Source organism: Balaenoptera physalus, assembly GCF_965194825.1.
Source record: "Balaenoptera physalus genome assembly, chromosome: 13".
Lineage (NCBI taxonomy): Eukaryota > Metazoa > Chordata > Mammalia > Artiodactyla > Balaenopteridae > Balaenoptera > Balaenoptera physalus.
Genome location: NC_138892.1, coordinates 26,066,475 through 26,587,016, shown reverse-complemented (window position 1 = coordinate 26,587,016; position 520,542 = coordinate 26,066,475). Strand labels below are relative to the sequence as shown.

The window sequence follows — 520,542 nt, the reverse complement described above, 5'->3', positions numbered from 1 at the left end:
AAATATTTATGAATGAAATAATATATCTGAGTGTTATCTGGGCTTTGCCTTCAATAATCTGAGAAGGTGGGGAATGTTATGTAGATCAGTGGTTCTCAAACTTTAGTGGACCTACAAATCAGCTGGAGAGATTGTTAAAACACAAATTCCTGGGCCCTACCTCCGAGATTCTGGTTCAGTGGTCTGAGGTAACGCTAATGAATTTGATGAAAACGATTGGCCATTTATAACTGATCACTGTTGAAGCTGGGTTCTGATAAGTACGTAGTTCATTATACTTTAATATGATTCTGAACCCAATTTCAGTTGTGTGTATGGTGAGTGGGGGAAGGAGTTCCCACACCACCGAGCAATTCTCCAGACATTAGCTGGGTGGCCTACAATTCAACTCAATTCTGACACAGCCTACCCAGAGACAGCATCAGATTCCACAGGTTAAGGGCTCAGTTCCACAGACTGAGCAAATGCCCTTCCTTCAGAGGCCAATCACAAGCCCAGGTTACCACCTGTACTTCTGACTGACTGGCTATAGATTGGAGGTTCCCGTGACCCCTTCATCAGGTTAGATTAATTTGCTAGAGAGGCTCACAGAACTCAGAGAAACATTCTACTTACTAGATTACCGGTTTATTATAAAAGGATGTAGCTTAAGAACAGCCAGATGGAAGAGATGCATGGGGCAAGGTTTGAGGAAAGGTCACGGAACTTCCATGCCCTCTCAGAGTGCACCACTCTCCCCAAATTTCTCTGTGTTCACCAACCCAGAATCTCTCTGAACCCCATCCTTTTGGGTTTTTATGGAGGCTGCATTACATAGGCGCGACTAATCATTGGCCATTGGCAACAGGTTCAACCTCCAGCCCCTCTGTCCTACTCGGAGGTAGGGGGAGGGGCAGGACTGAAAGTTCCAACCCTCTAATCACCTGTAGCTCCTCCGGTGACCAGCCCCCATCCGTAGGTACTTTCCCAAAGTTGCCTCATTAACATAACAAAAGACACCTTTGCTGCTCTCTTAAGAAATTCCAGGGGTTTTAGGAGTTCTATGCCAGAAATGGGATGAAGACCAAATATGTTTCTTGTTGTAAATCACAATATCACAATTCTATTCTCTTTACTTCAGCATGTTTGAAATTTCATAATAAAAATTTTTTATAAAATTCATACGCCAACACCTGACAACTTCATTATACCTGCCAATGTTTTCCCAAGCACTTACATATTTTAATATGATTTTTATTATAAATTAACCTCATTTTATTTATCCTTTATAATACAGTTAGGGCATTAAATTGATTTTTTTTAATGATGTATGTAGGCAGATTGCACTATATATGTGTTTCATTTGAAGACGGTTAAAAATATTTATTATAAAATGGGAATATTGAGTCCAATAAGGGTGATAGCTGCTAATCCAAGACAGTCTGTGGAGAAATGAAGGCTATGGAGAAGAGCAAGCCCTGGCAGCTGAATGGGCAGCTTCAATGGTAACCAAAGCAGATACCTCACCAGACCTGCCAGGATTTCTACTTTCCTAAAAAAGAGGCTTAACAATTCAAAGTATCTTGAGTCCTCCAAGGACATTTTCTTGTTCACCAATTGGGATTTCCTAACTATTCAATATGGGAAAATCATTCTGAAGACAAATTGATTTTTCTCCAAAGAGCAGCAGGCTAGTTATTAACACTCCAGAAACTTGTCAGAGAGCTTCATTTTCAATAGACGACTACCCAGCACCAGACAAGAAACAGCTGAGAACTGTTTGGGACAGATAGTCAAAGGCAGTGCCTGCACTTTGGAATCATCAAGGGAACTTAAAAAAATACTGATATCTGGGTCCCACCCTTCTGACTTAATTGATCAAGAGTAACTAGGCATTGGAAATTTTAAGCTACTCAGGTGATTCTAACGTGCGACCAAGACTGAGAACCATTGCTAGAAGACTGAAGCAGTGGTTCTCAAAATTTAGAGGGAATCCGAATCACCTGGAGGGGGGCCCAATCTGTATTTCTGAACAAGTTCCCAGGTGATACTGAAGCTGCTGGTTTGGAGACCACATTTTGAGAACATAAAGCACTCGGCTGCACACCCTAAGGACAAAGGCTGTCTCAAGGAAAAGCACTTGTGCAGTTGAGTGCTGAACTTGACACTTTTTTATAGAACACCATTTTTATTTGAAAGAATGCTGACAAAAGTTGTTCAGACTCGGGTATCTGGGAGACATTTTCTCAAAAAGTGTGCCAGTCACTTCAAGGAAAATAAGTGATGCTATTTGTTGCCAATGACAAAATTTGAACTTGCAAGTGGAAACTAGAAATTTGGAAAACTTGCATCCACCATCATGCGCTTGACCACATACCAGTACTTAAAAGATTTCTGTGGTAAGGTTGGTAGTGAGATTAGTGAATGTGATTTTTTTTTTTGATATTATATAATGAAATGTGTTAATATTTGGGAAATCTGCATAACTCAGTGAAGCAGAATTTTCCAAACGAACGGTGCATAATGTTACCAAATCATGTATGGGTGACAGAGTCATTCAAAGAACAAGTTAGACCAACTGATTTTAATGTCACAGAATATGATATAGTTTTAGATTCCACATTGCAACTAACCTTTAAAAACTAGTACCTATGGAGGTCTGGTATAGTACAAAGAATATCCACAGTTATCTGAAAAGGCCATTAAAATAGGGCCCCTTTTCCAACTACATTTCTGTGTGGGGCTAGATTTTCTTCATATACTTAACCCTCTGGGGGCAGAAAACGTTTCCCTTTGTCCATTCTACGTTCTTTGGCTGGCCTAATATTAAATTGACATAAGACTGATTAGCAGGAGAAAACTTTAATTTTGTACGTACGGGAGCCCACAAAGACATGAGAGACTCTCCAGCTGTCAGGTAATTAATGCTTACATACCATCCTGAGCTAAGGAGAAGAGGATAGGGGTGTGAGGTCTCAAAGGGAAGGAAGATAATTCACAGGAAGATGAGAAGAGCAGATCTTTGGTGAACAAATGTTTGCCATGCCATGCAGATAAGTCTTTAGGATATAAAAAGTTATTTTTGGTAACAGTGCTCTTCTTGGTACAAGTTCCCTATCTAAATTGTTTTAGGCAGTTCAAGGGGAGGTAAAAAGCTCTTCCTGAGTCCACTGGGCCTTGGTTGTCTTCAGGTCTTAATAATTCACATGCCTGCCCTGAACCCCCAAAAACCGAAAGCAGAATATCACAACAGACTGAATGCAGAATCAGATATGAGAAACCAGTTGTCTTCTATTAAACCAGACATTAAAGAGATTTGAAAAAAATTTGTGAAATGTCACTCTTCTCACTTTTTTTTGTTTTGGCAAATGTTTAATTTTCATAAAGTTTTCTTGAGGTTACGTGCAGTAACTTATTGTTATTTTAAAGTAAATTAATAGGGAATGCCCAGGTGGTCCAATGGTTAGGACTCTGCGCTCTTGCTGCCGGGACCCGGGGTTCAATCCCTGGTCAGGGAACTAAAATCTCAAAAGCTGCATGGTGTGGCCAGAAATAAATTAATTAATAAATATTTTTGTAAATTCTGTTTTAATTTCTAATAATGTAAATATTGCCAGATATAGGCCATATAAACATAAGTTCATTGAAGTCCTCAATAATTTTTAAAAGCATAAGGGAGTCCTAAGACCAAAAATGGAACTGCTGTTCTAGAGTTACAGGAGTATTCTATTTCTTGACTCAATTGCAGCTACATGGATATTTGTTTTACAGTTATTTCTTAAAATATGTATACAAATTTTATGTACTTTTGTGAATTTCACAATTTTTTTTTTTTTAGTTGCAAGTAAGGAATTTGCCTCTTAGTTTACTAGAAAAAGCAGGGTTTTGGAAGTAAAAGATTTATGATTCAAGTTCTCCATCTGTGTTAACCTGTTGTATGGTTTGGGGACCAAGAAAAAAAAACAGAATGCTGTAACACCACCTTCTGTAAAGCATGAAAGTGCTTTATGAACTGTAAAGTGGTATGCAAATATTGGTTACTATTATTATCGCAGAGTAGCAACATATATATCAGTTTAAAAGTTTCTCTCTTCTAATCAACTTGCCTGTGGCCTTTAAGCAGACTTTTGAGAATTCCTTAAACCATCATGTTTTCCATTTTTATTTGACTTCCAAAATACTTGGAGTTAAATTTGTTGCACAGTGTTAACAACGCTACTGTAGGTTTGTTACGGATTACTTCTCCTCCAAATAGTATTTAATCTTCTTGATTTACCTTTTTAAAACTGCCTAACTTATATATATCTTAATATTGTCAACGACCTCAAATACTTTATGGAAAAAAGAGGAAGAGAGTAAATCTTGTATAAATTATAAAGGATACTGACAGTATGAGAGAGAAGATGGCCCTCGCATGTCCTCTTTCCAAAGGTTGTGAGGCAACATTTGTGGCAGTCTCGTTTCCCTCTTTCTGTAGCACATCACCCTCACATAAATAAATAAAGCACAGGACTTTCATTTCCAGGCAGTTGTCATAGCAACTTTTGACTATCCACAGCAGAAGGAATTCTCACATCTTAAGCCCTGATTCCAGAAGAGCTAAGACACAAAGACTAAAAGGAACATTAAAGAATGATTGCAAGATGTAATGAAACTGGATATCTGTTATTCAGAACTTTTCCACTAAATGTATGTACTTTTTCCCCCTGACATATATTCCCCCTTATAGGTTTCAGAACTCAACAGCAATAAATGGAATAGCTACCATTTATCACTCATTACATGCCAGATACATAGAACATTACATACATTGCTTTTTTTTTTTAATACTTCCAACAACACTATAAGTGTGGTACTATTTTTGTCCACATTTTACTTTATGAGGAAACTGAGTTAGATAGATGAAGCAACTTACTCGAAGCCACACAAGTAAGTGTTCAGCCTTTCAGCCTTCAACATAGTTGACCACTTCTTAAAACATTCTCAAGTTTTCTGGATTTCCTCCTGCTTTACTGACCAGACACTTTGCTAGCTCCTTCGTTTCTGCCTGATCTTTAAATGTTGGCTTGCCCACGACTTAGACCTGAGCACTCTTCTCTACCCAGATGATCTCTTCTAGTCCTGTAGCTTTAAATGCCTTGTATGTGTTGATAATTCCCAAATGTGTATCTCCCACCCCAGATATCAACATGCATTTCAGACTCATGTATGCAACTGCCTGTTTGACACAGGTTTCTAATAGGTATTTCAAAGATAATAAATCTTAAACAGCTCCTGTCCTTCAGTCTTCCCTGCCTCAGCAAATGACAACATTGTCTAACCCAGATACTCAAGCCAAAATCCCGGAGTCATCCTTGATTTCTCCCCTTTCCTCACACCCCACTGCTAATGTATAAACAAGTTATGTCAGATTTATACCCAAAATCTATCTTAAATCCACCTCTTTTCAACTCCATTGCCATCACTCTTGCCAGCGTTAAAGCCTTCAATGGTTTCCCATTGCTCTTGGAATATGATTTGAGCTCCTGACTATAGCCTAGAAGACCCTGCATGGTCTAGCTCCTCCTTCCTGCCCCAGTCTCCTATAGTTGTCCCCCACCATCACTCTTCTTTAGTCACAATATCCTCCTTTCCTTCCCTCAAACACATCAAGTTCTTTTTGCCTCCGGGATTTTGTAGTATAAACAATGTGAACTGTCTCAAACTTCCCTCAGCTCATCTTCCAGGCTGGCTCTTTTTCATCCTTCACGTTTTAGCTCAAATATCTTCTTAGGGATTACCTTATCTAAAATTGGCTTCCTGTCAGAGTTTTCAACCACTCACATCATTTTTATTAAAAGCACATACCAGTATCAGAAATCTTTACTATCTTCGCCCCTCTCATTTATGTAAGCTCCATGGGGTCCGGGACCCCTACTGTCTTTTTCACTTCTACGTTCTCAAAGCTTAGGAGCATATAGGATGTGCTCAGTAAACACTCACTGATGGAGGAAAGGAAGGAAAAAAAAAATTCAATGCCAGGTTCCCATCCCAGGATTATTTTACTCTAAAACTGCTTTTAACTACTGCTCTATTTTTATTTATTCGTTTATTATTTTTATTTCCTTTTTTAAACTGAGATATAATTGACATACAATATCATGTTACTTTGAGGTGTATATCATAGTGATTTGATATTTATATGCATTTCAAAATGGTCACCATGATAAGTCTAGTTACCATCTGTCACCATACAAAGTTGTTACAATATTATTGACTATATTCCCTATGCTGTACATTACATCCCCATGACATTTATTTTATACTTGGAAGTCTGTACCTCTTAATCCCTTCATCTATTTTACCCTCCACCACAAGCTCTGTTCTCTGTATCTATGAGTTGGTGCCTGTTTCGTTTTTTCATTTATTTTGTTTTTTAGATTCCAAATATAAATGAAATCATATGGTAATTGCCTTTGTCTGACTTATTTCACTTAGCATAATATCCTCTAAGTCCATTCATGTTGTCGTAAATGGCAAGATTTCTTTCTTTTTCGTGGCTGAGTAATATTCCACTAGATAGATAGATAGATAGATAGATAGATAGATAGATAGATAGATAGATAGATAGATAGATAGATAGATAGATAGAGATATGTATCTCACATCTTCTTTATCCATTCATCTATTGATGGAAACTTAGGTTGCTTCCATATCTTAGCTATTGTAAATAGAGCTGCAATGAACATAGCGATGCATGTATCTATTCAACTTAGCATTTTCGTTTTCTTCAGATAAATACCCAAAAGTGGAATTGCTGGATCATATGGTAATGCTATTTTTAATTTTTTGAAGAACTTCCAAAATATTTTCCATAGTGGCCATACCAAGTTATATTCCCATCAACAGTGCACAACAGTTCCCTTTTCTCCACATCCTTAACAACAGTTATTTGTGGTCATTTTGATATTTGCCATTCTGACATGTGTGAGGTGATATCTTATTGTGAGTTCTATTTCCCTGATAATTAGTGATGTTGAGCATCTTTTCATGTGTCTCTTGGCCATTTGTATGTCTTTTTTGGAAAAATGTCTTTTCAGGTCCTCTGCCAATTTTTTAATCAAGTTGTTTGTCTTTTTGATATTAAGTTGTATAAGTTCTTTATATATTTTGGATATTAACCCCTTATCAGATAATTTACTAACATCTCCCATCCAGTAGGTTGTCTTTTCGTTTTATTGATAATTTCCTTCACTGTGCAAAAAGCTTTTTAGCTTGATGTATTTAGTCCCATTTGTTTATTTTTGCTTTTGTTTCCCTTGCCTGAGGAGACAGGCCCAAAAATATATCACTAAGACTGATGCTAAAGAGTGTACTGCCCATGTTTTCTTCTAGGAGTTTTATGGTTTTGGTCTTACATTCAAGTCTTTAATCCATTTTTAAATTTATTTTTATATATGGTGTAAGATAGTGGTCTGGTTTCATTCATTTGCACGTGGCTGTCCAGTTTTCCCAACACCATTTATTAAACTGTCATTTTTCCACTGTATATTCTTGCCTCCTTTGTAATAGATTAATTGACCCTATATGTGTGGGTTAATTTCTGAGGTCTTTATTCTATTTCATTGATCTATGTGTCTGTTTTCATGCCAGTACCAAACTGTTTTGATAACTATAACTTTGTAGTATAGTCTGAAATCAGGGGGTGTGACACCTCCAGCTTTGTTCTTTTTTCTCAAGATTGTTTTAGCTATTCAGGGTCTTTTGTAGTTCCATACAAATTTCAGGATTGTTTGTTCTATTTCTGTGAAAAATGCCATTGGTATTTTGATAGGGATTGCATTGAACTTTTAGACTGCTTTTAGATAGTTTGACAATATTAATTCTTTCAATCCACAAGTGTGATATATATTTCCATTTATTTGTGTCATATTCAATTTCTTTCACCAATGTCTTAGAGTTTTCAGAATTCAGGTCTTTCACCTTCTTGGTTAAATTTATTCCTAAGTATTTTTTTTTTTGATGCAATTGTAAATGGGATTGTTTTCTCAATTTCTCTTTCTGATAGCTCACTATTAGTGTGTGGAAACACAACTGATTTCTGTATATTAATTTTGTATCCTACAACTTTGCTGAATTCATTTATTAGTTCTAACAGTTTTTTGGTGGAGTCTTTATATATACTATCATGTTATCTACAAATATTGACTGTTTTACTTTTTCCTTTCCAATTTGAATTCCTTTTACTTCTTTTTCTTGCTTAATTGCTGTGGCTAGGACTTCCAATAGTATGTGGAATAAAAGTGGTCATAGTGGGCATCCTTGTCTTGTTCCTGATCTTAGAGGAAAAGCTTTCAGCTTTTCACTGTTGAGTATGATGTTAGCCGTGGGTATGTTATTTGTGGCTTTCATTATGTTGAGGTACATTCCCTCTATACCCCCTTTGTTGAGCATTTTTATCATAAATCGCTGTTGAATTTTGTCAAATGTATTTCCTGCATCTATTGAGATGATCATACAATTTTTATTCTTTGTTTTGTTAATGTAGGATATCATGTTGATTGATTTACAGATGCTGAACCATCCTTGCATCCCTGGAATAAATCCCACTTGATCATGGGGTATGATCCTTTTAATGAATTGCTGAATTCAGTTTGCTAATATTTCATTGAGGATTTTCCTTCCTACTTTAGCTTTTCAAGATGATTTCCAGTTATATTATTTTGCTCCAACTCAGGACTAATGCCTGGGGGCTTCCCTGGTGGCACAGTGGTTAAGAATCCGCCTGCCAATGCAGGGGACAAGGGTTCGAGCCCTGGTCCGGGAAGATCCCACATGCCGTGGAGCAACTAAGCCCATGTGCCACAGCTACTGAGCCTGTGCTCTAGAGCCCATGAGCCACAACTACTGAGCCCATGCACCACAACTACTGAAACCCACGTGCCTAGAGCCCGTGCTCCGCAACAAGAGAAGCCACCGCAATGAGAAGCCCGCGCACCACAACGAAGAGTAGCCCCTGCTCGCCGCAACTGAAAGAAAGCCTGCGTGCAGCAACAAGGACGCAATGCAACAATAAATAAAAATAAATAAATGAATGAATGAATGAATGACTAATGCCTGAATCCCCCAAGACCCTAAGTTTGAGACGAGAGTGAAAGAAGATGGGCTGTGACAGAATGGAATTGGAAGAACTCCCAAAGAACTGCAAACCTACCTTATCCTACTATAAATTCTTTTAGCTTTGTGGGGGAGGAAAAAAAGATAGAGGACACTATGGCACAGTTTTTAATCCCTCAGAAATGAGGGTTGAATTCCTTGAAACAAGAAAACATAGTCCGCATCACATCCTTCCCCACCAAATTCCCAAGGTGTTTAGGAAGTTGTTTAGAAGCAAAGAACATTATTCCAAAATGTTAACTTTGGGGATAGAATTGACAATTATACCAGATTACTGCCTCTCATTTTCATTCATTAATTACTGACACCAAAATTATATCTAAATAACCCTTGAAGAAGAAAGACAGAAGGAAGGCACAGGATATCAAAACCTGAAGCATTAGGAGGCTAAGGACAGCCTGAGAAAATTACTGGATGTAGGGGAAGAAAAATATCCTTTTCCTCTACGCTTCCAAGTTCTAGGCTGGGGACTCTGTAACAAAAGACAAGTTAACAAGAGAAAAGCATACAAATTTAGTTAATATAAGTTTTACACAGCATGGGAGGCTTCATAAGGAAGTGAAGACCTGACCTAGTGGTTAAACCTGAGTATTTTTATGGCAGGTGTGATGAAGTGTGGAAAGTCATGAAAAAATGTGATAGGACAAAGTGTGTCTGCAAAGCATAGTAAACTGGTGGTGACTTAGCAAGACCTGTTCATTCAGATTCTTCTCTGTGTCCTTTGTCTTCAGAGATAAGGATGCTCCTTTTCTCCAAGTTTAGGGAGGGCACCTCTCATATGAGGGGTTTATGACCTGCTTCAGTGGAAAGTCAGAAAATTCTTCCTGCACAGGCCATTTCTCAAATTCCTTCAACATGCTAAGGCGCCATATTTTATGTTAGGGCGTTCTCAACCGTGTCGTGGATGTTTCTCACAGCTGATCCCTCTGTACTAACTCAAAATTGATTGTAAAGTCCAGCTAGTTCCTAGGGAAAGGAATAGGAAAAATGATGCAAGGATATTCTTCCGCGCAGAATATAATTTTAATTTATACAAGTTTCCGAAGAGTTTAAATCTCAAATATCTCACTCTACTTCTGGCATCAAAAAGAAGCATGCCAAGGCCTGAGAGAGATAAATTGTTATAATTTGCATGTTAGTTGGCTTTCAATAAGCTTGGCTCCTGAGCCTTTTAAATGTCAAGGATTTTAGCATTAAAACACTTAGCTTTCAACACTTTAGAAGCTCTCAGTGCTAATGTTTTTGTTTTGTATTTTAAATAACAATTCTCTGGCTGAAGTTGTTTGTCTTCAAAACACTTGAATTCCTAATACATAAAAAACTTGCAGGCAGTTTGAAGAGTTTGGGCCATAGTGATAGACTGAAAATGAATTTTACTCTTGACCTTGATATTGACTTTGCTGTGACTGTACAAAAATCATTTATCTTCCTGTAGTTTCAGTTTTTAAATTATTAAACATTAAAAACTATATGGATATTATTTTGAGATCATTGGAGAAAATGGATGAGTCTAGGTTATTTGAGGTATACTCATATCTAATCCAATTATATAAATACTATTTTAAAATATCTTTTTAATTCTGTACTATATAAGTTTCATACAATGAAAACAAAATTTAATTTGATAGTTTGTCAAAATCTAATATCTCCAGTTTCCTTTCAATTAGGGTGAAAGAGCCATACTAAAATTGAAATAATAGAATCTCCAGACTTAATTTTGTCTTTTCTTGTGCTGCACAGAACCATACCTCTTTACTCTGTCTGAAAAGTTTTCATTAGTCAAGGCTCCACTCTCATACCCCTGACCTTGGATCTACAAACACCACAATTTTATATGAAAAGATATTTTATATAAGAAAAAATACAAACATCAAAAAACATGAAAATTCTAGTAAACAAAGAATGCAAACTAAAATTAGATAATTTTCCACCTAGCCATCTGGCAAATATTAAAATTAAAATTGGCAAATATTAAAACATAGTTTTCATTATGGGCTAAGGTGTAAGGAAACAAGATTTTCATAGAATGCTAGTGGGTGTATATATTGGTAAGTCCTTTTTGAGGAGCAATTTGGTAATACCTATCACAAGTTTCTAATTGTACTTTGATCAGCATGGTAGTAGACAAAGATACAAAAATAAATATCAAGTGTCAGTGGGAATGTAAAGTCATTGGAACACTTTTACACTGCTGGTGGGAATGTAAGCTGGCACGTCCACTTCTGAAAACAGTTTGATGTTATCTGATGAGGCTGAAGATGTGCATATCTTATGACCCAGCAGTTCCATTCCTGGGCATGTAGTCAAGAGAAACTCTTGTTCATATCCACACTGTTTGTAAGACCAAGGAAACAGAAACAATCCCAACTGTCAACCAACAGTGCAATAGATAAATAAACACAGCAGTGAAAATGGATGCTCTCAAGAACACTGTATCCTATAGGAAATAGTAAGTGTGAGGAAATAGTAAGTCACAGAATAATGTATACAGGATGATTCCATTTGTATAAAGCTCAAAAGCATGCAAAAACTAATTCATATGTAGTTTAGAGAAACAAATATACGTGGTAAAACTAAAAACAAGGTAATGATGAGCATAAATTCAGGATAGTGGTTACCTCTGAGGGAGGGGAAGGAGCACAAGTTGGAGAGAGGCACAAAGAGACTCTAAAGGTAACAAAAATATTGAATTTTTTCCCTTAAACTTGATGATGAGTTATGGGTGTTTGGTGAGAAATATGCTTCTATTTACTTCATAAATATTTTTTTATCTAGTCAATGGTTAATAAAAACAATTTAAAAACTTAAACTAATTGTTAGTCAACATGAATACAATGATTTTGTTGATATAAAACTCTATACTTATTAGGTATATAAACTGCATAAAAGAGGTCTGCAAGGACATACTCTAATGTATTAATCACTATTATCACCTAGTGATTGAATTTGGGCTAATTTTGCTCTCTTTGTTTTACTTTACTATGTTGTTTGTTCTGTTTTATAAAGGACATGCATTCATTTTTATAAAGACAAAAAAAGCTATTTTTTCAAAAAAGATAAAACTATTAGGGTGTTCATCACAGTATTATATATCAATATATTATATACTGAGAAGTAAAGAATTAACGTTATCCAAAGAGAGGTCTGGTCTTTGCTCTCAGCTTCTGTGAGGTAACCTCTAAGCCCTTGGAACGTCCTGCCTGGTAAGGGTGCCTTTGCTTATCTGGCGCCTTTGGGCCACACCAGATTGTCAGTGCTAACAATGAATTGACGGTTGGGGCCTTGAGCCACATTGTATCAGCTTAAACCCTATAGGAGCTGGAGGCTAAGGTCAGCTATGTAGGCAGTCGACCATATCTCTGTGACCAAGCCCCAATAAAAACTCTGGACATCAAGGCTCAAGTGAGCTTCCCTGGTGGGCAATGCTTATGGAGTATTGCCATGTACATTGTTTCTGAGAGGAGCTAGGGCTGCCCATGACTCCCCTGGGAGAAGACAACTGGAAGCTTACTGCTTGGAACTCTCGTGGACTCTGCCCCATGTGCCTCTTTCCATGGTTGATTTTAATCTGCACCCTTCCACTCTAATAAACTATAAGCATGAGTGTAACAGCTTTCACCTAGTTTTGTCAGTCCTTCCAGAAAATTATTGAACCTGACGGTGGTCTTGGGGACCTCCAAACTTTCAGTTGGTATCAGAAGTGGCATTGGTCTTGAGGAGGCCCAAACTTTACACGTATATATTATCAATTATAAGCAAAACAAACAAACAAACCCTTGGAAGCCACCTAAATGTCTACCAACAGAAAATTAGTTAAATAAATTTTGGTATATTCATAGCTTAGGACACTATTGTCATTAAAATCCTATAAAAGAGTGTTAAAATGATATATTAAGAAAACAGGGCTTCCCTGGTGGCGCAGTGGTTGAGAATCTGCCTGCCAATGCAGGGGACACGGGTTTGAGCCCTGGTCTGGGAGGATCCCACATGCTGCGGAGTGACTAAGCCCGTGAGCCACAACTACTGAGCCTGCGCGTCTGGAGCCTGTGCTCTGCAACGGGAGAGGCTGCGACAGTGAGAGGCCCACGCATCGCGATGAAGAGTGGCCCCCGCTCACCGCAACTGGAGAAAGCCCTCGCACAGAAATGAAGACCCAACACAGCCAAAAATAAAATAAATAAATAAATAAATTTACTTAAAAAAAAAAAAGAACTAGGGGGAATGCAAAGGACAGGGAGGGGATAATAACATTTATATAAAAAAAAAAAGAAAAAAAAAAAGAAAACAAGTGCTAAGACAATAAGATTTCTTTTTTAGTAAAATGTGTGGGTGTGTTTGTGTGTATAATTCTGTGAGGGATGAATCAGACACAGATTCTGCCTTAAATAGAGTCCAATAACAGAGATTTTTAAATAAGTGCACACATATTCATCCAAAATCCTCTCCTGAGTTCCCTGTGTCTGTGAATAGCACTCCCTTCTTTAGTTAACTTCTCTCCCTCTTACACCAACCATGTGGTTCCAGCTATATTACCAAGTTCTTAATGGTCCCATCCTCCTGCTCTTAGCCCATTAGTCCAGAGTGGACCCCTAATCTCAGTTGGGCCTGTCATGGTACGCTACCCCACTGGCCACAGTTGACTGGTTGGGGAATGAGTCAGCAAGAGTTCTACCACAGAACTTATAAAAAACAGTTGTAAAAAACTGAAGATAGGAAAAACCAGTTGTCCCTACAGTTTGAAATTTAGGAGCTGCCAGTGGCAGTAACGTTAGGAAAACAAACTGACAGAGAAAATACAGCCAATTCTCAAAAAGACATATAGTAAAGAGAATTTTAGAGTTATGGTCATGTTTGAGACGAGATCCACTTTTCCTAAGACCGAACTGCATTCCCTTCCCTTTTGCCCTTTGGTTATACAACCATTAATTATCTGATCTTTCCCATTATCTTTCCAATAAGTTTCCCCATTGCTTAGGCTTCTTGAGATGGAGTTATGTTGCTTGCATTTAAGGATATTAATTAACAAAAAATTGGCCAACTCAGAAACATGAAATATCTTTGACTTCTTTCTCTTATTTCCCACACATAAGCAATCACTAAGTTTTGTTTATATTCCCACATAATACCTCTACAATCTGGTCACTTCAGCCACTTCTCTCCATCTTCACTGCTATTGCCTTAGGTCCGGTCACCATCCCTCCTGCTCCCCTTCTCCCACTTTTTATTGCAACAGCCTCCTAACTATCTCCTTATTCACTAATTCACTTATTCAGTAAATACGTATTGAGTGCCCAGTATATACCAAGCACCTTTTTAGGTGCTGAAGAGATAAGTAGTAAACAAAACAAAGTCCCTGTCTTCATGAGGACTCTATCCTCCTCATGTAGAGGATATAGTTAATTGATGAACAAATGTATAGTATAATATCTAATGGTGATAAGTGCTATGAAGAATCTATGCCCCAATATTGTAGTAATGGTCCCCAATCATGCCTTCCAGTATCCACACCCTTGAGTATTTTCCTCCCACAATGACTCTGGCTCAACTATATGACATGTTTTAGCCAAAATGACATTAGCAAATGAGCTGCAAACAAGATACTGAAAAGTACTTGTGTTGTGGACTTGCTTTCTCTGGCTTCTGAGAATTCTCCTGCCACCATATGAACAAGTATTATCCCAGCCATTTCAACTATTCCAGCTAAGATCCTATACATGTGAATGAGGCCATTGAGACCATCTGGCCACAGCCAAACCAGCCCCGACCAGAAGAACTGCCCAACCAACCCACAGAATGTCGAAAAATAATAATGTTTGTTGTTTTAAGACACTGGGTTCGGGTATGATTTGTTACACAGCAAAAGCTAACTAGTAGAGCATTATAATGGAGCAGAGTGATGAGGAGCTGCTACTTAAATGGGGTAATCAGAGAAGGCCTCCTTGAAGAGATGACATTTGAACAGAGGACTGAATGAAGAGAGGAACTGAACCATTTGGCTATCTGAGGGAACAGCATTTCAGGTGGAGAGAACAGCATTCCAGGCAGAGGGAAGAGCATGTGAATAGCTTTGAGGCAGGAGCAATGCTTGACATGTTAGAAATAGTAGGTTTGTCACTTGAGTTTAGTGTCCAAGGGAAAAGAGCAATAAGAAATTAGAGGTGGTTGTGGGGCAGTCATATCTTGCTATTGCAAACAATGCTGAAGTTAATACATTTTTATAGATGTTTTGCATAAGCGACATTATAGCTATAAGGTAAGTTCACATAATTAAATGGCTGTGTCAGAAGGTTTGTGCTTTGGTATTTTTCACAAGTGTTGCTAGATTGCCTTCCATTAAGGTTGTAACAAGTTACTATGCCACCAGCAATATGTTACTTGCAATTATCAAACAGAGTAATATCTAACGCATTGGTCTTTGCCAATCTGATAGGTGGAAAAATGGTTTTAATTTGCATGTTTCTTATGAATGAGGCTGAGCAATTATTTTACATACTTCAGAGCCATTTGTGTTTTTTTTCAATGAATTGCCTATTTATCTCATTTGCCCATTTTTCTACTGGATTGTCAATCTTTTTCTAGTCCTTCACATACTAGGAAAATGAGGCTATGTCTGTGATGGAGTCACATTTTGAAAAAAATCTGGCTGCTGTAAGGAATAGACTGATGGGGCAGGCATGGCAGCCGGCAGACCTGTTAGGAGGTTACCCTAATGATCCTGGTAAAAGAAGATGGTCAGGGTTAGAAATGTAGAGGTAGAGATGGTGAGAAGTGGTCAGACTCAGGAGAATATTGTAATAATATCTAATGTTTATTGAAGGTTTACTTTGTATTAGGCACTGTGATAATGACCCTATAAGCATTTTCTCATTCTACTTTTCCAATAATTCTATGAGGGAGGTGCAATTTTCTTCCATTTACAGAAGCAAGTTAAGTGGGTTTGACTCCAAAGCCCAAGTTCTTACCCACGATGCCATACTCTCCATAGCCTCCTACAGCCTGTAGTCCTGCAATCCATCCTCTCTGAGTCAAAGTGATCTTTCTGAAATGCAAGTGTGTTCTTGTCGTTCTCTTGCTTAAACACCCTAAGGTGGCTCCCCAAGCCTTAGGCATCCAGAGTCTGCAGAGCTTTCAAGATCTAGCCCCAGTTAACTGTTGCTACTCCTCCCCACCGGGGCTCCTCCATCCCCTGACACGGAACTGCTCACAGTTTGGAGCCCAGGACACTGCACTCCACCGTCAGATCCAGGCTGTGGCCTCCATCAACAACATCCTTCCCAATCCCCAGACTTTCCCAGACTAAGTCCCACTGGCCCTTCAGTCTCAGCTTAGACATTGGCTCCTCTGGGAAACTTTGCAGGAAATACACTTCCTCAAAAAAAAATCCTGGGTTAAGTGGCCCTTGTATGTTTTACCAAAGGATCCTGTAGTCTCCCCTTCACTAGTATCCATAACTACTGTCCATAACTAGTGTCCATAACTTCCCCACAACTCCTCCCAACTGGACTATAAACAGAATGGAGACAGAAGCAATATTTACTTTTTTCTTAAATATTTCTATACAATGATTTTAAAAGGTAAAAAGACTTAGGTTTAGGTAAAAAGATTTACATTGCTTACACATCAGAGTATTAAACGGTATTCCCTCACTATCTACGAGAGAATGATTCCAGGACACTCCCACCCCACCCCCGCCACTGCCCTGCCCTTCGGTTACCAAAATCTTAGGATGCTCAAGTCCCTTACCTAAAATGGCATAATATTTGCATATAACCTACACACATTTTCCTGTATACTTTACATCAACTCTAGATTGCTTATAATACCTAAATACAACATACATGCTATGTACATAGTTGCCAGTGTGTGGCAAATTCAAGTTTTGCTCTTTGGAACTTTATGGAATTTTAAATATTTTCAATTCATGATTAGTTGACTCCTCAGATGGTATGAAAGATTCACTGTACAGTGAAAAGTCTCTTTCCCCTCCCCTCTCATCCCCCATTCACTTTGTTTTCTTCCTTTACAAGTAGCTATTATAGTTTCTGTTTATCCACCTGAAAAATGTTTATGCATGATCCAAGACTAAATATATATGTGTATGTGTGCGTGTGTGTATTCGTTTCTCCTGCAAACATTCCACACAAATGGGAGCATACTATACACATTTTTTCTGCACCTTTATTTTACTTAGAATATATTGGGGATCTTTCCACATCAATACATAAGGAGCTTCTTCTTCTCTGTGTGTGTATGTGTGTGTGGGGAAGGCATGAACTACATTTCGTTCACTGTTACATTCCTCACTGCCTCAGCACAGGGTCTGGCACATGGTAGAGTTTTATATGACTGTTTTATTGAATTGAATTAAATTACAATATAGGAAGTTGATAATAGTAAGTGCCGAGGATATAAAAATGACTAATAAGCACACAAAAACATGTTCATCACCATTATTCAGCAGGGATATGCCTACTGAAAGCACAGTGGGATTTTACTACCCACCCACCAGAATGGCTAAAATAAATAAAATGAAATATCTGGCAACAGCAAGTGTTGGCTAAGACATGTACAAATGGAGCTCTTCTACTGCTAGTGAGAAAGTAAATAAATTGATAGAGCCACTTTGGAAAACTGTTGATAATAACCACTAAAGCATAACTCATATGCATGAGTCATGACACAGCAACTCTATTCCTCCATATATGTCCATCAGAAATGCTACATATATTCACCAAAAGACACATACAAGTAAGTATGCAATAATGGCTTACCCTTGCCCAAACAAAGGTTTGGTTCTTGAGCAGCTCCTAGGAGGTAACCTCTAAGCCCTTGGAAGGTCTTGACTGGGGGCTTTAGGATATCCCAGATCATCTATGCCAGGGGTCCTCAACACCCCCGGGCCGCGTATTGGTACCCGTCCGCGGCCTGTTAGGAACCGAGCCACACAGCAGGAGGTGAGCGGCGAGAGAGCCAAGCTTCATCTGCCGCTCCCCATCGCTCGCATTACCGCCTGAACCATCCCCCCACCTCCCGTCCATGGAAAAATTGTCTTCCACAAAACTGGTCTCTGGTGCCAAAAAGGTTGGGGACCGCTGGCCTATGCTAGCAATGTGATTTATGGTCAGGGCCTCGGGCCACATGGTATCAGATTGACCTCTGGAGGAGTTGGAGAGTAATGACACCCACGTGGGCAGTCACCATATCTACATGACCCCCAGTAAAGTCTCTGGACACCAAGGCTGGGGTGAGCTTCTCTGGTTGGCAGTAATCCACACATATTGCCACACATCACTGCTGGGAGAAGCAAGCGCTGTCACTGGGAGAGGACAACAGAAGCTCACCCCCGGGACTCTCCTGGACTCTGCCCTATGAACCTTTTCCCATTGATGATTTTAGTTTGTATTCTTTCACTATAATAAACCATAACTGAGTATAACAGCTTTCTTTCTGAGATCTGTGAGTCCTTCTAGTGAATTACTGAACCGGACGGTGGTCTTGGGTACCTCCCCAATGGCCATGAGAATATTCACAGAAGCATCGCTCATAAAAGACAAAAACTGGAAACAACCCAAAAGAAAACAGTTAAATAAACTGTGGTATATTCATACAATGGAATGCTCTACAGCAAGAAAATAAACAAACTATAACTACATGCAACAATATGGATGAACCTCTCAAACATAATATTGAGCAAAAGAAGCCACATAAAGGAGTGTAAGTGTATGATCTTATTTATAGAAGGTCCAAAAATTAATCTATGGTGATAGAAGTCAGAATAAGGTTGCCTTTAGAATGGAGCAGAGAGAGGGGAAGCAAGCTCTCTAGTGTCTCTTCTTATAAAGGCACTAATCCCATTCAGAAGGACTCCACTCTCATGACCTAATCACTTCCCCAAGGCCCCACCCCCTAATACCATCACATTGCGGGTTAGGATTTCGAAATATGCATTGGCAGAGGGGGAGCCACAACATTCACTCCACAGCACAGGGAGAGGGCACGGGGTTGTTTCTGGGGCGCTGGTAATGCTCTGATTTCTGATCGGGATGGTGGTTACAAGGATGCATTCACTTTGTAAAAGTTCATCAAGCTTGACACAGGATTTGTGCACTTTTCTGTAAGTATATTATACCTCAACAAAAAGTTTACTTCCCTACACACCTATTATAATGCCAGTGAAAGAAAAAATGAAAGGGAGAGAGGGAGAGGGAAGGAGGGAAGAGAGGGAGGAAGCACACTGGCAAGGATGTAGAGTAACTAGAATTCATTGCTGGAAGGGCATGCAAAACGGTACAGCCACTTTGGAGAACAGTTTGACAGTTTCTTACAAAGTTAAACATACATGAACCATGTAACCCAGCAATCCCACTCCAAAGCGTCACCCAAGAGAAAGGAAAACTTACAGTCACACAAAAACTTGTATACAGGGACTTCCCTGGCGGTGCAGTGGTTAAGACTCCACCTGCCAATGCAGGGGACACGGGTTCGAGCCCTGGTCCAGGAAGATCCCACATGCCGCGGAGCAACTAAGCCCGTGCGCCACAACTACTGAGCCTGTGCTCTAGAGCCCGCGAGCCACAACTACCGAAGCCCGCGTGCCTAGAGCCTGTGCTCCACGACAAGAGAATCCACCGCAATGAGAAGTCCGCGCACCGCAACAAAGAGCAGCCCCGGCTCACCGCAACTAGAGAAAGCCCGCGCACAGCAACGAAGACCCAATGCAGCCATAAATAAATAAATAAATAAGTTAATTAAAAACAAAAAAAACTTGTATACAAACGAGCAGCTTTACTCATTATCTTAAAAAACTGGAAGAACCCAAATGTTCTTCAACAGGTGAATGGATAAATGAACTGTGATGCATCCAGTAACGGGATCCTATTGTTGTGCTCAGCGCTGAAAAGCAGTGAACTGCTGATCCGTGCACCGACCTGGATGAATTTCATGCAAGTGAAAGGAGTCAGACTCAAAAGGCAACACATGGTATGATTCAATTTATGTGACAGATCAGGTTGCCTAGGTTTTGTGGAAGGGGTTGACTGCAAAGGGGCACAAGGGAATTATTGGGGGTTGGATATGTTATATAACTTCATTATGGTGCTGGTGGTTATACCACTAAAGGTGTTCGTCAAAACTCAGAACTGTACACTAAAAATTAGGGTTTTACTGTACGAAAAGTATACCTTGATAAGTCTGAGTAAAAGATATATAAAAATGTTCAAAGCTTACTTTAAAATGATAACAATAGGTGCCACAAGAGATGTAAGGATGAAGCACAGAATATGGAAATTTTATTTCCAAGTGAGAATCAGGAAGGCTTCATGGAAATGTGCATATTTAAGCTGGGCCTGGAATGTAAATAATATCTGGGCCATCACCATCTTGAAGAACTAATTTCCAACTTGAATTTATAGGAGAAAATATCAGAGAAGATCAGATTTATGCACCTTTGCCATTAGTACATCCCACAGCGACACAAACCAACTAGAGTCTGACAGTCACTCAGCCCAACCTGTCATCACACAACAGTCACACTGCTTCTGCTTAAGAAATGGTTCAGGGGCTTAAAAAAGAAGAGTCCTTTGGTCTTCCAGGGAGTCCCAAACTTCCTCCACAATGTTTGTCCCTTCAGAGTAAGAAGAAATGACCCATTAATAACAAAAGCTAACACAGCACTTACTATGCACTAGACCCTGTTCATCATTTTATATATATATATATAATATGTATAACATACTTAATATATATAAAGTATATGTATAAAATAATAAGTATATAATATATAAAAATTGACAAATATGCATACATATATGTATATATGATACATGTATATATTTATACAATTAAATATGTGTATATTTATATTGTCCAAATGTATATTTATATACAGATATAATTTTATATATTTAATATATAATTTATTAATATGGTTTATATATTAAAAGTGTATGTATAAAATAATAAATATGTAATATATAAATTTTTTTAAATCGAAATTTTTTTGTATCGATATATGCATGTGTGTATATGTATATATTACGTATAATCATTCCCCACGACAACACTATGAGGTAGGTAATTTTACTACCAACCTCATTTTACAGACGGGAGACTGAAGAATGGTGTGGCTAAGGAACGCACTCAGGGTGCGACATTCATAAGCGGTGGAGCCGGAATTGGAACCTGAGCAGCCTGGCTCCAGAGCCCCTGTCCTGACCACCGCGCCCTCCACACACAAGCGCAGCTGGAGTTAGATCCCTTCCGAAACCCTAGCTCTGCGCCTGGTGTGGAAGGAGACACTCGCTTCCTGGCTGCCCTTCCACAGTCCTAAGTGTAGAGGGCAAAGCAGCCAGGAGATGCTCCTTTCTCCACGGATATTCAGCTGCCCCCAGTGACCAGAGCTGCCTCTGCTAAGTGATAAGGAAGCCTGCATCGCCAGCTGGAAGCGATTTAGCAGAGCGGCTCACAAGTGCTAACCAGAGTCAGACAGCTTTCCCTTACACCCTGCCTTCCCCCTTCAGTCACTCAGGGACTTGGAGCAAGTGATTTCTTAACCTCTCTGTGCTTAGGCTTCTTTTTCTGTCATGGAAGAAAACTAAGACTATCTGCCAAGTGAGATAATACAAGTAGAAACTTAGAACAGTGCCTGGCACAGTCAGTGCTTCCAAAATGCTATTATAATAAGTCGGCTGCTTGTGGAAAACATTTCCCCTGTGGTCCTGACATTGTGAAGGCCATCCTTCCCACCCCCCAGCTTTATTGAGATGCACTTGACATATAACATTGTGTAAGTGTAATGTGTAACAACATGTTGATTTGACACCCTTACATATTGCAGAATGATTTCCGCCACAGACTTAGCTGACACCTCCATCCCATCATATAATTACCATTTCTTTTCTGTGGTAAGAACACTTAAGATCTACTCTTTTAGCAACTTTCAAGTATATAATACAGTATTAGTAGCTACAATCACCATGCTGTATGTTAGATCCCCAGAACAAGCTAATCTTGTAGCTGGAAGTTTGTACCCATTTACCAATATCTCCCCATTTCCCCCCAGCCCCCAGGGGGCACCCCCAGCCCCTGGTAACCACCACTCTACTCCCTGTTGCTCTGAGTTTGGCTTTTCTTGGATTCCACATATAAGGGCATGAAGGCCTCCCCTGACCTGTTGGCTGCTGTCTCCCTTGCCCTGTTGGCCACTGTCTCTTTCTGACTCTGACAAAGGTCTTTTTCTGTCCTGCTGTCAGTCTAGGGCGGCTTCTCCACTGCTTTAGCCCTGCCAGTGGTTTTCCCAATCACTTCCTCCGCCTGCACTTTTTCCTTTTTCTAGCAACCATCACGTTCTCCTTCACTTCAAAAAGCCAGCATTAAAAAATCATTGGCTCCTTTCCTTTTCCCATCTCACACTGCTGTACTGTGTCCCTCAGGAACAGGAGTCTAGGCCCAACTGCAGGCTGGGATAGGGAACAGGATAATGAATTCTTTTCTGGTAACATTTTCCTTGATGTTGTTTTCAGGAGGGGAAGCCCGCACTTTCTGCTCCCTGCAGCTTTGTGTCAGGGCTATGATTTCAGGCCTTTTTAAGACTTCAAATAGGTCTGACCCATCTGGCAAATCTCAAAGTCAACTTTCCTAGAGTACACCACTGCTTCGAACTGGAGTCATGCACTGCCCCTTGTTTGTTGGCACATGTCTGCCTGCATGTGATGTCTGGTCTTCATCCTTTCCCTCAAATGCAGGACCCTTCCCCTGGGGTCAGGCCTGGCTCTGTGCCCGCCCTTAGAAATCTCAATCACACATGGTTCCACCTATCACCTCCCTGCACTGTTTCAACAAATATTTATTGAGCACCTACCTTGTGCCATATTCTAGAAGCTAGGACAAGACAGGTAAGGTCTCGACTCTCATGAAATTTAATCTAGTGGGCTCCTCCTAGCACAATCTCTTCAATTGTCTCCACTGGACACTTCTGTTTGATGGTCCCACCATCCCTGACACAGCACATCTGAAGTCAAATTCACTCTCTTTTTTTCCAAAACTGACTTCCCCAGCACCCTCCATTTCTATTGAGTCATTAAGTCTACTCCTGTTGAGTGCCAGGGGCTGGAGCTACAAAGATACATAATAGCCTCTGATGCACCCAAATAATCACAGTACAGTGTAAGATGTGCCACAATAGAGGTATGTCCAAGATAGGTGGGAGGAGGAAGTGTCTGAACTCTTCTGAGGCAGCCAAAGAAGGAGAAAATGCGGACAGTAAGAAGAGACTGAGCCGAAAACTGAACCTTGGAAAGTACTAATAGTTAGAGGGCAGAACAGTGTCAAATGCAGCAGATCTTGATAAGGCCCGAAAAGATCTTTGGCTTGGTAAACAAGGAGTGAGTGATCTTGGTGAGAACAGTTTCCATGGAGTGGTGGGTTAGTCTGTGGTAGGTGGAAGAATGAATGGAAAGCGGTGAGGAGGACTAGTTTTACATTCTCAGCCTCTAGCCTCCCTTCTGATAACAGTCTTGATTTTCCTTTGGGACCACCCTTCTCCCTCTGTCAGTGGTTGGGTGGAGTTGGCCCCACCCCCAGGGCCAGAACCTAGCCAATCAGATCACCACGTATCCATTGCCATGGAGATATGCTCAGGGATGGGCTCATGGTTAAACCTGGACCAAGAGAAATCAGCTGGTGAAAGTCTCAGGAAAGAAGTGCTCTGTCTTACACCAGTTGGAAGCCCAGGCTCTTATCCCATCAGAGCTGGACTACTGCACCAGTCTTTTCACTGGTCCCCTTGACTCCTAATTCTTCACACTGACCAAAGCTTCCAAGCTGTTCTTTTCAGCACTGCTTTTACATTATTCAAAAACTCTTGAGCAGCCACTATTAAATTCCTTGCATCTAATGCTTCATATTCATACTCTACAACCTGTATCAAATTTACCTTTCCTTGTACCTTCCTGTCATCAAGGCTTTAATTATCTTCCCTCTTCCTGGGCTGCCCACCCCTTTCCTTTCTATTATTCAAACCTTCTCATCTCTCAATGTCCCAGCTCAAATGCCATCTTCCCTGACTCCCATTTGGCATCAGTATGAATTGATGGCAATTTTTGGAAAACATGACTTACTGTGTAGTTACCTCTCACTTTACATATTAGTTTTTTCTCTCCCAAATTACTTTGGAGGGAAGTTAAAGACAAAGACTGTGTCAGATTATTGGTATACCTGTGTAGCATTTATGACAGGGCTCTGCACAGGCAGCACTCAAAAATTTTCACAGAATGATTAATAGACATTTCCCAGTTCGGCAGTGGAAATGGAGCTGAATGTAGAAATGCAATTTAAATGATGAGGAGAGACGTGGTCAGCAGGCACGAGGGGAAAAAGCTTAATGGATGCAAATAGTCTGATCAAGAAGACAAAGCTGGGAGTGTGATAAATGGAAAGTTCTTGTATAAAGCCAAACTTGACAAGGCAAGGAGACAAACCCAAACACAGGATGGGGACCACGGGGACAAGCTCTGAAAACTCTGGACAATCTGTGATCCAAAGGGAAACCCTAGGAAAAGCTAAGTGACCTAGTTGAAGGAATCAATGCTGTGACCTCAGCAGCGAGGTCTCAGATGACTCAGGGGATAGAGGATAAAGGATCCTTGGAAGTAGCACTCATTGGATTTAGGACACTTAACTTTCTTACTCTCTTCAACTCCCTCCCTTCGGGAGAATAAAGGAAAGCTCTCAGAAATGGCTTCCCAATTTATGTGGAATAGTGATGAGGAACCAATCTTGATAAGGACCCAGGAGACCTCCCCATTGTCATTCTTATGGTGATTTCCAATCTTCCTTACTTGATGACTCCCTCCTCCTGAACTGTTCTGTACATTAACCGTCTCTTTCAGGATTGTGCTCCTAATGGACCGGCCCTTCCCTCTCAATCTCGTTTGCTGGGTCATCTTCATCTTCCTGGCCTCTGAGCATCAGAGTGCCCCCGGCCTTCCTCCTTAGACCTCTTCTTGTCTAGACTTGTGTTTAGGTCATGGGGGAATCTCATCCAGATCTAGGGCTTTAAATCCAGGGCTTTTATGAACACATGACACCTAATTTTGTATCTCAAGCCCTAACTTCTCCCCTCCCCCTTGAACTCTAGATTTGTATATCCATAGTCTATCCTATATCTCTACTTGGAGGTCTAATAATCATTCCAAACTTGATATGTTCAGAATTAAACTTTAACACACACACACACACACAGTGCCGAATCCCACTTCACCTGCATCCTTGGCCATTTCTGTGAATTACTGCCTCACTCTACAAGTTGTCAGACACAACTCCTTTGATCATCCTTGCCTGTACTCTTTCCCATACCTGAAACCCAATCCATCAGCAAGTTTGGTTAGCTCTGCCTTTGGAACACGTCTTGATCCTGAAATGTCTTATCATTTCCAGCACTGCCACCTGAGTCCTGTCCGCCGTCATTTCTCATCTGGACTTACAATGGCCTTGGGATTGGTCTTTGCATTTCCGCCTTTGTTGCCTACAGTCTCTTTCCACAAAGCATCCAGAGTTATCCTCTTGCAGTGTAAGTAAAGTCATATCACTCCTCAGCTCGAAACCCTCCAATGAAATTCTGACCCTTGCTACAACACAGGTGAACCTTAAGGACTTTATGCTGAGTGAAATAAGCTAGACATGAAAGGATAAATATTATCTTATTTCACTTATATGAGGTACCTAAAATAGTAAAACTCACAGAGACAGAAAGTAGAACTGTGTTCACCAGGGGCTGGAGGGAGAGGGAAATGGGAAGTTATTATTCAATGGGTACAAAGTTTCGATTTGTGATGATGAAAATGTTCTGGAGATGAACAGTGATAATGGTTACACAACGACATGAACGTACTTAAGTCCACTGAACTGTACACTTAAAATGGTTAGAATGGTAAATTTTATCCCCTCCAAAATTTTTAACCCTCCAATAGCTTCCCATCTTACTCAAGGTCAAATCCAACGTCCTTACCAAGGCCTATAAGGCCCTACACCCTGGAGCTCCTGTCACCTCTCTAACCTCCTCTGCTACCACTCTCTACTCCATCACTCTGCTCCAGCCACACTGACCTCCTTGCTATTCCTCAAATAAGCTATAGACATTGCCACTCAAACATGCCAAGCCCTGTCCTGCCTCAGGGTTCTTTCTTTCTAGAATATTCGCCCCCCCAGAAGTCCATGTGGTTATCTCCTTTATTTCATCTAGTTCTCTACTCAAATGTCTCCTTTAGAGCAGCAATCCCTAAACTATCACCCCTTACCACTTCCATTGTTCACAATCCCTTTACCCAGCTTTATTCTTTAGAGCACTTATCAAAACTAACATGTTTCTTTATTTGTTCAGTTATTGTCTGACTCTCCCCACTAGAATATAAGCTGAGAACAAGGATGTTGTCTGCTCCACTGACAGATCCTAGTTCCCTAGAACAGTGTCTAAAATATAGTAGGCACTCAAAAAATATTTGTTGAATGAATAAATAAGTGAATTTTACCTATTCTCAGCAAGTGCCAAAAGACAGTAAACAAAGAGGCTATTTAGATGACTGACTAATATCTGGATAAGTAAAAAGGATTCTCTTTGAGGAGGTACGCCAAACCCAGTTGTTTTGTGTTTTTTGTTTTATTTTTCTAAGTGTGAAAAACATGTTCATTATCAAAAATTTGGATAACAGCAAAAAGTAAAGAAGAAAATAAAAGCTACATGCTTCCACAATTACCACTATTGATATCAGGGAGTTTCATCCAAATTTTTAAATTTATATGCGTTTTTCTTAGCCTGGGTGCTCTGAAAAGCAGAACCAAGGATTGCAGTGCCGACACTTTATTTAGGAGGTGCAAGCACAGGGCTGAAGGGTAAAGAGAAGAGACAGCATGAGGCAAGGAAAGATGCAGAGTAATGTAGTGTGAAGCTTTATCGTGCCGACCATCTCTTCATGAGACACAGCAAGTCATGTTGCAGATGTGTTCACTTAGCATGAGGGACTTTGGGAGGCTTGCAAAGACAAACCACACTGGAACAATCCAAGGAATGGAGAAATATTGGGAAAGTATCACCGAATTCCTTCTGATTCCATCCTGTCTCCTAATTTCTATTAGTCAAAGCTCACCCACATGGAACTAACTTTCCTCAGCTTCCAAGTTACATCATATAGCCCCTTGGTGGCTTCATATGAAACCAGATCCTATGTCTCATGGTGACATTTCAATGGAGTCTGGAGGTAAAGAGGTGACTTGGTGTGGTGCACCAATCAACAAAGAGAAAGAAGAAGGCAGTCAGGAGATTTTGAGAAGTTGCACAAGATTTGTATCAAATTTGATATTTTAAACAAAACTGGAATCATACTATTCACAGTTTGTTTTCATTGAGACACAATTCACATGCCATCAAATTCACCCTTTTACAGTATACAATTCAGTGGCATTTAGGACAGTCACAAAGCTTTGCAACCACCACCACCACTATCTAATTCCAGAACATTTTCATCAATCGAAAGAAATCTCACACCCATTTGCAATCATTCCCCAAACCCCCTCCCCTCAAATCCCCCAAAACCACTAATTTACATTCTGTCGGTATGGATTAGCCCCCTCTGGACATTTTCTGTAAGTGGAATCATACACCATATGGATTTTGTGTCTGGCTTCTTCCACTCAGCATGTTTCCAGGTGCATCCATGTTGGAGCGTGCATGAGTAATGCATTCCTGTTTATGGCTGGATAGTATTCTATTGTAAGGATAGACCACATTTCATTTATCTACTCGTCAGTCGATAGAAATTTGGGGTATTACCACTTTTTTGCTTATTATGAATAATGCTTCAATGAACATCCATGTACAAGTTTTTATGTGAACATATATTTTCAATTCTCTCGAGTATATACCTAAGAGTGTCGTATTTTCTTAGGGTTTTTTTTTCATATTTCTTTTTTTTATTTGAAAACTGAACATTTTAAGTAATATAATGAAATAACTCTGGAAATACCAGGTTTTGTTGGTGTTCTCGCTCCTGACTGTTGTTGTCTGGGGACTTTCTGAGCTAATCTATAAAGTCTATCCTTTGTTGTATGTGGCCACTAAAGTATCTGCTTGGTGTAGCGGCCAATTTCTTTAAATGCCTAGAGCGAAGAAGTTCCCCAGCCTTTGTTGAATGGCTCTATGTGGAGAGCATGCTGGGGCATGCTTTCAACACTCAGTGGAAAGGCAGTTCACAACTCCACCTTGGCCTTCACTTACTGCTGACACAGAGCCTCAAGGTGAGCCAGAGATGAGAGCGCAGGCCCTCCTCATGCCTACCTGAGCTCGCACACAGCCCTGGTCAGATGCACAACCATAGCATGCACACGGCCTTCTAGATTCCCAGTAATATCTTGGAGCTTTCCAAAGTCCCCTGTAGGCATCGCATTCCCTAGACTTTCCTTTCAAGCTTTTGGTTATTGTTTGCCCAAAGTTATCCAACACCTGAGGCAGCCAGTGATTTTGCCTCTGACTGCTCTTGACAAACACCCCTGGGGAAAGGCTCTTCATGCTGGGCAACCTCTGGATGAAGTCAAATAAAGACAGCCTAGTACGTGGGATCTTCCAGCAAACCAACCACCAGACAGGTCAAATAATGACACTCTCTGGGGATGGGGCTTTGAAGGAGCTCCAGCCCTGTTCTGCTTCCTCTGGTGGCTGCCAGGCTACTGGTTTTCAACATGATTGTGTGATGTTCGTTTTCAAGGCTACTGCAGAACTGGGAAGAGGAGGATGGAATACAACTAATTAAAATGCCACAAAGCTCACTGCTTTTACTGAAATCCAGTCACTTTTCTTGAATCAACATTCTCTGGTTGATTCTGACAATCTTCCCAGTTTTCTCATTGCTTTAATGGGACTGAGGATTTTTTAGAAGTCTTTACTCTGCTATTTTCTCAGACATCACTCACAGGTTTTTTTTGGTTTTGTTTTTAAATGGTGCATAATTATTGACTATATTCTCCACACTGTATATTTTATTCCCTTGAATCATTTATTTTGCAACTGGAAGTCTGTACCTCTTAAACCTCCCTCACCTATTTCTCCCCTCCCCACAACTCCCTCTCCTCTGGAAAAAACCCACCTGTTTGTTCTCTGTATCTATGATTCTGTTTTGTTTGTTTGTTTTTTTTAGATTCCACATGTAAGTGAAATCATACAGTGTTTGTCTTTTTCTTTTTTTTTTTTTTTTTTAAAGATTTATTGATTGATTGATTGCTATGTTGGGTCTTCGTTTCTGTGCTAGGGCTTTCTCTAGTTGTGGCAAGCAGCGGCCACTCTTCATCGCGGTGCGCGGGCCTCTCACTATCATGGCCTCTCTTGTTGCGGAGCACAGGCTCCAGACGCGCAGGCTCAGTAATTGTGGCTCACGGGCCTAGTTGCTCCACGGCATGTGGGATCCTCCCAGACCAGGGCTCGAACCCATGTCCCCTGCATTAGCAGGCAGATTCTCAACCACTGCGCCACCAGGGAAGCCCCGTGTTTGTCTTTTTCTGTCTGACGTTTTTCACTTAGCATAGTATCTTCTAGGTCTACCCATGCTGTCACAAATGGCAAGATTTCATTATTTTTTATGGCTGAATAATATTTCATTGTGTGTATATGTATACATATATATATATATATATATACACACATACATACATACATATCACACCTTCTTTATCCATTCATCTATTGATGGGCACTTAGGTTGCTTTCATATCTTGGCTATTATAAATAATGCTGCAATGAACAGAGGGGTGCATATATCTTTTCTAATTAGTGTTTTTGTTTTCTTTGGATAAACACCCAGGAGTGGAAATGCTGGATCATATGGTAGTTCTATTTTTAATTTCTTGAGGAATCTACGTACTGTTTTCCATAGTGGCTGCACCAATTTACAATCCCATCAACAGTGCTCAAGAGTTCCCTTTTCTTTGTATCCTCACCAACACCTGTTATTTGTGGTCTTTTTGATAATTGCCACTCTGAAAGGTGTGAGGTGATATCTCATTGTGGTTTTGATTTGCATTTCCCTGATGATTAGTGATGTTGAGCATCTTTTTATGTACCTGTTGGCCATCTGTATGTCTTCTTTGGAAAAATGTCTACTCATATCCTCTGCCCATTTCTTAATTGGGTTGTTTGGGTTTTTTGATGTTGAGTTGTATGAGTTCTTTGTAATATTTTGGGTATAAAGCCCTTATTGGATAGATCATTTGCAAATATCTTCTCCCATTCAGTAGGCAGTCTTTTCATTTTGTTGATAGTTTCCTTTTCTGGGCAAAAACTTTTTTGTTTGATGTAGTCTCATTTGTTTATTGTTGCTTTTGTTTCCCTTGCCTGAGGTGACATATCCAAAAAATACAGCTAAGACCAATGTTAAAAAGCATACTGCCTATGTTTTCTTCTAGAAATTTTGTGGTTTCAGGTCTTACACTTAACTCTCTAATCTATTTTGAATTTATTTTTGTAAATAGTGTGAGAAAGTAGTCTAGTTTGATTCTTTTGCATGTAGTTGTCCAATTTTCCCAAAACCCTTTAGTGAAGAGGCTGTCTTTTCCCCATTGTATATCCTTGCCTCCTTTGTCATAGATTAATTGCCCATATACAAATGGGTTCATTTCTGGGCCCTCTATTCTGTTCCACTTATCTAATGTAGCTGTTTTTGTGCCAGTACCATACAGTTTTGATTACTGTAGCTTTGTAGCATAGTTTGAAATCAGGGAGCATGATACCTCCAGCTTTGTTCTTCTTTCTCAATATTGTTTTGGCTATTTGGGATCTTTAGTGTTTCCATACAAATTTTAGAATTATTTGTTCTAGTTTTGTGACAAATGCCATTGGTATTTTGATAGGGATTGCATTGAATTTGTATGGATAGATTGCCTTGGGTAGTATGGATATTTTAACAATATTAATTCTTCCAATCCATGAGCACAGTATATCTCTCCATTTGTTTGTGTCATCTTCAATTTCTTTCATCAGTGTCTTATAGTTTTCTGAGTATAGATCTTTCATCTCCTTAGTTAGGTTTTATTTCTAGGTATTTTATTCTTTTTGATGCAAATATAAATGGGATTGTTTTCTTAATTTCTCTTTCTGATAGTTTATTCTTAGTGTATAGAGATGCAACAGATTTCTGTATATTGATTTTGTATCCTACAACTTTACCAAATTCATTGATGAGTTCTAGGAGTTATTTGGTGGCATCTTTAGGATTTTCTATATATAGTATTAATATTATGTCACCTGCAAACAGTGACAGTTTTACTTCTTCCATTCCAATTTAATTCCTTTTATTTCTCTTCCTTGTCTAATTGCTGTGGCTAGGACTTCCAATACTATGTTGAAGAAGACTGGTGAGAGTAGGCATCCTTGTCGTGTTCCTAATCTTAGAGGAAATGCTTTCAGTTTATCACTGTTGAGTATGATGTTATCTGTGAGCATGTCATATATGACCATTATTATGTTGAGGTACATTCTCTCTATACCCACTTTGTTGAGAGTTTTTATCATAAATGGATGTTGAATTTTGTCAGACACTTTTTCTGCATCTATTGAGACGCATCTATTGATATGAGATGGTCATATGATTTTTATTCTTTAATTTGTTAATGTGGTTGATTTGCAGATGTTGAACCATCCTTGCACCCCTGAGATAAATCCCACTTGATCATGGTGTATGAGCATTTTAATGTATTGTTGAATTCAGTTTGCTAATATTCAGTTTGTTAATGATTTCACATCTAGGTTCATCAGTGATATTGGCCTCAATTTTCTTCTTTGTGATATCTTTGTCTGGTTTCGGTATGATGGTGGTACTGGCCTCATGGAATGAGACCTCTGCAGTTTTTGTGGGTTTTTTTAATTTTAGATTTTATTTTATTTTTATTTATTTATTTTTGGTTGCATTGGGTCTTCGTTGCTGCATGCGGGCTTTCTCTAGTTGTGGCGAGCGGGGGCTACTCTTCGATGCAGTGAGTGGGTTTCTCATTGCTGTGGCTTCTCTTGTTGAGGAGCACGGGCTAGCTGCACAGGATTCAGCAGTTGTGGCACGTGGGCTCAGTAGTTGTGGCTCACAGGCTCTAGAGCGCAGGCTCAGTAGTTGTGGCACACGGCCTTAGTTGCTCCACGGCACTTGGGTTCTTCCTGGATCCATGGGTTCTTCCAGGGATCGAACCCGTGTCCCCTGCATTGTGCCACCAGGGAAGTCCCCGCAGTTTTTGAAAAATTTGAGAAGGATAGGTGTTTACTCTTCTATAAATGTTTGATTGAATTCCCCTGTGAATTTTATATATTAATTTTTTTTTATTCATAAGCATTTTCCATATCCTTAAATATTCTCCAAAAAAATAAATGTTAACAGATGCATAATGTCATCCTATTGATATTTTATATAATCATTTTTTATACTGAACTTTTAGATTATTTTCTGTTTTTCCTCTTTATAGCTAAATGCCTTGATAAATATCCTTTGACTATATCTTGGATTACTTTCTGAATCTAAGTTGATGAAAATGGGACTACTGGGTTAAAGTATATGAACATTTTTTTAAAGTAAGTTAGGAAGTAATAGAATGTCAGCTGCAAGTAACAGAAAAGCTAACTAACAACTGGGATATTTATTGCTTATATAACTAAGATGTCTGAAAGAAGGCAGGAAAACTCAATGATGTCATCAAGAAATCAGACTCTTTTATTTTTTTCTCTAACATTCTCAGAATATTGACTTTTCATCCTTGTGCTTGCTGCTCGTGATTGCAAGATGGCTCCAAGCATCACACTGTCACACAACCAAAATTCAGGAAAGCGGGAATATATGAAGTCAGGAAAGTGAGAGAATCTCCTCATATACAGCTATCCTTTAGTTAGAAAAGAAAATCTTTCCCACAAACCCTCTATGAGAATTTCCTCACTGGTTTATTCCCAGTACTGTGTCAAATGGCCATCATTAACTGTTGGGAGGCTAGGAAAACAATATCTTTCCCTTTCCAGATTCAATAATGAAATAAGAGGTTTGATATAGCTTCTGTGTAGTCAACCGTATTACACAGCAGAAGTCACAATAGTGCTGTGTAACAAATCACCCCAGAATTTAGAGGTAAAAAACAATAAACATTTTTTCTTGACCACATCTTGGATCAATTGAATGGCTAAGCTAGATTGGATTTGGCTAGACTTGTCTATGGTTGGGCTCAAGTCTGCTCTATGTTTGGTCATTTTTGTTTGTTTATTTTTGTTTTCACTTTTCATTGTAAAATAAAAATAAAGAAAATAATACAAAATAAATATATATCTTAATGAATTATTATAAAACAAACACCCTTGTAACCACCACCCAGGTTAAGAAATAGAACTTTGCCAGACGCCCAGAACCCTCCCTATATGCCCCATCACAAATATGCCCCTCTTCTTCCCCACAAATAACCACCATTCTGACTCTTACAGTAATCACTTCCTTGCATTGGTTTATGGCTTAATCATTCATGTACACATCCACAGACCCTATGGTTTAGTATTTTTTTAATTGACATATCATTTAAGTCCTTTTTAATATACAGTTTCCTTCTCTCTACTTTTCTTTTAATTTATCTGTTTAAGAACCTGGGCCTATTCATCTATAGAATGTCTCACAGCCTGGATTTTGCTGATTGCATATTCATAGTACAACTCAGCACATTCCTTTGTCCTTTGTATTTCCTGCAAATAGGCAGCTGGATCTAGAGGCTTGAATAGAATCAGGTTTACCCTGCTTTTACTTTATGGCAAGTCTATAGGTGATATCTGTTTTTCACTGCTTTTTTTTATGTTACCAGCCTTTAATGCTCAATGCCTACACCGATTAATTCATTTGAGTTGCAAAATGATAATAAGTCTATCATTTCACCTTACTTATTAAATAAATTACTTTTTAAGAGAAAACACATCCTCTTATCTACTAATGGCTACCCAGTGGTACAGCTTATATGGGAAAGGTGGGATAATGCTTGTTTCTTTTCCTTTATTTATCTAGTTTTCAAAAGAATGAATTAACTCCCTATTATCCTCCAAAGGAGGCCAATTCGTTTATTATTATGAATTCATGAATTTGAATATATTCAATGTGTTTTGATCCATGGCAATTCTTATCCTTACTGTAGCTTAAATTTTCTTATCTTTGACCACTGGGAACTTCTTCAAGTTGACTTCTATGTCACTTTGACATAACCCAAATTGTCTTTGACAGATTTCTTGCTGTCTGATATGACAAAATGTTCCAGGATAATTTTTGCCACGGATTTGGAATCAGTCATTTCTTCAAGAAGTCCTGGTTTTCTTTTAGTGGAAAATGGCATTTCATAACCACAATCTCTTATGCTATTGGATGGGTTGGTCAATATTTCTGGTTTTTTATAGTGAACAGGACTAGGAAATCTATTTTTTAAGATGAAACATTTCATGACTTCACAGTGATACTTCCAATCCAAATTCAGGACTACAGGGCTATTCTTTAATCTCTTTTGTATTACTCCTGAATCTCCTTTGTCCATAACAAGAATTCTGGTATGGTTCTCAAGGACATAAGGAATGACAGAATATCCCATGATTGCTCATTTACTTTATCCTACATTATACACAGAACAGTTTCAGAATAGTAATACTCAGAATAAGCACCACCAACTATGTTACTAGAAACAATTTTTAAAAATTTTGCATACCCAACTATGTTATTAGAAACAATTTTTAAAAATTTTGCATACCTTACCCCCATTCTCACTTCATTTTTCTTTTAATTGTACTACATCCATATTGTCAAAACATACAATCATCACATACTATATTCTCTCTTTTACTCTTATTTGGTCTTCAACTACAAGTAACTATATATGTAATGTTCACCATAATTCCTTATATCAAAGTCTCTCTAGTCATTTTGGTTACCTAAAGCTTGTTCTCTAATAGATTCCTGAGGAAAAACTCATAGGAAGAATATTCCCTAAGTTCCTTCATGTTCATAACAGCTTCTCTGTGTCCGTGAAAGTCACATTTTCTTTACTTGGATGTCACAATATATAATACTATTCCATTTTCTTCTGACATAAAGTGCTACAATCAAAAAAGTCTAATAACAATCTTCCTTCCCTTATAAGCCACATATTCTTTCAGCCTAGATACCTAAAGAAGTTTTTTTCCTTTTTCTTTAAAATCCAGAAATTTCACTAAAATTTCTCTTGGTATTGGTCATTCAGTTCAATATTCTCATATGTGTAGTGTGCTCTTTTAATATGTACTTTTGAATTTATTTTATTTCAGAAAAAATTTTCTTGAATTATATTTAGTATTTGTTCAATTCTCTTGCTTTTCTTCTTCAGGAACTTCTGTTCACCATATGCTGGATCTTCTTTGTTTATATTTATTGAATAGTTGTATTGTTTCTCAAATCTTGATCTCTTTCTTAATTTATTTTTAAAAATTTCCTTATTTTCACCTTCTATTTCTCTTAAGGCATTATCTGTGTATTTATTCACTGGACTCGTTGTAGTTTAGCCTTCATTTATTTTACTTCTATGTTTTTCCTAATTTCTGTCACTTCATTTCTGAGTTTTTCTATTTCTCATTAATTTAGTCTTTTGTACTTTGTATCATTTCTTAATGTCTTTTAGCTCATTTTGAAATAGTACATTATAGTTTGCTTCTTTTTCTTTCTTTTTTTTAAAGCAAATATTTCTGGCCTGCTTTCATTATCTGTAGGGATATTATTCAGCTCCTTATTCTAATTTTTCTTAGAATAACTTTGTATAAGATTTGACCTCTTATAAGGAGGTTTTTACCAAGGATAACTTTTTTAACTTCACAAAGTTACCCATTCTGTTGTGTTTCATGTAGTGCAAAAATATAACAGCTTGCTTTATAAGAGGTCCTGGATATGTTCCCCTTATCCACTTTTATCTGGACTTTCTTTCCTTCAGCGCTATAGTGACTGTTCTGCTCAGTTTTAATCCCACTCCCAGCAGTATCCTCAGGGAAGGGCCCTGTCCTCAAAGGGAGCCCTCGCTGGTGAGTTTTGAGAGTTCACAGGGGCTAGACCGCTCCACACTTTTCAGGACTTACTGCAGGCCTGTGTACTCACCTGCTAATTGTAGTCGGCACACAGTTTCAGCTGTTGTTCTAAAACTAGCTTGCTGAGCTTTCCAGTGAATACTTGTTAGATATTTTAGGGGTTTCTTGTTCTCAGGTTTGTTAGATGCCCCACTGCTTTTTCTTGTGACTATCAGTGATTTCTCCTCACCTGCTTGTATTTCAGAGTCCGCAGGGATCCCTTCTCACCTGGTTTTGTTGGAAGAAATCTGTGGGTTTTTGGTTTTGCTACTCAAGTGCTCTCTGTTTTTATGCGGAGATTAGGCAAGTTCCAAACACTATTCTGCCACTGCCATTTCCACCTTCCCAAATCCACATGTTCACTCTGGGTCTCAGACTGAAGGGGCAGGAGCACACAGGGGAAGTTCTTCTTGTGGTAAAACGAGAAATGCAAGAGAACAAACTTGAAACCAGAGGATGCTTAAGCCTCTGCTTGCAGGACACATTTGTTAACGCTCCATTGGCCAAAAACAGCCACAAGCCAAGCACAATATCAATATGCAAGAAAGTACACTTTGCTTCTAGGAAAAGGAACTACAAAATCATGCAAAGAGCATGATGAGGAATTGGGAACAATAATGCAATGTTCCACACCAACCAACTGCATCTGCCCCAAAGGCTTTCTCTAAATCTTGCTAAATTACATTCAAAAAATGGTTTGTTAATTTTACTTCCATACATAGATATGAGAGTGCCCATCACACTACTACACTCATCATGATTGAATATTTTAATACATTGTTGTTAATTTAATAAGTAAAAAATATGTATGTGGTTTAATATTCAGATTGCACTTTTCATTTTTGTGAAGTTTAATCTTTTTTCATTAGTTTAGTAAGCCATTTCTTTTTCTTCCTTAAGGACTTATCTCCTCATGTCCTATATCCATTTCTCTGTGGCAGACGTTGCTTTTCTTGTTGATTTATAAGACCTCATTTCATAATAAAGATTTTAATCTTTATCTTTCATATTTCTTGCACAGACTTGTTCCAATTTGTCATTTTCATTTTGCATCATTTATCTAATTCTGCATAACAAATCGCCTTAAAACTTTGTGTTCTAAACCAAAAAACATTTACTATTGCTTACAAATCTATGGGTCAGCAGGATGTAGCTGATGACCTGGACCAGGTGTGGCTGATCTCGGCTGGGCTCATTCATGCATCTGCTGTCAGCTGGTGGCATAGCTGGGGAACAGATGGCCTAGGATGGTCTCACTCACATACTGGCTGTTGGCTCGCTGTCAGCTGCTGCAATGGGGATTAATGGGCCATGTTACCACCATACTTTTTTACTGTATTTATATTATTTAAATATAAAAAGTGTATACATTTTTAAATTTTATATATTCAAAGTTATCATTTTTTCTTATGTGATTTCTTTATTGTTGTTATGTTTGTAAAGTTCTTCCCCAATCTCAAGGTCTGGTAAATATTTACTTACATTTTCTTCTGCATTTGTATTCTTTTATTTATTACCTCTAAGTCTTTAATCCATTGGAAATTGATGGGTATGAAGTGAGAATTTAAATGGTTGTTTTTCCACATGTAGTTAACCAATTATCCAAGCACTATTTATGGAATATTCTTTCCTCTTCCCATGAATTGATGACATCATCTTTTATCACAGAGTGGATTGTGATATAGTCCTTGGTTCCATTTTTGGGCTCTTGCCTTTGTTCCACTGGTATATCTGTCTATGGGTTCTTGTACTGCCCAAATCTATATAGCCAATGGATGGAAGGAACTCAGAGTTGGGGGAAGATTATCATAATTATTTCTGTAAATTAAGTTCATACTGTATTAGCCATTCTGAAGCCCAGGGTTCAAGATGAGCTCTGAAAGTTCAGGAGGGAGATGGGGGGATCAATCCAGATGTCTCAGAGGGCAGAAGTCTTTGAGCAGAGGGAGAGCGCTTAAGAAGACAAATATCCTAACCTAGCATTTGTTGTGAAAGCAGAAGAAAGACATATAATTACAATCTTGATAAGAAGAGAAACCCTTGGCTTTTTCTGCCATTATCTGAGGTACCCAAGATGCTCCTGCAAGACCCAAGTCCTGGAGAGCCCTGTGACCAACGCATGCGCAGGATGTAACTGCGTAGTTTGGAACAGCAGGCTCCAGTCTTTCACCTGTGACAGAATATGTATTATTTATTGATTTTCCTTTGAGCAACAGGCTTAGTGAAGATTATCAATTCTCTGGGGGAATAAACATGAAAAGGATTCCCCCCCTCAAAAAAAAATCTATCAGTCATGCTCTGTGGAACCGCCTTTTCCCACTGGGTAGCAGGCTCCATTAGCTATGTATATACCAGTCTGATTCTATAACTTTTCATCATTTTAGTTATCAAGACGGTTCCTCTTCAGTTATTAAGCTTCAGCTCTGTTCAATTTAAAATTTCAATCTTATATTTGATCCAAAGCTTTCCTCTTTGCCTCTAACGCACACTAGGTCACAGGCTTTAGAAGATTTGGGAGTGGGGAAGTGGAGGGGAGACAGGGTCTTCTCTTTCCCACTCCCCTCCCTCCCTATGCTTACCCTTCTGGCTTTGGAGGAAGAGGAAGAAAAGCCAAAGCTCAGTACGCCTCTTTGTGATTGCCAGTGGCAGGACTGTTGTTCCCTGTGGCTGACCAAGTGGCCCTGGGGCCTGCCCTGGCACGGTGCCAGGAGGCTTCTGGTGGTCCTTTAAGGAACATGTGACTTCTTCTTCCAGCCAACCCCCAGGTGACAGCCTTGGACAGCATTTCTCCAATGCACAGGTCTGTCTGCCCAACATATGGCCATCCTCCTGCACGTCTACGGCCCCCAAACTCTAGGGCCCGTGAGCAGGAGAGGGATCCATCCATATTCTTTTTTTTTTTTTTTAATAATTTTTTTAGGTATAATTTTTCTATTGCTGTTGTTGTTTTGCATTTGAGAATGCTGATTTTTTTTTAAATTTTTTTTTAAAATTATTTTATTTATTTATTTATGGCTGTGTTGGGTCTTCATTTCCGCACGAGAGCTTTCTCTAGTTGCGGCGAGCGGGGGCCACTCTTCATCGCGGTGCGCGGGCCTCTCACTATCGCGGCCTCTCTTGTTGCGGAGCACAGGCTCCAGAAGCGCAGGCTCAGCAATTGTGGCTCACGGGCCTAGTTGCTCCGTGGCATGTGGGATCCTCCCAGACCAGGGCTCGAACCCGTGTCCCCTGCATTGGCAGGCAGATTCTCAACCACTGCGCCACCAGGGAAGCCCCATCCATATTCTTAAACCCAGAGCTTGACAGGATAATCCTACTCAGGTCACACCAGGCTGTTACATTTCCATACTACAGAAACTTCCTTCTTCTGAACCCAGTGCCAGGTTCCTGCAGAGCTCAAGGCTGACGATAGCCCTGGACTCTACATTAATCTGGGCTCTTGATGCCCCAAGTCTCTAACATACAGGTTATACTATATTTATTTTGACTGCTTGAGTTATTAAGTACTTGTCTCACTATAAGATCTTAAGATTCAACAGAGAGGTGGACTCACTTTCCTAAGACTACGGACCAAATCAGCACCATGCTCATATTAGAACGTAAAGTGTCAGAACATATGACCCAGGATTTTTCCATCAGTAGAGGACTGCTCGGGCTTCCAGAATGACAGGAGCTAAGAACCTGGGCTTTGGTGTCAGATCTCAGTCTGAGTCTTGGAAGAACCACTTCCTAGCTAGCTAATCTTGGACAATTTACTTAACCCCTCTTAGTTTCAGTTTCCTCAACTGGAAAATAAAGATAATAATAATAGTATCTATTTTATAGGGTGATATTGCTTAAGTGAGATCATGCAAGAAAACCTCAGTGCCTGGTACCTAATGAGTTCTCATTTATGGTAGTTATTGTTTGTTTGTTTTTGTTTTTTAAATTGAGGTCTAATTGACATATAACAATATATTAGTTTCAGGTGCATTACATAATGATACAATGTTTGTACATATTGCAAAATGATCACCGGAATAAGGCTAGTTAATATTCATCACCACACACAGTCGCAAAAGTTTCTTTCCCCTGGTGATGAGAACTTTGAAAATCTACTCTCTTAGCAACTTTCAAACACACAATACAGTGTTATTAACTATAGTCGTATGGTAGTTACTTGTGTTCTAAACAAGAGAATCTCCTCAGGCCACTGTAAATTCAAACATGCCCAAATGTCACTGCCTTACAGATGGCTGAGTCGTGTGTTATTGGGGTTAACTCCCAAGCAAGGGATCAGCGTGTAGCTGTTGTCCTTCCACCTCTGCAGTGGTTGTTCCATTCTGGTGGTGAGACAGCATGGGAGTGGGTGTGAGGAGGAGTGTCTATGGGTCAATATGTGATCACATTAATCTGCATATATATCTGCAGATGTATATATATATTTAATGTATATATATATTTTTTTCAATGTTTTTCAGCTGCAGAAACTATGTACTAGAAAACTATTAAAATATTATTTGGCATTTCTCAATACTGAGACCTACTGCCGTACGACAAATTGCCATGTAGCGGTCAGGAGAAGAACAAAGATTATGAGACAACTGACCCTTTAAAAAAGTCATTCGTGGGATGTTCATTATTCACATTGCATCCGCTCTCAACCCACCCCCTGGGTTTCTTATTTTATACTTATTTCCCGATTAACAGCCCAATTAGAAACCTACTGACTAAGGCGCTATTAAAGGCAATGACCCTCCTTCCTGCTATCACGTCGCCCCTCTAAAATCATCCTTAAAAGCCTAGGAAAGCGGCACGGGCGCTCCCATTCCTGGACAAACTCTGCCCCCTAGTGTTCATTCGCACACGTGCGCACCAGCAGCCGAGCGTCTCCTTTGTTATTTTTTCCTCCTGGGACTTGAACCGAAGACGCCTGTCACCACCACACCCCTGCCTCCCATCAGCCTGCTCTGTGTAGATAATCCACCAAAAGGCTCAGATGTCATTTCTGTCTCACGTATTTGAAATTAATGTAGCCCATCAATCTCACTCTGTGGTAGAAAGTGTTTCTCCTCAGATTGGTAAGGATACGTCTCCGTGCGGGCGGGAGAGCAGAGGGGGTGTCTGAGGTCTCCTAGACCTCCCGGGGGAGCGGGGTTAAGGCGTGCCCAGGAAGTGGAGCCTCGGCCAGGCCACGTGACCCGTCTCGGACCTTGGTTCCCTCGAGTGCAAGACGAGCGGAGCAAGCGCCACCACGTAGAAGGAGCACCGCGGGTCTGGGAGTGGGGACAAGGGCACGTGGTTCAAGCTGTGGGACCTTGAAATAGAAATTCACCTTTATCAGCCTTGAGCTTTTCATCTTACTAAATGGAAACAAGGACTTCGTCCTGCCAATGGCATCATCTTCTTGTGAAGAGCGAGAAAGGGGCGGCAGGGGCTCCCCTATGTGTGCTCTAGGAGCCCCTGCTGAATAGTCACAGGGGGTTCTTCACGGCGCAGATTACTGGGCTCCACCCCAGGAGACAGAATCAGACCCTTGGGGTGCAGAATACTGAACCCCCAAAGATGTCCATGTCCCAATCCCCAGGACATGTGACTATGTGACCTTACACGGCAAAAGGGACTTTGCAGGTGTGACTAGATTTAGGATCTTGAGATGGGAGATTAACCTGGACTATTCAGAGGGGCCCCATGTAATCATAAGGGTCCTTAGAAGGGAAAGAAGGAGGCAGGAGAGGCAGAGAAGATGTGATGACAGAAGCAGGGATCCAAGCGATGCAGCCATGAGCGAAGGAAAGCCGGCAGCCCTGAGAAGCCAGAAGAGACAAGAAACAGATTCTCCCCAAGAGCCTCCAGAAGGAACTCAGCTCTGCTAACACCCTGCTTTTAGGTCTGTAAGACCCACTTTAGGACTTCTTACCTCCAGAGCTTTAGATAATAAACTTGTGCTGTCTTAAGCCACTACGTTTGTGGTAGTTAGTTACATCAGCCTTAGGACACTAATAGGGGGTTGGGGGGGCAGTCAGTATCATAAATCTGCATTTTTCACAGACCTCTTGGTGAGATCTTTGTGGAACACTAAATTTAGAAACCAGAGGTGTGGTGGGAAGAGGCTGGGGACCAGGAGGTCTGGATTCAGTCTAGCTCTGGTGTCATTAGCCGTGTGACTTTGGCAAGGTTGCTTCACCTTGCTGAGCCTTGGTTTTCCCATCTGTAAAAGGGGGCAGTTTTGGGGGGATGCTGTCTAAGTATTCTTCTGGCAGGAGCATTCTGAGAGTCTGAAAGAAAATAAAGAGAAGCTCTTTGAAAAGAGTCAAGTCTGCTCAGTGTGGGTCTTAGCCCTCGAATCTCCTAGAAGAGATCCTGTTAATTATTTGAACAGCTACTTTTTATATAGCACTTCCTGTGTGTCAGGTCTTGGTCTAAGCTTTCCACTTATAGGAACAGCTATCTGTGGGGTTATCTTGACACAGCAATTATTAATGTGCAATTAATAATTAAACACTTTGGGGGGATGATTTCTAATAGGAGTCTGTCTGATCAATAAGCCAGTAAAGGTGGGGAGCGGTAGGCACCATCTTCAGCTAATTAAGGGGGCGACTCTGTGTCTCTGCTATGAAAAGAAAAATGTCACCAAACATTACAAGCAGCCTGAGGGGTCTGGATAGAAGGGGGAAGGGGCTGCTGTTGCCAGGCAACGAGCTCCTCATCACTAATCATGTGCATAAAGCCTTGGGTCCTGTTCTCAGCACAGCCAGTGGGCCTCCCGCCTTCTCCCGCCCCCCTGCTCCTGACAGCTGTCCTTTGGGCTCTTGTTCCAGACACCTGGACCCTGAAACAGGTCCAGGGCCCCCTCAGTATTCCAGGGTCAATTCTACTGCTAAAAAGCAAAATGACACAGAAAAGACTCTTTATGTCCATCTCAGATGAGCTAAGTCCTGGCACCAATATTCCAGAATACCCTTTGCTCCACTGCAGCCTTTGAATGAGCCATCACCCCAGAGGCTGGTTTAGATTTGAGAAAATCCCTTTCTGACCCCTGCATTCAAGGGAGGCTCTCGCTGTTTGCCATGTGGATGCTGAGCAAACATGTGGGTCCCTGGGCTGGCTTTCAATGTGCTCTGTAAACACTTCTCTCTGGATACAGCCAACTGTCCAATTATGCAAGATGCAACCCTCTTCCCCTGGGGATTTGTTGTCTTAAAGAGCGAGGACCCAGTATGATCAGAGAGTTTACATAGCACGTGTCATACAGAGAAGATGCACCCACTGGGGAAGCTGCAGTCCCACGGGGCCAGCCATCATTCGGAAGAGAAGCGCAGAAGGCTGTTTCATCTGCAACTCCTTCCGGAACGCACAGGCTCAGGAATAGCCAAAAATGGAAGAGGTGTCTGCATCTGTTTCCTTCCAAGATACACAGGCTCTCTAGGAGAAAGGAGGGCTGCTTTTGTGCTATGGGAGCAAATGCTACATTTGGGATGTGGCACTGGACTTATCAAAGGGATCCCTTGGTCCTGGAAGGTTATTTCAGAGAAACGTCATTACAGGCATCAGCTAAAAAGATAGACGTCATTCCACAATGTAGAATGGACTAACCTGTTTACCTTGCACAGTTCTAAAGCTGGAGCTGTCCTGTGCTACAGTCAGAAAGGGGGATGGTCTTTCCCAGGAACCCTGAGGAGTTGACACCACCACCAGTGCCCAGGCAGGCTGCACAGCTCCTGGAGAAGGGCTGTGCAGCACGGGGACACAGCTCAGCCACCTGTCACAGCCCCTCCCTCTCTCGGCCTGAGCCACACTGGCCTCCCTGCTGCCTGCTCAGAACTACCTGCTTCAGGCCCTTACACGCGGCCCCTGGATGCTCAGCCTGATACCTGGATGACAGGAGACCTTCTCTGACCACCATCCTGTCTAAGATAATAGATCTCCCACCCGCATTTACTCTCCAATGCCATTTTAAATTTTCTACAAAGTGCCTCCCTCTCTCTCTCTTCCTTTCTCCCTTTCTCTCTCTTTCCATCTGTCTGTCTCTCCCTTTCTCTCTCTCCATCTGTCTGTCCATCCTTACATTTTATTTGTTCATTGCCTGTTTCCTTCACTAGGGTGTAAGTTCTGTGAGGGCAGGACACTTGTCTGTCTTACTAACTGCTGGGTCCCTGGCACCTGCCACCATGCCTCCCATAAGGCCAGCCCTCAATTAACATTTGCTGAGTTGACCCCAATTACTGTGACTCCACTCTTTTTCGGGAAGGCACAAGGCTCTTTACTTCCATCCTCATCCCTCAGGTACCCACAGCTTTCCTCTGGAAGCAACTAATATATGAGTTTCTGATGTAACTTTACTGACATGTTACGCTTGTTCTAACAATACACACAGGGATACCTTCCTCCCACCCATCCTTTTTAAAACAGTAATAGTAGATAGAGTACTTTATATTTCTTCTACACCTTGCTTTTTTCACTTTATATATCTTGAAGATCATTTCATGTCAGCTGACAAAACAAACTTCTTTATTTTTTTCTACAGCTGAGTAATATTCCGAGATATGGGTATACAGTAATTTATTTCTTTGGTCCCTTCTAGATGGACATGTGGGTTGTCTCCCATCTTTTGTTATTGCAAAGAGTGCTGCAAATAATCTTGTCTATATGTCATATCATGGATATGTGACCACATCTACTGGATAAATTCTTAGAAGTCAGATTCCTGAGTCAAAGGGTATATATGTGCTTGTAATTTGGGGAGATATTGCCAAAGTGCTCTCCACAAAAATCGTATCTACATTCCTACCAACAACTTATGAGAAAGCTTGTTTCCCTGCATCTTTACAGACTTTCTTTTATCTCTGCCAATCTGATTGCTGGAAAGTGATATTGCAATGCTATCTTATTTTGCATTTTCTTATTGTGAATAAGGTTTAACATCTCTCCATATGTCTTAGAGGCATTTGTATTTCCTTTCTCATGAACTGCCTATTTTTCTATTAGATTGTTGGTTTTTTTCAAAAATCAATGTATAGTAACTCTGATATATTAGGAAAATTAATCTCTGGCTGTGATATAAGTTACAGGTATTTTCCCCTATGTCATTTGTCTTTGGATAAAACCATTGTATGTTTTCTGCCTTTTATATTTTTAGTCTAATTTCTGCATCTGTGTATGTATGTGTGTGACTGCCACCTTTTAATCTGCATTTTATCTTATGTCATCATATGTTTGCCAGTATTCTTGGAAAATGCACCTTTTCCAGTTTCATTTAAGTCGATGCTTCCCTGATGGGGCTTTTAGGATCCACTCTCAACTCCTGATGAATTGGGAGGCTACCCTATTCCTTGAGGAATCCTGAGAGATTTGGAAAGCACTCAAACTGTGAGAACCCTCATCTGTTCGATGTCAGCTCTTATAAGTCTGTTTCAGAGAGTGACAATTTTTGACTTTTTCAGGATTCCAGAACCTACCACCTGTCTTAGTCTTTAATCATCTCTCCACTCATTACAGGTACAGGAGGTGGAAGCAGCTGCAAAGCATCTGTTCCCCGAGAAAAGGAGCCCCTCTCTCAACGTCACTCTGCTTGACCAGAACCCACCGGGCACTGTCAACCTCGACGGACCTGCCCTCCCCTCACCCGGATTCCCATCCTCCAGCATCAGCACCGCCACCTCCTTCCTGCTCCACTTCCAGCCGTGACACCCCTCTTCTCCACCTCTGCTCCAGGCAGGCCACCCATTCCCACCTCTTCATGGGGGCTGATCCAGGTTTACTGGGGCCTGAATCGGGCTCACTCTTTGAAAGAACATGAATGCAAAATAACAAGTACAAAATTAAAGGCAAAAATGAATAGAAGGAGAAAATAAATCATAACAAGTTACAAACTTTGAAAAGTGGGAAAATACTCACAAAACACAAAATATAGGGCTTCCCTGGTGGCGCAGTGGTTGAGAATCTGCCTGCCAATGCAGGGGACACGGGTTCGAGCCCTGGTCTGGGAAGATCCCACATGCCGCAGAGCAACCAGGCCCGTGAGCCACAACTACTGAGCCTGCGCGTCTGGAGCCTGTGCTCCGCAACAGGAGAAGCCACGAAAGTTAGAGGCCCGCGCACCGCGATGAGGAGTGGCCCCCACTTGCCGCAGCTAGAGGAAGCCCTCGCACAGAAACGAAGACCCAACACAGCCAAAAAATACATAAATAAATAAATAATAATTAAAGGTGCTAATAATTAAAAAAAAAAATCACAAAATATAGAAAAATAAGCTATTCGTTAGTGTTCACTAGCTGTCTGGCACACTTCTAAAATACTATTTTTCTTCCTTTTTGGCTGCATGCTCTTTGACTGTCTCTTCATATGACAGTAAGCTGGAAATACCATTGTCCACAGAGGGAATGGAAAGAGAGTTCAGGTCTTTATCCAGCATGGTTGATCATTTAGAAAGGTTGATTTTAGCTTCACAACCTGTTATTGGTAATGTCTTGGTAAGACATAGTCCGATACATTAGGAGGCATGAATCATGCGACTTCCCATACAGACATGTCCACTATTGTTTACCTCCCACAGGATTAAATTCCATTTGCCACAATTCCCATCAAAAAAGAAAAAAAAAAAGTATTATATGTTTCTGTAGCTTTATCCGGTATATTCCTGCAGGGGACAGTTTTAATTTTGACCAGAAGTCAAGAATTCAGTCCTCCATTTCATAATTTTACACATCTGATAATTGGAAGACTTTTTCAACAGACCAATCTTCGGCTCTGTACGTTTCCAACTTGTTTCTCCTACACTTCCCACAAATTTCTGGAGGTGAGCACCGTGGGACACAGTCGTATCGTGACGTGACCAGTAGCCCTGCACCTTCTTGTCGCCCGGCAGGGTGAGTCAGGCAGTGGGAGCAGTCCTAAAGCCATCCCTCCACCCAGCCAACGAGTAAACTTAATGAAACAATTGGAAGTCACATAAAAATATCCATTTAACACACTGTAAAAGTATCCTCAGCTCAATTTCCCCCTAGTTGGTTTTCAAAAATGCCCACGGTCATGTCAAAACTGGGGGGGAGGGAGGATTTAATCGAGGGGAAGTTGAAATGGAAAGAGACTGATGTGGTCTTAATAATTGCAGCTAATGCATCTCCTAAAAACTCTGCAAAAATATATGAACATGACTCCCACCCGGAGTGGTGGAGGAATTCATGAATGAGTAGCCTTGAAGCTTAAGCTTCATTAACCTCGAGGTAGATTCCCCTCTGCTCCCACTGTCTCCCCACCCCTCCCCCACTGCCTAGCCTTCATTTATTTTATTTTCTTTTTGGCCACGCCCCCGCGGCACGTGGGATCTTAGTTCCCCGACCAGAGTTCGAACCCGCGCCCCCTGCATTGGAAGCACGGAGTCTTAACCACTGGACTGCCAGGGAAGTCCCTAGCCTTCATTTAAAATAGCCTCTGTAAACGTCAAGATGATTTTGATTTCCAGGGACAGAAACCCAACTGAAACAAACCGAATGGAGGATATATCGATTTCCAAACTGCTGGTCTTAAGAACAACCGGGACCAGTGCTGGAAACACTGCCAGGACTCTCTATCTGTCCTTCTCTCCACACCTTGGTTTCTAGCTCTACAAGTGCAGACTAAAACTTCGACCTCACAGGAGGTTTCCTCTCCACCAACTCCACACTCACATTGCATTGCTTTGCCACTTAAGGGAAACCCTCAAAAAACTCAGAGTGGGCCAGCTGGCATCATGTGACCACTCTAGTGGGGCGCCCCCCAAAGATGTCCATGTCCTAATCCTTGGAACACTGACTGTGTTACCTTACGTGGCAAAAGGACTTTGCAAATGTGATTAGGTTAAGGATCTTGAAATGGAGAGATTATCCTGGATTATCTTGATGGGTCCAATGTAAACACAAGGTCCTTATAAGAAGGAGGCAGGAAACTCACAGACAGAGAAGTTGATGTGATGAGAGAAACAGAGTAATGGGGGCCATGAGCCAAGGAATGCTGGCAGCCTCCATATACTGGAAAAAGCCAGGGAACAGATTCTCCCATATTGCCTGTGGAAGGATTGTAGCTTTGCCAAGGCTTGGTTTTAGGACTTACAGAACTGTAAGAAAACGAATGTGTGTTGTTTAAGCTAATAAATTTGTGGCAATTTATTACAGTAGCAACAGCAAACTAATACACGTGCTGAGAAGATAACAAAATAGAAGCCCACTGTACCCTTTCTCTCCTCCTTCCTAGACCTACCCATCTGTTATAGGCCGAACTGTGCCCTCTCCAAATTCATATGTTGAGGTCCTAACCCCCCATGCCTCAGAATATTTGGAGATAGGGTCTTTAAAGAGGTAATTAAGGTAGAATGAGGTGCTATGAGTGGGCCCTAATACAATATGACTTATGAGAAAAGGCGATTAGGGGCACAGACACGCACAAAAGGAAGATGATGTAAAGACACAGGGAGAAGTATACCACCTACAAGCCAAGGAGAGAGGCTTCAAAAGAAACAAACCTTGCAGACACCTTGATCTCTGACTTCCAGCCTCCAGAATTGTGAGAAACTAAATTTCTGTTGTTTAAGTCACCCATTCTGTGATATTTTGTTATGGCAGCTCTAGCAAATGAATACACCATCCTTCAAGGCAGAGGTGAAATTCTACCTCCTTTCTCAAACTGTCTTGATTAGACTAGCCACAGTGTAATAACCATGGTCTCGGGAAACCTAGTGGCTGAGAAAGAAGGACAGCCTGCCATTTGCGACAACATGGATGGACCTTGAGCACATTATGCTAAGCGAGATAAGTCAGACAGAGAAAGACAAGTACTGTACGATTTCACTTATATGTAGAATCTAAAAGAGTCAAACCATAAAAACAGAGAGTAAAATGGTGGTTACCCGGGAATGAGGAGTTGGGGAAAGGACAGATGATGTTTAAGGGTACAAACTTAACAACCAGTAGTAAATAAACCCTAGAAATCTCATGTACAGTATGGTGAATATAGACAACAATACTGTATTATAATCATCAAACTTGCTAAGAGAGTAGAACTTAATTATTCCAACCACTAAAAAGAAAGGAAAATTATGTAATGTGATCGAGGTGCTAATTATCGCTACAATGGCAATCACATTACAATATATCAATGTGTATCAAATTTAAAAGGAAACAACCGAGCGTCTGTCACCTCAGTTTAATGCAAGGGTCACAAACCAAATCCCTACGGGGCCAGGAAGAGAACTGACATGAGGGAACTGGCTAAGTGTAAGGAACACAGTGCCTGCAAATTACACGTTAAGTGATATACACCATCACAAAAATAGGCCCACTCCCAGGCTTCCGGTCTGCCTTTCACTTTCCCACATTTAATAGAGGATGGGAAACGCAGTACACGGGGAGAGAGGCACTGGCCCTCGGCCCTCATTCTGCACGTCCAGGAGCCCATGAGGGCAGGGGCCAAGCGAGCTGGGTGCAGCCCTGCCCCGTGTGAAGGGACAGCTGCAGCCCAGCTCCAGCCAGTTGTCACCAAAGCCAAGTCCAGGCCCCAGGGCTGCTAGAACTTTCCAAATTTTCAAAAGAAACTGGAAATTTAGATTAAAAACAAAATAAGAAAGCTGATTTTTAAGCATTGGTAACAAATTAAAAAGTCTTTCTTAATTGTGCTGGCCACTTGATGCCCATTAGGATGACTATCATCAAAAAAACCAGAACATTAAGTGTTGACAAGGATGTGGAGAAATTGCAACCCTGTGCACTGTTGGTGAGACAAAAAGACCAATACTGCATGATTCAATTCATATGAGGTACCCAGAGTAGTTAAATCATGCAGATAGAGAAGAGAATGGTGGTTGCCAGGGGCTGGAGCTGGGAAGGGGGTTTGGGGAGTTATTGTTTCATGGGAACAGAGTTTCAGTTTTGCAAGATGAAAAGAGTTCTGGACGGTGGTGATGGTTGCACAATATGAATGTACTTAATGTCACTGAACTGTACACGTAAAAATGATCAAGATAGTAAATTTTATGTTAGGTACATTTTGCCACAATAAAAAAACTGGGAGAAAAAAACCTGTGCTAGCTAAAATTGTTATTGCCAAACAAGACACACTTAAGGGCTCCATTCAGCCCATAGGCCACCAGTTTGCAACCTTTTGTTTAACACTTAATTTTTCTAGTTGTTTTGTGTGTTTATGTCTCATTCACTCAAGTAGGAAATAAAATGCTATGAAAGTAGGAGCTGTGTCTTAACCTCCTTTGATGTCCTGCAGGCAGGAGCTCTGGGCTCTGCAGCCGGCAAATCACAGGTGCCCTGCCAAGTATCTGATGACACACACACTCACACACTCACACTAGCAACTAATTATTAAAAAGCCGCGCGGTACGTGGAGCTGTGAGCCGAGGGGGCTGCGTCATAGCAGCTCAGGAGTGAGAGGGAGCACCATGTTGGGAGCAGTAACAGGACGTCACCAGACAAGAAGGTGGAGATGCCGCGTCAGCAGAGATAGGCTGAGGGTAGGCAAGTGGGGAAAGTGGGCCTCGTCAGCCGCGTTTTTGGAGGTTCACCCTCATCGCAGTGGTGACGGGAAAGCACTGCAGGCTCTTAAGCAGACAGTGACAAGACTGGAGCTGATCTGGGGATAAATCCTAAAAACTAGAGCCTGGAACACCCTGGCTGACGGACTCAGGACAAAGCTATGTCCCCAACAGATCTCTGGGGCCTCGCACGTGTGTGGGAAGAATGAGGAGACTGGGACCCCGGGAAGCACTGGGGGAGCTCGGGGGGCTTCAGTGAGAGAGGTGATGACTTGGCTGCGTGCCCCATTCAGAGCGAATTCCTGTGTGTGTGTGTGTGTGTACACGTGTGTGTGCACACCAATAGCTGGAGTAATTCTCAGGTGGATCTGGGCAAGCCGACTGCCCACAGGTTCAACCTGTTTCCCTCTGTCAGGGAAGAAGACATTTTCCTCTACTCTTGCAGGCTCTTCTGGCTGGTCTAAGAATTAAATTGACATGAGACAGATGAACAGGAGAAAATCAAACAAAACTTAAAAACGTATACATGGGAGAGAGCCAGGAAAACTGCGTAACTCACCAAAATGGCTAAAACCCTCACCTTAAATGCCATCTTCAGCTAAAGACATAAGAGGATGTTGGGGGTAGTGGTTTGGGACCTCAAAGGGGAGGCAGATACTTGACATGGTGATAGAAAGCAGATGTTTGGCAAACAAACATTTGCTGGGTAGGCAGAGACGGTGGGCCGAGAGAGGGATTTTAACAGACGTTGCTAGGTTCCTCCCTTCTCCACCCCTGGTTCACACTGCAGTTATCTATGGTGATGGCTCCCTTCCTGGGACAGGCCCCAGTTAGGGGGAAGGTCAACGTTTCTTCCCGAGTCTTTTGGGTCCTGATTGTTTTCAGCTCGAGATAATTCGCATATGAAAGAGACACTTTGGGGGGACAAATTTTGCTCCCCTCCACTTCCTTTACATGCTTGCTAACCAGTTCCAGGCCCTGATCAGCAAAGGGTGGTGGTCCTGAGGTCCAGGGATCAGATCATCTTTGCCCCCTGGGGACAGAGGAATAGTAAGTGCTCTCACTTTAACTGATCCCAGACAAGGTCCCACGCAATCAGTAACCCGTGGCAACCCCTAGAGGCTGCTACAACCCCAGCAATGAGAAGGACCATATGCAGGGAACTTGCTGGCTCCCCAGACGCAGAAATGGCTGAGCCCTGGTGACCACCAGCAGTCTACACGTGCACGGAACTCTCATGCCGACGAGGTCTGAAGGGGCAAAGGCCCAGTCCCCTAACACCCTTCTCTGAGGGAAAGAAGAATCTTAGAAGAATTGATACGAACAAAAGAGGATACTTCTCGGGTGGTTCTCTGGCGGCCAACAGTGACTGAATGTTTATTAAGTGTATTTCTCTCTGTTTGCTCAAGGGCAGCTCTTCAACACTAGGACTTGAAACAATTTCTTCAGAAATAATTAACCAGCCACAATTAGTGGCGCCTCATAAAGCCTGGAAAATACAGTGGTCAGAAGAGCCGCATTGAAGGGGCAGTCCGGGGAAGCTGGAGGCACGGGGATGGGACCACTGTTGTCAGAGGTGTAGTTACTAAGAACTGGGTGACGTCTGGACTGCTGGCCCCAGGGATTTTGCACTTAGTAACGGAGGCGTAATTCTTCATTCCCAACCTTGACCAGTGGTAAAGATGCCAGGATGCCCACGATTGCTCAACTGATTGTCATCAACACATCCTCAAATCAATGTGCACTTCCAAATATGAACAGGGATGCTTCCAAAGGGGCTAGAGTTCTGCGCAGCCCCCATTAGCCTCTGGGCCCCCCTACTCTCTCCCCACGCTGGATCTCATCTTTGTTGCCTCTGCCACTGGCACAGTAGGGATTCTGCTTGGTGCTTCCCCTAAGCAACCAAGAGCAGCCACTAGAAGCACCTATAGTTCCAAGACCAGTACCCCAGCCCCGGCCTCCAACCAGATTACCACTCCTACACCCCAAGATGGTCTTTGGAGCTCAGCGCAGGAGATGGCTACGGTCCCTGTATGATGTGGAGGCAGTCTTGTTATGGGCTTCATGTTATAGGTGACCTAAGAGAGGTCTCAGAGGTGCGCTGGGAGCAAAGAGGCTAGTTGAGAAGGAGGCCAAGAATGCCCCAGCTAAACGGTGCTCCCCCCCTCAATCTGGGAAAAAAAGTGTTCCCATCTTTCCTAAGCCAGGCATTTGACATATCTTGCTCCCATCTTACTCTCACATCACCTGTTCTCTGCGTTCAATCGGCTCCCACGTTAGCCCAACCCATTCTCCAGGCTCCAGGCATTCCCCACACACTCAGCCAAACCGGACTACTTACTGCAGCCTTACCCTCCTCCACATATTCCTGCCTCTACACGTCTTTACCCAGAATGCACATTTGATGGAGGCCTATTTCATGGGACCATTTTGACCCAGAAGATGTTTGATGTGACCAGATTAAAATAGCCTCCACAAAGGTACTCAAAACACTACTTTATCTTAAAAATTGCAGTCCTAAGTGAAAGGAAACCAACAAAGGACAGGGTGTGGGTTCATATAGATAGAAGCACATGATATCTGTTAAAGACATTATACAGTGACAACAACGATAAAAAACTAAATATTTAATAATTTGTTTTTCCCCCCAGCTACCTAAAAATACACTTCACACTAAAATAGCTGCTTCAGGATCACTATGACAACATGGCACAAGTTTGCTCATACTGCTTCCTCCATCTTCCCACTGTCTGTGTCAGTTAGGAATGCCTTATGATGTAATTAGCAGCCACTAACAGAGCTTAAGCAGGATAGGCATTTATGACCTCACACCACAAGAATTCTACAGGTAGATGATTCCTGGCATTGACTCAGATGCTCAACAGAGCTGACAGGGACACAACCTCTTTCCATATTTCTACTGCCATCCTTACGCTGGCTATCAGTTCTCACTCTCATCACCTCATGGTCACAAGATGGCTGCCACAGCTCCAGGCATCGTATCCTCATACAAGGTAGGAATAAAGCGAAAGGGACAGTAGTTAAAGAGGTTATTACAACTGTCCTGGGACGAACTGAACCATAACCAACCTAGTGGCAGCTGAGATGGAAACATGACAAATCTGAGACATATTTAGAAGGTAGAATTGACACGACTCTATGGTAACAATGATGAGGAAGACGGATCAAAGGTTTCTAGCTTGGGTGACTAGGTAGGTGGCGGCGGTGGTAACTTCAGTGGAAGCAAGGAGTACAGAAAGAATAGATCTGGTATAAGGGAAAAACAATGACCTTAGTTTTTTTAGTTTGAGGTGCTCTAGGGACATCTATATACATACAGATATTTTATAGGAAGCTTAAAACTGGATCCATGGCTCAGAAAAGAGGTAAGCACTAACTATGCAATTGGGGTAGTACCTGTCAAACAGGTGATGCTGAAATCGTACAGAGTGTGTAGAAAGCAGGTAGAGTGAAGATAATGGAGCCCCAGAACTCTGAAGAGTGGTGGAGAAGTAAAAGGACAAGCAGGAGCATGGTGTTAAGGAAACCCCCTAAGGGAGCAGACAGCATCAAAGAGCAGGGAGAGACCTGCACTGTTGAGTGAACTAGAAATCAAGTAAGACCAGGGCTGTGAAATATATGTACTGGTTTTGGCAATTAGGTAATTGATGACCTCACTGAAAGCAGTTTATGGGAGGGAGGCACTGATTGTACTTTATCGTGGTTTGAGGAGGCTTAGGAAACAAGGAAGTGGAGACTATTCCCTCAGGAAACATGTTGTGAGGTGTGGCCAGATGACTGATTCTGACCCAGGAGTTATAAGGTTGGTCTTGTTGGGGGCCTAGAGATGAGATTTTCCTCTCTGTACAAGGCAAGGAGTGAGGAGAGCCTGCAACTCCTGTCGTGTTCTTCTGTGTGAGGATGTGATGGCTGGATCTGGGGCAGCCATCTTATGGCCAGGAGGGCAGACATCATTGATATACTGAGGCTCAGCAGAGCAGAAGGATGGGATGAGCTTGGCCCTTGGCCTTCACTGAGCTGATGAAATATCCCTGCAGCCACCTACCTCCCAAATTCTTTTTAGGTGAGAAAAATAAATCCTTGTTGCTTAAGCCACTTTTACTCTACTTCTACCTGGCATGTTGAGCACATTGCTCATGAGATGTGATAAAAATGAACTCTACTATTGTTTCCCACCATCCCTGGAAACTCTTCAGTGGGGATAATATCTCCCTATTCCTAGATGAAAACTCTGGCAGACCCATGACTTTTGTCCTCACCCTTAGGTAACGGTCTAAAGTCTCCTCCTACAGTAAACACGGTTGCAATTTTGGAATTAAAATGATCAAAGACTAAACCTGAACCTGATTTTGCATCAGATCTCCCCTCCATCACCAGGCCTGTGTCAGGCCCAAAGCCCGAGGTGGAGAGGGCCACAAGGCTGGCTTCTCTCTTTCTCCACCTCACACTCCTCCTCCTTCACCCAACGCTTACCTCTACCTGGCTAGGGTCAGGGTGTGGGGTGATGAATGCTAAGGTCACTGAACAGGTCCTGCTATCAGCCGGCTGTGGCTCTCTGGTCCTGGCAGAAGTGAAAGCTGACCTTCTTGTGGGTGCTTTCTGTGGGCTCTTAGAAGCTTCCCATCCCTGGGGATGCTTGCAGTCCCCTTGACCTGAGGGCTCCTTCCTCAGCCACAGGAAGGCTGTGCCCACCTCTAGCTTCCTTCTGCTCTGCTGCCCCCCAGCCCCACCCACTGGCTCAATCCGACTCATACCACGCAGATTTGTCTCCCGCGTGGCCCACGTCAGGCCCATGGGAAACACTGGGCGTCTCTGTAGCTGACCCCGACACAGCCCTCCTCTTCCGGAAGGAAGTAGCCACAGGCTACTTCAGCTGTCTTACTTGTCAGTCAAAGCTCTCTTGGGGACCTGCACCCACCACAGACACCTCAGAAGAAATCTGAGGAAAGAAATAACTCAAGAATACCCTCTTTCTTGCCCCTCTCTCAATCCTTTTTTTGTTCTGGAATTGGTGAGGGGTTCAGGAGCACAAGGAGAGGTTCCCAATCACTCCCTTTGGAGATTCTACATAGAGTGCCCTGGCTTTGGAATTTCATCTTTTGTATTCTGACGTCTTGCTCAAAACTTTGGTTTAGCTGCCCACTTCTGAAATGCTTCTTAGTGAGAAAAATAAACCTCTATTGTTTCAGCTCAGTAGTCTATCACCAGGCATGGAAAGCAGCTGAACCGCTTCAGCTGGCTTTATGACTCTCCTGACACGATAAAGTCAAAGCTGGTAAATTATAACAGTAAACAATTAGAAATGTCCAACCACAGGAGACCCAACACATGAAACATGCATACGATGGAAGATTATACAGCCTTTTAAAATGATACTTTGAGGGACTTCCCTGGTGGCCCAGTGGTTAAGAATCCGCCTTCCAATGCAGGGGATGCGGGTTCAATCCCTGGTTGGGAAACAAAGATCCCACACGTCATGGGGCAACTAATTCCGCGTGCTGCAACTACTGAGCCCGTGCGCTCTGTAGCCTGCTCTCCACAACTAGAGAGAAGCCTACACGCTGCAACGAAAGATCCCACGTGCCGCAACTAAGACCCGACGCAGCCAAAAATAAATAAACAAACAAATAAGTAAATATTTTTTAAAAATGATACTTTGGAAGAATACAAATATAGGAACACAGGAAAATGTTCATATTTTGTTAAATTATATATATGCAGAGAAAAAAAGACTAACAGGAAATATGTCAGAAAGGTCAAAGTCCAACATGGTTGAAAAAAAATAACACACACACGTGTTATACATGCAGAGAAAATAGTTGGGTGGATACACAGGACATAGGTATCAGCAACTGCCTCTGGGGAGGGGCCCTGGGCATGGAGGAGGAGGCAGGCGGCGTGACTCCTGAAGTTTTCAGCCATATGCATGTGTTCCTTTTTCAACTAAAGAAACTGAATAGTGTTGTTGTTATTTTTTGTTTGTTTGTTTGACACTTTTAGAGGGACAAGGATAATAATAGTTTTCTCTGGATGGAAGATTTAATGGAGATTTAGAACATCTTTTTCTTTGTTTATCCTGTATTTCCAAATCATCATGTATTACTAAAATAACCAGGAAAACACACACACACACACACACACACACACACACACACACACACACACACACAGAGTAAAATGCCCTCCCTCTCCCTGTTTCCTGCCCTTCCCTCCCTGAATAGTTTGGTTCCAAAGCCATGAGTGACGAGTGGGCACAGAAGGAAGGGCTCCATGGGGCGGAGGGGATGGCCTAGAGCAAGGTGGCGCAGCTCACGCAGGGGGACAGGACCTGGTGGGGGCATTGCCTGGCGGAGGCAATGAGAGCCCCGGAGAGTGAGGAGGGCTTCCTCGCGTGTCACAGCCAGAGCAGGGCGGGGAGGGCATCCATGCACCGGGGTGACCTGGTCAGTATGCCTGAGACTGCAGCAGGGTGAGGAGAGAGACCCAGTGGACAGGCAGCCTGGCGTTGCGTCAGCACCCCAAACCCACCCACGTCTGGGAGGGGTGGGCAGCAGAGACGGGGAGTCAGCGACACATGGGGGCTGGGCAAATGAGGAGGTATATTAGAGACAATGGAAGGCAGTGTTTCACTGTTGGAGAAGGGTGTGCAAATACAGAAAGGAAGACAATTTGAATGCGTTCACGGGGTTGGACTGGGGTCAGAAGTGTTGGTGTAAACTCATGGTCTTCAACATACAGAGAGATACAGAAATAAGCAGAGATCGAAATGTATATCTATGTGAATATACGTATATAAGCAAATATAGATGCTGTCTTAGTCAGCTCAGCCTGCCGTAATAAAATACCATAAACTGAGTGGCTTAAACAATAGGGGTTTTTTTTCACAGTTCTTGGAAAGTAGGAAATCCAAGGTCAAGGGTACAGATTTGATGCCTGGTGAGGGCCCTCTTCCTGGCTTGCAGACGGCCACCTCCTCACTGTGTGCTCACCTGGCCTCTCCGCGGTGCATGCTCCTCTTCTGCTTACAAAGCCTCTGATCTCATCATGAGGAAACCACTCTAACGACCTCATCCAACCCTAATCACCTCCTAAAGGCCCCATCTCCAAATACCATCGCCTCAGGTTAGGGCTTTGACCCATGAATCTGGGGGACACACACATTCCGTCCATGGCAGGTATATACGCAGGTACATATATCTCATTCCATATTATGTGCACATATCCATACACACACGCTGCATGCATTCCCCACCTCTGTCCACTGAGAGGGCCTGCTAGTGGTGACACTTCAATGGCAAAGAGCAAAGCTAGCACCCAGAGCTTGGCTTTTAAATACTGTTTTCCGCTAAAAGGAATCCGGATTCCTTGAAAAATCTGCCAGTTCCAGGTCTAGGGTGGGGAAAGCACAAGATGAACCTGGAACATCTTGTGCCAAAAAACAAAGGGTGCTCAAAGAATGATGAGGGCATGCCGAAAGGACACAAAAGACAGCTTGAGTGAGTTCCCACTGGTCACTCAGGGGACAACGTGTCATTAAAGTGAATAACCATCATCATGGATTATAACCCTTTGGATAAAACAGAAAGCCATGATCCCATACTGATAGAAATAAATTAATGAATAAATTGAAAGTTTGCTGAGGAACAGGAGGTATGAAGTACCTTCCCACAAAATACTTATTAATTACCAAGGGGAAAAAATGTCTTTACGGTGACATCACCTTAATCAAGTGTTCAAAGCAAAAGCATCCGTAATGAGACACAGCAAAACTGCAGCCCATCTGATAGGATGCAGTGAGAAGAACACGGCGTCACTTCTGTGATATTCCTGCCAGAGATGGATAAGCTGAATCTAATCATAAGGAAACACCAGCTTGGGGGACATTATACAAATAACTGTAAACTTCAAATGCTCCAAGATCATGAAAGTCAGGGAAAGATGGAGGAACTGTTTCAGACAGAAGGAGACAAAAAAGATAACTAAATGCAGTTCATACTTCTGAACCAGATCCTTTGGCTGCAAAAGACATTATTGGGACAACTGGTGAAACCTGAATGGGGTCTGAGGATGGGATGTCAGTAACATATCTATTTAATTTCCTGATTTTGATGGTTGTATTGTGGTTATGTAGGAGAATGTCCTTATTTTTAGGAATCACACAATAACGTGTTTGTAGGTGATAGGACTTCAGGTTGGAAACTTACTCCCAAATGGTTCAGGAAAAATAAAATTCTTTGTACTAAACATCCAACTTCTCTCTAAGTTTCTGATCATTTAAAAAATTTTAAAAACCCAATAAATTCTATTTACATACATGAATTAAATATCCCTAAGTATAGAATAGGTGTGGTTATATACTACACATTTATTTTATTTATGTACTAATAGAGCATATATATATATACAAATACATAGCACTGGGACCTACAAGCAGACCTAGACCTCCTTGTGCCGAATGGGGGGCTGCAGCCCCTGGAGATCCAAAGAAGTTCTGGAGAGACGGGCCAGCCTCTGGGGGCCGCCTGACTATAGCTGGAAGCTGGGCCCCTCCCTAGAACATCTAGCCCCCGTATTCTGAGATAATGGCTTCCAAATGTCCTAGAAAATTCAGAAATCAGAAATTCATAATTCCTGGCCTGAGAAATCATTGCAATCCCAGACATTCTTCTATTTCAGGATCCCCAGGGCACGTCCCAAGCAGTCTCAGGCCCCTGATGGTGGCACCCATCATGGCCTGATGACTTGGAGTCAGACAGAGGAGGCCCTGCATTCCAGCCCCGCCAAGGTTGTGCCTCAGTCCCTCCACGTGTAAGACGAGAAGAGGGCTGTGGTGGGGAAGAGGTGACATAGTCCATAAACCCCCAGGCCCTGTGCCGGGTAAATGACATGCTTGGTGAACAGGAACTGTTTTTCTTTATCAGTTAAAAGTTCATGTTTCCTTGTTTAGATTCCAGAAATGTGGTCACCATTTCGATAAAAGCCACAAGTACCAAACGCCAGTAGGGCTGGGCTCAGAGGTGGGCTCTATTTTCAGCCATGTGGACTTCAGACCCCAGCGAAGTTTTATGAGACCCGCTTTGTGGCCCCAGACTTCCTTCTGATACTGGGAGAATGGCAGGGTGAGGTGACAGTCGGATCAGGGAAAGTCAAGCTAAAGGGAAGCTTTCCAAAAGTGGCATTGTTCCTGTTACATATCCTCATCCTTTTGCATTGGGAGGGGTTTCTGGTAGAAAGTGTGAGTAACCCTGATTCCATACTCAGTAATATGTATTGAACACCAATTGTCCAGGAACCGCAGATACACAAGAAAGAGGTGCAGCCCACCAAGTGCTCACAATCTAGTGGGGAAGGAAGGCAGCTCCACTGTTACATTATCTGGCCTCTTTGTTCATTGAATCTATTGATTACCACCCACGTGCGTGGCACTCAGTGAGGTCCAGGGGAAGAACTAGATGAGGAGAAAATGGCTCAGGCTATAAGGAACTCACTGTCTACTACTGGGACAGACATAAACCAAACCCTCCCTGATCACTAGGATAAAGGGATTATAACAGGGCATTCCTTTACAGAATACAGAGTGGGGAAGGGAAGCACAGGAGGTCTTCACAAAGCAGATATGTGAGAGGGTCATGAGGAAAGGAAGGAGAAGAAATGTGATCACAGGCAGAAGAAAGCACTCGGGCAGTGCCTGAGGGTATGAAATAGCAAAGTGGGTTCAGGGCTGGATGTGTGGAGCTGGGGCAGGAGGCTGGGAAGTTGGGTTGGCTCCAGTACATCAAGGACCTCATGCGCTTTGCTCAGAAATTCAGCCTTGACCCTGTGGGCAGTGGGAACCCCTGAAGGGTTTAAACAATGGAACAGGGTGATCTGATTTGCATTTTAGAAGGATCACACTGGCAGTCACATGGGTTGTGGGGGGGGGGGGGGGCAAACCCACACCAGGGGAACCACTGAGGAACCTGTTACAACTGCCCTGGGAGAAATAATGGTGCCCTGAACCACAGTAGTAGCAAGTGGGATAGAGTGAGGTGAACAATTTGCAGGGTTATTGAGAAGGTGGAATTGATACGACTTGGTGGTGCTGGTGAGGAAGAGGAGGAGGGCTCTGAGGTTTCTGGTTTGGGTGGGTGAGTGGATGGTAGTGGTGTCTTTACGAAACTAGGAAGTACAGAAAAAGCAGATGTGACGCAAGGGCAAAACACCGAGCTTGGTTTTGTAATCTGAGGTGCCCTAAGGATACCTCTGTAGAGATGAAGGGTGAGTCACTGGAAATAGGGGTCTGTGGCTAAAAAATCAGGCAGGTACTCACTACATGGAGCTGGCAGTTGTTAGTCATAGAGATGATGGCTGAGTCATGGGGAGTCTGTACAAAGCAGGCGAAATGTAGATAATGCAGCCAAAGAAGACTAGCGAATGGTCAAGATGTGGTAGGAGAAGCAGAAGCGTGGCAGCAAGGAAACACCCAATGAGAGCAAAACGTTTCGGCCAAGTGTGAGCATCACAGTGGCAAACGATGTAGAAATGAAGTAAAGATACAGGCTGCAAAGGATGCACCAGATAAGCAAACGGGTCACTGGAGAGAAGCGTTCTGTAAGTTTGGAGGCTGATACTAGTTTTTAGTGGATTAAGGAGTCCGGGGAGAGGGGAGTGGAGACTATAACTTTAAGAAACATGGTGAGGGGACTTTCCTGTTGGCACAGTGGTTAAGAATCCGCCTGCCAAGGCAGGGGACACGCGTTCAAGCCCTGGTCCAGGAAGATCCCACATGCCACGGAGTAACTAAGCCCGTGTGCCACAACTACTGAGCCTGCGCTCTAGAGCCCGCGAGCCACAACTACTGAGCCCAAGTGCTGCAACTGCTGAAGCCCACGTGCCTAGAGCCCATGCTCCGCAACAAGAGAAGCCGCTGCAATGAGAAGCCTGCGCACCGCAACAAAGAGTAGCCCCAGCTAGCCGCAACTAGAGAAAGCCTGCGCGCAGCAACGAAGACCCAACACAGCCAAGAATAAATTAATTAATTTAAAAAGAAAAAAAGAAAGAAACATGGTGAGGGGAAGAGAAGGAGTGGTGAGCTGAGGAAAGGCAGGATCCAAAAAAGTGGGTTCAGGATAGCAGCAGTGTGGACAGTTGTGTAGGTTGAAATGAATCCATGGAAGAACAGGCATGGATGGCACCCGACTTGATGACAGAGGAGCAAGCTCTCAGGAGAGGCGGGGTGGGGCGGGGAGAAAGTGGGCACAGGTAGGAGCGTCATGTTGGACCAATGCGGGGGCGTGGGGACAGAGGAGAGCAAAGAACGGGAAGAGGAGGGAACCGCTGAGCAACTTTAGGCCCAGTGAGTAGGGGTCCCAGCACTCTGTGGAGGGAGAGCTACCAGGGAAGGGAGTGTTTTCCTTGGCACCGGCTGCAGGTAGGCACACTGAGGCCCCAGGTGGTGAGGACGCCCCAGGCTTCCGGGGATGCAGGTTCATCAGCTGAACCCCTGAGCGCAGGTGCAGGGAGCAGCTGGCCCGTTCCGGGGTTGTGCCCGGGCAGGGTGGCAGGGGCAAGGGCCTGGGGTCAGGGCACAGAGGCTGCCAGTGAGAAGCTCCTAGGGGTTTGGAGGAGCAAGCAGGGAGCTGTGTGTCTGCTCAGAGCTCAGCACCCCGCAGAGGGGTTACTCACCGCTGACTCAGGTCCAGCTGCTCATTTGCATGTTATTCATTTCAAGTCAAAAAGAAAAAAAAAAAAAGAGCAGGAATACTAAGAGCATCTCATCCTCCTTCCAAATGGAACCACCCCAGATATTCCCAGCACTCCTGCTGTTGTGCTGAGTTTCTCTGACCTAGAAATCTTTCCACATTGGAGGGCTCTCCTCAGTCAAGCCCATATGGTTGTCTGTGAGACTGAGCTGGGAAAAAAGCACTCAAAAGTTCATTTCCGGGCTTCCCTGGTGGCGCAGTGGTTAAGAATCCGCCTGCCAAGGCAGGGGACACGGGTTTGAGCCCTGGTCCGGGAAGATCCCAAGTGCCGCGGAGCAACTAAGCCCGTGCTCCACAACTACTGAGCCTGCGCTCTAGAGCCCGCGAGCCACAACTACTGAGCCCAAGTGCTGCAAATACTGAAGCCCACGCACCTAGAGCCTGTGCTCCGCAACAAGAGAAGCCACCGCAATGAGAAGCCCGCACACCGCAACGAAGAGTAGCCCCCACTCCGCGCAACTAGAGAAAGCCCGCGGGCAGCAACGAAGACCCAACACAGCCAGAAATAAATAAATAAATAAAGATTAAAAAAAGAAAAAGTTCATTTCCTCTCTAAGAATATCAAGGTAAGTTTTAATTTTAGGTTAAATGCTCAGAGCACAGCCCTTACTGCTGCCAAATATTCTATTTTTGTTTGTCATCGTCTCCTCTCACTAGAATGTAACCCCCGCGAGGAGAGGGGCACTGTTTCATATCCCTGTGCCTCGAACAGTGCCTGACATATGGTAGGTGCTCAATAAATACATTAAATGACTGAAGGCCCTGTTCCAAGCACTTTATCTAAACCTTACCACGCTAGGCATGTTCCAGGTTAGGACAGGGAAGTTCAGAGAGGTTAAACATTTTCCCAGGGTTCAGAAGATTACGGGTAAGAAGAAAGCCCCCAGAGTTTCAGGCTTGCCTGCCCACACATCACGCAATCATTCAGAATCTTCTTGATTAGTTTATTAGGTGACTGCTCCTGTGAAAATGATTCATGCTAACCCAACTCCGACAAGACATGCTGACAAGAAGCAGCAAACTTGCTGATTTACATTCAAATATGAAGAGCTGCCAAGGAGCTGAAATGCTCTGACCAGCGGGATGGCTCAGTCCATCCCCAGTAGGACAGGCCTGTGACTGGGGGAGCCGGAGGAACATCCCCCAGCTTGGCCACGAGCCTGGGCGGAGGCCAGTGCTCTCAGGGAGACCGTGAGCCCGCTCTGGGAACTGGACACCAGGGGACCCACCGGGCTGACCGGTCAGGATCCTTCCTTCTCAAGGACCAGCGACACGCTGCTGCCCGCTCTCCACTAGCCAGGAGGGCCAGCCGCCAGCCTCCAGCCTCCTTGGGTCCTTCCCAGCTTCTCCTTTGAGGAGAAGTGCTTGTTGAACGATGAATGGGCCTCCTCCCTTCCAACTCTATATACGGTTTTCATCGACTCTTAGGTGACTGCTTCTTGTTGATAAGGGGAAACCCTACATATAGCAGGAAATCACCTGGGAAAAATTCTGACTCCCGTGTCTGGGGAAGGCCATCTCTCTGTGAATCCAGGCCTCTGTTTGAGTTCCTGCTGGCTTGAGCCACTGTGGGTATTTATGTCCTGCCTATGGCCTGAATGTTGGGGGGTCTGTCTTATAGTTCTCTGTTCCCTGCAGCTAAGAGAGCCTGGGCTTCAAACCACAGGGAAGTATGATGATGGAAGAGCAATCAAAACCACTCTGGGGAGGAAACACCCAGCTTAGAGAGCACCACTGCTTGTGATGTGGACGGTCTGAGATCAGAGGAGAATCCAGGCCTCTGAGAGTTTCTTTGGTAAATGGAGTCCCTTAACTATTAGTAGAGACTGAGGCATGACTTTGCTTCTTTTCTACTACTTAGTAGCTATTTTTAAGCAGAACAGAAGAAAAAAAATCCAATTCCCAATACCTGGGCCAGAGTAGTGTAACCACCAACAACACATGGCGGATACTCGCTCCTGTTAACTGCTTTAGTCAAGTTAAAGGCCTGGCAGGGGAGAAATTCTGGCTGGCTTAGCAAGGAGAGGAATTTGAGAGTAGCCATCACAGATGGTTGGTAGCAGATGCTACGGAGAACAGGGCAGAAGCCACCAGGGACCTCACCATCTCAGAGCTAAGCAAAAAAGCTGATAAATACTCAGCCAAACCAGTTGCCAATTATACAGCCCAAGAAGCTCAGGAAGCCAGGGAGAGTGTAGAAGTTTCTTTAGTTAATAGCTTTCCATTCTGTTCAACCACAAATCTGTCAGCCCATGTTTTTTCAAAGATCTAGGACATCGGCTTCAGGTAACCATCCTCACCATAATATGTCCAAAGAGCAAAGGTGTAAATGCACAATTTGCAACTGCGGTAATCTGCAACTGCGGCACTGACTGTTCCAGTCCTGGGGCTAAGTGACCCCTTTTAGGGCTCCAGGAGAGTCATCTGCCTCGCAGGGGCTGGGAGCTACCGAGTAACTAGAAGGCAATCGCTCAGTCCTTCCATTACAGCACAGGGGAGTGGTTACCAGTGTAGGCTCCAGAGTCACACAAGCTTGGGGCTGAACAAACAGCCCACAGTTACCCACTTCATGATGCTGCTAGTTTTTTAGTCACTCTGAACCTCAGTTTCCTCATCTGTTAAGCAGGGACAATAGTGTCTGTCTTAACTGGGTGTTGGAACAATTATGTTTGATAGTGAATGCAAAGCATTTGGCACATAGCATAGTACACAGTAAATGCTCAAAAAATGTTAGCTGTCATTCCACAGCGATGAAAGCCCAGAAGGTGCTGTTTGCCATCGCCATGGTCCTTCTGTGTCCTATAAATTCCTACATCTCATGGTCATACCTATCAGAAAGTAACTCTGCGTGCAGGGCTGCAGATAATCTGCAATCTTATGATTGTAAATTAACGAAAGCTATTATTAAGAAGTGCTGTGAAGGTTTGAAGTTACTTCGTTAAATCGTGACCACGGGTGTTCCCAGGTGTCCACGATAATTTTTTCTATTAGGGGTCCACGTATGATTCAAAATCGGAAAGCACTGCTTTATTGTGTGGCAGTGTCTTTCATTATTAGCTATAATCTAACTCGTCAAACTTTTTGTCCATCTCTCTTTTTAAGGAAATACAGACTTGGTGTTTTCCCTAAAGCGACACTTGGGAATATGCCGGACTGGTCACACGTTTAATATAATCAGTTCTATTTTCTGTATGTACATCTTCAGACATCAAATAACAATGGGTGTGCAAAATAACAACAGGGTCCCATAAGATTTCCAAAGATTCAAATATGCAAATAACCAGGGCAGGGAATGAGCTGACGTATTTACGAATGTCTCCATCACCTAAAGGTTCTAGTTATTTTGTTAGTACAGGGGGCGTGAGTGCTGGATGACCAGAGGAGAAACTGCTCAGGACATCGAGCTGAGTGGAAGTAGATAAAAAGGCAGGAGAAGGCAAAGGCAAAGAGAGCTCGGCTCCCTCCTTCACTAGCTGTGACCTTGGGAAAAGTGTCTGAGCTTCAATTCCATCCATATACCAGGGATAACGATGCCTATGGCATAGGACTGGCTCAGATAAGTTACCGCACTAGGAAAAGACAGTGCTTCGTCAGCACCAAACCACCATACAAAAGAGAGATGCCACTAGACAGGCTGCTTCTTCAGAGGGTCTGCTCACTCCTGTGCCCACACCTGTCCTGGTGTTGCCCTCCTTCTTGTCTTTCTCGCTCCAGCTCAGGACGGCTCTGCCTTGTCCTCAGCATCCTACCACACCTCTTCCCACGACACCAGGGCACATCTCCTAGAGTTCCAGGTACTGTGACCAACCATCCTTCTCCCTCCCACCAGGCTCAAGGAATGGGCACATGGACAACTTTCCACAGGGTAGACTTGAAATTAGTTTAAACACTGATTGGGGATGGGTGGGGAGAGGGAAGGATGAATAGGCAGAGGATTTTTAGGACAGTGTCACTATTCTGTATGACACTGTAATTAATGGTGGATACATGTCATTACACACTTGTCCAAAACCATAGAATATACAACAAGAGTGAACCCTAATGTAAACTAGGGACTTTGGGTGATAATGACGTATCAGCATAGGTTCCCCCTACATTGTACCCCCTGTTGGGGGATGTTGACAGCAGGGGAGGCTGTGCATGTGTGGGGACAGGGGGTGTATGGAAATCTCTGTTCCTTCCAATCAAGTTTTTTGTGAGCCTAAAACTGCCCTAAAATAGTCTATTTTAAAAAATGATTATACAGACACACAAACAGATCTCCTACTGAGACGGGCTCTGACAACTGTGAAAATTTAAGAAATCTAGCTCTTTATTTTTTTTAAAATAAATTTATTTATCTGTTTATTTTTATTTTTTGGCTGTGTTGGGTCTTCGTTGCTGCACGTGGGCTTTTCTCTAGTTGCGGGGAGCGGGGGCTACTCTTTGTTGCGGTGCGCGGGCTTCTCATTGCGGTGGCTTCTCTTGTTGCAGAGCATGGGCTCTAGGTGCATGGGCTTCAGTAGTTGTGGCACGCGGGCTCAGTAGTTGTGGTTCGCGGGCTCCAGAGCGTAGGCTCAGTAGTTGTGGCGCACGGGCTTAGCTGCTCCACAGCATGGGAGATCTTCCTGGACCAGGGCTTGAACGCGTGTCCCCTGCATTGGCAGGCGGACTCCCAACAACTGCGCCACCAGGGAAGCCTCTAGCTCTTTGTTTAACATCAAAGCCAACATCAAGTGTTTATTTAAAAAAATAATGGCACCTGCTTTGAATGTGGAGAAGATCTACATGGAATTTACAATTTTAGGCTGACATGAAACTATATGATATCCCACAAAACAGAAATTCTACAACAGACCTCACAATGAACATTTCCAGTTTCTACGCTCAGAGCCGCTAACTACTGCCTAAACACATCTTAAACAGAGAGCACGTTTTGTTGAAACATTTCTCTAAGGACAAATACAGCAGACATGCTTTAAATAAAGTTGCAACACATAAATCATTCCTAAAACAATCAAGGTACTTACTTTCCAGCTTCTTATAAACAGAGAATTGTATTGACTTTAGAAAATTATAGATCTGCTTTTATACCCTCTGGGTTATCACTCCTGTTAAATGTACCTTTCTTTTTAAAAAAGCTTCTTAACTACTTTTAATAAAAATAGGCCAATTTCATTCTTTTCAGTGATTTATCTTTTTAGACCAACTCTTTCCTTAGCACATGTGCTAAACTTCTTATACACCTCTCTCCAGATAAAGTCTTGAATTTTAAATAATGCCATTTCATCCTACCCCCAGTTTCTCAAAATTATAGAAATATGCATGATAGTTTCTTTAATCATGCATGTTCATATTAGTAAGTATATTTAAATGTTTTCCCAAACCAATACAACTATATTTGGATTCAATGCAAAAATGTTCCATTTGATGCAAAATAATTTGGTATTTAAGAAACAAAGAAAAAGGACCTAAGTGAGTAGTTGCCCGAGGGAAGCTAGTTCCTCTCACTATTATTGAACCCATAATTAAACCTGATATACTAGAAAAATGACAGGGTGAGAAACATACATAGTGGGGAAATATTTAAATGAATACAAGAGTGACAAAGCAGGAGAAGGGCTAAAAACACATGGATGCTAATTGACAGAGAAGGATAATAATAGCATTATGGGCTGCAATGGAAAGGGGAGGAGTTTCAGAAGATTTCAATTTATCAATAGATCACAGCGACCATATAAGCAGAACAACTAACTATACATGCTATAAACTTGGGATGAATGCTACTTTTTTTTTTGAACAGGAATTTCTATGCTTTTACTATAAGTGGGTGAAAGATTTACAATAATTTCTTTATATAATAAAATGTAGCTATTAGCTATTAATAAAACAGCTGTATGTACTGATACTGAGTATAGTTAAATAACGAATGCTACTTTCACTGTCCAAAATCAGCAACATAGAGAGGCGGGGTCAAGATGGCGATGTGGGAAGACACGGAATTAGCGTCTCCCCACAGCTAAGGCTCCTGCCAGCTGCTGGTGGAAGACTCTGACGCCCAAGGAGATGGGAAGAACCCCAGAGTGAACCTGTAGGACGCAGTGGGACTGAGGGAGGAGGAGAAGTGGAGGCCAGACAGGATCAGCGCCCCTGAGGCTGCAGAGATCAGGAGAGGCAGGTGGGAGGGGCCCTCCCAGAGCGGAGGAGCAGGAGAGGAGAGGAGGGCGTTTGCCCTGCCCACTCTAGCCCAGGAAGCCTGCTGGGCTCCCAGGTGAGGTCCCCTGCCCTCTGAGCCCAGGGGTGGGGGGGCACGTCTGGGCCCCTTCTGTTCCTTGAGCCTAAGCCCCACCCCCCACAGCCCCCAGGGCCTTTTCCAGCCCTGTGGGTCCTGAGCAGTGGCCCCGCCCACTGCCCAAACCTCACCCTTGCTTAGGCCCCGCCCTCCACAGCCAAGGCCTTTGCCCCCCCACCCCGACCTTTTGTTTTTTTCTTTTCTCTCCTTCTCTTTTTTACTATTGTGGTACTGATGTACCTTCCGGTTGTTGATTCACCTATATTTTAATTTTTATATTCTTTCTAACATATCTGTTAGTTTCCTAGTATAATTTTATTTTTTACTTTGTTATTGTTCTTTTAGTTTTTTTTTTTTTTTGGCCGCCCCACGCGGCTTGCAGGATCTTGTTTCATGAGCCCAGGGTTGGGCCGAAGCTCCTGTGGTGGGATCTCCAAGTCCAAACCACTGGACTAACAGAGAACCTCACATGCCAGGGAGTATTCATCGGAGTGAGGTCTCACAGAGTTCCTCATCTCAGCACCAAGACCCAGCTCTACCCAATAGCTTACAAACTCCAATGTTGGAAGCCTCAGGCAAAACAACCAGGAAGATAGGAACACAATCCCACTCATAAAAAAAAAAAAAAAAAAGAGATGGCAAAAAAATATATCACAGATGAAGGAGCAAGGTAAAACCTACAACACCAAATAAATGAAGAGGAAGTAGGCAATCTGCATGAAAAAGAATTCAGAGTAATGATAGTAAAGCTGATCCAGAATCTCGGAAACAGAATGGAGGCACGGATTGAGAAAATACAAGAAATGTTTAACAAAGATCTAGAAGAACTAAAGGACAAACAAACAGAGATGAACACCACAATAACTGAAATGAAAAATTCACTAGACGGAATCAATAACAGAATAACTGAGGCAGAAGAACGAATAAGTGAGCTGGAAGACAAAATGGTGGAAATAACTGTAGAGGAGCAGAATAAAGAAAAAAGAATGAAAAGAAGACAATCTCAGAGACTTCTGGGACAACACTAAACACACCAACATTCGAATTACAGGGGTCCCAGAAGAAGGGAAAAAGAAAGGGTCTGACAAAATATTTGAAGAGATTAGAGTTGAAAATTTCCCTAACATGGGAAAGGAAATAGTCAGCCAAGTCCAGGAAGCACAGAGAGTCCCATACAGGATAAATCCTAGGAGAAACACACCAAGACGCATATTAATCAAACTAACAAAAATTAAATTCAAAGAAAAAATATTAAAAGCAGCAAGGGAAAAACAAAAAATAACATACAAAGGAATCCCCATAAGGTTATCAGCTGATTTTTCAGTGGAAACTCTGCAGGCCAGAAGGGAGTAGCCGGATATACTTAAAGTGATGAAATAGAAAAACCTACCACCAAGATTACTCTGCCCAACAAGGATCTCATTCAGATTTGATGGAGAAGTCAAAAGCTTTTCAGACAAGCAAAAGCTAAGCAAATTCAGCACCACCAAACCAGCTTTACAAAAAATGCTAAAGAAACTTCTCTAAGCAGGAAACACAGAGAAGAAAAAGACCCACAAAAACAAACCCAAAACAATTAAGAAAGTGGTAATAGGAACATTTATATCAATAATAACCTTGAAAGTAAATGGATTAAATGCCCCAACCAAAAGACACAGACTGGTTGAATGGATACAAAAACAAGACCCATATATACGCTGTCTACAAGAGACCCATTTCAGACCTAGGGAGAGATACAGACTGAAAGTGAAGGGATGGAAAAAGATATTCCATGCAAATGGAAATCAAAAGAGAGCTGGGGTAGCAATACTCATATCAGATAAAATAGACTTTAAAATAAAGACTGTTATAAGAGATAAGGAGGGACACTACCTAATGATCAAAGGATCAATCCAAGAAGAAGATATAACAATTATAAATGTTTATACACCCAGCATAGGAGCACCTCAATCCATAAGGCAAATGCTAACAACCATGAAAGGAGAAATCTACAGTAACACAGTAATAGTAGGAAACTTGAACACCCCACTTACAACCATGGACAGATCATCCAAACAGAAAATAAATAAGGAAATACAAGCTTTAAATGACACAATAGACCAGATAGATCTAACTGATATTTATAGAAAATTCCACCTAAAAGTGGCAGAATACACTTTCTTCTCAAGTGCACAAGGAACATTCTCCAGGGTAGATCACACCTTAGGTCACAAATCAAGCATCGGAAAATTTAAGAAAACTGAAATCGTATCAAGCATCTTTTCTGACCACAATGCTATGAGACTGGAAATCAATTACAGGAAAAAAAACTGTAAAAAACACAAATACATGGAGGCTAAACAGTGCACTACAAAATAACCAAGAGATCACTGAAGAAATCACAGAAAAAATTTAAAAAATACATAGAAACAAATGACAGCGGAAACACGACAACCCAAAACCTATGGGACGCAGCAGAAGTAGTTCTAAGAGGGAAGTTTATAGCAATTGAATCTCACCTCAAGAAACAAGAAAAATCTCAAATAAACAATCTAGCCCTACACTTAAAAACAACTAGAGAAAGAAGAACAAAGAAAACCCAAAGTCAGTAGAAGGAAAGAAATCATAAAGATCAGACCAGAAATAAATGAAATAGAAACGAAGAGAACAATAGCAAAGATCAATAAAACTAAAAGCTGGTTCTTTGGGAAGATAAACAAAATTGATAAACCCTTAGCCAGACTCATCAAGAATAAAAAGGGAGGGGACACAAATTAATAAAATTAGAAATGAAAAAGGAGAAATCACAACTGACACTGCAGAAATACAAAGGATTATGAGACTACTAGAAACAACTATATGCCAATAAAATGGACAACCTGGAAGAAATGGACAAATTCTTGGAAGGATACAATTTCCCAAGACTGAACCAGGAAGAGTTAGAAAATATAGACAGACCTATCGCAAGTAATGAAATTGAAACCATAACTAAAAATCTTCCAACAGACAAAAGTCCAGGACTAGATGGCTTCACAGGTGAATTTATCAAACATTTAGAGAAGAGCTAACACCGATCCTTCTCAAACTCTTCAAAAAAATTGCAGAGGGAGAAACGCTCCCTTATTCATTCTACAAAGCCACCATCACCCTGATACCAAAGCCAGAAAAAGATATCACAAAAAAATAATATTATAGACCAATATCACTGATGAACATAGATGCAAAAATCCTGAACAAAATACTAGCAAACAGAATCCAGCAACACATTAAAAGGATCATACACCATGATCAAGTGGGATTTATCCCAGGGATGCAAGGATTCTTCAATATATGTAAATCAATCAATGTGATACACCACATTAAAAAATTAAGGAATAAAAACCATATGATCATCTGAATACATGCAGAAAAAGCTTTTGACAAAATTCAACATCCATTTATGATAAAAATTTTCCAGAAAACGGGCACAGAGGGAACCTACCTCAACATAATAAAGGCCATATATGACAAACCCACAGCAAGCATCATACTCAATGATGAAAAACTGAAAGCATTTCCACTAAGATCAGGAACAAGACAAGGATGTCCACTCTTGCCACTCTTATTCAACATAGTTTTGGAAGTCCTAGACACAGCAATCAGAGAAGAAAAAGAAATAAAAGGAATACAAATTGGAAAAGAAGTAAAACTGTCACTGTTTGCCGATGACATGATACTATACATAGAAAATCCTAAAGATGCCACCAGAAAACTGCTAGAACAAATCAATGAATTTGGTAAGGCTGCAGGATACAAAGTTAATGCATAGAAATCTCTGGCATTCCTATACACCTACAACAAACAATCAGAAAGAGAAATTAAGGAAACAATCCCATTTGCCACTGCAACAAAAAGAATAAAATACCTAGGAATAAACCTGCCTAAGGAGATGAAAGATTGTACTCAGAAAACTATAAAACACTGATGAAAGAAATCAAAGATGACATAAACAGATGGAGAAATATACCATGTTCTTGGATGGGAAGAATCAATACTGTGAAAATAACTATACTACCCAAAGCAATCTACAGATTCAATGCAATCCCTATCAAACTACCAGTGGCATTCTTCACAGAATTAAAACAAATAATTTTACAATTCATATGGAAACACAAGAGACTCTGAATAGCCAAAGCAATCTTGAGAAAGAAAAACGGAGTTGGAGGAATCAGGCTCCCTGACTTCAAACTATGCCACAAAGCCACAGTAATCAAGAGAGTATGGTACTGGCACAAAAACAGAAATATAGATCAATGGTACAGGACAGAATGCCCAGAGATAAACCCACGCATATATGGGCACCTAATTTATGACAAAGGAGGCAAGAACATACAATGGAGAGAAGACAGCCTCTTCAATAAGTGGGGCTGGGAAAACTGGACAGCTACACGTAAAAGAATGAAATTAGAACACTCCCTGACACCATACACAAAAATAAACTCCAAATGGATTAAAGACTTAAATGTAAGACCAGACACTATCAAACTCTTAGAGGAAAACATAGGAAAAACACTCTTTGACATAAACCACAGCAAGATCTTTTTTGACCCACCTCCTAGAGTAACGGAAATAAAAACAAAAATAAACAAATGGGACTTAAAAGCTTTTGCACAGCAAAGGAAACCATAAACAAGACAAAAAGACAATCCTCAGAATGGGAGAAAATATTTGCAAATGAAACAACAGACAAAGGATTAATCGCCAGAATATACAAACAGCTCATGGAGCTCAATATCAAAAAAACAAACAATCCAGTTAAAAAATGGGTGGAAGACCTAAATAGACTGTTCACCAAGGAAGACATATAGATGGTCAAGAAGCACATGAAAAGATGCTTAACATCACTAATTATTAGAGAAAGGCAAATCAAAACTACAATGTGGTATCACCTCACACCAATCAGAATGGCCATTATCAAAAAATCTAGAAACAATAAATGCTAGAAAGGGTGTGGTGAAAAGGGAACCCTCCTGCACAGTTGGTGGGAATGTAAATTGATACAGCCACTATGGAGAACAGTATGGAGGTTCCTTAAAAAACTAAAAATAGAACTACCATATGACCCAGCAATCCCACTACTAGGCATATACCCTGAGAAAACCATAATTCAAAAAGAGACATGTACCACAATGTTCACCGCAGCACTATTTACAATAGCCAGGACACGGAAGCAACCTAAGTGTCCATCAACAGATGAATGGATAAAGAAGATGTGGCACATATATACAATGGATTATTACTCAGCCATAAAAAGAAACGAAATTGAGTTATTTGTAGTGAGGTGGATGGACCTAGAGTCTGTCATACAGAGTGAAGTAAGTCAGAAAGAGAAAAACAAATACTGTATGCTAACACATATATATGGAATCTAAAAAAAAAAAAAGATGGTACGGATGAACCTAGTTGCAGGGCAGGAATAAAGAGGTAGACATAGAGAATAGACTTGATGACATGGGGTGGGAGGGCGAAGCTGGGGCAAAGTGAGAGTAGCATCGACATATATACACTACTGAATGCAAAATAGTTGGCTGGTGGGAAACAGCAGCATAGCACAGGGAGATCGGCTCGGTGCTCTGTGATGACCTAGAGGGGTGGGTTTAGGAGGACGGGAGGGAGGCTCAAGAGGGAGGGGACATGGGGACATGTGTATGCATATGGCTGATTTGCTTTGTTGTGCAACAGAAACTAATACAGTATTGTGAAGCAATTATACTCCAATAAAGATCTATTAAAAAAAGTATCAGCGATGGAATACTTTTATTTACTGCTACATTAAGGGTTTAAATTTTTTTTGGTGGGGGGGGAATGAGTGGGGGGAATGTTTTGTTCCGACTCAATCATACTCACGGTATAAGCTGGAATAACCAATTCAAAACCCACAAGAGTATTCTTAGGTTTTTGTTTTGTCCTCAGCAAACTATCATTATCCTGGTGATCATGAAAATAACATGCACCGAACAGTCCAGTGCTAGAACCCAATGTCCAGCATCTTCAACCACTAAGTTCACTGAGGGAGCCGGAGCTTACCCACCCCACCGCTGGCTTTCATCTCTAGGTATGCACATGATGCTGACCGCCAACGAAAGGCGGGGAAGAGGATTCGTTAAATGTATATTGAATATCCAACTCCAGGGTATGTCACAGCTAGAGCACTATTTTCATTGTATATTTATAACATTTTATTTAATCTCCTTAGAGTGAAAAGCAGCAGCAGTGGGAAAGTTTATTCTTTAAGAAGAAAATAATAAACCGCGGAGAGTGAAAGTCTCCTTGGAGGATACTGTCTTATTAAAAAGCTTCATGAACTTTCCATGAGACTCTAAAATAAATATGCTGTGTAGGTTGAGCATATCCAAGTGAAAACAAGGTTTCTGAAATCTAATGAGAATCACCAGAAATATGAATTCTTTAAAAAAAACAAAATTCATGATCAGGCGGGATGATTTAGACCCTACAGTATTTCAGCAGAGAGTCAGTTTCAAGCAGCTTCTGTTAACAGCTCCAGCCTGGAGGGAGTGAATTGTGTTGCTTTCTGTTTTCTTCTCCATCTCTCTCCCCGGGGAGGAGACACACTGACCACAGGTCTGGCCGAGCGACGCAGCGGAGTGTTGGGGCGTGAGGAGGCCCATGCCTACCTGGAGGGAAGGGCCAGGGATCTCACTCTTTCTCTCTCAACTCCCAGCGGCATCTACACCCACCCTACCCCCTGGCATCTCCAAAGTGCCTCAGAAATGTGCACAGAAATCAAGAGGAGCCCATCCGGGAGCCATCTTGATTCAAGGGCCTAAGTTACACCCGGCCCTCAGCCCACATGGAGACTGACGCCCACAGACAACAGGGAACGCCGGCCATGAAAACGGAAAAGGAAAAAGCGGCACAACATTGCTCCTCTCTCCCTTTCCTGGATCTGCAACCTGTTTCTGTCCCCTGGAGTGGATGGACCACAGTGCATTTACAGCCAACTTGGGAGACCAGGGGAGAGCCTGGCAGTGAAAGGGGACACAGCCGTGAGATGGGGTGGGATTGTAACTCCCTCTTCCCTGAATGCAAGATACTTTAAGCCAAAGATTTCGTGAAATGATGTTTATTGTTTTAAAAAAGCTCAAGTCTGGAATTAGATAGTAATGATAGTTGCCTAATGTGAATTAATTAAAACCACTGAATTGTAAACTTAAAAAAAAAAAGCAAGCTTAAGTTGTATGAGCCTCACCCACACTGGACTTGTACCAAACGCCTGACTATCCCGTTCCCTCAAACCATGGCTTATGTCACATTTTTTTTCAGGAGATTTCCCTAAGAGCAGCTATTTGCAAAATATTACACTTAAAATTTAAATCCGGGTGATTTGATGTTTTCTGGAAGAAAATGTACACTAACATGCTTCTTTACGCCTTCAGATAACAAAACAGCTGGTGTGAGAAGGGGCTGAACAACAGTTTCCATTAAATTCTTCTAGGGCTTCCTTTTTGTTATATATGCAGAGAAACAGATTTAAAGGAAAATATTATCTGGGCTCAAGACAGTGAATGGCATCCCCCAAACAGACCAAAGATGTTGACTTTCCGTGGAGTGGAAGTGTGGCCACTCCATGTATTACCTCAGAACTTATCCTAAGAGAGAGATGGCAACCTTGGCTCAGACACTGGATCTAATTTATTCTTGCTGGTCTTTCAAGGTCTGACGAGGACCCTCTCTCAATCTTCATCCAGGTGAGCTGCACCCACTCATCTAGCTGTCACCCAGTTAGACCACGCATCATATTTTCTTCCCCTTTTCCAGTGTACCTACCTCAGGGCACTTTAGCTTCATAAGCTACAACTGCAACATGAGCATCCTTTTTCATTTACTGAGTAAGCTTTGCTATCCCTCAAAGACCGAATAAAGTGAATCACAGAAAGTGAATCACATCCGCAGAGGGGCGTATCACAATGAAGATGTGCCAAAACACAAACCTCCGGTGTAGTGCTTGTCAGACACCAATTTAATGTTAAAGCCACAGTTTGAAGAGGTACTTGGAAGCATCTCTACATGCCTTGAAGGCGGTGCATAAGACACCCAGTGAATGTGAGATCAGGAATGCGGCTCCCTGGGTGTAAGAAGGTAAGGCCCATTCATAAATCTTCATGTCTTACCGTTTAAAGAGAAACCGAACACTTAAGTTAGACTTTTGATGGATCAACAGGTGTGTTATAAGATTTCTAAGTGATAGAGAGTCACAAACAGTTGACCACTGTGGACACTGGGCACACACGGGACCTATGGTCATCAGTGAACAGTGGGACGGATTACACGGGATTTACTGTGCTTCCACAGGCCACACGTGCTCACGTGGGCAACGCCTATGCTTCTTCCCCTCCCCAAGTCACGCCACATCCTCGCTGCTTATAGGACTCGGGGAAAACACAACCGCCAGCAAGAGTGCGGCTCAATTTTGACAGAGACTTAAGAGAGACAGATTGAAAATCCCTTCTGGGTCACTAATTACACCAAGTGCTCAACAACCAGAGGCTGACCATGCTGGACTGGGCAGGTGGGCAGGAAACCTGGTCTGATTAAGGCAGTGAGCAACGTGGTGAGAGCATGGAAACAGATTCATGGTAACCACGTACAGGGACCGAGCTGGCAAGTGCTACCGAGTGAAGAGAACTGTAGTTATTTACAACGCACAGCCCCGGCCCTTGTAATCTTCCGTCGGCACAAACGTTCATTTTAAAATCTGGGAGTATGCACAGAGTTTTCTCCAAAATAAAAACTTGAAACAATGTGAGGACAGGAACCAGCGCTTCATCTTGGTATTATTATCCTTTCTATGGCACACAGGATATGGTCCCAGTTTTTACAGAATATTGCCAGGAGAGTCACAGCGAAGAAGGTGCCGAGAATGTGGAAGCGGCTCTTCATCATGGGCGAGATGAACTTGGCGATGGTGGACACACACACCAAGATGACAGTCATGAAGGCCAGGACCACGTTGATGCATTTCCCCAGGAGGACCTTGGCGTTCACGGTGTCTGACTGCAGGGCTTGCTGCTCCTGCTGGTGGAGCTCCAACTTAGAAATGCGAGTCTGGCAGGACTCCAAGGCTTCCTGTGGGCAAGAGGGAGAGCGCGGATCAAATGCTGCTGAGATCACCGGCAACACGTGAGCGCGAGCTGGGACGCGCACGAGGGCCACCCAGCTCAGGGCGCTGCTGCCTGTGCAGCTTCGCGCTGACGATGATGATGACGATGATGACGGTGATGACAGACAGAGAAGTAAGACAAGAATCCCGAGGCTCACTTTATCCTGTTATTCACAGACAGGACGCGCATGTATCTACAACCGTGAAATACCACGAAGGAGGAATTACGGTTAGGTATTTTTGACTCCACCTGTATTTAAAATAAAGTGCCTAAAATACTGGCATCTGGTGGAACCATCAGGGACAAACCAGAAGAGGGGTGGGATTCCGTTTTGTGACAGGCGACTAACTCCAGTCACGGGGTAGGTGACATCTCCAACTGCTAGTCCTTTTTTGTTTTTTTTCTTTTTGGCTGTGCCACACGGCATGCGGGATCTCAGTTCCCTGACCAGGGATCGAACTCGGGGCTCCCTGCAGTGGAGGCGCAGCGTCCTAACCACTGGACCGCCAGGGAAGGCCCACCAACTGCTAGTCCTTATTCCACTGCCCAGACTCCACGTGCACCTGTCACAGACCAGTGGAGGACGGAGAGAGGGATGGGGCCCGGCTGACTGTGGGGCTCTCATGGCTGCTCTTCGAACGCTGCGTTACCAGGGCACTATCTGAAGCTACGCCTTCTCCCCAGATCTCATTCTTGCCAAGGCTTTGATTACTAGACACGGACGACTCCAAGTATCTCCAGCCCAGCTGTCTCTCTTGAGATTGACTCATGTGTCTACATGCGTCCTGGACATCTCCATTTGAGCTTCTTAAAAGCACCTCAAATGCACCATGGCCGGTTGTGGATTCATGTCTGCACCTTCCCCGCTCCTGCCATCAACTGTTTCCCTTCCAATTCCTCTTCTCAGAAAACAGCACCTAATGCACCAAGTTGTCATGTGAGAAACGTGAGAGGCATGCCTTGACACCCCTCTCATCTAATCCAGCACCCAGCCCCTCCGATGCAACATCTGGTATTTATCTTAACTGGTCCATTTCTCTCTCCCTTCCCACAGTAACCCCCCACCTAAGTCATCAGGGTCTCCACCTGCAGTAACTTTCCACTCATTTCTCTGCACACCCTCTTGGTCTTCAATCTCATGAATCCACTTTCCACACAGCAGCCCAAGTGATCTTTGAAAGACGCGTATCTGATGTCACTCCTTCTTGTAGAACCTTTTAAATCTTTAACGTGGTCCAGGCCCAGCCACTGTCTCCTGCCTTGTTTACCTGGTAAGCCTCCTCCCCCCTCCCTCCCCCCTCACTGTGTTCTGGCCATACTGGCTTTTTGAAGTTCTGAAAAGGACCATGTTCAGGGCCTTTGCACACGCAGTGTGCTGTGCCCGAAAGGTTTGCCTCCCCACACACCATTCCCCTCCATCTTTCAGGTCCCACACTGATGGTCACATCCTGAGGGACGCCTTCCTGGACCCACCAGACTATGTCAAGTCTCCCTCTGGCCCTCGTCCCTAACCAAGGGACCACACCTGCACCGCGCTGTTATCCGCGGCACGAGGTACGTGCTGGCTGAATGCTCCAGACTGGATGCCAGTAATGGGATATGAGGCTTGAGAGAGAAAAACCTTACACCTCTCGGGAGAAAAGGATCTAAGTAGAGGTGGTACAAGGAGCTCCTTTTAGTTCACGAGCCTATTTTCTAACTCATTTACCAATATATGTTTGCTCAATTAAAATCCAGTCATGTTTTCAGGTTTTATACGAGCATAATGGCTCCAAAACTGATTTACTTTCCTTCTGCTGAACATACTCTATGGGCCAAGGGTTCTCTGTTACTATAGGAACTTTCATTACACAGGCTACCAACAAAAAAGGTACAACTTCTTCAGATCTCACATTCTAAAAAGTGCTGGCTTTCTACAACGACAGGCAAGTGCCCCCAATATCATGCATTCTTTTCAAATACTTAGGCCCATGGTGTCCCCTATTTTAGGCATGGCATGGAAAAGGTGATAGAACAGGATAAAAGATTAACATTTTAGGCAAATTCATTCATCTGTGACTGGGTAGATGAATTACATATACAAATAGACTGATCCTAGAATTGCCTTAGAACTTCTGTCAAATTTTTTACCAAAAGGAAAATCCAAGAAAATCAAGCAGTGAATCGTAAGGAATTTTGGTCACAGCACCCACTAAGAGATATTCAGCCCCACGATCTTTAGTACTTCCTCGGGCCCAGTATTTAACTTACTGGGGATAAGGACAGAGGACAGGATTATCTTTAAACTCTTCTAATTGAGAATTCAGGGTTCAAAAACTCATTTGCGTTTTAAAACAACAACAAAACCCTTGCACCCCTATAGGCCAACAGTCACCCTCATCTATACTACTCCATCATCTTGTATAACCCTGCCTATAAGAACAAAAGAAACAAGATATAAAGAGGAAGCTGAGCAGGTCCAATTGCCAAAAGCCCCAAGAAATATGGCCACTCATACATAATAAATACAAAAATTGGCCAGCATTTATTTTTGTCCGCTTATTATGTGTCAGGTAAAGATTTAAGTACTTTACATGTCTTATCCCATTTAATCCTCCTGACAGCCTTTTGAGGTAGAGCTCATTAATATTTCCATTTTATAGATGAGGAAACTGAGGCACAGCGCTGACGTGTGCAGGTTCACGGTAAGGGGCAGAGCCAGGATTCCAACTAACCTAACAAGAAAGACCCTCCAGTCACTCACGCAGACATCCTCTTTGCACTTCTGAGCTACAAGGTGAAACTAGAAAATGTTGAAATGAACTCTTCTAAATTTTTAAGCTCTCTTTGTTTAGTCCCTCCCTTTATCTTACCCCTCCATCTCTAAAGTATGTTTCTTTAAAAAAGGAATAATAATATAAACCCAAACAATCCCCTAAATAAGAAAACCATATATTTAGACATCAGCTAGTGGCATCCCAGACATATTCTAAAACAGAATGCTCTAATAAAACAGACTGCACTCTTCACCTGGCAACACTTCACATTTAAATGGGTTCCCATTTTTTACACCAGTCAGCGGTGAAGTTAAGTCTCCTAGCCCAGAGCAGGGGCAGAAATCCCCCAAGTGTCTTCTGCACCAGGGTCCTCAGAGGCAAACAAGTCTGATGCTGTGGCTCCCAGAGTTGTCCAAGTAGACGTCTGGGATTAGCACAGGCTCAGCCCTAGACACAGTGTGGAAAAAAACGTGGGCAGCTAAAACTTTGGCTTACACACTGTGGGAGAAATCTCTCCTTATGTTCCAGCCCCTTGTAAAGTGGGGCTGGAGAAAATAAGCACTGCCTACAAAGAAAATTTGTAAAACTGAAGCTGAGCATGACTGGAAGAGTATACTTTTTTGTTTTTTTCTTTAAAAAGGTGATCAATGGGAATGTAGATCACTGCAGCCATTATGGAAAACACTATAGAGGTTCCTCAAAAAATAAAAAATTGAACTACAATATGACACAGCAATCCCACTTCTGTGTATATACCTGAAGGAAATGAAAACAGTATCTAGAAGAGAAATCCACACCCTCATATTTATTACAGCATTATTGACAATAGCCAAGACATGGAAACAACCCAAGCGTCCACTGATGGACGAACAAAGAAAATGAGGTACACATACGCACACACACAGACACACACAGGCATACTATGCAGCCATGAGAAAGAAAGAAATAGTTCCATTTGCAGCAACATGGATGGACCTGAAGGGTATTTTGCTAAGTGAAATGAGTCAGACAGAGACAACTACTGCATGATCTCACTTATCTGGCAGAATCTAAAAGGGGAAGGGAGGTAAAATGGGTGAAAGGGGTCGGTCAAAAGGCACAAACTTCCAGTGATAAGGTGAATAAGTCCAGGGGATGTACTGTACAGCTTGGTCACTATAGTTAACAACACTGTATTGTATATTTGAAACTTGCTAAGGGAGTAGGCCTTAAAAGTTCTCATCATTAGAGAACAAATTTATAACTATGTGAGGTGATGAATGTTAACTAAACTTATTGTGGTGATAATTTTGCAACATGTACACATATCAAATATTATATTGTACACCTTAAACTAATACAATTATATGTCAATGATACCAGAATAAAAACTGGGGGGAAAAGAGACCCTCTAGTACCCCTAAAAAAAGGAGCTCAAGAAGCCTAGGGTTGCTTCACTACAGCGTTAGTATCACATTAATACTGGAGCATGCCTTTGTTTATACTGATCCAGTTACCCCTTCCCTCCATCCATCAGGATCCCACCCACCTCTTCAAGTCCCACCTTCTCCAGGACATTGATTCACATTCATTACTCAAGGATTATCTGCAAGACCTTGGTCAAGTCACTTAACCTCTCTGTGCCTTGGTCTCCACATCTGAGAAATTAAGAGAATAACAAAAACTACCTCAAAAGGCTGTTGTGAGGGATAGATGGGGAAATGAGACACGTAAAGTGCTTTGATAGTGCTTGGCACATGGTATGCACTCAACTGCTTGAAATTCCCAGAAATATGAAAGCTATTATTTTAGAGATGAGCAAATAGACTTAAGGCTTGCTCAGGACCACGAAGCTGGTAAATGGCTGGGACTGAAGTCCAGTGTCTGACCACTAAGTGACCCCCCCACCCCACTTGTCCATAGCTTGCTGGGCACTGCACGCCTAAATTTCTGAGGCTTTCAGAGTCTGTGTCACGTGATTTGGCCCTTGTTCTCACTGTCTTGAGCCAATTGGCAGTTGCGTTACTTCTGATCCTCCACCTAGGCAAGCATGTCGAAGGCAAGGTTTGTCTAATGTTTTAAAATTTGTAAAAACTGTGGTGATGGTGGGGAGAGTAGAGTATCAGTGATAGGCTTGGGGTAGATGATAAATATTTGCTAACTAATTTAGGCAGAAAGTAAACAGAATATAGCTTAATGTCTATAACATGAGCTACTGGGGTTAATATGGTGAAGAATAAATGTTTGCTCCACGTGCCAGAAATCCTTTCGGGCTTGGGGGTAATGCACTTAGTTTGTTAAATGAATGAAAGGCTGGGAAGAGCCCACATGAGCTCTGGTGGGGAGATGAAAGGCACCTGGATGTCCCGTGACCGCTCGTAGGCCTGGTAGGCCACCTTCTCCTCGATGCTGGCCAGCTCCTGCTTCAGGTTGGCCGTCTCGTGCTGATGCAGGTCCGTGAGGTCGTGCAGCTGGTCTTCCAGTCGCTCGTACCTTTCCAAAGAGAGGAGGTGATTCTGAACGTGACATTTCAAAGGTGTTCTGACAGCACTTAGAAAATGACATCCTTTGTGTCTCACTGTCACCAGTGCCCCTTGGCTTGTTCTCATCCCCAGGCAGACTGTGCTTCCAAAAAAGTAAGTCAAGCTGTGGGGAACATGCTTTTGGAAAACACTGAACTCTAGCTCCAGAAAGGACTGGTCTCTGCAGTCTTAACTCTGTCCGACCGCTGAGGGTTCATGCAAACCAAACCTGGCTTTTCCACCCACGTCAGACCAACACCTTGTCTGGCTGTGGGGACAACAGGACAGGCCTTATCATTGGCACATTCACCAGGGCTGGTCAGGAGACAGGGCTGTCAGTCATCCTGCTAAAGGCGAGGACCCACTGGCATCCTGGTGCTTTTCCCTCTTCTGACCCCACAGTGCCTAGTGGTTCACGGACACAGCTCTCCTGCGCCAGAGAGGTTGTAAGGAAATGACCGATTTCTATGCTGGAGCCAATTCCACTTATTTCCCAGTGCACACAGTGATTCCGAATACATGTTTCAGCTCTTAGGACTTAAGTGTCAATTAAAAAATCATGCTTCTTGAAAATTAAAGATGGCTTATCAGGTGGCACTTCTGAAAGCCCAAATCTAAAGTAACAGAAGCACAAAGATTCCCATTCCCACCCCCCAATCCCCTCAGAGAAGGGGAATTTTGTATTATATTTGAAACCGTGTAATATTTATTTGGAAACAGGAAGCACTATTTGAGGAAGATGCATTAGCCTGGATGACTTCGATCAACGCCAGTTTTAGACGCTTATATAGTCACCTGATAGAATCATTTAAAAAAACACTTTAATACAGATTTAATGATTTTTCTCAGGTAGGACTTCACAGGTGCCCAATGTTGGTGTTTTGTAAGCAAGCCTTTTAAAAATCTCTTGACAGATAAATGGATAAAGAAGACATGGTACATATATACAAAGGAATATTACTCAGCCATTAAAAAAAGGATGAAATAATGACATTTGCAGCAACATGGATGGACCTAGAGATTATCATACTAAGTGAAGTAATAAGTCAGACAGAGAAAGACAAATATCATATGATATCACTTATATGTGGAATCTAAAAAAAAATGACAAAAATGAACTTATTTATAAAACAGAAACAGACTCACAGACTTAGAAAACAAACTGATCATTACCAAAGGGGAAAGGTGGCAGGGAGGGATAAATTAGGAGTTTGGGATTAACGTCTACACACTACTATATATAAAATAGATAATCAACAAGGACCTACTATATGGCATAGGGAACTCTACTCAATGCTCAATAACCTATATGGGAAAAGAAGCTGAAAAAGAATACATATATGTATAACTCAATCACTTTGCTGTACACCTGAAACTAACACAACATTGTAAGTCAACTATACTCCAATGTAAAATAAAAACAAAACAAAAAAATAAAGATCTCTTAAAGTAAGTAATATAGTGAGTGACCAAACCATGGAGATCACAAACATGTTATATAACAAATGAGAGCCAAAGCTGTCCTAATGGATATTTGTGACTTGAAATAAAGGGATCCAAAGGGTGCTGTATCCCAAACTATCTGAATGGAATTAAAGTCAATATTATCTGGAAAAACTGTGATGCAGAAACAGTTCTTATGTGACAAAGAATCCAAAGTCAAAGATGTAAGTGGAAAGTTTTTAAAAAATCATTTCATAAAATATGAGAGCTGAAAAAAGCCACATCTCTAAATTAACACATATATAAAATCATATATCACATAACAAACAACGTGTAAACTAAATTTAAATTTTAACTCTTTCTTAACCATATGTAATAGGCATTCACTTTTTAATCTACATTTTTAGAAGTTAACATTTATTTGACAAAAAAACTTGTGTGGGGGGGATATTTTTATTGGGAAAATGGTGGAAAATCACCTCATACTTAGGCATACACACTTTTTAAGCTAGAGGCACCTAAAAGCCAGCCTACACAACACTGGACTTTAAAAATTAGCTAATATAATCCACAAGATTTGAATTTATTACTGATTATACTTATAATCTTAAGATTCCTTTTGAAAGCTCTTCATTTAGGGTGAAAAGTTTACTGAGCAAAATACAATATCATAAAAAAATACACTATATAAAGACTTCAAGATTTATGTACCAAATAAAAGCTACCTAGCTGGACAATGAATTCATTTTTTACTTGACAGTTATTACGTAGGGAAATCAAATACAGATCTACGAATTAGTGTACCGAGACCTCATAACAGCAGCCTACTGAATCAGGAGCTCAATATACACCAGTCATCGACTATACAGTGATATTTTAACTGACCCACATGTATAAGGTCTTTCTCTAAGCTGTCAGACTTCAAGTCACAAATTACAAAACTTAGAATCACAAGGTATGGAAAGAACTATCAATTCCTAAATGCCTTTTGACCTATATCCATAGTTACAGAAAATACAACCACTAGCATATCACTTTCGAGCAATCTCTCCGCAGGTAGTAACTCGTGCTCCTGAAAGAATGTGAAGAGGAGAGCATGAAATACCTGTATGTCTCCTCTTGCAGGGTCTGAGAGATGAAGCCATACTCCCTCTTGAACTGCACCTTCAGCGCCTCGATGTCCTCGGCCAGCTGCGCCTGGGTGTCCTTGATCTCCCTGAGCTCCTCCAGGATGGCCGTGAGCTTGCCCTGGCTGTCCAGCGTGCCAGTGCCCCCGGCCCCGAACGACTGGTTCCCGTTGCTGTCGGCGGAGCCTGACGTGCCGCTCGAGCACTCGTCGTCGCTGCCGTACTTGGGCTTGTTCACGATGGTGGCGCTGCCCCCGTAGGCCCTGGCGCTGGCCTCGGGCCGGAACTCCTCCAAGGAGTTTCTTAGGTGAGCGATGTTGTCGGCACTGCCAAACTTATTCCGGATCAAGTTGGCGAACTCTCTGGACTTGCTGAAGACGAACACGGGTGGGGTGAGGGACACCCCCGGCAGGCCCGACTTACCGCTCTCCAGGCTGTGGGGAGCGGTGCGAGCCTTGGCCTGGGCATCCTTCAGAGAGGGCTGGATGTCCTTCAGGTTGTCCTTGGCAATGTCCTTTGAGCTCCTGGGGGTCCCATTCTGCTCGAGCTCCCGGAGCTTTCTGTGATACTGCTCTAACTTCTTCTGCAGCTGTGCAATGGATTGAGCCGACTTCTGATTCTTCTTCTCAAAGACCTGCTTGATGCGGCCAGCCTGCTGCTTGTCTGCGCTGTTGACTAGTTTCAGATACTCTGCGACATTCCCATCGCGGGACGTTTGCTCGATTCTTATCTGCTCTGTGACCTTTAGAATTTTCTGCTTCAGGCTGTCCGCACTGAGTTTGACCTTGTGGAAGTCCAGGATGCCATCTGGTACATCAAAGTTGAGGTTGGTGTCCGACCCACCTCGGCGGATGTTCAGGGGAAGGCTTAGTGTATTCATGTCATGACGTTCTACCTGGAGGAGACAGGGAATAAGCACTTTGAGACTGGAAGTCGAAGAGACAGTCGCTGTGATGGAGTCTGTGCACACACAACAGACATACTTTACACCCCAGATTTTCAAACTGCAAGTATTCGAAAGATAAAAACTCCCTACTATCCTCTCAAGTTGAATGCAGAACAAGCCAACTCCTCCTGCACCCATGTATACGAACGATGAGATTCACCTCTGCCAGGGTATCTGACTTTCTGCCTGATTAGATAGTAACTCTTGGTTGCCAAGGTAGAAAATACATCATGAGATGAGGTTATCAAGTCTGTTCTGGTTTCCCAAAGTGCCCAGGTAACTGGGATACCTGCCATGCCCCATTCACAGCGAACTTCACCATTGTGGGAAATGCACCCAATTCAGCACTCAATCATTTAACAGGAAAATGGAAAAAAAAAAAAAGGGAGGAAGGGAGGGAGAGAGGGAGGGAAGGAAGGAAGGAAGGAAGGACGCAAGCAAGCAAGCAAAGTCCCAGTAGGTACTTTGTAGTAGCAGTGACATATATACACTACCAAATGTAAAACCGATAGCTAGTGGGAAGCAGCCGCATAGCACAGGGAGATCAGCTCGGTGCTTTGTGTCCACCTAGAGGGGTGAGATAGGGAAGGTGGGAGGGAGATGCAAGAGGGAGGAGATATGGGGATATATGTACACATATAGCTGATTCACTTTGTTGTACAGCAGAAACTAACACACCACGTAAAGTAATTATACTCCAATAAAGATGTTAGAAACAACAACAACAGTGACAATATTAAGACCACGTGAAATAGCTTTCTCACTCAAGGGCCACCTGTAAAAAAGGAATTGCAAAGCATCATTGAGCACCCTGGCAAAGTGGGTGGCTACATTGTGCTCCAAAAGGGAAAGGCATGCACCCCAATGTTCACTGCAGCACTATTTACAATAGCCAGGTCATGGAAGCAACCTAAGTGTCCATCGACAGACGAATGGATAAAGAAGACATGGTACATATACACAAGGGAATATTACTCAGCCATAAAAAGGAACGAAATTGGGTCATTTGTTGAGACGTGGATGGATCTAGAGACTGTCATACAGAGTGAAGTTAAGTCAGAAAGAGAAAAACAAATATCGTATATTAACGCATATATGTGGAACCTAGAAAAATGGTACAGATGAACTGGTTTGCAGGGCAGAAATTGAGACACAGATGCAGAGGACAAACGTATGGACACCAAGCGGGGAAAGTGGTGGCGGGTGGGGATGGTGGTGTGATGAATTGGGCGATTGGGACTGACATGTATACACTGATGTGTATAAAATTGCTGACAAATAAGAACCTGCTGTATAAAAAAATAAATAAGGGCTTCCCTGGTGGCGCAGTGGTTGAGAATCTGCCTGCCAATGCAGGGGACACGGGTCCGAGCCCTGGTCTGGGAGGATCCCACATGCCACGGAGCAACTAGACCCGTGAGCCACAATTACTGAGCCTGCGCGTCTGGAGCCTGTGCTCCGCAACAAGAGAGGCAGTGATAGTGAGAGGCCCGCGCACCGCGGTGAAGAGTGGCCCCCGCTTGTCGCAACTGGAGAAAGTCCTCGCACAGAAACGAAGACCCAACACAGCCATAAATAAAATAAATAAATAAAAATTAAAAAAAATTAAAATTAAAAAATAAACAGGAGCTGTTGTTTTAAAAATAAATAAATAAATAAAATTCAAAAAAAAAAAAGAACCATATTAGGAAACTTGGAGGGATTTCCATGAGGTACTGTTGAGTGAGGTATTGTTGCTGACAATAATTAATTAATAAATGAATGAATGAATGAATGAATGGGAAAGGCAAATGTGGTCTGCGTGCCAGGCACTGAATGTCCACAGGGTTTTGCCCTGTCTGAGCCTCACCACCATGGCAGGCAAAGAATGTGTTACATCCATATAACATGTAGAAACAGAGACTTAAAGAGCTAGGATTTGAATCCAAGTCACCCTAACACTGGTCCTTTTTCCACCTCAGGAAACTCTACTACTCTTGTCCCCAGAGGACTAAAAACAGGTCTTTATAGAGTCTGAACACAATCTCTAAACAAAAATACTTAAGATATAAACTGAAGCATCTTATTTGTCAAGTTAACAACCCTTTGATTAGCAAAATGCCTTGATATAGAGTCTTGACAGAAACAATGGGAGACAGGACAATATTCAGCTCAAGTTAGCTTTTTTTAAGGAGAGAAGAGGCTGACATAGTAAAAAATCGCTAAGATAATAACAGACCTCATACTGCCAAAGTGACTCAGGCTCAAATGTGGACCATTTCCAACAATGAGCATTAACATTCTGCCATATGAAAAAGGCTACCCAGGGCTTTTTCCGAAAGGGGGGAGCCCAATGGTACAGTGGGATACAATCCCAGGTCGGTGGGTCAGGCCTCTTTCACAACTTAAAAAAGTTTGTTAGCGTTATTTCTCGACCCCTCTCTTCCCACACACAGCTTTGCCATAAGAGACCCTGGTTACTTTATCTGGCAGAAGAGCATCACATAGGAAAGGCTGGAAGGAAATAAATGCCAAATCACTATAAGACTAGAAAAAGGAATAAAGGAATTGTGACTTCACCTGGTCAAGGGGGAAGGACGGGTGTAGAGACTAAAGAAGGTACATAATAATCATCTTCAAGTCCTGGAGAGATGACCACAGGAAGTTCATGGAAGCCAAGCAGCTATGGCTCACCAGTGGACCCAAACAGGAATGGGCTCAAATTACAGTCACAAGGGATGCACTAAGCCCAGGAAATGTTTGTCTGGGGCAGACAGGGTAATTAACGGTAACGGTACAATCACGAGGCTGGAAATTCGATTTCACTGAAGATATCCAATCTGATTGTGCTACTCTTCTTCTCAGAAAATCTCTTTGGCTCCCTAGTGCCTCCCAAATTATGTAATACAACCTGGGCGCTGTTAAGTCCGCAGCTTACCTTTCAGGCCTCACCTTGCACCTGATGGATGCCAGTCATCTTAAGTGAGCCACGCAACCTAAAGTTCATATGCATGATATTCACAATGCCAGCCATCCATCCACTTCTGTTTATCAAACTCCAACATACTATCTATCTATCTATCTATCTATTTATTTATGGCTGCATCGGGTCTTAGTTGCGGCACGTGGGCTTCTCTCTAGTTGTGGCACGCGGGCTTAGCTGCCCCAAGGCATGTGGGATCTTAGTTCCCCGACCAGGGATCGAACCCACGTCCCCTGCATTGGAAGGTCCCAAAATCCAACATACTCTTTACAATCCATTTCAAATGCTACTTTTTCCATGAATCTTTTCCTAGTCCCGCCAGAAAGCTGCCTGTCCTTTCTGTGATTCCCCCATGGTGCTCTTGTGGCACTTTATCCCTCCTTTTATCGCTCATCTGCTCCTCCAGGGCAGAGGTGGTATCACAACTGCACCCAGCTAGTAGAGCTAGCATTGTCCCTTATTCACAGGAGGCTGTCAATTAAATGTTTGCTGAACTAAAGCGACATCATTCTTTATTCCAGGAGAATCTACACTGAAATCATTTAAGATACATTTGAAGAGAATAAAAAAATGACCATAGCAGTTCAGTCCAGATAGACCTGACAATTCCAGGTAAAGATGTTTTCTTAATACCTAGGTAGTAAGTTCTACATCATTTCAACCCAATTCAACTAAACAGATTTTTTTGAGTATCAATGAGCAACATGATACACAAATAAAAATAAAGACTTAAACTTTAATTGAAGTTTCATTTACATGCAGAAAAAAGCACATCTAAAAAGAATAAAACTCAAATCTTCACAAACTGTGAAACTAGTGTAACCAGGACCCAGTTTAAAAAAAAAAAAGAACAGAAGCTCCCCTTGTGCCCCCTTCAGTCATAACAACATCACCCCCATCTCCAGAGGTGACCACGAACCTGACTTCTAACAGAATACATTAGTTTTGATTAATGTATCATGTACTCCTCTAGTCTTTTTTTGCTCCACATTGTGAGAGTCATAAGAAGGAGGGCTCCTGCCCTCCTGGAGCTCTGATAAGATCAGATAAGGTTGTTTAAAAAAAAAAAAAAAAAAAAAAAAACAAACACCACCTGCTTGATAGCCCCTATTAAGAAGTCCACCACACCTCTGAAGATACAGAGGCTCTTAAATCTTACCTTACCAAACACAGCAAGAAGGCATCACCGCATCACCTGTTCCTCTTCCTTTAATCCTCAAGCCCATGGCAGCTGGCCACCCAGCCCCAGCATCTCAGGGTAAGGGCCCAGTTCTCTCACAGATGCTGGGCCGGGCCAGCCGTGTGCGCAGGAATGTTTACGCACGGATGGCTGGCTGACTTCTGGCTTACTTTCAAGTTACAGCAATGCCTGGCATGTCCCCGAGAGTCCAGGTGGAGGAAAGCAACAGCGTTTAAAGCTCAATCAATCAATCTTACTGCTGGTTGGCAAATCTCAGTTAGAAATGTCTGATGAGGGCGGAAAGCTGGAACCATTGCTGGGCTGCACGCTTCAGCCTTTTGCAGCCCTAGTTCTGCAGGATAATTAAGAGCCAGCTAACATGTATCTCTAGATGCCCACACATTTCCCTGAATTCAAACTGGGATTTCAGGTACGTGCTGGAAGAAAGCTGTGGGAGTCCCCCGTCCTCCATTTCATCTGGACTCGGCACGGAGGTCACCAGTACAACGCAGCCGCTTCAGAGCTGGGGCCCAGGGAGGAGGACAAAGGTCCACAGATCGCCCAGAGTCAATCAGCATGTGGATCGTGGGACACGTGCTCCAGTTTTGGCACTGACATTGACCAGCTATACGTCCTCGGGTATATCTAATCACCTGTGTGGTCTTTCATTTCCTAATCTATAGAACGAGGAGATAGAACCAGACAACTCAGAGCTAACACTGCGAAATGCCATGAAGGTGTACTCCAAGCTATCTTGACTGTGAGACAGTGCCACAGGATAGTCAAAACCCTGGGCTCAGGAGACAGACTGCTTTGGTTTCCATCTTGGCACCACTCTTATGAGCTGTGTGACCTTGGAAAAATGACTTAGCCTCTCTGTGCTTCAGTTTCTTCTTCTGTAAAATGGAGATAATGATTCTTTGAAGAGTCGTGAGAAGTAAATGAGATAATGCGCATGAAGTACTTAAAGACTTCCTGGCACAGAAAATGGTTTCAGTAAAGGTTTGCTATTGTTTATCATCCCAATTTCATTTAAAAAATGTACCTGTATGAAAAAACTAAAAGAAAAACAAGCTCCAAATTGTTAACAATGGCTAACTTTGCACTGTGGGATTATAAGGAGTCATTCTTTTTATTATGCTGTTGTATTTTCCAATTTTTTATTTATTTATTTATTATTTATTTATTTTTATTTATGGCTGTGTTGGGTCTTCGTTTCTGTGAGAGGGCTTTCTCTAGTTGTGGCAGGCGGGGGCCACTCTTCATTGCGGTGCACGGGCCTCTCCCTGCCGCGGCCTCTCTTATTGCGGAGCACAGGCTCCAGACGCGCAGGCTCAGTAACTGTGGCTCACGGGCCCAGCTGCTCCGCGGCATGTGGGATCTTCCCAGACCAGGGCTCGAACCCGTGTCCCCTGCATTGGCAGGCAGATTCTCAACCACTGCGCCACCAGGGAAGCCCCCAATTTTTAAAAAATAAGGAAGCTGGACTTCCCTGGTGGTCCAGTGGCTAAGCCTCCGCGCTTCCACTGCAGGGGGAGCGGGTTCCATCCCTGGTCGGGGAAGTAAGATGCTTTACAGCATGGCCAAAAAATTTTTTAAATAATAAAATAAAATAAAAAAAGGAAGTTGAATTACCGTTTTGGCAGAAAAGATGCTGTCTTTAAAAATGACTGCTAACCTCCTTTAGTTCTCTCTGAATTACTTGTCTATTATTACCTTACATGAAAAGCTGACCACCAGCATTCTAGTGAAAAGCCATTCCTAATGATGTTTCCCTTCTTGCAGCAGAAACATTTCCACCGTCATCTCAATGTTCTGGAACAAAGGCAAGGAAAAGCTTTAAGCCCTGGACTGATGTCAAAACCTGACACTGAATCATCTCTGCTCCAACCCAAGCCTCCAGCACCATTACCCCCGGGAGCTCACCTTCCTCACTGGGATGCCAGGCACATCTCGGTCATTACCAGTGCTGCTCAAACACATGGCTCAAGCTTCAAGAGAGGGCTGTCCCCCATGACATTTCATGTGTGCCCCCTAAAGCTCCAGAGAGACATGAACAAAAAGGGCAGCATAGCCAAGCAGAGGCACACCACCCAAACCAAGAGAACTGGAAAGGGGAATGCAGGTTCCTGTGGACACCGGGAGGGCGTGGACTGAGGCAGGAGAGCCTGGGGCTCTGGGGTCACAGAGTGGCCAGAAGGTGCAGGGGCCGAGAGATCAGAACCAGGGGACAGATAATAACCAGCTGCTTAGTCCCGAGGCCAGATAACAACCACCTGCTTAGTCCCAAGGCCAGATATGGTAAACTTTTGCCTAAAGAAAAGCTGCTTGAGCTCGGTCATATAAGGAAAGGGTCAGGTCCTTCAAACCGGCGGTCACTGCCCAGGCAACAGGTATTTCAGAGCACACACGAGAGCAGTGTCACAGACAGGCCCACAAAGGAGCTACAGGTTCAGGATCCAAAGGCTTTTGCAGGTTTTTGTGGCCTAAGTGTCCGAGCCAACACAGCTGACATTCTGTACTCTTAACTCATTTCAGCTGAAATCTAACTTTAGGTGTAGCATCAAGGCTGTTCCTCTGGTGTGCCAGCCAGATGTGCTAGGCTTTGCTGGGGTAACAATCGACGTCAAAATCCCAAGGGCTTGGGGCTTCCCTGGTGGCGCAGTGGTTGAGAATCTGCCTGCCAATGCAGGGGACACGGGTTCAAGCCCTGGTCTGGGAAGATCCCACCTGCCGCGGAGCAACTAGGCCCGTGAGCCACAACTACTGAGCCTGCGCGTCTGGAGCCTGTGCTCCGCAACAAGAAAGGCTGCGATAGTGAGAGGCCCGCGCACCGCGATGAAGAGCGGCCCCCGCTCGCCGTAACTGGAGAAAGCCCTCGCACAGAAACGAAGACCCAACACAGCCAAAAATAAATAAATAAAATAATTATTAAAAAAAAAAAAGAAGAGCAATGGCCAAGAGAAATTGTCCTCCCAGACATTAAAAAAAAAAAAAAAAAAAAATCCCAGGGGCTTAAAAAAAGGGAAAGGCTTATCTCTCACTCATGCTAACAAGCCTGCTGCTAGTAGGCTGAGGGACCCAGGCTGTGACGGAGCCCCTACCATCAGGAATGCTGTTGGTGGCCATGGCAGGGGCAGGGAACTTGGTGAATCGTCCACTGGTTCCTAAAGATTTCCCCAGAAGGGACTCCTGGGCTTCCTTAATTCACTGCACTGGCCCTACCTAACTTCAATCCTACCACATGCCCGGGAGGAAAAATATCCTGTTAGTGACACGTGCTATATCCTATTGGCTAAAAAATCTGAGACAGGTTCTACTATTATTACCATTTTACAAATGAGAAAACTAGATGCAGAGAAGCTAAGTTAACTGCCTAGTAAACAACAGAGATAGGACTGAAATCCAGACCGTCTGTCTCCAGAGCATGCTTCCCTGACAATAATGACCGAGTACTTTTATTATGAGTCAGGCATTATGCTAAATATTTTTTATGTATTCACATATTCTTCACACCAGCCCTATTTTATGAGAAAAGCAAGGCTCATAAAGAATATGTATGTTTCTTGAAATCCACAGAAAATAAACAGCTTAGCTGGGGCTCCACTAAGTTTATATGAAATATGCAAGACTCTGCGAGATCTGTACAAGCCACCAACCGAGTGAGAACCCATTCTGCAGTGTCCCTCACATGGTCATCCAGACTTCTGTGGGCACTCCGGGTTCGGTCCAGACTCAACCCTCAGGCTGAGCTTGAAATCTTCATCCTCGCGACGACTTCCTACCATGGTCCTGGTGTTGCCACCTGGAGCCACACCCGTCTCGGGTTTGGCACGGCCTGTAAAGTCCATTCCTCTTCATCCATGCTCTAAAAGGCAAACACTGACTGAGCCAAAATAATTTTATATGAGGATAAAAAAGCTATTGCTTTTATCAGAATCATGCCCATGCATTTACAATCACAAAGAGAAGAAGGAGAAGGAGAAAAATGGTAAAAATCAGAAAAGCAAGTAAGATAAGGGGCCTATAAAGAAGATGCTGGGGCCTCACAAGTGAAGAGTTGATATCTAGACATATACAGGAACAGGCGGTCAGCAGATAAGCCATGGATTTGCCTGGAGAGAAGGGAAGACACCCTTCCCTAGGCTGGGTGACAGAGCTGAGAAAACAAGGCACTGCTCAGCATGGCCCTGAAGGGGGGACCTTTGTATGTTCTATCAGAAGAATGTGAACTTTATATCACTTTCTTTTTTTTTTTTTTAATGTATTTATTATTTTTGGCCGCGTTGGGTCTTCATTGCTGAGCACGGGCTCTCTCTAATGGCGGCGAGCGGGGTCTACGCTTCGTTGCCGTGCGCGGGCTTCTCATTGCAGTGACTTCTCCTGTTGCGGAGCAAGGGCTTCTTATTGCGGTGGCTTCTCTTGTTGCGGAGCACGGGCTCTAGGCGCGCAGGCTCAGTAGTTGTGGCTCGCGGGCTCCAGAGCGCAGGCTCAGTAGTTGTGGTGCACGGGCTTAGTTGCTTCGCGGCACGTGGGATCTTCCCGGACCAGGGCTCGAACTCGTGTCCCCTGCACTGGTAGGTGGATTCTTAACCGTTGTGCCACCAGGTAAGTCCCTATATCACTTTCTTACTGGTAATATACATGATGCTACCAAGCCATCTTCCCTCTTGCTACACTGTGGTCACCTGATACACACTTGCAAAATGTCTAGCCTCTCAGTGAATACGGAACCCAGGGAAGCCAGCCCATTCACGGGACCCTAGCATCAAACATTTGGTTTTCTTGCTAATTGAGCCAATCTGTACTGGAAAAATAACTCTGAAGGCTCAATAAGCATCCTTATCAAGACATAATTACTCCATTCATGTGGATACCTGTACAGAATATTCAAGACCTATATTTGAGAAGAAAGCTACTTCTCCACACTACATGCTCAAAATGAAAAATCCGAAAGACCTTCATGTGGTATCCAAAAGGATATGTTGTTAGTAAAGTGTCTTAGTACAATGTTTGTTCTAATTTGTTTAGACAAAGAACACTTCCTTTCGTAGTTCAATTCTGACAATGGCACATTCTGTTCACAGTGTACGGAACAGGAATTGAGTCACTAGTTTTACCATAAAGGTTTTATTTCTCCCCACCTCTTCCTCTCGGTATCACTGAAAAAAGAACATCTGTAGCATCAAAAGTTCTCTTTCTTGACTGCAGGTAAAGTAAACCTGGAATCAAGGATCATTTGGAACCGGGGCTGGAATACACGTACTTTTGAAAGCCCAATCCTTTATCCACAGATACTGCTAATTAACAGTGTAAGGGAGATTAGGCAAAGTGTTCAGGGTTCTCAAAAACAAATTCTTCAAATATCTCAAGCACTTACAAACACTTGATACTGCAATTAGAAATAATTATGTTCTCATTTAGCCTCTACCAGGCAACAGTGGTAGGTAACCTACTCTGAGTTACATACACTAGGAAAAATACCTATTTCTTCAAAAGAGCTTTCAATTAATGCAAACTCATCCCTAACCTGGCAAAGATTTACTGTGTACTTTATAATCTATACAAGAATTAAATTAAAGGAGGGGGGAGGCCAGATTAAAAAAGACTGTGCCTTGAAGAGCAGAAGCGGAAGGGTATGGTAATGAAAACCCGTCTACACTGAGAACCACCGGCAGCTAAAGGACAGCCACAGCCCCGAGGGAGGGAGCGGTGGGGGCTGTGAGGAGACACGAGCAAAGGGTGCTGCTGAGAAGAGGAAGGACTCTCTGGGAACGCCAGGTACCTCGAAAACAGGCAAGCTGAGGGACGGGAAGCGAGCCCCTAACGCCGGCCCCTCACCTCTACCAAGAACTCCGCCTTCCTGACGGAAGGGGTCACAGTGCCTTCTTGCGGGGAGACGCGGGATGGTGAGTTCTAAAGAAGGGGAAACAGGAAGCCCCAAACTTAGGACTAAACCAGAATAAGCGTCATTGAGGCTTTTACTTCCTATGCTCAGAACAAACCAAGGGAAGGGGTGGGTGAGAACCCCTGGGCACTAACGTAACAGCTTCGGAGGGGTTCTGGGATCCGTCCCCACCGCGGTTATTCCCCGTCCGTTCCTAGCAGCGTCTGTCAGCAAAACCTTCCCGGGAAAGGGACCTGAGCACTTGCTTTGAGGGCTAAGGGAGAAGTGGGACGTTCTGCTCCAGCAGAAGCACCTCCAGGAACTGAGGGAGCAGAGGCAGCTCTAAGCGGGAAAAAATGGTTCCCAAGGCCCTGATCCAGTGGGCAGAGCAGAATGGCCAGAAAGGCAGCCTGCGGGCAGAAGGTCTGCCTCCCCCCCAGGGCCGAGACCTAACCTTCTCCTTTTCCTATAGCATTTATTCACCGCCTCCCCTACCCCCGAAACATGGAGGGTGAGTGTTCTTGGCAGGGACATGTGCTTAAGCTAAGCTTCTGAGCGATAACTACAAATCCAGCCCTGTCCTGCTGTCTTTCGGCATCTCCAATCTGAACAAGGTGTCTGAAGGACACGTATCGCCCTCTTAGATACACAATGATGGATAACTTCGTATGAGTGGCAGTCACCTGCAACAGAAGTTACTTTCAGAGGTGGAAGAATCCTTGGAGATCTCACTTGGCCTAATGCCTGCTTTTAAAAGAAGCAGCCTGAATACGTACCCGAGTAACTTTTCATTTCAACCTATGCTCTGTTCATTATAGGTGTCCTATATAAAAGGGAAGGCAATTTGTCTACTAAAGTATAGCTTCTTGCATCAATACATAAAGTGGATATAATAGTAAATATGATAAGGGTGTCTATCAGATACCAATAATCATGTTTCCCTTTTTGCTGTGGATACTAGGAAGTTCAGAACCAAACTGAGAGTAACAGACGTGGCAATGGGCCTATTTGCTTTTCCTTCCTTTTTTAGAACTTTTGGGTTTTATTGCTATTCTACCTATATTTTCCATGTGCCTATCATAACCTGATTCTCATTGGAAAGAGGTAGGTGAACTTTAATCTAAAGATGCTAGGTATGTCATGCTGCCTGGAGATGAAACTAGACTCACTCCCAAATGTAACTGGGGGAATGTGGTCAAACACACTGAGCTTATAAGTTGGCACAGCTCCTTCCATCCTCCCTTCCCAGGGCACCCAGAGAAAGTAGGGTCACAACTTGGTCCATGTCCTTTGAAAAGATACTCTATTAAGACTGAGCCAGAAAATAGCATTTGGTACTCAGGCCCTAAAGCACATTCCCTAAGCAAACCTAAGCCTCATAACTGAACTATTCCCTGCAGGCCAGGGGTTTAATTTGTTTTTGGTACTATAACAAATACTGGGGTAGGGGCATATGTACTGGATGATCTGTAGTATAGAATTCTGTTTTAAATGGATCAGAACACTACTAGACATCACACAGGGCTTAGAAATAACATCATTAAGTTTTGAGGGAGCAAAGGAAAACTGATCTATATTAATTTCTTTCCCTTTTGTAATACTGAAGTTATTTCCCTTGAGCAATTTTATTTTTTCTAATGTAAGCCAGCAGCATTATCACCAAATAGCAATTGGAAATAAAAAGCTGTTTTTAGTTCTACCAAAATTATAAACAGTATTACAGTTTTAACAGTATTTAAAGAAAAAAACTTTAATGTCCATGAAAAATGCATTCAATATTTATTAGTATGGAAAAACAACCTTACTTTGAAGCCATGCTGGACCTTCAAATGAGACAATCAATATAACAACTCTGACTTCTTTGGGCTGAATAAAATTATCTTTTTATTTTTTATTTTTTTAAAATACGGAACGCTTCATGAATTTGCGTATCATCCTGGCGCAGGGGCCATGCTAATCTTCTCTGTTATCGTTCCAATATGTGCTGCCGAAGCGAGCACAAAAATTATCTTTTTAAAAGATAAAACAGACCATGTCCTGTTCCTTCTCAAAAATCTTTTAAGTTCCCTAAAGTGTGAAATCCTTAGCGAAGAATTTAAAATGCTCTTGATCAGGGTCGTGTGTCTTACCCTATACCAGCAGACTCATCCGCAGTGCTACTGTGAGCACATCTACACACCAGCACCAGAGTACCGATGCAGCGTGATACACGCTCTCCTTTAATCCCCGCAGCTCCATGAAGTAGGAGCCATTAGCTTCGCTTTATAGATTTGGAAGTGAGCCATCAAATAAGTCATGGTTACAGCTAATAAGACACAGAACCAAGATTTGTACCAAGCTCTAAAGCTTTTAACCTTCACTGCATTCCATGAGTCCAATAAACCCCTGAATGCTTCACGCACTTTCCTAAATCTCCACGTTAAGTACCTGCTAGTTCCTCGCCCTGGCCTTCCATACCTCCATCCCCAGGTACCTTCCAAGGACCAACCCAAACACTGTCTCTTCCACAAAGCCTCCCCCATTCCCATGCCCAGCTTCCTTTATACTCTCCCCCAAATCTGCATGTTCCCCTTTTACAGTACTTCTTTTCTCTAGGTCTGGTAAGCATTTGTGTAACATTTGTTCCCCCACTGTCTTGAAGCCTGGAGGGGAGGGAATGTCTCCTAAGCCACCTGTGTCCTGCCCCACACTCCTTCCTCAAAAGGGCCTTGTTATCTGTTGCGTGAATCAATGGTTGACACAGCCAACTGGGGCAGCCAGTTGTCCCACATGTTTAACATCCTCTCAGCTGCTTGCAAAGAGATCAAGAAGAACCTACAGCTGAGGCGGTGCTGGACTGCTTTCAAGACAGACTGGACTTTGGACTGTTAATTAATGGCTTTGATTCATGCAAGAGATCAAATATTCAGGAGACTAATGTGTCTCACGGCTCTTAGCTGCTCCAAGCAGAATACAGGCAACCAATTATCAAACGACAGATACTAAGACCCACAATGTACAGAACATGCAGGTGTACTCCCTTCCTAAGTGACATTTCCGCTGCGGTTACCATCCTAACTGTTGCAGAGAACTAGGTGCCTGATCCTTCTAACACATCCATTGAGTTTGTACTCAATCCATTATTTGTGGTAGCATATAAGGAAGCAGTCTTGTATTGCATTAAACGAAAAACTTTAAAAAATAATTTATCCAATACACCAGCAAGATTGTCAAGGGTACAGATGATCTTGGAACAACATGGGTTTGAATTGCACAGGTCCACTTACACACAGATTTTTTTTCAATCAATACTACGGCACTACACAATCTGTGGCTGAATCTGCGGAAGCTGGGGCCGACTACGGGACTTGAGCATCCAAGGATTTTGGTATTCAAGGCGGGTCCTGGAACCAGTGCCCCAGGGATACCAAGGGACGATTATAGCTCCTTGTCCCTTAGGAAATCACAATTCAATAGAACAGGAACACAAAAATAAAGGAGCCCTTTTATCCTCTAAAGTCTAAGAAGGCAATGACTTGTTTAAGGCCAAAAGCAGGCCTCAAGAAGAATGGTCCAAAAGAGGACAGGATCTTGGCAAGACAGTTCAAATTTATTTTAAAAAGAGAAGCTACTAGTTACTAAGGACTTATTAAGTATCGTATAATTTTCTAAATGCTTCACATACATTATTTTATTTTTCCTTTTAAGAATCTGAGATTACAACAATTATTCTCGTTTCCAGATGGAAAAAGTAAGGGACTTATCTGAAGTCATAAAGCTAGCATGTAGAAGAGCTGTGATTCCACCTGGCTCGAAGGGCTGGGCTTTCATAATATTTCCAACCTCTACTGAGAGCCTACTGCATATACCAGACCCTTTCCTAGACATGAACATGTTTTCCATAACCCTTACAACCCCTAAAATTTCCTTTACTTAAATCACTGTGCTACCGTTAAATATTACGAAGTATAAAGTATGCATGGTAGAGAAACCAGAAGGGAGAAAGAATACTAACAGACGGCTTTGGACAGTTCTTGGTGCTACAAGGCAATTACTGGAGATATTCCAAATTTGACATTTAATAAGTAAGACGAAACACTAGCTTAAATCCCAAGATATCTTGTATAATAAAAAATGTAGGTTGCTTCTGTTTTAACCATTTTAAAAATGATTCTCAATGCCAGGGGAACATGCCAGTTTACACATCAACTCCCTCTTCTGGCTACAGCTCCAGTGGATACTGTAATCATTAGAGGCTCTGCTACCAGGATGCAGATAAGAGGAGGCTTCCTTCTCCCACAGCTACAGCAGTTCACAAGCGCCAAAGAGTCATGTTTCAGAGAGACAATAGTCCTCTAGGAACTTATTGTTTTGTAATCTGGGAGGAAGGAAACTGAAAGAAATGAATTGAATTGTGGATTGTGATTTTTAAGATAAACACTATACCATGACCCTTCTTAGAATCCAAGTCTGTATTTGGGTTGACTGTATTTCCAAACAGAGGCAACAGCCTTCTAGGGCCACTCACAATACTTGCAGCAACTAGCCAGCTCAGACTCACAGGAAAAGCCCTGATTCCAAAGCCGTGTGTCCTAAACAGAGCTTAACTGTGGCACAGTGGTAGCCTAAGTTAGTGGTTTAAAAGCACAGATTTAGAGCCAGACTATGCAGGTTCAAATCCCAGCTCTGCCATGTTAATTGTATCACCCTGGTCAAGTAGTTACTTACTCTATGACTCAGTTTCCTCATCTGTGAAGTGGGGGCAGGTGTCAACTTCACAGGGTGACTGTGAGGATGAAATGAATTAATATTTATGAAGTGCTTGGAACAGGGCCTTGTACAGAATAAGTGCTGTAAGTGTAAGCTATCGTTTATGAAACACAACACACCCCCAATAGGTGGGAACTTCAGAAAAGTCCAGAGCCAAGAACAATGGTGCTGCTGTTGTCATGATTAAGCTCTTCCAGTAGAAGCTGAGCACTGCCACCCCATGGAATCTGCTTGTGTGTGCATCTGCATCTTGCCGCAGAGGGGGAGGAGAAAAGACGAGCAGGATCTCACACTCACGCCAGGAAGTGCCTTAAGGATCAAGTTTCAATGAACCTCAACAGCAAAGCTAATACTTCTTAAAAATGCCCACCAACCCAAAAGCAGACGACCTAGTATTCGAGTGATTGAATCTAACTTTTAAAAAGAGACAGTACCTCTAATGACTAAAATTTTAAATCTCAATATCTGGTCCTTAATTTTTAAATAAGTGTCATTAGTCTTCTATGTTGCTATTTTCAGTAAAACCAGAACTCTAAATTAAGACCCTAAAGACAGATGTCTAACATTTCCTATCTCTAAGTCTTTAAGCAAAACAAGGGGAAATTGTATTAGAAAAGCTTATCTAATGATCATAACTTGCTACTTTCTCTAAAAAGCCTCCTAAATTATTTCTTGAGAGTATTATGTCATGGAAGCTTGTCTTTATACATAAAGTGTGAGATTTTTTTCCAATCAGGCTATAGTTAATCCCATGACCTTATCTATCAATGGCTTCATTCTCTAATTTTACCAGGTTCTCTCTCCTGCATCCCTTATTCAAGCTGCCACCAAATTCTGTTGTTTCTTTGTCTAGCAATTTCTCTCTAGATTGACACTTCCTTGCTATTTCCGGGTCCATCTACCTGAATCCAGCCCCCAACTCCCTACCTCACATATACAAAGGGCAATGGTTTAATTGGGTTTCATTGCTTTCAACATTTTACTTCTATCTATCTAGTCCATAGCGAATCATTACGCTCATCTTCTAAACTTCCATTTACATCATGTTACAAAATGCTCAAGATGTACGGTTCTTCTTTTTAATAAAGGAATTGGGTTCTTCCTCCTGTTGGTACTTTATCTGAGTAATTTTTCCCATTCCAGTTCTCCAGTGTCTTCCTCCTTTCTTCCAACCTCCACCAGACAGATCCCAGCACTGTAGAACACAATACATTTCTGTACTTTTTTTTTTAACCTCAGTAGTTACATCATTCCCTTTGGACACAACATTTCCAAGGCCTCTCTGTCTTATCCAAATCCTACCATTCCTTCAAAATCTCTTTCTTGAGGCTCATGTCACTTCCTATCCTTCCTGATCCATTTTGGCTCTTATTTATACTGTTGAGTGGGTCCCTACTTGTTTTATCTTCCTTGTTGGCTTTTTAGATTACTAGAAGTATTCATTTTTTAGACACCACACAATACTCAGCACAGAACTAGCAGTATCACTGGGTAGCAAATACTTATTATAACCAACTTTCCTATGCTATAAAGCAGTATATTCCCAATTCTGAATGAGACCCATAGTAAGAAATACATATGTACCACTACATACATACATATGTGCAAATGTATACACACATACATAACTGAAACACAAGTTTTATGAAACACTTATCTTTATACATGCAACAGTATTTTAAAAAAACATGGTTGGTTAGCTCATTTTTTAGACAACTGCGTATTAGGAAATTACAATTAATTTTGTTAGGCATGTTAATTTTATTATATAGAAAAAGTCCTTATTTTTAGATACATATCAGAAAAGATATGCCCTGATGTCTGTATGTAACATACACACACACAGACACAAAGCAAATGTGAAAATGTTTGTTGAATCTGGGTAACACAGATGGGTATTTGCTGTACTCTTCCTTCTGCCTTTCCATCTAAAAATATAAAATGATAGTTGCTATTCATTAAATCTATTTCATAACCAACTAATGGGTTTCAATTGTTTGAAAAACAGTGCTTTATAATTAAGAAAAAAGATAAGCCACTTGTTTCTATGTTTACTGATTACATTTAAGGAGGCTCTAATATTCTGAAGAATGTTACAGTAAGGGATTTAATCTTCCATTGCTATGAGTCCACTAATCTCTTCTTTAATATCCTTTCTATGGAACTTTCTATGAATCACTACTACCTTAGCAGAAAGGTATAAGATTAAGGACTACTTTTTTACTTACGGAGATCACAGAATCAGAATTTACCCTAAGACTTCTCGTCCTAAAAATCGTCTTTGTAGTTTTCATTGAGGCTTTAAAAGAACAACATCTGGGAATGGCAAAAGTTCAAGACAATGCATTGAAACTGAAAACATCATAATAAACATGCACACTGGTTAAAACGTTCCCCTTCCTTCTCCTTTAAGCACTGGTTCTAATAAAAGAATAAGTTCCACAAACAGTCAGTAACACCTCAATTTTAACTGACACAAAGAGGGAAGTACAATATTATAGATGAATGAAAGAAATTTCCAGATAACTGAAATTCTTACCATTTATGGGCCAACGTATTAAGTCTTGCTGATTACTGATTTCTAAATTACTAGCTTCCCAAGACTGCTTTCCTGTTAACTGGGATCATCCATATGACCAAGTCTGAATTGTGACACAGCATCTTGACCTCAGGAAGAAACCTGGTCTAGATCCACGCGGGACCTGGGGTCTAGTTAACCCTCCAGTCTTAGGTCCCTCATTTGAGAAAATGAAGTGGCTGAACTCTGCAACCTCTAAGCCTTTGCAGCTCTTCTTCTCGACAGTTTTATCGCTACTAGGTCCGTAAAGCTGGCAGCCCTCAGCACATAGCAATTAACACACATTGAATATTTACACTTCAGTATAATGAAACTTATTCACCAAAATGAAAATGAAGCAAAAAGCAGTTAAAAATAATATGCAGCAAGTAAAAAGAATGAACAATTATTAACACACAACATAAGTGAATCTCAATAATGTCATTCTTAATGAAAGAAACTACATACCCAAAAGGACATGCTCTATGATTCCAAGGATAGGGAGGTCAGAACTGGTTACACTTGTGGGGAAGCAGGGGAAGGGAGAATGATCTGCCAGAAGGTGGCACAAGGGAGTGCTGGGTGCGGACAACACTGACACAGGGGACAGATACATGGTGCAACACAGGTAAAAATCATCCAACTGTACATTTAAGATGTATGCATGTTACTACAAGTTATTCCACAAAATAGTTTAAAAAAAAAGTAAATAAAATACAAAAAAATCATAGAAAATGAAAATTCAGGAGCTGTCGAAACTATTTTATCTTTACAGTACCTATAACATATAAGTACTCAATAAATGCATGTTGATTAACATACAGAATTGTTCAATTCTAGCAGGAAAAGAACTTTAATTTCAATGGTGTGTCAATTCATATTGCGTTTTGTCAGCTCTTTAACATATTTAAAGTTTCGGAAATTTTCATGATACTCTAATAAATATTTGTCTTCAGTACCAGAATATAGAAGAGCAAATGTACATAATACAGAAAAAGAGTAGAAATCTGTATGGTATTCTAGCAAGGCACTAATATCTATGGTGTAACTCAATACATCAGATTTAGACACAAAAATATTTAATCTTACATTCTGCAAAAGGCAGCAAAATCCTAAATACCATGTTGACGCAGATTGAAAATGACCTGGTTCGTTTAATAATAGTTATTTAGAAAGCCAATGTTTCTCAAAGAGGCTGAATTTAACTAAAAGCACACAAAGTACAACTAAGGCTTACTCACTGACTTAGACCAAATTGTTTTTATGACACTTAAAGGAACTGATTAATTTAGGTTCCAAGCCAGGCCCCCTAAGATACAGAACTGACACTTAAAAAATGTTTTTCTGGGCATTTTTTGTGAGTGAGGCAGTATGCTAAAAGTACTGGAGTCAGAAAGATGAATATGCTAAACTCTAGCCTAGGAGTTCTTGGGCTGGGAGACATACAGAACTATACAACTGTAGAAAAATGTAATATGGACTACAGGAAACAAAGAAGTGGAAATAAGTAAGGATTCAGTGAGGCACCTTCTAAGAAGATGATATTTGACGTGGCCTTAGAAGAGGAGGCTCAAAAATCAGCCAAGAGAGCCTAGCAAGGAACACGGTGTGTCCACAGAGGCAAACAGTAGAATATTTAGGAAACTAAAAGTTTCTTCGGGTGTCTAGAATTTAGAGCTAAATGGGTCATCCTAAGTCAGGGTTTGATCGAGGGCTGGGGCAAAAAAGAGGTAGAATACAGACAGCCTGTGGCAGGCTCTATGTAAACCATGCTAGACTTGACACTTTATCATGCAGGCAAGGGGAAATTTTTTTAATCATAAAGATAAAATACTGAGAAATAGAGAAGTTGAAATAGCAAAATGAGTAGGGGGAAAATCACCTGTAACCTCCCTTAAATACAGACACTGCTTAGATTCTTATTAATTTTTTAAAAACACAGAACCATGACTATACTGTACATATACGAATTTCAGACTTGGTTCATGTACTGTGCATAGTCACATAAGGATTTATTAATGAATTTGGAAGACTTCATCATTATGTGCCTGTACACTCACACTGCACTGCACAGCAACACTAAGTGGGTCTCTGTCTGGGATGCAGGGATCAGGTCACCAGATCTACTGTTAAAAAAATCATGTGAAGTTAAGGACAGCTGAATTCTCACCTGAAATAACAGTATCCATCACATGATGGAAAATCAGACATTTTGCCTCAGAAATACATGATTGATGATTTATTCCATCTCTGCTCATCTGAAATGTTAAACTAATTATCACAGTGCCTGGTGCTTTTTATTAGAAGGGTCTGATAGATGACAAAGGGCAAAATTTTTACCTAGGATGAAAGAAAAGGCAAGAATTATAAAACGACTCCCCTGAAGCACACACTTCTTTTTGTCTTTTATTTACAGATTGAAAAAAGAAATCCTTCAACATATGCATGTTGCAAATCATATTCTCCTCACTGTAAGCCACAGTTACAGAAAACAACTCAAGATTCTTCTGACTGTAGGAAAGCACCACAGTACACCTAATCTACACTGTATATCTATTATGACTCAAATTCTGTAGGAAAAATATTTAAAAATCCAAATTAGATTTGTAAAAGGGAAAAAAAAAAAAAAAGCCTGTGAAAGATAGAAGGTAGTTTGGGAAAGCTTCAATGACAGATGCTTTTTTTCTCTCTTTACTGGGAACTGTAGACAAATCATGGGCCTGTACCTGGCTTAGTGCCCTAACTTCCCAACGAGACTGCAAAAACTCTCAGACAGGACACCTGCTCTGAGCTTATTACAGAACTGCCTTGTGCAGAATTACCATTGGAAAATATTAACTTTGTGCCCAAATGGAAGAGTGCCTACTTCCCTAAGATATATGAATGGTGGGGTTTTCTTTTGCCTTACATTGGGAAAGCTGATGCACTAATAAGACTCCAAGGGCTGCTAACTACCCACTAATATTCCAGCGTGGTACACTTTATTAATTTGACTCAGTCCATCTACCTTATTCAGCATTCCAAAATGTTAGAGAACCATCTGTTCAAGATTCACCAACTGAGAACACTATGAAACCTCATTCAGCACAAGATGTTACTCTGCATTTGATGAACTGAAACTTCTTTGATTTCTATACTTGATGATGCCTGTGATGTCATTCATTACTTTAGATGTTTATTTGACTGATGTTTTATTAATAAGGCCACTGTAAATTTATCTGTAAGGACCTGTGTCAGAGAAAATTTTGCTCAATTGCTTTTCATACTAGGTTAACACGCAGTCGACAATTACTGAACGTATACTTCATATTACAGGGCTGACTCAAAGTGTTCAATCATATCTAATCAGAGGCAAGGGTATGTTTATTTTATTAAGTATCACATCCTTCAAAGAAACCAAATTTTATATATAAACAGTGGGAAAGTGACCAACATAATTAGGCAAGAATTAAATGACAAGCAGAGTTGGGCATTATCATTTATTTACCATTAATATAGCATCTTTCATCGAAAATTTCAATAAATCTTGCCAAATGTTCTTGCCCCAACCTAGGATATGATTATCTGGAAGTGTTCTAAGTCAGTTCTGAATTTCTCACTGAACAACTGACAGGCATTCAGGTTTTTGAGGCTCACTGTGAAGTCTTTCCTCCCCCTTGGCTCACACATCACTAAGTTCTCTTTCTTTTTTGATGTTCTAACACCTAACCCTTCCTTTCTTTCCAACATCTGATACCTGCTCGGTTCAGGTCTTCTATACTGCACATCTGGACTCCTGTAACCATCTCTTAACTCATCTCACTGTCTCCAGGCTGCCCTCCCGTCAATGGTCACCACAGTTGTCTATAGGATGAGGTCCAAATTCCATTAGTTGAAAAGTCAAGGTCTTCCATGTCTTGACCCAATCCTGTCTCTCTCCAGATTTTGTACACACACCTTCTTACCTGGACCAAATGACCTGATCCAGTGATCTCTGACCAGATCAAGAACAACATGCCCAGATCACTTCTACTAACTCACCTTACCTTTGTTCATGCGCACCCCCCAACATGCAGTCCAGCCACCCCTTCCACCTCCACCATCTACCTGGTGTCTGCCACGTGCCCGTCAGCATGACAGATGTTTGACATATTTTGTCTCTAATCCCCACCCCAATCCTACAAGTTATGTTTAGTCTATCATGATGAGTATCAAAGAAATCAAAGACTTTGACAAGTTCACAAACTAGTGAGTGATGAGCCTAAGCTCAAGCTCAGGTCTGATTCCATAGCCTATGTTCTTTCTAAAACTTCAGGCTTCCTGGAATACCATCCCCAACTCTTTACTTACCAAAACCTTGGGGTTCCTTCAGTGTCTGACTCAATTTAACCTCTTCCACACAGAAGTGTTTCTTATCACCTCCAATCTAGTAAACAGTGCTTACTCTGAACCCCTGCTGCTCTTACTGAGTCCCTCTGCTTGCACTAAATTCATTACTGCCTCGTATTATTAGTTGCCTTATTCTTTTTCCCCCTTGTTTGCAGTCCCACAGCCTCACATTGCCTCTTGAACACAGTAGGCACTCAACTGTCTTATAACTGAGTTCTCTACTTTGATAGCGTTTCCTATGGATAAAATTCCACATCAGGTAGGATAATTTCAGTAACTGGATAAAAGACGTTCAATAATAAGGGCACTTATGATGTCACAAACTAAGATCAGCGGACAGGGCTGATTTGGTGGCTTAAAAATGTTATCAGGGGGCTTCCCTGGTGGCGCAGTGGTTGAGAATCCGCCTGCCAGTGCAGGGGGTACGGGTTGGAGCTCTGGACCGGGAAGATCCCACATGCTGTGGAGCAACTAATTTTGTGCACCACAACTACTGAGCCTGCACTCTACAGCTTGACAGCCACAACTACTGAGCCTGTGGGCCACAACTACTGAAGCCCGTGCGCCTAGAGTCCGTGCTCCACAACAAGAGAAGGCACCGCAACGAGAAGCCTGCGCACCGCAACAAAGAGTAGCCCCCGCTCGCCGCAACTAGAGAAAGCCCTTGCACAGCAACTAGAGAAAGCCCACGTGCAGCAATGAAGACCCAACGCAGCCAAAAATAAATAAATTAAAATAAATTAATTTTAAAAAAATGTTATCAAAGATCCAAGCTCTTTCCAATTCTTCATTATACTATCTTCAGGGCATTTGCAAGTTCTCTCATGGAGGCAAGTGAGCTACTGCAGTTTTAAGAATCACATGTAGCCAATTTCTGGCTATATATGAGAATACTGCTCTTCTTTCCTATTTTGTTAGGAAGGAAAATATTTTCCAGAAACTCCTCAGCAGATTTCTCCTTAGGTCCCTCTGGCCGGGCCTGAGTCATACGTCCATGCACTAGCTGCAAGGGAGGCTGCGGAAGCAGTATCTAACATTTTCAGCCTCTACTGTACTGGCTCTGCCAGCCAGGCAGAAAGGGAAGGAAAATGGTGTTTGGATAGGCAACCAACACCTTTAGAGAAATATTAATGCAATAATAAGCTCTGTATAATGAAAGTCCTCCACTGTCCAAAGAGATTAATTATCTTAAGAAAGGTGTGCTAATCAGGTTATAAGAAACACTCCTGTTACAATAGGGTGCTGTTTGCACTAGAAGTAGGAGAGAAGAGAACTGGAATCTCCCAGCTCTTTAGCCAACAAATTGTAAACACATTCCTTTCCCTCGTATCCTGAAGTATCACAATCTCTTCCAGCACTATGACCATCACAAGGAAGGATAGGCAAGCAGAAAAAAAACTCGTTCTCTTCAGCTTCCATACAGTTCTCCAAACACATTAAAACAGGTAAAAAAAAAAAAAAAATTTGAGAGATTTAAAGAACAGAAATGAAGATGAAAATATTTATGTTTTTGCCTCCTTCTCCTATTCTTCTTTGCTTCTTCTAACAGGACAGTCTGCCTTTATCACCACCATCACCACTACCACCACCATTACGTTTCTAATTCTGGAATCAGCTTAGACATCCATTAATGGAGAGCCACTTAAAAAACTATTACAATGGAAAACAATGCAGACGCTAAAATAGAGGTGGATCTCAACTGGCTACTACGGGAAGCTGTCCAAACTAAATTGTTAAGCAAGAAAGATACAGAGCTATATATATATAGTACACACTCATTTGTGCTTTAAAAGAGGGGCAGTGGTGGGGTTTATATAAATGTGATACAAGTGTACTCTATTTGTAGAGAAATTTCTAGAAGGATGTCTTAGGAATTGTGGATGGTAATTACCTCTGGGGAATAGGATTGGGAATGTGGGACCAGAGATACTTCTTGTTTTATATTTTCTTTTTGGTATAGTTTGGTTTTTTCCCACCTTGTATTGTCATATTTTTTTTAAACCTACTTTGAGGTTGAGTCTGCAACCTCAAAGCAAATACCTACAAAATTTCATTAGCTCACTTAACATACTTCTTTGTTTCCTCTTAGGACCTGTGATTTTAATAATAATAGCAAAATAACTGGCCTCAATATTCAGGATAGTAAGCATTTTTGTAACTCAAACTAACTTTAGTTTATGTAATTACTTTTACTCTCTACTGAAAAGAGGGCTTTTAAATCCAATTTCCCAAGGAAGTAAGACCACGTCTCAAAAGGTAGTTCTTTAAAAAAGGTTGTGGAACTAAGCTGGAATTACCAAGTCATAATTAGAAGTTTTCAAATGAAAATCCCATAAAAAATAATGTATACTAATGTTACATCACTTTTATATGATGTAACCAAAATACCATCTCTTCAAGGGACAAATCCTACTGAAACATTTCTATTGAGAACTCAGTTTCCTAATGCTCACAGCTTCGAATCTATTCCATGTGGGCAATGATTTTTCCCATACAGGGTCTTCACTGAGAACACCACAGATGTGGATGACACCAGTGTGTGACAGGCATATACGGTTGTCCCTTGGCATCGTAAGGAATGGTTCCAGGGCCCCCCCCTCATGATGCCCAAGTCCCGTATGTTAAATGGTTTTGCATTTACAGGGTTGGAGAGCCAACTCTACATATTCACTCATGTGTGGTAGCTGAAGAGACTCACAGGGTCCATCGAGTGACAGTTTACATGTGGCTCATGTGACTCTGGAGGGCTAGATTGTTTTGTGATTCTCAGGTTCTAAAGGTTGATTTTTGCCCTTCAAAAATGGTTTCTGGGGCTTCCCTGGTGGCGCAGTGGTTGAGAATCCGCCTGCTAATGCAGGGGACACGAGTTCGAGCCCTGGTCCGGGAAGATCCCAAATGCCGCAGAGCAACTAGGCCCGTGAGCCACAACTACCGAGCCTGCGCGTCTGGAGCCTGTGCTCCGCAACAAGAGAGGCAGAGACAGTGAGAGGCCCGTGCACCGTGATGAAGAGTGGCCCCCGCTCGCCGCAACTAGAGGAAGCCCTCGCACAGAAACGAAGACCCAATACACCCAAAAATAAATAAATAAATTAATTAATTTAAAAAAAAAAGGGTTTCTGTAACAACTACAAAAAGCATTAAAGCTATCTCCTTAGGGTTGAAGTTGCTCAGGATCCAAAACAAGGCAGGTCTACTTCCATTAAAAAATTTTTTGATGGTCCTAGAATTTATTTTTAAATGAAGCAATGGAATTGGATTCCAAGATATATTTGAAATGTTTACATTTACTGAATTCTTAGAACATTAAAAATTGTTTGGCATTTGAACATACACAAGCTCAAGAGACCCAGAAATTCCATTCCTAAGAACAAGTGCCCACGTTAGGACAGTGCATTAAAAATATTCATAGCAGCAATGTCCACAACAGAAAACAACAACAGTAACGACCACCCAAAATAACCCAAAGGTCTACAGGCAATAGAATGGATACACGTACCTTGTGTGCATTTGTACAGTGGAATGAAATGAACCATAGCTTCAAGACTTAAAGTGGATAAATTTTAAGAGCAGCAAGTCAAAGAAGAACACATGCAGTATGAACTCCACTTTACAAAGTTCAAATGCAGGCAAACTCTTGTTTAGGTATAAACACACAGGTAGTAAACGATAGAGAAAAAGCAAGGGGACGGTTAACACAAACCCTGGGACAGCATCACCTCCTGGGTGAGGAGGCTTGTGACAGCGGGATATGAATCAGGGAAAAGGTCAGAGGGTCAAGTCTGATTTCCTGCCCTGGGTTTTAGGTGCAGGGGTGTTTCATGTTACTTTTTAAAATGGAATATCTTCTATATATAATATTTTACAATTTACAAACATTTAAAAATAAAAACTATGGAATAAATTACACAGTATAATAAACTGAGTGTGCATGTGCATGTGTGTGTGTGTGTGTGTGTGTGTGTGTGTGTGTATGTACGTTTAAGTTATATGATAAATAACATCCTCTTTTAATCCCATTGCTTTTATCTCTGGGTCTACACTTAACTCTTTGGGTAATAATGTTAAAAATCTAAATTTGAGGCCCTACTTAAATTGTGACCTGGATTCAAAGGCCCTCAGGCCACCTCCTGCAATAGGTCCGGACTTAGTCTCCCTGGGTCATCATCCTCAGTGGCTCACACCCTGGAATGTGAAGGATGTAGTCAGAAGAGAGCCCCAAATTCCCCCCCAGGCTACAAAGTAACCGCCAGGCAGCCTGCAAACAACCCATGTCTGTACTTTAAGTAACCGACTGTGCTGTTCAGTGGCTGGAAGAGGGGAACAGAGAGGAGGAAGAGCCTGGGGGGAGCGGCTGGCCAGCGTTGCAAGGGCTTCTCCAGAAGAGCCCGTCAACCGGCGGCTGGCAAGAAGAGACCCATTCCTGCCACCCTTTTGAACAGCCTTGCACAGACGGCAGCTATAGTTGTTTCACAAGCTGTGCTCTAGCAGTTTGGGTGGCAATTTCTCCCTTTCATTCCAACTGAAACCGTGCACGTCAATCTCTGTCAGTCACTGCGCTCACAATGCTATGAGGCTATTAAGATGCTCTGCTGTCAGAACAACTAGCCCTCCAATTATTTTTTCAACTAGCCCCCCAACTTTCTTTTAACAACAGAAATTTCATCCCCACGATTCAAAGGATCACACAATAAGCAGCAAACTCCTCCAACTCACCATACCCCTCATCGCCCCCCCCCCACAAGCTGTTTTTGTTTCTAAAGGTTGGGGATCATTACCAACAACAAGCCCACCTTTGTGACATTCCAGGGTAAACATTTGATACAGAACTAATTGGGAGAAAAATGACCTGAATTAATAAGTGTTCAAAATATTTTAATGTCCAGGAAATGAAAGACTATTTATTTTGCAGCAATATCCCAAAGTCTTCCCTGACACAGATGCACACACACAACCACAAATTGAATACAGATTTCCCATGAGATCAAGCAGCTCTTATAGGCAGAGTTCAGGTGATATGGAACCTTCCCTGCCCCACAGTGGGCGCTGCATCCACCACCATGGGGTGGCCAAGGACAGCCGGCCGGAGGAGCCCTGATTCTTCAGATCACGACGCTTCCCCTCTGCTGCTCCCTCTCCCAACCACAGCCACCACACCACACGCTGTCTCGCAGTCAGTTTTCTGGAGTCTGAAGTTTCAAGGAGGGATGCCCGCTTCTCAACAGACCGGATGTTAAAGTACAAAGTTAGATTCCAACTCAGTCTGGTCAGACCCAGGATCACTTTCAAAATGACAGGGAAGTAAGAGAACTGGCTCTTTTCCAGCCAGTAGCCGGCACCCTCCTACTCAGTCAGATATCTGTTCACCTCTTAAATCACACTCATTGAATTTACATTTTTAAAGGACCAAACGATAAGGATTTTGGTGGCTCATTAGGAGTTTCAGCAGTTTAAGTATCTAGAAATCCAGTGAGAAATTACGGAAGGACTTGGCCAAGCATAAAGACAACTATTAAAAGCCCCCAAATAACTTGCATCTCTTTCAAGCATCTCATAGGATACGAATTACTACACAGCTCTACGATACATATTTACACAGCCTGGTTGAAACTGCAGAGCGGGGAGGAGACTTACCAAACGCCACACCACAAATCAGCGAGCAGCTTGCTCCCCACCCTGCCTGAGAGGCATCTGAGCCTGTAAGGCAGGCAGGCTGGATAGTCAAACAGCTCCTACCATGACTCACCCTGAACTTTGGAGATACTGCTCACGTATCTCTGGGTATTCCCGTGTTTGTCTCCGAGAAACTCCACGCCCTGCGCTGTAACCAATGCTACTGCCCGCAATAATACACTGTATTCAACCCACTGCTGACAAACGGGCTCTTGCTACTGCCAGAAGAAAAGATATACATTCTGTATATTTGGAGAGAGGCAGACTAGAACAAAGTCCTGTTATCACACAACTCTGGGAGTGGGAGAGAACTTTAGAGGATGTCCAGCCTGGCACTCCTGATTTACCGACTAGGAAACAGGCTCAATTCAACAAACTCCAGTTGGGCAGAGCCAATGCAAAGCAGTGAACCAAGCACAGGAAACCCCAACATGGATGAAGGCAGGGCGAGCGGTAAGTGGTCCAAGCGCGTAGGGAAGGGCAGTGAGTGGGGTCAGGAGACTCTTTCCTCTGTTGCTTCGTTCATGAGACACATGCTCGCTGGTGCCTTCGAGTATCAGACGCAGCGAGGCGTGCTGGAGTTGCAAAGGGGCACCCCACCCCCAGGCTAGTGGCAAGGGAAACAATGACAGTCGCTGATGAGTGCCCTAGGAGGTGTAGGCGGTGCTAGAAGGCAGCACTTGGGAGGGGTAGCCAAGGTGGGGGGCGCGGAGGAGGAGGAGGAGGAGGGCAGGAGAGGAAACAAGGCTGGGGCAAGGCAGGAAGAAAGAGACTTGTCAGTGAGAAGGTACTTCAGGTAGTGCGCTCTGATTCATTCAGCCAGACAGCAGGTGACGATGTGAAGGGTACTGGGCATGGCAAAGAAGGCAGGAGAAGAACTGGGTCAGCAGACAGGGATGAGATTTTGAGGGCTCCAGTTACATCACGCCAAGGTGTTTAGGTTTCATCTGATAGGACAGGTGGCAGCCGCTAAAGGGATTAGGATAATCAGATCCCTGTTTCAGACAAGTCCTTCTGAAAAAGCAGGAGAGAAGATGCATCTCAGTGGAGCGGACTGGAGCCTGCTGTAGTAATCTAAGGCAAGAGCTGGTGACGGCTAGATGCAGGGTGGTCCTGGGAAAGGAGAGAACAGCGTCTGAGGTAGACAAAGGAGGCAGCATCAAAAGGACGTGATACCAATCGGATGGGGGGTGAACGGCAGAGTCACGGAAAACCCCACTTGTTTCATCCCTTCTGGTGGCCAAAAGATCAAGCGCAAGGCAGGCAACTGAGGAGAGGCAGGAGGAGGAAGAGATTTGGGGTAGCGGAGGAGTCAGCATCAGACATAATGAATTCGAGGCTCCTGTGGCACATTTAAGCACAGGTGTCCAGAGGGGCACCCAGAGAGACCGGGGCTTAAGAAAGAGAATTGGAGCCCATCAGTGACAGTGCCTTGGGGCAGCTCACCGAGAGGAAGTACTTGGACTTTCGGGTCAGGCAGACCTGATCAAATCCCCACTCTGCCACTTAGCAGCTGTACGACCTCCGGCAAGTAAATTAACCTTTTTGAGACTGTAGTCTCATATGAGGAAATTCCTCCTGGAATGTAATAAGATCAGTAAAGAACCTTATGTCAGGTGAGACACAAATATTAAATATTTTTCTCTTGCCCTTTCGTGATCATATACCGCTTTTTATTATAATAATTTGAGTACTAACCTCTGCAACAGATTACAAGTTGTCTTGCTGTCAGTCACTCGTCTTTGAATCCCTTTTGACCTTCCTTGCATGAAGAGATTCTCAAATATTTGAACTGCCATAAGTCATATGAAAAACTCAGGCCAGAATGAGTCTAGGAGACAAGGAAGTCTGTCTCGCCCTTGACATTAAATAACTAATACAAAGATCTCAAAATGGTTATGTGGTTTATATGGTACTGATTTAATTCTGTGTTGGGGGTGTGATGGGGGGAGAAAAGGGCAATGGGGGTTTGCAAAAGAAAAAAAATTTTGTCGGTCTAATAAAGCCCCGTCAAAGTAACAGAACTTTACTCTTTGCGTAAATCTATACAGTAATATTTAAGAGGAAGAGTGTCTACTGAAGTTAGTATTTACACAGCCTCTATCCTCTGGCTCAGTTCAAGTAAAGGTCTTAAATTAAATTTTAAATAATGAATTCTAGCAAATGGCTCTTGCCTTAAACCAAATTTTAAATCAACAGTATACTCTGTATATAAGAAATATATACTTTCTTTGTTAGGCTCATTTTGCTTTTTCTATTTATAACTCTTAAATGGACATTTAAAAACTACAATAAGGGGGACTTCCCTGCTGGTCCAGTGGTTGAGAATCTGCCTTCCAATGCAGGGGACTCAGGTTCGATCTCTGGTCAGGGAACTAAGATCCCACATGCCGCAGGGCAACTAAGCCTGCGCACCGCAACTACTGAGCCCGTGTGCCACAACTAGAGAGAAGCCTGTGCACCACAACGAAGAGCCCGTGTGCCACAACAAAGATCCCATGTGCCACAACGAAGACCTGAAACAGCCAAAAAAAAAAAAACAAAAAAAAAACTACAATAAGGGACTTCTCTGGTGGTCCAGTGGCTAAGACTCTGTGCTCCCAATGCAGGGGACCCGGGTTTGATCCCTGGTCAGGGAACTAGATCCCGCATGCATGCCGCAACTAGAAAAAAAAAAGACCCCACATGCCGCAACTAAGGATCCCATGGGCCGCAATGAAGATCCTGCGTACCGCAACTAAGACCCAGAGCAGCCTAAATAAATGTTAACAAAAAAAAACAACAATAAGATTTAAAAATCATACTGACCACTAAGGCATACAGAATTCAACTCCACATAACCAAGCTTGTTCATTTTTCTCCTGGTTTTGCCTTCAAATTTAGGCTCTAATTTGTCTTACCCATTTTTATGGCTGCCTCCCTCGTCTGAAAACATCTTGGTCACTGGATATTTTATTTCATCTCCAACCTACTTGGCTAAAACACATTCATGATCACCTCTTCCTTGCTTCCTGATCCTTCCCTGGTAGCTTCATATGTTCTCATTCTTTCATCGACAGCCTAGTTTAGCATACCTACTTCATGTTCTGTGTCTAGTCATAAATATCTCCAAAAAATTCACACAGGTTTCCAATATAAATTTGTTTTACAATTGTCTCAAAGCTCTCTAGTTGTTCGGCTCATTTAATTATTCTGATTCAAGATAGAGAATGATCCAATTCACAGCTATGGTCTTCGGGACTTGTTTAATTCCCAGCTGCCTTCAACTCGGCCACAGGTGGTACGGCTCAAGCATGACCAATTTTAGAGGGCACTTGGGTCCCTATGCACTGAGGAAGAACGTGTATCCCTCTCCCCAACATGCCCAGCCCTAACCCGAGGTTCTTGCTGCTCTCAGATTGTCTGGACTCTGGATGGCTCCCTTTAAACTCACACAATACAGCTGGCCATGCCTCTTTAGCCAATATCTAAGATTTTGACTCCTCACTGACATACCAACCCCCTCTGAGATACCCCCCAATTCTTCCCTGCCTTGAATGGACTTGAACTTCCCAGACTTGAAAAGACTCAACTAATTTTCTGTGCGTCTATAGGATCCTCTCCTATCTTGCTGTCACTAGGAGGCAAAATGAAGGCAGAGAGACAGAGCCAGGCTGTATGGCAACTGCCACTAAACCAGCACAATCCCCATGCCACCTGGCTCCTGACCTGCATTAAGGAGATGCACACACATTCGACTGACAGACTACTGAGATGTAATTCTTTCCATTTAAACATTACTTTGAAACACACATTACACACACCTTACTACACCATGACTCATAATAGAGGTGTTTAAAATGAAGAGCATCTCATCACAATGCTTCACCCAAAACTGCCCTACGGCATCTACTAAAGGAGCAGGTCAGATCCAGGAAACGGTTTACCATAATCTAGAGCATGATTTTCTCATTATCACATTCTGCTGCAGGGCTGCCTGACTTGCTTCCCAACCCAGTTCAGGTTCTGTGACCTCGTGTGATCCAAAGCCCTCTTCTGGCAAATTGAGGGTTAGTTACTTGCTTTGCCAAGCCATTCTCTATTCTCTTCTCCCTCTGAAAACCTGAGCTACCTTTTTAATTATTCTCTTTCTCAAGAAATATCTCATTTAATTCCTTCAACCAGAGGCCCTGGTGACACAGGTTTTGAGTAAACAAGGAGAGTTAGCTGCTTATCTGCTGCATCAGAACCAACTGGGGCAGGAAAGCCTTCTGAAAATAAAAGATTTCCCCGGTAAACTGGTACAACCCTTTGGAAGGACATCTTGTTCCCATCTATCCCTATTTAAAAGACACATGCCCTTTAACCCAACAATTTTGCTTTTAGAAATTTATCCATATACGGTTACAGAAAAAAAGATGTACAAAAATACTCAGTACAGTATTACAAGGCAAAACAAACATGTAAAAAAAGCACTCTAGAAGGAACTTAAATTGTATTATCAGTAGGAGACTGGTTAAATAAATGATATTTTGTGAGAACATTGTTTGAGAGAACATTTCTGTAAAGATACATAAGAAACTTAACAGCACTTATCTCTGGGGATAAGGATGAGAAGTTGAAAAGAGAGACTGCATTTTCTACCATGTGCCCTTTAGTACTATGGGATTTTTTTCCTATGAACTTGCACTTTTTAAGTGTAGCTAGTTAAAAGGAAAACAAAGTGAACCTTCATAATTTGGGCTTACGTGGATGATCTACAAGACTTCATTTAACAATGTCATTCAATCTTTGTTAAAAAGGAAATAAAACGAGGAATAGGAACTCTATAGAGCGGATATACATTAAAATGTGTTTGCTCCAGCAGGTAATGATCTCATCATTACACTTTAGGAACCCTTGTCTTAGCCTCTCAGAAGACCAGGCTTCTTTTCTCTAAAGTACCTGCTGTATGTGTTATAGACTCTTCCATAATCTAAGTGGCTCAATTTAACCATCACCCTTGTGCTAAACATGTGTGCTGACACTTAAACTTAGTTTTACTCTGGAAATTGGGGTGAGATCGGGAGGAGCCCACAACTTTTGTCAAAACCTTGGAAAGAAAAAGAAAAAAACCCTTCAACTTAAAAAAAAAAAAAAAAAAAGACTGATGCTCAAGCTCCATATAGGATTTACTGAATCTTTGGGTCTGGGAGTCCAATTCCTATATTTTTTAACCAGCTCTCCAGGTAATTTCTACATTGCTGGTCCTACCTCATGCACACCAGAAATAACCATGCTTAGCAAACACTGTGTCTTATCCAAACGAAACTACACACTATAGAGTAGAAAATTCTATAAACAAAGGTGTTCACTATTGCATCACTCCAAGATTTTAAAACAAATAATTTTTTTCAAACACTGATATGGAGTTTGGAGCCAGCGCTGGCTGTAAGCAGAACCCACCAGGCCCTCCCATCAAAGCTTCTGGCTTATCTGAGGTGGGGTATGGGGGGGGGGACATGTAGAAAAGCCACCTTTGGGGCTGGAAGGGACCTCGCGTAGTGTTGACTGATGTTTCTCAGATCGTGGCTGCGATCACCTGATCACACATCCTCCTTTCTCCCTCCCACCCCCACCCCATTCTCATGTCCAAATAAAGTCTGACAACTACCGAGCTCGTCTGGTATTTCCTGAACATCCGACTGTAAGATCACCTGGGGCCCCTGCTATCCTTGCCCCACCCCAGACCTAGTGAATCAGAATCTCTAATAGAGGTTCTAGATGTTAAACCAGTGACCCAGGTTGTTCTCATAAACAGGGAATTCTGGGAATCACCAATTCAGGTCAAACTCATTTTAAGATAAGGAAGTCAAGGCCCAAGCTGTTAAATAAGTTTCCCAAGGACTTACCAGCTGATTAACGATAGCTGGGACACCCGAAACCTGGTGAGCTATTTCTTGCCTCTTATACCAATATTACTTATTATTATGCTTATCATGAGTATCTATGAAATTTCTGATTCACCATGATGAGGCCCCAAGTAAGTGACTAATGAAGTCTGAAGGCAGAGGGTGTGTCATTACATGCCACTGGTTTAAAGAATAACTATCGCTATAAGGCTGTCCAACATCTAGCTACCTGCAGCTCGGGGTTCTTTCACTTTCAGTATCAGGATGAGGGGACACATAAAACAGCACATCTGATAGATAAGGAAATACAGTCCCACACACTTATAACCAGGTGAGGAAGATTCAAAGTCCTCCGATCTCACTATTTCTTGGTCAAATATTAGAAACTTTAGCAAAAGAAGTCTAATAATCACACTTTCATTTATAGCAACAGCCTGCACCTTGCTGTTGGGAGAGAGAAGAAGACAGCTCCTACAAGAGTTTCCACAACCTTGCCCTGAAACCAGTATCTCTAAACCCATCAACAAGAAACACTGATGGGAAACTAAACCCCCAGCTTGGAAAGCACACAGCAAGCTTTAATTCAGGGAGGGTTCAATCAAGTTATAATTGCCTCTAATTGGTCCTCCCACACGGTCTCACAATTTACAGCTGTAATCAGTTCCACAAAGAATGTGCTAAATTTCTTTTCTACCTTTGAAGTCAGAATTATCTCCAGTTAGGTTCTTACAACATTGCTATTTTGATTCCAAAACAAAAAACAAAAAAAAACCCAAGATACAGAAAAGGATGAATGAGTGAATAAAAAGCAAAGATGCAGACAGATCTTTTGGAAATAAGCACTGACCCCTCTGACCTAATGATAACCCAGTGAGATTCAGATTTGTAATGGAGACTGATGCCAGTTTGGGCAACCTTTCTGTTCCAGGGCACAGGATCCAAAAAACACATTCATCTGGTCAGACATTTTCCATACTCTGATTTTTATCTTTCTTGGCATGCTCCATTCTCCCCTAATAAAGTCACAACCCTTTGTTGCCATGGAACCCAATCAGACATGGAGCCTGTTACTATGACTTCCCCGAAGGTCTAAAAAAAGATCTAGTGACCAAAAGAACAGCCCTTTCTTTAAAAAAAAGAAAAAAAAAATTTCTAAGGCAAAGAGCTCCAAAAAGGACCCAACCGTTTTATTTCATGCAGGTTAACTTGAACTCCTGAGCCAAAGCTAAACAATGTTTCATAAACATTTGTCAGCTGGGACATTCCCAAGAAGATGGTTTTATAAATAAGTACCTGGCAAAGAGGATGAAAATATTCTTAGGATTTCTTCCTTTTGTTTCCCTTTCAGGCAAGCTTCCTGAAATTTGAGTAGCTGTTTAGCAAACACGTGTCAATCAGCAGCTACCAAATTGCAATATTCATTTCCACCAATACTTAATTTTTGCCAAGAGCTCATGATTTCTCTGTAAAGAAGAGATGAGCTAAACAGTACAACCAACCCTGTGTTCTGTTGTACCTGGAGCTGGACGAAACCTGTAGGAAAAAAATACCTGGGACTAATAGCAGAGCTACTTAAGGAAAGAGAATTAACATTTGTTGAGTGCCTACCATGAGCTGGCACTTTTAGGTCATCCCGAGAACCCAGCAACAGAGGCACTTCCCTGTCTCTGTTTTGCAGCTAAGGGACCAAGGCTCAGAGAGCTTAAACAGCTTGCTCCAAGCTGCCATATTAGAATGTTGTCTGGAGCCCAAAGCCAATCATTTGTTCACCCAACATTTATTGCTGGCCTCACGGGTGTTTTGCATTTTGTTACATTTCTTGTTCTTTACAATAAAATCTGCAGCCTATAAAGCTTGTCTGTGAAGAGGGCATGGAGTCTCTCTTTACTGGAGCAAGGGGCCAGTTCTGGCTGTCCCCACTTATAATAACCACCACATCTGCACAGCAGCAGCTAACCCTTGGGAGAATCATGAGTAAATGCCCTGGTCGCTTATCTAAGTTGACATGGGCCGGACACCTACTACATCCCTCAAAAGGCTGGCTGCTGACAAGGCCTTCCAACCCTGGACTCTGTGGCATGGGGAGGACCAGGAAGCTCTAGGTATTTGTTCTTGTGCAATTTCAGCAATGAAGTAAAAGCCAAGCCATGAAAACTCAACGACAATTATTCTATCCAACCCTGGTTTTGGATACACAGTTTCGAGAAATGACTAGTAAGAAGGAATGTGGTGAAGCACGGAAGTTAATTTCAAAGTTTTATTATTAATCATACCAGCCTTTCAGCTAAAGGTATTTTATCTACCTCCTCATATAATGAATACAACTACTTTCATTAAAAGAAATTTCAAAAACCAACACAAAACCATAATGAGATACCACTTCACAACCACTAGGACGACCACAATCAAAAGATATATAATAACAAGTGTTAGCAGAGATAGGGAGGAACCAGAACCCTCATAAACTGCTGGTAGGAACAAAAAATGGTGCAGCTGCTGTGGAAAATACTCTAGCAGTTCCTCAAAAGGTTAAACATAGAATTAGCATATAACCCAGCAATTCTACTCTTAGGTATGTTCCCAAGAGGAATGAAAACATATGCCTACACAAAAACTTGTACACATGTGTATAGCAGCATTAATCATAACAGCCAAAAAATGGGAACAACCCAAATGTCCATCAACTGCATAAATAAAATGTGATACATCCATGCGATGAAATATTATTTGGCTATAAAAAGATATGAAGTACTGACACATGCTACACCATGGAAGAACCTTGACATTATCCTGATTGAAAGAAGCCAGACACAAAGACCGCATTATATCTGATTCCATTTACAAAAAATGTCCAAAACAGGCAAATCCATAGAGACAAAAAGTAAATTAGTGGTTGCCTTGGCTTGGGGAGTTTGGGGAGGGAGGAAATGGAGAATGACTGCTAATGGATATGGAGTTTCTTTTTGGGGTGATGAAAATGTTCTAAATTTGATTGTGGTGGTGATTTCACAACTCTGTGAGTATACAAAAATCATTCACTTGTACACTTTAAAATGGGTCAATTGTATGGTATACGAATTATATCTCAATAAAGCTGTTATTTTTTTTAAATAGGAAAAACCAACACAACTCCTTTTTGGTTTTTGGTTGTCCTATTAAATAAAAAATAACCCAACTGACAAGACCACCTGACCTTGGACAAGTTACTTTGTCTCTGGGGTCTCTGTACCTTTCTAAGGAAACAAGGCTCATGCCTGAACCCAATGTTCTCTTCTGCTGCCCCATGAGCAAAAGAATCTGACTTCTTGAGGGGAAAAATCACTTGGATGAAACCTCTCAGGTAGTGTTCAAACAGGGGAACCAGACTCCGTATTTCTGCCAGGCCAAGATCCATCCCACTCTCGCCGACTCTCTTCAAGTTCCCTCTCTGGGTTCTTCCCTTCACCCCAGGCTCCGTGCCCAAGCTGATTCCTGAACATCTGCCATGTGCAAGGTTCAAGAACAGACTCAGGTAGATTATGCAAGGTGATCAGGGTTGCACAGCTGCACAGTAGCACAGATGAGATTTGAACTCAGAACCAAAGTCTGAGCTGCTTCTCTTATTCCTATACCTGAGTTTTCCAAACTGGGTCCACAGACATATTCTTGGGGTTCCATGAGTTTGCTACAGACAATTTACAAGAATGTGCTTATTTAGATGGTAAAAAATATTTATATAATTTGGAGGATCACAGAGATAACCATCTGCTAACCAAGTACCTCAAAATCCTGGGGTTTCAAGGCTTTTTGTGTTTCTACTCATGCTGGGGCCAGGTAATAGTACTTCTTTAGTTGTCGTGGGTGGATAGGAAATGTGTCGGCTAACTGTATTGGTTTTCTAGGGCTGCTGTAACAAAGTACCCCAAACTGGGTGGCTTAAAACAACAGATATGTATTGTCTCACGGTTATGGAGGCCTGAAATCAAGGCGTCAGCAAGGCCATGCTCCTTCTGCAGGTCCTGGGGAAGGAGCCATTGCATGTCTCTCTCCCAGCTTCTCAGACATTCCTTGACTTCTAGTTTCCTCCACTAATCCTCTGTCTTCACATCATCTTTCCTCTGTGCATGTCTGTCTCTAAATTCCCCCATTTTAAGGAACACCAGTCATGGTGGATTAAGGCCCACCCTAATGACTGACTTCCTTTTAACACGTGTGGACGAAGAATGTCAACTGCCACACTGGTAAACAAAGGATGGGGGCCACCTAGGGGCCAGTGAGCCATCAACCACCGCAGCCTCCCCCAACTGTGCACCCTGAGGGGATCCAGGATGGAGAAAAACAGGACACTGGCCCCAGATAGTTAAAGTGCATATCAAAGGAATGATTTCAATCAGCCCAGCCTCTTCCATCTTCCCCAAAAGAGGAAAGTGCTAAATTCATTAACTTGACATGTCTGGTTTTCTTTAACTAGGATCTCTTGATGTTCCAACTCTCTGGTTTTTGTTGCAAAAACTCCAATACCTCCTGTACCGCTTCCCAGCAGTCCCTCAGGGCTATCAGCGAGGCTGTCTCCTGGGCTTGAGTCCTCAGAAAGTCCGCTGAATAAAACATAATTCTCAACTTTTAGGTTGTGCATTTTTCTTCAGTTGACATCATTGTCTCCGTAAAGACCCTATTTCCAAGGAAGGTCATGTTCTGAGGAGCCGGGGGCTAGGACGTTATATGGGAAACACTCACAGGACTACCACACTTCTGGTCACCTAGTGTTGCAGCTGGGGGTGGGGGGAGGGTCCCACACCAAACAGTTCTTCTCCGTCAGCAGGGTGTCCTACAAATCAACTCCTTCTGACACTATCTACCCGGAGATGGCGGCGTCAGATCCCACAGCTAAAGGGCTCAGTCCCCCGAACTGTCCCCTCCCCCCACTTCAGACACCAGGCTCAAGTCCACGTTGTTACCTGTGCTTCTGAACGACTGGCTCTAAACTGGAGGTTCCCACGGCCCTCTTTTCGGGTTGATTAATTTGCTCGAGAGGCTCACAGAACTCAGGAAAACATTTACTTAATGGATCACCAGTTTATCATAAAAGGATGTAACTCAGAACAGCCAGACGGAAGAGGTGTACTGGCAACGCATGTGGAAAGGGCAAGGATATCCCATGCTCTCTGGGCACCACTCTCCCAGAACCTCCGCGTGTTCACCAACCCAGGGACCCTCTGAACCCCATCCTTTTGGGTCTCTATGGAAACTTCATTATAAAGTCATGATAGATTGAATCATTGGCCATAGGTGATTAATGCAACCTCCAGCCCTTCTCCCCTCCCCACAAGTGGGACTTAAAAGTTCCCCTGGCAACTTGCCCCCATCTTCAGGGGCTTTCCAAAGTTAACATAAACTCAGGTGTGGTTGAAAGAGGTTTGTTATATGAATTAACAAAAGACACCCATTTCACCTTTATCACTCTTATCACTTAGGGAATTCCTAAGGTTTTAGGAGCTTTGTGACAGAAATGGGGATGAAGACCAAATATATATATTTCTTATTGTAAATCACAATTATCACAGACTTCAACACATCTTTTTGAGGGGACAGAATTCAACCTATTCAACACTGACTTTACATATAAATGATGCAGAAGTCCCAGATGAAAGTCAAACGATCTCACAGTGAACAACGGTGTCACACAGAATTTTTCTAACAGAAAAGTTACGGATTAAGCCTTTTCATATCATGGAAAATGATATAGGTAATAGAGGCATCCAAACTCAAACAACAAAAACAAAAAAAAACCTGCCCTTAAGTCACTACTATACCAACATTGTGAGTGATTTAGATCGTCTGTATATTAAGTTAATGTTAATATAAATTGTTATTACCTGTGTATTTTTTTTCTCTGTTATCATTCCAATTTTTTAGTGTATGTGCTGCTGAAGCAAGTACTACCTTTGTATTTTGTACATATTTGTTTGAAATTCTTCACAATAAAATGTTGGAGGAAAACTTCCTTAGACTCTTGATGAAATCTGTTAACAAAACATTTATTCTTGGAGAACACCTAAATAAAAACACCAGTTAAGATCTTCGAATAAGCATTTCTCTACACAAGTGGAGAGAAGATAAATTTTTTTTTAAAATAAACTTATTTATTTATTTATTTTTGGCTGCACTGGGTCTTCGCTGCTGTGCACGGGCTTTCTCTAGTTGCCGCGAGCGGGGGCTACTCTTTGTTGCGTTGCGTGGGCTTCTCATTGTGGTGGCTTCTGATGTGGAGCACGGGCTCTAGGGACGTGGGTTTCAGTAGTTGTGGCACATGGGCTCAGCAGTTGTGGCTCACGGGCTCTAGAGCACAGGCTCAGTAATTGTGGCACACAGGCTTAGCTGCTCCGCAGCATGTGGGATCCTAGACCAGGGCTCGAACCCGTGTCCCCTGCATTCGCAGGCGGATTCCTAACCACTGCGCCATCAGGGAAGTCCCTTAAATTTAAAAATATGGAAATAAGAGTACATTACTTGTCTTCCCTAATGAGACCTATTTAAATAAGAAATGTAGCCAAAGCCGTAACTAACCATTTGACGTCCTCAAACATTGACCTCTGAACGGAAAAAGTCCTACGGTCTGTTGGAACGTGTGAACTCAAATATTACACTAATTACTATGCATGAAATCTTAATTCATTCTTTCTTTCCTTCCTTGCATCCTTCTATTTCTCCATCCATACAAACACATATTGTGCATTATGTGTGAAGCCCTGGAGATACAATCCCTGCCTGCTTTCCAGGGGGAGAGAGACAAGCGAACCGCACATGAGAACACGAAGAAGGCTCACAACAGACTTGGGTACCAGTCTGGTCAGCGAGCACCCAGGCTGGGGATGAGCTGAGAAGGGGAGTCAAGGAAGACTCCGTCAGTTCAGGATCTTACAGAAGCCTTCAACATCTTTATAAGAGAAGAATTACACTTATTTTTTCACATGAGGAAGCTGATGCTCAAATGGGTTGGGCAAACTGCCTAAGATGAGTCCACACAGTTTATAAGTGGCAGAACCAGGATTTAAAAATCAGGCCCATGGTCCCCAGAGCCCTGACACTGAGCTGCCCCTCTGAGCTCTAACACGCCAAAGGAGGGCTTGAAAATGGCCTGTTCTGAATCTAGCAGCCCAGGTGATCCTTGTGAAACATGAACTGGCCCATGAACTGGCCTGCCCCTGCCTCTTGGGCCTCACGTCCTAATCATTCCTCAACTCCTTGCTCGCCCTGTCGCCTCTCTGATGTGCCTCAAATGCAACGGGCACACGCTTGTCGCAGGGAGTCTGCATCTGCTGCTCTCTGTCCCTGGAGAGCTCATCCCTGCACAGCTGTATAGCTTCCTTCCTCAGGCCCATCCTCAGCGGCATCTCTGAGTAGAGCTGTCCTCGAGCCTCCTAATTGAAACTGCTTTCCTCTATCCCCCCCACCCCCCCCCACACACACCTTGGGCCTCCCCAGCCCCCTCTTCCATGCTTTGTTTCTCAACATTGCATTTATCACCACTTAACATACCGTGTAATTTACCTATTGGTCTGGGCTGTCTGCCTCGTGTTACCTGAATATAAGCTTGGTGAGAGTAGGGAAATTTCTTTTGTTCCCTGGAATGCCGGGCTCGGAGCAAGGTACTCAACGCATATGTGTTGAATTAGGCTGAAAGCAGAATCGTTGCAGGCATGACCCGTACCTGTACTGCTTATGCGTGGACAGTGGCCCGACATCTCCCACATGAGATGCTGCCGACTTGGTGGAAGGGGGTCGGAAGAAGCCAGCCCAGGGGGCTACAGGGAGCTCATTCTTAAATCAGTGCCACGCAAAGGTGCCCAAGCGAGTCCTCTTCCCTGGCACGTGCTGAGGAGACGCAGACACTACCCACCTGGATGCTACTATCCAAGGAAGCCCATCAGGGCTCTCGATCTCAAGGTGTGGTCCTGGGTGAAGGGGACACCTCAGACCAAGAAATTAGGGGAAGTAAAGGGTAGCCTATGTTTCTGCCTTCTCCCAAAGTGCTAAAAAACAAAAAACTCTGCCTGGCCACTCAAGGAGGTCCTTATTCTCCCAAGTTAAGCTCCACCTGTTTGCAGAAGGGCTCTATTCTTACACTGGCCTTTTGTACCCCAGGTTTAGGAAACCTCACCAAAGCTACCGAAAGAAAACCATAAGGGTTCAATCCTCCAGGAGTTCTCAGACAGCAAAGGGTGGACTCTCAGCCTGCCTACAGAGTGACTGCAGGAGTGAGAGGTTCTAAGCATCTCGGTGTCTGCTGATGCTAGAGAGGGATGGATGGTGAAGACCCAAGCACAAAAAGATCGCACAAGGTCAAACAGCAAACGCATTCAAGGGGAGGGAGAGGGTACACTTTTCATCAGGGAGGAGCTCGTGCCACAGAGTGTATAACGTCTCCCAAACTCCAAATGCAACCTCAGGCTAATCCCTCGTATCAGTAAAAATCCTGGCCATGTAGATTAAACTGGGGTGAGGTGGGCGTGGAAATGAGGGTGATGTGTAATAATAATGGGAAAGCCCTAAGTACTGACTTCATAAAATTCGAAGGCATTTAAAGGGTGCCTTTCGTAAGTGAAATTCTACAAAGGAACCCAAACCACTGCAAGACAGTTTCCAAAAAGCAAACAAAACCTCACTGAGAGATGCTACTATAATTTCTGGAGTTTGCATCAGTCTGTTTCCTGTAGTTAGGAAAAGGGTGTCTGGTTTGGGTTACAAAGGCAGTGTTCCACTAATAAAAACCTGCTGGTTGCCATGACAATGAACATCTCTGTTCCTCCCTTTTCGGCAGCATTCTTCTTACATCTGAGTCAAATCAAAGGACCTATCTGTGATGCCCAGGGTTTAGTATTTCCTTTGCACGAGGATGCAACGATACGTACACACACATATACTCATATACAAGGCACATCATCAAAGGGCTAATCAGAGGTGAACCAAAACCTCAAAAATGGGTACCACCTGTCCTTCTCTCCCAATCACGTCCTACAAACATCTATCAGGAGACACTCACGCACGAGAGTGTGAGCATGAAGGGAGGTGGGCCAGGAAGCCTTAACAGTGGACACCGACTCCTTCCCATCTAGAGCCTCTCAGGGTGGACTCTGGGTCAATTCTTTCCAGAAGGGCCCATGTGAGGCCAGGGCTCCCTGGAGCACTGCCATTTTCTGTGTGCAAGTCTGTCCTCCTGAGCCTGAGCGCCTCCAGGGCAGTGCACACGTATGACCGGTCTTAGGGCCCAGCCCAGCGCTAAGCACCCAGTGAAGCACTTAGGACAATGAAGGCGGCACTGGAATAAGGCAGCCTCTCCTTATATTTTCTACGGAGATCTCAAGTTAGAACACATCCTGCTTCAAATCATCCCTGCCTAAGAAGAAAGCCAGGGAATTCTACATCCATGCTCTAGGGTGTGCAGCTTGGGACCTACAATGCAGCGCTGCTACTGGTTCTGTCACTGGGGTCACAAGTGTTGACCACTGACCCTTCCCCAGACCTGGGGCAAAACAAAGAGTAAATGAGAAAGTTATAGCATTACTGTGATTTATCTTCTCCTTTTCAGGACAAAGGCTGCTCATCATTTAGCTAGACTTCACTGCAAAACAATGTTTGTGTTAGAAAAGCTATGAAAATACCAAAAAGCCAGTGGAAGAAAAATAAAGCACCCAATACTCTACTTACCCAGAGGTAACCAGTGTCTATATTTGGGTTTCTATGTCACTATCCTTTCAGCGGTTGTTGCAGTTCTGCCTAATGGTTAGAGGCAAAGGTTCATGAATGCAGACCAATTTGGGTTCAAGTTCCAGCCTTTCCATTTCTTACTCGTATGATAATGCTTGAGTTATTTACCCTTGTTTGAGCCTCAGTTCTTCAGCCATAAAATGAGGATAACTGTACCTACTTTTTGGTTCTGTTGTAAAAATTATCGTAACCCATGTAAGCCCTTGTCACACTGCCAGCAGAACTACTCACCTCTGCTAGCTTTATTTATGTTCTACTTGTATGTGCCACTTTACAAACAAAAATGGTATCTTCTGTGCACATATTTTTTTTCCTTTTTTAAAAAAAATTTATTTATTTATTTATTTAGTTAGTTAGTTAGTTAGTTATGGCTGTGTTGGGTCTTCGTTTCCGTGCGAGGGCTTTCTCTAGTTGTGGCAAGCAGGGGCCACTCTTCATCGCGGTGCGTGGGCCTCTCACTATCGTGGCCTCTCTTGTTGCGGAGCACAGGCTCCAGACGCGCAGGCTCAGTAATTGTGGCTCACGGGCCCAGCTGCTCCGCGGCATGTGGGATCTTCCCAGACCAGGGCTCGAACCCATGTCCCCTGCATTGGCAGGCAGATTCTCAACCACTGCGCCACCAGGGAAGCCCTGTGCACATATTTTGAAAACTTTTTCAATCAACATAAAAGCATGACCTCTTGACATGTCAATGAATATACTTCTATAAACTGATGGCTTTAATTATAAAACAAGAGCTTTGATAGACATTAACGAGAGTATAGATGCTTAAGTTCTTGACGTGGTCCAAAAAACTGACTACTAGCAAACTCAAAATAACTTTATATCTGCTTTCAGAAAAAATTAAAATGCATACAAACTTTAAACAAATACTATTCAACATCTACATAAAATCTAACATCATTATGAAAATTTTCTATGACAAATATTAAAACATGACTTTAAGAAATCACTCCTGTAAGTACAATTACTTGACAAAGCTACTTAAGAATAGATGGGGGCTTCCCTGGTGGCGCAGTGGTTGAGAGTCCGCCTGCCAATGCAGGGGACACGGGTTCGAGCCCTGGTCTGGGAAGATCCCACATGCCGCGGAGCAACTAAGCCCGTGAGCCACAACTACTGAGCCTGCGCGTCTGGAGCCTGTGCTCCGCAACAAGAGAGGCCGCGATAGTGAGAGGCCCGCGCACCGCGATGAAGAGTGGCCCCCGCTCGCCGCAACTAGAGAAAGCCCTCGCACAGAAACGAAGACCCAACACAGCCATTAATAAATAAATAAATAAATAATTTTTAAAAAAAGAATGGATGGTAAGGTTGAAGATATTCTTTTTCCTCTGCCCCAGGAAATGTCACTTCTAAGTATCTTTCCTAGAGAAACCCTCCCACAAGTATACAGACCTTCTCAGAATCAACCTGCCTGTCCACCACTAGGAGAATGGCTATAAACAGACTCTAGTTTACTCATATACTGAAATAATGTACAGCAGTAAAAAATGGAAATGAAGTTGAATAAATGTATAAACACCATGTTGGAAAAAATAACCAGGTACAAAGAGATTCCATTTATATAAATATTTAATCCAAAATACAAACTATACATTGCTTACGGATTCTCCCAATGTATAAAAACATACAAAGGAATGAAACACAACAAATTCAGGTTACGGAGACCTCTGAGGAAGTAGGAAGGGAGAAGACATCCAGATATTGTATCTGGGACCATTTATCTCTTAAAAACAAGTGACAGAAATCTGGTGTAAACATGGCAAAATGTTAACATCTGTTACATCTAGGAGGTAGGTCTATGAGTTCCACACTTTAAAAAAGGTCTTCTCCATATCTGAAGCATTAAGTAATTAAAAATAAAGTTGTCTACTATTTAACCAGAACTTTGGTTAATGATTTGATACAGGTTTTCCGCATGCTCAGAACATTCTCCCCTCTGTGAATCTGGTTTACTTTTAAAATATGGTGTAAGTTGCTGTTTCTGATGGGCCATTTCATTACCTTATAATTTTGGAATCTGATGTCACTGCATTTACTTCCATAGGACATTAACTTCAACCTTAAATTAAATTTAACAGCCAAAACAAGCATAAACTTAAGAAAATTAAAATCCACTGAGAGTTTAATAAGCTAGCGGCCCTAGAAAAACATCCAGGCTCATTTGAGGCTACTGTACAAATAAACTAAGGAGCAATTATTTTAAAGAATTTACTAACAAAGTAATTGTGATTTCTGAAATGTCCAAAGTATCAGAAAACATAAAATAATCTTTGTATACAGATTTAGTATCTCTTTCAACAGTATATGTATTATTCTTATTTAGCAAATCTGTTACCATTAAAATCACCCCAAATTTGCAACAAATTATTTCAAAAATGAAGGCTGAGAAGGCATCAACGTTAATTTAAAGGAAGCCACATAAATACAAGATTATTTCATTCATCTCTTATTCGCCCAAAGAAGAGTTTCAAAATATGTCTGTTGGAATGGTGGGCTCAGTTCGCAAAACCATCCTTAAACAGCACAAGGCTGAAGAGCTCTCCTTTTAACTGTTTCTTTAAAAATAAGAGCTTAGGAACTTCTCTGGTGGCGCAGTGGTTAAGACTCTGCACTCCCAATGCAGGGGGCCCGGGTTCAATCCCTGGTCAGGGAACTAGATCCCACATGCATGCCACAACTAAGGAGCTGATAAGCCACAACTAAGGAGCCCGCCTGCCACAACTAAGGAGCCCATCTGCCACAACTAAGACCCAGCGCAACCAAATAAACAAATAAATATTTTTTAAAAATAAGGGCTTAATTTGAGCCCTGAGTACTTAAAAAACTTTCTTGCTATTAGACCATTTTAAATGACCAGAGTGCTAGTCAAATTTCTCGACAGAACTTAATGTTCCCACCTACCCAAACAGTAGGAACACTTTGGGATATTAGAAACAGAAAATGATTTGGTGTAAACAAGAGCCCTCACGGCTCCCCAGGTTGTAACAGGACATAAATGAGCCACCTGAATGAAAGAAGACTCTCACTTTAATTTTGGTGCCCACATAGCCAACAGATGCCAATTCAGTGAGTACCTCTAAAATGCTCAGCACATGAGGTAAATTTTGGCTGGCTTTGTACAACAAATATTACTTGATAATTTGCTTAAGTCAGGAGGTTTTGACAAGCACAGTGCCTTTCCAAAATGAAAATACACGTAATAAAAGCATACTCATTCCACCATTAATATGCTCTTGGGTCAGCTTATGAAACGTTAAGTGTTCATTTCGGGGCACAACCAACAGTTTCAACCTCTCTCTGTGTCAGACACAGGGATTATAAGCCATGTGAACCTCTCAATAATTAACTTAGGTGCATAGAACGACCCCTAAATATCTACTGATATTTAGCAAGCCACAGGAGTAACCTACAAATAAGGATAATTAAGCCAAACAAAGCAACAGCTTATTACCTACAAACATGAAATCTTGTTTTATTTATTTTAACATGAGTCATAAACCAACTTAAATTCCTAGTACCGAGGACAGCATAAGGGTGCTATACATGCTTACTAAGTGAGAGGACCACAAGCTTGAAAGCAGTCTGCTGAAAGTCATTCCTGCCCTTTCATCTCCAGAGCTAGGATGCTGGACCACAATGATTGAGGCAGCACAGAGGGTTTAGGAAACAACAATGCATGTTCTTTATACTGTAAAGCATATGTAGGACTTGTTGAGAGGTAACATCTACTTCAAAAGAATTGAAAGCAGATTTTTTTTTTTAAATGACAAACTTTACCATCTCTTCTCCTTTACCTTTCGGTCTTTCCTTACGGTAGGTGATACTGGAATCATGCCTGTTGAAAGTTTCTAATTGCATGAGCTACAGTTCTCAAAATGCTCATTTCAAATCCTGGATGGGGGTGTGGGAGGGAGGGGGGATATCAACCCAGAATAAATGAACCAAAATTACAACTTTTGATTCAATACTTTTAAAACAGGAGAAAGAAATTTATAAAAATGAAACTATACATATGGACAGCAGTGTATTTTTAAAGAGAAGTAACTATGCATAAAATGGTGCAGGGATAACTATGTCATTTATGTGTAGACATCTTAAAGAGAATCAAATTCTAACTGGATCAAGATTAAAATACATAAAAACAAAAATCATAAAACGTATTTAAAAAACACGGTGTTTTGGTTTTTTAAAGACTCTTAAAATCTGGAAGGCCATTCTAAGAATGACACAAACCTGTAAGCCCTAAAATTTTTAAATTTCTTCATGGCAAAGTCTGGTTAATATTTATTTGGTGTTTGGTATATGCTAGCTCTATACACACACAACATGTCATTAAATCAGTGTGGAAGGCAGAATTCTAAGAGAGCCCCCAAGATTCCTACCCACTGGTGTATACACCCTGTCAGATAACCTCTCCTTGTATATGAGCAAGACGTGTGAATATGACGGGATTTTACTCCCATAATTAGGTTACATTATATGGCAAGGGTGAAAGAATTTTGCAGATTTAATTAAGGTTCCTAATCAGTTGACTTTAGTTCATCAAAAGATGGAATAACTGAGTGGGCCTGGCCTATCAGGTAAGCCCTCTAAAAGAGCCCTTGTCTAGAGGTAATGCAGCAGAGACGCTCTCCTATTGGCCTTGAAGAAACAGTCTACCATGTTGTGGAGAGGGCCACATGGCGGGGAATAGTACGCAGCCTCCGGGGGCTGAGGGCCTCAGTCCTACAGCTGCAAGGAACTTAACTGGGTAAACAACCAGTGAGCTTGGAAAAGTATTCCAAGCCTCAGACAAGACTGTGGTCCTGGCTGACACCTTGATTTTAGGCTGATGAAACTGAGCAGAGGATGCAGGTAAGCTGGGTCTGGACTCTTGGCCCATGGAAACCGTGAGATGATAAATGGGTGTTGTTTTAAGTTGCTAGATTTGTAGTAATTTGTTATGCGACAGTAGAAAATTAACAGTCAGAAATGACAAACTGGAAAAAATGTATGTGCAAACAACCTATTTAATAAGTAAAAAACTTCTACAAATCAAATTAAGAGAGGAAAAACCCAATAGATAAATGGCCAGAATATATAAACAGGTAGTTCACAATAAAGACAAATGTTTTTTAAGTGTGTGAAAATATGATTAACACATTGTACTATAATTACATAAGATGTAACCCTTGGGAGAATCTAGGTTGGGTAGAGGGGTGGTACACGGACATTTCTGTACTATTTTTTTTGCAACTTCCTGTGGGTCTGTAATTATTTCAAAATAAAAATTTAAAAATACCATCAACCTCATTCGTATCAGGAAAAATATAAATTAAAATGAGGTACCAGTTTTCACCTACCAGATTGTTGAGGATCAACAAACTAATAATACACTGTGTGTCGGAAAGATGTGAGCTGAGGCATGTTCATACACTGACGGTTACATAAACTGTATCAGTTTCGCTCTCTGCTGCACAGGTGCGGTGTTCAATTTCACAATATCATGATTTAAAATGCACACACCCTTTGATGAACAATCCCACGTTTAAGAATTTAGCCTATTAACATATTCTTCACATGTGGGAAAAGAAGCATGCCCAAGGGCAGTCAATGAGGTGCCTATAATAATCAAAGATTGGAAGTAATACAAGTATCCTTTAATAAGTAAATGGTTAAATAAATTATGGAATACCCATATAGTGGAATCCTATACAGCAATAATAACAAGGTCGATTAATGTGCATTGATACGGATCAAGAGTAGAATACACTTTCCAGCTTCTGAAGTCCTGTACAGCATACCCACATCCACTCATTTGGTCAGTATTTACAAGCCCCAACTATGTACCAGGCTCCATGTGTGGATAAAAAGAACATAACCATCCCCATGTGAGAGGATGAAGCAAGTGCCCACAGGCAGAAAGGGGAGGCATGGGAGCCCACAAAGAAAGGAGACCAGAGCTCAAGGGCAGAGAGAGGGTGAAAGACAAAGGTCAGATGAAGAGGCTCTGGTGTCAGGGTAAGAAGCTGGGATTCTGTCCTGCTGAAGGATTTAAAGCAAGATATTGACAAGACACTATGCAAAGCATACAGTTACTCTAAAAATAAAGCAGTGTTCCAGCTAGAGAAGCTCATGATCAGGAGACCATGCGTGATTTCATGAGAGGTGTCTTAAGGTACCTCAAAACTTGAGCACTTGCGGTACGCTGAGTCACCCAGGCACACCCCTTCACCTCACGCCTGTCGATGTGGTAAGACCTACAGAGCCAGGAGGACAGCATGAAGTCCTCTTGAAACATGCCATCTTGTGGGGTGGATTCAAAGGATGTACATAAGACATTTCCCTCACTTGGAGAAATATTTACAAGTAGACGTCTCAAGTATCTAGACATGCTTTCCTTAACCACGTTCCTTTATAGCTCTTCACCCAATATTTAAGAATGGAGTCAAAGCAGCAAACTATTCAACTACATTTCTTCAACCCTCCTCTCTGTCTTCTGTGCTTTTAATGGTTGAAGCTTTCGAGCACTTTGCCTGATGCCAATGCACATCCTGAACAGCTCTTACTGAATGGGCCTCATATTTTCAGATAAATTAAAATCTATGCCAACTAGTGATTCAGTCTCAAATCGAGGCCACCTGTTCCAATTAGTGAGATTAAAATAGTACACCACTGAAGCCGAGTTCCAAGCCTTCTGGATTATGACAACATCTTTACAAAGACAGAAAAAGAGGGACTTTCGGTCCCAACATACACTTGCACACACATGAGTAAATATACCGAGGTGCTGAAGCATAGCTTTCACTAAGGGCAGACTTTATTTTTGGACAAGTGCTTACATCACATTTTCTGAGAAAGGCTGCAGCTCAAGGCATCATTTAGTTTCCTTACATTACAACAAGCCTACAGATACAGCTTAATTAGATTCAACTTTACTTCAGAAAAACACAGAGCTTAAAATTTCTTCTCCACCCACTTTCTGTCCTTGCCTGAAATTCCCAAAGAGTCCGTATCTTCTGGATGACCCATTCTTTAGCCTCAGGCCTTCCCTCTCCTCGGCTTCTCGAAGGTCATCGGAAGACTAGAAACAGAGCCTGGAACACAACTCTTGCTTTCCCAGCCTCTCCCAAGTATCCCTACCCAGACAAGACTGCCTTCAACTCAACAGGGTGCACTCTTGTTCATCCCAAAACATTCCATTATTCAAATTTTCACAATCCATGAGAAGAAAAAAAATATATTTCTAAGCATTTTCTAGGCCAATGGTCTAAAAGAACTGTTTCACAAAGGAAGGGAGACGATACATTAACACCAGTGTTTTCCTCAATGATTCTGAATCATTTTAGGACAAAAATGAAAGCGTTAAACACACAGAATCACCAGGAGCGAGTCAGTCCCTTGAAAACAGTCCTCAATCCAACACAGCTGCTTCAGTCCAGGAGAAAGTCTTGTTCTGCACTAACAGCTCCCTAACAAATCTCCGGAGTTTGCTAATCTTTTTCATCTGGTGCTGCAGGCCTCAGAGGCTCAGACAGTATTCAGCTAGAGTAGTTATATGGATACTTTAAAAATAAAATTTTAAGGAGTGAATTGATTTAGAAATATTAAGTAAATAAGGGTACAGGTGGCCCAAAGCTCTTTGTAGGAGGCGTGGGAATGAGTGAAGTTTGGGGAACTCTGCGGTAGACAAAGAATGACTCAATGTCAGAACAACAAACGCTGTGATGGGTTTCCCAACGCCACTTCTCACAGTCATTCACACAGCTGGTAGGTGGAGAAGCTGACATTCCAGCTTGACTCCAAAGTCCAGACTCCGAACCCTTCACTCCAGCCCTCAAATCTAGAACTAAACTGCGTAAGTGAGGTTGGGGATAAAAAGGAAAAAGTGGTTGAGAAAATTTTAAAAGTAAACCACTGGATGTGGTGGACGAGGGGGGCTGATTGAGGGTCTTCCCATGCATTCAGCTTGGGGGCTGGCTGTATGGGAAAAGTATTCATCAGGAATTGGGGGGGATTTGAGAGAACGAGTTAAGTCTGACACACAGACTTCAAGGTGCCTGTGGAACACCTGGGTACTCCAGGGTAAAGCCACACCTGGGTTGGGCTCTCAAGTCAGGATGTAAGACAGGAACCACACACACTTTCACTCAGGGAGGCATGTCCCTGGGGATGGGCACTGGACGTGCCGTCTCTCAAAAGGCCGATGGACCCCATCCCTGTCTTCCCCCGGGGTTGCAGCACATGACTATTTCTTTGGCTAAGAACCAGATGATGTTTTCGGTTTGTGTTTACAGGCTCTGTTATATGGAAATTATATATACCAAAGCCACTTGGTGCTGGAAGATGCCCTCAAAAGAGACTCACAAGAACGGAGAGCTTCAGAGATGACAGAAGACTGGGGTTGAATTCTAAGTGGAGTCCGTATATGATATATTCCAAGACTTCTGCATCTGGTATATGTTTTTTCCCAGTACCCTTACCCAACAGGTAGAAGGTCAGACAAAGATGAACTCACTTCTCAAAACTTTATTTTGAAAAAAAAAAATGACAATAAAAGTGACCTCAGAAAAGATAATTTTTAAAAAGTGGCAGCAGATCCAGTGCAGCTAAGTACTTTGATATATGAATTGTTACCCTTCCTCTTCACTCCAGCCCCACCAAAAGTCTGGAAATAAATTCAGAAGGATAATGGCCCAACACTTAAACCATTCAAATTCAGCCTTTTTCACCTAAAAATCACAAAATTTTAAATCTGTTCATCAATTAATTCTCTACTGAAAATAGTTAAAAATTCCCGTTTCACCCAAGTTCAATTTTGAGATGTTTATCACACGTAACTTAGCAATTAACTTGGTATTTAAAAATGTTTTAAGCAGTTTTCTTTAAAGAAATTCTCTTCTAAGAGAGAAGCTGGTATAATGGTTAGTCCTAATCAGTCTGTATTAGTTACGTAATTTCACTGGTTACAGTCTGGCTGGATGTCGCTTTTCTACTTCTGCAAGTGAAATGGTCCGGAGTTAATGTCTGAATTCTCCTTCAGTTCTAACAAGGTGAAAACTTTGAGTCTAACTTACCAACTCTCTGCCTTAAGTATGAGAAGCGCATGCCTTCAGCTCAGTGAAGTTCAAGTCCTACAGGGAGATCCTGTGAGGCCAGAATGTGACTCAATTGTCACAAGGAGGAACGACCCTCGTTGTGTACTTCAACTGCTCATCCTCCAGAGACCAAATACCAGGTAGAAGATTCCTTGACAATGTCTTTAAATCATAAGCTTATTTAACGGCCTTGAAGGTGTCCCCAACTACTGTCAAAATTCTTACATCTTAGGCATTATAAAAAGTTCATAAATCGTGCATTCTCCAAATGCTTACTGGGAACATACAACTATCTGCAAAGCACTGGCAAAGTGCTGTGTCCTAAGAATTCCGAGCGCACAATTTTAGCTGGGTACCCTGTGGAAGTTGAGCAATCCATCCCCAAGCACTCAGCAGGTTTATTAGGACTGAACTGCTCAGATGTCCCTGGTGGCACAGTGGTTAGGAGTCCACCTGCCAACACAGGGGACACGGGTCTGATTCCTGGTCCGGGAAGACCCCACATGTTGCGGAGCAACTGAGCCTGTGTGCCACAACTACTAAGCCTGCGCTCCAGGGCCCGTGTGCCCCAACTGCTGAGCCCATGTGCTGCAACTACTGAAGCCCGCGCGCCCAGAGCCCATGCTCCGCAACAAGAGAAGCCACCGCAGTGAGAAGAGTAGCCCCAGCTCGCCGCAAATAGAGAAAGCCCGCATGCAGCAATGAAGACCCAACGCAGACAAAAAAATAAAATAAAATAAAATAAGACTGAGCTGCTCTCCAATACTCAGCTTAAAAGCACAAGATTGGGAAGTGGTTAAAATGCCAGCTCTGTTATTAGATCTGGGTTCATCAAACCCTGGTTCCACCATTTCCTAATAGCCACAGGGCCTTGGACAAATTACTTAACCCATCTGGGCCTTAACTTCCTCATCCGTAAAATGGAACTATAAATAGGATATTGTGAGGATTAAGGAGGTAGTGCATTTGAAGTGCTTAATATTGTGCCTGGCGTATAGTAAGGAATTGGTACACGTTGGCTATTATCACCATTGCTGCATTCTTCTTTTCATTTACGTACTTTTTGCCTTCTTACAGAGGAATAATAACACACACACTACATTCTCCTTCAAGTAGCATCCCCCTCCCCCAAGTCATGGAAGCAGCTGGATTATGCACAGATCATGCACAACTATGATGTTCCTTTTCTGAGGAATGTAAAGTCCTCATTCTGATTCACAGTACAGTGATTCATGGTTCTCTTCTCTCTCACCAGCCCCCTCTCTGCTGAAAACATGAAAACACAGTTAAGAAACAGCAGGGCTGAAAGCTACAGCCTCTCCTAAGTTAAGACTTGGGCAATATCCACCTAGAAAGATAAAGCTGATTTCTGACCTTAAGAGCAGCCCTGGAAATCCAGGCGGTGGATCTGAAGCAAAGAAGTCCTGTGATCCAACTTGGTAGCAGCTGTTTTGGTGGTCTACAGTGGATGTGACAAGCAAGCATGCTGGTGGATCGCAGCACGCTCCAATCTAAAGGGAGAACCGGTGAGACTGCAGCAAAGCATCGCTCAAAAAACACGCACTGCATCAATCATTCATGCTGCACTTAAGAAAATTCTGACTTGGACATTCATCTATTCACCGTCCCTTTAATTAACTCTTTAGAATAAAACAAATCACTGATTAAAAGTGTACTCACACACCACTTACTCAGTTTACCATTTCACCGGGTCAGTGTCACCTACAACAGAAGTCAGTTTCCACTCACTCTGGTTCCTGCCCAGGGAGTAAGCATGAGATCATCAACTTACTACATCACTGCCCAACCATTTCCATGGTGAGAAGGGATCTGACATCCTTTTCTTCCTGATTACCTCTGGCCATTACTCATCGTGCAATTCTGGATCTATTTCCAAACCTCAGAATGTATAAAGATGTACTACAGGTGGCAACCATGCCCAACACAGGTTTTACTTCAGATGCTAGAGACTACTTACTATCATCACTTCTTCCTGTAAAACAGAAGGGTATTTCCTGGGGCCACAAGTATAAATAAGATACACTCACCGGATATTAAGTTTCCAGAGGGGCGAGACTGTTTCATTCACCCTTATATTCCTGATGCCTGCAGCTAGCACAGAGAAGGTGCTCACAAATATTTGCTGAATGAAACTTCTTGCTCTCAAAGTGCCAGTGTCTATAGTTTATAAACACGTAAACAATCAACTGATGAGGAACGTGCAATGGAGGGAGGCACCAAATGCTAAAAGTGCCAGAAAAGTCTCTATATTATTCACAAAATTAAAGTCTTTCCATTTCCAAGCTTATGAATATGTCTTATATAGTAATAACAAAAACTGGCCACTATCTATTGAGTTCTCACTGTGGACCTGACATTTTTAGACATTACTCATTTATTACTCACAACACCTCTATGGTGTGGAAGAGGAAACTAAGACTTAGGATGACAATAAGGTCCAAGGTGACATGGTTAGGAAGCAGCAGTACTAGCACAGAGCCTGTCTTCTGCGGGCTAGCCCAATGAAAGTGGTTCTGTAGACAGAACAGTCTGGTCCTTGCAGGCTAGATGGAACAGAAGTTGATGACATCAGAGACCAAAGAGGAAGCTAACGTACCAGTTATCTCTTCCTGAGGTCTTAAGTGGCTAAACTAAGGTGGGATGGCTGGGGAACATGGAAGGAACCGATTCCAGAGAAATGTCAAAGATCCAGTGGCATGGCTGACAGACTAGAGATGGGGGGAAGGCAGGCACTCAGGACAACTAGCAGTTCTGATTAGTGGTATCAACAGAGCAAGAAAAAAAAAATTATCCACCTTACATATATGGAGAAAAACAGCTAATACTTGAGTATTAATGGCTTAAAACCATTGTTTTTACAAATTCTCTTATTGAAGACTCATAATCACTCCCAAAAGTAGGGATTATCATCACCTTTTATAGATGGGGAACTGGAGGCTCAGAAAGGTGAGACCCTGCCCCAGCAGTCACCCAGCTGGGACGTGTGAAGAGCCAGAATACGACCCAAGTCTTCTGCTCCCAGAGCCACAGCTGTTCACCACTATACCCAAGTGGCTGAAGATGGTATTTTAGGACATTTAAAATTAGGACTAACAAAAATTTGATTCAGATATAACTGATTAATAAAAACCAGTTGCTGTCTAGAAAGAAGACTGCCTATATTCTTAAAAAGATAATAGGGGACTTCCCTGGTAGTCCAGTGGCTAAGACTCCATGCTCCCAAAGCAGGGGGCCTGGGTTTGATCCCTGGTCAGGGAACTAGATCCCACATGCCGCAACAAAGAGTTCGCATGCCGCAACTAAAGATCCTGTGTGCAGCAACTAAGACCCAGCGCAGCCAAATAAATAAATAAATAAATATTTTAAAAATATAAATAAATAAAAAGATAATAGGCTTTAACTATCTAGGGCATAAAAAAAAGCAGGAATCTAATTACAGATGCTCTTTATTTTAAAGCAGAGGGATATTACGTGCATTGAGTTTTAACATGTACCATTTCTGAGTTTTACCCAGATGAAGTTTAAAAATGTGAATGATCCTGACTTGTCAGCTTAGAGACAATCACAGAATTCATCAGTTATATTAAATTTTCACTGAGGGGGGAAAAATTTAGGTTAATCCACCTGGCTGTAAAAATAGACTTGTACACTGTTAAAATAGTACACTGCCTCATTATTATTCCAGTCTCAAAGGCTTAAACAAGCTCAGAAAGAGAGATGAGTATGTTCCCTGTTTTCTCAACAAAGTATCAATTTTTTTTCTTTTTTTTTTTTTTCAAAGTATCAATTTTGAACTCAAAAAATAACCATTTGGTAACCAAGAACTTGATCTCATAGCGTCTTAGCCCCTGCCTGGGAGGAATCTGCATATCTCCGAAAGTTAATCAGCTCTTCACATGCACCTCCAGTTCTCATTATAGTGTTTTTAGGGGAGCTCACTTACCAAAGGAGTCCACAAAAAAGTTCTTTTAAAATCCTGTACTAGATGGTTTATTGCTAAGTCGAGAAGGTGACATCAAGAAATTAAACCTTAGTGCCACTTGATGTTTTCCCTCGGCATTATATACATTCTGAGTGTAAAGAAAATAAATCTTTAGAGCTACATCTAAGTGAGTTCCACAAAACAGGAATTAGAATCGTCTAATGGGCTACCTTCTGCACAGGAAAATTACTGCTGCCTTTCCTTCATTACAGCAGACTTATTGCTGCCTTCAGGACAGACCAAAATTACATCCCACTTGAGAAAGGCTCTTAGGAGTTTTCAAAAAGGCCACTCATTCTTTCTATTCCCCACTGTCTCAACAATAAAAACCCTAAAAGCAGACAGTCAAGAAGTTTAAACAGGGATCTCAGCGTCATCAGTGCTGTAGAACTTGTGACCACGGTCCACTGAAGCTCTAGCCTTCTTTGATTCAATTGCTTCCAGTCCTCACCAGATTTCATTTGCCCGATAAGCTAATTTAGAATATTCAGTACATACAATGTCTAACTCAGTTTTAATACGTGGTCTATATAAAAACCGGGTATCTCCATGCTAACAAAACGATGTAGTAGTTTGACACTGTCAGTAGAATTTTAAACAAAATAAGAAACCCCCTTCACATAAGGTTGCGGTCCTTTAACAGAAAAAATGGGTGTGGAAATGGAACAATGGCAGATACAAGAGAGATAAAGTCTTCAGCTGACTTACACATCTGCTTTGCCACTTTCCATCTCAGTAGTAAAAAGAGTGAGTTTTGGAAAGTTCCGTGAGTTTTGCCAAATTGCTTAAATGGGCTCAGTGAGCCATCCATCCCTCATAGATTACTAATCCTGTTGTTTACGCGAAGATCATCACAGTTGTGACAAGAGAAACCCAGCTTCCACATTTTTTTTCAAATCTGAAATTTCTTCTGTCAGCTACAACATTATGGGCCAGCCCTCCCAATTACAAACGCATTAGAAAAAGATCTTCACCTTTCTTCGCATTTAACACTGTATTCACCAGCAGCCATCCCTCCGAAAACTTTTAACTGTAGGTAACCAAAGATCTTTTATCAATGTTTTCTTCCAAATGGAGTTTCTAGTTATTTTCATGACAAACTGTTATGGAACTTTTAAAGAAAGTGCCAAAAATTAAGAGAATTCTTTGGGGGGAGGGGAGAGCGAACTGGATGCAGGAGGTAAGTATTATTCCACTAAATATATTTAATCCGAAAAAAGTTAAATCATTCTGTTAAATTGATTAACCGATGCGAGCACGACCCTACCTCCGTGAACTTGATGCAGGGAGGCTGGCACTCAAAGGCTAAGATCGGACAAGTGAGCGGTTAGAGCAAAGAACACCTCCAGGTATCCCCCGCCCGAACAAATGCCAGGGTGGAGGGTGCTGTTCTAAATGGCACTTCAATCAGCCAAGGGGAGAGCGAAGTGTTGAGCCTGGACGATTAAACCCCTCAGGAGCGCAAAGGTATCCCCGAGGGACCAGCGCTCAGGCTGAGGCCTCCCTCTACGTTCAAGCACTTTACGGCTCGTCTCCGCTGCATACTCTGAAAAGCTATTTTCGCCCACAGCCAAAATCAGCAACAGCAAATTACACTGCAAACAATGGAGAGGGCGCCGGCTCCACACGGCTAAAAACTCTGAAGAGGCAGCGCGCAGAATGACTTTTCACTGGGGCAGAGCCGGGAGGAGCGGCCGCGGGAAACCTGGAAGCTGGTCCGCCGCCCCTCCGCGCTCCGGCCGCGCGCAGCGCGCGGGCTCCGGCCACCAGCCCCGAGCCCGAAATCCCCGACGTCTGCGGAGATGCGGCGGCAGCACCGGAGCTTACAAAGAGGGAAGGAGGCCGTCCTCCGCGAACACGGTGCCGCCGATGGCGGGATCCCCTCGCGTCTCGCACCGCGCGGCGGGCGCTCCCTGGCAGAGAGGGCGGCGGAGCGCCGGCCGTCGGGGAGACCCGGGCGCGCTGGGACCGACGAGTGGAGGAGGGCGGAGGGCGGTGCTTTGCGCCGCTCCCGCCCGGGAGGGGGACCTGGGGTCTCGGAACCGCGGGCCGGGCTCCCACTCCCCACTTCCCACTTCCCAACCCCGTCAGCTAGAACTGTGCGGGGAAGCCTGGACTCGGGGCCGCCGGGAAGAGAGGGAGGGAGGCGGCGAAACGCGCAGGGCGACGTCGTTCCCGCGGGAGCCCAAGCCCACCCGGCCTCGCCCCTCGGCCGGGTGCCCCCACCGCCACTCCGCGCGCGCCTCTCACCCGGCTCTTGCAGCGGTGCCGGCCCGGGTCGGAGTAGGTCCGGTCCACGGTGAGCGCCGTGTCGCTGCCCGGCATCTCGGCGCTCGCGCCGGGAACTTTCCCGGGGCCCCGTGCCGCCGCGCCGCGAGCTGCGGGCCGTGCTGGGGCTCGCCGGCGGGGAGCCTCGGCCAGGGGGCGGCGCGGGCTGCCGCAGATGCTACCGACACCCCGCGGCCGCCCTACGCCGCCACCGCCGCCGCCGCCGCCGCCTTGGGGTGGGGGGGGAAGGCGGGGCAGGGACGCGAGTCTCCTCCCCCTTCCCCTCTCCGCCCCTCCCCCTGCGCGCCCCGCCCGCACGAGACCACTCTCCAGGTGCGGCTGCTCTGCCTCCCTCCCTTGCTGAAACTTGATTCCACCCCCTCCCACACTGCCCTTTTTCCTCAAGAGATGAGCGACATCTCCACTACTTGTTGACTTAATCTGTATGTTTATGATAAAAGATGGATTTTTGGCAAGATGTTGTGAGGCTTGCCTTAAATGCTTCCTTTTGTGTTACTCTTATTCAACATGCACTTACGGGACATCTTCTATGTGCCAGGCCCTGGAGTAGGGACCAGAGTTGTTTTTTTCGGTTTTTGGGGGTTTTTTTAAGCTCATATTTTTCTTCTTCTGATTCCACTGAGCAAAAAATACACTTCCCCCTAAACAACGATCTGTGATGTTGTGTATTTTAATTTTGCATGTCTGGCTCACCTTTATGTTGGAAGCTACTTAAAAGTCAAGACATATCTTTTCATTTTAGTATTCCCTATTTCCAGGGAAGAGTCCCTGCCCACAAGAAATATGGCGTCTAGAAGAGACATTCAGAACACCTGGTCTGGTTATGAAGGGTGTACTAGTGGGAGACTGAGTTGAAATATTGAAAGTGCAGTGCATGTGACCAGCCTAGAAGGAAGGAGGGATGTGCTCCTCCCTTCAATGGGTTGAGCTGGGAGGGAAGTGCAGGCAGAAGAAAAATACTGAGCATAAAAACAAGGGTACATTTGGAAAACCTCAAGTCATCAGTTTAGGGAGTCTCTTCAGGAACAGAAAGACATGATGGAAAAAGTAGGTGGACACCATGTGGTGCAGGGCTCTACTTTCAAGGCTAAGAAGTTCAACCCTATTCTTGGGTATTGGGCAGCTGCTAGAGGTTTCTGAATGGGGACATGACAATATCAGGATGGAAATTTAAGAAGAGGAAATACCTGATAGCTGTGTGAAGCACTGATTAAAGATGGGTAAGGGACACTGGTTAGAAGGCCACTGCAAAAATTGAGAACAACCTCAATGTCCTTCAGAAGGAGACTAAGTATCAATAAATTATGATACAGGCATCCAGTGGAGTGTTAAGTACCTGTAATAGAATGGCAGCTCTCCATGTATAGCTACAGAAATATCTCTAACATACACAGTTAAGTGAAAAAAGCAATGTGCAGAATAATATATGTGGTATTCCACCTTTTATATAAAAACAATATATGTATATGCTTAAATATGCACAGCATATTTCTGGGAGGATTAACATAAAACTAGGGAAACAGACAAGAAACTGACGGAAGGAGAGAAGAACTAGGTAGCTAAAAGGAGGGTTGGGGATTTATTTCTCACTGTATATGTTTTTTAAACTTGAATGCTTGAACTGTGTGCATATATTAACCATTCAAAAAGTAAAATAACAAAATATATTTTTAAATAAAAAGCATAAACTTATCAAAACTTAAGAAGAAATAGAAAAGCCCATACAGTCCTAAAACCGTTCAAAAAATTAAATCAACACTTTAAAATACTCCCCCCACCCCCCACCGTATATGATACAACTGCACCAGGCCCAGGGAGTTTTTCAGGTAAGTTACTCCAAAGCAGAGAAGAGAGATATGAAATGTGAGTGCGTGTGTGTGATTTTAGCTAGGGTGGCCAGGGAAGGCCTCCATGATAAGGTGACATCTGAGCAGAGACTTGGGAAAAAGACAGCCAGCCATGTAGATATCTGAACACTGCAGAAAGAAGGAACAGCAAGTACAAAGGCCCTGAAGCAGGAACATTTGGGAGTGCTCAAGAAAGAGCAAGGAGGCTAGTGTTCCCTGGAACAACAGTAGATGAAATCAGAGACATTTCAAAGGACTAGATCACATAAGGCCATTTAGGCCATTTTAAGAACTCTGAGTTGAATTCTGAGGAAAATGGGAAGATTTGGAAATTTTTAAGCAAAGGAATGGAGTGATGTGCTCTGCCTTTTCACTTGGGAAAAAAAAAAAATTGATCCCTACTTCAAGGCATACACAAAAAATCAATGCCAGATAGATTAAAGACCTAAAGGAGAAAACACAATTTTTAAAACTGCCAGAAGAAAATGGAAGAATATCATTATGATCTCAAGTCATAAAAAGCAGTTCACAAAAAAGCATAAACCATAAAGATTCAACGACACTAAAGTTTTAAAACTTCTGCTTATGAAAAGAAATAATAATAAAGTGAAAAGATAAGCCACAAACAAAACTTGAGCTAAGAAAATCAAATGGATGAATTTCACCAACAATACTGAGAAACAAAAAAAGCAAGCCACATAAAATTACCTGTTGTGAGATTCTATTCAGATAAAGTTAAAATATTAAGAATAAATGACATTTTTTAGGAGACCAAAGATATATAAACTATTAAGAAATGTAAGAGCATCATATACACAAATTTCAGGACAGTATTTACCTCTGGTGGGGGGGATAAAGAAGGATACAGTAGGAGAGGAATACAAGATTATAAATAATGCCATATTTAATGAATGGCTATTTTTTTGAATATTATTTTATTTTATTTTATTTATTTATTTTTTATTTTTCGGCCACACGGCGCAGCATGTGGGATCTTAGTTCCCCGACCAGGGATGGAACCCGGGCCCTCTGCATTGGAAGTGTGGAGTCTTAACCACTGGACCACCAGGGAATTCCCTAATGAAAGACTATTGGTATACTGGCTATGTATTCATTCCTACACACATACACAATATTTCATAGTAATTTAAAATTTTAAAGACAACAAAGACTCAAAGGACACATGCAATGATGGTATTCTTAATCCTGGATTTAAGTCACCAGTGGTGGTATCATCTCAAATACACAAATGTAATAGCACTTTTACAAGTATAAATTTTGATACAAAGGCAAGACAGTCTGTTATTATTAAGTCTTTATGTCAGTTTAATCTTATAAAGATCCATTCTGAGATCTATAAGAGTCTATCTCTGGGTTCCCCTCCCCCATTTGCCTGATACCTCATTTATTCCAGGTACTTAGGACTATAGAAATTATATTGCTCAAGTGTATGTGTGTACATGTGTGTGTGTGTAACTGTGTCTGTGTGTAACTTTAGAGAGGGCAGACCTAAGTAAGGTCCATGACAAATCAAGGTTGGGCATTGGTTGGTGTGACAACAGTCATCTACTTTCCATTTCTATTACTGTCTTGGGATTGCTTAGAAGAACTCCATTCTGGAAATGCTGACCCTCCATGAAAAGGATGAATTAAAATTTTATTAGGCTCACTTCAATTTTAACTAACAGAGGATGTTCTTTTTTAGATCATTTAGATCTATTTCATAAGCTAGTTGCCCAAAAGCTTCTCTACTGGGCACTCATACAAAATAATGTTTTTAAAACCCCAAATTAAATAGCACAAGAGCAAGCTCCGCAGAAAAGAAAGAAAACAAGCAGTGCTGATCACCATTTGGCTCTCCTATTTGGAATTAGGACCCACAGGGAAAAGAGACCATGCACCTTCTTTTGGAGGCAATGCCCAGGATTTTGTCAGACCCATAGAGAGAGAGACAGAGAGACAGAGACAGACAGAACACTTAAATTCTTCAATGTAAGAAATTGTCTGTGCCTCTGATAATAACCTCCAAAACCCTCTCTGAAAAAAGTAATTTTAAAAAAAATCACAATTTTTAAGTAGCGAATGCAGTCAGAACAATAAGGAAGACAAAAGTACAAAATCTAGGGTGTGAAATAAGAATTTACTTCCAAAGTGTAAGTGGCACAATAAGGCAGCACATGCTAAGCACAAAAGAATTGGAACAGGTCTTTTGAGCTGTAATAGTTTAAAGTTTGGAATGATGAGAAAAGGCTTCATAAAAGAGGTAGGGCGTTTCTGGGAACTTGGCCTCAGCTACCGTGGTGGGAAGCGGGCTGAGGATGGCCAGGGGCCTGGAGACCAGCTTGCAGACAATCTCAGACCTGGAGAGGCCAGGCTCGACAGGCATCTGTCCAGGTGCCCAGGCTTCAGTGGCCGCAATGCTGCCAGCAGCGCAGGGCTGGGTGGGCGAGAGCCAGGAATGCGCCGCAGGCGGCCCAGGGCCCTGAGGCTCAGAGAGGACCTTCAAGATTGTGGAGGAGTAAGACGTGGAGATCTCCTTCCTCCCCACAAATACATCAAAAATACATCTACAGGTGGATCAACTCCTGCAGAACACCTACTGAATGCTGGCAGAGGACCTCAGACTTCCCAAAAGGCAAAAAACTCCCCACGTACCTGGCCGTGTGGCTGACAAGGTCTTGGGGCTCCGGCCAGGTGTCAGGCCTGAGCGTCTCAGGTGGGAGAGCCGAGTTCAGGACATTGGACCACCAGAGACCTCCTGGCCCCACATAATATCAACCGGCGAGAGATCTCCCACAGATCTCCGTCTCAACGCTAAGACCCAGCTCCACTCAACAACCAGCAAGCTCCAGTGCTGGATACCCCATGGTAAACAACTACCAAGACAGGAACACAACCCCACCCATTAGCAGAGAGGCTGCCTAAAATCATAATAAGGTCACAGACGCCCCAAAACACACCACCGGACGTGGACCTGCCCACCAGAAAGACAAGAACCAGCCTCATTCACCAGAACACAGGCACCAGTCCCCTCCACCAGGAAGCCTACACAACCCACTGAACCAACCTTACCCACTGGGGGCAGACACCAAAAACAATGGGAACTACGAACCTGCAGCCTGCGAAAAGGAGACCCCAAACACAGTAAGTTAAGCAAAATGAGAAGACAGAGAAATACCCAGCAGATGAAACAGCAAGGTAAAAACCCACCAGACCAAACAAATGAAGAGGAAATAGGCAGTCTACCTGAAAAAGAATTCAGAGTAATGATAGTAAAGATGATTCCAAAATCTTGGAAATAGAATGGAGAAAATACAAGAAACGTTTAACAAGGACCTAGAAGAACTGAAGAGCAAGCAAACAATGATGAACAACACAATAAATGAAATTAAAAATTCTCTAGAAAGAATCAATAGCAGAATAACTGAGGCAGAAGAACGGATAAGTAACCTGGAAGATAAAAGAGTGGAAATAACTACTGCAGAGCAGAACAAAGAAAAAAGAATGAAAAGAATTGAGGACAGTCTCAGAGACTTCTGGGACAACATTAAACGCACCAGCATTCGAATTATAGGGGTCCCAGAAGAAGAAGAGAAAAAGAAAGGGGCTGAGAAAATATCTTAAGAGATTATACTTGAAAATTTCCCTAAAATGGGAAAGGAAAGAGTCAATAAAGTCCAGGAAGCACAGAGAGTCCCATACAGGATAAATGCAAGGAGAAACACGCCGAGACACATAAAATCAAACTATCAAAAATTAAATACAAAAAAAAATCTTAAAAGCAGCAAAGAAAAAGCAACAAATAACATTTAAGGGAATCCCCATAAGGTTAACAGCTGATCTTTCAGCAGAAACTCTGCAAGCCAGAAGGGACTGGCAGGACATATTTCAAGTGATGAAAGAGAAAAACCTACAACCAAGATTACTGTACCCAGCAAGGATCTCATTCAGATTCGATGGAGAAATTAAAATGTTTACAGACAAGCAAAAGCTAAGAGAATTCAGCAACACCAAACCAGCTTTACTACAAATGCTAAAGGAACTTCTCTAGGCATGAAACACAAGAGAAGGAAAAAACCTACAATAACAAACCCAAAACAATTAAGAAAATGGTAATAGGAACATACATATCGATAATTACCTTAAATGTAAATGGATTAAATGCTCCAACCAAAAGACACAGACTGGCTGAATGGATACAAAAACAAGACCCATGTATATGCTGTCTACAAGAGACCCACTTCAGACCTAGGGACACATACAGACTGAAAGTGATATTCCATGCAAAAGGAAATCAAAAGAAAGCTGCAGGAGCAATTCTCATATCAGACAAAATAGACTTTAAAATAAAGACTATTACAAGAGGCAAAGAAGGACACTACATAATGATGAAGGGATGATGGATGATCTTGGATGATGAAGGGATCAATCCAAGAAGAAGATATAACAATTGAAAATATTTCTGCACCCAACATAGGAACACCTCAATACATAAGGCAAAATGCTAACAGCCATAAAAGGGGAAATTGACAGTAACACAATCATAGTAGGGGATTTTAACACCCCACTTTCACCAATGGACAGATCATCCAAAATGAAAATAAATAAGGAAACACAAGCTTTAAATGACAAATTGAACAAGATGGACTTAATGGATATTTAAAGGACATTCCATCCAAAAACAAAGGAATACACTTTCTTCTCAACTGCTCATGGAACATTCTCCAGGATAGATCATATCTTGCATCACAAATCAAGCCTTGGTAAATTTAAGAAAATTGAAATCGTATCAAGTATCTTTTCCAACCACAACACTATGAGACTAGATATCAATTACAGGAAAAAAACTGTAAAAAATACAAACACATGGAGGCTAAATAATACACTACTAAATAACCAAGAGATCACTGAATAAATCAAAGAGGAAATAAAAGAATACCTAGAAACAAATGACAATGAAAACATGACAACCCAAAACCTATGGGATGCAGCAAAAGCAGTTCTAACAGGGAAGTTTAGAGCAATACAATCCTACCTCAAGAAACAAGAAACATCTCAAATAAACAACCTAACCTTACACCTAAAGCAATTAGGAAAGAAGAACAAAAAAGACCCCAAAGTTAGCAGAAGGAAAGAAATCATCATAAAGATCAGAAATGAAAAAGAAATGAAGGAAACAATAGCAAAGATTAATAAAACTAAAAGCTGGTTCTTTGAGAAGATAAACAAAATCGATAAACCATTAGCCAGACTCATCAAGAAAAAAAAGGAGAAGACTCAGATCAAGAGAATTAGAAATGAAAAAGGAGAGGTAACAGCTGACACTGCAGAAATACAAAGGATCATGAGAGATTACTACAAGCAACCATATACCAATAAAATGGAAAACCTGGAAGAAATGGACAAATTCTTAGAAAAGCACAACCTTCTGAGACAGAACCAGGAAGAAATAGAAAATATAAACATAACAATCACAAGCACTGAAATTGAAACTGTGATTAAAAATCTTCCAACAAACAAAAGCCCAGGACCAGATGGCTTCACAGGCGAATTCTATCAAACATTTAGAGAAGAGCTAACACCTATCTTTCTCAAACTCTTCCAAAATGTAGCAGAGGGAGGAACACTCCCAAACTCATTCTATGAGGCCACCATCACCCTGATACCAAAACCAGACAAAGATATCACAAAAAAAGAAAACTACGGGCTAATATCACTGATGAACATAGATGCAAAAATCCTCAACAAAATACTAGCAAACAGAATCCAACAGCACATTAAAAGGATCATACACCGTGATCAAGTGGGATTTATCCCAGTAATGCAAGGATTCTTCAATATACGTAAATCAATCAATGTGATACACCATATTCACAAATTGAAGGATAAAAACCATATGATAATCTCAATAGATGCAGAAAAATCTTCTGACAAAATTCAACACCAATTTATGATAAAAACCCTCCAGAAAGTAGGCACACAGGGAACCTCCCTCAACATAATAAAGGCCATATATGACAAACCCACAGCCAACATCGTTCTCAATGGTGAAAAACTGAAAGCATTTCCTCTAAGATCAGGAACAAGATAAGACTGCCCACTCTCACCGCTATTATTCAACATAGTTTTGGAAGTTTTAGCCACAGCAATCAGAGAAGAAAAAGAAATAAAAGGAATCCAAACTGGAAAAGAAGAAGTAAAACTGTCACTGTTTGCAGATGACATGACACTATACATAGAGAATCCTAAAGATGTTACCAGAAAACTACTAGAGCTAATCAATGAATTTGGTAAAGTAGCAGGATAGAAAATTAATGCACAGAAATCTCTTGCATTCTTATACACTAATGATGAAAATTCTGAAAGAGAAATGAAGGAAACACTCCCATTTACCATTGTAACAAAAAGATAAAATACCTAAGAATAAACCTACCTAAGGAGACAAAAGACCTGTATGCAGAAAACTATAAGACACTGATGAATGAAATTAAAGATGATACAAACAGATGGAGAGATACACCATGTTCTTGGATTGGAAGAATCAATACTGTGAAAATGACTATACTACCTCAAGCAATCTTCAGATTCAATGCAATCCCTATCAAACTACCAATGGCATTTTTCAGAGAACTAGAACAAAAAATTTCACACTTTGTATGGAAACACAAAGACCTGGAATAGCCAAAGCAATCTTGAGAAAGAAAAACAGAGCTGGAGGAATGAGGCTCCCAGACTTCAGACTATACTACAAAGCTACAGTAATCAAGACAGTATGGTACTGGCACAAAAACAGAAATATAGATCAATGGAACAGGATAGAAAGCCCAGAGATAAACCCATGCATATATGGTCACCTTATCTTTGATAAAGGAGGCAAGAATATACAATGGAGAAAAGGCAGCCTCTCCAATAAGTGGTGCTGGGAAAACTGGACAGCTACATGTAAAAGAATGAAATTAGAACACTCCCTGACACCATACACAAAAATAAACTCAAAATGGATTAAAGACCTAAATGTAAGGGCAGACACTATAAAACTCTTAGAGGAAAACACTTTGGCAGAACACTCTATGATATAAATCACAGCAAGATCCTTTCTGACACACCTCCTACAGAAATGGAAATAAAAATAAACAAATGGGACCTAGTGAAGCTTAAAAGCTTTTGCACAGCAAAGGACACCATAAACAAGATGAAAAGACAACCCTCAGAATGGGAGAAAATATTTGCAAATGAAGCAACTGACAAAGGATTAATCTCCAAAATATACAAGCAGCTCATGCAGCTCAATATCAAAATCAAACAAGCCAATCCAAAAATGGGCAGAAGACCTAAATAGACATTTCTCCAAAGAAGATATACAAATTGCCAACAAACACATGAAAGGATGCTCAACATCACTAATCATTAGAGAAATGCAAATCAAAACTACAATGAGGTATCACCTCACACCAGTCAGAATGGCCATCATCAAAAAATCTACAAACCATAAATGCTGGAGAGGGTGTGGAGAAAAGGGAACCCTCTTTCACTGTTGATGGGAATGTAAATTGATACAGCCACTATGGAAAACAGTACGGAGATTCCTTAGAAAACTAAAAATAGAACTACCATACGACCCAGGAATCCCACTATTGGGCATATACCCTGTGAAAACCATAATTCAAAAAAAGTCATGTACCACAATGCTCACTGCAGCACTATTTACAATAGCCAGGAAATGGAAGCAACCTAAGTGTCCATCAACAGATGAATGGATAAAGGAGATGTGGCACATATATACAATGGAATATTACTCAGCCATAAAAAGAAACGAAATTGAGTTATTTGTAGTGAGGTGGATGGACCTAGAGCCTGTCATACAGAGTGAAGTAAGTCAGAAAGAGAAAAACAAATACCGTTTGCTAACACATATATATGGACTCTAAAAAAAGAAAATGGTTCTGAAGAACCTACAGGCAGGACAGGAATAAAGACATAGACGTAGAGAATGGACTCGAGGACATGGGGAGGGGGAAGGGTAAACTGGGACGAAGTGAGAGAGTGGCATGGACATATATACACTACCAAATGTAAAACAGATAGCTAGTGGGAAGCAGCCACATAGCACAGGGAGATCAGCTCAGTACTTTGTGACCACCTAGAGGGGTGGGTTAGGGAGGGTGGGGGGGAGACGCAAGAGGGAGTGGATATGGGGATATATGTATACATATAGCTGATTCACTTTGCTATACAGCAGAACTAACACAACATTGTAAAGCTTTGTACTATATACAAAGTATTATAATTTATATTATACTCCAGTAAAGATATTAAAAAAAAAAAGAGGTAGGATTATACTTGACTCTTACAGTACATATTTGTTGTTTTTGTCTGCCTAGCATCCAGCCCCTTATTCTCAAAATACTGCCTGGATTTTTCTTTTGGGACCCATCCCACCCCCACCCTCAATCCAAGCGGTTTAGGTGAGGCAGACCATGCACGACCCCTGGCTCCAGGAAGAGGCATGTGATCCAGCCTTGGCCAATTAGAGTCACTGTAAGTTGTGCCGAAATAGACATGTGCCCCAGTCAGAGCCAATCAGAGTTTCCCCTGAGACTTTTGCTGTAACTACTGGGAAAGAACTGTGCCCTTCCAGTAGGCATGGTTAAGCTGGTAGACTATGAGCCTGCTGCTATGGTGGGCGTCCCTGCTGTATGTGGTAGACATACAAAGACAGTCTCCTCCAAGAGGAAAACAGAACCATGGAAGGAGAAAGACTCATTGCTGAATTGTGAGAGCACTAGATCCAGCTTTTTCCACTATCTATTGCTGCATGACAAATCACCCTAAAACATATTGACTTACAACAACTACCATTCATTTGCTCATGATTCTGCATTTTGAGCAAGCCTCCAAGGGGGATGGTTTTTCTCTGCTCTTCTAACACTGTCTGGGGCTGGAGTATCCAAGATGGCTCCCCTCACATGTCAGCACCTATAGGAATGGGGGTGGCTGGAATGCATGGGGCTGGCCAGGCCTCTGTCTCTATTTGTATATGTTTATACATTTAAACAAAATATTTTATATTTTATAGTCTCTCTTCTTCCAGGACTCCCCCCTCTCTTCCAGGGTAGTTGGACTTCGTTACACGGTGACTCGTTTCCAAGAGATTAAAAATAAAAGGTGCCAAACCTCTTAAGGTGTGGAGCTGGCAGAATACCACTTCTGTCACGTTCTATTGGTCAAAATGAGTCAAAAGTCCAGCCCAGACTCAAGGGGAAGAGAAACAGTATCCACCTCTTGATGGAAGGAGTAGGGAGTAGTGTGCACATACAGGGATGGGAGAATTGTTGGCTGCCATCATGGCAGACGATCCACCACATCATATGTGGCTAGACCCCCCTTTCTGGTTATATGAGGCAAGGCATTCCTCTTTTTACTTAAACCAGTTTTAAAAATCCTAATACAACATTCAATGCTGGGTCTGGGTAGAAAGAAAACAATGAAAAGGGTGGCATTTCAAGAGAAAGCAGGAACTGTGGAACGCATGAATAGAGGGAGAGTGAGCAGAAAATTCTAGTGAGGACAGAGGATTTTCTCAGACCACTAGGTAGAGAGCCTTCCTTGGTCAGTCCGTGCCAGATGACCTCCTACAGACTCTTTAGCTAATTATAGTCTGTACCTCTCATTTTAACACAAAAGTTATAATATCTTATCATGCTATTTAAATATTTTATGTGGTAATTTAGATGTGCCCTCCCCCCAACTAGACTGTAGGTTACCTGAAGGAAAAGACAATATCTTCTAGGTAAGTGTGTATATTCCTGGTTCCTAACATAGTATCATGTATTCAGTGCATACTTGCTGAGTGAATGGATAGATTCAACATTTATTAAATGCCTAGTTATTTTCCAAGCAATAGGGTTTTAAGAAACGAGTAAGACGTAAGCAAAAGATAGCTTTTGCCCTCAAGGGGTTGGAACAAACAATATGTAAGGATGAAAATTTGCTGAACAATGAACGTTGCCATTTTTCAGATACTGACTGGTTACTGAAGTTTGTGAACTCTGCAATTACTTACTGAGCACCTTTGATGTGATGGGCTCTGTTCTTGTGCTGGGGATATAAAAACAAATAAGACGGGGCTTCCCTGGTGGCGCAGTGGTTAAGAATCTGCCTGCCAATGCAGGAGACACGGGTTCGAGCCCTGGTCTGGGAAGATCCCACATGCCGTGGAGCAAATGGGCCCGTGAGCCACAATTACTGAGCCTGCGCGTCTGGAGCCTGTGCTCCGCAACAAGAGAGGCCGCGATAGTGAGAGGCCCGCGCACCGCGATGAAGAGTCGCCCCCCGCTTGCCACAACTAGAGAAAGCCCTCGCACAGAAACGAAGACCCAACACAGCCATAAATAAATAAATAAATAAATAAATAAAGCACACCTAGTATAGTGTAATTTACAAACAAAAACAAAAACAAAAACAAAAAAACAAATAAGACATGGTCCGATCCTGAAAGGTCATCCCATTTAGACAGGGAGACAGACTGACAAAAAAAAGTTGCTAGAGATGCAAAGATAGTTTCATCCTTGGTACAGTGGGAGAGCAAAGGAAGAAAGTGGTCTCCTGGTGAACATCAGCTCCTTAGGTATGTTAGGCTTCATGTCATTATAGCAGGGAGAAGGAAATAAACATAAAGGAAAGTCTGCCTTTAAAGATGAAAATGTAAGCCTCTTATAAAGTAAAGGATAGTGTATTTCCTTTCATATTCCATTTTTATTTAATAATATAGGAAAAGTGTTCCTTCTGCAGGGAAAATTTACAGGACAAAAAATACAGCAAGTTGTTGTTTTTTTTTTTTTGTCCGAAGGATTTAAGGACAGAGCGTGGAAAGAGAAGAATAAATCAGATTTTAAAAATTTATTCAGGGACTTCCCTGGTGGTGCAGTGGTTAAGAATCCGCCTGCCAATGCAGGGGACACGGGTTCAAGCCCGGCTCTGGGAAGATCCCACATGCCGCAGAGCAACTAAGCCCGTGCGTAACAAGTGCTGAGCCTGCGTGCCACACCTACTGAAGCCCGCATGCCTAGAGCCCATGCTCCGCAACAAGAGAAGCCACTGCAACGAGAAGGCCGGGCACCGCAACAAAGAGTAGCCCCTGCTCACAGCAACTAGAGAAAGCCCGTGCACAGCAACAAAGACCCAACGCAGCCAAAAGTTAATTAATTAATTAATTAAAAATTTATTCAGCTAGCTTAAGGTGAACTCATACTGATATACACACACACACACATACATACATATATATATATATATATATATATATATATATATATATATAAATTTGTTTATACTGCAGGTCAGAAGCTTCCAGGGCTGAGGCGAATATAAATCTCTAATTTTAACTGCCTGACTTACAGCCAACTGGAAATGAGCACTCCTGATGTTTATATTTAATTTTTAGGATAACATGTGCTATATGACTGTAAGAAAACAATCACTGCTATTTATTTAGCATTAGCAATCATCTGGCACAGAAGCTCAAAACTTCCACTTGGCAAGATTTTGATGAAAACAGGAAAGTAGAACGACTCAAACTCTGCAGGCTAGTGAACTTGCCTTCTAAAATTCCTTTTTTAGCAAATGCAACAATTTCATGCAATTGATTTCTCAAGAGCAATGAATCTTAAAGAGGATTCTACAGGGAGACTTCAAGTGTTCAGGAAACTGGTCTCTAACATTTATCTTCCCTGTAGACATGAAACTACATTAAGAAGTACAAAAATGTATTTTATCTCATTAAAATGAAAAACTTTTTCTTTGTGAAGACCTTGTTAAGAGGATGAAAAGACAAGATACAGATGGGGAGAAATATTTGCAAAACCACAATCCAACAAATTAGTTGGATTAGTATCCAGAATATATAAAGAACTCTCAAAACTCAGTAATAAAAAAATAAACAATCCAACTGAAAAATGGGCAAAAGACATGAAAAGACGTTTCATCAAAGAAGATAACAGATGGCAAGTAACACATGAAAAGATGTTCAATGTCATTAACCATTAGGGAAATGCAAATTAAAACCTCAATGAGACATCACTACATACTTGTCGGAACCTATCAGAATGGTTAAAATAAAAATTAGTGATAGCACTAAACGCTGGCAAGGATATGGAGAAACCAGATAATTCATACAGTTCTGGCAGGATTGCAAAATGGTACAGCCTCTCTGGAAAATACTTTGGAATTTTCCTATAAAACTAAACATGCGGGGCTTCCCTGGTGGCATAGTGGTTAAGAAACCGCCTGCCAGTGCAGGGGACACGGGTTCGAGCCCTGGTCCAGGAAGATCCCACATGCCAGGGAGCAACTAAGCCCATGCACCACAACTACTGAGCCTGCGCTCTAGAGCCCGCGAGCCACAACTACTGAAGCCCACGTGCCTAGAGCCTGTGCTCCGCAACAAAGAGAAGCCACCGCAATGAGAAGCCCGTGCACCGCAACGAAGACCCAACGCAGCCAATAAATAAATAAATAAATTTTTTAAAAAAACAAAAACAAATAAAACTAAACACGCAAAAACCATTTGAGTCAGCAATTGCACTCATGGGCATTTATCCCAGAGAAAAGAAAACATATGTTCACATAAAAACCTGCACAAAAATGTTCATAGTAGCTTTATTCATAAAAGCCAAAAACTAGAAATGGCCCAGATGGCCTTCAGCAGGAGAACGGTTCAACAAACTGTTGGACGTCCATGCTATGGAATACTACTCAGCCATAAAAAGGTACACACTACTGATATACAACAACTTGGGTGAGTGTTGAGGGAATTACGCTGTGTGAGAAAAGCTACTCTCCAAAGGTTATATACCATGTGATTTCATTCATGTAGCATTCTTGAAATGACAAAATGATAGAAATGGAGACGAAATCGGTGATTGCCAAGGATTAGGAACTGGGCCTGGAGGGAGGGGGTTGCAGGAGGAGGTGGATATGGTGATAAAAGGGCAACGCCACCAGGGATCCTGTGGTGATGGAGCTCTTCTGTATCTTGAGTGCAGTGGTGGACAGTACTCACCCATATGATAAAACTGCAGGGAACTAAACACACACACACACACACACACACACACACACACACACACACACACACACACACAGAGAGTCATCCCTCCGCATCCACAGGGCATTGCTTCCAGGACCTGCTGCAGATACCAAAATCCAGAGATGCTCAAGTCCTATAGTCAGCCCCTAGTATCTGCAGTTCCACATCCTCGGATTCAACCAACTGCAGGTTGTGTAGTACTGAATGTGTTCATTTAAAAAAATCTGCATATAAGTGGACCCACGCAGTTCAAACCCGTGTTGTTCAATGATCAACTATACAAGCAACTCTGAAAAAATCTGAATAAGACTGTGAATTGTGTCAATGTTAACATGTTATCTGTACTACTAGTTTTGCAAGATGTTACCTTTGGGGAAACTAGAAAAAAGATACATGGGATCTCTCTGTATTATTCCCACAACTGCATGTGACTGTACAATTAAAAATTTAAAAATTTTTTAAATTAAAATTAAAATTTAATTAAAAATTTAATTTTAAATGTAGGTGCAATTGGGATAATTTTCACAGGAAAATCTTTGGGTTTGGGGAGGGGGGGGGGAAACACAGCAAGTAGGAGTGGGTGGTACAGGGAATTTTTTCTCTGGAGAAGTGGTCCACAGAGCAGAGTTCTTTCAGGTTCTGGCCCCTCGCTGCACCAGAAGAGGGGACCAGCTGTAGAAATCGAGGGGCAAGGGCAAGACTGTGGGTGGTGCTCATTATGCGACCACCAATATCAGCACCTGGCTGCAGCGACACTGTGTCTGAAGATCTAGTCAACCGTGAAGACTTTGAGGCCAAGGGCAGAGTCCTTTATCCTGGGCCGGCCAGTGCTGAGCCTCGCGCCTGGCAGAGAGCTGTCATTCTATAAGGTTTTTGTTGAATAAATGACTGACAAGTCCTGATTTGGTTGGAAGAGTATATCAAAGTTCATAGATTTGGTTCAGATTCAAAAAGACTCATTACACACTGAGTTGTTTAGTAAAAATGTACATTGTTAGTAAAATGCAAAAATTTACATTCTCTACATTGAATAGAGAATTCCACAAATTCCTTGTTCTGCAGTGGGGTTCCCATATTGGCTTGAGTCTTTGTGTTACATCATGTAACACACAGATGATAACATGAGCGCTATGTTATTTCCAACCTCTTGACCCTACCATTTACTAGGAAAGGGTTGCACTGTGTGATCATTGTGTATGACTCTTGGCTGTCTGCTCCTGCAGTTTCCCAGAAGTCACAACAATGAAAGAAAACAAACATAGAGGAAAATGCCTTACTTTGTACTCGGCACAGAGTGTTCCGTTCTGTTAAGTCTTTAACTGGAGTTGTGATGTTGAAGGTTCCTACTGTCCTCCACCACAGAGGCAGCAGTGTTCTGGAGATCTCTAGCTGACTCCACCCTATGCATGACCAGCCAAGGAGACTTCTTTCTCATCAAACACATACCGAGCCTGAAGGATGAGCTAGCTACACTTCAGAAGGAACACAGTGTCTGTGAATTCACTGTGCATTTTACCAATTCACTTTGCAAGATAAGGATGCTGAGAGATGAGACTGCCAGAGAAATCTGATGTGATGTCTAAAAAACACTCCAAGTCACAGTCTGACCAAAAGGGAGGATGCTGCTTGCTGAAGCCTTCCTCGTGCACTCCGGTCCACACTCATCTCTCCCTTCTCTGAATTCTGACAGTATCTATTGCTTCTATCGGTCACATAAACATTAAGTAGAAATGCTCTTATACTGTTGCAGGGAGACAGTATGGTACACTGGAGACACACTGCCTGGATTCAAATCTTGACGTTGCTACCTACTTAGCTATAAATCTTTGGTCCTCTTATTCTTAAGCTGAGAATAATAAGAGAATCCACCTCCTTGTTGCTGAGGATTAACAGATAATATATGTAAAGCATTTCCAAATAACAGCTCAATAAATGCCTACAGGAAACAAAATAAAACCTAAAATCTGTCTTCACGTGATATTTTTTTCTCCTTATCAGTAAGACTTCAAAGATTGCTGTTTTCCTGGAAAGTGTCCTATTAAGGAAGAGGGTGCATTCCAATGTCATATCTCACCTTCACAAATTTCAGTAACAGAACTAAGAAGAAACTAGGAGCCTCTGGCTAAACTCTGGACCAAGAAAGGCAAACTTCTTCCCTTTACACTAATCTTTGATTCCCTTTGTCCTCAAGGCACCTACGCCCACTTAAAACAGTTTCTTTTTGCTTGTACACTTTGACTAAATAATTCCACTTCTAGGACTCTCTCCTAAAAAAATAATACAATACAGGAAAAGTTTTACAGATGAAGATTGCCCATCACAGTGTTTTATCATTCTGAAAAGTTTGAAGCAATCTAAAGGATTGTTTATGAAACAGTTGTTTATTGTTTATAAAAAATAAAGGGTTAATTATATAAACTATGATAGTCATACAAAAAATACAGTATACCTATTGCAAATTATACTTAGGAAGAATGTGTAATCATATGGGGAAATGTTTACTTAATAATACTATACCAAAAAAATCAGGATAACCCTACCAGAATGACAAAAATTATGAAGTGTTATAGTATTTAGTGCTGGCAATGATCTGGAGCAGCAGGAACTCTCACACATTGGAGGTGGGAAGCCCTCTGAAGCACGATCTGGCATCATCTCGTAAAGGTGAAGCCATGCCTACCCTGTCACCCAAACTGTCCACTCCTCGGTATATATCCTAGAGCAGAGGTCCCCAACCCCCGGTCCGAGGACCAGTACTGGCCTGTTAGGAACGGGGCCGCACAGCAGGAGGTGAGCAGCCGGCGAGCGAGCGAAGCTTCATCTGCTGCTCCCCATCGCTCGCATTGCTGCCTAAACCATCCCTGCTCACCCCCACACACACACCCGTTTGGGGAAAAATAGTCCCACAAAACCGGTCCCTGGTGCCCAAAAGGTTGGGGACCACTGTCCTAAAAGACACAAGTCAACCAGGACACACAGACAACGATGTTCATGGTGGTAAGAGTCCCCATGGAGAAACAGCCCAGCTGTCATCAACAACAAATGGATAAATAAACTGTAGTACTTGTATTTGGAAATTGTATTTATTTTCCAATTAACGTCAGTCATCTGTGGCTGAAAATCGAATGCATGGAAATGCTAACTAGAGCTTATTTCCCATTGTCTTAACTCATTTTACAATGTTAGGTTTTTCTGTTATATGTAGCCGAACCTAATACTGACTGACCCAGAGCCTAACAAAATGCCTGGTATAAGGTATCACAAATGCTAACACTCCCTGACCCACCCACCCCCCACTCCACCCCTCAAATGTTCAGAGCAAAATGGTCAGCAGAAGCCCCAAAATATTCTGCTACTGAAGAGTAAGAAAAAAATCTTCCTCCATTTCTTTTGTGTCTTCCTGCGGCATCTCTCTCGTACTCTATACGGAGTCAGCAAAAGACAACAGTTATTTATTTAGCCTACTCCATCTGCACCGGAACTTTAAGTACATCAACTCTGAGTTATGCCAAACCCCTTTCCTGCCCCACCTCTGTGATAGTGGGTGCTATTATTTTTTCATTTTACTGAGTAGCAATAGGGTCTCTGAATACATTATTTGACCAATGGTACTCAGCTAGTAAACGGCAAAAGTGGAGTCCAAATTCCAGGCCCATTTGATGCCAAAGCTCACTTACTAGGTATATGTCCTTGAACAATTTATTTAACCTTTATAGGCCTCAGTTTCCTCACCTGTAGAATGGGGATAATTGCACCCATTAAACAATAACTGTCTCTTAACCAAAGGCTTATGTTGGCATCACTGAGACTAGGAACAGGGAAGAACCTCAATGCATCTGGAAACTCCACTGTTGCATGGCCCCTCACTTAACACTTAGCTCATATGAACTTGACCTGCCCCCACCTCCTGCTTGACCTTTTCCTGCTTCTCCCAAACAGTTTAATGAACAGCAGCATTCCTAAGAGCCCCATGAAGATGATTTCTATATTCTTCATGTTTCCTGTTCTTTCCTGGATGAAAGAAAATGAACAGGGCTTTTGAAATTCAAAATTACATCATTAGGACTTTATCTGAAGGCTCCTGTAAATCTTCCTCTTTTTTTTTTTTTTTTTTTATCATTTCCAAGCACTGCTAGATTTCCAGTTTTGCATTTCAAGTTTCACAAAATGAGAACTCAATTCTCATATCACTGTGGAATGAAGGTTAAATTTCCTACCAGTATTTTGAAGTACTCACCATCCTAGCTGACAGTTTTGAAAGGTATCCTATAGTTCTATTATTTCTCATTGCTCCTTGCCAGATCAGCTGGGGCTGCTGTACTTCTAGTTAATATTTGATATTCCATTGAAGCAATGTCTTTCACTAAAGGAAGAAACTGCTACCCCAGGCACAAGATTTAAAATATCTAATATATAATAACATCATGCAGGGTACCCAGCAGGCAGGCACCCCCGCTTACAAGCATGAGCACGCACTTAACACACACATATATAGGAACTATCAGAAGTTACCAAAAATGCAACATGTCGGTTTTTCAGGGTTTGGTCATTTGGAGTTAAAAATAATAATCCTTTCAACTTCAGAAAGGGACTCTTGCAGGTAATAAGAGGAAAAACAAACAAGACATATGAGAAGAGACCAACAAGCTTATAAAGGTTGATTCAGAATTTCTGCTCCACCCAAAGAAGGAGAAAATCCATAAATTTCACTGTAGCCTCCTGACACTCCTAATTGCAAAACTATTCTCTAGACAAAGCCCTACTGAGATGAGGCTTTTCCCATTATTGATTAGCTCCATCTTATCCTTTTACAAACAGAATTACATTTTCTTCAATCCAAAAATAGCAGAATGTTTTAGATATAACCCATTAGAATACAGGTTATCAATTAGAATGTATATTATTCATAAAATTCCAGCCCAGAAACACCTATTTAAATTACTGTGCTTTAAATATTTTCCCTTATTTAGATAAAGATTAATTGTATAATAAATGACTGTCTAATACAGCAGACACTAGCCACATGTGGCCAGTGAGCACTTGAAATGTGCCTACTGGGACTGAGGAAATGAATTTTTAATTTTATTTAACTTTAATTAAATTATATTTTGAAGGCTTAGTACCCCCAAAATGCAAAATATTCATTAATCTTTTTTATACTGACTACATGCCAACATAAACAACAAAGGCCACTTTTATTTAGTTGCCAAAATATGAAAACATAGAGGCTGACACGTATTCTCTATATCTCATTACAGAAAATATGAGACAAATATAAACATACTAATACTTATATTATGCATAGCTCTTTCCCCCCAAATGATCTCTTAGGTCAAAATTAATCTTCCTTCCCTGCTAGCATGTTATGTATAATTTTACTATAGTATTTATGACAGCCTCCTTTTTTGGGGGGTGGGGCGGCGCACCATGTGGCTTGTGGGATCTTAGTTCCAGGACCAGGGATTGAACCTGGGCCCTCGGCAGTGAAAGCATGGAGACTTAACCACTGGACCACCAGGGAATTTCTGACAATCTAATTTATATTAAATAAATTGTGTATATGTCTACCACACCCCTCTCTACTAGACTGTGATCTTTTTGAAATAGGAGGGCTAACTTGCTCATTATAAAAATCCATCAGTACCCAATGTAGTTCTTACAATGGAAATCCTTTCATAAACGTTTGGGAACTTGAATATAGTATACACAAGTGGGTTTTTTAAAAATTCATTCTTCTATAAAAGAAAGCCTAAAACTAATATTGAGGTATTCCATGCTCATGGAGGAAAAGATGCAGTATCAACTAGATGTCAATTTCCCCTAAATCAATTGATAAATGAAACAGAACCCGATCAAAAAGGGTTTTTCCTAAACTTGACAAGGTTACTTTAAAATTCAGTGGAAGAAAACATCTAACTTTGGGGGAAAAATACAGTGAGTGTGGACACACAGGGTGAATTCTCCTTTTTGGATATCAATTCATTTTATAAGCCATAGTATTCAGTTACCATGACCAGGAAAAAGACCAACAGAGAGAGAGCTCAGAAATAGACCCAAGCATATTTGGAAGCATAATCCATGGCAGAAGCAGCATTATAAATCAATGGGGAAAGGAAAATATTGACAGTTCACATGGAGAAAAGTAAAACAGCAGTAGATCCCTATCTCACACCAAAATAAAAAATTCAGGTGCAATTCATCTCTGAAAATTATGTCATATTTTCTATGATGATTCATTGACAATTCCAAGCGGACTATGCAACATATGAATTGTATTAATACACTGTTCCTACCCATTGGAAATAAAAAGGAACAAAAATGAAGGTTTTTTAAGGACTTATTTTCAAGATGCCCACAAAACAGGGTATGTAAAACACATTTTTTTCTTCTTTAATATACTGAATCAAGCCAGCAGTCACTGTGGCTCTATGAAGGTCAAAATTGCAGAACTGAGATGGAGGCCAGTAAATCCATGGAGGGACTCAGTTACTGTATAAAGTACTTCTAAAGACTTCTTTGAAGCTAACTCCATAAAGCTGGAACCCAAATCCAGCTGCACAGTGACAGTGCGCCGTGCTATTGAACAGCACTTCTTGACTCACCCCCGTCTGGGTTGGTTCACTGAGGCAAGCTCAGTGTGACCCTCACTCTCACCCAGATCTAAGCCCGTTACTCTCAGAGTAACTCCACGCAGCAGACATGCAGAGCATCAGTGTGGAGGCAGCACTCTTTGGATGCTGCTAGGTTTGCTTACACTTCTGTAGTTCTGAGCCTGGTGTGGAATTTCTTCCCTGACTTCCAGGGAGGCCAAAACCCCAAAACTGGGCTTGGAATGAAAAAAAAATCTTCCAAACACGTTACATATCAGTATCACATATGTTCCAGATCACCTCTCCAGTGAGTTTATTTCCTGCTTGAGAGTTGTTTCACCCTGTTTTCTAGATCTCATATCTTGGATTCTCCTGTTTGATCCTGCAGCGACCTCATAACACAGATGTGGTATTGCTATAACCATTTATAGTAGTTTGTGGGGCTGTCATGACAAAATACCTTCAATAATAGAGTGGCTTCAATAATAGAAACTTATTTTCTCCCAGTTCTGGAGGCTGGAAGTCCAAGATCAAGGGACCAACAGGGCTGATTTCCTCTGAGGCCAATCTCCTTGGCCTGCAGATGGCAGCCCCCTTGCTGCTTTGCCTTTCCCCATGGTCATCCCCTTGTGCACTCGCACCCCTGGTGTCTCAGTGTGTTCAAACGTCCTCTCCTTAAAAGGACACCAGTCAGACTGGAATAGGGCCCAACCTAATGGCCTCAACTTAATCACCTCATTGAAGGCCCTATCTTCCAACACAGTCACATTCTTTTTTTTTTTTTGGCTGCGCAGCTTGTGGGATTTTAGTTCCCCGACCAAGGATCGAACCCGGACCCTTGGCAGTGAGAGCGCGGAGTCCTAACCACTGGACCACGAGGGAACTCCCCAACACAGTCACATCCTGAAGTACAAAAGGTTAGGGCTTCAACACGTGAATTTTAGGGGGACACAATGCAGGCCCAAACACCACTTATGGTATGATTAATTTGGTAAATATATGTAAGCAGCTGTGCTGTGAGGCCAGGAGGAACAGCAGCTGGGAAGTGAAAGAGAAGGGATCTCTAAACCCACAGAGAAACTCCACAGCCTGGGAAATAAAACCCTGATTTCTTTTGTAGAAAACCGCTCATTCTCATTAGGTACTCTCTTAAACTCCTACTTTGTATAGAGAGAGAGTTACATAAAGGATTTCATCCAAAGAGATAACGAAAGAGGTAACGGTCCATTAAATGCCCTTAACAGCTCCTGCAAAATATCCAGCCTTTTCTCCTTCTGAGCCGCTCCAATTCTCAATATGCCATCCCTCTGTGTAAGACATATGTGTAGGGCCTAGTGATAAATGGGCAGAAAGCAAGAGTGTGGGGTGAGAAACAGAAAAGATGGGAGAAAAGGGAGACTGGTGAATTGAGATTTTTAAAGAAAGAAGTACAGTAAGAAAAATAAAATACACTATTGAGAGGTAAGAATGTACTGTAATGGCGCTTCTCTGAATGAAAAGCTAGGGCAGGATGGACCAAGTGAATTTCAGGTGTGAAAAAGAGGTAACGGGAAGGAAAAAGAAATATAAAGTTGTTATAAAACTCAGGAATTCACTTTTGAAATGAGATATGATCTACTTAAAAGGACCTGGGAGGGCTTCCCTGGTGGCGCAGTGGTTGGGAGTCTGCCTGCCGGTGCGGGGGACACGGGTTCGAGCCCTGGTCTGGGAAGCTCCCACATGCCGCGGGGCAGCTGGGTCCGTGAGCCACAGCTACTGAGCCTGCGCGTCTGGAGCCTGTGCTCCGAAACAAGAGAGGCCGCGACGGTGAGAGGCCCGCGCACCGCGATGAGGAGTGGCCCCCGCTTGCCGCAACTGGAGAGGGCCCTTGCACAGAAACGAAGACCCAGCACAGCCAAAAATAAAAAATAAATTAAAAAAAAAAAAAAAAAAGCATTGCCTTGCTTAAAAAAAAAAAAAAAAAAAGGACCTGGGAGATAAGGAGAGCATGGAGGTATCAGAGGAGATGATGCCATAGCAACCGCTGGGGGGTGGGGCAGGAGGAAGTTCTGCCATTGCTGGGTCAAATGAGGAGTGGGTTTTTCAGGTCAAATGAATCTGAGGTTAGCAAAGGACTCTACAGTCCCAGATTCTGCTGTTAAAAGTCTATACCATGCCTAAGTAAATATATTTAAAGAGCTGTGGCCAAAGATGGGATTTTAGAATTACATATTGATTTATATTGGACTTCTTGGTCTGCTGCAGAGTTTGGAATCTCTCCACGAGTACTTCCCTGCCAATTTCTAGGTAGCTTATAGCAATTTCAAAGTACCTCCAAATATACATTTTCAACAGATGGGATTATTAAATACTTAGTGCAAACAATGATCCGTAGATGTGTTACCACCCACCAGCAGACAAAGCAGATCTTCTCCTGCTCCACTCTCATTGCAATAAATATTTATATCCTTCCATTTTACTCATTTCAAGACTGCAGAATATGGAATTTCATTGCTCTTCTAAGGTGAATGTAAGAAATTATTGATGCTTTCTGGATTTTCCAATTAACTTGCTCTCAGAAGAATTTACTTTTAGCCTAAAGAATACAGTTCATGGTCTGTAGATTCTTTCATTTACAGATCAGTCATAATTCTCAGTATGGTACCAATATTTTTTTCCAGGTAGGAACACTTTTTTAAAGTATTTATACTTTTAAAGCCTAGAATTGTAGAACTTTTCAGAATCTTCAAGAGTGTATGGTCTAGGCTTTTTTTTTTTTTTTGATGAGGAAACTGAGGCACAGATGTGTAAAAGGACTCGCTAAATCAGTGAGGGGGCTGGAGGAAGAAGTGGGAGAAGAGAGAGAAGAGAGACTGCAGTTACTGTGGGCAATGGTCCGGTCCACGTCCACACACTTTTACACACATACCTCACAGCATCCTTGTCAGTCCTGGGACGGGGGCTTGAGGCTGAGAGACGCCCACTGTCACATGAGGTGACTGGTTTAAACCCAAGTCTGTCTGATACCATGCACCATCGCTTCCCCATTTCCCTACACTTTCAAAGAAAATAAACAAACCAAGTTATATTTAGTTCAAAACTGATACTTATAATGGCATTATACAAAATTAGATTCAAGAGCGTCTCAAAATCTTGGGTTTATTTCCTACTATTCAATCTCTGGATTGTTACTGGTTTCTGTTTCGGCAGCATAATTGACATGTACTTAAGAAAGTAGGAATTAATACATCTCTAGGTATAGGACTTCCCTGGTAGTGTAGTGCTTAAGAATCCGCCTGCCAATGCAGGGGACACGGGTTGGAGACCTGGTCCGGGAAGATCCCACATGCCGCGGAGCCACTAAGCCCGTGCGCCACAACTACTGAGCCTGTGCTCTAAAGCCTGTGAGCCAAAATTACTGAGCCTGCGTGCGGCAACTACTGAGCCCGCGCGCCTAGAGCCCGTGCTCCGCAACAAGAAAAGCCACCGCAATGAGAAGCCCGCGCACTGCAACGAAGAAGAGTAGCCCCCGCTCGCCACAACTAGAGAAAGCCCGCGCACAGCAACGAAGACCCAACGCAGCCAAAACAACAACAACAACAACAAAAACATCTCTAGGTATAAATCAAGTGAAATCCTGGCTGTCTGACCTTAATTAGTCAGTGATGAAAAATTCCATAATGTTTTGAAGGATTACTTGAAGTATTCAAAAGAAATGCAATGCAGACACTTAAGCATGTCTTACCTGAATGGGAAATTTACTGAGTACATCTTACATACCCATCACCTGATGTTCATGGTGAGAGACACAAAAAGGTACAAGAATTAGCTAGTAACTGATGCAAACTCAAGACTACCTGGCACCAGAAACCAAGCCAAGGAAGGCAGAATGTACATTTAAAATATATCAAGCATATTTAAATGTGAAAGCTTCTTAGAACTTTGTTTCACAGAACTTATAGTCTTGTTGGGAAATGTTTCATCAAACTGAGTACTGGTGCTCAATTTCTGTGGTCCTGTTAATTGGAAATAGTTTTATTTGGCAGACAGAATAAATAAGTTATATTTATTTAAAATAGTTTGGTAACTACATACCTACAACTCAACACTGTTGGCCCACAGGGCTAATGAGACCTGATGCTTCACACCTGTTGACTCAAAGTGCTGTCAGCATGAAGGTCATCCTTAAATCTCCGTTTGGTAAATCTGAATTGCATGAGTGATTAGGTAAGAGTGTGACCCATTACCTATTACTGTAATAAAAAACGACTCAAAGAGCATGTACTTTTACTACTGTAGGAGCCCCGTGGCATAATATTATTTTTCAACAGATGGCAAGTGATATTCATTAGCAGACTTTCTGTGTCCTGCTCACATTTAATGCATGAGGTTAGAGCCTAAGGTTAAAGCTGTTTTTCCTTAAAATACTCAATTTTTTTTCAGAACACTTTGAAAATCTAAGTCTGCCCTTGGGTCACCCTCACTAGAATGGAAATTGGGAAGGGAATGAGTTGCTTTTGTTTTTATGTCACCACGTCCATAATTAGGTGGTATTTTTAAAAAGAAAAGAATCAATAAGTTCCAGGCACGATACCCTTGTAACCTTGCGCAGTTTTGTAACCCAAAGTGGTATGCTGACAAACCTGGTAATTATTCTTTTTAACTCTCAGATAGCCTTCTCTCAGTTGCCAAGAGTATATTCAGTAAATCAAATCTACTTCCTTCAGTATTTGAAATCCCATTTGCATCCCAGTAGAAACACACATTTCCTGAAGAAAAGGGCCAACGTTTTTAAAAAGGAAGCTGAAGTCTTTAAGCTTGGGTTAACTCTTTTTAAAATGGAAAAAACTTTTGGCAGGACTTGAGCGCCTCCTACACCAATGGAAATGGGAAAAGCATCCCTTATTTCATGGACATTACTGTACAAATTATAAAACATACTGGTACCACAGCAACGAACTCCACAGAATGTATTTGCAGCTTCTGATAGCAACCTGGGCAGGGGGAGGGAAAAGTAACTTGTTTTTTCAATGAAAGTATAGTTGATGTAGGATATTATATAAGTTACAGGTATACAATACAGTGATTCACAACTGTTAAAGGTTAATGCCATTTATGTTATTGTAGAATATTGGCTATATTTCCTGTGTTGTACAATATACCCTTGTAGCTTATTTCATACAAAATAGTTTGTACCTCTTATTTCCCTACTCCTAAATTGCCCCTCCCCCTTCCCTCTCCAAAAGTAACTTAATATTGGATTTGGGGGTTTGTGAGAATACTTTCTATCTTCACAATCCCAGACTTCCCTAGACCTTCCACTCAGGGAGAGCACATTATGCATATTCATTCAGTTGACTTAAAAAAATGCACAACATGAGAGTTGCGAGTTAAGTTTTATTTGGGGCAAAATGCGGCCTGCAGCCCAGGAGACAGCGTTTCAGATGACTCTGAGAAACTGCTCCCAGGAGGGGAGGGGAGGAGTCAGAATATATAGGAGTTTTGCAACAAAGGACAGGTAGTCAGGAACGGTCAAAGGATTACTGTTAATCAAAGAAAACCAGATATCTCAAGTTAAGGAATTTAGCACCTTTCTATGTATGGGAAGATGCAAGAGTCTGGGCTCACTGAAATCCTTCCTTTGATATGCACCTCAGCTATCCGGGGTCAGTATCCTGACGCATCCTGAGTTTCCTCAGGGCTCACCACCCGGAGTGACTGCAGTCTGACGGCTGCTAGATGGCAGGTATTCTTTTCAGCCCTGAGTTTCCTCAGAGCTCACCAGCTCATGTAGGAGGGCTGCAATCTTTGGTGACTATGAAATCCTTTGTTTATTGATATGGCAGGAAATATTCCATTTATAAATATTCCATTTATCAATTCAAATCTAGAGTGTGAGGAATCTTATTTTACTGGATTAGGCATATAAAGTCACTACAGTTTATGAAACAGAACCAAGTGAAATGAAACCCAAAACAAGGCGGATAAACAGCCACAGGATTATCCCAGCTTTCCTGCTTTCTTAGTTCACCATCCCCCTTGGAAAATCTGTTTCCGGTTTTTTAAGAGGTACACTTGAACCAACTACTGCACCTTTCTCCTGTGAATAAAATGAATCACCAAATTAATGGGAGTGGCAATTGCAATCTTCACTTGGAAAACACTTTGTTTTATGAAACACCCTGACATGCCAAGCAAACCAGCCAGTTGATATTTCTTGAGGGCCCACTGTGTGTCAGGCTTTGGCTTGGCTGCAGGGAGACAGCAGCAGAATGAGACCACCAACAGCACCTGGACGAGAGGAGCAAAGCACTGATGGGGCAGAACTACGGACGCTAAGCAAGTAAGTACAGTATGCTGTGGGCTCCAGGCAAGAAAAAGAGTTGTGATGGGGGCCTATGACCGGGAGACCTAACCAGATCTAGCAGCTGAGAAGGATTCCCTGATAAAGAGACATTTAAGTCGAAGCTTAAAGAAAGAACAGCTTTTAAGGGGGTGCACACGGAATAGAGATAGACAGCTGAGGAGAGAGTGGTGTATATTTGAGAAATGAAGATAAATCTATCGCAGCTGGAAAAAGTAAGGGAAAAAGCTGGAGAGGAGGCAAGTACCAGATCATATAGAGCCTGATGGGCCAGAGGAGGAAATCTAGAATTGATTGCCAGGGCAATTAGAAACCACTGATCCATTCTAAGCAGAGAAGTCATATGATCTGATTGTTATTATTGTTTGTGGTCATTTTAGGTCACTCCTGCTACAGTTGGGGTGGAAGTATAGAATCTAGTTTCTTTCTTCTGATAAAACTAAATAAAGGGCTTCCCTGGTGGCGCAGTGGTTGAAAATCTGCCTGCCAATGCAGGGGGCACGGGTTCGAGCCTGGTGTGGGAAGATCCCACATGCCGCGGAGCAACTAGGCCCGTGAGCCACAACTACTGAGCCTGCGCGTCTGGAGCCTGTGCTCCGCAACAAGAGAGGCCGCGACAGTGAAAGGCCTGCGCACCGCGATGAAGAGTGGCCCCCGCTCACCGCAACTAGAGAAAGCCCTCGCACAGAAACGAAGACCCAACACAGCCAAAAATAAAAAAATAAAAACTAAATAAAGAAGAGAACATGCATATGCACCACACCCACCCCACCTCCTTTTTTTAATTAAAAAAATCTCTAATTATGTAGCAGGGTCCTCTGAGTAGCAGGATGTAGGTACAAAACTATTATTCAAAACCAGATGTTAATAAGCTTCCTGTGGTCAAGGAAAAATGTTACAATTCATATCTGGGGTTTGCCCAAGTATGATAATAAAGAAAAGCATTCTTTATTCTGAGAAGTAGCATTCTAGTCATGCAAATGTTAGTGGGATACTTACTGTCCTTGGGTAGCTCTCCAAGCCAGTAACATAATCCAAAAGCAAATGCTTCAGATGTTATTGTGTCCCCTTTACTAACTGAAAAGGCTGTTCCACTGTGAGAAAGGCACGTCTTTACAGAAAAAAAAAATTTCTACTGCTTCTCATAGAGTTCTACATTTTTGTGGAAAATATCATTTAACAAGCCAGTGGTAGCTGGAGGGGCCAAGTAGATTCAGTTACCAGCTAGGAGGCTACTGCTCTCTACCAGGCTTGGAATAGAGAGGAGAATTCAGCTGAGAAATGCTGTGGGATAGAAAGAATAGGACTTGCTGATTCCCCAGATATGGTGTTCTACAGGGTCGGAGGAGGGCTCCTGAGCAATTGGTTGGGTGACAGGTGCCACACCAGAGGAGCCAGAGGGGAAGTGGAGGAGCGTAGGTACATTCGGACACACTGAGTGGCCATCAAGTGCAGATGGAAGTAAACAGATGGATAAGTAAGTCTGGAGGTCAGAAGAGAGGGAGGAACAAGAGTTGAGCGTGGGAGTTGTAGGCACTTCGATGCTCTTTGAAGCCAAGTGTGGTCTAGAAGAGAGCAAGATGAGAGGGGAAGGGTCGGCAACAGACCCAGAGAGATGCTGGACTATCCCAATAGCCTCCTAACCAGCTCCCTGCCTCCACCCTTGCCCCCAATAATCTATTCTCCAAACAGAATCCAGGGTGATTATTTTAAAACTAAAGTCATTCTTTTACTCAAAACCCTCCAATGGCCTCTAAGTTCACTCGAAGTAAAGCAAAGTCCTTACAATGCCTGAAAAATGCCTCACGATCTGCCCTGCCCCTCTCCTCACCCCCGGCTACTTCTCTGACTTCATCTCCATGTCTACCCCTCTCCTGCTGGGCTCACTCTGCTCCAGCCTCACTGATTTCTTGCTGTTCCTCAAATGTACCAAGTACTCCCCTGCCTCAGGGCCTTTGCACTTGCTGTTCCCTTCGCCTGAATGGTCTTCTAGATATTCTACGTGTATTACTTCCCACTTCCTGAGATCTCTAGTTAAATATAAGCCAACCAGCGAGGACTTCCTTGAGCAGCCTATCCTAAATTGAAGCATTCATCCATTCCCCTTTCCCTGCTTTCTAAAACTTATTAATATCTGATATATAACCACTTGACATATAGTTCATTATATATAACATAGTATTATATAACATAGTAGTATATGCTATATACTATATTTATATTTACTATATGTCAATCACCATCTGGTATAGTATATATTAATTTTTATAATTTCCCAGCTCCAAATGTAACGTCCACGAAGCCAGCAACTTAATTTTATTCACTGCTGGATTCCTAGAGCCAAGAAAATTTCCTGGCAAGAAATATGCACGTGCTAAATTATTTGTGGAATAAATTCCAACATTTCATGATACCATAGAAAAGTAGAAGGGATCGAAGGTGTAAGAGGAAAACAAGAAAACAGTGTCACTGAAACCAAGGACGAATGTGCTGCTAAAAGCAATCGTTAACATTTATTATTGCTTATCGCTGTAGCAGACACTGTGCTCACTACTTCTCATGAACTATCTCATTTAAGACCCCGCTACAATCCTATGAGGAAGTTAAGTGAATTTCCCAAGGTCACTATGCATACTAAATCCTGCTAAGAGAGGAATTAAATTGTGTCCTAAAAACTGCCCACTGAATTGATTCACATGGAGACCACCGGTGAGCTTAAGAGAAACCTGGCAGTGTCCAGACTGGAGAAGAGTGAGAGGTGAGAGGGAGAAAAGGAAACAAGGACAGGGAAGCAGCCAGGTCTCCCCAAAGTTGGCCTGTGAAGGAGAGGATGGAGAGAGAGCTAGGGTTACACTTAAAGGGAAGGTGGGTTTTTTTCTGTTCTTTTTTTAATTGAAGTATAGTTAATATACAATATTATGTAAGTTACAGGTGTACAATATAGTGATTCACAATTTTAAGAGATTATATGCCATTTATAATTATAAAATAATGGCTATATTCCCTGTGCTATACAATATATCCTTGTAGCTTATTTTATACAAAAGAGTTTGTACTTCTTACTCCCCCACCCCTATCTTGCCCCTCCCCCCTTCCATCTTCCCACTGGTAACCACTAGTTTGTTCTCTGTATCTGTGAGTCTGCTTCTGTTTTGTTACATTCACTAGTTTGTTGTATTTTTTAGATTCCACATATAAGTGGTATCATACAGCATTTGTCCTTCTCTGACTTATTTCACATAGCATAACACCCTCCAAGTCCTTCCATGTTGCTGCAAATGGGAAAATTTCATTCTTTTTTATGGCTGAGTAGTACTCCACTGTGTGTGTGTGTGTGTGTGTGTGTGTGTGTGTGTGTATACATATATATAGATATATATCTATATATATGTACCACTCTTCTTTATCCATTCGTCTGTTGATGGACATTTAGGTTGTTTCCATATCTTGGCTATTGTAAATAATGCTGCTATGAACACTGGGGTGCATGTATCTTTTTGAATTAGTGTTTTGTTTTTTTTCCGGATATGTACCCAGGAGTGGGTATATGGGAGTTCTATTTTTAGTTTTTTGCAAAACCTCCATACTGTTTTCCACAGTAGCTACACTAATTTAGAATCAAGGTGGGTTTTATTTTAGGTGACAACAAGATAATTTGAATTTCTAAAACACAACCCCTTGTAGAGTTTTGCTTAGCAACTCTATGGGAGCAATCAGCATAGATAAGGTATTTGTTTTCCCTGTTTCCTGCTCCAAAGAAATTCAGATTTTTGCTTACAAAGTTGGTTTTTAAAAATCCTTGGGTATGCATAAAAATTGCTTGCCACATCCTACAGGATGGAGAAATCTATAGAAAAGATGTGTAATTGGGTCAACATAAAAAAGAAACAAAAAGACCTGCTCCAGTTCTCTTGGGAAGCTGAAAAATCAGGGCTTTAGAAAAATCAATGGAGCCATACTATTCTGTGACAATGCACAGGAGAGGCCCACACACTGGACCTCCAGGCAGAAAACCCAGCTGGCTGGTCCTTCTGGGCTAGCCACTGTTGAACTTTGTCACCTTGTGCAATCTGCCCAACTTCAGTGTCAGGATAATGTTTATTATGGCTCTCTTGGCTCTGGGCAGAATCAGATGAGGTGGAGCCAGTAAAAGGGCTTTATACAAATGCAAGGTATTGCCAGTATTTCCTGTGACTGAAGGTAAGTAAGCATTAAATGATACTTATTATAATGTATGCAGCCTGGAAGCAACCTGTTTGGATATGTGTACAAACATTCACCAACTGATTCAAGGGAACAAAAAAAAATTCAGCGATTTCTTAACAGTTCCACAAGGTCGTTTATTTAGACCTGCATATTTATCTTTCATTCCTACAACTGGTGTTGTGGAAGCTGACTGACTGTGAATCAGGTTAAACCAGGCCTAAGCTTGAAGTGCTGTCTGCTCTCTGAAAATGCTGACTGTGACATACTTACTTTCAGTTTGCTCTGAATCTGACAATGTAACAATTCTGTACCCAAATCTTGGCACATCTAAATGCTTGTGCATTTACTAACCAAAGAAAAACCAGTACAGCCAGTCTAATTATAGACAGTCCAAACAAGCTTCCAGCCTCTCTCCTAAACACTTCCGAATTGAGGCCTTACTTAGGGCAAGATCACACATGACACCAGCCCTGTACCAACTCCCCGAATGCGTTCATTTCTTATGGAGACACAGACGTGGCCATCTCCAATTAGAGGGCCAAAGAAGAGAACGGTTAGGGCTTTACTTTTAATTTTTAAAATGTAAATAATCAAGTCCTGCCCTTTAGCTATCACTGTATGTTACAAATATTGAAAATGTTGAACGAGGGTGGAGGTGGTGGATTAAGTGTTACAGAGACCAAATGCATCAGGCGTTTCACTTACATAACATTCTGGGCTCCAAGAACCTCTGAGTAGGAGTGAATCAATCCCACATTCAAGCAGATAACAGCTAAGTCACCCTTTCCACACAATTCTTCCTGGCATCCTCCTCTGTCTCTGCAAAACAAGATTGGTTCTCCTTCTTTTCCCTGACCCCCAGGGCCTGGGGTCCTCTGCTGCCCAATGACAGTAACACTCAAATTGCACCATCTGGGCTGCTGTGGCTGTAGCTAGCAACAGCCAAGGTGGGGCTGGGGAGAGTAGAACTTCGGTGATGCACTCGTGACTTCTAAAAGAGTTGCCTTCTACGGCTGCCAGGGAATTCTCCTTGCCTCCAAATCGGCCCTGACTAGGATCTTGAGTATTTTCAATGGAAAAAAAGGGAGGAGGAGGAGGAAGGAGAGGAGGAGGAAGGAGAGGAGGAGGGGGAGGCTTGGAAGGGGCAGGAGTGGGGTGGGAGAGGAAGAGGAAGAGCAAGAAGAAGGCAGTGCAATTCTGCTTTACTGGGTGTTTGGCACCCAAGACTGAAGTTGGACTTCAGGAAATAAATATAATTGAAACCAAGTGCCCCTAAAACTGAGTTCCCTTACCAAGCTGATGATTAATCACTCTCTCTAAAACTTTATTCCCATTCTTGTCCCCTCTGACCTCAATTCTGTGCTAACCGAACACTAATCAACCAGTCATATGACTAAGATTGCTGTTGTCAATAACATTGTTAATGTACTAAAATTGCTATTCTAGATGTCATCTTTAACGTACAAACTCAGGTTGTTTCTCTAGGGCAAGATAAGCTCACAGACCCCCAAGCCATGGACCACCCGGCCAGAGAATGGTAAACCAGAGACATCCTGACTTCCGAAAGCACAATTAAGAAATGTCACAGAGGGCTTCCCTGGTGGTGCAGTGGTTGAGAATCCGCCTGCCAATACAAGGGACACGGGTTCGAGCCCTGGTCTGGGAAGATCCCACATGCCGCGGAGCAACTAGACCCGTGAGCCACAACTACTGAGCCTGCACGTCTGGAGCCTGTGCTCCGCAACAAGAGAAGCCACGATAACGAGAGGCTCGCGCACCGCGATGAAGAGTGGCCCCCGCTCGCCGCAACTTGAGAAAGCCCTCGCACAGAAATGAAGACCCAACACAGCCAAAATAAATAAATAAATGAATAAATTTATTAAAAAAAAAAAGATTTATTAAAAAAAAAAAAAAAAAGAAATGTCACAGAAATGTCACAAGACGAGGATGACCAGGTTCTTTGTTCTTCTCCTTAAAATGACCCCTAACTCAAAGACCAAGTTGGAGTGTATCTGAGGCTGTCTCCCACTCCCTTGCTTGGCGCTCTGCAAGAAGTCCTTACTTTGCTGCAAACTCCCGCTGTCAGTTTGGCTTTCCGCACTGCGGGCACATGAGCCCTTTGCTCGGTCACATCATGATGATCACCATTGGTGAACTTCCACAAACTACCTCTGACCAGACTTTCCCTCCTCCCTTTCTGCAGCTGGCCCACCCTCCGTGCCTCAGCCATCCTGCATCGCTCACCATTCCCTACACATGCTAACCTGCCCCATCTCCGCGCTTTGCATTCCTGCTGATGGATAACCCCTCCTCTCTCACAGAAACCCCACCCTCTGGGCCCAGATCAAATGCTCCTCCCCAAAGAAGTCTTCCTCAATTATTAGAAGCAGTAACTTCTTCCTCTCACCCCAAATAACATTTTGTCTACATCAGTAAGTAAAGCTGGTAATAAGATTACTCACTGAGCACACACTATGGGACAGAAATCATGCGACGCACTTTATACATTTTATTTCCTTTAATCCTCACAATGACCTCCATGAGGACACACCGTTATTATTATTGTTCCCTTTTGTAGATGAGAAAACTGAGGCAGAGAAAGGTTAGGTACTTTAAAAGGGAAGTGGGGGCACTGGACTGGGGCCGGTTTGACTCCAGAGCTCACATGTTCTACTACATCTTGTCTTGTATTGTAATGATTTGTGCACATGTCCCATCTGCTTTATGAATTTCTGAGGTCATATATCTTTGGATATCCCATTATATTAACTCAGGGCCTGGCTCAAAGTGGGTGCCTGAATTTGAGCAAAAGTAATTTGGTGTGGTTTTATGCATCTCTAGATAGATCACTGTGCCTGATTTTTCCAGGCATATGATCCCTCTCTACTCCATCCAGCATAAAGGCTTTAGGACAAGTCAAGAGCAGCAATTATAACTGGCCGTCCAAAGTCAAGAATCCAAGACCCAGGGAAATAGGAGACATATGACCCTTGAAACTTTCAAGCAGCGTCAAAGGGGCCCACAGGACATGGGCACCATTGTTTCTTAATTTTAGTGACCAGGTAACTGAGACATATAAGAACTCTTAGAGTGGCGAGTCCTAGGAGGGTCTTTCTTTTCAGGTAAGTTTATTATAAATGTATGTGTGCTGCAGTCAATGTTTCTTCATATTCTCTGTTTTCAGTCTCGTGGAGAAAAATAAATTCTTGTTGAGAGCACAAGGCGATATGGCTCAAACAGCAGATGGGCTTTCATGTTAAGTGGACACGAGAGCCTTCATATGGAAATGAAGACCCCACAAAACAATTAAGCCTGAGTATGCTTACGCCAGGTCTGATGGAGATTGTACAGTGGTGGAGGAATATGATAGGTTAAGGAGTGTGAGGTAACTGCAGTAAACTGGGGGAAGCCTGGCAAATCCCGTTTGTTCAGGCTCTCTCCGAGGTCCCTTTGTCTTTGGAGATAAGGATGCTCCTTTCCTCCGGGTGTAGGGAAGACACCGCTCACCCGAGGGTTTTGTGACCTGTGTCAGGGGAGAAGAGAGAGGAAAGGTCAGGGTGACCCTCCTGCTTGTGTTGTTTTCTCAAATTCCTTCAGCAAAAAATATTCAATATGCCAAGTGCCATATTTTGGGGTAGCGTGTCCTGAACCCCATCAGTCCCAACTCTGCTCCACTTTTGTGACTTAACATTTGTGCCTGGGTCTCCCTGTCTGATAACGGAGGTAACGTCAGCACCTATTCATCCGTAAGGTGACTGGAGGACAGAATGGGATAATGCCTATAAAGCACCCAGCACTGTATACTCAGGAGACGTTAGCTCTTATTGTTTAGCAATTACTATTATTAATATTAAATGGCTACTGTTGGAAGTCATGGTTTATAGCTCACAGGAACACTTTTTTCATCTGAAAAATTCCTCACTGAAGTTTATTGGTTAGTGTTATTTTTTTCTGCTCTACAGAGCTAGCAGTGAATATAGACAACCACACCTCTGAACATAAAGAATGAGGAGAGATAAACTGTAGCAGGACCATCTAACAATTAAAGCTGCTTGAAATCCGAGACTGTTAGCAGCCCCCCTTTCCCTACCCAAGGGAAGATGCCTCATATGGATGTTGCCTTTGGTTCAACTTCAGCCCCCTAAGGTTCTACTTTTAAGAGCCTAGCCACTTTTCCCCAGCTACTTACAATGATGATTCTCAAACTTTAGAGGCCATAACAATCACTTAGGGTGTTTAACAAATGCATATTCCCGGGCCCACCACAAAGTGTTATGATTTAATAAAGAGCATCCCAGGTGATTCCAATAACAGTGGTGCGCAGTAACTGACACCTTAGAAATACTTCACGAGTAAGTTTATTTCCTGCATCAGAAAAAAATGGAAAAACTTCTTTTAATTTTCTAACTATCTACATTTTAAAAAAAAACGAATGTTGGGGCTTCCCTGGTGGCACAGTGGTTAAGAATCCTCCTGCCAATGCAGGGGACACGGGTTCGATCCCTGGTCCGGGAAGATCCCACATGCCGCGGAGCAACTGAGTCCATGAGCCACAACTACTGAGCCTGTGCTCTAGAGCCCGCGAGCCACAACTACTGAGCCCGCGCGCCTAGAGCCTGTGCTCCGCAACAAGAGAAGCCACCGCAATGAGAAGCCCGCTCACCGCAACTAGAGAAAGCCTGCATGCAGCAATGAAGACCCAACACAGCCAAAAATAAATAAATAAGTGGGTGTGTCTATTAGCTATGACTTATTCTGGTGAGTAATTTTTAAAGTCTCCCTTAACTTCTTGTTGCTGATGAAACACTGAACAGTTACTCTATTGTTCCTTCCCAAGGTTGTAGACTGGTGTATTATTTTAAGACAGGCCAAGATCTTAACATGGTTCTTCTGATTCTGGGACAAGGAGGCCTGAGTTTACTATTACTAACAAACTCTGTGGCTTCCCTTCCAAATGGCTACAGTCAGGGTGGTGATGTGATTACAAAGAACATGATGAAGAGGTGGCGCAGTCTCTGAAGCAGAGTGCTCACAAACCTAAAATTCAGTAACATCTGATATATAACCATCTGACAGATATACATACATATATATATATACATACATATATATATATATAAATATACATATATATATGTGTGTATATATATATATATATATATATATATATATATATATATATATATATATATATATAAAATCAATCCCCAGAGATTTGGAACGGAGGACATCAGGAGAGAATGCAGTTGCAAATACTAGATCTGCTCCAGGACCAACCAATCAGAGCATTCATTCCTTTCCCTTGACTCCAATGACTGGGGGCAGCATAGTACTTAAGACCAATAAGACCACAAACTCTAGGGGCAGACTGCCTGAGTTTCAAATCCAGCTCCTATACTCACTACTGTGTGATCCTGGGCAAGTTACATAACCTCTCTGTGCCTTGATTTCTTCATCTATAAAATGGGACGTTGTAAGAATACAGTTGGTTCATGGTAAGTGTTATTATTATTAGATGCTATTATTGGATGGTCATGTGACCCAAACCAAGCCAATGACATTCAGTCCGAGGACTTTTGCTGGAGATACTTCTGCTAGAGTTGCTAAATTGGTGAAAATATAAGCTGAGAACTGCCAGGGGCCACCTGTGGAGAAAGTCTTCCTGAGACTGAACCTAGTCATGCCTGGACATCTAGTGTGGGACTTTTCAATGACATGGGGTATTAACTCCCCCTTTTTTTTAAGTTGGTTTGAGTTGGTTCCAATTACCTGCAAACAAAAGAATTCTGACCTAGCTTTACTGAGACATAATCCACATGCTATACAATTCCCCCATTTAAAGTATACAATTCAATGGTTTTTAGTACGTTCACAGAGTTGTGCAACCATCACTATGATGTAGGAGTTTTGATCCAAAACTCCTCAGACATGGCTCAGTAGGCATGAGGTGTGAATGGCGGTGGAGACGGACATGCACAAATCTGCTTTCAAAGTTGCCACAATTTTGAAACTACTTTTAAAGTTGGAATCAACCAACTCTTTGATTTGGAAGTGGCTTACAGCTCAGCACAGTATAATGGAAAAGAAGTGAACTGGAAATTAGAACCCCTAGTTTCTTTTGAAGCAAATTATAAAATCCCTATGATCCCTTCATACTCCACATAATTTTATACTTTTAGTCAAATCCTGTCATTTTTCATGATAAAACTGAGGACCAGACAGGTTAAGCCAACTGCCCAAGTTGACAGAGGGATTTACTGTTAGACACATTCAAGAATACAGTTCAGTTTTCTCTGTCGCTAGTTTCAAGCAGTTCTTACTTTTTCTGCAGGATTTCATACTCAAGATCCAGGTCAATCCCTTGAAATGCTTGGAGGTTAAGAGAGTCTTTGAAATACTAATCAAATATTTATTCATTCATTCTAGAAATACACTGTGATTAAGGGTATTCCCCAAACTTATGTTCAATTTCAGTGTATCTCTCTTTAGATAAGATAGTGTTCTACCTATAACCAAGAGGAAAATTAATATACTTTCTTTAAAGCAGGATATGATAGTTAATGGTAAAAATACTCTATGGTGTTTAGTATGTTAAGTAGATCATGGACTGGCAAGTTTCTACACACGTTTGTGCAATAATCTTGGTTTGCAGGACCAGGAGGTTTAATTACAAAAAAAGTCCTGCTGGGGATAAGGATGGATGATGGTTAAGGGAAAAACTGCACTCTTCATCTAATAAAAAGAAAGAGATTTGATAACCAAACTGAAAATTTAGAATAATTTCACCTCTAACAGCCCGAGGGCCTTTAGATGAGTTAGCAAAGGCATAAAGAACCCTTTAGTTGTTAATAATTACAAATCTGTCCATCTGGGCACAAAAGAACTCTCTATACAGGCTTTCGAAACTTTTAGAAACACACTTCCTGGAAGAACCTGAGAGTTTGGATCTGGCCAACAAAATGTAATCCAGTCCGGGGCAGGATGCATCGTACTTAGCCATATTCAAGGACAGAAAGGCATTTGCTTTATCTGGGCTATCCTGTGAAAACACATTAAGAACACCCAGGGAAATATCATCAGCAGGGGTATTATTTGTGGTCATCATTGTTTTTAATGCATGTTTTTTCCTTTGGGACTCTAGATAAAATTAGTTGAACCCTGTAAAAGAGTACTAGATGTTTTATTTAAGTTACAAGCAAGAGGTAGTAGAATTTTTACACGGAGTTCAGTGGTGAGATCTTTGTATGGGCTTCAAGGGGAAAATAGTGAAAAAGAAAGGAAAAATTGTCCATAATTCCACCAGCCTGATACAACTATTATGAGGGCTTTGATGCATTTTCGTTTACTTTTCTCCTAAGTAGTCACTGTATACACTTGCAATTGAGAGGAGAAAAAGCTCTAAGATGTCCTGGCGAGACCTGCCTTTACCGAACTATCTTCCCTCCCAGCACATATATTCTCAGCCTTCAAAACCAACAAGACCCATCCCATCACCCCAGCTAAGGTGGTTAATACAAGCCCAGGATTCCCAGGGATGCGGGCAAATAAGCAGCATCACCAGGCTATCACCCCCATACAGTTCTGACAGCCCAGTACCCCAAACCTCTCCACTCTGTCCTCAGAACCCTAGTACTTCATCAGCAAATTCCTCTCTATCCTCAAACTTTGAACATTTTCTTCACTTTCTTATTCTAATTGAAACCTTTGGTCACTGCTTCCTCTGCTGTTTTTGCTCCCACTGTCATTGTGCTATGGCCCCGAATCCACCTCCAAAGTTGGCCTCCTTGCTCCTCTGTGTCAAACATCTTCCTTTCTCTCTGTACTCACCACCTTTTAAGAGTTATCATTAGACTCGACCACAGGCTGCTCCTCCTTGCTGCAGTTACCAAGAGAAAGCCACCCCCTATCACTCTCCTCTCATTCTTTTTTTTTTGGCCATGCTGCACGGGCTTGGGGGATCCTAGTTCCGCAGCCCGGGATTGAACCTGGGCCCTTGGCAGTGAGAGCACGGAGTTCTAATAACCGGACGGCCAGGTAACTCCCCATCTCCTCTCATTCCTTAAAGATTTTAGCCCCTGACTCACTGTTACCTTTGCCAACATTACTCATGTTATAAAATACTTCGTGATTTCCAAATCCACAGCGGAGCCTCCCAATACCCCTGCCTCTAGGTTCCTTGACCACTTTTCCATCAAATATCTTGTCCTCCACCCTACCTCAGCTTCCCCCACAGTCATGCTCTAGACCGTGTCATTGCCAAAACCCCACTGCCTCTCTCATCCATTTCAAGCATCCCAGCCACCACTTCCTTGATTTCCAGCTCACTCCCTTCAGTACCCTCCCAATCCACGGAGACCTATGATGCACTGATCCTACCATCTGTTCACTATCATTAATATCCTCCGTATCTCCACTTAGCTTCTTAAAGCAGCTTATCATTCACTTACTTATACCCCCAACTCCCTTGCCTCTCCTTCCCTTCATAATATTCACCCAGCAAAACCTCTGCCTTGGTTAAATCTGACTCTCCACTTACTCTGTGCCTGCATGAGTGTAGCTCAGCATGGCTGGAGAAGAACATACCCATGTGGCTGCTCTCATCTTAGATCCATGACCAGAAACCAGGATTGCCACCTGCTAATCCTACATTTCCCTGGTCCCTCTGCTCTTCCTCTCTCCTAGACGGTCCATTCATGCTCCTCTCTCTTCAAACCTCCAATACCTCCTCCTCCCCCATCCTCACTCTTGGCTCATGATTTTGCTTTCCACTTCCCTGAAAAAAAAAAAAAAAAAAAAAAGGGCTTCCCTGGTGGCGCAGTGGTTGAGAATCTGCCTGCCAATGCAGGGGACACGGGTTCGAGCCCTGGTCTGGGAAGATCCCACATGCCGCGGAGCAACTGGGCCCGTGAGCCACAACTACTAAGCCTGTGCGTCTGGAGCCTGTGCTCCGCAACGAGAGAGGCCGCGATAGTGAGAGGCCCGCGCATGGCGATGAAGAGTGGCCCCCACTTGCCGCAACTGGAGAAAGCCCTCACACAGAAACGAAGACCCAACACAGCCATAAATAAATAAATAAAATTTAAAAAAAAAAAAAAAAAAAAAAAAGTAGCAATCAGAAGAGAACTTCCACAAGTTCCCACTGCCACATCGACCCACCATGTGCATTGGTGCCTGTACACACACTGTGCTTTCCCTCCTGTCGCAGATGAATTGTCTGTGATCCTGAGGCCAACCTTCTCTTCCTGCTCTACATCCCAAACCCCCTTCCCTACTCAAGGGCATCTCGCCAGCGATTCTCCCCTCTCTTTCCTGCATCATTTTATTTTCTCCCTCATGGATTGTTTACAATAGCATACAAACATGTTGTTATCTTCCCATCCTTAAAAATCCCTCTCTTGACCTCATTAACCTCCATTAAAACTAAGTCAGGGCTTCCCTGGTGGCGTAGTGGTTGAGAATCTGCCTGCCAATGCAGGGGACACGGGTTCGAGCCCTGGTCTGGGAAGCTCCCACATGCCGCGGAGCAACTAGGCCCGTAAGCCACAACTACTGAGCCTGCGCGTCTGGAGCCTGTGCTCCGCAACAAGAGAGGCCGCGATAGTGAGAGGCCCGCGCACCGCGATGAAGAGGGGACCCCCGCTTGCCGCAACTAGAGAAAGCCCTTGCACAGAAACAAAGACCCAACACAGCTAAAAATACAAAATAAATAAATAAATAATAAAAATAAAGGAATTCCTTTAAAAAAAAAAAAAAAGACGTATTAAAAAAAAAAACAAAAACACCAAGTCAAATCTTGTCCATCTGGCTCAAAACCCCTGAAATAGCTCCCATCCCACTCAGAGAAAGGCCAAAATCCACCAAAGACCTCCACCGCTGGACCTCACCTACTCCTTCACCCTCTGTGCCTCGGCTCTTCATTTTTCCGAACACACGTGCCCAGCACGCTTTACTGGGGCCTTTGTACTTGCTGTTCCCTCAGGCTGAACACCCATTCCCTCGCTCCACACCTTTAACCAAATGTGTCATCTCCGTGAGGCTTTCCCTGGCCTCCCTGTGTAAAACTGCAATGCGACCACACTCTCGATACTCCGTATCTCTTCCCTGCTTTATTTTCCTTCTTTGCACTTACCGCTTTCTAACATATAATGTACTTACTTGTTAGGTTTATTGACTATTTTTCCTAGTCAATATCCACAGAGCTGGAATATAAACCCTGTAAGAGCAAGAATTTTTTTTTTGTCTACTTCGTTTACTGCCAATGTATCCTCAGCACTGCAGTGCTTGGCACATAGTAGGTGGACAATAACTATCAGTGGAATGAAAGAATGGTTAAAATTAAAGACACCGGCATAATGTCTTATAATTTTAAAGTTTTCACAATCATGTTTATTTACGATTCTCCTACGGCATCTGCATTAGAGTTCTTTGAATCAAACACACATGAGGACCTTCATTTTATCATGTTCTACTGTAAACACGTCCTTGTCTTTCAAATAGAATTTGATTTCAGAATGGGAAAAGTGAAAATCCTGGAGCACCTTCAGTAATTCACCGAGTCTCTTTCCCTGCGTTCATTCTGGTTTATACTGAGTTTGGTTTGGAGGGAGGAGGCCTTTGTCTTGGGGAGTAGAGAAGGCCTTGGGAGGACTTCAGAAAGACTATCTGGCAACAGAAAGCATCATTCAGAGCTTAGAAAGAAACCTGTTCAGAGAGTAAGGGGAAAAAAAAATAGGCACTGGAAAGAGAAGGTGGAATCAGTCACATACCACCTGAGAATGTGGTTCTCTGGGTCAGAAGAACACTGTGGCCCAAAGCAGCTTCCAAGATCAAAGGAAAAGTGGCATTCCACAATAGAAATAAAGATTTTAGCCACGATTAAAAGTAAAAATAAAAACAAACCCACAACAGGACAGAGATTCCAAAACAATAGGGAGACAGTGAGCTCTGAAGCTGAAAAGACCTCCATCTGAGGCTGGTCCCCCCACTTCCCAGTGCTGGGAGGTAGTTCTAAGCACTGCCTGGGAAACGGGAGGGGCTGGGCGGATGTTAGCTCCTCCCCCACCCCAACCCCCCACTGTGTCCCCAGAGCCCAGCACAATGCAAGACACTGAGCGGATGCCGAACAAATAACACTTTAGCGCACAAATTCATAACTCAGGAGAAGGAACTTCTCAAATCGAGCTGCCTCTACCTTTGCACCAGACTTCACAGAATTTGCTTGTTTCTGTTTTTTTTTTTCCTCACTTCACTGCACCCTCTCACCGTCTGCTTAACCCACTCCTGAAATCATCTTCCCATTTGTTGTTTGCGTCTCCACTCCACAATGGAGCTGGCGTTGGAGACATCAGTCTCTCAGCTACCAAACATTAATTTCCATTTAAAACAAAGTGTTTTAGCACAGAAATGGGGACACAGGAGGCACCAGTGCACCCTGGGTTCCACTTATTACTCCAGGCTGACAGATTTTTCATCAAGTTCTTGTTTTTCTCCTCTGGAGGAAAGCTTATTTCCATAGAAGGATTTCCCCCCTTTGTGCTCATTCTTTGTTCACAGTTTTAGTGTTTACTTTTGCTTTTTATCTTTGCATAATCCTTTCAGTTTCAAGAATCTAAAGAGATTCTGGATTGGAATCCCTTGCCCTTCCCTGAAAATATCTCTGGTTCCTGCCAATAGGGGTTGACACATTTCCCTAGTGTTCCTTTCACATCTTTGTAATGCAAAAGAGTGCTGGTAAATCGTGTGGACAAGCCTCAGATAACCTGGTGTTTGTTTATGGGATATTTTTCAAGTCTTCAGCCAAGACTGTGCAACAATAAGTTCGTTTCAATGGAGTTCCTGGAGAGAGGGTTCCAGATCAGTCTGGACTACGTAACCACTGACCTATTCAGAAGTCCAGCAGAGTTAAAGAGGTGGAGGGTCTCTTTGCTTGGAAGGCTGGGAAGCCCATTCCTCAGAGAACAGCTGTGCCCACTGAAGCAAGAGGCTGCTTTCCCCAAGCAATAGGGGGAGGGGGGCTTGGGAACTGCTTGGTAAACACTGGAGCAGCAAAAAAAGTGACGTGAGGAGGGCACCCCCAGCAGAATATACTCTCCATGAATGAAGGCAGAAGCCTCTTCTTGTTTTGTTCACAATGTCTCCAGCACCTAACTATGTGCACAAGTAATAATTACTGTTCAGTAAATATTTATGGAATGAATGAATGAATCAGGTAGAAGGACAGGGCACCACGAGAATCTTCTTGAATAAAAGGGGCAGTTTTGGCAGGCGTTAAATATGCTGTTGCCATGTTAAGTTTTACTAGAAAATGTTCGTAATTCTACTGAAACCCCAGATTGCTGTGGCCTGGAGAATAAAATGAGTCACCAAAGCTTTTTTTTTTTGGCCATATATGACAAACCAAAAAAGGGGGCTTCAATCAAAAACTATAGGGCTTAGTATGGGCCAAATATGGTGCTAGGCAGGAGATGAAAAACTAAGATAATGACGCCTATACACAGAGCTATATCTATGTGTTATTATGTATGTGTATATAGAAATATACAGTTACTATTTATCAGCACTTGCCTCATGTCAGACCCCGTTTAATTCTTCTAATACCACTAAGATGTTGTAGCATTATTGTTTCCATTTTACAGACACAGAAATAGAGGCCAAGAAGTTTTAAAAAAGGCTGAATATAAGGCAACCTTGACAGTAAGGTGATTCGTCCTTTCCCCAATGAAAAAACTACCCTCTTCCAAAGATTCTTGGCTAACTTGAATAAGAAAGCTTTTAGAAACGACAGTACAAAATCTCTTATATGCACTGTTCAAAATAAGGAACCCACCAGAGTCACTTACTTAATTCTTCTCTTGGCCAGAAGAAGAAAAGACAGAAATAAAGTTTGAGTATTCCTTTCTTGAAAAGATAATCAAAATTTTATATAATCTTGGGGAGCTACAGTTACCAATTTGAATAATGTTACCCCACGACAATTAATTGACAGGTAATGTTATTTCCATTGGAGATACTATTAAATTTTAGAAAATCTGGATGTCTCCAAGTGGGTTTCTTAGAGACAACTCTAAAAAGGTGTTTAATGGTTACTAAAAACAGAGTAGGATTTTATTATGGGAAGGTTTTCAGCCTTCAACTTTATCCAACAGCTTTCTCTTCTAAACTGCCTTACTGTTTAACTCTCAGTCTCTGTACTTACATTAACACCCTCTCTTGCAGGCCTAGGGTTTTTTTAACCAGCAATTGCTAAAAAGGAAAACTGTTGTTTCAGGCCACAGACAAGATTTCTTTGCTAAATCTGAGTCAGAAACATAGAAAGTAAATCTAAGCCTAAACCAAAGCATATGAGAATAAATAGATTTTAGGAAGGAATGTAAGACCTATAATATTTCTCTTCCAGGGAGGTGAATAATATGTAATCAATATCTATTAACATTTATCAATTTGATTCAATACACATATTTCAAATCTCATCATCATCACTACAGCTACTTGAGTCAACTAATAGTTTCCTGCAGTCTTTACTATGTCTACCTTGTTTCCTTAGTAGAAACACACGACTACAAACATAGCTCTTTTCCCCATCATGTTGTTCAAACAGCTGCATATTATTACAAAACATATTTACCAATTCTCAGAACTAAACACTGGATTGTTTCCAAATGCTCAGTATTACAAAGGACATTGAAATAAACATCCTTAAGGATAAGCCTGTGCATATGTTCTTAATGATGTCTATAGGATATTGCTAGGTCATAAAACTGAGGGGGACCCTATGGGGTCTTCCGAGACAGGCCCCCCACTCATCCCCACCTCCCTGTGTCTCCAGCCTCTTCCTTGTAAAAAAGCTTTAGCCTCCCAGGCCTTCCCCGAGTTCCAAAGAGCAAATTTAATCAGAAAAGTTACAAAATCAGAAATAAACCAAGCAAAGTCAAACAAGACAAAATTATGACAGTTTAACCATAAAACAAAGTTAAGGATCTTTAGCTCCTCCTCAAGGGCCATAGGTAATATCCTGAGCCATATCTTTGAGTTGTTTTATAGATACTAAAACCCCCATTGGGTGGAAGAAGTTAACTGCATGCTAACCAACAGCACGTACACCCCAGACTGGTTAAAATCAGAAAGCTGATGATTGAGATTCCCAAAACATCACCCTGTTACCTCACTATGAACCAATCAGAGAACTGAACACAATCTGATCACGCACCCCATGACCCTCTCCCTCACACTGTCTTTAAAAACCCCTCCCTGAAAGCCACTGGGGAGTTCGGGTCTTTTGAGCATGAGCTGCCCATTCTCCTTGCTTGGTGCCCTACCATAAACACTGTACTTTCCTTCACCCCAACCCAGTGTCAATAGATTGGCTTTGCCGCAAGTCAGGCTAGCAGATTCTAATTTGTTTCAGTAACAGGCAAAGGTGTGCTTATTCCTAAGGTTTTTTTTTTTTTTTAACATCTTTATTGGAGTATAATTGCTTTACAATGTTGTGTTAGTTTCTGCTGTATAACAAAGTGAATCAGCTATATGTATGCATATACCCCCATATCCCCTCCCTCTTGTGTCTCCCTCCCACTCTCCCGATCTCACCTCTCTAGGTGGTCACAAAGCACTGAGCTGATCTCCCTGTGCTATGCAGCTGCTTCCCACTAGCTATCTATTTTACATTTTGGTAGTGTATGTATGTCCATGCCACTCTCTCACTTTGTCCCAGCTTACCCTTCCCCCTCCCTGTGTCCTCAAGTCCATTCTCTACATCTGCATCTTTATTCCTGTCCTGCCCCTAGGTTCATGAGAACCTTTTTTTTTTTTAGATTCCATATACGTGTGTTAGCATACGGCATTTGTTTTTCTCTTTCTGACTTACTTCACTCTGTATGACAGACTCTAGGTCCATCCACCTCACTACAAATAACTCAATTTCATTTCTTTTTATGGCTGAGTAATACGATGTGGCACATATATTCCTAAGGTTTTTTATCAACATTGGCAAACTCTCCAGAAAGATTGTATCTATGTATATACTCTATAGTAAGGTAAAAGTTTTGTTGTGTTTTCCTGGTATTATCATTGCTACATTTGCCAGAGTTTAGCTGTAAAACTCAATACAGTACACTTGTTTAAAAAACATTTTTACTGAAGTATATTATACAGGAAGTAAAGTGGGTGAAGTACACAATCTAAAGTATACAGTCTACAGAATGTTTATACAGGTATACCCCTGTAACACCATCCATATCAAAATACAGAAAATTTCCAACATCCCAGAAAGTTTCACTGTGACTCTTCTAAATCAATACCTCCCCATCCCCACCCTGGCACAAGGGGTAATTTTTTTTTTTTTTACTTTAATCACCATCAGTTAATTTTACCTGTCCCTGAACTTCATACAGGTACTCCTTTTATGCCTGGCTTCTTTTACTCAACATAATATCTTTGAGATGCATTCATGCTTTTGCATGTGTCATTGGATCATTTTTTAAATTAATTATTTTCATTGCTATGAAATATTTCACTATATGAAAGTACCACAATTTATTTTATCCATTTCCCTGTTGATGTCCATTTAGGTTATTAGTTTGGATCTATTAGGAATAAGGCTTCTATAAACACCCTTGTGCATGTCTTTTGGTGGTGAAGGAGAACAGAACAGGCCACCCCAAAATATGCCACTTTGGCATGTGCATTATTTTGAGCTGAAGGCAATCAAGACCCAGCAACAGGAAAAGTTTTTTTTTACCTCCCCCTTAATTGCCTAAATGTAGAAAGGGAGCCTGTACCAGGAAGAGAACTATTACCAGAGATAACTTTTTCATCTGACAATCTGCATTACAGGGCAAACACTTGTTTACCAAATATTTGCCCTTCTTACTGTTCTGTGTGCTTTCCTCCCCTTTGAAGTCCCAGATCCCTGTCCCTTTCCTTATCTCAGGATGGTATACAAGCCTAATGCCTGGCTGCCTTTGATTCTCATATCTTGTGGGATTCCTGTATGTATGTAATTAAATTCATTTTTCTCCCGTAAATCTGTCTTTTTATTATGGGGGTGTGCCTCAGCCAAGAACCCAGAAAATTATTTTTCCCTTCCCCTCCAGTGAACATATGCACTCATTTTTCTTGTGTGTTTACCTAGGAGTGGAATTGTTGTTCAAGGGGTAGGTATATGCATGACTTTAGTGGAAACTGCCAGTTTTTCAAAGTGGCTGAACAAATTTACATTCCCACAAGTAACACGAGAGTCTGTTATTCCCCATGGTTACCAATATACTGTCCAAACTTTAAGGTACTTGACAGACATGACATGAGTCTTTACACATTCTGTTTATATTTTGGAATGTATTCTGGTTTCACCTGTAGGACACAAGAGTACAATAATGAAGGAGGGTTTAGACTGTTGATTCAAGTGGTTGATTCTCGGTAGAAACTGTCCCAAATACTAGTATTATCATTATTATCCTGGTCAACATGTCTGAGACCATCTAACATGCAAACCGGTCAGAGGAAAACCCCTGTAACCTTTCAAGTCCAGCTATTTACTGCCAGCATGAACCTCAAAGACATGATAGCCCATAATAAGCCACAAAATTAACAATCTGAAGTCAAGGGCACTTTTATCTCAAATCAAACTTAAGAGATTATGTCTAATTATTAATACATATCATGTTCATCATAATAAAAGGTTTCCACGAAAACCTCAAAAAATGTACCGATTTTGACTAGTAGAAGCCTCATACGTCTCTGAGAAGAATGTCTTACTATGTTCAGTTTATAAATAAGTGAACTGAGACTTTTAAGAGTTCTGGCTGAGACAGTGAATCAGCGTCAAAGGCTCTGTGGAAGTACCAACGCCAATTCTTTGTCCTCCAACTAAATGATTGCCAGAGACTCTTCCAAATGTGCACTTATAAAAGTAATTTGTAACTGTCTACCTGGTGGATCTAGCCATCTGTTAAACAGCTGGAGCCAAGAATGTCAGATCCTGCACAAATGCCAAGAAGCGTGAGAAATGGTCTGCAATCCTCCTCACCATTTCCCAGTCACGCCCAGGGTCAGAAGTAGTGCTAAATATCTTCCAGCTGCCCCTCAGGATCTACTCTACCTTCCCTGGGAGCCCAATCTCCATGGGCTGCAGCAATAGCCTCCAGGTGGGCTCACCGCTGGGGAGCGCTGGCAGGAGAGGGGAAAGAAGAGTGAGGCTGGGGTATTCATTCCCCCAGTTTCTGTGGCTCACTGTAAGCTGGCTGCATCCTTTAACCAAAAGTCACAGCTCTGGTCAGGCAGCCCCTCCACACAGCCTCTTGTCCCCGGGTACTGGTGACCACTCCCTTCCTCTTCAGCTCTAGGGCTGGGATCAGCCCTTCCGTTACCAGCCTGAAGTAGCCCTGCACATCTCCTGCGTTTTCTCTCCACCTTTGTAAGGAGTTTCTTTATTAATTCTCTTCAAATTTTCTGATGTGTGTGTGTCATTTATTTCCTGTTTGGACTCTAGTTGATACTGCAGTCCTGTCAAAGGCCCAAGCTGAAGCCTTCACAGCAAATGAAAAGAAGGACACCACTAGAAATATCCTAAGGGACATATCTAATCTTAGGAAGCCTGGAGGAGGAACAAGAATGAATGGGCTTTCCCTATCAACCCATAAACAAACTGCCCACAAAGAGTTGGTGGTTCCCTCAACATGTAGTGAGCACCTATTATGCGGTAGGCCTGGTGCAGGGACTTTCACATACGTCATGTCATCATGTGCTGTGTAGTCTTGAGCAGACTTGTAACCTCTCTGCATCCCAGTTTTTCATCTGTAAAATGAGAAAAATAATAGGACCTACCTTGTAGTGTTATTGAGAGAACTAAACGAGATAATACATGTAAAGTGCCGAAGACAGGACATAATACACGTTCAGTAAATGTTAGCTATTAATAGTAATGATTTAGATGACACAATAGTTACAATAAGAAGAATAAACAACTCTTAAAGCAATCTTCTGAGGTAGATATCATTTCCCTCATTTTAAAGACGAGTAAACTCAGGCCTCATGAGCTACACCACAAAGAAGAGGCAGAAGAGAAATTAACCTGGGGGCTGCTTCTTGATAGTGGGGATAGAAAAGACCACAGTGATCTGCTGACTATGCTTTCTATGTGAGAATGAATTCTTTAATGAGTCCGAAAGACAACTAACCTGTTAGTCAACTAAAATATAAATACCGTCGTCCCTCAGTATCGTCCGGGATTGGTTCCAGGAGCCCTGCATATACCAAAATCCAAGGATGCTCAAGTCCCTTATAGGAAATGGCTTAATATATATGGAATTTTAAAAAGTGGTACCGATGAACCTAGCGGCAGGGCAGGAATAAAGACGCAGACATAGAGAACGGACTTGAGGGCACGGGGTGGGAAGGGGAAGTTGGGATGAAGTGAGAGAGTAGCACTGACATATATACAATACCAAATGTAAAATAGCGAGTGGGAAGCAGCTGCATAGCACAGGGAGATCAGCTCCGCGCTTTGTGACCACCTAGAGGGGTGGGATAGGGAGGTTGGGAGGGAGGCGCAAGAGGGAGGGGATATGGGGATATATGTATACATACAGCTGATTCACTTTGTTATACAGCAGAAACTAACACAACACTGTAAAGCAATTATACTCCAATAAAGATGTGGGGGAAAAAAAAAAAAAGAAAGAAAATGGCTTAGTATAGTCAGCCCTCCGTATTCACAGATGTGAAACCCGAGGATACTGGAGAGCCAACTGTATATTTATTGAAAAAAATCCCCATATAAATAGACAAACTATTCAAATTATTCAAAACTATTCACAGGTTTGTACAGTTCAAACCTGTGCTGTTCAAGGGTCAACTGTACATACATGTATATGTATACACAACACATACTGAAAACTAAAATAAAAACCATGATATTTTTTAACCAAGTGCCATTGATTTTTTTTGAGTCTTCGATTGTTAACAAAATATCTTATGCTTACTGAATTCAATTACTGAATTCACTTGTGCAAAAAGAAGTGGTTGATGCTTTCTCAACATATTCTGTGAAGAGCTATGGCACCAGAGGTCTTAGATCTTCATCTGAAGATAAAGGTTTCCTCAGGGAGTTATAGGGAATCTATAATTTTAAAACCATATAAAGGTGGAAAAAACACTTATGTAAAAGTGATGACATTCTTTAAAATTGATCAACATCTTCTCATTGTTCATACAACATTTAATTAATCCTAAAGAAGTTTTATTACTTTCATGTTTCAAAAATAATACACAACATATATTTAGGATCTTAAAATCTCCTGTCATTTTATAGGTACCTTCTTTCTACACCTTCTGTTATCTTCCTTTAAATAAAAATTAATTAAATTTTTTACGAAAGGAGAGAAATTAATTCGAATCCTGTTGATACCAAATCTGTATCTATTCTACCTCCCACGTGCCACAGTTCACGGTCTACATGAGGGACAACATATGTGACCCACTGCTCTCACACTCTACTCCCCGAGTGAGTAATGAAAGAGGGTCCTCTTTCTAGCTGACTCTCAGAATTCCTCCTAACATACTACCCTAAGCAGCCACTAACAGTCAATCAGAGTTGAGCTGTGACAGAAACCTCATCTGCTATCTCTGAAGGAAAACATCAATTCAGATGAACAGGACAAAATCAGATTCAAAAAGAATGTTCATTCCACAGATCAGGAACTTTGCTTTTTTCACTCTGGTTTCTCCAGGGCCTAGAATGATGCCTGGTACATAGGAGGCACTCAGTAAACGTTTGTTGAATGAATGAACGAATGAAAGCTGTGATCTATAAGAGCCAGTATCATGCCTTCCGGGAGTTTACAGAGACTGAAGATGGACAAAAAGAATATAAACCCTAATGCAAATTAGCCTAAGATAGATATCAGAAAAGTGCAACAAACTGTGGGTAAAATGAGAAAAGAGAGTAGTCTGAATTAGTCTGAGTAACACAGCATTTAAAAAGAAATACACCATTGCTTTCAAGTATCTTACTCTAGGCCCACAGCCTTCTCAGGCAGACATTCTAATGAAATTGCTTTAAGAAGCAGATAAAAATCATTTATAATTAGTAACACCATTTGTCTTAAAGTGTTTACAATTAAAGTTGATAAATAAATCTTCTTTTTGGAGTAAGCAAATGGGACCTTCAACCCAAATTCTGTGTGGGTAAATCTGAATGAATGAGATTTTAAACTATTTGAACATGAGCCCCAGGGGCTATCACTTGTCCTTTTCCCACTGAAACCTACAGGGCCCTTGTACAGTTTTTTTCCCTTAGACCCTAACATGGACATATCTTTAATTTTATAATTTTAATTATAAAAGCCATATATACATATCTGTCCTTAAAAGTTCTCAAAATACAAAAGTTTAGAAAGTAGAAGGCAGAGGACTTCCCTGGTGGCGCAGTGGTTAAGAATCCGCCTGCTAATGCAGGGGTCGCGGGTTCGAGCCCTGGTCCGGGAAGATCCCACATGCCGTGGAACAACTAAGCCTATGTGCCACAACTACTGAAGCCCACGTGCCTAGAGCCCGTGCTCTACATCAAGACAAGCCACCGCAATGAGAAGCCCACGCACCGCAATGAAGAGTAGCCCCCGCTCGCCACAACTAGAGAAAGCCCGTGTGCAGCAACAAAGACCCGATGCAGCCATAAATAAATAAATAAATAAATTTTAGGGAAAAAAGAAAGTAGAAGGGGGAAAGCAAGCCACTTCCTCTCCTACCCGCCCCAGCCCCCTCCCTCATCATCCAACTCCTCCCCCACCCAAACCACAACAGAGGTCAGCAAACTATGGCCCAAGGGCCAAATCCAGCCTGCCACTTGTTTGCGCACAGCCTATGAGCTAAAACAACAGTTTTTACATTTTTTAATAGTTGAAAAAAAGTCAAAAGAAGAAGAATATTTAGTGGCACATGAAAATCACATGTAATTCAGTTTGCAATCTCCATAAATAAAGTTCCACTGGCACACAGCCACATCCATTTGTTTGTGTGTTGTCTGTGGCTGTTTCTTCACCAGAGTTGCAGAGCTGAGTAGCATCCCTGGTCTAACAGAATAGATCCTATCAGCCTTTCTAAAAACACCTCTTTTTCTAACTCACTATCTTGTATTCATCCATCTCTATATCAAACAAATTGCTCAACACATTACCTTCTGTTTGCCCACCTGCTTTTTTCCATTCAACTGTATATCTTGGCCATCCTAAGGTTTCATAGACCCACCGACTTTCTAATAGGTATTTCACCACTGGCTAAAGCCCTTAAGTGTCTCACAGGCATTTTACCACCAGCCATGCATTCAAGGGCATTTCTTCCCCTCCTTGCTTATCTTGCATACTAAGCACAGGAAGTACCAATTGGAAAGAGTTCAGGAGAAATGGGAGTGATAATCCTGTGATTTCCCTTTAAAGTAAACACACCACCCTGGTAATCAATCACTCTCCAACTGGGCCGGCCAGTTCTGGTGGAACACACCCTATGTAATTGTGCTGTCTGGTTGGGAAAATATTTGCCAAACAAATGTCTTGAGTGAGTGGGGAGCCCCGAACAAAAATGTTAGATTTTATTCTTCTGCCCTTTTAGCTAATGTGAGTAACTAACTTTAGACTGTGTAGTTCTTATACCTAATTTCCAGCAACTCATAGATTCACTTAGAATCTGATTTTACATGACTTAGTTTCCGCAATTAGTCTGATGGCACTTTGTTGACATTAGCAAATATGTTTTTTTCTCACAAGATTCCAATTTAGTCAGTAAATCTGTGCAATTAATGCAAAAATAATTTCTGGGATTATTTTCAGGGATGGTTTGAATTAAGAGTTAAGTTTTTTCTAGAGGAGACTTCCTGTAATAACACATTAAAGAAGATGATACTTTGTTGACCTTACATTTGATTCTAGTTCACATTGGTTAAGCAAAGTTGGCAGGTGCTCCAGTTACCTACTGCTGCACAACATACCACGCCAAAATTTAGTGGCTTCAAACAAAGATAGTCATTTATTTTGCTCATGAATTCTGCAGTTTGGGCAGTGTTCAGTGGAGACATCTCATCTGTGTTCCATGTGGCATTAACTGGGGTCACTCAACGGAGGCTGGAGGATCCACTTGCAAGATGACTCGCTCACATGGTTGGTGAGCTGGTGCTGACTGTAACAAGCGTCCTTTTTTCCTTTCCATGGGGGCCTCTGGATGGGGTGCCTTGGGCTTCCTCATGGCATGGCTTCTAAGAGTCAGTGTCCGAAGAAGCCAAGGCAGATGCTGCAAGTCTTCTTATAGTTCACCTCGTATGTCACACAGTGTCATTTCCACTTCACTTTACCAATTAAGCAAATCATTTAAAGCCAGCTCAAATTTAAGGGGAGGGGAATTTGATCCCATATCTCAATAAAAGGAGTTGCAAGGAATTTATGGCCATCTTTAATCTACCATAGCACATAAAAGAAACAGTGTAAATGTGTCTCTGAAAATCATGTTTTGGATGTTGGACTGGCAGCAAAGAGAAGCCAAGAACAGAATTAGAGTATCTCATGACTGAACCAACTCTCCTGGGAGGAACTAAATCATAGCAGTCAGGAGTACAGGCCACCTGGGTGTGATTCCCAGCTCATATACCAGCTATAGGACCATGAGTAACTTGCTTGACCTTTCCATGTCCTCATAGCCTCATCTACAAAATGGGGGAAAATAATGATGTTTACTGCATCGGGTTTGCACAGGGAAACCAAGATTCTGCTTTCTGATTCATTAAAAAAACTTCTAAAGCTGAAATATAACAAATGCACAGAAAATACAAAATAAAAAAGTAATCTATGCATTTTCACAAACACACTCATCTGACCACCACCAGGATTGGGGAACAATAGGGAGTGGTAGGGACTTTGGCAAACAAGAAAGCATCTGTCCCCTCTCAGGGAGACTCTTGGCTCTTGCCAGTGGTTGCCATGTAGGGATAAAGGTGGAGTGTGCAGGCTGAATAAAACATGGTAGAGGGCCAGACTTCGCCCAGGGTCCCTGTCTGGGACTTTGCAGGAGGTTTTGGGACAGAGGTAAGGGTATGAGTAGATCAAAGTGGGCAGAACAAGGGATGTGAGCATTAGAGAGGTTGACATTTTAGGCGTAGCCAAGCATGGCAGGGATAACGGGTATGGAATTAACTGGGCACAAGGTTCTGAAAGGAACCTTGGCTTGAACTTGTCCTAACACAGGAAGGCTGGGAAAGACTCAGAGACAAACCAGCCAAATGCTCACCCTTCATACGTGCCACCTATTTTAATCACTAAAGCCCCTTCAGAAGCTCCACTCCCATGAAACTGTCCTCAATCTTGCTCCTTTCCACACAAAGGGGGACTTTGATGTTCTCTCCTTTCCTCACTGTCTTGTCTTGCTTTTTTACATGCTGCCCTTCTGAGTGGAGGTCCTAAGGTCCTCCCTCTTATGAAATGTCTCGTGGCACACATCCTATTGGAAGATCAAATCCTTTTTGGAAAGAGGCAGACACATATTAGTGAAATGAAGACAAAGTCCTGCTCACTGCTCTGTCGATGAAATCTGAGGCATCTGGTAGACCTGTTCAAACAATCCTGAGTCCTCCACACTCCGGCTGTGGTGCATGGTTTAAGCAGTGGCTGATGGAATACTGAGCCTTGGTGGGAGGAGGAGACGTCTGGGATCATTAACAACTAACTGTATAACTGGCAGATCTAGGGAATGGCTGCCCATGGGATGCAGCTGGTGAGAGCAACATCAGGAAGAGGACTGACTTATTCAAAAATATTTAGATCAAACTGCCATCTGAACATGATACCTGTGCCTGCAGCTTACTAAACGAGACAGTGCACACAGTAAGCATTTAAGCTCCGTGCCGGGCAAAGAGCAGGTGATCTGTAAACCCTTCCCCTCTCCCCACCCCTTTGCCTCTCTTCCATTTCTCTGTATTGGCACTTCTCTGCCATTCCCTAGATCTGCCAGTTATCTGCTGCCACTTATCTGCCAGTTATCTGCTGTATGTGGCTACATGAAGCTTTATCTACTCAAGAATCCAGCTAGTTGGAGTCAGCTCTTTTTCTCAAGCTCTATGCCCTGACTGATCTGAACGACATGACCACATTGGTTTTCTACTGAGTAGGAAGAAAGATGATTTTGAATCGCTTCATTCGTTAAAGGTGAAGTCTCTAGTTCAGAGACCTTGAGTGTTTCTGGATATACATTCTGTCATTTATAAACCATCATTATCTCGGAGGCAGTATGATACAGCTGATTTGTTCATGTGTGTGCACACATTTTTGTGCTCAGCACACATTCTATTGAGAAATTCAGGTACTTTAAATACATTTGGAAAGAGGCAAGACATAAATTAATGAAATCAAATTGAAGAACAAAATTTTCCTTAAAGTGTCTTTTTTTTCACCCTATAGCCTTATTTATAGTGCTTTTTAGTAAGCATTGTCTGGGTTTTTTTTTTTTTTTTTGGCCGCGCCACGTGGCTTGTGGGATCTTAGTTCCCCAACCAGGGATCGAACCCAGGCCCTTGGCAGTGAAAGCATGGAGTCCTAACCACTGGACCGCCAGGGAATTCCCTGGGGTATTTTAAATTCTGTAGCATAAAATAAAACTAAGGGATGATAACTATTTATTGGTTTCTCTTTGGTTAGGACAGCACTAGATTCTTCACACTGAATACAAATCTTTACTCAATAATTTAGGATGGGGGACTTTCCTGGTGGCACAGTGGTTAAGAATCCGCCTGCCAGTGCAGGGGACCCGAGTTTGAGCCCTGGTCCGGGAAGATCCCACATGCCACGGAGCAACTAAGCCCGTGTGCCACAACTACTGAGCCTGCGCTCTACAGCCCATGAGCCACAACTACTAAGCCCGCACACCATAGCTACTGAAGCTTGCGCGCCTAGACGTGCTCCACAACAAGAGAAGCCACCGCAATGAGAAGCCCACGCGCAGCAACAAAGAGTAGCCCCCGCTCACCACAACTAGAGAAAGCCCGTGCACAGCAACGAAGACCCAACACAGACAAAAATAAATAAATACATTTATTTTTTAAAAAAATTTAGGATGAGCTATAACTTTTAATTAAGAGTTAAGATTACTTTGTAGAGGGAAAGTACAGGTGGTGATGGGAACATGTTTTAGGCTCTACAAGTAATCGTAAATTATGAGACAAGTACAGTTTACACCACTCAAATTTAATACTAAAAGTCTAGATTTTGGTTTAGATTTTAAAACATTTTTATTTTCATCAACATTTTAAAGGCACTTAAAACAGTGTATGTTCTTCTAGAAGTGCACTTGCACACATATACTTTTATATAAATTGGACTATGAATTCATTTTGAAATATGTTTTTCCAACACAATAATACCAGTGTTTCTATTACAGCTACTCACAATGCTCAAGTTAACTAATGGCCTATTGTTGGATACTATGTGCAACATTTCACTATTTAAACAATGCTAATACCATCATTCTTTATATATAGCTTTTCTTGCCCGTCCCACTATTTCCTTAGGATAGTCTCCTAGAAGTGAAGTTACTGGAACAGAAAACATACATTTTAAAGCTTGGAATATCGATTTCAAACTGCCCTCCCCAAAGGTCCAATGAATTTACATTCCAGAGTGCTGTTCCCCACACCTGGGCCAGCAATGAATTCCCCATTTATTTACTGTCTTTACCATCTCATTGGCATATGTTTAATGACGTAGCTTTGATTCTTTGTGAAGTTTAATTTTTTCATACATTTATTATCATCTGAATTTCTTCTGCTACGAACTATCTAGTCAGGACCCATGCAGGTGTGGGGTCTCGACCGGTTTTATCATATACGTTGTCAATGCACAGCAGACATCACAGGCCTCCAGAGGCCTGGGTGTACTTGTGAAGCAATTCTGGCTGTAAAATATAAATAGGGTGACAGAAAAAGGAATGACTCAAACAAAGCTCTTACTTCTTCTTGTCTGAAATAAACAAAACACGCTCTCCATTGTGGGTCAACACAACTAGCACTTCTTGACTAAAGAAAAAGGGCTGCTTCTGGCTGCTAAGAGTCACTTAGATCATGTTCCACTTGGCAACATGACTTTAATTCCTTTTGCAGATAAAGAGATGCTTATAGCTACTCCAAGTTCCAAGCAATATGTTAATGACAATAGGAAAAACATATCCACAAAGGGACATATATGTATGTGTGTGTGTGTATATATATGGGCAGGAGTCCAGCTATTTATATAAAGTCCAATAACTATTTTATTATTTAATCTAGTTAATCTTTCTTAAATTAGGACTTAACTGTCAAATACTGGCTGGAGATCACTTTAAGCAAAACATCTGAAATCCAAAAGCCCTCTCCCCAAGTATTTTATCACTTTAAGTATGAAACAGTACCTCATATTCATGGATGTGACCTGATACTCCAAGTTCATTATTTCCTATTCCAAGCCTAATTTGCCTCTTATATTCATTATTTCTGTCCAATGGCAGGGTTACCTTCCCATGTACCCAGGCTGAACACTATGACATAATCTTTATTTCTCTTTCTCCTTTACCCTCTGTATCCAGTCAATTGCCAAATCCTGTGGATTGTTCTTTCTTAATTGTTTTTTTTTTAAATATAAATAACTGTTTATTTTAGAATAGTTTTAGATTTACAACAAAGTTGCAAAGATAGTACAGTGTTCCCATATTCTCCTGACCTAGATCCCCCTAATGTTCACATCTTACGATACCATGGGACACCTGTCACAACTAAGGAAACAACGTGATCCAGTGCTGCTAATTAAACTCCACACTTTATTCAGACGTCACTAATTTCCCCCGCATGTCCTTTTTCTGTGCCAGGATCCCATCTCCAGGATACAGTACATTTAGCCATCACGTCTCCTTAGTCTACTCTGGTCTGTGACAGTTGCTCAGATTTGCCTTGTTTTTGATGACCTGGACAGCTCTGAGGAATACTAGTCAGGTATTTTGTAGAATGTCCCTCAATTTAGGTTGGTCTGATGTTTTTCTCATGTTTGACTGCGGTTATGACTTTCTTGGAGGATGACCACAGAGGTAAAGTGCCGTTTTCATCACATATCAAGGGTACATGCTATTAACATTACTTACCTTTGATGATGTGAACCTTGATCACCTGGCAGAGATAGTGTTCACCAGGTCTCTCCTCTCTAGCGTTACTTTCCCCCCACTCCCACTTTCCACACTCATTTTACAGATGAGGAAACTGAGGTTAGAAGTCAAATGACTACATCAAGGTTAGAAAGTACTACAACTGAAATTGGAACATAAAGCTTCTCACTCCTAGTTCTGCATTTCTTCCACAATACCAGGGGTTGGTAAACTATGAAGATACGTGGGTCGAATCCTACCCACTGACTGTTTTTATAAAGCCTACAAGCTAAGCATGGCTTTTATATTTCAAATGGTTAAAAAAATCAAAAGAATATCTTCTAACATGTAAAACTTACATGAAACTCAAATTTCAGTGTCCATAAATCTAGTTTACTGGAACACAGCCATGCTCACTTGTTTTTGTATTTGCCCATAGGCACTTTAACGATACCTCAACTGAGTTGCATAGTTGTGACAGAGATCGTATGACCCACAAAACTTAAAATATTTACTACATGGCCCTTTTCAGAAAACATCTGACAACCCTGCACTATACCATGATGTTAACTACCCACCAAGCAGCCTCATTTTTGTCAGGGGATGGAGAAAAGAAGAGGCCCTTTATCCTTAAGAAGATTTGTTAATTGTGCAATTTACAAAGTGTAAACCAAGACCCTCTGAAACGTTTCTTTAGGTTTGCTGTGCTTTCCCACTCTTAGTGATGAACTCATATATGTGGGGTGAGGGGTTGGGTGGGAATGAGGCAGAGATGAGGAGATAGGGACACAGAGCAGAAAAAGACAGAGAAACATACATTATTATGGATGTTGGGACGTGGGTGGGGAAGATCCCTCAATGAACAGATGGTACATAAAATTAGGGCAATGAGTCAAAAATCTGTACCCTGGGAGACTGTGTGACAGGCCAGGGGTCTTTCAACGCAAGCATCGAGATCCTCCTACACATACAGCAAAGGCATTCTTAGAAACGTTCCCTGCATGTTTCCAAGCCTCAGCTGCTCTAGTATATTCCAGAGAAAGCCCCTCCCAGCCTGCTCCCTTGCTAGGACCATGACCCCCATCGTTCCTACCTACAAATGACAAGGCTGGCTACGTGCCCAACTCTAAAACTGTCCTCTATTTCTAACTCTAGGAAAGGACAGACATGTCTCATGATAACTGTATTCTGGGGCATTATTTTAAGAATCTAATTTTTATTGTGTGTCAAATACAGAAAATTAGTTTTGATTTTTTTCTCAATCTTTTATGAATAATCCTTTTTTTCTTTCTAAGTTCATATCAAATGCCTATGAAATTTCTGAGTTAGGAGGCCCCTCCTTTTGAAGAGGTTTTTTTTTTTAACATCTTTATTGGAGTATGATTGCTTTATATTGTTGTGTTAGTCTCTGCTGTATAACAAAGTGAATCAGCTATACATATACATATATCCCCATATCCCCTCCCTCTTGCGTCTTTGAAGAGTTTTTTACAAAGCAGATAAGAAGCTGGCACTGATCAAGAATCGGGAAAATGGGATCATCTTTGGGGAAGAAGATGCAACTGTCGCAAAAAGACAAAGGGCAAAGGGAGGGTCATTTGAGGATAACTTTATGAAAGGAGGTAATAAGCAACACAGCTGACCTCAGAAAGTTCAAGGTTAAGGGCACTGCTGAGGCTGTGTAACCATGTTGACCTAAAGAACTCTACAACTGTTCAACACTTTATACTTCTCTAAATATGTTTAGCATACCAATTCTGTGAGGTTAAGAATTAGCCTTGTTTTTCAAGTAAACCCCAGAGAAGTGAAATGGTTCATTTACGTTATCTCCATGAGGTCAGGGCTCAGAATGTTGGATTCATCACTATATACACAGAAGCTACCTTCATGCCTTGGGACACAGCAAGTATTCAATAAACAACTGTTGGGAAAACGTCGATTGGCCAGTTGACCAATCCCCAAATCTTGTGTCTCCAGCTCTTCACACTGCTCATGGATGAAGAAGACCCCTTGCTGCAATAAATGGCCCTCCTCCTTCTATTCTACCTTTAAAGTGCAATTTGTTGATTCATGACTTGCCAGCTTGGGCATCACCTAAGGGCAGCTCTGTCACTAGAGAGTCAGCAGTAGATACAGAGAACCAGGACAGGGACTCGACATCCCATTTCCTGAGCATTTTAAGTTAATTCCAAATCAGTGGGTGGATTATTTTAATCTCAAAAGGCAAATGTGGACAACACAGTATTTATAGAGAATTAGTATTTATAGAGGAGATGTTACCTTTTAATAATTAAGTCTTAAAGCTGTTTTCCAAGCCTACAGATGGGACTGCCTTTACTTAACAGTTTAGCAATAAGAAAATGAGGATGCACCAAAAAAGCAGAAGAAAAATCCAGCTGTCTGTGTGTTATTTTCTCATAAAAACGGCCAAATTCTCAGTCGCTTTACATTTTGTGCAACTGATTCATTAACCCCTATTTACATAATGATGCAAGATATTTGAGGCTACAATTTTCCTTGTAGGAGGCACGGTTTGAAAGCAAATACCATCACGATGCTACATAAGGCAGGAGGATACCGAGTAGACAGTGTCACAGGTTTGCCGAGCACCTTTTAAAACTTTCCCCTTTCAATCTCTGGAATGAATAGAGACTTCTGGCAGTGCCACCTAACTTTGTATTTTAGAGACATATGGGGGAATAACAAGGCATGAAATTGCTTTGCAAAAGAAATCGTTTTTCTGATTCAGTAAGTGGTGCGGTGGGTGGGGAAAAGGTCCATTCAATAACTGGTCTGAATTAGGGAGAGCAACGAAAATCTTTAATGCTTTTCAAGTTAATCCTGGACTGAGATAATGGTTCTGGGAGATGATGAGAAAAGAAAACCTAGGAGCCCTTGGTCACGAGAGAGTGATTTTGTTACTCCCAAGAAACCAGTATATTGTCCCCAGAATTTGCTACAGGCCACCCAGCCATGATGGGGTAAGTGGATATATAAAACCTAGTGTCTGCCAAGGGCAAACTGGCTCCTCAGGCAAAGCACTAATAAGTCACTGGCTGGACGGTGGAAACAGCAGCAGTTTTTTACTAAGACAACAGACAGCTCATAGTCAGTCCCCAGAGGGAGAAGTTACTTTCTTGCCAACACTGGTCAAAAGTACAATTCTTTAGAAACAGCTCAGCAAAGGATTCCTCTCCCCTCCCCACCAAGGCAGGCAATAGAATTTTATTTCTAAAATGAATGAATGTTTTAATAATAAAGTTTTTTTGATAAATGTGATCATAAAAGTGACTTCTCTTTGCTTTGTGAAATGAAGACACACTGAAATTGACTGCTTGTGGAGATTTTGTTTATTTAATATCCTGTATATGCTATGAAATCTCAAAATTACTGGACTACAAGGAACTTGGAGAGCTCATTGGATCCACAGTATATCCCCTTATTTCAACGTGTGGTCCTTGGACCAGTGGCGTCAGCATCATCCTAAAGCCTGTTAGAAATGCAGATTCTTGGGCCCCATCCCAGATCTAATGAGTTAGAATCTGCTTTATTACAAGATCCCCAGGTGGTTTGAATGCACATTTGTAACCTCTCTTCTTCAGCTGTAACTCTCTTGAGTTTGAGAAGCACTCATCTAGCCTGCAGACAGTTTAGTGGTGGTGTCTGAGAATCGGAATTGCTTTGCCCATTGGTAGGATGGGTGCCTGGGTACCATGCTTACCCCTGGAGGAAGGCAGGGAGTCAGACCATGTGGACTGACTGTTGAGGAAGAAAATCGATCAAGGTGCTATTATGAGAACAGGGAATGAATGATGGGCAAGCAAATCAAAAGATATTCCCTTAAGTGACCAGTTGTTAGGGATGAGCACCTGACCCAAGCCAGGTCAATGAGGCTCATTTGTGGGACCTTTGTTGTATCTACCGAAAAGGAGAAGCTCTTGGTTCTGAGGTTATAAAGGTGATAAAATAGAAACCTAGAGCTACCACGGGGACCGCTTAGAGAAGGCCTGCCTGACAACGATGCGAACCCCAAGAAAACAGGGCTAAGAAGTGGAGAGAGACCAAGTCCCCATGACTTCAACTGTGCCCCCAAGCATAGGGCCACTAATTCCAGGGTCACATCACACTGTTTTCTGATACAACCTGAATGCGCCCCCTGGAGTTGTGCAACAACACGGCAGCCCTTCGTGGATGCAGTTAAGCCTGATCCACACGTTCACTCTGGAATTCTGTTATATGTGCCAATAAATTTCTCCACTTAAAAAAAAATTTTTGTTTGAGGTAGATTTTCTATGACCTGTTACCAACTAAAAGACGGCTAACACCCATGGGGTGAGTTTAAAAAATACTCAGGCTCATATCCAGCACAAAACCTTCCCCCCTATGACACAGACTGATATGGCCTAGGCGGGGGCGGGGGTTAGGGGAAGGCAGTAAGAGTGCACATTCTTATGCATTCCTGGGAAGGTGTAAATGAATAAATCCTGTTTAGAAGGGCAATTTGGCAATTTCTATTAGTATTAAAAAGGATAAGCCCTATAAAATAAATAAGTCATGGGATGTAATATACAGCATGGAAACTGTAATTAATAATAAAGTATTGCATATCTGAAAGTTACTAAGAGAATAGATTTAAAAGTTCTCATTACAAGAAAAAAATTCTATAACTATGTATGGTGACAGATATTAACTAGACATTGTGGTGATCATTTTGCAAATATATACAAATACCAAATCATTTTGTTGTACACCTGAAACAAAAAAAGAGATATACAAATGTCTAATAAATAGAACAAAACAAAAAGGATATTCCATTTGGCCTAGTAATTCTACTTCTGCAAACTGATTCTAGAGATAAATTAGCACATGTGCTCAAAGATATATATTCAAGGATATTCAATTAAGTATTATCGGGATGGCAAAAGATTATACAGCCAAACTATGCAACAATAAAAGGCTGAAGTTAATGGTTTAGATGGTCCATTTGAACGATGGAACAAACATTCCGTAGCTATTAAAAAGAACATGACAGCTCTACATGTGCTATCCTGGAACAATTCTCAAGATAAATGAAAAAGTAAGGTATGAAATACCTATTATTCCAGAGTATGCTACCATTTATATAAATAAAGAGGATAAATAATTAAATATATGTATGTGTATTATGTGTGTATATACATATATGAATAATATGTACAATACGTATATGCATTTATATATGAATAGAATATCTTTGTAGGAGTAGACAAACTTAATAGTAGTTGTTTCTGGGGCGGTTACAGGATTAGAAAGAGATCTATTCTATATCCTTTACATTTTGTAACTACTATATGCATCAATTATATATTCATTGCCTTGGCATATCTGGAACATTTCCCTCCTCCTTCTTTTAGAACTACGGGCCTGGAGAAGATGAGGATGCATGTACCAGGCAACAGGTCTGGAGACTGAGTGATCTGCAGCTCCTTCCTTTCTAATTAGACCAGGAACTGAGCATATCATAGCCACTCAAAAATTCTTGAAAAATCACTCAAAGAACTGAATGTAATCAGGAAGGGTGGACCTGCACGAACAGGAATGAGAGTTATTTTCCCCAGGAGCAGAAGTGTACAAAGATTGGGCCTTGGGAACATCCGTCTTGCTGTTAGCATGCTGCAGGGCAGGAAAGGTTCCCAGCCGCCCAACCATCAAAGCAATCCTATCTGTGATTTCTTTCTCTCATGTGGCCTGAATCCTCACTGGCCTCTGGCCTGTCCTGTTGGCCATTCAGAATTACTGAGCCCTCCTTCAGAACACCACTTTAATTTCTGAAGACCTTCCCCTCTAACGCATGTACACCCGGAAACATTTAAAACTTCCAACACAATTTAAATGAAAAGTGTAAGCAACCTGTGCATTGAGTCTGAAGCCCTGACTCTCCTAATGAACTGAGGGTTAGATGGTCACTGGCATGAGTCCGGGATGTTCTGCAGAGGCCACCGTGTGTTCGTTAACAGTGAAACACAGGAACACAGGGTGACCTGAGACACTCACGGCCAAGTCCACCCTCACAGGGACAGCTGTTGGTGGGGGAAGCTCGGGGACTGGCATTGGAGTTCGCTATCATTTTACTGCTTTAAAATGTGCAACTCAAGCGTGACAATGCTGTTGTTTCCATTAAGCTGTAACTCACCTACAAATTAACCTCGCTGCACTGATTCAGTTAAATGATGTTTTAGAAATAGCTCTGATCCCATCCTTTGGAAACAGAAACTCATTCTCCCTTTTTCCCAGCAAAAAGCATCTCCCTCACTGCCCCAAATTTCATATCTTACTGGTTAGCCTTTTTTTTAAAATAGATTTATTTATTTATTTATTTTTGGCTGTGTTGGGTCTTTGTTGCTGCGCGCAGGCTTTCTCTTGTTGCAGCGAGCGGGGGCTACTCTTCGTTGTGGTGTGCGGGCTTCGCATTGCAGTGGCTTCTCTTGTTGCAGAGCATGGGCTCTAGGCGTGCGGGCTTCAGCAATTGTGGCATGCGGGCTCAGTAGTTGTGGCTCGTGGGCTCTAGTGTGCAGGCTCAGTAGTTGTGGTGCACCAGCTTAGTTGCTCTGCAGCATGTGGGATCTTCCCTGATCAGGGCTCGAACCCGTGTCCCCTGCGTTGGCAGGCAGATTCTTAACCACTGTGCCACCAGGGAAACTGATGTGTATCTATGTGTGTGCATATGTATGGGGTGGTAGGGGGTGAGTGGGGAAGGTGGCACATGTTTGCTATCAGAGAGCACAGAATTGATTTTAGTGCTTTCTCTAATGAACACTCAAACTGTGCACTTCATACCTTTCCAGGCCTCAGATGACTTCTCATCTGCCCACCCTCCGTGGGGAATGAGATGGATGGTCTCAGATTTTCTTGCATTGCACCATCAAAGACTGGACCAAAAGCACCCAAAGAGAAGGGGTGGCATCAAAAAGAGCTAGGTTTTGTTGTTGTTTTGATTATTATGGTTGGAGTTGACCGTGTTTTGACCTTTCACAATGCCTATCTGGGGAAAAGCTTAGTAAATACTTTTTGAACTGAGCAACCTTTGTCTCCACTCCAGCTGCCTATAGAACTGTGTGTATGTTCAGTTGAAACATTAAAAAAAGAGTGCAAGTGTGAAATTTTGCAGAAACATAATTTAAATGTATTCAAAATGGACTAGAGTCTATTATTCATTATTGTTGTTTGGTGAGCTGAGAGGAAAATGCGGTTCTTTTCATTTCGGGGGATTTAAAAAGTCACCCAGGCAGTTCTGATTGAAATACACTTGCAAGGGGCCTCCTGTGTCTGGGCAGACTGTGACGCAAGCCCAAGAGGGCCACCCATTGTGTGCTCGGTGTCTGGGGAAATGTCTCACCTGGGCTCCACTCTAAGCCCATCCCCGTCCCTCACCTACCCCACAGGACAAGATGCAAACTCACAACACATGCCAGATGCCCCATGTGTCCTGAGATTTCTTTACGCAGAGCAGTCTGGGCCACCACGGACGAATCTGACCCCGTTCACATTACACGGGGTCAGTTAGCATGTAGTTGGGTCAGACTGGATTACAATCCTAACCAGAAAATGTCCTGAATAATCTGTGATCAAGTCTGAGTCAATTTATACCTCCGGCAACAATGCCAATGCTTGGGATATGGTAGGGACCCAGTAAAAAGTCCTCTGAATGAATGAATGAAGTGAAAAACCAGACGATGTCCTAAATTTTTAAGGAAGCTGTTAAACCAAATCCACAGCAGCATCTAATTTGAATCCTATGAAATGAGTTTTAAGAGCTCATGGGGGGTGGGGGAGGGGGATGAGAGTATTGGCTAATACTTCCTTACACGTGTAAACTACTTGGCACTTTTCCATGATTTCACTTAATTCTAATAACAACCTTATAATGTTGGTTAAATAAATATTATTATCCTTATTTTACATATGGGGAAACTGAGGCCCAGAGAAATTGTGATTTGTTTAATGTCATTATATTAAACAGAGCTAGGATACAAATTCTGATGTCTTTCTACCTCACTAGTGCATAGGAAGCTATAGTTACTATTGTTTATCTTTTAAAATTAAACTACATATAAACATAGACTCATACAAGCACACAGCACTGAGAACATCTTCCTTCAGCAATGACTGCCTCAGTGTTTCCACACAGGAAATCAACTGACCTTGGAGGCAGACAAACCTAGATCTGTCCCCACATATATCTATGTGACTTTGAACAAGTAACTTAATCTCTCTAAGGCTTTGCTTCTGCATCTAGAAAATAAGAATAACAAGACCTACCTCAAAGGGTTATTTTGAGGACTAAATGAGAATACAGTTAAAGTGCTTAATACAAAGATTAACACACTGTCAACAACCAGTGAGTGACAGCTCTCTTCGTTATTATGATGAAATGAAGGAAAGAAAAGGTAAACTGGGCCTACGAGTTTGAATTGAAGGTTTGAATTGAAGGTTACAGCCTAGCTTGTAGTAACATGTACTTAGTTTCAGGCTGGATTCCCAACTGAAAGAGTTTAGAATCATTGAGTGCAAGCCATACAAAACAAGAATCTAGGAATGTATTGAGATTTTCATATTTTTAAAGCAGAGCATGTATACATGCATTTGAAACATATTCATACACACTTACGCATGTTGGGGAAATGTACACTTTTACACATTATAGCAAACTTCATGATGAATTGTAAAATTGACTTAGCAAAAATAACAGCTCAGTGGATTTCCTTTCAGCACAAACAACACTGCAAGTGACAGAATAAGATTCATTCTGATATGACTCTAGACACACTACAGGTAAAAATTCATCCCCTGAAGGTACCAACACACTGTAAAGATTTGATCAATTTTCTTTAAGTCTGGAAATCAGTTCTAATCCCCAACTGCACTATGATATTATATCTTAAAAACTCTTCAACATGTTTCACAGCTTGAAAATCCAACGGACTCCAGGGATACGGATGGTTAACAATAATTAATCATCTTTTTCTTTCTTAAAAGCTGGAAGCTGCTAATACAATGTATCAATGAGCCAACAGATTTCTTAGTAATAATTCCATAATGAGCACAGGTTCTGGAATTGGATTATCTGAGTGTAAATCCAGATTGTACCACTTTTTCCCTCTGTGATTTCCAATAAATTACTTCATCTTTCTGTGCTTCAGTTCCCAATCTACAAAAGGCAACTAATAAGAGCACATACTTCATAAGATTTGCTATGAATATTAAATGAGACAACTGGTATAAAATTCTTAGAAAGGCACTTAGCACAGGGTAATGAATCAGTAAATGGTACCTATCATTATTGTATATATACACAAAACATGCCTATTTAAAAACACTAATCATAGATCCATCCTTCCTCAATGACCAACCTCAGAATTTCCACCCAGAGAGCAATGTGAAAACTGATTTATCTTGCATTCTCTGCTCCCAAAGGCTGGGTGCTATGACTGGCACAGAGTAGTTACTCTGAAAATATTTGATAAGAGAATGAAATGATGATAGCAATATTTTAAAGCACTTTGAAAATATGTCATGAAAAGCATGATATACTCTGTGATCCTCAAGGGTAAGGGAGAAAGAGAAGTTATTCCAAGCTTAGACTGTCTTTCTCCCATTGGGATAAAAGGGAAATGAACAACAGCGGATATCGCAAGAAGCAATGGAATTAAATTATGTCAACTTCCCAGCATGATAACAACAGAAGGCTCCATCATGGAGGTAAGGCTGGTCACCTATTCATCCACTCTATTCTTTTTTTTTTTAAACACTCTATTCTTTTAAAAAACAAACCATCCTCTCACAAATCCTCTCTCTTACGGATCGATGTACATGAGTTACTGAGAATTCACATTATGTAACATCACAAAAAAGCAATAGGAATTCAACAATGCTTTTTCTAGCTCTCACAAATATTTGGCCCCCAAACAGTAGGCATTAGAGAGCTGAATTTCCAACAGGTTTTACAACTGCTGTCTGACAGCAAAATCCTATGGAGAGGGTTGGGGCCAATGCTTCATATGGGGATCCTATGCCAGGAAAGATTCATAATCAGAAGAGTGGGAGCTGCCCAAGACTTGCAATGAAAACTCTGGTCAAAGCCCACAGAAATTCCAGGCTTCAAACACAGGCAGTCCCCACAAAAAGCCAAAATTATCCCCTGCGGCGTAGAAGCTACACTGTTACAGAAGCACAAAACTTTAGGGAAAAAAATCATCAACTGATCCAATGTAAAACTAAATGGCAAAATGTCCATGATATATTACGTTCCCGTCCCCTCCAAAAAAGATAGTTGTAGACCAACATGTGCAGTGACTCTAGTTAGTTAAATAAAACAAAAACAAAAACTTCACTACCCTTCTTTCTCTCTGTAATTTATACATAGAAAAATTTCTGAGAAAAAAATGTGTGATTGTTAATGCTGATTAACACTAGAGAGTCAGTGAAGGAGAGACTTTTAACTTTTCATGATAGAAAAACTAAATAGGTTAATAAACCCCTACGTACCCATTACTCAGCTTCACCAATTATCTATTCATGTCCAATTTTGTTTCATCTATATCTCCCCTGAACTTCCTTCTCCTGCATTATTTTGGAGCAAATCCCAGATATCGTAATATTTTATCTGTAAATATTTTGCTATGTATTGCTAATAGACAAAGACTCTTTTTAAAAACATAAAGACCATACCATTATTATGCCTAAAAAAAATCAATAATATCACCTTAATACTTCAAATATCCAGTGCTTAAATTTCCCATAAATTAAGTTTTGGGTTTGGTTTTTTTTTAGCAGTTTGTTTGAATCAGGATTCAAATAAGGTCTACATATAGTGATTGACTGGTAAGTCTTTTAAGGTCTTTTACGTCTCCCATTCTATAGGGGTCCGCCTATCTTATTATTTTCTTGTAATTTACTTGTTACTTTAAAATTTTTATATATCTATTAATTTTATTTTATTTTATTTTTGACTATCAGCAAATTGGTTTTTGAAAAAATTTTTATTGGCGTATAATTGATTTACAACGTTGTGTTAGTTTCAGGTGTACAGCAAAGTGAATCAGTTATACATATACATATATCCACTCCTTTTTAGATTCTTTTCCCATATAGGCCATTACAGAATATTGAGTAGAGTTCCCTGTGCTGTACAGTAGGTCCTTACTAGTTATCTATTTTATATATAGTAGTGTGTTACATCTATTCATTTTAAATTGACCACATATATGTATTTTTTTTACATGTCAAGAGGAGGAGAAAATTAAATGGCTGGCAGCACTGAGTTCCTTCACTGCTCAAAAAATAAACAAGTAGTGGTAAAAGCTGCAGTTACATTAGATGATATTTCTCTGTCTCCCATAAAACAACTAGATAAGAGTGGGCCAATATATAAAAACTGTTTAAAAAGTAAATTTAAAAACCAGTGAGTTCTCAGTAGTATAATATTACCAGTAGTGCAAGGTATCATCAGAGATCTATTCGAAGCAACAGATTAGCTTAGCTGTGGGTCTTGGTTCAGCCCTATTAAGAATGTCTACTTTCTTAGATAAATAACTTCCAGACAATGTGGATGCTATGATTAAATGTTAGTAGACCTTTTTTGTTATTTTTTTTATTACAAATGTAACCCATGCTAACTATAAACACTTTAGCAAATACAGTTAAATAACTGATAAAATGAAACCTATAACCCCACCACCCAAAAATAACCACCATATTGATCACGAAGGAATCTTTTGGTTCTAAGTCAAAGAAGACCTAAATCAAACTGGCTTAAATATAAAGGGAAGTAATACATTTGGAAAGTCCAGAGGTAGTTTTGGCTCCAGGCAAAGTTTAATCTAGCAGCTCGGTGATGTCACCAGAGACCCAATTTTCTCTATTTCTCCACTGTCATTCTTAGTGTCAGCTCATTCTGAAACTAGTCTTATCATAGTTGCATGATAGCTACCACTTACAGCTCCCAGGACCTCAAATTTCTTGCTCAAGTCAAACAAGAAGAAGAGTACTCCTTTACCCCAGCCTTCTCAGTGACAATCCAGAAATGCACGCTGATCAGTCTAGATCAGGTCATGTGATTTTGCCCTCACAGTGGCAAGGGGGATATAATATACAAACTAGCTTAGCCTAACACACACACTCTACCACCTAATCAAGGTACAGTCAGCTTCCCCAGAAACTCATAGATTCCCTAAATGGCAATGGGGGCTAGATAGAAAGAAGAAATCATGTTGGGGGGCAACCAATAGATGTCCACTGCCATCACTATTTAGATTTGCTGTGCTGTGACTCTGTTTTTCTTTTTTTTGAATTTCTAGTTCCTAACCATTTTTTTTTTTAAACATCTTTATTGAAGTATAATTGCCTTACAATGGTGTGTTAGCTTCTGCTTTATAACAAAGTGAATCAGTTATACATATACATATGTTCCCATATCTCTTCCCTCTTGCATCTCCCTCCCTCCTGCCCTCCCCATCCCACCCCTCTAGGTGGTGTGACTCTGTTTTTAAATGTAGAAGATGCTGCCGATGCTGAGATTAATTTCCAATATGTAGAAGTTTAGGGAAGAGAAGGTTTTCAATAGATAAAACACAGGATGATGCCTCACATTTGTTAGGTACTAAAATCATTTGTTGAATTGAAATAGCTTAAAAAGGCTTAAAGACAGAATACCCAATGATGCTTCCCAAAGTATGAGACCAAGAAAAGCAAACTTACAGGCTCTCCATGGCATTAAAAAACATAGTCCTGGGCTTCCCTGGTGGCACAGTGGTTGAGAATCCGCCTGCCAATGCAGGGGACACGGGTTCGAGCCCTGGTCTGGGAAGATCCCACATGCTGCGGAGCAACTAAGCCCGTGAGACACAACTACTGAGCCTGCACGTCTGGAGCCTGTGCTCCGCAACAAGAGAGGCCACGATGGTGAGAGGCCCGCGCACCGCGATGAAGAGTGGCCCCCACTTGCCGCAACTAGAGAAAGCCCTCGCACAGAAACGAAGACCCAACACAGCCAAAAATAAATTAATTAATTAAAAAAAAAACAAAAAACAAAAAACAAAACAAAACAAAAAAACATAGTCCTGGGACTTCCCTGGTGGCGCAGTGGTTGACTCCGTGCTCCCAATGCAGGGGGCCCAGGTTCAATCCCTGGTCAGGGAACTAGATCCCACATGCATGCCACAACTAAGAAGCTCACCTGCCACAACTAAGGAGCCCATGTGCCTCAACTAAGGAGCCAGCAAGCTGCAACTAAGACCCAGCGCAACCAAATTAAAAAGAAAAAAACATAGTCCTTATTTACATAAATGTTTGAATCTCTTGGTTGGTTATGCAAACAAGTATCCCTCAGTTGTCCAAATATTTGTCATGGTTTCTTTCCTTAGAACAGAAATCAAAGAACCATAACAATCCAAGTTTCTCATACTTGGGGAGAGGGGCAATAACCCTTTAAAAAATAACATCCTACGATGCACCACATACCTTAATCAAATGAAAGTTGGGTTAGGCCTGCTGAATTAAGAGTGGGGGACTTGAAGCCCACGTACTGCACGCCCCCCCCCACTTCATACTAGTAACTCTTCTACCATGTCAGCTCAAATACATCTAAGTGACAGGGAGTTCACCATCTCACAAAACACACTCTTATTCTAATTTCGATTCCTGATGCCGAAACAGTTTCTTACTACTGGACAAAAGTCTGATTCCCTGGAATGTCTACTCTGTGGGCCAAAACACCCTTTCACAAGCTGACATTTCAAGTACCTTGAAACAGCTCTCATCCCGCTCAGCCATCCTGCCTTCTTCAGGCTCAACATCCTCAGGTCTTTAACTACTGCTCACTGGACACGGTCTCTGTTCTTTTCATCATCCTGCTCACCTGCTACTGTGTGTTCTGCTGCAGCTTTGAGAATATGCCCTTGACCCAGGGAAGTGTGCCAACTGCTCAGCGTCTTCGGAATTTATTTCTCAACTGACTTTTAACAACACATGCGTGTTCTACCTCCGTCAGGCAACTCTGTTTCTACCTTTTGATGTTCATGTCTCAGCAGCATGACAAATGCTCATCAAAACTCAGCTCTTGACCCTCTGCTCTTCTCTCTGGACTTGAAGTATCTTCTCCCCTCCATCCACTGTGTTCTTCCCAAACTGCTAATTCACGGCAAATGTTTGTGCCTGTGATCTGCTCCCGCAGACAGCGGTGCCTGGGCATAGGCTGCCTGTCTTGACGCTGCCACCCTTCCCAGCTCACTCCAAAGGCCTGGAAAAGACTGTCTGCTCTCATGTGAGTCCTCCTGAAAGGGAATCAACATTCCACACGTGCCCTGATCAGCTCAGAGTCCAGGGGGCCTGTGCTTTCCCTGCTCCATGCAGCGCTTTTCGGGATGGATGGTATTAGTCAATGTGCTTGTGGGTTTGACTTTTAGCAGCTTCCCTTCTCTGTCACATCGTCTCAAGATTAGACTTGACTGTCACTGTCCGCTGGCCACAGCCCCACCCAGTTGTCTCCAGCGGGGTGGCCACCTCCAGATTAAGTGAGGCTCTGAGTCAATGACAACCAGGATTGATGATACAGTAAGACAACGGCTGTCAAAGCTGGCTGCACATTAGAATCATCTGGAGAGCTTTAAAAACTCCAGAGATTCTGGTTCAATCGATCTGAGTATCTTTTAAAAATCAGTATTTTTTAAAAAGCTCCCATGATTCTAATGTACAGACAGGATTCAAAGTCACTGCAATAGGAAATCCCTCTTAATAGGTAAATATGTTCTGGAATTTGTCTGCAGCTCCCCTATCTGTAAATAGAGCCCAAGGTGCCTGACAGGACTTCTACAGAACAATTCAGGAACTGCACTAAGCATTTAATAAACCACATTCAATTCTCCCAACAATTCTGGGAAGCAGATTTTATTACCATTCCCATTGAACAGACGTAAAATCCAAGCCTCAGAAATGTCAAGTAACCTGTCCCAAGCACCCATAGGAAGAAAGGGGGGCAGGGGATAGAGAATATTTCTGCAGATTCCAAACATGTGTCCTTAACCCTGGTATACTTTCCCCAGTGCAGCCCCATCCCTTGGCCTTACTGAAATGTTTCACTTCTTCCTGGAGCCCTGAGAGTTGGGCTCCCCTTGGTTCTCCAAGGGAGCTAGAGTCTGATCCTGAACCTCCACCTAATTCCTACCAGCCCTTCTCGTCTATTGCTTCTGATACCATTTTCTTCATCTTAAAGGAACTCTGTCCATTATAGCTTGGATACTTCAAAATCCAGTCATAGGTCATTCCCTTGGATACAACTCCCTCGGCCATTGACCTCCCCTGTCCACCCCACCCCAATCCAACTTATCACTCTCTCCCAGACCCTGCCCATAGTCAGTCCTGGGTGACTCCCAGTTGTCTGCATGCTATGCCAATGACAGCATCAATTAAATTCCTCTGGGTTTTTTTTTTTTTTTTTTTTTTTTCCCACATGAACTGCCATGAAGCTGTTCTTCTTTCATCTTGCATGTTTATGATTATTCCTTTAAACCTAAATATAGGACTAATTGTTGCTGTTTAATTTAAAAAATATTTTTAGTTTTATTAGTTTGGGCCCATTATTCCAGCACTTCCATATAATTCTGAAACTAAATTACCATTTATCATAACGAAGTCTCCTTTTGATTTCTTTATATCATCTGTAAGTTTCTTGACCATGGGCTCTATGTTTTTTCCCAAGTTCCTAATAAAAATGGTTCTTTGCTATTACCCTTCCTTTTGTGTGGCCTAAAACCAACAGAATCAACATTCTCTAGCAAAAATCACTCACTGGGCTATCTCCAGCTAATTGTACAATCTTATTTTCAAAAATTCGACATGGGATTTTGTGAGTGCTTTGTTGAAATTAAGATTCAGTAACTATATATTATTCTCTGAGTCAAGTTACCATAATGAATGTTCTTAGTAAACCCTTATTGGAGCCTAGAGATCTCTATTTTTTTCTAATTACTGTCATCTATCTGAGAATCTATTCTAAACTTGTCAGGGATTAAGAGAAATGTCAAAGACCATTTGTGAAAAATGGAACAGGATTCTCCCATTTTTTGGCAATGCTCCTGTTCTCCACAACTTCTCAAAATTTACTAATAGTTGCCCTAAGGTCAGCTCCCTTACATCTGGGATGTAATCGAGCTGGGCTTTCTTACCATCTCTCCACCTATCCAGGGTTTCAGTGTCCTTTTAACTCATTTATCTTTTATTTAATTGAAAATTTTATTGAGATAATTGTAGATTCACATTCAGTTGTAAGAAATGATACAGAGAGATCCCTGTACACTTTGCCCAGTTTCCCCCAATGGTTTTTCCAAAATTGTAGTATAATATCACAACCAGGATACTGACATTGATAAATCACCCTATCTTCCTCAGTTTTACTTGTACTCATTTGTGTGTGTGTGTGTGTGTGTGTGTGTGTGTGTGTGAACTTCTGTACAACATCATTACCTGTGTAGAATCATGTATCCAAGATACAGAATGAACAGTTCTAACACCACAAGGGTCCCTCGTGTTGCCTATCCATTAATCTTTTAAACATGCTTGCTCTGCTCTTTTTGGTTTTTAGATCAATTGCCATAAAGGAAATAAGGGATGCAAAATAAGAGTTGAGAAGTGCCTTCACTGGGCTATTTGTTAACGTTACTGCTTCTTCCTCCTTTTGAGCATGGTTTCTTAAAACTGCATAAACGTGCTTTTTCAATACTACTACTCTGCCTTCCTAGATTAAAAAAAAATGCTTTTAAGTCCTTAGGTGTTCTTTATCTGATGTTCATTTTTATAATTTCTTTGGAATGAAGCATGATAAATGGATGGAGAGGCTTTTTTCCCCCCTACTTTGTAGTGGAAGGGAAGATGGCTTCCAATTATAAGCATTTATAAGACAGCTTTGAGTAGTAAACTGTAATCAGTAACTGTAGATAATCTTAACATATTACAGTATCATTTTCCCCAGTAATCTCTTTGAGGAATAGGACCACATCCTACACTTCTTTTGTGTTTACAGTGGCTGCTGTCCTTGACTCTCCAACACCCATACATCCCAGATGATTAGTCAAAGCCAAGGTTTGGCCGTTTTCCTGTAAAGGGCAGACAGTAAATATTTTAGCCTTTGCCAGAAGATCTCTGTTGCAACTATTCAATTCTTCTGCTGTACTGTGAAACAACAACAAGCATTTTGTAAATGACTGGGCATGGCTTATGCCAATTACATTTCAGTTATAAAAAAAACAGGTGGGGAGCAGCAGTTTGCCAACCCCTGGCCTGAGCCAATTATGGTAACTCCATTTCCTCAGCCAGTGATGCTTACAAATGGACATGGGACCCAATCCTGGTGCATGCGATGTGAGGAAAGTTTGCTGAGGGGCTTCTAGGAAAGACTGTTTCACAGTTAAGACACTCAAGGAAGAGACAACCCTCCTATTTCCTTTGGATATTAGCAGATCTGGATGTGATGCCTGGAATCACTGCAGCCATCTTGCTCCTGACCTAAAGATGAAGCCATCAAAAATAGGAGTGCAGAGCCATGATAATCACAGAGGAGAGCAGAAACTTGACATACTGTGCCCGGAGGCTGCCCTACTTCTTCTTATGTAAGACAACAAATTTCCTTACTGCTTAAGTCAATGAGTTGGCCAAAAAGCATCCTAATTACTATACCCCCTTCAGTGCTTAGCAAAGTATTTCACAGAGGAAAGACGTTCAGTGAACATTTTGTTGATCTGGCTCACAAACTGAACCATAAGCTTATGCAAATCAGAATTCTTTCCATTGTAAATAACAACCTAGCTCCTTTTAAAATACAAGTTCACTTTTCTCTGAAAAATAAATAACAGTAACACCAAGAGGAAATAATAGTAAACCTCATATTATTTAAGATGAATAGAAAACCAAAATATTTGACAGTTTTTCATTTTTCTCAAAATAAATGTGTTTCAAGATTATCCATTCCGTGCAGTTTTCCTCCTGTTACTTTAAGCCTTTCTCTCCCTGGCTGGCCCTTGGAAGGCAAGCTGCATGCAAATGTCTGTACACTCATCAGTCTTATTAGGCATGGTTCCAACTGGCCACCCCACATGAACACAATTAAAAGTTAAACATCAATTAAAATTCAAGAAATCCATTTAGCTCTCTGAAAAAACACTAAATAACCGTCCACATTTGGGGCCCAAATTAATCTAAATTGTTTTCCATCGCTCTTTAGTTATCAAACATACTGGGCCTCATTTTAGACTCTGTTAATTGCTCATTCAGCTTTCACGGAGTAGGTGATGAAAAATGAGCCCAGGATAAAAAATAAAGACGTGGAATGAAATGCCACACTGGGTCAAGTTCAGTCAGTCAGGTAGTCTGTTAGTGACGGCGGCACTGGAGAAATTCTGTGAGAGGGCAAGCCCTATCCAGGGGTGAGGGGACACGCAGACGATTTCTCCTCTGAGACTTCCGCTGATTTATTCATCTGCTTATTCGACATAGACTTGGATGTCTAATTGGCATCTCAAGTTTTGACATGTCCAAAACAGAATGCATAATTTCCCCCAAGTCTATTTTTGGTCCTGTCTTCCCCATTTCAATAAATGGCACCCAACTGCATAAGCCCAAATTCAGCATCACTCTTGATTTCCTTTTTTCTGTACCTCTACAACCATGCCATCCGCGATTCTCGCTGACTCTGTAGCCAAAATCTGTTCGGTCCTCTCTATCCCATGCCACCACCTTAATCTGGGCCTCTGTCACGTCTCTTTTGAGATTACTGCCACTGCCTCCTAAATGGTCTCCCTGATGCCCTTTCTGCCTCCCCAAAACCCATCCTTTTAAAAACAAAATATAATCCCATCACTCCCCTGCTTAAAACCCTTCAACAGCTTCCAACTGCGTTTTATTTATTTATTTAAAGATTTTTTGATGTGGACCATTTTTAAAGTCTTTAGCGAATTTGTTGCAATATTGCTTCTTTTTTTATGTTGTGGTTTTATTGGTCCTGAGGCATAGTGGGATCTTAGCTCCCCGACCAGGGATCGAACCCACAACCCCTGCGCTGGAAGGCAAAGTCTTAACCACTGGACCACCAGGGAAGTCCCCCAACCACATTTTAGAATTAGAAACCTATACGAGTTTCCTATTGCAGCTGTAACAAACTACCATAATTTGGTGACTTACAACTGTATGCTCTTACAGTTCTGGAAATCAGAGTGTAAAATCAGTGTCAACAGGGCTGTGTTCCTTCTGGAGGCGTCAGAGGAGAGTCTGTTTCCTCGCCTTTTTTAGCTTCTAGAGCTTCCTATATTCCTCGGCTTGTGGCGCCTCCCTCACCTTCTCTGATCCTCCTGCCTCCCTCTTATAAGGACCTTTGTGATGACATTGGGCCCACCTAGGTCACCCAGGATGATCGCCCCATCACAAGATCTTTAACTTAATCACATCTACAAAGTTTCTTTTACCACGTAAGGTGACATATTTACAGGTTCGGGGACTAGGACATGGATAATTTAGGAGGGCCCTTATTCAGCCTATCATAAAAACAAAAATCAAAACACAACACAAAAAACGGAATACCTCCCATTTCACATTTATTATCTCATTTAATCTTCACAGGAATCTGGTGTGTGTGTGCATGTGTATATGTGTGGGTATGATTTACACTATTTCACTGTATTAAAAAATCACAGCCAATGCTTCTGATCTTGTTGAAATATATTCACGCAGCTTGGATGTATTTCATATTTTAAATACGATCCCAGATTTTTAAATTAGGTTACTAAAATAAGTACCAATTAAAATGTGGGTAAAAAGCAAACAGCGGGATCTGCGGCGGCGATAGCAGCAGCATGGCCGTGCTCTATGTGGGTGTAGAGGGGGGAGGCACACGATCCAAGGTCCTTTTACTCTCAGAGGATGTGCAGATCCTGGCAGAAGTGGAAGGACTCAGCACAAACCACTGGCTGATCGGGACAGACAAGTGTGTGGAGAGGATCAACGAGACGGTGAACAGGGCCAAACGGAAGGCAGGGGTGGATCTCTGGTCCCTCTACGGAGCCTGGGCCTATCCCTCCTGAGCGGTGGGGATCAGGAGGACCCCGTGAGGATCCTGATGGAGGAGCTGAGGGACCGATTTCCCTACCTGGGTGAAAGCTACTTCATCACCACCGACGCCGCCGGCTCCGTCGCCACTGTTGCGCCGGATGGTGGCATCGTGCTCATCTCTGGGACAAGCTCCAACTGCAGGCTCATCAATCCCGATGGGTCTGAGAGCGGCCGCGGTGGCTGGGGCCACGTGATGGGAGATGAGGGCTCAGCCTACTGGATTGCACACCAAGCAGTGAAAATAGTGTTTGACTCCATCGACAACCTAGAGGCGGCTCCTCATGACACCGGCTATGTCCAACAGGCCATGTTCAACTATTTCCAGGTGCCAGATCGGCTAGGAATCCTCACCCACCTGTACAGGGACTTTGATAAATGCAGGTTTGCTGGGTTTTGCGGGGAAGCTGCAGAAGGTGCGGAGCAGGGAGATCCCCTTTCCTGTTATATCTTCAGGAAGGCTGGGGAGATGCTGGGGACACACGTCGGGGCAGTGCTGCCTGAGACTGACCCGGTCTTGTTCCAACGGGAGATTGGCCTCCCCATTCCGTGTGTGGGCTCTGTGTGGAAGAGCTGGGAGCTGCTGACGGAAGGTTTCCTTTTGGCGCTGACCCAGGAGAGAGAGATCCAGGCTCAGAACTCCTTCTCCAGCTTCACCCTGTTGAAGCTGCGGCACTCCTCCGCCCTGGGCGGGGTCAGCCTAGGGGCCAGCCACGTGGGGCACCTCCTCCCCATGGACTAAAGCCCAGTGGACATTGGGTGTTGGAGCTTTTTCTCCTTTTCCTTGTTTTTTTTGAAAAAGAAACACCTATAGAAGAAAATAAACGCACTCTACCTACTCCCCCCCACCAAAACAAAAATAAATAAATAAATAAAATGTAGGTCTCTTGCCATGTAACAGGGCTGGTTTCATCTCCATTTTACAGCTGTGTAAACTGAGGCTCACAGAGACACAGTTGTAGAGAACAAATATACGGATACCAAGGGGGAAGGGGGAGGGTGGGAGGAACTGGGAGATTGGGATTGACATATACACACTACTATGTATGAAATAGATAACTAATGAGAACCTACTGTATAGCACAGGGAACTCTACTCAATGCTCTGTGGTGACCTGAATGGGAAGGAAATCCAAAAAACAAGGGGATATATGTATACGTATAGTTGATTCACTTTGCTGTAAAGTAGAAACTAACACAATATTGTAAAGCAACTATACTCCAATAAAAATTTTAAAAAAAAGAAACCGAGGCTCAGAAGACTTACGTAAAGTAACAGAATCTCAATCAGAAACTGGGACTTTCTGAGTGTTTCCCTTTATCCCACATTCCTTCCTCATTCTACTTTGGGAAACAACATAAATTCCTGAGAAGTTAAATAAAAATACAAGATTTAATGTTTAAAAAAAAAACCAGAATACCTCCTTGCCATGGTTTACCAGCCCAATGTAACCCAGCCTTGACCACCTCTCTCAGCCTTGTCTCTCACTTACATTCTCCTACTCAGGCCTCCTGTCTGCTCCTTCAATGTGCCAGGCTTTCTCTCACCCTAGAGTCTTCACTCTTGCTGTTGCCTCCACCTGGGGCATTCTTTCCCCCAGAAGTTCACACAGCTGGTTCATTCTTGAGAGCTCAGTTGTGATTTTCTCACTTATCACCATCTGAGATCACCTCCTTGACTTATATTCTCCCTGTCAATCAGTCAACTCCAAGGGGAGATCCTGTTTTGCTCACTGTACCACCCGGAACAGTGACTGACACATGTAGCAACTTAATATTTGTTGAAGGAATGAACTCTATGACTTCAAAATGTCGGTGATTTCCCCATAACACGACTTCATAACCCATTCTGGTTTTATAATCCATAGGTTTATAGAAATGTTTAAACCCATCCACATTTTCATCCTAGATCAGCTGGCGGGATAAGACTAAATGAGATGAAATGTAATAAAAACAACTGTGAAGCCTACAAAATATTGGGGGGTGGGGGAAATGGGAGGTGCAGTGAGGGGATAGGGCTGAAAAAAATACGAGTAACAAAATATTTAAAGTAGACTTGGAGGGAGTAATTATAAATGACTCAACTCAATATGACTTGTCGGAGGGATGCAGCTACCGAAAACATGACCTTCTGTGCAATGGAGGTTTTCAAGCAAAAAGGGGAAAACTACTTCTTGGACATACTTTATTAACAAAAATAGCTAGCGTTTCTCAAAATGAACATTTGACAAATTGTTCTGTAAAGGATAATAAAGTTTTATCTGTTACACATGTGGCATGATTTTTCCCCATTATCATTTATCTTTTACTCTATATGATGTTTTTCTATACGGCTTTTAAATCATGTATTCAAATCTCTCAGTATTTTCCCTTAAAGTTTAGTAATTTAGAAGTACTGACTCTGAAATCATACTTGTTTGGTTTGAATTCTGGCACCACCACTTGTTCGAGCTTGGGAAAATTACTTAAACTCTCTGTGCCTCAATTTTATCATCTAGAAAATGGGAAGAATAAATAGTAAATACAAAAAAAAATGGCTAGCATTTACCAAGGGTATAATATGAACTAGGCACTGTAGTGAAAGCTTTACATGAAATATCTCATTTAATCTTCAAAATACTGTTATGGAAGAGGCACTGTTAACACTTCTCATTTCATAGACGAGAGAAATATAGTTCAAAGGAGTCAGGTAACTTGCCCAAATTTACAGCATTAGTATGTGTTAGAGTCAGGATTCATGAGTCCAAAGCCTGGTTTTTAAACTTAATTCACTACTGCACCAGCTTTTACTGATTATCCTGGACACAGCGAAGGATTGGTAAGAAAGCACTACCTGCTCTTAAGAAGCTGTGGGATTCAGCGATCTCAGCAGCTGGGCCTGTGCAGCCTGCTGAAGCTTATGACCCATAAACCGGAAGATGAAGCCCTTAATTTGTAACTGTAGAATATCCACGTGTTCATTAGCTCCCCAAACACCACTAATGACTAATTACTAATACACTAATTACACCAGTAAGTCAGGCTTCACATTTCAAAAATCATCTGACTCTTCCTTCTCCTTCATCTTCATCTCTAATGAGTCATCAAGTCCAGCTATCAATTCTTCTAATTTTTCTTTTTATAATTATTGTATTGCAAAAGAAAAACACCTACTCATGGTAAGACAGTCGAATGCTATAAAAAGATAGATAATAAAAAGTAAGTCTCCCTCCCATTCTAGACCCCAAGTGCCCTTTTCTGGAGACAACTGTTACTGATAAAACCCACACAAATGGGAAAGGGAATGACAGGATCAGATGCGGGTCACTCTGGATATAGTGCAGGGAGGATTAGGGCGGGTGAGGCTAAACACCAAGAGATGAGCATGGAGGCTACTGCAATGGTTCTGGTGGCTAATGATGAGATCATGAAATAGGACCATGGCAACCTGAAGAATCTGTGAGATACATGGGGGATGGGTCATTTAGAGATAGCAGTGCTTGGATTTGGGGATGAAAGAGAGTGAAGAGTCTGGGATGACTCCTGCATGCCTGGCTTGATATTGGTGTTGTTTCCCTGAGATCAGAATATGAAGAACCAGTTCACAAGGTCAGCCAAGGATGCATGCATGGCATCTGGGAGATAGAGGAGACAGACAGAAATGAGGGTCTAGAGCTCAAGAGAGAAGTCAGGCTGCAGCCAAAGGGGGCTGTTGGTGCCAGGCACAGGATGAGAGCGCTGAGGGAGCCGCCTGAGCTGGGTGAGAGCGTCACTATCTTGAGGGACAGGCAGAGGAAGCACCACCTCCGGTGCCGTGACCGTCGCATGGACAACACAGGGCTCTCCAGAAACCTATTTTTACCTGGAGACATATTTTGGCACTTGGTTATATTCAGTTCTGTTGTGTGCCTCTATCATTTCATATATGTATGTCCTGCTGCCCTGTAACATTTGCCATCCGTTCAAAGGTAGAGACTTGGCAGGTTTCATGCATAAGGGATGCAGCTTTTCTTTTGGTCATTTTAGTCACATTTTCTTAAATTAGGACATGTAGCCACTTGCAGTCAGACTGCATCTGAACAATATAACAATGGGGGGGGGCTTGAAATGTGCATGCTCTGCTCACTTTGCTGCCTTGTGTTTCTGCCGCAGCCAAGAGAAGAACTACCCCAGTCCAACCTAGGCTCAGAATAAGCACATGAATGGAGCAGAATCGCCCCGGCTGACCCCCAGACACTCGAGGGAGCAATGAATGCTTATTGTCTATTACCTGGCACTGAGACTTTGTGGTTGTTATGCAACAGTTGTTCCTTTTCTTTGTATACGATGAAATGTTTAGATCTTAAATACATCTTCAATTGGTTTTGACAAAGGTATTCAGCTGTGTAACTCACACCCCTGGCAAGACACAGAACACTGCCATAACCCCAGAAAGCGACCTGTTGGTCCTTCTGAGTCAATCCCCACCTCACGCCCAAAAGCAAACACTGATTTACTATATCATCATAGCTTAGTTTTAAGACTTCTATCATTGCAACCTAGTTTTGTGGTAAGTTGATAAGGACCAGGGATCAGCCAAATCCAGCCCATGGCCCATTTTTGTATGACCCATGAGCTAAGAATGGTTTTTACCTTTTTAAACAGTTTAAAAAAATATCAAAAGAGGAATAATACTTTGTGACATGTGAAAATTTTATGCACTTCAAATTTCAGTGCCTATGATTAAGTTTTACTGGCACGCAGCCAGCTCCGTTTACTTACGTATCTATGGTTGCTTCTGCACTACAGCTGCAGAGTTGAGTAGCTGAGACTTGGGAACATATGCCCCCAAAGCCTGAAGTATTTACTACCGGGCCCATCACAGAAAAAGTCTGCCCATCCCTAGGGAACTTGCCTCTCTCTCCATCACACATGTGGATCCAAGTGCTGAAGCCAGAGTTGAAAACCAGGTGTTCTGAGTGCTGTTTTAATTGCGTTCATTCAAATCACACATACGAATCATACATGTTCATGAAAAGTCTAAATACTGTCAAAATACACAGTGTGGAAAGTGAGAGCCTCTCATAAGCCCAGCTCTCAGGGAGAACACTCTAAGATTTCAAAGAAAACTAAAGCTACGTTACAACTAATGTGTAATCGTCATTGTCCTGTATCATTTTCATGTGAGGGTTGGCATCACTAAGATCTGTTGTTACTGAAACAGAAGCAACAAAGCTGTAAATAGGAACAGGCCAAAATCAGATGGAAGAGGTAGGGTGAGTGCCAACATCTCACCTGTGAACTACAAGGGGAGACAGGAAAGAGTCAGATCCCCAGAGTCACACTGCATTAAATGCCCAATTCCAGCCAGGCTAGACTCACAAGTCCATGGGCACATCAGGCATCCACGGAAAAAAGCAGCGGTCCCAAAGCGGGACCTGAGCCACCACACACTGTGCTGGCTGGAGTTTGCCAGATTACAGTTGTGCATGGCTGCCTTAGAAACAGCGTGGATCTTATCCTAGAATGCAAAGTATGCTCCTTCTTAGCTAATAAAGTGCAATACTATTCTTCTGCTGGGAACATTGGTAGCACTTACATTATGCTTTCAGGAATTACACCATCTGGAGATACCCTTGAAATATATGGCTTTGGTCAATAACTCCAACTCTAGAAGCCCATCTCTTCAAGTTTTGCCCAACTACCTCAGCCTTCTTTAATGGAAATACTTCCCTTTTTCACTGAATGATTTCTTCTCTAATTAAGAACCATTTCGCTATTCTAGAAGGGATGGGGGATTGGGGGGAATGATAGATCTGAATATCTGCAGGGCTTTTGTTATGCTGAGTGGCAAACACAAGTAGGGATCAGAGTACAATTTTAGGGACAACAGTAGAAAAGCTGACGCCATCTTCTCATGCCATCCCTTTAAGTATATGCTGCACCACTATTAAAAATGATTACTTCAAAGGGTATCAATTTATTAGCCAGCTGTGGAGGTCCACATGTTCCTGTTTGTTTTCTGGGTGGGGGGTGGTTGATGAGTATCTCAGGAAACCTATGGATTCATTCCCCAGAAAAACACACATGTGCACCCCCCCCACACACACACACACAAATTCATGGGGCTTTCAGGCTCTGAGTGCCTGGCTAGGGATCCCAAGTTTAAAAAACTCAACTATAGGAGGTGAGTGTACCTTGAGGGGCTGTAGTAGAGACAGTCTAAAATGACAACGTTCTCACAGTCTGACTACCTGTGGAGTTTGCCCCAGATGCACTGGACTTCAGACCATGGTTTTTTGGGGATAAAATGACTAAGCAGGCTCCTAATTTGTAGCTTAGCTGGCCTTTGGGGGAAAAAATGCAAGTATTTGATTTGAGAGTGAATAAGTTGGTATTTTAATATTGTGTGTGCCTGCATGTGTAGGTGCATGTAGATGTGTGTGTTGTGTGTGTGTATGTGTGTGTGTGCGTTTACATCAGCCCGCCCCTGAGGACGGATCACCCATTCGCTCAGGTACCGTCCTCCCAGGTTGAGCAGCTGAGGTGAATTCAACCAGGTAAGAGCCAGCTGGTGGGGCCCCAGGCGGCTTGCCCCTGGGGAGCTCTGTTAACCACTTCCCACCTACAACTGCCCCATCCGCATGGCCACCATCAAGTTGAGGACACCAGCCCACGTTGAGGCCTTTCCAGCAGCTGTGAACAGTTCCAGTGCCTTCTAATCACAGAGGACTGATCTGCTGCTTACCGCGAAGCCTCCTTAAACTACATCCCACTGTGTGGCCTAAAGGGGATTACCAGCTGTCGTGGAGCTTTTATCTTTCCACCTACCCAGCAGCAGACAGGAGAGCTCAAAATGTGACAGAAATAAGAACTAAGAGTAAAGAAATTCCCAGAGGGGTGAGTCTGTCTCTCTCTGAGGCACTGAAAGCATCCTACACAAAAGTAAAACATGAATCTTGGGTTTCCTGAATTCTCCTCTGTCTTTTCTTGGCTGAAAGCATGAGACTGATAAGTCAGTGTCTGCCAACTGCTAGCTCTGGCCAGCAAAGAAAATCAGATGGGGAAAGGCAGGCGCCTGAGCATGGGCCTGCTAGCAGGCAAACACGCACACGCCAGGCATGGGGAGAAAGGAAAGAAAAGGCCACCACCACCCTTCCTGACTTTTCAGAGACAGGCCTACAATTGTTTCGGAGGGTAGTCCAGACAACACAGGAACTCCTGAGAGTTCAGCTAAGGAAAGAGCTCATGTACACTCCACGGGATCATCAGAGCCGGCTCTATTTCTATGTTCATGTCCACACAGAGACCGGCCAAGGGTCCTGCTGTCCTATGGCGGCAAAGGCCAGGCTGCCACCAGCACTCTGGGTTATCTTCCTGGGTCTGACATCTATTCCAGGAACCCTTGGGACCAAGAGACTGATAGCAGAGGAAGAAAAAAAGAACGTTTTATAGTGCAAAGCCCCAAATCACCCCCAAATAACTTTTAAAAATGTGCATTGTTTAAAATCTTCCAGTGGATTCCCACTTCCCTAAGGATAAATTCTCAGTTCCCTATGTTGGCCTTTACGTAGGGAGGATCATGTACTTTAACGGTCCAAATAGGAGCACTTTTGAGAGTGAAAGACACTGCTATTCATAATAATGCTGGGACAACAGCCGTAAACCAGGACCGTCTCCTCTGAGAGACCAGACTCTGGGCATACTGTGATTTATCCCTGGGACCCACCCTCTTCCCTCTCACCATCTGTCTGCAGGCTTTCTCCTCCAGTTTCCTGGAAGGAGCCGGTTTTCCCTCACCTCCTCACCCTTGACATGCACTTTCCTCTCCCCATTCCACATATTTGCAGCTTCCTCACCTGCCCCACTCCTACTCATCCTTCTTCAGCCTCAGTCTGGACATCACACGGGCAGGGAGGCCTCCTCTGACCCCTGAGACAAGGTTGGCTCCCTCTTACGGGCTCCCAGGGCACCCAGAACACCCCTGTGATAGCGGATCACATCTGCGATCTTTATTTAGTGTCTACGGCTGCCTTCTGGAACTAACATATTGTTTGGCCTCCGGGTTGGGGCAGCTCGGATCCTTGCACCAGGCCCGACACAAGGAGGTGCTGGATCATTCCAGTCTCACCTAGGGCACCCCTTTGAGATGCTTCCCTTAGCTCCCGCACCATCCCCAAGCCATGGAAGTTAAGGGCCATCCCGAGTGCTCCCGGGACCCCAGGCTGCCTCTGACACACGCCGCTGACATGACCCGCTCAGCACTCTGAGCCCCTTCGAGGCAGAGACTGTGGTCCATTCATCCAGGCGCAGTGTGGTTGATGAGGAGGAGGCTGGGAAACAACGAGAGGGCCACGATCCCTTGTCTGAAACCTTGGGTCCAGATACGTTTCAGAATTCAGAATTTTTCATTTGAAAATGATAATATGATGCAATAGTGCCAGTGGAGCTGGGGCAGCATCCTGTAATCTGCCACACTGATATTTCTGCAGCAAAATGTGTGAATATTCACACTAAGTGGCTAAATACAGCCTCAAGATATCCTCACATCCTTTCGGGTCAGGCTTTGAAAGTCATTGAGTTCAGAGCAGGTCAGAATTTTCTGCCAAAATTATGAAGAAATTTTGGTTGTCAAGAGCTTTTGGGTTTTTTTAATTGTGGAAAAGAGACTATGGACTCATGACAGCTTACATTTCATGAATACTCATCTTCCAGGCACTGTTCCAAGTTTATATACAATTATATATAATGTAATATATTCTCTATATATTACATTAATATATGTTATAAATAGTATATATAGGCTGTATCTATAAAATCTCATTTAATGCTCAAAACCATCCTATAACGTGTCATCACTTTATTTTTCAGATAAGGAAACTGAGGCACAGAGAGGACAAGGAACACGCAGAAGGTAAGCAGCAGATCACAAAACCAACACACGCTCCACAGCTGGTGCCCAGCGATCACTGAGTAAATGAATCAATGAAACTCGAGTGTGCATGTGTTACACATAGCAAGGTGAAGCAGTTAAGCAGCAAAACTGCTGACGTGGCCTTGTCAGTTCCTTGGGGTTATCTGCCTCAAACCTCTTTTCTAGGCATTGCTTCTACCTCAACTTAAATGTTTACTGAAAGTGCGTTACAAGTAGCCCAGGCCCCTGGACACAGATCCTGCCTGGTGCAGGGGAAGGCTCCTGGCTCAAATTAGGGCAATCGTGACAATTCCCTGAGACTTGGGAACTGGCATCACAAAGTCCTTCTCTTCTGGGTGCCTGCACAATAAAACGCAAATGTGTTTCAGAGGAAAACAGGAAAAACCATAGAGAGCCTAAATATCCAAATCCAGCCTGACATATTTTAGTGTGTAGCCCACGATTTCTTTTTAAGTAAAACATTGGCTGGCGCACAGGAACTAGCAGGCCAGTGGGGGCTGCCTCTGCTGATACTTAACTAATGACTGTCGAGTCATTTGGCAATTAAATCATTCAACCAAGGCTTACTGTGCACCTACTGTGGGCCAGGTACTCTGCTAAGCAGATGATAAACAAGACAGGTGCGGTGCACGCCCTCCCAGGTCACACGACTACAGTGCAAAGTCAAATAGCAACAGTGTGAGTGTCATGATCCAGAGACTATATGGGGAGCAGACAGAATACACAACAGTAGATTTAAACCAATTTGTAATTGGATATGAAGTGGAACAAAAATTAATTATACTATTTATGAGCTGTTCAAGTTTAATTCCAACAAATTTAGATTATAAAACTAAACGATTGTGAAGAATTACTGACGCAAGCAGTAGAGATATGTGCACCGAGTCATTCTAATGCTCCCGCGTCAAGCACGGACCATCCAGACTGACTGTTCTCATTAACAGAAGATTAACAGGATTTGCATATATACTGTGAATGTTTGATTAAATAGCTCAATAGTGGAAAAACTAATACAATTTGGGAGTATGGTTTCCAGAAAACACTTAGTCCAGCCAATATCTTTTGTCCATTTAGAGTCAGGGTTATCTCCAGTGTAAAACTGAATTCTGCAGAAAGCACTTTGCAAAAGTATTAGAACACTTCTGAATTTCAAGAGAAAAAAGAACAACACTATAGCGTTCATGGCAAGAGTAAATATGATTGAGTAGCTGGGGCAACGGAAACACATTTGATGTAACATATGACAGACCCTGTTAGCTGTGAATGCACTTACTCTTACTCCTTTCTTTCTTGTAAACATAACCCCAATTTTGTTCAGTACTCTACCATGCCGTGCTAAATAGACTCTTTCCCGGCCACCCTTGAAGTCACAGATGTCCATAGATCATGGTTCTGGTGAATAAAACCTAAGTAAAAGTCTGTTTCTGGTTCCTAATAAAAGGAGACAGTTGGCAAGAGGAACCCTTTTCTTACCCTTCTTCTCACCTAGATGTAGACATGATGCCGGAGCTGTAGCCACCACGCTGTCACCATGAGGATGAAAGCCAACATGCCAAGTGGCTCTGATGAGGAGTTGAACCAGCCTACCTCTAGACTTCATATTATGTGAGGAAAAAACACACTCTTATTTGTTTTAACCACTGTTCTTCGATATTTCTGTTCTTTGCAACCAAACATTACTAATAGAATAGAACAAGACAGAAGGTTGTACTTAAAAGTTTGAACCTTGGGCAACTGTAGCTACCAAGACCCAGAATTCTCTGTAATTAGGGACCCAGTGCAGATAGCAGGAAATAACCAGTCTGGTGTGGAGCAGCATAAAATACTGATCATCTTGGGACACCAAGTCAGGATGGTGGCAGAGGCTGTTGGTTGTTACTCAGTGTATGTCCCTGTCTTCTTTCTCACCAACGTGCCCTTTCCCAGCCCCAGGGCAAGTCCCATTTCAGTCACCTGGTTAAAGCTTAATAGGACCGGAAAGTTATTGATAGTTCAGGGGCTGTGCTCTGCCAACTGTGTAGACAGTTAAGCTTCTTCCAGCCTCCACCTTAGATACAAGAGATTTCGATATGGGGTGCAGACTTAACCTGGTTTACTTCAGGGCATGTCCAATTGCACTGTCAGGACCTCCAGGCCTTTTTCTTTTTCTTTCTTTTTTTTTTTGGTAGAAGTAGGTTTCTAGGTGTCTGGTATATTTGATACAAGGTTATTACTATTTTTGGACTCAATGGTAGCTTTTTAAGTAGACACCACAGAGGTAGATACATTTCCCCTGAACCTAATGACCTCACCTTTCCCCCCTTTTGAATTTGAGAAGCAGTCTACGCTTTTTTACTCACTCTTGTGTTAACGCTTTGTCTGTAAATAATAAAACCTTATTTATTTATTTTTTCTTAAAAAGAAGGCATGGAGGGGCGTCTTGGAGAACAAGGCATACTCAGAAATTCTAAGGCTGGAGAGAACCAAGAGCTGAGGTTTCTTAGATGGGCAGGTAGGTGTGGGAGGGTTCTGTGTCTCACACACTGAGGTCTGACTTTTATTCCAATGGCATTGAGGAGCCACTGAAGGAGTTTAATCAAGGAACTGAAATAACCAGATTTTTTTATTTAGAAAGATCACATGGCTTGCACTACAGGGAAGCAAATTGCAAGGTGGCACAAGAGGCCAGTTACAAATTAGTAAGAAATGATGCAGGCCTGAATTACGGCCATGGCAATGGACAAACTCGAGAGGCATTAAGGGCAAGCGTTTCATGCCCGATTAGATTTATTTGGTGCAGGACAGGAAAGCAGTAAGGCGGCTGGCAGATTTAACAGGGGGCAGCTGTTGATATCATTCACAGAGAGAGAGAATGCGGGGGGGGGGGGGTCAGGTGAATGGGGGTGCCTCAGGGGTGACAGGCAGACGGCACAGTGGGACATCTCTTGGCGATATACTGCTAGGCAGCAGAATACATGGGTCAGGCACTCAGATCTGAACAGTAACTAAATTTCAATGCAAACGGATAGCAATTGAAGTCATGGGACTTACTGAGCTTATCTAAAGAAAATGAGTAAAATGGGAAGATGCATCAGTGAAATCACAAAGAACACTAATAGCAGGGATGGATGAAAGCAGCAGCAACCACAAAGAAGGGAACGGCCAGCGGGGCTGAGACAGAATCATGGAGGAGGTGGGGTGGGGAGCAGGATGGGAAGCCCGGGGAGGAAGCTGGAAGGACTGAGTGGTCTGCAGGGTCCACCACTAGAGAGAGTGGAGCTCCCGCTGACGGCTCAGGGCTGCTCTTCCCCAGCATACATGGGCTTTGACCCACCCCAAGGGTGCGTGTGACCCTGCTCCCCCGCCACGGCTAACCGGTCAGGAGGTGATTGCTGACCCACGCACAGAAACCAGCCCTGGGAGCCTGGAGTGCCCCCCGCCCCTGCCACGTGGACCGGGAAGCAAGCAGGCTGAGGACGGGGGGCAGCAACAGAGTGCCCTGGTGTGGGAAGACATCTCCTCGCGTTCTGATAAATGACTGGTATGTTAATGCTGGTTCCGGCTGGTTTCTCTTACTTGTAACTATAAAAATCCCAATCTATATCCAACCAGACAGGCAGAAATACAAAAGGCTATACTGCCTGACAGAATGAAATATGGGCTCAATGGAAATACAAGGGGTGGCTGTGGAGTTCAGGAGGAGGGGAGATTACTTTGGGCTGGGTTTAGGGAACGCTTCCAGAAGGGAGGTGGCATCTGGGCTGGCACGATAAGTATTCGGAGGATTTTCAGGGGAAAGAAGGGAAAGAGTGCACTCTAGCTGAAGGACCAGCACCAGCAAACACAGAGAAGCAGGAACTCAGCGGAGCGTTTGGGCAAACATCTGTGGCGGCCAAGCCTCTGCCGGTCTCCTGCCGGTTCACTCTGGCACTGGCACATGCTCCAGGACCCTACGACGGCTCCCCGCCCTCCCTCCGCAGCCGGGCCACCCCATCACAGCTCTTCCCGCGCTGTCTGTGAAGTGTGCTCCGTTCGCGGGTCTGTGTCCCTCACCAGACAGGAGGCACTCATCCATTTACCTCTGTGTGTCCTGGGCCTGCTGTGGAGCCTGGCACAACTGGGGGCTCAGTACAGACTTGGTAATGTCGAGCAACCTCTACTCATTTAGAGGAGGGGGGGCATGTAAGCCTGAGGAGGGAGGCTGGGGACCCGTTCCCAGGACCTGCAGTAGCAGGGAGGCTGACACCCAAGGTTGGCTTGGATGACTCCCGGGTGCAGGAACATTAAAACAACTTAATTTCTTTCTTTTTTTTTAGTGTGGTAAAATATACATAACATAAAAGTAACCATTTTAAGTGTCCAGTTCAGTGGCATTAAGTGCATTTATGCTGTTGTGCAAACATCACCACTATGGATCCCCAGAACTTTTCATCTTCGCAAACTGCAACTCTGTACCCATTAAACACTAACTCCCATTCCCGCCTCCCCCCACCTACCTGTACCCACCACACCACTTTCTGTCTCCATCAAGTTTATTATTCTAGGCACCTCAGGAAGTGGAATCCTACAGTAACAGACCTTTTGGAAACAACTTACGTTTAAATGTGCTTTAAACTGTAAACATTTACCAAGTGTTATCGCTTCCTCCTCATGAGGTGGGCAGGGCAAGGACCATGGCTCCAGTTTTGGAGGCTGGGGAAGCTAGGGCTCAGGAAAGTTAAATGATTTGCCCAAGCCTCGGCTTCAAGGGATCACAGTGCCCCATGCCCCATGAAGTGCCAGGCTCGGCTAACCCTCTCACACACTCCAGGAAGGCTGCTTCCAAATCTGGACTGCTGGAAGGCCATTACTCCAACCCACACCCCATACCAGCGGGCCTTCCTTTTCTGTGCCCGTAGGTGGGTGGTATGAGCGCTTCACTAAGGATTAGCAATCAGAACAGGAAATAGCCAATGCAGTAGAGTGGAGACAACAAGGATTTAACCTTAGGCCAGGGTGTGTCTTTCTATGGTCGATGCTCCCTGCTCCCTGCTCAGGAGGGAGACAGCTCAGAGAGGTCAAAGCCATTGCCAGCGTGAATTATTCATCTGCACACTTGTTTGCAGTCCACCTGAGTAGGCAGCGCAGTAGAGTCAGGGCAGAAAGTGTTAAATGATTAATCCTCCTCCTGCCTGAGTCCCCGGCTCCTGGGCCGGCTCTCTTACTACTGAACATCAGGAGAAAGGTCTTGCTTTCCATTCTCAGGTCAAAAGGTTTGCTCACTTTTGTTTTCTGCACAGTAATGGTCAACCCTAATGACCTATCTGCAAGCTGCCAAGAGATGTAAGGTTTCTTTAGGTTGGTTAGTTTGCTGGAATTAGAAATGGTTCAAGCTGTGCATTCATTATTTTCTAAATCAATGTAAAAAGCTCTTAGTGAGCCTAAAGAAAATGAGTCTCATGCATTCTGTTCTCATCAATACCTACTAAAATAATTTATCAGGTGTTTGTGTGTGTGTGTGTGTACGCGCATACACAGGATCTAACCTTAAAAGCTGGAGACAATTGTTAAAACATACTCGTACTTTTTATCTGCCTCTAAATTTACCTGCAGGACAGAATCAAAAGCTAATTAGTTTGACCCCATGTGGCTCAGCTGTGCTTAAGACCTAAGGAAGATTATGTCTTAGAATTTAAGGATTTCCCTTTGGGCTGGTTTAAAGGTGGAAATCCTGTCTCACCTTAAGACTCTGTAAGTAAACTGGAGTGGCTGGGGGACAGGTATGGAGGAGGAGCCAAGGAGACTGAAGAAGGAGCCTGGGAGCTGGAGCAGGAAGACCTAGATTGACAACCTGCCACCCACTCACTACACGGTGCTCTAGGGCAAGTCGCTTTATCTGAGCCTCAGTTTCCTCATCTGTGAAAAGGGATCATAAGTTTATCTATGACGGAGGGACAGTGCAGAGAGTAAATAAAACAAGAACTGTAATAGCAGCAACAATTCACTGAGTGCTCACAATGAGTCAGGCACCCTTCGGTGGAAAAATTACTGTAAGGGACTTTACAAACATCAGTTGTAATAACAACTTTATTATTGTTGTTCTTTACTGACAATTCAAAGGGCTTCAATAAGTTTAGAGAATGTGGGCAGGTTTCTTCCACTTTATTCTTATTTTAAAAGTTTAAAATCCCATACTGTTTGAGTACCAAGGGTCTCATCTCCCAAATGCCACTTTGAGCCCATAAGGATCTCCTTCCCTTCTGTCCTCTCTTTGAGGGAAGAGGGGAGAAACTGGACCAGGAGGAAGAGGACGAGGAGCTAATATATATTAACTGAGGTGCCAAACTTCTGTGGCCAGAAACTTAACCAACTGCTGGGTGTACAAAGATAACAAATAGGAGTAATGTTAAGATCTATCACTGTGCTTTTTCCCCCCTTTTGTATTTGAGAGCTGATGGGTTGCCAGCGTGCAGGGAGGGACCTGGAAGCTAGCGGTGAATGGCCAGCCGCAGAGCCCCCCATGGTTGTTGCCAACACACCATCCTGAGAAGCCAGGCAGCACCAGAGGCATTTCTGCCACTACCCCCCAGGGAGCAGGCCAGCCTGGGCACAGACAGGGACCCCGAAGGCTCAGTACGCGGCCCCTTATCCCGGCCACTATGCAGCCATGAACCCACTCTTCCCTGCTAGTCTCAGGTGCCCCCTTAAGGAGGAGCTGGAGGGGGGACAGGGCTCTGAAAGACGGAGGCCTCCAGACAAAACCAAGTTACCTAAAGAGCCCATTTCAGCTGTTGGATGAGACAAAGTTATCCAACTGCAATAATACTTGGTTTTCCTCTGTCACCCACTGTGGGTGAGAAGAGGAGCTCAAGTGAAGACTGAGTTCTCTCTAGAAAAATAAGTTTTCTTTGCAAACACAGGCGGTGTGAATAAATCCAATATTAATACCCTGCAGCCCTCAGACACGTGCTTTGGGAAAGGCTGTAATTACTTTCCTCTGCCTGGGCAGCTTCCCCCATCTTTCTGCACCCCTCTTCCTAGCTAACAGCCTTTTCACATGCTGTCTTGGCATGACTTCCTGAGGGAAACCTCCCTTGGAATACACCCCCATCCCCAAGGCCAGGTCAGTGCTCACCCCCCTCTCCCCATACAGCCATGTTCCCAAGCCTGCCCTTATCAAAGCAGGGATCCCCCTGTGTTGTAAGTGCTTGTTTATTCGTTTGCCTCCCCAGCCTGTGTAAACTTTTCAAGTCAAGCACTATGTCTTGTTCACCATTATATTCTCGGTGCCTAACACAGTGTCTGACAATAAATATATGCTCAATACCAATGGATGCCATTTTGCAGCAACATGGATGTAACTAGATATTATCATACGAAGTGAAGTAAGTCAGACAGAGACAACTACCATAAGATATCATTTATACGTGGAATCGAAAACATGGTACAAATGAATCTATCTGCAAAACAGAAATAGACTCACAGACACAGAGAACAGACTTGTGGTTGCCAAGGGGGAGGGGGGGAGGGAGAGGGATGGACTGGGAGTTTGGGGTTGGTAGATGCAAACTATGACATTTAGAATGGGCAAACAACAAGGTCCTAATAGCACAGGGAATTATACTCAGTGTACTGTGATAAACCATAATGGAAAAGAATATAGAAAAAGAATGTCTATATGTGTGTAACACTGAGTCACTTTGCTGTACAGCAGAGATTGGCACAGCACTGTATATCAACTATACGTCAATAAAAGTAAATAAATAAATACATAAATGTAATTATTGACCAATTAAAAAAATATATCAATTGACAAGTGACTCACTGATGTCCCTGCAAGGAATATGTACCACCTTAGGTATCAACAATTTGAATGTGGGAAGACAACTGTCTGTCAGGGAATGCCAAGCACAATACAGAAGGAAGATGAGGAAGCTGGGATGTGGTTGGTTAGGAGGTTTTATTTTATTTAATTAATTAATTAATTTAAATTAATTAATTAATTATTTTTTGGCTGTGTTGGGTCTTTGTTGCAGTGCGCAGGCCTCTCACTGTGGTGGCTTCTCTTGTTGTGGAGCATGAGCTCTAGGCGCGCAGGCTTCAGTAGTTGTGGCACGTGGGCTCAGCAGTAGTGGCTCACAGGCTCTAGAGCGCAGGCTCAGTAGCTGCGGCCCACGGGCTTAGTTGCTCCACAGCACGTGGGATCTTCCCAGACTAGGGCTCGAACCCGTGCCCCCTGCATTGGCAGGCGGATTCTTAACCACTGCGTCACCAGGGAAGTCCTGGTTAGGAGTTTTTAAAAGACCATGCTCATTTTGAAAAGGGTCCAGAGCTAAAGCAATGTGTTTTTTTTTTAAAGCATAGTGTAAATCTCCATACATGCCACACCTGGCACCTGGCCAAGTTCCACCTCTAACTGGATGTGGGACTTGGGGTAAATCCCTCATCTTACTTGAGTTACATGTAATCCCATCATCAGAGCTTCAGGGTTCTTAAGGTGATGACAGAGAGTTAAAGAGAGTTCTTTTAACTCTGTATTGTAGAAAACTTTGAAAATATAAAATAAGAAAATGAAGTATTCTGGAGTAGAATTTTGGAGTATTTCTTTCTGGTTTTCTAAAATTCATGTAACTACCCTTTTTGTGTTACATATTCTAATGAACCCCATGTCCATGGACAGCTGCCACCTCTGGGTACCTCTACTTCCCCTGCCCCATCAGCTCCCATTCACTCTAGGGCCCAAGGAGGCATCTGGAATTGGCTGTCCCCAAAGGTATCAGAGGGTATACTGTCACGTAGGGCTTCTCATATTTATTTCCAGTAAGTATTTTGTTACCAGTCTTTTAAATGTTATTCAAGTTTTTTTTTTCTTGTGAAAAATTTCAAAGATAAACAAGGTGAAGGGAATAGTATAAAGAACCCCATATACTCCTCACCCATCTTATTGCGTATCCTCCCACACATTGTGTGTGTGTTGGAGCATTTTAAACCAGATACTATGTATCATATCTTAAACACAGTTTTTAACTGTCCCTGTGTCCTGAGGCTGCCTTCGGAAGGGACAGAACCTCAGAAATGCGCAGAACATATAAAGAGCACCGGGGGTAAAGGCTGCTTGGGACTGCCCACTCTTGCAGCAGCACACTGCTTTTTTCTCACTGACCTGCACGAAAGGGAAAGCTTCCAATTAACTGCTTAAAAACACATTCAGAGCAAACAAAGCCTTTGATCCCTGTGTTAAACTTAGAAGGAACCAGGCAATTTTCCAAAGGCATCAGGCCCCAAACAGTAATAAGCCAGGTCAAATGGACAATTCTGCCTGATTCCCAGTTATTTCAGTTGTCACCTCTCTGGTTACTTAATTTCCCTGCTTCATTCCATCTGGATTGTGGAAGGAGCCTTGTTCACTAACCGGCACTGCCTTTTCTTTTTCCTCACGTGAACAAAAGGGGAGTATTAATTACAGGTGTCCTGACAGCAAGTGAGAGAACACGGGATCTCGTCTAGACACGGAGGGAAGGGGCTCTGGGCTCTCTGAATGCTGACCCAGTCAGGGACGGACACACAGACATAACTGAGACTTGCCCAAGCCCAGTGCCTGGAACACGGCAAGCACGAAATGAACTAATGAATGAATGAGTAAGAACTAAAGACGCTGGAAGGCCGGTGAAATGAATGCTGGAGCCTGGACCACCCAGGCCAGGTACTGGGAGCAACAAGCAACTAAAACAAAACCTAAAAAACAACACATTAAAATGAGTTTCAAAAATGTATCACCTCCACTGTGGGGTTTTTTCTTTTTCTTTCTGTCATTTATTTTTTCCCCCATTGTGATGTTTGGTAATGTTAAATTTAAAATGTAGTTTTAAATAAAGTTTGGACTTACTTGTAAAAAAAAAATAAAAGTATCACCTCAACACAAGAGTTACTTTCTTTCTTCCACTGAATTTCTAAGTCTTGGTCCTCGGTAGATTCATTTCTACACAGCTGAAATCACGGCATATGGGCAATTTTATACGTGCTCTTCCTCACTTAACATATCAAACACATCCCCAGAATTCTTTTAAATGGCTGCACGGTTTGTAGGTATGCCTGTAAACCCAAACGCAATTCTCTGCTCTATTCCTTTCCTCTTTCTTCAGTTATTCATCTTTTTTTTTTTAGAGGAGGAGTCCTGAAAACTGCTCTTTTTGCCTTATCTCCATCCCCTCTTGCCAAGAGGCGCCTGACCACTGAGGTCCCCCTGCTCTAGGAACTGGCACGTGCTAATGCCTCTGCAGGTAACACTGCCACAGCCCACTCTCCACCTGGCCTCTTCCTACCTCCATTTCAGGGCTCAGATTAAGAGTCATTTATTCCAGGAAGCCTTCCTTGACCCTCCTGACTGCCGTTAACTTCCTGGACTTCAAGGGTCAAGGCACTCATCACACTCTGTATATTGTAACTGTCTTATGATCTGTCAGGTCACTAGAACGTGAGCAGAAGCCATTTTTCTGAGCCTTGTTAGCCGGGTGGTCTTGTCTCCCTTGAGCCTTAGTTTTCTCATCTGTGGGAGGAGATAGTTATGCAGTCTCTCCCACCTACCAACAAGGATGCTGTGAAGATCACATGAGGCAGTATGGCAAAGATTCTTGGTACAGCATAAAGGGCTGTAACAGTGTTGATAAATAGTACTGATGATATATCCGCTCCCTAATTCTATGGCATAGAAAGCCGTCGCATAATTTTAACTTTTCGAGGATCACAGATGAATAGTGACAGCTAACATTTACTGAATGTTTATGGACACTGTACCAGGCAGTTTATATGCATTTTCTCATTGCATCCTCGTGCAAATGAATGGGGTAAGATCTCTTATTATTCTCATCTTCCAGAGGCTCAGAAGACTACATTATTTTCCTGGGGCCGCACTGCTTTGGAATAGGATGCTACGGACTCAGTGCAAGCCTCTCCTCAAAAAATGCCCACACCCACATCCATACAAAATAGTGCATACAATTTCCAGAAGTTCGTGGATCCCCTAAAGCCCATGTTCTTTGGGCCCCTGTTCAAGGTCCTGCATACAGAAAAGTGAATTTTGCAGAGAAGTTCAAAGATTTACACACTTCACAGATCTGGGTGGTTATGAGAATAAACTGTGTCAGCAAGAATTCTAGAGCCTGGGAACAGGTGGTAAATCCTGAAGTCTCAGCAGACATTGTTTCCTTGGCAATTTAAGTCACTGGAAGATTGAATACTCCTGGCCCAAAAGCCACATGGCATGAATATTGCACTCTGATAAATCAGGTGCGGAGAGAAGCTGATGGTGCCAGCTGTCAAACTCCAGCCACCAGCAGCAATGGCCAGAGCCTTCAGGGTGTATGTAGTTTCTGCAGACACTCACTGCTTGACGGAGTCCACAAACGGGAAAAGCAACTGCTATCAGAACGTAAGAGGCCGCAAGGAGCCAAAGTGGGAACAGAAACAAGAGTTTGTCGGACCATCTGGCTTCGGCCTGTCCTCATCTCAGAAAGGCTTTGGAAACGGTGAGGCATCACCGTGGGTGTAAGAAGTGCACGCGTCTCACACCGAGGAGGGTGAGAGACAGCAGCCCGGTCACCAGGCATGGCGAAACCCATCCCTCTGCAGAAAAATCCTTGGGACTGTGCCGCAAGTCAAAATAAGCAATTAAAATGTAAAAGCAAACTCGTGGGCCAGACTGCATTTTTCAGCGTGGCACCGTGTGGGCAAAGCCTCAGAGACCACCTGGGAATGGACTGAGAGGAGCCAAAACGGTTGCCATGGTGAAGGCTCCCAGAACCAAGGAACAAAGGCTTAGGGAGTGTGTGGCTTAGAGAAAAGCAGCCTGCTGGGTAGTGTGAAGTGTGACAGTGCTCACAAAGACAGTGGTGGAAACTAGCTGTTGAGATCCACTCAGGAGAGAGAGCAAAGGGAATGTGGCTGAGGAACTGGTGGGGGTTAGGGTTAGGGAGAGCAGCCTGAGGGAGTTCCCCGCCCCGGGAACGGTCAGGTGTGGAACTAAGCTACCAAGGAAACACACACACACACACACACACACACACACACACACACACACACACGAGAGTGGTGCTGAGCAGCCCCCTAAGTGTCAAGGAGGCAGACCCCTCCTTGGAAACAAAGTTTATTTTGCTTTTAACAAAGGGCATGAGGGTCCTCTATCAAACATAATGTTACTGGTCCACCAGTTCAACTTGTACCAGTGAAAAGAGGGAGGAAATTATAGGCCCCAAATTCCTTACCAGTAATTCTGAAACCCTGAAAGTTCTGAATTATGAAAGCTTTTTCCTAAGTGTGTGCAACTCATCTGGTAACAAAAATCTGACCCGAAGTGACACATATTTATAGTCTTTCCTTAATAACAGTAAGTCGAACCACAGATATATTAACATGTCTGATTGCAGAGCGCGACCCCAGTCCCACTGGGGGTCTGATGCAACATAAGATGTAATAAGCAAAGCATTTCCTTACAAATTTCAGATAAGTGATTATGGACATATATCTCCTTTTCTACACATCAGTAGAAATGAAAGAAATGTTTGACCATTTGGGATGGGATGAATATAATCAAAAAGAAACCTGCAAGATCTTGTTTAGACTCTTGGTAGGAACATGGCTTTGGGGAAATTTGTGGGTCCTCATAGGGTCCATGGAGGAGCCTATCCTTATGTTTCTGGTCCTAGTTTGGAGTTTACCTATGACGTTTAATTCTGTTAAACTCTAGCCCTGCACCCACATAAATCCAAAGCAACACCAGGCTTTCCATGCATGTAGCGAAATCTGGAAGCCTTTCTACCTCGATGGTAAGAATGGATAACAAGTCGGCCATTGCCTGCTCCTCCCCCAAAAGCAAGTGAACTGGGGACTTAACCCCTTTCATCTCTAAGGGTCCATGATTTTAAAAGAGGAGAATAAAATGAAGTAAAAGATCAGGTGTTTTCTTGAGGATGTGAAGAGTGTTTTCAATGAACAAAGGGACTCAGCTTTTCTATCAGATGATCTACTTTTCCTCTTCCATAGCGGAAGGACCATTTTGGGCGCCTGGAGACAGGAAAGAGGATCAAAAAAGGGAGTAAAGATGGTTTATTAACAAAAAGACTTGGATTCAAAGCCACACACTGCCACTTAATAGCTGTGTGACCTTGGAAAGTTTACCTCCCTGAGGCCAAATATTATCTAGAACCTGGAGGAAAACAGTATTTTCCTCATAGGGTTTTTATGAGGATTAAACGACACGTAAAACATCCAATATATAGTAGCTATTATTATGGCTGCAATTAGATTGTGGAACTTGAACAGGGCCTGGCTTCACTTCTTATTTGACCAGATTGCCTGTCTCAGCAGAATGCAGGGGATATTGACTTCATGAGCACAGAGCCAGTGGATAATAAACACACAGAACAACAAATCACATTAGTAAACCAATCTCCCTCAGCTAATAACTGCTTCCCAGGCTCCTGCATTTGCTTTGTTGGAGGAACTAAATAGGTCCTGAAGGCTATGAAACCGAATCTTCTAGAAGAGTGTGAATTTCATCAGAATCAGAGTTTCTGTTAAGGGCCTGGTACTGTGAGAGAGTCCATTCAAAGCCAACCCTTTTAAAGAAGGCTAAGCCAAACAATACATAGGTCACACTGGAATCGATTAGAGGCACTTCCGTAACTTGGCATGTTTTCTGAGGCTTATCTTACTCCACCCATCCTGTCAGGTGACAAACATTCACTGAGATGCACTATGCACCATATTAAGTGCTGGGGCACAAAGATGAAAAGATATGGTCCCTTCCTCTTTAGGAACTCAGGCTTGCAGGTGAGACAGACGCATGCATCGTTTAGTATGGTCATGCTGTCAGTGCTAATGAGAGAGGCATGTGTGAACAGACCATCTAAAATAAACAAAGATCGATCTTTTGTATTTCCTTAATGTGAGGTATTTCCATAATGTTGGAATTTTATATAGTGAACATGGGTTACTTGTGAAATCACACACACACACAAAAAACCTGATAGGAAAAATAAAGAGCTCAGTGATGGAGTGGTGAGACAGATTACCTAACAAACATTCTGATGCTGGGGTGAGTGCCAATATTTGGGAACGAACCAGAACTTTGGTGGGACCCTTGAGAAGAAAGGAGGGGCACCCACGCTGCCTGAGGTAAAGGTGACAAGTCAGGCTTCCCTAAGAAAGTGACACTGAAGGTGAGACAAAGACTTAATGATGGTGGTGAGAGTGTAAATTAGCGTTAAGTATAGCCTCGTTAGAGAGCAATCTCTAAATATTTATCGGTATTTAAAACGTGCAGACCCCTTGACCCAGAAGTTCCTCTTCTACTGAGAAGAATTCCAGGAAACACACACAAAGGTCTGTGTAAAAAGATGTTTACTGCATCACTGTACATGGTAAGGTGACACTGGAAATGACTTAAATGTCCACCAAGAGGGGACTGTTTAAATAAAGTATGATGTACACCAGAATATAACCATGAAAAAAATGAAATAAAACTTACATATAGCATATTAAGTTTTAAAAGGCAAGCTACAGAATAGTGTGATCTTATTTTTGTAGAAATAATTGTATATATATTTTGTTTGTATATGAATAGGGAAAGTCTGAAAAGATACACAACAAGCCATATGAGGCATATTAGAGCTGGTGGGGTAGGGAGAGGGATGAGGAGAGGGAATTTCATATTCTCACTTTCTCTGGATTTACGTTTTTGTGATGATATATTCCTTTTATATTTAAAAAAAGATTTTAAGAAGAGTTTATTAATTCGACAGTTATGAGTACAAAAAAGCAGAGATTTTAGAGAGTGTGTATTCAGAAACAGTTTATCATTGCTTGAATACAGGAGGCATGCGAGTAGGTGATGGGATCTAGAGAAGACTTCAAAGAAGAAGAAACAGAAATGAGGGGTTTGCCTTGGAGAATGGGAGGACAGTCTTGGGGGGAAACACAGTGAGAGGGGGGAACCAGTACACAGCACAAGCACTGAAGGATGTTCTTCAAACAGACAAGAACACTACGGAGAAAAGTGGACCAGGGATTTTCAAGAATGGAAAGCAGGCCGCATCTGAAGAGCAGACGTATATCCTTTTAAAGGAGAGCATCTATTAAAAGGATTAAAAACTAAATTTTCACTAAATCCCTACTATAACTTTGCTCGTTTGGCCACAGGGAGAAGCAGAGGGAGAGAGAAAATTTTTTTAAGCAACAGAACAAGCTAGAACAGAAGTAATTAAAATGCCAATTTACTCACAAATTGTTCCATTACAAATACCAGTGACAAAACGGAAAAGCCTTCGAAAGCAAACCTGTCGTCCAAGGTGAGTTTTAGACCAAACTCCAGCCTCTCCTTTCTGGTTCTTTCTCCTTGCTGGATCTCACTTACGTCATTCCCCTTGTGGAACCCAATCTTTCTCTCAGAAAGATCTAAGGTAAGTGGTTTATACTTCAATATGAATTTACAGTCGTTCTTACCTTTCAACATATTTTAAGACATTCATAACATGCTATTAATGACAGAGGCAGGTTAGAACACCATGTATAGCATGTAATTCCACTTTTGTTAAGCAATACAGACACACGTATAAAGAATATAAATTGAAAAGTGTTAAGCAATTTATATACACACACCCATACCCCAACATATAAATTGAAAAACTGTCTGTAATTCTCTTCAAAATACTCTAGCATAAACAGTGTGATATATATGTGTGAGTTTTAATTTATAACCTAGGAGTAAGCAGTTAGTTAGCATTTGAAAGACTCAAAAGTTGACACTCCAGACGTGGCTATTATAAGGCTTCAACTACCTTTATCTTCGATCAATATCAGAGCATTTGTTAATAACTATAATGGATATTGGAAATGGTTTTTATTGATAAAAAGACAGGTGTTGAAAACACATGGATCAGCCTGAAATACAGTACAGGCAGCTAGGCCATGACCAGGCTATGAGAATTAGGCAAGCCCAGCTGCCTGCATCCCTCCAGCTCATGTGAAGGTGGGTTCCGTGACCTGAGCAGCCTAGGAGGCTGGCTGAACCCTACAGCCGCAGTGCTGACACTGCACGCCCCACAGGCTTTCGCTCAAGGTGCTTCTCTGAGTGCCTAGAAGGCCAGGAGTCAGGGGCTCACCAGCAACTCCCAGCACGGGCTGTGTGCCTGTTTGGTGACTCATGTTTGTCCCTGTAGCAGGATTTGGTTCAGAGAACGGCTTGTGATTTACTCTTCTACCTCTTAGGGAGGCTGTGGGAGTGGAGACCCATGGTCCTCAACTCCAAGGATCTGTAATCATTGTAGGCAACTGATACCTTCCAAGCATGAGCTTATTAATTGTGAACTATTGAGCTGGCTTTGGTCCATGTGCAACCAATGCGTCATATGCCAGAACTTCAGCAGTGATTACCTATGGATGGTGGGACCATGTGACTCCCACCCACGCTTCTCCAATGAGCTTTCTAATTTTTCCTGTAATGAACAGGTAGTATGCGTTTTCTAAATAATAAATAAATAGAAGTAAACAAACTGCAGAGACAGCACTGTCACCACCTGCTGGCAAACACTTAGAAAGACCACTCAGTTTAATGCAGACCCATTAACAGTAAACAGCAGATTTGTAGTTCTACTCATTGGTTTCAAGTTGTTTTTAACTCAGAAGGGTAACATTTGGGTTATTTGGGGAAAAGATCACCTCTTGTCATGGACGACATACTTTAAAGTAGGAAGCTCTCTTTAAGCATATTACATTAAAAGAATTCTGACTTCCCAAAGAAAAATATAGTTCTGTTGACTGTGGTCTAAGTGTAAAGAAAATCATACTCTGCTGGATGTAACATTATTCATTTGGTCGTCTGTCTAATAGTCTATATGTTCTTAAATGCATCCCTCCCAAATGTCAATATCTAGAGTAAAATATATGTCTACTGGAACCTTCTTCACAAAAACATCTATTAATTGATGGCCATAAGTTAGGTCTATATTCTCCTACTAGTTGTCAATCTGCATTGCCTCCTGACTTTTTCCCATTGCCCTATGGCATTCCCATGTCTCCATCAGCACCATCTATTGCCACTACTGTGCGACACTGTCTGAACAGAAAGTATAAAGATAGCCCTTACCAATACTACTACCCATGTGCTGTGTAATAATCTGGAGGTTTACTTCTCAGGGCACCATTTCCCAAACAAATGTTCTCCTATATCTTCATTCATGCTTTTCTTACCACAGGATCACATATCCTTACCATCTCCCCGCCACCCCACACCATCTTCTCAGGGCCCATATCAAATGTCAACAAAGCCTTGTTTAATTTCTCCACCGAGAAGTAAATGTTTGTTGCTCTGTGGTCCTAGAATATCGTGTTGATCCCTGTCTAGCAGTACTTGTTTCACCCTAACATACAGGATACTGTTGCAAACGTGAGTTGCATGAATGAGCAGACATGGACACACGCCATTCACGAAGCACCCCTCCCACCGTGAGGCTTGACAGGGGCTCCACAAATATCCACTGAGTATCTGCTGAGTTGAGAGTGTGGACCTTTGATTACATGGCTCAGATGGGAACAGCCGCTGACGTGGACATGTGCACACACACAAACACACATATATACCATGGATATAAGCAGCTCAGACGGTGAGAGATGATACCAACCACACAGTAAGAATGTCGCCAAGGGCAGCAGCTTCAAATGCAAACACTGACCATGGGTTACATCCAGTTTAAATTGTTTTAAGGGTCTGGTTCTTTGGATGTTCTTAATCAGGCACTTGCCAAAACTGACTCAATCAGTAAGCTATAATCTCTCCAGTCTTAATATCTCTGCTAAATTTCTAACAGGAGTGTAAGAGTCTTAGCCTCAGGGTTTGGGTTCTATAAGCAAAGCAGATTCGGCACAGACAAAAATGGAAGGAAAGGGCAGCAGCTACAATGACGCTGCCACAGGACAACTTCTTCTTGGGCCGTTGCCTGGGTGACAGAGGCCTCCTGGTGCTTAGCAGCCCTTGACTTGTGGATCCTTCCAGAGATGACCGGCCTGTCTCTCCCCTGCCAACCTCTGCTCTCTTCCTTACCCGGCCCCAAACACCTCACCTCAGGGAACAGGAAGGAAGGCTGCTGCCCTCAGAATGTCCATTCTGCCACCTCAGAGCCACCAGCCTCAGACCCCTCCCAACCCTTTCTTCCCTCCAACTGAAGATGCTACAGGAACATCCCACCCGCCCCCCACCGTCTCTTTCTCCCATTACACCCCACATGCACTACTGATCATTTTTATAAATTATTTACGCATCCTCTTTCATTATAAATATGATACTTGGAATCCCTACTTGAAATAAATGGAAAACACACAAATCCTTTTAACAGAAAGGATGGGGACCAGGGGACCACTGCGCGCACATGCGCGCGTGCGCACGCGCGCACACACACACACACACACACAATGGCTATTCACACAGGGCACATAAGATTTTACCTGCAACTATTAAATCCACTCTCCACGCTGGAAAGGACCACAAAGGTCCTCTAATTTCAGTGGGGCCCAGACTTTCGGATTCCAAGGCAAGTGAAACTGCCTCCTCCACACCATCATCCCTACATAATTAAAAGGGAAGGAATAATATGGAGCTGCCAACACTTTATTTTGCCAAGTTGAGGACTTTTAAAAATCACCATCTATTTTGGAAAAGGATACTTTAATACCAAAAAAGGACATGCTATCAGAATGATAATGATTAAATTTAGCTTTATGAAACTGACTTCATTTACTCTGTCATGGACCTGAACTGGTTTGGGGATGGACTCTGGGGAACCAGTGACCTTCTAGACTATTCCAAAATTTCAGATCTTCCAAGGACCAAAATTTCAGACATTCAAGAATCACCACCATATCATAACTGTACATTATTTCCTTACTGTTTTTCATTAAATAAACACACATTTTTACTTATACAGTTTTATTTTAAAAGAAAACTTTGGATCAAGTCCATAAAGCAAAAATCAATATCCCTTGCCACAGATGAAAGCAACCACGAATGAATGCAATAAAAACAAAGCATGTTATTAAATTCCAGCTAGATAGTGTTGCCTGATCTCTCTCTGCATTGCCAAGGGAGACTGGCAAGTGTTAGAGCAGTTATTAAAGACTAAACCAAACTTTTCTCTTTGACAAAATCAGGATTGAAATTAAGTTGAAAAGAAATTACTTTCACACAAGATGATGCAATATTATTTAGTGCTGGATCCAGGCCCCATCTAAAATCATCTCTGGCAGTTCATGTCCCACTCTTAGAGTCATACTAATCAACACACTTTGATGGTTGAATCTCATTCATTCATTCATTCATTTAACACACTTATTGAGCACCTACTATGTTCCAAGCACTGTACACAATAGAATGAACAAAACAGACATGGTACCTTTTGCAAAAAGCTCACCTTCTAGTGGTGAAACATACGTCAAACAAATGGTGACACAAATTAATTTGTGTTGTTTTACATAAACATGTGTGTATATACATGTGAAATATATATGATACACATGTGATAAGTTGTGCGTATACACACACACACACACACACACACATGCCTAAATTTGGTAAGTGCTATAAAGGAAAAATACAAGGTGTTATGGTATAATTTTAATAGTAAGACCCTCTTTAAATAAGGGGGTCAGGAAAGACCTATACGAGGATATAACAATTAGGCTGAGACCCATAGGAAGAAAAAGATTTAGCAGGCTGAAGTGTCGGGTGGTAGTGCATGAGGCATTCCAGGCAGAGGTGACAACTGTGGAAAAGAGCTTGGCTCCTTTGGGGAACTGGAAAAAAGAAGCATGGTTGGAGTGTAGCAAGCAAGAGGAAGAGTGGGATGAGAAAAGACGATGAGCAGTCTCCCAGCCTCTGCCTAGTGACCAGAACCTTTCTACCTCTCTCCTCAAAGATGACTTCCCATCTTTGCACCGCTCCCTGGAAATGTCTCCTTATGCTAAAGAGAAACCTGACTCTCTCTCGGCTTTACACACTAATATAGCAGTTCATCCCCTTTGCATCACACACAGAAAAAATGTAATCCCTTTCAACATGATAGCCCTTTATACATCTGCAGACAACTAGCATGTTGCTCCTGAACTTTCTCTTTCAAGCTGAACAACACCCAAGTTTCTATGCTGCATGTGGTCGGTGCCACTCTTGCATGGAAGGTAGATTTTCCAAGGCCTGTTTCTCTTACGGCATTAGAATTTCCTTCTCCACATATAATCCAAAGTTGATTTTCAGCCTTGGATATTGTTTTATTTTGCTCTGTCTTTCTAGATAACACTCAAATAAGTTATGGTCAGGCCTGAATTTCTTAAGAACAAGGAAATCTCAAATGCAGGCCATCAGTAATATCTATTTCTTCTTTCATGTCTCTTTCCCACATCTTGGAAGACAAATTTCATTTGTGAGGGTGGGCTAAGGATCTTTTCCAAATAATGAAGTGGTAGTAGATATTTATCTAAGCTAAATTCAAAGATACCATATTCAAAGTTTGTGGCAGAAAAAACACACAGTAATTACTGTTCAAACTGACCAACCATTTATTTGGAAGGCTCAGGGAAGGTGCATGTAATGCAAGAAAACTGCTCTTGACTGCTTCAGCTACAGACCCAGATTCCCCTGAAACTAGGGCAAAGGTACAGGGATGGTGTTGTGTAAGCAGGGCATTCAGCCAAGCAGGGATCACGTACCTCCACTTCAGAACTGGAGTGGAAAAATATACTAAAGCTTTCATGAATAAATATAGCATCCTTGGCATGCTGGATGAAAGTTAAGTGGCCTTTATTAACACATTTTATCCAAATAAGCTGAAGTCTCTCAATATTCCTACCCCCTTCCTCCCTGCCCTCTCCCCTCTTTTATCACATTAGGCCAGATTTCTAGCTGCTTCCTGCTGCAAGGTGAATTGTCCCAGGGAAGAGGGGTTGGCTTCCAGGTGATCTGTTATTCCTAAAGCTTCCTCCACTCTGTGGCTGTCATATTGCCTATTATGCCTTCATCAGGCATGGCAGTGTGGCCTCAGGAAGAGCAGGAGAGATTCAAAGCAGACAAGCTGTTTCTCCCTATCAGTTCTAATACCTTTGGGGTAGGTAGTCAAAGAAACTGAATAGAACGGACAAAGTCTGTCCTCTCCTCATTAGCCTGCCTATCAGAGCTCTGCTTCTGCACATAATCAGAAGAAGTAACATTCAGGAAAAAAGTTCACATATGAGTAAAATTATATCACAAATGGCATTAAAACTCAGCAGATTTAAGTGACAGATGGAAGGGCTTCTCTGTCTCATGGGAAGCACCCGACGTGTAAAGCTGTAGGGAAGAGTGTTCCCATGAAACTACCAACTCCTAGAGGGCAGAGACCACGTTTATTCATCTTTATGCTCCTTCAGTGGTTGACACAACCTACGGATTAGTTGTTCAACAAAATATGTTACATGCATTTGACTTTTAAGAATAATAACACGTACAGGCATTGAAAAACATTAAGAGTTATCTTTTGGGTGGTAGAACTACAATGAATTTTATTTCTGTTTTTGCCTTTTCTACACACTCCTGATTTTCTCTAATGAACACGAATATACTTAGTCAGAAAGTTATCATTAAAAATAAAATGTTTGGGATTGGAAGGGACTGGAGAAATTAGCTCAATTCTCTTATTACTTACCTATGGAAATTGAGAAGCTAAATGACCTGCCCAAAGGCGCACAGCTTGTCAGTGAGAAAGCTGAAATAAAACGGAGGTGAGCTCACTCACTCTTCTCAGCCCCGTGCTCTTTCTCTCACTACACCGTTGTCTTCCCTGAGAAGACACTGTTTTGGTGAGGCTCTAATCTAATGTTTTTTTTTTTAAGTCTCCAACCCAATCTAAAAACAAACTATGCCACCCAGTGAACTTATTCCCTTAGAAAACATTATTTTAGAAAGTACCAAGTGGAGTATAGTTTAAATATAACACCCTTTGCTGTTTTTATAGCAAAACACTTCTCCACTCCTTGCTGACAGATGACCTCAAAACAGCCTCTGAAAGGAAGCTTAACATCTGTGAGCAGTTGAATAGTGAACAGGAGGGTTTATTATGCATTAGTTTGCTTCTCAAGTAGTAAGAAGACTTAAGAGAAATCTTCTGGGGCCTCATCTTCCACCAAACTCTTATTGGTACATGAAGTTCAAACTTTTTATTACAAAAATTTCAAACACACAAAAGAGAAAGACTAGAGAGGTGAAGTAACTTGTTCAAGGTTGCCCAGCAGTGGGACGAAGTGAGAGCGTGGCATTGACATATATATACTGCCAAATGTAAAACAGATAGCTAGTGGGAAGCAGCCACATAGCACAGAGAGATCAGCTCGGTGCTTTGTGACCACCTAGAGGGGTGGGATAGGGAGGGTGGGAGGGAGACGCAAGAGGGAGGGGATATGGGGATATATGTACACATATAGCTGATTCACTTTGTTATACAGCAGAAACTAACACAACAATGTAAAGCAATTATACTCCAATAAAGATTTTTAAAAAAGGTTGTCCAGCAGCACGTAGCAGAGGCAGGATTTGAACCCAGGTCTAGCTGACTCTGCAGTCCAAGCCCTTAACTGCAGCACCGTGCTACCATCCTACCGCCTCCTTCTGACATGTTCATTGGTTCCAAAGTACAGGTAAAAGTTAAAGTCCTTCTGAATTTAGTGTATGCTGGGAGTGGGAGGTAGATGGAAAAGGACATAAGTAACTCTCCTCCCCAAGGTCTGGGCGTGTCCCTGAGGCAGGCAGGGACCCAGAAAACAACTACAAACGTGCCCTCAAGTGCATCAGCCTTCCCCAGACCTCACCTGGAACCACGGTTACCAGTGCCTATTCTGGAAAGTCCCTCCAACCAGCAAGGCCACTCTGGGCTGTGGACCCTGATCCCCTGTTCAGTCAGAACATCCCCAATCCCACCAGGAAGAAGGTGGATTATCAGACAAGTGGCCCCACTACAAATAGATGGCAAATTCAGACCATATAATCTAAAGTGAGATTACTGAAGGGTTTGTTTACAAAGGTGTGGGCAGGGTATTGGGCCAGAACTCATGATCGCAGGGACTGTCACCACCCCAGGCTTGACAGGGTAAATAGAGGGACTGTTGATGGCCCCAGAAGGAGAGAGGAACGCGGAGAGAAGCTCCTTCACTGGAGCTGAAACCTGTGGTTAAGGGACTCAGGAGCCAGGGGTGACGTAAGAGGGAGGAAGCTGGGGAAACTTACTCCAGCATGACCCTTCTCTCCCGACCACTCTCGCTGGCCTCCCCGCAGTGGCTGAAACCAAAGGGAGACCAGAGGATGAGGGAGTCTGGTAACTGGTTCATGGAAGTCAACCTCTCAGGGCTCAGAGCAAGATGGGGAAGGGAGATGTGGGGCTGCCAATGGAAGCTGTCAGGCACACAGGGGCTCACAGCCACCTTCCTGACTGTACTGAGCCATGGCTTAAGCGGACAAGTATTTGGCAATGCCAAGGACTCCAGCTCTCCAAATATTCAATGGGCAGCCCTCTCTCCACAGCTACCTCTGACTATGGTAGATAGTGAGCAGCTGAAGTGATCAGAGCATGCATGCCACAACTCGGTTCAAAATCCTCCAACAGCTTCCATCTCATTTAGAATAAAATCCAAGTCCTATCATGGCCTGTGCAGCCTTTATGATCTGGCAATTGCCTCACTCTCTAACCTTACTGCCTGATTCCCACGTGCGAACACGGGTGTATGTTGAATGAATTAATGTACACATGCAAGCATGAGAAACAGAAACGCTTTGTTTCGGCTGAGCTCTATTCCTGAGTTCTCACCTCAGTGCCCCAGAGCACTTGGCCAAGCCCCTTAGCTAAGCTGCACTTTTATTATGCCTATTGTTAATGGTTTTTCATAACTACAAAGGTGATTCATGTTCACCGCAGAAAATTTTGGAATCCACAAAAGAACAAAAATCTGAAGAATAAAATAATTCACAGATAGCCACTGCCAGCATAGTTTTTAATGCATATATTTAGTATACAAAATTGGAATACTATTATGATTTTGTGACCTACTATTTTCATTTAACAATGTGGCATTGAATTCTCTTCCAAAACATACTGTTTCAAGACTGCACTGTATTTCACTGAATGTCCAGATGAGGTTGTCACTAATCCCCTATTTCTGCACATTTCATTTGTTTCCCTTTTTCTGGCTATCATAAAAAACCAATAATAAACATTCTTTCACATCTATGTACATTTCCATTATTATATGCTCCAGATGGATTCCTGTAAGTGAAACTGCTTGACAAATGGAAATACAAATTAGAGCATTTGTAAGTATTACTAAATTGCTCTCCAGAACAACTGCATCAATTAATACTCCCAGTGTCAGTGTTTAATTTGTCTCCTTTTTCCTTTGCTAATACTGGGTGTTAATATTTTCTAAAAAATATATAATACCATGTTGAAACAGTCTTGTTAATTTTCTATCTCTATTAGATCACAGATTTCTTGAGAATGAGAACTATGTCTTTTACTTCTGTTTAAATTTTTAATTTTTTCCCTCACAAAGCTATTTTAAATTTGAATAGTATAATTTGTGTGAACTATTAAAAATGTATATAGCATTAAAATATATATAGTACAGCCAAACTGTTCTAATACCTGAACACGTTTTTCCCCTGAGTTTAATGAAGGTAAATAAACTGGTGTTGAGTTCTCAAGTTGTCCAATTCTCTGAAATATTTTTTTGTATCCTTATTCTGTAGTATTCAAATTCAGGTACATGTGTCCCATTATAGATTTTTAAAAATATTTATTTATTTATTTTTGGCTGCACTGGGTCTTTGTTGATGCGCGTGGGCTTTCTCTAGTTGTGGTGAGCGGGGGCTACTCTTCGTTGCAGTGCACGGACTTCTCATTACGGTGGCTTCTGTTGTTGTGGAGCGCCGGCTCTAGGCGCATGGGCTTCAGTAGTTGTGGCACGCAGGCTCAGTAGTTGTACTTCTGTTTACTTCTGATACATAGCAGGCAACAGTTGGTGGATGGATGGACGGGTGGATGGACTGGATGAATTGCATTGGATGGATGGACGGATGGAGGATGGATTGGACGGATGGATGAATGGATTGGATGAATGAATTGGACAGATCAGATGGATCAGATAGATGAATTTCGTCAAGGAGCACCAAGAAAGACACTGGGCCACATGAATAAGTTGTCTTTTTCCGGTTTCTAGGATGCTCCTGACTGGTTTGTGTATTTATCATGGGGACAGTCCCTCCTCCCTGGTTAAGTTCCACTGAGCATCCCTCTGCTTTTGATTATGAGGCATTAGGTTCACATCCCAGCAGATCTGGCTCTCCCTCCCTTTTGGCTTCAGCAGAAGAGATATTAAAATTACTAATTTGGGCTTACATGTTTACTGTCTCAAGTATAACTAATTAATGTTTTAACAGCAGAATAACAAGTCCCAGATTTCCCTTAGCAAAGCAAAACTGAAAGTAAACACCATAATGGACTGCTGCCTAGCATCCAAACCTACCAACTGGAAAGACACAATCACCAGGGGCTGAAGGTGACCCAGAAATTGTGCTAAGAGAAATTTAACCCAATAATGCCACGATGAGGAGCTGCCTGGTATCCATTCACCCCATGTGTAGACCCCAACTTGTCACTCCTCAGGAATCACTAAGGGGTGGGACTAGAGTCTTGTTTGTTGGTGTAGCCCCTGTGTCCAGCATTGTTTGATATATAGTAAATACCTGTTAAATGTCTAGTGAATAAGCAGACACCAACGAGAGGGAATATGGGATAAGAAGATTCATGGAAGCCTGGTTATACTGAGTGGGCTATATAGCTCATAAATTCTGGGGGTGGCAAATAAACCAGATTTGGACCTAGGTCAGAAACAACCCCATTCACTTTCTCTGTTCTATGCTGCCTTCCCTCATTAATGAACAATGTTTAATGCCCTCTAGCTGAAAATCTGTGTTGCAGTAAATGATCTGAATCACAGTTTCAAATTTTAAATGCCTCGAATAATCAACCATATTTTGGCTACTATGAAGAGGTTCTCACAGCAACATTCTCCCCGCTTCTAATAACCCCAGTATGTTAAAAAGATATGGAAGCAAGAACTACTGGCTACCCAGAAAGCAAAACGAGCAATATACTCTCCAATTTGCTTTTGTTTTTTTTAATATGTACCCTCTTTGGCTGGAGATAAGAGTAAATCACTGTAATGACATCAAGTGCCAATAACAAGTCATGTGCAAACATAGCAGAGGGAGCTGTATAACTTATCCATTCATTTATTTGGCATTAGGCACCATGGAAACAAAGATAGTAGGTTCCTCCCTACCCTCATGATTGTCAACTGGGGAGATCTATAAGCAATCTATCATAGTACAACATGGAAAAAGCAAAAAGAGGCCCATGCCTATGTTACAGGAAGTTCCTGACCAGGTTTCTCAGGGAAGTGAGAAGTTATGGCAATAAGGAAAAGGAATGGACTGTTAGAAAGCAAGAAGAACCAAGAATTATATTAGTTGAGAATATATTAATAATACTAGCAGTTACCCATTTATTGAGTGCCCTACTATGAACCAAGTACCCATAAGAACTCATTGAGGTAGACTCTATTATTATCCCTATCTTAGAGAGGAGGAAACTGAAGCTTAGTTTAAATAATTTACCCCGCTAGTAAGTACCTAAACGTGAGAAGAAGAAACCGGAAGTAAAGATGTATAACAATCACTGCCCCAAATATCACTTGAAAATTAGGTGCACACCTATTGATTATCTGCTGTTACATAACAAGTTACTCTCAAAACTTAGTGGTAAAAAACAACAAACATTTATTATCTTATAGTTTCTGTGGGTCAAGAATTCAGGAGCAGCTTAGCTAGGCTGTTCTGGCTCAAGATCGCTCAGGAATTTGCAGTAGAGATGGCAAATGGGGCTCTGTTCATCTGAAAGCTTGACTGGGGCTGGAAGAGCCACTTCCAAGATGCTGGCTGGTAGGAAGCCTCCATTTTCTTGCTGTGTGAGCCTCTCCACAGGATTCAACATCCTCATGACATGGGAGTTGGCTTCCCCCTAGAACTAGTAATCTAAAGGAGAACAACATAGAAGCCACCATGCCTTTTATGACTTAGTCTCCAAAGTCTAACACCATCACTTCCTCAACTTTCTATTAATTAGAAGTGAGTTGTTAAGCACAGCCCATAAGCATAGAATTTGTGGACATATTTTAAAACCACCACTAGACCTCAGACTGGAAACTAGAATTGATTGCTAGGACCCTATCTAGAGAAAAAGGTTTGCATTTCAGAAAGAAGGGGGTGGCAAATAAACCAGATCCCAGGTGCTGGGAAGATAAGATGGCACTTATAGGCCAGCAAAGGGCTAGGAGGTTGCTCACATCTATTAAGTGCTGAAGTGTAATTATTTTAGGGGAAGGGGTTAGGGGCGCGGTAAAATTCATAGTTTTAGAAATAGAAACATGCAGTTAAAAAAATACTTCTTTACTGTTATTAATTTCTTTTGGTTTTCCTTGCCGTTGAGCAAAAGTGCTTTTGAAAATGTTAACTTACTTCTTAGATGTGCCCCAAGAAAGGTATTTGGGCTGGAGAGAAACAAGGGAATTAGGATCTCATATGGGGAGGAGAGTGGCAGCAGGAATCAAAGGGAGGGAGACCAGGAGGGCCGAGGAGGAAGAGCAGGGTCCCCTGGGTAAGTTGCTCCCCACAGAGAGTCTCCTTCCGGGCTCTCCTGGGCATGTTGCAGACTTGTGAACATTTCGTGCTCTGCTCAAAAGGGAGACGCTCCTCCTTTTCAGAGCATGAAGAAACTGGACGGAAGTGAACCTCCTAGCACAGAAAGCTGAATGTTAAAAAATCAATTTACATGACCTCGCCAATGCAAAATACAGACCATGAAAGGGTCTTAACATATTGCAGGCAGCGTCTGCACTGAGTTAGAGAAAAATAGAGGATGCAAAGCCAAGAGAAAGCCTAGCATCGTGGCTAAATGAATGATGTTCAGCTGGACCCGGGTTCAAATTCGACTGCTGTCTCTTAGCAGCTGTGACATGGTGGGAAAGCTAATCTTTCTCAAATTTGATTTCCTTATTGTAAAGATGGGGGGTACTAGTAATTTCCTGACAGGGCAGTGAGAGTTTAACGAGAGATGTAAGCATTCAACGAAGGTCACCTTATTAATGCGTGACAGGGGCTAAGATATGAAGTTGACCTTTAGGAATAAAAATAAACATTGGCTCATTTTCTGCATCTCGGTGTACGGTTGATGAGAAATCCTCTTGAGCACTGTTCAGAGAACAGATGGTGAGTCAGGCACCTCCTCTCCCTCTCCCCGCCTCCCTGACCTCCCATCACTTTGCTCCAGGGCAAGGGGACGGCCCCACCACCCTGGCTGGAAGCGAGAAACACAAAGAGCTGCTGTGCCTGGAATACCAGCAGCATTTCCGGACGTGGTAAGTTCTGGGAAGGAGCTGGAACAGTGAATTCCCGTGGTTCCCTCATTCCCATCTTTCTGAAACCATGGGTTTTTTGCACAGCAACAGCCCTATTCAACAGCAGCTTTTTCACATCCCAGAAGTTAGGCACCAGGGTGGCATTACGGGCCTCCTGGAATTCTAGGGCAAGGGACGCTGGGACAGGTTTAAGGGTAGGTGAGGACCCTCTCTGGAGCGCAGGGTGGGAAATCATCCCTACGGGGTTATTATTACCTCAGCCTCAGGTCACAAGCCACAGACCGATATAAGCTCATGACGAGCAGGGCTGTGTGCCTATGTCTAGCTGCGCAGTTTTAAGGCCTTTATAGAAAGGAAAACAGTTACACAGGTGTTATAAGTACATTTAAAAAAGCTGATGACAACATGGATGCAACTAGAGAGTATCATACTCAGTGAAGTAAATCAGAGAGAGAAAGCCAAATACCATTATGACATAACTTATATGTGGAATCTAAAATATGGCACAAATGCACTTATCTACAAAACAGAAACAGACTCACAGACACAGAGATCAGACTTGTGGTTGCCAAGAGGGGGAGAGAGAGAGGGATGGACTAGGAATTTGGGGTTGGTAGATGCAAACTATCACATTTAGAATGGATAAACAACAAGGTCCTACTGTATAGCACAGGGAACTATATCCAATCTCCCGTGATAAACCATAATGGAAAAGAATATTTAAAAAAGAATGTATATATGGGGAGGGGGAAGAGTAAGCTGTGACAAAGTGAGTGCCATGGACTTATATACACTACCAAATGTAAAACAGATAGCTAGTGGGAAGCAGCCGCATAGCACAGGGAGATCAGCTCGGTGCTCTGTGACCACCTAGAGGGGTGGGATAAGGAGGGTGGGAGGGAGGGAGACGCAAGAGGGAAGAGATATGGGAACATATGTATATGTATAACTGATTCACTTTGTTATAAAGCAGAAACTAACACACCACTGTAAAGCAATTATACTCCAAAAAATATATTAAAAAAAAAAAAAAAAGAATGTCTAGGGAATTCCCGGGCGGTCCAGTGGTTAGGACTCTGCGCTTTCACTGCTGCGAGTGTGGGTTCAATCCCTGGTCGGGGAACTAAGATTCCCACAAGCTGTGTGGCTCAGCCAAAAAATAAAATTAAAAATAAAATTAAAAAAAAATTTTTTAATAAAAAAGAATGTATACATGTGTATAACTGAGTCACTTTGCTGTACAGCAGAGATTGGCACAGCATTGTAAATCAAATATACTTCAATTAAAAAAAAAAGCTGATGAAAGGATAATTGCCATTTCCCACATCACATGATCGAGCGTCAACAGGTCAGCTGGCCATCTTGATCCCTCGCTCCCATTTTCCAGTGGGGAAGGCGATGAGCTCCTGCCCAAGGCTGGCAGAACGCTAAGGGCAGAAACAGGCTGAAATTCCCTTTCCAGGCCCTGTCCTTTAACCTTTCCCACGTCTCATCCGGGAAACACCCCTTGACCTCCTCAATACCTTGCCAGGCAAACAGGAAGCTTCAGGCCCACGCAGCCTTACCCCGTGAATAACTGAAGCACTTTCCTAAAAGCAGGCAAGCCCGGCTTTATTAAGGATCCAATCAGCAAATACAAAAACCTTCATAAACGATTCATGCCTCTCTGGGGCTTAGCTGGGACTTCCCGAGAGCACAGGGAAGGCCGGCACTGAGTGACAACTGCCTGGGAAGTCAATTTATTCTGGATTCTTGGAGGAAGAATAGAGTGTGTTGCTATTTACTTTTAATAACAAAACTGCCCAGCACTTTAAGCCCGTCTCTTAGTCAAAGAAAATTGTGATTGTTGTTACAGGCGAAGGCCTGGCTCTAAGGGCTGCCAGATATACGTGCACGGGGGACCTCAGATGGACCCTCCCAGGAGTTAGGTAAGACGTGATCGCACACCCACGAGGCTTCCAAGACCGACTCCAGGACGGCAGCCCTGGCCCTTCCCGAGCAGTAGGAATTTTTAAAGTTCTCTGTGCGATACTTTCCTCAGCCTCAAGAATAATTAACAACAACAACAGTAACAACAGCCAACGCTTACTGAGCACTTGTGACGTGGCAGGTACTGTTCTGATACGAATTATCTCTTTTCTTTCACAACTGCCCTGAGGGGTAGGTTCTATCATTATCGCCATATTCTACAAATGCAGAAGGTGGGGCACAGGGAGGTGAAATAAGGAAGTTGTCCAAGGGCCCACAGGTGAAAAGGCTGTAGAGCTGGGATCCAAACCCACTGTCTGGTCTCAGAGGCTGTACACTTCACTATGTTATTCACACTTGCTGCGTTCTATAGGTGTTTCTGGTTTCATTCATGACATGTGAGGAGGAAGCCCCTCTCCCCTTCTGTGGAATCCTAGCAAAACACCGGGTGGACTTAGATGGCAGCCATCGCACACTTAGTGGTCAGTGTCCCCCCTCACTTGCTTCTACACTGGAGAACACAGCTGTTTCATGCCTTAAAAAAAAACTTAACATTGACTCTTTCAGATTTCTTATCCCAAATGCTATTTTCTAGTGATGATGTAATTTCATTTCCCTTAAGAAGCAGAATAAAATGGTGGAACACGGTTTTTGAAGACACAGCGAGAGGTTCCCACTGCCCTTCCGCTACTTCTAGATGAGTAAACTTGGGCAAGTTATTTAATATCGCTGAGTCTTAGCTTCCTTGCCTACAAAATGTGGGTAACCATACTTACCTTTGAATATTATTATGAGAAACGAAGGATATAAAGTATATAGAGCACCTATTATATGCAATAAAGAGTAATTCCCTAAGACTTTTTCCTGTTGTAAAGGTCTCTAACTACGTAGTTTATTGCTTGAGTGGTTATACATCTTCAAGGAAGCAAAGGCTTAGGTTCACTGGCTTGCTTCATTCTCAAGCATGTCTCTTGGGTGTGGAAGATCAACAAACTACCACTGAGTATCTTCCAGTGCACAGCCCCGTGCTAAGGCCAAGGGACTTCTACCCCAGGGATCAGTAAGACACAAGGGTGTGGAAGGAGAACCAACCATTCCAATAAGTAAATGACTGAAAAGGAGACTAACAGAAGGAGAAGACACTTCCTGCTGGGCCCTGTGTCAGGTTAGATGAGAGAAATTTTTAGGAAAGAGCAGATTGGGACAGGCAGAGAAGATGAAAAAAAATTTTCAGGAAGGGCTCAGAGAGAGAGCACAGTGAGGTTTGGGGTGCAAAGATGAAACATCACCAACTATATCCAGTCAACAGTAAGACAGCTGGCTAGGCAGCAGAGTTAATGGCAGGAAGTCGGGATTAACTAAGTAATTGATGGTGGACACGTTATTGTTACATTTTGCTTTACCCGGTGCTTGACATATGTGACCCTACTTTTAATCCTTACAAGGGCTATGCTAAACTGGCATTATCTCTATTTTGCAGTTGAGGAAACACACTCACAGAGAGTCAGATTCATGTTATTCCCACATTTGATCCTCGAAATAATTCTGAGAGATAGGTAAGGCACTACCTCCACTTACAACGCCACCTTTATTGTCCTGAAATAAAATCAAACTCATAAATAACGTAACAACCATAACAGTGACAACTAAAACTGCCCCCACAAATATACAAAGCGCTGTCTAGGGGATAGGATGCCCTAGGCTAAGACCCATCCAAAGTCAAAGGTAGGGCCAGGTCTCAAACTCAGGTCTCCAGACTTTTGGAACAAGGTTCATCCTCCTTGAAAAGGTGGGACGCGGCCGGAGTAGAGGACACAGATCCCCAGAGCTATGAAGGGAAGGCTGAACGTCAGTGAGGCCAGGCTGCAGCTTCTTGTCCTTCTGACATTGGCCACAGGTACTGAGAAAACAGACATTTACATCTGTTACACTCACTCCCATCCTTAAGTCTTTAATCTCTAAAACTCATCTTGCTGAAATGGAAATTTTGTCTTCTATTCTGTTATGGTAGTCCATATCCTAGTTCTAACAAAAAGTTTAAAAACACAGGATTCTTCAAGGCCAACTCAAGTTATAGTACAAAAAACAACATTTGTTTTCAGAGTCTGTGCTTGGCGCTGAATTAGATTTATCTTCCTCTGGGTCAAGCCACCTGACAGGATGATGGCTTTGATTAACCTTGCTAAGAAAAAGCAAAAAGACATCCAAAGCTCACATTCTGGAGGTGCTTCTGGTAGATTCCGGACTGACAATTTTATGCACAGATTGTCAGGAACAAGAGCCGAACATTATTTTCATTCTTGCGGTGTAATTCATGTGCTTCAATGCCATGTTAGCATGCTTGTAAACCGATGTCATGATCAATCAGACAGTAAGCAGTATGCACTTCTCTCAGCTGGTTGTGCAACGTTCTCTCAGCAGACATGAAATAACAAGACAAAACTACCACGTAGGAGCTGCTTTCCTGTGGCTCATGTCCCGAAGTTCTATCTACCCAGAATTATTTGTTCAACAAATGATCAATAAGCATCTACACGCTTATTGTAGATAAGTGCAAGGCACCATGAGAAGTTGAAAGCTGTCCTTGGTCCTCCCAGGATCCTACAGTCTGAGGAAGAAAATGAGCCAGGGACCCAGGCACAAGGCCCTGTGTGGGAGGGACCACAAAGACCACGGGAGAGTTAAAGGAGAGCCCAGTCAATGTCTGACCATGTGGTAACCAAAGCCAGGAGCGGCATGGATAAATAAAACCCACAGACAACCCCCAATTTAAATTAATTAAATAGGTCAAATCTTTTCAAAAGATTAACAGGTAAATTTCTCTTAATTAGCCTTAAACACACCTACTGGTACCTAAGACTGGCTTCTTAGAGGAAAGAAGGACTACTGGTTATCAAAGGTCAGCAGAGCGGCAGAGACCAAACACCAACTGAGGGAGAAGAGGATGATATGCAGAAAGGAAATAACTTTAGGTTGGAAGTTTCTGGTGCTTATAGTATAGGACAGACATACAGTGATACGGGTGCGCACCGCCTGGTGTACAAAATCTCAGACAAAAGACTTACGAACCAAGGGAAAGACAGAACAAAAATACCTTTCAGGTTTGTTGTAGTCCTCTGATGCAAAGATCAGTTTTATTAATTCTGTCCTCACTTGTGAAAGGACAAAATGCTACAGTTCAGGAAATGGATAAATATTGCCAAAATTTGTTTTATTTCTTACAACCTTGGGAAACAAAATATTTTAATTTTCTTGCTTCCTTTATTTTCAATGGCAAATTCCCTAATTTCTTCTCCAAAAAGACTACAGCATTCTACTTTATGGAGGGTAAAAAAAAAGACTGCTTTCATGATATGACATCCTCATCTTGTTTGGAATGCTGGGATATTGCTGCTAAAGGTTTTTTTTAACAGCTTCATTGGGATATTACTTACATACCATAAAGTTTACCCACATAAAGTACACAGTTCAGTGGGGTTTAGTATGTTTATTATATTGCAACCATCACCATAATCTAATTTTAGAACATTTTCATCCCAAAACAGAATCTTAAACCTATCAGTAGTGACTCTCTATTCTCCCTGTCCCCTGGCAACTATACCTCCTCATAAGAAATTAAGTGAAATAAGTACATAAGAAGAGCTCAAGAAACACAGCTATTACCATCAAGATGACTTTTTTAACAGAAAGGAGTAGAGTAAGAAAAGAATTGAGAACATCATTCGATCCTTGCCATTTGCTTTTACTTTGGTCTCCACTTTCAGCCTAACCATGAAATATTCATGTCTAATAAATGATAATGTCTGAAACACTTAAATTGTTAATGTAGCCTCTTTTATATGAACACGTGTTATCAGTTAGGGTTAGGTTCAGCTGTGAGTAACAGAGACGTGAAACAATGATTTAAGCAAAATAAAAATGCATTTCTCTTGTATGTAAGAGTCCAGAGGCAGGCAGCACAGTGCCGAGCGTGCTGGCTCCGGTCCATAAAGTCCTCACAGACTCAAAAATCTTCTAGGTCACCATTTGTACACCCTTTCGGTACTGGCCTTGTTCTCATGATTCAACATGGTGGCTAGAGCTCGAGTCATCATAACTGTGGTCCAGGGACAAGGGTGGGAGAAGGGATAAACAAGAAAGAGAAGGTAAAGAGCACACACCAGTTTTCAAAGGCATCCTGCAATCTACCAAACAACCCTTCTACTCACGTTCTATCATCCAGAACTAGCCACCTGGCCTCCTCTGGTTGCATGGGAGGCTGGGAAATGTAGACTTTATGCTGGATGGCCTATGCCCAACTAAGAGTTGTGAGTTCTGATAAGAAGAGAATGAATATTAAGTATAACTAGCAGTCTCTGCCACAACACGCAATATGCTAGGAACTCAAAATATAATAAATGGGTATTTTAAAAGGAGGGTATCACTGACATCACTAAGTGCTAATTATGAGAATTTTGCAGAACTCAGCTGTAAAGATTTACAAAAACAGTGGAAGAACTAGTACTCAGAGGTGAGTCACAAAGGAGATGAAAAGCTGTTGATAAACTGCTTGGAGATAACTAGTTCATCAACAGTTCTTTTCATCTCCTTTGTGGACGAGGACATGAAAGAAAGATCATTGATGCTTCAGAAAGTAATGAAATGGTAAAAGTGGTCCTATTTTTTGATCCAATAGACCCATTTCCTGCATTGTCTTCAACAGTGAAGTAAACTATATGCACAAATGTTTGTTGAAGGATATTCAGTAAGAGAAAATAAATAACTGTACAGCTGAATTGAATTACTAAACAAAACACAGTACTATATTATATAGCCATTAAAAATAAAACCACATAGGGACTTCCCTGGTGGCGCAGTGGTTAAGAATCCGCCTGCCAATGCAGGGAACACAGGTTCGATCCCTGGCCCAGGAAGATCCCACATGCCAGGGAGCAACTAAGCCCGTGCACCGCAACTACTGAGCCTGCGCTCTAGAGCCCATGTGCCACAACTACTGAGCCCATGTGCCACAACTACTGAAGTCCGCGCACCTAGAGCCCATGCTCCACAACAAGAGAAGCCACTGCAATGAGAAGCCCGCGCACCGCAACGAAGAGTAGCCTCCGCTTGCCGCAACTAGAGAAAGCCCGCGCGGAGCAACAAAGACCCAACGCAGCCAAAAAAATAAATAAATAAATAAATAAATTTAAAAATAAATAAATAAAATAAAACCACATACAAACTTTATCCTATGAAATGAATAGAAATTTTTTTACTGATTATAATTAGATATACATTAAATGTATATAATGAGGCCATGAATTTAACTTGGTAACACTGACCAACTGGGTTTGGGGCTCCAATCCCCAGCTCAGTAGAAAGCTAGATGGGCTTTACATAGAGTCAAGTTTTTAAAAATATAAATAATTCTCTGTTCTGTGGTCTTGAAGAGTAAAAAAGAAATTTAAATCAACATATAGCACCAACCTAGCTAAAATGACATATCATGTATGACTTTAACCCAAACTGTAATAAACTACAAAGCTAACTCTTCTGAATTTACCTCCTTTCCTTTCCCTGTATCCCTTAATGGCACTAAAAATGAATAGATCACTGACAACGTGGAGACTATGAGGCAAAGGAGAAACTCTTACAGTTAAAGAAAAAAACGGGAAAGAAGCAAACTGAATGATCAAAATTAAATCATCAGCTCCAGAATAACAACAGTTAAAACTGCAATCTTTTAGAAAAGGTTTGCCTCCTCTGAGACACTTGTATGTGCTCCTCTTTCCCAAAGTGTGAGTTATGTGTCTTATCATGTTCCGTCTTTTGCCATGGCTGCCAGGAGGCTCCATTGTAAAATCCATCAAAAGGCCTATTTTAACACTTACGGCTAGCATTTTAGCATTCCTTTCTTTTCCTTGGCTCTGATTTTCAATTTCTAGATGCACTTTACTAGCTTCATTATTATACATCTGTTGAAAGTCACTTCAAATTCTTTATAGGAAGGAGCAGGGTAAGTAAAATAAACAGACACCCTGGAATCTTTTATATTCCACCAAAAATAGCATATTGTCTAGCTCCGCCTATGTGAGCTCATCAGAAGTAACCACTGCTCAAAGCTCTTATGACAGACTCTGCTTGACTCTGCCGTGACAGCTGACACCTTCATGATCTCCCCAAGGAGACATGTGGCCTTAAAACACAAACACCATGCTTCATCCTGATGTAGAGCCTGTGGTTAGAAACTAATTGCTATCATTTTCTATTCATGTTTTCTCATTAGAAAAAAACAAGTACATTCTATTCTAATTCTTCATCACAGATATTTCTAACCATCTAATGCATGCCCTTTATAACACTGAACTAGCTGCCTTTGTAAAGACTATAGATTTTTATCCTGTGTAAATTATTTTACAACATAGAGTACAAAGGGAAAAATACCAGGAAATTCAATCACTCTCTCTGGTTTTATTTAAAGGAAAAATTCTCTTCCCTCCACAAAATGATGATTTTTTTTCTTTTCTATCCATGCCATTGTATCATGTTTTGAAAATCATATAAAATATAAACAATCCCAAACCAAGCAAAATACATCATTTGGTGGCACATTCACTTATTAACTCTTTCAGTAAATATTCATGAAGAACCTACTATGTGCCAGGCACTAGACGAGGCATAGACCCTGTTTGCCCTTTTCCTAAGAGTATCATTTTGGGCAACACAAAGGGTTTTGTTCAGAGTTGATGTTCTGCTTGCACACTGCAGTATGGTTGTGCCAGTTCTTTTTCACGTTTTCTTGTACCTCAAGTGTCTTCTGTGTCCCCCTGCCAACTGGTCTCTTCTTCAGCACCCAGATCTCCTCTGTGAACTCACACTGGCACACACAGTGCCTAGGGCACTGCTCCAGTAGTTATGGACTAGTACTTGTTTTGTATCACTTGATAAATATTTTTAACACAGCCCCAGTTTTGCTTCTCCTTATTTCCGCTTGACCCACAGATCCAGCACTGTAGCCTCATTCACCCACCTCACCCATTTCTTCCCATCTTCTCATGCCACCTCTTCCCCTCTCCTGGACACAGCACATCTTCAGGAAATCAAAGACTTTTCCTCTTCACCTCTCAAGAGGATCAGGGTCTCTGTTTCTCCATTTGACTAAAAGTGAGTAAGACAATCTGGGGCTTTCAACCTTTCCCCCAAGGGATGTTCAAAGTGTCTTCTTTGTCAGTGGTATCAAGCAGGTTTTCTCTTATTATTTTGACAAATTTGAAATCGTCACAGGGACTCTGCTTAAAACAAAAATGTGCCAGGAAAAAAAAAAAGTAACTGTGGGTGACTAGACAATCCACACCAGGGTTTGAAAATGATCAAAAACAGTAACTAGATCTTTGCTTGGGCAGAATCCCAAACTAAGGCACTGGAGGGCAAGAGTGACAGATGCAAAATCTGAGGAACGGTTCCATCGATGATTATGCAAAACACCACTGGCCTTTCACGCTTTGATGGTGAGGCACTCATTTCTCCAACTTCCATCACACTAAATTCAAGTGTAGTTTAATGACAGCAACTGGATTGAAAGGTAATTGGGAGCTGAAAATAGAGAATTTGCCTCATTATAATAATCCTTTACCAGAAATGTTTGCTATGTAAAAAAGCACTGTTCTCTGGGCACCTGTTGAAAGGAATAGCCATTAAAATTTTTCAGGGGGTTACCATTTACAGTGGTTTTAAGCTATGAATGCTAAAAAGCCTATAAAAAATAAGTACCTTTGCATTTATTTTTAAAAATTCTATTCTGGGGGCTTCCCTGGTGGCGCAGTGGTTGAGAGTCTGCCTGCCAATGCAGGGGACACGGGTTCGAGCCCTGGTCCGGGAAGATCCCACATGCCGCAGAGCAACTAGGCCCGTGTGCCACAATTACTGAGCCTGCGTGTCTGGAGTTTGTGCTCCTCAACAAGAGAGGCCGCGATAGTGAGAGGCCCGCGCACCGCGATGAAGAGTGGCCCCCGCTTGCCTCAACTAGAGAAAGCCCTCGCACAGAAACGAAGACCCAACACAGCCAAAAATAAATAAATAAATTAATTAAAAAAAAAAATTCTATTCTGATCAGGGGCCCAAGATGACTGAATCCCATTTCAGGTAAATAAAATGTGAGAGCAATAAATTCAAACCATGAGCCTAGTCTGCTCACCTGACTTCCCTCTAATGCCATTTTTTTTTCTACTTCTCTTTTCCTTTCCACTCCTAACACTCCTTCCTCAATATCAGGTGCTCCACCATGCCTTGTACAATCTTTTATAAGAGGCAGGGTATATACTGAGGAAGGGAAGAGACAAAATCCTTCAACATTTCTTCTCTTCTGCCACCCCTGTAATCTGACCAGTCCCTGGAGATACCCTGAGGGTAATGGTGATGGTGGGGGTAATGATGACAGTAACTACCACTATGTATCTACTCTGTTCCAGACATGTTAAAAATATAGTCTCCCTAATTCTCATAAGAGCTCAATAAGGAATAAATACTTTTAAAATCATTTTTTGATTGCAAGTAATAGAAAACATGGCTAACGGGAACTTACATAAATAGGGGCCTATTTTCCTTGCATAACAAGAAATATGGCTATAAACAGTTCCACAGATGCTTAGGGGGCTCAATAATGGTAGGACTTGTGGTTAGCATCTCTGACTTTCCTGGTCTTCTGCCTCACAGTCACAAAATGGCTGCAGCAGTTCCAAGCATCACATCCTAGCACAGTTGCATTCAAAGCAGGAAGCAGAGAGTAGCATGGGCAGAGGTCCTCCTCCTCTACCTCCCTCTTACTCAGGGAAAAAAATCTTCTCCCAGAAGACTTGCCCTTACATTTCATGGACCAGAAGCTCACATGTCTGGCCCTACAGCCAGGGGCAAGCCCCATCCTTCCTGAGTTTAAGTGACCTCTGCCTGTTTTTGTTAACAAGGAAGGAAAGAGTAATGGCTTTGGGGCAAGCAACAAACAGTCTGACACAGTACTACCATCTCTAAACTACAAATGAGGAGACTGGACCTCAGTGAGGCAATATAACCTGCCAAAGGTCACAGCCAAGTAGTAAGTGGCAGAAAAAGGATTCAAAACTGGGGATCAGGCTGTTTTCTAATCCCCTGAGCAACCTCTGATTGCAACAGTCCCTTCTGCTGGGACCTAATTCCCTCTGTCTAGAGTGCTCCCCTCCTTTTTTTCTTTCATTCTACAAATTTTTTCTTACGATAACCATACTGAGTCTCTGAATTCAAATTTCACCCAGGACTGTTGAGGTCAGCCCCTTGCCACCCATTTGTAAGAACTTAGTCCAAATCCGACAGGTCAAGAGCCCCTGAGGTACAGTGTCTGCTCTGCAGAAAACAGCCACTCCCTAATTATCCTGTATCAGGGGCTGGCAACTTGCTCTCCCCAGGGTCACCAGGAGAGCATCCATCCTGTTAATGGAGCCACTGAGACGTGGGGCAAGCAGAGCCTGACAAAGATGTCACCCTCAAAAACACAAAGGGGTGAAAAAAGCCGTTTGTAAACCTGAAAATGTCAGGCCTGTGCCTCCACGTCAGTCCCAGGTGGGGTGGATTTAGCCTTCATCGCAACTGGCCCTGGAGGCAGCAGAGGAGGGAGGGCAGATTCCCAGGGCAGGCACTTCCCGCCCGTGTAGATTTCCTAACCCTCTGTGTGTCACTGTCCTTAACCGTACAATGGAGATGACAACGGACTCTATCTCCCAGCACTTTTTGAGAATTATAAGACATAATAGAACCAAGATGGCGGAGTAGAAGGACGTGCTCTCACTCCCTCTTGCGAGAGCACCAGAATCAAAACTGGCTGCTGGACAATCATTGACAGGAGGACCCTGGACTTCACCAAGGAGGATACCCCACGTCCAAGGACAGAGAAGAAGCCACAGTGAGACGGTAGGAGGGGCGCAATCAGAGTAAAATCAAATCCCATAACTGCTGGGTGGGTGACTCACAGACTGGCGAACACTTATACCACAGAAGTCCACCCACTGGAGTGAAGGTTCTGAGCCCCACGTCAGGCTTCCCAACTTGGGGGTCCGGCTACGGGAGGAAGAATTCCTAGAGAATCAGACTTTGAAGCCTAGTGGGAATTGATTGCAGAACTTTGACAGGACTGGGGGAAACAGAGACGCCACTCTTGGAGGGCACACACAAAGTAATGTGTGCATCGGGACCCAGGGGAAGGAGCAGTGACCCTGGGGGAGACTGAACCAGACCTACCTGCTGGTGTTGGGGGGTCTCCTGCAGGGGCGAGTGGTGGCTCTGTTTCACCGGGGGGATAAGGACACTGGCAGCCGAGGTTCTGGGAAGTTCTCCTTGCCGTGAGCCCTCCCAGAGTCTGCCATTAACCCCACCAAAGAGCACGGGTAGGCTCCAGTGTTGGGTTGCCTCAGGCAAAACAACCAACAGGGAGGGAACCCAGCCCCACCCATCGACAGTCAAGTGGATTAAGGTTTTACTGAGCTCTGACCGCCACAGCAACAGGGAGGGAACCCAGCCCCACCCATCAACAGTCAAGGGGATTAAGGTTTTACTGAGCTCTGACCGCCACAGCAACAGTCAGCTCTACCCACCACCAGAGCCTACCATCAAGCCTCTTAGATAGCCTCAACCACCAGAGGGCAGAGAGCAGAAGCAAGAAAAACTACAATCCTGCAGCCTGCGGACCAAAAACCACAGTTACAGAAAGATAGACAAGATGAAAAGGCAGAGGGCTATATACCAGATGAAGGAACAAGAAAAAACCCCAGAAAAACAACTAAATGAAGTGGAGATAGGCAACCTCCCAGAGAAAGAATTCAGAATAATGATAGTGAAGATGATCCAGGACCTCGGAATAAGAATGGAGGCAAAGATTGAGAAGATGCAAGAAATGATTAACAAAGACCTAGAAGAATTAAAGAACAAACAAACAGAGATGACCAATACAATAACTGAAATGAAAACTACACTAGAAGGAATCAATAGCAGAATAACTGAGGCAGAAGAACGGATAAGTGACCTGGAAGACAGAATGGTGGAATTCACTGCTGCGGAACAGACTAAAGAAAAAAGAATGAAAAGAAATGAAGACAGCCTAAGAGACCTCTGGGACAACATTAAACGCAACAACATTCGCATTATAGGGGTCCCAGAAGGAGAAGAGAGAGAGAAAGGACCAGAGAAAATATTTGAAGAGGTTATAGTCGAAAACTTCCCTAACATGGGAAAGGAGATAGCCACCCAAGTCCAGGAAGCGCAGAGAGTCCCATACAGGATAAACCCAAGGAGAAACACGCCGAGACACATAGTAATCAAAGTGGCAAAAATTAAAGACAAAGAAAAATTATTGAAAGCAGCAAGGGAAAAACGACAAATAACATACAAGGGAACTCCCATAAGGTTAACAGCTGATTTCTCAGCAGAAACTCTGCAAGCCAGAAGGGAGTGGCATGATATACTTAAAGTGATGAAAGGGAAGAACCTACAACCAAGATTACTCTACCCGGCAAGGATCTCATTTAGATTTGATGGAGAAATCAAAAGCTTTACAGACAAGCAAAAGCTACGAGAATTCAGCACCACCAAACCAGCTCTACAACAAATGCTAAAGGAACTTCTCTAAGTGGGAAACACAAGAGAAGAAAAGGACCTACAAAAACAAACCCAAAACAATTAAGAAAATGGTCATAGGAACATACATATCGATAATTACCTTAAACGTGAATGGATTAAACGCCCCAACCAAAAGACATAGACTGGCTGAATGGATACAAAAACAGGACCCATATATATGCTGTCTACAAGAGACCCACTTTAGACCTAGGGACACATACAGTCTGAAAGTTAGGGGATGGAAAAAGATATTCCATGCAAATGGAAATCAAAAGAAAGCTGGAGTAGCTATACTCATATCAGATAAAATAGACTTTAAAATAAAGAATGTTACAAGAGACAAGGAAGGACACTACATAATGATCCAGGGATCAATCCAAGAAGAAGATATAACAATTATAAATATATATGCACCCAACATAGGAGCACCTCAATACATAAGGCAACTGCTAACAGCTATAAAAGAGGAAATCGACAGTAACACAATAATAGTGGGGGACTTTAACACCTCACTTACACCAATGGACAGATCATCCAAAATGAAAATAAATAAGGAAACAGAAGCTTTAAATGACACAATAGACCAGATAGATTTAATTGATATATATAGGACATTCCATCCAAAAACAGCAGATTACACATTCTTCTCAAGTGCGCACGGAACATTCTCCAGGATAGATCACATCTTGGGTCACAAATCAAGCCTCAGTAAATTTAAGAAAATTGAAATCATACCAAGCATCTTTTCTGACCACAACGCTATGAGATTAGAAATGAATTACAGGGAAAAAAACGTAAAAAAGACAAACACATGGAGGCTAAACAATACGTTACTAAATAACCAAAAGATCACTGAAGAAATCAAAGAGGAAATAAAAAAATACCTAGAGACAAATGACAATGAAAACACGACGACCCAAAACCTATGGGATGCAGCAAAAGCGGTTCTAAGAGGGAAGTTTATAGCTATACAAGCCTACCTAAAGAAACAAGAAAAATCTCAAGTAAACAATCTAACCTTACACCTAAAGAAACTAGAGAAAGAAGAACAAACAAAACCCAAAGTTAGCAGAAGGAAAGAAATCATAAAGATCAGAGCAGAAATAAATGAGATAGAAACAAAGAAAACAATAGCAAAGATCAATAAAACTAAAAGTTGGTTCTTTGAGAAGATAAACAAAATTGATAAGCCATTAGCCAGACTCATCAAGAAAAAGAGGGAGAGGACTCAAATCAATAAAATCAGAAATGAAAAAGGAGAAGTTACAACAGACACTGCAGAAATACAAAACATCCTAAGAGACTACTATAAGCAACTTTATGCCAATAAAATGGACAACCTGGAAGAAATGGACAAATTCTTAGAAAGGTATAACCTTCCAAGACTGAATCAGGAAGAAACAGAAAATATAAACAGACCAATCACAAGTAATGAAATTGAAACTGTGATTAAAAATCTTCCAACAAACAAAAGTCCAGGACCAGATGGCTTCACAGGTGAATTCTATCAAACATTTAGAGAAGAGCTAACACCCATCCTTCTCAAACTCTTCCAAAAAATTGCAGAGGAAGGAACACTCCCAAACTCATTCTATGAGGCCACCATCACCCTGATACCAAAACCAGACAAAGACACTACAAAAAAAGAAAATTACAGACCAATATCACTGATGAATATAGATGCAAAAATCCTCAACAAAATACTAGCAAACAGAATCCAACAACACATTAAAAGGATCATACACCACGATCAAGTGGGATTTATCCCAGGGATGCAAGGATTCTTCAATATACGCAAATCAATCAATGTGATACACCATATTAACAAATTGAAGAAGAAAAACCATATGATCATCTCAATAGATGCAGAAAAAGCTTTTGACAAAATTCAACACCCATTTCTGATAAAAACTCTCCAGAAAGTGGGCATAGAGGGAACCTACCTCAACATAATAAAGGCCATATATGACAAACCCACAGCAAACATCATTCTCAATGGTGAAAAACTGAAAGCATTTCCTCTAAGATCAGGAACGAGACAAGGATGTCCGCTCTCACCACTATTATTCAACATAGTTCTGGAAGTCCTAGCCACGGCAATCAGAGAAGAAAAAGAAATAAAAGGAATACAAATTGGAAAAGAGGAAGTAAAACTGTCACTGTTTGCGGATGACATGATACTATACATACAGAATCCTAAAACTGCCACCAGAAAACTGCTAGAGCTAATTAATGAATATGGTAAAGTTGCAGGATACAAAATTAATGCACAGAAATCTCTTGCATTCCTATACACTAATGATGAAAAATCTGAAAGAGAAATTATGGAAACACTCCCATTTACCATTGCAACAAAAAGAATAAAATACCTAGGAATAAACCTACCTAGGGAGACAAAAGACTTGTATGCAGAAAACTATAAGACACTGATGAAAGAAATTAAAGATGATACCAACAGATGGAGAGATATACCATGTTCTTGGATTGGAAGAATCAACATTGTGAAAATGAGTATACTACCCAAAGCAATCTACAGATTCAATGCAATCCCTATCAAATTACCAATGGCATTTTTTACGGAGCTAGAACAAATCATCTTAAAATTTGTATGGAGACACAAAAGACCCCGAATAGCCAAAGCAGTCTTGAGGCAAAAAAATGGAGCTGGAGGAATCAGACTCCCTGACTTCAGACTATACTACAAAGCTACAGTAATCAAGACAATATGGTACTGGCACAAAAACAGAAACATAGATCAATGGAACAAGATAGAAAGCCCAGAGATTAACGCACGCACTTATGGTCAACTAATCTATGACAAAGGAGGCAAAGATATACAATGGAGAAAAGACAGTCTCTTCAATAAGTGGTGCTGGGAAAACTGGACAGCTACATGTAAAAGAATGAAATTAGAATACTCCCTAACACCATACACAAAAATAAACTCAAAATGGATTAGAGACCTAAATATAAGACTGGACACTATAAAACTCTTAGAGGAAAACATAGGAAGAACACTCTTTGACATAAATCACAGCAAGATCTTTTTTGATCCACCTCCTAGAGTAATGGAAATAAAAACAAAAATAAACAAGTGGGACCTAATGAAACTTCAAAGCTTTTGCACAGCAAAGGAAACCATAAACAAGACGAAAAGACAACCCTCAGAATGGGAGAAAATATTTGCAAATGAATCAACGGACAAAGGATTAATCTCCAAAATATATAAACAGCTCATTCAGCTCAATATCAAAGAAACAAACACCCCAATCCAAAAATGGGCAGAAGACCTAAATAGACATTTCTCCAAAGAAGACATACAGACGGCCACGAAGCACATGAAAAGCTGCTCAACATCACTAATTATTAGAGAAATGCAAATCAAAACTACAATGAGGTATCACCTCACTCCTGTTAGAATGGGGATCATCAGAAAATCTACAAACAACAAATGCTGGAGAGGGTGTGGAGAAAAGGGAACCCTCTTGCACTGTTGGTGGGAATGTAAATTGATACAGCCACTCTGGAGAACAATATGGAGGTTCCTTAAAAAACTAAAAATAGAATTACCATATGACCCAGCAATCCCACTACTGGGCATATACCCAGAGAAAACCGTAATTCAAAAAGACACATGCACCCGAATGTTCATTGCAGCACTATTTACAATAGCCAGGTCATGGAAGCAACCTAAATGCCCATCAACAGACGAATGGATAAAGAAGATGTGGTACATATATACAATGGAATATTACTCAGCCATAAAAAGGAACGAAATTGAGTCATTTGTTGAGACGTGGATGGATCTAGAGACTGTCATACAGAGTGAAGTAAGTCAGAAAGAGAAAAACAAATATCATATATTAATGCATGTATGTGGAACCTAGAAAAATGATACAGATGAGCCAGTTTGCAGGGCAGAAGTTGAGACACAGATGTAGAGAATGGACATATGGACACCAAGGGGGGAAAACTGCGGTGAGGTGGGGATGGTGGTGTGCTGAATTGGGCGATTGGGATTGGCATGTATACACTGATATGTATAAAATTGATGCCTAATAAGTACCTGCAGTATAAAAAAACAAACAAAACAACTAATACTAAACTTTCATTGGGTTATTTGTATGGAAATATGTTAATATAAATGTTTCAGACATTACATGAAATTCCTAAAAATCTTATATTTGTATTTGTATGGAAATATGTATGGAAATATGTTAATATAAACGTTTCAGACATTACATGAAATTTCTAAAAATCTTATATTTGTATTTGTATGGAAATATGTATGGAAATATGTTAATATAAATGTTTCAGACATTACATGAAATTTCTAAAAATCTTATATGTTCTGGTATAATGTTATAAGTCATAATCCTAGTTATTACTTTAAAATGTATATCTCAGAAATAACTAATTTTCTTGTCAACTGCATTATTATGAACTTTCATCAAATCTTTTACCGTGGTCATTTTTAAGTCTTTTGTCATTTACAGACAGTTCTGGGTGTACTCTGATGATTTTGCAAATATGTTCCTATAAAAGGGTTTCATCTTCAAGAAATTCATGGAAAAGACTCTGACAAGTACAGGTTTCTGGTAACTGACTGTACTGCTGAACTGAATGAATAAGCATTTTCAGAACTCTGATGAAAAACTGATGAACTCATAAAAGTGCTAACAAAAGATCAAGATGAAAAAAAACAATTAATTACATGGGACTGAGTGAACTGATGAGGATGAGTATAATTTTTGTGACTTTCTGTCTGAATTAAAAAAAAAAAAAATCCCACAAGGACTCAGAGGCAAAGAATATACAAATCAATTTTCACTGCAAAGTAAAGGAGCTGTTACAGTGGAGGATTACTGGACTGAATGTCAATATTATGACATAGTATGAGTGTGTTTCATGTTTGGTAATTGCAATCATTGTTGCTTTTGTTGTGGTCATCCATGTACAATGCTTGGTGTCAGTCTATTTATCTCTTGTAAAAATAAAATACAGTGTGTGTGTGTGAAAAAAAAAAAAAAAAAGACATAATATATGTTAAGGGATTAACAAACTGCTCACTCGATGAACGCCAGTGCTTCAGCAGGAGTGGCTGCAGCGGCATCAGCAGGAGAAAGAAACAGAACCAAAGTGCTTGTCCTGTTACCACCAGGGTTTTAAAGATGCAAAGGTGCCACCAAATTGCCTCGCTATCCACTCAGCCCAGAGCTTACCGTTTCCCTAAATTCACTCAACTATCAACAATCACCCAAAACCACACACAAAGTATAAAATTTGATAGCACACATCTTGTTTTACTTTTATTTTATGTTGTGTATATGTTTTTCTTATATATTTGTTTTGTGTGTGGTGGGGGATATATCCCAAGGAATCAAGAGAATGTACATAACAGGTACATGCATTGAAAATTAAAAAATAAGAAACACCCCCATACCCATCCCACAGTTTAAGAAATAGAATAAAAATCAGGATCTTTGAAGCCCTTTTTGTCCTTCTACGATTCCCAGCCCTTCCTTGCCTCCCCCCACCCCACCCGCTCCCACCCAGCACAGGCATACGCCAATCTGAAGTTTGAATGAATCATTCCTTTGCTTTTCTTTATAGTTTCACCATCTATCTATCTATCTATCTATCCCTAAGCAATAAATCATTTAATTTTGCTTTATTAAACTTCATGTAAATGAAATTATACAGTAGGTATTCTTCTGTAACTTGCTTTTTCATTCAATATTTATTTTTTGAGTTTTATCCATGTTTATACACATAACTATATTTCATTCATTTGCATTGCTATTAATAATAATCCGTTGTAGGAATATAACACAATTAACTAACACATTCTCCTGTTTATGGATATCTGCCTTGTTTCTAGTCTAAAGCTCCTAACCTCAAGATAGGCTTACACAGTTCCTAAATATTCAAGATAACCATATAATTTGTTGTCCAAACTGAGACACACTTGAGAGTGAAAGGAAATGCTATTAATAATTACACTAGGACAAGAGGCATAAACTATTTTGTATGTCACCCTATAAATACTGAATATTATCGAAGGATTTCTTAATCAGCCCCCCAAAGTGAAGACCGAGGCATTTAAGTCCAATCCTGATGGTTCACATTTCAAAAGCTGTTAGCATCTGCATCTGGAAGTATAACACTGACGGAGAGCCCTAACAACTAATTATTTCTTCTATCCTGGGAAGAAGAAAAGCAAATTCTTTAAGAGGTAAGATGGAGAAAAAGCACAGCTTCCCAGCCTCTGCTGTCTCAGACATTCACAGTTTAATTATCATTGCTTGAAGAAAATTCCAGCTACAATGATAACAACAAAGATAACATTTGAAAGGCCTTAAAATCCAAATCCTTTTTCTGAGCCAGTGTGAGGCTAAAGGCCCAGCATCATACTGCCTCATTTAATCTTTACTACATCCGTGGGTGGCAGGTATGAAGCTCAGAGAGGTAGAGTAACTTGTCTAAGGTCACAGTGCATGTAAGCGGCAGAGTCTCAAAGATTGTTTCTAAGTGGGTGACCATATAATTTACTGTACAAATCAGGACATTTCTGGGAGTGAGAAGGGGGTGCTATTAACAACTGTACCAGGAAAGCAGGTGTAAACTGGCACCATGACACGGGATCGCTCTAGTTCTAACTTTCCCATCTGCTCTCATGATCTTCCAAGTTCAGATACAATTAACTTGGGGGACTGACCAGATTTTGGCCCCTAATCTCTGGTGTTCACACTCCTTTTGGGTAGAGATGCACCTCCCTGGAAGGATACACAGAATCCCTCCCCTGTTCCTCTTCAGTACACCTGGAAGACCTGAGAGACATCCCAGTAGCATCCTTCCATCCAGCACAGCAGGTTGGAGAGGATCATCATTTGCTTCCCTGAGATTCATAATTAAATTAGAGCAACATTCCTCCTCCCAAAACATTCTGCCTGGAGCTGCCAGCAGCAGAGTTAATGTCCCATTCAGTGGAGAAATCATCACTCTGAGAGGCTGCAACCACATTCTCTGACTGGAGGATCTGCAGCCCTTTCCTTCAGCAGGTCCACTGAGACCCCCAGCATTTGCTCCTTTCTGCGTATGTATGTATATGTGAGCATTCTCACTCCATCTTTATCTCTGGCTCTCACACACATACACGTTGCTTTTTTTTTTTAATTTAACAAAATGTACAGTTGGTGGGACCTGTTTCTGCATCTTCACCAGCAGCCGGGGCATCTCCACCCTTGGTTTTCCTGGTGTAAATTACTTGAGCTCTGTACTGTGAAACCATTTTAATAAGTCCTTTACTAGGGAGCTCCTAAAGGGCTGCCCTGGCCAGGAAAGAGTGTTTTTTTTAATGCTTTAACATGGAAAAATAGAGAATTATGGAACAGTATCCCCTGGGCCTGAAGAACACGTGTGCCTTTTGCTATACAAAAATGTTCATATCCACATTATTCGGAAACAACACAAATGTCCAACAAGAGTAAAATGATAAATTGTGGTATAGTCATACAATAGGAGTGCTTTCCAGCAATAAAAATGCACAAATTACTGCTACATACAATAAATTAATCTCACAATCAAGATGTTGAGGGAAAGAAGCAAAAAAAAAAAAGGGAGGAGTTTTATATACTATGATTTCATTTATATAAGGTTCAAGAATGGGTAAAAATAACCTACAATGTTAGAAATGAGGAGGAGGTGAAGGATGTTGATTAGGTTGATAATATTCCATTTCTTCATCTGGATTGTGGTCACAGAGGCGGTAACTATGCTAATTCATCAAGTAATACCATTGAAGACGTGTGCACTCTTCTGTATGTATGTTACACTTAGCAAAAGCTTTACTTCTAAAAAACCTAAAATTAAAGCCTCTTTTAGTCAAGTACTCTGTTACTTGTACCAAAATTATCTTCACTGTTAAACTATCTGTGTGACCTTGGGCAAGTCATTTAACTTCTGTGTATCTATTTCTTTATCTGTAATAGCACCTGATGTGTAGCGTCTACATGAGAAGTACTTGATACAAACATATGAGATATGCTTCGCAAGTGGCTTGGCACACAAATAGGTACTCAAAAATGTTAGCTGTTTGAATTAGTGGTATCCCATCTACACCTGCCTTCCTCATATTTGGGACTTGTATCTCCATTTATCACTCCTCTGGACTGAGTGAGGACATACTGAAATAGACAAGTCCACCTACCCCTGTTGAGGGGCTATAGAGAGGAGTGGGTAAATCCCTTCCAGAGGACAATCTGGCCATATGTACCAAGAGCCCAGAAAAATATTTGCACCCAGTAATTCCATTCTAGTATCCTAAGGAGATAAGACACGCAAACAAGAATCTTATGTGCTGCAATGCATTTTATTTATAAAAGTGGAAAACTTGAAACAATTTATTACCTCAGGAAATAAGTAAATAAAATAATGGCGATGAGAGGTTTCAAGACATGAAAAAGTTAAATATAAAAGCAAGAGGCCTATGGGTACCCATTAAAAAAATAATAACAAATATACAGAGAAGAAAAATTAGAAGAAATTAAACCAAAATTTAAGCTAATTATCTCTAGATGATTGTACTACAGGGATTTATGTTTTTCTTCCTAATACTTTTCTGGTTTTTTTCAATATTCTTCTGTGAGTATATGTTACCTTTTATAACTGGAAATATAAATGTGAAACAAAGAGTTTGTGTCTCCTTCTCCACAAGCCTTTATCTCTGTTGTCAAGGTGACAGCCAGTTGCAATCCATCATATTTTAGGAAGGACACCACCACACAATGGAAGGTGTCAGAAGGAAGGTGACTGCCAGGTTGGCAAAGGGCTCCAACAACAAACTTCATGAGGAATGGCTGAAGGAGTGGGGATGTGTACCTCGAGGAAGACTAGTCAACAGGATAGCTTTCTTGGAACATCTGTCACGTGGAAGAGGGATTACCCTTACTCTACTAGGACCCAGAGGTCAGAACCAAGACCAGTGGATCAACTGTACAAGGAGGAGAGAAGGGGAGGATGAAGATTTAGCTCAAGAAGCAAGCACGCTGTATGATCACGCTGTAAACCTCAGGCTTCCTTCCTGCCCAACAAACAGTAAGGAACTCCTCTGGAGGTGGTCCAGTGAATTATTTGTTAACCTTTGGGCAACCACACAGCACCATCTTGAGGCCATCCTCTACTAGCCTCCCAGACCAGTCTACTCTGTGGACAATCACATGAGTTACTATCTCTGAAATTCATCACCTTTTAATCCCTCTCTCTTGCCCTGTAGAAAGTTCTCTAAATTGTACACAAATTGGGCCCCTCCTCTCCGTTTTTTCCACTTAACCATCTTAGTCCAAGGCATCATCACCTATCTCTTCCCTGTACTACAAAGGCTTCCCAACTGGTTTCTTTCTTCTACTGTTGCCCCCAGTCCCTTTGTTACATAGAAGCTCAAGTAATGGTTTTCTTAGACTAAAGTAAAAAATCATTAACATGACTTCAAGACTCAAAGTGCAGACTCAAGCCTTCGACAGGGCCCTTCCCCATCACTCCCTGCATTCCAACCAAGCTGGCTATCTTTTAGGTTCGTCATTCACACTCAACTCTTCCCACCTCAGGGCATTTGCACGTGCTGAAACACTCTCCATTCCTCCCTGGCTTGACCCTTCTGCAACTCAAATCTCAGATGTCATTCCCCAGTTTTAATCTTACAATGGCATCTCAAGGCCCTAAGGAAACTTTATGTGGTTTATAGGATTTTTGTGAGCTTCTCAGAACTGACCAGTCTGCACCCACTGCCTCCAGGCTCTCAGCCAAGCAGAATGCCCCTGAGTTCCTCAAATGTACCAGCATTCCCTTTGTCCATCAGTTTTTGTGTAGGTTGCTTCCTGTGCCTGGAAAAATCTTCTTGCGGCTAATTTCTATCACCTTCAGGACTCACCCTGAATGTTACTTCCTCAGAAAGCCTTCCCTTCCCTCCAGATACTGGGTTAGGTACCTTTCCAATGCGTGCCTACAGCCCCTGTAATTATTCCATCACAGCCTTCACTATCCTCAATTGTATTGATATTTGTAGTTCTTGCTATTTGGTAAACTATATGGAGGCAGGATTGCACTTACATTGCTCAGAACAATTGAATAAATGACTTCATTTTAAAAATATGACTTTTCCCCTAAGAAAGAGCAAATTAAGGTTAAAAAAAATAGGAAAATAACAGATCACAACAGGAAACATTCTAATAAGTGGTATTTTCTTCCTAGTATAATGAAGCAAATCTAGACCTCACTCAATTCCCTGTCCTAAGCAAGGGTTCGTGTGTTGTCACTTTTATTTTCACTAGCTGGCAAAGTATTCTTTACCAGCACTTGAATGCCCTGGGCAATCTTCGGCATGCACACAAAAAGGACCGATAGGTACTAAACAGACTAAAAAGATGTATAACATTGAATTTGTAAAATGGCAGGATATCTAAGAAAAGTAAATCAAGAAAACACTGGAGGACAGAAGACTAATCAGCAAAAAAAAAAAAATCTTCCGTAGTCTGCTTTCCCAAAGGCATAAACAGCTCCTGTTCATTTGATAAAACTGCTTCATGTGAAAGATCTTCAGAAGCCCAAAGCCAGAGCCCTGGTCTGGTCTCAGTGTGGATTCAGGGTAGAGGCACAACAAACAGAGGTCCATGCCCTGAGTTCCTGTCGCTGATGACCTCGTGGAGCTGTCATAACTAACTCTGGACTGCCTACCTCCAAACTCCCTTACATTCAAGAGAAATACACTTCTATCTCATTTCATATCGGACAGCTTCGTACAAAAGATTTTCCTTGACCTTTATCCCAAATCAGCCTATATGAAGGCAATGGTCCTGACTGTCTCCTCTGGAGGAAGACATTCCAGTTTGTCCCCCTTTACATGTCAGTCCTACAACTGCCTAGAAACACTGTGGGATTTGGTCTAAGAAAACCTGGATTCCCGTGTGATCTTGGACAAGTTGTTTAAGTGCTCTGAGCCTTATTCGTTAGCCACAAAGTGAAGACTCCTTCCTTCTATCTTCCCTAGAAGGATGATTTACAGGGAAGAGCATAGATTTTTGAGTCAGATACAGATTCAAATCACTTAAGCAATTAACTTAATAGCTGTGTGATCTTGGGCAGCTACTTAACCTCTCTGAGCCTCAGTTTTCTCATCTTTAAAATATCTTACTTCATAAGGCATTTTAAGGATTGGATGAGATACTAAATGTGAAGCACTTAGCACAGAGGCTGGCATTTACAAGCCCAGTGAGTTACTATAAAACAGTAGGGAGTTACTATAAAACAGTAGCTATTATCATCTCCTTTTCCATTTTGCAGCACTGTAGGTTATGGTAACACCAACTAACAATTACTAAGCACTCCTGTGTCAAGCACTGCTCAAACACCTTTCATGTACTAAGGCATTTATTCTCACAATGATGTAAGTACTATTATTATCTCCATTCTACAGATGAGGAAAATGAGGTACAAGATATCAACTAACGTGCGAAGGTCACACAGCTTGTCCAGCTTGAGACATGAGTCCAGGCCATCTGACACCAGGACCTCTGCTCTTTACTGCCAACATACAGCATATTGCTTGCTGTCTGGGGGTAGTTGTCATGTCTCCCCAAGCAACTGGAGAGCTTCCTCAGGACATGGCCTGCACTGTATACATCTCACTGACCTCCATGGCAGCTAGCAGGGAACCTTACCCACCAGGAGCCCTCCAAGCACCTGTGATATCTGATTGGCCGACAAGACACAACTGAGCAATTTCCAAAACACCTATTTTGTCAAATGACCTTGAAGCAGACCACCTGTCTACTGAACCAAGGTGTGACACAGAGGGTCTCTGCCATAGGAATGGAAGATCCCTACCCCAATACAGCTCTTGGGTTTTCAGAGTCAGATCCCTAAAGGCTTGAAAAACTCTGAGGACAATCTGACCAACGTTCATACACTCCTAGAGTCTGAATTGTCTGAGTTTAAGGCCTCTGTGATTCATTCAAATTAAAATACCTGCCAGACAGAATGAAATGTGCCACAGAGTTTGTTGATCTGTAGAGAGCTACCATTTCCCCCTTGGCACCGACGGACAACAGAACTCTTCATGTTGTCATCACCACGGACACTTTTACTGAATATGTCACTGTGCAAATTAGGTGCTAGGGATGCATATAATAGGACACAAACCTCATTAACATGGACACCATTAATTTGGAATATGTGATAATTCTTAGCGTTGAATTTTATTTTTTCATTATCTATAAAGGAATATAATATGCCTAAGACATGAATAAACAAAATCTATTCATCCATTCTATAAATATTTATTGTGAATCTCTTATGTCCCAGCACTAGGGTAGCAGTCAGAGACATTATTTTGTATAATTCTCATTAAAAGAGAACTCTGCAGTGCAAGAAGTAATGTATCCATTTAAAATAAGTTAGAACGCTGGAAAATTAAATTATGGTACATCCATACAGTGGAATGCTATGCAACTATAATAAAACCACTGGGGTAGATCAGCTGGTGCTAACCTATTAACAAGAGTGATTGCTGAATGAAAAAAGCAAGAGGTGGAACCCTCTTTAAAAGTATCCCATTTATTTCAAAAATAACAAGAAGATGATGAATAAGAAGCTAAATACATAAGTAGATATGCAGTGAAATTCTCAGGAAGTAAAGTCAAGAAAATCAGATGAGATGGTCTGGCATGGAAAAGCAACCCATTTTTTACTGCACTTTTGTAACATGGAATTTTTTTACCATTTTCATAATATTAAAGCTAATTAAAAGAGCTTAGCATAAATTATTATTTATTGGCCCATGCCAAGCACTGTGTCTGGCACATAATTGGAATTCCAGTATTTATAGCATGAATATAAATAAATAATGCTATTAATTACCATTTAAACACATTAGTCTTTTCTATTCACTACATCAGGTCTCATCCTAGTAATACAGGCCAGAACACTTTGGAGTGAGTTCAAGTCCATGTATGTGCAATCGCAACAATTCTGAAAAATATTCTGTAACCCACACTTTTCCTTTATGCTCCCTGCCCTCTTCTTTCTCAAGCTCTGCTCTATACACACACGTGCATGTGCACGCGTGCAAACATACACACACACACACGCAGAGGCAGGAAAACAGTTCACTGACAAAAAAAGAAAGACAGAAAGGAAGGTTTGGAATTAAGAAATGCTTTGCTGCTATTGCTAAAGGTTTAGGCTCGTCAATTTTTTTAAGCAGATGCTGATTTGAGGAAGGCAAATCTATAACCTCACGATACCACTTAATTGGCTCTGTCAATTAATTTTTGGAGTATATTTTGAAGAGTTAGTTGGTGCATATTCATTTGAAAACATCTGCATTATTCCTAACAGCACACCACAAAGATGTTCTACATAGTGAGAGTAACCCTTAAGCATCTTGAAGGCCTATCAACACTAAACTCCTGGATAGAAAGCTCTTAGGTAAACCTGACATGTCCAGCTGCCTCCTCTTGCTGCTACCTTCCTGCATGAGTGATGGCGAGCTGGGGAATTGGAAACTGAGAGTTCTCCTTTTACAGTGCTGATAAAGGGGGAACAAATTATGTATTTGCCCTGAGTGCGCAGTACGTTGTTTTAAGTTGTTTTGTTGGAGTTCTTCCCCCAGTAGCAGCAAGTATGGGGAAAAAAAAGACATCTGGTAACTTCTTTAAGAAAATTCGAACACGTTTGTGGGTATAACTCTACTCAATCTGTTTCATAAATAAACCCCAGGCAATGCCATCAATTAAATATCTTTTTAGAGATGGTTTTAACAAGAGCCATACCCTGGAAACTAAAATTCCAATATCCTAATAATCTTAAGAACGACCATGTATGGAAGACTCATTAGGTCCTGGCAGGCACTGTGCAAAGCACTTTATAGGCAAGCAACATTTTAATTCTCACAACTCAATAGGGTGTTATTACTACCCACATTTTGCAGATGAAGAAACTGAGACTCACTGAGATGAATTAACTTGCCCAAAGTCACACAGCTAGTAAGTGGGAGAACTGGGATTCTTCAGTTTTTGAAGAACTCCAGGGCATTCTGAAGCACTATGCTCAGCTGGCTTATCAGAGAGAGAAAGGTAAGAATTTGGGGGTCAAGGAAGGAGCCACTCTCTCCATGCACTAGATTTGACCTTCTATGACTTTCAGCACCTTTGGCAGAGCAGGCCAGGTGTGGCAGACAAAACAACAGGCCTGGCGCTTCGAAGCCCAGGGCTGTCCTGGTTCTACCGTGAGCAAACCTGCTAGCATCACTTAACCTGTCCAAGTCTTGCTCTCCACAGACATGAGACGAGGCGGCTGGACTACAATATCCATCAGTTCTAAAACTGCACATCTGTGAGCACGGGTGTAGAGAAATCATTTTCGGTAAAGCAGAAAAAAGTCAAGTCTAAGCTGCAGAGTGTACAATTGAGCCCACTTTGCAGAGAAAAGTCCTGACGGATGGAGTTAATCAGCAGTCAGCTTCCAATGCGATTGCACGAATGACCTCCAGTGGCCATTACTAAAGCCAGAGGTCCATTTCTGGTCGTCCTGACTGAGCGATCAGCAGCATCTGACAGAGTCAACACACTCTCCTCTTTGAAACCTTTTCTTCACTTGACTTCCAAGATACTACTCTCTTCTAGATTTTCCTCTACCTCATTGTGAGGCTCCTTCCAAGTCTGCTTTGCTGCTTCATCCTCGCCTCCCCAACTCATGCAGTGCCTCAGGGTTTAGTCCCAGACCTCTCTGTCTACACTAATTCTCTGGGTGTTCTCATCCGGTTTCATGGATTTAAAGGCAATCTGCATGCTGCTGACTCCCAAAAGTGTCTCTCTATCCTGGAACTCCAGACTTTTACATTCAGCTGCCTACTTAACATCTCTGCTAGGATGTCTAATGGGCATTTCATGCCCCCCAAATGAGCTCCTATTTCTCACCTAACTCTGCCCTTAGTAAAGACCCACTGCAGTAAATGGGTACTACACCCTTCTAGGTGCTCAGGCCAGGGTCTCTCTGACTCCCACTTTACTGAGGGTTAAAGCCAAAGTCCTTACAATACTTATAAGTCCTTCCAGGTTCTTCTGAGAAGAACTCATTTCCAATGATCTCTCTGCCTTCATCTCCAATTAGTCTTCCCCACTCCCGGCCACTCCCAGCCACTCTAGCCAGCCCAGTTTAGGCACTTACTATTCCCTCCACTTGGAACACTTCGCTGGGTACCCACAGGCTCACCCCCTCACCTTTCTTACATATTTGCTCAAATATCACTTTCCCTGAGCATTCTAAATTGCAACCTTCTCCTCAAAGCACTCTCTTCCCCTCTACCCTGCTTTATTTCTCTCCATAAAACTTCACCATCTGGGCTTCCCTGGTGGCGCAGTGGTTAAGAATCCGCCTGCCAATGCAGGAGACACAGGTTTGAGCCCTGGTACGGGAGGATCCCAAATGCCGCGGAGCAACTAAGCCTGCCCGCCACAACTACTGAAGCCCGCACACCTTAGAGTCCGTGCTCTGCAGCGGGAGAAGCCACCGCAATGAGAAGCCTGTGTACCACAACGAAGAGTAGCCCCCCCTCGCCGCAACTAGAGAAAGCCCGCGCACAGCAACGAAGACCCAATGCAGCCAAAAATAAATAAAAATTAAAAAACAAACAAAAAAAAAGTCACCATCTGATGTATTTTATATTTTATTCATGGATTTCTTTACTGCCTATATTCCCCAACCAGAATGTAAGCTCCAGGGAGGGAGGAAGGTTTATTGTGTTATTTACTGACGTATCTCCAACACCTAGAACACTGCCTAGAACATAGTAGGCATTCTTTGTGGAAAAAAATGATTTAATCTATAATGCTCCGTGCATAGCTTGTGAAGAGTAGCAGAACAGGCCATCCCAAAATAAGCTACTTTAACATAAGGATTACTTTGAGCTGAAGACAAATGAGAAGAAGCAGATTCAAGAAAAATCCTCTGCCTTCCCCCTATTTGCCTAAGAGCAAGACATAAACTTGTAAAGGTGTCCCCACCCCCTCCTCTCTACCAGGACAGACAGAAGTTAATCACTGAGGCACTCTAGACCCTTATCAGCCCAGAGATGGCACCGGAGAAGTCTATATAACTATCCTTGCTAAAACTAGCCCTTATCTGCCGTTAGTTTCCTTATACATTTACCTTCCCACAATTTGCCAACCCTAGAAGCACAAGGTCCTTTTCCTTTGTCTTGTCACCTCTCTAGAAATTTACTGTTCTCCTGTTAAAATGCTATATAATCCCTTCAGTTACTCATCTCTGAGTGCTCCCATGTAGGCATGATGCACATGTTAATAAACTTTTGCTTGCTTTTATTAATCTGTCTTTTGTTGGTCTCTTATTAATCTGTCTTTTGTCGGTCTAATTTACAGCGCTCAGCTGGAAAACATAGGAGGGTGGAGGAAACAAGTTTTTTTCTTCCCCCTGCATTTGGGTACACCGGAGCACACACAGTAGCCATTTCTCTGTGAGAGGGAAGAAAATGATGAAATACTGTCTCAGACACTAGTTTCTTTTCCTCTTGTCTAAAAACCTGGGTCATTTTAGGATTTAAGGAGAAGCGTATATTGTGGTGCCTCATTTAAACTTCACAGTCCAGAAAAACAAAGAGGAAATATGAAATCTTTAAAATAACTTTTAAAAAGTATCTGAATTAGGATTAGTACGTTGTTTCAATTATACGTAAATTAATTTTTAACATATATATTTTTTTAGGTTGGGGAACTAATCATGCCAGGATTCCTATGGTAATCCTGAAACTGTCTTTACATATCAACAGCCTATGTTATTTTTTTATCTGTAGCAGGTTGTACTGATTTTTCTTTCTTTCTTTTTTTTTTTGGTTTTTCAAATTTGAAATCTGTCTTTCACCCACCATGATTCTGTAATGGCAAATGATGTCACCAAGTAAAAAAGTCAAAGCTCAGACACTAGCATGAAAGAGCCTAAGGGTCTAAGCCACAGGTCCACTGCTTTACTATCTAGAAGAATTTTGCCAACTTATTTAACTTCCCAGACCCTTGGTTTGCTCATCTGTGAAAGGATAAGTTAGCCACCTAGTAAGATTTCTGTAAGGATCAATGAGATAATCCACATAAAACACTTAGCACAGTGCTTGGCAAAGAGGAAGCACTCAATATATATTAACTATTATTATTATTATTATTATTATTAGACTTTATCTGAAGGCTTTGGGTCTCAAAATTTGAAGGACTTATATATCACAAACTCAAGTCCTACCTGCTGCAGTAAAATATTCCCTTCTTCAGTTTGTGCCTAATGACAATGTATCCATTTTCTAGTAAAGACTAACAAATCAGGCCACCTTAAATGTTCTAATAAGATATGTGAATATCGGTTTTAAAGGCAAAATTCTTGAGGGGTTAAGAACTGGCTGATAGGTAAATGAACCAGCTGTTCAGATCTAAAATAACACAGAGGGAGATAGCCAACTGGAAGAAAAGAGGAAGGATAAGAAAAAGACACTATCTAGAAACAAGGGTGAATCTGAAAGGATGACTTCAGCATTTAGGACAGTGTCAGCTTTATTCCCTTCTTAAATAGGTTATTGGACAGATAAATCAGGAGAAAGCTAACTATTCTACGCTTACCAATGCAGTACTTTATGACAACAAGAAGTAACATTTACATAGATTGCACTTACCACATGCCAGACACTGTTCCAAGGGCTTTATGTGGATTGCCCACTTCATCCTCACAACACCTTCTGAGTGGGCACCATCATTATTCCCCTTTACAGCTGAGGAAACTGAGGCACAAAGAGTAATGTGCCCAAGGTCCAAGAGCTGGCAAGTGTCAGAGTCAGGGTTTGAACCCAGGCAGTGCAGTTCCAGAGCCTGTGCTCATAACCACTATGGTACACTCTCCCTGACGCACGTTCCCCGATTTCAGAGAGATGGGTGTGTGTTGTTATTCTTTTGGGAATTGCTCCTCTCTCCCGACTCTATGTGACTCTGGTCGGGTTGAATCTGCCCCCTACCCTACCCTCAGCCACAAAAGTGGGCACATGTGACCCAAAATAACCAGGCAGAGTCTACCTCTGAGATTTATTCTACTGAAGCTAGGAAGAAAACTGTCCTTATCCTCCCTTGGACTGAGAACTGCAAGGTTATGACTTCAAAGTGGTGAGGGCCCTTGTACCTCACTATACGGAGGCATAAAAAAGTGCTTAGAGCAGAGGGGCCAACCTTGGACAGGGGCCAAAATGAGAGATGAAATAGATAGAAAGAGGTATGGAATAGGATGTATGTGTCCCTGGATCTACCTGTACCTGAAGCATGTGCTAATTCCTGCTTTTCTAAGTCCTGTATACATGAATCAATTAATTTCTACCTTGTTATTTAAGCTATTAGTCCCTATAAGTTGCAGCAGAAGAATCCCAAGGAATAAATTTAACTAGGCATTTAACACCATCAGGATGAACTGAAGAAATATAAGCTACATCCTAAACAATAAGGTAGATTTACAGCTAAAGGAACATATGTTCATAGATTAGACATGCATCTTCTGAGCACCAATCCTGTGTCAGGTACTGTGCTAGTCACAGGGGAATAATGACAAATAAGACACTGCCTTTGTTCTAAAGGAATTCACAGTCTAAGGAAGGAAACACATACTTACAATACAGTGGCACATAAGGAAACAAATACTTACAATACAGTGAGCAAGCTGGTTAATATAGTCTCTACCTCAGGGCCTTTGCACTTGCTGTTTTCTCTGCTGGAAACACTACATTCCCAGACCCGTAACTTTCCAAGCCTGGTACATTAGCTTCCTAGGGCTGTTGTAACAAAGTATCACAAACTGGGTGATTTAAACAACAGAAATGTATTCTCTCATAGTTCTGAAGGCTAGAAGTTCAAGATCAAGATGTCAGCAAGGTTGGTTCTTTCTGAAGTCTGAGAGAGAGAATCTGTTCATCCTTCCCTCCTAGCTTCTGGTAATTTGCTGGCAATTTCAGGTATGCCTTGGCTTGTAGATCTCTGCCTTCGCCTTCAAATGGCCTTGTCCCTGTGTGTTCAAATTTCCGCTTTTTATGAGGACACCAGTCACACTGGAGTAGAGGTCCACTCTACTCCACTATGATCTCACCTCAACTAGTTAGAGCTGCAATGACCTTATTCCCAAATAAAGTCACATTCTGAGGTACTGGGGGGTAGAACTTCAACATATGATTTTTTTAGGGTGCACAATTCAACCCATAACAGCTGGCTTTTTCTCATTACTGAAGTCTCAGTCCAAGTATCACCTTCACAGAGAGGCCTTCCCTGACCACCCATTTGAAAGTGGTTCTCCCCCAGCCAACCGTCACTCTATCTCAATGCCTTACTTTATTTTCCTTGTATACTTACCACTACCAGAAATTACCCTACTTGTTTATTCGGTTTCCATCTGCCTCTCCACACTACAACGTAGACCCCATGAAATCAGGGACTTTGTCTTGTCCACTTGTCTCCCAAGCCTAGAGCAGTGCCTGGCACATGGTAGTATTCAATCAGCATCAGTTGAATAAATGAATATCACTTGCCCATTCAAAAATATAATGCCACAGAGTGCCCCAGCTATGAATGAAAATAAAGCAAAGTAAGAGGATAGAGAAAGATGTGCCATTTTGAATAGGCTGGTCAGGGAAGGCTTCTGAGATGCTGACACTGAAGCAGAAAAGAGCAGTTTCAATGACAGTGAGGGAGACAGTGTGACAGGAGTGAGATCCAGGCGTGAACAGGATGTGAGGAAGCAGAGGGCAGCGAGAAGACATGCAATAAAGGAAGCTGAGAGTGGGGGACCTGCACTTACTACCCTTTGTCTGGACCTCCAGCTAACAAAATACTGTGATATGTCTGGAAAAAAAAAGCTTTCCCTTATTTTTACCACAGCCCTAAGCCCTCCCTCCTCTGTCCCCTGGGCATTTTGTCCTTTCTTCTACTGCAGCACTTTTATTTTTTTTATTTTTTTTAACATCTTTATTGGAGTATAATTGCTTTACAATGGTGTGTTAGTTTCTGCTTTATAACAAAGTGAATCAGCTACACATATACATATATCCCCGCATCTCCTCCCTCTTGCTACTGCAGCACTTTTAGCATTTCTGTGGAATTGTAAGTTTTCCATTCTACCTGCCTTTTGTCCCCTCCAGTGAGCTCCTTGAGGGCAGGGACCCCACTGGGTACCCAACAGATATGGAAGGAAGGGAGCATCTGTCTGGTGCTTCTCCTTCTAGATGCCCCTTCTGCTACAAAGACCAAGTTTTCCCCATTTAAAACAAGGCTTTCAGGAGTGATGTCATACAACATGGCACAGCAGGAAGCTCTAGGGGTCTCCCCTCCACCCAAGCAACACTGAGGTGGAAGAAGTGATCAGAATCAACTATTTGGGAAGCCTGGAGCCTAACTGGACACTTACAACCACTCAGGGAGTTGCCTGATGAAGAGAGAGGCTGCTGATCTTTCACAAGTGAGCACTGTGGGTAAACTGGCCATTCCTCAGGCCCGTCACAGCTGTGGGGAGAGCAGTTCACATTCCTAGAATGGCAGGCTGGTGCCAGGATGGGCAGTGGGGACCTCATCCTGTAAAAATTTGGGGTTATGCATTCTGGTTGGCCCGGTGGTGCTTGAGGCACTGACACAGATGCTTGCCTTGGTTTTAGCCCTCTCAGCGGCAGCAGCTTCTACTGGTGGCATCCACTGGAAAATTTTAAGAGACACACACACAAAAAAAAATTCCTTTTTTTTTTTTTTTTGGCCACACCACATGGCATGTGGAACTTCCCTGACCGGGGATCAAACCCATGCCCCCTGCAGTGGAAGCACAGAGTCCTAACCACTGGACCACCAAGGAAGTTCCAATCCCTCCTTTTTGGAGCTCCACATTTAAAGATATCTTTGTCAGGACACTGGCTGACCTCCAAGATAATTCAGTGAGCAGACACAACAAGAAATGCATATTTGCAAAAAAATAGTGTGGAAAAGTCACAAATGGAGAGCGCCAGCCCTCAACAACACCAAAGAAAAAATCAGCAATCCCTGAGGAGTGGGAGAATGAGATTTCCAGAGTTACCACATTATACTACCATATATTTTTAAAAATCTATTCAATGAACTAAAAGAAACTATGAACAAATCATTAAAAGAAATAAGAAAAATGTGGTATGAACAAAATGAGAATATCAACAAAAAGATAAAAATTATAAAAAGGAAGTCAATTCTGGAGGTTAAAAGTATAATGACTGAGATGAAAAATTCACTAGAGGGATTTGACAGCAGATTTGAACAAGCAGAAAAAAGAATCAGCAAACTTGAAGATTGGAAAAATTGAAATGATCAAATCTGAGCAGCAGGAAGAAGGAAGAAAAGTGAACAGAGCCTACAGGAGCTGTGGGACACCATCAGGCAAACCAACATATGCACTGTGGAAATCTCAGAAGGAGATGAGAAAGGAGCAGAAAGAGTATCTAAAGAAATAACAGCCAAAACGTTTCCTAAGTCTAAATATATACATGCAAGAAGCTCAACAAACTCCAAGAAAGATAAAGTCAAAGAGATCCACATGGAAACACATTATAGGCAAAATGTCAAAACCCAAAGAAATAGAGAAAATTTTAAGAGCATAGAGAAGTGACTCTTCATGTACAAGGGAGTGTCAATAAATTAACAGCTGATTTGTCATCAGAAATCATGGAGGCCAGAAAACAGTGGAATAACATTTAAAGTCCTGAAAGAAAAAAACAGTCAACCAAGAATTCTACATCTGACAAAACCATCCTCCGAGAATGAAAGAGAAATTAATGTCTATATAAATGAAAGATAAAAGAGTTCATTACCAGCAAGAGCTTCCCTGAGAAATGATAAAAGGCTAAAATGAAAAGAAACTCAAAGCCATAAGAAGAAATAAAGAACACTGGTAAAGGTAACCACACAGGTAAATATAAAAACCAGCATTACTGGACTTTTGATTTATAACTCCTCTTTTTTCCTATATTACTTATAAGGCAAGTACACAAGATAAATCTATGTTATTGGGCACACAATGTATAAAGGGTTATCTGTGACAATAACAACGTAAAGGGGGAGGAACAGAGATGTAGAGGAGCAGAGTGTATACTACTGAAACTAGGTTGGTATTAGTCAAACTAAATTATTGTAAGTTTTCTTTTTTTTTTTTAATTTTTTTTTTACCATCTTCATTGGAGTATAATTGCTTTACAATGGTGTGTTAGTTTCTGCTTTATAACAAAGTGAATCAGCTATACATATACATATGTCCCCATATCCCCTCCCTCTTGCATCTCCCTCCCACCCTCCCTATCCCATCCCTCTAGGTGGTCACAAAGCACCGAGCTGATCTCCCTGTGCTATGCGGCTGCTTGTAAATTTTCTTTCAATTTGAAATGCTAATTTTAAAATAAAGTTTATAAGAAATATGGTGTCATTGTGGAAAAATTATGAAACCAAGTATGAAAAAAGGTTGAAATCACCTCAAATCACACCAGCTTTATCCTGATTGAGTTGAAAAAAAATCTTTTTAAATATTTATTTATTTATTTATTTGGCTGTGCCAGGTCTTAGTTGCGGCACGCGGGATCTTCACTGCAGCATGCAGGATCTTCGTTGCAGCATGCAGGATCTTTTTTTAGTTGTGGTATGTGGGATCTTTAGCCGCGGCACGTGAACTCTTAGTTGCGGCATGTGGGAATCTATTGTAGTTCCCTGACCAGGGATCGAACCCGGGCCCCCTGCGTTGGGAGCACAGAGTCTTACCCACTGGACCACCAGGGAAGTCCCTGAAAACATTTTTAATATTTTCTAGATATTTAGATATTTTCTAGAAGAGTCAGACTATAGAGGGGTGCATTTCAGACAGAGGAAATAATATGAGAGGAGAAGAGTGGCAGAAAAGATTTTTTTTCCTTTTCCTCAAAGCTCTCCTTTGCTTAACAAGATTTTCCAAAGTACTTTGAATATCAAAGGCACTACAGTATAAGAATAAAGAAATAGATTTGGGCTAACCTACCCAAGTTTTAATTTGGATCTATCATTTACTGCCTGTGTGATTTTGGGCAATCTTTCAATACCTCAGTTTCTTTATCTGTAAAATGGGAATAATAATAGTACCTACTTCATGAGGCTGTTGTGAGGAATAAATGTGAATACATGTAAAGCACTTAGAACCAACCCTGGAACACAGGTAAAGTCTAATAAATATTAGCTCTTCTTATAATCATACAATCATCTAAAAAAGCCCTGAGAGGAATAACTGAGGTTCTAGCAAGGTCTACAGCTGTAGCAATAAAAAAAATTTAATATTCTTTACCTTATTCCACAGTCAAATCAATCCATTTCCTATCAGATGCAGATAATTCTTATCTAAGATTTAGAACAAGTGTAAAACCTAATCAATATTTTGGTATTTCTTTTTTTTTTTTAAAGTCTTCCATCAGAGTTGCCAACTAAAGAATGCCATCCAGCTCTACAAGGATTAAGTCACTGCAGCAGCTGACCTTTAACACACCCTGAAAGGAGTTCAGGGAGGAGATCAGGAAAGAGGTGCTCTGTGCTCTGGGAAAAGTGGCAGAACAGGCCTTCAAATAGTTAGATATTTTCAGGAGAAACTCTTTATAAACCTGGATTCTTTCATCTTCCCATACTTGGAAAAGCACTAAAACCATAAACTAAGATGTCTGTTCCTCCTGACTATAGGCAAGCTCCTACCAAGATGTGTGCTTGGTTGCATGTACCCCCTTTGCCAAAATCACATACTAACCTCCCCACACCTCTTCGCAGTGGTTCCTGAGAGCTATCTGAGAGGTTGTCTCCCGGGCTATAGTTCTCAGTAAGTCCCCAAATAAAACTGAAACTCACAGCTTTCACACTGTGCATTTTTATTTCAGTCGACAGAGTAATAATGCAGTTAGTTCCTAAAGCTTTCTTCTAAACCAGAATTAGAGTGTCTGCGTCTTTCCGTCATTGCCGTTGCCATAGGATATATAACAGGATATAAACTCCCATGTTGCTACCCAGAAAGCTAAAATGGTTAGCCATGTGAGATTTATTCATTCATTTAGTCATCTGTTCAACAAATACTGAGTACCTTTAATGTGCCAAGTACTGGGGAAACAGGAATAAACATTACAGACAAAAACCTAAGTTTACATTCTGATAGGTAATCACAGATGGGGAACGTGGTGGGTCACTGAAGCTCGGGGGCTGGGCAGAGGCAGGAATGGGGTTACTACTCTTATCTTGAGTCATTCCAGGCCCCTCTGATTTGGAACTATATTATATCACATTGTATTCATGTCAGACTCCTAACCTAGAGATAAAAACCATACAAGTTAATTCCTTAAGTCCCTGGTCACTTCTCACCACCATCACCCAGTCACCCAGGCCAGAGACCTAGAAGCCAAAAATGACTCAAGTCTCTGGGTCATATCCAAAGACAAATAATCACATAAGAGCCACACTAGTAAAGATGAGCTTTTTGTTTCTTTGTTTAATTAGAGCTGTGTACCTAGATGACTTTTTTTTAAAAAGATCTCCATCTTCTCAGAATGATTTAACTAGATTCCTGTCTGAGGCAGAAACAAAACCACTGCCTTCCAAAACCCAATTTGAATCTTGGTTTGGATAAGTCATTCAACCTCTCTGAGATTAAGTTTCCTCGTCTGTTAAGTAGGGATAGTAACACACACCTACAGGGCTGTGGTGCTACTTAAATGAGTTAAGGACATGAAAAGTGCTTAGAATGCCTGGCACATATGAGGCACTCAACACACACTGAAAAACAAGAACCTCCTAACATTCCTTTCGGTGGTTCATTTTATCTAAGGAGTATCCTATCTTTGAAAAGTACAACCCAACAGGTGAATGCATAATTAATTATCACAGCACACAAAGAAGAAAGGTGGATTTGTGGAGTGGGAGAGGCATGTTTCAGGCTACAGTAAGGGCCTGGGTTGGCTGCAAGATTTGGCTCTTCCAAGAGCTCGGAGCCCTACCTACCAACTTAAAATGGCTCTTTGTGCAGAATTTCCCAGGGAGACTCTGCCTCCAAACCGCTTCCCCTTCCACTTGTTTTCCTTTAAAGGCTGATTCAACCAAGGAAGCATGGGCTTTGAGGCCAGGGCCTAACATGAGTAACAGGGCTCTGGCCCAGTGCTTCCCATGCAGAATACCCCAAACCCTGTGTCAAAGGAGGCCCATCAGGAGCAAGTGTACTGCCAGCCTTTCTCATTGCTCATCACAAGAGAACTCCCCCTGCAGCCTCAGCCTATGTCTCTTCATCTGTATTACGAAAGGTACCCCTGACCCTGCCCTGGAGAGGATGCTTCAGGAGATCATTGAGGGGCCTCTGGTATTCTTTCACAGCACGTGGTTTGCTCTCCCTGATGACCCCTCTCTCCAGCAGTAAGAAGCCTGCATTCAGGAGCAGCAACATGCTTCAACCGGAGGCTGACAGCTCTGGGTGGAATCAAGCCAGGGCTGCAGAACACCTCAAGAGTCATTTGATGGACCTCGAGGGCATCACGCTAAGTGAAATAAGTCACACAGGGAAAGACAAATACTGCATGTTCTCATTTATAGGTGGAATCTTAAAAAGCCAAACTCGTAGAAATAGAGTAAAATGGTGGCTGCCAGAGGCTGAGAGATTGGGAAACTGGGGAGATGTTGGTCAAAGGATACAAATTTCTAGCTGTAAGATGGGGAACTAAGATAAAGCATGGTGACTATAATTAACAGTACTGTATTACATGCTTGAAAGTTGTTAAGAGGGTCAATCTTAAATGTTATCACCACACACAAAAAAGGGTAATTATGAGAGGGGATGGAGGTGTTAACTAACCTTATTTTGGCAATCGTTTCACTATATGTATAACATATATACATAGCAAATCATCACATTGTACACCTTAAACTTACATATGTTATATGTCAATAATATCTCAGTAAAGCTAGAAAAAAAAAATCTAAGACCTGTGGTTTCTCCCCAGCTTCCTGTCCCACTGCAGCCTAGAGGCTTTTTCTCTTTGACTTTTTAAAATAAAATGCAAGAAATCACTTTCCCTGTCATGGCTTCAGAAATGATAGCTTTGGGTGATTATTCCTCTTCCCCCTTTGGTGACATTTCTATGAGGACAGGGACTGCAGCTCAATCATCTTTGTGTTCCTAGCATCAAACACAGAAACCAGTTGGTGAATAAATACATAAGTAAATTCTATTTTTATAGCATCTACTGACATCTAAAAATTCCAAGCTAGAAGTTATAAGATGTAAGATAGATACCTTAAGAAGAAAAAATTAATTGCAAAATCAGTTGTGTACTACATACTACATAGAATTTTATGAAAATTAGTACTTGCTCCAAATTTTTAAAAAATGTACTGTAAAATATGCTTTGTTATTCACTGGTATGAACACAGAACCAATAATTATTTCTGGCCTTCACTATTATAGAATGCCTATACTTTCCAATTTATAAAGTGCCAAAAATAATAGCTACCTCACTGAATTCTTGTGAGTATTAAATGAGCTAACACATGTATAGTATTATACTTAGGACAGTGCCTGGCAGACAGTGACCACTTAAGAAATGTTAGCTACTATTATTGTTGTCATTATTATCAGGCACTGTCTTGGCTAAGACTATTACCCAAGTTAAATAGAAGTTCATTTAGTTAATCTGCCCAGAAAAGTATTAATAGAAGCAAGATGCACATATAATCTATCCCCTTGACAACAAAATTTGCCCTCAAAGCTTTAGGTATCTCCTAAAAGTCATTAATGGATTCTCATCATGTAAAATTTGCCTATAAATTATTTGTTTCTTAGAATGTGATTGCACCTTGAAGCAGAAATAGATATTTAACAGACCCTAAATGTGTGCCCAAAAGAAGTGAGTTAGCAGCCTCACTAAAAGGTTCCTTTTAAAAAATAATTTGGAGAGTAATTTTTACCTTCTCTACAGGCCAGACAATGGTCCTGATTCGGCAGGTGTGGGGCACTTTCATCTGATAAGGGCCTGTGAGTGTATGAGACTTCAAATGACTACAAGTTTGGGTTAAAAATAATCTCTGAGAAACAAAAACTGCAACACAACTGAGAAACAGAAAGCAGAAGTATTTACAAAATTGCTCCATTTGCACTCTCCCACAGTGGGTGTTTCCCTGTTTCTCCAAACACCATCCTTCAGCCAGAAATTCCCAAAGGGCGTCTTGCAGGCTGCTGGTCCCCAAGGTGCTGGGCCATACAAGGGTCCCAAGGTCAAGTTTGGGAAATACATACTACATTCTCTTCCTGAAAGCCACAGTGCCCACCAACATATCAAAAGGTCCTGAGCTCCTTCCCAAGAAAGAACCCTGTTTAGTTGTGCTTCATCCACTGGTTGAGAAGGTAAAGAAATAAATGTTGCCTGCCATACCAGTTCTATGAGGATTAAGCCATTAGCCACTGCAGTTGCCCACCGACAATGTGCCTGAGGGGCATTCAGGATGGAGAAAAACAGGAAGCACATCCCAAGCACTTACTGGCCCCTAGATACTTAAGATACATATCTAAGGAGAAATTTCAGTGACCCCAGGTTCCCGAATTGTGTCATAAATAGAAGAGCACTTAACTTGAGATGCTGTTCTTTGTGATTAGAAGTAATATTTTTATGTTTAACTACATGTTTTATTTTCCAGCAAAAATTTCATGTATATTCTGACTCCCCACTTAGCTCTTTGGAGCTGTCCCTCAGAGCAATCTGAAAGGCTGTCTCCCAGGCTACAGTCCTCAGTAAGGCCCCCGAATAAAACTTAATTCACAGATTTACATTATGCGTTTTTCTTTCAGTCAACAAGAAATCAACCACACACACGCTTTTTCCCAAAATATACATACAAGAATTTCAGTTTTGGGAATACTGAAACAGTCTAAAATTAACTACTTCTTCCCACTTAGGAATGACTGCAGGCTCATTTGCTTGGCCTGGCAAAGTCAACACTTATTTAAAAGCAGATGGGAAAGAATGTTAACCCTACGCATTCCCATGGCCCCTCATTCAATGGATGTTCTCATGCCTTGGATCAAGTCAAAAAGAAACTATCCTCAGGATACATCTGAGGTGTATCCCACATCCAGGAAAGCACCCATAAATTCTACGAATGGCTCACAGAAGGCATGATTTCAGAAGATTCTGAGAGTAAGAGGAAAGAAGATAATGTAAGAGCAGTCCTGTCAACAAAAATAATTTAATTCTCCTCCTATTCTTTAAGTCCAGGAGAAGAATGCAGGTGCGTTACAATCTAACCAGAACATGTCCAAAGTCTTTAGGAGGAAATTCACTGAGGTCAGCTTAAATCAGTCCCAAGCAGAGAGGAATGCTCAGGGCTTCCTTGTCAAACTATCTCCAAAGACTCCAATCTCTAGAACATTATCTTAATTCTATAACTGGAAAAAATTTCGGCTTCCCTGGTGGTGCAGTGGTTAAGAATCCACCTGCCAATGCAGGGGACACGGGTTCGAGCCCTGGTCCAGGGGGAGGATCCCACATGCCGCGGAGCAACTAAGCCCGTGTGCCACAACTACTAAGCCTGTGCTCTAGAGCCTGTGCGCCACAACTACTAAGCCTGCGCTCTAGAGCCTGTGAGCCACAACTACTCAGCCCGCGTGCCACAACTACTGAAGCCCGCGCGCCTCGAGCCCGTGCTCTGCAACAAGAGAAGCCACGACAATGAGAAGCCCACGCACCATGACGAAGAGTAGCCCCCGCTCGCGGCAACTAGAGAAAGCCCATGCACCACAACGAAGACCCAACACAGCCAAAACTAAATAAATTTATAAAAAAAAAATTTCCAGAATCCTGAATATCTGTTTGCAATGTAGTTTTTTCCTAGCACCCAACACCTCACAGAAAATTAGGGATGTGGGGAAGCATCTTCTCTCCTCCCCAGGTCACTATGATATTCACCCAACCATAACTGTCCAAAAGGGCCCCCTACTGGCCTCCTTAATGACCAAACTTACTAAAAAGGCACAGCATCAACAGAGACGAATGTGAAATTTCCGAAATAACAAAGAATAAAACCATCCTCGGTTATGTAACTCTTTGTTTCCCAGATTCGAAAGCATTCAAGGTCCTTGAGCCTGAGAATCCCCTAAGTGGGGTAGGACAGGTGTGGGAAAGGGGTAACTTGGATGAGTCTATAGAAAAGCCTTATCTCACAGGCTCTGCAGTTGAACAGAAAATCACATAAAATTGCCCATCATTTTGCTCCAGCACCTTCCAATAGAACTTTCTGCAATGAAGAAAATGTTCTGTATAAGCACTGTTCAGTATGGTAGCCAGTAGCCACATATGGCTATTCAGCCCTTGAAATGTGGCTCGTACAACTGAGGAACTGAAATTTCAATTTTAGTTAATTTTAACTTAGATAACTATGTGTGGCCTATGGCTACCTTATTAGATAGTGCAACTAGCTGATATACTCAAAGTTCCTTCAACATGAATTCCACAAAAATACAGATAGTCAGGGACCAAGGAAGGTTCTTTTGAGGGTCTGGGAAATAGACTCTTACTTATCAAAGGAAGCAGGGAAGAATCGAGTCCACGATCTCATGAATTTTCTCCTACTAAAGGGAGAAACTGAGACATAGATCAATTAATTGATATATACAGTAATTGCTATTTGTGGAATCTCTACATGTGCAAAGGGTTTTATATGTGATTTTTACAACAGTCCTCCAAGACACACATTATTGTCTTTCTCCTACTGATGTGGAAACTGAGGTTCAAGGAGGTTAAGTGGCTTAGGAAATGCCACACAGTAAGTGGAGCTAAGATTTGAACTTCAAGACCCTCCCAAAAAAATACAGTTGAGGTCTTCAGCAAAAACAAATTTTCCTTTCTAGATTTAATCAACAAGTATTTTTTGAGTATCTAGTACACACACAACACCATTCTAAGTGCTGGGGTGAAGGGGTGATACACACACACAAAGGTAAACAAGGAAAACCATGAATACACTGAACCTCAGAGTCCTGTGGGCTTGTTACTCTTCTCTGCAAGGTATATTAATTATTCAATTACTCAGAGCTAGCTCCTCTTGTATATTACAGCAACCAATCAGCCCAGAATATAAAATAAGCTAATATTTTTAGTACTTCAAAAACATGCAGAACCAGGGCTTCCCTGGTGGCGCGGTGATTAAGAATGCGCCTGCCAATGCAGGGGACACGGGTTCAAGCCCTGGTCCGGGAAGATCCCACGTGCCGCGGAGCAACAAAGCCCATGCGCCACAACTACTGAGCCTGCACTCCAGAGCCCGTGAGCCACAACTCCTGAAGCCCGCGTGCCTAGAGCCCGTGCTCGGCAACAAGAGAAGCCACTGCAATGAGAAGCCCACGCACCTCAACGAAGAGTAGCCCCCGCTGACCGCAACTAGAGAAAGCCTGCGCGCAGCAACGAAGACCCAATGCAGCCAAAAATAAATTAATTAAATAAATAAAACTTAAAAACCCACAAATATACAGAACCAAAAGCACAAGTGACAAGAGAAAAAAACAAACAAGTTAGACTTCATCAAAATTTAAAACTTTGGGCATCAAAGTAAAAATAGCCATCATCAACAGAGTAAAAAGGCAAGATAGCAGGAAATATTTGCAAATCATACATATGACAAGGTACTTGGATCTGAACTGTATTTTTTAAAAACTCTCACAACTCAACAATAAGAAGACAACCCAGGCATATTTTTGTGTGGACATATGTTTACATTTCTTTTCGGTCTAGGAGTGGAATGCTGGGCCATATGGTCATTCTGCGTTTAGCATTTTGAGGACATACCAATCTGTTTTCCAAAGTGGCTGCACCATTTTACGATCCTGCTAGCAGTATATGAAGGCTCAAATTTCCCCAAACCTCATCAACACTTGTTGTTGTCTGTCTTTTTAATTTTAGCCGTTCTTGTTGGTGTGAAATGGTCTCTCATTATGGTTCAATTTGCACTTCCCTAAGGACTAGTGATGCTGGATATCTTTTCATGTGTTTATTGGCCATCTGTACATCTTCTTTGGAGAAATGCCTATTCAAATCCTTTGCCTGTTTTTTTTTTCAAGGGTAGAGGGGAAAATCAATCCATTTCACTGAGGGGCTTCAGGTTGTGGGGGGGGGGGGTCGAAGTGCCGGGAGGACAATGAGATCCGGGTCCAGCGGGATCTCCCCAGCTCCTCAGTTGCTGACAGTCGTTTTGCCTGTTTTAAAATGGGTTGATTTTACTGTGAAGTTGTAATAGTTCCATATATATTCTGGATACAGTTTCCTTGTCAGATACATGATTTGCAAATATTTTCTCCTGTTCTGAATCCACTCTTCTATGAGTCAAGTCAGGTTCTCCAGCAAACAGTCCCATTCCTTGCTCAGGAAGGAAAATATCATCTGAAAACATAAAGTACAACATTTTTTAAAAGAGCATCTCGCTTTCTGATGAGAAGCAGTTGAGAAACACTCTCAATCCACAGCATGGAAGGGTCACTCATGACTTGAAAGTAATCATGAGGGCAGCAAGACGGAGCAGACTGGGAAAGAAAACTCAGGGCTCAGTTGGTTAAGCACAGACTTTAAAATGAAAAAACTGCCCATCTTTTTCTTCCTCTATTTTGTTTTAAGTCCCTCTCTGTCACTATTTTTCTAAATGGACCTAAGTGCTTCATAATCATCACTATGTAAGCCATATGGGGCAACGATCTGGAGAACCTGACTCAATCGACAAAAGAGCAGAAATGTGTAACAAAGAGCCGTGTTACCCCAGAACCGGAAGGACCATGGAGGAGTGCATGAACATGTGTGCACAAGTCCAGATAGCTTGAAACCCCACCATTGGATCTGCATCCTACATAGCTAGCATCATTATGAACCTGCCAAAACCAAAACATATCTCGATAGAGAGGACAGCCGATGGATAGGAACTAGGTATGCAAACTTCTCTCTCAACAGACAGACAGAAGTTTCTTGAGGAAGAAATAAAAAAGGGAAGAAACAAGATTCAAAGCAATTCCAAAAGACGAATACTGGAGAAAACCCAACAAGATCAACATGGTAAATTCCCAACAGATGCCAGTTATTTGTGTTAACATTAATATTAAATAGTAATATTAACCATAAAGTTCTGAATTTATGTTTAAAGCAGCAATTATATAAAAAGAGACTAATGGAAAACTGACTTCTCTAAAATCCACAGGAGGAAAAACAATTGGGGTTTTGGTTGCCCACAAGCCTAACATGTGCCAATAGTTCAATGCAGCTGCTAAATTACTACCACCACAAGGCAGCCCCTGTCTGCATCCAAGAAATTGATAGGCTCACTAAGCTCTACCAGCCAGGCCATGTCTGATGTGTAGGTTTCATGTGGGCACAAAAGATATGGACAATCTAAAGCATATCTAGCAAGAAGTGACCAGAATGGCTATAGGTCGGGAATCCAAATTAAATACAAAATAGTTGATGGAACGGGAGGTATTTGGGCCTCCTGTTTAAGGTAACTACACTTAGCTATTTGAAGAACTGCCAATAAAGAGTGGCACTAAGTTGTTTTGTGTTGCCGAAGGGTGAAAATTACAGGGGAATGTTATGCTCCATATACGAAATAATTTTCCAGTACTCAAAATCATCCAAGAACTGATCCCCTGGGCTTGAGAAGTTTTAAGCTCTCTTTTGTTGGACATGCCAGGCTACTGAATAGGAGGGTTATCTGCCAGCAAGAGCAATCTAAGGATCCTGTGGTGGGTGAAAGGATATATCCCAAATTCTAAGGTCCCTTCCAAAATTAAGAACCTGCAATTCTATGATTCTCACTATGGCTTTAATTCATCAAATTAGTAGACAAAACCCAGTGTTAATTAACTCTCCTCCAACCCATCTTTATGTGGTAAACGGTGAACATTTAAAAATATTCTTGGAATATTAGGCCTGGAAAAATGATTAAATAATACTTGAGTCTCAAATATTAGCTAATTATTTTTGTTAAATACTTTTCTATTGTATTTAAACCCTATTCCTTATCTGCAGAAAGACTTAAATGAGATGATAAAGGTGAATAAACTCTGAAGGCCTCAAAGCAATATAAGGGATTTTTATTATAATTGATGGTTATCAATAAGCAGAGAAGCACCTACTAACTTTAAAAAAAGAAAACACTTCCATATGTAGCAGTAGTTTCTTCTTTTCTGACTCTCAACTATAAATTTCCAAGGCAGGTCTAATTTTACCTTCATCTCAAGATTTGGTAACCAGAGTGCCAGACGCCTACACACAAAATTCCAGCAGAGTGCCCATCACAGAATATTAGCAAGAGAACTTGGAGGCTGGGCTTTGCCTTCTGGCCTCAAACAGGAATAAATGCAGGATTCAGGGAGGTTGTGAGAGTGAAAATTGGGGCACCTAAACTAAGAGTAAACCAAAGAGACAGGCTAAAAGGCACAGCCCAAGCACAATCTACAAAAGAAAGAAATAGATGAACTGGACTTCATCAAATTTAAAAACCTTTGTTCTTCAAAAGTCACCATTAAGAAAATGAAAAGATAAGCCACAGATGCGAGAAAATATTTAAAAATCACATCTGAAAAGGGACTTGTATTCAGGGTATATAAAGAACTCTCATAAAGACAACCCAAGTAAAAAATAGGCCAAAAATTGAATGGATATTTCACCAAAGAAGATATATGAATATCTAATAAGCACATGAAAAGATGCTCAACATCAATAGTCATTAGAGAGATGCAAATTAAAACCACGATGAGATACCCCCAAACACCCACTAGCATGGCTACAATCAAAGAGACAGTATCAAATTTGTAGAGCAACTGGAGGACCCCTCATAGCCCAGTACTGTAAGGGTAAAATGGTTCAGCCACTTTGGAAAACAGTTTAACAGTTTCTTAAAAGGTTAAACATACATCTACCATATGTCCCAGCAATTTCACTCTCAGCTATCTATCAAAGAGTAATGAAAACATCTGTACATATTAACACCCGCACACAAATGACCACAGCAGAAACAACGCAGATATCCAACAGAAGCGAATGAACTAACAAAATGCAGTATATCCATATAATGAAATACTATTCGGCAATAAAAAGGAATGAACTATCAATACACATTACAACAGTAGTGAATCTCAAAATCATTATACTAAGTGAAAAAAAAGCCAGACACAAAAGACCACACACTGAATGATTCCATTTATATGTAATTTCCAGAAAAAGCAAATCTACAGAGAAAGAAGGCAGATTAGTGCTTGCTTAGGAGTGAGAGCAGAGACTGGCTGCAAATGGGTACAAGGCCACTTTCTGTAGTAATGGAAATGTTCTAAACATGGATTATGGTGATGGTTGCACAGCTCTATAAATTTACTAAAAATTACTGAATTTAAAACCTGAATTTTACAATATGTAAATTATTCCTCAATAAAACTCTTTTTAAAAAACAGTACAGAAAAACCACAGTTACAGAAAGATAGAGAGGATGAAAACGCAGAGGGCTATGTACAAGATGAAGGAACAAGAAAAAACCCCAGAAAAACAACTAAATGAAGTGGAGATAGGCAATCTTCCAGAAAAAGAATTCAGAATAATGATAGTGAAGATGATCCAGGACCTCGGAATAAGAATGGAGGCAAAGATTGAGAAGATGCAAGAAATGATTAACAAAGACCTAGAAGAATTAAAGAACAAACAAACAGAGATGAACAATACAATAACTGAAATGAAAACTACACTAGAAGGAATCAATAGCAGAATAACTGAGGCAGAAGAACGGATAAGTGACCTGGAAGACAGAATGGTGGAATTCACTGCTGCGGAACAGACTAAAGAAAAAAGAATGAAAAGAAATGAAGACAGCCTAAGAGACCTCTGGGACAACATTAAACGCAACAACATTCGCATTATAGGGGTCCCAGAAGGTGAAGAGAGAGAGAAAGCACCAGAGAAAATATACGAAGAGATTATAGTCGAAAACTTCCCTAACATGGGAAAGGAAATAGCCACCCAAGTCCAGGAAGCGCAGAGAGTCCCATACAGGATAAACCCAAGGAGAAACACGCCGAGACATAGTAATCAAAGTGGCAAAAATTAAACACAAAGGAAAATTATTGAAAGCAGCAAGGGAAAAACGACAAATAACATACAAGGGAACTCCCATAAGGTTAACAGCTGATTTCTCAGCAGAAACTCTGCAAGCCAGAAGGGAGTGGCATGATATACTTAAAGTGATGAAAGGGAAGAACCTACAACCAAGATTACTCTACCCGGCAAGGATCTCATTTAGATTTGATGGAGAAATCAAAAGCTTTACAGACAAGCAAAAGCTACGAGAATTCAGCACCACCAAACCAGCTCTACAACAAATGCTAAAGGAACTTCTCTAAGTGGGAAACACAAGAGAAGAAAAGGACCTACAAAAACAAACCCAAGACAGTTAAGAAAATGGTCATAGGAACATACATATCAATAATTACCTTAAACGTGAATGGATTAAATGTCCCAACCAAAAGACATAGACTGGCTGAATGGATACAAAAACAAGACCCATATATATGCTGTCTACAAGAGACCCACTTTAGACCTAGGGACACATACAGACTGAAAGTGAGGGGATGGAAAAAGATATTCCATGCAAATGGAAATCAAAAGAAAGCTGGAGTAGCTATACTCATATCAGATAAAATAGACTACAAAATAAAGAACGTTACAAGAGACAAGGAAGGACACTACATAATGATCCAGGGATCAATCCAAGAAGAAGATATAACAATTATAAATATATATGCACCCAACATAGGAGCACCTCAATACATAAGGCAACTGCTAACAGCTATAAAAGAGGAAATCGACAGTAACACAATAATAGTGGGGGACTTTAACACCTCACTTACACCAATGGACAGATCATCCAAAATGAAAATAAATAAGGAAACAGAAGCTTTAAATGACACAATAGACCAGATAGATTTAATTGATATATATAGGACATTCCATCCAAAAACAGCAGATTACACGTTCTTCTCAAGTGCGCACGGAACATTCTCCAGGATAGATCACATCTTGGGTCACAAATCAAGCCTCAGTAAATTTAAGAAAATTGAAATCATATCAAGCATCTTTTCTGACTACAACGCTATGAGATTAGAAATGAATTACAGGGAAAAAAACATAAAAAAGACAAACACATGGAGGCTAAACAATACGTTACTAAATAACCAAGAGATCACTGAAGAAATCAAAGAGGAAATAAAAAAATACCTAGAGACAAATGACAATGAAAACACGACGACCCAAAACCTATGGGATGCAGCAAAAGCAGTTCTAAGAGGGAAGTTTATAGCTATACAAGCCTATCTCAAGAAACAAGAAAAATCTCAAGTAAACAATCTAACCTTACACCTAAAGAAACTAGAGAAAGAAGAACAAACAAAACCCAAAGTTAGCAGAAGGAAAGAAATCATAAAGATCAGAACAGAAATAAATGAAATAGAAACAAAGAAAACAATAGCAAAGATCAATAAAACTAAAAGTTGGTTCTTTGAGAAGATAAACTAAATTGATAAGCCATTAGCCAGACTCATCAAGAAAAAGAGGGACAGGACTCAAATCAATAAAATTAGAAATGAAAAAGGAGAAGTTACAACAGACACCGCAGAAATACAAAGCATCCTAAGAGACTACTACAAGCAACTTTATGCCAATAAAATGGACAACCTGGAAGAAATGGACAAATTCCTAGAAAGGTATAACCTTCCAAGACTGAACCAGGAAGAAACAGAAAATATGAACAGACCAATCACAAGTAATGAAATTGAAACTGTGATTTAAAATATTCCAACAAACAAAAGTCCAGGACCAGATGGCTTCACAGGTGAATTCTATCAAACATTTAGAGAACAGCTAACACCCATCCTTCTCAAACTCTTCCAAAAAATATTAAAAAAAAAACAAAAAAAACAGTACAGCCCTGAGACCCATGAAACAATAGGCCTGGATCAGAGGGCAGATCTTTTAGTTGCATTCATTAAATACATTATATTCAGTTCAAAGAAACATAATGGAGAAAAAGAACAAGTTTTCTTTTTCTTCTATTTTACTTATTTATCAAAAGCAATTTCTTGAGGTTATCTCAGAATTTGAAACTATAAATGCCCAGCTTCTCTTACAGTGTGATTTTGGAGGCAGTGTGCCTAGAGGTTAACACAGGTGGGGACTATGGGCTCAAGCCGTGTCTAAAAGCTGCTCTCACTTACTAGGTGACCCTGAGCAAGGGACTCAACCTGAGTTTCTTGTTTCTGTAAAACAAAACTCACACATACCACACTATCCAGCGCAGGGGAAGTACTCAACAAATGCTGATGCTATTGTTTTTATTATCAACACATCATCATTATCATCACTGTCACCCTCATTCCCTCAGGAAGCATGAACATGTGACTGATTCATGCATGTTCTCAATGTACATTTAGTGCTTCATTACCGTTCTATCCAATTTAATTCGGACTCCCACTGCCCAAACATAAGCAGACTCCTTGTGACCCACATTTGCTATCTTAGAGACTCAGACTTTGAAATAAAGTCCCCAGATCATCTCACTGAAGAGAACAAAAGCTGTCCCATCCCTTGGCAGAAGCAAGGTATTTCCCAAGTCAAAAACAGGAAAAAAATTTACTAGGTAAGTTTTTGTTGTTTCTAGGCGAACTGGACGAAGAAGAAAATGTCAGCCTTTCCTCAGAGATGCCTGGCAAACAGGGGAAAATAACACTAGAAAAATAAAGCCATCTGCCAGAGGAGCTGGCACAGTGACACGATTACCAGGCCCTGCCCCAGAGGATCACCAACACCCACAGAGTAAAGAAGGGGCCGTGGTTCAGCGCTGGCTGCTTCTTCGGTCAACAGCTGGAACCCAGCCAAGAGCAAAAACCCCTTTCTTTTTTATGTTTTTTTAAGTCTACATGAAAGGGGAAGTTCACTGCATGGGAGTGAACTCCTGTTCTGTAAGACAAGCATCTTCTGGTTCTCCTTTTCTTCCTGCTGGGCAAGGGTAGGGGGACAGGACCCCGGAAAAGGATCTGTGGTACCAGGTAGACCGCTTCACCACCAATGTCTGGAAAAGGACAGTGGTTGCCTCTGGCTCATCCAGCCCGCTCCCCTCCTCTGGCCCACCAGCACCCACTGCCCCTAAAGAATCCAAGTCTCCCAGCACATCCCTCTAGCCACACACCTCAGAGGACAGCTGGATAGACACCAGCAACATGACAGGGGGCTGGGCGCCTGCACCAGCAAGGGGCACATGGCCTTCAGTCTCCATACTTGCTGGTCAGCCACAAAAGCCCCAAGACCTCAAAGTATTCCAAGGAAGTATGTCATGGGATTTACCGATCATGAGGACTGCTTTAACTCAGCATCCAAGAAGACCTCACGGCCTCTGTGGGGACTTCTCCTGCTCATTTAAATAGCAGTAAAATAAGAGCAATAAAAATAATAAGGAAAACAACTTCCTCACATGAAATGAGGGCCAAATATAAATGCCCTGAAATCTGAAGGAATAATGTTTCTGTCATCCTGGATCTGTCTTTTAATGCTGCTTCTGTTCTGCTTTTTTCCACTACAAAGCCATAGAACTTGAGAGCTGAGAAGGCCCACAGGGGCCCAGAGAGGTGAAGTAACTTACCAAAGGTCACAGAGCATGCAAGTGACCAAGCCAAGACTAACACCCAACTTCATCCACAAAAACTGGAAAATACTGTTGTTCTGGATTACTATCCACCCTCTCCATTAAAGAGCATGTCCCTAGCCCAGAAAGAAAGTGCTCACAAGGGGACCCTGACGGGAGCTGATGACAAGATTCAAATCCAGTTCTGTCCCTTACCAAAGTGTGTGACTGTAGGCAACTTCCTTAGTCTCAGTTTCCTCATCCGTCATATGAGGCTAATAAAAGCACCAACCCTGTAGACTATTCTGAGAATGAAATGTACCGATATAGTTTCCAAAATAGTGTCTGATGTAACCAGTATAAAACTCAACATCATCACCATCCTAAAACAGAGAGGAAATGAGAGTAGAAATGGGGGTTAAATGGAAAAAGAGAGAAAGTGAGTGTGTGTTCATTAAATAAGTAGAACACCAATCGTTTAACTTCAAAGAATTTAAAGACACACCAACAGTCATGTTAACAGTAGCTAGTGGGAAAATGAAAGCAAAACAAGAACGTGTTATAAAATATTAGGTACTATATGACTCCGATTATGTTAAATAATCATACCTACACACACACACACACATATATATGTATATACATATACATATATATATATGTGTGTATATATATATATATATATATGTATATATATGTATATATATATATATATATATATATATATATATATATATATATATACACACACACTTCAAAAAGAGAGTGAAAGAAAAAAGAAACATTAACATCCATTCTCTGGGCAGTAGGATTATGGTTGCCTTTTATCATCTTCTCTATTTCCAGAGTCTTACGCAGCAGGCATGTATTACTTCAGAAATCAAAATAAAGGCAAGTTTGCATAAAAAAGAATGAAATAATGCCATTTGCAGCAACATGGATGCAACTAGAGATTGTCATACTGAGTGACGTAAGTCAGACAAAGACAAATATCATATGATATCGCTTATATGTGGAATCTAAGAAAAGGGTACAAATGAACTTATCTACAAAACAGAGTTACAGATGTAGAAAACAAACTTATGGTTACCAGTGGGTATGGGGGGGAGGGGTAAATTTGGAGACTGGGATTGACCTATACACACTACTATATATAAAATAGATAACTAATAAGGACCTACTGTATAGCACAGGGAACTCTACTCAATACTCTGTAATGGGCTATATGGGAAAAGAATCTAAAAAAGAGTGGATATATGTATATGTATAACTGATTCACTTTGTTGTATACCTGAAACTAACACAACATTGTAAATCAACTATGCTCCAATAAAAATTTTAAAAAGAGTGAGAAAAGGAAATGAATATTTTTGAACACACACACACACACACACACACACACACAATAAATAAATAAATAAATAAATAAAGGCAAGTTTGAAAGATTATTTTTAAAGAAGAAACTTGACACCAGGCCCAGGCCAGGTCTCACATTGCTGAAGGGCTGTTACATAGCAGCTACAATGGGTTGGGGGGAACCCTAAGAAGCAGGGCCTGTGTTCTGGCCTGTGTTTGGAGGGGAGCCCAAGACGTGGAGAAGAGGGACACTCAAACCACCAAGCAAATATGAAATTTGATGCCTAAAGGTATCAGGTCAGGGAGGGGCAGAGCTCTGCAAATAGGACTGAATTTCAAAAAGAAAAGAAAATGGGAGTGATGACTTCAGCAGTCCCTAGTTTAAATGAGAGAGATTATGAAGGCCTAGAAAAAAGGGAAAAAAGAGAAGAATCCCGGAGAAAGATAATCAGCAGCCCACTTTCTTTCTCTGGCTGAGACAGATCAGACGCCAAAACTAAAAAGCAAAAGACCAAATGGCTATACAAAGGAACAGTGGGCCCCTATTGGGGACAAGGCTGGGACAAGCCATCTAGGCTTGGGGCTCCCAGCTATTCTCCAAGTCTGAGACCATCCCCTGATCCCAGTGAGGACCAAGAACTTCCTTCTTTCCAGCATCCAGATGGGAGAAATGGATCTACTGACTCTGGGGCCTCTGACAGAGACATAAGCCAGAGCCCAGGAAGAACTTCCCAAGGGGTTTAAGAAGATTGAGTTAGCCTGGGATCTTTCTCTGCACATCTTCCTGGCTTGTCTTCAGCCCCCACTTCTTTCAGCTTGAGTTCTCAATCCCTGTAGCTCATGTGAAGGGCAGACAGACGGAACAGGAGAACAGAATACACGGAATAGGCGACGGAGGGCAGCATCACCCTCTCCCCAGCAGCTCCTGTTCAGGGTCCCACTCTCCTCTAAGAAGCCTCTGACGCTGTGATAAGCCGAACCAGGGTACATCGCCCCAGCCCTAGCATCTCTGCATCTTTCCCACTAGCTGCTCTTCTTGAGCAGCAACCTAGGATCAGTGCATGTTAAGGTTCATCCAAACCACCCACCTAGTTTCCCTATTTCACGAGAAAAAAGAGGCAGAAAAAAGAGGACTGTGTGTCTGTGCCTATCAAAGTCAGATGAGATAACGTGCTACCTCAAGACCATCTGACCCACGGCCTTGCCCGAGGTCACAAATCTTTGTAGTGACAGAACCGGGATGAGAAGGTAATTATCCTGCTTGCTGCCCCTTCTTCTGGCCGTGGACTGGACTGCACTCCCCACTGCTCACTGTGAAAGCTCCTCCTGGGCAGATGTCAACAAATAAAATAATCCAGAAGGCTAAATCAAATCCAGGTGTAATGGACAGGGGTGACTCTTCACTTTTTCTAAGGGGCAATTATAACAGGAAGTGTCTCAATCCAAGAAGTGGCCCTGCAAGGGTAGACTGTTACCACCTGTGATGACCTATGGATGAAACATTATGGATATTTGCATAATCTTAAAGTATCTCCCCCCAAATATTAATAAACATGAATGAAAGTATTATTAATTACTGTGGTTGTTTTAAAATGTGCCCACAAATTCTTTGAGACTCTTCCCTCTAGGAGATGGAGCTTAAATTCCCTCCCTCCCCTAAGTATGGGTTGGACTCAGTGATTTCTCTTCTAAGGAACAGATTATGGAAAGGAAAAAATAGTAATTTAACAGCAGCAAAAACGTGGGAGACACCACCTCATGACCAAGTGATCAAGGTTAACATCACCAGTGGTGAGTCATGTTGATGTCATGTACTTCCTGACATGATGCAATGACAAGGGCGTATCACCTCTATTGCACTCATCCCTAAAATCCACAACCTCAATCTAATCATGAGAAAACACTAGACAAACCTAAATCAAGGGACATCCTGCCAAGTATCTGACCACTACTCTTCAAAAGTGTCAAGGTCATATAAGACAAAGGAAGATGAAACTGGAGGAGAATCACCAGACATGACAATTAAATGCAACACGAACTGGATCCTGGAACAGAAAAGAATATTAGTAGAAAAACTGGGGAAATCTGAATAAAGTCTATAGTAATAACTAAAGTTAGCAGTATTATACCAATGTAAATTTCTTAGCTTTGACAAATGCACCAGGGTTATGTAAAATGTTAATATTAGGGGAAGGCAAGTGAAGGATATACAAAAACTCTCTATACTACATTGGCAAACTCTTCTGTAAATCTAAGATAACTTCAAAATAAAAATGTTTTAAAACGAAATAAAACAAAAGTGATGCTCCAGGAAGATGCCTCATGCTTATGCTAAAGGCTTCAGGTCCCCGCAAAACCCCTAAGTGTTTGAGAAGCATCACAACTCTCAGTTATCAACTCTTTCCTAATGCCATAGCTGTGATGATTACACATCAAGAAGAAATGGAATGTATCATCTTAATTATTCAGCTGAGTCTTTACACCAAGGACCCTTTCTAAATTCCATTCTTACAAAGAACAGGATGAAAACGGTGAAAAGGCTCTGAGCCTGCTGAGGCTCCAGTCTGTCTGCTTCTGGCTATGGTCCCATCACTCAGCACTTTGCTAGGTCCTACACAGGATGAATTACTGACACACCCAGAGGACAAATTCTGAGTGTGCATCAATACTGATTCATTTACAGAGATGGTTTTGATTCCCTCCTCTCCTTCTAAAAACAGTTTGATTTAAATGCTTAGTGCTACCCCAAGAGATAAGCTGTCAGTAAACCCTCAACCAGACACGACTGAGAAGAAAGATAAAATCTTCCCAGTAACCCTGAAGGAAAACATTTAAAAGTTCTCATCACCGAAATATATACTTTTTACTTCATAGTTTATTTCTATAATCTTTGGGTACGGCTCTTTTGTTTTGTTTCTTCTTCATTTTTAAGATACAGTAACAGATTGCTTGCAAAAATGGCCCCAAATTCTACACTCCTCTTACATCCACACCCACTTTCAGCATGATTATGTGGCTTCTTCCACCAAGGGTATGGGGGTAGTGACCGTTATTTCCCTACCTCTTGAAGCTGGGCTGGCCTTGTAACTTGCTTTGGCCAATAAAATGTGGCAGAATTGACAGTGTGCTGTTTGTGAACCTAGGCCCAAGAGGCTTTGCTTACTTCTGCCCACTCTCTTGGAACCCTGTTCAACAGCCATGAGACCAAGCCAGGGCTAGCCAGCTACAGGATGAGAAAACTTGTAGCATGAAGATGAGGTCCCCCAGCTAGACCTCAGCCAACCCAGCAGCTGACTAAGATATATGAGCAATTCTAGCCAAGAACAGAACTGCCCACCTGACTGAGGCCACCTGAGCCCAGCCCAAACTGTTGACCTATAGAATCATGAACTAAGTGAATAAATTAAGTTACTAAATTTGGGGATAGTTTATTACACAGCACAATCTAGCCAATACAATGGAAATGTGTAATTTTAACGCTATTAATATTTCTGATTTTAAAGGCATTACATACTTAATGGGAAAAGTCAGAAAAAAAAAAAGAAAGGAGAAAACTACCCATAATTTAGCACTACAGGAAAACCAGTACTCTGGTATATTTCTTCCCAATCTTTAGTGTGTATGAGTGAATGAAAATGGGATCAGTTTAGTTATAATTCTGTATCTTGCTTCTCCCTCACAAACATTGTAGAGTTTTTTTTATGCTGTGAAAACATAATTTTTAATGATTTCATAATATTATCATAGATATATAATAATTTAAATCTATGCCATATATTTTTGTAGTTGCTGTAACTGTATAACTAATAACTAATGAAGTTACTTTTTCATTATTATAAATAATACTGTTCATCTGAGTACAGAAACCAGTCCTCCTGCATATATACACACACACACACACCCCATACACACACACACACACACACACACACGCACGCACACACACCTCCTTTGCTGGCAGAGACCCAATTTGTTCAGCTCACCCTGTGCTCTACCATGTGCTCAGAATGGGGGCCTCTCCCCAGCAAAGGAAAGAATGGAGACTCTTGATCAGTCTAAGTTGCAGGCTAAATCCAGCTCACCACCTGGTACTGTATGGGCCATTTAATACCATCCTGGTCTGTGAGATAGGAGAAATCTTTTGGGAAGCTTTGGAAAAGCTTTTCCTTATAAAAAGATACCTGTGCAGGGACTTCCCTGGTGGTCCAGTGGTTAAGACTCCGTGCTTCCACTGCAGGGGGCACGCGTTCAATCCCTGGTCAGGGAACTAAGGATCCCGCAGGCCGCGTGGCAGCAGACAAAAAAAAAAGATACATGTGCAGGAAGGAATGGTCCCTTTTCTCAGCTCCAGCTATCAGTGTGTGAGGATGTGTTGCCTAGAATTGATGCAGCCCTCTTGTGACTATTAGAAGCCAAGCCAGAGGGGAAGAGCCAATAGGGTAAAGATAGCAAAGCAGGATAAGGAAAGAACCCATGTCCTTTGTGCTGGGGTTGAGCCACTGAATTCCCTGGAAACATGCCACCTCTGGACAGCAAGACAATAAACCTAAACCTCTTGCTGTTTAAACCATTTTCAGCCAAGTTTTCTGTTTCTTGAGGCCAAAGGGACAGAGACTCTTTTCAAAGACTGTAGCAATGGACCTCTTCTTTAGCACTCTATGGGCTTATGTAAAATCTATAAAATAACTGGGGGTAAAGGACAAATGTAAAATATTCAATATTCTAACATCCAGAAAACGGATGTACTTCTCATTTGCTCAAATTAAAAAAAATATATCTCCTAGTAAATTCCTTTATTTACCTAACTCCAACAATGTGTTGTGAGAGTTTTTCTTTGGGTTTTGTGCTTTTGGTGCTACTGTGAATGGGAGCATTTTCCCATTACAGCCAACAGATTGTTACTGGCATATTATACAGGTATTATCTCTCATGTATATACTCACAAGTTTACTGATCTCTCATTAATTCTAGGAGTGTCACCACCTGGAGTGCTTTTATTGGTACGTAATTATGTTGTTTATTACAAAAAACTTCTTCTGGGCTTCCCTGGTGGCACAGTGGTTAAGAATCCGCCTGCCATTGCAGGGGACATGCGTTCGAGCCCTGGTCCAGGAAGATCTCACATGCCGCAGAGCAACTAAGCCCGTGTGCCACAACTTACTGAGCCTGCGCTCTAGAGCCCGCGAGCCACAACTACTGAGGCCCTGTGCCACAACTACTGACGCCCACGTGCCTAGAGCCCATGCTCCACAACAAGAGAAGCCACCACAATGAGAAGCCTGTGCACCACAATGAAGAGTAGCCCCCGCTTGCCAAAACCAGAGAAAAGCTCGCATGCAGCAACAAAGACCCAATGCAGCCAAAAATAAAATAAATAAATTTATAAAAAAACAAAAAACAAAAAAAACTTATTGTCAGCTACACATTAAATGTATGTTTCATGCTTTATTGCATAGGCAAGCAACGCCAGAACAATGATGAATATCATCTTGAGTTTTGTAAGTCAAAATCTCTAGTGTTTCCACTAAGCAAGATGTTAGATATTAGTTTAAGATATATGTACGTGTGTGGATACACATACACACATTTTATTTTGGGGTTTATAGAAAGTATTTAAGAAAATATCCTATTTCTCTAAGAATTTTATTTTTAAGTTAAGAATGGGTATGCATATGGTTTGTCATACTGGAACAATTGACTATAGGGTCTAATTTACAAACTTCCTAAAAAAATTTCTTTATATTTCTGGAATAAAATGTTATGCCAACATCCTGAATGATTCTTCTTTTAGGCTTTTCTAACTTTTTTTTTTGAGTTTTTGAATTTTATTTTATTTTTTTAATACAGCAGGTTCTTAATAGTTATCCATTTTATACATATTAGTGTATACATGTCAATCCCAATCTCCCAATTCATCACACACACCGCCCGCCCCCCACCCACACCACCACTTTCCCCACTTGGTGTCCATACGTTTGTTCTCTACATCTGGGTCTCTATTTCTGCCCTGCAAACTGGTTCATCTGTAACATTTTTCTAGGTTCCACATATAGGCGTTAATATACAATATTTGTTTTTCTCTTTCTGACTTACTTCACTCTGTATGACAGTCTCTAGATCCATCCATGTCTCTACAAATGACCCAATTTCGTTCCTTTTTATGGCTGAGTAATATCCCATTGTATATATGTACCACATCTTCTTTATCCATTTGTCTGTCAATGAGCATTTAGGTTGCTTCCATGACCTGACTATTGTAAACAGTGTTGCAATGAACATTGGGGTGCATGTGTCTTTTTGAATTATAGTTTCCTCTGGGTATATGCCCAGTAGTGGGATTGCTGGGTCATATGGTAATTCTATTTTTAGTTTTTTAAGGAATCTCCATACTGTTCTCCATAGTGGCTGTATCAATTGACATTCCCACCAACAGTGCAAGAGGGTTCCCTTTTCTCCACATCCTCTCCAGCATTTGTTGTTTGTAGGTTTTCTGATGATGCCCATTCTAACTGGTGTGATACCTCACTGTAGTTTTGATATGCATTTCTCTAATAATTACTGATGTTGAGCAGCTTTTCATGTGCTTCTTGGCCATATGTATGTCTTCTTTGGAGAAATGTCTATTTAGGTCTTCTGCCCATTTTTTGATAGGGTTGTTCGTTTTTTTAATATTGAGCTGCATGAGCTGTTTACATATTTTGGAGATTAATCCTTTGTCCATTGATTCGTTTGCAAATATTTTCTCCCATTCTGAGGGCTGTCTTTTCGTCTTGTTTGTAGTTTCCTTTGCTTTGCAAAAGCTTTTAAGTTTTATTAGGTCCCATTTATTTTTGTTTTTATTTCCATTACTCTATGAGGTGGATCAAAAAAGACCTTGTTGTGATTTAAGTCAAAGAGTGTTCTTCCTATGTTTTCCTCTAAGAGTTTTATACTGTCCAGTCATACATTTAAGTCTCTAATCCATTTTGAGTTTATTTTTGTGTATGGTGTTAGGGAGTGTTCTAATTTCATTCTTTTACATGTAGCTGTCCAGTTTTCCCAGCACCACTTATTGAAGAGGCTGTCTTTTCTCCATTGTATATCCTTGCCTCCTTTGTCATAGATTAGTTGACCATAGGTGCGTGGGTTTATCTCTGGGCTTTCTATCCTGTTCCGTTGATCTATATTTCTGTTTTTGTGCCAGTACCATATTGTCTTGATTACTGTAGCTTTGTAGTATAGTCTGAAATCAGGGAGTCTGATTCCTCCAGCTCTGTTTTTTTCCCTCAAGACTGCTTTGGCTATTTGGGGTCTTTTGTATCTCCATACAAATTTTAAGATTTTTTTGTTCTAGTTCTGTAAAAAATGCCATTGGTAATTTGATAGGGATTGCATTGAATCTGTAGATTGCTTTGGGTAGTATAGTCATTTTCACAATACTGATTCTTCCAATCCAAGAACATGGTATTTCTGTCCATCTGTTTGTCTCATCTTTAATTGCTTTCATCAGTGTCTTATAGTTTTCTGCATACAGGTCTTTTGTCTCCCTAGGTAGGTTTATTCCTAGGTATTTTACTCTTTTTGTTGCAATGGTAAATGGGAATGTTTCCTTAATTTCTCTTTCAGATTTTTCATCATTAGTGTATAGGAATGCAAGAGATTTCTGCACATTAATTTTGTATCCTGCAACTTTACCAAATTCATTGATTAGCTCTAGTAGTTTTCTGGTGGCATCTTCAGGATTCTCTACGTATAGTATCATGTCATCTGCAAACAGTGACAGTTTTACTTCTTCTTTTCTAATTTGTATTCCTTTTATTTCTTTTTCTTCTCTGATTGCCATGGCTAGGACTTCCAGAACTATGTTGAATAATAGTGGCGAGAGTGGACATACTTGTCTTGTTCCTGATCTTAGAGGAAATGCTTTCAGTTTTTCACCATTGAGAAAGATGTTTGCTGTGGGTTTGTTGTATATGGCCTTTATTATGTTGAGGCAGGTTCCCTCTATGCCCACTTTCTGGAGAGTTTTTATCATAAATGGGTGTTAAATTTTGTCAAAAGCTTTTTCTACGTCTACTGAGATGATCATATGGTTTTTCTTTTTCTTTTTTTTTAAATAAATTTATTTATTTTATTTATTTATTTTTATTTTTGGCTCTGTTGGGTCTTTGTTGCTGTGCACAGGCTTTCTCTAGTTGCGGTGAGCGGGGGCTACTCTTTGTTGCGGTACACGGGCTTCTCATTGCGGTGGCTTCTCGTTGCAAAGCATGGGCTCGAGATGCAGGGGCTTTAGTAGTTGCGGCACACGGGCTCAGTAGTTGTGGCTCGTGGGCTCTAGAGTGCAGGCTCAGTAGTTGTGGTGCACGGGCTTAGCTGCTCCATGGCATGTGGGATCTTCCTGGACCAGGGCTCGAACCCATGTCCCCTGCATTGGCAAGTGGATTCTTAACCACTGTGCCACCAGGGTAGTCCCGATCATATGGTTTTTCTTCTTCAGTTTGTTAATATGGTGTATCACATTGATTGATTTGCATATATTGAAGAATCCTTGCATCCCTGGGATAAATCGCACTTGATCATGGTGTATGATCCTTTTAATGTGTTGTTGGATTCTGTTTGCTAGTATTTTTTTGAGGATTTTTGCATCTATATTCATCAGTGATATTGGTCTGTAATTTTCTTTTTTTGTAGTATCTTTGTCTGGTTTTGGTATCAGGGTGATGGTGGCCTCATCGAATGAGTTTGGGAGTGTTCCTTCTTCTGCAATTTTTTGGAAGAGTTTGAGAAGGATGGGTGTTAGCTCTTCTCTAAATGTTTGATAGAATTCACCTGTGAAGCCATCTGGTCCTGGACTTTGGTTTGTTGGAAGATTTTTAATCAATTTCAATTTCATTACTTGTGATTGGTCTGTTCATATTTTCTATTTCTTCCTGGTTCAATCTTGGAAGGTTATACCTTTCTAAGAATTTGTCCATTTCTTCCAGGTTGTCCATTTTATTGGCAGAGAGTGCTTGTAGTAGTCTCTTACGATGCTTTGTATTTCTGCAGTGTCTGTTGTAACTTCTCCTTTTTCATTTCTAATTTTATTGATTTGAGTCCTCTCCCTCTGTCTCTTGATGAGTCTGGCTAATGGTTTATCAATTTTGTTTATCTTCTCAAAGAACCAGCTTTTTTTTTTTATTCAAACAGGAAGTCACAAAAATTATAATCATCCTCATCAGTTCACTCAGTCCCACAGAACCAGCTTTTAGTTTTATTGATCTTTGCTATTGTTTTCTTTGTTTCTATTTCATTTATTTCTGCTCTGATCTTTAAGATTTCTTTCCTTCTCCTAACTTTGGGTTTTGTTTGTTTTTCTTTCTCTAGTTTCTTTAGGTGTAAGGTTAGATTGTTTATTTGAGATTTTTCTTGTTTCTTGAGGTAGGCTTGTATTGCTATAAACTTCCCTCTTAGAACTGCTTTTGCTGCATCTCATAGGTTTTGGATAGTCGTGTTTTCATTGTCATTTGTCTCTAGGTATTTTTTGATTTCCTCTTTGATTTCTTCAGTGATCTCTTGGTTATTTAGTAATGTATTGTTTAGCCTCCATGTGTTTGTGTTTTTTACATTTTTTCCCCTGTAATTGATTTCTAATCTCATAGTGTTGTGGTCAGAAAAGGTGCTTGATATGATTTCAATTTTCTTAAATTTACTGAGGCTTGATTTGTGACCCAAGATGTGATCTATCCTGGAGAATGTTCCATGTGCCCTTGAGGAGAAAGCATAATCTGCTGTTTTTGGATGGAAAGTCCTATAAATATCAATTAAATCCATCTGGTCTATTGTGTCATTTAAAGCTTGTGTTTCCTTATTAATTTTCTGTTTGGATGATCTGTCCATTGGTGTAAGTGAGGTGTTAAAGTCTCCCACTATTATTGTGTTACTGTCGATTCCTCTTTTATAGCTGTTAACAGTTGCCTTATGTATTGAGGTGCTCCTATGTTGGGTGCATACATATTTATAATTGTTATATCTTCTTCTTGGATTGATCTCTTGATCATTATGTAGGGTCCTTCCTTGTCTCTTGTAACATTCTTTATTTTAAAGTCTATTTTATCTGATATGAGTATTGCTACTCCAGCTTTCTTTTGATTTCCATTTGCATGGAATATCTTTTTCCATCCCCTCACTTTCAGTCTGTATGTGTCCCTAGGTCTGAAGTGGGTCTCTTGTAGACAGCGTATATATGGGTCTTGTTTTTGTATCCATTCAGTGAGCCTGTGTATTTTGGTTGGCACATTTAATCCATTCACATTTATGGTAATTATCGATATGTATGTTCCTATTACCATTTTCTTAATTATTATGGGTTTGTTTTGGTAGGTCCTTTTTTTCTCTTGTGTTTCCCACTTAGGGAAGTTCCTTTAGCATTTGCTGTACAGCTGGTTTGGTGGTGCTGAATTCTCTTAGCTTTTGCTTTTCTGTAAAGCTTTTGATTTCTCTGTCAAATCTGAATGAGATCCTTGCTGGGTAGAGTAATCTTGGCTGTAGCTTCTTCCCTTTCATCACTTTAAATACATCATGCCACTCCCTTCTGGCTTGTAGAACTTCTGCTGAGAAATCAGCTGTTAACCTTATGGGAGTTCCTTTGTATGTTATTTGTCATTTTTCCCTTGCTGCTTTCAATAGTTTTTTTTTGTCAGTTTGTTTACTATGTGTCTCAGCCTGTTTCTCCTTGGGTTTATCCTGCCTGGGACTCTCTGTGCTTCCTGGACATGGGTGGTATTTCCTTTCCCATGTTAGGGAAGTTTTCAACTATAATTTCTTCATATATTTTCTCGGGTCCTTTCTCTCTCTCTTCTCCTTCTGGGACCCCTATAATGCAAATGTTGTTGCGTTTAATGTTGTCCCAGAGGTCTCTTAGGCTGTCTTCATTCCTTTTCATTCTTTTTCTTTATTCTGTTCTGCAGCAGTGAATTCCACCATTCTGTCTTCCAGGTCACTTATCTGTTCTTCTGCCTCAGTTATTCTGCTACTGATTCCTTCTAGTGTATTTTTCATTTCAGTTATTGCATTGTTCATCTCTGTTTGTTTGTTCTTTAATTCTTCTAGGCGTTTGTTCTTTAATTCTTCCAAGTCTTTGTTAAACATTTCTTGCATCTTCTCGATCTTTGCCTCCATTCTTTTTCCGAGGTCCTGGATCATCTTCACTATCATTATTCTGAATTCTTTTTCTGGAAGGTTTACTATCTCCACTTCATTTAGTTTTTTTCTGGGGTTTTATCTTGTTCCTTCATCTGGTACACAGCCCTCTGCCTTTTCATCTTGTCTATTTCTGTGAATGTCGTTTTTGTTCCACAGGTTGCAGGATTGTAGTTCTTCTTGTTTCTTTCTAACTTTTTCATTCACTTCATGAGGCTTTTTTGAATCATATGACTACGGTAGCTCTTCAACTTGAGCGTGATAGCAATTATATAACATGGAAATTGTCTGATATTTGGAAATTTAAATAAGTTCATAAGTAAAACTGCATTAGGAACCCATTACCTTATAGTACGAGGGGGAAAATCCCAACAGATTATGTTAAATAGTTTAGAGAGAAGGAAGGAAGGACAATCTTTGAAATGCTAGTATTATAGTATACTGACATTGCTAGAGCTCCTGCTAGATACAAAACTATATAATACTTTCCTGATGCTGGGACTTAGCCCTGGCTTTTTGTTGTCTTGTTTTATTTTGTTCTATCGCACCAGAAACACTTCTCCATGTTTCAGACAGTATTATATAGGAGGGCAAAGAAAACCTTAGTTTCTCCATGTCTGAACACAGAACCAACCACATGTCCGTTTCTCACAATCCCCATAAGTATCAGTTATACACTTACACAATAATGCTGCAGAAAAAGCAATTCAACAACATCACTGGTATACAACAGTAAGTGCTTAAAGCTCTTACTGTTAGGCATGGTGGTCAGTTAGGTGGCTCTCCTGATCTTGGCTGGGATTACTTACTCTGGTATAATTATTACCTTGGGGTCAGCTGGTTTAGGAAGTCCTTGGCTAGGAAAATTAGGGTCATTTGGCTCTGCTCCGAAAATGTTCTCATGGTAATGGTGGAAGCACAAGAGAGCAAGCAGAAACACACAATGCCTCTCGAGGCCTGAGCTGGGAACTGGCACACCATTCATCACTACTACAGCACCCTGATGGCCAAAGCCAAAATCACAAGGCCAGGCCAGACTCCAGGGGTGAGGAAATGGACTCTGGAACTGAAAAAGGCCTGGTGGATACAGGGAGAGGTGGAGAACTAGCCATGCTTGCAATCAACCACGCTATAACTCCTCTGTCTTCAGCTCTCGATGACTAAGTGTCAGTGACCCTGCGTCCTTTCCTCTCATATCTCCCTACCGCAATGTCTGGCCACAAGTCACCCTGTGCCCCCAGAAGAGACAGGTTGTCTTTTCACCCCAACACTTTAGCTGTCTCAGGGACCCAAGGAAGCAGCTGGGCCTTCTGCTCAGGGTAAGGAGCAAGAACTGCTAAGTGAGCTGTTTAAAGATGTCCCAGGGGAGAGGGCAGGGAAGAGAGAGAACAGAGACTCCATGGCAGACCACAGAGACGTGGCTGGTTATGGCTCGGTGGGGAGTGACTGTTGGGGAACCATGTTCCACATCTCTACCCTTCAGTGAGCCAGGAATATAGAAAAATGAAGGTTGGGACTACAGAGTAATTCCCTTAGAGGTGGAGCCTTCTCCATGTCAGTAGCATGTGTCAAGTTGGGCAAGTCTGAGTTAAAGGCTGTGGCATCACTAGCTGCCTGACCCTGGGTAGGCTGTAAACTCTTAGGACAGTGGTCCCCAACCTTTTTGGCACCAGGGATCAGTCTCGTGGAAGACAATTTTTCCCGGATGTAGGGTGGGGGGGATGGTTCAGGCGGTAATGTGAGCGATGGGGAGCGGCAGATGAAGCTTCGCTTGCTCACCCGCCACTCACCTCCTGCTGTGCGGCCCGGTTCCTAACAGGCAGGAGACCGGTACCAGTCCGTGGCCTGGGGGTTGGGGACCCCTTTCTTAGGACACTGATGAAAACAAGGGGTTGGACAAGTCTCAGTGAACCTTCTGGCACCAACATTCCAGGGCTGTGGATTTTATTTTGTTACCAAGCTAAACTCTCTTCATGTACATTCATTCTTCAGGTCAACCTATAGTATGACTGCTAACAACTTTAAAAATCAGGAGGAACACTACCAACAACATAACCTTAAACCCGACCTCTCGAGACAGCATTCTACCACCCTAGATGATCAAAAGATGCCAAAGGATTATTATTCTGTCAAAGTACCTTCGTGTGAAGGAAACCAAATTGTGTACATTTTTCAGGCCAGCACAGGTTCACTTATGATTGAAGAAAGACTCAGATCTATTTCAAGCAATAACATCTTTGAATTTTCTCACACTGAGAATTACTATTATTTCCCCCATTTTAGTTCTTTTTTAAAAATTCAATTTATTTTTTGAACAGGTGCTACATGCACATGGAACTAAACTCATAAGTTACAAGTAATACAAAGTAAAAAGAAAGTTTCCCTAGCATCCCTATTCCTAAGATACTCAATTACCCGCCTCAGTGACAACCATAGTTACCAGTATTCTATACATATAACAAGTTCAAGCACCTGTGTATTCATGTATGCACACTCCAGCAGACACGCGCACACACACTATTCCTTTTAAAAGCCAATAAATAGTATTATACTAAAAATGTTGTTTTACACCTTGCTTTTTTCCTTCTTAATGGCATATCTCAGGCATTATGCCACATACAGCTGCCTCATTCTTTTAAAAGACTCTATTAAGATGTTCCCACTATTGTTCTTTAAAGTTGACTTCAATCAGTGTCCTTTTTATTAATATTATGATTAATGGCATCCTAGCCAGTCTAATGTGTAATTTCCGTACAGATAAGTCCTTAAACTCAATGTTTTAAAACACAGTTGTATCTGGAGTCTAATGTCTTATTAGTTCTCCAAAATTGCAATTTTTCTTAAAAAAAAAAAAAAACTCTATTATATTCTGCTGTATTTATATTCTATTACTTAACCAGTTCTCATTAATGAATATTTAGGTTGTTTCCAATATTTTGGCATTTCAAACTAAGCTACTCTGAGTAACTTTGTAGACAGGCTATTTTGCATAGATACAAGCACATCTGAGGATGAATTCCTCCCATAAGTGAGGATAAATTGCTCAGCCTGTACATAACTGTGCGTTTGTAACTTGGACAGACAAAGCCAAACCACCTTCCAGATCAGGTGTTGGCAAATTATGATCCACAGGCCAAATCAGGCATGAACTAAAGATGTTTTTGCAGTTTTAAAGAGTTGTTTTTTTAAAAAGGAGGAGGAGGAAGTGGGGGTGGGGGAGAGTATGTGACAGAACCTCATGTGACCCTTAACGCTTAAAATATTTACTGTCAGGTCCTCTACAGAAAAAGCTTGTTGACCCTTCCACTAGGCCAATTTACACTCCCACCAGCAATGTATGACACAGTGTTTCTCCACTATTTCAGTTGTAATCTTTGGTCAAATTAAGATTTAAAGTAATGCTTCAGGTTTTGTATCAGTTGAAGATATAATACACTGGCACTATGATTTTTCCAGGAAAAACACAGCTTGTTTCAGGATGCAAATATCAACTGACACTTGAGTTTCTCATCTCACAGTCACAAGTGGCAAGAAAAGGCTGTAATTCCCAACTATTAGAATTGAAAGGAACAGGCCTGGTGGCACAGTGGTTAAGAATCCGCCTGCCAATGCACGGGACATGGGTTTGAGCCCTGGTCCGGGAAGATCCCACATGTCGTGGAGCAACTAAGCTCGTGCGCCCCAACTACTGAGTCTGTGCTCTAGAGCCCGCGAGCCACAACTACTGAGCCCATGTGCCACAATTACTGAAGCCCACGTGCCACAATTACTGAAGCCCATGTGCCTAGAGCCTGTACTCCGCAACAAGAGAAGCCACTGCAATGAGAAGCCTGCACACCGCAACGAAGAGTAGTCTCCACTCGCTGCAGCTAGAGAAAGCCCCCGCGCAGCAACAATGACCCAACACAGCCAAAAATAAATAAACAAATAAATAAATATATTAAAACAAAAAAACAATTGAAAGGAACTTTAAAGGTTATCTGGTCTGAGTATTATGGATTCTGTATACCATTAAAATTTCAAAAAGAATTTAAAGGATTAAATTCAATTTTTTATCTTGCCAAGTCAAGTCTTTAAATAATAAATACAATCCAACCACCATCTACCTACTTTCACCATCACTTCATAAAAGAAAGGAATGTAACATCAAAAAGTAAGACAGGGACTTCCCTGGTGGTGCAGTGGTTGGGAGTCTACCTGCCAGTGCGGGGGACACGGGTTCGAGCCCTGGCCAGGGAACATCCCACATGCCACAGAGCAACTAGGCCCGTGTGCCACAACTATTGAGCCTGCGCTCTAAAGCCCGCGAGCCACAACTACTGAAGCCAGCGCACCTAGAGCCCGTGCTCCACAACAAGAGAAGCCACCACAATAAGCCCACAAACCGCAACGAAGAGCAGACCTTGCTCCCTGCAACTAGAGAAAGCCCGCACATAGCAACGAAGACCTAAGGCACCCAAAAATAAATAAATAAATAAATAAATAATAAATAAAATAAATAAAATAAAAAAGTAAGACATACCCAATCTTAGAATAAAAGAGAATCCACTAGATTGAGTACACTTAGCTACATGACAAGCCAAATTTGCTTCAGATTGAGAAAAACTCCATGTCAAATCCATGTCTGAGAACCAGCATTGTTTTCTAAACAATCTAAAGCTTCCACATCCAAATGACATGCTCCAGATGCAATTCCACTGGCAACGAATTGGCAGCAGATTCAGAACTAGAACCCAGGACTTCTGTCTCCCAGTCTCATATCTTTCCCCTAAACCAAAATTCCTCATGTGTCCAGAATCACAAAACAAATAAATAGCACAACTGGTCCAACCAACACCCCAGCCCACTCACTCTCTACCTTCCCCATCTCACTGAGGTCTTAGGTCTGATCTGTTTATTTCTCATCCAAAATGTGTTTTTAGTGCTCTTCATTGGCTTGGGGGTCAGGGGGAGTCAGGGGATGACAGCAACAACGAAATAGAAAAACTTCTCTTCATGCAGGACCACACAACAATCGTCCCTCCACTCTGAATGTGTCTTTTTCCCATCGATTCTTATAAACAGCCTCCACCTCACACTCTCTTCCTTTATGCTGCCAGAGCCTGGCTGCTTCTGTACTGCCCATGGTGGAGAGTGAGAGGGGCTCTGGAAATACATGCAGGAGTTTTTGTAGACACTTAAGAGTTAATCGGCTGTGTTGGTTAATTTCATGTTGTCAACTTGACTGGGCTAAAGGATGCCCACAGAGCTGGTAAAAATTTCTGGGTGTGCCTGTGAGGGTGTTTCTGGAAGAGATTAGCGTTTGAATTGATGAACTGAGTAAAGCAGATGGCCCTCCCCAGGGTGAGTGGGCATCAGCCAATCAGTTGAGGGCCTAAATAGAACAAAAAAGGCAGAGAACGGCAACTTCCCTCTCTCTGCTTGAGATGAGACATCCATCTTCTCCTGCTCTTGGATATCACATTGGTGCTTCTGATTCTCTGGATTTCAGACTCAGATCAGGATTTACACCATCAGCCGATTCTAAGGCCTTGGGGATCGGACTGAATTATACCACTGGCTTTCTTGCTTCTCCAGCTTAGATAGCAAATCATAGATCTTCTCGGCCTCTATAACCACATGAGCTAATTTTATAATAAATCTCGTATATATACATACTTATACATATCCCATTGGTCTGTTTCTCTGGAGAACCCTGACATACATCAGCTTCCACTGAATTTCAGAGCCAAGCAAACCTCAATGGCCTTGGATACGGAGCCAGAAAAACACTACATCTCTATCAGATCCAAGCCCTGGCCTTCCTCTGCGCTCCCTGGTCCCCTTTCATTCAGCACTCATCTTTCTCCGCTGGGCCAGGCACTGCTCGCTTGCCCCCGTGACTGCTCTCCCAGGACTTCAGATAGGAGGCAGCCTCATTAAGCAGCACCCGCCACTTGGGCGCAACACTCCTGGCGCAGATACGCCAGCCTCTGCTACTCAGACACCCAGACTCTGGTCTATGCCTGCTGGGCACTGTTGTTTCCAGCTAGCCCTGCGGCTAAAGCTAAACGATGCTCTGGACGGCAAAGCCTCCTGTAGTGCTTCCAGCATCATAAAAAGAATGCATTTGAGAGCAGTCAGCACTGATAATAGCTTTAATAAATACAATCCGTTCTATTTTCAATTAAGATTTTAGCTTTCACTCAGCAGGGCTTTAACAGAAGTCCTAAGCCTGGGAGTAGGTCATTGATAATGTATAAACCATTTCTAATGAACCAAATAGCAGGACTTCTGCTGCCATCCTAGGTTTCTTCTTCTTTTTGTAAAAGTCTTCCCGCCTCTCATCATTCTGATGCACAGCTGAAGATAATTCTGCTCCCTTGAAACACTAGGTACTGCCTCCCCTCCACTAACTGCTATAATACCTCAGTTTTTTGTTCCCTTGTAAAGCTTTTTAACAGAACTAGTAATATAAGAGAGAACCAAGTAGTAGATGGAATTTTTTTGTACCTTGTTAATAGGCTGTGGTCAAAAACATGCAAATTCTTACCAGGACACCAAGAAATGAGACATATATCCCAAGCAGATTCGACACAGGGGAAGCGGATGTGGTCTCTCTCTGCCGATACTTCATGCTTCTCTCAAAATGACCTCTTCGGGTTTTGGCAGCAGGCTCTGGACAACATCACTTCTCTATAAATCAGCTCAGTCACGCAGATATGATTTAGTTATTTATTTCCCAGAACAACAGGAGGTTTGGTTGACGTTTGGAGATAAATGAAGAGGTCAGTCCTAGAGATAGCCTAGCTCCACTTTAGGGGGCAAAAAGACTATCCTGCCTACTACAGCAGGTGTTAGCTTCCTGGCTTGTAGTTGACATTTATAAGGTGTCTCCCATTAAAGACATGAGCTTGAGATGGCATGGTTCAAACAGGCCCTCAGAGTCATGCCGTGGTAGAGGTTGAAGATGCCACAGGGGTTATCAGGAAAAGCACTGAGTTACATGGACTCAGCAACAGAACGGTGAATAAAATAGGGCAGATATGTATATATAAATGCGTACGTTTGTGACATGACACGTGGTTAGTGGCCTTTTCTCAAAATTTTATTCATTCATCTATTCACTCATTCAACAAATAGTTATTGAGTACTTACTGGGTGCCGGGTATGAGCACTAGGAACCAGGGAAATGATGGTAAACTAGGTAACTCCTTACGTAGCTTACAGTCTAGGGTTTACAGCTTAGTTAATAAACAAAATTATAACTGCTGCCCATTAAAAAACTCAAACAGTTGGGGAAAGTTGATATCCTGGACAATTGAGAATTACCATATATACCATAAATGGATTCTCAACTTACAAATAAGTAGACTTACCTATAAGTAGTCTACTTATAAATGAGTAAACCAGAATAATAGTTCTGATCATTCAGGAAAAAAATGTTTATTGAAGGCAAGCTATGTGCTAGTCACTGAACTAAAAGCTGGGTTACAAAAATGACTGATAAAATTGCTACCTTTAATGAGCTCACAATCTAAGTGAAAAGTTGAAAAAAAATTAACAAAGAGCTTCAATATAGGTGACAAAGGCTTTAATGAAAGATGGAAAAAATCTTTCAGAATGGGAGTGGGGAAAGTAATAAGGGTTGGAAAGAGGGCAGCACTTAAGACTTTGAGCTGAGTCCTGAAGAATGATGAGTAAGGCGATGCCAAGCAGGCAAGGGGTCAGGGAGTTCATTTCAGATGGAGGGAACAGCATGTACATTCCCAACTGAAAACAGTGCCTTCAGGGTGAGCAGACAGTGTATCTGGGCAGTAGCCAAAGATAAGCCTTGAAAGGGAAACAGAACCCAGGTCTTGACGGGCTCTGTATGTCCTGACAACATAGCTGCACTTTATCGGGCAGGCGATGGAAAGCCTCTGCTGTGTTTTGAGTACGAATGGCCTACATGATTAGATTTGTCTGTTGATACATCACTCAGGCTGCAGGAATATGCACCTCACACATTTCTGAAGGTGTGGCTGAAGGTGTACAGACTGGAGGAAGGGGGAATGGTGCAGGTAAGCAGTGACAGTGCACTGGCAGGACGATAATAACCATCATTTGTTCTTCCTAGTTTACAAATCAAAGGGAGTGTAATTGAAAATTAAAGAAACATATCTCAAATGAGGTCATACATGACAGCTCTGTCCAGACTCTTCATTAACTCAAAACAAAACAAAACACAACCTAGCATCATATTACTAGATGAGTAAAACTGCTGGTGCATTTTGACCTATTTACTGCATTAAGAGATTCCCAAGAAAACAATCTTGATGAGAGAAAAATAACTTTGTTCAAAGAAGTTTTTAACTCTACTGCTCAAATAGCCGACAAATGAAAACAGTCCAAATGTCTAAAAATAAGGGAGAGTTTAAGCCAAATGTCATCTATCAACATGACTAAGTACTACATAAATATTAAAACAACTATAGCCATAACTATCCCCATACACTACGGGGGGGGGGGCAAACTTCAGAACAATATACATACAATGACCACAACCACACGTGCCTACTATGTGTTGGGCCCGGTGCTAGGTTCTGAGAACACAGAAATAAGCCAGACATGGTCCCTGTCCTCCAAGATCTCACAGTCCACTGGGAAAGCCAGATTCACACAGCTACAACAATGTGAGGAGTTCCAGGCGAAGTTGGTCACCTCATGGTGCTGGAGAGAGGACTTGCCCAACTCAGAGCCAACACACAAACACAACACAAATGTAGACATTCAAGTCAGTGGCAGAACTCAGATACAAATCTGGAAGATCCCAAACCTGTACCTATTGATTTCGTTAGATTATCCTGGACATGAAAATAGAAACTGGGAAACTTAGGATGAAGAAAACTCAAATCCCCAAGACCCTGGTTTGCAAGACAAAGATCTAGAAGTAGGAGGACGGCAGTGGAAGGGAAAGATGACAAAGATTCACCCAACAGTATTCAGCTCCTGATTAGGACTGAGAGAAAGAGTCAGAGATGATGTCAAAAGACTGAAGCCTTGGCATCTGGGAGAATGGTAATGGGGCTCCCTGAAACAAGAAACCCAAGAAGAAGATCAGGTTTGAGAGTAAGAAAATAAGCTCCATTTGTCGACACTGAGTTTGAGGAACACTTGGGAGAAGAAAGGTAGAAGTATGCAGGACTTTGCTGGATATTTATCTCTGGAGATTTGGAGCCACAGGGTAAAGACACAGTATCCAAGTCACCCTGTGGAGACAGCTGAAGCTAGAAATGAATACTGAACAACAGGTAAGAACATATCTAACTAAAAGTACTAAATGTAGAAGATATACCCTTTTTAGTCCCTCATATATTTAAGCATCTACTTACTTTCAAACTAGTATCTCTATCAAATTAATAAAATAATAAATGGAATAAATAATAAAGGATAATAATACATTACAATAAATTATGGAATGAAGGATCAGGCTACACACAGAGTAGATACATTGATCCCATATTTTTCCATGGGATAAATTCTCTACTTTTATAATGAATATAATTTGGAAATATGATTTAATATAATTAACATGAAAGCTAACTTTTTCTGCAGCAATATAATCATGACCATCCTCCTACCAAGCCTGTGAACCTCTGAGATAAGGACTGTGGGACTATGCTTATGGAAATTTCTAATAAGGTATCTGGAGAATAGCAAATACTTAATATTTGTGGAAGGAATTTTGCAGAGAGGGGAATACTTTGTATGGCTCTCAAACATGAGGAAGTTGCAAAGTACTATAAGAGAGCATTTGTGTGTACGTACATACTACTGAGTTCTACTGTTGAAAACAATCTGGGCTGCCACTGTGGAGGCGGTGGATGATTTCACTCATTTGAAATCTACAATTACTCATATGTAAATTAGAGGCAAGGCAGCGAATGTGAGAAATTCAGAATCAATTTTTCTTTTTAGTACTACTAAGATTCTTTTTGTGTCTGTGATCTGTATGTGCCAACACTACAATTGTGTTAGTTCCAGAAATAACTCGGAAAAACATTTTCAATGATGAGCTTTGAGTGGCAAAACTGGAAAGGATATTGTCGATCTGTTGTACATTCATAGTGTGCTTAATCTCATGCTCTTTCTTTCACACACATGCTTCAGGGCACAGAGGAAAGTGAAAACAACACTGTAAATCTCAGGGCTGCAGAGGGAGAGCTGAAGGAGGAGAAACACAATTTGGGTTCTTACACTGGGTTGGATATCAAATCTCCAGTTCTCCTTCTATTTCCACTTACTGAAACAGACATTCCCAGGAAGATAAAGTGAAGATAATTCTTGTTCTTCCTGATTCTCTGTCTTTTGATTCCCTTATTGTTTGTGAAGATGGCATGAACTTTTAAGGGGGAGGTCCAAGCTAGGATTACAAGGGAAGTTTAGGTTTTCTTAAATCCATCAACTGAGACATATGAACAAAACCAAGCTTCCCAAACACATCATAATTACCTACGGAACCTGTTAAAAATACAGACTTCTAGGCCCTCTCAGAGAAATTCTGATTCAGTAAGTCTGGGGTGAGACCGGAAATCTGTATTTTCCCAATGCCCCTCCCCCTGCCACCCACTCCCACAAATGATTCTAATAACCAGCCAGGCTTGTGAGCCATGAACAAGAGACTGCACTCAGACTTAGCAAGTAACAGTAACAGCTTTCATCTGGACAGCAATTCAAAAACTGCATTCATATAGACTATTTTATCCCCATTTCACAGATGAGGAAGATGAGGCTCAGAGTGGCCCAAGTTCCACAAGCCTGTATATGTCGCACCTCAGTTCAGACGCCACAGTATAATGCTATATCTCCACTGCACCATTATTCAAGCACCAAATTTCTGAGCACTGGTGAACTCTAACCTGATCTTGGGTCTCACTGCACAAAACACCCATGCACCGACCAGCAAAGTGCTGTGGTGCTCCTGGACAATTTTTGCACCTGCCCATAGTTCAGGAAGACTACCTGCATCCAAATAACCACTTCTTACTACATAAGCACTAAAAAAATATCTATTAAATGGCATTTTAATAAATTTGTAGAATGCACAGCTTGTAACATTCTAATTTCATTTTATAACTTGTAACGATAAATTATCTGAAGATAAAGAAAACAAAGGTATCCACTTCAGCAAAGAAAGCAATAGCCTCACTACTAATTTCCAAAATAAATTTCCATAATTCTAGTTAATAAAGCTCATTAGGATCCCGAAGCATGGAAATGAGATCCCTTGTAATTAGGAAAGGGTGCCATGAACAGCAGGTAAAGGCAGGTGGATGGATATGTGTATGTGTGTATGAGGAGGCGACAAGTGAGGCAAGCAGGGAGATGAAATATGAAATATCTTGGTTTGGAATGGGTTTCTGGTTTTCTGTCCATGTAGCTCTGCATAACTTCTGACTATGAGTATGGGCCATGGCAGAAATTGATGCTTCACATACTGGAAAACAAACTGCAGACATACCTGGGACACAGGGAAAACTCTAACGCTACAGGAAAATTATGGCCAAATCCAGCCACCTGTTTTGTGTGTGTGTGTGTGTGTGTGTGTGTGTGTGATCCATAAGAATGGTTTTAACATGTTTAAATGACTGGAAAAATCAGAAGAATTCTATTTTGTGACCTGTGAAAATTATCTGAAATTCAGATTTCAGTGTCCATAAATAAAGTTTTATCGGGACACAGCCACACTTATTCATTTTATGTCGTTTTATGTATTACCTATGGCTGTTTTCACATTACAATGGCAGAGTTAAGTAGCTGTGACAAGAATCCATATGACCGACGAAGCCTGAAACATTTACTATCTGGCCCCGCAAAGAAGAAGTCTGTCGATCCCTGCTTTAGGGGAGGTATTAGATTACTTCCTGAAAAATGACTCTGAGCATTTGTCAAATATGAAATAAAATACTGAACTTAGAACCATCTCAGATATATTTTCCTTGATACTAACCTAAAAAGCACACCACAGTCTAGTTACCTCTACCTGAGTGTCCCAATATTGAATTGAGACTATTTCTGTGGTTTCCTAATCCAGAAGTAGGGGCAGGGAAGGGTTTCTGCACACTCAATTGCGTTATTAGAATGACGGACGCATGAAGAGGCGGAGGCAGCCGAGCATACTAATCCCGCAGGGCCCTCTGCATGGGCTGTGTTTCAGACTTCCTTTTATTGAGGGATGGAGAGTTTTACCCTGTCAACAAATATCTCAAGCACTGTTGCCATTTTCCCAGCATTAATATTCACAAATCAGAAGTGCAGTATACAAAGCATAATTCAAAGTAGAATGGAAGGAGCTGCTGTCCTCCCTTCCACTGAGGCAGGAGGATGGCCTGTCACGGTCCAGACAATTCTGGTCTATTATCAGCAGCCTAGTTTCTGCCATCTCTGAAGGCAACACAAATTATGTATAAAGTGTTTGCTATTGTTGCACCAATCAGCTAATTCAATTGTCAGAACATTTCAAACCCCGTAAGAAAAAGTGGGAAGCCTCGCTCCTTTGAACTGCCTGCTTGACTATACCATGTCACAGCTTGCTTGGGGGTAGAAATAAAATATTCTCCATTAGAAAATTAATGTAAATACCCTGGAAAGCCAAATAATAAGCATAATGGTTTAGGAGAAAAGTAACCAGAGTGGTTTATTATTCACATCACAAGCACATATTTTAATCTGTGGCTTTATCACACGCATTGATTGTTGGTACAACTCTTTTTTTTTTTTTTAAGTGTTTGACTTTGGGTTTTTGTTTGGCTGGTTATGTGCATTGGTTCAATTCTTAAAGTATTTTACTCACATTTCAAACAACACCTAATCCAGCCCTCTTTCCCGGTGTTTTTACCTAAACCCTCTGTGAACAACAGTGCCCAGTTTCATAACATACCCAGTCCTTAGATGCCAAGGTAACAAAGAAGGTGCTCTTATACTGAAGAACTCCGTGGGCTGATTTCCCTGTTGAAAACCTTAACATGCTTTCACGAGCCATTACACTAGTGTGAATCCCGGCTCTGCCAGGTACTAGCTGCACGTGCACAGAGACCACACTTCATTTCCCTAAGCCGCAGTCTGCACCTATCAATTGGGGGTTAATACTATTTTTTTTTTAATTAATGTATTTTAGTTTACTTATTTTTGGCTGTGTTGGGTCTTTGTTGCTGTGTGCGGACTTTCTCTAGTTGAGGCGAGTGGGGGCTACTCTTCATTGTGATGTGAGGGCTTCTCATTGCGGTGGCTTCTTTTGTTGCGGAGCACGGGCTCTAGGCACACGGGCTACAGTAGTTGTGGCTTGTGGGCTCTAGAGTGCAGGCTCAGTAGTTGTGGCACGTGGGCTCAGTAGTTGTGGCTCACGGGCTCTAGAGCGCAGGCTTGGTAGTTGTGGCACACGGGCTTAGTTGCTCCGCGGCATGTGGGATCCTCCCGGACCAGGGCTCGAACCCATGTCCCTTGCACCGGCAGGCGGATTCTTAACCACTGTGCCACCAGGGAAGCCCCTTACTACTACTTTCAGTGATGATTTTGACTCAGGAAATTTACTAAAAAAATCACTGAATTATACGCTCAACATTGATCAATTTCAACGTATGTAAATCATTCCTCAATAAAGTTGCTAAAAAGTTAATTTTTAAAAATTGTGGTTAAAGGAGGAAGCCATCGGTGAATAAGGAAGTGGGGAGACATGCTCTTTGAGAAGGAGAGGCCAGCTGAAGGTCGGAGTAAACAGATCAAGCTAGAGGCCCAGAGGCCTAGAGGTCCAGAGGCCTTCAAGAGTGTTCCCAGTGGTCATGTCCTATTTAAAACCCTCTTCCTAGACTCCCCTGACACCGCAACTCCTCTCTTCTGTCCCTCAGAGTTAATCATGCTATTTTCTAGACTGTATTTTGGATATGCTTTTGTAAAATGCAATCATCACACTGCACGGCAACTATTTCTTTAAAAGTCTGCCCTTCACTAAACTGTGAGTTCCTGGAGTTGGCAGCCCTGGTCTCTAATTCAGTCCAATAAGGCTCAAGAAGATTAGATGAATGAAAAAATAAATAACTACTGCTTACTGCAAAAAGCTTTTTAAAAAAAAGATGGTTTTGAAGAGTCAATGAACTATATATGTATATGCAAAGCGCTTAGCACAATGCTTTGCATGTAGCAAGCATTAAGTAAATAGTGGTTCTTTTTATTAACAAAACACAGCAAGAACTACACTACAGCAAGAAGTGTATTTCGAAGTTACACTAGCCTGCAAAATAAAGACGTCCAAATGCATAGAAGACCTAGTTTTAGAGGACCCTCTCTCCTATTTCCAAGGGTTAAGGGCCCAGTTATTGGCCGAACTCCAAAAGGCCTCACACAGTCATCTACAATTTGTGGTCAGAATCCTCCAAGGTCACAATTAGCAGCAATCCCACTCTCACTAAATCCTGTACTCGCAGGTTGTAGCTATACTGAGTAGTAGTTGTTGGGCTGGCTGAGGATTCATTCTTCTAGATTTTGGTCTGAATGAGAAGAGACAAAAAGCAACAGAGAGCAACGGAGGGCAGAAGCAAGAGACAGTGTTTCCGACTGCCTTCTCTTCCTCTCCCCACAGGTAAACCACCGTCCAGCATGTCAGGAACTGCTGGACTACTGACTTAGCAGGTACCCGATGAGATTCCTTCAGCCATTCAATAGATATTTACTGATCCCCTACTATGGGTCTGCCATTGTTCTAGGCACTAGATACATCAATGAACAAAACATTTAAACATACTCAAAACAACGAGGCAAGGTGACTCTACTGCCTGGTATCAGGAGTTAGTATAAATAAGTAGTAACTGAGATCTGAATAAAGAGCCCGTAGACTCATCCATATATGGAAACTTGATAAATGCCAAAAGGTGGCACTGCACATTGGTGAGGAAAGGATGGGTATTCAGTAAGTGTTGCTGGAATGACTGGTTGTCAATATGGGGGAAAAACTGAATTCCTACCTCACTTAAAATATTGAATTTAATATCAAGTGGGTTAATGGTCTAAATATTAAAGGCAAAAACTCTTTTTAGGAAACATCGGTAAATATCTTTAGTTTGCAGACATGGAAGGATCCTTTATGAAGCAAAAAGCACAAAACTCAAATATTATACCTTAAAATTCATCAAAATATTCCATTAAAAAAAGACAAACGGGGGGCTTTCCTGGTGGTCCAGTGGTTAAGACTCCACTTCCACTGCAGGGAGCATGGGTTTGGTCCCTGGTTGGGGAACTAAGATCCCACATGCCGCCGGAAGAGGCCAAAAACTAAAAAGATAAAAAAACTTAAAAAATAAATTAATTAAAAAAAAAGACAAACTGGAAAAATGTATTTGCAACTCAGTAAGAAAAAGACAATATAAAAAAGAAATGAGCAGAAGATATGAACTGATATTTCACAGAAGAGGAAACTTGAATGGCCAAAGAATACATAAAAATATGTTCAACCACACCTGTAATCAGGGAACCACAAATTAAAACCACAGTGAGATAATATTTCACCCCTGTCTAATTTGCAAAAAAAATGTAAAGTCGGACAGTACCAAGTGTTTGGTAAAAATATAGACCATTCACAAACTGCTAATAAACCTCTTTGGAGAAGAGTATGGCAATATCAGAATTGACAGTACGTTTATCTCGCAGCCCCACTATCCCACCCCTAAATGCCCTGGCACTCACAAACAAGTAGATACACAACATGATAGCAGCAATGCTTTGAAACAACCTAAACACATGGCAGAAAGAGAAAGGATAACTCAATTATGTAGTATTTCATTTCATGATATACTTAGGCCTAAAAATGCATGATCAGCTACTGGTATCAAATGGATAAATCTCACATACATAACGCAAAAAAGCAAATTACAAGAATACATAATACGTTCATACACACACATATGTGTATATATGTTGTGATATATATAAAGTTCAAAGACAGGCAAAATAACAGTATATCTTGCTTAAGGACATATGCAGATGTAATAAAAATATTAAAGGGCATAGACATGCTATATTCAGGATAGAAGCTACCTTTGGTTGGAAGGAAAGTACTGGGAGAGCTCCATCTCTGCTATTGTTGGGTTTTTTTGTTTTTGTTTTTGGTTTTTTTTGGGTTACAGTCTTTTATCAAGGTATAATTTACATATAATGATATAGATCTTAAGCGTGCAGTTCAATGAGTCTGAATGATGTATACACCCATGTAAACCGCACCCCTATCAAGAAGTAGACCATTTCCATCACCTCAGAAAATTCCTCATGCCTCTTCCTAGTCAATCCCCACCAGCAACCACTGTTTTGATTCCTATCACCATAATTTAGTTTTTCCTGTTCTAGAACTTCATATAACCAAAATCATACAGTATGTACTTCTGTGTCTAGCTTGTGATTCATCCATGTTCATGCATATACAGTAGAATGTTCCCTTTTATGGCTGAGCTCTATTCCATGTTATAAATATACCATAGTTTACCTTAGTAAAATTTTTTTTTTATTTTAAGCTGTGGTGGATACACAGATGTCAATGTATTAATCTTTATATCTTTTTACATATTAGACATTTCCTTTTTTTTAAAGTGTAGGTCAGAGGGTGGTAGAGATCCTCCAGGACATATACCTAAGGGTGAGGTAGCTGGCTTGTAGATTATGCATTACTGCCAACTCTACTAGACATTGCAGATTCCAGTTGCTGACCGCAGACCTACTGAATCAGCAGCTTTGGAGGTTGCCCAGGAATCTGCATTTTTAATAAACCCCCCAAGTGATTCTTATTTTTCTTTAAAACCTGATGGGTTCTTTTTTAAAATATTTATTTATTCACTTATTTATTTATGGCTGCGTCGGGTCTCACACGGGCTCTTCGTTGTGGTGCAGGCTTCTCTCTAGTTGTGGTGTGTGGCCTCCAGAGCGCACGGGCTCTGTAGTTGTGGCACACAGGCTCCAGAGCGCGTGGGCTCCGTAGTTGTGGCGTGTGGGCTCCAGAGCATGTGAGCTCTTTAGCTGTGGCGCACGGGCTTAGTTGCCCTGCGGTATGTGGGATCTTAGTTCCCCAACCAGGGATCAAACCCGCATCCCATGCATTGGAAGGCGGGTTCTCAACCACTGGACCACCAGGGAAGTCCCCAGGTGATTCTTATGTACACAGATTTTGTGAAACACTGTTTGTAAATACATTGTCTGTTCTGTAATTCCAATGGCTTCCATTGCTATTACCTATATGCCTCAAACTCAAAGTGTACAAAACAGAAGCAATCTTCCCAAGTCCCACCCCTTGGTTTTTCCTCCAGAGTTTTATGTCTCAGTTCATGGCAACACCATACACCCAGTTTCCAAGCCAGAAACCTGGTAGTCTGTCATCCTTAACCTCTGTCCTCCCTGATCCTCTGCATCCTATCAGTCACTAAGTCCTACTGATTCTACTGCTAAAATATCTCTTGAATAGAACAGGTCTCTCCTTTCCCTTTCCCATCTCCCTGGTCCAGGTCATCTGGATCAATGACTGTAACAGCCTCCTAACCAGGCTTCCTAACCCAGTCTTGCCTCTCCAGTACATTCTCCACCTTGTGGCCAAAGGAACCTTCTGAAGCAAATATCTGATTTTCAAAAATCTGCTTAGAACATCTCAGTGGCTTTCTGTTGCCCTTCAGACACTTCTCAACATGACCTACACAGCCCTTTATGACCTGGCCTTTCCCTATCTTTCCCTCCTCAACTCTTCCCGTTTACTCTTTTGTGTTCTATGCATTTAGCTACTCTAAACGCCTCTTGCTTCTTTCAATGCGCTACTCCTCTCCCCCTTTTACACAGGCTGTTCATCCCACCTGGAACTCAATCCTCCTCCTCTTTCCTGGCTGCCCTGCTCACCCTTCAAGTCTCAGCTAATAGTCACTTTGTCTGGAAGGCTTTTATGAACCTTCCCTCTGCCCCCGACCCGACTAGATAAGGAACTCCCACTACGACCCCTACCACCTTCTTCTTCCTTTGCAACAGCATACCACCATTCACAGAACTGCTTCACCACCTCCTTAGACAGACGCCAACCCTCTGAGGATATCGGGGCCATGCAGAGCTCGCTCACTCACAATGGATGTGTACCACACAATGAGGTTCATTTGAAATATCTGTTCCATGAGAGTCACCACATTACATTTAGTCCATGTACAAACAAAGCTTACGAAACTGCCTCAGTTGTTTCCTTCAACTTGAAGAGACACACAGTTCTAAACTCAAAGAGCTATGTATTATCTGTAGTGTTTGTATTTTATTCTCTCTGCCCCTTCGGCAAGCGTTGTCTGCCACTGGACAAGCAATCCATCAAAAGGAGCAAGAGGTGGCAAGACTCAGAACTAGACAGCTTGATTGTCAAACCTTAAAAAAAAAGCCCCATGGGACTTCCCTGGTGGCACAATGGTTGGGAGTCCGCCTGCCAATGCAGGGGACACGGGTTCGAGCCCTGGTCCGGGAAGATCCCACGTGCCGCGGAGCAACTAGGCCCGTGCGCCACAACTACTGAGCCCTCACGCCACAAATGCTGGAGCCCGTGCGCCTGGAGCCCGTGCTCTGCAACGGGAGAGGCCGCCGTGGTGAGAGGCCCACGAACCGAAGCGAGGAGCAGCCCCCGCTCCCTGCAACTAGAGAGAGCCCAGGCGCAGCAACAAAGACCCAACGCAGACAAAAATAAATAAATAAATTAATTAATTAATTAAAAGAAAAAAAGCCCCATGTATTTTCAAAGGTCACACCTCAGTTACAAGAGAGGCACAAGGCCTGAAATCTTGTTAGGATTACCATAACTGAAGTGGAAAGGCTTTTGGCAAAAGGATTGAAAGTTTATTTTTTTTTTTGTGCTAGGATTTTCGGTCTAAGGCTCAGGTGGGTATACTCATCAGCTGCTGAGGATGCAGGCTGCATGTAAGTTTACCAGCAGTTTACCTAGAGCAGAAGCTCTCAATTTTAAATCCCCAAGCTTCCATCCTGTTTTTTGTTTTTTTTTTTTAGCATAAACATTAAGAACCCAGACTCTGGTGCCAGAATGCCTGGTTTAAAATCCCTGCTATATCATTTACTGGCTGTGGTATGCCTGGCAAATTACTTAGCTATTCAGTGTCTAGCTTCCTCACTTGAACACGGGAACAAAATGGCACTTATTTCAGAGGTTTGTTGAGGATTAAATGAGCTAATTACACATAAGGCACTTAGAGTAAGGACTCAGTAAATGTCAGACATATCTAGGGGCGTAGGAATAGGTTTGGAGGAGCAAGGATGTAAAACAGAACGGAGAAGACAGAAGCAAAAGTAATCTGCTACGTAATAATAATAGAGCACTTTGAACAGATTATTATTCAGCCCTCAGAAAAACCCTTTAATGCAGGTTAGCCAATCCAAGTCACACAGCTAATAAATAGCTGAGCTGGATTTGAATCCAGGCAATCTGTCTCCAGGAGCAAGTCCTGAACCACAATGAAATAATGTCTCCTACCTTCACATCTGTCCCCTTGGGGAATGGAATTTCTGCTTTGTAAGGGAGAAAGTGAAGCAAAAAGATGTTAAGGAATGAAAAGAAGAAAGAATAAAAAAAATAAGGCCAGACAACTATTTTCTGAATTTAAAAGTGATAAAGTGACAAGTTTCCCTTTATCATCCCTTTGCAAACATAACAGAGCCCACTGTCTCTGTGGACACTTTACTTTGAATCCAGTAGGCCAGGATGAAATCAAAGTCACTATGAAAGACTACAACAGACTGACAGATCCCTCTCAACCTAGTAAGACCCAAATGTGAAGTGGAAATGAGAGGCATGAAATGGGAGGGTGGGCGGGAGAGCAGTGGCTGGGGCATCAGGGACACAGAAATCACACCTCTGTCTAGAGCAGCAAGACAAGCTGAGGCGCTCTAGAGCCAGACGCACAAAGGATTCACACTGTTGTTTGGTCTGTAGCATCAGAAAAAATGCCTTGACATCTCTGAGCATCACTTTTTCCATCTTTAAAATGGGAACAAGAACACCCGCCTCTCCACGGATAAATCACTTTGCTACAATGTTAGGAAGAAACAGGAAGACAGCACTCTCACACGCTGCTGTGGAGGTGAAAAGTGAGGGCAACTTGGTCATACCTCTCTTTTTTTTCAGTTTAACAAACTTACAATGTGCCAGGTACTGTACTAGTCACTTTACAATTATTAACTCATTCCATTTTTGTCACTTTACAATTATTAACTTATTCATTTATTGACTTATTCCATTAACTTATTCAAGATTGTTTACCAAAATGGCAGCAATGATTCCCCTCACTGTATCCTTGTCCTTGGAGAGTCCCCTCCCACATGGACTCTAAGCTTGGCAGGACACCTGCTTTGGTCAGCAGGACAACAGCAAATGTGACACAAGCAGAGATTTGAAAAATGCTTATGCTTTGGGGTTTGCCATCTCTTGCTGTTTTTTTGCACCCAGAGACCCCCATGTGAAGAAACCCGCTGTCCCAAACAAGGTCCCCACAGCCCAACTCACTTGTCCACTGCCAGATATATGAATGAGGCCATCCTAGATCCTCCAGCGACCAGCTGACCCACCAGGACCACAGAAGCATGAGAGAACTTAGCAGAGCTCAGTTGGGTTGGCCGGCCAAGAAAAGCCAACCTACCGACTCAAAAGCCGAGTACGATTTGTCTTAAGCCACTAAGTTTTGGGGTGATTAACAAATCAACACAGACTAACTGATAGAATCTTCATAACAATCCTATTAGGTAGGCACTATTCTTATTCTTATTTTACAAGTCAAGCCACGGAGTTAGAGAGAGGTTAAGTGACTTACACAGCGTGTGAATGGCAGAGTCAAGATGCAACCACCAGGAAATCCGGCTCCCAAGTCTGTGCCAAATTGCTATATTTATGTATCTATATATTTCTATAAATATCTCCTGAATACTATGCTGCTTCACCTAACAAAAGTAAAGATGTTTGTATCAGTTGACCCAGAAATTTATCACACAGATATACTCACATACATATAAAATCATGTATGTATAAGATTATTCAGCACAGCACTGCTGGTAGTAGCAAAAGACTAGAAACACCACTTCTAGTAGATCCATATAAAGGTATCCTATATGCAGCCATAAAAAGAACCGGCAGATCTACAAACACTGATCTTGTGTACAGGGAAAAAAGCAAAGTGCACTCATATGCTACCCTTTACATTTACATTTGTGTGTAAAAAAAAAAAGGGGGGGGGCGGGGGAGTGTGAATATATACCTGCTATGTATCTGCATAGATTATTCCTGGAAGTATACAAAAAATGGGTTTAACATCAATTATTTCTAGGGGAAGGGGAGCAGCTAGCTGGGAAACAGGGTAGGAGGAACAATGTTCACTGTAAACTTCTCCATATCTTTTAAATTTTATATTGTGTAAATGTATCACTTATTAATTGTAACTTAAAAGGTTGTTATGAGGCTTCCCTGGTGGCGCAGTGGTTGAGAATCTGCCTGCCAATGCAGGGGACACGGGTTCGAGCCCTGGTCTGGGAAGATCCCACATGCCGTGGAGCAACTAGGCCCATGAGCCACAACTACTGAGCCTGCGCGTCTGGAGCCTGTGCTCCGCAACAAGAGAGGCCGCGATAGTGAGAGGCCCGCACACCGCGATGAAGAGTGGCCCCCGCTCGCCACAACTAGAGAAAGCCCTCGCACAGAAACGAAGACCCAACACAGCCAAAAATAAATTAATTAATTAATTTAAAAAAAAAAAAGGTTGCTATGAACATGAAGGGAGATAATAGATGCCTGGCACAAAGAAAGCGATCAATAAAAAGTAGCTACCACTGTAATTATTTTTTCACAACTGATTTCTAACTCTTTTTAATACAAATAATTTTTTAAAGTAACCAATCCTCTAAAACCCTTGGCTCTGCATAGGAAAGAGCTCATTTTGGATGCAAAAATAGAGAACAAAACATTAGCTAGCTACGTGAAGAAGTGAAAGAAGAATCCAGCATATGGCTTCTCTGGTGGTCACGTGAGGTTCAAAGCACCGGGCAGAGTGGTGATGCACCATGTCAGCCTCTCCTCGGAGAAACCCAGTTATTGGGCATCTTCTGTGCTCCCATTTTGAACATTCCCTATGCACCCTTTCATTCAGGAACACCAATGAAAATAGCCATTACTTTCCATTCTAGTAGAATGTCTTCCCTCCCTCTGCATTTACTGATCTACAACAGCTAAAAGGTTGCCACACGCATCTTCTGAACAGCTAAATTATCTCTTCGGAAACAGAAAAGGTCTGAGGCAGGAGCAGGCAGTTTGTAGGCAGCAGAGCATAGTGGCAAGAGCCAGGGCTTTGGGGCAGGCAAACCCGGATACAATTCCAGGTCCAACACTCAAGCTGAGTGGCCTAGAGCAACATACTCAACCTTTCTGAGCTTGTTATTACCACATCTGTAGAACGGTGACAACAGTTGCTATTTCACAAGACTCTTGCTAATACATGTACCACAGAAAATGTTCACTGACTGTTAGCTATTTTCATTATCATTGGGGCATTCCAACCAAGGCCCAACCACCTTCTTTTCTCCACTTCTCTTTCCCTCTCTCTTGCGCGCACACACTCTCACATACCCACACTCACACGCAATTAGCAACCTTAAATGTACATGAGAGGATTCCTACCCCTTCCTTCCTCCCACATCAGCAAGTTCAGTTGACTCTACCTCCAAAATATCTCCCCCTCTCTCCATCACTCCTGCACTCAAAGGTGGTCTCCCTTTACCAGTACCATCCCCATTCCATAATCCATTCTACGCAAAATAGCCAAACTGATCTTCAAACAAGTAAACCAGACCACATCATTCTACTCCTCTCCTTAAAATTCTCTAAATATCATCCCTCTGCATTTAGGCTTAAATCTAAATTTCTTAACATGGCCAAGAAGGTCCTATAGAACTTGGTCCCTTCATTCCACTTTCCCCACCCCTTATGCACCCCACTCTGCTTCAACTCTGATATCTTCTCTCTGTTTCTCACACAGGCCAAGCCTGTTCCTGCCTCAGGGCCTTCGCATTTGATCTTCCTCAGCCTGCAGCACTTTCCCTGAAACTTTGCATAACTGACTTCTTTTCATCGTGTAATTCACAGTTCAAATGTCAACTCCTTAGAAACGTCTTCCCTGCCCACACACGCTAAAATGGCTTCACTGCCTGATTCACTCCCCTTTCTGTAACAGAGAAGAACGAACCTCACTCCATACTGACCTATTCCTTTAGCTCTAAACTTTGTGCTCTGTTGCCTGTGCTTAAGTCATGCTGGCTCTGATCCTTTTGTAAAAGAATGTTGCCTATAGCCTGAAATATACAGGATAGCCCATTCCCAAGGCTCTGACCTTTAAAGGTATAACACTTTCCCACTCATATAGAGATAAAAAGTTGCAGAACAGAAAAAACATTTGTCTTGTTGAAGGTTTATAGGAACATTATGACCAGACCTACCAGGACAGCTGCAAGAACAAGGGATTCCGGCACCAAGAAGTCTGCAACAACCAGCCACCCTTCCTCCCCTTTCAGTATAAAAGCAGCCTGAATTCTAACTCAGGTTTAGATGGTTCTTTGGGACGCTAGTCCACCATCTTCTCAGTCTGCCAGCTTTCTGAATAAAGTTACTGTTCCTTGTCCCAACACCTCGTCTCTCAGTTTACTGGCCTGTCTTGCAGCCAGCAGTACAAGCTTGGGCTTAGTAACTATTCCATAATCCTGCTTTATTTTCCTCACAGCACTTGTCACTCTGTAAAATTATTTGAATATTTGTTTACTTCTGTACTGTCAAATTTCTCAACTAGAATGCATTCTCCAAGAGAACAAGGCTCTTAGCTGTCATCTGCCCTCTGTACTCCTAGAGCTCAGAACAGTGCCTACACATAGTAGATGTCTAATACGTATGCCTTAAGGTGGTGGTGGGTGCTTAAAGTATAAATTGCTGAGCTCCAGTCCTAGAGGCTCTGATATAATAGGACTGAGGTAGAGCCCAGAAATCTGCATTTCTAGCGAGCATTCATCGCTTCCATCCTAAAGCAGGTGATATGCAAATCTCATTTTAAAATACTCTGGTCAATGCCCTCCATCTGCAAATCTAGATTCTCCACCTAACACACCTTACTGAGGCCTACAGATCCCATCCCAGCTGCCTTCCTTAAGAACCCCAGTGGCACTCAAAGTAAAAGGAGGTTGCTGACCCCTAAATTTGGAGTTTAAACAAGTAGCCCCACCAATTTCCATTTCTGCTGCTCCACCGATGCCAGGCATGCCAACTAGCTGGCCAGCCTGGCTGGAATCCTATTCTCCCCAAAAACACCTGAGCAGGTTTGGACTCACTCCAAAGGTAAGCCAGGTAAATTTCCGTGTCAGCTCACTAACAGACTTTCCAGAGGCAGCTGGGGCCAATTCACACTTGCTCTTCATATATTCACGCCAAACACCACCCACCTCCACCAAACAGAATACCTAATAATCTGGCATCATCTGCAAAACAACAGGCCAGAGTTCCTGTTGAAGCAACCCAGCCCCTGAGAGGAAGAAATCTTTGGAAGGGCCACTCAGGTGACCAAATTAATGGGCACATACATACCTCAGTAACAAGGCAACCCCAAACTCCAAGCCAGAGAAATTCACAGGCTCTGGTGAGAGTCTTACTCTGCTTTTCCCATTTCCTCTCTCAGCCTCGTCTCTTCAGAAAACACCCAACACCCTTTCTTTGGCACATAAACTGTCATCAGGGTTGGCCTTAGGAGGTCTGGGGAAATGTCATGGATATCTACCTGGATCTCCTTGAGTTTCCTCCACCCTCTTCTCCCTATAAGTGCCGAGATCCCGCGTTTGATTAAAGCAGCCTCTGTCCCCAAGATTAAAATCCAGCCGCATATTGGTACTGGTAACTCATGAAACCACCAACACGTTCGTGTCAGTCAGCTCCCTCAGACAGGCAAGATCAAGCTGTGCAGGACCTGTGCGCGCGTGCTCTCGGGGCGGACAACAAACATCACCAACCTCAGGCTGTCCCTTGAGGTGGAATAAACCCTGCAGTTCAGCCTGTAGATTGGAGTTTTTCCACTAAGGGCTCTGGCTGGAGGGGAAAGGGTGTGCGCAGGGCCCTCACACCTGCCGTTTGGGAAGGAGCCGCTGCCGAGGGCGCTCCCAGCCCAGGCGCAGGGCTGGGAGCCGGCCTCCGGGCCTCGGCGCGGGTTCCGGTCGGCGAGCAGCGAGCGCCTGCCTCCCTCGCGCCGAGGGAGTGACTCGAGTTCACACTGCCCTGCGCCTAACAAACGCCAGAAGCGAGCGCGTGTCTAGAGGCGAGGGGTGACGACCACCTCCCCGAAACTCACACCCACGCCACTGCGCTGTCACCCGCCCGACTCTGGGGCCCGCCCCTCCCTGGAGTGTGCGCCGCGGGAGCCCGACCCGCGCCCGCCCGCAAAGTTTACGAGGCTCCCGAGGGAGGAGCGAGGCGCCGAGCTCAGAACGCAGTGGCGAGCCGAGCCGGCTCGGGGGTCGCGGGGGAAGGGGCTCCCCCCGCAAACCAGAGGCGCGGGGTGCGGGGGGGAACAGCCCACCGCGGCCCCGGGGAGGCGCGGGCAGAGAGCCCCGACGTGTCCGCGCCGCCGCAGGTGACAAATGAGCCCCATGCCCTCGGGAGAGGAGAGACGCCAGGGCCCCCTGTAGCCCGCCGACACCGTCCTTAGGGCGCCTCCCCCCACGCCCAGACCACGGCCGCGGCCCCGCGAGACCGGCCGCCCAGCCCTCGGCCCTTCCCGCCCGGCTCCCCCGCGAGGCTCTCGCATCGCTCCCGGCGGCCCTGAGCCGGGCTGGAGGGGCGCGCTCTCACGCTCGCCGGCCCCCTCCCGCCTTCGAGGCGGGGCGCACTCACCCTCCGCATGGTGCCGGGACGGCCCGGGTCGGGTTCGGCGGCGCGGGCGCGAGGCGGAGGGTCGGGCGCGGCGCACGGCCGGCCAGGGAGTATCGCGCTGCCCCCTCCTGCACACGCGTGCGCCGCGGCCGGCGAGCAGGCGGCGGCCTCCGCGGGGGCGGGGCGGGGGCACGCCGACCGCAGGGTCCTCGGGTCCGCCCCGCCGCGGGCCGAGCTCGGGCGCCTTCCGCCCCCGTCGCGGCGTTCCCACCTTCCCGAGCAGCTTCGCCCCTCTCCTCACCCGGAGAGGAGCCGATCCCCACGGCCACCCGAGCGCTGGGAGACGGTTGGAGTTGAACGTCCACCCTGCGGGGCACCCAGTTTGAGGAGCAAGAGGGGATTGTGGAGAACGGAGGCGGGAGTTCTCACCGCTCTGAGAGGATTGATACTTCTGTTCTCCCCGATGGATGGGAGGATGCCTGCTGGTGTCCCATTCTACTTTATAGATTCAGCGACTGTCTTCTGGAAGTCCTGAGCATTCATAAACCTTTTGGGGGGAGGGTTGAGGTGAGAGTTAGGAGTGGGAGACAGCAGATCAACCCGCGGCAGGAGGAAAGACAACCTCTCGGAACAAAGATGGTCTAGTTTTGTCCAGACGAACGAGCTCAGTGGGGGAAGGGGTCTGCGTCCTCTTACGGAAGAACCCACAGGTCTTCCTGGCAAACCCCTGCCTGCAAAGCTTCCTCTTCACACACAGTCTCCCCATGCCCACTCCAACTTCTCCAAACAACAGGGAAAGCCCATCCCTAAATGCTAATGCTGCTGGGAAAAGGATGAGGGAGAGGAGATACATTCCTCCTGATCATGAAAACACAGCACACCTTGAGCCGGGGTATGCAGGATCCAAATCCTCAAGGATAAAAGTAGGATGGAATGATGTGTGAGGGTCTTCGGGAAGAAACCTGGCCTTTCTCTTTGGGGCTTCTACTGCTGAGCAAAGTAAATCAAAGCACAGAATGCAAGGCAGCCTGAATTCAATATAGAAAAAAATATCCCTTGTTTACCAAAAGATCCTTTGAAAAGCATACAAAGACGCTTGTGTTTTCAAACCGGGCTGTGCCAGGTAAACAGGCAGACAGCAGTAGGAAGGCTTGTGCTGGGTAAACACTTGTGAGAATGTTTCAGCTTTTACGTTGCCTGGCTGCCAATTATTCTGGCAGATCACCACTTACCACTGTCAAAGATATACTGTTATAATTTTCTAACATTGATAGAGTGTCAGCAGCACTATAGAGACCAAATATTAAACAGACTAAGTACTTTTATGATCAAATGAATAAAAATATTTTGTCTGGATTTCTCTTGGGTGCCTACCAGCGCAGCTGAGAGTAGGGGTGACTGATGTAGTAGGAGAAAAAGTAAAGGAAGGAAATTAATGAAATCTGCTCACCCCCTTTTTACTTTAATTTATGACCTGCATACATAAATACATGGGTCTTTTGCTCCCTTGATTTGAATCCCTTCAGATTGGTCTTTGGTGTTTTGCCTTTGGGGAAGTAACAGTTGCAGCAAGTGTACTTACTTATGCACCATGGGCTTTACCTATGTTACCACTTTCAATCCATACAAACCTATGAAGTGTACTATGATTTTATGGTTTTTTAGAGAGAGCTACTAAGGCTCAGAGAGGGTAAGTAATTTGTCCAAGGTCACACAGCTTGTTAGTGGCACAGTCAGGATTTGAACTCAGGCTGTCTGACTCCAGGACCCATCCACTTAATTCCCATGCTTTACTGCCCTCCTGTGCTCTGCTTCACATAAAAGGTATAGCAGTGAAAAGTGTTATTCAAAGTAAATAATGAGTTCTTGTCATAGATCAAATTAGTTGCTTCCCATCTCTGTGCCTTGGCTTCCTCATCTGTAAGATGAGAACTTGGACTAAATGGATATGTTAAAGACCTATCCAGAAGTAAAGTTTTAGTTTTAGAGTATTACCATGTGAATATTTTGTGCTCAGCATTGTGGGAAATCTTAACCTCGAGGAACAGTGTTAGTAACTTCATTGGTTTGTATAATATCTCACCACAGCCCCTTGTTTTACACTGCTTATGCTGCTTTCTACAACACCACCTCTCTCTCCTCCTTCTAGTGGATGTTCTTTCCTTTGTGAATGCAATTTCTAATCCAATTAATGTTAATTTCTTACTAAAGTTGAATAACACTCCTGGTGTGAGGGGGGGGAAGTTTCAGCTAAGTAATTGTTAGGGTGATCTTCGAGCATTAGTTAGCCAGAATAATTTTTAAACTCCTTTCAGAAACCGACAATTATTCAGCTGTATCAAATAAATGACAACATATCAGATGCTAATGGAACATAGTCATACTGCCCATCTATGGAAATCCCCGTCTCCAATACTATCATTAACTAACTTGAAGAACCAAGTTAGCAGTGGAAGTAGATTGAATCAGATTTTCCTCTTTTTTGCGGGGGAGGGTGAAGAGGAGGGTCTTTATTTCCTTTATATATTTAAAGTATCTTAAAAGTGTTTGAATGATAAGTTATATCACTAGTTCGTATTATCACACCTCCATTAATCTTCTAAACTCAGATGTATTACTATTTGTTTCCTTGAAAACCACCAAATATTTGAGAATATAGTATATTTTTCCCCCATTTTCTTTTTCTCAATTGTGTAACAATATCTCCACCAGTCACAAACAGTGATATTTAGCCCTCTTGATCTTCAGGCCAGATTTTTAGGTCCTCATCTTAAATACAGCAGGAAATGTACTAGGATTAGCAGGTCAACTTAACTTCTTTCATTATTTATTAACGTAGATAGGTATTTGATATAAAATTGGGCAAAAATGAATCAGTTTATAATTTCACATACATAGTAAATGAGAAATGAATAATTTGTCTATTTTTTGTAGATAAGAAATGTTACCAACTAGCATAACTTCTTACCTGTCTGTCACCCTCCATTTAGAAATTCATTAGTAATGGAATATTGTTTTTCTTTGCCAATGTTCTTAAATCAGAACCCTTCAGAAGGCATCTATTAAATACCTACTGTGAAGGACATACATTATTGGTTGAATCAATCTATATTTCCCTGAAACAGATCAAGAATAATTTCAAGGAAAAGATATGGTCACAACTACATATATTGAATACTTCATATGCCCCAGGCACCATGACAAGCCATTTTACATATATCAGTCTGTTTCATCCTCACAAAACCCTACCAGATAGTTGTTATTATGTCCATGTGATAGGTTAGGAAACTAAGGTTTATCGTGATTAAACACCTTCCATAGGTTGCATGGCTAATAAGTAGTGAAGATCTAACCCAGATCTGTCTAACTCCAGAGCCTATGAGATTAACCAGTGCCAGGCGGATGCTAATGTATCACAGACTCTTCTCTCTCTCTTGAACTTCTTCAAAGCGGTGGAAATGTGAGCCAAGAATTTTACATCCAGTAAAACTGACTTTCAAGTATTTATACTAGAATAGAATGGAGTTAACTAAGAAAGGGTTCTTGAAGAAGATGAGTCCTTGTCTTTTAAAATAAGTACAAGATTTGAATTAAAAGAGTGAAGCATATTCTTGATAGGGGACAGCAGAATGGCCAACAAGCTGGAGGTGGTGACAGTAAAAAAACAAAAACAAACAAAAACAGATCTCCTAGGGAGTTCTGGGGCACATGACTGGGGAGGTATGCCTGGAGGCCAGTTAATAAGAGGCTGGGGATACTCATCAGGGTACAATTATACACATTCTCTCCATTTTTATTTGCATTATCACAATCACTCAAAAATATCCATTTATTTTGCTGTAGAAGGTCTACGTGGTTGCTATGCCATTGTTTTTCTTCTTGCCCTTGTCAAGCCCTCTTTGACCTCTCCGAGCCACAACCTAGGAATTGGGCACTCCATTAAATTTTTTTTTTTTTTGGTGGCCTGAGGATACATGGATGGATAGTGGGGAAGAGGTTACCTGAAGCTGTGTGTAGCCTTTGTTGGAGGAATTTGATTTTGCTCTCTTCTCTGAGGTTCTGTACAGGGTTCATTCCCTAACAGGTATTTAAAAAGACAAAATTCACCCACACTCCCACCCCTGATACTGTTTACAAATTTCCATACCCTTTCCTAGTCTCAGCCGAAATGCATATCTGCTTGCAATCTGTTTACATGGCTTTCTCTTCTGCTAGACTACTTTAGAGACGGCTCCTTAAAGAAGGGACTGTCTTAATAATTCTTACATCTCTACAGCCTATCACAGAATAGGCTCACAAAACAGGTACTCAGTACATGTTTAACAAATGAATGAATGATCTTAAAACCATATTGGGGGCTTCCCTGGTAGCGCAGTGGTTAAGAATCCGCCTGCCAATGCAGGGGACACGGGTTCGAGCCCTGGTCTGGGAAGATCCCACATGCCGCAGAGCAACTGGGCCCGTGAGCCACAACTACTGAGCCTGCGCGTCTGGAGCCTGTGCTCCGCAACAAGAGAGGCCACGATAGTGAGAGGCTCGCACACCGCAGTGAAGAGTGGCCCCCTGCTCGCCGCAACTAGAGAAAGCCCTCGCACAGAAATGAAGACCCAACACAGCCAAAAATAAAAATAAATAAATAAATAAAATTTTAAAAAAAACAAACAAAAATAACCATATTGGGACTTCCCTGGTGGCACAGTGGTTAAGAATCCTCCTGCCAATGCAGGGGACAGAGGTTCGAGCCCTGGTCAGGGAAGATCCCACATGCCATGGAGCAACTAAGCCCGTGCTCCACAACTACTGAGCCTGTGCTCTAGAGCCCGTGCTCCTCAACAAGAGAAGCCACTGCAGTGAGAAGCCTGCATACCGCGATGAAGAGTAGCTCCCGCTCGCCGCAACTAGAGAAAGCTTGCATGCAGCAACGAAGACCCAACACAGCCAAAAATTAATTAATTAATTTAAAAAATACACATATTGTAGCCTGCTCCTTTCCATCGACAAAAAGTTTTCTATATTTTTACATGGCCTTAATAATTACCTTTATTGCTGCTTATATGGACATCTCATTGATATATTTTATCATTTAATCATCCCTTCAAGTTGTCATTTGAGTTGTTTCTACTCTTTAGAAATTCTTTGTGAGTTAGTAAGTAGGGACATGACTTGATATAAACAAAGGTTTAGAGGAGGATAATATGAATGTGGTTGGTCAAATGGTCCAGTTGTAGGGAGGCCAGTTAAGACGCTCACTTCAGTCACACAAAATGGTGCTGATGAGGTGGCCAAGGCCAGGATTAGAATGGTGGTTGTAGAAATGGAAAGGGAGAAACAGTTTCTGCATCTACTGCTAAAGCTGGAAAGATGTAATCATGGGTTTATCCCTATTTGGGGCTAAATATATGACAGACACTGGGGACATTGTTCTGTGTTGAAGGGCATTGTTTTAGCACCACGGACAGCTCCTGGGTTGTCAGGCAGGGGCTCTGGGTGGTATGGGGCCATTATCGCTGTCTGATGGCTCCTTTTAATAAAAAGCAATAAATAACATTGATCACATACTCAGTGAAAGCTTTACATGCATTAAGGTATTTAATTGTCACAAGGAAGCAGGCACAGAAAGGACCCCCAAAGTCAGACGGATGGCAAGTAAGGCAGAGCTAATTTCTGAACCTAGGTGTTCTGGCTCCAAAATCTATTACACCATATTGTAAAAGAAAATTACAATTAAGCATGATAAATTATATGGCAGAAAAATCACAAAAGAGGGGTATCTGAACTACACAGTGAAGGAAAAGGAAGGGAGGAGTATTCTGGGAAATTTTCCCGGAGAAGAGAACACTGGAACTAAGTTTTGAAGGATGAATGGGATTTAACTAGAGAAGATAGCTAATAGGCTACCTGAAGCCCTGTGTTGAGAAGGGTTCCGAGGCCAAATCCAAGTTCAGCAAAAAGCCTCCTGTGATCAATTAACGAATGAGGTACAGAATGATAGGAGACCTGAGCTAGGAAGGTATGTGGGCCAAATAATGAAGGACCTTGAATGTAAGTTAAGAAGTTTACACATTTTCCCTAAAAGCTATGAGAAACCACCAAAGAGTTTTAAGAAAGATGTGGCAGGATAAAATTTGCATTTTAGGAAAAGCATCCTAAGATGTCCTAATACCTAATGTAATGAACAAAAACTAGCTCAGAGGGAAGGCAACAAGTTCATCCTAGATAAGGTGGGAATAGGGGCAAAGAGACCTCATCCACTCTATAATAGTTAACAAAAAGATCTGATTGGAGCCGCCTTTATTAAACAAGCGTGAGATGAAATTACATGGTGACCATGTAAATACGGTACAAACAAGGGAGGGATGGGGAGGAAGGAAGGTAATAGGTGAACTATGAAGAAACCAGTCTGGAAGAAAACATAACACCAAGATACAGGAGATCCCCAGGGAGTGCACTGCACAAAAAGGCCTTAATAAGAAAATGAATCTGAGAAAATAAGATCTCAAAATTGAGATGATAAAATGACAGAGGGAGAATAAACAGATTTCAGAGCTAAGGAAATGAATCAAGAACTGAAACAACACCATTATATATCTAATACATAAATCAGAAATGCCAAAGTAACAGGAAAGACATGATTGAAAATTGAATTAATGGCATGGATAAAAGGCTTGAGATAATTATGGCAAATACAAAGGGAAAATGCAGAGGGAGTAAAGCAATTAGGGAGAAGATAATAAGAAGATAATAAGAGAACCAAGAGACAATCAAACATAAGGATAATTGGTATCCCTAACTGCTGTATAAAATCCAATAAATGCAACAAAATATTCATTCAGAAACACAATACAGGGACGTTTTTCCTAAAATGAAGGAAGAACTGAATCTGCAGAGGAAATTTTCCACTGTATACCAAGGGAAAAAAACTGCTTTGAACAAACATCAAGATATAGCCTGGTTGTTACTAATTTTCTAGGGGAAATAATTATTTAGACATTGGGCAGAAAAGGCAAATCATCCATGGAGGTGGAGGTGGGTAGGGGTGGAATCAAGCCGGATACAAACATTTCCAAACAGCCTCAATGCCAGAAGACAATAAAACAATGTCTAGAGAGTTTGGAGAGAAAAAAGTATGACCTAGGAATATTACACCTAGCCACAGGTAGATTCTCATGCATGAAAGAACAGAGTAAAATACCCATGAGTCTTTCTTAAAAAAAAAAAAATCTAACCAATCAGGACCAAGAAATGAATTTTTTAAAAAAGAATCAGGAACAGAAGACACCAAGGTAAGAATTAAAAGTAAAAGAGCCTGGGACTTCCCTGGTGGCACAGTGGTTAAGACGCTGTGCTCCCAACACAGGGGGCCCTGGTTTGATCCCTGGTCTGGGAACTAGATCCCACATGCGTGCTGCAAATAAGAGTTCACATGCCACAACTAAGGAGCCAGCGAGCCACAACCAAGTCCAGACGCAAGCAAATAAATAAATATTTTTTTTTAAATTGTGACTGGTTCTAATTGAGATATGCTAAGTAAAAAATACACAATGGATTTTTTTAAAAAAACAAAGTAAAAGAGCCTGATGATGGACAGGTAAGCTATTTACATACAGAACTAAGACAAAGAACTGATGGAATTCTAGCTATGGAACAAAACGTAGATGTTATGAATACTGACAAAGTAAAAATAATAGAAAGATTTTACAAATCAGGAGGTGGGAGAAGGAGAGAGGGAAGAAGTAAAATGCTAATTACCTCATCTTTCACCTGCAGGGAACCAACTGCCATCATCTAAAATTGAAGCATAAATCAAGAGAAATATTGTAACTACAACTTCTTAATGATTTCCTAAAATTCAACTTCTTAATGATTTCCTAACTTTTTTCTTAACCTCAGGAATGTCTTATAAAACACTTCTCCCGGGCTTCCCTGGTGGCGCAGTGGTTGAGAATCTGCCTGCCAATGCAGGGGACACGGGTTCAAGCCCTGGTCTGGGAAGATCCCACATGCTGCAGAGCAACTGGGCCCGTGAGCCACAGTTACTGAGCCTGCGCGTCTGGAGCCTGTGCTCCCCAACAAGAGAGGCCGCGATAGTGAGAGGCCCGCGCACCGCGACGAAGAGTGGCCCCCGCTTGCCACAGCTGGAGAAAGCCCTGGCACAGAAACGAAGACCCAACACAGCCATAAATAAAATAAATAAATAAAATTTTAAAAAACAAAACAAAACAAAAAAAACACTTCTCCCATGGCGGGGGTAAAAAGTTATCTGAAACTGAATTACTTCAGTTTAATTTTAGTTTTTTCTTCTGTAAAAGTCAAACTTAAATTCAGTGCTTCAATTAAAATAACTTTGGTAAATAATCATAAAATACTCTCTCTCCATCTATCTGTCTGTCTCTCTCTCATCTTCCAGCTTTATATATAAATAAAAGAGACCTTGAATTATGTTATTATTTCTGGGTGGTGAGATGTTTTTCCAGTTTTATTGACATATAATTGACATATAACACTGTATTAGTTTAAGGTGTACAACATATTGATTTGATATATATATATATTGCAAAATGATTATCACAATAAGTTTAGATAACACCACCTCACATAGTTATAATGGCATGATTTCCTTCTTTTATGGGTGGTGAGATTTTGAGGAATGTGCTGCTTTTATTCTGTATTGCGTGAAATTTTTGGTAAGGAACAGGTATTTTTATTTAAAAATAATTACCTTTTTATCATAAATGAATATGGCTGCTCTATATGACTGGACATGGAAAGATGTCCATGACATATTGCTGAGTGAAAATATTACTGGTTTCAAAACTGTATCTGCAGTATATTGTCATTTAGGTAAAACCTACATAACATACATGCTAATATAAAAGTCTGAAAAGACAAACACCAAAATGTTAACAGTATTTATCTCTGAAGTTGGGATAAAGAATTAAGAGAAGGGCTTATAATTTCAGTATCATTTAAAAAATCTTTTTAATTGAAAATGAAACACAGATACAAACACAAACAAAAAGCAAATGTGCAGCTTTTTAAGTTACTAAGGCAAACATCCTTGTAACCACCACCCAAGTCAACAAATATATGTCAATAACCCAGAAACCCCTCTGGTGCCCCATCCCCTTTCCTCCCCACAAAAAATTAATATTATCCTGACTTTTAAAGTACTAATATCCTTACATTTCTTTATGGTTTTATCACTCAAGTACACATGTTCGTAAAAACACTTTGATATGTTGTTTGTCTCTTTTAATCTACAGATTCCTCCTCCATTCCTTTCTTTTCCTACATCGGTTGAAAAACCCTGGGGCATTTGTCTTGAGTTTTCCACAGTCTGGATTTGGCTGCTTGCACATTATGGTGCACTTTAATTTGTTCCTCTGTCCTCTGTATTTCCTACAGAATGGCAACTGGATCCACATTCTCTTTGGCAAGACTACAGGTGGTATTGCGCTTTTATCAAGAGACATAGCATATCTGCTTGTCTCTCTTTGGGTGATGTTAGAAGCAATTGATCAATACCTCAATCCGTTGACTTTATAAGGACTGCAAAATATTTCTACATACCTCAATAAAAATAATAACTATTAAAAAAAAAAAAGATTTCTGGGGAATTCCCTGGCGGTCCAGTAGTTAGGGCTCCACGCTTCCACTGCAGGGGGCACAGGTTCGATTCCTGGTTGGGGAACTAAGATCCCACAAAAAGGTTTCTAGTTCTACATTTCTTTCTCATCCATTAATTGAAATGCTTTTATATAAACATAATTTCCCCCATTGGTTACCCAGTGTTACAATTTATACAGAAAAGGCAAGATAATTGTTTGACTCTGCTTTCTTTAGCGGTTCTCAAGATAATGAATTGGTTCCCTATCATCTTCTGAAAGTAATAATTTATTTTTTAATATTTATATGAATTCATTGGTTAAACATATTTGGTGGATTTTAATCAATTGCAATTATTATCCTTTCTGAAGGCTCAAATTGTCTCATCTCTGGCCAGTAAGAGCCTCTTAAATTCAGCTTCTGAGATTTTTTTTTTTTTTGCCATGTCCCTAGAAGTATTTGATACCTTCCTCGCTATCAGGTATGACAGAATGTTCCAGGCTCAACTGGTACATTTTCTGTCCCAGATAGGAATCAGCTATTTCTCTGAGACTTAACCATTTCTCCAAGAAGCCTTAATTTAATTGAGTGGTAAACTGTATTTCAAGACCACAATATTGGTACTAGGCATGCTCCATGTTTCTGCCTTGCTCACAAATTTTAGGCCTCTGGATTTATATGATTTATATATAGCCTTAGAGTCTTAGCTCTGTCCCCTGAAGAGGCCTAAAATCTATATACAATCTATAGACTACAGGCTATATATACATAAGACTCTCTCTCCGCTTAACTCTGGGCTTTTTTTCCCTTCTCTACTGTCTACCTCCACAGTTTCTCTTCAAGGTAATGTCCTATCCTGAAAAGGATCCCTGGCCTGGTCAGTTCTGAGAATCTGTAAAGGTTACACTGCTCCAGCTCTTTCCACTTTTACTGCGAACCCACTCCATTCTCCTGCTACTGGAGTTGGCGGATCTCTTCCCCCTCTTTCCCCGTTACAGCTGCTGTTCTCAGATTAGCCTGCCATGCTTTCCAGTGAACATCTGTTGACTGTTTGGGACTCTCCTGCTCTTAGATCCATCAGATGTCCCCCTGCTTCCCCCTGCTTTCTCTGCACAGATGTTGATACCATGCAGGTCTTCGTGTTCACAGGTTTTGGATTTAGCCATCTAGTTTCTCTATCTGTCTGGATGTGACAATTCAGAGAAATTTCAAAAACTATACTGCAGCTACCATTATCCCAGCTCATTTTATTTTACTATATTTTTACTAAGGCTATGTTTAGGCCATTATGTTTTCCGGGGGAAAAAAGCAACAATATTTCCATTTGGGGAAGGAAGAAAAAAAAAAAGGTAAGTCTGACGGCATTGTACTGTTTGGCTTTGGGGGAATTAAACAGATACCATCTGCTGGTATGCACTAGTACAGCTGTACCATTGTTAAAATATTTAAATACTTCCATTTCAACTAGTAAGTACCACTATTCCAACCCCGAGTTCTCCTACCTTGAATGTTCCTTCCCTACGTCCCCCAGATCTGAAGAGTTAACGTCTGTTACAGGCAGGGCTCTTCAGGATCCTGTTCCAGCTCACCGGCTGGTTGGTCAGCGTCCAGGCTGCACTGTTGGTTAAATATCTTGACTATGACCTCTGGGCAGGCTACACAGTATGTGGGAGATGAGAGAGAGGATGACAAGGGTGTGTGCCTCAGCTGAATAATTCAACCAGTATGTCTTAAGCATTTCTTATGTGCCACGCACTATGCTAGGCCAAGAGGGTAAAAAGACAATAAGACAAAGTTCATGCCATTGAGGAGCCTACAATGTACTGTGCCCTGGGGCCACTGAGAGGATGCCAGTTTTGCCATATTGGGGTACAGACTTCAGTCCCTGAGCAGAAATGAGAGGAGCAAGAAAAGTGCAGACCCAAGGCTCTTATTTAAGCCATCACCTTAACAAGCTCAAATCTCTCCACCTTTGGAACAGTGACTGCCATGAAAGGCTGGGCAGCTAATTAAAACACATGGTAAATAAGCTGGGCAAGGAACAGTCTGTCCTTGTACACAATGAATCAAGCAGTCTCCTTAGACACAAAAACCTGTATCCTTATCTATAAAGTGAATCATTTATTTAACAATTCATGTTCTGTGTCCTAATTGGACTATCAATGGTTTCTTTGAATACGGAGGAAAAAGAGACCTGGAGTAAAAGCAGGCTGGAAGCATAGTATTTGTCTAAATAATTACAACATTTTTTCTTAAGAAAGACTTTTACTCTCAGGAATGCAATGCATTGAGAAGATGCTCTAATTTTTGTTTGCCCAGTTACTGAAAGCACAAATCTCTTGGAGGAAAAACAAAAATTAAATAGGACTAGCTACTCACTGTCAGAGCCCAAAAAGCACCCTGAAGGAAAAAAAATTACCTGACACCTTCATTTCCCCACTCAATAAATTCCAAATGATCACATGTATTAAGCAAATACATATTAAGCACCTGCTATGTGTCAAGTGTAGTCCCTACTATTACCAAATTCCACTTTACCCATCAGGTAAGTTAACATGCAGAAATCACCGGTGTAAAGCTCAGCCTTGCTTCTGTAGACGAGGTATAGAAATTCAACCTTTCCCACAGTGGAGGTAATACTTAAACAGGAACCAGACATATATTGTGAGTAGGACATTATTGTTTATATCTTCAGTTGGGGCTTCTGAGAGAATGAACACAGTCACAGCAGTTTGATTAGTCTGTAGGAGTTTATGATACATTTGGGAACCCCCTGTTTCTGAAGCAGAAGAATCAGACCCTATAAATTATCAGCTGACAAAATGAGAATGTTACATTGGCAGCTGCTACCATTAACTTCTAGTAATACAGTGGTTTGCAAGATGGGAAGGGGATGTATCAAAAATCTTGGTGGGGTGGCAGAGGGAAATAAAAGGAACATTTTCAAATTACACATCCCCTCTAAATAAGAGATTGTTATATGGAAATGGTTATGAGCATAGGCTTTGGAGTCAGACTGCCTAAATTCAAATCCTGGCTCTAATAATTAATAGTTGTGTGACTCTATATAAATTGTGCAACCACTACATGATTCACTTTTTCCACCTGTAAAATGGGAACGATGACATTTGTAGTATCTGTTCATTCAGCTGTTTTGAGAATTAAGTGAATTAATGTAGCTAAAGTCCTTAGAAAAGTGCCTCCCTCTCAGGTCCCTTTCTACTGCTGCCTCTTGCTGACCTAAGCTGACCATATAGGGAGTGCCCCAAGCCTCAGACCACGACAGAATCAAGAGAAGGAAGGAATCTTGGAGGCTATCTGCTCTTATTCATTCTGGAATTCTCTCTCTGAAATCTTGGCCAAGTTATCTGGCCCCTACTTGAACACACTGAAAACCCTGTTCCACCTCTGGACATTTGAAAGGTCTCCCTTGCACTGCGCCAGGGTCTGTTTCTGTCTCCTCTGGCTGCTGCTCTGTCTGTTGGAATCAGAGGTAACAAGGTTATTAATATCCCTTTAAATAAGGGAGGACAGCTAATGGCGCACAGTTAAGCCTGAGGGCAGACTGCATGGATGGAGTCTCAGCTTCCCATTTTACTGATTGTGTGATCTTGGGCAACTTTATCTTTCTGTGCCGCAGATTCCTCATTTGCAAAATGGACATACTAATACTACCAATTTCCTAAGGTTGTTGTGAGGATTGAATGAAATACCATATTTAAGGAACCTGGTGCTTAAGATTCAATAAATGTCATCAACACTGATGCTGTTAATATCCCCCTCGGGCATTTGCTTCTTCAGGTTAAACAACCCTATTTCCTTCACTTGTTCCTGATACAATTCCCAATACCCTCTCAGCCCTTCCCTCTGAGTGAGCTCCAGTCACCAGTAACCCAGTGTTCCTCTCCAGTGTTCCAGCTCCAGTAATCCTCTTTAACTGCATCCCCAGTATGGAGCCCAGGACTCTGGTGCGTTCCTGTCCACAAAGACCAGGGTGAGCCATCCTCTCCCTTGTTTGGTTGTTTGTTCATCCACTGATTCATTCACAAATGATTTTAAGCATTTATATTTTTATAAATGGATCCTAAGGGAGAACTGGCTTTTTTAGTGAGCACATCATGGTCTTGACTCACATTGAATGCACAGTGGACTAGATCGAGGGTTGGTAAATATTTTCAACTTTGCGGTCCACACCGTCTCTGCTGCAACGACTCAGCTCTGCTGTCGTAGTATGATAGCAGCCGCAGACAATAAGTAAAACTTTATTTACAAAAACAGGCTACTGGCTGAATTTGGCTGATGAGCCATAGTTTACCAACTTCTGAACTAACACATATAATATAAATAAGTCTTTTTTACCATATGATCCAGTAATTCCAGTTCTGGGTAGTTACCCAAAGAAAATGAAGTCTCAGAAAGATACCTGCATGCAGCTCAATATCAAAAAAACCCCATACAACCCAATCAAAAAATGGGCGGAAGATCTAAATAGACATTTCTCCAAAGAAGACATACAGATGGCCAAGAGGCACATGAAAAGATGCTCAACATCACTAATCATTAGAGAAATGCAAATCAAAACTACAATGAGGCATCACCTCACACTGGTCAGAATTGCCATCATCAAAAAATCTACAAACAATAAATGCTGGAGAGGGTGTGGAGAAAAGGGAACCCTCCTACACTGTTGGTGGGAATGTAAATTGGTGCAGCCACTATGGAGAACAGTATGGCGATTCCTTAAAAAACTAAAAGTAGAGCTACCATATGATCCAGCAATCCCACTCCTGGGCATATATTCATAGAAAACCATAATTCGAAAGGATACAAGCAGCTCAGTGTTCATTGCAGCACTATTTACAATAGCCAGAACATGGAAGCAACCTAAATGTCCATCAATGGATAAAGAAGATATGGTACCAAAAAAAAAAAAAAAAAAAAAGAAGATGTGGTACATATATACTATGGAATACTACTCAGCTACAAAAAAGAATGAAATAATGTCATTTGCAGCAACATGGATGGATCTAGAGATTGTCATACTAAGTGAAGTAAGTCAGAGAAAGACAAATATCATATGATATCGCTTATATATGGAATCTAAAAAAATGGTAAAATGAACCTATTTACAAAACAGAAATTGAGTCACAAATGTAGAAAACAAACTTATGGTTACCAAGGGGGAAAGGGGGGTATAAATTGGGAGATTGGGATTGACAGGTACATACTACTATATATAAAAGACAACTAATAAGAACCTACTGTATAGCACAGGGAACTCTATTCAGTGCTCTGTAATGACCTATATGGAAATGGAGTCTAGAAGAGAGTGGATATGTGTATATATACAGCTGATTCACTTCGCTGTACAGCAGAAACTAACACAACACTGTAAATCAACTATACACCAATAAAGAAATTAATTTTTTAAAAAAAGGTATTTGCACCCCCATGTTCACTGCAGCATTATTTACAATAGCCAAGAAGACATGGAAACAACCTAAGTGTCCATTGATGGATGAATGGATAAAGAAAATATTCCATTATACATACACACACACACACACACACACACACACACACACACAATGGAATATTATTCAGCCATTAAAAAAGGAAAGAAATTTTGCCATTTGAAACAACATGGATGGAACTTGAGGACACTTTGCTAAGTTAAATAAGTCAGACAGAGAAAGACAAATACTCTATGCTCTCACTTATATGTGGAATCTTAAAAAAACAAAAAAACAAACTCATAGGTACAGAGAATAGATTGATGGTTGCCAGAGGTGGGGAGTTGGGTGATGGGCGGAATGGGTAAAGGTGGTTAAAAGGTACAAACTCCTAGTTACAAGATAAATAAGATGTGAGGATGTTATGTACAGCATGGTGACTAGTTAACAATACTGTATTGTATATGTGAAAGTTGCTAAGAAAGTAGATCTTAGAAGCTCTCATCACACACACAAAAAACTGTAACTATTTGTGGTGATGGATGTTAACTAAACTTATTGTGTTGATTGTTTCATAATACTTACATAAATCATTATGCTGTGCCCCTAAAACTAATATAATGTTATGTCAATAGTATCTCGGTAAAAAAAATAAAATTTTACGTGTCTTTTCCCCACCTCTCACCCCCTGCCCAGCTTGTGTAGCTGATTGTTTTTGTTGTTGCTTTGTTTTGTTTTTTAACACACATGCAAGGCCTTTCATTGACCTCTCTTCAGCTTTATTTTGTTGGACCTGGTCCATTCTACATCCTGCCAAGATCTGAGCCCTGATTTTGCCACTGTGCAAAGTAAACCACTATCTCTCTTAACTTTGTAACATCTGCCAATAGTGCCTTATATATATATTCAACCAAGTACTTGATTAAAATTTTGAACTGGAAAGATCTGGGGGCAGGGTCTTAAAGCATGCAATAAGTAATCTCCCTCTTTGTTAACTCTGCTGTGTCCTCCAGAATTTAGCCTGGTTTCAGCTTCCAGAAAGTTATTCTTACAACTCCCCTCCCTTCCCAAGCCTTCCTGCTCAGACTGAGGAGGATGCCCGTATTAGTCTGTGTTATCCAGCGAAATAGAACCAATAGGATACCTATCTATCTATCTATTGACCAATCTATCGATCAATCAAGATTTACTTTAAGAATTGGCTCCCATGATTATGGAGGCTGAGAAGTCCAAGATCTGCAATCAGCAAGCTTGAGACTCAGGAAAGCTGATGGCGTATTTCTACTCTGAGTCTAAAGGCCTGAAAACCAGGAGAGCCAGTGATGCCCGTTCCAGTCTGAGTCTGAGTCCAAGTCCAAAGGCAGGAGGAAACTAACGTCCCAGCCTAAAGACAGGCAGAGAGAGAATTCTTTCTTAGCCTTTTCTTCTATTCAGACTTTCAACAGATTGAATTGGATGAAGCCCACTCACGGTGGGGAAGGCCGTCTGCTTTACTCAGTCTACCGATTCGGATGATAATCTCATCCAGAAACACCCTCACAGATACTCCCAGAACAATGTGTAAGCAAACATCTGGGGTCCCCACGGCCCAGTCAAATTGATCCATAAAATTAACCATCACGATGCCCTTTGAATTTGGCCCATAATACCCTACACATACCTCCATCACAGCACTATGACTGCTCTATAATTGTGTCTCCCCAACTAGACTACATGCTCCATCTCAGGGCATGGCACAAAGTCAGTACTCAATGATTGTTGGCAGAATGAATGAATGAATGAATGTGTGGCTTTGTGTATGTGTCTTCCTTAGCTTCTTCGCTTCATCAAAAATTCCTTCTCTCTTAGTAAGTCAGATAGAAAGGACAAATATCATATGATATTGCTTATATGTGGAGTCTAAAAAAATGGTACAAATGAACTTATTTACAAAACAGAAACATTCACAGACTTAGATAACGAACTTATGGTTACCAGAGGGAAAGGATGGAGGTTGGGGGGAAGGGACTGACATGTACACACTACTATATTTAAAATAGATAACCAGGACTTCCCTGGTGGCACAGTGGTTAGGAATCTGCCTGCCAATGCAGGGGACACAGGTTCGATCCCTGGTCCGGGAAGATCCCACATGCCATGGAGCAACTAAGCCCGTGCGCCACAACTACTGAAGCCCCTACGCCTAGAGCCCGTGCTCCGCAACAAGAGAAGCTACCACGATGAGAAGCCCGCAAGGAGTGGCCTCCGCTCACCGCATCTAGAGAAAGCCCATGTGCAGCAACAAAGACCCAACGCAGCCAAAAATAAATTAATTAAATAAATAAATTAAAAAAATAATAATAAAATAGATAACCAACAAGGACCTACTGTACAGCATAGGGAACTTGGCTTGATATTCTGTAATAACCTAAATGGGAAAAGAATTTGAAAAAGAATGGATACTTGTATGGGTGAAACTGGATCACTTTGCTATACACCTGTAACTAACACATCATCATTAATCAACTATACTCCAATATAAAATAAAAATTAAAAAAAATTACTTCTCTCTTATTATCTTCCTTTGAAGACCAGCTAGGTCACTGGAATTTGATCAACTAATTGGAGATAAGGTGTAAGTGCGAGATAACAGCTCAGGGTACCATATCTTCCAGGATTGCTTGAGAGGTGTTATTTTAAGAAGGGTGTCTAGTGTCCTTATCACAAAGGTCTAAGTAATATGGCAATTTCAGGTATCACGGAAGAGAGATTTTGGAAAAAGGATGCGAATACTTTGTCATCCTCCCCAGAGCACACCACGTTATCTTTTCCTTATTATGCCCATAGAGTTTTTTTAATAATTTATTATCAATGACAACAACATAACAGCAGTTTTATCTTTATTTATTGTCGTTTATTTTCCAGATAAGACTATATTCAAGGCAGGCAATTTTCTGCTGATTGAACAGCATGATATTGGCTTCAAAGGTGAGGATATGAGTTGCTCTGTTAAAGACTCTCTGGGGACAAGTCTGAAAAAACTGTATGGGCCACAGATGGTATTTATTGATATTATTTTCAGTCTATAAACATTTATGTATATTCTCCAAAGAACCTGTGTCCAGGCTTTTCTTATACAGAGGCGTAATAAGGAAAAGATAACATGGTGTGTTTGAGGCTATTGTTATTTAACTGATCATGTGTGCATGTGTACATATACTATATTTTATTTTGTTAAATATGCTTTTATAACACCATATCCCATGTGTAAAAGTTTATTTCTCTGAGGACAGTGCAGACAGAGACCAGAGCTGATCGTTAGTAGCTGTGTCTTCAGAAGCAGGACCAGACGGGAAGGAGCAGCAGGAAACCGCCTGCCTCTTAAAAATCCCAGACTAAAAATTCGTTTATCCCTCCCTTGTGTTCTCAACAGGGATCAAATGAAGCTGAGATCGTGATGGCGCCACAAACTAGTGATCTTATTATGTCTTTAGGAACGTCCACCTTTCCTCAATTCACTTGTTTCTGAGGGCCTACTGCTGTGCTCCATGCTGAAATACTGAGGCACAGTTCCTGCCCTCCTGGAGCTTAGAATCTAGAGACAATGCAAGTTCTTTCCTTTTGAATTCCACTTCCCAGAATTTCAAATATTTCTGGCAGTCACTTTCAAACATAAAATGTTTTTGAAACAGAGATGGACTGTATCTTCAGAAGTATTTAGATCCCAGGATGCTATGGACTGGATTGTGTCCCTGCCAAATTCATATCTTGAAGTCCTAACCCCCATGTGACTATACTGGACATGGGGCCTTTAAGGAGGATTAAGGTTAAGTGAGGTCATAACGATAGAGTCCTGATCTGATAGAACTGGTGCCCTTATAAGAAGAGGAAGAGATACTGGAATTCTCTGTGTGTGTGCACGCACTGAGGAAAGGCCATGTGGGCACATAGCAAGAAGGCAGCCCTGTGCAAGCCAGGAAGACGGTTCTCACCAGAACTCAACCTTGCCGGCAACCACACCTTAGACTTCCAGCCTCCAGAATTATGAGAAGATAAATCACTGTTTAAGCGACCCAGCCTGTAGTATTTTGCTATGGCAGCTCTAGCAAACTGATACATGTGGTGTATGTGATATTATCTTGTTTAGAGTAATTAAGGGTACAAAAGCATCGGTATGAAAATAGCATCACTCAGGGAATTCCCTGGTGGTCCAGTGGTTAGGGCTCCACGCTTTCACTGCAGAGGCCATGGGTTCGATCCCTGGTTAGGGGACTAAGATCTCACGAGCTGCAGCATGGCCAAAAAAAAAAAAAAAAAAAAAAGCATCACTCAGACGCTCCTCATCAGTTCAGGGGCTTAGTGGGAATCTGTTATTTTGTCTGCTCTTCTCTGACTTCTTTGGGGAACTCCTCATCGCCAGTCCATAGCATTCATGTGGAGTAGTCAATCACAATTTACTGCCCTGTGCTGGCCATGGGCTTGCTTATCATGGTACCCAATCATCCTGACAACAGTGATTATAACTGGTACAGCAGTGAGCACACAACATAGACAGGACTTAGCAGAGCCCTTCTCTATGTTTATATGCAGTACTTACCAGGGACATTTAATACACATTGAGAGAACTTGCTTTTTCTGCTAGTCTTGCTGAGCTGGGATCATAAAAGCCTGGCTGAATGTAGGAAGCCTGACTGTAATGGGAGGGAACGAGTCTGACACACAAAGGAGAGCAAAGAAGAGAGAGTGTGCATGTTACATAAATGCCAGATTCCAGTCATGACTCAAGCCTACTCCTGGCCCCCCAGTTAGATGAACCAGTGTATTTGCTTCTCTTTCAGCTTAAGCTAGCTTGAATTTGATTTCTGTCACTTGCACCCAAGAATCTTGACTTATACAAGAGATTCACTAGTCCCTTTGAGTCCTTTGTTGGCCAGATTTGACCAGAACCCAGGCTCAGAGTTGCTTTCATCCTCCATCTCAGACCGTGCTGATCCTTTTCTCTTCAAAACATGGGAAGGGCAGGGTTGGTTATCACCAGACTTCCCATGACCCAGAAATATGCTTTGCCTGCTCTCTCCTCCAGGTTTTCCCAGGTAAAAACCTCAGTTTTCTTATCTTTAAAATGGGAACATTCACCTGTAAAAATACTGAATCACTATGCTGTATACCTGAAACTAATATAATATTGTAAATCAACTATACTTCAATTTAAAAAAATGGGAAGAGCTGCTGTGAAATAATTTCATAAAGTGTCTAGCACACTGTTGAGCAGTAGTAGGTGCTTGGGGATATTAGCTCCTATCATGGAAAATTCTCTATATGGTGCCCAAGGCCCTCCCCTAGGCTGCCGTGAGCAATCTTTTCTTTATCCTCATGACAAGCAAAAGCAATGAACAGATGGAGAGCAATATCTATTGTTTTTACAGTAAGATCTTAGTCCCCGCCCAGAGAAAGTTTGCCTATCTGTAACAACGGAGAAGAACGTATGTACCTAAATGCTCTGCTTAAAATCACACTTTGTTTAGAGATCATTCCTGCCTACTTTTCTTCTTCAATTCAAGAATGGGAAGAAACCATTCCTTCTGTGTCCAGGAAGGAGAGATGAAATTAAGGGTCACTGTGGGCACTCAATTTCTGCTCTGAGGAAACTAACAAAGAGGCCTAGCAAGCCTGCCTTCCCTGGCACGGTCACTTGGATGGGCTTGCAAAGACTTGGTTGGGTCCTGGGCAAACTCCTCTGCTGTGTGCCATCACCAACAAATGGAAGATACCACACCCTGGGGGTGGGGGGGGAGGAGAGTTTGGAAAATGGGAGAAACCCATGTTCAGGCTGAAGACAGGAGCAGTAGGGCTGTTACCTGGATGGTGCATCTGATGTAATCGGGGATAAGGGAAGTGCAAAACCCTTCTGACTGATCTCAGCTTCCTGGGATCCTGCAATTTCTATTATTTGGGATAAAAAAGAATTTCAGTACAAACTGCCCAACAGGGGAGAAGCTTCTGTTATTACTCAGGCCTTGCTAAACAACCAACCAGAGCAGGGCAATGCTTACGTAGGCTTGGTAAACCATTAAACCATCACACTCAGCGGGCCAGTCTCAGCCAGGGCAGCCAGCCTTCCTGCCGCGGACAGAGTTCTGAGTCATATGGCCCCTTAGGGAAAGCTTTCCATCACCCCTGACAGCAACATTACCCCATCTCAGCCTGGTGTTGAGACTTTCACTTCCCCTTCCTTCTGGCCCCACCAGCGATGGGAAACCAGCACTACATGTTCCAGATACTGTGCACGCGCTTACTTGGTTTAGTTCCTACCCTGTGAAGTGGGTACTTATCCCCATCATATAGAGGAAGGAACTGAGGCTTAGAGATATAGGTGACCAGTTGGTAAGTGGAAGAACTACAACACCCACATTCCTTCCCACTGCAAAAAAGTTTCCACGTATTTAAGGCTTTTGTTCCTAAGGCCTGCAAAGAGGGGAATAGGCCAGCACACCCCCAATTAACTTTATGGGCTTCGTCTTTCTAATAATCTTCATCTCTTTCACTCTTAAACAGAGAGCCATCCTATCAGCACCATTCAAAATACTTACTCTCCCGAGAGAGAAGAGACTGTGCTCCAATGTTTCCTCAGTCAACCTGAAGAGTGCCTGGCACATCATTCCTCAGTAATTGTAAGCCGCCTTCATCTGCATCTGTTCATTCGCTGAACAGGTCAGGCCTCTTTTTGCAACATCCTACTGACCTCAGAGTGGCCTGCAGCCCTTACTGTTATCCCTCAGTTGGCCTGGCCACAGACCAAAGCAGATGGTCCAGCTCTGGGGGTACAGACCTCCTCTGGTTTCCCCACTCCAAGACCAGTTAGTAACCTGCCAGAGTCCATGCTTCTTGCTCTTCCATACAAATGACACCTAAATGCACATTTCATCACAGCGCTTCTTGAGAAACCTCTGGTTTGCAATGTTCTGAAAACTTTTCAAACAGCCATCACTTGTGCTTCCACTCAGAAACTGAAGTATCAACCTGGGAGGAGAGAAAGTCAGGGCGATGTTTGTTGTCCTGTGATTGCTGCATTTATTTCACTAATTTCAGATATTGGCAGCAGGATGGGCATAAATGGTTGGTGTTTGCTTCTTAATTGGTTTAGGGCCCTCGCTCACTCTGTGCCCAGTCTCATTCATCAGTAACGGGAGACAACTGTCTACAAGGGATTTTTTTTATGGTGTTTTAATGTCATTTTACTTTCCTAAAATGTCAGTTGGACGGGCAAGGAAATTTCCCCCTAGAGTCCTTGGAGGTTGTTCTGAGCTGAAATAACCACCACCATGGTCGGCTGAGCTCTAAATGAAAAATAGAGTTATACGTCAAATTAATATTTTAGGGAAGAAAATGTGCAAACCCACACCGGCACATCTGTCAGCATGGTCTCAAGCTTTAGCCACAAAGCCACAGAGTGACGACTGAGGGCCAGAGTCACTCATGGCCATCAGTAAGGGAGCCGAAGCTCAAGAGAGGGACAGAATGAATAATGGTGACTGGCTCTCTGTTCATCCACTGTGGCAGATTAGAAGGCCAAGAAAAGGCGGCAGTGATGACATTTTTAAATGGATTCGTTTTGTGAGAAGACTGCTGGGTGAAAAGCAGTGGGTCAGGGCTTATTAGAAACCACAGCTGAAGCCATAAGAAAAAAAAAATAGAACACTGTAGAAGAATAATGATGATGAGAGATAAAGCAGCTTGACAAAAGCAGTTCACAAAACTGAACGTACAATATTGTCATTGACTGGTTTGGCATCTGTATTTTAAAAAGCTTCCCAGGTTGTTCTGATGCCCTGTCAGCATTGAGAACCACTAGTATATGCAGAGAAAATTTAAAAACCAGAGATAGCTTTATGGGGTATCTCTGATTTAATTTTTTTCCTGTGGTTTTTCTGTTTCTACATATTGTTCTATGAACATGCATTACATCTAGCATCAGAAAAGGTTATTAATAAAAATTATAACTGAACTTATTAGCAAAAATCGTTCCAGGCAACAGCAAGAAATAATAATAACAACTAACATTTATGAAGTGCTTCCTGAGAGCCAGACATGGGTTTCTTTTTTTGGCCGCACGGAATGTGGGATCTTAGTTCCCCAACCAGGGATCAAACCCATGCCTCCTGCAGTGGAAGCACAGACTCTTAACTACTGGACCGCCAGGGAAGTCCCAGACATGGTTTTATTAATGTTGTCACTTAGTCCTTACAACAACTCTGACCGAGGCACTAGTATTTCAGCCATTTTACTGATAAGGAAAGCAGAGGTCCAGGAGGTTCTAGCTCAGACAACAAGAGAGTGACAGACAAAGTACGAACCCAGGGACAGTTTCTTGAGAACCTGAGGCTCACCCTTACGTGCTGCTTTGTTCCAGTTGGAAGAAGTCCTGTGTGGTCCAAAGGGCTCCGCTCCAGTCACACCATCATGGGCCCTCTGGATCCTGGGCCTCACCTGTGCCTGCTTTGGGATTCCCAGAGGTCATGGGAAGTTTCCTCTCTGCATTCCCATCAATGTGCTATTTCTTCCGGAGACTTCCCAGAGTTTGCTACTCCCCTCAAGGGATAACTCTGTCACCACGCAAGCTAGAGAAAGGGAAAAAGAAAGAAGAAATTGAACACTGCAGGATCCTGGCTGGCTATTAAGACATATCATAAGAATCCTTTTTAAAGTCTTAATTGGTTTTTTGTTGGAGTGCAGAATGGAGTTCTAAGAGGTGCCCCAGGCCATTATACATGAGGGTACGGATGTGAAATTCTACAGGGTTTTCCCCTGGAGAGAGGACAGAGTGCTGGTCAGATTATTTCCCCATTTCGCAGATGGTGGTGTCAAGTCATTAAGAAACTTCGTGAAAGAGAAAAAAATGAGTTGATGCCCCAGCCAGAATCAAAGACCTTTCTAGTCCACAAGCGGTTTGTGGATTTTAAAAGATTTTTAAAAATCAGCAGCTATTTAAATTCATTCTCCTTCATGGTAAGGTTTCCGATAAGACACAGCATGTCCAGTTAGATTTGAATTTCAGATAAATAATTTTTTGGTAAAAGACGTCCCAAATAGTGCATGGAACATCTTTATACGAAAAAATTATTCATTGTTTAATTTTAGATAAACTTTAACTGGGAGTCCTGTACCTTTATTTGTTAAATATGACAGACCTATTTCATGAGAAACATGGTTTTATTTTCTCCTTGGAGACTGTTTTCCCTTCTTAGTGTCTTTAGCTCAATGATTTGAAGAAAAATAGAGCAGAAAATTAATCCCAGCCTATCCTTTTGTGCCAAACACCCACTGGGCCAACTCCTCTGGTAGTCAGTAAGCGTTACGTCTTCCAAAGGCACACATGCACACACACCTTACACACATGCATTCACATACACGCACACACCTTCAGACATGCACAGGCACACATTTTCTCATATATGTATATATATGCACACACGCAGGGTACAAATAGTTTCTCCTAACATTTTAAATTGCAAATCCCTCACTCTCTGCTCAGATTTTCATGGCTTTCCAAAAACATTTTTTGGGGGGGGGGTCAGTTCTTGTCTATTCGAGGAGACAGTCATGTCTCCAGCTTGCTTTGTATGCCGGGCTACACTGATTGGGCTTCCCACAGAGAGGGTTGGCAATAAGACCTTATCGCTCTCTCTTTTTTGTTTGTATTTTATTTATTTTAGTTTTGGCTGCGTTGGGTCTTCGTTGCTGCGCACGGGCTTTCTCTAGTTGCGGCGAGCGGGGGCTACTCCTGGTTGCGGTGCGCAGGCTTCTCATTGCGGTGTCTTCTCTTGTTGTGGAGCACGGGCTCTAGGCACGTGGGCTTCTGTAGTTGTAGTGCGCAAGCTCGGTACTTGTGGCGCGCAGGCTCTAGAGCTCAGGCTCAATAGTTGTGGCGCATGGGCTTAGTTGCTCCGCGGCATGTGGGATCTTCCCGGACCAGGGCTTGAACCCGTGTCCCTTGCATTGGCAGGCAGATTCTTAACCACTGCGCCACCAGGGAAGCCCAAGACCTTATCTCTTGTATTTCAGAAAATTTGAATTTTTCTTTTCTTGCCATCGCATTAAACTGCCTGTTTTAGTGAAAAGGGAATGATAGTTGTCTTATGGTCAGACACTGAATGTGACTTAATAACAAGGAAAAATACAAACTGCAAATTGAAAACTTGAGCCATGTAATAAAAATATTTGAAAATGAGAGAGAAGAAAAAAATTTAAAGTATTTAAGAAGCAGTACAGCATAGTGGTTAAAAGAATAATTCCTATAGCCAGGCTACTTGAGTTACTAGCTGAACAAGTTACTTAACTTTAGCTGTAAAGTGGAAATAACAGTTTCTGCCTCATGAGGTTGTTGTGATATTTAAGTAAATATATAAAAGATGTATGAAATAGTGGCTGACACATATTATTTACTATTACAATTACCTCTTATTTGCCACACACAGGGGTAGCCTATTTACATTATAATTCCATTCAATTGTCAAATGAATGTGAGATACACGGACATAAGGAAACTGAGGCTCAGAGAGGTTAAGAGACTTGCCCGAGGTCACACAGCTAGCATGCAACAAAGCCAAGATTTAAGTACCAATCTCAGTACAAAGCCACTGTTCTCTTGATTACCCAATTTTAAAATAACAAGTGGATACTGGGCATATACCCTGAGAAAACCATAACTCAAAAAGAGACATGTACCACAATGTTCATTGCGGCACTATTTACAATAGCCAGGACATGAAACCAATCTAAATGTCCATCGACAGATGAATGGATAAAGAAGATATTGCACATATATACAGTGGAATATTACTCAGCCATAAAAGGAAACAAAATTGAGTTATCTGTAGTGAGGTGTATGGACCTAGAGTCTGTCATACAGAGTGAAGTAAGTCAGAAAGAGAAAAACAAATACCATATGCTAACGCATATATATGCAATCTAAAAAAAAAACCATGGTACTGATGAACCTAGTTGCAGGGCAGGAATAAAGAGGTAGACATAGAGAACGGACTTGAGGACATGGGGTGGGGGAAGGGTAAGCTGGGACGAAGTGACAGTAGCATTGACATATATACACTACCGAATGTAAAACAGTTGGCTGGTGGGAAGCAGCAGCATAGCACAAGGAGATCGGCTCAGTGCTTTGCGATGACCTAGAGGGGTGGGATAGAGACGGTGGGAGGGAAGCTTAAGAGGGAGGGGACATGGGGACATGTGTATGCATATGGCTGGTTCACTTTGTTGTGCAACAGAAACTAACACAGTGTTGTGAAGCAATTATACTCCAATAAAGATCTATTAAAATAAATAAATAAATAAAGTCACAGGGATGTAATGTACAGCACAGGAAATAGTCAATAACACTGCAATAACTTTGTATGGTGACAGATGGTTACTAGACTTAGTGTGGTGATCAATCTGTAGCGTAGATAAATCAAATCACTATGCTGTACACCTGGAACTAATATATATTGTATGTCAATTATACTTCAATAAAAAAAGAATACATCTTTTAAAAAAATAAAATAAAATAAAAGTGGAAAGTACACAGGTGGCCAGGTAGTAGCCCTTCAGGAAGGAGACAGGATCACGGCTATGGTCACTGCTTCTGTGGAGTTGCAGGGTGAGTGTCAGGAGAGTTTTAGACTGGTGCATTTGGTGGAGAGTACAGGACCTTCTGTTTAGTTACAGACCTCACCCAAACATCTGCCAACTAGGTTAGGATCTTACTTTCTTGTGACCTCTCTAAATAAATCCCCAGGAGGTGGAAAGCCCTGATCCCAGGCTCTGCCTGACTCTCCATCATTAAGGCAATATAAGGCAGGGCTGACGCACCAGCATTGGATGTGTTCTAGCAGTAGCCCCAACGACTCTATCCTTGACTCACAACTATCTACTCAGCTTCTCCACTTGGATATCTAATACACATCTCAGACTTAACAAGTCCAGAACAGAATTTTATCCCCAAAACTGGCTTTACCTCCAGTGGCCCTAGCTCAACACATGACAACTCCATTCTTCCAGTTGAGCAGACCTAAAGACGTGGAGTTGTCCTTCATGTATCTCTTTCTCGTGCCTCTGATATCCAATCCATTGGCCATCCCTCATCCAATCCCGATGGTTCTACCTGCAAAATACATCCAGAATCAGACCACCTCCCTCCATCTCCACCCCTACCATCCTGGTCCACGCATCTCATCTTCATCAGGATCATTGCAGTAGACTCGTAGCTGATCTCCCTGCTTCCACCCTTGCCTCCTGCCATGGTGTAGTCTTCACACAGCAGCCAGAGTACTCTTGTTAAACATGCGACAAATTACTCCTCTGCTCAAACTCCTCCAGAGTCTCCCATCTTGGAGAGCCTGAAAAGCCCGTCATGACCCACAGCTCTCCCCCAGCTCTCCTGGACCTCCCCTCGCACCACGAACCCCAGCTCCGTCTGTCCCAGCCCCTAGGCCTCCACACCAGTCCTTGCACAGGCCAAGCCGGCTCCCACATTAGGGTCTTTGCACACGCTCTTCTCTCTGCTGGACGTACTCCACCATGATGCCCTCACGACTCACTCCCTCATGTCCTTTAAAGGCTGCACTGCCCCATCTCACCCTAGCAGAGAGGACCACCCTGTCCACCTGCATAAAACAGCAACGCGCCGCCCTCACCTGGGCACTCCCTCTCCCTTAACCTGCCTTATTTTTTTCACAGCATTGATCATTTCCTGATGTGCTCTATTCATCTATTTGCTTATTGTCTCTACCCCCTAGAAGGGAAGATCCACGTGGGTAGAGATTTTGTCTGTATTACTGACTGCTATTTCTGTATCCTCAGGGCCTAGAAGACGATGTACACACAGCAGGTGCACAATAAATATTTGGCGAATGAGTGAACAGAGAGAGCCTTGTGTCGGCTGAACAGGACACCTCTGCTGACTGCTTCAGCTTCCCTACCTTAAAATCAGCCTTTGAGAAGACTCTCCATTCTGCATTCTTTTCCACCTTAGGAGTCAAAACTCCAGGATGATCCTGAACAAATCTTTTCTGGCTGGCTGGCTTCTGTGTTTTGTAGCTCTGCCCAGTTGGGTTGGGCAGAACAGGCTGAGGGACAAAGCCACGTGCAAGGCTCCCAGCAGGTCTCCAGCTCGCCATGTGCTCTCAGTGGAAACATGTCTGGGGACACTATTCTAAAGGCTCCAAACCAACCTGCAAATGATGAAAACCTCATCGCTCAAGCAGAGAAGAAAACAAATCCATCCACCCCGATGCCCACTTCCATGGAAACTCCGCATTAGTTCAAAGGGTCAGTACTGGCAATACTTTCGGCTTTTATTACCCTCTTTTGTCGTTCCAGGGATTGTGTTTGGCACATGCTGGGAGGAGGTGGCCTTTCAAATTGAATGCACCAAGCAGGAAGCTTTCCAAAGACCAAATTAATTATCTTCAGCAGCATCTAAACAATTATTATTTTGTGAGGAGTTTGCCAGTCAGAGACTTTGGCACATCCATTAGGGACCCTGAAACCACACCAAGGACTCAGCCTCTTACTGCAGAAATCCCTTCACCCTCCCCAAATAAGCAAGGCTATTAGAGAAAGGCTTTGCTGACCCAGGTGGGAGGCCTCACCCAATCCCCTGGCTTCTGCTGCATCTCCTAACAGCTGAAGTGTTGCCCACAGAAGCCTAGCACAAACGCTGAACACTGTAAGGGGTGAACACTAGAATATGCGGCATCTAAATGTTCAAGTATCTCTTCCTAAAAGGATTCAGGTATATCCAATCGTACTGTGTTAGTTAATCATTTCTCCAGAATTACACTGGCAAAACTATCAATAAGGCTAGAGTGCCTCTTAATGGGCCCCAGGTTTAAGTACACACATTCTACTCACATGAAGAGGACAACGCACCAGTGGAAACGCCTGAACTCTGTGGTTTTTCTGACACTTGGATCAGCCAGGTCCCCTCTAAGATTCCTGAACATTCAACCAGCCCAAATTTCTAGTTCATCTTTTAAGTATATTTATGGACATGGACACCATACTTTAATTTGTCAGCCATTTTACGATGCACCGTTATTTTATGTAAAGCTAAGAAAGAAAACGATGCTGTAAACTAAATTAGAACAAGCCATTGATTATAGGTTGGGTCCTGATCAGAGATAAGTTGTAAAAAATTGTGTATCTTACAATCGTGTATGTGTGTGTGTGTGCGTGCGTGTGTAGGGGGAAAGAAAAAGATGTAGTTGGGGGAAAAAAAACTCATGTACGTGGTTTGGAGCAGTTTTGATATTTAATATTTTCACCATTTCTAAAATTAAAGAAAATTACTATATTGCTTTTAAAATTCTACTTGGGGATTTTAATAGAATTTTTAAAATTATCAACGGTATGAAGTTATTTCTATTTTAGACTCTGCTGATCAGGCACCGAGTTCTCTAACATTAAAATGAATTATGTAATTGCTCTTCTTGCAAAGGGCCAAACCAGGTTTGGTGTTGCTGCCTCAGCAGAGCACATATGATTAAGTAATGTGGCAAATGACCATCATTCTAAGATCTTGAGTTCACTCATGCACTCACTCACTCTTTCATGACTGCCTTCCAACCTCCGGTCAGTGGTAATTTTCTGAGTTTATCACTAATTTCTCATTTGCAGAATGAGAGGCTAGAACTAGATTGATTTCTAAGCACCCTTTCTGCTTTAACATTCAGCTTTATACTAATTCCAGTTTGACTTTTAAAATATAGGAATCATCTGGCAAACACTTAATGAGCATACGTGCAAGGCACTATGGTTATTGCTTTCCATACAGTATTTCATTTAATCCCAGAGGCAGCTCTGTGAGGCAGATGTTACTATGACCATTTTACAGATGCAGAAGCTGCAAATAAATGCCAAACAGGGTCTTTTTTCTTCTTCTGTTACAGATTGATTGACATATAATTCACATCCCATACAGCTCACCTTTTAAAGTATAAAATTCAGTGATTTTTAGTATATTCAAGTTGTGCAAACAGTACCACAATCAATATTAAAACCTTTTCATCACCTCAGAAAGAAACTCCACACCCTTTAGCAGTCATTCCCCATTGCCTACTCTCTCAGCCCCTGGCAATCGCTAGTCTACTTTGTGTCTCTATAGAGAGACACAAAGCAGACCAGTCAGGATATATATTTATGTTTCCTATAAATGGAATCATACAATACAGTCATCCCTCGATATCCATGGGGTATTGGTTCCAGGAGTCCCCACAGATGCCAACACCTAAGGGTACTCAAGTCCCTTATATAAAATGGTGGAGTACAGTGAATACAGTTGGCCCTGCATATGTGTGGTTTCACATCCCCGGATTCATCCAATTGCTGATACGGAGAGCCCACTGTATGTGGTACCTCCAAGCAGTGTCTTGAACCCAAGTCTTTTGGACTGCAGGATTATATACCATACTGCCTCGGTGCTGGGTGTTTTGAAGGTCATAGATAAAGTAGGATGCTAATCCCTGCTCAAGTTTGAGTGAGAAAACATACGTTCAAAACAAGAGCAGGGACCTCCCTGGTGGCACAGTGGTTAAGAATCTGCCTGCCAATGCAGAGGACACGGATTTGAGCCCTGGTCCGGGAAGATCCCACACGCCGTGGAGCAACTAAGCCCGTGAAGCCCATGCGCTTAGAGGTGGTGCTCCGCAACAAGAGAAACCACTGCAATGAGAAGGCCGTGCACAGCAATGAAGAGTAGCCCCCATTTACCGCATCTAGAGAAAGCCCGCACGCAGCAACGAAGACACAATGCAGCCAAAAATAAATAAATAAATAAACAAGAGCAGAGATCCCTATCAAATTACTGATGGCATTTTTTGCAGTTCTAGAACAAAAAATCTTAAAATTTGTATGGAAACACAAAAGACCCCTAAATAGCCAAAGCATTCTTGCGAAAGAAAAACAGAGCTGGAGGAATCAGGCTCGCTTGACTTCAGACTATACTATAAGTCAATATATACTTATATAAGTATATAAGTATAACTGTCTTATAGTATAGTCACCTGTGGTCAATTAAACTATGACAAAGGAGGCAAGACTATACATTGGAGAAAAGACAACCTCTTCAATAAATTGTGCTGGGAAAACTGGAAGAGCTACACATAAAAAATGAAATCAGAACATTCTTTAACACCATAAACAAAAATAAACTCAATATGGATTAAAGAACTAAATGTAAGACGAGATACTATAAAACTCTTAAAGGAAAACACAGAACACTCTTTGACATAAATCACAGCAATATCTTTTTTGATCCATCTCCTAGAGTAATGGAAATAAAAACAAAAATAAACAAATGGGACCTAATTAAACTTAAAAGCTTTTGCATAGCAAAGGAAACCATAAACAAAACAAAAAGACAACCCACAGAATGGGAGAAAATGTTTGCAAATGCTGCAACCGACAAGGGATTAATCTCCAAAATATACAAACAGTTCATGCAGCTCAATATCAAAAAGACAAATAACCCAATCCAAAAATGGGCAGAAGATCCAAATAGACATTTCTCCAAAGAAGACATACAGATGGCCAAAAAGCACATGAAAAGATGCTCAACATCGCTCATTATTAGAGAAATGCAAATCAAAACTACGATGAGGTATCACCTCACACCAGTCAGAATGGCCATCATCAAAAAGCCTACAAACAGGGACTTCCCTGGTGGCGCAGTGGTTAAGAATCCGCCTGCCAACGCAGGGGACACGGGTTAGATCCCTGGTCCAGGAAGATCCCACATGCCGTGGAGCAACTAAGCCCGTGAGCCACAACTACTGAGCCTGCGCTCTAGAGCCTGTGAGCCACAAGTGCCGAAGCCCACGTGTCTAGAGCCCGTGATCCGCAAGAAGAGAAGCCACCACAATGAGAAGCCTGCACAGTACAAAGAAGAGTAGCCCCTGCTCACCATAACTAGAGAAAGCTGTGCACAGCAACGAAGACCCAATGCAGCCAAAAATAAATTAATTAATTTTAAAAAAAGGAATGCTTAAAAAAAAAGTCTACAAACAATAAATGCTGGAGAGGGTATGGAGAAAAGGGAATCCTCCTACACTGTTGGTGGGAATGTAAATTGGTACAGCCACTATGGAGAACAGTAAGGAGGTTCCTTAAAAAACTACAAATAGAGCTACCATATGATTCAGCAATCCCACTCCTGAGCATATATCCAGAGAAAACTGTAATTGGAAAATATACATGCACCCCAATATTGACTGCAGCACTATTTAAAATAGCCAAGAAATGGAAGCAACCTAAATGTCCATTGACAGGTGAGTGGATAAAGAAGATGTAGTACATATATACAATGGAATATTACTCAGCCATAAAAAAGAATGAACCAATGCCATTTGTAGCAACATGGGTGGACCTAGAGATTATCACACTAAGTGAAGTAAGTCAGACCAAGAAAGACAAATATCATATGATATCATTTATATGTGGAATCTAAAAAATGATACAAGTGAACTTATTTACAAAACAGAAACAGACTCACAGACTTAGAGAACAAATTTATGGTTACCGAAGTGGAAAGGTGGGGGGAAGGGATAAATTAGGAGGTTGGGATTAACATATACACACTAATATATATAAAACAGATAATCAACAAGGACCTGCTGCCTAGCACAGGGAACTCTACTCAATACTCTGTAATAACCTATATGGGAAAAGAATCTGAAAAAGAATTGATATATGTATATGTATAACTGAATCACTTTGCTGTACACCTGAAACTAAGACAACATTGTAAATCAACTATACTCCAATATAAAATTTAAAAAGTTTTAAATAATTTAAAAGATAAAGTAAAAAATAAACAAAACAATAGCAGACAATATAAGACAACAGAGGAGACAAAAGCGTGACAAGACAGATCTCCCTTCCTTCCCAGTTTTCCTGCTCTTCTTGGTCTGCATGTGGATGTTTAGAAAGTGCACAGAGGCATCTGGGTTCCGAGCAGCCCCCCAACCCCACTCACTTTTGCGCACTCTGCAGCTCGCTCAGAGCTATAAAACTGTAAAGAGAAGAAGCAGGTAAATTTCCTGGCCCTTTTCGGCCAAAGAGGGGACAGATTATGGTCTCATTTCTGTACCGAGTCTTGAGCTGACAAAGCATTCCTCAAACATCTCCAAGCCACAGCTGGAGGCTCTCACTTCCTGTACCCTGGCTGGAAGTTTCAGTCTCTCTTTGAACTCAAACTGCTGCAAATCTTCTCACCATAAAGGCCAGCCACCTTGCCCTGGTATGTGGAAGGACATAGGGCTTGGTGGCGCCTTGCAGAGGTGACTGTGTTGGATATTCTCTATTTGTTCCACACCATCTTCTGCCCTCCTCCACCTGCTCTGGGCCCTGAAGGCTGCTCTCTGGGGCTGCATCACCCAGGCTACCTTGCCCTCAGGTTAGACCCAGGCAGCTGCTCTCAGAAGATAGGAGGGCAGGAAGATGGAGAGCCTGGTGTCTTTGGTCTCTGGCCCCTCTCTCTCCCTTGGGTCTAGGGCTGGTAGCAGCTGCCTTCTGTTGCTAGTTTCTGGATGTCTCACCATCTCTTTACGGTTCCCTGAATCTTTCCCAAACCTTTGAAAATCATCTCTCCGTTAATTCCTCTTTTTTTTTTTTTTTTTTTAATTTTGGCTGCACTGGGTCTTCGTTGTGGCGCACGGGCTTCTCTAGCTGTGGCACAAGAGCTTATTTGCCCCGCGGCATGTGGGATCTTAGTTCCCCAACCAGGGATCAAATCCACGTCACCTGCATTGGAAGGTGGATTCTTAACCACTGGACCACCAGGTAAGACCCCATCTCTCCATTAATTCCTTTTCAGTTAAATTCTTCTGAGTGTGTCATCTGTTTCTGCTAGGACAGCTAACAGCCTTCAAAGCTAGCTACAGCAGCCTTCAAAGAGTCATGCCAAAAAGGGTAGGCAGACAACAAGCTCTACCTACCCCAATATCCACCTTCCTTCTGCCTTAATTAAGAAACACTTTATTTGTAGCTGGGCACGTGGCTACTCTTAATGAAGATCTAGTTTCCCAGACTCCACTGCAATTAGCTATGACCATATGACTCAGTTCTGCCTGGTAAGATGTGAGCATAAGTAAAATACAGCAGTTTCTGGGAAACCTTAAAACATAGCTAGATCATGTCATTTGGTCTTTTCTTCTGCGTTCCTTCCTCTACTCTACTACTTAGAACATGATTATGATGGCTGGAGTTCCAGCAGCTGTCTTAGAGCATGAGAATGAAGGTTACACCTTAGTTATGGTGGGATGGAAGCCTGAGGGAGCTTGGGTCCCTGCATGTATAGAGCTTCCATACCAGCTTGGACTGCCTGTTTCTGATCCTCTTGTATGGGTTGGCCAAAAAGTTCGTTCGGGTTTTTCCGTAAGATGTTACAAAAACCCAAACAAACATTTTGGCCAACCCAATACAACCCATGCTTGCTTATGCCGCTGTTATTTTTGGCTATCTGTAAGATGCGGCTGAATTCAATCCTAACTGAAACTGGTGAGTGAGATTGGAAAAGAAGTATGGTTTAGCAGAAAGAACCCTAGACCTAAGGGCAGAAGATGTTGGTTCAACTTGCAGCTCTTCTACTAAGAGCTCTAGAGAAAATCACCTGATCTTTCTGAGACTCAATTCCCTATCCATTAAGCTGAAAAAGGAGAGTATCCACCTCACATAATCACTGAGAAGATTACATAAGATAACACATGTTTCAGTGTCCAGCACACAGCAAGCACATGGTTTTAAGTGTATGGCTCTAGAGTTAGACTGGGAGTTGAAATCCCGCCTCCACCACTTACTAGCTGTGTGCCTTTGGCAAAGCCATGTGACTTCTCTGGGCCTCAGCTCTCTCATCTTTAAAAGTGCTTGATAATAATACATGTTTCATAGGACTTTGAGGGTAAAATTAGCGAATTCATGTAATTATTTTATTACCTAGCACATAGTAAACGTTCATTAAATGAATAACTACTGTTATTAATATTTTCTAGTCATTATCCTCTAATCATTTTTAAATATTCTTGTGATGATTATTTTCATTTTAGATCTTGGATTGCATATTCCTATGACAAAGGAATATCTATATACTGTTATAGACTTCACAGCTCCTAGCTCTATGCCAGACCCAGACGTACTTAATTAAACAGCTAACAAATCATCTCACCCAGCCTCCAATCATATCATTCTTTTATTTTCTTTTTAGCATTTAGCTGCTATTTTCTTATTCTTTGTTGTTGTTTTTATGGTCTGCACTCCTCTTACCTCTAAATAGAATGGAAATTCCATAAGAGCAGAGACTGTCTTGTTCACAGCTGTATTCCTGGAGTCCTGAAGAGTGGCTGACACATGATAAAATAGCATGCATTTTATATATATGGCAGTCTGGCTCTAGAGTCTGAGCTCTTAACTGCTACAGCATGCTGAATATAGCAGGTGCTCAAAAAATAATTTATGGATACATGAGTGAATGGTCATCTTTTAGTCATCTCATTAACCCTCTCTGTTGTATTTAACACTGCTAATATTCTCTTTCTCTGTCTCCTCCATGGGCTTCTCTTCCTCAATCCCCTGTCCCCCTTCCTTTACCTACTGGTGTTCTACAGAATTCCATTCTGTGTCAACTGCTCTTTTTTACCACATGCTCTCCTTGGGTCATATTTAGAATCATGATTGAATGACCATATTTTATGCTGATGAGTCCCAGGTCTACCATAAATCTCTAGTGTTGATTCTCCCAGAGGGACAGAATTAAATGTTCTTAGCTTCCTGGACAGCACCATTTGAGCATCCTTTAGGCACCTCAAACTCAACAAACACAAAGTTGACTTCATCTGCTATAGGTACAATCAAGTTAGTCTCAGCCAGTCTGTGGAGAGGGTGCCGTTTCATTTTCTCCCCAAAATCTGCTCCTCCCACTTCCCCAATCTCAGTCAATGTCACCACCATTTAGCCAGCCTTCAAGGCCAACAACCTGGAAATCACTTTAGAATTTTCCTCCCTCTCCTCATAGCCAATCTATGACCAACTCCTGTGGATTCTACCTCTTAAACAGTTCTTCAGTCCATCCCTCCTCTTTATTTCTGCTCCCAACAGGACTTCTGAACCTCCTTCCAAGAATATATATTGCAATAGTGTCCTAACTACTGTACCTGTCTCTGGTCTTGCTCCCTCAAATCCATTTCTGAATACCACCAGTGTGATCTAACTACAATAAAATTTTGTTTGCTCTATGCTACACTCTGTAGTGGTTCTGCCATTCACTGCCTTCAGGATAAAGTTCCCGCTTGTTAAAAATCAACCTTGAGGGACCTCCCTCATGGTCCAGTGGTTAAGAATCCGTCTTCCAATGCAGGGGACGCAGGTTTGATCTCTGGTTGGGAAACTAAGATCCCACATGCCGTGGGGCAACTAAGCCCGTGCACGCCACAACTAGAGAGAAGCCCACACGCCTCAACGAGGGGCCTGCGCGCTGCAGCAGAGGATCCTGTGTACCGCAACTAAGACCCGACGCAGCCAAAAATAAAATAAATATTCTTAAAAAATCAACCTTGATCTGGCCCTTGACCACATCCCAAATCTACATCAAGCCCCTTCCCTACTCCCAACCTTCACCATCACCTATGCTTCAGAAATGGCCAGTTGGCCAGTTCACTGCATTTCCCCAGCAAAGCCCACATATAGAGCCCCGTTTTTCTCCTTGTGGAGTAGGGATCAGGGAAAGCCAGTCAACTCGAGAGTAGAGGAAACGTTATGGCAGCTTTTCAGTCCCCTAGTTTCTTCTTGAAGCCCAGCTGCAGCCCTGCCATTTCATTTCTCCAGACACTCCAAGAGCTTTATAATTCAGTCCCTTTATTCACTACTGCTGGCTCAAGTTGATGTCTGTTATTTGAAACCAAAAGAGTTCCAACAAATGCACTGATGAACTGAAAGAAAAGGCATCTATTTACATGAGATGATTTGCATGAGAGGAAGGAAAGAGCCCCATCACAAGAAGAGGGAGAGGACTGGGGAGGCTGGCCCGGCCAGGCCCAGGGATTCATGTCTGAGCAGTGAGTGCAGCAAGAGAAGCTGCAAACAGATGATGAAGCCTCTATTTTACAAAGTCTCCCTCCTGAAGAAGCAAAGCTTTTGTGTCCAAGTGACAAAGTGAGTGCCACACAGGGCAGAGCCTTCTCCCTGTTCTGGGAGGGATGCAGCCCAGCTGTGGCACATTTTGGGTTCCAGGGAACACGGAACTGCTCTGACATCCCAGGCTGGATGGCTGGGGATCACTGAAAGATGGCATTCTTGGCACAGCCCTCAGAGTTATCACCATGGACACCAGCAGCATGGGTGTGGAAAGGCACCCTCCCCAAATGGCTCAGGGGGCAACAAATGTCATTGTGGGGAGGTGATGAGAGCACAGGAAGAAGACGTCATGAATGCCCCTTGGTAACTGTGGTGGACAGACTGGTTTGCAATACACCCACTGGGGAATCCCAAAAATAACTGAATGAGACTTGAATGGGGGCACTCAAGCCTCTGAAACGTGAAGATGTGAGATAAATTCAACAAAATGTGGGTTATCACCATCCATAGGCCCCCACTGCAACCCAAAGGCCAGGGAAATCTGAGGAAATTGAAGTTCATGGTATTAGATCTACTTAAAAATTTTTGTAAGTGAAGGAATAAAATAACCTAGGAAAACTAAGATGGAGTTACCTATGGGACTTTCCTTCAAAGCCTTGTCTAGAACTCACAAGATGTTTATGAAATGTCATCCACTAAAAGAAACAGTTTATAATTTAGTGTGCTGAGATTTCCTATTAATTCAGCAAAGTAGAAGGGGACAACAGAAAGCTTATATTCCAGGATTACAAGTCAGAAAGTCCCCTTTATAAAATTAGGGTCTCTGGGTAGTTAGCCACAGAGATCTTGTCAATTATTCTTGAGCTCATTTGGGAAAGAAGTAGACTGACATTTTTATAAGCTTAGTTTTAATTCTGCATTTCACATGGAGTGCTTGACCCAGTTGTGAAATGACACACTTTCCATAGCCTGGTTGGGATTAACCTGACTGAACATATAGCAAATCAATTCACCCAAGGAATGGATGTCAACCTAGCCTTAAAGAGAAACTTTCCTCTAAAGAAAACTTTGTACTAAATTCAACTTGATACTTATACAACTTTCATGATCGTCAATTCTTTTCCATTCTTATAAGTGATGATACTGAGTTTCAAACTGAAGCTGATGAGTTATAAAAATCTCCATTTAAAACATTCTAACTATGTTTACAGATATTTTTATGACACCCAGGAGACATGAAATGCAGGACCATTAGTTCACTGGAAGATGAAGACTTGGGGAGTTAAAATGTTTCTCAAACATAAATTTTCAAGTAAATGAAATCCAGAAATCAAACTTCCTATATGATAGGAATTGTTCAAAGCAATTAACAAAATATGAGATAGATATAATTTTTTCCCTATGTCATAGATGAAGAAATATAAGCATGGAGAGCTTAAGTAACTTGCCTAAGAGCTCACAGCTAGTAAGTAGCAGGGCAGGGATTTAAGGCAAACTGACTAGAGAGAACACATGTGATAACCAGTGTAAGTATACAGCTTCCCAGCTTCGGCTACTTCCCTTCTTTAGCTGGTATGTGTATCTTTGGGCTGTTTGGTACCAACTCTGATCCCATCTATATGTGACCTTATCTTTCAAGCATCTAAGCCCTTCTCTAGCAAGTCTCACTGGCTTAGCTTGGATTAGTGTCTTCACTGTGGGTTTTTTACTTTAACACAACCAAGCAATTCCTTAATTCTCAGCAGACACTGACTGGGTCCTGGGTGTCCTAATTTAACTCATTTCTGGTACTATCTACCTGGACATAGCATCAGATCCCACAGGTTAAGGGCTCTGTCCAAAAGACTCCCTCGACCCCACCCCCAAACTTCAGATGCCAATCACAAGTCCAGGTTGTCACCTGTGCATCTGACCTGCTAGCTAGAGATCCTCTGATCTCCTGCAACCGAATCCTTGGGTTCGATTAACTTGCTAGAGCAGCTCACGTAAACATTTTGCCTCCTAGATTACTGGTTTATTATGAAAGGATATAACTCAGGAACAGCCAGATGGAAGAGATTCACAGGACAAGGTATGAGGAAGGGGCTCGGGTTTTCCAGGCTCTCTTGGTGCACCAGTCTCCCAGCACCTCCATGTGATCACCAATCTGGAAACTCCAAATCCCGTCCTTTTGGGTTTGTTTGTTTGTTTCTTTTTCCACACCGCACAGCTTGTGGGATCTCAGTTTGCTGACCAGGGATTGGGCCATGGCAGTGAAAGCATCGAATCCTAAACGCTAGACCACCAGGGAACTTCCCCATCCTTTTGGGGTTTTGTGGAGGCTTCGTTACATAGGCATGTCTGATGAAATCTTTGGCCATTGGCAAATAATTCAAGCCCCAGTTCTTCTCCCCTCCCCAGAGGTGGGGGGGCGGGGCTGAAAGTTCTGACCCACAAATTACCTGGTCTTTTCCCCTGGCAATCACCCTCCATCCTTAGGTTCTTTCCAAAAGTCACTTCATTAATATAAACTCATGTGTGGTTCAAAAGGGTTTGTTATGAGTATTAAGACACCTTTATCACTTAGGAAAGTCCAAGGGTTTTAGGAGCTCGGTGCCAGAAAGGGGGACAGAGACTGAATATATATTTCTTATTATAAATCACAAACATCACAGTTTTCATGTTTAAGTTGTCAGGACATTAACTGGAAAACCACTCGAATGCACCTGCTACATCTCAATGAGTTCTTTACAATCAAGACTTGAAAAACAACCACAGGCAATAATATTAGGGAAGCAGAAGTGGAGGATTACCAGTATTGATTACCTACTATGCGCCAGGCACTAAAAGTTCTAAATGCATTACCTCATTTATCTTTGTAACAACACAACAACTAAATGAGGTCAAAGACTATCAAAGGGTCAATCAGAACAATCAACAGTGTTAAAGAACAATGACAATATGAGATATTAGAAGACCGCAACAGCCTAAGAGGATTGAGCATAGAAAGATGGTCCACGGGAAAAGCCTCAAAAAAATGGATTTAAATTTTTCTTAATTTATATTTTGAATGGGTATTATATGCAAAATTCAAAAGGTACATAAGAGGGTTTTTTTGTTTGTTTTATATAGTCAAAATAGTTTATTGATTGGGACGATAAACTTTTTTTCATAAGAGTTTTGTAATGGACATTTGTCATTTGTGTCTGCCCCACATCTTTTCTTTGTAGTTCTTCTATATTATGAATTCTCCTTTCCACAGATAGAAACAAACAAAGACAACACATATCCTAAAACCCTTTGCTGCTAGGATATAGACATGTGACTATATTCCAACAAACCCCAAACTTAAGCAAGACTTGGGATACAGGTGAAAACTTACAGATACACTATTCTCCTAGTAAGTATGGCCCTGGGGCATTTGCTTTTCTGCAGGAACCGCAATGGGGATACTGGTGCTCAGTCCACGTTTTATAGATGTTGAGCATCCCTTGGCAGCCACAGCAGGATTTCTGCTAGAACACCCCTGTGGTGTGTTTGGACATTTGTGATGTAGTTGGACATTTTTCCTGGCTGCTTTGCTTCTGACTGTATGACATGCAGGCTTTGTCTGTTGGCCCTCCCAGAAATTCTAGTTAATACTGTGCAATAAATTTTTACTGAAACTAGCTGGAATGAATTCTTTCTTTGAAAGAGGTCCCAAGGTATTGGGAATCTGGGATGGACTAGGTGACCTGGTTGGATAAGAAAGCAGTAAGGATGCAATACAGGTAAAACACTGGCACCCAGTAGTAAAAGAGTCATGAAAACTATTGCAATACAAGTTAGGATGATACTGTTTCTTCCTCAGTTTAGAGAGATGCATCAATAGATTGTATCTCAGGATGTCAAAATTAGAGTGAGCCCAGCCCCACACCCCAACCTCCCCCGTTAGGCAGAATTTATAGAGCAGGAAGAAGAACCTGCCCTACATCTCTTGGGCTTCTCAAAGAAATCAAGGATGTAAAAGGGCGTCAGAGAGATGATTTGGAGAAAATGATTGAGGAGATCTTTTTTTGAAGAGGCTTCTGCTCTGCTTTAAGTCCTCTCTCCTTTGGACAAAGGGTTGGGGGGGAGGGGTGATAGGTGCTATCTCCCAACCTCAAGCCTAGTGAGAGAATTTCCAGTAGACCACAGGGTAAGTTATGAAATGAAGCCCCCTGCAGCTGGAAGACATAGAGGACCAGGGTCTGACTAATGACCAAGAAAGCGCAATCAAGTCATAGACTGAAGTCCAACTCCTCCATCAAAATACAGAATGTTTAGAAGGGCTGGTTAAGTGCTCTGGAGATAGAGGAACCAGGAGGGCTGCTACATTGCAATCATCAGGCACTCCCGGAGTTTGCTGGGGCAGGGGATGAGATTTCCCATAACTACATATGGGTTAAAAAGGAGAAAGCGTTGGATCCTAAGGATAGGTCTTTTTAGAAGGACCTTGGCAATAAAAGCTGAGCATGCACTGCTGGATATCCAGGGGCTGAGGAAAGAGTTGAAAGGAACCATCCAGAATAGAGATACATCCACTGGAATCGAGGGAACTGCAGGAGAGGCGGCCTGTAGGGAGCATCCAAAATTCCTATGCAAGTGCCCTGAGAGATAAATCGGCTTGAGCCATCCTACAGGCCCCCCAGGGGTCACCAGCTTTAATCATCTGCAAGGCCCAGAGAACACAAAGCCACCAGATCAAGTCATAACTCACTTGCCTCTTTCCCTCTCATCTCTACCCTACCTTCAACCTGAGAGAAAAAGAAAATGACAGCTAGCAGGTAGAGGTGAAGGTAGTCAGGGAGAGCAGGAAAAGCCAGAGAAGCTGTCAGAAGTTCCATCCGGAGGTAGAGGAATACCACCTTCTCCTCCTTCATCGCTGAATGAAGTTGAAAGAGTTGGTGGTAAATATAAAATTGCATTTTGATTATATCATGAGTTGTGTTCATATTAGTCCATGGCTCCCAGTAGCAAAACACCAAAATGATCAGCTATAGTCACACAGAATGAAATGCCAGTGAAAGCAAGGCTCTGGCGGGTGGAGAAGGAAGGAATAAAAAGGCTCTGAGGTGAGTAATTCCATTTAACTGTACGATAAAATTTAAAGAAAAAAATCACAAGTTTAAATTCTCACTTCAGAGCATGGTCAGTGAATGAGAAAGGTTCTGTGACTTCCCTAAAATACTCTTTTATTTCTTGCAGGCACTGAGCTAATGAAGCTGAAAAGTCAGAGGCAGAGACGGAGTCTGAAGATCGATGAATTACAAAACAGATTGAATTCAAGTCTCACCGGGTCTTTCAGGGAATTTATCGAGAAAAAGTGGTTCTTCCCCTGAGTACTGGAATGGACATATTTTGGAGGTGTCAGATAGCCCCAAGAATCTAAAGCCCGAGAACTCACAGAGCTTCCTGGACCAACAAAAGCAGCCCCTCCTCCCATTCTGATGAGGCTGGTCCTGCCCTGTTCAAAGACACCAGCTTCCCTCGGTGGTCACCTTGCAAGGGGATGTCCTCATGGCCCACCCCTACCTCTGTTCATTGACTCCAGACCCAAAGCTAGAGGCTGATTCTAGCACGCCCTGAAATCAAAATCAGACCTAGGAAGAGAAGGCAGACACACCAAAAGCATTGCAGGATTATGGGAAAGTATTCTGAGAGTGTTAGGAAGAGAAGGTCAGAATTTTAGATTGGATCAAGCTCATCTTAAAGGTGCCCCCACCGAAAATTCTGGATACAATGTGCTAGATTAAACAACTGGAAGAGGTGTCAACTTCTTGACTGGTTGTCTGAGACTGAGTCTCAGTGGCGGCCTGTGCATGTGAAGTTCAGATGCCATACATACCTTGATGGAACATACAGAAGGGAATCCAAAGACTTACAGAGACAGGAATATGACAGTGGATTTATAATACCTTTTAAAATACCTGAACTACTCACCCAGTTTCAGAAGAAAAGTCCTCTGATGAGAAGAGCATGAGCATGCCTGAAAGTACTTGCCTGCTGTAGGCCAGGGATGATAGCAGGAGCTGCCTCCACGGGAAAAGGTTTCCTGAAGGAGTAGATGTCAGCTTTAACCTTCACAGTGGGTCCACATGCCTGAAATAAGCAGAAGGCTTACGTGTGATTATCAGAAGGATTTGATTCTTAGGGATATTGGAGAGTGCGTAATAGATTGTAGGGTCTTTGCGGCTGAAATACATGGATACCAAAGTGTGACTAAATTTGTATAACAACAACAATAACAAAATCTAAGTTTGGGGAACAGGGGCTGATTTTTGTCACGAAGATAGAGAGTCACAGTCCTTTACCCAATTCCCAGACCCAAGTCACTTAAAAGACCCTTGGAAAAAGGGGACACAAGACACTCTTTAGGAGCAACCCAGCAATGGCACCACAGGTGTACACCAATGTCTTCCTCCTCCAGCAGGGGCACCACAGGTGTACATCAATGTCTGCCTCCTCCAGCACTGGCACCACAGGTATACACCAATGTCTTCCTCCTCTAGCAGGGGCACCACAGGTGTACACCAATGTCCCCCTCCTCCAGCAGGGGCACCACAGGTGTACACCAATGTCCCCCTCCTCCAGCAGGGGCACCACAGGTGTACACCAATGTCCCCCTCCTCCAGCAGGGGCACCACAGGTGTACACCAATGTCTCCCTCCTCCAGCACTGGCATCACAGGTGTACACCAATGTCCCCCTCCTCCAGCAGGGGCACCACAGGTATACACCAATGTCTCCCTCCTCCAGCACGGGCATCACAGGTGTACACCAATGTCCCCCTCCTCCAGCAGGGGCACCACAGGTGTACACCAATGTCCCCCTCCTCCAGCAGGGGCACCACAGGTGTACACCAATGTCTTCCTCCTTCCCTTTAACAAACGCACTTGGAGCCACATACTAGGGTAACTGGGCCCTGGGAAAAGGGCTTATATTGGTCTTTCAGGATTTTTATTATTATTCCTAGCTGATGCTAATATCTGGAGGTTCCAAATGCCATGTGCAGTTCTCTGATTGGTGTAAGGGAGTTTATGGAATACAGGTGCTAGTGCGGCTCACCCACAGTAGGACCATTTATAGTGATCCTAGTGGATCCTTGAATCCCCTCTATAGTTATTTCCTCAGTTCTTGAGTGCTTAGTTGTAGCCAAAGTACTGACAGAATAGACATACTGGGTCCCTGACCAGTGATGTGTTACAATGGTAGGAAGGGTCAAGTCAGGGGGTTAAATACACAGAAGTTGAAGTCAGACAACACGGGTTCAAATCTCAGTTACTGCTGAAGACCTTATGCAAGCTTCTTGTATTCTCTTTGGCTCAATTTCCCCCATTTGTAAAATGATAGTTCTTACTTATAGCATTATTATAAAGATGAAATGAGTTAACATGTATGTACAGTGCCTGGAAAATAGTGTTTGCTATTATTATCTTCCTTGCTTTATCAAGTATATATTTATGCAGTTAACTGATTTTCTATTTTATTTCCTTCTGCTTTTCTCCTACTATTTTATATAGACTATATTAATGATGGTTAACCTTAAAACTTAGTCCAGAGATCATAGAATAACAAGATGGGCTTGTTACTAAGCTTGAGGAGGAATGCTCATTTCTCAGCAATCCTGGACTTGGAGTCAGATTCAGGGACTGCTAAGACTTTAGGGCTCTCCTTTTGGAGAGAGGGTGAGCACGTACTCACTTTTTTTTTTTTTTTGGGGGGGGGGCCTCATCGCGTGGCATGCGGGATCTTAGTTCCCTGACCAGGGATCGATCTCACGCTTCCTGCAATGGAAGCATGGAGTCTTAACCACTGGACCGCCAGGGAAGTCCCTGTCCTCACTTTTATAAGGAATGGTGGCATTATCTCAGGCTATGAGAAACTTCATGGCTTAAAGGTAGATTTTCTATGGGTGCTTTGCTGAAAAAATATTATGACTATAGTGAATGTTCAATAATATTCATGTATAGGTATCCAGTTAGTTCTATTGAATTCTGATGGTAGTATTAAAGTACAGAGTTCATGTAATAGTAACTTGTTTAATATCATTCCAATGTGTTTTTTCAAACACCACCAAGCAATTCTCCAGTTCTCAGCAGAGACTGACTGGGTGTCCTACAAATTTAACTCAATTCTGACACTATCTACCTGCAGACAGTGTCAGATCCTACAGGTTAAGGGCTCCGTCCTGTATGGCTGCTTCCATTTCAGATGCCAATCATGAGTCTACGCTGTCACCTGTGCTTCTGGCTGACTAGCTATAAATCAAAGGTCCCCACTACCCCCTCCTCAGGTTTGATTAATTACTAGAGCAGCTCACAGAACTCAGAGAAATATTTGCTTATGTTTATAGTTCAATATAAAGGATATTATAAAGGATACAGATAAACAGCCAGATGAAGAGGTCCGAGCTCAGGAACTGGGGTGCACCACCCTCCTGGCATGTGAATGTATACATCAACCCAGAAGTTCATTAAATCTTGTTGTTCAACAGCTTCTATAAGGCGGAATTTTTATAAGGGGAGGGCACACCGCCACATTTCCCTGTCTAGAGGTCAGCGGGTAGAGCTGAAAGCTCCGACCTTCTAATCACAAGTTTTCCTGGTGACCAGCCCCATCCTGAGGCTATCTAGGGGTCCCACCCTAAGCTACCTTATTAGTAAAAACACAGGTGTGCTCAGAAGGGGTTCCTTATGAACAACAAAAGACTCTCCTATCACTCAGGAAATTCCAAGGGTTTTAGGAGCTCTGTGCCTGCAACCAGGGATGAAGACCAAATATATACTTCTTAACGTAGATCACAATATCACATACACCCCAATGTTTATAGCAGCATTATTTACAATTGCCAAGATATGGAAGCAGGCTAAGTGTTCATCAACAGATGAATGTATAAAGAAGATGTGGTATATATACATATACACACACAGACACACACAGACACACACAGACACACACACACACACACACACACACACAATGGAATACTACTCAGCCATAAAAAAGAATGAAATTTTGCCACTTGCAACAACATGCATGGACTTGGAGGGTATTATGCTAAGTGAAGTAAGTCAGACAGAGAAAGACAAATACTGTATGACATCACTTATATGTGGAATCTAAAAATTAAAACAAACTAGTGAATATAACAAAAAGGAAACAGACTCACAGATATAGAGAACAAACTAGTGGTTACCAGTGGGGAGAGGTGGTGGGGGGCAAGACAGGGATAGGAGATCAAGAGGTATAAACTATTACGTATTAAAAAATAAGCTACTAGGATATATTGTACAACATAGGGAAGGTAACCAATATTTTATAATATAAATGGAGTATTACCTTTAAAAATTATAAATCACTATGTTATATACCCGTAACTTATATAATAACGTACATCAACTATACCTCAGTAAAATAAAAAATCACAATATCACAGTCATCCATTTCATTAGATCGTAAGCTCCATGAAGATCCATTTTCTCTCTTGTTCACCACAGTATCCCCAGAGCTAGTGCAGGTTTCTCTGTACATGGGATTCTCTCAATAAACATTGGCATAAATGACTCAATTTTGAATACAATAATTGTATTGTTAATTATCTATTGCTAGATAACAAACTGCTTCAAATTTAGAAACTTAGAACAACACACATTAATTATCTCATGGGTCCTATAAGTCAGGAGTCCAGGCAAGACTTTGTTGGGTCTCTACTCCAGGGTCTCATCTGAAAGCTGCAATCACAGTCTTGGCCAGGGCTGCAATCTTAGCTCAAGGTTTGACTGGGGAAGGATCCACTTATAAGCTCACACGATTGTTGGCAGAATTCAGCTCCTTGAGGGTTGTTGGACTGAGGGCCCCGGTTCCTTGCTGGCTGTCAGTTGAAGTTACCTTCAGTTCCTGCCACGTGGGCCTCTTCACGGGGAGGTTCATAACATGGCCACTTGCTTCATCAAAGCCAGCAAGGAAGAGGGTCTTTTAGTATAACGGAAATTAAAATCCTATGTAATAAACTGATGTACATGTAATCACATACATTCCATTACCTATTGATTAGAGACAAGTCACAGGACCTACCCACACTCAGAGGGAGAGAATTATACAAGAGCATGGATTCTAGTAGGCAAAGATCATTGGGGTCACCTTACAATCTGTCTGCCTCTGTGATTCACCAAATACCCTTATCAAATCAGCTAAGCTGTAGCCATTCTCTAAAGAAGGCCAGACAGTTAATGTCTATGAAATGCCAGAGAGTTCTCATTAGCTCAGCCCTTATTACCCAAGTCCCAGCTACTGTCAAGTTACACAGGGAAGCAAAGGTCATCTTAAGATAAAAATATTCACTAATATCAAACTGGCTCCCGCTCGAAAAACACTTCTCCTCTTAATGCTAGTACATGTCCTCTTACACCTCATTTTGCCAGAGTGCCTCCTGCTAATTATGTGAGTCTGCAATGCAAATACAATCAAAACCAATTGCACGGGCACTTCAAAAGAAAATTATTTGAATTATCAGAGGCTTAGGAGAGGCCCTTGGGAAAACTGATGAAGCTCTCAATAATTTTGTAAAAATATTCTTATTTGGATCATGTTGGGAAATTTGAGTATGAAATATTATGTATCCTGCTGTCATACCATTTTTGGAAAAATATTATGAAAAAATGTCAGCAAAATATTTTTCTTCATTCTAAGAAAGTTGCCTAGATGCAAAATAAAATAACCTAACCTTAAATATAAGAGAAAATAGCATAGTCCCATAATTTTATTTTATTTTTATTTGGATCTCTTGTGGCCTGGGTTCAAATCCTAGCTATGTCAATTACTAGCTGTGTGATAGGCAAGTTAGTTTTTCGGTGCCTCAGATCACACATCCGTAACATGGAGATGCTAGTAATAATAGTACCTAAATCACCTTGTACTTCATTTGACCCTAACGACAACCCAGGAGGCCAGTGTTGAGGCAGGTGCCTTGACAGGGTTAATGACTGTGATTGGGTAAGATGACCAGAGGTCCCTTTTTTTGCCTCCAAAATGCTGGGCTTCAGCAGCATGAACCAGAGTGGCCAACTAATTAAGGTCAGGGGAATCCACACATTTAGGATAACCTCCTCATCTAAATGGTTTTTGAAAAAGTCCATCTAACATGAATCCACATAAAGACCAGATGATATACAGTGCACCTCACAAGATATAAGAGCATTTAAGTAACTTTCAGAAGGTCAATAGATTAAAAGTGGTGTATTCAGAGCCAGGTGTAACTAACTCCAAAGCCCACTTTGATGCTTTTTTCATACCCTTCTCTTTGTACAGCCCCGTAGATAGCAGGATGAGCACCAGGGAAGAGTGGTCCAGAATGGGAGAAATGTCCAGCACTCAGAAAATAAGGGTCAGATCCATAGCCAACCCCAGAAAATCACTAGCCTTGCTTCCCCGCCCCCTCCTCTTCCTCAACTAACCCTTTCATTCCTTAGCTCTCTCCTCCCTTCCCCATACCGCTTGTGTTCCTCCAGGCTGCTGCTTAAGAAGGTTTTTGAGATCTCAAGGGTAGGAAAAAAGAAACAGTCTAAATCCAAAAAGCAAATAAACATTGCACCATCTTCCAGCTGTTCTATCTGAACAGAGAGAGGAACTCAAAGCAAGGCCCAGGAGTGTTGAGTTCATTTTCAAAGCACATATAGTGTTCATTCTTAATAAACCAATGGATGGAGTGAGACAGAATGTAGAGAGACTGAGGGAAGGGTCACTGCTTAACAGATCAATGCCACGAACAGAAGCAGCTGAGTCCACACGCATGCAAACAGATTGAGGTGCTGCTTGGGTCTAGGAAGGATCAACAGTACCTTTGGAACTTACGGTTCCGAGCATGAAGCCTGGCCTTCCCACTTGAAGCAAGTCACCGAGTCTCTTCTTCAGATGTGAGGTAGAGAATAATCAAACTCCTTAGAGGCCAAGCTGGGAATGGAAAAGAAAATGAAATGCTGAGATCCAAGTGGTATTGCCTTGGAAAATAATCATTGTGAGGGAAGGGAAGTATTATTCCATAGCTGGTGCTGGGTACAACCTGAAGAATGAAATGAATTCATGCCACTGTGGAAATATTTTGATTCCTCTTTGACTGAAACGAAAAGGACTATAGGTAACATGCTACATGGTATTGAATGGTAAGGCGTGAGAGGCAAATCTCATGAACAGAAGTACGCGGAGAATTCCAAATCCTGAGGGTATATTACTCTTCTCAGTACAGTGATGAAGGGGGATTAGAGAATATTTACACCCCAGAAACCTCAAAAAACAAGGAACAATAAATATCATCCAGGTGGGTCAACTATCTTAAGTTAAAAAATTCTTATCTCTAACAATCCTGCTCAATACAGTTTCAGTATTTAAGGGTAAAAAACTCTCCAGTATAGTTAACAATGTATTACACATTTGTTTAAACTCTTGAAAATAGAACCTTTGATCTTGAGTCTATAATGTCTACAAAGTTTGTAAGACATGTTTGTTACATACATTAGATTATAAATTATGTGTATTAGAATGTTAGTTAAATTAGATTTTCTCACTGTCTCAGATCACATTCCCTAGAAGCAGAGCCTGAGACAGGGTTTGGGGTGCATACAGTTTAGTGAAGGAGGACTCAGGAGAAAGAGTGAGGGAGAAGGACAGGGCAGAGGAGGAGCTAAGCACGGGGAGGATCTCAGCCAGAGATGAACTTCAGGATGATTCCACGGGGAAGCACGGCAGCATAAATAGCATCGCAAAGCTGATCCCACCTTGAGGCAAGGGGGCCAGCCTTTTGTACCCCATGTCAATCAGTCACTGGCTGCTGGTTATGACCCAGGCGTCGGGAGGGGCATAGGTGTAATTTCCTGGGTGGAGTGGCTCCCTTTGGGCTGAGGGCAATTCTTTGGAGAAGGATGTATCTGTGAATGCTTAGCAGCCCAAACTCACAGCACCTGGGGGATGGATGCACGAGTCAGGAGAAGGTATGTGGCCAGTGGGCCAGCAGCATCCAGTATACTCACAACAGCTGTGAAATAAACTCACCTGCCTGCGATAAGCAACCCCATACCTAGACCCTCCCTAGCCTTCTATTAAGGAATCTCATCACTATCAATATGGTATAGATTTCTTGGGGGTCAGTCACTGGTATTGTCTTTCTCCATTTAAGCCTGTTTGAAATAAATACTTTCTCTGGTAGAGTCAAATCTAAATATAATGGGGATCTTCATTTTTCCACAGACAAAAGCAATTCAAGATGGATAAGAGTAAATAACAATTTAAAAAATCAAACACTGAGAAACAGGAAGAAGATCTAATTAAATATTCATCATCATTCTCAAAGGAGGATGGTTTTTTAAGCCTGGATGTAAGGAAAAAATCATAAAGGAAAACATCAGCAGGTTTTACTGCATAAAAGCATAAAACTTCTAACCATCAGGGGAAAAACAAAACCAACTCTGCATAAACAAAATAAAAAGGTAAACAACAGAAAAGAATATTTCTGCAAATGTGCAAAAAAAATTCCTTGACAAATGATGGTTGCTAATTCAGCAAGGGTAAGATTTTCACAGCATGCTTATTGGCCAGATTCTGGAATAAAATCTGCACCCAGCAAAAGGGATTGAAAAGAGATTAAAATATCTTTTTTCAAGTGCCATACATGACCAGCTATAACCTTGGGCAGCTTACTTCATTGTTTTTTATCTCAGTTTCTTTATCTTTAATGTGGAGATAATAATAGTGTCTACCTCTTTTTTGTTATCATTCTTAGGGCTGCAAGAGCCAGACGTCCTACTAGGAATTAATTGTCCATACTTATAAAAAGAAGTGTTAGAAAGAGAAGAAGGAGCTACAGGGGGTGACACAGCAGAAGTATTAGGGAAGAGTAAGTGGAGATGGAGTTGACAGAATCAGGGCAGCATATCTAACTAGGCTCCACCACGCTCTGGCATGAAATTATCTTTGGCAGAGCTAAAGCTCTACAACTTAGGCCAAGGAGTTGTCAGAGGACCCTTGATGCCCATGGAGAATTCCTTCTTACCTACTTTGAGAGAGACAAGCTTTCTTTCTTCTTCTCTGGCTCCCTTGCCATTAGGTGCTGTCATACGACCAAATTCTAGCTTATGGAGTATGAGTGGGAGTGACGTGTGCCATTTCTGGGCACACACACATCATATTCATCTGTGTTCTCCATTCCTTTTCAACTGCTGGAAACTGGATGTGGTGACTTTACCTGGGCCACGCAGATGACAACAGACCCTAACACAGGGCAGAGCCACTAGATGGAAAGAGCTTGAGTCCCAGAATTACTCTGTGGAGCAGAGCCACCTAGAATACCCACACTGGATAGTTTCATGAGCAGAAAACAAACTTCCTTATTCATGCCACTAAATTACTGGCTCTTGTTACAATTAAGTCTACACTCATTCAGCAATGTTGAACTAAGTCTACTGATAAATGCCACTTAAAGCCTTTCCTATGGAAACACCCAAGGCACACCGGAACCGTGACCCTACCAACAAACAGCAGGAGACAATACATGTATGTGAAAGGCTACACATACAGTTTGAAGGCTGCTGCCAAAAGGGTTTGGCTCCAAACATTTCCCGTCTTGGCCTGCAATAGGGGCTGGCAAACTTCTGAAAAACAGGACAGATAGGAGATACTGTAGATGGCTTTGTGGGCCATACAGTCTCTGTTAAAACTGCTCTGCCTCTTTGTAGCACAAAGGCCATCATAGGCAATACCTAAACGAATGGGCATGGCTGTGTTCCAATTAAGTGATTATTTACAAAAACAAGGTGTAGGCCATATTTGGCCTGCAAGCCATAGTTTGCTGACTCCTGACCAGAAGGACCCCTGGAATTCCTGTTGTTAGAGAATCATTTGTTTGGCCTATACTTAGCAGAGTCTTATTAAAATGTACACATAGGCAGTAAACCAAACCGTAAAAGGTGGCATTGTTTGTAGCCTTACACTGTACCTGATTGTCTTGAAGAAGCTATATTATAATGCATTTGACATTCCTGATCAAGAGCCTAAAGTTAACCATTTATAAAAATGATGGGTGTCATATTTAATCAAATATTAACTCTTTAACTGCCCAGTTTAAAATTTTCTAGACTAGATAAGCATCAATTTAACAGGACAATATTGAAAATGCTCCTATCAATTTTATTTAGGATACTACTAGCTTTTCAAGATGGTGCCGAAAGTGAGGAAGGAAACCCCTGTCCCTCCCAAAGCTGAAGCCAAAGCAAACACTTTGAAGGCCAAGAGAACGGTGCTAAAAGGTGTCTTTAGCCACGCAAAAAAAGATCCACACCTCACCTACCTCCTGACAGCCCAAGATACTGCAGCTTGAAGGCAGCCCAAATATGCTTCGAAGAGCACCCCTAGGAGAAACAAGCTGGACCACTACACCCGTTACGCTCTCTCTGACCACCAAATCAGCCTTGAAGAAGACAGAAGACGACACCCTGTGTCCTTTGTGGGTGTCAAGGCCAACAAGCACCAGATCAACCAGGCTGTGAAGAAGCTCTGTGACACTGACGTGGCCAAGGTCACACCCTGATCAGGCCTGATGGAGAGAAGAAGGCATATGTTCGACTGGCTCATGACTATGATGCTTTGGATGTCGCCAACAAATGGGATCATCTCAACTGAGTCCAGCTGGCTAATTCTAAATATATATATATATATATATATATATATATATATATATAAAATATATATATATAAATATAGATACATATATATACATTCACCATGAAAAAAGATATCTCTAGAGAAAGTTATGATTGAGTCATTGATTGACTGGCTGATAAGGGTACTTGAGATACATTATCTCCCATCATCACAATAGCTCCCAATGTGCCTTACCAAGGGGAACACTGAGGCTCAGAGAGGTAATTTTCTAAGATCATCCAACTGATAGAGAGAGATGTGCCTAGCTTCAAAGCTTCTATTCTCATACCACTGCCTCCTGGCTAGAAGAAGGAAGGGCATGGGCAGACATTTTGATGGAAAACTAGAGGCTGGCCAGGAGAGGAGGCCACTGGGCTCTGGACCTGGAGGGATAGGCTTATGTGGTCAAGAGTATCAGGAAGCAGAAGCTTGACCACTGTGTGTTGTTAGTGGGTCATAACATGAATAACTGGCTGAATATTCCAAGTGTGGATTGTTGTAAGTACAACATGTAGCCTACAAAGAGCAGCTATGAAATTATTACATTTACTGAGTACTTACTATGTGACAGGCAGCATGCCAAATACTTTTCATGGACCCTATCATGTAATCTTCACAATAACCCTTTGAAGTAAGTACTATTATTATTATCTCCATTTTATAGTTCAGGAACTGAGGCACAAAGATATTTAAGCAACTCGTCTAAGGTCAAAAGGTTTAGAAATGGCAGAGCTAATATTAATCTTGTCAGGCCTCAAAGCTCACATCTTAATCCCTTACACTATGCTGTTTCCTAAAACAGCAAATAATAAAATTTCACGCTATAATTATTCTTATCACTGTTCCGGTTCATTTCTCCAGAGAACTCTATCATAATCTGCAATGATGCATATTTTTGCTTTCTTTCTTGTCTCTTTAACTAAATAGTAAGCACTATGAAGACAGAACCCATGTCTATTTTATCCAACAGGGCCTAGTGCCTAGTACAATGCCTAGCACCTCACAGGTATTTGGTAAATTTTTGCTGAATGAATTAATGGGTAAATGATATGCCAACAGGGGAACTCAAGTTGGCATAATATCTGTGCAGTGCAAAGTGGTTCTCTTCCTATTAAATGTCAAAACAAAGAAACAAACAAACAAAAAAAACAAACGAACAAGAGTTGAAACCATCATGCATTACTTGTGGGGATATAAAATGGTGTAGCTGTTTTGGAAAACAGTTTAGTGGTTCCTCAAAAGTTAAACAAAAAAGTTACCATATAATCCAGCAATTCCACTCCTAGGATACTCCTGTGTATACACAAAAGAATGGAAAGCAGGGACTCACACAGATACTTGTACACCAATGTTCACAGCAACATGATTCACAGTAACCAAAAGGTAGAAACAACCCAAACGTCCATGGATGGATAAACAAAATGTGGTATATACATACAGTGGACGATTATTCCACTTTAAATAGGAGTGAAATTCTGATACATACTGATGAATCTTGAAAATATTGTGCTAAGTGAAATAAGCCAGACATAGGACAAATATTGTATGATTCCACCTACATGAATAGGCCAGTTCATAGAGGCAGAAAGTAAGATAGAAGTTATCAGGGGTTGGGCTTCCCTGGTGGTGCAGTGGTTGAGAATCTGCCTGCCAATGCAGGGGACATGGGTTCGAGCCCTGGTCTGGGAAGATCCCACATGCTGCGGAGCAACTAGGCCTGTGAGCCACAACTACTGAGCCTGCGCGTCTGGAGCCTGTGCTCCCAACAAGAGAGGCCACGATAGTGAGAGGCCCGCGCACCGCGATGAAGAGTGGCCCCCGCTTGCCGCAACTAGAGAAAGCCCTCACACAGAAACGAAGACCCAACACAGCCAAAAATAAATAAATAAATAAATAAATTAAAAAAAAAAAAAAGAAGTTACCAGGGGTTAAGGGAGGGTGGGTGGGGACTTTTTTTTAATAAACACAGAAATTTCAGTTTGGGATGATGAAACCATTCTGGAGATGGATAGATGTGATGGTTGCACAACAATGTGAATATACTTAATGCCACTGAATAGTTAAAATGGTACATTTTGTGTCATGTATATTTTACCAAAGAAAAAATCTCCACACGACAGAAGATGTGAATTTGCATTTGCCATCACGTAACTCTGAGGTCAGAGAGAATAGCAGGAGCCCTAGGGGTCCATGGGTCTCAGAGACAACAGCCTTCCTCAGGCCAAGGACGCTGGTGTCCGCACTGCAGAGCCCAAGAGGACCAGGAGACGAGAGTGAATCTCTGGCAGTACAGATGATACTTATTCTACTTGACAGTTAAAATTCTGCGCCTTCACCAACAGCTCCCAGGACATGCTCAGTCATTACAATACTGTCCTAGGCACCGGGAGTGGGAATTTCAGTGCAAAGTGAATGGTAAACTGTGAAGATTCACAAGACCCTGAGGAGGAGAAAATTTCCATAGGGTGGGATGGGAACAGAGATGTTTCTTTTTTTTTTGGCAACACCATGTGGCATGCGGGATTTTAGTTCCCCCGACCAGGGATCGAATCCGTGCCCCCTGCAGTGGAAGCGTGGAGTCTTAACCACTGGGCCTCCAGGGAAGTCCCCAGAGATGTTTCTTTTAACCACCCCTGGTTTCCACCAATCCCCCAGTGAAAACGGATTGAGGGCTCACGTCAGAACCCACTGAATGAGAGAACATTGTCTGAGTGAGTCTTATTGATGTCAGAGACTACTGAACATTGCCCATAGTACCATAGTACTTTTTTGCCACTAATACCCATGCATGAATTAGCTTGCTAAGAAATAAGCAAGCTAATGACTTCCCATGACCAGAAGAAAGGTTCAGATGAATAAATTTTGTAGGGGAAAAGGACGTGGTTGGGAAGAAGAAAAGGTAGAACCAAAGTGGGCAGAGCCAGAGTGAAGCCCGAGAGAGTTGGAGGCCGGGGAGAGGAGGCCCTGAAATAACAAAAGCGATCCGTGAAAGAAACCTCAGAGGGCACAGAAGTTGAGATCTTGATTCTTTTCAAACTGTAATGTTGTCCATGAAATTGAGCCATCCCTACTCCACAGACAGGTGCCCCTTCCTACCTAAACCCGGGGCCCCCAGAAGGGGCCTGCAGTCATCGGTACATTTGGGCAAATATCTCTCTTGCTTTTCTGTCTCATAGATGAATACAGGTGGCACAGTGTAATGCTAAGAGGAAAGGTGTCAGCACTTTGGAGCTAGTCTTGGAGATGAATGCTGCTTCTTTAACTTACTGGCTTAGAAATTACTTACCTCCCATGAGAGTCAAGTTCCTCATCTATAGAATAGTTCAACTATTAAGGTAACACCATATGCCATGCAATAATACCTGTTAGGTAAGCAGGTAATACCTACGAGAAAATACCTATTAAGGTAATACCTAATACCATGACCAGCACACAGCTACATGTTCCATAGATGATCACTTCCTTCCCTCATCTGTAATTCTAGTCCTGCACTCTGCCTACCCCAAGTGAGCAGAAATTGCCAAGTTTCATTCATTGTGCTGCCTGGCTGTGAGCCGTCAGAGGTCAGCGCCTCTCCTTCCTCTTGCTAGCACTGTCACAATTTGCATCCTTTATTTTCGTGCTGCCACCTCCCTACCGCCCCCGAGGATCTCTAAGGACTTGGCAGACTCCAGAGGGGAAACATAAACCATTTTTATGTTACCAAAAGGGAAGTTAGGACACAATGAAAGATTAGCGGTTTTTCCAGAAAAAATTTAAGAGATATCCCAAATTGTCTTCCTTTCCCACAGTCCATCCCACTGTTTGAACTGCTTCCCTGGACACCAGATGAAAGCAGCTGGCAATCAGGGACCATGGTCCATAGGGAATGCTTATCAAGGGCTGCCTGGGGTCAGATTTTCAGTCATCTCATATTCTGAAACCCTCTCAAACCGCCTGTCGTGAATGACAGCAGTTTCGGCACAAGAGTCACTTCATCCTGAAACAATTGCCAAGCACCAGGTGTACCCAGCCTGTGGCGCTAGATACGAGTGAGTGACGTGCTTCCTCTGATTTACATCCATCCCTTTGAGGAAACGCTCCTTGCTAGGTGATGTTAACCTCCTGTATCAGCCTCCATTTTTAGCCTCTGAATGAGTGATGAATCAGGTTATAATCTGACAGTGTCCTTAAAGACATACTAAAGTCAAATTAAATTACAGTGCCTCAGGGCTTCCCTGGTGGCACAGTGGTTAAGAATCCACCTGCCAATGTAGGGGACACGGGTTCGAGCCCTGGTCTGGGAAGATCCCACATGCCGCAGAGCAACTAAGCCCATGCACCACAACTACTGAGCCTGAGCTCTAGAGCCTGGGAGCCACAACTACTGAGCCCACATGCCACAACTACTGAAGCCCGCACGCCTAGAGCCCGTGCTCCGCAACAAGAGAAGCCGCCCAATGAGAAACCCGCACCTCGCAACGAAGAGTAGCCCCCACTCGACGTGACTAGAGAAAGCCCACGTGCAGCAAAGAAGACCCAACGCAGCCAAAAATAAATAAATAAATAAATTTTTTAAAAAATTAGAGGGACTTCCCTGGTGGCGCAGTGGTTAAGAATCCACCTGCCAATGCAGGGGGCACAGGTTCGAGCCCTGGTCCGGGAAGATCCCACATGCCATGAAGCAACTAAGCCCATGCGCCACAACTACTGAGCCTGCGCTCTGGAGCCTGTGAGCCACAACTACTGAAGCCCATGCACCACAACGAAGAGTAGCCCCCGCTCACCGCAACTAGAGAAACCCCGCGCGCAGCAATGAAGACCCAATGTAGCCAAAAAAAAAAAAAAAATTAGAGTGCCTCAGACATCACACATATTTCTAAAGAACAGAACCAGAATGCATTATCCCTGCCCATTTTCAATCCACACCCATTATAACCTAAATTATTCTTATTATATATCCCATTTTAAATATATCAGATGGTTAAATATGACTCTAAGATTAAGTTTCCTCCAATTTTAATCAAGCCTCACAAACGAAGGCAGCTCATTCCAAAAGCTGCAGATAGAAATGATTTCTCTTGAATATTATCATTATGCTGTGAGCTCAGACACTGCTGGTAGAATCAATACTCGTGATCATTCAGATACACCTGGGGCACCTACTACATGGCAGGCACTGCCTCGGGCACTGGGGAGACAACGGCAAACAAGAGCAAGACATAATTCTTACCCTTGTGGAACTAGATTAGTGAGGAGCTAGATATTAACCAAATAAGCAAATAAGCAAATGGTTAGGATTGAGTGCTGAAATTATGTTATTAAGTTTCTGATTCTGTCTCTCTCTCCATCCATCTCTTAGCTCTGCTGTCTTCTATTTGGTTTCCTCTTTCAGCATCATCTCTCTATGTGACTAAGACAGCCACTTGCAGCTCCTGATGATCCTAAAGGAACAGTTGTCCCTCGAGCTCCAGCGAAGTCCCAGAGAGGATGCTGATTGGCCTGGTTCAGATCACATGTTACTTCCTATAATGGTATGGAGAACTGGGAAAGTAATATTCTGATTGGCCAGCCCAGGTCACATGTGCACTCAAGGTGGAGAAGGGAGGGGTGGTGTTAGTGTCCCTGGTAGAATATGGCTAAGCAGGATTCCTAGGCATGGGAGACAGTAGTTTCCCAAGTGAAAGGATGATGGGCCAATGAATGTTTGTCCACGAAAGTGTCAGAAGGTTGATGTTTAAAGTCGGTCAAGCAAAAGAAGAAAAAGAGTAGCAATGTAAGTTATACGTTCTCTATATTCCTCTAAGTGCCAGGGACTGCAGCATGCAGCACAGTAGAAAGAGAGGGCTTCAGAACCAGACAGATGTGGGTTCATATCCTGCTTCCATCACATCTTAGTGGCTATGTGGCCTTGGGAAAATCATCTAATCCTCTAAAACAGTTTCTTCACTGGTAGCACGGGGATAATAATTCCACCCCAATAGGATTGTTGGGGAGATGAAATTATACAATGTAAACAAAGAGGTACAGTGATGGGAGCATTGGAGCTACTTGATGGATGATGGGTATTTAGAAATCTCCCCGAGGTACCATATTGTATAACAAATATTGTAGACAGTGTCCTAACTTGTGGAATGGAGGGAGGGAATGGTGTTTGGAGGCAAGAGGAAGAAACAAAATATGAACAACTAAATAAACAGGCATACATTCGTATTTTGAAAAATGCTCTGATGGAAATAAACAAGGTAATAAAAAAACAAGGGAAAAACAAATATAATAGAGTAATAAGAGTGGAGGCCTCCTTTAGATGGGATAGGCCAGGAAGGCCTCCTTGAGAAGGTGACATGTGAACAAAGTCCTAAAGGGTGAGAAAGAGATTGACATGCAAGGAGTTCAGGGAGAAGGTTCTAGACAGAGGGAACAGCAAGTGCAAAGGCCCAGAGGCAGGAAAGGGACGGGCGTTTTCAAGGAACAGAAGGAAGGACGGTGGTTGGAATGGTGAGATTAAAGAGAAACAGGAAGGGCTTCCCTGGTGGCGCAGTGGTTGAGAGTCTGCCTGCCAATGCAGGGGACATGGGTTCGGGTCCTGGTCTGGGAAGATCCCACATGCCGCGGAGCGACTGGGCCCGTGAGCCACAATTACTGAGCCTGCGCGTCTGGAGCCTGTGCTCCGCAACAAGAGAGGCCGCGATGGTGAGAGGCCCGCGCACCATGATGAAGAGTGGCCCCCACTTGCCCCGGCTGGAGAAAGCCCTCGCACAGAAACGAAGACCCAGCACAGCCATAAATAAATAAATAAATAAATAAATAAATAAATGAATGAATGAATGAATGAATGAATAAATAAATAAATACATACATACATACATACATACATACATACATACATACATACATACATACATACATACAGGAAGCAGATCATAGTAGGCCTTTCAGGCCATAGTAAGAAGTTCAAGTTGCATACTGAATGGTATATCTGGTTAAAAATTCTAATAAGATAATTAGGGTTGTTGGGTGGAGAATAGAATGGATAAGGGCGTGTGTGGGGAGACCAGTTAGGAGACCATTGCAATCAGCTAGGTAAGAGACAGTGGGGACCTAGCCTAATGTGGTGATGGTGGAGATGGGGATAAATGGATGGATTAAAGACATATTTTGGTTGTAGAGCCAGAAAGATCCCGAGATGGATTTGTATGTGGGAGATGAAGGAAATGGAGGAATTAAAGATAAATCTTGCCTCTGGGGGTTGAGCAACTACTTGGGCAAATGTGGGCCATTCACTGAGCTGGGGAAGCCTTGGGAAGAAACAGATTTAAGATACTGAGTTTGAGGTGCCTATAGGGACCCGGGTGGCAGGATGGATGAGGCAGTTAGACAGCCAAGTGTGGGTCTTAAGGGAGAGGCCAGGGCTGGGGTACAAATTTGAAGCCATGGGACTGGATAAGATCATCCAGGAAAGAGGGAAGATAAGAAGAGAGAAGAGAAGGAAGAAGGTCCCTGCATGAGCCTTGAGACTCACAGAGGATGAGTCAGCAAGGAAGAGAAGCCATGACCCAGGAGAGAAACCAGAAAGTCACAGTGATAGAGGCCAGGAGAGGAAACTATTTCAAAAAGAAGGAAGCAGTCAACTCTGGTGAAAGCTGTTGAGAGATTAGTAATGAGGACAAGGAAATGAACTTTAAATTTAGAAACAAGTAAACAAACAGAAATCCACCCCTGACGGTGGTACTCTCAAACTCATCTTTCTAAAACAAATCTGATGTTACTCCCTTGATTACAAAATTCAGCTGCTCATCACCAGGTCCTTAGCAAGGTACATTGGCCCACTCCTTCCTAGCATGGCCTCCACCTGCTCTCATCCACTCCCCACTCCTTTGCCTGTGCTTCCTGTGAGCAGTGACCACAGATGGTCCTGCCTCTCTGAGCAGCCCCTGCTCTCCAGGTCTCTGCCCACAGTTTCTCAGACCTGCACTACCCTTCCTTTGCTCCTGGCGGATGCCGCATCCCTGACCCAGCCCTGATTCCATCTCCATACAGTGCTGTTTGAGCCACAAATCCCCTCCTTAGATCTCTAATACAGCACTTCTCAGATTGCATTAGAATTGTTTTCCTATTCATGGCACCTACTAGACTATGAGTGAGATCCTTTACAGTTGGGACTTTGTTTTGGTCATCTATATACTCAACACAATACCTAATGGATAGTAGCTGCCTACTAGGTATTTGCTGAGTAAGTTCCCTAAAGACAAACAGAAGTTTTAACTACTCTTTAAAAAAAGCAAAGTTAAAATATATCTTTTGAGCCTGAATGCATATACAAGTTCCCCTCACTCAAAAAAATCATTAAAAAGGGTACAAAAACATGAACACTCCTGTCATCGGTTGAATAGTGCCCCCCCCCCAAAAAAGGTATGTTGGAGTCTTAACTCTCAGTACCTCAGAATGGGACCTTAATTGGAAATAGGGTCTTTACAGAGGCAATCAAGTTAAAACGAGTTCAGTTGGGTGGGCCCTAGTCCAATATAACTGGTATCCTTATAAAAAGGTAAAATTTGGACATGGACACAGACGTACACAGAGGGAAGACCATGTGAAGATGCAGGGAGAGCGCCACGTAAAGACAGAGGATCAGAGTGATGCGTCTACAAGCCAAGGAATGCCTGAGGCCACCAGAAGCTAGGAGAGAGGCCTGGAATTGTTCCTTCCCCAGCACCTTCAGAGGGAGCATGGCCCTACTAGCACTTTGATTTTGGACTTCTGGCCTCCAGAATTGAGAAAATAAATTTGTCATTTTAATCCATGCAGGTTTTGGTGCATTGTTTTGGCAACACTAGGAAACCAATATATCCCCTGACATAGAGAAGGCCCAAAATGTATTTTTTTCTTCACTTTGGCACTCTATAAGTTGAACTCAACTCGTTATGCTGAAAATTTTTAAAATACAGGAAGAAAAATAGCACTCTCCTCAATTTTGCCTAACAGGGAATTAAGAAGAATCCCCAAAGACCTCACTTTAATCAGGTTTAAATTAATCTACACTTTGTATTTATAGTAATATTAAATTAACCAAATGCATTTTAAAAATAATATATTCTGAAGGATGGATATTGGATTATATTAATTAGAGTGCTCTATTTTTATTTAGTAAAAGAAAGTTATGCATTTTCTTCTGCTCATTTTATAACTCTGGGTGAGCTTCATAATAAAATAATATAGTCTATTAATTAAAAAATACTCTATGAAAACGATAAAGTTCTGGAGTGAAACAGTGAGATAGTGTGATGGTTAATTTTATATGTCAACTTGACTGGGATAAGAAATGCCCAAATAGCTGGTAAAACATTATTTCTGGATATGTCTGCGTGGGTGCTTTCAGAAGGGATTAGCATTTGAATTGGGAGACTGAGTAAGGAAGATCACCCTCACCAGAGCAGGTGGGCATCACCCAATCCGTTGAGAACATGAATAGAACAAAAAGGAAAAGGAAGGGCAAATGTGCTCTCTGTTTAAGCTGGGATGTCCATCTCCTCCTGCCCTCAGATATTGATGCTCCTGATTCTTGGACCTTTGAACTCAGCCTGAATTACACCACCGGCTTTCTTGGATCTCCAGCTTGCAGACAGCAAATCAGGGGACTTCTAGGCCTCCATAACCATATGAACCAATTCCTATAATAAATCTCTTGAGATATATATCTCTATATATCTATATATCCTATTGGTTCTGTTTCTCTGGAGAACCCTGATTAATACAGATGGGGAGGTGGCAGAGAAATTATCATTGACTTAGTTGAGTAGAGAAGAGAAAAGTAAAGAAGCTGAGCTGATACTCTGGGGAGGCATTAGTCAATTTAACCAAGAAAACAGAAGCCACTTTAAGTGTTTAAACAGAAGGAATTTAATACAGGGGATTGGTGACACGTAACGGAAGAGCTAAGCACCAAAGAGAACAACGAGGCAAACCTGAGATGAGCAATGGAAGGAGCCACTACTGCCTTTAGGCTAGAGCAGGTTTCTCAATCTTGGGGGTATTTTGTGCCAGCTGATCCTTTGGTGTGAGGGGCTGTCCTGGGCATCATAGGATGCTTAGTCTTTATGTCTGGCCTTCAGCCACTAGATGCCAGTAGCACCCCCCCTCACCTAAGCTGTAACAACCAAAAATGTTTCCAGACATTGCTAAATGTCCCTTGAGTAGAGGGGGTGGGGAGTAGGCAGAAACGTCCCTGGGTGAGAACCACTCAGCTGGAAGGACAAAAGGAGGAGGTGGTGTTACTGGAACTTAGGTACAGGGTCACCCAGGAAAAGCTGGAACCATGAAGCAAGAGGTCTATCCAGTGAGAGTTAGAGACATGGAGAAGAGGCCTCAGGCAGAGAGGGAGAGGGAGAAATACCCTGGCTTCTTTCTTATCCCCTCAATCTCCTGCGGACTGGCATTGGCCTTCTGAGATACAGAGCAGAGCAAGGGAAAGGCAAGGAATGGTCCTAAGGGTGCAGAATCAGTGCAGGGATTCCCTTAAAACTTTAGCACTGAATGAGGACAAAAATTTAAATTCGAGGTCCAACTTTGAGACTGGTGTCCATTCAATGTGCCAGATCCCCAGATAATTGCTACATATTATACAGAGGCAATTTACTGTGAAACCAAAGAAATCCCTCGTTTGCATGGGCCTCCTCCAAGGTGCCAGAAGGGCTCTAGTAATGTGTTCAATGGGGTCTCATGTTTTAGTAAAATTTGCATCACATTTCCCCTCGTGTTGGGTGGAACTGGAGTGGGTGTGGGCACTTTGGAGATTGGTTAAAGGAAAGTTGAGATGGTATCAGCACTGCCTTTGGACCTGAGCAACAGGAGCTCCTGCCCTGGGCCTTACACATCAGAGAGCCTCACTGTGGCTCTCCTCCTGCTGCACCCCTCCCCTCTAGATGAGAAGTCTGCAGGGTCCAGGGGCTGTGCCCACCGGGAATTTACACCCTCCCCTTCTTCCCATAATTTGAGTACCCAGGACTACAAAATTCCCTGTCCAAATGGTCCTGAGCCCGCTCCCAGGATCTACATGGGCCTCTCCCCTGAGTCCAGACTTCCAAGAGTGGACCATGCTATAGGAATGCACACCCCTAGGCCCAAGAAGTGGCCAAGGCACAGCAGTTTGCTGGAGGCTATGGACAAAGCTTGGTTGTATGGACTGGAGTGTCCACATATGTGAGAGGCCCTGCAGGGTGCAGAAGGGAGCTAGGTAGGAATGGGAAGAGAAGGGGAGTCATAAATAAGCAATTTTTTTTTTCAAATTATATCCAAAGTAGCAATTCATAAAGAGGAAGAGATAAGTTTTGAATAGAAGTAAAGAATAAGCTTCTATATTGTTTGATATCTGTTTCTTCTTGATCTAGCATAAAATACTGACATCATAGTCCACCAGAACAATGGGGCTATCAATGACAAACTGGTTAATGAGGGTCATTAATTCAAAAAGTATTGAAGATTAGTCCCTGTGCAAGAAAACTTGAAATATGCATAAAATCTTACAGCTTATATATGAAAGAAAGCTGATGTAGGATTTCCCAAATTTGACAACAATTTTAAAAAATTACATAATTTACCAGTAACCAGTTTTGAGGTTGAAAAACCTTTTCTAACATATCAATAAAAAAAATTTATTCAATCATGCTAGAGGAAAGACTGAGTAACCTTTTGGTAGAAAATGATAATACAAAATCATTGTCATAAGAAGTGTATAGAGGTATGTCACCAAACAATAGAGAGGATATTAGATGTGTCAAGCCATCAAATAATGAAGATATTATTTTTCTAGATTTTTGTAGTATTTTTCAGCTTTTTATTTTTATTTTATTTATTTATTTTTTAAATTTTTTGGCCATGCTGCGCGGCCTACGGGATCTTAAGTTTCCCAACCAGGGATCGAACCCATGCCTCCTGCAGTGGAAGTGCGGAGTCTTTACCACTGGACCACCAAGGAAGTCCCTGTCAGCTTTTTAAATTTTGTGACTGGCTGTAATTTCTTTTCCCATTTTATGTAAATATTCGACTTCATTGTTTACAATTTTGCATTCTTTTTCCTAAAGAAGGAGCCCACCTCCCTCTAAATTGTATAAGCTTTGGTTTCCACAAAACCTGGCTCTTCTCCGGCATCATAATTTATTATGTGAGTTGTTTGGGTGTGGAGAGGTGAAGTAAGAGGGGCTTGGGGCCTCTGTCTGGAGAAATTTATAGAAAATTATCTGAATGGGCAGCTCATCCTGACCCCCAAGATGTCAAGATGTATTATTTCAAGGTAAGTGAGTCAGTAACTGGCATTTCCCAAACGCCATTTTCAGATGACTGAATTACATCCTTGTTTCTCCTTGTCTTTGTTCTGTAGTCATGGTGGCAGCTGATGATAAGAGAGTGAGGTGGATGAGGGGCAGATGACTGTTTAGCTGTGACTCTACAACCTCTCACACGGTAGAGAACAAAGAAAGACAATTAAAAAAGAAAAAAAAAAAAGCCCACCAGAACACGCCTGCAATCCTGACAAAGAGCTGGTATCCGTTTGGGAGCCCCAAGGGCAATCCCAAAGTAGACAAAGCAGGGGTGTGGGTGGAAGGTCGTAGGAACCAAAGCGAGGTGGTTTCATTTGTGAGCCTACAGGCTGCAGAGCCATGACTCTTCGTCTCATTGAACAAAGAACAGGGATTAATTCTTAGTATGTAATTTATGATTTCTTTTAGAAGGAAGACGTTTCACCCTGAAGCGTAATAGGTGTCTGAGTGCTCACATCTCTTCAAAAATAGTTACTGGGATTTGCGGATGTAATTTCTACGTTAAGTTGGTGTAGTTCAGGGACTTGTAAAAGATGGACTGGCCAGGGCAAAGCTGCCTGTCCATTTTCCAGCAAAGGTTTTTTGATTCCTCAGAGACTTTATGGTTAAAGTGGGTTGAACGCAGGCTTATTATCACTTCTCCCTTCTACAATCCCAATAACATGACTAAAAAAGAATAAAATAGGAAAAATCCACAAGGACAAAAAGAATGAGAGATGACGGCAGCAGACTAGAGATCCAACAATTCTGGAGACTGTAGTACTGGAAAGTGGGACTCAGCAGAAAGGGAAAGGTGGATCAGAAATACTCCCCCTACCCCTATCACTTTTAGGCCAGAACAGAACTCTCACAAAGTAATTTTGAACTGATACATTATGAGGCTATTTTCTTTCATAATATGAATCACCTAAGGTTAAAGAATGGAGAGCTTTCATTTACTAAATAGAGCGAGTTAATCAGGAGCAAGTCAGTTGTTACCCCAGATCCACCCTCTGTCCCTGGCCAAGAAGTTCTCTTTCTGGAGAGATGGAACCAGCAAATCTGGATTCAGAGAGGGCTTAGGTGAGATGTCAGACTGAAAGCAGACGTAAAGATGGAGTCAGCTGTCTCCGAAACACATACGCTGAAGGAAGGGGGGGGGGTCAATTTCCCCAGAGGAAAGTTGGGGTAATAGGGACAACAGCTCATTCATACACTATGTGTGGGGCAGTTTTTGAAACACTTTATACACATTAACTCACTTAATTCTCATAACAACCATATGCTAGAGGTACAATTATCATTTTATTTTATATACAAGGAACTCAAGGCACAGAGAGTTTAAGTACATCCTCCAAGGTCACACAGCCAGTAAGTGGCAGAGGAGGAGATGAACCCAGACGGTCTGGCTATATTGACAGGGAGACATAGATCCTGGGTGGCAAAACTGCAAAGGCCTACCACAGGGAGAACCGTGACTTATGTTCCAAAATTTTCATAGATTGTGTGGGCTGTATGCAGTTTTATCATATTTCCAGTAGGTACAATGCAAGACAAGCAAATGACATAATGCCAAGCTCATTTGTTTTGAGCAGATCCTTTTCTGCAGTAGCAGGTCCCCCTATAGCTATAGGTCTACAGTAGCCTGATTAGTGACCCCCCAAAAGATGTCATGTCTCAATCCCTGGAACCCGTTACCTAACATTGTAAAAGGGACTCTGCAGGTGTGAATAAATTAAGGATCTTGAGATGGGGATCCTCCAATCCTCACAGGACACTTCAGGTCCCTTTGTACTTCCTCAGCTCAGACCACTAGGTGAGGGGCTCACAGACTAGACACCCCTCTGCAAACGCCACACACAGCCCACATCATGATTCCACTCACTGGTAAGAACCTGCTGACAAAGGTGAGTGGGATCTCAGATGGATCTGTCTCTGAGCTGCGATATCAACTGAAAGTTGGCACTGATTACACACCACATAGGATACAGAAAGCTCGCCTGTTAAAAACAGGATAAATATATTACATTTGTAGAGCTCAAACTCTGGTACAAATGGATTTTGTTCAGGGACCAGAATTTCTAGAGTGCCAAAGATGTTGCTGTGGTTTTGAGGAAAGAATCATGAATAAAGCTTGGCTCAGCCATGTCTATAAAAAGGATGAAACTTTATTAGTCACGGATGGGGACTGGTGTGTGATCAACAGTCCACCTGTTCTCTTGGTAGAAATCATGTCTATTCGTGTTTAAGCGATTTTGATATAGTAAATTATAATCCTAAAATGACCTTTGTAGCTGGGGAAGGAGGGAGGAACACCACTGGGACACGTGAATGAGCCACCAGAAACTTGAGCAGATGGAAGCAGCAAATAACATAAGCCAGGAAGGGGGCCAAGCAAATCACTTGTCTGAGGGTACGTCAATCATTTCAGATCTGCAAGAGGACTGTGAACACAATGTGTTCCTTCGACGAGAAGCAGAAGGTTACTGGGTGCTCCCGTAAGTCAACCAGGAAAAGATACACTCAGCCAGGAGCTGCAGAGAGGCATCTGAAAGGCTATGACTGCTAGAGGAGCTAGGCTCAGACCTCGACTTAGAACACTGATAGAAAAAACATAAGGTACATGGTCTCTCCATCCCATGCCCATGGCAGACATCACTAAGTGATCACTGCACACTTTCTTGCTGAAGCCAGAGGCAACCTCAGAATCTTTCTTAGCACAGATCTCAGTCCTAATACTTTTTTTTTTAAATTTGCTGTTTATGTTTTTTATTTATTTATTTTTATATTTATTTTTGGCTGTGTTGGGTCTTTGCCTCTGTGCTAGGGCTCTCTCTAGCCGCGGCAAGCGGGGGCCACTCTTCATCGCAGTGCGCGGGCCTCTCACTATCGCGGCCTCTCCCGTTGCGGAGCACAGGCTCCAGACGCGCAGGCTCAGCAGTTGTGGCTCACGGGCCCAGCCGCTCCGCGGCACGCGGGATCCTCCCAGACCAGGGCTCACACCCGTATGCCCTGCGTTGGCAGGCAGATTCTCAACCACTGCGCCACCAGGGAAGCCCCTAATACTTATTGATCATAGTTGACCGGCAAGATAAAATCTACTTGCTATCCCTGGTTTAGAACAAGAGGTAAAAGAGCCAAACGTTGGTTAGAATAGAATCTGCATTAGTATCTTTTTTTTTTTTTTCAATTTTTTGGCTGTGCTGCGCAGCATGTGGGATCTTAGTTCCCCGACCTGGGATCGAACCTGTGTCCCCTGCAGTGGAAGGGAGGAGTCTTAACGACTGGACCACTAGGGAAGTCCCTGCATTAGTATCTTGTAAAAGCACTAGGGGCAAGTTGGGTAGAACAGAAAGATCTGGGCAAGAAAAAAAGAAAGGACTTCAGGGGCTGAAGCCAAGGGGGCATCTAGGAAGTTGCAGGAGATGACACTAGCCAGGCTGAAGTCTGGATGAAGAACTTAGCAAATACTTCCTCATGTCTCTATGGCCTTAATGGGGTCATGTGCCCATCCTGAACCAATCACTGTAGTCAGATGTGGGCTTTGCCGATTGGTTTCAGTTAATCAGAGCCCACCTGTGGAGCGAAGGGCATTCCCACCTAAACCTCATGACTAAGAGTCGGGGAGAGGTGGCTCCCCTAAGGAATTGGGGTACTCCTACCATGAAGCAAGAGACTTAATGCTGAGGAATAAACAATAGGTGTTACCTACACTAGGTAGGATTTACAAGGACTGGAGTTGGAGAGCTCTTCTTGAAGGGCAGGTGAGGCATCCATAAAGTAGGTGCAGTGTGGCCAAAAGCCCACAGAAATAATTTCTGGGGACCAGGTGAGGAGTTCTTTCCTCCTCTAAAAAGACCTAAGGGACTTCCCTGGTGGTGCAGTGGTTAAGAATCCGCCTGCCAATGCAGAGGACATGGGTTCGAGCCCTGGTCTGGGAGGATCCCACATGCTGCAGAGTCACTAAGCCCCAGGTACCACAACTTCTGAGCCTGCGCTCTAGAGCCCATGAGCCACAACTACTGAGCCCGCGTGCCACAACTACTGAAGCCCGCACGCCTAGAGCCCGTGCTCCGCAACAAGACAAGCCACCGCAATGAGAAGCCCGCGCACCGCAACGAAGAGTAGCCCCCGCTCGCCACAGCTAGAGAAAGCCCGCGCACAGCAACGAAGACCCAACACAGCCATAAATAAATAAAATAAATAATAAATTTTAAAAATAAATAAATAAAAATTTAAAAAATGAAAAGACCTAAGAATCCATACCTGCCACAAAAATGAGGAAGCAAGTTTAGATTGCAACTCAGAATGTCCCCAGACCTACCAAAGGCACCAACTTGAATTTCCTGGGCTAAGCACTTTAGGCAACTTTCCAATGCTATATGAGGGTGACACTTTGGAACCAGCCAGGAACTAGGTCCTACAGCCGAAAGACCATAACAGCAAGTGCTTCCTACAACCCTGCAAAAACCCTGTGTTTGTAATTTTGTTGCCCTGGATATTTCCCCAAAGTGCACAGCAACAAATTCCTGAGGTCTGAACATCCCAAGTGCTTGCCTTCTAGAAAAGGAAGGAAGAAGGAAACTGAGGGATTGTGTCCTATTTCTTTGTCACTCCTGGAAACAGAAAATCTCCCAGGGCTGGAGAAGGGGATGGCAGCTTTGAAAAGAAAGGGAGTTTGGATATTTAGGATGCATGGAAAAGAGGAAAGGTGCAGAAAGGCAGTAATGAGAAGCAGATTGTGGGTTCAATGGGCAGAAAACCCATGGGTTACAGAAGAAGAAGAATTTGTAAATAAGAAGAAGGCCATCAATGGAAAGAAAGCTGTAAGTTTGCTGCACTTTCTTTACAAATGGCATCAGTTATGGTAGGTATCTTTCAGGTATAAACATTAGAAAAACTTCCCCAAATTGGCTTAGAAAGAAAAATAATTTATTAGCTCATGTATTTGAAAGGGACAAATGTAGAATGGATTTTGGGCGAGATTTGATCCAGCAACTCAAAGGATTCTATTTCTTCCCGTCTCTACTCTCTTCATCCTAAGGCTGGCTCTTCTCATTGTTGCCAGATGTCTACCAGTAGCTCCTGGGGGAAAGGTGACATGCTTCCTCATTAACATCAAACAGAAGAGAAAGGACTCTGTTCCCCAGAATCCCTATCAAAGGACCACTGATTGGACGTGCTTAAGTCCTGTGACTGTCTTTGAACCAATCACTGTGTCTAGGGAGAGAGAAATCAGGTTGTAATCAGAGGTGGCTGTGGAGCCCCTCACATCAGTTCTGCATGGCTGAGAAGGTGCAAGAGATGGTTTCCTAAAGTAAGTAGGTTATTGTCATCATGAAGGAAGGGGAATAGAGGCTGGACAGCCAACAGCAGGTCTCCTCGTATCACACTTATAGAGAAAGGAGGAATGTATTTAGAATAACATCAAAGATAAAGGCAAAAATAGCAAAATAGATAAATAGATAAAGAGCAAAAATCTCTCTTCTGGAAGTGACTTTTGCTTTAAAAAAAAAAAAAAAAAGCTGATGACTGGAAGAGAAGGTATGATTGTGGCCATGCTCAGCTGGCTAGCAGCTGCTCCATCAAATGAAATGAGACACAGAATAACAACTCACATGAATAATCTCTGAAGATGGATCTTGATATATATATATATATATATATATATATATATATATATATACACTTAACCCCACGTTCTTAGAAGGACTCAGGGGGCACACCTCAAAGAGGAAGTTAATGTTCTGTTAAGTTCTTGCTTTATTTATTTACAAAGATGGTTTCTCCCTGAAACCTAGCACTGTATTAACATTCTGCATGTTCACTGTGGTGAAGGAAGATGGATCACTATTCATTCACTATTAAGTCACTGAAGTATTTCCCAAGTTAAAAAAGACACATAATTAATAATGGTAGAGCAGCCCAGTTAGAAACTCTAACAAGATATGTAACATGGAAGCTAGAGAATGAGAACAGTCATTCCTTTGTGCCTAGAAGAGAACAGTGAGATAGATTCAGTAGCATGATGATTGTTCAATAGATCTTTTTTTTTCTCTTTGGTTCATGCCAAGGGTCCATGAGGCTGAGAGAGCCAATGTATTTATCTGAAACAGAATTCTCCAGCCACTACGTCAGAATATAGCAACAGTTTTCAAAGTCTTGACTGGTAACGAGGTGACTGTTTACATAAATTATGTTATATCCCTACAATGGAATTCTATTCATAACACTTAAAATGATGCTGTAGGTAGAAATGTATTAACTTTAAATGAGGTTCAAAATATATGATTTGGTAAAAAAGCAGGTTAGAAAACAACATGGAGGTTATAACCATACCTTTTATTTTCAAAAATATTAAAACATCATATTTTGGCACAGAAAGAATGAGAAGATCTACTTTATGGTGTTTCCAGTGGTTTTCTCTAGGTGATGGATCATGAATATTCTTTTTAAATCTTTTTTTTCTTGTTTATATTCTCTAAATTTTCTATAATGTTTTTTTATGGCTTTTGCAATAAAAATACAGCAAAGATATTTTGAACTAAAAAATTATACCCACTACATCTGTAACTCTTTAATTGTACTTATATTTTACTCTTTAAAAGTGTGATATTCTTCTCGTAAGCAGCCAGAAGTCCTCTGTGGCATGAGGTAGGGGAAGAAATGCATGCATGCATATATAAATGAGTGAATGAATAAACACGGCACCAATTAGAGCAGTAAAGGAAACTCTGGGGAATCCCAAGGCCAACGCTCTGTTCCCTCACTTCGATTTCATTAACATCTAAGTGAGATCCAATTTCAGGCGAATAGTCCCAGTCCCAGCCACATGGGACATTTTAGTGCTTCTAGGTCTGGAGATGGAGTTTTCTTGCTCCCAGGAGAGGCATCTCAAGAGTACAGATTCTCAAACTCTAGTAGGGGGGTCCATCACCTCCCACTCTGGGCCCCAAGTGGACTTTCTCTTCCCATAATCTCTAGATCCCGCCAGCCTCCCGAGGCGGGGCCACATTTGGTCTTGCCATCACTCTGAATCTTAGGGGCTCCTTGACCTTCACACTCACACCAAGGTTTCTGGCGCTGTCCACTGCTTCAGACTCGTTCTCTAGTACTGCCACCCTATGCAGCTAGCATTGCTGCAGTCACCACGCTCCAGGTTGAAATCCCTCCCCTTCTCTTTAGTCCTGAGCAAAGATGCAAACTCCCTCTCAACAACCTCCAGCGTCTAGAAACACAAAGGTCCCATCACAGAGCTATTCCCAGGTAGGAAGCAGGTGGACACATCAAGGTCCATCTCAGTCTCACAGTACCCCTCCCTCTTTCTGCTCACTGGCCTGCTAGACTTGGGGAACACGAAGTGACAAAAATGGAGGTGAAAGAAACTCAAAAGCCTGCAAGTAACATAAACATGTTATCTACAAGTTGCTGAGATGCAGTGGATTGTTGCCAAGGGTAATACAGGCCCAGTGTTGATAGGTTTGTTTTTCAAGAGAAAGCAGAAATCTAGATTATTATGTGTAATCTCCCAATTTTTAAACATGGGTCACACGTTCTATATTTTTAGCCCCAAAATAAGTCTGTCTTGGTTAGGAATTCTGTTCAGCTGCTAGTAACACAGATGAGAAATAATACGGCTGATGGTAAAGCCTTAGTTCTGTCTCACCTGAAAGACGTTCAGAGGTGAGCAGTCCAGCGCTGTGGGCAGCTCCATAAGGTCATCATGTTTGAATCACTTGGCTTGGGTTTCTTTCTAACAGTTGCTAGAATACGCTGGAACTTGAATTCAAGGTTAACTAGCTAAGGATCCCTGGGCAGAGCCGTTTATCTTTCTGTGCCTGTTTCCTCATTTGTAAGATGGACAAGAACAGTACCTACCTCACAAGGTGGTTGTGAGAATCAAAAGAGATAATACATGAAAAGAGCCTGGAGCACAGTGAGCCCCATAAATGTTGTGTAAGACACAATGAGCCACATCCCCACTCTTTGACAACCTGGGCCCTTCTACACTGTAATGACAAAGCAGTCCTTAGATATGCAAAGAGAGCTGGGCATAGGATAGATAAGAGCTGAATTGTTCTGTATTTTAAAATGAGAAGAACTCAGTTTCCTATTTTTTTCCCCCATCTTAGAGCAGGAAATGACAGGAAAGAGAAGGGAAGAGAGGAGAAGCAAGCAACATAGCAGAGTGCAGAAGGACATTTACGAATATCTGATATTAATTTTGACATTGATAATCTTTCTGAAACATAAGACCATCTGTCACCCCAAATCTTTAAAGTCTGTTAGGCACTAAAATATCTATCATGAGTAACTTTTAAAGGAAATATGAGAAGGGGATGAGTTCTACGGGTGTGTTGATGTAGGATACAAATGGACAGCATGTATAGGACTGTATATTCTAATGAATGAACTAATTCAACAGAAATGGGAAGGACTGGGAGTTTGGAGTTAGCAGATGCAAACTATTATATATATGATGGATAAACAATAAGGTCCTAGTGTATAGCACAGGGAGCTATATTCAATATCCTGTGATAAACCATAATGGAAAAAAATATGAAAAAGAATATACATATATATGTATAACTGAATCACTTTGCTGTACAGCAGAAATTAACACAACACTGTAAATCAACTATACTTCAATTAAAAAAAAAAAGAAAGAAATGGGAATCTGAGGCCAGAGGTTAATCTGCAAGAACATAAACTCCGCCCTTCCCCAAATCCTTGGACAGACTATCGGACTTTCTTCAAATGTAAAAGGAGGGGTGAGAATTTAAGTCAATTTTATCTAGATATGAAGGAGCAGGAACACCCTAACAGACGTTTGACTTGCATAGCTATTACTTACCCTCTCCCAGTCCTCAACCACACGCCTGATGACCCTTCACAAAATTGAATGGGAATCTTCTGACATTGCCTCTACATTTGCAATACTCTTCTTTAAGTCAGGAAGAGCTTGAGTTGACTGTAATTCTAAAGGAAGAATGGATGCTGATGGTGTTTCCTAGCAACAGCTGAAAAGAGATCAATATTACGTGATATAAGCTCCATGAGTAGAAGCAAAAGATCCACTGAAACACAGTCAGAAGTAACATGGATTAGGTACTGACTGTCAGACCAGAACTGGCAATTGTAAGCTGATCTAATGTTAGGACGCTGCACAGATGAAGCAAGAGCTGAGTTAGGCTAAAGGAGGCCTCATAAAAGTGACCCCAAATCACAATGCTCAGTCAAAGCGCAGGTTTGGCATGACAGCCTTCGCCAGAGAAAACCAGTTCATCTGTCGAAAACTGAAGGTCATAGAAGGCTGTCAAATAAATCTCTTTGATCTAATTACAATGACATTTATTCCTATAAAACCACAGAGTATTAAATAAGACACTAATAATCATATCCCAGAAGAATAAAAACGACTCTCAAATGCTACTCTATTCGTAAATTTGGAAAGCACTGATTGTTAACCAAGTACCAGCTGAAGAATACTAATGTTCTATTGCATTTGTCGGGGGTACTTTTTACTGTCAACACAAGAAATTCAGCTTGAACTTCACAAGCAAAAAGGGGATTTGGGGGAAGGAGTAAGTAATGGAATCAAAGAAGGTATCTAGGAATTACAGCAGCTCTGAGGAGCTAGAAACCAGGGATTAACACACCTGGGACTCTTTCTCTTTCTGCTTTTATGGGTTCTTTATTTCCTTGGGCTTTTCTCTGAGGCTAAATCATGTCTGGTAACAACCCTGGAGCTCTGTATAGTTTTATGGCCCCAGGAGGAAAGAGAACTTACTAGCTTCACTTAGAAAAAATTCCAGGGAAGGATTTGTTACCCTAGGCTGGGCTGCATGCCTTCTCGTGGGCTACTAGCTGGGGCCAGGACGATGGTGCTAGCACTGGTCAGGCCTGGGCCATGTGCTCACCCCCGGTGTAAGGACAGGAGGTAGGATACTCTGGTTAGCAGGGCTGGGATGGGAAGAAGTCCCTCAAAGAAAGGGGATGCTATATTCTCCAAAAGAGAAACAACTGGCACCAAGCAGACAATAACACATGTCCACCACATTTATTGAACTGGCGATGAGAGTGATTTTCATAACCCGCTAGTATCCTTAGCTTGTCTAAGTTGTCTTGGCAAAGGCAAAACATTACAGGATCCACAGCTGTCTGGGATGTACTATGGATTCGGTTTAACCTTCCTAAATCATTTATAATTAGCCACCACAGGAAGTGGGACTTCAGCTGTACACCTCTGAAAATATCAAATCCCACTTTTCCCATAAATAAAAGGAAGGTATGATAAAGATAAAATCTAATATAATAGCTACATTTTGAACTTTGTTTCCAAAGAGAATAGTTACATTTATTAGGGATTTTTTAATCAGTAAAATCATTCAAGGGCTTCCCTGGTGGCGCAGTGGTTGAGAGTCTGCCTGCCAATGCAAGGGACGCGGGTTCGAGCCCTGGTCTGGGAAGATCCCACATGCCGCGGAGCAACTGGGCCCGTGAGCCACAACTACTGAGCCTGCGCGTCTGGAGCCTGTGCTCCGCAACAAGAGAGGCTGTGATAGTGAGAGGCCCGCGCAACGCGATGAAGAGTGGCCCCCGCTTACCGCAACTAGAGAAAGCCCTCGCACAGAAACGAAGACCCAACACAGCTATAAATAAATAAATAAATAAATAATAAAAATAAAGGAATTCCTTAAAAAAAAATGAAAAAAAATTCAAAATTGAGTTTTTATTAAAATGTAAAGGAATGTTGCATAAAAAAACTTAAAAAAGTATCTCTCATTCTTGTACAGTGATCAGTATTGACGTTTAGTATTAGTTGAACTAGTTAATATTTATTTATTTATTTATTTATTTATTTATTTATTTATTTTAGAAATATTGCTTTATTTGAGAAACTTACTTCCAAATTACTCTTATGTGTTTTAAAAAGTCATAAAGAACATCCAAGAAGAAGACATACACAGTTTCCATAGGAATAAGGACAAAAAAATGGGGTTGATGATTGCCCCAAATGAAATTTCCTAAAGGAGAAAATGTAATATTTAACCTTTTTTTGAGGTAGGGTAAGTGAACTACACACATCATAAATAAAACTTTCTTACTTTACAAGGAGGAGGGACTGTGATCCTGTTTTTGATGCATATTAAATACAAAATACAAAATCCACTGTTCTGATCAAGATGAGGGGAAAAAAATCATTCTTCAATATTTCAATTCTCATGCAATAAAATCCAAAGGTCTGTTGAATCCACCTTTTCGATTCATGTACTGCCTATACTTCCTCTTCTGAGACACATTTATGGCATAGGCATTTACAGAGCCATCCACCTTTTTCCCTTTTGTGGAGTCAAAGGAGGCAAATCCCATTAACTTCATCATTTCTATTTCTTCCTCTGTTTTGCCCTCCAAGTCTTCCTCAGTTATCTGACGTTCTTTGCTCTTTGTTTCTTTTGTTTCTTTCTTCTCCTCATCTCTTCCTTCTTTTAGTCGAGAAGGGGAAGGAGATGTGGATCTATGTCGTCTTGGGGACCTGGAACGTCTTCTGTGCGGGGATCGAGAGCGGCTTCTCCTCCGATTTCGCTCTCGGGACCGGGACCTTTCTCAGCGCCTGCGTTCTCTCTCTCTCGGGAGGTGGACCGGGACCGCCTACGATCCCTCCGCGGGGACCGGCTGCGGCTGCGACCCATTCGGAGTCCTCCCCAACCTCACGCCGCCCCGGAAATGACTGTCTAGTTAATATTTATAATTCTATTTATTTAAAATGAGTAATAGTAAAAAGGCCTAAAATTGATCATGCTTTCGAGAGCCGTAAATCAGTAAACTAAATTATTACTATGTAAAAATTTTTGTTAGGTTTTGGATCTTTTGCCTATGGTTCTACCAAGATAATTAAGGTAGGATGATAATAATACTAATGGCTACCATGTGTCAGTTGCTTTAGCTGACAACTCTGTTAGGCGGGTTTGATTATCCCTGTTACAGATGAGGAAACTGAGGTCCTAGAAGCTGTTAGTTGCCCAAAGCTAAAGTTAGTTGGCTAAAGGTCAACACTAGAGTCAATTATCTCTCCAATGTACCAGGCTGCTTCCCTGATTCAGCAGTGCTGGAAGAAGAACAAAACTGTGTGGGATACTTGTTAATAAAATAGGAGTCTAACAATTGAGTGTCTGAAACAATTCTTGAATCATAAATTGTATAATTGTGTCTTATAGTTGGGCAAAAGAGTTAATTTCTAAGATTTCAAAATGTTCTCCAAAAACCAGAGTAGACACATTTGCGGTGTGCAAAATGAGACAGTTGCTAATTCTAGGACCCTAAGAGAAATCTCAACATCAAACTTGATACGAGAAAACACTGATCAACAAGAAAAGAAGGCAAGGAAGCCGTTACTCAGTCAAAAGTCAGGGAACGACTGTGCCCCAAAAGACCATGAAAGAAAATGTGAGAATAAGATCTTAGCTCTTCTTCCCCGATGGGAAACTAGTTAAGGGGGGTTTTAATTTAGGGTGTGGGGACTGTAAGGGAGCTTGGGCGAGCACAGCTATATGACAAATATTAATGTCCATCGCAATTCTCAAACTGAAAAATTCAGGTCAGCCTGGAGGTGAAGCTACCTCCAAATGCAGCAGCCTTGTTTGGGACTTGCTGGTAAAGCCCTGCCTCAGCAAGGGAAGTCATCTGAGGCTACAGAGACGTCCACAATCCAAAACAAAGAGACGTTTGTCAATAGAGAACAGACTTGTGGTCGACAACGGGGAGGATGGGGGAGGGAAGGATTGGGAGTTGGGGATTAATAGATGCAAGCTAGTATATATAGGATAAATAAACAACAAGGTCCTATGGAATAGCACAGGAAGCTATATTCAAGATCTTGTGATAAACCATAATAGAAAAGAATATGAAAAAGAATATATATATGTATAACTGAGTCACTTTGCCATACAATAGAAATTAACACAACATTGTAAATCAACTATGATTCAGTAAAATTAAGGGAAAAAAAAGAGGTGTTTGTCAAAGTATCCCTATATTTTAGGACAAAGCCCCAGTAGATTTTTCTGAGATTCTACCCAAGCCAGAGGTATCAAAATCCAATCTCAGGACATCCTGGTCAGATCAGCCTTCCAGCCTCTTCTATTTGCTAACCAACTTTTGTGTGGTCTCATAATGCTCAAAAACTTGGCATCCCTATCCTCCTTTTCCTCCCCCCTCTTCCTTTCCACCCCCCAACTGCCCACCAGACCTTTACTCCAAACCTCATCCACCCTCAAGCCACACTGCACTTACCTTCAGGTAATGGAATTTGTAGAAAGAAACTCAGCTTGATCTATATTAAGCCCAATTGCAAAAAGGTGGAATAATCATATGGTGCTTGCCCAGGGACAAGGTAGTTTTTAAGAGAATCTATAGTGGGGTGAATGTCACTTTCTTTTATGCTGAGGACACAGGATTACTGTCAATAACCCATTAGAATTGAGTTTTTAAAAAATTGAGATAACAGTCAAATAGCATAAAATTCACCTTATAAACCATTTTAAAGTGTATAATTCAGTAGTTTTCAGTACATTTACAATGTTGTGCAAACACCATCACTATCTCATTCTAGAACACTATCTCATTCCATCATTCCCCCTCCCTTCCCGAAAAAATCCCAGGCCTGTTAGTAGTCGATCCCAATTCTCAATCCTTTTTGAACTCACATGTCCTAACAGAATTTTACTGAGTTTTGTTTCTTGTAGTTTATATTATGAAAATAATAGGGTGAATTGTTTTATTCATTTTTCCAGCACGAAATTATGTTTTATTGTTGTTTGTGCTTTTTCAAACTATAGGTGCCTCCCAGATTCTGTTGAGCAAACCTGTCTCCTGTGGGCATCCTCTCTTAGCAATCGGATTTGGGTCTATTAGATTTGATGATATTTGTGAGAGGTACATATTTTGTGTGGATGGCTTTTGTATGGTCAACTGCTTCTTCCATGAGTAAGTTTTTGTTTTTTCCACCTAGCTCAAGTTAGAGTTAATGTCTCTAGTGATTTAGATAAAACTCTTAACATTAAAAATTTATGGATCCTATTTGCAAAAAATTGCTTTTAATAAATGAAACATTTTTTCATGATAACTTAATATGTAAATTTCAAATTAGGACACAGATTTTTCTGTCATATATTTTTTTCATCCTCTTTCTATCGCTTTGAAAGGAGTATAATAAATCCCTTAAAATCTTGGGGTTGATGTTAGCCTTATTTATTGATATAACAATGACTGTCCACTTTTTAGCAATTTTATTGTGGTTTAAAGTTCCAAGTCCAGGCTACATGAAGTCAGATCTGTAGACCTTTCTAACCAGAATCATCCAGTAGAACCATAACATACATGAATTTTAAAGACCTGGATATATCCTCAAATGCACATGCAGACACTTCATGGAATGTGGCCATCCACTTCAACACAAACTTTAAGTTTTAAAATAAAGTTTTTTATTAGTTTATAGTACTAAATCCTAACAAACACTACTGGCCTATAAAATACCCATATTTATGAATCAAAAATTCCTAATCAGGGCTACATCTAATAAGAAAGATGATGCATACCAATAACAAATTTCATTACTACAGAGGAGAAGTAATAAAGTCATAAGGATGTTATATCCATGAGGACATTCAGTTGCAAGTGAAAGAAGCCTAAATCAATCTAGACTCAGGAAAAAACCAAAACCAAAAAGAAAACTCCCCCCAAAAAACCAGGGAAATTTAGTGGTTCATGTAACTGAAAAGTCTAAATGAATTCCAGCTTCAGGCACGTCTGGAGCCAGGTGTTAAACACTGTAATAAATCTGTCTTGTGCCTTCTCTTGGCTCCACTTTCCTTTTCATTGACTTCACTTTCAGGCTCCCTTCCTTGGTGCAGGGCTCCCCAGCCACATCTGGCATCTATCCTCCAAGCTTCAAGTCTTATAGAATGAGGAATTCTATTTCCCAGTGTTGCCAACTAAAGTCCTGTAGTTGAGTTTCACTGGTCTGTCTTCAGGCACTTATTCATTCCTGAACCTGTCACAGAAGCCAGTGGGATACAATACTCTGAGAATTATTAGAGAGTGGGTACATATCCACTGACCCATATGGACTGAAAGCAGGGGAAGGATGGTCCTCAAGATAAGTCAGGATCCTATAACAGAAGAAAGGAAAAGGGACGCTGGGCAAGCACAAACAGATGCCCAGACGTATGCTTTCCAGGAACTGGATTAACTCCCCCATATATCCTGGTGGGTAAACCAGAACTAACGTGTGGCACAACTCCAGGGGACACCATTAATACTGTATTCACGTAGGTGAAATGCACAACATAGTAGCGGTTGTGTGTCCCCTTTGCCCTGGGACAGGAGGGCTAGATCAACACCAGACATCAACCTGGGAAACAACTTTTCTAAGGCCAGTACTGTCTCAAAGAATTTATTAGACAATCTACCACTACATGTCCACTTCTGTAATTCCATTATTTCCCTAAGTCTTAGACAGACATTACTTTCCTGGAGCCAGTGCTAACAAATGTGGCTTGATTACGGTGCCCTAATGATGCAACTGCATTTCATACTTGTGGACCTTGGTACCAGTGGCTAAATTAACTCATATCTGAGAAGAATGTTATAAAAAGGTTTTTTCTGTGGAAGCATGATTTAAAACAGGGATGCAGGCCTAGAGGTCTTTGCAAAGTGATCACACAAGTGATTACAAACCCTTGATATAATCACCAGTCTTTTTGGAAACACAGCACGACATCATGGCAATTACTGTACTTTTTTCTTTCTCCTATAAAAATCGCTCAATGAAGCATTTTCAGTTCTCTATTTATAATTATTCCCATGTTTTAATGTTATTCCCAAGTGCTTTTACTTCCTAAAATTTTAGAATTTGCTATTCAGGGCTGCTGCTGTTTAATTTCAGTCATCTCACCTCTAGCAAAAATATTAAATCTGATCAATATTGTTTTACTTCAGGTGATAGTAGGTGTTCAGTAAATGCCGAATACACAGATTATTTCCTGGAATAATTCTGTTCATGTCTTTTCTCAAAAATGAACGATAAATACTATGAAGAAAATAAAATAAGCAAATTTATATAAATAGAATTTTTAAATAATAGGAAGTTTCAAGGGAGCTACTTTAGATTAGATGGACACAGAACATCTTGCTGTGGAGGTGATACTGGTAAAGTGAGACATCAGTGATACAAAAGAGGAAGTAACACAAAGGTGTTACTATTCCAGGCTGAAGGAACAGTAAGTGCAAAGACTCCAACACGAGAATGAATCTGGTTCTTTAAAGAAAAGAAAGAAGGCTGGTGTGACTGACATGTGGTGTGTGATAGAGGGAGAAAACAAGAAAGATGATGTCTGAGAAATAGGGGCATGTCAGGAACACAAGCAGGGGCTCCCACAGACATTGGTTCATTGCTTCTTTTCTGTGAAGTTTTCTGCGTTTCTTGACCAGGGGGACTCTTCTGTGTATGACAAAGCAGAAGGCATTCTAAGCCCATGAATGTTAGTGTTGGCCAAGGTATGATAGGATCCACACTGAGAATAACTGCCTATTGCCATGGAAACAGATCATAGCTCCCTCCAAAATGGAAGAAGTCCAATGAAATGAACTTGTCACCAAGGCTGCTGGACTTGCACGTGTTTTACGTGGGGTTCCCCCAGAGGCTGACACTAAGACAAGGATTTATGCTAAGGAGGTGATCCCTGGAAGTACTTGGATGCTTTATTCTAAATCTTCTTAAATTCTAGGTTCCATCCTCAAGGTTCATTGGCAAAGCCCTTCCCAAAACTTTCACACCAATTTTCAGTGTTGCTTTTTTAAAGCCTCTGACCATATAGCCAGTGATTGTTTTAGAGCCTGACTCAGGTCATGTTTTCTTCAAGTCGAAGTACACGATAAAAGGCATTGCTTGAAATCCTGCCTGATGAGATTTGCTCTGTGCTGTCCTTCAAGATAACCGTGAATATAGGGGCTGCGGTATACAATAGTACACTTCCAGCTGGTAGTTCATATTGTTCAACAACATCTATAAGCCAGGCTTGACTTTTTCCATTCTCAATTAATTGGCCAACAACTCCCCACAAGGGCAAAGGGACAGACTGGTAGGGGCAAAGAGTGGGAATAGGGTAGTTAAAGGCACAGAGTGGGGAGAAATCTGCTTACACAAAGTCAAAGCGCCTTCATGACCTGCTCTGGTCCCATCTGATGGAGTGCTACTGGAAATGGCAACTTTATGAGTAGGTGGATTAGATAGCACCTGATGTCTCAGGGTCTCCAACATACCAGTAGCAAATGGGAGCTGTTTCGCAAAAGGAAAATAGTAATCTTCCTGAAGGGGGTATGGCCGTGTTCCAAAATCCTGTGGGCTTCCATTGTGATTCTCCTGGAGAGACTTGTTTCTGACTTTAGTATTCCAATCTTTCAGATACTTTGAGAGGGCTGAGCAGCAGAGCTTCTTGGACTACAGCCTGGGCCACCTAAAGAGACTGGTTTTGCACTGCCAACTTTTTAGGTCACCTGGTAAAAAAATAAGTGAAGAACACCTGTATGCTATATGCTGTCTCTAAAATCCAGGGCACCACGGGTACCATGCCTTTCTTAATTGTACAACAGGCAAGGTATAGCAATTTGTCCTTAACACTGAAGGGGCTATCTCAACATGTGCTAGACCACTGAATCCCTGAGAAATTCACTAAGGAGTCAAGTCCCTATATTTCTATGAGATTCAGATTCTATCCTTGGCATATTTGTGTCTTACCAAGGCATTTGGGTATCTGATATTTCCTGCTCTGCATCAACATAGTGGACTAATGAGACATCCTATGGTTTGGTGAGGCATTAAATGTCCTCGTGTAGCAAATGGCTAGAATTGACATCCATTGGACAGATTTGTCAAGCTATTTCTGTCCCTGCCAGGTAAAAGCAAACAACAGCTGATGGACTCTACAAACCAAAATGGGTAGAAATGCAGTGGTTAGACCAATAGTTAACACATCAAATGCCAGATGCTGTATCAAGTTGCTCTAAGAGAGAGAACATTGAATAGCATCTACAATTCAGATCACCTCAAGATTAAGTTTTATCTTAAAGGCTGCTGTCATCCTCCAAGACCTATCAATCTTTCTCACTGGTCAAATGGAAGTACACTGTATATTTGGGGATGACAGGAATGACCACATTTGTATCTTTCTACCCTTTGATGGTTGTATTTAACTCTGTAATTACCCCAAAGATACACTGCTTTTTCACTTATTATTTTGGTAAGGAAGGAATGCTCCAGTGGCTTCCCCTTGGCCTCCTACCAGAAGAACACTTACTCCTCAGGGCAGGGAGCCAATGTTGAGATTCTGCAAAGGGTGTCCAACCATCTACACTTAGGAACTGAAGAAATAAAACAAGGGGTGGGGAAAAGGGAAGGAGTTCAGTTGTTCCCATGGGCTTATAGTGAAATGGGGTCCAATCTGCTGCCCATAGCCTGTATTTTGATCAGTAGGCCATGGTTTTCTCAGTCCCCCCAAAGTTGGTGCTAATTTGGAACAAGTATCCACTGAAACTTTGGATATTTCTTTTTTCTAAGTACACATATCTATTAATATCACACAGCCCTTAAGTCAAGGGTTCTAGCCCTGAGAATTAACTCAGGTGTGAGAATTAAGAGAGAAGCTGTGATCTAGCTCGATTCAAGTGACTATAACCTAGACCTGCAAAGTTGGCTTTAAAAAAAAAATTGGATTAAGAACTAAGGTAGCTGCCTGTTGCTTTCATTCCTAGAGGCCCTACGATAACTTTACCATAGTCAGAGATTGTTGCAGATCAGACCATTCCCTAATTACCACCTCTGTCCACCTTCTCCCTCCCCATGAAAACCACACCCATTTTTTTTTTCTAATAGGTGAACCTCCAGCATACCCGACCCAGAAAGAACTCCAGCCAGGACAGAACTTCTAACTGCTCACAAGCTTCCCTTGCCAATCTATTCCTAACAGCATTAGAAAACAATGTTTTAGGCCCTGACAGAAAAGTCAGTGAAGTGGTAGACAGAGCATACAAAATCTCAGTCTAGCACAGGCCAGCTTTTAGTGTGTGGTGCTGTGCTACACTGGTCAATCAGCAAATTGCAGACAGCTGCCCAAAATAACACATTGAACATAGTATCTCCTGAGGGCACCAAACTCAACCTGAATTCAGCCCTAAGTAAGGGATACTCAGCAGTGAGGCTGTGGGAAAACTTTAATTTCTTATGATTGAGAAAGTTTCAGAACTCTTTTTCTTCAGAACTAGTTTGGTGTGTTTTTTTCTTTAGCTCAGTGGTTTCAGAACCTTGGCTGCAATGGAATTATTGAGGGGTGGGGAGGGTAGAAGGGTAGGCTTTAACAAATATTGATGCCTGGATCCCACCCTCAGAGATGCTGGTTTAATAGCTTGGGCCACTAGAGCTTTAAAAACGCCCCAGGTGACTAATGTGCAGCCAAAAGACATTCTAATTCCTTCCAGATATCCCTATACCAACAGTTAGCTCCCCACTCTATCCCTTAATTTTCACATAAGAAACCTGAGGAGTTAGCCAGGTCATACACTGCCCTGGGTTTCACAATGCCTTGAGTCGAGATTTGGGGATTAAGGTTCATTCTCTCCCTTAAGTTATCCAGTGCCCTTGAAAGCAACCATCTGACTCCAAAATCCTTGCATTCTTTTTCCATCACCGCTAAATTGTTCTACGGTGGCTGGTAACCAGTATCCAAGGGCCTTATCCTCAGGGGCCTCGAGGATCCTGGCAATTAAGGACAACAGCCTGATAAGCTGATTACTGCAACTGCTAGCTTTCCATCCAGAATACAGAGGGAGGTGGCACTGCCTTTTCATCCTACCCAACATAACCAGTTCCAAAGATTCCTTATTTCCCTGAAGGTCTTTTGCCTACAACCCATTCTTTGGAACCAATCTGGACATTAGTTAAAGCTCTTTTGTTTGCAAGCAAAAAAAAAAAAAAAAAAAGTCAGTGACCTTACTTAGCTTAAAGAAATAAAAATATATTAGAATAGATGGATCCTGGGATATTTCACAGATCCAAATAAACTATGAAAGAACCAAAACTCAGGAAATGGTACACCTCTGATAACCTCCTCCTTGCAGGGCTACCATAAAAGTCATCCAACTCCGATGTCTCAGCCCCTCTGTCTCTCCATTCAAGTTTCAAATTCCCACGGGAAAATCTGTTTGGCTCAGCTCAGCGTTAGGTCTTCCCCTATCAATCAGCTGTGGCAGCATGGCAGGGCTGAAGCACAGACACAACCACGCAGGCAAGAGGGAAATGTAAATGACGTAGCCGCCCCAACAGAAGTCTACTTTAGTTTCCCATGTTTGTAAGCTTCTATTTTGCAGTTGACAAATGACAAAGTTAAGGGCAAAAAAGCACAACAGACACTGCTTAATCAAATAACTTTAATCAAGTTAACAGTAAGCAGCAGAAGTACAATTACAGGAAAAGCCCCATATTTTACATGTAAATTGTTTTTCATTGTCTTTACTTGTAAGGTGTTGAAGGTGGGACCCACTCCTCAATCTTCTTTCTAGTGGTGGAATAAGGTACGTATTGTTGTGGAGTGCCACTCACGTTGAATTTATGGTTTGTCCAAATGAATTTACGAGCAATAGGTGGTTTTGTTGTTGGAGGATCATCAGTCATAGAGTGAAGCCAACGATGCCTTAAAGAGGGAAAAAAAGACAGTTATGAAGAGGCAGCATAGTGTAGTGGGAGGAGGGTTAAGAGAGCAGTTCTCGAGCTACTGTGTTGCTTGAGCTCAAATCTCAGCTCCATCACTAACCAGCTGAACTTTTCTACGCCTGGGTTTTTTCATCTGAACATTCTTACTAAGAATAGTATAAGGATTAAATGAGACAATACACATAAAGCACCTAGAAAAATTCTTGTGCATAGTAGGTACTCAACAAATGTTAGCTATTGCTGTTATAATTATTGTATTTCATCAAATCTAGGACACCATCAATTTTAAGATACACCATTATTTTGTTATCTCTAAGAAAGAAAAAATGCTGCTAACTAAACTGACACTATTGATTATAACATGTATCCTAATTTTACGTATAAAAATGTATTTTAGAACTGATGACGTACAGTATTACTATTAGATGCTAGAGGCTGATCCCGGAGTTTCAGTATGCTCAGGATGCTCTGGTTCATGAAGCTCTAGTCTGAAACCCATGAGGCTCCTGCTGAAGAAGAGGGTCTCTGCATGCATCTTAAATCCAAACTTAAGTCCGAACACTGGAGGACATACAGTCTGTTATAATAAAATTATTAAATCACAGTCCAAAGTTCATGAGTGTTTCAGCTTCAAGTGTTCGTCAAAAGATATTTGCTTGGAGGTGCCAGAAATCTGGCCTAAAGGAGAAAGCTAGGCGTTTCCTTGGAGTATAGAGAACTGTCTCTCTAATAACAGAGAAAAGAAAGAATCAAAGTCCAAGAGACAAAGAGTAGAACTGAGCAGAAAGCCAAGCTGAATTTATATGGGAAAGGAAGGGGAGAGAGAATTCATAACAAGACTCAGAGCTCACAAGACAAAGATGACCCTATGGGAAAAGGGAATGAGGTGACAGGCACAGAATTGCAGCTCCAAGAAAAAAAAAAGGGGGGTGGAAGATTGCCCAGCTACAGAGGAAGGGGCAAGTGGAGGAAGTTTCAGTAAAATAACTAAGACTAAAGCTAATGAGAAAAATTTATGATGCTATGTAAGTTTAAGAATATTTGCTAACAGTAATTGATAGATATAGCCAGGTAATTGGCTAAGACCTAGGAGAATAGAGGTAAAATATTATTACTGTTGCTATATTTGTGTCTAAAGATAATTATATCATGATGAGCTAACACAATAAAGAATGAAGAAGTCTGTATACACTGGGCTGGTTTCTCTCTTACATACTCCAAAGGAAACTGTGGATTAGTGAAAGTAACCTGGACCAATAAACAACTATTAACATGAGCTCTGAAACCTAGTGAGACAGTGGTGGCGAGACAGGCTCCACGAGCTACTCGAAGGCGGGATTAGCTGTCAAAACCAAGGCTCTTATTTATCAAGGGGCTTTGTGTAAGTTAAGGCACGGCAGAAATATTTAACTTTTGCCATTTGAGTCAGCTTAAGTAACTAAAGAAGATTTTTATTCAAATAATTGCCATCGAGACTCCTGAAAGTTAAAATATTTAAGGAACCACAGTCCAAAGCTTTTATATGCCTATTTAGTTGCTTAACTGAGAGCTCATGGAGAAATAGAAAATGTTCAAGAAAACTAAAAGAGGGGAAATTCTCTGGTGGTCCAGTGGTTAGGACTCAGTGTTTTCACTGCCTGGGTTCAATACCTGGTTGGGGAACTAAGATCCTGCAAGCTGCATGGCATGGCCAAAAAAAAAGAAAGAAAGAAAGAAAGAAAACTAAAAGAAATTTTTTACCACCAACACATAAAATGTGAAAATGTTCATCCAGTAAGGCTACTGGCTAGAGTCAGGGAATGACTAAACAGCAATTTATTCTCATTATGTTAGAATAAGAAACTATAAAATAAGAAAATGTTTATAGTATGCTAGGCTAATATAACCATTCTGTTATATTATTAAATAAAGCCTAAAGAAATAATATCTTTTAGATTTCCACACCAAAGAGTTTTTGCAAAACAGGTTTTCATCTGGGTCATTTTTCTTCCAATTAATTAAAGATGCTAATGGACTAAGAGTATTGTCTAGAAAACTGTGTTGAGCTAGCATCAGACCCACTTCAATTTTATATCACTGTTATTATCTTACAGGACAAAATATAAAATTACTTAAACTTGATGATAAAGTCAGTGAGACTACAAATAAGGAGACTGGCAGAAAGGCAAAAAGTTATAAATACAAAAGAGATAAATATAATGAAAATACATTACACTTTGGAAAAAACTCAGTACTCAAATATATTCAAGTGTGTCAAAATATCTTTTTTTTTTTAAATTAATTAATTTATTTTTGGCTGCGTTGGGTATTTGTTGCAGTATGAGGGCTTCTTATTGCTTCTCTTGTTGAGGAGCACGGGCTCTAGGCACGTGGGCTTCAGTAGCTGCGGCATGCAGGCTTCAGTAGTTGTGGCTCACGGGCTCTAGAGTGCAGGCTCAGTAGTTGTGGCGCATGGGCCTAGTTGGTCTGCGGCCTGTGGGATCTTCCCGGACCGGGGCTCGAACCCGTGTCCCCTGCATTGGTAGGTGGATTCTTAACCACTGCGCCACCAGGGAAGTCCTCAAAATATCTTTAATAACAAAGATATTAAATCACAATTACAACACTACTCAAATGGAAATAAATCCCATAAGTGGTCGATCCAATTCTCAGTTGTATATGAGGAAAAAGTGTGGAAAGGAAGAAGAAAAGAACACTTTCCCCTTCTTTGAAAATATACTACTTCACTTAAGTTTGAGGTTGTCAGCCATTCAAAGTACAAAACGGAGGGATTTATTTGTGAAGAAAGAATTAAACAGCCTAATAGGAAATTTAAGAAATAAAAATATATACCGTATAAAATAGATTTTAAAAAATCACTGTAGGGACTTCCCTGGTGGCACAGTGGTTAAGAATCCACCTGCCAATGCAGGGGACACGGGTTGGATCCCCGGTCCGGGAAGATCCCACATGCCGCGGAGCAACTAAGCCCATACACCACAACTACTGAGCCTGCGCTCTAGAGCCCACGAGCCACAACTACTGAGCCCGCGTGCCACAACTACTGAAGCCCGCACACCTAGAGCCCATGCTCTGTAACAAGAGAAGCCACAACAATGAGAAGCCCGCGCACCACAACAAAGAGTAGCCCCCTGTCACCACAACTAGAGAAAGCCTGCGTGCAGCAACGAAGACTTAACACAGCCAAAAATAAATAAATAAATAAATAAAAATTTAAGAATAAAAAATAAAAAATCACTGCAAATGAAAACAGTCTTTAAGATGGATATTAATAACAAAGATAAAAGTTTAATTTTCCCTTTCAGAAAATTTCCAGAAATAAAACATTAACAAATAACAACCAACAACAACAAAAATATAGGCAGTTTTGAATCTTTTCCTTGGATAATATACATTATTAATTTTGGGAATCAAGGCTGGCTCCTATGTTCATGTTTCAGATGTTTTCACTTAACATTACTGAGCCAAGAAATACTAAAGATTTTTCAATTTTTCAAAAAATGTAATAGACTAAAAAAAAAAACCTGCTCCAGGTTGTTTTTTGAGGTAAAAATATTCATTATACTAAAACTATTATTACTCCATCCCACTTTAGTTTACGAAACATTCTCATGCATATCACTCAGTCATATCACTAGTATTATTATCAGTCATATCACTAGTATTATTTAATACTAAGTATTTCATATTTTAAAATTGTGGAAACAGAATTGAAATGACTTTCCCAAGGTCCCACAGCATGTATGTTACACACTGAGGCTTGCACACAGTCTCCCAATGGCTGAAGAGAACATTTTGATCAGGACCTTAATTACAATTAATAGATGAAAACTGGTTGGGATTATGATAGCACTTAAGTCTGTCAAAATCCTGAGATCCATCTAACCACAGGATAAGATTGATATATTTAATGCAATAAAAACCAAAGACAGTTCATTACAAGATAGTCAACTCAAACTTTGTTAGCTCAGTCATTATTCTTTTTAATTAAATGCAATCTGAATCAAAATCTCAATAGGGCTTGACAATTATAATTCTAAGGATCAGCTGCAAGTCTATTTTAAGAACATTCTGAAAACTCACAACAATCAGGAAGGCCAGTATTACCAGACATTAAAGTCACAAACATTAGAATGGTATAAAAATTGGCACAAAAATTTTGTACCAAGATTTTGGTACAAAAGTACAATAATAAAACAGAAAAAAATCCCCCAGACTAAAGGATATATAAGGTAAGGTTGGCATTTCAAATCATTGGGGAAAGTAAACATTTCTCAACAAATTATGCTAGGATAATTAATTTTGTTGAAAAAAATTATTAGGTTTCCCCAGCCATATATCAGGATAGATTGCTGATAGATTAATAGTGCACTGATACAAATGTGTGAATATTTATATTCATAAGATATATTGATATTTATAGAATATGAAGGACCATTTCTAAGCTTAATATCAAAGGCCAAAGCCATAAAGAAAAAAATGGTAATTTTACTACATAAAAATTGAAGTGTTATGTCCTAAAACTCTGAAAACAAGATTAAAAAATAAAAGAAACAGGGAAATATTTGTAACATACAGAAAAGTAGTTCATCTATCATTACAAATCAGAAAGAAAAAGTCAAACATCCAATAGAAAAATAGATAAAAGATGTTAAAAGTTAAGTCATAAAAAGAAAAAGTACAAATGGCAAACAACAAAAAAGAAGTTTAATCAAGGAAATACAAATGAAAATAAGATATAACTTTTTACTTGCTAAACTGGCAAAGATTTTAACAAATAATAATAATACCCAGTATTTGTGAAGTTACAGAGAAATCAAACTCATATACAGCTGAATGTATTTACCCTGAGAATGTAAATTGAATGTATTTACCCTGAGAATCTAAATTGAAGGTAATTTGGCAGTAGGTACCAAACACTTAACAAAACATGTACACTTCTGGATGCAGGAATTTTACTTGTAGGAATCTGCCATAAGGAAATAAGGATGTGTGGGAACATGCTTACATACAAGGATGCTGACCAAAGCTTTATATATAACAGTGAAAATATGGAAAGAACAAAACCAAGAATAATATAGGGAATACTTAAATAACTCAGGGCACATCCGCATGACAGAATATTAAAGCCTCATTAAATATTATGTTAGAGAATATTTTATGACTTGAGAAAATGCTCACCATATGTTAAGCTTAAAAAGCAGGTTATTTACTTAATTTACTTAATGATACTAAATAGCATTTATAAGTCATAGGCACTGTTCTAAACACTTTACAAATACTAACTCATTTAATTCTTAACTCTATGAGACAGATGTTATTATCCCAATTTAATAAATGAGGAAACTAGAGCACCGAGAGTCTAAATAACTTGCCCATGATAGTGACGCTAGGATTCAAAACTGGGCTACTTCTTCAAAAAGTAACCCACTTAACATTAAAAACAAAAACAAGGGATACATATGCACAGGAAAAGAGGAGATGGAAAGAATATATATCAAAATATTAACAGTAGTTTATCTTGGTGTGGTAGGATAATAGGTTACTTTTATTTGCTTTGTTATTTTCTGAATTTTCTGTAATAAACATGTACTACTTTGTAAGATAAAACAAAGCTATTAGAAAGAAAAATCCTTCTAATTCGAAACAACTAGAGATGGTTTTAAAATCCTGCTCAATTCATCTGTCATTTATTTGAGACTGTAAGTAGGTTCTTCTACTTCTAAACTCATTTCATCCCACTTTAAGCCATCACTTAAAAAAAAAAAATCACTCTCTTTAAAGTATTAAATGTTTTAGTAGCAGATAGACTGTTTCTCTCAGTCTACCTTAATGGAAATTCTTCCTACGTCAATTCCACCGCACAAACGTCATTCACTACAGTTACATAGAAAAGGTTCAAACTGTTTTTTTAAATCTAGAAACCTCAAAATTTTCTACATGACTATCTCTAGCATATATTATATATATAACATCTTGTGGAAAAACCCAAACGAACTTTTTGGCCAACCCAATACATTGCTAACCTGTGAACACAATACAGATTTATTCTGGAAATTGGAATCAAGAGTAGTTCCTTGTTCACCAAAAGTAATACATAGTTTATTTCCACACTCCAGGTATAAAATTTTCCAACAACTCATCTTTGTAAAATGTTAGAATCAGAAGCACTGCATAGTAAATGAAATGTGTTAAACAAAAGCTGAATTTTAAAAATCAAAACAATCTTGTCTTCTGCTTATAATTAGCACATTTTAACAGAGTAAGGTTATAAAGTAACATTCTGTAATACAGGAATATCTACTTAAACATGCAGTTTATAGTTTCTTAGAACATAGCCTCTTAATATTCTGATTTTCCGGAGCAGAAAATAAACATTAGGAAGGATCTATTTTGAAAAGAAGCTTGCAACACATTGTACTGAGTAACACTCATTTTAATTCAGTTCAGAGTATTTTACACAACACCTACTACCTGAAAAAGGATAGATTAAGCAGATACATCAAGAGGAAGAAGACAATATTCTCTGGCATTGAGAGATGGCAATTTATTTAGGAAAATAATATTTTAAAAGGCTATAGGGCTTCCCTGGTGGCGCAGTGGTTGAGAGTCTGCATGCCAATGCAGGGGACACGGGTTCGAGCCCTGGTCTGGGAGGATCCCACATGCCACGGAGCAGCTGGGCCCGTGAGCCACAATTACTGAGCCTGCGCGTCTGGAGCCTGTGCTCCGCAACAAGAGAGGCCGCGATGGTGAGAGGCCCGTGCACCGCGATGAAGAGTGGTCCCCCACTTGCCGCAACTAGAGAAAGCCCTCGCACAGAAACGAAGACTCAACACAGTCATAAATAAATAAATAAATAAATAAAAGAACGTGAATTTCTAAAAAAAAAAAAAAAAACCTAAAAGGCTATAAGATACAATTTAGTGGGACAAGGTATTAAAAAGGACAGTTTGAAGTTAGAGTGGAATTTAGAGGTAAATATGAGCTTCAAATTCATACAAAAGCTATAAAAGAAGTGACAAGACATACCATTTTTGGATCAGCTACCAGAAGCAAATAAAATTACTGTAGCCAAAAAGCAAAATAAAAGTTGTTTCAAGTAAAACAGTATGTCCCCTTTCACTCAACAAATATTTACTGAGCAACTACCACGTGCTAGACACTGGTTTAGGCATTAGCAACACAACAGTGAACAAAGTTCTTACCATCAAGAAGTATGGTAGTTGGAAAAACAAGAAAGTAAATACTACGCAATAAAATGCCAGGCAGAGGTAAGTGCTACCAAGGAAAGAACTAGAGCAGGGCAAGGGGACACAGTGTGAGAGGAGGACAGGGCTCTTTTAGCTAGGCCGTCTGAGGAGCGTGAGCCGCGCCACACCCGGGGAAACAGCCAGTGCAAAGCGACTGAGGTGGGAGTGTGCTCACTGCTCCAGGAAAAGCCAGGAGACCAATATGGCTCATAAGTCAAAAGTTAGCAGGGCAGTGAACAGGGCAGTGTACGCAGACCTGGAAGGGCCAGGATCACATTCCAACTCCTTGCAGACCATGTAAGGAGTTGGAATTTTAACTCTCACCATGATGGAAAGCCAGTGGAGAGTTCTGAGCAGAGAGAGGTCTGATGGGATCCGAGTTACATTTTAAAATCATCACCCTAATCACTTAGTATGTTGGGAATACTGGCGTATTGTAAGAATGTAAGCAAACCAGTTGGGCAGTTGTAGAAGTCCAGGCAAGAGATTATTGTGGTTTGGACGGGGGTAACAGCCATAGGTATATCAGGCATGGGATATATTCAGAAAGTAAAGCAGAAAGAACATGCTGATAGGCTGGTTATTAGAGAAAGAGTTGAGGAGGACCCTTAAATTTTTGGCTTGCATAAACAAGAGTCATTTAAGGGCTTAGGGACATTTTGCTTGATAGGTTCATTAATCTACCTACACTGGGCATTTGAAGATATTTAAAAAATCAAATGTATTACATTTATAAATGTGCCCTAAAACGCTTAAATGGATGTAATTAACTAAACTTGCAAATGGAGATAACTCTTTAGGAGAATTTAATCCTTTCCATTAAAAGTTTATCAAACATTCACCAAAGAACAAGAGAATATGATTGTTCTTTATCTTTCTGCAAAAATATTCAATTTACTAATCTTGTTATCCTATTTATAAATAGAACCTCAAAGCTTAAGAACAACTATGTTTTAAAATTTGCAGCTATAGTAAATAGAATATTCATTTTAAACCCAAACTGCCATTAATCCTGTCTATAGACAAAGCCCCTAAGATACTAAAACACTCAAACTGACAAGTAGAATATTAAGTGAAATGGGGAAAACATCTGTGATATATTAAATGAGGGGAGGGGGAAGAGAAACAAAATATTGTGTATAATAAAGAAATACATATGTATACACACATATATCTATATATAGTTATTTCTAATCACAAACCTTCTTCTAAAGAAGGTGTGACCGATGAACTACAACCTGTTCTCCACACTGTGAACCTTTAAAAACATTCCTTCTCGGGCTTCCCTGGTGGCGCAGTGGTTAAGAATCTGCCTGCCAATGCAGGGGACACGGGTTCGAGCCCTGGTCTGGGAAGATCCCACATGCCGCCGAGCAACTAAGCCCGTGAGGCACAACTACTGAGCCTGCGCATCTAGAGCCTGTGCTCCGCAACAAGAGAGGCCACGGCAATAAGAAGCCCGCGCACCGCGATGAAGAGTAGCCCCTGCTCGCCGCAACTAGAGAAAGCACACGCACAGAAACGAAAACCCAACACAGCCAAAAATAAACAAATAAATAAATAAATTTTAAAAAAAAAACAAAAAAAAACAAAAAAAAAAACATTCCTTCTCTACTCAAAAGCAGACACTCAGGTATTTGTTGAATCAGTGAACAAAATGTTAACAGTGCTTATTCCTTGGCCAAGGAATTAGAGTTTATTTTTGTTTGTACCTTGTATTTCTCTGGATTTTCCAAGTTTTCTAAAACAATTGTACATTTTTATAATCAGAAAAAATATTTTAATGATGATTATAAGGACTGTTGTAATAGCATGGAAGACTGCTTATATTATCTACAGAAAAAACAGAAGATAAAACTGACTGATTATGAACACAACAGCTACACAAAAGCTTATTTAAAAGGACTAAAGGAAATTGGTTGCCTCTTTGGGGTGTATATGGATTATCCCTGCCCCCTGGCAGATTCTTTTAAACTTTTCTGATCTCGCCACATTTTTTTCAAGAACAGATTCCATTTAGATTCGATGAAGTTCATATTGCCAAATCCATGTGGACACCTTTCTGTCCTTATCTTACTTAACCTCTCAGCAAACATCAATACAGTTAGACTTCCCATGTTTGTTGAAATGCTAACCTCTCTTGCCTTCCTTCTTACGTCGCTAGTAGCTACATCTTACTCTTCTTTGCTGGATTGACCTCTGTCCTAAGCTCCAGATTTATCTATCCTGCTGTTTACTTAACACAACTGTTCATTTGGATTTCCGACAGGTTATTTCAAACTTAGTACATCCAAAAAAGAAGCTTCTGATTCCTACCCTCCACCCTCACAACCTACCCTTCTCCCAGTCTTCCCATCTGAATGAATGGTACCACCATCTACCCAACCTCTCAAGCCCCAAACCTAAGAATCATCCTTGATTCTTCTCTGTCACCTCCAAGTAATCCTCCTCATCTGCCACCTTACTTCTCTACAAGGCTTCTAGAACATATTGTCAACTGAAAAAAAGCTGACCACAACGATGTTAAGTATCCTAAATAAATTAACCCTACAAGAGAAAAACCGTTACCAATGTCACCATGGCACTGGAAAAATCTTCAAGGGCAAAATTAAGTTCCATAAAAAAAAGCAAAAACTTTTTAACATATGCTATAATTTTTTTAAAAAGTACTTATGTATTACTTGAGTAATTTAAATCTTTTTTTTTTTTTTTAATTTTTATTTATTTATTTATGGCTGTGTTGGGTCTTCATTTCTGTGCGAGGGCTTTCTCTAGTTGTGGCAAGCGGGGGCCACTATTCATCGCGGTGCGCGGGCCTCTCACTATCGTGGTCTCCCTTGTTGCGGAGCACAGGCTCCAGACGCGCAGGCTCAGTAATTGTGGCTCACGGGCCCAGCTGCTCCGCGGCATGTGGGATCTTCCCAGACCAGGGCTCGAACCCGTGTCCCCTGCATTGGCAGGCAGATTCTCAACCACTGCGCCACCAGGGAAGCCCTACTTGAGTAATTTAAACATTAATTTTAATAAGAAAAATTAATATATGAGGAGAGACTAGTGCACTACACGGAGGAAGCAAAGACATATTACTTAAAATGAACAGCAGGTGCCACCAAGTGGGAAAAAAGTACATACACAGTAAAGAAAAATCCAGGCAAGCCATGGTTTTTTTCTTTTTTAACTTGGTTCAAAGGATTTCAGAGTTCCAATACTTCAAACCACATACACAAAAAACTTTGTTTCTCCTAATGTAAGTGAAAACAGTAATTTTATACTACTATGCAAAAAATAGCCCAAACTTTCTACCTTTCTACCGGTATTCAACAACATTTTATCTTGTCAAATTTCATGTAGATACTGATTACTTACTTGGTTTACTACCATAAAAATGAAAATAAAGATTATTGAGCATTACTGTATAGATGGTAGCAATTAGCTAACTTAAAAATTAAGGACGGGCTTCCCTGGTGGCGCAGTGGTTGGGAGTCTGCCTGCTAATGCAGGGGACACGGGTTCGAGCCCTGGTCTGGGAAGATCCCACATGCCGCAGAGCAGCTGGGCCCGTGAGCCACAACTACTGAGCCTGCGCGTCTGGAGCCTGTGCTCCGCAACAAGAGAGGCCACGACGGTGAGAGGACCGCGCACCGCGATGAAGAGAGGTCCCCGCTCGCCGCAACTAGAGAAAGCCCTCGCACAGCAACGAAGACCCAACACAGCCAAAAATAAATTAATAAATAATAATTTAAAAAAAAAAAAAAATTAAGGGCTTATAAAATATTAGTAAAATTTTACTGGAAAAAAAAAAATTAAGGACAATCAAAAGTGGTATAAAACAGTACTTGTAATCTACTGAAATACTTTGAGTATTCTATTCAATCAAGTTTAAATAAGAAGAAATTAAAATCTCATTGCTGACCCCATAAATGAAGAAAAGGAAGGGACTGTAACAGAGAAAAATAACAGACACTAAGTTGTAGTATAGTATCAGTCTACCAGCTAGCATTCATTAAAGCGACTATAAACTCCGCGAGAGGACCATATATTTTGTTCACTACTATGAATGTACAAACCCATCAGTGCCTGACACACAGTGGGGTGCTCAGTAAATACTCATTTAATGGAATGAACTATATGTAAGCTGGGTGCTGTGCTAGGTTCTAGGCAATAATTTTTTTTAATTTTTAATTTTCAAGGTTTGTGTAGCTCCCCTGCCCATCCCAGACGTTTGCACCACCATGAATACTTTTTGTTTATCTATTGGTAGACCTAACAGCCTTACCTTACCGACTGCTGACACATTCAAAGAAAATGAAAGCCTTGAGACAAAACAGACAAACCCACAAGATTTCTAATGTTCCCACAAGATCAGGGAACGTTAAGTGAGCCACAGAAGTTCATTAAAGATACTCCCTGGTTCTACCAAAAACACTGATGGCTCTGAAGAGAAAGCCTTCCCCAGGTGAGACTATGTAGCTACTGAACAGACTCAAAGACCATCATAGGCCACACTGGGCACCAGAAAACTCAGAAGGACAGAGGACAGGAACCACAGCTTGCCAACTGGGAAGCATCAGGTGTTCCTCTCACTGGGAGCCTTTGCAGTAGTTCATGCAGGTGACAGCCCACCTAGCCACCCAGGAGCTATTTTCTTTGACTCCCTAGATGACACAGCACAGGCTCAAGGGAGATGAGAGCCACATCAGGCAGGTGCAGGAGCTGCCCTGACTTAAAAGCTTCATGTCCACAAAAGCTAACATCTCTACTAACAACAACTCCATGGGCATGGCTTCAGGATTGCCATTGCCACAAGGGACAAGCTAGTTCTAAGAGCAGCAAGACAGGGAAGCCCAAACATAGCTAACTCATCAGGCATTTATAAATCCTCTCAATCTAGATGCAGTTTACCAGTCAGGAATCAGTTTTATCCAGCAATATGACTGATACAGTCTCATCTGGTTTCCAGGGTAACATTTAACTGAAGATCAGATTCTCTCAAACCTTTTACCCATGATTTACGAAAACTGCATACGACACTAGGTGAAATCTCATTTCAAGTCCTATCTCTAGCACCAACCTCTATTCTGACCTCTGGACTAGTGTTTTCAACTGTCTACCCACCATGTTCACTTGGTGGTCTAACAGGCATCTCGGAGAGAACTCTTGATTACCCCCCCTTCCATTCTGCTTCCCCCATCCTGCCTGCTCTTCCTCTTCTCAGTAAATGTGCCACAAATAGTTCAGGCCCAAAACATTGAAGTTACCCTCTTCTCTCAAAATCCAAACCATCAGCAAATCCTGTTGAGTCCATCTTACTTCAAAATATGTCCCTGTGGCAGGCGGCCTCTAAGATGGCCTCCAATGACCACATCCTCCTGGTGTTCACACCCTTGTGTAATCCCCTCTCGAGTATGGGCTAGATTTGCTGACTCACTTCTAACAAACAGAATACAGCAGCAGCGTGGGGTGTCACTTCTGAGATTAAGTTTAAAAAGACTGTGGCTTCCATCTACAGTGCTCTCTGTCATTCGCTCTCAGAGTGTAACTCTGGGAAAGCCAGCTGTCATGTCATGAGGTGGCCTTGTGGAGAGGCCCACATGAGTGTTCTCGGAAGCAAGTTTTCTGAGGTCTGTCTACAGACATGTGAATGAGTCTGGCAGTGGATCCTTCCAAATTCAAACCTTGAGAGGACTGCAGCCCCAGATGATATCTTCTTTGTAGCCTTGTGAGATTCTAAGCCAGAGGCATCCAGCTAAGCTGTACTCAAATTCCTTACCCACAGAAATGGTGAGATAATGTTTATTGTTTTAAACTAAATTTAAAAAATCTGTTACACAGTAGTAGACAACTGATACAATTCCAAATCTCACAACCTACATTACTGACACCTTATCCAACTTCCTTCATCTCTGGATGGAGCTGGCCCAGACAACTACATAAATAGTTCCCTAAGTAATCAGCCTACTTCCACAAGGCTCCCTTCCTCTATTCACAGCAATCACAGGGATGCTTTAAACATTTAAATCAGAGTCCAAGAGCCATTAGGTGGGGGCAATCAAGGTAGGCATCTGTCTTTGCTTGGCATGGGGGGTGGAGATGATGAGTGCGGCTACAGCCCAGTAAGGTGACAGAGCCTGAATGGGGAGAGGAGGGCATCCACATGGGGTGAGGGGGGTGGCAAGCTGATGTGGGGTGTTGGAGGCAAAGTGAGGTAATAAGGGAGGCCAGTGGTGGGGAGGTGGGAAGGCAGCAATGGGAACTTTGTTACCTACAGTGGAATTCATCAAATAAGTAACTCTATTAAATAAAAGAGAAACAGATACATATACAGAAAGGGAGAAAACTAGAACATAACCTGCGGTATTGGACTGGATTCAGTGGCATTGCTGTCAACTTATGGTTTTCAATATATAAGGTGAAAAAGAGAGATATAGAAATAGAAATGTACACACACACACACAATCATCACAGCCATTTGAGCTTGTCCACTGAGATGCCCCAACAGCAATGAGCATACCTTGCACTCAGATATTAGTTTCTAAATACCATTCTCTACTGAAAAACAGCAAGTAAGAAAATAAACACAGGGGTCCTCAGAGAAATGGCTGTTTTCATGGGTGGGGCAGGGAAAATATAAGATGAACCTAGAACACCTTTTGTCAGAAAGCAAGAAAGTGCTCCAAGAATGAGGGGGATATTTCAAAAGGACCCCAAATGCAAACTGAACAGGTTCCCACTGGTCAAACTGAGTTCAATTTGAGCAATAAAATAATGAATTATAGTAATGGATTACAACACATTGATTAAAATGACAGTTCATATTGATATAAATAAAGTTTGACGAGTAACTGGATAGTTGCATAACCTCAAAGTATCTCCCCACAAAATGCTAATTAATTGTAAAGGGAAAATGAGTAACTTTAGAATGGAGAAATCTGGCACACACGCCCTAATCAAGTGATAGAAATGTTCAGTAATGAGACAAATCAAAACTAGATGGCATTTAATAGAATGCAACAAGAAGAATCTGACACTGCTTCTGTGACATTCCTGCCAAAGATGCATAGCCTCCATCTAGTCATGAGGAAACACTGGACAAATCTATACCGAGGGACATTCTACAACACAACTGGCCTGTAATTTTCCGAAGTGTTAAGATCATAAAAATCAAGGAAAAGCTGAGGAACCAAACCAGGGTGAAAGAAGCTAGAGAGAAATGAGGTCCACATAAAATGCATGACCAGATTCCCTTGCTATAAAAGACATTGCTGGGACAAGTGATGAAACTTGAAGAGGGTCTGACGATTAGACAGCATTGGTGCATCACTGTTAATTTCCTAACTTCGATGGTTATATTGTGGTAACGTAGAAGAATGTCCTTGGCTGTAGGAATTACACTCTAAAGTATTCAGCCATGATATGACATCATTTTCGCAACTCTGAAATGATTCAAATACTTGTAACTTTTCAAAAAGTTTGGGATTTTTCCCAATTTTTAAAAAATTGTAAAACAGATCACATCCTACCTAACCTTCCAGTGACTTCCAGAGAACTTTAGAAAAAAAAGCCAACAGATCTACCCATGGTTTACAAGATCTACATGTAGATGTAGCTATTGAAAGCCCTAGCTATTTCTCCTACCTCATTTCCTGACATCTTCGCCTCACTCATTCCATTCCAGCCAAACTGGCCATACTGCTGTTCTATGAATACAAGCAATACATCTCAAACACACAGGACTTTTGCACTGGTGGTTTCTGCTGCCTGGAGCTCTTCATCACACACAGCCCTCCTCCCCTCTTCAAATGTCACTCCCTCAAAGAAGCCTTCCCTAACGCCTGTATAAAACAGCCACCTCCCCTAAAAGAGAAGGCCACTGCTCTTTATCCCTTTATGAATTACTTGCATTTACTGTTGCCTAAAATATATAACATATTTGTTTTTCTGCTTCCCCTCATGAGAGCAAGGACTTTGTTTTACTCACTGTTGTATCCCCAGTGCCCAAAATAGTTCTTGGCACCTGGTAGGTACACAATAATTATGTAAATGAATAAAGATGACAAATTGTATTTGTAATTCATTACTCTACATGTAAGATAATACCTGCCTCTCTAATAAAAGATAAATCAACCCAACTTCAAATGTATTCATGGATCAAATCAAAGGTAAGGTTAGAATTCTACAATGTATTGCACGCACTCAGCAAAGGGGGTTCTGAGAAACAAACAGCTGAGCTTATCCGAACCACTTCTCCCTACAAAGACTCATCACAAGCCTTTAAGCTTCCCTTACAAGCAAGGGTCATCAAAGGTACTCAGACCTTAGGAGGCTCCACTCCACAAAGAAACTCAGCTTTGTATCCTCAACTGCCCTCAGGCATCACCGAAGCAGGTGATGTTATCTTCTACAGCTTTCAGCTTCTTTTTTTATGTGATCTCAGATCTTATATATAAAAGGACTTGCTTGGCTGCATAGTACTTTTATCATTTCAGATTTTTAACTATTTAATAATTTAAAATGTGTTTCAGCCCACATAATTTTCCCTCCCCCAGTCCCCAATCTAGATAGGTGCTTTGAAGGAGATGGCCATCAATCTGAACACGACAGCCCACAGGCCTTCCACACACTCTTAGGACCAACCCTTCCCCCAAAACAACCAAACAAATGAAAACTAACAGGATACCTCGCCTCCTAAAGCCAACACTCCACTTTGAGATCCTGGTCTCAAACAGTGCCAACGTATATACAGAATGCCCCTTCGAGAAGGTAGACAGCTCCTCAGATTTTAACAGACCACAGGTTATTATTTCCCATTAAAAAGAGCACAAAAATCCAGCCTCAAATGTAACATCAGTGCTGCTTTCTCATGTTAAGAGCCAATGAGTTTTATTAAAGACAGAATCCAATATTGTGGTCTTCAAACTACATCACCGACAAGAGTAAATGCTTCTAATTAGTCCAAGTAGTGGACCAGAGGTAGGTGAAATCTTACAAACATATTTTGCTTAGCTCACATATTATTTTAAAAAATTATTCTGTCCAATCAAGTAGCCTATTCAATTTATCCTTTTAACTTTTTATAGATTTAATTAATTTATTTATTTATTTTTGGCTGCGTTGGGTCTTCGTTGCTGCACGCGGGCTTTCTCTAGTTGCAGTGAGTGGGGGCTACTCTTCGTTGCGGTGCGTGGGCTTCTCATTGCAGAGGCTTCTCTTATTGCAGAGCACAGGCTCTAGGCGCGTGGGCTTCAGTAGTTGTGGCACGCAGGCTAAGTAGTTGCAGCTCAGGGGCTCCAGAGCGCAGGCTCAATAGCTGTGGCACACAGGCTTAGCTGCTCCGCAGCATGTGGGATCTTCCTGGACCAGGGCTTGAACCCGTGTCCCTTGCATTGGCAGGTGGATTCTTAACCACTGAGCCACCAGGGAAGCCCAGCCTATTCAATTTAAATAAAATAAATTCACTTCCCTAGTTGCATTACCCACATTTCAAAGTGCTCTGGGCCACGTGGGGCTGGTGGCTACCCTATTGGACAGCACAGATATAGAACATTTCCATCATCACGGAGAGTGCTATTGGACAGTGCTGTATTTAAACTGACAAATATCTTTAAATAAACATTTAAAACCAAGAAGTCTCACAAAGAAATACAGATTTCCACTTTCTCTTGAAAAATCATATCTAGAAACCCTTGGCTGAATTCTTACCTGATGGAACTGGAGAGAGTGAACAGGGCTGCTGCCCTCTTTGATGGAGTATGTGCTTTTCAGTTCAATACAGTCCCCAATACCCCCAACTGTCTCACATCTGTACTTCCCTCACTTATGTTACATGCCTGGATTTCTACTTGAGCCTTTAGAATGAAAGTGAGTACTCTGAGATTATCCTAGTTTCTACTCAATAGAGCACAGAACTATTTCTGATGATCAAGTTCAACCAAAATAAAATATCACAGCTAACCTGACACTTATTTTTAGGTTTTTTTTTGTGAAATTTTCTAGACCAACTAGAAAGGCTCTCTAGAGTTTAAATGTGTATCAACCAACAACCTATGAAATAGATATAAATACTTGCTTTGAAATAGTTTATTAAAAATTTGGTAATTCAAGTAAGAGCATTTAAAATTTCATTTCACAATAGGCATATTAAAAATCACAGTTTTTAGAGACCTAAGGAATTTGGGGGCTCTCAATTTACAGATGAGAAATCCAAGCTCCAGAGAGGTTAAGCAATTAATGCTTTAAGTCAAACTGCCAAATAAGATCAGAGCCAGAGTTCTTTTAGCCTTTCTCTTCACTATGGCCAGGTGATACTACAGCACACTGTTTTCCCTCAAAGACAACCACACTATTATATATCCCAACATATAATATGATTGGTGACACCCCTCCATCAAGAGATAGTCTGTAACCTCTCTGGTTGAACATGGGGGGAGTTTTCTAATTGCCTTGACCAAGGGAATGCGGACTCAATACTGGATGATTTCCAAGACTAAGTCAGATAAGGCCACATGGCTTCTCCCTGGCGCTCTGTCTCAGAGCATTTGCCTGAGCAGGCTCAGGCTACCTGAGGGTGTTCCAATCCAACACCCCAGCCATGCCCCCAGCTAAACAGCCACCATCAACTGCCAGACACTGAGTGAACACACCTTCAGACTGTTGCCAGAGCTGCTGCAGGTCTTTGCTCAAACCCTCCAACCCCCACCTCTGGCAGGAGTGTCCTTGATCAAAACCTGCCACCCCCTCCACCTCACCCCTGCCTCTAGCAGGAGTGAATATAAATCCTTCAGTTAAAGGGTCCAGAGATAAGAAAGGAAGCTACAAACAAAATCCCAGATGGAACCAGATGGGACCAGCCAATGAATCTGACCTCCAACAGACCCAGAGTCTGATTATACATTGATTTTTTCTACATTAGCATATTATACGACACACCTACTGGCAGCCATGACCAGACATTAAAGACCAAAAAAGGATCAAAAGGGAGTGGCACCCCACACCCTGAGGGTGGGGGGAGCCCTGCCCTTCCCGGTAGACTAATGCATATGCCTCCCCATCACTAGCCTCACTCCTCCTCCCTTTGTCTTTACTCTACAAAATTAAATCCCTCTTGCCACCTAGGCGAGAAGTTGATCTGTGAACATAGTTCCCACTTCTCCATTCTTTGGCCACTGAGTAAAGTTTGTGCTGTGTCCATCTCAATCAGGGTCCATAGGACATAATTCAGTAACAAGATGATTCTACTATCCAGCCTTTGAGTCTTCCACTTGAAGCCTCAGACATCCTGGAGCAGAGATAAGCCATCCCTGATGTGGCTTGTCTGAATTCCTGACCCACAAAAACTACAAAATAAATACTTATTGTTGTTTTAAGGTACTAAGTTTTAGGGTAACTAGTGATGCAGCCATTGCAATTGGGACAGATGCTTTCAGAACAACACTGATTAACTTAAGAATAGATATACAACAAATATTTGTGTAATGAAACAAATATTGCCAAGTGAAATAAAATAAAATGTTGATGTAGCTCACCATTCAGGGGGCACCATGCTTCCATCCACATCCCAGAATGTGTTTTTGCCATTCATTTCAGTAGTATATATAACCCATCGGTGACGGCCTGGATGGAAAGATCAACATGTAGTTTAGAGAGATGTGAGGAAATAAAAACAACCTTTTCAAAAAATTATAATTGCATAACATCAAAGAAGACAACCTTTTTTATTAAGAAAAGACTTTTATATGCTCTTACATAAGAGAAATGTTAGAGAACTAGAGCCCTGGGTGTATTACTGAAGGGAAACTCCAGGAAGTGTAGGCAAGCTTTTATCAACAACCTAGTGGCCGCCTCAGCAAAATCCCTGCATGGGGACTGAGACTCACTCTGTGGGTAGGGCTCAACCCTTTCACAGTGGAGAACCCTTACTTCTCCCCCAGCTCCCCCTCCAAGGGGGTATCAGAGAGGGAAGGGGAGGGAATATGTTTCCAGCTGTTCTGGGTATTCAGGAGAAAAGTGCTCCTCCTAAGACTGGGGCAGGAGAAATGTATTCACAGCAATCACACTTGAATTATATGTTTCCATATAAATATTTTTAAACAACCACCAGAGATCCTTTCGGAAACTGGTGATTATTACATAATAAGCAAACACTATATATGATTGTTAGATAAGTAGAACAGCTCATGTTATCAAAACAGCACGCTGCATTCTTTAAAAGATTTCTGTGAAATAGTTGGGAGCATAACCACAATTTAGAAAACTGTTAGGCAAAGACATGGATTTTAATGAAGACTGTCACTTTTTTTTTTTAAATTTTTATTGTGGTATAGTTGATTTAATGTTGTGTTAGTTTCAGGTGTACAACAAAGTGAATCACTTATACATATATCCACTCTTTTTTAGATTCTTTTCCCATACAGGCCATTACAGGGTACTGAGTAGAGTTCCTTGCACTATACAAGACTGTCACTTATTATCAGTGTATATTAGGCAAGTTTTATGAGACTCAATCTCTTTATCTATTAAAAGTGGATGATTAGGACTTCTCTGGTGGCGCAGTGGTTGAGAATCCGCCTGTCAATGCAGGGGACATGGGTTCCAGCCCTGGTCAGAGAAGATTCCCCGTGTTGAGGAGCAACTAAGCTCGTGCGCCACAACTACTGAGCCTGCGCTCTAGAGCCCGGGAGCCACAACTACTGAGCCCACGTGCTACAACTACTGAAGCCCGCGTGGCTAGAGCCCGTGCTCTGCAACAAGGGAAGCCACTGCAGTGAGAAGCCCGTGCACCGCAACAAAGAGTAGCCCCCACTCGCCGCAACTAGAGAAAGCCTGCGCACAGCAACGAAGACCCAAAGCAGCCAAAAATAAATAAATAAATAAATTTATTTTTTAAAAAAGCATATATTTTCTCCCTGTGAGGATATCAAACATTGTTCTGCAACTAGAGTTTTTCATGTTACACATATCTTTGATATCTTTCTATACAACAAAGTATTCTAAAAAATGTGTAATTCATCAGTATCCAATTGATGCACAACTAATATGGCTTTTAGAATTTACTACTAAAACAATGCTGCAATGGGTGTCTTTGTTTTGCAAGACTATTTGAGGTGAATTCCTAGAAGTGTTGGGAGAAAAGATATGTGCAATGTAAATTTTAACAAAATTTATCAACTGTCCTCCAAAAGGACTGCGTTAACCCACATATTCTTATGGCATTTCCCCAGTTGGAATTGATCAGATTGGCAAATACTTCAAAATTTGATAGGTGAAAAAAGATAACACTGTTTTTTGAGCTACATTTCTGTAATTACAAGTGAGGATGAGAGGGATAAATCAGGAGTCTGTAATTACAATATACACACTATTATATATAAAATAGATAACCAAAAAGGACCTACTGTATAGCATAGATAACTATACTCAATATGTTGTAATAACCTATAATGGAAGAGAATGTAAAAAAAAGGAATAAAAAAAGTGAATCACTTTGTTGTACACCTGAAACTAACACAACATTGTAAATCAACTATATTTCAATAAAAAAAAATTTTTTTTTAAATAATGTATTCTTTTTTAAAAAAAAGAGTGAAGGGCTTCCCTGGTGGCACAGTGGTTTTGAATCTGCCTGCCAATGCAGGGGACACGGGTTCGAGCCCTGGTCTGGGAAGATCCCACATGCCGCGGAGCAACTAGGCCCGTGAGCCACAACTACTGAGCCTGCGCGTCTGGAGCTTGTGCTCCGCAACAAGAGAGGCCGCGATAGTGAGAGGCCCGTGCACCGCGATGAAGAGTGGCCTCCGCGTGCCGCAACTAGAGAAAGCCCTAGCACAGAAACGAAGACCCAACACAGCCAAAAATAAATAAATAAATAAATAAAATTTAAAAAAGAGTGAAGATCCACCCAGACAATCCAAGATAAGATCCCCAGCTCAAATTCTGTACCCTTAATTGTACCTGCAAAGTCTCCTTTGCCTTGTAACGTAACATACTCATAGGTTCTGCAGATTAGAATATGGACATCTTTGAGGGGCCATTATTCTGCCTACTACAGAAGGCATGGAAAATGCTGGTAAGGGTGAAAATAAGTATAGATGCTTCATTCTCTGTGGACAAATAGATACAAGGTGATGCCGTTTTTCTATTTATGGTGGTTATCTCTGGGCAGTGGAATTATGGGTAATTTTTCTTTATACTTCTCTGTTTTCCAAGTTTTCTACATTACAAATAAAATACTTTTTAAAAAAAAAATAAATAAATAAATTAAAAAAAAAAAAAAATGACAACAGCCAGAAGGCAGAAACAACCCAAATGTCCCCAAATGTCCACTGGTGGATGGATGGATAAATAAAATGTGATTTTGTTAAAACATAAAAAAAAAAAAAAAAAAAGTGAAGATGAGCACGTTTTCATGCCTTTGTTGTTCATTTAGTTTTCTTTTCCTGTGAATTATCTTTTTCTTTTTTCTATTGAGTTCTTCATCCTTTTACAAGTACTTTGTATAAGTTCCTTGTACATTAAAGAAAACAAAGTCAAATCAAATCCCAATCTCATTCCCATTATTTATACCAAAAAATACTGAACTCACCAAAAAACTGCTTGTTGTCTTCGTAGTATTTGTTTCCATATTTGTCTTCCCCCACTAATGTGCCAACCCTCACATCATTTGCCCTGGGAATGTCCAAAAGAAAACAGACATTTTAGGAAGATTCTTTGTTCACAACACACACGTAAAGTGAGAATACCAACTTTCACAAACATAGGCAGCTGTGCCAGCTAGAAAAATGAGGAGGTGCTGGGTATGGTCACTGGTTGTATACTTCTAGCGTTCATCCCCAGGTTCATGGCCACTCATCGTCAGAGAATCAGCTTTCAGGTAAGAGCTCTAGAATCCCTGCCCTTGTTGTCCTAGTGCCATTACAGCACAAGAAAAGAGAAACTGACCTAACTGATGTGCCTAAAGTACACTAAATAGATAGATGCAATATCGTCAAATTACAAGACTACTTTTATCTACTATCCCTAGGCCATGAGGCAACGGAGTTAGCAAAAAACTTCAGGAAATCTGGAAGCTCAAGTATTTCACTGTGATCCCCTCGCTCAACTCCTTACAGTACAAGTGAAGGCCAGCGAAGGAGGAAAACAAAACTTTCCCAAGGTCACGCAGTGAGTGTTTGGCAATGCTCACTGCTCTCCAGGAAGCAGAGCAGGGGTGCAGCCCATATGCTCTCGCCTCCGCGTCATGGCTCTGTCTCTAGAGCCGGCTTTGGTCCTGTCTCCGGGAGGCCCCCGGACAGAGACTTCGGCCCGGGGGAAGCGGGCAAAGACTGTCCTTGAGAAGAGCTGCGGATTCTCCAAGGTGACCCAAGCCCGGGCCACTTTCCAAGAAACCAGCCAGCACAAGTCCAGCCCCAGAGGCCAAGCGCATGGCTCTGGCCGCTTACCTGAAGAAAACCCGTAGATAGCCGCGGAGGCCGCCGTGGCCGCGGACCTGCTGCAGCCCGCGCTTCAGGACCTGCAGCAACTCCATCTTGTCCCGCAGGCCCCGCCTCTCCGCCGCACTGCGGAAAACCCACCGAGGGGAAGCTGCCACTCAGCTGCAGGGCGCCGACCACAGAAGGTTCCCACGCACGCGCGGCACGCGGAGGTGGTTTTGCGCATGCGCGGGTCTGGAGCGCGCGGGTCTGGAGCTCCCCCGTCAGGCCTCCTCCCGCTTTCCAGAAAAGGTGCGGTTGGTTGGTTTCCCTCCGAAGCAAAGTTTTCAGAGATTGCATTTAGAAGGCTGGACATATAGTGGAAAGCTCACCTAAACTAGGCTTTCCCAGGTGAAGGTTCCTCCTTTGGGGACCTCAGTTTTCTTATCTAAAGTGATTGCCTGACTACTCCAAAAATCCTTTCTAGAGCCAAGATTCTTTAGAAACAAGATACCATTAAGGAATTCAACATTAAGCACAAAATGATACTGCACATTCGGAAGTAGGCACATTCGACACCAGCGTTGTGGTAGGCGACTGAGGAGGAGGAGGAATAGAAAAGTACAAGATTAACTATCTACTCTCAAGTATTTAATGATTTAGTTGCAAGTTTAAAATTAAAAATTTAGATATTTAAAGTGTATTAGAAAAATAGTCCATGCATGATATTTAAAATTTTTAAACAATAAAGGGAATGAAATGAACGCTATTATTTCTAATTTTCTAGCAGCTAACTTTATGACTTTAAATATGCTTTAAAACCTATATTTCTTGATCCATCAGTTTGGAAGTCTCTGATTCCCAACTATTTGAGATGAGAAACTTAGCACATGGTCACTTCCTTCACCTCATCCCATCCTTTGCTCTTCCAGACTCTAGTCTACCATATCATTTCTTTAAAAAGGTCAAGATTTATAAGATTTATATTCTAATCCATAACTGCAAGTTTTCATAATTGTCTAAAGAGTTTTATAAATTGAAACACATTATTTCTTGAGAGGACCAAGAAATAAGACTGGGCCCAGAGAAGAGATGTAATTTTATGCTACTAAATCTTCAACCCCAAAAGAGAAACCTCCAAATATTAGGATCACATTTTCTTTTCTTAGATTCTATCAATTGCTCAAAATCCAATGTCCCATTGGAATTTATTTTATGTTGAACTGTGGCTTTTTTGTTTTCCTGTTTTAAAAAAATTCTATCTGAATTATTCCAATATATATCGAAGAACTGTTTTAAAAACATAAACATATTACCATTATCTCACCTCAAAAAGTTAATAATTGCTTAATATAAAATATCCTCTGAGGAGGGTTCAAATTTCCCCAATCGTTTCATAATTTTTTTAGTTTGTCCAAGTAAGGTCCATATGTTGATTTTCTTTTAAATTTCTCTTAATCTATAGGATTCCCTTATTTTCCACCCCCTTTTTTTGTCCTTCCAATTTATTTGACAAAGAAACTGGTAATTTCTCCTGTAGAGTTTCCACTGTCTGGATTTTGTTGATTGTGTCCCTGTGTTCCTCTATCCCCTGTATTTCCCTATGTTAGTAATTAAACCTAGGTGCTTGACAAAATTTGGGTTCTTTTTTTTAATATACATTTATTTATTTTATTTATTTATTATTTTTGGCTGCGTTGGGTCTTCGTTGCTGCGTGCAGGCTTTCTCTAGTTGCGGTGAGCAGGGGCTACTCTTCTTTGCAGCGCGTGGGCTTTTCATTGCAGTGGCTTCTCTTGTTGCGGAACACGGGCTCTAGGCACGCAGGCTTCAGTAGTTGGGGCTCGCGGGCTTCAGTACTTGTGGCTCACGGGCTTCAGTAGTTGTGGCTCGCAGGCTGTAGAGCGCAGGCTCAGTAGTTGTGGCTCATGGGCTTAGTTGCTCCATGGCATGTGGGATCTTCCCGGACCAGGGCTCGAACCTGTGTGCCCTGCATTGGCAGGCGGATTCTTAACCACTGCGCCACCAGGGAAGCCCTGGGTTCTTTTTTTAGTTGTTAAGTACATTTTCATAGGTGATGATATCCTATTAAGGAGTACACAGGGTGTCTGCTTGTTTCATTTTCTGTGATTGTAGCAGCCACTGCTGAGCATTGCCTAAATAATTTCATTCCTTCTTTCTTTATTAGCCACAAATCTATAAAGAGAAAACCCCTCAACTGTTTGGTTCCTGAAATACAGTTCATACAGGAAAGGCAGGAAAGATGCATGATTCTCTCCCTTATTTAACAGATTTCAAAATTACAATTTGGTTTCCTAGCATCTTTGAGGGGGGTGTGTGTGTGTGGCAAAAAACACAGAACATAAAATTTACCTCCTTGATTGTCTTTAAGTATACAATACAGTAGTGTTAACTATGTACACATTGTTGTGCAACAGATCTCTAGAAATTTTTCATCTTACAAAACTGAAACTCTGTGCCCATAGAACAATACTCCCCCTTCCTCTCTACCCTCAACCCCCAGCAACCACCATTCTACTTTCTAAGTGATACCTCCTATAAATGGAATCATGTAGGACTTGTCTTTTTGCAACTGGCTTAAGTTTCATCCACGTTGTAGCATGTGACAGGATTTCCTTTTTTAAGGCTGAATAATATTCCACTGTGTGTACACATCACATTTCTTTATCCATTCATCTTTTGATGGGTGTTTTTGGTTGCTTCTACTTCTTGGCTATTGCAAATAAGGCTGCAATGAACATGGGAGCTCAAATATCTCTTCTAGATCCTGTTTTCAATTCCCTGGGATATATACCCAGAAGTGTGTGTGTGTGTATGTGTGTGCATGTGTACACATATATACACACATATCACATATGCTGGATCATATAGTAATTCTTTTTTTTTTTTTTGAGGAAGCTCCACAGTTTTCCATAATGGCTGCACCATGTTACATTTCTACCAACAATGCAGAAGAGTTCCAATTTTTCCACGTCTTCACCAACACTTGTTATTTTCTGTTTTTTTATTGATAGTGGCCATCCTAATGGGTATAAGCTGATATCTTACTGTGGCTTTGATTTGCATTTCCCTGATGATGAATGATGTTGAGTATCTTCTTCTATGCTTGAGGCCATTTGTATTTCTTCTTTGGAGCAATGTTAATTCAAATCCTTTGCTCCTTAAAAAAATTTTTCTTGTTGTTCTTGGTGGTGGTGGTGACTTGTAGGATTTCTTATATATTGTGGATATTAACCCCTTATCAGATATATGGTTTGCAGATATTTTCTCCCATTCTGTAGGTTGCCTTCTCACTGTTGTACTTTGCTGTGCAGAAGTTTCTAAGTTTGATATAGTCCCATATTTGTCTATTTTTGCTTTTGTTGCCTCTGCTTTTGGTGTCATGCCCATGAAATTATTGCCAAATCCAATGTCATGAAGCTTTTCCCATAAGTTTTCTTCTAGGAGTTTTATAGTTTTCTGTCTTATGTGTATAGGTTTTTAATTGATTTTGAGTGATTTTTATATTTGATGTAAGGGTTCAACTTCATTCCTTTGCTTGTGGATATCCAGTTTTCCCAACACAATTTGCTGAAGAACTATCCTTTACCCATAGGGTATCCTTGGCATCCTTGTTTAAGATCATTTGACCATATACTTGAGAGTTTACTTTTGGAGTTCTCTGTTCTGTTGCATTGGTCACCATACTCTTTTGATTACTGCAGCCCTGTAATAAAATTTGAAATTGGGAAATGTGAGGCCTCTAGCTTTGTTTGAAGCCATCTGGGCTTTTCTTTATTGGGAGATTTTTATTACTTATCAAATGTTCTTGATAGTTATAGGTCCATTCATATTTTTTATTTCTTCAAGATTCAGTTTTGGTAGGTTGTGTTTCTAGGAATTTATCCATCTAGTTTGTTGGCATGTAATTGTTGGCATTATAATGACTCTTAAAATCCTTTATATTTCTGTGGCATCAGTTGTAATGTCTCCCTTTCATTGCTGATTTTTGTTGTCTTTTATTTTTTTCTTAGTCTAGCTAAGGGTTTGCTAATCTTGTTGATCTTTTAAAAAAAACAACTCTTGGGACTTCCCTGGTGGTCCAGTGGGTAAGACTCCACGCTCCCAATGCAGGGGCCGTTGTGAGAGAACTAGATCCTACATGCATGCCGCAATTAAGTCCACATGCCGCAACTAAGAGTCCACATGCCACAACTAAGAAGCCCTCATGCCACAACGAAGATCCCATGTGCTGCAACTAAGATCCAGTGCAGCCAAAATAAATAAATAAATAAATATTTAAAAAATGTTTTAAAAAAACCTCTGAGTTTCACTGATTTTTTTTCTATTCTTTATTTCATTTATTTCTGCTCTAATCAACTCCTTCCTTCCTTCTGCTAACTTTGGGTTTGGTTTGTTCTTCTTCTATTTTCTTGAGGTGTAAATACTGATAGGGAAGGACTTACTATTGCCATTTTGTTGTTTTCTGTGTGTCTTGTTATTTTGTTCCTTTTTTCCTCTCTTGCTGCCTTACTTTGTGTTTTATTTTTTGTAGTGACTTAGATTACTTTCTCATTTTTTTGTATGTATCTTCTATAGGTATTTTGTGTTTACCATGTCCTTAGCACTTTTAAAGTATCATTATGAACTCATGGATTTAAATATGTTCTTATGTTTCAATCTATTACAGCTACTATTCTAATTAATTACCAAGTTCTCTTATCTCTGGCAAGTAGAAACTTCTTCAGATTGATGCTTGAGTCCTTGAGACACAACCCAGTGATTTTTGTTAGCTTTCTTCCTTCTGGTGTGAGAAGATGTCTCTATACTTACCTTGAAAGTATGTTTCCTGCCCTAGACCTACAACCAGCCATTTCTCTAGGGAGACCTTCCCTAGGGTTTTTTGCTTGTTCAAACCTCAGCTCTATCACTTCCTAGCTAGCTATATTGGGCAAGTTGCTTAGCATCTATAAACCTCAGTTTACTCATTTGTAACACAGGGCTAATAATATTACCTACCTCAAGGGACTTTGTGAGGATTAAAAAAGAGAAGGCACAAAAAATACTTAACCCAGTGCTAGTATATCATAAGTTCTCAATAAATGTTAGTTTGATAAATTACTTCTTAATAACAGAAGAGGCATATGCCTTCTTGAATAAAGTTTTCACAGATTATTTTGATTTCCTATCCTGTGCTTCTAGGTGAATGAATCTTACTACATCTTTGATCCTACATACTTTTCTTAGAATGCCGTCATTTGTTTGCTTGCTTGTTTTTATTTTGTTTTATTTGTTTTGGTGGAGTACATTATTGAGGCATTCTTTTTCCCAAAAATGCATTTTGGAAATAAAATTTCCCTCTTGATTACCTAGACATAGAGTTCTAAGTTCAAAATGATTTTTCCATATAACTTAGGAAGCATTGGTACATTGACCTCTAATATCTAATATAGTTCATAAGAATCTTCCTGCCAATCTGATACTTATTCCTTTGCAAGAGATGTTTTTTTCAGATATTTCTCTTTCTCTTTAAAGTTCTGAAATTTCATGAGGATTTATCTTGGGCTTTTTTTGGTTGCTCCTTGTTGGAATTCAACACTGTCTTTATGGAGATGGGTCATTCTTAGTTATAGAAATTGTTCTTTCAATAATTTTCCCACTCCATTTTCTGTTTCTTCTTTTCAGAATCTGGATATAAGGTAAATACTGGCCCTTCTGGATTGATCTGTCGTATCTCTTAACTTTACTTGCATATTTTCCATTTTCACCTTTATGGTTTACATTCTGAGCCACTTTTTCACCTTTATGTACCAGTTCACTAATTCGTTTCTTATTTGGGTACAGTATATTGAGTTTTGATACAGACTTTTTTCCCCAGTTCAATGCTAATATTTTTGATTTCAAGGACTCTTTCTTGATTTCTGATTGCTCCTTTTTCGTAACATCCTGTTCTGATTTTTGTCATTAACTTAATATTATTACAAAGCCAAAAAAAAAAAAAAAAGCCAAAGAGATATGCAGAATCCATTCAGATAATATTGCCTTGCTCATGTGAACAAAAATATTGCCAGAAATCTTTATTCTATCTTCAGCAATCTAATCTGCTGTTTAGCTCATCCATTTATTTTTCTTCTTTTAAATTTAGTCCATTGAACACATGTACTTGGTTCAAAGACTCATAAAGATCTGCCTCTGGACCCAATTTCCAACTCCCTAAAACAGCTGGGAATTGTTTCAACTCTTTAGCTCCTTATCTTATATTCACTACCATATCTAAAAATTACATGCTTATATTATTTCTAGATTTTTCAGATTTTAGGCATTATCTGACTTCCCAACACAGAAGACAAGGATTTAGCTTTTTTGCAACACACACACACACACACACACACACACACACACACACACACTTCTGTCCCATTCTCCAATATAGTTTACTGAATTTTTTGGTACGTATCCATGTAAGGGCCAGTTTATGCTTACAACTTCTCAAGAACTTACTTCTCTCCCCTGGATACAGGGAATTTTGGAGATCTGAGGGTCTAAAATTACCTAATTGTTTTAAACAAGGCTTATTTATTTTTTATCAAATATTGTGAATAATACATACTAAAGTCTAAGTCTAGGGCTTCCCTGGTGGTGCAGTGGTTAAGAATCCGCCTGCCAGTGCAGTGGACACAGGTTCGAGCCCTGGTCCAGGAAGATCCCACATGCCATGGAGCAACTAAGCCCGTGCGCCACAACTACTGGGCCTGCGCTCTAGATCCCGTGAGCCATAACTACGGAGCCTGCGAGCCACAACTACTGAAGCCTGTGTGCCTAGAGCCCGTGCTCCGCAACGAGAAGCCACTACAATGAGAAGCCTGCACACCGCAATGAAGAGTAGCCCCCGCTCACTCCAACCAGAGAAAGCCCATGCACAGCAATGAAGACCCAACGCAGCCAAAAATAAATAAATAAATACATTTATTAAAAAAAAAAAATAAAGTCTAAGTCTATTTAATCTTAAGAATGTACAACCAAGCTTAAGAAATATAATACTATCTGTAACAGATTTTCTTAAAAAATGGCTGCAAAAAAATTCTGGTTCCCTATACTCTTCCAGAATTTTGCCATTCCCCGTCAAGAGGAATAGTTTATTTCCCCCTGAACTTGGGAGGCCTTTGTGTCTGCCTCAATAAATAAAATTATATGCAAGCAATGCTGCTTGGTTTCTGAGTGCTGTGGTCTGGATGTGTCTCCCCAAAGTTCATGCTGAAATCCTAACCCCCAAAGGTGATGGTATTAGTAGGTGGGGCCTTTGAGAGATACTTAAGTCATAAGGGCGGACCCTCATGAATGGCAGTAGTGCCTTTTAAAACAGGCTCCAGAGAGATCCTTAGCCCTTTCCACCACGGGAGGACACTGCAGGAAGTCAGCAGTCTGCAACACGCAAGCTGGCCTTTACAAGAACCTCACTGACCATGTTGGCTCCCTGATCTTGAACTTCCAGCCTCCAGAACTGTGAGGAAGCAAATGTCTGTTGTTTATGAGCCACCCAGTTTATGGTATTTTATTATGAATATGACGAAATCATATGGCTACAAAATGACACAGCTAGAATTTAAACTCAGCTCTGCCTCTCTGGCTTCCACTGGCTCTCTATATCAACACTTGCCCCAAAAGCCACGTGGAAATTACCCTTCATTTCTCGCAAAATGGAGCCCATGTCTGTAGCTGAGTAGTTTTTTCAGCTTTCTTCCTGCCCATAGAAGTTTGAAGGTCCAAAAGCCTTTATACTTTGCACTGTTCTGTATCTTTTAGCCCAAGATGACACAATTGTTTTAACTTCTTGCAGTTTCTTATGTATCAATTTATAAAGCAACCCCATTAGACAAAAGGCATACAAACCAGCAAATCTTGTCAAGATAAGCCTTTGTCTCTACTGGGCTTCTAGTGAGGCTGCCGAGATACATCCTTTTCTAAAAATGGCTACAACATTTCTGGTTCCACATACTCTTTTAGGAGTTCGCCACTTCTGCACAGAGCTTTGTGACATCTTTGATGAAGAAATCAGAGCTAATACGTAAGCCTTCTGGTTTTAGCCTCACCTGAAGTCCCAGCAGACAGCCACTACGTGTCTTCCAGACACATGCGTGAGTGATTCCAAAGATTCCAACCCCTGCCCATTGAGCTGAGCCAGCTGTGGCTGCATGGATCAGATAAGCTGTCCCTGCCAAGCTCTGTCCTCATTGTAGATTAGAGCACAATACATTTTGTTGTTTTAAACCACTACTTTTTGGGGTGGTTTGTTACAAAGCAATAGAGAATTGGAGCACCACGTATACTTTGGTAGCCCCTTGTATGTCCTACCCTGTTTGCATCCTGCTCCTACTTCTCCGGAAGTAGTACCGGCTGTTTTCTTGCTCTTACAATGCTAACATTAACATTTTTGTATGCCTCATGATACACACATAAGAGTTTCTCTAGGGCAAATAACAGATACGTGCATGTTAAACTTTACTATATAATGTAAAATGACTGGAGATGATCGTTATCAACTGACACTGCCACCATCAATGTACAAGCGTTGCTCCATACACTCTACACTTGGTATTGCCAAACTTGGCGCAAATCAGGTTGCTTCTCAGATTTACTCACTGAAGCTAAGTCTGCTGAGTTGATCACAACTAATATTTTTTCCAGCTTTCAAAATTTTGTGGCTCTCATTTCTCTCACAGTATTTTTGTGTATATGAGATAATGCCTTTAAAAAATCCTTGGCTGTGCTTCAATGTAGTTTTAGGAAGGGGTTTGAATCAAATGTATGTGTTGAAGGCATAGTCTTTCACCATGGATTGATTTTTAAGATTTCACCAAGTTTTTTTAAATTTCTAAATGTTGTTTCTGCTTGCTTTAAAATGTTTGGTCATCTTTGTTGTTCCTGTTTCCTGCTTACTTTTTGATTCCATTTTTTTCTTCTTAAGACGTATCATGTGCAGTTATAATCATGTACAGACAATTTCAATATCTAACATTATCATTCAGGGTCCATATATATTGCTTATTGCTGGCTCATTCAAGTGGCTTGTTTCCTTGTGAGTTTGATAATTTTGTGAGCTCATATTTGGTTGAGCTTAATCTGTGACAGTTGAGGTTCTAAATTAGAGTTCAGCAAACTACACCCCAAGGGCTAAGTCCAGTTCACTACCTGATTTTGTAAATGTTTTATTGTACCACTGCCATGCTCACTCATTTATGTATAGTCTATACAACTGCTTTTGCACAACAGCAGAGTAGTTGCTTCAGACATGGTAAGGTCCTCAAAGTCAAAATACTGACCTTCTGGCCCTTTACAGAAAAGTGTGCAAAACTCTGATCTAAGTTATGAATGTTTTCTCCAGAGATTTTTATTTGCTTCTGCCAGGACCAGGGAAGGTTCGTGACCTGCGACAACCTTAGCTTCTTTGAGAACTCATGCCACTTCTTGTGAGCCCAGCAATAGATCAAAGGCCTTCAGAGTATCTATTCCACAATACTGCTAGAAGCAGCAATACATTATCTTCTTTGATTATACTGTTCTGATTTCAAGAATGGTATGGATATTCTTTCATTTAACGGGTCAATCTTTCAACCTAAGAGGCACAAGTCCTTCTATGGAACTTTTCTTGTATTATTTAATAATTTCCTTACTTCAAGTCTTTTGTTTTCTCTTAGATTCTTACTATTAAAATGTTAGCCATCCTGCTCTGATTCTCTAATTTTGTCTTTTCTCATTTTCTATTTCTTTGTCTTTTGGTTATACAGTCGACCCTTGAACAATACGGGTTTGAACTGTGTGGGTCCACTTACATGCAGATTTTTTTCAATAAATACATACTATAGTACTACAGGATTTGCAGTTGGTTGTATGCCTAACACCTGTGTTGTTCAAGGGTCAATTGTACTTTCAGGGTGAGTTCCTCAACAATTTTATCTTCCAACCCTTCTAATGAACTGCTTTGGCTATCATTTTAAATTTCCAGAAAATATGCTCCAAATTTTCCTTTTCCTTTTCAAAGCATCCTGTTTTCATTTAATGAATACATCTTTCTTTCAAAATATTAATTATATTTGGTGGTGAGTACTTTTCTGATCACTGCATTGTTATCTGCCCCCACTCATCAGATTATATCTGATCTCTTATGTATTAGAAATTTTCCTCAAATATCTAATGATCCTGGTTCTATGTTCATATTTAATAGTAGGCGCTAGAAAGCTGAATGGAAACCTCATGACATATATGACTTGGAAATACTGGGATTCACTGAAGAGTGATAAAATGGCAAGTAGTCTTCTTATCAAGGCACAACCAAAAGCGAGTGTCTGGAGATCTTTTCTCTGGGGCCGATTAGTTTCTCCAAAGAAAAAAATCCTGGCAGAGAAGCCTATACCCAGTGGCCAGCATTCTGGGAACATGCTTAGGGCACCCATATTCAATGCAGACTTTCATTTAATCCGTATTTTCAACACTATCTAATCCAAGCCTTCTGTTATCCCTGGTATCCTATAAATCCTATGATCTTCTGGTTTAGTTTCTCAAGGTTATTAACCTCTGGCCTCCTGCTTGAAAAGGTTGAAGGATTGAAAGTGGTCACCTGGGGACTTCTCTGGCGGTCCAGTGGTTAAGATTCCGCGTTTCCACTGTAGGGGACATGGGTGTGATCCCTGGTAGGGAGAGCTAAGACCCTGCATGCCGTGGCCAAAAAAAGAAAAAAAAAAAGAAACTGGTCACCTAACTTAAGTAAGCATAGAGAAAGATAGTTCAATGATTCTGTAAACAGATTTGCAACCAATCCTTTTTTTATGCCCCAAGCACCATCTCTGAAAATGAGCACTTGGATCCTTCAGGTACTGAACACTGTTTCTGGACATTGGTATACTGGCTTCTTCTCAATGTACCACCTTTTGCAGGCATTCAGTTTCCTTGGTTCTGGCTCTGTTAAGTCAGTCTTTCTTCACCTGCATTTTGTTTTCCAAAAACTTATTCAACTCTCTTATCCTTTGATTTCTTCTCTCCTGTTTCATTTGTCATTGTGTGGTTACACTTTACTGAGATTTCAGGAGAGAAAGATTTTTAAGGACTAGTCAAACTGCAATATTTGGTTGCAAGTCTTCAAACTGAATTGTAAATCATCCTAAAATACTGGGATATGGAAAATGTTTTCCATACTCTTCCCTTCCTGAAAGTACTTTAATAAATCTTACCAGAGATTTCTTAACAATGGAACAAACAAACAAAAGGATGACCAAACACTGAAGAAACAGGACTCTGAAATCAAATATATTGGCAGAAAACAGAAATTTGTAATGCACGTCATATTTTAATATAGTTTTAAAAAACACTTCCAAATATAACTATAATCAGGAAAAATACCTGAAACATGTATCTTAATTAACCATTAGTAGATTATTTAAAAGAATTTTTTCTTGAATCCCTGGCTTACTTCACTGGGTTTATAAAGATATAAACCTACTGATTTTTCCATCTAAGTATTTTGTACTAAATGTAGTTTTCCCAGCTGATAATTATAAATAAACCTGTTGACAAAAATCATGTTTTAAATAGGGAAAAATGCTTCCCTTAATAAGCTGATAAAGACTGTAAATTGATACTTTAAAACTTCTTATTTACTATAAAGTAACTATTAGTAAAATCCATACCCTTCCCCCAAATTCTGCTTCTCTTCTATTGCAAAAATCTTCATAAAAAATGTACTCTGAGTGCAATAAAATCTCCATATTTAAAACAAAAAAACAACAAATAGACATACCAAAATAATTCATCATGAAATTATAGCAAAGAAATATTTAACAGTATTAGGTTTTGCTAAGGAAAACATTACTGTGGAAGACATCCAAGGAGCCTAAAATGCTTCTGCTGTGGTAGTAACAAGGCAGAGCTTCAGGCTGACGCTCATACTATTGTTAAAACAGCCCTTCCCCGCTTTACAGTGAAAAATCAGTGCATATTCCTTTATATACTAAAAAACTGAAGTCTTAAAAAGTTATCAATTGCTTTAAAATAATTGTCTAACTCACCCTGAAAACACAGATTGGCTACAATAAATCCATTATTTCACAAAGTAGGTATTTCTAATGACCTAAAAGAAATTGTCTAAAACCCATAGAAGGGTCACGAAACTATAAATGTGGTCAGAAAAGAGGGAGAGATGACAGATGCTTTCTGTGGAATGGAAAAGCAACAATTTTAATATCTATTTTGAAATACTGAAACATTTGGGGCTCAATCAGTCTCTGCTACTTTCATAACACAGTAAACCAAAAATATTAAAACATGAACCCTCTTATTCTCAAAAACAATTTTCTGCTACACACATAAATAAAAAGTGCTTATAACTAATAATATACAACACTAAAAAGATCACAAATGGCCTATGTCTCATTGCCAGCAATGAGAGTGATATATGCTAATGGTGCCATGATATTTACAAAAGACAAAAAAAACCTATATTCACTTATTATTTCCTACAGTTCTAATGTTATCATTATACCACTGAGCATAAAATAATCTTCTTTTGACACGTAATTAAAACAAACAGATTATAATACAGAAGAGTAAAATGCAAGAAAATACTCCTTAGGGGTTTCTGACCATTAAGTGTTTGTAGTAGTTCATAATGAAGTTAAACATGAATAGAACACAATTCTGGGAAAAAAAGAGAGACTTATTTATTTGTTTTATAAAATAAAAGGAGATATCTTAGTCAAGAGGTGACGGCTCTAGGTGTCATTTCAGCCAAGAGTAAGTTCATACTATTTTTTACTCACTCAAATAAGACAGGAAGGGAAATTCTAATTCCTGCTACCTGCCCAGTCACTTCAAAAATTCTTCTTAAGGAAGATAAAAATATCTTGGTTTTTGGTTACTCTTTAAAGTAAAAACTTCCAGATGCCCTGGAAGCAATGAGTTCAATTTGGTGTCTTCTTGTGTTCTAGTAAGAAAGAACAATCAGTTTAAACTGAGATCTCAGCTTTCAAATGCTGTGACCAATTATTTGTGAGTTATAATCTGCAGGTTCCATTTTTAAAATATGTGGGATGACACTGTCAATTCGTACATTGCCAATGAGACCTTTGAAAAACAATTCTTCGGTGATGGTAGCGTTCATCAACCTCAAAGCTGGCAATCTGAGTAGTAGTCTGGACAACCTCAAAAGACAAAAGGAAGGGGGAACAAGGTTGTAAATCAAAGAGTGATTTAGTAGAAAGATATAAGTAATTTCTGCATGAATACTGTTTGTGGCCTAATTTAATAAAGATCTAGTTTTCAGAACTTAAAATAAAACCTTTAATATTCTCAAGCCTTAGAGTGTATGACAATCACCTGGATATATATGCAGTCTGTCAGACTTCATTGGAAAGCCTTGCTCTTAACTGCTATGCTGTGCTACCTCCAGTTGGTTGTATGGACCATGGAACTAAGTTATTAAACCGTGGATCAAGTTATAAATTTAAAAGCTTAGGAACTCATTCGAGGTTATAAGAACAGCAATGTTTTATGTTATCAGGATACATGAGGCTCAATGATTACAGTTTTCTTGGTTTTGCTTTTCAAAAAAGTACTGGGAATACTAAAATAGGCAATAGTTGTTATTATTGGGAAGAGCATAAATTATGGAATCAAAACCATTAGATTCAAATCCTGATTCAATTACCCCTTAGCTATGTGAATGCGTGTAAGCCACCACTCCCTGTCTCTTTCACAGTGTTGTGACAATCAACAAAATGATCCTTGCCAGTTTCTGTGCTAGTGAGGTTCTTAAAGGCAGGACAATGTCTTGTGTGAAAGTACATTATAAGCTGAAAACTGCTATCTAAAGATAATGTATTATTTTAAAATAACTAGGAATGTAAGAAACTAAGAAAGAGTTCCAGAGGTCAAAGAACCTGGAACCTAATCGAACAGAGATCAGCAAGCAGCTGTACGTCAAAAAGGAAGAACATTTAAAATACTGTATTTATTTGTATAATGAGGTATAAGACAACTTTTGAAACTTTAAAAAATTGAAAAAAAATCATAAAAAAACCAACACTAAAAGAACCACCTTTCTGAAAAGTTGGTGGCACATTTATCCTTCCTCTTTTCTAAGGCCTTCCACTCTAACACTTGAGAACAAGAGAAACCAGCGGCCCCAGAATTAAGTAACCTTTCTGTAGCCATGCACTCTGCTGCTCAAACTACTCATTACCTGTCTGTTCCCACCAGCTGAGCTATATACACAGAATTGGTAGGATGCGGCATAGGAAAACTGGTTAGATAAACTACAGCTGATTTTCATGATGGACCTCACTTATGAACATGTTATTTAACATATGTAAAAAATTATTATATGCAAAATATAATAAGTTATGAAGTTTGAAGTATGTTAAATTAATAATACTAGTAAACACATTTAAATAGCCCTTACTATGAAAAAGGCACTGCTCTAAGCTCTTTGACTATATATTAACTGATTTAATCCTTATACTAATTATAAAAGGTGGGTACTATTATCTCCATTTTACAGGTAAAGAAACTGAAACAGAAGTTAAATAACTTGCCCAAAGCCATACAGCTAGTAAGTGACAGGGTCAGGCGTCAAACCCACGTACTCTGGCTCTGATAGACAAATGCTTAGTTACTCAAAAATTGAGTTTATTTTATTAAAAAAGTGATTTTTTTTCTGAAAGGACAATGGTAAGAAATACCTTGTTAGAAATATCATAAGCCAAATTTCAAAATTAATTATCAAATCGTCTAATGGTGTTTTATTATTCATCCATTTTTCATCCCTTTTACTAATAAAATCCATTATTTCAACTGAAGAAAGAGTTTGGGTGTGAGAGTCAGCCTACCTGGCTCTGCTGTTTATTGTGTGACTTTGAGCGAGTTACTTAACCTCTCTGTGCTAAAGTCTCCTTACATAAAATATTACACATAAAGTACTTACAACAATACACTACCACTTTTAATAGCATTAACTATTTCAAAGGTCAAAGTTGACTAAATTTAATTACACTTGGAATGGAAAATAATGAAATAGATTCACAAAAATTTTTAAGATGAATTTAATTAAACAGTATTTAACTTCTAGATACCTGTAGGTGTCATCTGGATATGTTTTGGTTATGTAATCTTGGAATTCCACATAAGCCTTTTCCTGAAATTTCTCAATCTGTTGCATGTTTTCTAGGCCTGGATGATCTGAAACATTAAGGAATATATTGTTACTTTAGTTCTGAATACTCATTTAATAAGGCACCAAGTGGAGATGAAAGGGGGTGGGAAAAATAATTCAGTCAAAAAAAAGCGCCCCATCATATGTGTTGCTCTTTCATTCCACAAATAATATATTTAATAACCCAACCACTAAACACCAGGCATTGTACTTTAAACCCTTAAAACTATTTTATCTCATACATGTATTCTAACACCTAATAAAAATTGAAAGAGGGAAGAGATATGGGAATATATGTATACGTATAACTGATTCACTTTGTTATAAAGCAGAAACTAACACACCATTGTAAAGCAATTATACTCCAGTAAAGATGTTAAAAAAATAATAATAAATAAATATAGCTGCAAAAAAAAACAATCTGCATGTCTCCACTAGCTGTCATTATCTATATTGTGACACTGAACACCATGTTATAATTTATCTCTTTAGTTTGTGCACCCCACGGACTGGGAGTTCCAGGCCAGCAAACCAGTAAATAAAACCATACTTGCTTCGTGGTAAAAAAAAAAAAAAAAAAATTGAAACCACTGGGTTCAAATAAAATAAATAGGTTTTTCTATTCCAAAAGTGATGGAAGGGGTTTTGATCAGTTTGCTTTCAACAGAAACAAAAAATGACTTAGCTTAGTTAAAAGTATTTTTTTTAACATCTTTATTGGAGTATAATTGCTTTACAATGGTGTGTCAGTTTCTGCTTTATAACAAAGTGAATCAGCTATATGTATACATATATCCCCATATCTCCTCCCTCTTGCATCTCCCTCCCACCCTCCCTATCCCACCCCTCTAGGTGGTCACAAAGCACCCAGCTGATCTCCCTGTGTTATGAGGCTGCTTCCCACTAGCTATTTTACATTTGGTAGTATATATAAGTCCATGCCACTCTCTCACTTCGTCCCAGCTTACCCTTCCCCCTCCCTGTGTCCTCAAGTCCACTCTCTATGTCTGCGTCTTTATTCCTGTCCTGCCCCTAGGTTCTTCAGAACCTTTTTTTTTTTAGATTTCATATATATGTGTTAGCATACAGTATTGAAAGTATTTTTAACCAATGAAATATCTGCAGATTATATTCTTTAAAATTTAATTAAAATAATAATATATATTTTAACTGAAGTATAAATGACATACATTATATCTGTTTAAGGTATACAAGATAATGATTTGACATTTGTATACACTGCAAAATGATCACCACAATAGTCTAGTTACCATCTGTTACCATTCAAAGTTGCAAAAATTTTTTTTCTTATGATGAGAACGTTTAAGATTTACTTTCTAGCAAATTTCAAGTTTATAATATAGTGACTATTGTCAGCAAGCTGTAAATTACATCACTGTGACGTATTTATTTTATAACTGGAAGTTTGTACCTCCTGATCCTCCTTCACCCATTTCACCCACCCCTCATGAAGATTATATTCTATATATATATATATATATATATATATATATTTTTTTTTTTTTTAATTAATTTATTTATTTATGGCTGTGTTGGGTCTTCGTTTCTGTGCGAGGACTTTCTCTAGTTGCGGCGAGCGGGGGCCACTCTTCATCGCGGTGCACGGGCCTCTCACTATCGCGGCCTCTCTTGTTGCGGAGCACAGGCTCCAGACGCGCAGGCTCAGTAATTGTGGCTCACGGGCCCACTTGCTCTGCAGCATGTGGGATCTTCCCAGACCAGGGCTCGAACCCGTGTGCCCTGCATTGGCAGGCAGATTCTCAACCACTGTGCCACCAGGGAAGCCCCTATATTTTTTTAGTAAGAAAACCTTCCTTTCACCATGGTTAGGTTAAAAAAATACTTATAAAATTATGAAACTCTGAACATCATCTCTATCAGAAGAATAATATACCAACATGAAATAACCTATATTTCACTAAAATGGAAATGTTAAAAGAATTTCATAAAACTTATGCCTAAAATATGGAAAGTGTTGCCCTGACTGAAGAGAATAAAAAAAGTGGCAAGAGAAATAGAATACTTACTAAAACAAAATTATATTATAATTCTATTGTTGAATCTATGTTCTTTCAATTTTAACGAAAATGAAGGTGGCAAATTGGTTGTGATAAAAATGGTGATACATGTTATTAACTTATCTGAACATTAGGAGAAATAGTACAAAAAAGCTTTAATTATCTTACTGATATCATTGAAGGTAAGAAGCAGTTTTCCTCAGATAATTTTATTATGATACACAGTAACAGAAATACATACCAAAATGAAAAAATACAGAGCCTAAGAGAACAGCCAATTTTTCATGTTCTAAAATTGATTGTTAGCTTTACTGTCATTTTACTATACATGAAAACTAGAAACTGGCAGAAAGATAAGAGATCCATTTTTCTATTTGTTGGAAACTCTAATAAGATGTTTGGAAATTTAACCCATTAACAAAGCAATCCTCATCTCTCTTTTTTGCCTTTTAATGATGCCTAGCAAAATATATCTAAACATTCAAGTGTTGAACAGGACTAAAAGTCTATGATGTCATTTCACTGACTTCTTCAATTTTCCTTTTCATACCCAGATGTCTAACAACCATAAATTTCACCAATTTAAAGTATACAATTCAATAGTTTTTTTAGTATATTCACAGAGTTGTGCAAGCATCACTGCAATCTAATTTTAGAACATTTTTGTTCACCCCAAAAGAAACTGTACCCATTAGCAGTCACTCTCCATTCTCCCCTCTCCTTTGTCCCTGGTAGCCACTAATCTCTCTACAGATTTGCCTATTCTAGACACTTCAGATAAATGGAATCATATAATATGTGGTCTTTTGTGACTGACTTCTTTCACTTGCATACTGTTTTCAAGGTTCATCCATGGTGGCATGTATCAGAATTTCATTACTTTTTATGGCTGAATGATACACCATTGTATCTATATATTATATTTTGCTTATTCATTTGTTTGATGGGACACTTGGGTTGTTGCCACTTTGCATCAATGTACAGTCCCAACAGCAATGTATGAGGGTTCTAATTTCTCCACATCCTCAAACACTGCATTTTAAATAAGAAGTAAATGTTTATATACCTGGACTGAAGAGTACTATTGCCTTCAGGTAGGCATATTCATATCCATCAATGCAGAGTTTTACCATGCTGTTACAAAACTCCTGTAGTTTGAAGATGTGTTCCATCAATAATTTTCTTCTTTCTGTTGACATTTTATCTTTAATTAAAAACAAAGAAACAAACAAAAGCTTCTAATTTTCAGCAAAAATGCATGACTATTTTTATCCAACATATTTCTTTCTAATTTCCAGCTCTGTATATAACCAATTTTTTAAATGTTTAAAATTCAGTATCTCTGCAAGTTTAAATGAAATTAATTAATGATCTTCAGATGTTGTTCAAGAAAAAACAAAACAGGCTGTTAATATAAAAAACCCTAAATGTAATGTTTCCTTTCAAGATGTACCTTTGAGAATATAAGCTATAAAGACTAGAAAACTGGCCAACCAACCAAAGTACAAAAGACTCAAATTCTGGTAACAGGATTTTATTTAAGCTTATATTGGTTGAAAAAAATAAGCAAAACCATCTAGATTTTTAAGTTACCCGTACTACTACAACAAAAACAGTTAGCAAAAATTACTGCCAAGACCAAAGAAAATCTGAGTAAAATAAAATTTTATAACTTTTAAAATTTATTGTGCTTATATAGTACTGCCTTCTGGTAGATCTACTGTTCATGAGATTTTAAGGTTATTTCTCTGCACTTAAATAAGAGGAGGAAGCAGATATTTTAAAAATAATGTAAAACAATGGGAAATGGAATATGCAAAGGAAGTAAATGTAATTCTCAACTTATAAATTATTCCTGAACTCAAAAAAGTAGTTCTTCCCACTTGAGGATGGGGCACCTTCTTGGTTAGTCACAAGCCATTCTGAAGCTAAACATTTATAAATCAGTGCCTACTTGCCTGTCTCCTCAAATGAATGGGAGTTGTAATCACCTTGGCATCAAGAAAAGGAAAAAGACTTAGGATTGTTCTGTGACTCTTTAGTACTGTTTAAGTGAGAGAATACATCCTGATGAATTGATTAAAAAAAAAAGTTTAGCCTATCTTGGGATTCAAAGGGCTACAATGAAGAAAGGCAGTTTAAACACTGGTGGGGGGGACTTCCCTGGTGGTGCAGTGGTTAAGAATCCGCCAGCCAATGCAGGGGACACCGGTTTGATCTCTGGTCCGGGAAGATCCCACATGCCGCCGAGCAACTAAGCCCGTGTGCCACAACTACTGAGCCTGCGCTCTAGAGCCCACAAGCCACAACTACTGAGCCCGCATGCCTGGAGCCCGTGCTCCACAGCAGGAGAAGCCACCGCAATGAGAAGAGCGTGCACCTCAACAAAGAGTAGCCCCTGCTTGCCGCAACTAGAGAAAGCCCACGCACAGCAACGGAGACCCAACGCAGCACCCCCCACCAAAAAAAAAAAAAAAAAAAACAAACTGGTGGGAAGTATACATTTATAAATATTTGATCATCTCTATATAACTTACCCTGGATTCTTTGGTATGTATATCCAAGTACAAAAAATTCACGAGGCCTGATCAGAAATAGCACTTAAATACGCTTGTTTCAGTTTTGTTGTGCTCTCATTTAAAACTATTTTTGGGTGATTAAAGAATGAATTTATCAAAATGTAAAAATTATCTAAAGTAAAAAGGATGTTGGTATCTTTTAATATCTAACTCTAAACATAATACTATAAAACTGACGTCCCCTCTCATATCTTAGAAAAGGAAATAAATAAGGTGCTTTTTACCTTGTTGAAGGCTACTGTGAAGACAATTGACAAATGTCGCTAATATAGCTGCTACGTTCATCACTTGCCAGCACTGGGCAAGACCAAGAGTAAAAAGTTCATTCCAGTAGGCTTTCACCAATAATATACTGTTTTCTTGCCTATAAAAACAAAATAAACAAATATCAAATATTAAAATATATTTTATAAAACTTTACAATTGACTCACATATTTAAAGATACAATGTTACTGAACTAAAATTATTCTAAATGGCCAACTGGGAATGGAGTTGATCAATTCTTTATTTTGTATACCTGACTTTAGTTGATAAGGTTTAGAAATTTAATTAGCTAGTTCGTTAATCAATCAGCCAGTTTATAAGAACAGTTGCAAGTAGTATTTCAAACCAAAAGTTGGGGCTTTAAGCCCACATTTCATGGAAACAGATGGAGTAAATGTGTTTAAAAAAAAATTAAAAGCAAAAGCATACATTTAAAAACCTTCTTAAAAAGGGCAGTTAGAATTATCTGATGACAGATAACCAACCAATTTCCTGGGAGAATTGGTTTATTCTATGTTTCAGATGAGATATAAGTATCCCATAAATGAGACACCAAAGATTTTGCTGGGATTAGCAAAGATAAGAAAGGTCAGAAGGCTTTTCCTGAGTTTTTGAATAAAAAAATCTCAGCAGCTTGAGAAAGTAGAACAAGTACTGGAATAGGAATCAAGCCACCAGGGTTATAAAACCTAGATCCACTGACTGAAATTAGGCAAATAAGAGTCCTGGGTCTCAGGTGCTTAACTATATAAAATACAGAGACACTATATGTCCTATATCTTGCTCAAAGAGTTGTTATGAGACACAAATATAAGAATTATGTGAATAGGCCATGACAATAAAGTATATGCCAGGCACTGTTCTAGGCACTGGAGAAAAAGCAATAAACAAGATGAATAAAGTCTGCCTTCATGAAACAGAAGGGAAACATATTAAAAAAAAATCACTTCAAATATTTTATATAAATATTATACACACACACATATATATATGGTTATACAAACATTAGTTTCTGGTAATGAAAATTCTACATTACTATAAAGTAGGATGATGCATTGGAAAATGGGGTGGGAGTAGAGAGAAGGCCTTTCTGAGGGGCTGACATCTAAGTAGAGAAAGATGGGAAAGAACTTAAACAAAAACAAACAAAAAAACCCTAGAGAACTAGTATTTCAGGAAGAGGGAAGAACAATGGTAAACTTGTTGAGGTGATAACCAGCATGTAGTAGGTGTTCAATAAAAACTGATGACTGAATTACTAAATGCTGCCCTCCCTTCTTGGAATGTGCTTTCCCCAATTTGTTTTACTGGCTAATTCCTATTTATCCCTCAAAATATAACTAAGAGCTCACTTTTTTTTTTTTTTGCTGCGCTGCACAGCATGTGGGATGTGAATTCTCCGATCAGGGATCGAACCTGTGCCCCCTGCAATGGAAGCGCAGAGCCTTAACCACTGGACTGCCAGGGAAGTCCCAGAGCTCACTTTTTTAACTGAAACATTCTCTTACCACATTCTTCTCCCCAAGATAGTTAATCACACCCCTTCAGTGCCATAAATATACTCATATTTTATACTTATTTCATGGTATTCTAATTTATTGGTTTAGGAATCTGTCTCCTATACTAGATTAAAACCTCATTGAATGCACAGACTCCTTTATTCATTTCTGTATCTCAGTGAACAGCACAGTAGACAGCATATAAAATGAATCTGCAAATGATTTTTCATTGTGGGGGATACAGAACAGGCAGAAGTGAGAACTCACGACCATTTTCCAATTAAGCAATCTTTAAACCAAGAACTATATATTTTATTATAAACAAGATAACAAAAGAATGAGATTTCTTTTCCCTTTCTCTAAAGAGATTTAAGGTGCTAAGAACATCCTATAGGAAATATGTACATCCTGATAAAAGGCACTTAAACATTTTTCTTCTTAATAAATCTTTAAAATTAGGATAATCCATAGGATAATCAGCATGTTTAACATAAATCATTCATGAAGTTAAGAACCATAGCCACCTTTACAACATTACATTTTATTTAAGAATTGAATATATTCAAACAAATGCTAATATTGTCAACTTCAGAGTATAGAAAGTAATTTTTCTCACTGGGAATTATTCAGGTGAAATTTTATCTCCAAGCTGATCTCTCATTTCCATTCAGTATCTGAGAAGAATTACTTGCCATAAGAAATTGGCTATCAAAATCTATTTGAAAGTAAAGTTTAAATGAAGAGAAAATCATTATTTTTAAACTCCACATAGGGCTTCCCTGGTGGCGCAGTGGTTAAGAATCCACCTGCCAATGCAGGGGACATGGGTTCGAGCCCTGGTCAGGGAAGATCCCACATGCCATGGAGCAACTAAGCCCGTCTGCCACAACTACTGAGCCTGCGCTCTAGAGCCCGCAAGCCACAACTACTGAAGCCTGCATGCCACAACTACTGAAGCCCACACTCCACAACAAAGAGTAGCCCCTGCCCCCCGCAACTAGAGAAAGCCTGTGTGCAGCAACAAAGACCCAACACAGCCAAAAAATAAATAAATTTTTAAAAAATCTCCATATAAAAATGATTAAAATTTCAATCTTGGGAATTCCCTGGTGGTCCAGTGGTTAGGACTCCGTGTTCTCACTGCCAAGGGCCCGGGTTCAATCCCTGGTCGGGGAACTAAGATCCTGCAAGCTGTGTGGCCAAAAAAAGAAAAAAAAGAAAAAGATTCAATTTCAAACTAAATCAAATGAACTAAGAGATAACAAGATACTATTTTCATTTATCAGAAAAGATGGATAAAATCCAGTATTGAGGAGGGTGTGAGGAAATAAGCATTCATTCCCATTCATTGCTTGTATGAGCATAAACTGACTGAATAGTTTTTTGGAGGACAATTTGGTAGTACCTGCCAAAAAACTATAATGTATATACCCTCTTAGACTCAACAATTCCACTTGTAAGAAGCTATTTTGTAGAAATACTAATACAAGTAGGAAAAAATATATATACAATGCTATAACGCTTATTGTAGCTTTGGATATAACACGACCACCAGCAAAACACTAGCAACAACCGAAATGTTTACTAATAGGGGATAAGTAAATTATAATAAATCCGTAAAATGGAATACTTAGGTAGCCATTAAGAAGAATAGGAGAACATACACGCTGATATAAGACGTCCATTATATAAGTGTAAAAAGAAAGGCAAAGAATAGTATGTGTTAAGTGTTTGTGTATTTGATTGAATGTGGCATGGAAAAGATCTGGTAGGAAACCAAACTTTAACAGTGGGGTTAGTTACCTCTGGAGAGTAAAGTTTTACTTTATATTTCTATACTTCAGTATTACTTTAACATTTTACAAACATGAGAAAAAGCTTAAAAGCAAACATGATGGAAAAGTCTGAAGTAATACGGTTTTCACCTTAACCTCTGATCCTGAAGTTTAAAAGAGGAAACAGCTAACCAAGTTAATCAACCAGTGAACAAAGGACAGGGAAAAGAACAGAGCCAACTGATTAAAAAAGTCAAAGTTTTTAATGGCCTGTGCTACAGCTCTTAGTAAGAAAATACATTGGCATTGTTGAGGAAGACTCAGAAAAAACGTTAACGAGTATCAGTGCAAAGGATGAGTACCCCTAAGGAAAAAAGATGAAAAGTGGCAATTGAGGAATTAACCACCATATTATTTTGTTTCCAAAGGAAAAGTGAAAGAGCTAAACGCAGAGATCAATTATAGAAAGATATCTATTTACCTCTTTTTTAAGATTTTTTTTTTGATGTGGACCATTTTTTTATTATTTTTTTTATTTTTTAAATTTTATTAGGGGCATGGAACTCTGCACATAGCAGAATTGAAGGATATTAAATAAACAAAACTGGCCAGAGGGGAGGATTCTTTTTTTTTTTTTAATTAATTAATTAATTTATTTATTTTTGGCTGTGCTGGGTCTTCGTTTCTGTGCGAGGGCTTTCTCCAGTTGCGGCGAGCAGGGGCCACTCTTCATTGTGGTGCACGGGCCTCTCACTGTCGCGGCCTCTCCTGTTGCGGAGCACAGGCTCCAGACGCGCAGGCTCAGTAGTTGTGGCTCACGGGCCTAGCCGCTCCACAGCATGTGGGATCTTCCCGGACTGGGGCACGAACCCACGTCCCCTGCATTGGCAGGCGGATTCTTAACCACTGCGCCACCAGGGAAGCCCTGATGTGGACCATTTTTAAAGTCTTTATTGAATTTGTTACAGTATTGCTTCTGTTTTATGTTTTAGTTTTTTGGCCACGAGGCATGTGAGATCTTAGCTCCCGGCCCAGGGATCAAACCTGCACCCCCTGCATTGGAAGGCAAAGTCTTAACCACTGGACCTCCAGGGAAGTCCCTCTATTTACACTTTTTATCCAAAACATAAAATCCTTGTAGTGTAGTTAGCTACATTGTTCAAGTATGTTTCTTCAAAGTTCATTCAGAAAGAAAAACAGCAAGTCTCCTTTAAAAATAAGGTTCCTAAGAGTATGAAGGAAAATGAGCATTTACTATCTACTTTGTCAGCAGCACTGTGTTGAAGGAGTTTACACCGATCAGCTCCCTTAAGTAGCATGACCTGCAAGGAAGCATTTCTGTTAATTTACAGATGTAGAAGTGGAGCCTCAGTTAAGTAACAGAGCTAGCAAATGAATAAATCCAGAATTTGAACCGAGGTGGTCAAAGTCTAGGCTTTTTAAAAATAAATCATTACAAATTTTAGCAAGTAAAATGCTAAAGTCAAATTTCTCAGCAGAGACCTCCTCCATTCAAGGCTAATATCTGTGGTGTAAGGGCATGTGTGCTGCCAGTTTTTTCTTGTTAGGGAAAACAAACAAATGACTACTGTAGTTACATTATACCACCTATTTTCAAAACATGTTTCCTTTGAGAAGCAAAAAGAGCTGGGTAGAGGAGGTAGTCAGGTGCAACACAAGTATTAATAATTAAAAGTAATAAGTTGCATAACAGTAAACATAACTTCTTTCACAAATAGATATAAGTATATTCCTCTAACAATTGTACTAGATTGTTAATGTTCATAAAAATATGTATGTAGTACTCATAATTAGAGATCAGATCATTGTTTATACTATTTATTTTGATAAAGGAATATGACTTTTGAACTCACCTATACCTGGGGATAACCTAACTATTTGGCTTTATATAAGCAAGGCATTACACTTTACCTGGTAGCATCTGTTTTTTCCTTAGGGAAAAGTAGTGATATGGCAAGAGAACTCGTTTCAAACCCACAGTTATAGTAAACATTACTCTGTTTCAGTGGGATTTTAAAAGAGTAAACTTCCAGGGTTAGCATTTAATGGAAGGTTTTTAAATTATTCAGTAAAGTCTCCTGTAGCAAATGGTGATAGCTTGGAACTTTTGGTTACAAGAATCTAGTTAAAGAGGACTGCTGCCTTTACTCCAGACAAATCATGTCCAGTGCCCCTCCCCCCAACTGAATCTATTACTGTAGTCACTTACCTAAATTATGCAGATAGAACTGAAAAACAACTGAATTCCTGTAAGTATTGAAACTACAAATCTTAAACAGAAAAGCAACATCCTTGTAAAACAGAGAAAGATTGTAAAATACAAATAGTATTAACTATCCACTGTATAAGATTCTTTAAACTAGTGTTCCCCTCCATTAAACTGACCAAAACAAACTTGACTTTTAGAAAATGAGTAACGTTGCTTTGTTTCCCTCTGTAAAATTAGGGCTTTGTTTCCAAGTTTTGTATCTAGAGATAAAAATGCAAGCAATGCCAGTTTCTAGGAGACTCAGAATAGCTTTTATTACAGCATAAAAGAATTTCCCATCATTAGTACTTAGTTGTCATCCATCTGATTAATTCAAACTATAAATTATCTAGATAGTGATAATAAATAAGAGTTTATGTAGCAATCAATGACTTCAAATGCTACACAATAGTTAATTCTAATTGCAAAGAGTTCCGTGGCAGTTACACTGAAACTGATTTTTCAATACAGATCACAGGGAAATGTGGCTGCCACTATAAAATTATATTGTAACTGGAAACTCCAGGCTTTATTTCTGGTTTCTCCAACATTCGGACTATTTCTATAGGATAATCACACTCAACTTAACAGAAACACTTAAGATCAATGGTGTTATAACCAACTCAAGGAATTCAAATCACTCCCTGCTACATCTTTCCTTTTGTTTTTTACTAGAATAACTGATAGCCTATTATGAAAAACATCACCAGGTTACTTTTCAAGGCATATGTATGCCAGTTACAAGCTTAGGGAATCACACTTAATGCTTTAAAATAAATAAACTGTTAACATGTAAATTTACATTGTATTTTAATTTTTTCTTAAGCAGACTGGAGAAATCCTAAAAGTTAAATGTTATTTTGAGAGAGAGGGCTATCAATCATTTTAAATTGAAGGTTAACCATTCTAAATCAGGGTTTTAGTCTATGCAACTATATTATTTAAGTACATGATTTAATGCATGGTATATCCAACACTGATTAATAAGTCAAATTATAGTGGGGTTCTACATATGCCTTTTACAGTCATGATTCAGATATGTTTTTTGGTTATATTCAAAATATTCTCTAAGGATAAAGAATGAGCAGTTATTATTCCTATTTGGCGAATGGGAAAACAGATGTACAGGATATGAAACTGAACTGTTTATGAAATCATATTGTAGACTAAGGTCCTACAACTCAAACAATACTTTTCTAACTATGGGCTTAACTTTTTCCATAGTCTCTTTGCTTCTTCATCCCAGTTACTTTAAAGCAATATAAATAAATCTGGCAAACTTTAGATAAAGCTTGGGTTTCTTACAGTAGACCATTTTCCATTACCATCTAATTCAAACAGAATACAGATGTGCCCTTTAGTGGCAGAACCAAACTTCCAAATCATCACAGTGGTGTTATGGGGTAATTTACATTCTCTTACCCTTTTTTTTTGGGCAACCACATGATTCTATTTTCAAACATATTCAGTGTATACAAGTTTCAGCACCTTATTAACAAGCCTGAGGTGACACTGAAACAGTGGTGGTGGAAGGAGACAACCCTAAGACATCCCTAGAGCCTCCCTAATTTAAGCCAATCAAAGATGGCCTATTACAAATGCTGGCCATGATTTATCAGCTCCACTGCATTTACTTCATTCAAATTATTAACTTAGTCAAATTATGAAGTTCGGATAATCTTCCACATAAAAATAATATACAGTAAATACCACTTGCCATGATTCATCATATAAATGACAAAATTTCAAGTTATAATGTTGTATCATTTTTCCCCCCTTTAATCAAATCCTCCCAAAATAAAGGTTCTTGCCTAATGTACATCTGTGCTAGAAAATCACACTTATATTCAAGGACTTCAAGACACTTACCCTAGAGCCTGGAAGGAAGGAATCGAAAGTGCCCAGTGCATTGATAAGAACAGCAGTCTGGAGGCAGACTCCCCAATGTAGTGCACATTCAGGTACTCAGGCATAGGAGATGGCATGGTGAGCTAGTGCAAACAGGGACTGAGGTAAATTATCTTACGTCGGACAATTCTAAATCATCATTTCTTTGAAAAAGTTAAATGTAAACATATCAAATAACTAATATATTAACCCCAAGGCAAATCTTGAAATAATCCAAGTCACTAGATTTTACAGCTAAAAATAGGATTTAGAATAAATGAGAAGACCATAGTTTCTAACAAAGCAAATTCAGATAAAGCAGAATTCCACTTAACAAATACCAACCATGACAACATCTGGTTGTTTTTTAAAAATCACTTTTTGTCTTGGTCTAACAACATGTCTTTTCCTTCCCTCCCTTCACTAACAGTGATATACAACAAATTCAGTTTAAGGGGCAATCCTTTATGTTAAATGTCCCTTTCATTTAGACTACGGGGATAACAAACTCAAATGCTGACAGGGTCAGGAGAGTAATGAGTGAAGTGGGCCTACTGATGCCATTTGGAAAGTGCATATTCCCAGATAAAGGGCATGACTGTGACTTGAATTCAACACACTGAAAATTTATGGGAATCTGGGCTCAGTACTACCAGCTCGTTCAATTTTTCAAAGAGCAGCTTCTTTGTAAAATCTCCCCATTTAATCTACAGGTAAAACAAAATGTGTCTGTGGCCATAATGCTCACAGGCTATCTATCAGTCTGTACTGCTGACCTTAGGTAATTATTTTAAATGTGTTGGAAATAAATATCCTACATCAAAATACTTCTAAAAGCATTTTGAAAATCTTGTTAAAGAGAACTTTTATTGCTATAAATGAAATGTAATTTCATCCATAGGAAACTTTTTTTCTATTTTAAAATTATTAAAATGATCAATAATATCAAGCATAGGTAATGATACAGGGAAACACATACTTCTGAGTATTGGTAAAGTGAAGGGCAATTTGGCTGTATCTATCAAGATTTTAAAATTGAGTTTATCCTATGACCTAACGATGCCACTTCTAAATCTCTATTCCAAAAAGATACTTGCATACATGCACAAAAAAGCACATATAAGGATGTCCATTTCAGTACCACTTCTTAACAGAGAAATTAAATGCTGGCAATAACCCAAACTTCTATCTCTAAGGAAAAGAATAATCCATGCTATAAGGTACCTTGTAGGCATTAAAATTAGTAAGATAAACTGAGATAGCATAGGAAAAACATTTCACAGACATCTACGTAGAAAAAACAGCAAAATAATATGTAGATGACCCAATTTATGTTAAGAAGAGAGTATGGGTATATACATGTACATTTTATATGTATTATATTATATATATGCGACAGGAGGAGATACACCACACAGTTAACAGTGGCTACCTCTATGGTGGGATGGGTGGATACGTCCATATGTATTTTTCTGGGGAAGGCATATATAGCTTTTATCAGATTCTCAAAGGTGTCTACGATGCCAAACAGATCAAAGGTTTTCATCAAAATGATATCAAAGTTCTCTGGAAATGTTACATAAAAATGCAAAAAATATTAACTTCCTTTGTTCAATATTAGCCATAAATGGTTTATCTATTTATAAATGGTGTCAAGTAATAAAACAACAGGGCAATTGACAGTTGAAATTCCATGTGTGAAAAGATAATTTTTTAAACGTTTAAGAAATGTTTACTGGAGCAGTAAATTAAAATAACATTACTTAAGACAATTCTTAAAAGAATTGTAGGTAAGCAGATATTAAGCATGATAAATATAATTATTAGGATGCAATGGTTTCTGCACATAAGTATATGAAAAACAAATTGGGAACTATCATACGTTTTCAGAACTGTCTAAGGTGAGTAGGGGAAAACAAGCCTGAAAAGTTGGGGATTACCAAAGATTACTAGTTTTAAGGGGGGAGGAATAAGATGCAAAAACAAGATTACCCTTTGCTAAGTAGTTTAAAATCACTTTTAAACAAATAAAATACTTATAATATGTAAAACCTGGATATAAGGGCTAAGAGTACAGATGCACCCTGATTTACACAACAGTGGTGGCAACGTTGCAAAGTCTCTGTTGCTCTAATCATAAAACTGAAACCACTTGCAATATATACTAGAACTCATTATTCAAAAGACTGCCATGTTGTATTATTTTATAGAGAGAGGAAATGGCTTGTAATTTATCTATTTTACATACTTAATTTTCTTAAAGCAAGATATACCTCTAGCAATATCAATCAGAAAGCCAATGTCAGCTGAAGAAATAAGTCATTCAACAGGTCCTTTAGACTGAAAAGACAAAGATTTCTTCCTCTATACAGAGAAGGTGAATTTCTACTACAAAGGTGTTAAAGTTTCCCAAAAATGCCTGTGGATTTTCAGGTTTATAAATTGAATTAAACACATTTTTCAAATTATATACATTTATTATATTAAGATGATTTTTAAAGTGTTGACATGAACTAAACTTGGCTACCTATTTTAGAAGTCATTACTTGTCTGCAATTACCTTTCTAGCAGTTCTGAAAACAGGCTGAATGATACAGCTTCTAAAGTTATCTGGGGACTTCCCTGGTGGTGCAGTGGTTAAGAATCCGCCTGCCAATGCATGGGACATAGGTTTGAGCCCTGGTGTGGGAAGATCCCACATGCTGCGGAGCAACTAAGCCCGTGCACCACAACTACTGAGCCTGTGCTCTAGAGCCCGCGAGCTACAACTACTACTACGCGCCTAGAGCCTGTGCTCCACAACAAGAGAAGCCACTGCAATGAGAAGCCCGTGCACTGCATTGAAGAGTAGCCCCCGCTCGCCACAACTAGAGAAAGCCCCCACGCAGCAACGAAGACCCAAAGCAGCCAAAAATAAATAAATAAATAAACATAAATAAATAAATAAATAAAATAAAAAAATCATTTGACTTGAATTAGCAGACCTGGATTCTATAATACTTCCAACTTGTCATTAATTAGCTGTGTGACCCTGGATTACATAGTAATTCAGCAACCGTATTACTGCATCTTTCACTGTGAGCCACTAAGCTAGGTGTTGTAGTCTCAACAGAGGAATAAAATGGAAACTGAATGAGCTATAGAAAGGGCCAAGAAAGGGACAGGCATGTCAGAGAAACGATGGGCAATGGAAAACTACTGAAGAATTTTAGGCAGCACAGAAGCATAACTGGATTGTTTTTTTAACAAGTATCACTCTGCTACCAGTGCACAGGACAAGATGAGGAGACTGGAAGCAAAGGTTAATTACTATTAACAGTTTAAGTAAAAAATTTTTAAAGGAATGAAATATGGCAGTAAAAATGAAGAGGAAGCGAGAAATTCAAACGACAGAATGGTTAGGATTCTGTTATGGAATGGAAGGTAGTGAGGTTTGGGGAGAATGACAATGTCTCCCAAACATCAAACATGGTGACTAGAAGGACTGTGATTCTAATATTGAGATAATGAACATCAGAGAAGAACAGTTCTAGAAATACCTACCTCTGTCTCATACGCTTATTTCTAAATGGTAATTCTATCCACCTTGATTATTTGTATAGGAAATTTTAAAAAATCATGTGGAATAAAGTATATGAAATCACACCAGAAACTAAAGTTTAATAAAAATGTTAAATATTACTATTGTCCTAGATTCTTCAGAATCAAAATGCAAGTTACATATTAGACTATTTCTTCTTAATGTCTGGAATGCTTTCAATAAGACAACGAAAGCCTCCAAATCTCTTCTCATTTACAAAACAATAAAAATCCATAGTTTCTCAACAGACCGTGGTGAGGCTCAAATGAAAGAATGTGCATGAAAGCATGTGCAAACTGCACTGTACACAAAAATGCCAGAGAGAAACAAAATGCTAGTTAGTTCAGCAATTGGGAGGACTGAATTTTTGATTATAGATATCAGGGCTTGAAACTCATGACCATAAAACCTCAATGAAAGAACTAATCATGACAGTACCATGCTGGGAACTCACTGAAAAGTAAAACTCAAGAGGCTGTAAATAAGAATCAGAGAAAGAAGGAGCTGTCCTTTTCAGGAGAGCAAGAAACTTCACAGTGCTGATTCTGAGGATACCCAGAGTATGGCAGGTCAAAGACAGAATGAAAAAAGCCAATTCTAGAAGGGAAAAAAAAGTTCTGATTTCCCCAATTCACCTGTCCAAAACAAATTTTTAAAGAATGACACTGATTATTCCCACTGCCTGTTCTTAAAGCCTCCATAAAATTTTTTCTTGTAAAGTGCAAGTAAAACATTTCTAATTTTTTCCATGTAAATTACCTTTGGTGAAATGTTCCATAAAGACTGGTTTCACTGATACGTTTTATTGCCTATATCAAATTACAGCCATTATTATTTAAGTCACTGTGAGTTTTCTCTGGGCCATTTCTACAAGTCAAATTTTACAAGAATAAATTTTATCATATGCAGTTCTGGCCAGTGTTAGATTTATTTTGTGTTCATTATTTCTGCCAGTAGCACACATATCTATTTGATAACTGTGCATATTTTCATAAGAAATCCATGGAAATTTATAATCTATAGTAAAGTTAAGAGCAACTACCCTCAGGTATTCCAGGACTGCTATGCATTGCTAATTGAAATGTCCAAAGTACTTGCAATCACTTGCATATGATTCGCTAATAGTACCCAGAGCTGGCAGAGCAAAGATAAAGAGCGGTTAAAATGGAGGGGTCAAAACAGCAGGGTCTTAATGTAGGGCCTCAATGGTCAGCCTCTCTATAGCTGTGGTCCAAATATTATTTGAATGACAAATCAAATGCCAGAAAGTTATTTTCTAATATTCTACATGCATTGTTTCTAGTATTCCACATGTATTGTTTCCATCATAAATTAACATATTTAAGGAAGCAAAAAAGAAATTACAAATGTACCTTCTCCAAGTGGTTAAAGTATAAAAAGTTAAAAACCAAAAGTTAGAATTAAATAATTTTAACCTTCTTAAAAGAATGCTGAGAGCTAGCTAATTGGGGCAATATATAATTAATTGTGTTCTTTGTAGTTACTTGGTAAAAGCAGAATATCTGGGTCTTAGATACTGGTTTACACTAAAGTAGTAGTACCTAGGCATTGGATAAACCAGTGGATTCAACATATCACAAATGCCAATACTTAAGTTAAAAATACCACCATCAACAAAACTATATTTAATAGAGTCTAAATGAAAAAAATTGTCTAAATGTTCTAAAAGCTAACTTTTATACTCTTAAACACATTATTTGATACAATGACTATGATTTATAAACAGGATGTTTTATTGAGCCATTATTTTATATGTTTTAGCTGCTGTCTCAAATTCTATCAGGGGTATTTCTGACTTTAAAAGCACAACAAATATACTTTGATTTTTGAAAGGACAATTAAAATCAAAATGGTAACCAACATAAAAATTATGAAATATATATATATAGAGAGAGAAATACCCTGAAAGCTACATGTGAATCGCTGAGAAGTGGCCCCTCTTTTTCCATGTAATTTATGCTTGAGTCTCCAGCAATTAGATGTACGTTTCCTTCCATGCCCTCTACTGAGCTCTGACAGGCTGTGCTCTCTCCAGGATTCAATGCTTTTGCAAGAGTGTCAAATGCCCTATAAGGAGACATCAGAAGCTATGAGCTTGGCCAATCTCCACAATAAAATGAAAATTCTATATAAAATTCTGAAGTTAAGATTTAGGCCTTAAAAATTGTTTAGAAAATAGAACTTCGGTGTATCACTGAGCATTCTATTTCAGTGATGTCTTTGACTCACTCTCTCCAAAAGCAACAAATTAAACTTCAAATATATAGTATGAAAAACTATATTATTATATTAATGTATTTTACCAGAGAATTAAAGTCTTTTAAAAAAACTTATGTAATTTAAGGGGAGAAAAATTCTTATGCTTTGGTATGAAAATATGCTTTTACAAGTTATACGTTTGATACTATAAGGTATCAGCCCATTTATTTTACATACAGAAGTTATTTAGAAAAACAAGGGCAAGAACTTATATTGACTTTATTGTATTCTACACAACACAAAGTTAGGTTTTAATTTTGTTTAAAAATTCAGAGAATACTTTAAAACTTATGGTAACATAGCTATATCTGAACTACAAGAATTTGAGATCAGGATGGCAAATAATTAATATTAGCAAATTAACTAGTCAAAATACCTCCCCATATTTTACAATGAAATGCCTTCTACAGTTCTTTAAAATCTCATATTTAACAAAGTACTTATTTGAGACTCTTAAATGCAGTTTCTTCAATATTTCAGAAGATGAATAGTGTGAAAAAAGCCTGAAAAATCTGGTTTCTGCAACCTAAGTATTAATACCCAAAGAAGGAAAAGTAGAATTCTGATACGAGTTTCCTGAAGTATACACTTAAAATTGTAATTGATTCAACTAAGTTTTTAAAATCTATTTTCACCACTAGAAATTGGTGGGGAAAATGAACATGACTGCCTAGTAAGACAAATGTTTAACTTTAAATACACAAAAGATAAAATCTGGCAACTAAGATATCTGAAAAATCAGACCCAAATTATCATCTTTATTGAAAAAAAATTCCTGAATTTTATGACTACATTTCTAATCTTATATTCACTTATGGCTCACTGTTTACAATGTAAGCTGCTGGACATTTTATATTGAATAGAATTTTTCAATTAAAATTTACTTATGCCTTAAGTTTTCTAATAGAAATATGTTTTTTGAAACTTCTGTAAATAATATTTAACATAAACATATTTTAAGAAATACTAAAGGACACTTGAGCAAAAGGACACATGATCAAAACAGACCTTACCTTGAAACATCACCATTAGTCTGCATTTCTTGATGAAATTCACACAAAGAGGTATCACCATTGCTTAAGCTTTCAATCGTAGACATTTCATTACTATTTTGAGAAAGATCTTTAGTTTTTCCAAGGTTTGCTAATGATGTAACCACACTTGCCAATGTACTTAAATCTCCCTGACATGATTCAGCCTTTAAAAAAAAAAAAAAATTAAAATTCTGCAAATTGGTATCAGTAAACTTTTAAATCTGAAATATCTAATTCTAGAGTATGAAATGCCCAAAGAAAAGTACTCTAAGATAAATGAAATCCAAAAAGTAAAATCAAAGAGCTCTGAGCTTTGAGGAACTTGAGGAAACTACAAGTTTAAAAATATCAGGTATGGGCTTCCCTGGTGGCGCAGTGGTTGAGAATCTGCCTGCCAATGCAGGGGACACGGGTTCGAGCCCTGGTCTGGGAAGATCCCACATGCCGCGGAGCAACTAGGCCCGTGAGCCACAACTACTGAGCCTGCGCGTCTGGAGCCTGTGCTCCGCAACAAGAGGGGCCGCGATGGTGAGAGGCCCGCGCACCGCGATGAGGAGTGGCCCCCGCTTGCCGCAACTGGAGAAAGCCCTCGCACAGAAACGAAGACCCAACACAGCCAGAAATAAATAAAAATAAATAAATAAATAAATTAAAAAAAAAATATCAGGTATATTTCCTAGGAAATGTTTATACAAAAGTTACTTTAAACTAAAAACTGCACTTAATTGGCTAATCTACCCATGTAACAATTGTTTTCTCTGTAAAAGGACATTAAATTAGATGATCTTTCAAGTCCTTTTTAGCATTAAAATTCTGGTATTATTATAGTAATTTCCAAAACTTATTATACAAACTTTAAAGTTATATAGGATAAAATTAATGTTTTATTAATGAAAAGAGAAAAAAAAGGAAAGTGGATTATTGAACAGACTTCTAGGATGCCAACTTTTACCAGCCACTGTGTTAAATGCATTGAACACCAGGCACTGTGTAGCTGGAAAGTCTCTACATATTTAAGATATTGGGCTTTTGTTATACATTGCACGTTTTCCTATTTGTCTTCAACTTTTATTTTTGTTAATGTGCATTTTTTTATGCATATAAATTATAATTCTTTTATAAAAAAACTTTCTATCCTTAACTCTGACTACCCAGAAATATAATCTGTATAGGAAAGGCAGGTAGGTGCTTGATTTTTCTTCCTTTTACTTATCTATTTTTAGAGCAAGGAATCAATGCCATAGCAACCTCTCACAATGAAAGATGAATTCTGAGTATCATTTTAAATTCACAGATTTTTATATATTTTATGTGCTTCAATTCATTAGTCATTCTTTTATAAATGCTCTAATTATTCTACCCTAACCTAATGAAAGGCCCTTCGTTGCCTTCTATGGCCTATTGATAGGACCACAGATACTTAAAATTTTTCATTATAGCTTTTTTTTTTTTTTTTTTTTTCCTTTTTTGGCTCTATTGGGTCTTAGTTGCAGCACATGGGGGATCTTCGTTGAGGCATGCGGACTCTTCACTGTGGTGCACGGGCTTCTCTCTAGTTGCAGCGTGCAGGTCTTCTCTCTCTGGTTGTGGCGCATAGGCTCCAGGGTGCGTGGGCTCTGTAGCTTGTGGCACGTGGGCTCTAGTTGAGGCATGCGAGCTCAGCAGTTGTGGCATGCGGCTTAGTTGCCTCGTGGCATGTGGGATCTTAGTTCCCTGACCAAGGATCAAACCCACGTCCCATGCATTGTAAGGCAGATTCTTTACCACTGGACCACCAAGAAAGTCCCCTCATAATACCCTTACGGTTTTTGTTTTTAGTGTTATTAATCCTAAGATGATACATATGTTTCCTTGAATTTCATTTCTTTTTTTTTTTAATTTTAATTTTTATTTTTATTTATTTATTTTTTGGGGCTGTGTTGGGTCTTCATTGCTGTGTGGGGGCCATCTCTAGTTGCAGTAAGCGGGGGTTACTCTTCATTGCAGTGCACGGGCTCTAGGAGCGCGGACTTCAGTGGTTGCAGCACGTGGGCGCAGTAGTTGCAGCGTGCGGGCTCTAGGGCGCGCGGGCTTCAGTAGTTGTGGCACATGGGCTCAGCAGCTGTGGCTGGCAGGCTCTAGAGCGCAGGCTCAGCAGTTGTGGCACCCGTGCTTAGTTGCTCCACGGCATGTGGGATCTTCCTGCACCAGGGATCGAACCCGTGTCCCCTGCACTGGCAGGCAGATTCTTAACCACTGCACCACCGGGGAAGTCCTGAACTTCATTTCTTCTATCAATTCTTTAGTTTATGTGAAATTGATTTCACTGAATAAGTAGGCAAATAAGTTTTGTGCTCTCCCCAAATTAATGAATGGTCCTAGAATCATTTACTGAGTAATCCACTAGTTACTGAGTTTCTTACAGGATTGCTACTTACATGTTTTTTTACTTAATCCTCACAACAACCCTGTGAAATAGGAATCATCATCCCTTTATTATTGATAAGAAGAATTACCCATCGTCATTCCAGCAGTTAAGCACTGGAGGCAGGATGGGAAGTCAGACTGTCTGACTGGAAAGCCCATGCTCCTAACCACTGCTCCAGCCTTCTTTTATATATATGAGTAAAAGGAGTTAACATTTTTAGGTGTTCTAATTTTCAACTAAAACTTAAACACTTACATAATCTCTTCCATTTCATAACATGTGTATCTAACTAGATGTTTAATGTGGAAAGATCTCACATTGTAACTTGACAGTTTTGGGACCATTCGTCAGAAACTAACCGCATAAGACTGTTAATACAATTTAATATAAAAACATATAGAAAACTACAGTGTCTGGGTAAATAGTAATTTTTCAACAAAACTTAGTTCTCTTCCTTTCCTAATGGATGTAATATGTCAATGAAATTATAACTACCATTCTAAGCACAAACCATGTAGATAAGGATAAGTGAAATCTTGTATGTAATTCCTCACGATGCATATTTATGGTAAGATACCAAATCTCCTCAATTAATAACAACATGCTAAAGCTCAGCCTGTAAGGTAGACACTCTTATTACCCCTTATTTTACAGATGAGGAAAGAAACTGAGGCACTAAGAGGTCAAATAACTTGCCCAAGGTTATGCAGCTAATAAATGGCAGATGAAATTTGACTCCAGAGCACAAGTATTAAGAGTGCCTTAAAGTATCAAGCAACAAATAACAGCATAAATCTGGCCATATATAGACTGAATAATCTTATAGGCCATATGAAACCAGATCACATTATAGCCTGAGAGAAACACTATTCATAGTCTCTCTGAAATCTGTCTTCAGGAAAAATGTTTAACACTAGAGAAACTCTACATGCTGGATCTAAATAAGCAAACCTTTTTTCTTTTAGACGCCTTGCTTAATAAAGAGCTGCTCCAACACTCTAAGAGAACCCAGATGACCTGGATACATAATATGAGAGCTCATGCAACCCTATTCCTATTTTTGACTCAAGTCAATGTTTTGAGAGGTGCGCTAGGAATTTCTCTTCACCTGAAATATTTTAAGTATTTTAACACTATAAAATCTGTAGGAGAACACAAAAGGAATATAAAGAATTTTATACTTATACATTTCTATTTCTGAGGACTTTTATTTCAAGATGAAAGAAACCTGGAAGAGGGCTTCCCTGGTGGCACAGTGGTTAAGAATCTGCCTGCCGATGCATAGGACACGGGTTTGATCCCTGGCCCAGGAAGATCCCACATGCCGCGGAGCAACTAAGCTCGTGCACCACAACTACTGAGCCTGCACTCTAGAGCCCGTGAGCCACAACTACTGAGTCCGCGTGCCACAACTACTGAAGCCCGTGCGCCTAGAGCCTGTGCTCTGCAACAAGAGAAGCCACCACAATGAGGAGCCCGTTGCACCGCAACAAAGAGTAGCCCCCGCTCACCACAACCAGAGAAAAGCCTGCGCGCAGTGAAGACCCAATGCAACCAAAAATAAAATAAATAAAATAAAATAAATGAAGACATTTAAATGTTTGTCATTTTCACATTGAAGCTATAATTGTTCTAGTGGAATAATGAACATTTCTACTGATAAAGTTAATTTGTATTATCAGGACTGGCAAAACGGAGGCTGCTCTAGTGACCTGGTCCACTTCACAAACCTAAACCTAAGTCAGTTTGCACTTAAAGGAAACACCTGTCAAGGAAACCTATCATACACCAGTCACAATCCTCCTGCTCCAGCTTTAGTGAGCTCACCTTACCCTAGACAACAGGACTCGATAGATTCACAAGAGAATCCCCAACCTCTGAGCCAATTAAGCCCTGTTTCCTCACTGCTGCTTCAAATGCTCTGTAAAACTCACTCTTGACTAAATTTCCTCTGGAAGAGTGTTCCACTGCTTGTGAGCACTGTAATCTGCTAATCCATGGATTGTTTTCCCTTAGATAAGGGACATCAAACTCATCACTAAAATCTTTTAGTTTTGTCATCTGACACTACCAAATAGTTGATGATAATTTAAGTTAAAAAAAAAAAAAAGCGCAACTTGTAACAGGGAATTTTTAAGACCAAATCTATTGGCCAAATTGATGGAGGAGAAAAGGAAAAAATTTTAAAAGCTTAAAAAATTTTAAGCTTTAAATTAATTGTACTAAACACACCTTATCTGGTGTCATCAGCACAGTTGACTCAGTTTTTATGCCAGATTGATGAATATTCACAAACATTCCTGAATCTAACAGTCCTGCTGACCTGTAACAAATAAGTACAAATTTTAGCCTTAGTTTCACTGGGAAGAAAAACAAATTACCAGCTCCTTAATATATGTGGTTTTTGGTTGTTTTTACTATACCTTGCAGTTTCACTATCTGTTACAAAAGTTGGAGTTGCAGCTAATGGGCTTCGAAGGTCTTTTCGAATGTAGATTTTTTCTGTTGAAGCGGCACAGTTGGAAGATTTTTCTCTTGATACTTCAATGGGTTTTCTTTCACACTGAACAGCTACAAAAATGTGTCAAACTTATATCACAATGCAGAATTTACAGGCAATTACAAATGTAAGCTTTAGGTCAGCAGTGCTGCTAATGGGAGACATGGTTACCGTAACTGAACTCCAAAGATAACCATCAATCTTTAGAAATTATTTGCAAGTTCAACAAAGTTGCTTCAAAATAGTAAAACTGGCCAATGTGCATCTCTTGTTCTCTTTTCTCTCCCTGCCCCAGCCGTGGCAGAAATGTAGAAGAACTCCTATTTTTTAAAAGCTCACTGTCAAGAAGGAAACCTGAAGTTAGGAGTCCTTTACTTACCTATATAAGAGTATTAAAACATGAAGTAATATTTAACCAACTGAAAACAACACTAATAGAGAACCACAAATAGACCCAAGTTAAATCTTTTTTTCAGTTAAGGGCAGGGAGACTTTTGAGAAGCAATTCAATTGCTTAGTCTTCATTTATAAAACAGAGGTAATATATTTCATTTATTTTATAGCAATTTTATTTCATGATACTTGGGAGATGGTATACTGTAGCTGTTAAATATACATTTTCTGAGAAAAACAAAACTGCCAAGATTAAAGTCCAAGTTCTGCCACTTATATTAGTTGTGTGACCTTGGGCAAGTTACTAAATTTCCTCTGTTCACTCAAATGTAAAATGGATAACAGCAGCATCTGCTGAGAATTTTGCTGTGAACACAAATAAGTTAATTCATACGCTATACACAGAGGAAAGCATAATGAGAACTCAATACTAGCTATTGTCATTACCTTATTAATCACTTTAGTATTGATAGTTTAATCAAAAACTAAACTTGTATCTAGTTAGTTGGTTTTTTATTATTATTATTACCATGTTCAAACTAAAAATACATGCCTGGCATATAGGCACTCAATAAAGATTTGTTGAATGTATAAAAAATACATACATATTCACATATTTCTATATTTCTAGTTGGAAAACTTTAAATTAAAAACCATATATATTTGACATATTTTAATGTGTTAATTTTAACACACTTCTAAGAGTGTGCCTGAATTCTTAAAAAGTATTCTCTCCTTTAAAGCTAATACATACAGTCTTGTTTCATTCCAAACGCAATACATCTTTGTAACCTGCAGTATTGACAACGATTTCGATGGTGTTTATTAATAATACAGTCCTTTGATCCTCGACATGAATAAACTAAATTTTTTCGGATACTTCTTTTAAAAAATCCTTTGCAGCCTTCGCAAGTTACCGCTCCATAATGACGCCCTAGAGACAAAATGTTTAAGAAAACACAAAAGTCACATATTTCAGAACTGAAATGAAATAAGCCCATTTCTTCCCTTTAAACATGAGATGAAACTGAGATTTCTGAGTTTATGACATAAAAATTTTTTTTTAGGAATTACCAAACAGAGAATGGCACAAACTTATTCTCTGATAAAATATATTACAGTATGAGTTTTTAAATTTTGTAAAGTAATCTTAACAATGGCATGGAAAATTTGGGAAAGAGAAGAAACAAAATCACCCATAACCCCATGATATAAAAACTATTTTCACTTCTGAGATCACTTACAAATTATAGTTCTGTTATATACTGTAAAAAGTTATTTTATTCTAAAAACTTTGCTCCAAAAAAAGAATATAATGTCACGTAGTATTTGAAATCTAATAATCTTTCCTCATTGTGAGTTGCACTTTTTAAATTTCTGGAGAAATCTGTTATACTTTGATAAGCCTATCGTTTCACAAACCATCTCTCTGGCACAACTATTAACAAACTGAATATACTCTGGGAAAAGCTCTAGCGGAGGTTTTTTTTTAATGAAGCTATGGAAAAGATAAAAAAGATTAAAGAAAACAAGCTGGGCCCTTAAACTTATCCCACTGGCACTTGTGAATCTATATGAACAAATATGGGTGTGTATTTCTGGCATGAAGGAACTAAAATGGCATAACCCTGAGTACTAGAAATAGGCTTGGAGAAATGCCTGCTCAGCTATGCAGAGCATTACACAGAGGTTAACCAGAGCTTTTCCACCTCAATAATCTGTTACTCTGTATTCCGGAAATGAGAACAGGACTCAACAGGTACATTAACAACCTAATTATACATGTTATTAAGGATCACAACTAATTTTTAAGCAATTCCTTTGACAAAACTGGTTTCACATTCAGAAAAATTTCCACATGTTCACTTTACTTTCAAAAAGTGAAACTGTCTTTAAACATAACTCTTTGAAATATGCATTTTATGTCATTGCAAGATCACATTAAACTGCACTGAAATAAAAAACCTTTAGGAGAATAAAAAGCTCTGGGGAAAAATCAGTTAAATTTCATAGGCTACACATATGAATCATAAAAACAACCTGCTTCTTTTTCTTTTTACTTTCAGTAGAAGAAACATGGTAGTGAGATAGTTATTTTTAACAAGAGAACACATATAGGAGGTTATTTTTAATGTTACCTGATGCTTTGTCTCCACATACTACGCAAAGATCAAAAACCTTATTTGGTCCTTGTTCGGAGGAAGAATTGTCTGTTAAGAGCTAAAGAAAACCCCCCCCCAAACAAACAAAAACACAATAATTTGTTGTTACTTAGCAATATTCTCATGTAAAAACTTAAAAGAACATTCAGTCAATCTTACTTTTTGCTTTCTTCTTCATAAGTTATTCTGAAACTTTGAACTCTATTATTAGGCATGCATCGATTAAAGTATTCTTAATTTTCTTTACATATAGATTAAAATTCCCATGTTATAAAAAGCACAGACAGAAATAATACCTTTTTAATTTGTTCAATAATAATTTGTTCCATAACAATTTCATTAAAGTAAACAGTCTTAAACACACAAATACATGAGTATTTTTTACCGCATCTCACCCATTACGTATTTATTATTCATATGGAACACATTAAAGTACTGCAGCAGTTATCAGTCCTATCATGACATTTGTCTTTGAATAACTCAGAACATTTCCACATGGAATAACATGACTAAAGTAAGCTATAACAGCATAAAAAGATAAATCTGAATTTTTTAAATAGAAAAGGAGTTATAAAGAAAAAAATATGTTAAAGCATTTACTTATAACTATGGAACATGACTGATATACAAAGGTATAAACTTTTCATCGAGCTGTCTAAGGTTTGGGTTAGGTGTAGAGGTTGAGAGCATGGACTCTGGAGTCTGTTAATGACAGCAAGTTAGTGGGGACTAGGTGGGGTGGCCTTGGGCAAATCACCAAACCTCTTTAAATTATATTAAGAGCTCATCACTAGGTACAGCTAATGTAATACTGGCAAAGAAATACTAGTTTCTTCTTTTAGGTTTATCCTTCAATCTTTCTGTCATTTTTTTTCAATCTTTTGAAATGTGAACAAATTCAAGCCAAAAAATGCATCATTTAGTAAACATCTTCCCCTGCTTTAAAACAGCCCACAAAATAAACCTCTACTTTGACTCTTTTTCTTCTCTTAGGGGTGTGAATGCCTTCAGGAATAATTCTGATTTTAAAAACTTTGAACAGTCATTAAAATACCTGTCCCAGGGAACTCCCTGGCAGTCTAATGGTTAGGACTCCGCACTTTCACTGCCAAGCATGCGGGTTCGATCCCTAGGTAGGGGAACTAAGATCCTGCAAGCCAAGAGGCACAGCCAAAAAAAATTTAAAAATAAAAAATAAAATAAAATAGCGGCCCCATACTATGTTATAGTGGCATCATTTCTTCTTATATCACCATAAAAATCAGTCTTCAATGAAAACTTAAACAAATAAACCAACAATTTCTGGTATTAGATGTCCTTTGAAAGCATCTATGACAAGTATCACTCTTTTCTTTAATAGCATATCTATTGCAAATGGTGCTAATATTTTATCTGCTATTATTCCTAAGGGTGGAAGAGACACTGAGAGGTTAATGGGCTTGCCCACATCCCATCTTGGTCACCAGACCAGAAATCAAATCTTTTTGGTCCAGGAGATTCCATCCTATACTTGTGTCTCTTTCATTGCTCTTAGAGATGATCCATAACATAGGCAAAGTACCAATATCATCTTAATTTTTAAATAAAGTCTTTTGAAAAAGAGTAATTTTAAAGTGGAGAAATCTTATATCACCTCTTCAGCCAGGTGATGTCACCAGTCATAAAACATGATGATAGTAAGTACCCTTGATATGATATGAGGAGAATGGCACTTAACCTCTGTGATATTCCTCCCCAAAACCCACAACCCCAGTCTAACCATGAAAAAAAAAAAAGAACGTCAAAGTCCTACAGTGGGGCAACCTACAATATACCTGACCAGTATACTTCAAAACTGTCAAAATCATCAAATACAAGGAAAGTCTGAGAAACTGTCACAGCTAAGAGGAGTCTAAGAAAACATGACAAATGTAGTACGGTATCCTGGAACAAAAAAGGATATTAAGTAAAAATCAGGGAAAGCTATGGACTGCAGTTGATGTATAAATACTACTAGTTCATTAATTATAACAACTGTATCACACTAATGTAGAATATTAATAACATGAGAAACTGTGTGTTTGGAGATTATATGGGAACTCTCTATACTAAATGCTCAATATTTCTGTAAACACAAAACTGTTCTAAAAAAAAAAATCGAGTCTGTTAATTAAGAAAATACAGAAATTAAAGTATGGATAATGTTATACTTTTTTTAGTGACTTCCGTCTTTCTGATAAGATAATTTTATATATCCTATCCATTTTCTACTGTAGCTGTTTCTAAAAATAATATAAATTATGTAATTGGAAGAATAATAGAACCGATCAGGATACATAGGCATAATTTTGTATCTTATGAATTTGGAGTTTTTCAATCCTAAAAGGGATTTTTTTAAATCAGTTTTTTCATCACAAAATACAGAGCCCAATTTTAAGTTGGCACTCACCCTCCTCAAAGTCTCTGGAGGCAAACTTAAGGGTTCATTGTATTTGTATTTAAACATAGCAACCAATGGTAAAAACAGTTGCATAACCATGATAGACTGCTTGCTACATCAATGAAGATGTAGTTGATTGACAAAAGAGGAAGCAAAAGTGACAAAGCTGGCAGCTAGAATATCAACTTCTTGATTTGGCAGCTGCTTGTTCAAGGCACAGGCATCTTGGTCCTGGAAACTGCAGCTACAGAATTCTGTAGATGCTCCTGATTTGGAAGTTTCCTAACTGTGCAGAAGCAGAAGGTCACATAGAAGAAGTTCTGAAGCATGCTCCAGTAGTTATTCTTGGAAACCTGACCTACAAGTGTTTCTTCTTCAGCCTTTCTAACAGTTCTTTGAGCTCTCTACATTCTTTGCTAAATCCTCTCCTGCCCGAACTAGCCAGGTTGGCTCTTACTGTAAGCCACTAAAAACCCACCAAAATATATGGGTGTGAGGATGTTTGAGGAAAAGAATAGTGGCTCGTAGGCGAGGGCAGCACATAACTTTATGCAAGATTTTTTCCTACTGAACATGCAGGACATAAAGTCTTAATGTTCAGGACTTACACTTATGATATGCTTTTTATGTTTTTCAAGGGTAAGATAAAAAGAAACTCTAGTTATTTACCTGGAGGTGTTGTGCAGACAAATCAGGAGTTGTAAAAATAAACTGGTTGACACCTGTTGCATCTGGGGTTGTGAGGAAAACTTTTCCTGGAGTAGAATCTTGCCTGGACAGAATGACTTTGCTTGGAGTAGATCCACTGTGATTTGTCAGAATGAACTGTTTGCCTTGGGTATTATGATCAAGTGCTGTCACAATCTGGATTTTCTGGCCAGTTTGCTGCTCTGTAACAATCTAACACAATCATGTCATTAGTAATCAAGTCAACTTAATCTTTTTTCTTCTCTAAGCACAATTTTCTCATACCTTCAGACAAAGCTAGACTAGAAAAGCATACCATTACATACATACATTCAATATAATACACATACACACACACCATTAAATCTAGCAATTCTACTTCAACATCCTATCTTACAGAAATAAACAAATGTGCAAATAAAGGTACAATAGTAAGAACACATGGACCTCACTATTTTGATTCCTTCCCTTCCTCTCCTTTTCACCTTCCATTTACACAAACATATATTGGGTACATTCTATTTGCCAATCACTGTTCTGAGTCCTTGGAAACAGCAATAAACAAAATTTTTATTCTCATAAAGCTTTTATTTTAGTGAGGAAAGGCAGATAAAAACCAAGTAAGCAAATAATACTGTCAGGTGGTATTAAGTGCTACAAAGTAAAATAAAGCAGAATAAGGTGAGAGAGTCATTGATGGAATGACAGTGATGAGGAGATGACATTTTTGCACATAGCTGAGTGAAGTAGCAGACCAAGGCTTAGAACTAGCTAGGGGAAGTGCATCCCAGGGAGAAGCAGCAGCCTGTGGGGCAGGAATAGTGTGTTCCATACATCTGAGGCAAGAGCACATCAAGAGAGCTGTGTGAGTGAAACAGAATGGGAGAGAGAGATTTATGGTAGGAGGTGGGATCTGAGAGACAAAATGGGCCAGACTGAATAGGACTTTGTAGGCCATAAAATGACTGATTTCCTACTGGATGACATGGAGATCCACTGAAGGGTTTACAGAGAAGAGAAGTGGCAGGATCTCTTGCAAATAGGATCATTCTAGATTTAGTGTGAAGACCAGACTATGAATGTTCAAGAACAGAATTAAGGGAGGCCAGATAGGATGCTATTGCACAGACACTGGCAGCACTTGGGTATCGTATATGGGCAGAGATATAGGCTGAGATCAGGGTAGCAGCCATGCTAGCCGTGAAGAACGATTAGATCTGGGATATTTTATAAGGGAGAGCTGACAAGATATGTTGATGGATTGGAAGTGGAATATGAGGAAAGAAGAGTCGAGGATGACTATAAAATTTTGGCCTGACCAACTAGGAGGACAGAATTGCCATCTACTGAGATGGAGTAGTCTGGGGAAGAGCAAGTTCACGAACAAAAAGAACAGCCTAGCATTGATAGTTTTTGTTGTTGCTAGGCAAATACTTTACAGAATAAACTCATTAAGCCAATTAAATTCCTTGATTCAATTTTAAAATGGCAAAGCTGATTTGTTTCCAACTTTTTTCTATTTCTCTGAAATTATTTTCATCAAGACTATTTTCTATGCAAAATTTACAGCAAAGTTCTGAATCACTAATTACTGTCTAGAGCAGACGGTACTGATTATGGCTGCTGCCAATTTGAGTTTCCTTTGTCGACCATTATTTCTACCATATCCTATTTTTCTGGCTGCAGTTTTAACTGTTGTCAATTTTATTTTGCATAGGTTATTTCTACCAAGTCTAGTCTCCATCTTCCTCTCTCACAATTTCTGCAATTTTCAATAACTATAAGATGTGACTTTGAATCAGTTCATCTATAATTTTATCATGTAAAGTTTATGTTGTTGTAAATTTTATTTTAGAATATTTCTATCAGAAATATTCACTGTAAACTGAATAAAAATCTAATGGCTCGGGGGCTTCCCTGGTGGCGCAGTGGTTGAGAATCTGCCTGCCAATGCAGGGGACACAGGTTCGAGGCCCTGGTCTGGGAAGATCCCACATGCCACGGAGCAACTAAGCCCGTGAGCCACAACTACTGAGCCTGCGCTCTAGAGCCCGCGAGCCACAACTACTGAAGCCCGCACACCTAGAGCCCGTGCTCCACAACAAGAGAAGCCACCGCAATGAGAAGCACACACACCACAACGAAGAGTAGCCCTGCTTCCTGCAACTAAAAGTCCGTGTGCAACAACGAAGACCCAATGCAGCCAAAAATTAATAAAATAAATTTATTAAAAAAATAAAATAAATTTATTAAAATAATAAAATAAAATAAAAATAACCCATTAAATGTTAACATAAGTAACATATTTAACAAAAAATAAGTAATTTTCCAAACAAAAGAAAATTCAATGGGAAGAGTGGCACTGATTTACATTTTTGCAAACTGCTTTAATATCTGGCTTAATAGAAGCTGGATTCTCATACCTACCTGGGCATTCAATCTGCTGCAATATGTTGTTTTGGTTAAAATATATGAAGAAAATCAAGCCTTACATTTATTGGGTAAAAGAGGGAAGAATATCTTAACTGTTTCTTCAAACTGTGTAAACTGTTCTTTAATAAGACACCAAAACTTGACAAGTGATAGCTTCTTTATTTTTATTTATTTATTTATTTTTTCTTTAATCTGTGATTGCCTTCCTCTGTGGAGTGATAGCTTTTTTAGAGGTTAGTTGCAATGTGGAATCAGAAACTATATATTAAAATCTATCCTGCAATGTGAATCCTTTACTCATGAGTGATTGTGTAACATCGTGCTTTGGTCATTTGGGAAACACTGGTTCAGTGAGTTATGTACACCTTTTAAATGTTGACATATTTCATCATACAATATCACATGACATGCAGCCTCTGGAAAATTGCACCATATACTTGTGAGAGAATGACAGTGAAAAGGCAAATACTGTAACATTTTAGTATTATTATGAGAATGGTTTTGACCTTGCTGACTCTCTGCAAGAGTTCCTAGATGATACTTTGAAAACCTTTAGATTATGGTACCTCTTACTAGGACATAACTTTTTAAAAAAATGAAGACCTATCTGTTGACATGGATGTCCTTCTACGGGTCCATTAAACCTCGGATTCCACACCTGTCAGAAACATTCCCTGGCTAGATCCTCACTCTACCACAACTCTTCATTAGTTGTTTTTCTTCTGTGCTCCCATAACACCCTATACAATTATCACAGCACTTACCATATCCTATTATGATTGTCCAATTATTCAACGTCTCTCACCAGATCAAAGCGAACTTTTTATTTTTAGGGTTTTTTTTAACATCTTTATTGGAGTATAATTGTTTTACATCGCTGTGTTAGTTTCTGCTGTATAACAAAGTGAATCAGCTATACGTATACATATATCCCCATATCCCCTCCCTCTTGCGTCTCCCTCCCACCCCTCTAGGTGGTCACAAAGCACCCAGCTGATCTCCCTGTGTTATGCGGCTGCTTCCCACCAGCTATCTATTTTACATTTGGTAGTGTATATATGTCAATGTCACTCTCTCACTTCGTCCCAGCTTACCCTTCCCCCTCTCCGTGTCCTCAAGTCCATTCTCTACGTCTGTGTCTTTATTCCTGTCCTGTCCCTAGGTTCTTCGGAACCTTTTTTTTTTTTTTTAGATTCCATATATATGTGTTAGCATACAGTATTTGTTTTTCTCTTTCTGATTTACTTGATCAAAGTGCACTTGAAGTCAAGGGTATCTTTTATCTCTGTACCACCAAAACTTAGCATATACTACACTTGGTATAAATAAGTTTGGTGAAGCAGTGAATGAACGGTAAACTAGACATACCTCTCCCATCTGTTGTTCAATAATTTGATGTGCAATTTCTTCTATGGTTGCCATGATTTAATTGCCAAGTGTCCTGCCAAAAGTAAAAAGATGCTTTTTTACAATTATACCCATAAAACATATTTACTGAAGAATTTACAAATGGAATTATATGATAGGATTTGCTTCAAAATAATCCAGCTGTGTGGGTGGGGGTGGCAAGGAATAAAAAAAACAAGAATGGCCACGTGCTGACAATTACTGAAGACTGCTGAAGTTTATACAGGGGTTCATAAAACTATTCACTGTGCTTTTATAAATTCTGAAAACGTCTATTAAAAAAACCCAAACTATTCAATACCAAACAATTTCACTTTTCAAAGATACTGAAGCCTAAACTGCAGACCGCTGATATAGATTAGGAGTAGTTTATTAACTGAATAAGGGCAACCCAGCCTGGAAAAAAACCCCACATCACTGTAGTCATTTAACACACTTTTAAAGCAGTATATTGTAAAAGCTGACAAAATAACTGCATTCATTCAGAAGACTAGATTTCTCTAGAATTTTGTGATTGTTCTTCATTGTTCTATTAATTTGAATTTTAACGTAAAACTGTCTTCAAATGGATTTGAGAGCCACTAAGATTAATGCGTTGACTTCGGCTTTTGCTTTTTCTCTGTATCAGTTAGTCAAGAATACAAAAATTATTTCTGACTTTATCATTATTATATACTATCATAAATTCACTAATATTCTGTAATTATAATATTAATTGCCAAATTGAATTATTTCTTTCCATTTCTTTTAAAACCTTAAATGCTTCAATTACTTGTTCTAAAAGCAATATACAATATTAGATTAATTACTCAACTCTCTCTCACTAGATTGAAAAGTAGTGCCCTCAACCTCTCTGGAACCAACCAAGGAGACAGTTACTTCCCAGGTCTGTGTGCTCTGGGTCCATGATGGCAGTGGCAGCCCTCCCAAACTCTGACCCATCTTTGGGGGGTCATTCTTCCCTTTTCTTGAAGGATAACACATGTTCAAAACTGAATAGCTCTATTGCCCATCCAGTAGAGTCCCAGATATCCAATAGCCTTCATTCGTTTCATCCCATCTCTGTCCCCTTCAGTCCAAGCTGGCAGCATTTCTGCTGGCATGAAATTCTCAGAAGTCTTGCTGCCTCCCATGCAATTCATGGGGGTCCAAGCCATCAGACAAGAGAGTCCTGTACAGATCTCTTCTGGATAACTGCATCTCTATTCCTGGCTTGTGCTGTATGTAGATCTCAAGGACACTGCTAATGTTGTAGTATTCTGAACAAGGCCGCTTATTTTCTCCCACAAGAAAAACTCTTCTTCTGAGATTCATTTAAGCCAGTTACACTACATTTTAGTGACTTTTATTGTCATTCATTCATTTCTGTTCCAATTTCATTACTCACTGATGATCTGACACTGATTGTTGTCCCTTTCCTGCCATTCTCCCAGTTTCCTGACCTCAAAGTCCATTAACGTTCGCCCAAATGCTACTTTAATATTGTGCTGCCAGATTGCTCTAACATATATATTTAATAAAATTTTAGCTCCTAATATTCTTCAAAGCCTTTCCTTTAACTATAGGACATGAGGTGTCCTTTTATTTGTTTGTTTGTTTATTTATTTATGGCTCTGTTGGGTCTTCGTTGCTGTGTGCGGGCTTTCTATAGTTGCGTCGAGCAGGGGCTACGCTTCCTTGCAGTGCGCGGGCTTCTTATTGCAGTGGCTTCTCTTGTTGCAGAGCATGGGCTCTAGGCGCGCGGGCTCAGTAGTTGTGGCTCGCAGGCTCTAGGGCGCAGGTTCAGTAGTTGTGGTGCACGGGCTTAGTTGCTCCGCGTCGTGTGGGATCTTCCCGGACCAGGGCTTGAACCCATGTCCCCTGCATTGGCAGGCAGATTCTTAACCACTGTGCCACCAGTGAAGTCCATGGATGTGAGGTGTCATCTGTTAAACCTTACATTCTAGCCATATGCACTACTTGTAATTCCTTGAATTTACCATGTTCCTTCATGTTTCCATGTCTTTGCTAATGGCTTCTCTACCATGAATGCTATGGAATCACTAGATCAACATGTTTGTTTTCCAAGACTAAATTTAACTCAAAAAACTGAGGAAAACTAAGCATTCTTTACATATTGTTGATGTAAGTCTAAATTGTTATAATATTTCTAGAAAGAAATTTGCGTATGTCTATGAAGTGCCTTAAAATGTCTATGAAGTGCCTTAAAAATGTTCATACTCATTGATCCAATCATTCATTCAATATTCTTCCATTCAACAAATACTTGTTGAGTGCTTACTATGAGCCAGGCATTTTTCTAAATGTTAGGGATTGAGCAGGGAGTATTAAAACAAACTTCCCCTTGTAAAATTTATATTTTGGTGGGGTGAAACAGACAACAAATTTCAGCTACTCCCAGAATTGACTTTCCTGGATGAATATTTAATATACACAAACTGTGTATATGAAAAGCCCCTAGAAGGCAAGAATCAACTTTGTGTCAGCACCTTTGACAAATAGCAAGATCTCAGGATGCTTACACAACTGAAACACATCCTCAGTCTCCTGTTTCAGAAGTATCAATGTCTCTAATGGTCAAAGAATAAAGTTTCAGCCCTTCTCCTGGTATTTTTTCAGTATTTACTAAGCCCCTATAACATGCCTGCCACTGCAGGCACAAAGCAGCATTCCTTTATAGTCTGACTTCCTCATCTTCTCATTTTATCTCTTACCAGTCCCAGAGGGGCCTCTGTTCAGGACAACTGGAATGCTGTTTATTCCCCAATATACAGTGCCAAGCTCCTCTTCCCCTCATTTAAATTTCCCCACCTCTAAAACTCAGTTCTAACTTTTTTTGTTTTTAATCCAATCTTTCTAGATGGGTACAGCATTTATTGTGTATACTAAGGTTGTTAACAAGGACTCAAGAACAAACTTCTGTTTACTTCTAATATTGTATGCAAAATTTTATGGGAAGGTGCATTTTTCTAGAGAGAGTCCATGGCTTTCATAAAAGATTTTAAGAGGGTGTAGAGGGTCCTATATGACTTTTAAAAGGTACATGATTATATATACTGTTAATCCTTTATCATATGCGGTTTCTTTTGTCTTTTCTATTCCCCAGGAGTAGAAATTATATTTTGTGTAGCACACATACAAAGAGTAGATATTTTGGGAATGTCTGCTGCCTTTGATTTCCTAAAAAAAGATTGAGATGCCCCTACAAAGAATGATGAAATTACATTTTATGCAATCCACTTTTTAATAAGAATAAATAGAAATATCTCCTTTAGATCTACCAAACTGACACATAAGCAAAATCTAAAATCAATCATTGTGTATCAACCAACCGCACAGCAGACACTGTTCAAAAACCCTCCAAAGTCGAAGGCCTATTTACATGTTCCGGAGGCAAAAAACCCCTAAAGGGCTTAATTTCAAGTCCTTTTGCTTTTCCTTTCCAGTTATTATTATTTTTTTTTTAAACAGCTGACGTATTTAGTGAAGGTTACGAGACAGGTTTGGCAACATTTGTCATTCGTAAAACGGCATCTGCTGGAGTCGGAGGTAGTTTCTTAACAAAAGAGCTACTGGAAGCTTGGACATGCCCACTGCACTGAGGACCCTTGGCCGTTCCATTTTATTTCTCAAAAGATACAGGTCCAAAGGCAGCGGCCACTCCCGCCCCCATCGGTCGTGAAAGATGAGAGCACTATTCTGTCCGTCCTGTGTAAGCACGAGAACCAGCCAGAGGCTCGCGGTGAAAAGGATGCGGGCCTCAGCTCGCGGCCACTCGCCGCCAGGCCGGCCTTTCCGCATCCCGCCCGCACTCGAGCCCACGCGGCGTCCCGGGCCCGGGGGCGGCGCGCGGCTCCCGCAGGCGGGGGAAGCGGCAACGCCGCCGAGACGGAAGCTTTCCCTGTAGGTGAAAGGTCAGAGGCGCCGCGAGAGAGGCTGCCGTGCGCGCCGAGCCGTTCGGGGACTCCCTCTCGCGCCCGCCGCCCCAGCCCCTCTCCGGGCTCCCGGCCCCGCGTCCAGCTCCGGCTCCGGCCTCGGCCTCTCTCGGAGCCCCGGGCACTCCGTCCCGCTGCTGCGGCCGCTCTCTGCGCTCCCAGCCCGCCCTGAGCAGCACGCCGCGGCACTGCCGGAGGGCGGATTCTGCCGGCCGAAGCCGCGGGCTTTTGGGAACGCTGGGGGCGCGTCCGTTGGCACTTGGGAGGAAGGGACTTCCCCACGGCCCCCGCCGCAGCCGCTTTTCTCCTCACCCGTCCCTTCTTACCGGCGCTTCTCTGCCGAGCTACGTCCTTCGCCGGGCGTAGACGACAGCCCCGCTGCAGCGGCTGCTGGGCGGCGGGGGGGCTCCGGGAAGAGACAGGTTGGAGAAAGCTGAAGGGGGGAGGGTTAAAAAAAAGTGGGGGCAGGGAGCTTTCTGGGTTTGGGTATTGGGGGGGGTCAGAGTTCGTGACCCCTCCCTCGGCTCCTCGGTGCGCGCTCCCGTCTGCGCCTGCGCACGAGTGCAGTGGAGAGGCGGCGAGAGGAGGTAGTGACGTTCCCCGGGTAGAGGGATGAGAGAACCCAGCCTCTGGAGGTCGACTGCCCCCTATCGGATGGGAGGGAGACTGCCTCGCCGCAGCTGTGCGTCCCTATCCGGGACTTCGAGAAGCCGCGTGGCCTTAGCGTTCCGTTTGCAAAAGGCGATCGTTAAAGGAAGTTTTGAGACTGTTCAGATTTGAGCCAGGATAGATAACCCAATCAGTTTTAGACAGTTCGGTTTCTAATTTGTGGTGAAGTGGGCTCTGTTTCAGGCTCTTAGCTTGGACTAAACGGCTTATTAGAGGACTAACAAAACGGTAGATACCGATAAAGTATTTTAAATAACCTTAAATAAAACAAGCTGGGGCATAGTCCTCTATAGTAAGGCTAAGTTTTACTTATAAAGTCTTGTGAGTAAATAGGCATAAGGGCTAAATGGAGCTAGAATATAATATAATCACTTAGAATGAAAGCTTCCGAAGACTGGCTTCAGTCTGTTTCGTTCAGCGGTGTATTCCCAAGCTTATAGGACAGTGCCTAATGGTCAATGAAGATTTGAGAAATGAGGCGTTGACGGAACTTCACGTTCTGATAGTGGCTCCTGAGGCACCGAGGTGTGGCAGCAAGGGCTGCCCTGTGTGCAAAGCACTGTGTGGTTTAGATTTTGAGAAGGGGGTCCTCAAAATGTCTTTTAGTTTTGATTGGCACTAGAAAAGCAGTCACGGATTCAGGCCAGAAACCCAAGTCAGGGAAAACAAAAGTGCACTGGTAAGGAGAACATCTCCTCTGTCATTTCCCTCTGGAACTAGGCGGCTGGACAAAGAAAAGGCAAGCAAAAACCCCTAACAAGTAAAAATATGCTCTATGTCTCATTCTCCAGAAGTCTCCCTCTTCCTTTTAGTACCGTTTGTTGTGTGTTTGGTTGTATTAAGGCAGCCCCTCCTCCATCCACCCAAATTTGGGATCAAATCGTTAAGTTTGTCCCAAAGGCAGAAGCTAAGAAAGTATACTATAGGTCCAATGGGAAAAGGCAATCTGAGACCTTTCCTCTATTCTCAGTGCCTAATACGCCATTTGGGGAGTATCTTTTGTGAGTGAAAAAGAGCTTCCCCTAATTATGATTCAGGAAAACAGGTCAGTGTGGTTCATCTTTAAATGTGTGACTATAAAAAAATTATGGTTTAAAAGACATCATCACACCAAAAGTAGATTTAGTAAATTTATTGTGTATAAATACATATTAACATTATTTACAGTGCTAATATTTTATTTATAAAGGACCTATATATCTATATGGACAATAAGATACAAACTATATTATCACTTTAAGTAAAAAGTGTTTCTATAAATTTGTCATTTAAAAAAATAGTATTTAAAGATTGGTTCTTAACATGCTATGACCAACTCATATAAAAGAACCCCCCCCAAAAAAAGAGGGAATTTGATATTGAGGCTTTTTGAAAATCTACTACTACATTTATCTTAAAACAAAACAAAAATCCTAGTAGAAAATTTCCATTAGAAAATAACATTAAAAGTGGCATAGGCTCCAGAATGATTTGTGTATTAGAGGCATTCAAAAAAAAAAAAAAAAAAGAGATCCATTTGAGTTAATTTAACTCACCAAATACTGGGTGTCCAGTGCATGCAAGGCACTCTGCCAGATGCTGAGGAGGAATCTCAAATGAACAAGATACAGTTGCTGTTCTCAAGGCTAGGATGTTGATAAGCACCATAAGAAAGTCTGTTTAGGAGCTAAAGGCTATGGAAGCATAGAGGAAGGAGACAGTAGATCTAAGGAGGAACAGGGAGAGAAGGACTGGGATCAACTGTTACAGAGAAGTCTTGGATAAATAGGCAGAAATGGAGGTGGGGGAAAGGATGAAGAAAAACAAAATGATGTGAACAGAGAAAGGTTGGGTTGGGGTTACCTGCAATGTATGATACCTGAGGAAAAGTGTTCCACGCCAAGCCACTCGGAAGCCAGTGAAGGTTGTAAAGAGCAGGGATGAAGCTAGATTAGAACTATGCTTTACAAGATGGCTCTGGCAGTGTTTAAAATGGGACCATGCAAAGAAGGCATTGGAATTAGAAGAAAAGTTATGCCAATCACTGGGAAGAGGTAACAAGGACTTGAGCTAGGGCAGATGCAATAACAGAAGGACAATGAAGACAGAAAGGATACAAAGGTGATTGTAGAGGGTCCCGTTGACACTTGGTGGCAGATTCTGGAGCCTAGAATGGTTTTTCCATTGCAGAACAAAATATACCGATTTGAATGAAAAGAAATTGAGTTGAGTTTTAGGCATGTAAAGTTTAAAGTGCTTAAGATGTAGGTGTCCAACAGGTACTTGCAAATATGGACTTGCAGGATGGTGGAAAGAGCAGGTCTAAGATCTGAGTTATAATGAGGGCACTTTGGGGACTTTGTTTGAGGTGGAGATGACCAGAATCCTGTCCTTACTTTCTTCAACAAATATTTTCACTTAAAAGACACAGGGTAGGTATTCTGTGAGAAACTGACATATTAGATATAGTATCTGTCTTCAAGGAGTGGGCAGTGTAGTAAGAGAAATAGGATTCATCTCTCTGCAAGTTCCAGTGACGATATTTAACTGCAATGGATCTCAAATTTCAAAACCTGAGTACAATGAAAGCACACTCTGAGACATATCAACATATACTGTGATAACATTTACATTTTAACTAAATTACTTAATAGCAGGCTTTCCCTATTTCTAGATATATTCTACCAACCAAATATAACACATACCTTTGGCTAACAAAACTACACTTTAAAGTTTTCTTCAATTAGTTGTTTCATTACAGCTTTATATTAAACAAAGTTTGCTCTGATGATCTCATTTTAAGAAATGCTACTACGTACTCAAAGAATCAAGGTTTTGGTTAAAAAAGAATTAAGTATCTTGGGCAAAGGACAATAGGAGGATACTGGGTACGTTAGGGAACAGGGAAAAAGAGGTTGGGGAGAGGTTCAGAAACGTGGGATGATGCCAAAGATAAACCTTCTCATTCTCCTAGACTTTGGAGGGTCCTCTGCATTTACAGCTGCTACAGATAAAGGAGGAACACTAGTTGGAGACACGTACTAAGAAGGCCAGCCTTCCCCTAGCTTGACCTGGCATGTCTTGTCTAGGTTTCTTTCAGCATCCTTTTGGGCTTAACATTATAACTGCTCTTTTCTCCTCCTTATGAATAAAAGGAGATACTTGAAAAGGATTTGATGGAAGCACATGTATCAGTGTAGTAAATATAGTACTCTTGGGATCTAAGTACTATTTATTTATTTATTAAAGTCTTTATTGAATTTGTTACAATATTGCTTCTGCTTTATGTGTTGGTTTTTTGGCCGTGAGGCATATGGGATCTTAGCTCTCCGACCAGGAATTGAACGCGCACTCCCTGCTTTGGAAGGTGAAGTCCTAACCACTGGACCACCAGGGAAGTCCCTCTAAGTACTATTTATACTTTCTCCTCATTTATAGAATGCATCCAATATTTTTTTTTTTTTTGCTAAAATGTTAGCTATCAAGAGAGGTTTTTAAAAGTAGCCTTACAACAAAATGTATATAATTAGGTTTCTCATTTGACATTGAATGAGCAAGGTTAAATAACTGATCAGCTTCAGTGAAGTTATGAAGGATTGATAAGGCGGAAAGGGAATGTTACTATTCCACATTTAAAACATCTTGGTGGGGAGAGTGGTTCAAGATGGCGGAGTAGAAGGACGTGCACTCACTCCCTCTTGCGAGAGCACCGGAATCACAACTAACTGCTGAACAATCATTGACGGGAAGACACTAGAACTCACCAAAAAAGATACCCCACATCCAAAGACAAAGCAGAAGCCACAATGAGACAGTACGAGGGGCGCAATCACAATAAAATCAAATCCTGTAACTGCTGGGTGGGTGACTCACAAACTGGAGAACACTTATACCACAGAAGTCCACCCAACTGGAGTGAAGGTTCTGAGCCCCACATCAGGCTTCCCAACCTGGGGGTCCGGCAACAGGAAGAGGAATTTCTAGAGAATCAGACTTTGAAGGCTAGCGGGATTTGATTGCAGGACTTTGACAGGACTGGGGGAAACAGAGACTCCACTCTTGGACGGCACACGCAAAGTAGTGTGCACATCAGGACCCAGGGGGAAGGAGCAGTGAACCCATGGGAGACTGAACCAGACCTACCTGCTCATGTTGGAGAGTCTCCTGCAGAGGCAGCGGGTGGCTGTGTCTCACCGTGAGGACAAGCACAGTGGCAGCAGAAGTTCTGGGAAGTACTCCTTGGCGTGAGCCCTCCCAAAGTCCACCATTAGCCCCACCAAAGAGCCGGGTAGGTTCCAGTGTTGGGTCACCTCAGGCCAAACAACCAACAGGGAGGGAACCCAGCCCCACCCATCAGCAGACAAGTGGATTAAAATTTTACTGAGCTATGCCCACCAGAGCAACACCCAGCTCTACCCACCACCAGTCCCTCACATCAGGAAACTTGCACAAGCCTCTTAGAGAGCCTCATCCACCGGAGGGCAGAAGGCAAAAGCAAGAAGAACAACGATCCAGCAGCCTGTGGAACAAAAACCACAATCACAGAAAGATAGACAAGATGAAAAGGCAGAGGGCTATGTACCAGATGAATGAACAAAATAAAACCCCAGAAAAACAACTAAATGAAGTGAAGATAGGAAAACTTCCAGAAAAAGAATTCAGAATAATGATAGTGGAGATGATCCAGGACCTCAGAAAAAGAATGGAGGCAAAGATCGAGAAGATGCAAGAAATGTTTAACAAAGACCTAGAAGAATTAAAGAACAAACAGAGATGAACAATACAATAACTGAAATGAAAAATACACTAGACAGAATCCATAGCAGAACAACTGAGGCAGAAGAAAGGATAAGTGACCTGGAAGACAGAATGGTGGAATTCACTGCCACGGAACAGAATAAAGAAAAAAGAATGAAAAGAAATGAAGACAGCCTAAGAGACCTCTGGGACAACATTAAATGCAACAACATTTGCATTATAGGGGTCCCAGAAGGAGAAGAGAGAGAAAAAAAGACCCAAGAAAATATTTGAAGAGATTATAGTCGAAAACTTCCCTAACATGGGAAAGGAAATAGCCACCCAAGTCCAGGAAGTGCAGAGAGTCCCAGGCAGGATAAACCCAAGGAGAAACACGCTGAGACACATAGTAATCAAATTGACAAAAATTAAAAACAAAGAAAAATTATTGAAAGAAACAAGGGAAAAACGACAAATAACATACAAGGGAACTCCCATAAGGTTAACAGCTGATTTCTCAGCAGAAGCTCTACAAGCCAGAAGGGAGTGGCATGATATATTTAAAGTGATGAAAGGGAAGAACCTACAACCAAGATTACTCTACCCAGCAAGGATCTCATTTAGATTCGACAGAGAAATCAAAAGCTTTACAGTCAACCAAAAGCTAAGAGAATTCAGCACCACCAAACCAGCTCTACAACAAATGCTAAAGGAACTTCTCTAAGTGGGAAACACAAGAGAAGAAAAGGACCTACAAAAACAAACCCATAACAATTCAGAAAATGGTAACAGGAACATACATATCGATAATTACCTTAAACATGAATGGATTAAATGCTCCCACCAAAAGACACAGGCTCGCTGAATGGATACAAAAACAAGACCCATATATATGCTGTCTACAAGAGACCAACTTCAGACCTAGGGACACATACAGAGTGAAAGTGAGGGGATGGAAAAAGATATTCCATGCAAATGGAAATCAAAAGAAAGCTGGAGTAGCAATACTCAGATATAATAGACTTTAAAATAATGTTACAAGAGACAAGGAAGGACACTACATAATGATCAAGAGATCAATCCAAGAAGAAGACATAACAATTATAAATATATATGCACCCAACATAGGAGCACCTCAATACATAAGGCAACTGCTAACAGCTATAAAAGAGGAAATCGACAGTAACACAATAATAGTGGGGGACTTTAATGCCTCACTACACCAATGGACAGATCATACAAACAGAAAATTAATAAGGAAAAACAAGCTTTAAATGACACAATAGACTAGATTTAATTGATATTTATAGGACATTCCATCCAAAAACAGCAGATTACACTTTCT

At 41.3% G+C, this 520,542-nt stretch overlaps 4 protein-coding genes, 1 long non-coding RNA gene and 2 pseudogenes across 21 annotated transcripts; 2 read left to right on the top strand and 5 right to left on the bottom strand.

The window, feature by feature from the left end:
- Positions 1-41,944: 41,944 nt before the first annotated feature.
- On the bottom strand, positions 41,945-352,666 carry TMCC3 (transmembrane and coiled-coil domain family 3). Of its 8 annotated transcripts, XM_082419007.1 has the most exons (5): positions 145,011-145,920; positions 140,132-140,268; positions 85,720-86,636; positions 83,007-83,142; positions 75,861-77,879 (listed from the first exon to the last, which is right to left on the bottom strand). In XM_082419007.1, the coding sequence occupies exons 2-5, from the start codon at positions 140,240-140,242 to the stop codon at positions 77,577-77,579; spliced, it is 1,467 nt and encodes a 488-aa protein (XP_082275133.1). In that variant the 5' UTR covers positions 140,243-140,268; positions 145,011-145,920; the 3' UTR covers positions 75,861-77,576. The 8 variants fall into 8 exon arrangements, with proteins under 8 accessions (XP_082275139.1, XP_082275133.1, XP_082275135.1 ...); XM_082419009.1 differs by lacking the exons at positions 140,132-140,268; positions 145,011-145,920 and adding an exon at positions 352,548-352,666; XM_082419010.1 differs by lacking the exons at positions 140,132-140,268; positions 145,011-145,920 and adding an exon at positions 177,828-177,976.
- LOC309641147 (N-acetyl-D-glucosamine kinase-like) lies at positions 217,381-236,129 on the top strand. The gene is given in 2 exon segments (XM_082420890.1): positions 217,381-224,318; positions 224,321-236,129. Coding segments are annotated over 2 exon segments (993 nt in total). The 5' UTR covers positions 217,381-224,131; the 3' UTR covers positions 225,127-236,129.
- A 35,333-nt stretch (positions 352,667-387,999) lies between the features above and the next one.
- Positions 388,000-405,373, top strand: LOC309640406 (large ribosomal subunit protein uL23 pseudogene; annotated as a pseudogene). Its single transcript has one exon. The product of its transcript is annotated as a large ribosomal subunit protein uL23 pseudogene (transcript).
- A 23,182-nt stretch (positions 405,374-428,555) lies between these two features.
- LOC309640407 lies at positions 428,556-429,371 on the bottom strand (annotated as a pseudogene). The gene has a single exon. The product of its transcript is annotated as an uncharacterized misc_RNA (transcript).
- An 8,740-nt stretch (positions 429,372-438,111) lies between these two features.
- NDUFA12 (NADH:ubiquinone oxidoreductase subunit A12) lies at positions 438,112-461,268 on the bottom strand. The gene is made up of 4 exons (XM_082419156.1): positions 461,096-461,268; positions 460,240-460,322; positions 457,184-457,271; positions 438,112-438,388 (listed from the first exon to the last, which is right to left on the bottom strand). The coding sequence occupies exons 1-4, from the start codon at positions 461,179-461,181 to the stop codon at positions 438,208-438,210; spliced, it is 438 nt and encodes a 145-aa protein (XP_082275282.1). The 5' UTR covers positions 461,182-461,268; the 3' UTR covers positions 438,112-438,207.
- LOC309640451 lies at positions 444,982-449,108 on the bottom strand. Its single transcript, XR_014252234.1, has 3 exons — positions 448,675-449,108; positions 447,277-448,357; positions 444,982-446,942 (listed from the first exon to the last, which is right to left on the bottom strand). It is a non-coding gene; the product is annotated as an uncharacterized lncRNA (long non-coding RNA).
- An 11,116-nt stretch (positions 461,269-472,384) lies between the features above and the next one.
- Positions 472,385-517,440, bottom strand: NR2C1 (nuclear receptor subfamily 2 group C member 1). 8 transcript variants are annotated; one of them, XM_082418993.1, is made up of 15 exons: positions 514,139-517,440; positions 509,839-509,911; positions 506,020-506,250; positions 502,908-502,989; positions 501,524-501,703; positions 500,300-500,447; positions 500,109-500,199; positions 495,449-495,633; positions 494,078-494,243; positions 488,558-488,679; positions 485,682-485,741; positions 481,105-481,244; positions 479,368-479,490; positions 476,183-476,288; positions 472,385-474,253 (listed from the first exon to the last, which is right to left on the bottom strand). In XM_082418993.1, exons 2-15 carry the CDS (start codon positions 509,890-509,892, stop codon positions 474,079-474,081), a joined length of 1,863 nt encoding a protein of 620 aa, XP_082275119.1. In that variant the 5' UTR covers positions 509,893-509,911; positions 514,139-517,440; the 3' UTR covers positions 472,385-474,078. The 8 variants fall into 8 exon arrangements, with proteins under 8 accessions (XP_082275119.1, XP_082275118.1, XP_082275123.1 ...); XM_082418992.1 differs by having other exon boundaries at positions 479,368-479,505; positions 494,090-494,243; XM_082418991.1 differs by having other exon boundaries at positions 473,749-474,253; positions 479,368-479,505.
- Positions 517,441-520,542: the final 3,102 nt, after the last annotated feature.

Bases quoted from the DNA above. Each gene is read 5' to 3' on its own strand.
- TMCC3 (XM_082419007.1), bottom strand. From the start codon at position 140,242: ATGCTTGCTTGTCACATCCACTGTAGACCACCAAAACAGCTGCTACCA. The intron at 83,143-85,719 runs GTATTTCATGCT...CTCTTTGGAAAG, and splicing joins CTGCAAGAGGAGACATACAG to GTACGAGCGACTGGAAGACC. The intron at 77,880-83,006 runs GTGCCTTTCATC...TCTTGCCCACAG, and splicing joins AGCGGTCACGGGACATCCAG to GAAGCCTTGGAGTCCTGCCA.
- NDUFA12 (XM_082419156.1), bottom strand. From the start codon at position 461,181: ATGGAGTTGCTGCAGGTCCTGAAGCGCGGGCTGCAGCAGGTCCGCGGC. The intron at 460,323-461,095 runs GTAAGCGGCCAG...GGACATTCCCAG, and splicing joins TATCTACGGGTTTTCTTCAG to GGCAAATGATGTGAGGGTTG. The intron at 457,272-460,239 runs GTGAGTTCAGTA...CTTTCCATCCAG, and splicing joins AGACAACAAGCAGTTTTTTG to GCCGTCACCGATGGGTTATA.
- NR2C1 (XM_082418991.1), bottom strand. From the start codon at position 509,892: ATGGCAACCATAGAAGAAATTGCACATCAAATTATTGAACAACAGATG. The intron at 501,704-502,907 runs GTAACATTAAAA...TTTTGTCTCTAG, and splicing joins ATGTGGAGACAAAGCATCAG to GGCGTCATTATGGAGCGGTA. The intron at 494,244-495,448 runs GTAAGGTCTGTT...GTCTCCTTATAG, and splicing joins ACTAATGGTGATGTTTCAAG to GGCATTTGACACTCTTGCAA.